Source organism: Chiroxiphia lanceolata, chromosome 5 (assembly GCF_009829145.1).
Source record: "Chiroxiphia lanceolata isolate bChiLan1 chromosome 5, bChiLan1.pri, whole genome shotgun sequence".
In the NCBI taxonomy this organism is placed as follows: Eukaryota; Metazoa; Chordata; class Aves; order Passeriformes; family Pipridae; genus Chiroxiphia; species Chiroxiphia lanceolata.
In genome coordinates this window covers 12,766,402-13,278,580 of record NC_045641.1, presented here as the reverse complement: position 1 = coordinate 13,278,580, position 512,179 = coordinate 12,766,402, and the positions used below count along the sequence as shown (strand labels likewise).

Genomic DNA, 512,179 nt, shown 5'->3' with positions numbered 1-512,179 from the left:
CATCTTGCCTGGCACCACAGAAGAATTCTGTGGCAGAAGCAGGGATAGTCCCCAGCTCTTCAGGACAGCCTTCATCATTGTAATCCTCAGATTATCCTTTCTCTCCAGCAACCCTGTTGTACCTCCACTGGTTTTTCTCCCTGAGAATCAATTGGGTCCCAGCCCTGTGGCTGTCACCTAGTCTCATCTAAAAACATCTGAGTCTTAAGCTAGGATTTTCACCAAAAGCTTCTTCAACAGGTGAAACAGGATTCTCATCATCCTGATCTTTCTGGACAGCAGCTGTTGTCTCCTGCACTTGATAAGGCAGGATCCTGTTTACCAATTAACATATGAGCATGCAATGCAAAACAAAGAGGATGTAAATCAAGTGGCAGAGACAGCTCTTTTTTTGGCACATCCTCTTCAGTACTGAATTCTCCAACGATTGTTTTTAAACACTTTTTTTTGGTATGTGTGTGTGGTTAAAAATAGACAAGTTCAAAGAGAATTTATATAACCTTTAAAAGTACAGTTGTGTACCAAATTGGCCTGGACCATACTGCTGATCATTTTTTCTGACCACAGAGGTGCTAATTTTTTGTATATATATATATATATATATCATTACACAAAACACAAAATAAAAGCTTGTTATTTGGTTGATGTTTTTAGTCACAACATTTCTGTTTGGAACTTGTCAATTATTTACAGTGGTGGAACAGTGGTTGAGAACTGCTTAAATATTTTGTTTGCAGGGAGAGGCTGTGTGTTGTGCCGAGAAACCCTTGGATACGGTGGGTAAGAAGAACAGATGAATTCAGTTACTGGGCTGTGGGCAATATCTAGCAAGAAATGCACATCTGGGAATTCATTGATATTCACATGGTGGGAAATTAAGAGCAAGACAGAGGAGGGAAGAAGTGAATGTATGGTTGGAAAAGAGTTTTCAAGAAGGAAGACTTACACAAAAAAGAAAGAAGCCTGTGAGAAGGGAATGGGGTAGTAGGAAGTTATGTGTTAATGAATAAATAGCAATAAAGGTGTCTGATAGTGAATGATAAGTTTTGGTGACAGTTGAGGAAACTGGGAAAAACTGTAGGGCACATGAGAACAAGCTCACACAGACAAAGGCAAACTTCCATGGGAGGGAGATGCCCCTGCTCAGACACATGACTTTCTCTTGCCAAACCCTCTGAGCACTTTCTCCCATATAACCCTCTTAAAATGCAGCTCTGCCTCAGAGGCTTTTTTTTTTTTCCTGGTAGACAGAGGGATCTAGGCTGTCAGGAGGTTTTTCATATCTATAGCTGTGTAAAGGGTACATGAACTGCTCCACCTCTTCGGGACTTTCCTCCCAGCTTTCTGTGGTGTCACTCACTGGTTATCATGTTCACCCAATGCCTATCAACAACTGGTAATTTCACTCTGAGCCCACTTAAATAGCTACATATAACTCCTATAACCTTTTAACAAGGCAGATATGGATATGTACAATTAACAGACTCATTTAAATTGGGCTAGCCTAGACCATGGGTCTCAAAGAGGAGGAAGGCAAGTCATAGTAGACTTAAGGCTGCTCCAGCTTGTGTCCCAGGGTATGTGGAGCATCCAAAACAGAAGGTGAAAAAGCAAAAGGTTTCTGCTCTGCTCCCTGCTTTCCAGCATTCATGAGCTGGAGCTTGGACAACACTAAAGGCCAAGCAGGATTTTTTGTGCCATTTCACTGATGATTGAGATAATCTATGCATATTTTGGGCTTGATTAACAGCCTAAGTGCTGGTAGGCAGCATCTTAAGGCATGCATGAGTCCAGATGAATTTTTCCCTTGTCCTGTCTGGAGCTGGCTGCAAACAGTGGCTGGTATGTTTGCCCAGAGCAGGGTGATTGCATTTAAGCAGCTCCAATGTGCAGCCCCAGTGATGTGCAGTCCCAGTGTGCAGCCCAGTGTGCAGCCCTGTCGCCGTGGTAACCCACAGCTTCACCACTGGTGAGCACTTGCTGTCTATCAAAAGCATTAACTTTTACATTATGTCTTTTTTTATTATAGTTTCTGCACATTTTGGCTTTCTTTATTCCTGGGATTCAGCTGCACTGGTGAAATGTTCCTTCTTGGGGAGTAGGAAAGGGCATTTCTTTCTATTTCTGTAGTGTTAACAACCATGGGAGAGGCACAGCAAAGGTTGTTTGCTGTTACCAGTGTCACTGAAACTGCTGCTGTTTCAGCCAGAAATGGTCCAATTTGGACCTACTTTAAAAATGAGGAAGCGAGCAACTTAGAAGATTTGCCCCATTTCTCTTGAATTTAGTCCTACTGTTGTTGGTGATAGTGGAGGGGGAGTCCCATAAGGCATCCATAAAGCAGAGCAGAGCTTGGGAAAGCACGTGTGGTCATACTGGAGCCACATCTCCAGCAGGCTGCAGGACTCGATATCCCAAAGCACTGTGGAATGGGGTGCAATTATCAGAAAAAAGTCATGTATTCCAAAGTCTACCCTGAACCAAGGTGCTTGGCTGCAAATGACAGAAGTCCACTTCAGTAGACAGAGTGGGGGCAGGTGGGAGAGTGATGGTCAAGGACCAGTGGCTGCCATGGGAGGAAAAGGATATGAGGAAGGTGAGAAGTACCTGGGTGGTATGTGGAGGCAAAGACTAAAAGGAAGAAAAGATCCCACTAGCCCTTAAAAGAAAGAAAAGCACAGGAGAGAGATTAAGTAGGAGGGTTCCCAGTGACAGCAGAAGACTGGACTTTATAACCCAGGGTAGGTTCACCTGCAAAAAAGCAGGATGAACAGTGGCTGTTGAAGGGGAAAGCAGGTGGGATGAGCCTTATGAAGTAAGTACAGGGAAAGTGGAAACACAGTTATTAAGATCCATGGCAAGGAAGAAGAGATCTTAATGCGCCATGACATGACTCAGCTAAGACCTGCTTCAGCATCCTTCCCTCAGCCTCTCTAATTTGTTGCAGAATGACTCTGAAACACACTGTCTAAAATAAAACATTTTATAGGCCACTTGGGAGCTAAACTTTGCAGTCCAGCAAGAAATGCTTCCTCTTGAGGTCTGCTAAGCTCTCTTACAATGCCAAGGGCATTCTGCATGGCCCAGTGCAGCTCCTAGGCCTTCTCTGAGTGAGTCATCTCACCCCCAGCAGCAGCCACCCAGTGCAGGGCTCTGCCTCACTAGCATAGCCTGCTTGTCAGTGCTGCTAATTAACCCAGACAGAGCTTTCAGGTGACTTGCTGTGTTGTGCCATTCAGAGACACCACCAGAGGCTCCTGAAATGATGGAAATCTTGCCTTTCTTGCTGCGACAGCTGTTTGCCAAAGGGTCAGTAGATTTAATACAAAAGGTGCTGCAGACCATATACTGTACATCTTCGAAGATAGCCATACAGTTAAGGCTGGTGTCTAGACATGTGTTTCATATAATAAAAGTGTAGTTAAGTTATGTCTTCTAGACTGAATTCATATGGAGAAGGACTTGTATTTCTCTGGACCAGCCCAGTCTAAGATAAGTACATAAACTCTTCTACCAACAAGATGCATTTTAGTTTTTCTTTCTGGATTCCCAAGCATCGTGTAGGTGGCTGTAACTTTACTACCATGAACATTGAATCATTTGAATAAGGACTATATGATGCTAAACATAACTTTGATGAGGCTCTCAAAAATTGTACCTGCCAGTCGTGCAGTCCCCCTCTTTGCCTTTAACAAAGTAAAATAACTGCAGTCAGGACATGACTTACAATGTTTTCAGGTAATTTTTTTTCACAGTGGAGAATGACTAAAATTATTTTACCTCACACCGGCTAAAAAAATCCTGCGTTAAATAGATTAACATTTAAATATTTAAATATATATTGCATTTATTTCCAAATATTTCTTCCTGAGTGGTTAAGCAACAGACCAGTGAGGATATAGCAAGAGGACCTTCTGATCTCCAGTAAGTCAGAAGCTGGCCAGTTACTTTACCCTAGCGACAAGCCAATTAGGATGCTGCACAGTGTTTCTGCTTGCTTCTAATTTTAGAACTGTACAGCGGGGAGGCAAAAGGAGGTGATATTAACTCCTCTGGCATTGATCTGCTAGAATCATAGTCCTCCTGCAATCTAATATATTTTCATGTAAAGCAGGAAAATTACCACTCCTCTAGTGTAGATACTAGGGACTATGCAGACCTTTCTAACACACAGGGCCTGATCAATACTTGGATAGAGGGAGCCTTGGGAGCTACAGTGTGTGATTTTGATGCTGCACAAGATGATATTCCAGCATAAAGTGAGCATTACACAACACAGCACAACTAAGTCTGCTGTTTCCAGGAGAATTTTTGGTAAAATGTTTAAATGTACCTAAGTGACCCACCAGTAAATCAGCATCTTGACCTGGAGCAGACTGTAGAAGGTGATTAAATGGAGAAAGTATGGAATTTCTCTCTTTGAGAGAATCTCTGCAGCATAATGCAGTGCCATTCAGGGATATCACAGCTACCCCAAGCAGTATGGTCACATTAGCGAGATGCTAATGTGATTAATTAGCCTTGGTGACAAGCAGGTTATACTAACCTGGGCACAGCTTAAGTACTTAAATGCTTTAGTCTCCAGAGTGCTTGAAGCTCACTTAGGTTAATATAATCTGGTGACTTAATAAGCATATAACCTATTTCACTGTTCAAGCCATTAATAACAGTATTGAGTAACACCAAACCCAAGGCAGACTCTTGTGGAACTGCTAAAGATACACACATTCAATATATCAGTGAGCTATGAGTAGCTGCTCTTTTAGTGTTCCTTGCCATCTATTTACTCATTCACCTTCCAGGAGCTTCACCTAAACAAGCTTTTCTCTTCTGGATATGAAAATATTACTTAGGAGGGCATTAAAAGCCTTAAAAGAGTCAAGAAATAGGGTACCTGTATCTTCATCTTTATCTACTAAGGCAAGTTATCCTGTAATAGAGCAGAATAAATTAAATTTTACAAGATCTTTCTTTGATAAATCCATATTAGGTGTTACTCATCTTGGCTTTATCTTCCATATATTCATAAAAAACATTTTTCATTTTCATAGTACTCTAGGAATTAAAGCTTACTGATCTGTAACTTCTTCAGTTGTATGCTGCACGTTCATACTCCTCCGTCATCCCTTTCTAAACACAGACACTGAATTTGTATTTTATAATCTTCCTAATATTCTAAACTTGTCATCCCCCATGTACACTGTGATATTGTCTCGGCTTCTTGTCTTGTAACATTTGCAATTCCCTCAGTAATTTGCATGGTCTTCCCTAATCAGCAAACCCATCTTTGTGGTCTTAAACCTATTCCAATTCCACATGTGGAGTTTTACCTCTTTATAATGAAGATAATGGCATTAACCATATGATCAAATTTAACACCCACGAGGAAGCAAAAAACAATCCCACCAAATTTCAGTCCTCATGTCATCCATTATAAATTTTCTCTTTCCACTGAAAAATAAAAGAACACTTCATGTAGTTTTTTGGTCCTTCTCCTGATGCTAATGAACTTCTGGAATGTCTCCTTGTTTTTAGCCCCAGGCAGTCATCTGAATAAAAGTTTACTTCATACATACTGCTGAAATCATCTTTGGCCCCAAAAATGTCTCTAAACTAATTTTTCATCTTAATGGTGGTACCAAGGTAAACAGCTGTTAAGTAGAGCCAACACTTTAATAGCTCTGGAAAAAAAGTATCAAGATTTTCACAGTGGGAAAAAGGCAATATCACACACTCTGCATAAAATAAGTGTGTGTACAATGATGGGCAAAATAGATGGAGATGGCCACTGACAAGAAGAGGCTAATGAAACCAAAGAGCTGTAAACATTAGGAGTTTACACAGTATATGCTTTATCCAACATAGTTCTGGCCAGTTAGATGGCAATAGAGGGGAAGGGGGATAGCATTCTGATTCTGTTGAAGAACGTGATAATGCCTTTTTGTAGTATCTTGTCCAAAATTTTCTACATTACTCGGATGGGCTCATTACAATGTGTACTGAAAACCTTTTGAAAGACAGTGAAAGTAATCAAAACCAACACTGGATCAATATTCAGCCACATACCCATTGGATCATTGTTATATACAATTTTAATTAGTAGCTTCATTATCTGAAGGAGGCAATAAACATTACATTAATGAAACTTACAGGAGAGGCTAATTCATTATAATCACAACTAATAGCAGAAAAATTTAAGGGGAAATTATGTGAATGAAAATGTCGGAAGTCATCATCTGGGGAAAACCACAAGTTAATACAACTGGTAAAAATAACAGTCTCCATAACAGAGGAGAAAACTGTGGAGAGCAGCGTATTAGAAGAAAGGCACTTATTTATATCGAATAGAGTTGTGAGAATAATTGATTTTTCTGTTTGGTAGCCAAACTGAAAATAAATTAGGGAAAACTAATACCCAGTCAGATACATTACTCGCTTTTCACACATTTTTACCATTTATTAACACTAAACATAGATCAATTTTAGAATGAAACAGTATTAGATAACAAAACCAAGACCATTTAATTTTGAGAATATTGCAACAGAGCACTTCTGGTTTGTTTTTTTTCCCTTGATACTATTACTCAAAATGAATTTTTCAACATGTGAATTGATTTTTGATTCATAATGTGTCTTTTTGAGAAATTACTACAATAGACTCATTTGCAAAACACACGTTGTAACAATTCACCCAGAATGCCCTGCCTCCACACCAAAAACCTGGTCTTTATGATATGTGTTTAGGAAAACATCTTGCAGTTTGGGAGCTCCCCTTGTCAAACTACAAATCCCATTTGGTCTTATGAAAGATCTGTAGAAGTCGCCACGGGCTGGAGCCCCCCCCATGACAGCACTGCCTTGGTCCTTGCCAGACACCAGAGATGGTGAAGGTGGGAGGAAGTGGTCAAGGGCCATCAGCATCACGCAGCTCTTCCCTGCTGTACCATGAAGATTTTTAGCACATGGCCAAGGAGGATGCCTCTCTGCAGAAGCCCACAGTGGGCAGAGGCCAGAGGTGATGCTGGCTTTCAGGCCCAAGTACCTCTGTCCCTCCCTTGCCACAGGAAATGCCATCCCCAAGGAGATGTAAAGGGTTGGTTTGTCTTGGCTGGGGAGACCCAGAAGAGAAAGGCTGCCTTCAGGCTTTGGCTGTGTCAAATGTTACAGCTCATAAATGAAAATAATTCTGAGTAAAAAAATAATGTGGTTGTTTCCTTTGTAGTGCTCCTTACTGTACCTGCCCTGAGGGCCCCCAGAGCTAAGGACAGTAACTTGACAGAAGGTAAATGTGGGTCTTGAAATCAAGATGCTACACTGGAATGTTAGGTCTGTTTTGCAGATTTACTTGTCCAGAAAACTGTCTAGGGACAGCCTGTGACAAGACCCCAAAGAAGATTTAGAATATCATAGAATGGTAACTATCTGTCTACATTCAGCTCCCAGGTATTAGATTTTGTTGTACCTTTGTCTAATAAATGTGAGAGCTGCAATGTATCAGATGATATCTTCTCACGTAAAGACCTTGATCAAGTTACTTCTTTCTCTTTGAAAAAGATAAGCTGCCAGAGATGCCAAAGATACAGATCACTGTAATATGCACTTCCCAGATGTTGGATTACTCGCCTGTCTCACTTTTGAACCTTTGCCAATTTATAAATAGTACTTTGACTTTTGAAGTGGAAGAAACATCTAGGCTGGCTCACAGCATCATTAACTAGGAAACAGAATGAATGACAGAAAGCGTGAAGCGTCTGGCCTGGGACCAACTGAGGTTTTTGGTAATGTGGTGGATGCTCCAGGACCTGCTCAGGCCCAGGATTCCATTTCAGCAAGGCTAAAATGTTCTCCCTTCCCAGTCCAGCCCTGCAGCAGGAGTCTGATCATCAGTGCTTTTGTTCCACTGATTGACCTATCATGACCTATGAATATTTTCAGTCCTGTTTATCCTAATGCATTGCCCCAGTGTTCACAGGCACAACTGCAATCTCTGTACACAGGTAGGTTAACCTTGGTCTGACTCTGTTAAAACAAGTCATGTAAAACCTCATCTCTGTCAAAAGCAGCCACAATCTTGTCATTGGCTGCAATAGGGTTGGTTTGTTTGTTGTTGGTTTTGTTGGTTCCTCCCCCCCCCCCAATATGTACTCAGTTTATAGAGCAGTCCAGAAATCTCATTATGATTTACTATTCTGCTACTGTGTGAATTCTTGCAGACTTTAGTAAAAAAAAAAAAAAAAAAAAAGAAGACCCATACTGGGCCAACCATTATCACTGCAGAACTTTTTAGAGATACCTTCTATTAAATATTCTACTTAAGAAATATCCCATAAAACATAACCGTTAATTTTTAATCCACTTAGTACTTTCAATATTGATATTGGACAGTGTTAATTTTTAGATCAAAACATCACACAATAGGAGGTTAAATGCTGTCTGGAATTCTCACTCTGACACACTAATCTGACAAAGCCCCATTTCCCATTCCTTTGCTAGGAATCACTGTAACATTAACTGACCCACAATTTGCTGGCCATCCATTTAGCATGATTAAAAAATGTCACAGCAGTTTTAAACAGCGTTTCCACTTTTCCAGGGTCTATAAAGTTTGCAGTGTTTGCTGCTTTAAGTATGTGCTCAGTAATCTCAAGAATGTTGGGAAAGCTTTGCAACAAGTGTAATTAAATCCCAACTACTCTATAAAAGAGACAGACTTAGAATTAAAGTTCTCACTACAAAATCACTGCCAATTATTTGTAGACAGCCTCTTTTGTACAGAACTCGCTTAGATTTTTGTCTCCTTCAGTCTACTCCCAGGAATGCTGGATGCATGACAAGGAAAGAGGAACTGGGAAGTCCCACAGTAGGATCTCCTTCTGACTTTACTACATTCTCTGCTTATGCTTTGTGTTGCACAGTTGTGGATGCAGAATGCAATCCACCACCACCAAGGTCAACGTTGGTAATGGGATTGATTTTTATGCCCAGGGGTAAAAAAAGTGAAAATGTTGAAATCACAGAATAGTTCAGTTCATAAATGCTGATATGACCTTTTTGAACTGCCTCATTTGCACAAAATGAATTAAGAAAAATAGTAAACATGTAGTATAAACATCTAAGTATATCAGCAGCAAAGATAATTGTAAGGAATTAAGCATAAGGAAGATTCCTTCTCAGCCTTGAATTTTTATGATTTTTTCTTTCAAATGTAATTGAAATTGATGACATCTTTCAACACATTTCAGCATAACTGCATTTGTAGAGAAAACAGCTTCTAACTTTTTATTCTTTTTCTGTATGTCTCAGTCTGAGGAGACTGGAATGTTTGCTAAAGGGGATGAGTTATGAGATAAACCAAACTCCTCTCTCTCAGCAACTGTAAATTCAAAATTAAGGGGATTTAATCGAGGAAGTGTGGAAAAAACCAGAAGAAATATCAACCCTTTATTAAAAGATATATGTATGTTGGCAAAAACAGTAACAGAACACAAAAAAACCACTAGACAGTAGTCCTAGAAAAAGAAGTCTGAATGAATACTTCTCTGTCCTTTGGCGCAGTCCTAATCGTGGCCTGCAGGGGGCGCTGTTGGATCAATGGAGGTGCAGGGCCTGCAGTTCCCTGTGTTGGCCTGCAGGGGGCGCTGTTGGGTTCCGGTGGTCACCATGTGGGGAGAGGGGTCTGGGGGTTGGTCTCGGGTCGAGGGAGGAGCCGAAAAGAAGATGGGGGACCCTTACCCCAACGGAAGGAAGGGGTAAGGAAAGCAGTTCACCCCCCAACAGGACTCACAGTGGTTCTCAGTTGATGGCGCCCCAAAAAGCTCCTCCTTTTCTCCCAGCGAGCACAGAGACTCTCCGATGAAAGCACAGCAGGTCCGGGCTGGAGACAAAAGACAGCTCACGGGCAAGCTGAAGCCAGCAGACAGGGCTGACCAGGATGGGAAGCCAGACCAACAGGCTTCCAGGCCTTCTCTCCAAATGCCCCGAACACAGACCCTGTCTCCGTCCTCAAAAGAGAACCCAGCAGTCTGAATCTCTCCCCTCCGAACAGAGCCAGTCCCCACCTCCCAAAACTCCTCCCCTCTCCCCCAACTCCTCCCTTCTCCCCCCAGCCTCTCTGATGGCCCGTTAGCCAGGAATTCGGCCAGATCTTTTGTAAAGCTAGTTGGCTCCCTTCCTCCCACTCACTCCGTTTTTCTTAAGAGTGGAGCAGGGGAAGAAAAATTCTCCTGAATTTCTAACCTATAACACTGTACGTTCTACAAAATTGTAAACATATTATGTTGTTGTTAAAAGGAAGAGACATGTCAGTGTCTGGTTCCCAATGTTCTCTGCAGAAGTTTAAATCCAACCATTTGCCCACTTCTCCTGTAGGAGTTTTAAAAAGGTTGTTTACTAACCTGTCAGCTACAAATCCTTTGCAAACCACATAAGCTACATAAAATATTGAATAAGGTGTGCCTTCCTTTCTCATGAGACATTTATGAATAAATTATTTTGCTTAAATTGGATGAAGATGTTTATCTAACGCATCCTGGCACCCCTGAGTTGGTTCAAAGGGCAGCAATGCTGAGCGCTTCCATGCTCTCAGCCCTGGCCCCACCTTGGGGGCTGATGACCTGCCTGGCAGCAGCAGTTCACCCTCCAGAGCTGCCAGCCAGAGAGGGCCATTGCTGCAGGCAGACTCTCAGACCTGCCACAAAGATGCAGCCACCTTCATAAGATGCAGCCGCCTTCATAAGCAGCTATAGATGTTTTGTTGCCCTAGGTAACACCTTCTGTTTGGCAAACCTGACCCAGGTGACAGCTTCACTGGGCTGCTGGTCCCTTTTCTGTGTTCAGTGGTGTGCACTTCAGGGGAGCCAGACCTTGACCTGCTACTTTGGGGGTTGATTTTGTTTGTTTGTTTGCTTGCTTGCTTTTTTGAGTTTTTTTTATTGGTTGTTTTGGTTTTGTTTCTTATTTGGGAGGGTGGTAGGTTGATTTGTTGGTTTTTTTAGGTTGGTATCTTCCCAGTACATTTGCTTTTCCTTATTCTAGGGTATTTTCATTCTTCTACAGGGCTGTGCTTTCTATATCCTTTTCCTGGTGGAAAACTTCCTCCCAGCCATCTGGGTGCTCAGCAAAATCATTTCCTGAAGAGTGGGTGTCCTCACCTCGGGACACAGTTGGTCTCAAATGCGCACCTCGGTGGCTTTACACTCTGACACATGATGGCACATCCTATGCTGCCTCTGTGGCAGCTAGTAAGTGACAGTGGCACCATCTTGGGAAAGAGCAGCTGGGAAGCTGGGGGAGGATAGGGAGGCTGCAGGCTCCTCATAATAAGCAGAACCTGAGCTATCCCTTAGGTCTGCAGGAGAAGGAGTAAGCTGTGCCTCTGAACCTGCCACCACTCAGTAATTACATATCACATTTTCTTTGCCACCTGGAGAACTGGCTCATTCCCTTCTCACTCTCACACATTTCTCTGCTGGTTCTCGAATTGCTGCATGCTGGAGAATCCATACTTGCTGCTGCCTGCCTGGGCTGAATGAAGCACACTCCTGAGATGGTTTTCTCAGTAGTCCTGCAGAAGAACAGCCACAACGTTCCAAGCAGAGCCACACATAGAGCTACAGGCTTTTCCAGCTTGCAGACCCATAAGCATTTCCCAAGGAAGGTACAGAGCTGGTGTAGCAAGTTTTGGTAGACCAACATTAGACTCACTTTTCTCTGTCACTGAGGCAGACACCTCAGAAGCAGTTCATGGTCTGGTGGTTATCAGCAGACCACTGTCCAACCTGATCAGGTTGTGACTTACCTAGCATTTACCTTTCAGGAGAAAGCAGAAATCCTGAACCTCCACTGGTGGGTCCCAAAAACATCCTGCTTATGCCTCCTAAGACAAAGCTGCTACATCAAATGCGGGCCATTTGTCTTACCCAAAAGCCCAAATGTGGGATGTGGGTGTCTCATGACTGCAGAGGTCTGTGGCTCCAGGACTGACCAGCTCACATGCTGTCAGCTCCAGGACCATGACACAGGCACATAGACTTAATGCTGATCACAGAAATTGCATTTAGGAGCAAGCTGAGTTGCCTTTCTACATAAATGAATCCTTGAATCCAAGAAAATTTATATGAGCAAAAACTTTTCTTCCCACACTTGGGAGCTCTTTTTAATCTGTTTGGTTTTTTTTTCTATTGTCCAGAGGAGAAGAGCAAGGAAGATCACACAGAAATCTGCCTGCAGAGAGATTGCCTTCAAGTCTTTTTGTCAACTGCATCTTTTACATGGACAGTGTATGGCATTATCTGGCCCTCAAGCAGAGGTTTAAATGCTTCCTGCAGTAATTCAGTGGATAGATGGTCTTTTCTCAGTGTGAAGTATGTCCCTGTTCCTTGAATGATATGATGTTTAAGTATTTCATCTTGTCTGAAAAGGTTACTGAACTTCTTCTAGTTACTCCTTACTTTTGTTTTGTACAGTGTGACTCCTGAAACAAAATTGTTACATATTTTTTATCTTATTTTTAATACATAACTATTTTTAATACATAACTATATCAAAGCAAAGTAAAACCCTAACAACTTCTCCTTTGTAAGAGTCCAAAAGAAGCAAAAATCCCTTCTGCAACTGTTCAAAGATAGACAAGTAATCAAAAAAAAAGAGACTGTTCTTAGTTCCTACCTATCACATGAAAGCAAAACATAATAATATTTGCTAGTCAGAAGTAATTTAAGTACATAGCAAGTCTAGACTGAAAAAGCCTTTTTTTCCTAAGAAGCTGCTCATTTCTTTTTCTGTTTGGAAAGAAGACAATGCCAGAATGACTTGGACATTAGAGTAGGTTCTCAATGCTACTCTGGTATGACTCCAGCACAGTCACAGTGACTGCCCTGAACTTTGAAGCCTTATGAAACTCATCTGTAACTTTTAAGACTCATTGATACAAAAGCAGGGAGCAGCTCCCAGGCAGGAGATTAGCTCATCCTCTGCAGCCATCTTAAATCTGCATCCCTGGGCGAATTTTCTCTGCTTTCCAGAACCCTCATGCATGGGAAATTGAAGTACCTCTGTTTCAGTGGCTGTCTAGATGCCTCCCTGAAACTTCTGCAAACATTATCTGTCTGTGAGGGGGCAGATAAACTGAGATGATTGTGGGGTGGTTATCACCTCCCCAGAAGTTGTAGTCCCCCAGGACAGGGGGATAGGAGCTGCCGTCTACCACTAGTAGAACGACTTCTCCTTGCTGAAGGACTTGCACAGTCAGTCTTAGTGCCTGCTTTTCATAATCTTTACACATTACTGTATCACTGAACAGGCTTTGTTTAGTCCAATAATTATAAGTCTCATAAATACTACTGAAAGTGAAAAAGAGACACCTTTTCACAGGCTGGATCAGTCTCTAAACATTCCACTTTTTTTCATGACAAATCTACACACAAGGGTTAGCATTTTAATTTTGCAACTAAACCATCTGAGCATTTGATTTCTTATCTATTCTTGTTACATGCCTTAACACCAGAGAGAAAAAAATAAATGTGTGGTATCTCTTTCCCATGGATGCCATAAAATTTCATATCTGTCCTGACAAATAAGAAATAGTATCATCCCAAGGTAAAACTGAATAAAAACCTTGAGGGCACTAAAATATGAAAGATGAAGGGTAATGTCATCCCATTTGATTTGTAGGACTAGCAGCATTAACTGCATTATGCCAACAAAAGAAACAGGAATCCTCCATAAAGCCATTATCCTAGGATCACTTCCAGAGATCTTTGAAAGCCCCACTCAGAGAATTATACACTCTAATAATGTAGTAGTTGGATATACTTGAGACAGACAAAGCATTAAGTCCAGATAAAAATTTCTTATGGGAGCTGGAACAACCTTCAACACACATCCGTAAAATAAAAAAGAGAACTTGTATCTTTGCTTTTAAAGGCATATTAATACTATTTACACAATATTACTTATTTAATTTAGTACTACATTTAATTTTACAAATTGAAGTTATAAATAATCTACATCACATATGAATTATGGGAAACATCTCTATAGATGGGATTTGGGGATGCACACGCAGAAGGAAAACAAGTGAGAATATTTGGCAGTCATTACACACTGCTATGTGTAATGCAGATTCCTCAGTTAATGAAGGATATTAATTAATTACAAATGGTTCACATAAAGATCAGAACAGCAGTGAAAGTAGAAGACATGCTTTAGCCTGGAAGGCCCCAACATCCCAAATCTATGTGATTAGCAATGATGAGGCTACAGGAGGACTTGATCAATCCACACTTATATTCACAAGAGAAACTCGGTAATAGATGTCTTCTTACCATTAGACAAACGGAGATGATGATTCACTGGCAAGAAATTGAACTCAAATTAATTCCAGCTACAGATCGGCTAAAGCAGTGGCAGGATTTGAGAGTTGCTGTTGTGATTCCTGCAAGCAGGAACCCTGCAGATAATGTCTTTCTAGACAAATGTTTTCTCAAATGCAGTTCATTTAAAGAGATCTGGCTTGAACTGTGCGGGTCAGGTAACTCTCATCCTGTTTTGTAGTGGCTTGGAATTCACATATTCTTGCCCAAAGAATTAAGCTACTTTCAAAGACACTTTAATTTGCAATACCCACTTTATATGGGGTTGAACATCTGAAATGATATTGTTATATTTATGCGTATTAAATAATCTTCAGGAGCACAGTGTCGTGGCTTGTCCTCATATGCCTCACTGGTATCACCCTGCCAGTGGCACTTCTCTCCTTGTAGCACATGCTGCTTGAGGTTCCCAAACCCACACTTTCCAGATGGTGAGCAAAACATCCCATTTTCTGAATTTCCAGACCTGCTCCCCTTCAGTGAGTGCCTGCAAGCCACACTCTCCCTCGATTCATCGCCTCTGAAGCAACATGTGCACAGCTTTGCCAGGTTCACCTCAACTTCAGAAGCTCAGCAAATCTACTTATGAAACAAGCTATGTGGAAAAGAGAAGGTTAAATTCCTGATTACAAATCAAGTTCTGAGAGGGAAACAATAAACAACAAAAGCAACTTCCAGTGTACTTGTCATTGTGAGATTTCTCTGGGGCATAGAAGCTGAGGAAACAAATCAGCAGTGCTCTGCTCCATCAGTGTTATCTTAAGGAATCAGCATCTCTCTTGCATTTCTGTCCCCCCTCTGACAGTGACAGTTGTTGGGTTGCCTCTTGAGTGCAAATGAAGTACCAAATAATTTCCTCGGGACTTCAGTTCCCCTTCCTCCTTATCTTCTAATTTAGGGGAACTTAACCGTGTCACAGCTTTGATTAGCTCTTCTTTGTGAGAATGCAAACGCTGTCAGGCTCGTCTGGGACCAGGATGTGCTCTCTCTGTAGAGCCTCTATGCAACATTGACTTCTTATCTGTGCTTTACCCTCTCAGGCGGTTGAATGTGCAATGGATATATTTTCCTTTCTTTTAAAAGATCTTATAAATCACAGCTTATATAAAAAAATATTAATTGTGCAATGCCCTGGATGGGCTGGCAGGATATGATGCTTCACTGGCTTTTTGAAAAAATAACACCTAACATACCCATTGTAGGGGTAACCAAGTTGCCATTTGCAACACCTTCTCCCCATCTCTCTGCCCTTCTTTGGCACTGTTCAACGATTTTTAGAGTGTTTTACCACCGTAGGTGACTCTGCAAAGTATCTCCACATGGTGCTAGGGCAGGCTTTGGTACATATCCCAAAGCTCTATTCAGGCCTCAGCTCAGTTGTCCATACCTGGCTGTTGTGGACTTTTTAACATCACCTAGAGAATACGGTTATACCTCCCACTGCCATCTCAAAAGGGTCTCCCAAGAGTCTTGCCTATGTTTGCCCCCATGTTTCTGATACCATAGGGTATTTTACAACCTATTTGTAGGAAACCAAATATAGACCCCTTAATGCTTATTGCTGCAAAACAAAGTAGATATCTCTTTCTGAAGATACATGGAAATCAAGGCACCTTTCTAAAGAAACTGAGGCTGACTAACATCAGCCTCCCAGAAACTTTACTGCTGTAGGCTTGTATTCTGAAGACATGTTATGAATACTTTCAGTGACTTCTATACGTGAGCAGACAAGTGTTCATCTTGTAAGAAAAAGTATTTTTCCTATTCAGTAGGTTTTTTAAATTCAGTCAGAATGGTCAGCTTGTTCAATGGAACTGCCTCCACAGAAGCAGTAGTGAGGATGAGCAGCTGTGTTAGACAATAAATCTGAGCTTGAACATCAGTTGTTTCCAAAATTCCAACTTATTTCTGTTTACTGTGGGCCTGTAGTCTTTCAAAACAGAAAAAAAGTTACATTCTGATCCTGAACTTTTATTTACTGCTTCACCAGTGTTGCAGCTGGAGTAGCTCTGAGTCAGTTTTAAGGGCCCTGATTCATGCATTCAACAGTTTTACATCAAAATAATCAAAAGACGTATTTTAAAACAAGGACTTGATCTTAACAGCACCTAACTGCTTTACAGCTTGAAGACAGTATAAAGTCGCCACCAAGTCAGTCTTAGTAGGAGAAATCATTGGTAGTGTATAGACACGAAGTGGGCTTTTGTATTATCCCCCTCCTCTGGCACCATTTAGACCATGGCTATGAAACACCAATCCCCAGGATTCTGTTGAATCCATTGATTTAAGTAACTGTAGCTGTGGGGATCAAATGGTGCCCGTACCCATTTCAGGCAGTTTTTAGGCTGCTCTGAGTTGTGCTAGGGGATGATACTATTACTTCTGGAGGTGACTTTATCTAACATCTGCTTAAACCTGTGCCGTCACTGCCCTCTTTAGTAGTTAAGAGCTGAAGCCAAGTCCTCAGTCTACAAAGCGAGAGATGGTAAAGCCAGAAGCAGAGCAAACAATGAGGAATAATGCAATCTGCTTCCAGAGGACATGGATCATTAGGTGGATTAGACCAGCAGATGATAATGGAAGTTCAGTGTAGAATTCTGTAAAATAATTAGTCCAAGATCACGGAAACAGCCCAAGAAATAGGTGCTAAATGGAACAAATAATACCAGGAGCTTGTATGAAAACAATAACTGGACTTTTCATGCCAACAAATGCCTCAGAAAGAAAAATACACCTAATGTTGTATCGATAAAAGACAAACTACAAAAAAAAAAGCAATTTTTTTTGTAGGAGACACTTGTCAAGCACTATTTCAAATACTGAGCACTACATCCGTCCCTGCACACATCAGTAGGTTGTTATTACCTTGGAGCAGGTACAGGCCAGGTCAACAAAGATTGCACTAGCTCTGCAAAATAGGCTATAAAGAAAAGTTAAAGGAGCTGTGTTTCTTTTTATTAAAGAGTCTTCCAGGGGACAGAGTGGAAGTTTTTTCAAGTTAAGAACTAGATCAATAAAGTCAGTGTAGATAGTGTTTCAAACCATTATGGGGTTAAGACTGTTTTTCAGTAGGAATGAAAAGGTAATGTACAAAATGAGTTATAGGAGAGGCTTGTTGGTTCTGAATTGTGACATCACCACATCCAAACAAAACAGAATTAATTGTCTGGTTTTGTAAATACTAGTTTATGAAAAAACAACCAAGACTGGACATTTTTCTTCTCAGTGTATGTGAAAGTCCACCTGACAGTTAATACTTTTGTTAACTTATATTGCACTATTTTTACCCTGATGAATCTGAACTCCATAGGTTTGGAGCAGACCCCAGGGTCAGAATTACTGGGATCCTGTCCCTGGCTTGCCCAGACTGATTGACCTTGTAACACTGGATATGAAGCAACTCAACTTCTTTGGCTGCTGAATCTGGTTTGCAAAGTGCTCCATGATAACTAAAGAAAAGACACCAAAAGAATGTAATGGTTAAGGGTTTTTTGCATTGCTTCTCTTACTAGTGAAAGACTAGTGAGCAGCTACCTAGTTTCACTGTTAAATCCTTGAACATTCCCACGTACTTTTCATAGGCGCTTGTTTCTGCCTGTAATAAAGGAAACCATTCAAATTATATTCCCACTACTTTCAACATCTTTACTGAATATCACCTCAAAATGGCTAAATCACCCAGAGTTCATAGCTGATGACATTTTCCCAAGCCAAAGAGTAACACCTGTGACTTACTTTTTAATAAGGAAACATAACACTTTTATGTTTTTTTTCTTATTTTACCATTGGTTGAAATAGGACTGGACCATGATGCCTTTACACCCTATCAGCACTCCATGGGTGCATACCAGCACCTCCCCAAGTATTGCCACAGAACAACTACCTTTTTTTTTTTTCCTGTTAAAATTTGCATTCTGAAGCTTCAGATCTCCTGCCTCCTCTATATCACTGGAGATTGGATGCATTAATAAGTGATGGTCTATATATAAATCATTTCACTGTCAAATTCCTAATCCAAACCCTTACTAGGGTTGGATATGGCCTGTGCAAGTAAGGTCAGGAGGACAAGGGCTGTATGAGGCCAAGAGCCATTGAAGATTTGGGATCCAGGTTAATAAAACTAGAAGCAGTGCTTGATATGATCTGGCCTAGAACTGATTCTGTTTTGAATAGTACCAGTAAGAGAATCAGATGCCTAGAAAAAAATATATGGGATGTACCTTGTGCTCATCTGACGCTCAGCGGATGCATAAAAAAAAGTGTCTTGTGTGCTGAAAGATAGAATAATGCTGTGTCAGTGGAAATCTGGGCAGAGGATGTGCTTAATAAAGTAGACCCTTTGCAGCTTCACAGCAATGACCCAGAGCATCCTGGAGCATGAATTTATGCCTGGCAGAGGTACACTGCAACTGTAGGCAGCTATGAACAAGCAGTGATGGAAAGGGAAAGTTTCTTGCAAATTACTCTCCACTGATCACGATCTTGTCCTCATTTTGCAAAACTGGACTCCTGTTAAGGTTGTTGGAAGCTTTGCAGTGCCATTCAGGCAAGATACTTTTCAAAATATTCGTAGTTGAAACAAGAGCCAGGTAATGGTGAAAAGGGCACAGCCAGGTTTTTGATCCCATGGGCTGAGCTGCTGTGGCTCTGCCTTGATTAAAAATATCATGATGTAATTTATTCAAGAGGATACAGATTGACAGGAACAGGATTTAATTAAACTGAGTTTAAATCCGTTCTGTATTTCCAACTCACACCTACATAGCACAAAACCAAGTCAGGAAGAAAAGGACACTGCTCAAGAATGGTGGACATATTCACCCCAGTAATATTGCAGGAGAGTTCCCTCCTTTCCCCTCTGTTTTGTACTTATTTCTCATAACATCCATTTCTTGGAAACCAGGTTATGTGCATAAGTGGATCTTCAAGGTTGCTTCTTCTCTCTCCAGTTGTTGTTTGTCTGTCTCAATTTGCAGGTTAATGTAAAGTAGGCTTACTCACTTTGTTCTTTAAGTAGTTTTTTTCCATCCTCAATTCCTTTTGGAATTAACTTTGAAGTTATGGAAAATAATTTAATAAAAGCAGTATTACCAAAAATTAAATTAAGAACTTGAGGTCTGTTGAGAGGAAAATCCTTTCCATTTCTGCAGCATTTTTAATAGTATCTGCACACCCTCAGTCGTGTTATTTGCAGCAGGCTTATCGCTGAGGACTGGGGAGGTTTAAGTAAAGAAACAACCTGCTTAAAGAAATAAATCACTTTACCCACACTTCTTATAAAAAATTGTGAAATCTTGTGGTAACAGAGTTAGAATTTCTCCTGTTGAGTTTTTGCTTCTGTTCTGGGTTCCATGACAGTGAGATTTCATCCTTTAAGACTTTTATGCGATTTTGTTTTGCATAAGCATATTTCACTTTATATTTTGTGAACCAAATTCAGGCTTGGTGAGCTATGTGTTGTTTCTTCTGAAGTAGCTGGGTTATTAACTCTCATGGAAATGAGTAGTAAAACTAGGTTTTTGTCTTTATCTCTCTGAATGTGATCTCTGCATTGAAGAAAATAAATAATGAAGTACAGGCACAAATAATAATGAAATCACGTAAGCAGTTCAAATTCTTTGAGTTATTCCTTGGACATTAAAAAGAATCTAAACTCTGATTTTGGTGGTTCAGGTTTTCACAGGGTTTTGCATCAATCTCATTACTGAAGCTTTGTGCACTTGCAGCAGAATTTGTATCTTAAAGGTTCTGAACAGAAATGCAGATACCAATTTTTCCAGGTACTTGCAAGTACGGTCTTATGATTCCCCAAAAGTCACCTTTTGTTACCTTTTGTACAGAGGATTTAACAAGAAAAATATCCTCTAGCAATAAAGCATCTCCTGTATTTCATGTAGATTTAGAAAAGCTAATAATTAAAAGAAAAATGTGTTTAATAATGTTACAGGCTGTAACCTTCAGAATTGTCCCTTCTGAAGAATTTCTCTCACTGCTTCAGTCCTGCTCCAGGTTAGGAAGGCTCCTTAAAACCAGTTACAGTTCCCAGAGGTGAGCAACCCCAGCACAGCCACAGTGTGCTCTTCTGCAGCCTCCAGCAGCTGCCTGGGCTGTTCACCCAGGAACCCATGGCCATCTACTGATACATCCTCTCCTCTGCTTCTCGGCCTGAAGGACTGAGTGCCCCACAAAGAAAAGGGAATGAGGTGGGGGGAGGAAGAGAATCATCTCCTGAGTACCCAGATCCTCAAGTCTGCACAGATGATCCCACATCTTTTGGGTATGGTGGCATGATCCTCACATACTGTTTTCATGTTGATCAAAGTCTGCAGTGCTGATGGATAGATCTCCTCCTTGTAACTTCCAGAATTCTGCAGTGCTCCCAAAATGTTTTACTGGAGAAAGTGGATGGAAATAAAGAACTATAGAAATAGTATTTCTAATAGTATTTAGCATAATTAAGTAATACAAGTAATCATTCTTGTTCATATTGAATACAACCCAAACATTTTAATTCACCTGAAGATACTGAAATTTCTTTTCGAACCAGAGCTCATAGTTTTCCTCCCTCAAAGCCTAGTCTGACTTTGGTGTGCTACACCCTCCTTAAAGCCAGACTGGGAAAGAATAAAAGTTGAAGGAATCTTCCAATTGGCCATGCATCATAATTACTTTTTGTACTGCCATCTTCTGTAATTAATACAAACTGAAAATGAAGTTGTGCACAATTCCTGCTGTGAGAGAGGAGAGCAGCAACTGATGTAATGCCTCCTGGAAGGATTACATTATGAGCAACTGATGTGAAAAGATGTCATAAATAATTTGGTTTTTGAGAAATAAAATGCTGTAGGATTCAGAGTAAAAATTTTTGTAGGTTTGGCTATTAACTATCTTCATACTCTCCTGCATTTTTACGTAACTGCCCTTCGAAAATGTCTTTTTACAGGTTTTGATGACATCACCATAAAAGCAGAGTTTCTTTGGGTTGAGACATAGAGAGCAGAGGGGTTAGAGGTGTGAGTGTGCCCTTGCTGTTTTTCTAATTCCTGAGGAAAAGGCAAGAGCACTACCCTTAGGCACTTCTTCTCTAACAATACCAAGCTGTCTGTTGTGTTTCACTGAGGAATAATTGCTTTGGGATGTTTCAAAACTAGTTTTTAAGTGAAGGATGCAAAATCGCTTCCTTCCAGAGGTGCAATGAATCTAGCTGACACTTTAATATGTTTATTAAAAGACATGTGAGGCAGATGAAGCAGTAATAAATATCCATGCAGAGAGAGATCATGCATATCTGTGGGATGCTATCTAGTTAAAAGCATCTTTGAAAAATAAGTGAAGATTCATAGGTTTCTCCAAAGTTTTATTTTTGATTTATTATTGAGACATTTTTGAAAATTATTATATTTGATAAAGTGTCACAAACTGAAGGGAAATACATACAAACCAATTTTATTTCTAACTTTAATCTCCAAATGTCTGGAAAAGTGCTTGGAGAAACATTTTATCCTGTCTGCCTTTCAGCAAAGTGTAATCTGTTTTAGGTTTGAGGAGTTTTGACCTAGTGCTGGTGCCTTCTCCATACCCCTTTCCTCAAGCAAATGAATTACTTTCCCCTGTGGGTAGAAAACAGTAAAAAGAGCAGAGGTTCAATTTATTTTTATAAGGCATTGTACATACAAAAGCTTAGGAAGCACAATAATTGTATCAAGGGAAAACGTTGTAAAGTGTAGCAGTATAAAATCAGAGGAGATATGGGGCCATAAACTAGGGAATGCTTTGGTAGGAGTAAAGGCACAGCGTGGGGCACAGCCTGTGAGGCTGTCAGCTAAACAGACTGGAGCAATCCAGAGCTGTAATTTTGAAAGAGATGATGTGTTAATAGGGGAGATGTATAATAGCATAAAAAGCAATCCTGTTTTTAGCTGGTGTGACAGCAGCAGTGAACCCTGTAATGGGAAAGAAGATCCTGGGTTATGGCTCAGGCTGGTCTGAGGTCTGAGAGCCATGGCATGGAGATCTGTGGGAGTGACTACAGCAGTGTGCACAGACACCACCATTAGCCCCATTAAGGGACTTAGGGATGATCAGGGTGATTTTGTAGCTGGTAGGAAGCCAACAGAGGTCTTTCAAGCGAGGAATATAGACCTGAAACTATATTGTTAGGTCGTGCAATAGTCCAGGCAGAAGGAAAAAGCATGTGCATGTGCACAACTGGGGACAGACGGAAGTGGTTTATTAGGAGGTAAGTTAGTGGGGAATCATGCAAGATGCAGCAACTAGGAGGGTAGAGACCATTTTCCAGGTGAGGGTGACTCCAGAATGGTAGGCTTTTCTTAAGATGTGGGAAGAAATTATTTAGAAAGGTGATAGATAAGGGTGTGATGGTGGGGATTTCTCTTGACAAATGTAACGTTCCTTTCTGAGTGCTGAACTCAGGCAAATGAACCCATCATAGCTCACAGTGAGCTTAGTGTGGGAGAGGGAACAGACTTACCTGAATAAGATTTCAAATTGGCTAGTGTCAGCAAGCGATAATGAGAAGTGCAGGTGATAGTAGATATCATGATAAGCAATCTGTCCAGATAGGAGATGAGGAAAAGACATTAAGACACAGACTAAATTTTCTGATTTACTTCAGCCACTTTTTACCATGCTAATGCAAATGAAATGGAGAATTAAACCCCCACTGTATGAAGCAGTCATTCTCAGAGAAGACCAAAATTTCCTGAGGGACAAAAGCAGATCTGAATATGGAAGTAGAATCATCCGTATGGACTTCAGAATAATAGGAAACCAACCATATTACTGTACAAATGAAGACAAATGGTGCACTTCTGTCTGGAGCATTGCATAGTGCCAGGAAGGCATGTTAGCTGGTGTAAATGTCCTTTGACTTGCCTGAGAAAAGTCTCACAGTGAAGTTCTTGTACCCAGAAGAGGATGTGTTGGGATGTGGTGCTACATCAAGAATCTGGAAGGATGTAAGAAGACTTCCTCTGTTGTCCTGCAGGTGCAGGATAATTTAGTTAGGATGTGGTGTTAACTCACTAGCCTCGTGGCTTGCTTGGACAGTGTGTTTTCACAGACCACTTTGTGGTGCTCTGCTGTATTTGACAGCAGCTAAAAATAGGTAAAAGCAGGTGAACTGGTCCCTCATCCCTTGATACAGGGGAGACCGGGTACACAGGCAAACTAAGTGTCAACATGCTTCTGCAGATAAAGCTCATGCAGCATTATCCAGATAATGCTGCAATTCCTCTATCAGCTGATAGCACCTGCTTCCACAGCAGAAGACCTCCCAGTGCCAGAAATCTTTGGTAGCATTCACTGAGCTTACTCACCCAGTTAAGCTTTTCCATCCTCTGCTAGTTGGACCATTTTGCTTACCTTTGGCAGTTCCATTCCTTCTTTTGCTTTGGAGAAGACTGCAAGCAGCCAAATCAAAAAGCGATTCCAACAGCGAAACAAGTGATTATAAGCTATATTGGAGCTGCAGATGGCAGACTTAGGTTCTCCACACTGCAGCTATAACTGCAGCAAAGAGCTGCCAATACTTTATGAAGTTGGTACCCACTGCAAAATGGGGAGATCTGGTGATGTGCTCTGCTTCTGTGGACCCTAATTTTTATTCTGCATTCACATGGCCCTTTGTACACAATGTGCATATTTGTCAAGTTCCATGGCAATTTCAAAATTGGATTTTCTTCTCAATTAAGGAGGCATATGTGCACTACCTTAAGTGAGTGAAAGCTGGCAGGAATTCAAAGATACTGTCACTTTTCCCTGGGGATTCTCTTTAAATGTTTGTCTTGGTGATCCAGGCTGTAGCAGCCGTTATCCAGGGAAGGGGCACTCCAGATGGGTTACCTCTGCAGACATCAGCAGTACAATTGGATTAGGTAAGGTGTCGGCACATCTGCTCATTTTACTAAACAGCTCCTGGCATTAAAGGACCCAGACATGTCCTAAAATGTTTTTCCTCACCATTAGACTCTGGTGCCGACTTGTGTTTCCAGGTGGAGAAGGCACTGTCACCTGCAGCCCCCAGCGTGGAGGTCAGCAGAGGTGCACAGAGCAGGGAGGACTCATCTGGCACAATCCCTGACGTTCAAAATCCACATGCATAGACTCTAGATCAAGAATGGCATCCAAAATATTTAACATCCCCTTTCACAAGGTGGGTGAATAACCCTCCTGTAAACAATTAACTGAGGATATTTTATTTAAGACACACAGGCCATTACTTCTTGTGCTTCTCTTCTGTAGCTTTTCTCTTACTTTCATAGTGTTTCTAAAAATGCTTAGGTTACAGAAAATCTACAGCTCTCCTTTAACAGAAAGTACATCTCTTAACACAGATGGTACTCCTGGTTACTGGATTGATTTTTTTCCCCACAAACCCTTCTTTCCCCCTGCTTCCCTTTTTTTTTGTGTCAGACTTACTGTAAGCTTTAGTGCTTTCTCTCTTTCTTGGGAACATATCTTTCTTCCTCCAGAAGGAAGATGTATCAGGGTGTCTAATTTATCTTTTATTCTACTAAACACTCTACCCACCTTTGCTACTCCCTTTTTCTCTTCCTAACCTCCATTTCTCTGTTAATTCTTTCTTCAACAGCTGATTTCAACTCTCTTTCAAACTAGCAAACAGACTTCTGTTTTTAATTCCTTACTGTCTAATCTCTTCTCCTTTATCCTCTTTCCTCTGTCCTTCATCAATGTCTAATGTCCTTCATTAGACATTAAGAGGAGGTCTAGAAACATGAGGGAGACCATTATGTCCTTTTAAAGTGCAAAGTAGTGTCCATATAATAATATTGAGGAGAACCACTGCAGAGTGTGAGATAATCATGGTGCTGGGAGCAAAGAGATATGAAAAAAGTAATCAACTACATTGATGACTTTGTAACATTAGTAATAAAATTGGAAGACAATGTGCTGATTTAGTCTCAGTATACATGGATTAATCCACTTACATCCAGACAGAGTGTGTCTGGCAGTTGGATATTAACTGTGTTCAGCAGGAATATTTGGATGAAGCAAGCAGACAACAAGAGGTGTTGGCATCCTCTCAGAACTACTTCCCGGATTGGTAAGAAGCCCATACAGATCTGGGAAAGGACTTTCTCCAGACTGACATTATCAGAGTGATTGAGCCAGAATGGGGAGAGATCACGAAAGATCTTTGCCCAGGGACAAAAGTAGGCAGGAAGTTAGTGGAAAAGGGCAAAGGTGGAATCTGCAAGGAAGCGCATGTGATGCTTGAACTGGGATGAGTTTTCATGAATGGTGCAGAGGAGATGGAAGATGAGTCCACATCTTATCACACGTCCTACTGAAATTATCACATATGTTTATGACATTTTTTCTGGACCATAAATATAAAATCAATCAGACTGGGATGCCAGTATGGTAAATGCATACAGTCTTAAAACCAAATATAAAATTAGACTAAACTTTGCACTGAAAGGAATGGTAATGGCCATATGAGACAGCAAGTTGTGACAGCAGTAGGGTTACTTGATGGATTCATGGCTATTTTTAATAGCCTTAGAAAAAGAACAGTATCGCATAAATGGCAGCAAAATACCACAAATGCTTGGCAAAGGACAGATCCATGGTATTTTTAGAGACAAAATTATTTTGCCAGCTGCATTTGGCATTAGAAAGGGCAATGGTAGCTGGACATCATCATTTTATGGTTCTTTCTCAAAAGAAAATTGAAGTAATTGAAATCCAAGCTTCTATCTGGAAACCTGAGGCTCTACCTTATAACTTCAAGAGAGGAGGAACATAAAATAAATTTTACAAAGCCAATTAATAGAATAATACTTAGTCAAAACTCCACCTAAGTGGGTTGCATTTTGTCTGTGAGCAGCCTCCTTGTGTCTCCTCTCACACAGCTCAAGGATACTTCTTCCTTACCCACTCATGGTGACAGCAGTGACTTTCTGACCCTCTGAGGCTCCAAACCAGCAGATATAGTGCTTCTCAGACTACTAAATGAAAGACCACCAGACTGAAAAGAATCCACAGACCGCCCTGTAGTATTGTTGCAATTGTAAACATTTCCAATCAAATGGAAACGATTTGCATTTGGAATGCCTAATCATTGCTTTTCTGCTAAGCCATTCTATTCACTTTCTTGCATGTACACCAATTTTGTTCTGGAGAGGTGGTTTTTGTAAGTCCACCCTCTGTTTTTACAAACAGATAAAGAAAAGTACACTGTGCTGCAAAGAAAATTTTTCTTGGGCTGATGGTTTCAATGCCCCTGCAATCAGGAAGGGGCATGTGCCTGTTGAATAGGAGCTCAAGTTGTGTCCTAAGCTCTACTTCAGAGAGACAAATGAAAGAGTCAAGATTCAGGTTTTTGTTCATGGTCTGAAGTCACTAGTCAAAACTCAAGAAATCAAGAAATAAGCCTCGGAAGCCATGAAAATTTTAAAAGAAGAGTGTTTGGTTGGCTTTTTAATCATAATTTAGACATACATACTCTATGTGAAGCAACCAGATTTTCCCAGTCTCCTGAAATTATGCAGAAAGATAAACTGACCTTTTGCTGATGCAGAAATTCCTGTCATTACACACACTGGCCTCATCTTTCACTTTGGTATCAAACTCCTGTTTTCACAAGAAGTCTGCCAGTTTACCATCAGCCTACCAGTTTACAGGTACTCAGCATTTCAGGCAACCAACCACCTTGAAATCCTGGATGACCAATTTGTGGAAGCCATCCCTGAGCCATCCTTCTTGCTGTGAGCACCAAACAGCTTCCTTAGCAGGTCTCACTGCCAGGTCCTCTCACAGAAAGTGGGCATTTGAGGCACACAAGGGACTTTTCCTCCAATACACAGTAAATGCTTGTGAGAGGGTTTGCAATTATTGTTTTACAGCTAAACTGGTTCCAACTCCTGCTAAAATCCATGGCATGCAATAGGAATTACAAGAATAATTGTGTTGTTCTTAGAATATAATAAATAATTATCCTTGATTGTCATTCTTCTGGGGTTGTGCACTATCTGCACCATTGAACAAGTTTGGTGTAACAATTCAATGTCTGCACAGTACATTTTGTATGTGCATATGTTTTCAGGTATTTCTGTTTACGTAAAGAATAGAAAGTCAAAGTAGCACTTAATCCATCTCTATATTAGCTCCTACCAACTAATTCCATGTTTTCCACCATTTTTGTTTTATTTTGTGCAACAGCCTGCACCATCTAGTTGCCTCTGGTTTTGTGGGCTGTTGATGCCACAGGTACTGTCAGTGCTGTGATGGATGTGAGCTATCTGTAGGCAAAGTGCGAGCATTGATTTGTGTGCAGATGAATGAGCTGTGCAGGGGGGCAGTTGCTGGCAGTGTGTCTGTAGATGGTGGAGAGACCTTCCTGCGACAGCTTTCACACTGCACAGCAGTGCAGATCCCACCCAGAGAAAACTCCTGGGCAGACCTGATTGCTGTCTTCTACCCCACGGTTAGTGGGGCAGTTCTTCTTCTTTTTTCCTCTTTGCCTCTTCATATGACCCACATTTGAGGTGAAAACAGCTAACGAATCTGCTACATCACATCAAGGTCCCAACATACAAAGTCTGAATACAAGGTCAAGTCTGTATGCACACACAAAAAACCCAAGCTCTCCTATCCTTTCTGGACATACTCCTGCTCAGGCTTTCCATCTCTCCTATCTTGAAATGCAGGGGTTTTGTGTAGGTTTTTACTTGCCAAGCTCTTCTATATTACTTTCAGGCTGACGTAGCCAATCCCTAATCAAAGGGCTCCCTTCAGCAGCCAAAGATGCAATTGTGCCCTGCAAGAACACCCTCTCTACAGTGAGGCTCTTATGGAGATGCATTTGCATTGTAGGTGTTCGTTAAGGACCATCAGATCTAGTGCACTCCAACATTCCATAATAAGTCCTTTTGGCAACAGTCCCCCTTTGTTTGCAGAGCACTACAGAGCAACATTCTTCTGTTGAAAGCCTTAGTGGGTTCTGGAATAGGGGCAATTGCTTAATCATTCTCTTATGATGGGCTTAGGAGGGGCTGATTCTCATGGGCTGGGCTGTCTGAGTTCCTGTGATCACTGTCTGTCGTTTATGTGTATTTGGGATAATCAGGTATCTCAGTGGTGCTACCTGGGACTCATTGCCTAACAAAACCCCAGGCTTCCTCACCATCCTGAAAACACTAAACTGTTAGCTCTCCTTCTAGCCCAGTGCTGAAGAAAGCCAGCTTCACTAGCAGAAGTACCCTGATGTAAGGAAGGAAGTGGTCTAACCTCAGATCTTGGACCTCTAGATAGCATGTATATTACCAATATTTGAATGCCTGTAGCTGTTCTTCTCCCCGTGTTTTGAAAATATCTTAGCAGGTCTTATGGTCTTGTATATCTCTCTATTCCCTAATGCCAAGCTGCTCCATGGTAAGACAACCTCTCTTGAGAGGTTTCTGAGAAACGCTTTAGTGTGGTAATAAGTGTTGCACGTACAAGAGATCCCTGAAGCTGTAAGGCCAGAGTTTTGGTCAATATTAAGAAGTTTGCAAAGTTGTATAGTCATGGAGTTAGCTAAGAAGAGAGGTTACCATACCCAGGCAGAACAGCCAGGCAATGCATCAAGAAAGGACTGTACTGGCCAGCTCAGAACACAGCAGAAGTTAGGTCTGAGTTCCTGCTCGCAAGCAGAACATCTCAAGACCAGCTTAACAAAACCCCATTAGAAGCCTCCAAGAGCAACAGAAAACCCTGCCTGTCTGTACACGCTGTCTATGGGAGCAAGCACTGTGTGTTGGAAATTGAACTGTCAGCTGCTCACAGAGACACTCTCTCGAAAGGCCTATTCATCACCAACTGACTGATGGTCTTGCCTTCAGAAAGACCTCAGAAAACCTTTCCTTGAAACCCAAAGGAGTGTGCTTGGCTTTTACTGGTCCAGGAAATCATGTTTATTTCCTGGAACGTTGTTGTATGTAATGGCCAGAATTTGCTGTTTTCACCGACTTTTCCTTGTTGTTCTTTGCTTTAGGTATAGTCAGCTGGACTCACATAGTTGTACATGTACAGCATGAACATATCGGCAAATGACCCTACAGTTCTTTTAGTCAATAGAAATCTAGTCAATAAAGTCAATATCATGATTCATTTCATCCTAAAGTAAAAGCTTACTTCTTATCAGATTAATTAGCCCCCTGCGTTAATTAGTTGCCACTGACTACACCGACTAGACCATCATTGACTCTAGTGGGACCATAGACAATTTGCAACAAGTGGACACATATGAATCCCATAGAGATTTCCTTATTTTCATCATAGTTTTTTACTGTTGACAGTAGTGAACCTCTATTTCACTTGCTTGCAATGCACACTGTCTCTTGTCTTTCCTTGACTTTCAAATCGTCTTCCCTTCACAGCAGTTTGGCCTCCTGCCTCCAGGACTGGGCTATCTTGGACTTGGTGAAGGTAGACCTCATTGTCTTGTCCATTGTGGTAGGACAATACAAGGTCCATTGCAGTTTTTGAATTATATCTTCTTTCTGTTCTTTTCCTCAGCTCCAGCTGACCTTTGTGCTACCTTTTCATTCCTCACACTCCAGTCTTGACCCTACCTTAGCTCTGGAAGTAATTTCTGACCCAGCTGCATCTCTCAGTGTGCATGCACGTCAATGTCCATATGCATATCTGTTTTCCTCAAACAGCACAGAGTATTCCTGTAAATCCTGACTGTGTTTCCTTGCATCTATTTTACCACGTTGATGTTATATGTGGGGTTCAACACTTCAACTTCAGTGGGGCCACAACTGCAGCTGAGAAACACATGCAGCCTGATATACCTTGTGTGCTTCACTCCTGAGGCTGAGGGGACTATGAGGGAGATTTCAGTCTATACCATCAGTTCCCAGTCAGTGATCTATGGACTGCAAGACCATCCAAGGAAATCTGTCTTATTTGCTGTGTTGAAAACCAAGGATTTGTCTATCTGGATTTTTGAGTTAATACAACAGCTTATGTTCCACTGTTTGTGAACTGTTACTTTACTTGTATGGTGTTGGCAAATAGAGACCCATCTTTTTAGCTGCCATGTAGAACAACAAGGAATCAGGTAGGAAGCTCATTTTTCTCTCCTGACCCTTCATACTTGTTTCTGCTGACCCATCTTTCTCTGCTTTCCAGCAGTCATTCTTTGTCTTCTGACCACGTTTGATCATGCTTTTTTCAATACAGTTTCCCGTTTGATTTCCTTTTACAAAAACATGTGTACCCTGACATCGTAGATAACTACCACAGTCCCAGCTGTCTGAGCACCGATTTTTTTTTGTCTCTGAACTTGTGAACCATATTAAAAATTCAGGATTTATTGCAGTTGTTTCAAGAATTCCTGACAGACACATGAGGATGATTTCAGAGGAGATGACTCCTCTGTAGTCAGCCTGTCCTGTGTTCCCGTTGGCACTCCTAGGCTTGAGAATACTAAAAGTGAAAGAAAAATGGCTCACAGTTAAAGCAGATTAATGAGACTGCATGTCTTTTTTCAATACATGGAAACCACATGCAATTGAATACCAGTACCTTCTCATTAGTGCTAAGCAAATCTATTTTGGGATTATTCCTTTTGGAGGAACTATGTGAATTCCTCCTGTAACACCACAAACAGCCTCCAAAATACTAAATCACTTTGGATTGCCTCTGAAGAGTGTGGCACTGGGGCGTGTGCCTGAATCAAGGGGTGCACTCTGTGTGTGATTGTTGTATTGCAGGTGCTGCCTCAGCTGGGGAAGGTGACTGACACTTCACTAAACAACTCTCACGTAGGTGATCCTTAAGCAGGTAAGGGAGGATCATTTTCTCTCCTCTGTTGGCCTGCTCCCATGGGACACTGTTTCCCCCAGTCTCATAGAGAGGATCAAAGGTGCATCTCAGGGTTAAAGCAGCAGCATTCCATTCCCAAACTGTGTTCCCCTTTTTCCAGATGATCAGTGAGAAGGTATGAGAGCTCAAGTCTAACCAGAGCACTGACAAAGCCCATGTAAGGACCCAGGAGATGTGTTCAGGAGATTTCAGATGCTGGCTTGAGGTCTTGGGCTGGTTCTTTGATAGGTCCACCTACAAGAGCTCTGAGCACACGAGTTCCATATGTTATCATGGCTAGGCTTCGCAAATGAAGATTTGGGGGTCCCATACGTAGTCAGTCAATAACATACCTAATGTGCCAGTGTGCATGTGCTTGCACTGCCTCGTGATAATTTGCTGAGATTAGGGCTCTTCTCAGAGAATGATCACGTGTTTTTAGGGCAATTCCAAATGAATAGTTCTGTGCCTTATCTCTAACAGTGCTGACTTAGGAATGAGCTCTTTTCTTTAAGTATTTTCTAATGATGAGTCTAAATTAGTTCTCTCTGAGCCCTCTGTGGCTGTCACAGGACTGACAGCTGGCTGCAAGACTGGATCAAGCTTGATTTGGTTGAGGGGAGAGGGAAGGAGAAGTTGAACTGCACAGTTACGCTGCGTTGCGTGATACCTTACCTGACTGTGCTCTATTAATGGGTGTGCCATCAACTGCACAGTCCCCTTTATCCCTGCTAGCTCAGAGTTAATGTGAACATTTATGTGCCATATAATCCCCCCAGTAACTGCAGCAGAGGCATTCCCTAGGTCTGACTGTGCCAAGGAGATGGTATTCAAATACAGGGTTAGGTGGGATCTCTCTGGTAGGAGAATTGCCAAGGGAATGCTCTTCAGTTTTGTCAACAAAAAAATTGGAGTTTACTGAAATGAATTTATTTCATCAAATTTGAAACTGTCACAAATAACCATTTGATCAGAAAAATCATCATCAATCAGAACTATGTCTAATTTCTGCATATGGTTTTTATTAAGTGCTTGAAAAATGATTGCTTTTCAGCTGGAAATTAATTCGAGGCATGTGATAGATTTGAAATGTTGATTACTGCAAAGGTAGCAGGTGCCTCTTTGCCCTTGCTGTACACTGCTCTCATAACTGCAATGGTTCAGGCTTTCTACAGACCAAATTAACACTGTCTTACCTCCCAGAGGCAGGATTTTCTGAAGAAGGAAGTGTGGAGAGCTGTGTTGCTCACGGTGGGGGTGGACACAGGCACTTGTGGCAGGTGGGAGTACAGACAGTGCTGGGCAGATCTGGCTCTATTTTTTACGCAAGGGAAAAAGGTATTTTAAACTCTCGTTCATCATTGCCCTGTTCCACTCCATGTTCACTATTGTAACTGCTGACAGGTAAATGGAGGAAAATAGTGGTGAGTTTGAGTTTTCACTTTCTGGCTATATTGGCATCATCAGTACTATCAGTTAAACCTGTTTTGTCTGATGATTTCAGCTGCAGAGGCTTTAACAGTTTCTATTTAGATTTACCTTTAATGGGTATCTTGTCTGGCAGGGGTTCTGGTAGCTGTGTATGACACGTTTGAGCTTTCTGTGTTAAAAAATATCAAAGAGAGAAAAGAAACAAACAGCAGGGACACAAACCCAGGACAGGGTAAAGAAGACAGCAGCAACTGTATTAGGCCAAGCTGTAAGGAGACATAAGAGGAGTTAGTCCCTGGACACTGCAATCACTGTGGAGTTGACTAAGGTTTATGCAGGAGAAAATTTGCTGAATGTGACTGCCATCCTGGGATTCACCTCATCTTGCACTTTTAAATCCATCTCCCAGAGTTAAGCTTCAGCACTGTCAGACTGATCAACAGATATGTGTGCATTGTATTACCAGGCTCTCTTTGTGCTGCCTCTGAAATAATAGCAGGCCGTGTCCCTTCCTGAGAGGAGAGGATTTTGAATTGGCTTGATTTCTCAGGGATGGATTATTGCAATTCTTTGTTTGCAGGAGTTACCAACTGTGTTATCTCTCGAATGCAGCTGATACAGGATGCAGCAGCTCACAGTCTTTTGGGTACTCAGTCGTTTCAACATAATATTCCAATTTTAAAATCTCTGTGCTGGCTTCTGGTGAAATTTTATGACAGGATCAAAGTCCTGCTACTAGTATAGGATATGTCAGATGTTACACCCCTTCCCTTTGCTCTCTGGTAGCATGTTCCTCACTGCTCAGCAAGATCATAATTATTATTGTAAAGGCATGCAGACGGAGAGAGCATCTGCTTTGTGAAGGGTGTCTGGTCAAGGACCTTCCTAACGCAAAAGGGGATAATAAGAAAAGGAGAAAATCACAAGCAAGAGGGCACAAAGACCCAAACCTAAAAAACAACCAATACATGAGGCAGTGATAGGAGTCAGTCACATTGATTGCTAAGGATATATGGATATAAAAAGGTTAATTTTGGTAAGATTATCTGATCTGATAAGGAAAAGGGGGAAGCCATAAACCAAACAGACAGAGACTCAAACCTGGCAGACAACTGCAGTGGAGAAAAAGACGAGAAACCAATCTTGATGTGAGCAGCCGGCAAGGCAGCCTGCTTAGAAAGGGAAAACTGTTAAACAGAAGAAATTGTCTGCTAAATAACTCTGACAGAGAAAGGCCTGCCAACCTGGAGCTGCAATTCTGGGAACCAGAAACAGCCTTGAAAAGTGCTGCTGGCCTCTGGGAAGTGCAGCCAGGTTACCTACAAACTGGGGGCATAGGAAGGAGCCAGTCCATCCGGTCATTTCAGACTCATGGTCCCTCCTCCCATCTGTGTGAGGCACTTATGCTCCCTGCATGTCACATCCATTTCTTGTGTTTGGTACTGATCCGACATCGAAAACTGCAACAGCTTAAGTACTGTGGGGGTATTCATCCATCATTATCCCAAAACACTTCAGGACATCTCAGCTTGTTCTTTCTGTCTTTCCTCCGCTTTTTTTGTTTTGTTACTCTTCTGACACTTTAATGATATCAAAAGTTATCAAAAGGTAGCTCTGAAAGACACATTTAAAAGGGAAAGGTCAAAATTACTCTCCTGTCTTCCCTATCTCTACCAGTAATTAATTCAGCTTTTACAGTGTGCTGCCTGGTTTTGGCACAGCTCCTTCATCTGTGTCTGTGGTACCCAATGTTTATGAGCAATGACACAGGCCTGTGACATTTAACTGCTGAGATCAGCCCAAATTCTGCATTCAGCCAAGTGCAGCAGAGGCTGAGACCCCATGGAAAGCTCAGAATGATGTGCTCAGAGCAGTTGTTCAGACTTTGCCATGCGTGAAATACCCTTTTATCAAAGAGACCTCCACTGCCTTCCCCAAATCCTACCAAAATACCCGCAAATATTGAAGCAAATGGCATGTGACCTCTGCACTCTGTAGAAACAATCCCCCCTCGCCTTCAGTACCACATAGCTGATGACGTGGGAGCTGAGCCTTTTCTTTCTAATCTGCATCATTTTTTCCTAAATTACTTCCTTCTCTTTGTGGGGGCAAGTATGAAAGCAATTTTGCACATTTGCAAATACTTCTAAGCAACGTGGGGCTAATGCTCCTCGAAGTGTCGAGGCCTGCAAGCTTGAGCTGTTGTTACCAGAGAAGCAGCAAGAGAAGCTACACTAGGACTGTGTCTGAATACATGGGCACAGTGTCTTGCTGATGAACAAGCTATTTAATATTTAGAAAGATGTTGCCCTTCTGAGCACTTAGTTCTTCAGACTACTGTAGAAACAAAACTTAACTTTTCAGAGCCCTGATCTGAAAGAGGAAAGAGGGAAAAGGAAAGACATTGAAGTATAGGAAGGAAGAAAGAGATGAATGCTGCATATTGCCTTAAAAACTGGTCTACATATTTATTTCATTTCAGTTATCTTAAGATGATTCTTAATGAGCAGCAAGTTACTATCTCCAAGTCCTAGAGAGACAGTTACTCACTTTTTAGTTGCAGTTGTCTGAAATAGATTGACTTTGAATGATTATTTATTATATTTCAAAGTTATGTGGCTTTATATCCTATCCAGAACAGAAACCAGTAATCTACATTTGAATACGTATTGCTTCTATAAGAGATAGTAAGATTAGAAGCAGAAAGGTACAAACTTATGTCAATAGCCTGAGACAGAAGAGTAGGCACTGCTTTCGTTGCTTTGTTTGTTTGTTTTTCAACTGCCTGCTAAAAACTAGAAATTTGGTGTTGTATTCCTAAAGCCTACAATCCAGCCCTGCACTGCTGAGCATGGCAAGCCCTCTTCCCCCCATCTCCCACAAAGCCATTCGGGCTCTCCAGTCCCATTGTCAATATCAGTCAGTTCTTTCCAGAACCCCCCTACTAATTTGTGTTACTAAAGAAGTGAACTTTATTATTCCCTGTGAATTATAGAGCATGGACCAGGGCTGGATGCCTTGCAAGAAGATAGATTTTTTTTATGAAATAAGTTTTTGTGAAACTAAGTCCAATGCCAGTAAACTTCTATGGGTCAGTTCTAGAGAAGACCAGACCCATCAGCCACCTCCCCTCCATACTCTGGATTATCTCTCTCTTTTCCCTTGCATTCTCAAGTCTTTTAAATTAATTTGGATTTTTTTTTTTTTTTAAATCTTTCTCTAAGTAGCTTGACACACTTTCCAGCTAACCTCTTTCTGTTCTCTTCTGGTGCTTTCCCATGTCTTGCTTTCTCCCATTAGAATGTAAGAAGGAATTAAAAAGGAAGACTTAGAATTGTTTTCATTTGACTTTTAGTTGTATATTTATGCTTTTGCTAGATAAAATGATTTAGCTCAGAAATTAGTGTTCTACTTTACATTTAGGGGACATGCACTGTACCGTGTGATCACGTATGCCTTGGAGATGATTTGCCAAATAAATTTAGATGACATAATTACAAACACACACTGTTACCCAATCCAGCCACCACTATAACTTTATTCATTATTCTTTATTTAAGTCTCACTTTATGGACATATATGCCATTATCTCTGTATATAATGGCTGAAGGCAATCTAGAATTGATGCCCCAGAGCAGTAAGTGCCCTTGGTCAGGTAGAGAAATCAGAACAAAGATCAGAGAGCAATGAGAAGCCACAGTGCCCTCTAAACTAAACTCGTATCTATGTATTATGTCTTGCCAAAACTAGAATTCATAACATAACAATGTTATTCATACTGATTTAGGCACAGCAATATCATCCTCTTCATGCACAGATTGTTTTCAAAATTGTCAAGGAAATAGTGATTCTGGTAGAATAGGCACCCACACATCCAGAATATGCATCAATAGTAGGTTTCTAGTGATAAAACTTCATCAGTTTAAAAGAAAATCACACTGGTCCAGTCCGAAGTCTTTTTGATGTAATTGCTTTGGAAACTGAAAGCAATGAAAGACAAACTACATTCTAAATATTTTCTGACAGAAAAGGTTTCTAATCATTCAGGAGAAGAGACAGGCATCACGAGCTCAGATTATGCAGTTTCCGAGTAATCACAACAACCCACCAGGGAAGAGAAGTCATTTTCCTGAGAAAGGCACCTGAACATCTTTTCATCATTTAGCTTGTACCACTACATTTCCAGATTCATCTGGTGGAGAATGCTAATGAACTCCCTGGACTACCTGTACCCTACAACCCTGACAACAGTTGGGTTTTTTTTTAGTACTAAGTAATGTATCATATTTATCAATAATTTCCATAGGATCACCCTAAAGAAGTCATAGTTTAACTGCTAGAGCTGTTATAAGGTTCTGGATGCAAAAATTTCTGTTCCAATCTCCCTAAAATGTAAAATGACCATGCAGATAGTGAGATCTGAAAGCACAGACACCTCTTTGTGTGCTCTTGTGCAGGCAGAGGCAAATATATTTCTGCTCTGAGCCCAGAGCCAGCCCTGTACTTTGCTAGCATGGCACTGAACCAGAGAAGGTGCAACTCTCTCAGCAGGATGTGTGAAGGCAGGTGAGCCTTATCTTACCTGTAGCTGTGCAGCTTCTTCTTGGACATAGATCAGCACAGCCTGAAAAATTCTCACCCTACCTAAGTGGCAAAATCTCTGAGGGGCAGATGAGAAACAGACCGATTTCCTGACCTGTGATCCATACTCCAACTGACAAACCACACTGCCTCTTCTATGAGGACTTTGGTCATGCTGTGAAAAATCATAAAAATATCTGGGTTTCATTGTATTGGTTGTAGAAGGACAGTTCACTTTAACACTTGGGGACATTATCGGTAGGTAACCAGAGTATGGAGAAATGTGTTATTATTTAAATATTTCCAAGACACCTGGACTCAGACAATGAGAAAAATTCTGAGAAGAAAATCAAGTTACAATTTATAGCAATTCCACATCAGAGAATGTGAGGAGAGATAATATTTCTTACTATTAGAGACAAGGCCCACGGGAAGGTTACCTCTCCATTTGACTGCCTGATGGAGGCAAAAATAGAGAGAAAATCTTTCAGGCCAAAAACCCTTTGGGTAGGATGAAAAGCCTAAGAGTAGGATGCTAGTCTAATAAGATGTCACCACCTCATCAAAGGCCCACTTTGCTTATATTCTCAAATCATCACAGATGTGACTCCTATTTAAACAACCCTTTTCTTGAACGTTTTACATCAAAGTCTATTGAATGCAAGCAAGGCTTTCTTAAGCCTTGGACAATGTAGTCTCAGCTTCTCAGCAGTCTCAAAAACAAGTAGGCTCATTCACTATCAGGTCTTTGCACTGAAGAAAGACTGAACAGCCTTTTTTTTTATTCTACAGACAAAAAACCACAGCAAGTGCTACTTCTTAAGAATCCAGTCTGGATTATAGGGAAACTCTCATATTCTGGCCTATGAGCAAAAAAAAAAAAAAAAAGAAAAAAAGGCCCAAAGAGTCCTACTTCTTTGACATCAGTAATCCGAAGATGGTTTTCCCTCCCTGGCTGCTGGCTGTGCTCTGTGAGTGCAAACCAGAGCTTTGCATCAATTGGACACAGCAAGAGACATGCAAACTGGGGTGTGAGGACATTTACTAGACTGAAAGTTCAGTTAAATGAAGCAAAACTGGGGTAGTACTGAGTTTTTTGCATGTTCTTCAGTGGAAAATTAAGGTGAGGCTCAAAACATCCAATTCCAGCATTTCTGGATCAACAGCTGTAGGTTAAAATGCTATTGCATTGGTGCAGAAATGAACCAGTCTGCTGCAGCACAAGTGCCAGTCAAAAGCCTGTACAACTAGGATGACCTTTTTCAAGTTGTGTATATCTTAAGACTTCACCAGTCAAAATGCCTTTCTGATATGGGGAAATCCAGAAATTCCTTTGCAGATAGGATTGCAGCTACTTCCCTGCCAAAAAAAAATCTCCAAAACACATTAATATAAAAAATAAGACAATGACCAAGTCCCACAGAAATGTTCAAAATGTTTCATGGATATATAGTAAACAATGAATATTTCCTCATAGTTGTAACATGTGTGACAGCTTTTAATTACCATTACATGGTAATTAAAATGGTAATGTGCTGCAGCACTGATCAAAAGCCTCCTCATTAATAACATCTAATGGACTACTCTTGTGCAGGTTTAGGAACATGTAGGCATGTACTCAGTGGGTCTGCTGTATCCCTGATGTATCAGAAATATGGTGCACAGAAATATCTAAGACCTAACTGCACTCTCCCATCTCACATCATGTAGTTGCACCACCCACCCTACAGCTGGATCACAGCTCTGTTGCTCATGATCAGTGCTATCTGTGCTCAAGTAAGAATCTAAACTGCAGATGCATGGCCAAAACATGATACAAAATGTCTGGGGCAGACGCAAAATACCCCAGAACTCGCTGGGTTCCCTATCATGTCTTCTCCTCAAAACTCTTCTTAAAATCAAGCTTCAGTACACCCTTTTGGAATATAGAGACCACCAGCCTTCAAGCTGATCTAGTGCCCCGTCAGTGGCCAATCCATCTAAAAACACAGCCTTCCTGGCCTCATAGTGCAGGAAAGCAGCAAGAAATACTATACTGAATGAGGTCCTGAGTGATCAGTTACTCAAATTCTGATAAAGGATGGACACTTCATGTGCACTTCATGTGCTCATTGTAAACACAGATAAAAGTTGGGTTGGCTCCCCTAAACATTTTTAGTTGAAGCTCCAGAGCTGCAGTGTATTTGACTGCAGTTGGCATTGATATGGGGAAACTTGGAAATTTCTTTGATTCCAAAATTCAATTTAGAGAAACTTCATTAGGTTTTTATATTTAACTGACAATAGACTGAAATGAAAGTGAGATGATGTTTATTGTTACAGAAACCAAAGTATCAGGAGTTAAGAGAATGGGAAGGTAGACTCAAGTAAGGGCTAATTCCTTGTGCTCAGACAAACATTACACATAGTACAGAACTAAGAAGAAATACAAAAAGCATACAGGCAGAAAGCATTCTGCTATCTTCCCTGCTACTAGTGGGGAACTTGAATTGCTTAAAAGTCGGTTGATGTTTTCCGAAGGTTTCTTTGGATTTTTTACACTTTTTAAAATCTAAGTGTATTGGGGCCCCTCCAGCAGTGTTGAAACAAAAACCTTGTAGCATGGATTCTGTAAATTCAAGCACAGAGATTGGATTAAGGAGGACTTAAAATGATCATTAAAATGTACTTATTATACTCAGCTGTTTCAGTCTCTGTTCATGCTCTTTGTGTTCTTTGCTCTGTGGTGCTAACAATATATTCAGAAGACCAGGTTACTGCTGATTTGTGGCTGTTGCAGAGATCAGTGAATTAAACACTGCTGAGCATAGTGGGGTTTTTGTGAGGATTCTTTTTGCTAAGAATAGAGTGAAAAGTGGTCACATTTTTTTTTACAGAGATGATCTGGATAAGATGGTCTCTGTAAAAAATTGCTGAAGATATACCTTATCCCTGTGGTGACAAGAGAGCATATCTGCTGTCAGATTCACTTGCTTTTTTTGGACACTCAGAGAGAGCTTCCCGCAATTGCAGAGACACGTGGGTGAAGATAGTTTCATTTTGGCTAAGTTGCCATAGGGATTCTGCAGCTGGAGCTGCAGGAGAGCAAGTTGTCACTTGCCATTAGCTTTGTTTTGATCCTGCAGGCCAGTATGCATCTTAGACACTGCCTGGTTAACTCCTCTGCTGCTGATGTGGGGAGAACAGCTGGAATACAGGCAGTCAGTTCCTGCCACTGCTGGAGCTCACCTGGTCATTTGTGCCTTATTGAAGACTCAAAGTAAGAAATGATAAAGCTGTAATAAGCATTAGTCACTCAGTGGACTTGAAATTAGGAGACTCTTGCAGCTGGGCTATGGCATCCCATTGCAGGACCCACTTTCATTTAAGGCCAATGCAGTGCACTGGAGGAACATGTTCTTAGCAAAGAGACCAGAGGATGATTAATGTACTGTACTTTCTGTCCACAGCTTGTAAGGGATGCTAGTATCTCTTTATATTATTCTAATAACTGCCCACTCTTGAGCTAGACTTGAAAAATTTTGCTTCCAGGTATGCTCCAAGGTATGTTTCCCTTTCCCATGACCGGTGGGAAGTATGAAGTATGTCTACATAATCTAGGACACAGGCATATGAGCTGCTGAAAGAAACAGCTGCTGAAATTAAATTAGAATAGTTGGGCTTGCCTTTTGCCTTACTCATTTCAGTCCATTTTAATAATGTCTCACACTCAGTGCTTTGTGTGTTTCTCTAGAGACTGGAATGGCCTGGAACTAAAGCTGGAACTAAAGAATTTGCCTGTGTGACAGAGAAATCCCAAAGAAGATGGATAATGTTGCAAGTATTTTGTCATCAAACTAATGCTTTGTTAATTACTCTGCTTGGATGGACTTGGTGACCAGTCCAAGTCTATGTGGATAGATGAGTAAACCTGGGGAATGGTGTGGGATTTTGGCATGTAGTGCATTGTTTTGAGTGATATAAACAACACTATTTTTCGAGGCCCTTCCTATAGTAACACTAAACTGATCTCTTGTGAAATAGTCCCCTCTTCTTCTGAGCCACTGTAAAAGGAGATAAAACAAGTGTAAGGCAGAAGCCCTGAGCAGACTCCAGCCTAAACAGAGGAGATGGGGAATCCAATCCAGGTCTTCGGCTGCGTGGAAGGAGAGGTGGCACTGACTGTTTTCAGACTCTTGCAGAATACATACTAAAACTACAAAGAGGGTAGTAATTTCTTTTTAAAGAGAGTTTTAACACTTAACGGAAACAGTATGAATATTGAATTCTGGTGAACTCAATGATTCAGAAAGACAGAGTGAAGCAGCCCCTGTTTGTCTGTCTGCCCTAGAACAGACTGCCCCCCACACCCTCCATTTCAATTCTAATGAAGACTTGCATTTGCAAGGATGCTGGGTGGGAGTTCATATTTAAGGCTCCTATTTTTTCCATCAGTAAGGTGCTGTATGAGCTTCTTTCAGAGCCCTTACCTTTGCAGGAATGGCTGATGCTAGTTACAGCCTGAGAGATACAAGAGAAAATGTGAGCATTAGTCTTTCTCATACTACACATACTTCATGCTGGCTTCCTTCACATGAGGTTTAGCAACTGATACTGTACATTAAAAAATCAGATGGTTTTCCCTAAGGCTATCACATCCAGTAATTAAATCAAACACTCACAAGAGTTATACAGGGAGTCTGACAATGCGTTTGAAACCACTGTACTTCAAATACAGGCTGATGCACATCAGTTCAGGATGATAATATTTTTTTCCTGTAGAACTTTGTTCCAGGCATCCTGGTGGCATTTAAGCATACGTTTTACATTAAGTATGTTGGGTTCTGCTACAGGCCACCTGACCAGGAAGACACACTCACCCCCAAACAGGAACACCGACTGGATGAGGCCCTCCGTACACAGATAGGAACAGCCTCACGTCCACAAGTCCTTGTCCTCATGGAGGACTTCAACGGTCCCAATAGCTGTTGGAGGGACAAAACAGCAGGGCTGTGCTCATTTGCTAGGCTGTAGCCAGCATTACTAGGATGAAGCTCTAGGACAAGGAGAAAGGAACGAGAAGGAGCTTTCACATGCCCTGAACAAGGTGAGCAGCATTCAAAGTGGAGGCAGATTTTTACCTTCTGCGCCCAGCTAGACCCAGGTCAGGAGCAGGGCTCTGGTCATCACTAAGTGGTGTGGTAAGTGGCTTCCTGTCCTGTCTGGGTTTGTTAATGGAGACTACAGTGCAAGCCACAGAACACCCAATAGTTGCTAAGTGGTCTATCAAGAACCAGACTGCAATGTAAATGATACAATAAAAACATTGGAGAGGTTCTTTCCTCACCCCCCATAAATACAACTAAAGTGAAATATTATAGTTTTAAAAAGTGACTTGCAAATATCTTTCTGCTTCAATATAATGCTTTAGAAGTGAAACATATCTTTGGGGTAACAGTGAGAGTTCCCAAACAAATTTAATACCAAAGCAATATATCTGAATTTTGTGTTAGAGATACAGTAGAAAGCAGAAGTGCTTTCTTGAATGGAAATCTAGTTATGTGATAAAATTCAGTCTTATTCAGAAGAATACTCTAACAAAGCTGAGCGAAGTTCCTTCACGTTTTCTGAGACGGTTACAGGTTCCTTGTGTTAGTAGTTAGACTAGATGGCAACACTACCCCACACAGCCTGGAAATTATGAATTTTTCTTAGGTAAATAGTATGTGCTCGTTTCCAAAAAGCTCTTAGGCCTCTGAGGTTACTGAGGAAGGCACAAAACCCAAACCAACAGTCTCCATCACAGGAGAATGGGAAAACAGGTTACTGACATGAGAAAATTTCATTTTCCTTTTCTGTGACTGGTGTTTCCTTATGGCTCTGTGTAATGCTTGTCTGTGGGTGCTAGAATGAAGTTTAGCTGGGGGTGTGGCACAGGGATGTTCGGATGCACTTTAAACCTGTTTTGAATGATGCCGTTTCTATTCTCCACCGACACATCTTTGGCAGCTTGTAGACACTGCCAAGCTCTGCAAAGCACTGAAGTAGGGGTCAGTAGAAGGGGACTTATCTTTACTCTAAACATATAGATTCCCTAATTTTTTCTGCTTGCTTCCCCATGGCTTCCTCAGTGCTTGTGGAGTTTCAGAATAGAGCCACTACTAAGAAATCAACTCCGCCTGAATCAGCTGCTGGCTACCAATTTCACTCCTAGCTTATGACAAAATATGTTAATGTATATTTTGGCTAGCAGAAGCAGGCATGAAGCAGAGTATATTTTTCTTTTTAACCTTTTCCTATCTTCTTGGAATATGCAGCCATGCAAAATCCTGACAGATGTTCCAAGCAGGCTTTCTTGCAGCATGTGTTCATCCTCCATCAATAACTTTGCATGCAGAGCGTGGGATCATCCCAGCAATATGTACCAAGTTTTCTTAATTCTTGAGTTATCTCTTACTGCCATGGAGTCAAGTGTGTTCTTTTAAGCCAGTGCTGCTCATGCAGTGACTGTGAAGGCTCAGTGACTGTGGCTCAGGATCCCTCATGGAGAAGTCCATGGTGCCAGGAGTCTAAGCAGCCTCATTTTCACCACTGCAACACCAGTCCAGCTCCAAACAATGCTGAAGCACAAGCAGAAATTTCCTTTACCCTAACAGTATCATGTTCTCAGGCAGGAAGTCAGTGCCTTCTGCATTATTCTGTGAACATGTGGCAACCCATCAGGACATACAGGACATCTGCAGCACTGAGCATTTCTTCCATGCCTGGATTCAAGAATCACTGATGCTGTTGGGTTTTATCTGCTATGGCAGTCTCAGTAACAATGACAATTTGAAAATGAACAACATTGACATATCAATTTCTGCATTAGGCTAGGTTGGAGTAGGGGTCATTCTCTTTTGAGCCATAGCTGTATTTTAATCGTGACACTTTCAAAATCATGACTTGATTCATAAATAATTGATGTGGTTGTGTAGTGGTTTGGACTTTGTTTTCCCCCAGAGGATAAGAAAAGTGGTAGACCCCAAGGGGTGGAAACCCCTGGAAGTTTTGAATTTCTGTCCAGTGAGCGCTCCTGCAAAAAAAAAATGTAAACATATCACAACCAGACCGGAAGAGAAGAGTTGTAGTTGGAGGTTAGAAGAAGGTGGCCATGTTGTGAGCCACGAGGAAGGGGCTCTGAGCCCCACAGGGGGGGCTTTGGCCCCCAGCCCCAGCTGGAGCCTGTGGGGACCTGGAACAGCATAATGCTGGGCTAGGTGCCTATAGTTATGCTGGGAGATGTTTTCTCCATCGTGGGCAGTGGCCGTGGCAGTGGCCGGAGAAAGCAGCAGCCAGAACTGAACCGAAGAAGCAACAAAGACATGCAGCACCAGAGAAGGGACTCCTGGAAGGAGACCTGAGGGAAGGAGAGTCAGCAGCTGAGTTCTACAGAGTTCTTGGGGGTAAGAACTGATACCAGACCCCCCAAAACTCCTTTGAGACCTCCTGGAAGGAGGAAGTTGATAGACTCTTACTTGAAAGAGCCTTGAAGTGCAACATGCACTGCAGAGAGGAGCTGAGAAGCTCGGACGTCCTGAGAGCTCAGCCAGGACGGTGTGGGAGGTTGGCCTTGAGGCCCTCCCTTGCTGCAAGCTACAAAGAAGCTCGCAGCCTGAGACAGGGCACAGAGGCCCTGCAAGGAGCTTGAATCTCCTGAAGATACCAGACCGTCACGAAGACCCCCTGTGCTTCGTGATATGACGTGGTGATACGACCTTGTCTGGGGTGACGAAGCTCACGGAAGACCACTCGTTTGGAGAGACGAGTGGCCGAGGGGGATACCCCCCCTCGTGTGTGCTGGCAGAGATCCAGCTATCAGCTGCTACAAGAAACAGAAGAGACAGAGAGAGCCTGCTGCCTTAGAAGATGCTGCTGCTTAGTGACTGCTACTCTGAAGAAGCTGCTGCCCTGAGAGACTGGAAGGGATCTGTCCTTCTTTCCCTCCTGGACTTTTATTTGGAGGGGAGAAGAGATCTGATCCATTGTAAATACTTATGTCATGGTAGAGATAGTTGTAGTCGTGTGTATAATGTATTGTAGTATTTATTTGTACAGTCATTGTAATATATTCCCTTTCCCCATTCTGAGTCTGGTTGTGTTTTGTCTGGAAAAAACCCATCTCACATTGGGTTGAGATGTGGGAGGGGGGATGGAGCTAGGGAATTGGAATTTGGGCTATCTCAAACCATGACAGGTTGTTACACCATTTTGTCTTTGATCTTCTCAGAATGAAACATAATTCAACATATGCAGTGTCTTGAGACATGTAAACAACTAAAACTGAGGTACCAGTGAATACATATTGACAGAAATGTGGAGTTTGGCAGCATCACTAGTTTCATGGAGAAAACAGTTACTGTAGTCTGAGAGTTCGAAATCATTAGTTGAAATGTCCTCAAATGAAAGCTCTTTTTGCTCATAGTTGTGAGAATTCTTCTTGATAGAGCATCAGCAGAACTTTTTTCTTTTAAATCTTCTCATCTTTACTACTGAATACAGATTTGGCTCCGACCTCTATTCTAGCTCAGCAACACTAAGTCAGTCCTCTTTTGTACGAAAGTAAAAATCACAACCTCTCTCTCACATCAGTCCTCTGAGTCATGCTGAGCTAAAAGGGTCTAATCCAGAGTTCTTAGCCTGCCTGAACACTCTTCCTTGACTTCCTGTGGGCAACATTTCCATCCTCCTGGTCACTTGTAATCCAAGCACCATCATGGAACTCTTTGTTCTGAAATGATGTCTCATTCAGCACAGGACTTTTGCATCTGTAACCCATCACCACACAACATCTCACTCTAACAGGAAATGTTGCCTGCATCTCTGATCAGCTCATGGTCTCAATCGACATTGTCCTTCCAATCAACACCACCTGCACTTAAAAACATTTTTATACATCTTCTTAAATACCAGCAGAGCTCTCTCTTTCCAGTTCCTTCCTCAACATTGCCTTTTGTTATGATATATATGAAGGAAAAGAAAAAACCCAATAATTAGATTTCTGCTATACTATGATTATGGTTTATTCTGGCGATCAACCTGATCTGTCTCCAGTCTATGTGTTTCTAGTTTTTTGAACTGCAATCTCATACATACATATCAGAACAGAATATATAGGTCATAACTGTGAAGTATGCGATCATACCTTGGAATAAAATAATATTATACAAAGATCCTGGGGGATGATGGAGGAGAGTCATCAAAACAGTAGTCCCAGTAGTTGGGTAAAGTCTGTTTTACATCAAGGGGTACTGACAGACTGAATCACCCTCACTTATAACTTAGTAATTTTGACACAGGTGGACGAGCCACCTTCACTTAACCTGAAAAGGGCACATATACTTGTCATCTATATGGTCCAATTAATAGCCTGTTTATCACAAACTTCTCGCACAAAGAGGTAAACCAAGGGGTCAACAACTGCTGGACCTACAGAGGGGGAATACAAAACAGAAGCTTGAAGGTGGAATATGATGCTCACTATGTGGTGTCAGTGAAATACTGCATGTGGTTTCAGGACTGATTTTTAAATACTCAGTTTTGACTATTAAAAGAATAACAAGCAAAAACACTGTTTGCATGTCACAAGCACAGGGTATCACAGAATCACAGGATCAACTACTAGGTTGGAAAAGACCTCTGAGATCATTGAGTCCAACCTATGACAACACTGTGGCAGTAAATCTGCATTATATGGGAAATCTGTTGTTTAAATGTGTCTTAAAATGGCTTTTGGTGGTCTTTGCAAACACATGCTTCTTCTTCCCAACACCCCCCACGGTAATGTTATCTCAGGAATGTCCTGGGAAGGTGTCCTGAGGTGTTTCCCATTGGCCTTTGTTAACCCCTTCCTGTGATTGGGTGTTCCTGTAAGCCCCTTGAGACTTCTAATTGGTTACTCTGTGAATCCTCCTAAACCCTATAAATGTAACATCCCCAACAATAAACGCTCTCTTGCCTCCTCTCCACGCCCGGTGTGCTGTCTCTGTGCCTGCCATGGGACCACGTGCGTGGGGGGAGGGGAGGGCACCTCTCCCCTCCAGCCTCAGGGACAGAAGAAACCCCTGAGAAAACCCCTGGAGTTCCCTTTCCCCATCCTTCAAGACGTCGGAATGGTTCTTCAGATGGAAACGGAACTAGAACTGGGCCGCCTCACGTCGTGGGTGGGGAAACAACACCATCTTGTGAACCAGACCATGGCACTAAGTGCCACATCCAGTCTTTTCTTAAACACCTCCAGGAATGGTGACTCCACCACCTCCCTGGACAGACCATTCCAATGCCCAACTACCCTTTATGTGAAGGGCATGATCCCTTCATTGTCCTGTATGTGCTGTGCATGTGCATTCATGGTGATCTGTTCCATAACCTTAACAGGCACTAAGGTTAGGCTCACAGACCCGTAGTTCCCTGGATCCTCCTTCCACCCCTTCTTATGGATGGGTGCCACATTGGCCAACCTCCAGTCATCTGAGACCTTCCTGGTCAGCCAGGACCAATTATAAATGATGGAGAGTGGCTTAACAAGCTCTTCTGCCAACTCCCTCATCACCCTAGGACAGATCCCATCTGGTCCCATAGACTTGTGAGCATCTGAGTGGCTCAGTGGGTCACTAACTGCTTTCTCCTGGGTTACAGGGGGCTTATTCTTCTCCCCATCCCTGTCTGCCAGCTCAGGAGGCCAATTGTCCTGAGGACAACTCATCTATTATTGAAAACTGATCCAAAGAATGCGTAAAGTACCTCAGCCTTTTCCTCATCTTTAGTAACGCCATTCCCCTCCACATCCAACAAAGAATGAAAGTTTTCCTTGCCCCTCCTTTTGCTATTAATGTATTTATAAAAACACCTTTTATTATCCTTTACAGAAGTGGCCAGAATAAATTCTAATTGAGCTTTCTCCTTTCTAATTTTGTTTCTGCATGACCTAACGACACCCTTAAACACTTCCTGAGTTGCCTGCTCATTTTTCAAAAGGTGAAAACCCCTCTTTTTTCCCCCTGAGTTCCTGCAAAAGCTCCCTGGCCAGCCATGCTGGTTGCCTTCCCTGCTGGCTCTTCTTTTGGCACATAGGGACAGCCTGCTCCTGTGCCTTCAAGATGTCCTTCTGGAATTATGTCAATCCTTCCTGGACCTCTTTGTTTTTAAGGGCTGTTTCCTAAGGTACTCTCCAAATCAGCATCTTGAGTAGGCTGAAGTCTGCCCTCCAAAAGTCCAGGGTAGAGGTTTTGTTGGTGCCTCTCCTTGTTTCAGCAAGTACTGAAAATTCTATCATTTCATGGCCACTCTACCTCAGATGGTCTGACTACCAGACCATACTAGTAAGTAAAGAGAAGAGAAAATATTTCTCAGTGCAGAAATTGTCAAAGGCAGTGTAGATTTTTCTATAGATAAAAGCTGAGTATAGGTTGGGTAGGTTAAGTGCTAGAATGCTTTGAGAAAAACTACAGTTGTTATAAATATTGACAAAGTAGCTGAAAGACACGAAGAAGAAAGAGGTCAGTCCTACATGGTCATTTATTGCTATCCAAAGGGTACTGTAAGAAAAAATACTGTATCTACTAAGGTTTGTACAGCTTTTCTCTCCAAATCATCTATTTTTTATTGTAGTTGAAAGAAACCACAACACAGTGGTGATAAATGCAATGGAAGACCTACCACCTAAAACTATCTTGCTTTCCTTTGCTTATTTAACAAACAGATACCTTTTCATTGATATAGTGAATTAGAAATGGGAGATTAATACATTATCACTGTTAGTCTTACTGGTTAACTGCTTTCATTTTACAAGTAAATTATTTCAGCTCAGTGCAAACAGCAAATCAATTTTTTTGCTACTGTCATTAGCACTAATCAATAATTAATTAGGAACATTAAAAATTGTTAGTGTGAAATTTCTCTCCTCTGCACTTATCTAAATGCCAAATTTATTTTGCTGAGAGGCTGGCATAAGACTGGGACAGCTACATGGTCGTGGAAAATAAGCTGAAGGAAAAGTTCAAGCTGAGAAGTAGATAGGATTTCTTATTAGTCTCAGTAAGTAGTCTATCTGATCAGGGCAAAATTTAGCTGCTTTTTTTACTTTTCTAGATTAAAAATGTGATATTAAAGTTTAGTCCACAAATGTGATGACTCAGTTGATGCTTTCTCTTGCAGACTCAATATTTCATTGATTTTCCTTTTAAATATTAAATTAATGTTCAGTTCTACACTGACAAAAAACTGTTGGGGTCTATCTCTCATAATTTACTGGAAGATAGCAAAAAGTAAATCCCATGGGAATAATGTTGCTGTGATTACAAAACAGCAACCCATTCAACCGCTTCCAAAATAATACCAAACTTACATGAAAGAAAATCATCTCTCAATGAATGTTTCAGGAGTTATATGTTCAATTTAAGGAAAACAAAACTCTCTCAACAGATTATGCTCCCTCAGAATGTGAGTCCTGCATCACAGACCATTTCATGAGAGATAAAAAAACACTTTAAAGTTTCTAGGATGTCATGTCCCAGCACAGGAGACTCTGTAAATGGGGTAAAGCTGTAAGCCAAGGCTGTCAGCAGGCTCTGTTCAGGGTACCTCAGGATATGGGCAAAGATAAATGCAGTGTGAGTTCCTTCTTGGCATTCCAGAGAGTTTAATATAGGTGAAAACAAGTTCAGGTTTACTTCAATTCACACTGGAATCTAGAAAGCTCCTGTATAAGCCTACGACTGAGGGAATGCAGTTACATAGAATTAATAATGGAATTATTGAAGGAGTTAAGGGGTGTAAGGACCAAAACTCAGCTGTCAGCAGGAAGGAGTTTGATGGGATTGAGCAGCAGGCCTTGGGCAATAGGGGCTGAGAGAAATCCCATCACCTGAGGACCGGACACTTCATCACAAGACCTATTAATGTTTAGCTATGTTGATTGTCCTTCTCTTTTAGCAAGATATGGAAAGACTTTGTGATGATGTTATCAGACCATGTAGAAATCCCTTTGTTCTCTTACCCCCATGTGGTCCTAGCTACGGGAAAATATTAACCACTTCTGTAACTGTAGCAGAAAATTGTGTAATCCTCTAGTTAGCATAATCCATCCCCTAGTTAGCATAACCCGTCCTCTTCGTTAACATGTCCTGCCCCCAAGAGCCTTACATTGTGAAGTGCATATTCAGTAAAGATTCCAGTTTCTACCCCCGAATCGGGATCGATTAGTTATTGACCTCCTACAAAGGGGTCTCTAAAAAGTGCCTATGTACATGGCCCATGGGGGTACCCTGGTTAAAATCATGCCAATGCTGTGGAGCCCTTACCTCACCCCAGCACAGTTGCACTTATCTGGATTGGAGTAGTAAAGATCAGACGCCATGGGTTTGGTTCAGATGACCCAGGAGAAGTCTGGATTACAGATCTTGCATATTAGAAATGTATATATAGCAACATTACTCATTAGCTACTCTCCCAACTTGGATCTGCATGTTTAGTTTAGGCCAATTTCTTCATCATTGAGGTGCCTTACCCTGCTGTCACTGCACTGAATAGCCACATCTTTTTCCATGGCACAGCTTAGAAGTGAGAGACTGGCAAGTCCTTTCTGAAGTAAAACACTTTTACCAAACATGTTTTGTAGAAGTGCCAGTGTCCTATTCTAATACTCTGCACTATCACAAGCATTAATGGGCAGAACAACTCCTAACTCATAAGCACATGTATACATGCTCACATAACGTGTATATACTCATATGCTTATAGTATAGATACAGATAGCATAATAATTGCCTTTGATTAACATCTGAGACAGTGCTACATTGGGCTGCATGACAGGGAGAATTAAAATACTGGTCTACAACTGAAAATTAAGTTTTCCCTGTTAAAAAGCGCATTGGCTGGCTGTAGGTCAATGCTTTGGCTCAGCACAGGACTCCATCAAACATCTTAAAAACTCTGCCTTTGTACATAACACATCACTCTGGCATTTTTCATGTTCCAGGAAACAGTGATGTGAGCTAAGTTGCATCACAATGACTGGTTGCATCATCCCATTTTTACGGGTACATCAAGCATGCCACAAAACCTTTGCTTTTTACTGAATTCTGAAAGAGGAATGGTAAGTCACTAACAGGTTAAATGCAGTCTCAAAAACAGAAGATCATTTTTTACAATGCAGACACAAATGCCAGTTAAATAAATTCATTAAGTCCAAACTCAGATGCCTAATCAATTCAATCTATGTTCAGGCATTTAAGGAAGTAAACCAAGAATTTCCGGATAGAACTAACTTCAGCTAGAAATGGCATCACTTTCGTATGACTTTCATAATCTAAGTATATAATGATAAATAAAAGGTTTTCGTTATGTATCTCTAGTGAAATTCATCTCCCTTGGCCTCCTGATTTATAAAGAATATCAAGTAACTTATCAAAACTCAGCAGTTTTTTTTTTTCAAAAATGATACACTCTTGGTAAAATGTTCGCTGTGAGAATACATATGTTACTGCAATCTTCTACATACCTTCTTAGAGAAATAAGCATAGTAGTTAATATACTGATTTAACCGAGGATGTTGATAGTAGGACATAATTTTCCCAGAAAAATAATCTGGAAAATAAACAGTGCCTAGAATTAATGGAAATGTAACTAAAAATTAAGATGTCTCCAATATGAATTGACATTGTTTATTGGCAGCTTGAGGAAAGATATTTTCTATCCCTCACCTTTAACAGATTGCTTCCCTTGAGGCCTAAATTCTAAGTAAACTGTTCTGATACTGTGCAACAGATTTGTCTGAGCAACCAGCTGAAATTCAGCAGTAATTGCCTATGGTGATATTTTTATCAAATCTCATTTGGAGATCTCAAACTCTGGATTGTTCATCATATATTTCTGTCTGCAAATTCGCTGCATTAGATACTATGGGAGTATTTAATCCATAGAAATACTGTTTTTCATATTAATGAGTTATAAATGAGAGCTTAATTACTACTAATTCCTTGAAAATCCACTGTTGGTGATTATAATCACTAACGATTAGATTGTTAAACATTCATCTTTGTCTATCTTTAGCAAACGTAATGAGAAGTTATGGATCAGATCCTCAGTTTCTGATTCTACTGTGAATTGCCAGTGGAAAAGAACATCTGCTGGCTGCAAGCAGTACCGGGTCACCCTTAGCACTGACACAGGGGCTGACTAGGAGACAGCAAAAGATGTGAAGGGAATATATTGCACTCCTGCAATCCACAGCCCACAGAATTGTCTCCAGGGACTATTTCTCCTGATGTAACTCAGAGTCCTTTCATCCAAATCTGCTATTACACAGCCGAACTACCCCAAACTTCCTTGTTTCGATAGCAGGAGAATGAGGAGGGAGGCTGATACCCTGAAGGCACCAAATAACTTTTTGCAGTTACAACTGCAATATGGGCTGGCACAGAGATTTATATACCTCTATATGACTTCAACTGACATTAAGTAATAATTGTTAGGCTTCTGATGGGCATTTAAAATGTGTTCAAACTGCTTCATCACCCATTTGACCACCTTTCTACAGCTGGTGCATAGAGCTACTTTCCCCAGAACAGCCTGCAGCACAGTAGGTGCACTTCAGACAGACCAAAGTTATCTAGTCCAGCATTCTTTTGCCCTTCAAATGTTCTTTTACTATTTATTTAATTATGCATTATTTTAACCAACAAACTTGCAAACCAATACCAATTGGAATGGCCAGTTTCCATCTGGATAAACATGAAGGAGTTTGCTTTTTTTAGTGTATTTTACTAAAGTTTGTGTTCCTCCTTATTGCAGTATTGTACCTAAAATATTTATTTGCTCTGTTACAACACTGGCATTTAGTAAAACATCTTGGTGTCTATTCTTCAGCAAGGCTCAAATCCCATCCTTATTTAGGATGTGTTGGATAGCCATTAGCAGGTGAAGCTGAAACCATTTTAGAAGTTACTGCAGGTATCTTTCCTCTTTCATTATTTAGGGTTTGCGTATCTACCACTGTGTGCACAATAACCACTTGAGATCTTTCCATCCACTTGGAAGAAAAATCATCCAGTGTATATTTTAAATAATCCTTACCTGGGAATTTAAGTTAAAAGGATGACTTGTGTAAAGGTAGGTAATGACACTATCCTTTCCACTTGCTCTGCTGAAAGAGCTGTATCATCCAAGAAGGCCGGAAATGTGGTGGCAGTCGTTTCTTAAACGACCTCAGTGATGCTTTCAAGAAAACATCTTTCAAGAGCAATAATTTCTTCCTGCTCTTTGTCAGAGCCCTTTTCCGCATCTCTGTCAGCTGGAATTGACTTTTTGGAATAGGAAGAGACTGCTAAAAAATAGTACAGGTGCAGCCTCAATAGCATGCTGCACAGTGGCATCACTGGTAAAATGTATCTTGAAAAGACTGAGAGAAATAAAAAAAATACTGCACATATTGTATATACATATTGTATATAGTTCTACGTACATACAGAATCCAGATAAATACGTGCATGTTCTATCCTTATATATATAGAACTACAAATACAAATTAAAGAACATAATCCTGTAATTCACTTAAACACATAAGTTTAAGAAATGAGGAATCCCAGTGATTTGAATGAAATGACCATATATTTTATATTTAAGTTTGTTGCTGAACTGGAACTATGGATAAGAAAACTTATATGAAAATTATTCACTACCTGTACTGAAAATAAGTTTCACAGACAAAAAAGTATTAATACAAAATATCTGACCATAATCACAGTGAGAAAGGACTATCTCCTGCTCTGTTATATGCAGGTTTCAAACCTCAGTTTATTATTTGCTTTCTTATTTTGAATATATTTGGTATCTGAGCAACTCACAGTCAGAATAAGAAAAAAAGGCATGTAACAGCTTAATATAAATTAAGAAACAACTTAAAGCTCTGCATAGATGCATACTGAGTAACAATATCAATGAAAATTGTGGTCGATGAAAGATATAAACTAAAATTTATTACGCTACACATAACCAGCTACATACTTAGGCATGAATCCTATCTCTAGCAACTGCTACTAACCAGTTTTGGCCTCTTGAATGAAAATAAAAAGTCACACTTACTAAGTTTAAGCAGTTTTACTAGGAAGCAGAGACTTTCTGTAGGAATAGGCCTGAGTAACTGGCAGAACTGTTCAGCAGTCTTTTGTAATAGTTTTGCATTTGCAGATTTAAGAGTACAGAACTTTGTGTTACTTACTTCAGGTCGGTTCTGTGAAAACATAGTTTTATAGTCCCACCATTTAAATCAATAATGATATTCTTAATAATTTTAGATTATTAAAGCTATACAGAAAAATATTTGTCTTTTTTTTTAGTTTTACCTCATGATAATAATGGCATCATTTTGGATTAATAAACAGAATTATTACTGGGTATTTTGTTTGAATTCCAGACTAGAAGCTAAACGAGACAGTAGTGATCCCACTCAGTTAATAAGCAGGCTTTTGGAAGTAAGGCTGCAGTTACTGAAGTAGCTTTCTTTTGGTTTGATTTCAGCTGGACTGGTTCCCTCAACAAGCTCTCTGTAACCACCCAAATCCTAGGACCAGAAAATGAGTGGAAGTGGGGATGCAACAGGGAGAGTGAGACTCTCTCCTGTCAGGTAATATGGATTTATGTTATGTTGAACTGATCTTAGGAGGAACTGCATCCTGAACCATCAATTCTGTGACAGAATCACTGAAGCGAAAACTACATGTTTAAAGACTGACCTCTCATTTTAGGATTCTTGCTCAACTCAAAGCTAAATTTCAGATTTTCTCAGTAGTAATGCATAGAAGATGCAAATTCTGAACATCACTAGGAACTGCTCCCAAAGTATTTCATTTCAGCTCCGACATGGGTTATACAAATGTGGACTTAGTGAGATTTCTTTCAGTTAGTATATTTGTTTTTGTTTCTGACACATGGCCTATCTGTATGCAGAGCAATCTGCCCCAAGAGATTCCACGGTTTCAAGAGCTAGGAAAAAAGTATTTCACTCTGTTGGGAACCACATGCCTTGATACGACACTTTGAAACACACCTTTTGTTTCAAATTAAGAAGTGGACAGAATTCATAATACTACAGCTTCTACCCATATATTCAAATCCAGCAGCAGTAAAAATAATTTCACCTTATTATTATGCTTTGTCAAAACTCTGACAAATAACAGGTCATTTAAAAAAAACCCCAAGACTGTATACAAATTGGTATTGATAACCATAAATCAGAATCAGTTGCATCTTTTTTTGCTTCTCCTTCTCTGTTTCCATTCAGGTTGGTTTTGGACCATTAATTTACAATATATATCTAAAGATCTGCTCAGGCTAATCTATGATGATTGTGCATGCACATGTATATATATACAAAAAACCTGACACCTAAAAATAAACCATGCTTGATTCACACAAGCCTTATTTACCTACCTAACATTTCACCCAACTCAGACCATGGAAGGAGTTTATCACTTTGACTTTCATAACCCAGCATGCAGTTGTCACATTTATTCCTCTAATACAATGTGCAATGTTTATGCATAATATAACTTTAACTGTAATTTGAACATTTTCAGAGTGCAAAGCTTGACTGGAGCAGAGACTCCACAGCCCTGGCTTTAAGTGGTGTTCTGTATTAACATATGTAAGTTACGTGCACAATTTCATGACCATTCCTTTCATCTCAACGCTATTTATAACGTTATTTTCTGCATGTGCGGAGAGACCCAGTGCCTGCAGACCCCTCCTGGGGCTGATGCTGCTGTCCCCTCACAGGATGCACCTTGAAGTTGACACTCAACTCGCCACCAGAGACACCACACACCCATCTGTGGGCCTGTAGGGGTGGTTGGACTTTAACAAATACTACAACCACGTACACACCTTCTGACTCTATATCCTGGATCTCTCAACACCAGCACCCCTCTCCTCCCACAGGGATCACTCTGTGAGCCCCAACACACTCCTTTCCCTGATGAACTGCTGCCAATGTGTGGCTCACACACTTATGTCCAGGGACATGTACCATACACGGCTTTCCCTGTGGGATAAGACCCTGCCCATTCCCTGGGGCAGGCTGCCCTTCTCCAGAGAAATCAGATTTGTTACCCGGTGTGCAGCAAACCAATAATTGCACACTTGGGAGAGACACTGATTATTGATTTCAGAGTTACACAAAGCCTGGGTGATCAGTGGAATTCCAGAAATCAAGCATCCCAACTATGAAAACTTTTTACTGTTTATACTTTATAGCAAACAAAGGAATTAAGTGTTTATTTGCTAAAAGTTACAGATTTCTCTTATTAATTAGTATTCTATCTTATACTGGTTAATGATTGTCTCGCTTCTAATGCTAATTAGTCCACATGCTGTGTCTTTCTTTTCTTTTGGGTCGGCAGGTTTCTTGGCTTGTGGTCCGTCAGTCGGTGTTTGCGATCTGCCCCCGCTGGAATTACCTTTTACCCAGTCGGAGATGACTTCAGCACAGTTGCTGCATTGTCTTTATTAGTTTCTTCCTTATCTCAGACGTTCTGCCAAATGCCCTTGCGGCCGCAAATTCTGCATTCTTTATGCCAGCTACCAGTCGTCCATTCCTGTCCCGAAGCTTTGTTAACCTCCACCTCCGTCTGTGACCACTGAAACATGTCAAGCCCTAAACCTTAACAAGGGAATTCTACCCGGACATCCGGACATCACTTGTTAGCCGCCATCCGTTTCACGGATTAAATCTCCCTCCTAGGATTAGGCGAGAAAGTATATAACGATCAAACATTAAAGAACATCCTTCCTCTAGAATATTTTACATATTCCACATTTTGCAACACCCTCACGGCTCTCCCGGTGCGATAAGAACCTGGAGCTCCCGGACGGGGTGGGGCAGTCCGGGAGCAGCGGACTCCCCTCACGGCTCTCACTGTAGGAGAAGACCCTGCCCCAGCCCTAGGGCTCCCAGATGACCCCCCTCCCGGAGCGGCGGTCTCCCCTGCGGGATAAGACACGATATCCCGTGGGATGGCCCCGTAGGATAAGTAGCACACTCCCCTCACACCCGTCCCGCCCTCTCCGCCCTTTGCTGCACCGCCCCAGGCGGACCCGCGGTCGCTGCGGCGCATGCGCGGGCCGGAGAGGGCGGTGCGCGCGAGCGGCGACGGCGGGAGCGTGTGAGGAGCCGGTGAGTGGAGCCGGGGCGGGCGGGAAGGAAGGAAGGAGCCGGGTGAGGAGGAGAAGGAGCGGCCTTCCTCCTCCTGCTGCTGCTTTCCCCCTGGGAATCGGTGCGGGGGTGAGACCCGCCGCAGGCTGAACTGCCCCCTGGGCTGGGGGGACCGTCAACCTCCCACACGTGCGGCGGAAGGAGCCCTTGAGCCGCAGGGCTCCGTAATGGCCGGGGGTCGTCCTGCCCCCTCAGCCGGGGCACGGCTGTGCCGGAGGGGGGCCTTGTGGGGCCCTAGGGGACGTGGGACCATGCTGATCTCTTTAAGGTCTTTCATCTTCCGTGCTAAAGCGCAGAAAGGCTGCCAAGCGCAGGTATTTTAGGACCAGTGAATTAAGAAGAGTCATCGTAAATTATGTAAACGAACCATTATGTAAAACAGCGCAAACATAACTTGTGCTCTTAGCATCCTTACTTGGTCTCAGCTGCAAACTAAGTGCCTTTTGCTCCTTCCTGGTCTTAGTGGAGTCACATGTACAACCTTCCCCGGGCAGGAACACCCTGAGTTCAAGCTTTGCCCAATACTAGTCCTTGTGCTATCATTGCCAGTTAATCTAAATTAGTTGTTTTGTGAACGTGTTGCTCTAAACATAGTTTCCTTTGTGAGCTCTTGAAGATTAAGACACATGTAGTCAGGAGCGACGTAGGTTTTCATCCAGTGGCTGAAATATGTTTAGTGTAGGTTGTCCTGTGCAGGGGTGTTTGAGAAGCAGCATTACTTTGATTTTCCATAATATGTGATTGACTTATGAATAAACTTATTTTTCAAGTTACTTCACACTTTTTTTTTTTGATACCTAAGTGTAGTCCTTGTTAGGTGTGATGTGATTACTTACAAATAGGTGTAATTTGAAGTACTGAATTTTGTTACATGGGCATTACTTCTGTTATCAGAGATATCCTTTTTTCCTTTTCCTCATTAATGACATTTATTTTTCTGTTAATGATTCTACAATCCCAACTTTTACTTAAGAAAACACTGAAGGCAAAATGTAAAAATAAAAGAAAAAATCTTTCCTCAAATGCATTTATGGAAATACTTAACAGAGATTTGCCCGAGAAGAAACTCTATTATTAAGTACTTCCATAAATACATATGTCTTTATGAACCTTCCTGTATCCCAATAGCTCTCCTGTTGTTGCAATCCACTATTTCTTTTTTCCTTCACAACAGTTTATTTTCCATTTCCCATGCTATTTCTGGTCTCCTGCTAACCTAATCTTTTTTCTGGTGTTGTACTTATAGCCAGCATAACATATTTAGCTGTAAGTACTTATGTTTAAAAGTGTGTGGAGTGCTTTGTTTATTATCTTTGTCTTGGCAACATGCAGATATTCCTGTCAGCTGATGAAATACCTTTATTGCCTTACTGAAATTTCCAAACTTTCTGTTTGATTATCAAGTTATATTATGATTGACGAAGTCAGAATCCAGCTGTTGAGGTTACTGTTGGGGTTCTCTCTCTGCATGTTGTCTGTATCACTACAGATAAATGTACTATCTTTCCAGCAGTTTTAGAAGTGCAGACAAAGACTGAGGTGTTTTTCTATATTCAGTCACTAAAGTCCAGCCTTTCCAGTGTTTCAGCAATCAAGACCTTTGTTTTTCATTGTCTAGACCTCCTCTAAAAGGTAGACTGTAATTAATGTTAGTTTTATGTAACTGGTTTGGGCTCCTACTTGTTTTAAGGAGTATTTCCAGTCTTTACCATCAGCTGGGTTTTCTTCATATGCCTCTGCTGCTTTTAAGCTGGGCAAATCAGCAAATTTGCAGATGACACCAAGTTGGGGGGTTGTGTTGATCTGCTGAAAGGCAGGAGGGCTCTGCAGAGGGACCTGGGCAAGCTGGGAAGATGGTCTGATTCCAACGGCATGAGGTCCAACAAGGCCAAGTGCCGGGTCCTGCCCTTTGGCCACAACAACCCCCTGCAGTGCTACACGCTGGGCACAGAGTGGCTGGAGAGCAGCCAGGCAGAAAGGGACCTGGGAGTTTGGATTGACAGGAAGCTGAACATGAGCCAGCAATGTGCCCAGGTGACCAAGAAGGCCAATGGCATCCTGGCCTGGATCAGGAACAGTGTGGCCAGCAGGACCAGGGAAGTGATTCTTCCCCTGCACTCAGCACTGTGAGGCCACACCTCTTCCAGGCCCCTCAGTTCAGGAAGGATATTGAGGTCCTGGAGCAGGTCCAGAGAAGAGCAACAAGGCTGATGAAGGGACTGGAGCACAAGTCCTATGAGGAGAGTCTGAGGCAGCTGTGGTTGTTCAGCCTGGAGAAGAGGAGGCTCAGGGGAGACCTCATCACTCTCTACAACTCCCTGAAAGGAGGTTGTAGCCAGGTGGGGGTTGGTCTCTTCTCCCAGGCAACCAGCAGTAGGACAAGAGGGCATGATCGTAAGCTGCGCCAGGGGAGGTTTAGGTTGAATATTAGAAAAGAATTTTTTACAGAGAGAGTAAGCAGACATTGGAATGGGCTCCCCAGGGAAGTGGTGGATTCATCTTCCCTGGAGTTTTTTAACATGAGACTGGATGTGGCACTTAGTGCCATGGTCTAGTAACCACGGCAGTGTTGGATCGGGGGTTGGACTTGATGATCTTGGAGGTCTTTTCCAACCCGGTCGATTCTATGATTCTAATCTAAGTGTTCCTATTAGCAGCTGAAGAGCTATTATTTTGTCATCTTCATCTTTCCTTATGCCCTACCTCTTCCCTATTACTTGTAAATCCTAGTTTATTGCCTGTTCACGGAGGTGATGATCTGTGACTAATCTACTTTCCTCATTTTATTCCCTTGCTACTTTTAAATGCATATAAAATCAGAACTAAATATGTATTTCTCCAGTTAACTAAACTATGACAATTCCTTCTTATATTGATTTGGTCATATCCTGTATGCCTTTCCCTTTTTATTTGATTTTTTTTGATTTTGTCTGGTGTGAAAATGTCTGTATAATGCCTTACACAGTTAAGTTCAATTTTTCTGAAGTCTTTTAAGTCTGTCATAATTATACCATTATCCTGAGCTAGTAGTGTGTTTAGATTATTTATCAATTCCTGTTCATTTTCTTTTTATGCATATGAAAGCAAATGATAATGAAAACTTTTTATTTTCCAGATCACTTTATTTCTTGTCTCTGAACCACAAAAGGGACGTGCACATTTAGGTGACTTAGCTGCAGAAATATCAAAATGCCTAATCTTGAACATCCAGCATATCCAGCAGCTGCACTGCTTCACTTGGAAAGTTTGGTGCCTTGTCGAGAATCCCAGGTGTCCATGTTGCTGTCAATATTTGGAGAGGTAGTGGTTTTTGTTCTGTATGTTTGACTAGAACAAAGACATTCTGCTGTTTCAGAGGGGAGAATAGAAGTGTAGGGGCATTTTTGTGATGTCATTGTGAATATACTTTTGTTGTCTGTTCATTATACTTTTATTTTTTGCTACTCATACTTAACATTGCTGTTTGACAATTGGATTCTGGTCCTTTAGAAGGTTGAAAGCTGCCTTATAAAAACCACATCTATTTATGCCTTGCTCTCTCCAAAGTCTGATTTTACCATGACTTTGTTCCATCTTTTCCAGTTAGTACCAGGGAGTCTCTTCTTGCCTAGTCTAAATTTTTTTTTTTTTTTACTGTCAGTGTAGAAATTCTGTTTGGTTTTGACCTGTTTATTTTACTGTCTGAGTGCCTGAATTCGAAGTACATTAAGTTGGTCTGATTCTTAGTAGTTCTGTGGCTGGTCACAAGATTCAGAAATCACTGGCTTGTTAATTGATTCTGTTACTGCTTCACTAAGCTGTAGTAAAAAGTAATGGGGATTTTTATCTGCAAACTTGAAAGCACTTGATATGTCTGTTTACATTCAGCTAACAAAATGGAAATTAGTATCTGTTTCTGGTTCTGCCTTTAATTATGGATAATAATAATACCATCAAATTACAGCATTCAAGTTTTATATATATATATTACAAGCATAGTGGCAACAACTTTTCTTGAAAATAGATACTTAAATTCTAGATAAATATGCAGGTTAAAGTACCTGCATATATTGTGCAAGAGTGGCTTCATCTTGCATTAATTGAATATTATTGTTTTTCATAAAAGTATCCATTTTATTTTTGTACTCATTTTTAAGTCAGTATTTGAGATCCTTAGGAATGAGAAAAAGACAAAAATAAGTGCCTGTTCAGAATGAAACAAAAAGAACAATTATTTTCCTTGTATGTAAAAAAAAAAAAATTGCATGAAATATACAGCATCAGGACCATTAAATAACTAGATGTCTTATATCAAATATTGCCTCGTGAGAGAAGAGCCAACTCCTTTACCACCTCCTTTACCACCTCCTCCACCATTTTTTTTCTTTTTGGTGCTAATGAAAAGAAAAGCAATTTGCATGAGTTAAGGTGTAATGTATGGCTTGCAATTTGTACTTCCCAAGATTTCCTTTCAGTTATGTAATATGAGTTACTCTCTGTGTTTCTGTTGCTTATTACAGCAGTTTCACTGGCAGTTGTGTGATACTTGATTCTTGTGAGTTATCCTCCCAGCATTTCAGTGAGGATGAAACATAAGACTTGATCTTTTGATTCCATAATAATTGCTGTATTTTATATTTAATGCCTTGGTTTAAAAGATAACTTTTCTTTTGGAGGGAAACTTCATTGATAAATCTTTTATCTGTTGAATGAAAAAGAAGAATTGAAACAGCAACAATTTTTTTTTCCCTAGCGTCAGCAGTTTAGTTTTCCATCCATTTTTATCTATGGCCATACATCTAGTGGAAAGACTTACGTGATGCAAACTCTTCTAAACACCTTACAGGTAAGAATGTTCACAATAGATATTGAATTTACAATTTATTTATAACAGATGATTTCTTGAAATGGCCTCTACTTTCTGAAAATGGCTTGTTTTCTCAGCTGTTTCTGACTTCCTGATTCTTCTGCTCCACTTACTGTGTCATGAATACATCACTCTTCTCACTAGTGCATTTAGGATAAAATGAAATTGGTGCTACTGAGATATAAATCATAATAACTTTTGTAAGAAAGTTTAAGAAAGATAAAAAAGCCAAATATTGTTCAACTTGTTTGCATGACTTAGGCTGAAATAGCTCCAGTGACAAGTAAGTATTGATGATTCCAGTTCAATCTGCAGTCACTTATACTACACCTTCTTTTGAATCTTCTTGTAATTCTCCTTTAAACTAATTTTATGTGTATACAAAAAAGAGTGAGAGAGTACTTAAAGAACAGTGAGAAGAATCAGCAGTAGTGGATTTTTTGTTTATTTGTTTTGTATCGACAAACTCATTTTAATTAAATTCAGTTGGATGTGTACGATCTATTTAAATGTTAGCCTCGGAGCTTAAGCTTAATGAAGTTGTTAAAAGCATTCAAAGCAAACATAGCAAGCTGTACATGTTCACTGAAAAAGAAAGTGAGCCTGGAATGGTGAAAATCACTGTCTGAACATCACACAATTGCCATTGTTTCTGATATGGTTAGTTGGTTTTGCAGACTTGTGAATGTTGTATTCGTTGCAGTAAATTTGGTTAGTTCTTGTAGAAGCAGGAAAATCTGAAACTTTGAAAAGAAACAGTGCACGAGTTCTAAAATGTTTAAGCAATGTTGCATAGGAACAGTCTGTTTAATTCCTGAACAATAAATGACTGTTCTTTTGCTTCAGCAAAGAATCAGCTCTAAATGGGAAAAGTGTGCTGATAGCCCCTTTTATTATTATCTTTTCAGAACCTATTTGAAAATACAAATTTTGTGTACTTTACTTTATTCCAGATCCTTCAAACACAGCTTGATATACATCATAAATTAAACCCCCTATGAAACAGGATACCATTCACAGTTTTGAATGTAATAAAATCAATTCTCCAGGTGTGTTTGTGTTTACTAAGTTTGGCATCGCCAGGTCTTTTGCTGGCAGCATGGATCTTACTGTCCTATGTCAGTACTGTTGCTGCTTCCTCTGGGGTGAGCATTGCTTTCAGAAGTGCTGGGGATGTTCTATTTCAGCTTTGCCATCCAAGCCAAACTTCCTCTGGATTCTTGCTCTTAGGAAACAGTGTAGGAGTAAGTAAGATATAGGTCAAGGAGAACTCATAAAGCAGATGATGTTGAAGTATGTGAAGTGGAAATCACTGAGAATTCATTGTGCAGTTTTGAATTTGGAGCCTTTTGTTCCTAGGAAGCTGGGGCTATCAACTATCTTCCTCTCAATTGTTAAGGAAGAAGGCTACTTTAATGCTGGCCACTGGGGGATGATTTATATCCTTGATCAATTCTGGAGTTGTTGTGTGTTACTAACCTGAAGTAGAAACTTTGTCATGAAAGGACTTATTTCAACTGCAAGGGCTGCAGGCGGAGAAACCTACTCTTTTCCTTAAACACCATGTGAGAATCTGAACTACGTAGAAGTAGTGGGTCATTGTGGCTGAATGTGTGTTTCTTGGAAAAATAGTTATCTTGAGGAATGATGTAGAGAGCCATGGCCATAAGTCCACGTCAGTCCCTCTCTGGTCAGCGCTGGCTAAATACTTAAGCACTGGGTTCTTGCCACTTCAGTGGCCCTTCTTTTTCTGTTAGTGAATGTGTATGTTCGTGCTAGTTTTATCCTCTGCTGTAATGTTTCCCAAAACATGTTATAAAGTCCATCTAAGTTGAAGAATGTTATCACAGAAATTTCCATTTAAACCTGTTAGTGTTTTTGTCACTCAAGAACTTCAGGGATTTTAAATCCAATGACAGGTGCCTGCTTCACGCTTAAACCGTGAATTTCCACTTGTGTGTTCTCATAGCCCTGATACTTTTGACTCATCTAGAGAGCACTTATCTGCAGGACTGGATTTTATGCAAAAGCCCCCCTCATTAAAAATTCTGCAGAGGGAGAAGAGCAGAAGATGGGGGTTATTATCCTCCTCCATGCAGTATCCTTTCATGCAGTGCTCATAGCACTATGCTACCCACTTGCAGCGTATCCAAAGATGTGGCCTGGCCCCGGCAAGCAGTAGGATTTAAGGAGCAACTCTCTCTACAGAACTTCCTTTTGCCAAGTATAGGTGTCTCCTATGTTATGTGGTGGTGTGAATCACATCTGAGACACTCAGCATTCCTTCTGCTATGGAGGTGCAGCACTTTGAATAGCTGCTTTGGGACATGTAGCCCCTTTCTTTTAATGGTGTTCAAAGTCATAAAAAAAGCTTTTTATTGCATGCTGTGTGAGTGAATTGCCAGCATGTACCCACACTTCCCCACATCTGCTGAATCACATGCCATATATTGTATTTTACACAGAAAGACTGGATTGAAGTACTTGTGGTTGTTTTTTGGGTTTTGGGGTTTTTTTTTGGTTATAGACAAACACATTCCTGCACATCAAACACATCCCAGTGACTAATGTTTTCCAGTGGTTTTAATGTTAAGTGTGAAAAAGACCATATGCCTTACCAGAGATTATGGAGCTATGCAGATAAACTATTTCTGAAAAAGAGAGTTGCCAGAAAATTATCTTTTTTTGCCTTATGTAGGTTTGAATACTGGTACTATTTTTTAGTTTGTAGTGTCTTCTATTTAAAGGCAAATGACAGTAGCTTTTCAATATTACTAAGTCAATACTTACAATGTATCTCCTACTCTGGTTTTTTCACACGCTCTTTGCTCTGCAAAGATCTGGTTTTCTAAAAATGTTCTGCACAATCATGCTGAACATGAGTCTAATGTAGAAGCTCATAGTTTATATTTGTATGCATTGAATGCCAAAAACATTCAGAGTAATTCTAGGGAGTGTACTCCTAGATTACACTCCTAGATTACTAGATTTGTAATATGTTTAAGACATCTGTGTTATCTAGACGTAATTTGTAGTGGACCATTTTACTGTAATGTGTTACAATTTTCTAAATTTCTTTGAACTAAATGCTATTTGCTTTTCTTTTTATGTGTTGCTCACAGTTTTTAAACATAGTTAAAAGATATGCAGTGTGTTTCAGTTTTTAAACATATTTAGAAGATACACTGTTCCATTTGAAGATACATCACATCTGTCTTCACTTTGTGATAGATAATATTTTGACTAGTACATAATTGATTATGTCTTTTTTTACAAGTTTTTTTGGTTTATGCTTTATTTTCTGTTTCATTGATTGTGTCATCCGGAAAAGTGATTCTGGAGTGTTTACACTGAAAAAGCCAAATAAAGTTGTATCCTTTTCTTTATCCTCCTCAGCTTCCTCATGTGTTTGTGAACTGTGTGGAATGCTTTACATCACGACTTCTTTTAGAAGAAATTCTCATCCAGTTGCAAAGCTGTTCTTCTGAAACAGAACCAACCTCTCCTGTGCCTTGTGATACTTTCAATGACTTTGTACGTCTGTTTAAACAGGCTCTTGTGAGTCGAGAGCTCCAAGATCAAACATTGTACATTGTAAGTAATTTAATTTTGATGTCCAGTTTTGTTCCTGTTAAGAGGGAGTAAGTAATTGCTATTGATAATTTGTATGTGAAATGTGTGCCTTATACAACAGTTTTCACAAAATTTCTGCATAGACCTCATTCAGAATCTGTTGGTAGTGGTTGAACTCTTTCAGTTGGTTTACAGGCCTTAGGGGAGGTTCTCTGTTTTTCCTGCTTTCAGAATTTTTTATACACAATAACTCTGTAGCATAACTAACAACATAAATTATACCTCACATTTAAATTGGGGATGTAATAGTGTTACAAAGTATTTAAATACAGAGAGCCTGAATTTGTTTTATTATTAGTAAGTCATGCATATCTGTTTCCTTGTGAAAACAGCTTCACAAATGAGAAAGCAAAGGTTGGGAATAGGGCAGAAGGGACTTATGGAGTATGCAAATGACAAGGCTTGGTTGGCTGGAATAGGTTCAAGTTAGAACTTATATTAAGGAACTAAAATGTATAACTTCCTCTGTAAAAATGCTTTTGAGATCTTATTTCTTCAACTACACTTGTGACCCTCAGAGGCAAGAACTGTAGTTTTAAAGTTAAGATGGAAAAAAAGACTGCAATGGAAAAAAAATGATGATATACTCAAAGGGAATAAACAGGCAGACTGCAGGAAAAATTATCAGATTTGAACTGTGATAATCTTATCTACATAAGGGAGTATAACAGCATTTATTGTGCCAGGAGATGAACGTAGGAAAGACATTTCAGTCATACAAGAAGTCTGATGAAAGGACAATATGAAGGCCATAATATTAGTGATGTGTAAATGAATGTATACATTGTGGACCTGCAGAAGATACGGACTGACATTTCAGGCCACTTTTAAAAGAGGTGAAATTGATTATTTAAGAAAACAGGAAAGTGGTTCAAGATTGAAAGCTTAATGACCGTGGTAATCACTCTCCATGTTTCTCACAGCAATTGATGTGCCCATAATGCTGTGGGGTTTTTTTTGCAGTCAGACAAGAAGTCCATAATTATACTGATCATACTTCATTCTGTTTCACAGGTTACAGTTTCATTTCCATTTCAAAATACTTAACCACTGAGTGAAATAACTTCATATTATGTTTAGTGGAAATAGTACTATCTCATAGTTTCCTACAGGTCACAAAGTTATTAAATTTGACATACTTCTTAGAAATTGAATGAAGGAAAAAATGTACCACCAACACTTAAAACAGATAAGTTATAAATAGACAATTTAATTTACTATCACGAAAGTGGTATTGACATTCTTCAGCAATTCCATAAGGACAAAATTTATAATAACCTTTGGTGAGTTTCACAAAATACTTTTTATACTAAAATTTTACTTTCAAATTAGTATTTGGATTAAAAAAGTGTTCTACGTCAGTAAAGAATTCTTCATGTATACTATATAAATTGGCATCACTCAGAAAATTAGAAAGTTCTTGAACAGTTGGTTAAAGAAAACAAACCATTAAATAACTGTAAAGGTTCAGTTGTATCATGAAAATAGTTGTTGCATCAGAAGAATTAGGTATTAAATTAGTATTTCAGTTCCTTTCTGCATGGGAACAGACAGGAATGGGAGAAGTCAATTCATGTTTATTAACCTATGTCATCTGGATTTATTGTAGAGTGTTTTAAACTGAGGCTGATGGAAGGACCAGCATGCTGGTAACATAAACTGACAATGCTAGCTTACTCTAATCTCAGTTGTAAATAATGTAATATTTCAACTCAATTAACTCAGAGTAAATTAAGATAAATGTTTACTTTCAAGTAAAGAATCCTTAATGTTTCTCTTAACCCAAGTATGGGTGCTGAATGCTTGTGATTACTTATACAAAATGAATTTATTCATTTTAACTACCTGAAAAATTGGAGCAGATATAACTTGTAGTCATTCAGACATTTACAATATTTAGCACTTTACAGAAGTAACAAGCTACTGGTTTTAATGTAAATGAGCAACCAATTCTAAATGTATAGTTGTTTTAAAAAATTGAAGTGTGACAAGTCTGTATTGACACTAAAGAATAAAGCACAGACTCATAAGGCCTGGGGGTAGACTGTTTCTGTGAACCATTTGACATACTCCACAAGCCAGGGTCACAGTATATTTTCTGCTGTAGAAACTGTAGTTTGTTTCCCATTTCACTAAAAAGTATGATCTACTTAGGTCAAGACCTCAAAGCTTTGTGTTTGGTAGCTGCATGTCACAGGGTCCAATAAGCAGTATTTTATTAGTAAAAATATGTAACCTCTATTTGGTCAGTTGTGTAGTACAGTCTTCATTCCTGAAGTAATTTATTATATGAGCCAAATACAGATGTCAATATAAAATCATATATTGTATTGTAGTTTTAAATAAATTCCCAAGAAGTGTGAGATATTGTTGCAGAGATACTGCTCCTCCAGGTTGTATGGTGGGATTTTTAAATAATATTTTCGTGAAATGCTTGGTTGTCCACATAAAATTCTTTTCCTTACTGTGGGCAACAGAATATGTAATAGGATAGAAAAATATAATTTTCTGGGGACCTAGAGTTTTTCTTTCAACAGCAGTAATTCAAAAGAAGTAATGAACTTCAGAAGTTAGATTTATAATGCAAGTAGTAAATAAACCACAGAAGATGTGTTTCTATTCTCTTTTTTCATTCTTGTCAAGATTTTAAGTGTACTGAGAATACACATTGTTTTTGCCAGAGGATAACCGTGCATGTTTTTGTGCTTCTGTTTTTATTCTCCAGGCTCCAAAATGTTAATTTAGCTTAAAGTGTTTCCTGTTTAAGCTGTACATGTTACATATCTGCTGCTGCTATGTCAGGTTTGCATGCAGTAAATCCTCTAATTTTCTAGGCTGCAAACTACGACAAGAAAAGTTTCTCTCAACATTCAGTTCAGTGAATTCCAGATGATGGCTAATTTCTTCTAAAATATCAGCTCTTACTTGTTTGTAGAAAATAATTCCGTAGTGGGAAAAGATAACTCTCCTAGAGTAAGCTTGTAGTTACAGTGCTACAGTACTATGTGTAAGTTTGAAATAATAATAAGAATTTTGGGCAAGAATTGAGCTTTCAATGGTTGATAATGACTTTGTCAGTGGTATTTCTGACTGGTATACTTAAGTATTAATTCTTACTGCCATAAGGCATGTGAATGTTGCTTTTCTGGGGATTGTATCTTTTTTTGGATGCAGAGCTGCTTGGGCTTCCTGGCAGCACATTTGAAGCAATAATCTCTCCAATTCAGTTTCCAGCAGCTAAGAATTAATTTTAAGTCCGTATAAGAGTGGAAGTCAACATTGTCTATATCATATTGTTTTGTTAAAAGGTACTGGATAGAGCAGAACAGCTGAGGGAAATGGAAGCAAACATCCTGCCAGCATTTCTTAGGCTTCAAGAGTTGGTAAGTATCTGGAAAAATATGTATGTGTCCTGTGTATTGAAAGTAATTGAACATGTGGTATCTGTCCATCTAGGCTCACAGATAAAGATAATGATTCCTTAGAGAAGAAAAGTTGCAAAATTAACCCTTACCCCCCAAAAACAGTGATCAAAACTAGAAACCAAACCAGAATTTAAACACTGTCAGGTTTTTATTACACTTTTTTTTAATTGAGTTTAATGGTATATTATTTTACAGTATCTGATGTGTTGTAGATTCTTTTGAGGCTGGTTGCAAATACATGCTGGCTTTTCTACATTACTTTTTTATTTTTAAGAATGAGATTTTCAGTAGACTACCAGTTACTTTGGGTAGAGCTGCACAGCTCAGCAGCTGTGAATGTGTTGGTAGAGAGTTTTTTACACTTCTTCTGGAATTGCACTGCAGTGAGTTTCTGATTGGAGTAAACCATTGTGTGTCTCCCTTTCTCACTTCTGAAGCATGCAAGCTTTTTGCCTTGGAATAAGGAAAAATGGTACATTCTCTGAAAAGAAGCTGAAGACAAAACCAGAAGATGCTGTTACTTTGAAATGTCTGAACATCTAAATAGCTGAAATTATACTTGTCTCAAGACTTTTGTGTGGTGCTCTTAATCTTCTGGTGACACTGATTCTCTGTTTACTGAATGAAGACTGATTCACAGCTGTGTTCTTAATCCTGGCAGCTGGTGCATTTTCTGGCTCTTTTTGTCTGTTCTGACCGTGTTCTGGACTTTACTGCTCTTGAAGCAGAAACAACCTGTTCTGCAGAGAAAGGAGGAAAGCTTGGGTTTATGATTGCTGTTTAGGGACCAAAAAACCATAGACTAAGACTTAAATATGCCAGAGAAACACCCTCAAATTCAAAAGTAACCTCCAAATAATGTTTCCTGAATGCTGATATTCCAGTTGCTTAAATTCTGGATTCTGGACTGAGGCTTTCTAAAGCAGCTTATGTTGCAGAGCAGTGTTGGAGGTGCAAATCTACTCCATTGCTTCCTTTTCTGCAGTGAAAGGAGACAAGAAATTCCATTAATAGTGAGGGATTTCATGGGACTGGAGGATTGCTGATGAAGAATAGGTTATTAGATGCTTGATTTCTGTGAGGACTGTGGTGGGAATTACTTGAGTTTTTCATGTTGGAGGATCAGTCAGGAACTGAACTGAACATACCTTAGTACTTCTGTCAGCTAAAACACTGGATCTGGGAGCACCACTGAAAGAAATCCACAGAAAGATGCTTTTGTGTCAAAAGGAAAAAAAAGTTCCTTAAAAACAGAGGAAGAAGGAACAGTAAAGAATATGGCTGAGTGCCACTTGGACAAAAAGTGGGAAGAGTAAGTAAAAGAAGATTCTCCCTCAGTTTCAGGGAAGGGAATAGCATTTAAACTTCTTTTTCAGGTAATTCACAGCTCATATTCACGGCACTGTCAATTTAGTCAGGTTCCTTCCTTTTGTTTTATTGAAGTGCCTCAATAGTTTTCAAATGCCTTTCTTGAAGAACCATATTTAAAAGCATCTTTTGTTGTGCAGAATTTCTAGTATGGTTTTCTAGGCAAAAACCTTGCAAAAAGGGAGAATGACACATCATCTTCACAGACAGTTAGTTTCATACTAAATAGCTAATATTTTGGAAGGTGACCGAAATAAGGAATATTATTTTAATATGAAGCGTTTTGTTACCTACTGACCAAAACATCAAACTCGAGGTAAGTAGTTTGTCAATAAAAACTTGGTTAAAAAGGATATGTTATTATGAACAGTTGTTGTTCATAACTAGTAACACAGTTGGGAGAGTAAACAGGTAATACTACATTTTTGTTTTGGGATGTGTGTGTTTGTTTTTAAAGACCAGATTACCTCTAAAATAACATAGAAGGGAACTTGGTTTCAGAAGTGCTGAGCTTTCTTTTGCTTCCTAACTTTTCCTGTTTGCTCTGAAAATCTGGGTTTAATTACCAAAGTAAAATGCTCTCTTAATTTTGGGAGTAAGGGGTGGAATATATTAGGTATTGTGTAGTACCAGAGCTGTACCACCCCACAGAGCTTATATGTCAGTGAAATGGCAAAGGATGCAGAGAAATATCATATAATTATGAAAATTTGCAAATGTATGAGCTGCTTGATTAGGCCAGCTGAAGCTTTATTACTATGCTAGTAATTTGTATTAAACTGTAAATTTGATGATTTTTGTGGAACAGAAAAGTCACAATAATAATTTTTCTCATTGATGCTATAACATGCACTGTTATTTTGTTCTTTCTCTGCCTGTTGCTCTCTCTTTCATTTTTTTTCTCCTGCCTCCACAGACTGACAGTAATGTGACAGTTGTCCTGCTCAGTGAAATAGTGTGGGAACTGTTCCGTCCAAACGTGGGATGCTTTGATCCACTCACTTTGTATTTTCCTGATTACAGCATAGGTAAACTAATTCTTAAATCAGTTTTTTGAGGATTGTATAATACTTGGTCAAAGAACATTCAAAAGTTTTTTCCATGTTTATCAGTGGGCCTTTTGCAGAATCCAGAATATGTAATAGCTACTGGAATGTATGAGTCTATATTCACACAGCCTTCAAAAGAGTTGTCTATTTCCACTTGCCAGAACATCTCAAAGTAATGTTTTGGTTCCATTGTATTTGCTGGTTCTTTAAAGCAGTGTGGTTTTTGGTGGGTTTTGTTGGGGTGTTTTTAAGTGACGATTATAGTTTGTTTTTCCGCTTTTAAGGTGTGGTCAGTTTATAAAGTTGGCTTTAAATAAGCAAAATTTATTTTTGTTTAAACAGGACATCTGCAGAAGATCTTGTCTCAGAATCATCCCCCAGAATATACTGCAGATTTCTATGCTGCATATATCAATATTCTGCTTGGGGTCTTCTACATGGTTTGTAGGGACCTGAAAGAACTTCGGCATCTGGTGAGATGAGTTTCTTTAGAGTTGCTGTTTCAGTTTGGGGTGTCTTCTGCCAAATGAGCTCTGAAAGTCTAGATTTATTGTTAAATATGGACAAAAAGAAAATCAGATTAGATTAGAAGGGGCTTTTAAAGGTTATCTAGTCCAGCCCCTCTGCCATGAACAGGGACACCTTACACTAGACTGGGTTGCTCAAAGCTCCATCCATCCCGGCCTTGAACACTTGCAGGGATGGGGCATTCACAGTTTCTCTTGGCAGCCTGTTTCAGTGTCTCACCACCCTCATTGTAAAAAATTTCTTTCTTATATGTAATGTAAATCTGCTCTCTAAGAATGTGTTAGCTCAAAATGCAGTTTCCCTAAAAATCCATAACAAAGGTTGCAGTTGTTTTGGTGGCTGTAAAGGGCTTCCAGTGCTGTGTGGTTTTCTGGTAATAGATTGATGGTATTTGGAAAAGGAGTTTTAACCATATGTCAATTGAATAATGTAATAGTAAACAAACTTAAGAAGAATGACAGTTACTTGATGGTGGCCTTTGCATAAGAAAAGCTTAATAACAGTAACAAGTAATTAGCTCATCAGATTATCATTTAAGTAACTATACTCCATACAGGGAAATTTTACGAATGGCCAGTGAACATATCAGTGCTAAAGAGATGATCTGAATGTTCTGCCTCCATTTCTCTTGGGAACACGTTGCTACACTTCAGCTGAACTTATCTATTGACCATACAGGTTTTAAATTTAAATGAGGTTGCTGGAGACACAAGTAGAAACCAGGGTCACAGTTCTTACAGACATGTACTTGAGTGGCTCTGCTTATGAGAATTTCATTAGCTTTAGATGCTTTGTTTGTGTGTTTGTGAAATACCAATATTATGAAAATACACACTTAATTGGACCCTAAATTCTTTTTGTGAGAGAGACAAGTCTCTTCTCTAGAAGATAGTGACAGACACGTACAACTGACTGTAGGCTTCTGAACAACTCTTCACTGTCTAGTAGAGACTGTAAATGTGTATGCCATTATGTGTGATTATTAATAATACATTCTGGAATTTTATTAGATTTATATGTGGAAGTTACTGCATTGAGTTTTGTATACTAGCACAGAGATTTATTGAAGTGTAGTGGGACAAAAGGAGAATGAAGTCCGAGGATTGTTATTTTATGAAATTCTGTGTGATATTGATTTAAGCATTTTCTAGATTACAGTGTGGTCAAAAATTTCTCTTACCTTAGGCAAAAGGAGTTTGTTTGAATATGGAACATGTTAGCAGGTTTTTTTATGGTTGCTTGTTTTTTTCAAATAAATAATTTTTGCTTGTGTATCTGTATGTGTCGCCTACTGCAGAACATGCTAAACTGCTCCTGGAATAGAAAGTATTTTCTGAAAATGGAGTAAAAAAAGTTTGAAAACGTTTTTATTGCATTTATAATGTTAAATAATTATGTTAGTTTAAAAAAAAAATAGCAGCCCCTGAGTAAACAGATTTTGCTGAGCTCAAGTAACCTGTGATAAATTACTTGTGTTCATATTTTAAGGTATAGAAATGTTGCCATGTTTTACAGTATATTGTTTCTAAGCAAGTGGCATAATTATTGACTGAAAAAGAATTTGTTGGTTTTGCAAAGGAATGGTTTACTCTGCTAGTTTTATTCTGTAGCTGGATCAGATATATAGTGCCTTTTTAATAAGTTTAGTTTTTTTTCTTTCTGTAGGCAGTGCTCAACTTTTCTAAGTACTGTGAACCAGTGGTCAGAGGGGAAGGTAAGCCTCTGTCTTTTATTTGAGTGAGTGTATGAGAGAGCAGGTGCTGTTCTGTGGGTTTTGTGGAGGACTTTGCTTTGATCCTCACTGTGTCGTGACACAGTGGTTTCTTGGGTCACAACAGCATTGCTTATTCCTGTTGCACCCAGCCAGAAGTGTTTGCAGCAGAAGCAGTAGATGGTATTTGGTGGTGGTTTTTTTAGGAAACAGAAGTTGAAATACCATGAAAACTTTCCTCCCCCCCTGTAAATCCTTCTCCTCTCTCAACCACCAGGACCTCTGCAAAGTAATGGGATAAGTAAATTCTCTGTCAAGGCTAAGAGGAGAAACTGGGAGAAGAGGTTCTGTCAGACTGACCCAGATTATCTTGGAAGAGCTACAGAGAAACAGCCTTGCATGGCAGCATATGCTTGCTGGATGGATGGTGATCATCCTAAAACAGAGTCAGCATGTTTGTGTCATTCCTGTGACTGTTCAGGTGTCAGGGATGAGTTTTAGTGTTGTGTGAGTTAAGTGTTTAACAGAGTTGAATCTGGCTTGGTGCAGCAAATGAACGTGACACCCGCAAACTCTGGAAAAATATTGAACCTCATCTGAAGAAGGCAATGCAGACTGTTTATCTCCGGGAAATATCCAGGTAATCTGGGGGGCAAGGGCTTGTTTGCTTTGCTGAGGTTGCTGTTTTTAACAAGCTTCCTCTAAGTATTTCTCAATTATGTTTCGTGGCTAGTGTTTCTTTTTTGCTAGATGTAATCTTTTTTCTTTAATGTGTATTTCTTTCTTGCCATCTACTGTTAAAAGTAGCGTATCTCGGAAGGAAGTTTAAACAACATGCCGTTTGTAGCATATAATAGATTTGATAAGTAAAGCAGTGGCAGCAGGTTATGTTCTGCTTTTCACTGATGACCACACAGATAGATCCATTTTCTGTAACATGTAAAACTGCCAAGCATGGGAATCCATTGCCACAATATACAGACGCAGTTTAAAACACGCTTGTGAAGTTGGCTCGGCAGATCCTCACTGTACCAAGGATGCACACAAGCCACAGAATTCTTGAATCATTACAGATTTTGAGTATCTATGTTTCTTAGCTTTGTGTAAGGAGCTAGGTTGATTTGTTTACTGTGCTTTCTTATTTTCTTTTCCAAAGGCAACATTTTTCTTACATGGAGTTGCTGTTTTTGACAGCATTAAAAGCTGATATCCTGCTAATGGGCTGTTTCTCTTGGTAGATTCCTTGTTTATTTTTGTAAGTTGACAGACTGCTAGAAAAAAAAAGATGGTGGTGTTCATTTTCAGTGCTAGTAATTGGCTTAGATTTAATTTTTTCTCCATCTGTAAGATGATGATTCTGATACACCATGTAAAGAGAGATAATTTAGTATTGCTTGATTTCTTTCCTTTGAATGTCGTTGAGGCCATAGAGTATTCTGGTGACTGAACCTTAGTGTGTAGTAGAAGTCTTTGCTAATGTTTTAGAAAAGTGATCATACCTTCAGAAAGAGAAGTGATTTTACTTTGTACAAGCTTGACTTCACAGTACAACGAGGCATTTTTCTGTTTGCCTCAAATATTTATTTATATTCAATGTTGATCTTCATTACACAGTCTACTCAGGATCTTCCTGACTTTTTACACTGTGTAATTGCTTACTCTAATTAGGGTGTAATAAAGGATTATGATACAAAATAGCTTACGAATTGTTTCCAAATAACTGATTTCCCTCTTTACGGTTTTCTTTGATTATAAATTTGAGCTTAACTGGGTTTTTATTAGAAATTTCAGCTTTCTGTATAATAATTCTAGAATTTACCTCTGTGTACCAGTAAATGCTTGAGGAATTGAAATCACTGTATCAGTTTTTCTGGCCACAGAACTGTGATTACTCTGGACTTTTCTTGAAGCTGTAATTTATAGCAGCAGAACTTTGCTATCAGCTGTTGTGCTACATGAACTGAGATGAAAATGAACTTTTTTTTTTTTTCTACCAGTAAAACAGATGTTGGATAAAACCCTATCTCATTGATAATTTGGTTGGTCATTGATTATAATTTGAGTATTACCTGAGCTGTCATTACACTGTTTTCATAAGTCATATGGCTGATAAACCCTGTTCATAAAAAAGTTTAAAAAGCAAACCAAACCAGCACTGGTGCTCTAACAACTGTTTGGTTTTTTTAATTCCTTTGTGGTATCCAAAATGATCCAAAATATGAAATTTTGACCAACGTTATTCCTTAAGGGAAGTTTTAAAGTAAAATTTTTTCCCATTGTTTAGTAAAACACCAAACTGCTTGCAGGCATTTTTCACTAACAGAGTGATCCAGTTGGATGTCTTGAGAGTTTTTCAGAGAAGAATGAATATTGCTTTGGTTTTTACATAAACTTCAAAGTTACATTATGAAGTAATTATAGTATTGTTCTCACAAACATAAACAGTTATTAAGCAGCTTAAAAAAATCAAAACTTGGTGTTTTTACTTTTTATCCAATTCTGCATTATTCTTGAAACTTGGAGTGTTATTGATACTTGCTCACTGGTGGTAGTTGGATGGAAAGAAGTTGGTATTTTACAATTAGCTTTTTTACTTTTGTACCTTAATGTAATGTTATTTTTTGCCTTTTTTTCTTTTCAAGCATGCATACTCTGCACATTATTGAAACCTATGTGTGAGGTAGTAAGACTTCATATTTTTAATTATTCTCTTACTAACTGTACCCTAGCCAGGGTCATGCAATTAAAATATACATATACCAAGCAGGTAGTTTTCTCTAAAAGACTAACAAATACTTAGTCTTTGTTTCTTTGCATTGTCTGTGTTTTAGCTCACAGTGGGAGCGCTTGCAGCATGATGGTGGAGAGCCTGGGCAGTTGAAAGGTATCAAATACATTAATTCTGTGGGGCCTTGTAATGTGAAATGTGGGCTTTTCAATTTGTCTTAGCTGTTATTATCTGAGAACGTGTGAATGAAACGACATAGATGAGGCCACCTGTCAGTACTCAGTTACAGTTCCAGGTGATCATGTTTTTTTGAGAAGGTGTTCTACAAAGGGCTATTGCTATTTTGTCCCTTGCCATAAATCCTGGGAGTAATCTTCCCTAAGATCCTTTGTGTGTAGAAGTAGACTTGGTATGTAAGAATGGATGAGGAATAGGCTGACCCCTGATGGTCAAACCTCCGTGTGCCAACTGGAGGCACACGTGTGTCCAAGTGGGGAGAAGAGAATGTCATATCTGGTGCCTTGCACAGGATTAACACATTCCTAAACAAAGCAGCTGCCCTGTGTCCTGATTTCTTGGCAAAGAGAAATGTCAGCATCGCCAGCATTCTCTCTGTTCTTTCCTTGGATGCGTGCAGCTTTGTTATTTTATACATCAGGCAGGCTGGAAAGTCAAATCTCAATATATCTGTCAGCCTTCTTTTAAAATTTAGGAAGGAATACTAAAATATTTTCCTGGAGATGTCATTTAGTCATGGTCTTTTGATCAGTTTGTCATTTGGGAACACTTTTTATCATACTATTTTTCATCACATAATTTCTTCAATAGATACTAGGTAAAATAGCCACTTATTTTTTAAAATCATGTTACAGTAATTGCAGTCATCCAGCTGTTTCCTGTATTTGCTTTATGATCAGTGATTTTCGATGTTGTTGCCCAAAGGAGTTTGATTTAAAATGTTCTTATTAAACTCCCTCCTTCCATGTCCAAATGAGCATGACATACTTTACACCTGACAACCTCAGAAAGGGAGATTTTATTTAAAATACATTTTCTCAGACTTTTAGGTGTATGTAGTAGGTAAAATTGTCATGTTATTAAACAGCATTTGATAATAACATGCTTAAAAAGCAATTATAATAAATGCTACACTAAATAAGCAAATAGTTCAGTGTGTGATGCAGTATTGTCTGACCAGAAGAATGGAGCAAAAATAGATATTTCTGTGTTAAACTAAATTATCTATGTGTAAGAGTTTATTTGGAGTTGCATTATATAATTAACACCCAGTGCAAAAGAATCTCTTGTAAATTGTACAAAAATATTGTTCTTTTATGCCTAGATAAGAGGAAATTATTACTAGCTGTCATCTAGGATGCTTCTTGTCACGCTGCAGGCTCTGAATCTTAACTTTTAAACATGTTTTATTCCTTGATCTTGATTTGCTGGTATTTGTGGATTAAAACAAAAGGGTACAGGTGCTTTACAGAAAAACAAACGTTGAAGTAGAAACCTGTGAGCAAAGAAGGCACAAAGAGACCCTTTAATGGTCTCCATAGTTAGACAGCTGATGAATAAGGTGGTTTGATGATCCTATTCTTATGCATAAGCTGTATAAAACAAGAGCAGGGAACTGTAAAGGTAAAAATACAAAGTAAAAGTAAAGAAGAGGGAAGGCAAATACTCACTAGACTGCAGTTCTTGTGTGTTTTAATGTGTGAAACTTTAATCTTAATTAAGTATACATGTAGCAGGCAGGGTCAACTGGATCAAGTTTAAAATTTTTAAGACATTTTCTGTAGGAAATAAAACAGTGGCTAAAAATTTTCAGAAGTGTAGCACTGCTGCATTCTTTACCATGCTAGCTCCATTCCTGGGTGATCTGCTTGGCACAGTCTGGAGCAGTCAGAAGGCTGAATCTTGGAGAAAAGCTTTGAAATTATATTTAAATACATCTCTTCATCTGCCCTGTTTGCCAGAGAAATTACCTTAAATGAAAGTAACCTGGAATTACTTATATTTTTTAGGAAGATTTATGGATCTCCAGTGCTTCAAATACAGTTACTGAGATGAGTCCAAAAAGGCTTCAGACTGTTAGTTTTGTTTAGCTTTGTGCCCTTCCCTGAGTTTGTATCTGTGATAAAGGGGTTCAGAAAGTAGCCATACTCAGTTACAGGAGTAGAGCAGGAGAGAAGGAAAAGAAGAAGAATGCAGACAAGTTTAATTTGAAGTTTGTGGGTGTTCAGACTGGGTTTTGATGACTCATAAATTGTTTGTTTATTTTATAGGACTTTCTGCACATACACATGTGGAACTTCCTTATTACTCCAAATTTCTTCTAATAGCTGCTTACCTTGCCTCCTACAATCCTGTTAGGACAGATAAGAGGTTCTTTCTTAAGGTAATGAGATTTGTTACTTAGTGCTGCTTACTGGATTCCTTCATACTGAATTTCCTAGTTTAAAACTCTTCAGCTGTTCATTTTGAACTGTTTCTGTGTTGCTTCATTTGATTTGATCAGCAGCTTTTCTGTAGATCACATATTGTGATTGGTAATGATCACTTAGTGGTTGTAAGGTTCTAATAAACCCAATTTCCTCTTCATGTCAAAATATGTGTAACATAGTTACAGCAGAAGTACTATGCTATTGTCAGTTCCTGTAGCTCTTTTTTGAAAATATTTTAGTGGAGTGTCTGCAGTGGCTTGAGGTATAAGCCACGCTTAAATTTCCAGGATAAGGTCCAAGCCACAACCGCTGTGGCCTTTAATGAGATAAAATGACATAGTGCATTGCTAACTTATGTATACAGTTTTAAGCTTCTGGAACAGAACCATAGAAACAGTTGCTTTTACAGAAGATATGGTGCCATTTTACCAATTATTACAGTATATATTGATATATGCATTTGTGTATGAATGAATGGTATTCATGTTGGATTGGTGTAAGCAATTGAAGAAAATGATGGCAAGACAAATTTGTAAACAGACAAATTTGTAAACATACAGTTGTTTGAAGAAAACAACATAAAATAAAACAAAAATAAACAACAACAACAAAAAAATAAAAAATCATAGATACATTTTGAGAACTTACTGCAGTTCCTAGTGATGATATATTAGTATGGTTTTAGTTTAAATTTAGTTTAGTAAGTTGGTTTTATGTTTCTGATATGATCTTACTGAAAGCTGCAGGTATCACCCTTGTAGTAAATGTAATTAGACAAGTTTTCTTTGTGGGCAAACTTTGTACTTTTCACTTGGCTGGAGCATTTTCTTACTTAGAGATTTATTTTCTGAGAAAGTGTTTCTGCACAGATTTTTCCATATCAGTCTTGGAACTCAGAGAAACAGGAAATCTCACAAGAGTCAAGTCAGTAAAGCATGTTATCAAAGTGTGCCACATCTTTCTTGTTTGTGTTCACTGAACAACCTTCTCAATTTAATTTTTTTCCTTTTTTAGTATCTCCGAGTTAACTTCCACTCTTGCACATGAACCCAACTACACCTTTGTACAATAAACATGAGCTTCTCAGTTTTTTGAAGCAAGGACCTTAAAGGTATTTTGATCAGTGCTAGTAGGTGTTTTCCCCAAGAATGGGTGAAGCAGAAGCTACCATGTTTGCTACATGTGTCATCTGGTAGCAGTTAGCCCTTCAGCAGGTCTGAAGTTGAATTTCAGAAATAACTGCATCTTAAGCCCCAACAAAATCAACACTTTTGGATGGGGTTTCAAGCCAAGTGTTTTTATGTGTCATGGGAACAGTGGAAAATAGAGTATGGTTTTTATCAGGTTTGTGATGAGATTCAGAGTAGCTTACAGAAGAGTATCTTCTGGAGTGATTTAACTAAGGATTAGTAGACAGCAAAAGGGATGCAAACAAAAAGATGTCCATTGAGCTGCTAATCTGTACTACTCTGTAGGTGCTAGTCTGTACTACAGCTAAAAATAAAGTAAGTCACAGTTTGTGGCAGCCTGGAATGCTGACAGCCAGCAAAGCAGGGAAGTGATAATTGGCATCACTGCTATTATGTGAAAATTTGAGCTTTGCAGAAGATTGAGAGAAAAATATGAAGCTGGAGGGTAGTCTTTAAAACAAGAAAGAATAGCAATAGGTATATATGAAGTCTTTAACAGAAAAGAGCATTAAAAGCTAATTGAAAATTAGCTCTGAATTTCATATGTTTCTTTGTGCTTGCACAGAAATAAGGCACCTGCTCGCTTGCTTTAAAACACTTTTGATATAACTTAAATACACCATGTGGAGATCCCAGTGTAACCTTTAAAATGCATGAATGGAGTTTGTTGTGATCCATCCCAAGCCTGCTGTGTAACCTCAGGCTTGATCACTTTCCCTTCTTGAAAGGTCACGGTTATCACTGCAGTCTTCTTTTCAAAAGCATGATAAAAAGATTAATTTGCTGTCTCCAAGCATGGGTGATATGTATTAACTGACTGAACCACTTTTTTTTAATCTGACAAATCACCTAAGGGAAATTAAGCTCTGTCTAATATTAAACTCTTCAGAAGTCAGTCAAGGGAAGCCACATTTACTGAGATCATTTTGACTGAATATTGAGGGCCACAAGTACTAAGTACAAGATTTTAAACATTATAATGAACAAATAATTCCTTTATTTGAGTTATTTTTTTCCCTGAGTCATTGAGCATGTTTATAAGGTATACTTTATTAATAAAGTATACTTGTCAGGGCTGTGGAAAAACTCATCAGGTGATATTTTGAGAAACAGCACTTAACTGTATTTAAAGAATATTATACTTGCACCTCTCCACTAATTTTACATCACACTTGTCACCTTTCATGTCTCTCTTGGTCCTTTTTATTTCTTTTTTTAACCCATTCATTTGTAACATCTTGTTTACTATATTTCTGTCCTTTTCTTGCCCTCACATTTTCAGTTGAGATCCAGGAGCACTTGATTATTTTCTTCGGGTAGTCCTTCCTTTCTTAAGACTGCTTTAAAGCTGCACCTTTCTAAATGATGTTCTTCTCTTCAACACCCGCCTCCCAACCTGCCCTCCTCCTTCCTTTTGTTATTTAGCTCATGCACCTTGAACTATCTTTGTATTGTATTGATTAAATTCCTGGTTGTCATTCTGCCAACTTGTGTACCATCCAAATTCTAAAACAGGGTCGATAAAAGGTGAATATTCAGATGGATTTTATGCGTGGATAAATTTTAAAAATGAAGTAGCCATCATTTAAAATTTTCTGGAAAGAGAAAGAAACGAAACATCTTTTTTTTCATTAGATGATAAAGGATATGAGGAGGATGGTGGTATGAAGTCATATTAAAAACGAATTTTTACCGCCTTTTCGCATCAGTTCCTGATTAAATGAGAAAAAAACCTTAGGAATATCACAAAAAAATACTAACATGTTGTGTTTTGGCTTTGCACCACTTGGGACACAATGAAACAAGAAGTAAGGCAAGTGTAATTTTACGGCTTTATAGTAAGAACAATTGGTAGTAACATCAGAGACAAATACTGGAGATGTAGTAAAGAAGTAGGCCTAGAGTAAAATACTGCCATTTGTATCATATATATTCTTTGTTGACTGTTTTGATTCCATCTTTGTTCTTGTTGGTTGTTTGCAGCATCATGGGAAAATTAAAAAGACCAATTTTATGAAGAAACATGAGAAGGTATGTATTTTATCTTTCTAAGCTGAGCTTGGCAGCAAGTATTTTCTTTCTGCTGTACTTGTGGTTTTGTATTTCATTTTGTGTCATTGATTACTGTAGAAACAGCAGAATTGTGTAAATAACAATTATTGGTGTGTTTGTTTTGTGTGATACAAACTTCTCTGCCATACGCACGTTTTTATTTTATTGAAACTTGTAGAGGATTGGCTAGCAGGACAAGGACATAGGGATATGGCTAAAGCTATGGACGAACTGTTAGAGTATAGAACACGGCCTGTCTAGGCCCGTGAGAAGATCTGAGATAGCAAGGCCATGTCAAGGCTACAGTGTTTTTGTGCCTGCTAGTTAGCTGGTAAACAGGACGTTGTGATTAGCAAGACAAAAGCAACTAAGAGCCACCTGTGTCAACAAAAGAAGGGAGTAAGAGGCGGAATCAACATTTAAGCCAGAGCCAATAATGAGCTCAGCTTTTGCAATATGCATGAGCTAATTATAAAGCATATATTAAGCTGTTAAGAGTGATCAATAAACGAAGTTTGCTGATTCTCATATTGAGCGTCCCTCACTTCCCTCGTTGGGACAGAAACTACCATAAAATTGTCTCCTAAAGCTACATTTTTGTGTGTAACAAACTGTGTTTAATAAAGGTAGTTAAAGACATCATAGGTGGAACGGCCAAATTTCAGAATTCGTCTGAAAAAAACACACCCCTGTATTCTTTAAAGAATTATTAGAAAAAGAATTCTATAGTGAGGGAAACAGAAACATAAGGATAAAGTATTGCACTTGTAGTGTTATAACTCGTAGTGTTATAAATAAAGACTCATTTCCTTCAGTTGGTGTGACAGTTTATATCAGTATGTCTTCTAAAGACTGATTTACAGATCAGATTCACCCAACTCCAGTGGGTGCCTGCATCTAAAATAGTGTCTTTTTATATAGCCAGTGCAGGGCCAGTTGATGCAGCCATTGGAGTGTAGGGTGTGATTTGGCTCATACTAAAGTAGGTTCTACGTTCAGTCAGATGAATTGCATCACAAATTGCATTGATTAGATTTATACTATCTATAATGGGAACTTAGGAAACTAGTTTGGCTGTACATACCAACTTGGCAGGAAGCTAACATTAGATGAAATAAATCCTTCCGTTAAAGTTTAGGTACAGCAAGACTAAATATATGTTTTGTGATTCTTAACTCTGTTCAGTCCAGAGACCATGAGGTTTTTTTAATTAGTAAAAAATGAATCTTGTGAATGAGGTAAAGAAATTGACTTTATCATTCTATTAATTGCTCTGTTGCTGATAACAGCAGAATTTGTTGGGTTTCTTTGCATGGTTGCCCTGGAACAATGTTTTTCCAGTTTAGTGAAAAGTGAGAGATCTTCCTGGTAAAAGCGCTTTTGCAGGAGTGGACTTTTTCAGATGTCAGTCCATCAGAAGATCAAATGTATTGCTGTGTTTTTTATCGGAAATGAGTTTATCTTGTATATCTGCTTCAGTTTCAGTCTAGGATTTGGTTTGTCTCAGAAATTTCTAGCTTACAACTGAACATGCTTCATGTGTATAGCAACCAGAGAAGTTTGGAAATGCTTTCTGCTAAAGAAAGAGGAGAAGTATACTTCTGTCTTTAAGTAGATACTAAAAAGGTTGAAAATTCAGCCAGCTGAGGTTAAGGAGTTTCTCCCTTTTGTACAGATAATTTAGTTTGGGTTAAGCTTTTACTCTTTCAAGAACACTCGTGGTTCTCATTGTTGATGGTGAAATTTTGGAATATGAATACATGGCTTGCAGTTGTGGGATGGTGCCAGGTGAGCAGTGGGAACGTGAACCTGACACTCCAGATAAAAAGCACAAGCACAGATAGTGACAACTGGGGAAAAATCTTTTTTGAACAATGAATGTATTACTGAGGTGGAAAGATGACAGAGGACACACAGAGTTAATTTGATGGCTATAAAACTTTTTGACCTGGCTTTCTGACTGTGGAAGGTATCTTTCTTTTTAAGAAAGATGTTGGGTCTGTTGCATTTTTATGAATACTATTCTATGCAGTATTCTGCCTTATCTCCTTACAGAAGATTTGTAAAATTCTTTATCATGTTATGCTTGAAGGAATTTCTAAACCATTCTTATTCTTCCAAGAATTTATTTCTGTCAAAGAAATAAAAAAGAAGTGCTTTTCCTAGAAGTTAAACTCAGAGTTAACTCTTCTGGCTTTTTTTGAGGAAAGCATTTCTCTTAGATGATTTGAAAGCTCCAAACAGTGTTCTGTCTAAGCAGAGAGCTGAGAATACTAAGAGCAAGAAATTTCTGAAGTAACTGTGTATACTAAATAGAGCTTCAGAGATTACTGTATGCTAATTGGATTTGCTAGCTGCTTGAAGTGCACCCATTTTAATTATTCTGTTTGTTGAGTTTTTCTGTTGATAGTACTGAATATGCTTCATAGAACTGGCATAGAACATGTTTAGAAGCAGAAGGACAGGCAGTGGTACAGTTCATAACTTACACCAGGTCTGCATTCTGACTGAGGGTGCCCTGCTAAGGTTTTGACTACGTTTCCATGGTTTTTTACACTTCTTGCTTTGCTAGCCAAGAGATAGCTTTGGGGACACCTCCTGGGTTGGAAAAGTTAAAACATGTATTGGAAATACCTTTTGGTTTTGCTGAAGAAGTGAGTGGTTGTGTTTCACTGATGACTAACGCCACAGAGATGCTGGTGGTGCATTTGAGATGTTCTTTCTCAGAAGCATTTTTGAACAAACTTTCCCTTGAAAAGCCTCTTTAATCTTGGTTGTTCTGCTGGTAAGAATAAATCAATGTACTGTACAAAAAAGGCAACTAGATGTCAAAGTAGAGAGAATTAAATACAAACTTAAAAGGAAACAAGTATTTCCCTTGTAAGAACTTTTGACAGTGATGGTATGAATCTGTGTTGTCCTAACTATGCTGCCTGAGTTGTAATACTACCCAGATTTGCCTTATGAACTGTATTTCTTTTTTGTAAAATTAGTGTCATGGTTTGAGATAGCCCAAATTCCAATTCCCTAGCTCCATCCCCCCTCCCACATCTCAACCCAATGTGAGATGGGTTTTTTTCCAGACAAAACACAACCAGACTCAGAATGGGGAAAGGGAATATATTACAATGACTATACAAATAAATACTACAATACATTATACACACGACTACAACTATCTCTACCATGACATAAGTATTTACAATGGATCAGATCTCTTCTCCCCTCCAAATAAAAGTCCAGGAGGGAAAGAAGGACAGATCCCTTCCAGTCTCTTAGGGCAGCAGCTTCTTCAGAGTAGCAGTCACTAAGCAGCAGCATCTTCTAAGGCAGCAGGCTCTCTCTCTGTCTCTTCTGTTTCTTGCAGCAGCTGATAGCTGGATCTCTGCCAGCACACACGAGGGGGGGTATCCCCCTCGGCCACTCGTCTCTCCAAACGAGGGGTCTTCCGTGGGCTTCGTCACCCCAGACAAGGTCGTATCACCACGTCATATCACGAAGCACAGGGGGTCTTCGTGACGGTCTGGTATCTCCAGGAGATTCAAGCTCCTTGCAGGGCCTCTGTGCCCTGTCTCAGGCTGCGAGCTTCTTTGTAGCTTGCAGCAAGGGAGGGCCTCAAGGCCAACCTCCCACACCGTCCTGGCTGAGCTCTCAGGACGTCCGAGCTTCTCAGCTCCTCTCTGCAGTGCATGTTGCACTTCAAGGCTCTTTCAAGTAAGAGTCTATCAACTTCCTCCTTCCAGGAGGTCTCAAAGGAGTTTTAGGGGGTCTGGTATCAGTTCTTACCCCCAAGAACTCTGTAGAACTCAGCTGCTGACTCTCCTTCCCTCAGGTCTCCTTCCAGGAGTCCCTTCTCTGGTGCTGCATGTCTTTGTTGCTTCTTCAGTTCAGTTCTAGCTGCTGCTTTCTCCGGCCACTGCCACGGCCACTGCCCACGATGGAGAAAACATCTCCCAGCATAACTATAGGCACCTAGCCCAGCATTATGCTGTTCCAGGTCCCCACAGGCCCAGCTGGGGCTTGGGGGCCAAAGCCCCCCCCCCTGTGGGGCTCAGAGCCCCTTCCTCGTGGCTCACAACATGGCCACCTTCTTCTAACCTCCAACTACAACTCTTCTCTTCCGGTCTGGTTGTGATATGTTTACATTTTTTGCAGGAGCGCTCATTGGACAGAAATTCAAAACTTCCAGGGGTTTCCACCCCTTGGGGTCTACCACTTTTCTTATCCTCTGGGGGAAAACGAAGTCCAAACCACTACAATTAGTTATTTAAAAAATGCTCAACATTGAAAAATCAGGAACTTTTATTTATTTGAATTCAAGTGAATGCAATGTTAGTACATACAATAATCTGTAATGCCTGAAATGTCCATTGGTGTCAGTTGAGGTCTGAGGTACGTAGGGTGCAAAAGAGCTCTGTAAAGGCAAAATTGAGTAAATATGCTGTGTTCTGATAAATTTGTCTGCAGCTGACAAATTTAGCTTGTTATACAGCAGCTCTTAACAGCAAAGCAGCTGACCTTGGGCTCAGCCATCTGAACTCTTTATTTTAGCCAAACTTGTGGGAGGCAGATGCACTTTGAGTCTTACACTCAGCACTCTTTGGGTTGCATCTGGAATATTCTATCCAGTTTTGTCCCCCTTCTTTGGAAGGAATCCTCAAGCTCCCTTCTAACCTGAACCATTCTCTGATTCTGTGAATGCCATAAAACATAATCTCTCGTCTTTAATCCTTAGATTGGGCAAGGTTATTTAATTGGACAAGTAAATGTATAAATCTAGTGACAGGAAATTTGGCATCAGATCCTCTGTTATAGCTCAAAAATGTTCCTATTTGTTGTGCAGTTTGAACATTTGCCACATTAAATAAATCTTTTTGTCTACATCTTTATCTTGATCAATAAGCATGTGTTCAGTGTTTTCCATAATGTGCAAGTAGGCTGTATGAAAGATGACTGTGAATTATAGTGCCTTCTCAGAGACCAAAAAGATGTGAGAATAACATCTTGTGGTACTCCGGGAAAGATCTATTGGATTGAGAAGCCTTGTTTCTGTTGCAGACCAGCAATCACCTCCTTGGACCAAAGCCATTTCCCCTGGACAGATTGTTAGCAATATTATATAGTATTGTGGACAAGAGAGTTGCTCCAACTGCAAATATATTTTCTCAGGTGAGTGTGTCCTTACTTTATTTACTTTTTAGTGTCTGGAATTCACAGAAAGGTTTTACATGTCTTTTGTATGTCATGAGAAAATGAGAAAACAACCACAACAGTAATTTAGGTACTGTTTAGATACTAGATTTAGGCTCAGAGTAGTATTTCTCTGTATTACTAGCTGTGAATTCAGTACCTTTTTCTGTGTAATGGTCTGAAATCTGCTAACAGCTAATTTTTCCTGGTCCTGGACTGTGATCCTTGATTAATTCCTTGGTTTGTCATTGAAGTCTGTAAGACTGCTTACATTTCAAGTTAAATGTATGAATGTTCACTGTCCAGTGGCCAGTATTAGCCACCTAATTAGTCACGTGTAATGCATGTTACAAAAATGCAGTGGTGAAGAAGGAGCAGAGGGAATAAGGTATTTACAGGTGAAAGATGTTTGCTGTGGTAGATGTATCTAATGCTTTTCATTTGGACAGAATGTCAGTCTTGCAGGGAAGAATGACTGTCCCATTTCACTAGATGGCAGCATAACTATAGAGTTGAGTGGAATTAAGTAAATATAGTTTTCTCTAGACCTCTGTGTTTATCAAGAGTATATTGACCTATTCTGTATAAGTAAAGATAGTTTTCTACTATCTTTATGGTTATTATTTGTGATTCCTAGGTATTTCATTTCCACCTTAGAAATTCTCAATTTCATCCTGCTTTCCAATTGTATGTGGCTTTTACTTACTGATATATTTTCTACCTTTCATTGTTAGGTATCAAATTTGACCAAAGAATATTTGAATTTGTTGTCTTTGTTTATGTAGAGTTCTAGGAGTATATTTGTGTGTAGGTTGTTAGCTGCGTATTCTCTTAGTCTGGGCTATCAAAAGTATCTTGGTATATATTAGATGTGAATGAATGTTTTACAGTGTATTTTACAGTGTATTTAACATATATGTTATATGTATGTTAAATATGCATATAAATGCATATTTAACATACATTCCAGGTAAGAGAACAAATGTCTTTATTCCAATGCACAGTTAAGTAGTACTGAAGACATAGTTTGTAAGTAGAGTGTAGCTCCCCCTTAGACTACATTACAGAATGAAAAAATTCAAAGAAATGCTTCATTCTAATTCAGTGTGCACTAGATGGCAGTGTTATCAAAGAATAGCTGTAATTCTTTATTCTTCTGATGTCTGTAGATTAAGCTATAAAGATATAAAAAGATTGTATTTAACCTTAACTGATTTAGAGCAAAGAAGTTGAAATTGTGTTTATAAAAAAATAAAATGTTATAAATTCTTTTAAAAATATTTGTAATTGTAAAGCAATTTCTGCATTAAATTTTAATTAAAAACATTGAAATGTCTAATGTTAAGTAATAAAAAGATTTTAAAATAGATTTTGAAAGTAGTTTAAGCTAGGCATAATATTTAATTGCATTCTTTTCTTGAATAGTTTTAAACAATTTATATTCCACTGATTTTTGCCACTAGTTATTCTGTAAATATATTTTTCAAACAAAGTAAATATTTAGGAGTTGGGTTATCCTTAGCAGTATTGATACATTTTACTGTTAGATAACACAAGCTTTTATTTTCTTGTTTGTGTGTACACCATGGAAATAATTCTAGAAGTTTAAAATGTTTTAAGTCAAATATTTGGCTTCTTAACTGATTCAAGATTAATTTTATGTGCTCCTTAATTTGTAAACTGAAGGGCTGTACATGAACCAAATACATATTAATTCTTCCCATGTACTGTCAGAAAATAGCATGCCTTGGCTTAAAAGTTGATCAACAATCACAGTCAAGATTCAAGAAGGACTAGCAGCTGCTTTAAGATCTGTCATTTGCTGATTTTGTGATATTTCTTATTGCTTCTTGTTTCACTGCATAATTTCTATTCACATGAAAATTTTGGTTATTAGTTATTCAAAAGTGAAACTTTTATGCTAATAAGCAGCGAAATTTCATTTTTTCTTTTAATGCTAGGGTTTATTGAAAATGTTTCATTTTTGCTAAATAGAACTTCAATTTAAAATTTGAATTTTAATCTAACTTTTACCCTTTAATGATATTAGTCCTTAAAATGACCTCATACTTTCTTTTCAAGCAAAAAATTGATGTGTTTCTGTTAGAAGCATGATCTTTGCAACTAATACAAGACTAAGGTTTTTTTCTGCTGTAACTTCTTGTTTTAATTGGATTACATGAGAAAGAATTGATCTCATTCATTTCTGGTTTTCCTCACTAACAGGAGAGTAGCACCAGGGGGAAAAAAATGCAAATTTCCACTTCTGCAAATGAAAATTGTTTCTGTTACCACTTAAAAGTTGAAATGTCTCTTTTTAAACAAACTTTTCACACATCTGGTGAGGATTGTTTGAGAGGAAGTTAATGTAAGATCTGGGGGTTTTAATTCTAGCCTATTGATCTCAGTACATACAAAAATGTCTGCTTTCACTTGGGAAGTTTCTAGTGCTCATTTGTCTCCAGAATATTCACTGGGTTTTTTTAGTAGCTCTAATTTGTCATGATTCTGCTTTTTAACACATTAGCGTTACACTGTTAGTGTAACATGTCACTGAATTTGTTTGTTTGAATTTATTTGCTTGATTTTTAAACCAAGAGATAACAGAGGTTAGAGCACTGTTGATTTCTGCAACCATTTCAGAGGATGAGAATAAAAATTTTTCTTCAGGTGCATTTTTGTGTAATAATTTAACAGATTACTGTCACAACTGGGCACTACATTCTATGCCTGGGACAGAGTCACACAATTGATGGTCTGGTCGGATATATGATTGGGTTGAGCATGTGGCTGAAGTATTTTAAAAGATAAAATATGGTGAAAAGATGCAAATGTACTTTCACACAGGGCTAAAAACAGTACAACTATGGGGTATGCAGTCTGTATAAGTCACAGAGTTTCCTTATTTTGGTACAGCAGTTGATACTTTTTCAGGCATAGGGAACAACCAGAAGTATTATTTGTGTGCCCATGTGGATTCACTGTTCAGAATGGGAAATGTGCATTGTGACCAAGTGCAATTACTGCAGAATGGAGGGATACAAAAAGACTTTACAATGCCTCCTCTGCAAGTGCATTCTGCAGAGGTTCTGAGAGTCCAGTCAGTTCTGGTTTGTAGAACAGTAGTATTTCATTTTAGCCTTCCCACAGAAAATACAAAGAAAAATAACATTATTCTCTTTATAAGAATTTGCCATAGTATAGGACACAAATGAATTTATGCACAAAGCATTGGGCAAGAATTATCAGCACGGACTTAATTTAAATGAGCTCATTTTACATTGAAGGGGACAAGGGCTGGTAATTTTATATCACAACCACTAAGCAAGTAGCTGTTGTTGTTATGGTTTACAAGCCCAAATTAACCAGTACTTTTTCCTCTACTAGAATAGTAATTGCTTCTTCAAATAAATTAAGTTCTCCTGGTGATTTTTCATTTCCTAGACCTTTTATCTTACTTCTGCTTTCTTGTGAAATATGCTTTTCATAAAGAGGATTGATTAGATCTACTTGTAGTTTTGAGCTATGATGTTATCTAAGGTAAACTGAAATGAAAACCTTTGCTTCGCATGCTTTTGCATATTTTATTCCTGTTAATACATCCCTGAATATTTGGGAAGACATCTCTGCACAGAGGTTTGATAACTTCTCAGAGTATGCTAATAGCTGAAAATTACCAAATAGGTAACTTACTAATCAGTAACTTCAGTTCTGTTTGCATTTTTACTCTAATGCACTAAAATTAGGTCATCCCAGGTTTTGGTTTGATGTTATTATATTTGGCAGGTATTTTCAGGTTAGAATTCACTTCTGACTATAGTGCATTTGGAAGCACAGATTTCTACAAAGGCTGTTTATCTCAGTGAGTATATGGAGACACATCATAGTCTATATTTCATTTATTAGACATTTCTTCTCTCTTTGATAATGAATTTAAGAAAAGTGTCTGAATTTTCCGAAGATCACCACAAATTCATAAAACTAATGTAGTTATCAATGTGTAAGAATTTGAAATGAAGATTAACAAACTTGAACTGAATCTTGCCACCTCTGCGAAGGATAACAAAAAGTCCTTCTACAGATACATCAATAGCAAAAGGAGGGGCAAGGAAAACCTTCATTCTTTACTGGACATGGGCGGAAATATAGTTACCAAAGATGAGGAAAAGGCTGAGGTATTTAACACCTTCTTTGTCTCAGTCTTCAACAGTAAGACAGGTTGTCCTGAGGACAGCTGGCTTCTGGAGCTTGTAGAAAGAGATAAGAATCTGAACAGCCCCCTGTAATCCAGAAGGAAACAGTTAGGGACCTGCTGAGCTGCTTGGATCCCCACAAGTCTATGGGACCAGATGGGATTCATCCCAGGGTCATGAGGGAGCTGGCGGAAGAGCTCACCAAGCCTCTCTCCATCATCTACGAACAGTTCTGGCTCACTGGGGAGGTCCCAGATGATTGGAAGTTGGCCAATGTCACACCAATCCACAAAAAGGGCCGTAAGGAGGACCCGGGAAACTACAGGCCTGTCAGCCTGACCTCAGTGCCTGGCAAGGTTATGGAGCAGATCATCCTGGGTGCAATCACACAACACCTACAGGATGGACAAGGGATCAGACCCAGCCAACATGGGTTTAGGAGGGGCAGGTCCTGTCTGACCAACCTGATCTCCTTTTATGATCAGGTGGCCCACCTGGTGGATGAGAGGAAGGCTGTGGATGTGTCTACCTGGACTTCAGCAAAGCCTTTGACACCGTCTCCCAGAGCACACTCCTGAAAAAACTGGCAGCCCATGGCTTGGACAGGGGCACTCTGTGCTGGGTCAGGAACTGGCTGGAGGGCCGGGCCCAGAGAGTGGTGGTGAACGGAGCTGCATCCAGCTGGCAGCCAGTCACTGGTGGTGTCCCCCAGGGATCAGTGTTGGGCCCAGTTCTGTTTAATATCTTTATTGAGGATTTAGATGAGAGGATTGAGTGTACTATCAGGAAATTTGCAGATGACACTAAGCTGGGGGGGGAGTGTTGATCAGCTGGAAGGCAGGAGGGCTCTGCAGAGGGACCTGGATAGGTTGGAGAGTTGGGCTGATTCCAACGGCATGAGGTTCAACAAGGCCAAGTGCTGGGTCCTGCACTTCGACCGCAACAACCCCCTGCAGTCCTACAGGTTGGGCACAGAGTGGCTGGAGAGCAGCCAGGCAGAAAGGGATCTGGGAGTTTGGATTGACAGGAAGCTGAACATGAGCCAGAGGTGTGCCCAGGTGGCCAAGAAGGTCAATGGCATCCTGGCCTGTATCAGGAACAGTGTGGCCAACAGGTCCAAGGAAGTGATTCTTCTCCGATACTCAGTGCTGGTGAGGTCACACTTGGAGTACTGTGTCCAGTTCTGGACCCTTCAGTTCAGGAAGGACATTGAGGTCCTGGAGCAGGTCCAGAGAAGAGCAATAAGGCTGGTGAAGGGACTGGAGCACAAGTCCTATGAGGAGCGGCTGAGGGAGCTGGGGTTGTTCAGCCTGGAGAAGAGGAGGCTCAGGGGAGAGAGACCTCATCACTCTCTACAACTCCCTGAAAGGAGGTTGTGGCCAGGTGGGGGTTGGTCTCTTTTCCCAGGCAACTATCAGCAAGACAAGAGGGCACGGTCTTAAGCTGTGCCAGGGGAGGTTTAGGTTAGATATTAGAAAGAATTTCTTTACAGAGAGGGTGATCAGACATTGGAATGGGCTACCCAAGGGAGTGGTGGATTCTCCATCCCTGGAGGTTTTTAACATGAGACTGGATGTGGCCCTTAGTGCCATGGTCTAGCAACCGCAGCGGTAGTGGATCAAGGGTTGGACTTGATGATCTCTGAGGTCCCTTCCAACCCGGCTGATTCTATGAAACTTAATTTTTTTCCAATCTGGCATAAAGAGAAATAGCATTGCAAATTGTTTTCCATAGAGCAAGAGGTTTTTATCTGAAGTTAGGATAAGTCTGCAGATATGAGATTTAGAGTAGTGTATTAAGTGCCAAATGTGATATGAGCCTATTAGAAGTACACAAACCCACTGATGTACATAACATAATTCCGGCTGGAGGGAGCCAGAGGAACGTAATTTCCTTTAATTAAGGGGGGGGGGAAGTGCCCTTTCTTGGAGTGTAAAAATCTGAGAGGTTTGTTTTCTTTTTGTCTTGCTTTCTTGTCTGCCCTACATGAATAGAATAAGGAATAGCTGGTATTCTGTATGCGAACTGGAAAGTATGTGGCGATTTACCTGCAAGATTTCTTTGTCCCTGTTGTGTTAGAAGCATGCTTTATATCTTGCTTTTTCAGATGATAATTTGATAATTAAACTGCCCTTTTTTTGTAAATTGCCAACTATGGTAAAACTCTGATTGCAATATTGGAAAGATGTTTGATTTTGTTATCTACTTCTTTGATTTGTTGTATGTCTCGTGTTGTGTTGTAGCCTTTCTGGACACCAGATACCTGCACTGATCATAGTTCTAACTCTGTTAGTGCATTATGTTAGATTCCCTTAATGTAGCAATTTCATAAAGAGGAATTTGATTCTTTGATTCTATAATTCTGTGGTTTGATATTATGAATACAGTCAACTTAACATTTTTTTCCAAATGGAAAACATTCTAACTGCTTCTACAAGCTCAGATTGTATTACTGTTTGAAAATACTAAGTTTTTCATTCCACATTTGACAACTCTGGACAGAATAAGAGTAATTCAGTTTTGTTGGATCAGCTGTACTGTGTTCCAGCTTTCCTTGCTGCTTTTGGGGACTGCTCACAGAACATTTTGCATCTTCCTTGACTAGAGCCATTAACACTTTTATTAACATTTTTTTAACACTAATAGAATACTCTCCATTTTAAAAGCGAGCAGGTAGGAGAATTCCCACAGAAAAAGGTGTGCTTTAAAATATGTTTTGTGCTACACTGTTCCTTAAGAGGCCTTATTACAAAGTAGAACAAAGGTGAGTGGGGGCTATTTTTATTTTACAGTATGTGAGAAAGACAGAGCATGCTCTTATACTGGTTATATGTCCATAAGCAGATTAATTTTTTTTGTTGTTAATTTTTTTGAAGATAAGCGAAATGCTGGAAAAATGAAAGTTCCTGCTGATTCTGTTTTTCCTTCTCTGAAACCCCTTTATTGTAAAAGTTCCTAAGTGTTGTGCTTGTCCTTTTTCTGGATAAACGGATAGAGTCAGTGCTAAAATTTTACCTGAAATAATTGAGAAATTTGTAGCTACGTAGGTGTGGGGAATGACTGATTGAATATATTTCTGTCCTATTCTCAGTTAAGCTTAGCATTCAGAACTTCATGACTAAAGTTTATATTATAGTGAAATTTCTTGTTTTCTGGCTGATTGTTAAAAAAAAAAGTTTTTTGTCTCATAGATAATATTATTGCAAGCTGACTCAAGACATAATTACAGTGTATTATGCATCTGATTTTGGAGACTGTCTTTGTTTTATACACCCATTAGGTGGTACTGCTGCTCAGTACCTCAAAATTAGGTAGAGATTTGAATAGTTGTGTACAAAAATGTTGATCTATTTGAATAATTATTTTATATGTTGTTGAAAGGTGGAATTATTAAGTAGTGAATATTCAGTAGTGAGATGATTGTAAAAGCTACGTGTCTCTTAGGTTTGATTATGCATGTAGATTTTTCTTAAATTTTGTTTCTGAGATATAAATAAATGTATTCTCATGTATTTTCCTATTTTTATAACTTCTTGAGTTCTATACTTAAATCACAACGGACGATGTCATCAGCCTCTCCTTCTGTCCTATGGATTTAATTTGCAAATGACATGTTTGCATGTCCTCTTGCTTGAGAAGAAAGTACATCAAATTGCACAGCCTAATCCATTCTGGCCACAGGAGTTGTCATCTCCAGAATGATCCTACTATAATGCCTTGCAGGGGGAAGCATTTACTTTTACCAAAAAAAAAAAATCAAACTATATAGAAGAGGTCTTAAAAGCTTCTTTTTAAACTTTTTTTCTTCATGAGAACTATTAAGATGTATGGTATGCTTCTCTATCTAGTTAGTCAGAAGAGCTTTACTTCATAGCTTCCCAGTGACAGGAGTGATCAAATATAAACCACAGACTTTGGGCTTAACCCATTTGTGTTACTGGTCTAAATAAACTTCCCCTCCTTCCAGTGCGAGTGATACATAGACACGGTTTGCCAGCACAGAGGATCTGTTAGTCTTCTATAGTGTCCCATAATGTCTTACACAGCATTCATATATAATTTGTAAATCCCCTGCATGTTTACTGTCCAGTGGGTTTGGAGTACAACCTTTTGATCCTATGACTTCATGATTGCCCATAGAGGAGTTTTTTAAATTGTTAGAACAGCTTTCTTAGCAGTTGGCAATTTGTAGCTGCATTTTTAAAAATATATTATTACTGTGGTATTTGATCCTAATTGTTTTAGATCCTGTGTGCTTTTGTAGGTGTATTATGCATCCAACACACTTTATTTTCCTGGATCTGCCTATTGATTAGAAAGCACAGTAATGTATTGATCAGTACTCTGTTGATTTTCAGTAGTTTAGGAAGATGGTGATAAAACGTAATAAATAACTCTTATTTTCTCATTTTCTGTTATTGGTTACTGGACTAATCTGGCAGAAATTCATGAGCTGAAATGGGAACTTAATGTGATGCACAGCATGGTGACATAGTTAGCACTTTAACACTGACTATGGCAGCTTGAGAGAGCCTGCTGTTAAGCAAAAGGAAAGGAGAAAACATTACTTTTAACCAAATAGATGACTCTATTTTTTTTAAGTCTCAGCATGGCTGTGAATAAAAATAAAGGTGTTCTTAGTTCAAGTAGTACTTACTAATTAAAATTGTGAAGAGGCTAATATGCTTGATTCCTTCTACTTTTAGTTGATACAGAAAACACCTCTAAGAAAAACTAATAATATTTTAGCTATGTTATGTTGTTTGATCTAGTTGGATAATGTTTTCATTTTTTTGGGCATATTGTTAATACAGATTTACAATCTCTTGGGAGGTTTTTTAATCAAATTCTATTCTGTTCTATTTGAGTTCTTTCTTCACAGTAATTTCAAGTGGAAAATCTACCTTATTTCTGTGACGATCTTCTGTTCCCAGTGTAGCACTTAATCTGTGTTTTAAGAACAGAGTATTTAAGGAGACAAATTGTTGTGAATTATTGAAAACTAGTTTTAAATTTTAGTTATGATAAGGAAAGACTATGGTGAGGGAAGGAGTGAGGACTTGAGATGAGATAGAGTTTATCGGGGAGATGAAAGGAATTCCGAGATTTGTTATGTCTTTTATCTACAAAAATGTGCTCATTTCAAAACTTTCTTGCTTTTTGATCTTAGTTTTTATTTGTGTAGCATGTCCCTAAGAATTTGCTGACCAGTAAGTAGCTATTTTTAAGGCTTAGTAAAATTGATTTAAAATAAATTTGTACTTTTCAATATATATTTAAATAAAAATTGTGATTGAAGTAGGTATGTAAATTTGCTATATAGTGATGAAGAGTTTTATATACTCTGAATTTTTTAATAACTTTCACCAGCTATTCTTGTGGCCCTGTGAACATAATGTTATATGTTCCTTGTGCCCTTCACGTCTTAGATTGCATGCTATATAACATAGGGAATGTGTTGTATCATCCAACAGGTTTTTTACTTCTGTTTTCTCAGTGCATTATTTGTAAACAGCGTTTGAAGCGTCAAATTTTAACTTATCTATGAAAATGTGTTAGTGTAAGAAAGAAGTAAATATGAATACATGAAAGACAAAACAGAGTTTTCCTCCTTCCAAACTCTGTTCTTTCCATCCCTGTCTTTACACACTTACTTAGAAATTGGTTCCATGTACTTAGGAAGGAACATGGTTTAATACTTCAGGAACAAATTCACACTGTGTTTACATCAAGCAGTTGCAGCTGAAGCTTGTTAGTGATTGCCTCCCCGATTAAAAAAAACATTCTTCACTGTGCTACATGAACTCCTATTGTTTGGAGATAAATAATCGGCTCATCCCCTCTTTAGGGAAGAACAAAGAACATAATAGTACATCTGGTTCATCTGTTAAGACAGCAAAGATTAATTAAGCAAGTACTGCACAACCTCTCTTGATAACATATATATCCAAAACCAGCCTGTGTATGATAAGTTTTTTAATCACTTTGCTTTAACCGTTTAGTGTATGCACAAAATCTATTCCAGAATCACCAGCTATTCACAGATGTAAGATAGGACACAATACTGAGATAAGGTAAATCAGAGAATCGGGGTAGAGTTCATTAGTTCTCTTGCAAATCTCTTGATTTAAGATATATGACTAGGAAGATACGATTAAAGACCGAAAAGAACTTTTTGAGCCCTCAGGTAACATCATTAATATTCTTTATAAATTTTATCTTTCTTAAAAATAACTTGTCTTGTTTCTCTCACCACTTGGGTTACAACCTATTTGGGGCAAAGAACCATCTCTTTATTGAGCATTTATATAGAACCTGGTAATGGAAATAAAATTTCAGAACTACAACTAACTCTTGTGGTTAAATAGTTACATGGAATGCCCTATTTCTTCACTTCCCTGGTGGCTAGAATGTCTAATGTCTAATTCCAGCTTTAAGACTACTAAAGGCAAATTTTTACCTGCTGTACTGTCTTTGTCATTCAACCTAAATAGCTTTACTTGCTCCTTGGTGTTTACTTCAGCAAAATTGTAAGTACATGGATGTCCGGTCAAGATATTAATTTGACAAGCCTTCACTTATTTAATATGTCTTCCACTTCTCTGCACATACATTAATGAATGCAATTGCAGCTTCAGTAATAGCAAGACAGATGGTTCAGAATCACTGGTCGAAGAGTTGGCTATAATGTTGTATTCTTTTTATTGATGTGTTCCTTGGACTGGTGCTCATATGATCCCTTGTCCTCCTCTCCCTGCCTGATGTGGTCTTACATCTCCTTACCTAGATTATGTTCTCTTTAGGTACTTATATCCCACCTGTCACATGGATACAAATGATTTTGCTGTATCACATGAAATAAATTCTTAGCATTGTATCTTTACCAGGGACCCCTTCCATTTTTTTATGAGGTTGAAAAGTACTGAAACCGTGCACAGGAAAAATGTTAGAGCGTAAGGCAGCAAAATGGTACATTAAAGAATATGTTGGATCACTTTGATGAATGCTTGTACTGCTTCTGCCCTGCCAGCTGCAGTCAGTTCTAGCTACTGACTTTCTGCTTGACACCCCTCCTCCTCCAAAGACCCTCTGCTGCTTGCTGTGTTCCTTTGATAGCGGGTAGTGGGGCTTGCAACAGTATCTTGGACAAAAGAAGCAGCTGCATTACAGTTAATTTGAAAGAGAGGATTTCAAAATATGAAGCTTGTTGACAAAAGAATGCCTCTTGGTAGATGAGGAATAGTTAAGAATTTACATAATCTCTCTTCTCCATCTATGGAAATGAAAACTGGAAATCACTTGGGGGGAGCAGTGTGGAAAATTGATAGCAGGGTATGAGTAAATCTCACTTATAAAAAGTTTATATTCCTAGTAAATGCTGCGAATACTGTTCATTTAAAATATGAAAAATGACAAAATAAGCTGAAACAACTCCTACAGTAGCTCAGACTTGGAAGAGCTGTGATGATGATGATGATGATTATTATTATGGCTGGAAATGGTGCATCCGAAGGCACTTTACGTGCTGCAAAAGGTTTCTGTCCTTATCACTGTATGACTTCATTTCTCACATGAGGTGAAGGAGGATGCATGACAGAAGAAATAATGTGATTATTTTAGGTGAGACTGGTTCTACTATATATGTGTCTGCACAGTAAGAGTACATCTGAGGTAGTCACTTGGTGTGCTTTTTTACTTATTTGAGAGAAATAGATGTGCACCCTGAGGTAGACATGAGCATCTAACCCCACTTTGTGAATGAAAATCTGTACTAGGTTACAATGAGCCATGTCCTGATGTACTGATCTTGCTTCATCCTCTAGAAATGAAATCAAGACAGCCTCAGATACAAATACTTACATTGTAGCTATCTAAAGCTAGTCTGTCCTGAAGGACTAAAAAGCATTTTCTCACAGAAAAACCCACTATCAAATATTCCTGCTTGGATGTCATATTCCTTGTCAAAACATTTGCAGACTAGGGGCAATGATTGATTTGTACACCTTCCCACTCACTCCTCCTGCAGATTAACTTGGCCAGTTACGCTGCAGTGGGTACTTGGGAAGAGCACGCCCAGGACTGCATTGCACGGCTGGCAAGTTGGTGTTGGCCTTCCCATCTCTTTTTGCTGGACTGCTTTTGACTTATTCCTGAGAACAGTTGCTGAAACCCTGACTCTCTGGTGACAAGGTTTTTCTGATAGAAAATTATTTTGCAGAATTCTGTGATGATGCTATGCCATTTAGATCCTTGGAATTGCAGTGTGAACCCTACAGCTTTGAACTGTATTTCAGTACCAGCAACTACAGAATAGCTCAGTGTCTTGTGGAAAATGCTGAGTGCGATGTTTTTCCATGCAAGAAGGCCAAATATGTCAAGAAAGGTAGGATCTTCTACCTTTGTTTTTTGAAATATGAAACATGAAGATGCAAAGTGTAACCTCTGCAAGTGGAGTTCATAGAAGATATACCAAAAAAAATAAAAGGCTGCTCAGTTATTTAAATTTCAGGAAGTGTTTTAGAGGTACAATTTAAAAAGATTACTGAGATTGGGTGTAGTTTTTTGAGGATAGCTTAACTAAAACTGAAACTGAAATATCTGAAGACAGATCTAATTCAGATGAGCAGATGCTGATCTGTAAGTGTGTTTCATTAGCGTGTAATGGTGTAACTTTAATTTCATTCAGATGAACATCCATTACACTGATGTTATCCATGTAGAGAAAGGTCTTTAAAAACAAAATAAACAAATAAAACCCCAAAACAAACCCCCAAGGAAATAAACAAAACAAAACCCCCAGTTTCAAAAATCTCGTATTTTCAAATTCTTCTCAAATTATTGTCTTGTTTTCTAACTAATAGTTGTTTATGTATGTGATTATAAATTTATATATGTTGTCTTTTCTAAGAGGACCTGATGCTAGGTCTCCATAACAATTCACACAGAACAGTGAGAGGTATCTTTCAGTGTACATGTTTTTACATACTTCTTTCTTGCCTGCTCATCTCCCATAAATGTTTCTTGAAATAGAATACAAATGAAGAGTGGGAGATTCATCTTCCTATTGTGAATATATTAAAATATTCCACTATAAGGAGTAGAATATACAGGAAGAACATCTAAGTCTTCATAAAAGTTCTGAATTCAGACTCTGGTTAGTGGTGAGTTTAAAAATAATAGGAGAGGTGGTAGCCAGAATATTTATTGAAAGGCATAGGAAGGGAAGATGAAGACCCAAGTTGGGCTAGTTTAATAATTGAAGAGTGCTATATATGTTGTTGACCATCTGTGACCTACTTAAAATGAGTAAGAGGGTGTTCCATGTTCTAGATACCTAGGCAAGAAATATGAAAGAGAATGTCAAAAGATGAACTAAATAAGATATACATAAAAAAAAACCTTTGCTGTAGTACAGAGAGTAAACAGATTGACTTAAGAGATTACCATGCAGACACGAGAAGAAAACTGAAGATTGTTGTTATAAAATTATCTTTTCCAGCTTTTTTTTATTTATTACTAGCATATGGCCTAGGAAGACTTTTTGCAACAGATATTTTCTAGTGTGGAATGGCCTCTAATGGATGTATGACACTGATAGTGTAGAGAAAAGCTTTTTAATAATTTGTGTAGCTGTAGTGCTTGTGAAAGATGCTAGACTGACAGTCTAGAAGACTGGGAGTCTGAAGTAATGTGTTCTGATTCGCTGAACAGGTATAGCAGAGGCATCAATGGCACAAAATCTCTGTATTGCTTTTTAATTGTATCTGGAAAAATCTTTTGTTTTGAGCTAGTTAATACTGACAGAGACTTGCCATTTAAATTTACCCTGGTACTTAGCTTTTACAGATGAGGGTTTTTTTGTTTAAATTAACACCTTCTATCATAAAACGTGATGGCCTTCCAGTAGCAGTAGTAAAGGGGGCAGGGTAGCTAACTGGGAACACATGGGGACTGACTGACTGGAGCTGTTGCACAGTGGGCTGGTCTGCTGGTCAGCATGTCCTTGGCCTGCCTTTTTCCTTCCCTCCTAGACAAAGCTGTGAGACCACACTGGTTTAAACCTTGTGGTAGACATTTTGTGGGACTAGCCTGTGGAATGCATTTGACTGCTTAATTTCTGTGCAGCTATGACCAGAAACAGACCAGAACCAGGCCACCTCTTTTCTCTGGGAGAAATGAAGAGGTACAGGTGGAGACTTCAGCATGGCAGTATCTCCTTAGCAATAAAGAAATCAACTTTTATCACTTCCATGATTAGATTAACACCTACTCTAACAGTAATTCAGTGTCTGAAATTCACGATGAGAGCAAAGCCGTCTCCATCTGGCTCAGGTGAGGCTTTTGTAGTTTTACATTGTGCTCAGGCACAGGGGATAGTGTGTAGGAGTGATGAGGAAGAAAGGTGGCAAACATGATAGGGAGTCATCAGTATGATAGGAGATAAAAAATAGTGCTGGAAGTCCTCATTTGATTTTCTTTTGGGTGGAAGTGTTTGTGCAGATACTAAAGAAGACATATGCCAAGAAAAAGAGTTAATTATCTGTACCCTAAAAACCAAAGGTGTTTCAGACTGATTGCCCAAAATAGATGGTGCCTAAAACCTGGCAAAAGAGCCAAACATAAAATGAGTAATATAAACAATTTGAATTTATTAGCACTTAAATTTATCATATTTTTAATAAGCTAAGATGCTGGTCTCTAGTGCAGCTAATTTTATTTCTTTCTGTGGTAGTTTGACATGAACAGAGAAGAGATTTGAGCCTGATGTTTTATTAAGAAACAAACAAAAGAAAAAAAACCACAAAAACCTACACACATCAGTGAAAAGTCAGGATAAAGTGGTAAATTCAAGCTAGCATGCATAAGTGGATATGACCTGAAATAAAGCTGTTCAGAGAAAGGAAAATAATTGCAAAGCAGTAACACTTAAAAGAAGATGTAGGCATGAAGAGTGGCAAAAATTAAAGGCTAGAAGGGAATGACTTGTGAAGAAAGATTAAAGGAAATGAACACATGTAATTATTACTTATAACTATCTGTGTGCTTGGTGATGTTCAGATGAAGAGAGATGATCCCTACACTAATTTGGCTAAATAGCTACCAGGGGATGATGAAAATGTCTGAAGGTATTTTTATAGACTTCAAGTGCCAAGAAAGGATTCATTTAGAGGAGTTCAAAAAAGGTCTAAGTAGGAGTAATGAAATAAGATGAGGGGAGTCTTAGCTTTGAATACTATAAAAAACCCTTCTTTTGGAGATGGTAAAGTGTGTGTTAGTCTGCCCTGAAGTTTTAGTGCAATGCCCCACTGCTTGAGCTATTGCAAATGATAGTGGACAAAACGCTCAGATGTAAACATGAAAGAAGGAAAAAGAATTCTGTGTTGGATGGAGGAGAGTGAAGATGACTTAATAGATATTTTCCACCTTTAATTTCTATGGTCTCACATATAAATTGACAAAATAAGACTCATGGTACACTAGTGGAACATAATTTATGTAAATTTGCTTTAGAATAGGCATTAACCTTGATCCTTACTTCAATTCTGCATTAAGCCTTGCCTTTGATACAGTAATCTTAATTAAAACTGAATATTTCATGATTTAACTCCCTCTGCCTCATGAGCAGAACAATACTCTTATCTGTGTTACCTATAAAAGTGCAATCCATATAGAGTATCTATTGCATCAGATGATAGGCTTGCTTAAGGTCATTTTCATGACAGCACTTTAATTTGTTTTAAATGATTAACTCTTATTTTGCAACCAAATGTTAAAAGGCTAGTTAAGCATTTTCCTGTGCATGTTAAATTAGGAAATGTTGACCTAATAAGTACCAAATTCTTTCAAAAAAAACAAAACCTGCATGAATGAGGAAAAAATGTAAGTATTGGCAGATGTGATGTGTGTCAAGTGTGTCATCATGTAACTGTCAATCACTGTCATCTTCATAATACTTTTAACTGGATTTCATTAGGTAGTAAGGGAAAAGCTGTTCGTTTCAATGTTAAATCTTAATGTGTTTTAAAAGGAACAGGAAGGAATTTGAAACCAGCATAGTTTCCCTATCTATTCCTTATTTTCTGGAGGGGCTTTTTTTTTGCTTGGTTTTAAATGTTTATTTGTTTTGTTGTGGGGTTAGAACAAATAAAGACTATTCTGGAGAAATGCAGAAGTTAACCCTATGCTCCAGATCACGCACTTACATGCAAGACACATCCTTAATATAGGGGGACTTCCTAGTTGCAGTTACTGACACACGTTGCCCGCTGCTTATAAATGGAGACATTTGTAAAGTGACATTTTTCCAGCTTGAAAAGTTGTGCAGGTGTTTGTCTTAGTTATTTTGTAATGCCATAAAAAAAATTTAATTGTATCTGTAGATTGTTAAATTTGTAATCGTAGTTCAGTACATTATATGAAAGGGCACACAGGCACTGGCCTGACCAACTTTGATTGATTGGCCAGGACACTTTGATCACCGAAGGAATGCACAGTAAAAATTCAAGGAAAGAGGATGTGATATGAAGTAATGATACTTAATAAATAATATATAAAAAATATATAATTTAGTCTTCAACTGTAGAAGGTAAGCAAACATTTGGGTATCCATCTGTTTTGAAATAGACCATCTTTTTCTGAAATTCTTCAATTCTTTGTTGAATTTAAGGTGTCAGACTAAATGCCTCAGATAAAAATGCAGCTGATATCTGGACTGCTTCTTTACTGAGTAGCTGACTTTGGTGATAATTTCACGTGGGTCACTGGAATCTTTGGTTATGTTGGATATTGGTGAACCCAATGTAAGTCACCAGTGGTTTTTCTCCTAATATAAATCTAACCTTTTCGTTAAATAATATTTTATAGTCACTTTCATCAGTATTTGAGATATTTTTTCCTCATTGTCCCAGCTTTTTCTTTGTTGCTTCTAAATATGAAGTTGCAGCTGTGGTAAGCTGGACATCAGTAAGCATTACATATGTACTGATATCTTTACTTCCCATTCCGAGCACAAGAAACATAGCAGTGTATATTTATTGTGAATAATCATCCTATAAATGAAATGGTAGTGTATTTTTGGGCACAGCTGCTTTCCCATCCGTTCATTACATTATTAGATTCTCCTCCTACAGAGAACCCAGCAAACAAATTTGGCAAGTTGAATACATTTATTTGTTGGAGGAAAAACCAGAAAGTGAATAGTTGTTAATATCATATTACATCTCTAGTCCTGCCATTGGATCTTTATAGTAGAATTGAACACCTGATCCCACTGAAGAAAATTAAACTCTTCTGTTTTGTAGCACCATTTCCCTCCTCTTTGCCTCTGTTATCTGTGGCATTCTCAAATGCAGCATTTAATAGTCACAAAGAACAGGGGAATTAACCATGTGGGTCCCTGGCACCAGAGGATGTCCTCTGGCTGGTTCCAGGGAGCCCAAAGGGTTAAATGCAGTTAAGCCTTTCCCCAGCTTTCTGGGAACCTGGCAGTGGCTTTCTTTCAGTTGCTTTGTAATGAGAGGAACAATACCTGAATTCAGCCTTGGGTTGTGTTGGGAGGGGGAAGGATTCAGGTTATAGTGTCAGAGGCAGCAGTTGCACTCGGGCAGTACCAGCAAGTGCTTCACCCTCTGACTGAAAAAAGTGGAATGTTAACAAGGCAAGTCTCAGATAAGACCATATGTATGTAGGGTTTTGTTGTTATTTAATCCATTTCTCTCTGCTTTTGGTTTTCTTTTTAGCTAAATTAATCATGCTGTTTTGAATAGGCTGCATTCTGCCACTGAGAACTGTAACTCACGCTCTGGCTGGTGATGAACCAGCCTAAAAGCAGGGAGACACAGTTTTTTGTGGCTTGCACTCAGGCAGGAGTTTGAGAGTCTTGTCACTTGAAGAAAATAAGCATTTAGAAACTAAAATTTAAGCCCTGAGCCTAGATAAGTGATACAGTAAGGTATCATTTTATTAGTCAACTGAATGGAAATTATGTTTCTGAATTTATCACTAACAGTTTATTTGTGAAAGAAATGGTCCTGAATGCATTTATAGCTACTGACTGTATTTCATCCTTGATTTCTTCAACAAGCTACTGGTACCAAAGACCACCAAGAAGGTTTAGTCAGAGGCTTCACGGAAATCTCATGCTTATTTCAGTTTTCTAGATTTTCTAATTTCTTTTAAAGGAGAATTTGTGTTATATCTTAAAAAATGAGACAAACAGAAAAGAAGAAAGTCTCACCACAAAACAAACTTGTCATAAATGATAAACATGTCTGTGTTTAGTTACTGAGTTGTCCATTTGTCCACATCCAAATGTTGTTTTGTCTGGAGCAGGGAAGTGCAGCATAAGTTGTTGAGGATAACTCTGTTAAGGCTGCCCCATCCAACTACTCAGTGTGTTTAAATGTGATGATCTTTAGCATGTATAAGGTATATTTATGTTATCTGCTTATCAGAATGTTACTTCATTTCCTGAGAGTCTTCTAGCTTGGTTTCCTAAGGAAATGGACTCAATCATACCCTCTGTTCAGGAGACTGTTTAGCAGGTGCACAGGTTTTTTCTTTGACCTGGTGCCGGCTGTTTAGCAAGGACCCAACCAGGACCCAGGCACACCCAGGGCACATTTTGGGTTGAGAACTGGGGAAGCAGGAGGAGCAGAAGGCATGTAGAGTAGTATAAGGGGGTGTAATGAACAACAGAAGTTCCTGCTCTACTCCAAGGCAACAGGCACAAACTGAAACACAGGAGGAATGTCAGGAAATACTTTCCTACTGTGAGGGTGACTGAGCGCGGGCACAGGTTTCCAAGAGTGGTGGTGGAGTCTCCATCCTTGGAGATACTCGAGAGCTGTGTGGACACTATTCTGGGCAACCTAGTCTAGATGGCTTTGCTTGAGCAGGGTGTTGGACCAGATGACCTCCAGAAATCCCTGCTACCTCAACCCTTCTGTGATTCTGAGTTGTGAGGGAGGTAGAAAAGCTGAAGTTGTCAGGGACATGGACAGAGAGATGTTTGAGATTTTTGCATTGGGAAAGGCTTATGGATAGAAATCTTCCTCACAAAACAATTTTATATTTGAGTCTATTTAAATATTAAATATTTTATCATGTATGTTTAATAATGGTAAACATTTTTAATGTACTGAACTTCTGTATCCCAGAATTTACAACTTTTATGTAAAGGAAGATTCAAGGAAGGCTTTGAGGAGAGCTTCTGGCCAGAGAGGCAATTATGTCAGATACTGTCTCAATTGATAGTGTGTATTTTTCGTAAATACTTTTGCTTTTATGAATTTGTTTCAAGTCAGATTATAACGTTTTCAGAACACACCAATAGAAAAAAACATTGCTTTAGCAACGTATAGCAAAAACATTAAGCAATGTTTTTGCTTCTAATGGCTTTAGTTCTTTATGAAGTAGTAACTTAATCATCCATTTCAGGGAAGAAGTGATGTTATTGTTCCTGTCTTTGAGGATACAGTACTTGAATGGTCATTATTTATTTGAAATAAAACTAGCTTTAAATAAAACTTTTCAACTAGTATGTGGGCTAACCCTTCCTGTGAGCAACTACCAAACGCATTCATATACAGGAAAAATAAACTGCAGCATGATGGCTTTTGTTGAGTGAATTTGTCCTTTTAGTGACTTGTTAAATACTTTATATGCCCAGCTAATTTTCAAATGGTCACTTACATTTTCTTCTTTAAAAAAACATATAAACAAAAATGTCTCCACTGCCTCTGTATGATTTATACAGTTACTGAACTGGAAAAAGAAGGTTTCCATACTGACAAATGCAAAACCTAAATTATTATAAAAGGGGACATTATTTGTAGCACTTCTGTGGTTGCAAGACTCTTGGGATTTAACTGTTCAACTGCTGTAGTGGTATTTGGTTTATGAACTGAAACTCAGCTGATTGTTGAGAGCTTTAGGAGAAGGGAGAAGGCAGCTAAGAGTAGCCTTTTTGATATAGAATTATAAGTTTTACCACTTCAACTACTGGAATTGTAGTTTCATTTTCTGTAAGAGCTTCATAAGGAGTATTAAATATACTCAATAGTATGTTTCAGAAAGAATTCCATACCAAGATAAGTTGTATTTGGATGATTTGGAGAGTTCCAGCTCCATTAAGACAACAACTGGGTGAATTAAGATTTTGCACAGCCTGTATTGTATGTGTGCATGAATGTGTGTACACATAAATTGTTTCTAGTACCTGAAGAAATCTCCTAAAAGATAACCAAAATTAACTGCATTCTTTGTTGCTGAAATTGGTTGAGAGTAGTTTCTACTCTTTAAGTTGTTTAGGACCGTAAATAAACTAAAAAAAGTGAGAAAGGTCTGTTGCAAATAAGATCATCTCTCTAAACAGCACTTCTAAGTCACTTCTTTAAAGTGATCTTTTAAAAACATGAATTTTATGCATCCCAAACACATCCTCCAACTGTGAACACTGGATTAAATTAATTCTTTAACATTTTATATCAGAGAGGTAGATGCACTGCAAATGAAGTAAAAAGATCAAAACTGGAGGTAAAATAAGAATAATTTATCCAACTAATATGTACATGTGATTAGTTTTATCTCATAGGCTGCAGGATAATACTGTTATTTTTTGTAAAACAGAGTTTTGTGGAAATCATTGCCTGCTTTGCTAAGAATGTGATTTTCTTGACAGAAATAAATGTTTGTTGATATCTGTAAGTATCTACATGCTATTTTATTTCTCTTTGAGAAAACTGAGTTTTGTATAATACATATTCAGTACTTGAAAAACCTCCCCCACTGCTTCTAAAATGTCAAAGCTGAGCATAGGGATTTAGCCATACAAGTTCTATTGAGATTAATTGGATTTGTATGGCTAAATCCATGCAGTTCTTCTGAAAATATTGCTGTCCCTTGTACATAAATATATGTTCACAAACATAATATCACAAGGAATATTTGGACAGAACAGTAAAATCAGGTTTAATTTATGTTTGGAGATGAATAACTTTTGGTTTACTATAAACTAAGGGTTCCTGTTTAAGTATACTGAGTGAATACTAAGCATGTGCTGTGCTTGCCTTAGGGCTTCATTTTTTTTAAATGCGTGAAGCATTTACATAGGAGTCTTCTGTACTTAACTCAGGAGGGGGAAGAGCATTTCTGATTCATTAATCCCTTTTTCTTTTTCTAAGTAACTGGGTCCTTCACATCATGCACTCAAGAGGTGTAAAATATACAAAGAAGTGGGAGGGACGGGCAAAATGATGCCTGGCTTGCTATAAGGTATAAATTCAAAACCTATTTCTCTTTGCAAGAAGAAAAATAGCAAGGGGAAAAAAGGGCAGCACTAAATTTACTGCATGTGCTTGCATGATATGCAGGTTTGGGATAATTATTTTCTCTCTTGTTCAATAAAGTGAGTTGTTACCATGGTAGCATTTATATTGCACAGTTTCTCTGTTATAAAATAAATGAGAAGAGTTTTAGAGTCAGAAAAGTCTTTATATGAATATTTGTGGGGTTTTTTTGGGAGGGGAGTCTGTTTTTTTTTTTTTCTTTAAATGCAGAATTGTGTCTTAGAAATGCAGTTATAGGCTTAAAAGAGATTATGAAGTTTTGGTGCACTTTGCAGTTAAAATTGGTCAAGTTTTAACAGTACGTAGTGCTTCGGCAGGACAAGATGTGCAGGATCTGGTAGTTAAATTGAACACAGCCATGAAGAGGGTGCACAGTGCTAGGCAGCTCAAAGGAATAGTCTGTATGTCCTGATCCAATAACCAACTCCTAGCAGTAACCATCTTGCCTGTCTTAATGTGTGGTCTTGGACAAGATGTGTTGAGAACTTCTTTAAAAGCAGGTCTGAGTGTTCAGTGGCTGAGAGGGACTTCCCAGGGGAAGTGTTCACCACCAGAGCATACCCTACACAACGTTTTGGTCTCTGCTGCTTGCGCTTCTCTTACTGAGGAATAGCAGACTGATAGCAACACTTTCTGACCAGTTGGTTCTCTGATACCTTTTATTTAACATTTATTGACTGCAATGCAGATTATACTATGGACATTTTACAATATCCTTGAGCAATACTTCTGTTTCTGCTTACTGAAGAGATTCCAGAAGACAACCATGTGAGCTGCTTACAGGTTATGTAAAGCTTATGTGGAAAGCCTCCAAGGAGGTGAAAAAATGTTTAGGATATAACAGTTGATTAGAATGACAAGTAGCTTTTCATCAGCAGCTTCTCTCTCTTTGTTCAGTTTTCTTTTTCTCCTGTATTTTCTCACTACAGTAGGCAATAGCTGTATTAGTATGAAGTGACTTTTTCATCTGTTGAGATCAAAAACCTTCATTGGTGTTTGATTCTTTCTAGGTTTTTCATACCTTTCTATTGATCCTCTCTATGGATTTTTCAGAGTTTGGTAATCAGTACAGTACTTCTGGGGGATTAAGCCTTTTGCAGTGATTTAATTTTAGTATTGAAAAAAATCAGATTTATAATTACTGAATATTACTGAATAGTCTTGACACAATGATTATCCAAAAAATAGAGTGGCTATCACAACTATTGACTGCAAAAATTAATAAGTTCATTAGCCACAGAAACCTGAGAAATTATGTTTCTTGATTGCACTGTATTCCACTGAAACTAAAATAGGACACTTTGTGGAGGTTCCTTTATGCTTTTAGAATCACTGAATCATTCAGGTTGGAAAAGACCTTCAAAATCATCAAGGCCAACCTTTGACTGAACATCACCATGGCAACTAAACCATAGCCCCAAGTGCCATGTCCAGTTGTTTCTTGAATGCTTACAGGGATGTTGATTCCTCCACCTCCATGGGCAGCCTATTCCAATGTTTAACCACCTTTTCAGTGAAGTTTTTCCTGATGTCCAGAGTTATCCTCAGATGCTGTGAAGGCAGGAGAAATGCTAACTGGCTGTGTACCATTACTAAGAAATGCATCCCTTTTGCAGGTATTTGCTTCCCACGTATTGTTTGTCTGATTCACTGACCAGCAGTGTTGGTGGGTGTGGCAGCACACTGGTTCACTCCTTCATTGGCTGCCTTGGTTGGCTGTAACTTTTTTACCCAACACACGTGCTTGCCAAACACAAGGGTCAGAAACTGGTTTTTTCCACCTTAGAAAAGCAAGTGATACATGGCATAACTAGCAGAATTTCGTGGTTGCGTTAAAGGGTGATGGAAACTGCATAAAAAAACAAGTGTTGTGTTTGAAGAAGGCAGTTTTTTGATTTACAGTTAATTGCTGACAGATGATGTTTCATGCTGACAGATGATATTTCATGCGCTTTATCTGATAAAGCCAAGTACAACTGAATAAGAGATGGAAAACTGGTAGTTTTGACCATTTTGTAGAATATCTATGCAGAGATATAAAGATATCTATAAATAGCTTTTTCAGTTGCATCTAACGTATTTAATGGGTCATTGAATCTAAATTTTTAATATTTCATGAACTTCTCATGGATGGCTGAAAGCTTTGCTTTCTGTAGAAAGACTAGCAAAAATGGGTGCTATAAATTTTTAGCCTCTATTGTAGCGTATCTAAACTTATAACATACATTTTTTTAATGAAAAGAACTTGTCTTACTGTAGATTGCAGCTATCAACTTGTGCTATTACAGTAGTTTGTTTTATTTGTTTTGCAGAAGCTAGAGGAGTGACAGTCTTCATCCTGTCTTTCCCTTGCTTCTGGAACAAAATGCTGTAGATTTACTGATTCAGAACAGAGTATTCTTCTTGAGTCTGTTTGGTTTCCTGCCATGCTCAGGGAAGGGAGATTGCAGATCTACCCATTTCCTGCTGCTGGGGAGAGTGACTTTGCAGAGTCCTCTCTTCCCTTGTGCTGCATGGTGACAGTTGGCCAACCTGGAACTGGAATTTGCATTCATCCTTGGTGTTTTGTCTGTTCTGCTCAAGGGTACCTGTAGACAAAGATATGGGAAGATGTTAAACTTAAATGTCCTGATTTTGTTAGGGAAGAGTTTGAACAGAAGTGTAACTCTTCCTCTCAGTTGCTGTTGTACAAGAGCTTTGTTTGTAGCTGTTGGTTTGTCCATTTCTTATCAAATAAAATTCTAATTACTGTCTTATATAAAAGTAAACCAGGTGTTTAGGGATTTTTTTATCTCCCCTGTTTGATGGCATAATGGTATGATGGCAACTGGTATGACTCAATGCTATATATACAGCTCTTGCTGAGAGCTAGGCAGTGTTGTTTTTAATATCTTGGTGTGCAGCCACATAATAATAAACTTCTCCTCTGATGTGTTGATGGCTGCAGTAATGTCACAATTCAACAGTCTTTTTTAGTTCCAGTTTGACAGTACAACAACAGCATGAAATGTATTGTTTCAACAGGTCAGATCCATATGTGTGAACAGTTTTATTAAGTCCCCGAAATTAAGATTACTAGGACCCAGTATGCTGGGAAATTTTTCTTCCATACAATTTTATTATAACCTTTCCTAAGCATCCTTTGCCAGTCCTTTCAGGAGACAGGACATTGGGCTAGGAGGGATCTGTTTTGTACCAGTATGATCTACTTGCATACTTTAATGATTGATACAAGTTGTTTCTATTTTTGTTTTTGTTACTATTTATTTCTATTATAGAACCACTAAAATTTGCGGAGTTTATATAGTCAGAGTGAATGTGGAGTTGATTGCAGTCTTCTGCAATGCATCTAGTGAGTAGTTGAGATGCAGCATGGTACTGAGGAGAATCTGTAAAGATTTGTTTTAACAATCTCAAGACACAAAATAAATGTATCTTTAAATTGTCATTTTTTGGAGCAGACTCCCACTTGGACTACAGTGTATTTACCATTTGTCTATTCTTGTGGTTGAAATGTCTGAGTTTTGTATTTTGGAATTATTTGGGTCAAATTTTCCTGGGGTGGTTATTTTAATAAAAAAAAATCTTGATATCTTGGGCTTTTATATAAGAGTTGGATCAATACTCTTTAAATGCTTAATTATCATAATCATCCAAAAATAAACTGTAGTTAAGACACATTGAAAATCTGTTTCTTTCTTGGAGAAGCAAGATAGTTTAGACTTAGAACATGTTCCCAAACATCTGGTTATGAGAAATCTCCTAATTTCATTGTTTCTGCTCTTGGCATATACAAAGGACGGATTTTTTATCCTCAGGACAGGTTTGAAATCCTAATTGCTTTTATTATTTTTTAATGAAAAACTGTATTTACAAACAGAACTCCATATAGCAGTAGAAGGCTGGTATGTACACCTTTCTATACTGGGATAGCATTAAAAATTTAGGGGCCTTCTTTAAATATATCAAGTCGTATCACTATCGCAGGTAGTGGGTGGTATTTCTAAGGTTACATTTTCTTCTGTTCTTAATAGAACTTGTCTTGCAATATCTAGAAATGGTGCCATTGTGGGACAGAAAGGTTATAAATGAAGGAGGGGGAAAACAGGTGAAAAATTTCTAGATTTGGGGAATTAAGGTTCTATGCTTGGTCAGTTGCACCAAGGTTTGCTTCTGGAAAACAGTCTTTGTGTTGCCTTCCTCATCTAAAAAAACCCTTTTGGAACCTGAGACCTCTGATGCAGAAATGAATGAGGGGATGGCAGAAGGATACTTGTATTGGCTAGTGCCTGTGCCTTGAAAAATAGCCAGCCTTTGTCTGGTGTCCACTTTATGAAGCTACCTGACTTAAGTAATCAAATTAGCTGTAAACATCATTCCCCAAGTGTTTCTTTGGCCATCTGTTACCATCTCCAGTTGCTCAGATTTTGAAGTATGGACTAGAAAGGGCAGTACTTCTGAATTATCTGTCTATAACCTAAATCTGTAGTCCTCCTACTCAGGAGTTGTTGTGTTCCCAGGTTGTTATGGAGCACATTAGATGCATCTTCAACATACTGCGAATACATTCAAACCTTCTTTTGCGTATCAAAATTAACTCCTTTCATCAGTTCTGGGGTCTTAACAAATTTCTGAAAATACTTCCAAATAGTCCTCAGGTACAGAAAATAATTTGATCCTTTCGGAAAACACCACATTCAGCAAATTTGTATCATGCCTTTCATGCCTTTATGAAGTACTTTATTGATCCTCAAAGTGAGGGAATTGACTCAGAAGTACTGATTTATCCATGCATCACTCTATATATAGAGTTCATGAGCAGAGCGAGACAGAGAGTAAAGTGTTGTGAATTGCCTTTTATTTTCCTTTTTCTTATTAGGCAAATTGATTAATGCTGAAGTAGATGTGCTGAGAGAAAAAAAACCTAGCTTTTTCCTAATTTCTATATTGAATAAAAATAATGAAGAGAAAGCAAATTCATTAACACTTTGAAATATTCTTTAATAATAGTTTCCAAATGAATGTATTATTGAACTGCTTTTAAGAAGTGATGTTACTGTAACAATGAAGTGGGCAGGGGTAATCTGTGCATATACTTTTGAGATATCATGAAGCTTTTCAGAAGGATGGCGGGGGAAGCTGGATTTTCATCATGTGGGTTTTTGGTTTTTTTTAAAAAGACTTCAGAATATGGAGAGAATACAGTAATTAATAGAGAGCCTTTGCAGAGGCATAGGAGAAGGTTAAAGGAGAAATAGAGTGCTAGTATGTAGAAGGTGCAGGTGATATACTTTTTTTTTGATGAATGCATTGCAACAACCTCATTAAGTCAGACCAAAAGTGGGTTTACCCACTGTTTTACTTCTTAGACAGTAAAACTGTCTGACTATTTCCAAGCAATACCAAACATGCAGGAAAAGTATAAGACCAGAGAGCAGAGGATGAGCATAGTCTGATATATGTTACAACTTCTTTTTACCTGTGGCTACATGCTTGTCAGGGAGATGATGTTCTTTGTGTTCAGCAGCCTATGGTTGTATTTCCTTCCATGAATGTGAGCAGTGGCTGTCTTAATTCCATAAAACTGTGTACCACCACACTGAATTGTCAGTGGTAAAGTGTGTTGCAGATTAGGTACTAATTTGGATGAAGAATACTTCCTTCTGGGTTTCTTGTTTGCATTTTTAAATTACCTTTTTAGTGTCCTGAGATGATTCCTGGATCTTGATTCAGTGTTCCTATTTTAAAAAATTATGTTGTGATTTAGTTTGAGGGTTTTTTTGGAAAACAGTGGTTTTGGGAAGAGAAGATGTGAGGAGTAGGGATAATGAGAAAGTATAGAGGAAAAGGGAAAGGATGCTGTGCTGATGAGCCAAGATTTGCAGCTAGTCAGAGTCACTGAACAAAAAAACCTAGAAGACAGGCGGCTAATTGAGAGAAAGTATTCTAAAATATGAATAGAGCAAGCGTAGGAATTGTCTCCTTGAAGTAGGGGAAATACATTTGCTTTATTGAGATTGAAGAGAAAAGCCACAAGGAAGCCAATTGCAGGAGAATATGCTATAAGTAAGGCAGCTTCTAGTGTGCAGAATGGTGTTCTGTGGTCTGAAACACAGGAGAGAGGGGAGTGGTGCAGAAAAGGAGGAGGGGAAAAGGAAAAACCAAAGGTGCGCATTTATCCTTGAACAAGGATATGAAATTGGCAGTGTTTCATGTCAAATATTATTTTGTGTAAATAGGACACAAAAAGTAAGACTAAGTACAAAAAGCTGGAGGTGATGAACACTGATAATACAGTGGAGAAAATACCATATGAGAATGACTCTAATGACCTGTAGAGTAAAATCTGAAGGAATTTTATAGTAAAATTCAACGTTATATGCTTTGGGCTTAGTAAACTTTTCTGTTCTGAAGAGACACAAGAAGTATCTTGAAGGTGGTGAGAATGATACAAACTGAGTGGGTTTAACAGCATGAAATTCAAGGTGATGTACTTGAGGGTAAATAAACCTTTCTTCTTAATACAGAAGGATTGTCTTTTAGAGACCAAGGGAAGTTTTGGCTGTCTTAATAAATGCCTGAGCCACCACTATGATGAAGCTTTGAGAAAACCACTGTAGTCACTTGTTTAAATGTGTAAATCTCATAGGTTTGCCGTGAGTGAAATGAAATCAAGGTCCTGGAGAGTGAACACAAAATAATGAAATAATACTTATGTGACAGAAACATGGAAAACTAACTAATCTGGGACAAAGAAAGATACCAAATGCAAACATTCATAAAAGAAATTGCTTGCAAAGTAGGCTGGGTCACTGTAGCATCCTGTACAGCCACCTATGTGAGTGTTACCAAAGTGAGGGGCACAGAGTGCTGTCTGTGGAGCAGCACTTGAGGCTGGGTCTGGGATAGCCCACTCTGTGGGTGGCTCTGTTAAAAACATTTTGACTGCATTCACAATATAGTTAAAAAAAAGAATTAGATTACTTTAAGCTGAGAAAAAGGTAAGATATCTAGCTGAAGCATGTGGTGATGAATGCTTTAATTGCACACTGGAAGGCTATAAGTAATCTGGAGGGATGTCCCTTCTGTTGTATTTTTTCATGATTAAAAACCTTGTGCAAAATATAATTCAGTATCAAAACCTGATTTTTTGTACAAGCATTCAGAAAGGTGTTAATTTATTTTTAATAATTTTAATGCAAACAGTTGCTGGCTTAAACATATATAGTTGCAGTATTCTATGGCTACCTTTCTGTATGAGCTTTTGGAACGAGGCTGACATACCAAGCATACTCTAGCTATAATTTTGATTGAAATAATTTTGAGCAGGTTTTTTTTTACACTCACATAATTTGTACTAGGATCATTGAATTTAGCTCCAGGAGACTATTGCACAGTTATTTCAGCTGAAATGTGTTTTGTAAGTGGCATCTGGTTTTCAAAGTGCCTTGTTGCAATAGCAGTGGTTTTAGCATGTGCACGAATGTGACTCTTGGCAGTGGTAGGTTTCTAACAAGTGCAGTGAGCTGCACCTTTGCTCTGAGAGCCATGGGATGATGGTGCTGCAAAGCACAAGGCTGTGCATAAAATTAATAGGACTGTGAAAAAATATAGTACCCCTGTCTGATGGTACTGAATAAGGTAAGGTCTTAGTTTCTTGATACGTTTGAGGTTCAGAATCTGTGGGTGAAAGTAAGCCAGACTAAAGAGTTAGAATTAATGCATTTTGGGCAAGATAATTCAAGATTATAGACTGTGGAGATTAAAAATACCTTGCAGATCATCTAGTATATTTCTGCCAGTTTGAAATTGTTCCTCCTAGTGTCTTTCATTAATATTTTTCTAGTTCAGTTTAAAATGTACCACTTGGTGAGTTTTCAGTCACATCTCTGAGGAATCACCTTCCCCCTCCACCCGAAATAGTCAGCATTATTTTCTCTGTTTAGTTTTATCTTATGGATTTGAGGTGTGTCCCACACTTTGTCCAGACTCTTTCCTGTGATAGTCTGTCATTGCTCACCCAAACTAACCATGTGTTTCCCTGTATCTTGGGTTCTAATTCTGCTCATGTTTTGCACCTCACTGAATGTTTTCTTGCTTCTTGTGATGTCCTCAGGAAGAGCATGGCCTTTCTCAATAGACAGACCCTGCTTCTGGAATCCTTCTCACTTCCGCGCAGCCATGCGCTCACAAAGCCAGTCTTTGTGTCTGCTTGGGGAATGATGCAAGGCCCATCTGTTAGTCCAGGCTGATAGGGGAAAAAGCTGCCTTTAAGGATGGCTTGTGGGTTGCTTGTTTTTTTCCAGAGGTTTCAATGTCCATGTTTGACCAGTGCATCTCCAGAAGCAATTTGAGCAATTGTTGCCTCCTGGCAGCACCTCTCTACTGTGCTTTTATGATTATTCTCACCTTGGATCCAAGATCTCAGCAGCAGGTTTCTCACTCAAATATATTTCAAACCAAGCTCTGCCATGACTTATTTTTAAACATAGTGGTGAAACCTGTTCCTTTATATCTTTCAGATCAGTAATATTTTTTTTTTTTAGTTTTCTTGTTATTCCTCTAGAATATTTCATTTACTTACTAATTTTTGCTAATATTAAATCATTTCCAATTTAAGTAAATTCACAAGTAACTCTAGAATTTTTCTTCCAACTGTAATTTCTTTTGTTCAAAAGATTCTCAATAAATATTCTTTTTTATGCCACACAGTTTTTCTGGCTTGTTTCTAGTCTGCTCTTGCCAGATGTTTTTTTCCCAAGCTTTTGTGATCATGAAATGGAGCCACTGTGCCCATGGTATTAAAAAAAAAAAAAAAAGAAAGAAAGAAAAGGAAAAAAAAAAGATTTGAAAAGTAGAGGGATATTTTGGCTAAGACATGCAATTAGTTTGGCGTTGCATTCATACTTTTCCCATCTGTGTTTCAAACTTTTGATGTGTCTTAATTTAAGAGCATATTGCCTCTGAAGTTCTACAACACTTGAACTTTTGAAGTAGTAAGATTTTTCAATGCTTAAGTTATAGGTGAGCTTTATAATTTTGCTGGAAATACACTGTTTTAAACCCACTTCATTCCACTGTATCCTGCTTTGCCAGGTGAATGCCCTAAGTAGGCAGAGAGAGACTCTATGATTGCAATTTTATGCAAAATAGCTCAGCTTCAGAAGCAGTTAGAATGCAAGTTAGATCTGGTGATGATTCAATACCATACACAGCTTTTTCTTCCTCCTTCCTCTGCCCCCCACCAAGATAGCTGTCAGACATTCAGCAAAGAGGCGCTCAAACCTCTTGTGTCAGGAGGGATTTGAACCTTCTGTGTCCTAGAAGACTTCTTAACCATTTGATGAAGACAGTAATTTTTAATTTATGGGGTCTAGACAGATAGGTTCAGCACAAAATATTTGAGGAACTTAATACTCCCACATCTACCACAGTCGAATCTTTTCTTCTAACAAATCAATTTATTGCACAAAATAGGTGTCTTGTCCATTTCTGTGGCTGACTCAGCAGCAGGACAATCCTGCTACATTGTATAAAGCAGAAAAAAATGAAGAAGTCATTGTTTTCGGATGATCGAACTCTCTTGCTCTTTTTGATTCCTCCTGAACCCATTGAAAGTGCTGTGCAGATGAAGCTCCTGGCTGCTGCTCCCTCAACAGGAAGGCTTTTTGGACTTGTCCTTTGACGATCTCTGCCTTTCTCCATGTATGGGCTAGACATCTGTAACTATGTCTTGAATTCTACTCCAAAAACTAATGAGTTAGGTATTTTACCTTCTAACATTTGACTGTCTGTAAGAAAGCTGGTCCCTATTTACTCCCCTTAAGATATAAAACTGTTTCTTGCCTGCAGGAATTGAAAATGACAATTCTCTCTACTGCTGTCTTTTTAAGTGATCTCAGGGTCAGGACTTGCTGTTTCAGCACTTGCTTCTCTGTGATGACATTTTATTAAGCAAAGTATTGTGAAAGAAATTAGTAAAAGGTTGCAGTTTGGTAAGTAAGTTTGTGTTACTTTGATGATCAGTAGTCTCATTTGTCTTGTAATATTGTATATTGAGTCTTTTACATACCACATAAAACTGAGATGGGTCCAGCTCCACACTGTCCAGACTTTTGCTGTGGTCATTGGCAGTTTTTAGGAGCCTGTTGCCATTCCTTCATTGGTGATCTCTGAAGGTGGAGTCAGCTGCAAGTATGTATTGGAGAAGTGATTTGCCAGTATTGGTGCTCTAGGTTTTAAATCAGCAATTGTTACAGCAGATTACTTTATAATGCCTCTTCACTGACTGAGTAAGGACTTCGTTGAATGAAGAATGTGCTCTCAAACTCATGAGTATTTTAAGAAAATAAACATATAGTAAGTTTGAGGTTTATACCAATTCAGTGATACATTCAAAGTGATTAATGAACTGGATTTTGAGCCATTTACCTTATACTGAGTTCAATTTTCTTAGATGCTGTCAATGCTAAAATTTCATAAATCGTCTAAATTAAGTAAATGGAATTTGTCTTTGTGACTGTGTGTAGGCCAGCATTCCTTAACCAAACTGCAAAGACTTTGCAGAATGATGGCATCAAAGCTATTGTTGCCTTATGCCACATAAAAAAAAGTTAAGCACAGGCTGTTACAAAAATTGCCTCTTTCTTGGTGACTGTATTTTTTTCTGTTCTGCTCAGGTAGGTGTCAATTCTTATATTATTTCCACTTAAGGAGAAACCTCAGTAATTGTTCCTACCTCCTGCAAGTACTGTCACAAATTTGAAGACCAAGTATATTTTCAGCAAAAGAGTGAGGTTACTACTGAGTTAGGATTATTTTTTTTAATTGATACCGGTGAGAACTTGCCGATGCTTTTTATAGCAATATGCTTCCTTGAAGGTTTGAACTGACACTCTCTTTCCTCATATATTTATTTTTGAGAAATTCCTTACTGTGTTATTATCATTACACAGAAGTGGGTCATGGTTGGCTGTTTTTTTAAAAATGAGACCTGTGGTCAGACACCAGTTTGTCACAGATTGTAACCTTGTTGCCCTGAATTGTCAGTGCCATCTATTGCAAAGGCCAGGAAAAAATTTTCTGAGTTTTACCTCTTTCTTTCATCTGGGAGCTGGGAGGAGGTAGGGAGACAATGGAATCACCACAGCATTTCTTCCTAACTGAGTCAGAGTGGGCTGGCTGTAGTCAGTGGTGACATCCCACAACTGCACTTCAGTGATATTGCAGTCATCATTTGGAAGAACAAAGATAGGGAAAATTATGCTGGTACATTGCTATTTTGGTAAAATAATCAATGGCTCTGTCAAGAGACTCTATGTATGTTTGTAGGCAAATTTCTCCCAACTCAGGCCCTGCTCTTTTTAAGCACATAATCTTCCAGCCTTTCCTTTCCAACCTTCAAATTCTTTTTTGTCTGGAGTAGACTGATACATCCATCTGTTCAAAATGTGCTATGAGCTGGCACAGGAATATCCATCTTTGATTGTGAAAGTTCAAGAGGAGGTCTTTGGGTATAAAGGAAAGAAAATCCAAGTCTCTCCTGGGTGTCAGGCAGAGACTGAAAACGTTCAGCTCATGCCTATAATTCCTGTTCCTCTGATCAGAATTCTTCTGATACGAAGGATAAAGGGTTCAGACTGTGTCTCTCACTTCTTGTGCTGTAAATGTAATGGAAAAATTCATATACGTTCCTCGGTTTGCAAGCTGTAGAACTGTGTGAAGATCAGTGAGCACCTAAGAACCAAAACCAAACCAAACAAAAAAACAAACAAACAAAAAAAACCCAAACAAAAACCCCAACAACAAAATACCCAAGTCGACCACTGCTGTTCATGTTAACAAAATTGACTAATGTTACTGGTTTCTCTTGTTCGCAGATCACCTCTCTTGTGACCCTCCAGCTGTTATCCATGGTTGGCCAGAACGACCAGCTTGAAGGACCACGATACAAATGTACTGTGTCTCTGGACTTCATCAGAGCTGTTGCCCGGTGAGCCTATTACAGTTCATTTACTGTTGTGTGTGCTGACGTGAATACAGACTTCAAACCAAGTATTTGCTCAGCCTCTAGCTCTTTTCAGACTAGAATAGAAATCTGTGGATGTTCTCTCAGAATTAATGACTGAGTTGTCTTATTTATGAGAAGTTGAGGTAAGTATAGTCCAATCCTATGTTGAAAAAGATTGTGTTACAGTGGCAGTATCTGTTACAGTAACATACTGTCTTTGTGCTTAATAAAGGTCAGGGACTTCATGTGAAAATACTGCTCTAAAATGTCAGTCCATTTTATTACCAAAAGGCACATTATGGTATTTGAATCTGAAATTATATTTTGTTCTTAACAATGTCTGTCGCACATATGATATAAAAACTACATAGATTATAAGAATTCTTCCACATAATCTGTCTTGTGTTATCTGTAATTGATACAAGCCAATTCAGTAAATGAATGTAGGTACGTCAGTGGCTTTGTTAATTCAGAGCCTTCAGTCTTGAAGTCTGAGAACAGCTCCAGGTCCATCAGGAGAGATGTCGATAATCTGCAGACAGAAGTAGATGCAATGCAAAGGCAACAATCAGGCCTATGTCTCATATTTATCAAATGCCACCAGCATTACCTCACACCTGTTGCTGCAGCCAGCTTGTTAGAAAGTGTTGGATAGACAGTCTAGCCAGAACAGAGCCCAGAAATGACATGTCAGAGGAGAAACGTTCTCAAGGCCAACTCTTCTCTGTAATGTGGGATTTCAGAGGAACCTGTGGTGTAGACTGTATGCTATAACCTCAGTGCACATGTTGCTCTCCTGAGCTATTAAATGTCCATAGCCTTGTCAGTAAATGCAACAGATACACTAATTTCAATTTTCAGTCGTACAGGCCATAGAACGAAACTTTATCTGGGTCAGGTCTGGCTGGACCACACTGCCAGGACCTCAGTGGCTTTGCTATGTCAGTTTGCTAGTCCCAGCAATAATGTTTCTTGTGAATGGTACCCTGGAAAAGCTCCCCCTGGTACCAAGTACAGCAGACCATCTGCTCAGCAACATGGATCATTGTGCTTACAGTTATACATTGTATGTATCCTTGAATAAAGATACTTGAAATGACAGCCCTCTCCTTGCGACTTTAACATCCTTAGAAGTTTCACTGACTCCATTAGAGTTGCTGAAAGGTGGAGGTGGCCAGAAAACAGGACCAAAACTTGTGCTATGCCCCTCATGCTTTTGGGAGAAAGTAGTTGTCAGAGATGCTATCACTTCAACCCTCTGTGCATGGTATAGTGCTTTGGCTTGCTTTCCTTTAGGTCAGATGTGTGTGTATGTGTATATATATGTATATACCCATATATATATCCAAACTGACTTTTCCTATATGTTATGAGGAAGAAAGCAGTTCTGTTTTTCTCCCCCTCCAAGTAGTTTGCAGTGTTTCTGTGCTGCATAGATAGGGCCATTCAAATGACCTGATGGATTTTGAAGTTGGCCTGTTGTGCTTTTCTCCTGTTTCCTCCCTTTTTTATCTCGCTTTATTCCTTTGTTACACGTTTTATTAAATACATTTTTCAGACCACAGTATTTTTTTAATCTTTAAGGGGTAATCTGTAAAAGACAAGGTTTCATGAACTCAGATAAATGGGCTTCCCTCTTCTCTCAGTGGAGCGAAGGCATGAGCTTCTGTACTTCAAGAAATTTCTTTTTCTCTCTGTGCTATAGTCTTGGAGCTATGGATTAGACTGTAGATTTTAACCACCCATAGGAGACATTATATTTGTTGCAGAGAAGAACTACTTTGCAATTTCAACCAAAATGCATATCAAGTAAGCAGCCCATCTTCTGATTCTCTTTCTCTGTTACTATAAGAACACTAAAATAAGTTTGTTAGTCAATAAAATCTTCAGATACCTCAGCCTGTTACCATCTCAGCCTTGCTACTCAGCGTATTTTCTAATGGAAGGCTGGAGAGTGCAAAGGGTGGGACAGAAAGGATGCTCTTTCCCTCCCCACCCCAATTCAAGCTGTTCAGATTGTCATTTCATTTTCTGTATTTTATAAGCAAAGTGAAGTTTGCATTAAAAAAGCCACCTGTTTTTGGAAAAGAGTAAAAAACTTGTCTTTTGCTGGCACCTTTAGTGTGGTAACTGCAGTCAGGGTACAGTCTCTTTCTTCAGTACCACAGAACCTCATCTCTGGCTCTATTCTATTGCATATACTCTGCCTTTTGTGGACATATTCTGTGCTTTCTACCACATAGTAGTTAAACATTTAGCTGAAGGTAAAGTGGACTTCTCTTTGTTAGAAATCTTTAATTGCTGTTTAAGAATTTTAAACACAAGTTCGTGGATTTTCACTAGCTGACGTAGGGCTCTCTTAGTGTTTGTTGAATGTAGTGGATCTTTTCAGAGAGTCTATAATGAACCCAGTTGTTATTACAGGACAGTTGTGTTTCATTTAGTTGATAAGGTCAGTATTGTTATGATTTGTATGATTTTGTTTCTGTGGAAAGCCTTGTAACTAAAGCAAATTTTTGAGTGACACAATGACATGCGAGTCTAACAGTGGTAGTTATTTCTTTAAATTTGTCACTGGATTATTAAATAGACTCAACACACTATTCCTGTTATGTATCTTGGGGATTTCTAAACTTTTTCTCTGTCCAATATGATATTTTACAAAACTTTTGAAAAGTGGGTTACAGGCTGATGCGTGAACAGAGAATATTAAATGACTGTAGTCTAACAAATAAGACATTCAGCTAGTTAATCTCACTTTGCATTGTTAGCTGCTATTTTTACATCATGAATCCTTTAAAAAAAAAACTTTTATACTTGTCTTTATATGCAGTAATTTGCATTATTTATTCAAATAGTAAACCCCAAAGTCTGAGTGTTAGATTGTATAGAAGAATGAGTTTAGAGACAAAAAAAATAATTATATGTTTATTCTACTGCTGTTTCATTTTGCCTGCCATTAAAGTACAAAAGTGTACATTAAAATCTTCTATCTCTTTGAGTGACATTCTTGGATTTTTCAAATTTAGCTATGAACATGGGTCAACTACTGTCAAGACTGAAAGAACGCAGACTGCAAATGAGTACAGATGAAGGAGTTACATAGTAAATGCTAAAACAGGTGGTTGGGAGATGAAAAAATATTCAGTAGCATAAAAGGTTGCTGCTTTGCATCACCAACTAGAGTATCAAGTTTACTATATGAAAATATAATCTTACTAACATAGATATATTTTTACTGCTAATGATTGAAATAAGAATCTTTCACTTTTTCCTAGGAAGTTGCTTTCTTTCCTTTTAAGAGTATTACAAAGTTTAAATAATCAGAAGAGAGGTACTGCAAATGATGATAGAAGTTAAAAATTCATTAATCCTTGCTTGCATTTCTTTTGGGGATATTGTTTGGTTTTGATTGTGCAGAATGTCCCTCGTGTGCTGTCTGCAAACAAGTTAAAGTCTTAGCACGGTTAAGATGATTGCTCTAATATACTGTGTTTTTGTTTATAGGACCGTGAACTTCGACATAATAAAGTACTTGTACGATTTCTTGTGAAAACAAGCTTCACAGCCATATGGACACTGTGACAATGACTAAGGCAAGCTGTGTTCATCTCTCTACTTAGCTGGCCAGAAAGAAGAGTATTTTGGCTCTTTTGGATTTGTCCAAACAGGTGCTGGCCCAGCATGGAACCTGATGAAAATACTCTGATTGGTCTGGGTGGATCTGAGCAGAGGACTATTTACCAGGGACCCTGGAGTATTTGGAAGCAATGTGTTAATTATAAACAGCAGGGTTTGAGCACAATCTGTTCTACTCTTAATGATGTTATCTTAACACTGAAATTGCCTGAAACCCATTTACTTAGGACTGCATTTTGCTCTATGAACTCTCCCCAGTGCTTTGAACATGGCAGCAGCCGTTGTTTGTATGCCCAGTCTTTTCACTTCCTCTCCACAGGAATCTTTGCAATTGCCTGCCAAAGCAGCTTTTCCTGAGGCCACCATTTTAGGACAGTGGAGTAGCAAAGTATAATAAACATAAGAACATATTTAAAAATCAAGCTGGTACAAATTCTTCTTTCTCTTCAGTAGTATGTAGGCAGACTGTTACACTGTTACATGGAGATCACGATGATAGGAAACTCCCAATTAGACACCATACTGTCTTTTTTCAGACCATTCATAAATGTTGACTATGAATCTATTTTTAAAAGGCTCTATTTAAAAAAAATCCTTGATTCTTAAAGTCCTATCCCTATGTCAAACTTGAAATGTTTTATTTTTGCTTCAGCATTTTATAGTCCTTTTATGCTCATCCAGTTATATAAAGTGCTAATTATAGTGCCGTTTGGAATGAACGTACTTTGATACACACTGTGTAATGGCTTTTATAACAATCTCTGCCCTGTAAAGGAAGATGGCACAGCTGCCTTTTCATCAGAAAGGGAGAAATTCAACAGGTGACAGAGTATTTCTGCAGCAGTTCCCCAAAAGAGGTGGAACAGTAAATAATCAATGTGGTATTATAACATAAAACTTTAGTTTTGAAAATACGTGATGGAATACACTACAATTACAGGTTACAAGTAAAAGATCCCCAACTTACAGAGCATTAAAATCCCCTAGTCCAGTTGAGGATTATGGTCTTCATGAGTCTGAAGACTTGTGTCACCCTCTTGAAAACTCCAGGTCTCACAGCCTGTTACTCAGATGTTTTACTCTTGAATGCTCACCTTTCAGTGTTTGACAGTAGAAGACCGTGCAGGGTCCTGTGTTTAATATTATGGTTTTTTCCAAGGAAAAGTCATCAGTCTTTCTGCCCCTTTGCTCTGATATTGGCGATGGTCAAATACTCTGAACACGTGTAGCCTTTTCTCTTTCTTGTTTATTTTCCTTTGGGTTTTTTGGTTGGTGTGTTTTTTTGCTTGTGGGTTTTTGAGGGGGTGGGGGGGTGGTTAGTTTTTTTGTTTATTTTTGGGGTTTGTTGTTTTTGGGGGGGGAGTTATGTTTATTTTTTTCTCTATTGTGGATGTGTAGCCATACTTCTGGATTCAGACCCAAATGAATGAGTTCCAGGTGAATGTAAGTGACAAAAGTCCTTCTGGCCAAGTGGCTTCCTCCCTCAGGAGAGTGTGAAAGGGCAGCAATGAGTCATCTCCGTGATCTGTTTTCCTTCCTACCGCTGAGCTGAATCAAACCCTGCACCTGTCCATGAGGTGGCAACATGTCACACTTATGAAGTGTGAGATACAAATATTAACCTGTTTCAAAAAACGTTACTACCTGCTTTGTTTTTACTTATTAAAATGTCCATAAGGTGAACTTTGGGCTAAACTTCACAGTCTTTTTTCGTTTTGGAGGTAGGGTTGGGCTCAGCTCTTGTGAACCTCCTATATGACTACCTAGGGCTGCAAGTTGGAGAGGAAAGAAGTTTTGAAGTGTTCATATGTAAACTAGTCCATGAAAAACAACAGCAGTACATCCTAGGATTTTGTAATTTCTGATCTGGATTAGAATTTGATATATGAAACATGATGAGACTGATACCAATTTGTTAAGTGCTACAAAACTTGAGTCACTAAAATTTCTTTTTCAGTAAACACCAATCACTCCCACAAAGCAGACCAGACCTCAAAACTCCTTAGCTCCAAGTTTGAAGCACAAATTAAAGACATGAAATAAGGGTCTTAGAAAATAAGCAGTGAGAAAACTTGTTTCTGCTGCTGTTTTTCAATCTAGTGTCTCCTATACTAGCCTGATGAGTATTGATGATTATTTCCAGTGTAAATCCAAAGGATGAGGATACTAATTTTTGTGGAATGTAGTTAATTTGACTGAAATGACATTAACTAGAGAAGGAGTAGTAACTGAGGAGCCATTAGACAGAACCACTCTCCTTACACTGAAGGCACTTTTGTGACCTTTGTGAAAGACTCATATGAGTGATATAAAATTAAAGCTGAATCAGCAGAGTATGAGAATGAACAAGGTGACTGAAGTGCAGATGATTGATGTAGGCTATAACTATGCTGATGATGAATAGTAGGATTTATTCTGACAAACTAGAATATTTCTATATAGCCATGTCAATGAGTTTATAAATTACTGCTGAGTTTCTTAGTAGATACCCTAGCAATACTCTGTTCCAAGATCCCACTTTCATGGATGAGGTGTGGCCCACTTTAGCCTCTCCTGGGCCAGGATTTCATCCCTCCTACAGGTGGTTTTAAGAACTGGGCAAATGATGCAGAGCAAGACAGTTGTTGAGCTAACCAGAAATCCTTCAATACTTTAGTGCTGCAGTATGTATTTTAAAATACCTGAGAATTTTTTTATTATTTATGAATTGCAAAGCTTTATAATACTGTAAAAATTACAGACTTATATTACTTAGTGCCTGTCTCCAGTGGCTGATCCAAACATCAGCAGGAGCAGGGGCTTGTTCTTACAAGGAGAAAGTAATGGAGAAAGTGCAGCTATCATCAGTTGCAACGAAATTAGTGCCCTTGAATAGCTCTGACTTCATCAACAGCTGCATTTTCATACACAAGATGGAGATTTTATATTTTAAAAAGGCTTGCAAGGCTGCATCCACATGTAACACAGCAGGAGATTTACTCTTTTTGACAGTGATTTGTCTTTCTCTGGTTCTCCCTGAACCTGCTGCTTCTACCATAACAATCCCTGTAACTATTGGGTCTGTTTTGGAGTGATTTAAAGAAATAAATTGGTTATTTGAATACCTTCTGAGTTCTGATGCTTTTATACACCATGTGAGAATAAATTTGTTTTCACCATTGGTTAAATTTTTCCAGTACTTTTGCCAAGACCATTCAGGTGCTTTGCTTTTCTCTCATAACTGGAACAGCCAGCCATGCCTGGAGAATAGTGTGAAGGGCAGGATTCCTGGCAGGAACATAGGAGATACTTACATGTTTGTGACCTATGAGCAAAATATACACAGCTGAGTAACTCAGGATTAGATATTCCCTCTGCACTTGTATTGACAGAGATGGCAGGGAAGAGAGAAACAGCAGATTCTTCAGGGTTGCCTGCAGTTGGCATACTGTGTGTTCTAGTCAGACCAGATAGTTGTGGAACAGAACACTTATTCCATCCACCATGCTACCTGAGGTGAAGTAACTTCTCCGGTTTTCCCAATGACAGAATGGCATAACTTACAAAAGTGCCTTATCATTGCTGGTAAATATGCATTGGGATAAAGGTACAGCTTGATTAGCAAGTCTAATCACAGACAATACAAAAGTTTTATGTGTTTGTAGATACTGGAATGGCTCCACTAGAAAATTGAATGGGAGATTAATAACAAAAAACGTGGTTTTTATCTCAGCATGTGATGTCTTTTGCTCTGAACAGGCAGATTCATATGAATAGTACAACACTCAGATAAAGGTAACATGGAATGAGCTCAATTTTACTTTTTGATTTTTTTATTTTTGTGCATGTGTATTGAAACCATTTACAAAAATAAATCTGAAAACAATACAGAAATTTTTTGTGTGAGCCAGCAGAGTTGAAACTGCAGAAGTACAACCCTTATCGTGACATTTACCTGAAAACTGGATTTGGGGTTGTCTTTAAAAAGCAACTGCTCAATGGCAATGTCTTTGCTAGAACAGAAAGTTGAAAAACATCATACTGCTTGTTATTGGACATTAGCAATGTATCAGCCATATATTTGAATAACCAAGTACCCAGGTGTCTGATATCAAGAAGCTTTAGAAGTAAGGTATTAAAGTAAGATGAAGACTGTCAAGCAGCCTGTGGCCAGTGATATTTCCATGCTGTTTAAGTTGAACAAGTGAATGCCAATACCCTATTTTTCCAAAGCAGCAGAACTATCCCTGACTCTTCCTTTCATTTTGTTCAAACACTGGTTTTGAACAGACAGGTACTTTGTTTGGTTACAAATCATTTCCATTGGTGTGTTGCAGTTGCCGAAAAGGATTTGTCATACAACTCCTCCAAGGGAGTTACCACCACCAGGCAGCAAAGTATTGGAAGAAAATACATGTTCACTGCCTACTGTTTGGGTAGGCAGCTGGGCAACTCCATCAAACTCTTTGATGTTTTGAAGTATCCAGAACTCTACCAGACTTCTGTATTCTGTTTTTTCCTGTACCCTCCTGCTACAATTCTGCGTTAGTTTTTGAAATGGTTCTTGCAGAGAACTGTGCCACAAGCACAGCCAGCTCCGGGGCCTGACACCTCCTAAGGGATCTCCCACAAGCAAGCAGAGCAGGAAGGCTGTGTGGGCTGCCTGTCCCCCGTGGTGCACATGTGCATTGTTCAAGTAACCTGTTGGCACCTACTGTCCTCTGTCCTGCCATCACTTGTTTGAATATTCGCAGAGGGATCCGTTGGGTACTTGAGGGCAGGTGTTGAGTTTCAGCGAGGTCCTTTTCCACATCCTAGTGAAGTATGTTGAACCATTAATGCTGTATTGTTGTCTTGTTCTTGGTGTTCTTCATATTTGTTTGATTTTGATGAAATGCTGATGAAAAGCTCATGTCAGTGTCAGACTGGTGTAGTAAATGTGATTTTTCATAAGCAGCACATTGAAGGTGCAGCTTTGCCTAAATTCATTCAGCACATATGTTCCGTTTTCCTGGCACATACAGATTTTCTACAGAACAGGATTTCTAATATGCAAATAGTTTCTTTTCTGCATTCAGTTCTTGCTCAGGGAAATATGTGCTGCTCATTATTTCATGTACTTTGTTCAGATAGTTGAGTTCAGAGGAATAAAATAGGACTGGTAGGGCTGGGAAATAGAGCTTTGCTATCAGGCTTTCCCGGAGCCAGAATATTGGTAGTTCAGCAGCTGAGCACTTCCTATGTCTTCACATAGGTAATGAGGACTTTCACACAGGCACTTCCTAAATCCTGGGAGTGGAGAATAGTTGGAAGAATAGCCAAGAGTAAGGTACGTACATAACCTCTTGTTAAGGCAACCTTGCTAGATGAGGGAGCATGTTTCTATGAAATTCAGCAAAAGAAGAACGTACCCAAGAGACAGTGATTGAGAGAAAGTTCTTTACCACTCTGGTGGCAAAAGCCTTGATTATATTCTTGCTGTTTTCATTGTTTCTCCTAAGTCAAGGAGTTTTTCCAATATTTATAGGTGCTGTTTTTCCTTTTCCCCCATTTCCATCAGTACAGTCCCAGCTCCTGTTTTTTCTTCCTCCCCCATTGCATCCAGTGCACTGAGAGTTCCCACCTGGCCCAGCAGTTCGCATGGGGAAGCAAGTGCCCTGCTCTGTCTGTGATGCTGCCCTGGATGCCAGCCCTGGTGTAGCCATCTTCAAGCAACTCAATATCCCAGGCCTGACATCAACAGCAGAGAGCAGTTGTTTCATTTTGCAGGGTGGAGGAACTTCAGCAACAACCAGCCCTGAAAAAGAAAGACGTGATGTGAATAAGCAAAATATCTACAAGGGAGGCAAATGATGTTACTCGCGTGCAATTACAGCAGTTCCTGAATTCCAGCTGCATGGCTGAATGAATACCCATCCCATTTCCTCACATTTACATTTTCTGTGCCATTTTTGATTGTTTCTTAAGGATGCAAATCATTAGAAACAACAAATAGCTGGGAGTCCTGTTCAAACTTCTGAGAACAGCGTCATGTTGAGATTTGGGAATTTCAGGGAAAATGAGAAGAACGACTGAAGACAAGTACATGGTTTCTCCAGTGATGTAAACAAACCTGTAGCTCCTGCCTCCCGGGGAGAGGAGCTTCCTCTTCTGTCAGCATGGGCTCTTTCACTTGACTGAGCCTGGGGTTGGGGCATGTATAGGAACCTTAAATGGCTTCTTCCATGCTGCTCTTTACTTCAGGCAAGACAGAATGTATCTGGAACTCTCATTTGAGTCATGTTTATCTATACTGAGCATGTTGCTTTCTAGTGGCTTAGAATCCTTTAAACAAAATCTCATCTAATTTCAGGAGCTCGTCTGATTCTAGGAAAAGCAAATATGACGGTTGTGCAAATAGTCACTTTCTGCAAAGTTTTGTCCTCAGCAATACCTCTGTTTTTCACCATCCACACCTTCTTCTTTGAAAGTCAGACCCCTGAGTAGACTGATGCTGATCCCTCTGATTCATTTGAGATGTATTTGCAAAAATAAATTAATCTTTTTGCTAAAATAAAAAATGGGGAAGCAGGGGATTGGACTGGAAATTGAAACTGCTTTGTATTGGGTAGCGTGTGACAGCTATAAGCTTTTACTTGACTTGGAAGCCTTCACACTATAGGAGTCAAAAATCCCAATTTCAGTGTGATACATAAATATGTGGCTGGTTTATATTTTTCTCGGAGGGTACAACATGAATTTTTGGTGTGGAAGGCAATTAAGTGCGTGACCATGGGCAGCTGTTCTCCGTCACTAGCTGAAGAATAGCTCATCCATCAGAAAAGACAGCACTATCTCTTCATGTTCACAGCCAAAGAGATATGGAGATAGTGGAGGATGTCAGGTGGTACTGAGTTTGGTCTGCTGTTTCCTTCTCAATTTCCTTTCCTGAGAAAGTAAGGATTGTGATAGAGCACAGTAAGATCATGAATATCAATTGACACTCTTCAGTAGGACATGGATCACCACAGGTTTCTGATGATCCAAGGTCTGTGCCTGCAGGCTGCCTTGAGAGCTGTTGGGAGTCTCCTTTGGGGATGTTATCTTTGATGCTCCTCAAAATATTGAACCAGTCAGAGGGGAGAGAGAGAGAGGACGCTTTTTCCTGCCCTTGTGCCAAGTCGCTGCTGTTGTGCTTTCAGCTAAGGAGGACAAGAATTTTGGAGCAGAAGACCTGGGTGTACGGATTTGGTCACAGAGATCTAGGGTGGTTACATGGATGACTGTGTGGAACAGATCTACTCTTCATTCAGCTTGTTTAAATCACAGAAGAGAACCAGTCTCAACAGGGATCAGGCTAATCCTTTTTACTGTTTGTGTCAAACAGTCCTCGCTCATTAAAAACTGGAATTTCTTTCTGCATGAAACGGGTAAGTCAGCGTAGGCTGCTTACCCAGTTCCAACTCCGGCTGCTGAGAAAGTCATTCTTTTATTTTTAGTAGGTTAAGGAACATCATTTTTATGCTAACCTTTTTTTCTTCTGAATTCTTTTCTACAGATGCCTTCCAGAAATCTTTGGATGTTCGATATGTTACTATAGATATATAGTAAAATTTTGACAGCTTTCTTATTGCTCAAAACCTGCGGTTCCCTGCAGAGACCTTTTCTTCACTGTAGCCTTATTGCCAAGTTGTCAGAGCATTAATTAAACTAGAAGAATAAGGCATTGCATGTCATTTCCTATACTGGATGCCTTCATGTCAGGAACATATCTCCATGGCAAGAACCTGTATAAACAAAAAATAAGCCTGGCAACAGTACAAAAGCTCATGCAGGCTTTTAAGAGAGAAATGTGGCAAAAGAAATATGGAATTTAAAGCAAAGTATTTCTAGGGAAAACATAGAGTTTGTTGAATACTGCAGTTGTTAAGCACAAATGTGATGATTTTGTTTGGCTACCATGTATTCCAATGCTGGTTTTAATCTCCATATTTTAGGTATTTATTGGCTCAAAAGGTTTCTCAAGCTAAAACCCCCTCACTTATTATAGGTAGAGTGAATGTTCCTTAGTAGGATTACAGATTCTCTGTACAAGCACATAAAATTATGTATAGTAAAACTTTTTCCATATAAACTGCTAATTTGCATAGTTTTCATTTTGCTGCACGGATCAAAATGTCTTTTCATATATTATACAACACCTCTCAATTTGATGTACATTTTCTCTGCCGTTTAGAAGCCAAAAAGATACAGCACACATGCTGATGTTTTTCCTGCAATAAAATAAATAGATGCTCAAAATATAATTGCAATCCACTGCTTGCTAACCCTGAAGGCAGAGTCACAGCATTACAGAAACAGGAATATTTTCATTTTTTCTCACATTTTCAGGGCTGTAGTTTTTTGTGACTCTTCACAAAACAAATTTGATCATTCGCTGCCAAATTGAAAGGAAAACAAATATTTTCAAGAGCCGAAAGGAAAAAAAATTGTGTTATAAGGACTACAAGATGAAGAGGTGATATCTGGATGCTAAAACTGTCATGGGCATACAGTGGTTTTCCCTTTCTTCTTTCCATGTGCAGAGCAGTTCCTGATGGGTTGCATACAAAGACTGGATGAAGGGGGAACACTGCAACTGTTTGTGCCTGGTTGTGCCACTGAGGCTTGGGAAAAGCAGAGGACATCCATCACTAGAGACTTGGTTACAGTCCTGGCAAGAGCATGAGTGTAAACTTCTGTGCCACTGAAAAGGGACCTGGAGGTCACTGGTTGTATCTTCGCTCTCAGTCAAACACAAGAGCAGCAGCAGCCTCTCAGCATGTCATTTGAAACATTTTCAAGCTTAAAAAGTCCATGCTGTTGTGGGGAAGCCAGATTAACTCCATGCATATGCTTCTGGGCTGGAGCTGCGTAGCTGCTCTCCATGAGCAACCTTCAGTCCTCCCCCAGGAGCTCCATGTCCAAGGTGGCTGATGTGGCCACAGCTTTTGGTGTCTGGTGTTACTCAGTTGTTGTAGACAAGCAGGAACAATGGCTGTGCTGCCAGGAGCTGCCAGTGGCAGCATATGCAGTGTGTTCCCCTTCTCTTGGTGTCTTCATAGAATCATGGAATACGCTGAGTTGGAAGGGTCCCGTCAGGATTGAGTCCAATTCCTGGCCCTGCACAGGACACCTGAAGAGTCACACCATGTGCCTGAGAGCATGGTCCAAATGCTTCTTGAATTCAGACAGGCTTGGTGCTGTGAGCATTTCCCTGGGGGGCCTATTCCAGTGCTCAGCCACCCTGTGGATGATAAATGTTTCCTGATATGCAACCTAAACCTCCCCCGACTCACCTTCCTGCTATTTCCTTGAGTCCTGTCACTCGTCATGAGAGTAAAGAGATTTGTACCTGCCCCTCCGCTTCCCCTCATGAGGATGTTGAAGACTGCAATGAGGTCTCCCTTCAGTGTCCTTCAGGCTGAACAAAGTGACCCCAGCCACTCCTCATATAGCTTCCCCTTCTTGACTTACTGTCACTGGTATTTCAGATGCAAGAGCAGCAGCACTGTGGGTGCCAGTCTCAGAGTTACACTACAACAGAGCGGTTTCACACTTGTGCTACTTCTGATCCTGCACAAACCCTTCTCCAATAAATCCTTTAAGACACCCAGCTGGCTGTTTGCTGAGGAGTCAGTGCCCAGGTTTTTTGCATCTCAGGCAGCCTCTGAGGCTGTACTGGGGAGCAGTGACTCGTGCATGTCCCCAGGGCTGCAGGTGTGGGTGAGAGGTCTTCTCCTTCAGCTTGAAGTGTCACCCTTCAGACACTGCAGGGAGGCAGGAGCTTGATTTATTGCTGTGCACCCCAGGTGAGAGGGGAAAGTTGAAGTGCTGCAGTGTTGCGCCATGGTCACAACCTCCTTAAGTGTCAGAGTGGCGCGTGAGCCTCCTGCTTAGAAGAGGCCACATTTTCAGCACAGCTTCTGCCACGGGGTGAGTTTCCCTGGCTGTGTCTGCTACCAGGATGCATGGGGGGCTTGTGGTGTTTCACCACAGAGAGCTGCCTCTGCCTGAAGGAAGGGACAGCACTGAGATGTCTCCCATGACCACAGCAAGACTCAATGTCCTCCCTAGCTCCCTCCCCAGCTCCCTCCCCTTCTGCTAAAGCATCCTCAGCATTACTCAAGCGCTTGGATTCCTCTTCTTAAAAAAAAAAAAAAGTCTTTAAAAATTATTCTTTAAAATTTTCTGATGAATAGAGTTAATCCCCTAAGAGAGGAACACTCTAGACTGCTTAGCTGCACACATCTTTTATTCATGAGCAGCATACGCCATACATTCACCCCCTCACTCAAGTCCCAGGCGTTATTTCAGGCAGAAGAAAGCACATCTTTAGCATCGTAGGCTTTTGAACAATACAAAAATATCTAATGAAGTGGCAACACCTCTCAGAGGCAATAACCCCCTGAAACATTACAAGCCTTTGTAGTCAGTGGGCATTTTAAAGCCTTACCTTGTAACCAACAGAACTTTGTTATTAAATGATTACATTTTTGTACAGAGAACTTTTCCCCCTATGTGTACTGACTGAACCCTAAATGCTAAACTGCATCAGTCTGCTCTTTCTCATAAACTGCTTGGTTTTTAACTTACAAGGTTCTTCACATCATTTTTCCCAGTACATCCAGCAACTTCCTTTCCCTTTGTTTTCTGGATGTCCGAAGGAGAGGCATACAAGAGTTTTAAGTCTGGTGCAAGCTTAAAACCTGCTGCTTCTCCTCTCAGGTCTGTTTTTTAAAACACAGGTGAAATAGCCTGGGGAGTGCAAAAGTTGATTTCTTCAATTAATTTAACACATTTCTTTGTGAAAAAAAATTAAGCAACAGCAGAGATGAAAAGTCTGTAGAAAAACCTGCTGCTTTAGTCTAACTTCCTGGTGTTGGCTACTAAGTATATTTGGGCTTCAGGAGAATTAGTTCATTTGTGCTGAAGTTTTAGCTTTGATCTCTCATTATAAGTTTTTTAAATTCTGAGGATTAATAGCATTTGAGGGGAAGATCCAAAGACTTTTTTTGACTCCAGTGGGAGGGGGCTCTAGATAGGAGAGCCCACCTCTGCATTTTGATCCCTGGAAATGGAATTGACCTTTTCACAGCTCAATTAGGGATCAGTTTATGTGAATAGATCTTAATGTTTGACCCCAATCTCCTTTACATGCCCTGGTGCAGTTGGCCTGTGAATACTATGGCCTCCTGTCAGCAAAAGGAGACAAGATGTTTGCTCAGGTGTTCATAGCCAGCAACCCAGCAGAGATGGCTCCAGCTGAAGCTCCAGCTGGGGCAGGTTGGAAAACTGGGAGCGGCTGTGCAGAGCTGAGCAAATCTTTCTGCTTTTCCTTGGGTGAAAATCCATACTGCTGCCATTTTTCACAGCTGGATGGATTTTGAAGGTGGTATTTCTCTTCCAGGTATAGTTTCTCTGTGAAGGATAAGCCAACGTCCTGTGCCCAACAAATGCAGTTTTCACTCCTACTGGGGAAGGAACATAAGAGAAGGACTCAGATGAGAGCTGTGCTACTAAATACACAGTGCCTGGGGGAATATCAGCTCCTGTGGGCACCCACAGACTTAGCAGTCCTGATCCTCATGGGCTGTGTAAGGCTGGAGAGCAAAGGCTCAGCTGAGCATCTCAAAGACTTTCCCCATTTGCCACCATGAAAGGACTCATTCTCACAAGACTTGGTGAGTTATCTCCCCTGCCCAAGGGGTCCAGTCCTGTCTTCCCCAGCCCTGTGCCTCATGCTCCTGTTGTTTGCTTTGTGCCAGTTCTGGAGCTGGCCTCACCCTGCTGTGAGCCTAAAACTAACTCAGCCAAAAACTGGAGAGCTTTTTGCCAGGTCTCCAGGATGGGTGGGGAGGGACAGGGAAGGGTGTGGTTTGGTAGCCACAAGCCATTAGGATCTGCTCAGCTGCCCCCCAAACTGAACCTTAATATATGCAGCACCTACTGTTTCCCTGTGCATTGATATTCCTTGCCCTTGGTCAGTGGCATAGCTTGGGCTCTTCTGTAGAAGGCCCTGTGTCTGTAGATGGAAATGCTGTTTAAGAAAACTGTTTAAAATTAATTATCCTCTTAGTTTTCCGAAGGAGAGATTCTGTAGTCAGGTTTGGGTATCTTCTTAAGGACCACAAGCTTGTGCTGTCCACATGCTGTACATATGAGACTGCTAAACAAAGAACACCAAAGCTATTAAACCTGCCCTTTTCATGAGCTATAAATTCATTGGCAACTTTTTTTTTTTTAAACCACACTCTAATCTTTCAGAGAACAGAGCCTCTGCCTAGAGATGCTATTCCAAGGAGAATCAGCCACCATGCAAGGTGTCCTCTTGATTTATAGCTGCAGCAGTCTGAATTTCATATAACATGATAATATCCTATAAAATCTCAGAGCTGTACACCAAGTCCTGCACAGATAACTGGTTGAGCAGTATGTGAAGACAGGATGTGATAATAACATCTTTCCTTCAACATGAAACTGCTATTTGGAATGCCATAGTTCTTGGATGTGGGAGCAGTAATCCTATTATCAGTCATCAACAATAAACGACAGCATTGTAGATATCCATTTGCTGGGGATGATACAGGGAAGCTGGGATGCTATTATCAGTCATCAACATAAACGACAGCATTGTAGATATCCATTTGCTGGGGATGATACAGGGAAGCTATTAGGAAGCATGCTGATGTTTCACCTGCTATTCCCTTGCAGATTTTTCTGTAGATTTCTGCCCATCTGCAGATTTACTTTTTTTTTTTCACTGTAAGTAAGAGGACTTTTGCTTCACTTGATTATTATTTCAAGCCACCAGTTGTATTTCAGCACTGATTTAGGGAATCCTCTTCCAAGTCTTAGGGCTGTCTTCCAGAGGATCCTGAGCCATGGCATTCTCTCTGAGAGACACTCCAGGTGAAGAAAAGCAGGACGGTTTGTGGATATATTAATGGATGCACCTATGGGGATGTGTAGCAAGGAATAGCAGCAAAATCTGCCATAAATTACCTGAGAGATCTCAAGGAAACTAGACAAGTAACACCCAAATGACAGTGCCAAGCAAACAGATGAGTTTTCATCATCCTCACACCTAGCCCATCCTTTCCATCTATGGCATACTTTTTGATTACACTATGTTATTTTACAGCTAGTATAAAATATTTAGGGCTTTAAATTTACATAGTCATAAGACACATCGCTATACAGCACATAATACAATTCAAATACAGGAGCTGTATAATTACATACTTACACAAAATTTTATTAGTGGAGGAAACATAATTTTGTTCCAGCACATTGTTGGAAATAATTTCTATAATGAAATCATAGGAAGAATTTCTTTAATTAAGTAGAAGTGTAAATTAATGAATTGGGTTATCCCTCTTTACACTTCATGTGCTGGGTTTGCAGCTGTTCTTAGACTGGCCATTTTGTTCCAAGCAATCCAGTACAATGAAGCAGACTAAGAAGGAAAATGTCAATGCTGCTGCTCACTGCTCTGCCCATCCATACCTCATATTTCTGCATACCCACTCTCTTTGGTCTGTTATTAGCAACCTTAAGGACTGCCAAGATAGAGCTGTACATTGCCCTCACAGCATTCTTGACCAACTACAGGGCTCTGAACTGTTCTTAGATCCAAGGCACAAGTAAGCACTTCATAGGCACAGACTCACCCTGTGAGTAGGATGGTTACCAAAGTGTCCCATCTACTCTTCTCTTGGTGATGAGTTATTACACTGCAGGCATGAGCTTTCCCAATGAGAGATGGGCTGGTGCACCTCTGCAGAGGGGTCCCTTCCCATCAACCCATTTGCCCCTCTGATGCTGAGTGGTTTGGACTCCCATTTGGAATCAGAGGTTCAACTGAATTCACCCAAATTCACTTCTTCTCCTGTATTTCCTTTCTTTCCCTAACTTTGCTTATTTTCCCCAAATTTCCCTACCTTCACACATGTACAAACACAAATCTTCAGCACCCAACTCTGGTCACAGACGATGTTTTGGGATCAGTGCCTAAGAGATGTGCTAGTGCCCATCCCACAGGTGCCCACCTCTTTCACTGGGCACTTGGCACCTTTCTCATGCAGGAGGGGGTGTGGCAAAGGAAGGTGGACAGTGTTAGTCCAGTATGAAGCTGACCTCGGAGAAGACCACAGAGGGAAGATGCTTAGTCAGTCTTCCCATGACTAAAGGGAGAGATGGAAACAATATTTTAATATTTTCAATGAGAAAGAGATCCAGCTGCATTTTTACAATGCACATTTTTATCCTTTTACATATCCCCTCTTTCCCTGTCCAGGGTCACCTTTTCTCACTAGTTGGTGATGTCAGTGAATTGGTTTCTCCTTTGGGACATGAACATTTCACACCCTTCTTGGCTGGGAATCACAGGAGGCCCAGCAGATCCTCACACAGCACCCCACACCAGCACCTTGGCTATGGGATACTTTACTTTGCTGCACCTTGGCTATGGGATACTTTACTTTGCTAAACCTTGCACTGGACACCTTACATGTTGACACAACAAATTCCTATGGAGAATGGCTTTTCAAAATGGCATTTTGTAAAATCGACTGGTGCCAATCATTTAAAAATACACATGGGATCAAAGTTCTGTTTGTCCCAGGTTTAATAATTACCTTAGCAATGCAAAGCTGAGCCCAGTGGCACAATAAACCTTCCTGTCAAGTTTGACATCTTGTATGTTGATGTTGACTCATGATTTCAGTCACTGTTTACAAATATTGGCCTGGGAGATCCTTATAGATCAAAATAAATGATGTTATCAGGAACGCAAAGATGGAGGAAACCTACAAAACTGACCCTAATCTGATGAAAATATCCTCTAAATTAAACAGATGGTGGAGCTAAACATCTTCTCCAAGCTTTTGCTCCTCTGTGATCTATTGAGGGACAGATTTACATTTATCAGAGCCTAAGGATTCATTTTGTTACAGTTTTTAAATGCAACCTACAGAGCACTAGCAAGAGGTGAAACCAGGGTCACTCTTTAACTCATGGATCAATAAATCTTTTCCATCCTTGAACTGTGATGTCAAATGCTGTTGCCTAAAAATTCCTCACTCAACACACCAATATGTATCCATTACAGTTATATTTTCATCTCAGGATACAAATAGCAGGCACATAATCTCGGCTACGCTTCCCAGCTGTATGCATTCTTTCTTTTACAGGTAAAAGCATATTCTAATTTCAACATCTATAAATAAGTAAATATGTTTTGATTAATTTTAAACATCTATAAATTTCACACTGCCAGTGCAGTAACTATCCTCCAACTCTTCCGTTTCTTAATCAGAATAAAATCTTTGCCTAAACTCCATATTCACAGTGACAACACAACGTTAACATCTTTGTAATTCAGATAAGCGAGATTTTCTCTAAGAAATTCAGGGGGAAAATATGCAACCTGACAGAACAGCATGAAGCTCCCACATGAGAATCCTGGAAGGAAGTGTCTACATATTTCAGAGTAAAATCAAAGGAAGCCATTAAAAAGGAGCACATTGTCTAAAATGTGTTGAAATGAGACGTGTATTTATTCTCTCCCTGAGGTAAAAACCTGTACAACTTTGGGTTAACAACCCATAAATTATCAAGTCATTTCTCACTCATGGAATAAATAGCATCTCAGAGTGTCTGCATCCACACATCAGCTGAAGCTGGAGAGAGCTACAAATATACAAAACATTGAATCAGTAGGTACGTGAGACTCAGTAAACAGCACAAAATCGAGTGACTACAGTAAGGAATATTACAGCTAATCAGCAGGTTTTCAACTTTTCAAGAAGTTTCTGCTGGAGCTCAGGGGGTGCTCAGGGCCCCTCTGCAGAGCTTGGAATAAGAGTGAGTGCAGAACAAAGAGGTAGGTGGGTGTAGAGGATGGATGAACCAAGCAGACTGACGAGACCCAGCTTGGACAGCAGCTCTTGGTTTGAATATACTTAATGATGGAGTTTTGGGGCCACTGAATGAAGATGGAGGGTCGCAGGTGGTTGACGTTATCTGAATTCCTAGCTGAGCTGTGCCTTTCCTCTGCACTCCCTTCCTAAAGCCTACCCACCCATCCTGGTGGCCATCCTATGTGGATGTAGGTCATGTTCAGAAAAATTCAGCAAAGCTGGTGTTCTCTTGCTTGCTCCACAGTTCAGTGGTGAGGAGGGTGCCCACTTTCTGTAGAGTCCCAGACTTAAAAGGGTTTTAGCACAGGGTGTCCAGGAGCCTCAGCCCACGTCCCTTCCAGATACTACCACCTCTGGATACATTTCTTCTTGAGCAAAGACGTCTGTGTTGGAGCGAGCACCCCTGCCACTCAGGGTGGAGGAAAGGGCTTGTGACTCACCACAGTGCTGGAGTCCTTATTCAAATGGCAGATCAGATCCGAGAGCCAGAGATGATGAGAGTACCTCACAGGGGGCTTCTGGCTCCTGCAGAAGCCTGGCCCAGTCTGGTGCTGGTGCACAGTGATGCTTCACCCTGGAGCAGGACTGAGATGCTGCCAGGATAGACCTCGGACCTGGGAGTGCTCTGACCCCACAGTGAGGCACAGCTGGAACTTCACGTGTGGATTTGCCCTGAACTTCAGAGCATGTCAGCACTTACCTGCTGCCTTCTGATTAACGAACTCCTGGTCTCACTGCATATTTTTAAGGGTAGGTATCCAGAGGCTGGACCACATGGTGTGTCTTCCCAGTGCTGAAGATGCACCTGTACTGACAGACTGTGGGAACCACAAGTGGTTTTCCCTGTGAAGGATTAAGCTGGACCTCATCCTGCAGCACTCACAGGGTCAGTGCTGGGCCTCTGAGGAGGCACGAACTGGGCCAAGAGCATCAACCCTATAGATAAACATGATTAAACACAGGCAAACAAATTACAGAGGGGAAAAAGAAACCGACAAAGATGAATGTGGCAGATGAAATGTAACCAAGTGTGTTAATGCAGGTCAGACAAAGACTTAAAAAATCTTGTACTCAGGATATTAAAATTGCACTCCCTGTTGTGTACCTACCTGCACCTCTTTTCTAAACATTATTTCTGCTACATTTGCCTTGAATTAAGGAAGAGCTTTTTCATCTTCGAAGCAGTCAGACCTGCAATTACACCAACCCAAGTTTTGCATGAAGTAATATTTTTTCCTGCCTTAAACACAATTTGTGCTCAAAATGAACTTGTTAAATAGTCTGTCATCTCGCTTTTCCTTCTGTAAAGAGCGGACAACACCTGCATAGTTAATGAACTGCAGTGCAGTTTAATCAGAGTGGGAAAAGTACTATTTCAAACAAAGAACAAAGTCATTCCCCCCCCCCCCCCTTTCTCCCACTGCCTCCAGCTTCCTGCACTGGTCACTGGGTTGCCATGTTACCCTGCACATGGTGTCCTTTGATCATGTCCTGAACCAATCTACCTGACCCCAAAGGCTGCACGCACATTTTGGGAGCTGCTGCTCCCCATCACCTTGCTTTGCAAGCAGCTATTTAGGCCAGTGTGACGTGGGAAGGCCGAGGCAGTGTACTGCCCCAAGTCATGGACCAGCAACCGCAGCCGTGTTCAGGCTGTGCAGTCCCAGCATTTCAGTCTATGTAGGGGCTTGCAAGGGCTTGATGCCTTATTTACCCAATAAGTAATTTACGAGGACATGTTTGTACCAGTATACAAGAACATTGATGTGCTTCCAGTCATAGTGCTGAGCCCAGAAACTGCGCTCAAAGGAGTCATCACTTGCAGCAGCAAACAGCTCTGGAGCTGTACACTGGAGTGCGTGGTGCAGAGCTGTGCCAAATGTGACATTATCAAAATAGCTTTTGTTCAAATACATTGAGCACATAGAACAAAAAATATTACCTATTGTCTGGTCTGTAAGTTCCCTTTTGTATAAAATATGAATAACATTTCTTACCTGCGTTTGTGAAATGCTTTGTCCCTGGGTACAGAGTCTATACACAGCCACAGCATTGCCATTATTTATTACTTTCCTTAAGCACCGGGAGTTATGAAAATGTACTTTTACTTTGATCCTTCACAGACCCAGTAGCCTGCAGGAAGAGTACAATTCATCAATGGTTTTGTTATGTGTGTCACTGTAACGGAGGGCAGGAGTGAGATACAGCATTCCTCTGCCACCTGGGACCATCCGTTACCCAGCGTGAAGGCGGATGGGTAACATCCTCAGCAGGTGAAGTGCGTGAAAACATGAAGAAATAAAGTGGTGATAGTGGCTGGGAAGTAGCCATTAAGGAAGCTTAACTCAGCTGACTGTGATGAGTAAAGATGCCATCAATAGTTCCTGCTACTGGCCAGTGAGTTATTGGAGACGTGATTTCCACAATCTAACTCCCTTAGCACACTGCTATATTAAATCTTTTGTTGGTTTTGTTGTTTTATCCCTAAAGAATATGAGAAAGGTGAATTGCTGACTTTCCACAGCTTGCTTCGGCTGCAAATGGAGCTTCAGCTCCTCAGGGCTTCGGCTCATGGGCAATGAAGCAAACAGCAACGGCGGGTGAAGATGGAGCTGTCTCCCACCTGCCTGCCAGAGGTTACTGCTGCTCTAATGGTGTCAGCAACAGAAAATATCTGCCCAAGTCAGCTCAAGCTGTAGCACAAGGGTGGAGCAGCAGAGATGTAGGTGCTGAATCAGCTCTGTTTTGGAGCTTAGAGGGATGTAACCAACAGCACAGGGGCAGGGAAGGGCAGGGGCCACTGCAGGACTTGCTTAAGCAGCTATGCCAAAGCCCACAAGCACATTTTGTCCTTCTTTCCCCAGGATTACATTTTGTTGGCCAATAATCTTCAAAAGAGGGAGAAACCGAATATTGTAACCTCACTATTACCCAAATGAAAGGTCAAATCTTTCTGAGCCTGATGTTAATTTCATTAGTGATGGGGCTGGGCTTTAGTAAACACAAACTAATGCTAAATCAAACAGGGGCATGTTGCTTAAAACCCACTATTATGCTCAAAAGAACTAAAATTGCAAAAACTGAGTGAAAATAACATAAGGAGTACAAGGAGCCAACTGCAGTCCCTGTGGTTCAGTCGTTGCTGTATGTGTCAGGAAATGTATACTTGAAAGTCTGCATTTTTGGTGTGGGGAGAAGAAAATATAATAGACAATAGGGTGCCATAGGACAGAATCACAGCCAGGCAGGGTCCTCATGACTCATACCCAGAAGATCTTTCCTCAGGAGTGGGAGTCATAATGATCCACAACAAACTATTGTAACCCGCTAAATACAAGTGTCTCTGAAGCCACATTAACTTCCCACAGTGATGATTTTTCTAAATACATGACATCGTGCTTTGTTTTGCTCTGTGCCAAACACATTTAAAGGCACTACCTTGACTTCCCTTTGAGAGGTTTGTCTGAACCACTTGTTTCTCTTTCTCTCTCCCTCATCCCCCTCCCCAGTACTGGGCGATGCTCTCTTCACTTCCAGGAGAAATGACAGCAGCATTCTGCTTCTTGGAACAATGTTCTGGTTTATCTCCAGGAGTCAACAGTAGGTGGTTTACTTTCTGGCATTTCTGTCTCTTTTTTTGTTACTTTTCTAGGCCATTTGCCAAAGGAAAGAAGAAAAAAAAAAGGAATACTAGGCTTTGCATTTCTATATCTTCTTCCATTCAAGGCTTCTTGAATATTACAAACATCTTTTAATTTTGAGCCAGGCTGCTCGCAGGTGGATGCAGCTGCTCTGGCCCCTCCAAGGAAATGCTCCCCTGCCCACTCCCTGGGCCACTGGGTGGTGGTACACAGGTACATGGTTCAGCTGCAGGAAAGCTGCAGATGTGCAGCTGTAACAGGGTAAAGGCAAAGGTAGCTACAGGTTGAGATGAATTTTCCCACTGGGTCCCCAGGTGAGATGGCTGTTGCTGTCTCACCCCCCCAGGTGCTGTGGCTTGCCACTCAGCCAGAAGGATGGCATGGTGGACAGGCGGAGCTGGTCATGGAGCAGAGCCCACTGGCAGCTCTGGGACAGGGATGCTCCTGCAGCTGCACCTGCAGCAGCATGGGAGTGACACCCATGCCTGGAAACATAGGATTTTCAGATCTGTGGTGAGGAATTAAGGCTGTGTGTACAGCTAATAAAGATAACTCCTTTTATCTTACTGGAAGGAGGAGCAAGGGAAAGGCCAAGAAATTAGCCAGATAGTGTTGCCAGGAGCAGTGCCCTGAGCCCCCTGTGATGGCTGATAAAGCCCTGTTATGACCATGAAGCGGCAGAGACAATGCTGTGCCCCCAACCCTGCCTGAGAGCAGGAGGGGAAGGATATGTAAGTTACCAAGTCTCCCCAGGTCACTTTGGAGACATCGTCTGCCTCCTTTTTAGGGACACAAGCTGGTGTCATGTGCTTTTGTGTCACGCATCCGTTCAGAAAGGATTTTGGAGACAAAAGAGTCCCAACTCCTGAGAATTTCTTCCAAATAACAGAAATGTCTCAGGGAGAAGATCATGGCATGGCAGCCACTGTGACAGTACAATCATATGGACCAGAGGCAGGACAGGGCCTGCAGGGAAATGCAGGCACTCAGGCTGATCATGTATTTTTATTGTAGAAGGAGCTACTGTTGACTGGCAGAAGTTCATATGTGGATATGTGAAGTTGAGCAATGGGGTTACACTGGAGCTACTGAGGTCCCCTATGTGGGGCTGGGGCATCCTGGGGGGCTTCAGACAAACTTTGAGAAAATAGAATAAATTCAAAAAGGAGCAGGGATTTACAGGTGCACTCTAGGATTTGTTCCAACTTCATAAACACCCATCAGAAATCTTTAAGCCTGTTACGAGTCAACACATGATGACCCAACAGTGTATTTTAAGACACCGTTTTCACAGGTTCATCCCTTCCCCTTCATGGCAGCTCTCCAAAAGCCTGTTCAGTTTTGTGAGTGGTGTCTTCACACTGTTGTGCACCATGTCATACAAGAAATGGGAGGACCCACATCTGCTGGGATGCTGCTCTCTGAGGAGTGCTTCTTGAGGAGATACCAATGTATATAAGACTGAGCAGGGAGCTCACTGGGACTTAGAGAGGTTGATCTGCTCAGCTTATTGAAGAGATGGATAAGAAGAGATCTCTTCACAGCTGATACCTAGCACTGCTGGAGCAAAGTCCAATATGGGGAATGGAAAAACAATTGTCTTAAAAATTAAAATATTTGAAACAGGTCAAATAGTTAAGAAAGCACCCTCACATCTTGAAGAGAGAGCAATAGAATTTCTAGCACTGGAAATCTTTAAGATCTCATAAAATGAGGTTGTCATGGCTAGGCTTCGCGAATGAAGATTTAAGAAAATGAGGTTGTAACTTGGCCAGAAAGCCCTGATCTGGATCTCAGCATCCCTGGTGGAGCCCTTTGATCCATCTCAATGGGTGTTGGAATGATGTCAGAAGCACCTTTGCACTTAAAAGTTGTTGAAGCAAACTCCTTTTTTTTTTACTCAGACCACTTCATATCAGTAGTGTAAAGGAAGCTTGGTAGCACTGCAATCAGTATCTAAGCTAGTACAGTCACACCCTTAGCCTGCTGCCTGTCCTGGGCCAGTTGATATGCTCTCATGTCAAAACTGATGACTCTGAGACATGGAGGAACAGATTTCCCCAAAATAAGCCCAGGGCAGAGATGGTAGCCTGGTAGTTTTCTCACAATAGCTGGATCACTCCTTAGCAGTATAACCATGATTCCTCTTGGGGATAAAAGTGCTGTGGTCTCATTTATACTTTTTATTATACAAGATATTTTCATTGACAACCATTCTCAGCAGCTTCACAGTGATCTTCTTAAAGGAAGCTAGGAGGAATATTTGACTCATAAGTGATGAATTTTAGACTTCTGGTGGAGGATTTGGAATAATGAAAAATATCTGCTTATTCTATAAGATTCTGGCTTATCTTAATACTTTGCTTTGCTGCTAATAAGAATTAAGATTATTTTAAATTAATCTATGAGTCTGATTTTCCAATGAGTCTTATTTTGGTTGAAAAAGTCATCTTGCGGCTCAAAACTGAAATGGAGTTTCCATTCCTAACTTCCATACTGCATACACAAAGTCACTGATTGCTGGCCCTGTGTTCTATTGTCCTGAAATATCTCTTGGATAGTGTTTGCTCTGAAAAACAACTAATTTTACAATCTACCAGCAGATAAAATTAAATAAAAGTAGTATGACTGTGCAGTTCTGGGGATCAAGGCTCTGACGAGATATTTTCAATAAATAAAGAGTGCTGGGAAGAAGAAAGAAGTTACCCTCTGTTTGTTTTCTGTTCCCATTTTTTCATCACAGCGTCGTCCATTTCACATCACTCGTATCATTACACCCATGTGTCGTTATCTTCAGGCTTGGGGCCACATGTATCTGGCTTTAAGGGTTCCTGAAGCTGTGACAGAGGTGGATTTTTGCCCAGTGTGCACCTCCACGGGTCAGGCTTGCTGCTGGTGATGCCTGACTGTCCCTTGCCTGTGCCAAGGCACTTGCAGACCTCCAGGACCCACAAGAGCACACACACGCGCACACACACACACACACACACACACACGGTCCCTTTGCACTCCCCAACCATCTCACAGGGCTGTGCAGAGCGCCCTTACCCTCATCCCCTGCCTGCCTCTGTCTTGGCACTCAGCCAGCCCCTGCTGCTGGGCCGCTATGGGGAGCCTGCTCATGTCAAAAGCCAGAGACAGGCTCCCACTCCCACTTCAAAAGACCCTCTTTAACCGCAGAAAAAAAATAAAATAAAATAAAAAAAAAGTCCAAAAAAAAACATTTAGTTTAGTGCATAAATGCGGCGACTCAGTCACTGAGGGTGGGCAACACATTAACCCCTGTGTCGATGGGCTGAAAAACAAACCTGAGAATGTGGTGGCCCCTGTGACCGGGTCTCACATAAGTTATGAGCTTTGACACCCCCGTGTATGTCCCGCACTCAGCTGTGTGTCAGGGAGTGTAGGGGTGGTGGGACGGATGCTGCAGCCTCATCTCTGCCCAGGGACACCACCCTCCTGCATGCCACAGCCCATCAGTGGGGCTCCCACTTATCCTCAGGGTTTGCATAAATTTGTGGGTATTTTAAATAGCTTTTATGCAACTATCATTCAGCTTTTGCTCAGATTGTATTTGCAGCCACAGCTGAGGAGCTTTTGCGGCAGACAGTAGGCAAACAAAATGTATCCTGCAAAATGCTCCCGGCCTGCAGGCTGAAGTCGTGTGCCCTAGATAAAAGTGTTGAATCTTGGATCTCCATGCTCAGGTCCACTGATATGCACACAAGTTGTATGTTTTAGATCCATTTTAAATACAGATATGATAAAGGAAAGCCCTCTAAAGCTCCAGTAAAATGTATTTTCAGCTCTCTGAAAGTTTAGTGATTGTTAAATGAAAGAGAAGGAATATCTTTTATAGACTTCCTCAGGATTTACATCCCACTTTTCTTCACAAAGTAATCTGTTAAAACTGTCCTGGCCTGTTAGCCCTGTGTACCTTGGGTCCTTGGGGTTATTCAAATTAGAATAGCGAAGGGGAGAGATAAATTAGGCAGTAAAATGGATTAAGAGTTTCTTTTGTGGCCACTGACATTTAAAAAATTCTTCAGATAAAGGCTACCCACGATAAATATTTCCAAGTAAATGAAAGCCTTAGAAACTTCAGTATGCAGATGTAACATGGGTAAATACCCATCATTTCTTCGTGGAAAGCCAGAGAGGCAAATGGATAGTAGGACAGAGTAGTCATGGGCATGAATACTTGTTGTGGGAAATGCCTCTCTATATAAGATGTGTTTATTTAAAGTACACTGAAAATCAGATTTGCAACACAACATCGAATATGAGAACTGTAAATAACAGAGTCAAGTGGAATTCCCTTAAATATACTTAGGTACCCTCATCACACAGTGCTAATAGGGCACAGCAGCACCACAGATCAGAAACAGAATAAAGTATATTCTATGCCTGTATTGCATCCAAAAGAGTACATTAAAGGAAAGATTAACCAAATAAGGAATATATAAAAGCAAGAACCATAATGACTGTTGTAGATTTGTCTTCGGCAATTTATTTTTTATTCATAATAGATAATCAAAATGATTTTAAGCTCAAAGTCTCTCCCATTACTACTTTTCTACGTATGAGCATAAAGTTAAATCTCTGGGTGATTTACATCTTTAAGGCAATCCCATAAAAATAAAATATATAAGACATTGAAGCATAAAAACTTTCTACCCTTTGAAAGTATTCACCCTTAAATATGATTATTAAGCCAGAAAATATAGAGTTTTCAATATTTGTTCTCTGTTTTGGAGGGTTTTTTAAAGCTATATTCTTTTTAGTGGCTACAAGATCAATAACAAATTTAAGGATTTAGGCATACCTATTTGATAGCATCAGCAGTGTTTGCAAAGAAATGCCTTTCTGAAAAAGGAAATACTTTTAATATTCTCTTTTATATTCATACCTCATTAAGTTAATAAGCAATAAAGAAATACAAGTTTAAACTCACTGGAATGAAATGTAGTTAAAGAGAGAAAAAAACGCATACAGTTAAATACTCTATTTTCAGATGAAATCATGAGATGTCAGTTTACAGATGATGCATATTGTACCAGCCCACTGGAAAACAGAGCAGCCAAACAGCTGCTATTGTTCCTACCCTAGAAAAAATTAAAATCTCGTAATAACATAGGCATGGAAGTTGCCTATAATTTCACATTTAGGCCTTTGTTTAGAAATTACTTGGGCTCTGCTTAAGAGCAAAGTTCATGTAACTGGCAAGGCAAGACCGCTTTATTATCTGACTGTGACAAGTCCTGTGCACAAAAAGGGATTCATCCCAAAGGGTTATTTGGCATGGCCAAGGCAACTCCAGAGTGCCAGGCCTCTTTGGTAAGTCCCTGCATAAATAGGAGAAGAAAACAAGGAGGCTTCATGAACAGAAGACTTTGTTTTGGAAGAAAAAGTTAGATCAATTAGCCATTAATTACTTCAACTTTCCTGTCCAGCAGTCACAGGTCAGATGCTTCAACTTCACTGAAGCCAAACTTTACTGACACTGAAGCTTCAGCTTCGCTGATGGACTCAAGAGACATAGGATTCATCTCACTTTAGCATGGTCAGACCCATCCTCCCCACTCCTTTCCCTGACTGGGATTATGAAGAGACCCCATCCACCTTGGGATAACTGAGGGAGGGCTTTCCAGTCTGCAGTAGAAGTGCTTCTATGGGTTGATGGCCCACCTGTTGTGGTGGGCAGAAGAGGTCCCCCTCAACAATTTAGGTTTTTCACTAGTCTTCATCTGGCACAAGAAGGGAAGGGAGGGGGGATGGGATGGGATGGGATGGGATGGATGGGATGGGATGGGTGGGATGGGATGGGATGGGATGGGATGGGATGGGATGGGTGGGATGGGATGGGATGGATGGGATGGGATGGGATGGGATGGGATGGGATGGGATGGGATGGGATGGATGGGAGGGATGGGAGGGATGGGATGGGATGGGATGGGATGGAGGGATGGGATGGGATGGGGTGGGATGGGATGGGGTGGGATGGGGGGGATGGGATGGGATGTCACACTGGCCCTGAGTATCTCAGTCTGATTCTGTGCTATGGTTTCATCACAAGTATTTGCTGAAAATCTTACATTCCACAATTCCAGAAAACTGGCTGCTGCATAGGAAAACTTATCCCTTATGTCTCAGGTTGACAAGAACATGTGTGAGCTACAGTGTCTGCTGAGCCCAGGGGTACCACTGCCACTGGTAACACAGCAGTGCTTCTTCAAGGATGATCATGGGCGTTCATCCCTTGTATCAGCTGCAGAGTCTTCTGCACGTCCATCACATCATTCTCCTCTAGCCATCAGTATGTCTTTCTTCAGGAAAGTCTTCTAAGAAGCCAAAAGAGCAGGTCTGCTTTGTGTGTACCTCTAGTGGTCAAGAGGAAAGACATACAAAGAAAACACTGCGTGCTTGCATGGATGAATAGAAAATAAAGATTTGGTGGAAAGATATGTCTTTGGAAAGTCCACTTAATAACTTTATAATTGTGTGAAAAAGTCAGAAGTGCTTCAGCTTGCTGTCCTGTTTTCAGATGTTACATGCTATACTAGAATGAATAAATGATACTTCCTATTTGGTGCTCCATGGCTCTTGATTATTTGCAGCTGATTATGTAGAAAGTCTAGGCAGTTTCCTTAATTTTTGTCATAGAAAGCTGTTGAAAGCTGGGGACAAGATGTGCATCAGGACTATCCACATAATGACAATGAGAAGAGTGTTTTTCTACATTCTTCCATGAAAGCCTTTACCCAGACTCAAGGAGCTTGGACAAAGCTCCTTATTGCTTGGTGTTACTTAATACTTCCCCAGCCTGCCCTAATTGTTTCAAAATTATCTGCTGTGGCCACAATAATAAAAAGCTCCTCGCTTGCTAATGTGCTTTTCAATTCTGCTTTTGGGGTGTGAGCTCTGTCCCTGAATGAAGTGAGCAGCTCTACTGCCTGAATAATCACTTCCTTAAATTAATATGGACTGCAGCCACGTCCATCTGTGCTGTGATTTCCCTCCCATGCTTGAAAGAGGCCTGTACCTCCTAAGTAATTATTTACATTCCACCTATTGCATTCTCCATTGCAGACAACAGTCTTTACTCATTTCTCATCTCAATTTACACCTCGTTGTTTTCTGTGTTAAAAAACATACTGCATGAGGGGTGAAAGCCTGTGGTAACCTCCATCCTGCAGCATGAGGTACTTGCTGCCTTTAACAGGGAATAGTTGTAACTTACAGGAAGATCTTGGATGAGAAAATAGAGATTATGATTTTTACAAGCTTTCATTTCTGTTCCAGCAAGGTTGGTGTTAGTCACTTTTCTTAAATAGTTCTTTTTTATGTTATTAATCATAATATCTTAGCCTTGCTGTCAATGGGAGAAGGGTGAATGGGAAATTCTGACCAAAGGAACATTTCATAAACTTCTTCATCTTCACAAACCAGGGTACCAGTATTTATCCAGAGCAGTGAGGGGATATGAACGCAATGCAAAATCTCAGCTGGGACCATGCCTGGCCCCCTGTGAACAGTGGGTACAGTCGGTGGGAGGTTCCCTCAGGGCCTGGTCAGGCTGGAGGCTGCTCAGGGCAGGGGCTGAGTTGGGGGGTGCTGGTGCTCCCGGTTGTAACAAAATCTTTCACACCAGGTAAGGTTTGGGGTGAGTTATGGGTAAATCCTGCTTATATCAGTGAGATTGTGCTGGAGCTGGGGCCAGGAAGAAATTTTCCTTTAGGCAAAGCCTGGCGGGGTCTGGAAGCTTTTTTTTCTTACTTTCCTCTGATACACAGGCCTTGGCTCCCTGCAAATGTCTCAGCAAATGTCTTCCTGGTATTGTAGGGACGTGCAAAATCATGGAGTTTGTGGGTCCTCCTCTTTTGCTGATGGGCATCATTAGCATTGCTCCTGTATGCAAAGATGAGCCTGAAATGTGCAGTGCAGTTTTGGGAAGCACTTTTTGAAATGGGTGGGTAGAGTCTGAGAAGGCAGGTGTCTTGTCTGGAGTGAATCCTGCACTGGAGGGTGCAGGAAATGGGGTTTAAGGTCCCAAATGGTCTGTTTAAATCCTGTATTCTTGAATATCAGCGGTCTGGGGTCTCTGCTAGATTCCCCACCAACTAAGCCTGGATGAAATGGCAGGCCATGACCGTGGGACTTCCCCATCTTGCCCTATGAAGAAGAGGTTACAAGTTTTATGGAAGTGTAAGAAACAAAAGGAGAGAGGGAGGCATAACAAAGAAATGGAGGATGGAGATGACTCAGGAGAGGCACAAGGCTTCCAAGTGGAGCTGCTGCTTTTTTGCCTTCTTTTAATGATTGTCCCCTGGTTGGTAAGTAACAAACATGTCTCCTAGAAGAAAGATATGGGCTGACTGCAATAACAATCCTGGATGCTCTGGATACTAAGCAGCTGGAAACAAAGAAAATTCTGTAAAATTCATCAGCATGGGCCCTTCCAAATCCCAGTGAATTCTGGGAGCAATAGTCTGAGCCTTGACATCTGCTGATAGATTAGCTACCCACATGGTTGCAAGGTTATTTCAGGAATTATCTCTTCGGAAAAAAACAAAAAAAAAAACACCAAAAAAAAGAAAAAAAAGAAAAAAAAAGAAAAAAAAAAGAAAAGAGAAGGCATTGATTGCTGGCAACTGGTACAGCAACATCCCAGCAAAGGCAGGCAGCATCCCCTCCTCCCACAGCAGTGAGACCCCATCAACTTCTTTCCCTGCCACTTCTTTTTCATAAAATAAGAGAGTTGCCTGCGTCTAGCAGTGCCTCCCAAATGACTGGCCAACTTTCAAGGACTGCTGGGCAGAGCAGGCACAAGCCAGGGTGTGTTTGCCCAGACAAAGCCCCTCTGGCATGGCCTGGCCTCACTGGTAAGCTCTTGTTGGAGGGAAGCAGGAGTGCACTAGGAGAACACATCCCATTGGCAGTGGTTTCACCAGTGAGCCTGCACAGCTTTTGCCTACATGATATTTTGGCATGAGGAAATGGTATTATTAGTCTGTCACTTTTACAAGCATTGAAATATATGGAGGAGCACAGATGTTAAAAAAACAAACAAACAAATACCCAAAGTTGAAAAACAAATAAACCACCTAAAAAGGAAGTCTTGGAGCCAAACCAGCTCCTCACTAGCTACTGCAAAGACCAGTTTCCATGGCAGTGGCCAGGGACACTCACTAACCAGTGGTTGGAGGTGTCCTGTCCCATACATGGTCCACTACCAGTCCCTTTTGTCTCTATAGCAAATGCATGCATTTCTCCATCCAAGCTGAGAAGGGACATCGCTTCACTCCATCCCTAGTGAGATGCAACCCAGTAAGATGGGAAACCACAGCAAAGTTTTGCTGGTGGCAGTGAACTCAGACTCAAGGCTGAGCCAGAGGAAAAGGCAGGTTGGGCAGATGGTGAGGACGTCCCCCGGGCCACCGTGCACGGGATCTCCATCAGTTGGGTGGGAGGTGGGCCAGGGAAGCAGCCTGCACGGACATAGGGCAGCTGCATGGTGCCATCCATGTGGCTTGCACCTCCGTGGAGGGAGCCTTTCCCTCTGGCACTGAAACCAATCCAGGAGGGAGCCCCTGGACTGTGCCAGTTTTGCACTTCAAAAATGCTGGCAGGTAGGCTCTCCTTTCCGATTACATCATGTCACTAACACTCACCCCGGCTGTCTCTGGGCATTGGGCAGGGTCCAGTAGCAGCATGGTGGATGCTTTAAACCGTGGTAGATTTGTTCCCATCTCCTGATGCTCTGGCCGCTCTGTCAGCTCTGCTTTGTTAAAAATGTATGTTTATATGAATTATTTGACTTGCCAGTGCTTTGTGTTCAGCTGCTCATTCTCCTTGTGGTCCCCACTGGATTTGCCCCTCTTCCTGGGATGAAGGGCCTGGGCACACACTCTCAGGGCATTAAAGCCCTCTCCCAGGGACTTGCACTCCCCAAGGACTCACACACTGCCCCCCAGAGCTGCCGGCCCTACCCCTGTGGCTGTGTGTGCATGTGTATCATGTTAAAAATAGCAGTGGAGGTTTAAGTAAAAATCTCACTTTTCCCCAGCAGCAGGTACAGCAGAGGTAGAGCTGTGGCTGGGACAGGGACAGGGATAGGGACAGGGACAGCAGCAGGGGCCAAGAGCAGGAGTTGGGACTGAGGCAAAGGAACAGGGACCAGGGCAGAAGAGTAGAGGCAGAAAGACAAGGGATGGTGCAGGTGCACAGAGGCTGGGACAGAGGGACAAGGACACGGACAAATCAAAAAGACATGGGAGGGATCACAGAGACAGAGGGATGGGGCAGAGGGATGGATAGAGGGATAGAAGCTGAGGGATAAGGACATGGACAGGGTAAAAAGACAAGGGATGGAGGAGAGGGACAGAAGAATGGGACAAAAGAATGGATAGAGGGATAGAAGCAGAGAGACAGGGATATGGGAACAAGGAGGGAGCAGGGGCAGGGACTCAGGTGTCCGGGTGTGGAGCAGGGACAGGGACAGGAGGAGGGACAAGGGGCAGGTACAGGAACCGAGGCAAGGGCAGTGGTAGGGGCTGGGACTCGGGAGCAGAGACAGGGGCAGAAGCTGGGGCGTGGACGCAGGGGCAGGGCAGGGGCAGGGACCCCGCGGCAGACAAAGGGCGGGCAGCAGAGCCCAGCTAGCAGCCCCCGTGCCCGCAGCGGCAGCACCGCACACCGGCGCGCAGAGCGAGGAGCAGGAGGAGCGGGCGGCGGCGGCGGAGGAGGCGGAGGAGGAGGAGGAGGGGAGGGACCTTCCCCTCCCTCCCACCCCGACACCGGGGGAAATAAATTATTCCCAGCCCTCGCACTCCCAGCTCCGTGCCCCACACCCGGCAGCGGCAGGCGGGGACGGCGCAAGCCTTCGTCGGGCGCGGAGGGGCCGCCCCTGCCCGCTCCGCTCCGCGCTCCGAGCCCCGCGCCCGCCTCCCCTCGAAGTCCCGCGGGCCGCGGCGGGGGGCAGCGCCCGCCCCGTCCCGTCCGTCCCGCCCCGTCCCGCGCGGCGCGGAGCGGAGCGAAGCGCCGGCCCCGCCGTGCCCTGGATGCCCCAGCGGCGCCGGCGGCAGCAGCATGGAGCGGCGGCGGGGCGTCCCCGGGGGCTGGCCCTGCCTGCTGGCCGCCCTGGTGCCCTGCTGGCGGCGGGCCGGGCGGCTGCCCCCGTTGCCCGCTTCTCGCCCTTCTTCTTCCTCTCACCCACCACGGCGAGCTGGAGGGCGACGGCGAGCAGGGCGAGGTGCTCATCGCCCTCCACATCGCGGGCAACCCCGCCGCCTACGTGCCCGGCCAGGAGTACCACGGTAGGTGGGTGGCGCCCGCCGTGCTCGGCGCTGCTCGTCCCCCCGGGCTGCCCCCGGAGTGTCCGGCGGGAGGAGAGTGGGTGGGGGGAAAGCGGGCGCTCTGGACGGGGAACCCCGATATCGTGTGCCGTGCCCCCCAGGTCAGCCCCGGCGGGAGGCTCGGAGGGGCACCCCTGCCGTGCGGGACCGTCTCCACCAGCCCCGGGCGCGGGGACCGCCGCCCCGCGCCCCTGTCCCAGCGCCGCCTCGGCGTGGCTCCAGCCAGGCGCAGCCCGGAGCCAGAGGAAATTGCGAGTCCCCTCTCCTCAGCTGGCCCCGAGCCTGACCCAGAGCCTCCCAAGTTGCCGGCAATCTGTCCCTTTCTCACTCCAGCGGCTTTCGGAGCCGGCTTGCACTGAGCGCATCACCCTCTCCTCGGGGGTTCTGAGATGCCGCAGCTGGCGGTGCCATCAGGTCACCGCGATGTTGCACTGCGGGGACCGGCCCGGCGCGGGCCGGGGCAGCCAGCCAGCCTGTTGCTCCCCTTGAAGGAGCCACGGGCGAGGGCTGGGGGTCAGGCACTCGCAGGTGGCTTTGGAGATGGAAGGTCGTGCCCAGAATTAATAAATTAACTTCCTTTCTGTAAGCGCCCAGGCGGAGGAGATGAACAAGAGTAGGCAAAGTTGTTCACAAAGTAGAGGCTCTACTTTGGGGATGTACTGGGTGACGGACACAGCTCAGGGGCAGGTACACTGTTGTGGGAACCTGCTTTCGGCTGCAGAGTGCCCCTGGAAACCAGCAACTGTGCTGTTCCACAGCCTCAATCACCATTGCTCTGTGTAGAAAACTTCCATGTGGGAAACATTTTTAATTATAATGGTGAGAGACCGTTTAAAGGTCTAATCCTTCTCTCTTTGTGTCTGCTTGGGGTTTGCAATGCTACAGAATAATAACAGCTAATTCTGCAATAGGCAATTGAAAGTCAGAGAAAACGTCAATAAATGTTTATTTTAAAATGCTTTGTTCAGAAAGAGATACTGTGTGATGGTCCTTGGCTAAAGTTAAACTTTTGACTTCGATATATTCCAGCTCAGAATTTAAGTTTCAGGCAATCATTGAATAACTGAGTTATGTCAAGATTCTGATTGAAATTTTTACTGTAAGACATAAAACCCAAACACATCAAATATTCATTTTCACACAGTCTAAGGGGTCCTGAAGTTTTTGCCTACGTATAAGCTTTAACAATATAGTTTTACCAAATTCATAGGAAACTTTTGCTTTTAAAATATTGTTGTCCTTTTAACAACCCCATGACCTCACCAGAAAAATTTTTTCCACAGGTTCTCAGATATTCCAGCCTGTAATACACACTCCAGTTAGGTAAATTGCATTCAACCTGCTAACCACAAATGCGCTGAGGGGAAAAAAAGAAGCTGGGATTTCCATATTTTAAATGCTGGATTTTTGAAATTATGGTTCAGCCACGTAAATAACCGAATCACTCCCTGTCATCGCTGCTGCCGTGGTTTCCAGCCTGCAGCCGATGTTTAAACTCCCGTTGCTGGTCTAGGGAGAGAGGTTTGTGGCGGGACCACTGCGGGCAGGACGACGGGCAGGGCTGTCCGTCTATCCTGCAGGATGAGGGGCAGGGACAGAGGGTTGTTTCTCCCGGGGATGCTCTTCTGCCTCTCGCTCTTTTAAAAGGGTTTTTGACTCCTGAAGTACCAGCTTGCGGAGCGGCGCCCCAGCTGCGCGCCAGACCTTTCAGTGACCAGGGGTGCTTTCTCCGCCGCTGTTTTTGCATCTGAGAGAGCAAAACGCGGGCGTCTTTGAATTTACCTCTGTGCCTCGCGGGATTTTTCCCTGTCCGCTCTCAGATTCTGCGGAGCCGCTGCTGCCCCGCGCCTCTCCCCGGCGCTGCGCGCCTCGCCCAGCGCGCTCCGTGCGCTGCTGCTGCGGCATCTCCCCGGGGACACCCTTAACCCCGCTGCCCCTCCGAAACTGGCACCGCGGTTGCGCCTTTCCGTCTGAAGCGGGCACTGCTGCCCCGAGCACCATCCAGAGGGCCAACATCTGCGCGGGGGTGCAACCCAAGCGTTTCAGGGTATCTTTTAAAAGCCACCGTGTTAAGAAAGTGTAAAGAAATTGCACGCGTTGAAAGGATGAACGCAGAAAGAAAGTCCACAAGACGAACTTGGAAACTAATTTATTTACACAGTGCAAAGTGTAGATACACCTCGGTGCGAGCCAGCCTCCTAACTGATACCAAACAATTTCTTTTCAGGATCTGTGCATTGATTCAACATCTACCCAAACCAAATCAAGGCAAGAGGCACTGCCTATTTGCTATGCACAGTGCAACAGACATATCCTTGAGCTAAGCACACTAATCAGTTAGATATTTTGAAATATCTCATTTGAATATTTTTAAATATAACAATTATCAGTGTTAAATATAGCACAAGGAAAAAACCTCAGAGTATACAATCTGAAGAAATAATTTGAAGCAACATGGAATTTTATATAGTGCAGTTAAAAAATGCTGGAAAATGCCAATCTGCACTGGCTGAGCATTTTTCATTTAAAAATCAAACTTAAGGTTGTCTTCTGGGGACAAAGAGCAGGAGTTTGAGATGCTGCACAGAAGCACAGGACAAAGGGAGATTTACATATGTACAATGCAAATTCACCTGCTCAGAGATCATATTAAAATACACTGGTCCAAATCTTCGCAAGTTCCAGTGAGGCCCTTTTTTACACTTACTGCCCCTTCATTCAACAGGGACAGGTGACAGTAGAATCCAAGAGCATCAGGTTCAAAGAGGAGTGAAACGGATGAAACCACATGTCAAGCACTGGATGAGAAAAAATTCTGATTAAAAAAAAATCGGCCAATGACTTTCTGCTAATTTGTTTAGACATTTCCTTGGGCTCTTGGAGGGGTTGTCAAACCACTGTGCATCCAGTGGGGCTGTAACAGGGCCTCTCAGACCTTTGCCTAACTGTCTGTGGTGCTGCACCAGCACGACGGGAGAGGAACAGCATGTGTTGCAGAAGACACTTGCCTGGGAACTGGGCAAGCACAGGAGCTTCTGCAAGTGGCTTCTCTGACACCCCGAGTCTGGCACTTTATCTCCCCGTGCCTTTGAATTTCATAAGTAAAACAAGGCAATAATATTCCCTACTTTACATAGTTAAATTAGATACTTTGGGATTTAGTACTTCTCCCCTAATCCTTAAAAATACTCCAGACTTGGCCCTATTCCTGAAATCAGTAAATATTTAATCACTGATTGAATAGGACCAGACCTTATGCTGCCTATAAATATGCTCTTTACAAAGAGGACTGACTTGATACATCAGTAAACAATTTTATTACCTTTGGTAGACTTTTATCTTTGAATTAGCTTATTTTAAATGTGACTAAGTCCTTGAGCAAAACACTTATGCACCTGCTCAAATGCAAACTGACAAAGTGTGCACTGGCTTGATGTGGGCACCTGCTCAGTTTCTTCCACCTGAGAGTGGTTGCGTGTTCAGAGAGCTGCATCACGGCCCACTTGGCTTGATCGTGGCTTTGCTGGTAGACAGCAAGGATCCTGTTTTGGTTTTTTCACCTGGGATTTCCCCTGTAATATACAGAGCAGAATACAATTTCTTAAAAAAAAAAAAAATCAAGCCAACAACAGTATAAATTGAAAATTTTTATACAACTTCATTTGGGTTTATTTGCGATCTGCGGTCAATTTTTGATTATCCATGTCAATGTGCCTTCAGTGCTGAGAGCATGTACCATGATTTATGGGCAGATAAGTACATTGGAGCTGCATAAAGAAATAAGGATAAACTTGACTGAACATTGAGTCTTTACTGACCTTAATCACAGAAAGCTCAAAATGAACAGTCTGATTTGTAGTGTTTAAAAAAATACAAACGGATTATCTTTACACTGTATTTTGTCTTATCCCTTAAGATTTTTTTGCTGTCACTGCAAAACAGTTCCTTTTTCCCAAGGTTTCAAATTTAGATCTTTTAGGAACAACTTTGAACTGTTTTCCCATGATTGATGTTAAAACTCATCATTCTGTCCTTAAAATAGTTTTATTTATGAGACTTGAGTTTCTATTTCACTCTCCATTGTTCCCTTTTTTTTCCAGAACGGATTAACCTTCAGTCCCCAAATGTTATCAGTTTCCATCAATGACTGCTACTATTCTTAGATATACTGTATATTGTCTGGAACCATTGCCATGATAGGTTGTAAAAAAAACAGTTTTCAACTATTTTAAGTGGTAGTTACGCACATCTTTCAGCACTGATAAAGAGTTGTTTAAAGTCTGTCCAATTCCACCTTTGTTCTTAACTGCTGTATTTAAGAAACACAGATTGTGACTTAGTATCTATTTTCATTAGGTTACTTACATTTCTGGTGGATATTTTCATTGTAAATTCTTATTCTTCAGATTATTAGGAATAAAAACGTTTGAGTTTGAAGTGAGGGAAGGGAAGGGAAGAAAGAATAGCTGGAATGTAAATAGTGATGCTGCTTGAGGGTATAAACAGGATTATAACTGAGTGGCAGAAACTCAGTTATTGATACTTTATCAGTTATGCTGAAGTATAGGAAGCTTTTAGTGAGTCAGAAAGAGTAAGAAATGCACAGGAAGAAGGTGACATTAGAGATAGTGTGGTGGTAACAGAAGATCAGATTTTGTCCATGTTTTCCAGTATCAGCCTGAGAACCAGGGCAAGCTTCTTGAGTCTTTCGCAGGGTATGCCCTCAAAACCTTTCATCTCATCCACTTACGCCCTCCTCTGATCTTTGGAGAATGAAGCCTTAATCATTTTTTTGTTTTAAAATTAAAGAAGTGTGAAAAAAATTTTGCTCATGGGAACCAGTTAGCTCCAGGGATTATTTTAGACTCTTAAGGGACACATAATAAAAATGTGAGGCTGGCAATAGGTAGCAATGGTGAGGCAATTAGTAAGAATGGGGGGGACTCTTGATCTTCAAGTCTCTCCTTTCCTCTGAGGTCCTGAGCAGTATATTGCAACGCATGAGAGTTTCATAGCTCATAAAATTTCATCTTGGGTCAGCATTTACTAGAAGTGCCCTCATCCACCAAAGCCCCCAGAGCGCACCCTGACTCTGCTCTGCTTTATTTAGGATTTTCTTGCATAAAGTGAGCTTTGCAAAAGGAAGGCTGATTTATGAGTACTGTGGCCTGTTTGAATTTCTCAGATCTGAGCCTTACTTAGCATGTTATTGGATGAATATGTGTTTCTAGATCTTGAATGTTGACCAAGGCATTGTCTGTATTTCTGAAGCTCTTGTGTGGACCCAGAGTTCACGTGGTATGTCGTTGGCAAATTTTAAAAGTTGTGCTTTTAAGATCCCTTGACCAGAAACTGAGGAAGGGTTCCAACCTTAAAAAGAAAAAGGTAGGCAAGGTCAACAGCTGACAGCCTCTTACAAACTTGTTTTGCCAGGGAAGATGTTAAATTCAATGATTTCAGCTGCCATCACTGTAATTCATGAGCCACATAAGCGTCAGCAGATGGCCCAGAAAAAGATGTCGTCAGGCAGGGATTGATGAAAGGAGGTAGAAGGTCCAGAAGGCCTAAATGAGCCTTTCTTGCAAATTTGCAGAAGAGATGTAATCTCCGTTAAATCCTTCTCCCCTCATCAGGGGCTGCTCCCCCACTGCAAAGGAGACTTGATTGCCCCAAATAACAGAAATCAAAGCCAGCATGGCATGCTGGCGGACCACATTGTTAATGTGACATCTCACTGTGGGACAGACACGTATTGTTGGTATTGTGGGTCTGTGTAGGACCATGTGGTCTGTGTACATGAAAAAATGATCTCTGCCTCAATGAGTTCACCGTCCGAGGCCCGGGGCTTGCTGTGGGAGCTGGCATGTGTGCACAGACCTTCTTATAACATGACACTCAGTGTTGAAGTCAAGGAAGAAAAGAACCTATGAAAGTTAGGGTGTAAAAATACTGTTTTCAGTGGAAATATTGCACATATTTTCTGATTTCTGCATTAAAAATATTTTTTAATATGCATAATTTATCTGTGGAATTCATTGCTAAAGTTTGTTCATACAAACTGCTTTTCTTATAAATAATTAGTAGTTGTAATTATATATAAATAGATATATATAAAAAACAAGAGATGAATCTTGTACTTCAAGACCTAAGGTGACCACTAAATGATTTATAAGTAGTTACTGTTTGCATGGCTCCATGTAGGATGTTTCTCCTTGTTTCCTGCTTGATTATTCCACCAAACCCGTGTTGGTTCATTAGGGTAGAACAGAGTGAGATGGTCATACCTGTGCATTTCTCATTTTCCTTACGGTTGCTTTGGTTTCAATTTTTGGAGGCCACTGCTTTGAAATACTGTAGCATTTTTTATGATGGCACAATACTACAGTATTTGCATATTGACTGGTTGAAGTATGATTTTCAATCCTGTATAGCCATGGTGATTGCAGCTGAGTGGATTCAGATGCAACCTTTATTTGCTTTGTGCATCTCAATGCCCTACAGCTGTGGTTTTGGATTTGTCATGAGTGTGTTGCTTGCATGGAGAGGGAAGGAAGTGGCACTGTCTTACCTCTGAGAATAAGCAACCTTTCATACCGGCCCTTGCTATGAGAATTTCAATGGTCTCCGATGAAAGGTTCAGTCTTTTTAACATGCTTCCTCTCTTTGTGTTAACATTTCCTGCCTTTTCATCGGGCATGAAAGGTGCATAGAGTGCAAATGTGTGTCTGGAATATTTGTGTACTCCTACCTTTTTTTTCCTCCCAACTGGGATTTACCTATGGGATAAACATAGGACAAACTCTGAAAGTGCAACTTCTAACATCTGTCAAGGCCCACTGGCAGATTACTCAGGGAAAGACCTTCCCAGTTTGTCAGATGATGCTTTCTTGTTGGCAGGCGACCTTCGTCCATCCTCCTTCCCTCAGGTCAGTCCTGGAAAAGGAAAGCCATAGTGTGCCACACCATTTGCACAGCTCACATCCAGAGCCTGTGGACTCTCCATGGACAGTGGTATCATGGAAATAGAGCTCCCCCTGGTCCATGCCCATGGGACCTTCACCAGGTCTCCTCAGTGCTCAGATGCCTCCCACAGTGACACATTTTTGACTCTTTTCCTAAAGGGAAGAGCAGGGTCATGGAAGTGGTCTTTTTTGGAAGACTTTTAATATATCTCACTAAGCATTTGCCTTAAATAGGGCCATTTCTGAGAGGTGTACATCCTGCTTGGAGAGGGAGAACTGGGTTTGTAGGGGACATTATGGTTTGTACCTTTGTATTCCACAGTCCAGGACCAGGCATTACTCGGTCCTTCTGCAGCTGGAGAGGTCCTGGCTGGGGCTGGAGATGGCACCCCGTGGCCGGGCACGGAGCCACAGCTCCTTGCCATTGTCTGCTGCAACCATCTGGAGCAGCTGATGCCTCAGCGGCACCACAGTGTTTCGGGGCAGCTGGGTTCAGTTTAGCTTCAGGCAGAGGCACCTGTGGGCTTGTTCTTCATCTCACCAGCCTCAGCATCACCTGCGTCACTCCAGACTCCCTGTGGTGTAGTTGTTGGCTGTTCACCCTTGTCCTGCTGTTGTCGGCATGACTTTCTGTTTGGGGATACTGTTTGGTGAATGTGGGTTTTGCATGCTGGTAGAGATCTCCATCCACAACGCTCCTCTCTGTCCACCCCAGCGGATCCTGATCTTCCCAGGGAATCAGGACATCCCTGACTACTACCTTGCAGAGTTTCCTCATGACTTGTTGTAGGCATGCCTTTTATATGACATCTCAGTTGAAAAAGCAAGAGTCCCTGGGGGACTGGACATGAGCGGCCTGTGAAAGTTGCTGAGGAGCGGGCAAGGAGTTCAGACACTTTCCCAAAGGCTTTTATCACAAAGTGGAGGCTGTTTGTCACAGCCTTTGTAAGGTCCCTCTTGCCATATTTTTCATTCTGGGAACAAAACAGAAGTGATTGTTCCCTGCTCCTCTCTAGTGCTTTGATATTATATTGGTTGTGAGAGTTTCACAGCATCTCGTTGGGGGTGAAATCAATGGCACTTTTCCAGACTCTGTTGAAGTTCAGCCTGCAAGAGCACTGAGTGACAGCAGGCAACAAATCCATCTCCCCTACCCTAAGTCTTACATTCTGCACCCCTGCCTTCTTTCAGATTCTACACTGACCTTCCTAAAATTTGTGTCCTGCAGGTTTCTTTCTGAACTGTGCATGAGTTACAGTGCGTGCCCAAGTTCTGCCCCAGTTTCCTGTGTCCTGGAGTGACAAACACCATGGGGTGTATCCAGCTCTGCAGTGGGACCAGCGCTCCCCACAGACCTGCTCCCCAGCAGGTGGTGTGCTGGGGGACAGCCTCTTCCCACCTCCTTGCTGAAGGGCTGGTGCCAGCAGGAAAACACATCAGATTGGGTGGTGGCCATCGCATGCCTCCACCCCATCCCCTCCTCCCCTCTTCCTCTCTGCCTACTCAGAGGAGGGAGCAGATCCAGAGGACAGTGTGGAGTATTTTATTTTATTATGCCTGCAGTAAGACTTGATTTAGTTTTGCTAGATGAGAAGTATTATTAATAAGCCCAGCCTTCTGGGTGTAGGGGCTCACTTGGTGTTGGAAGTATTGTGAAGCCATGTGTAAAGCTGTTGCTGTGTCTCTCTTGAAGCAGAAGCCTTGGGTCATGCAGCCATGGCAGGGTGGTCACTGGTTTCTCTCTTTGGGTTTGCAAGGTACAGTGGAGGGGGAACTGGCAGTCCCCTTGGTTTTCTTCAGCAGGATGAGCAGATTATTATCAGAAGGCTGAAGGTCTGTATGTGTTTCCCAGAATGGCTTCTACTCACACATACTCGTCTTTCTGACTGCTTGTTTCCCACAGGGGACAGGACTGTACACACTGGGCTGAGAGAAACTGAATTATAAACCAGACCGATACAAAATGCAAGAGCTCTTGCATGACGCTTAGGCAAAATTTTGATTGCCTCAGATTATACAGAGTAATTTATTCCTCCCCATGTCTGCTTGAAGGATAGTTTTGTAAATAAACAGGTATGACCTGACAGATCTGAGATAGGAAAAGGGTCTGCCTGCCAGCTCCAGCTCCAGCTGTGCCGGTGTCTCCTTCTGTCCACCTCATCATTGCTTGCTGATCTGGGTGGCTGGATGCTGGCAGCCTATCCTGTGTCCCCTTCCAGAGCCTGGCTGCAATGTGGCTGTACACTGAGCAGTCCAGCTGGTGAAAAGCACACAGAATCAGGGACCTCACGAATTCCCTCTTTCCATCTCCCCAATGTAATTTTCAAGAGTGCAGTTAGATGATCAGAAGTTGGCAAAAAAAAAAAAACCCTCGGTTTGTACAGTGAAATCCATCAAGCAAGCTCCCTTTCATGCACAGGCATGAATCCAAGAGCAAATGCTGGTTTCCCCCTCTCATCCTGCTGCAGTCCCATCCGCAGGTGGTTCCTGCTCCAGCTTGGTTTGAAGGGATTTGCATATTGGTTGTCCACATTGTCTGTTCATGTGCATATGATGTGGAGAGGATGGAAGGAAAGGGAAAAAGAGAGAGCACACAAACACTTGCTGCTCAGAAGACTTGAAGAAATCTGGGAATATTTTCTCTCTATGGCTGAGAGGTACTTTGTGGTCATAGCATTCAACATGTCTGGTAGAATATCCATAAATGAGTTAGCAAGGATACCAAAAATCAGCTTTCTTGGGTAGGTGCTGTGCTCTTGCAGACGAATACTTCATGGAAGAGCTGGGCGGGTCCTGCTTGTGGGAACTCTTTCTGCTGGAAATGAAAGCAATGGGTAGGTGATCAGCCTTTTAACATCTGAAAACAGCAGCATGACCCTCTGTGGCCTCTCTTCATGTCAAGCCCTGGGATGTGAGAAGTCATTTATCATGTCATGGGGCTTGGCAAGGTCTCTGCCATTTGCCTTCCACTTTCCCACTGCTCTCCAGGACAATACATAGATAGGAAAGAACAAGAAATATAGATAATATTTATCTTTCTGGCTAAACAAGCTGTGGTTTCCAACCCACAATAACCTTCCAGTGTTCCTATCTCACAGGGGAAATACATTGCTAGAAAAAAAACAACCCTCCTTCCAGAATTAGACACATTATCTGGGCATTGGATGAAAACATTGATACCAAGAACTGCAGAGAGAACAAAACAGCACAACTGGCCAAGGCAAAGATCCTGGTTTAACAAAGCATTGTCCAACCTTGCAGTGCAGAAGCTGGGGGGATGCCAGGTATCAAAATTAAAGAATCAGTACTATGAATTGCTATGTATGTTTGAAAAAGAGGCTCTCTGGCTAAATTCCAGGGTTTGACATTTCTGTACAGTGGTTCTTCTGACTCTGACCCAAAATGACTGTAGCCTTCAGAACCTCGTTGCCCTTAGTACAAAGATCCAAAACCCCAGGCAAATATTTTATGCTTCCAATATTTTAGTTGATTTGCTGATGACTGATACCCTGTTGATAGTTTTTGAAGTTGATAAAGTTCTTGTATGAGCAATCCCAAGCACAAATACAGGCTGGGTAGAGAATAGATCACAAGCAGTCCTGAGGAGAAGGACTTGAGGATGCTGTTGGGTGAGAGGCTGGACATGGCCTGGCAATGTGCACTTGCAGCCCAGAAAGCCAAACATTCCTGGGCTGCATCAAAAGCAGTGTGGCCAGAAGGTCAAGGGAGGTGATTCTGCCCTTCTGCTCCACTCTCGTGAGACCCCACCTGGAGTACTGTGTTCAGCTCTGGGCCCCCAACATGAGAAGACATCAACCTGTTGGGGCAGTCCAGAGGGCTGTGAGGATGATCAGAGGTCTGAGCATCTCTCTGATGAAGACAAACTGAGAGAATTGGTTTGCTCAGCCTGAAGAAGAGAAGGTTCGGGGAGAGACCTCATTGCGTCTTTCTGGTACCTGAAAAGGGCCGACGAGAGCTGGAAAGGGACATTTTAAAAGAGCATGTAGTGATAGGACAAGGGGGAATGGCTTTAGACTGAAAGAGGGCAGGTCCTAGATTAGGTATTAGGAAGACATTTTTTGCTGTGAGAGTGGTGAGGCACTAGAACAGGTTGCCCAGAGAAGTTCTGGACTCCTCATAACTCAGAGTGTTCAAGGCAAGATTGGATGGGGCTTTGAGCAACCTGGTCTAATGGAAGGTGTCCCTGCCCATGGCAGGAGCATTGGAACAAGATGATATTTAAATCCCTTCCAAACCAAACCATTCTATGATTCTATGAATTAATTTAGTTAGAATTGCCATGTCCGTAGTGAATTCATTTACAATCTGGTTTTGTGAAGGATAAAACCTGATAATTTATATGAGTAGAATGTGGTAAAAGTTTTAATGGAAAATGGGGAGAAGTGAAACATTGAAATATATTACTGATATTTTCAAAACATTATTTTTGGTTTGTAAATGCATCTTAATTGTGAAACTGACTGTGAAAAGAAAAAGAAAAGAAGTTACCTGCATAATCAGAAAATGGAATGAGACTTTTCTGCTTGAACAAAATTCTTTATCTAATGGTTTGGGTTCATTGAAGATTTTCATATTGACCTAACTGATGTTTTAATTTATTTTTGTGCCAGATCCCTCAGTACTTCTCCTTTTATGTTAACCCAAGCTGATCTCTTTTTCTTTCTTTCTCTTTTCATTTTGGTCACTGAACCAAAAATTGAACAGTTCTACTTCTGACAGTTGACCATTTAATTTCCGGCCACTGAACAGATCTGATTCAGACCACTCTACTCATGTTGTTCCCAAAATAAATTACAGAATAATATTCTCTCTTTAAGGCACCAAGGCACGTTGGTAGCAATAATGACATTTCCAAGGTAACAGACTCATGCTTTCTATGGTGATACCTGTGGTTGCTATGTGGCTACTAATGTATAAGTTGACCACATTTTGCTTTACATTGTTCAGTTTCTTTTCAGCAGAAATCTTTTCCCTAATGAAATGTTCAGTAAAAAAGGCTTAGAGGAGATCTGTCACTTGCCTCCTTCTGGATGTCTTACAGTTAAAGGATATTCTGCTTCTGAAACTTGAAAACCTGTTTCAGTGCATCTGTAGAATTGTCATTTGTTTAACTAGACAAATAGTCCTTCATGTCTCTAAAATGATCTCTTTTTTTTTATTTTTTCATGGAACAATATTTACAGGGCTGTCCACCTCAAATAGAAATGAACTGCCAGAGTGGATGTACAAATTGGATTTGAGAGATGCAGGTTTATTTTGTTCAGGAAAGTGATCCTTGTGTTCTTTATTGCCCTGTTTTTCCCTCAACCTGTAGTTAGTGCAGTTACGGAGTATAAAAGAGTTCCAGCAGAGCTGTGATGTTTGCAGAATTTGCCTCAACCAGTGGAGATGAAAAGGTGTGGGTTTGGCTGGAGCTGGCAGCACCATTCCTCCCCAGCCTCAGGCAGCCCAGATTACTCTGTGGACCTTTTCACTCAAAGAGATCTAAGTTTTGTTTATCAAGTGGTAGCAGATGTTAGGGAGCCTTTATGCCACTCATCACCACAGAGTGCCAATGCAATGGCATCTGGCTGTTTTCTTAACACAAATCAATTTTATAAACTCTCAGCGTCTCTGAGCAGTGGTAGTGGTGCAACTATGTCCAACTCCCCCCAAGTGCCTTTTTCCCAATTAGTGAGATTACAGTAGAGAGCAAATCCTCCTCCTATTTGCAACATTTTCCATTTGAGAAAACACATTGTAAAATTAATTGCAGTACAATATTTCTCCTGACTGCACATCACTAACAGCTAAGAAACACTAGTGAGCGAGTAGTGAGAGCCTTTCATTCCAGATTTACAAAGCCAGCACTTGTTGCAGTTACCAAGTATTCTCTTGTTGCAGATATCAGGTATTCTCTACTTGCAAATAGTGAGAAACAGGGAACCTTTTTGTTCTATTGATGTATTTTCTCTAGAGCATGGAGATTTTTCATGATGTACAGAACTCATACAGGTGCTAGTAAGCGTAGTACCTCAAATCCTCAGAATGGCAAATTGGTTGATAAACAAAAATTGCATGTTCTGTCCTGACACCTTGAGTGTTCCAGCTTTTAGTGCTCCAGGGAGGAGGAGGACTGTTGTCACCATGAAAGAGGAACCGTGCCAGCAAAACCCACAGCTCTTTGATGTATTGTGTAATACCAGTGATGAGACAAGAGCTTTGGGCAGCAGGAAAAGCTTAACCCTCTTCTTGAAGTTTTTCCTAATTTACTCCTCAAGCAGAACATCTGGATGGCAGTTTCCATCCCTCTTGGGGCAGTGCTGTGTCAGGGCAAGGCTGACCGTGGTGGTCCGGGTGCAGAAGGTGAGGCAGAAGAGATGACCACGTGCCAAGGAGCAGTCATATTTTCAGCTGACTAGATTTTTCCCCTCTTCTCTCCTTTTCCAAAATGCTGGGGGCTCATGGCTCTGACAGCGTTGCTGCATTGACAACTTCCATCTAGTGACTTCCCCCAAACTGCTGGCAGATGTATCAGTAGGGAAAACATGTCCAGTTCAAACAATCTAGGTAATGTTTGAGCTGTGTGCCGGTTCAGTTCTCATCTCTTCTGCTGAATTTAACATATGTTTATTATGTTAGCATGCAGAGTGGTTGCAAATGTGTTTGAATTAGAGGGGAATCATCTTCTTTGTGCTTTTTTACGTCAAGTGGGATACAGAGAGATTGGATGTCTTTGTAATTAGCTAGGCCATAATTTGATGGCCTTTTTAATTTTGGGTTTTACTTGTGGGTACCTTATATAGGTATTTAACATTGAGGCAAATCAGGAATGAATGATAGTAACACATTACATTTCCTCTGTTCTTTTGATCAATTTGGAAATGTTTAGGTATAATTAAAGTATAATAATAAATTTTCTTTTAGTTATACACTTAAGAGCATGTTCCATGATATCCCTTGTTACATACCTGGCTGTTTTGCTGGTTTTCTTGAGCTTTTCTGGTGCAGGAAATCAGATTGCTTCTAGGATGAATAGTTACATGTTGGGTGGCTAAAATGTGCTCTTCAGAATCAGAAGAGGTACCACAAGGAATATATGTGAGTGAGGTGGCAGAGATCTTATATGTATTTCAGGGTTCTGGATGTAGAGCAGCTATTTATTATGTTTACTGTACATGTCATGGCAGGCCTAGTGCAATGCCTGTCATATGCCAAAAGATAACTCTACTGTCCTCGTGTCTGGAAATCTCCCTTTCATATCTCCCAGGAAGGCTACATTTCTGTGGCTTAGATCTGGCTCAAGTTTTGTATTGATGGGGGCACTTTTTATGTGGTACAAAGATGATAGTATATTGGGCAGGTATAGGAATTACTAGGAGATCTCTCAGTTCTGTTTAAACAGAGTCCAGAGATACGTTTAAATATAAACTTACTTAAATGTACCTAAGGGATCAAGCTCATTTTACTTTCCAAGAACACAAAACTCTAGAAAGATGCAAAGATAGTTTTAGGTTTTCAATGATTTGTTCACTGTAGGAATGCCTTTTGTTGAATTTGTAGCCTGCAAAATCCTGCATTATTTAAAAAGCTACAAACTGGAATATTTCCCTGCAAGAAATGGAGGAAGAAAGAAATGTTTCTCAAATTTAAAGCAGGATTTTTACATATTAACTATAAATAGTTTGCAACTGAATGATTTACGTTTAAATAAAATAAGCTGCTTGCTGTCTCTGCAGAAATGAATCGGGGAAAGGGATTTATTCAGTGTATTTTAGTCAGATGAATGGAAAGATATGTCCATCACCACTAACGTGATGGTTATTCCTTCTAAATATAAACTGATAATATTATATATTAAAGGCTTGATTATACTGTTAAGAAGATTAGTACATTTAAACAGAAAATAAAGGCTTATGTGCCCTAAATGTGAAACTAAAAGAAGAGGGTTTTATATATGGCAGTATCACAACATTCAATACTTTTGAACAAGATATTTCCCCTTGAAAATATCTCTAAGGAATAATCACTGCATGCTGCCTCTGGGAATAGGTGGATGCCTTAAGTCTAATCTCTTTCAAAGCAGTAATTTAAATAGATGCAGGTATTAATCTTGGCATATTTGGAGGTGTTTATTGGAGTAAGCATATGATTGCATGTGACTGTGTCCACAAGGGTAGTTTTCTGTCTCATCTGTTTTCTGTAAATGTTTGGGATATCTTTTAATTGCAGAAACTGGCAAATTATTAAAAAAAATACGTCAGAAGGGAAGAAGGATTGATGATGCTTCTGTGATATTTCTGTGAATCAGATTTATGAATTTAAAATATTTAACACATATTAAAGATTTCAGTGTCTTTTAATACTGTGCTGACTTACACAGCACCATCTCTGAGGACATAGTAGCTGAATCTTTTGATGGTATTGAATTTATGACATTGAATTTAAGACTTTTGTGCTCATGTCATGAAGCTTGTTAGGTAGTGTTTAACATGTCTCCTTTTTCAGTTTTTTTTTTAAGTTCTTGCTCTTTATAACGTAGTCGTTCTTCTCAGTGAAAGATTACAGTGAGGATGGGGAAGACTATTCCTTTTACAGTTATCTTCCTGATAGATAGCACTTCTTGATTTTCTTTTATGCATCTCTCAAATTAGATATCTGCACCTTAATCGCAACATCTTCTTATTTCTTTATAGTTTAATAGTAAAAGCATTGTGATTATAAATTAACTCAGAAGTATTATAAGATCTTCTGCCTCGAGGCTTGTCTTTGTTTTCGACTCAACCACTGCTCCATGGTCAAGTCCTGTCCAGAGAAAAAAGCGTCCTAATTGAACCCAGTGGGTGTTGCAGTTTGAATGGGCTGCTCTGTAGTAATGTCCCAAATATAAAATGTCACTGTATGTATTTTTGCTTCAGTTGCTTTGGTGCTGTTTCCGTTGGCGTAACAAGATGTTGTAGACCAATATGCTAAATAAATGTTCTTCACATTCCTGTGGTGTGGTTGCCTTTTCTACACGCTTATGCTTGCAAATAAATATTTTGTCTCTGAAGAAAATTTATGTGAACAGGCTCTTTCCTAGGGCACTGTCAATATGCTGTCTGTCCTCCTCCATTTTGCAATGTGTTGGTTAACTTCAATGAAACATAACATAGGATGCAGCTCTCAAGGATGCTAGAGACCTGAAAGCTTGATGGAAATTGGTAGCCAGCAGAGTGAAAAGACCCGGGTCATGCCATCAGTAAAAGTGAAGATAGTCAAGTGAGCTCAACTGTTTATTAGCCCTAGGACAACTCATGGAGAGAGGGCCCTGCAATTGCCTGAGGCACAGAAAACACCCGGCTAAGACTCTGCTATACCCTACATTGGGGGATGGAGCAATGAGGGACTGATCCCCACTGAGAAGAGCTTTATTTCCCCACTAAAAATAAAAAAACACACTACTGCAACATCTCCTGTGGATCCCAGGTACCAGGGCTTGACTCTCCGGGAGTTCAGTTCATGGTCAGGATGGCCTGGGGGTTATGTCGCCCTGTCCCAGGTGAGCAGAGCTTGGCAGTGATGGGGAGAGAGGCCTCCTGCACTGGGGTGGGCATGGATGAGGGATAGACGGGGGTACCCAGGTGCTGAGCTGCCTCTGCTCCCACCCTTGCACCAAAGCCCTTAGGAGCAGCAGTGAGGTTTAGTCATATTTAGAAGATAACTTGTCCTGGACATATAACCAGTTCTTCTGGTGGCCATCAGAAGTCAGGGCTTTTAAGCCAAAGGTTGATCTATTCCCTGAAGTTTTTCTTCACTCTTGGTTAAAGAGGAGCTTTCTGTAAAGGGCATCTGCAAAAGAAAGATCATAGTGAGCCATGTGGCAAAAATTCTCAGAAGAAACAGGGTAAAGACAATAACACAACCCCTTGAAGACATGTAGTTCTGAACTGCAGCTGCGTGAGATGGGTGGAAGGTGTGAAGGCACTTTTTTCGTTCCCTTATCTGAAGCCAGCCTTGGGGCAAAACCTTTCCCGAGTACCAGCCCCAACAGAGATGAGTTTGGGGTCCAGGTACACAAAGATGCGGGAGAATCTCAGTCATAAACAGGGGGTTTTTTCTCTTCATGAGATTCATTGTCATTAGGAAAAATACCTTCCATAGAGTCTTACCTTTGTGCTGTGCTCCACCCAAGTGTGTTTAAATATTAGATGATTTATTTCTATATTTTCATTTATCCTCCATGGGAATGACAGGGATTTTAATGTAATACAGAAAATCCTTTCAGTCTTCAAATTAGAAGAGCTCAAACAAATTAGAGATCCTCTTTTTAAGCATACAATGATGTGTTTGTGACTATAATTGATGATCCTCATGAATCCCTTGAGTTAAATAAAGTGAATCAGGTAAACAAAATACTTTGTCTTGCTCATAGGCATTGTTGCAAAAACAAGAATAAAACACATCTGTAACATAATTAAATTTGAATTTGTTTTAAACCAAAACGAAACACTTTACTGGAATGGCAATATTTAATTTTTGGGCAACATCCTGGGATCACTTTAAACCTAATTTGATTTGATTTAATTTCTGTATGAAATTTGCATTTGAGTCATATTCTTTGGAAATGGGATAATTACTCCAACAGGTTAAATGTTACCAAAGTGGTCCTGATGAGTGGAGAATTTTGGCCTTGAATTGAGTCTAATGCAATTGTAATAGAATATTTTTGAGTAAAAGCAGTGATGCCACAGAAAGATGCCAGCTAGGCGATATTTAATACTTGAAAGTCCAGCACTGATAAAGACACGACTTTCCAATTTCTCTTCTGCAATCTGCCTGCCCTCTGCCAAGCACTGGTGTGTGATTAATTGACTGACACGAAGTCTGTTATTTACATTGCAGATATATTGTAAGTAGACTCCAGGTGAAGCTCACAGCATGCTGCATATTTACCACCATATGTTCAGGAGGTTGTGAACAGAAAAAAGTAAGTCTAAAGCCAGAGGAGGTATTAGAGGACACAATAGAAAAGCTAATTATAAAAGCCTTCAAAAGCAGTCCCTGCTTCACCGTTTGATGTCCCAATATGTAATTACAGAGAACTAGGAAATAAGGGAAGATAATAAAAGAAAGATAATAAAAGGAAGATATAAAAACCATGAGCATGCTAGTTTGTGAGAGAAGAGAAAAACAGAGCTCCCAACACATTTCTCCTTTAGCTGTTGGAAAAAAGGGAGGGCTGTGAAAAGGGGCAGGAGTCCTGGATGGTATAGACAAGGGGAGATGTGAGCTCAGGGGGAAGGGGAAAACTTTGTCAGTGACTGTTTTCTGGTGGAAAATGGTGTTTCACCCTCCTGAGGGGGCTTTGAACCAGATGGGATGGCCAGAAATGGAGTGCTGGAGCTGGCAGCTGTATCATCCCTACTGGCAAGCAGTAATTTGTTCCCTTTAAGCAAGGACAGCATGGGATGAAATCACCCCACGGGATGCCGCCCTTGTTTTAAAGCCCATTACAGGCTGCCTGTGGAAGTAGAAAATCTCACTCTGCATCCATTACTCTGTCCCATACTAATGTATATATTTTCCTTCCTATTTATATCACTTCTGAGTTAGGCTTCCTCTCTGAGTCATATGTGTGTTCTATTGTTTCGTAGAGTGGCTGGTAAGAGTAATTTAGAGAGGATTATAATTTCTGATAAGTAGAAGAAAAATATGTATTTAAATCCTAGCTTTAAATTTTCATGTATAGTAAATCAATATTTCTGAGAAAAATAAAGGTGCTGCCCTACAATTCTGTTAGCTACACATGTAGTAGAGAGCTGGGGATCAGGATAGACTTGGGCAATTGAAGCAGCTTCTGCAGGAAGGTGCAGGCAGTGTAGGGGGCTGGAAATGGCAGCTCTAATTTTGCTCCAGGGATGGATGGAGAATGTCTTCACTCATGCCTCAAAGGGCCTTCCTAACCCATAGCTCAATTATTTGGACGGTAAGCTGATTAGAGGATTTGAAACCAATCATCCAAAAATGGTTGATGCCAGCCTCCAGCTGACACATCAACTTATCCTCAGTGAGGGCAAAGACGAGACACATTTCAAATTTTGATTTTGCAGAAGTCTTTAAAAAAACGTCTTCAGAAGGTGTGTGGTAGTGAACAGGGTGAGCAGTCAGGAAAGGGCTCTTCAAGAGACCTTTGTGTCTGTTCTGGTTGATGCTGGAGGTTCACATCGTCCCAAATGGTGCTCGTGTGGTTTGCCTACTCATGCGCCATCCTGGCGTGCAGCTGGGCTTGAGGGAAACAGGGCTCCCCCAGGCTGCCTCTTCTTGGAAGGCAAGAAGGGTTTCTCAGAAAGTAGGGAAAGAGAACTATGTTGTTTCAGTGGGAGTAGAAATTGGAAGAGGTGCTGAGAAGATCGGACACTTAGAATATCTAAGGCACCTGGGATGGGCAACCCCATCTGGGGAATAAGATGCTGGAAGGCAGCACTGTGGAAATGGAGCTGGGTGTCCTGATCGATGGCAAGTTGAATATGAGTCAGCAGTGCCCTGGCAGTCAGGGGGGCCAACCATGTCCTGGGGGGCATCAGGCAAAGCATCACCAGCCAGTCGAGGGAGGGGATTGTCCCGCTCTGCTCGGCACTAGGGGCGGCCTCACCTTGAATAGTGTGTGCAGTTTTGGGCACTGCAACATAAGAAGGATATTCAGCTATTAGAGTGTCCAAAGGAGGGCAACGGAGATGGTGAAGGGCCTTGAGGGAAGACGTATGAGGAGCAGCTGAGGGCACTTGGTCTGTTCAGCCTGGAGAAGAGGAGACTGAGGGGGAGACCTCATTGCAGTTACATCTTCCTCATGAGGGAAAGAAGAAGGGCAGGCGCTGATCTCTTCTCTTGTGGTGACCAGTGACTGGACCCGAAGGAATGGCCCGAAGTTGTGTCAGGGAGGATTCGATTAGATATTAGAAAAAGGTTCTTCACTCAGAAGGTGTTTGGGTGCTGGAACAGGCTCCCAGGGAAGTGGTCACAACACCAAGCCTGATAGAGCTCAGAAGTCTTTGGACATACTGTCGGGCACATGGTGTGACTGTTGGGGATGGTCCCTGTGCAGGGCCAGGAGTTGGACTAAACGATCCTTGTGGGTCCCTTCCAACTCAGCAGATTCTGTGATTCTGTGATATGTGTCTACTCCTCAGTTTCCTTAAAGAAACCCCCAAAATTCTTAAGCAAAAAATTCCTAATGCCCTCCTCAAAGTTTAATTCTTTGCAAAATTTCAGTTTCTTAGCAGATTTCCAACCTGACTTTGCACAGTGATTTGCACAAGTAAACTTGTGGATTTGACTGAGCAAGCGGAGTCAATAAGGTTTACATGTGAATATAAATCCTAGAACCTAACCATAACATTGCAGATTTTTTTTAAGAATATTTTGCTATGAATCCTTATCAGATGATTACATATATATTTGTCCAAGGTACATAGACAGCCTAATGTTTAAGGCATAACTGTAGATCTCCTTACTTTTAGAATTACATTCTGAATGGCAAATTCACATGGATAAAGTATGGCTTTAAATGTACTGCTATTGCTGAAATCAATATACACATTATGATGTTTATTGCACATTAAACTTCAAAACCATTTTTCAATTGTTAAAAAGAAATGGGTTATTGAAAACATATAAAATGTCAAAGGTGACAAAGAGATCAGCCCTGCACTCCTCATCTCAGCGTGAGGTGGTTGGGCTGGAGACAGAGAGCTCCTTTGCTTAGCACTTGCATAGTGCTGAGCGCTTAAGCTTGCAGTTATCCATTTCTTGCTTTAACCTTGCTTAAAGCTGTGGTTCAGCTTCCTTCTCTGTTCCTGCAGGGACTGCTCTCAGTTTCTCAGTCTTGATGTGCACAGCAGTGTGCACTGCCTTGGGTTCTAATACCTATTGCATGTGCTGATGACGTATTCAAAGCTTCCAGCCCACGTAAGTGGCAGATGAAGTTAATGGGAATCCAGGTGCTCAAATCTTTGCAAAATTCAGATTTTAGATATTTCCAGATGATGCTCAAAAGCTTAGGGCCCTGGAGAAACCAGAGGGGGAAGGAAGGGGAGCACATACCTTTCTCATGGTAGTGATTTTTCAGAGGGTTTACAGAAACATAGTAGTTTTCAGATGTTTATCTTTCTGTTGTGTTTGGTTGAAATCAGCTAGTGGGATCACAGTTAGTGAGAGACATGTTGGGGAAACACTTTTGTGATTCTGTTATGTGTTCTATTCTGTGTTCAGTTTTCTGTATGGAAATGAGACTTACCCAAATGTGTCCTTTCTGGGACTGCCTTCTATTAGATGAGATGAAGCAGAAAGGATGGAAAAAATTCATGTTCGGATATAAAAGAAGCTACAAGGGTAGGTAATAGACTAGCAGGTTTCAAATGTGAGTCTCTTCTGGTGGGACACACAGAAAACTAAGGTAGGACAAGAAAGAGGAAGATTTTGTGATCTACAAATTATATTGAAGCCAATAAATACTAAGAAGAGACATAAAAAACCTTATGAAAATTCTTGTCTGAAAGTGTTACAGTTTACTTGTGTATCTCATAGTAGGAGACACTGACATAAATTGCCTATATTGTCTGGTGAGATTAAGTGAAAGAGCTAGGTCACCCCAATAAAAAATTGCCATGAAAATTTGAGAGCTCAGATAGAAAATCTACCCTCTTCATCCTTTACCATGATGACTTATGTTAATGAACAAAAAATAATAATTTTTACTCAGCTGTCAAATGGGCCCTGAAAAATGGCTAAATAGAGTTTTACAAGCCCACATGAAGAATATTGAAGAGGAACAGCTTTTTCATGCAAAAATCAAGATTACAATCATTGAGGCAAGAGGAGAGAGGTGGAGAAATTGACCACATATAATGGTTGTATAGGTTTAAATGTGTTCTCTGGATGTCCTGGGTGCCTGTAGTAGGATGGATATATCTAGTAATAAAAATGTAGTTGTAATAGTTTCTCTTTCATAGAATACTGTCTGAGCTATGTGGTATTTCAAAATCGATTGAGACAGTTTTAGGATACTTTTCACCTTTTAGAAAAAATATTTTCTGAGCCCTTGTACCAAGGTGGATATAATTCCACAACCATTTGAAATACTCTTTCAGTATGAAACTTTGAAAGTGCATTTTAATTTTAGCATTAACTTGCCTGATTTTAAAAGGCATTTCATTCTTGTAAGTAGTTAAACTGGTAAACTGGTCAACTGCAGGTGGTTACATTTGCTAATCAGATGGAGAATTATTATACACTGGTAAAAGAAGACAGCTGCAATTGCTATAGGAAGATTGTTAGGAGTTTTTTAGCATAACAATGAACTTCAGCACCTGCCTTCCTAATATGCTTTACAATTCCACTACTGGTATTATTTCCTTGACCCCCCATAGCACAGATGCACAGAGCTAAACAGTGCTCTGGCTGTAACCTTGAAGACGTTTTCATTTCAGATGCCTTGTTGAGTTGTTTGTAACTTTCCAACAACCTTACCTTTTAGATCAATGTTTATTAAAGATTTGCTTTCTTTAAAATGGTGCATAGATGTTTGACAGACTTAGGTATTGCTATTTTATAATTACTAGCCAATTTGGAAAAGATTTTCACTTGCTGAAAGAAAATCAGGTTTCAAATCAGTATTTTAAACTTGTGCAGTTCTGCAGGTAGGTAACCCAGAGATTGCCTGTTCGGACCTGCAGGTTTCCTCCCCTTTATGATTAAACCTCTGACAAGTTTGAAGGAATTTGTTTGTAAGCAGAGACTTAATTATGTGTAAATCACTGGAATGGCATATGTATGTCATTGCTGTGTGATGTATGTGGCATTTATTTCCACATTTGTCTTACGTACATATGTATATCAGTCACTTCCCATTCTCCCTTGATTTAATTTCTGCCAATTCCTGCCTTAAGATATCCCCTAGATGCAGCAATCTGGCCAAGAAAGGCTGCTTGCTTCACCCCTCACACATAAAGCAACATCCATCAATGTAAATTGTGAGGATTATTGTATTTGTGAAAGCGTGCTTTCCTTGCCATTTGGGATCTACTTCCACTAGTGCTTACTGCTCTTCAGGTCAGTCTGGGAAAACATTCTGACCTGTTGTAACATCTGGGGTGCTTACCCATGATAAAAGGTAGTAAGTCTTAAACATCTTCATTTAGCTCTCTGCACTGCACAGAAAGCAGATTCCCCATACTTCTTCTTTTGCTACAGCCTATCGGTGTGGTGTGATGCAGTGCAATATAATTTCTTATTTATGATTATTAGTTTGGAGAGTGAATTCTAATGCTTTTAAGAAACTATTTACTGCTCCTGCTTAAATGCAAAGCCACTGGGCAGAGACCCTCCTTTGTCCTTACAGCTTTTCCGTGCTAGCACTGCTACATCTCATGTTTGACCTTTCCAACCGCAGTTTCCACCTTATTATCTTTAATTATCTGCAGCTTTTTAGTAACAGTTTGCAAATGGATGGACTGCTGTCTCAAATGCTCTGAAATTTTAGCAGCTAAGATTCCCGTGAGATCCTGAGCCTCTGGAGAGGGTTTAGTGACTCTGCCCTTTCTTGCTGCCTTTGTGTTTCTGCCCGGGGAGACATGAGAGCACCACTCACAATGGCCAGTGCTACCTCTCAACGCACTTCATTTTAAATATGTTACAATTTTATTGTCTTATAAGGGTCTGGTGGTGGGGGTTTTTGCCATTCTTAAATCTGAAGATGGTTTGTGTGCTTTCTTAATTGTCTAAATCTTTCTCAAATCTCCTGTTTTCCTACATTTCAAGGAAACAAGTTATCTCCCCAGCCTTGTCAGCAATATAAACAGCCAATTAGGGGTTCACCTCTCAGTTTGTTTTCTGTCTATTGAAACAATAGTGATATCCAAGCCAGTATCCACCATCCTTTCATATGTAGTCCATGCTATGTATTCAAAAACTTCCTTTCTCTGATACTGTTCTGTGAGTCCAAGTTCACTTGTGTGGATACCTGTGTTGTTATGTAATAATTTGGGGGGGGATGTTAATTCTTTAATCTCTTTCTCAATGTGATTGCTCATATGTTTCAGGTCTGTGTTGGAGTTTCTCTTTCTTAACATATTTCCAGTTAGTTCAGATTTTCTTACTGTCCTGTTTTTGGGAAAAATTTAGTCTGTGCAGTCAGGTCAGACTGCTAATTGGTTAATTAATTCACCTTCTGACCTGAAAATTCCCCATCTGCCATTTCAAGAAGAATCCCATCTATCTGCCAGGCACACCCTGACTTTTCTGGCAAAAAGCTCAAAAGCGTTTAGAAATTCTTTTGTTCCAGCTTTGGTTCATCATTTATATCTGGTTTTAAACTCTTTCTGAACTCTTGGTTGAGGGTCACTTTGATGTCATATGTCCCTCTGTGAAAGTTGTGACTTGTCTGTTACTTGCACCTTTTTGATGCAATGGTTGTAGTGCCTCTCCATTGATAGCAGATCCCACTGGAATCCTCTCTTTTCAGGATCATATTAATCCCTTGCAGAAAAAAACCCCATCAGTAACTCCTATTTTTCATTGATAATCTCATCCTTATTCTAAGGAAGTCTTGTTTCCTTGAATGTATGGGGACAAGAGATCATCTCTGAATGATTTCCCTGAGCAACATGAGAGAGTCTGGCCATTCACAGGGCCTTTCCATCAGCTGAGTGTTGTGGTCTCATGGCTGTTCTCAGATTATGTCCTTGCAGTTTCTATCATACCTTTCTCTTAACTTCTGATACTTACTTTGTTTTTCATAGAAACACGACCCTTCATGAAGCAACTGCCTGCAACAGTTTCACGTGTGTATGTTTGCTCTTGGACAATGATGTTCAGCATTGGGAATGAAGGACCTACTTTTGTTTTAACTAGTTCTGTAAAGGACCCTGGCTGCTGGTTACAAGCATCTCACTAGAGGACAGAATTATTGCCACTTTTGTAGGTCACTTACCAGCAATATTGTGAAATCAGCAAAGGGTAATTGCTGGTGCAGGGGTTCTTGTGCGTGAAAGCTTTGGTGGTTTGAGGTCTCTAGGTGTGAGTGTGGGTTAGCAGGAGCACAGAATGGCGCGAGGACTGAAGTGGAGCTTCTCTGTTTCATTTGCTGTGAGCATTTGTGGCAGATTTGTTTACTAGAAAGGAAATGATATTACAGGATGATGCTTATTTTTCCTCAAAAATAAATGGAAAATGAAAGCTTGAGAACTCTTCCCAATTTTGCTTTTTTTTGTTGTTGTTTTGGGGGGAGGTTTTGTTGAATTTTTTGTTTTTAAGAATAGTTCGTATGAGGGACAGGCTGTGTCTTGGCTAATGACCTACATATACTGATTTTTATGTGCTATAGCTTCAATTGTAGGGTCTTACTCATCTCTATGGTTCTCTTTGAATTTACCAGCAGTATTAAGTTTATAGTATGCTAATTTTTGTGGTCTATAATGAAAATGCAGGCAAACCCATGTAGAAAACATTGATTTTACACTGATTGACAAGGAGCAAAGAGATGGGCAGGAGTTCAGGTGTTGCAGAATCTGAACTCCAAACTGTCAGTCCAAGTGATTTAGAAATGAACATATGTTCATAGCATAGGCTTTACACTGTTTGTTGTGCTCTTACAATTTCCATCAAACCTCAACAGTTTTGTACTGATGTGGTGTTGTAGTGTTTTATCTAGGAATTTTTCAAGTAATTTTTACTTTATTCAGAGGTAATAAAACAGAGAATCTCAGAAATATGTTTACAATCAAAGCAAGCATTTTAATATTGGAATCAGCATCACATATGACTCACTCTCTTCTAGAGAAGGTCTTCATGTCACCATTCTTAACTTTAATATGCTTTTAAACACCATCTTTTAAAACTACTCATAAATTACTCTACAGTTCTTGTATTTAAAACTACCGTTATTGTCAGCAGTGAAGAATATTTCAGAGTGTTTGCTTTTTCGAGTGACGGAATTTGTACACAGCTAAATATCTGTATATACATTTTGCGAACCACAGCTGGTGTTTTGGAGAAGATTTACTATACTAACACACTAACATTAATACGCTACAATGTCTAAAATACCTTTAACATGCCATTTACACTCATCTGAGAGATTTCATGGAAGTATGATATTAGTAAGCCTCCATGAGTAATCCATCATGCCCAGGAGACTTAATCAGATTGGACGTGTACTTACCCTTGGCTTAATAATTGTTACTTTCGTTATTACTGTCCTTATTTCTGTTTCATCTGTGGTGAAAATGTTGAGAATTTCAGTTGTATTTCAATAGATTATAATCATGGTTCTCCACAAAACACAGCCCAACACAAAACGTAGAGCCACAATTCAGATGTTATGTATAGTAAAATCTCTTGCTATTCCTTTTAAAGGACTATACAAAAGTTTAATATTTCTACAGGAGTGTTGAGGTAGCAGCATTAAATATTAAAATATTTAAATGTGCAGAACTGATTAATTCAGAATATATCAGAGCTGCTCATAAATGTTTAATATCTGTATTTTGCCTGATTGGATATAATTTAAGCTATGTGCTTCTTCCAGCACTTTAGGACCGGGTACTCATCTTTTATTTCTAGGAATGGTTTAAACATCATTCCTTTTATTACAGGCTAATATTAATGCCTCAACCTTCCGCCATTATTGTGCATTTTTTCATAGAACCTACTTCAAATTAATCACCTGAAGTTTAACTGAGAGCAGCTGTTAAAGTTCTTTTTAAGTGTACCTTTCACAAAAATGTGGCTCACTTAAAATTTGCACAACCTCAGTAGGCTGAAAGGTGAAATTTTGTCTTTGCAACACTTATGTATTTCCTTAGAAATGCAGACGTATTTGGGGGGAGGATCGGGGCTAGGCTAGTCCTGGAGTTAGGCTGAGGTTCCACTAAAAAGCTGAGGAATGAGTATTGGTATCTTTGGGGGAGATGGGATAGACCTGGCAGGCATGTTGGCACATCGCTTCTGAACCACAAATGGATCAGAAAACCCTGCTGTAGTGGTGAGCAAACAAATGAATGATGAGGGAGAGTTCTTTTCTAAGATTTCAAAAAAATGTTCAAAGCTTCCTAAAAATATGATCTTCATCAAGTCTATGTGTTTTTATAGATTAGAAAACTTCCTTGCCTCTGTTCCACGAAATTCACATGAAACCCCAAACAAAACATCTCTGCTGCATTTGGAGACCTGGGAAATGCATCCTAAGTGCAACACTGCCAGCCGGTAGGGCTGCAAGTGTCATCAGTGAGGTTGTGTTTAGCTGTGAATTGTTTAGTGTTGAATTTTTCACTGAAGTGTCTGCCTTGCTGGTTCATTCTTTGGCAGGACAATGCCATGGCAGGTGTCAGCAGGGGCATATGAAGAAGATGCTTCCCCTGACTGGTTCTGGGCCTGGGGTTCTTGTCCTTCCTGGTCTGCAAGTGCTTGGATTTGCTGATTACTTTTGAATGCTTTGTCCCTTTGTCCATCTACATTCTGTGTTGTCTATCTACACGTGCCTCTCCTGAGACCTGTCTTCTGCAGCACAGCAGGTCAGACAGCCTCATGTGTTTACTGGGGATGTATGGAACACAGAGATCTATATGGAATGCTATAGATCTACTTGAGACTTAGCTCCAAGTCTGGTCTTACCCCAAAATACCAGCATCATCTATCTTCCAATTTGCAGCATCAGTGCTGTTAAAACTCACAACAGACAAATCAGCAAATCCGCTACAGGCAAATTCTTAATCACGTTTTAGTTCCCCAAAAGTTACTTTCTGCAACAGTGCTCTGCATGAAAGCATCTCCTCCACTGGGACTGGTACAATGAAGCAGGAGGAATGGACCTCATCTTTTAGCTGTTCATTCTGTTGTGTCATGTCGAGGCCCCCACCAGGGCAGTGCCCAACTGAGCTGGAGGGAAAACAAAACCTCTGTAGGAGCATCTATCCCAAAGCACGTACAGGACATACATGCTGGGAAGCACACTTAGCATACAGCATTAGCAGTGCTCTATACTATTTCATTTTCTTCCTTAACATGCTTTAAATTATCTTCTTTGCGTTTAGTGCTTGTTCCTGATCTCTCTGAAGTTAATGGCTAAAGCTCCCTTGCCTGTAATGAGGCCCAGCTGCCTGAGAATGCTTCAAATATAATAAAAGGACTGCCAAGCAATTTGCTGTGGTCTAAGGTAGAAATCTGGCTTTGATGCAGTGCTTTTCCCTTTTGAAGAGTGCTTCTCTACAGCATGAAGCAGAAGTCTGGTTGCTGCAAAAAAACAAACTTCAAGTTTAACAGAGAAGAGAATGAGCTTAGCAATGGTACAGGTTAATACCCTGGTGTGCATCCATAAATATCAGTTCCAAGAGTGTTTTCTTGAAATAAATCTGTCTTGAATTTTTTACTGTCTGACTTTCTGAGGTAGTTAGATGTAATATGTCTCTGTAGCACGTATTTCTCCTTGCCCTTGGAGACCTGTGGGAATGTGCAGGAGAGGAGGTTGCACACTCGCTGTCTAATTACGAAGATGAGGGACATGAAAGTTGTCCTTGAGTGAGAAAGGTGGAAGTCTAAACCAGCATAAATCACATAAAATGACCTTTTTCTGGGTGTTTTGGAGGGAGATCTTGTCTTGACCTCTGAAACAAGTCCTGCAGCTCTCCACTAGTCTGCTCAGAGACACTGCCTAATGATAGCTTGGTTTCATTTTGACTTCGTTCTTCAGACTTGAGAACTGCCAAGTCCTCCTTGTTTTTGACAGGGTAATATAAACAGCAAAATGAATGCATTGCCGAAGCTACTTGTGCATGTAAGCTCACAGGAAACTGTGTTTAGTCATGTTTATTTCAGTGTTAGCAATAAGGAAAAATATATCAGATGTAAAAGGGAAAAAAAAAGTCGTAAGGAGGCACTACAATACACTCAGTAGAGGCAAAGTGAGCCTTTGCTCTCTAGGAAATGGAATAAAACAGTTCCAGCAGGAATGATTTATAATAGAAAATGCAGCTTTTGCAGAATGAAAACCTTACTTGGCAAAACCCTAGCATTTTTCTTGACCCCCCTTTTTTCTTTTTTAATTTAGAAAAAAATTTTGGAAAAGGGGGGTTGACTCAAGTAAAAATTTTGTGCTTTTTTGGCATGTAGCATCACAAAGTTTGTGGTTAAGGATCTTACCACCTTTATTCTGTTGGTAGGTTGGATGTATTAACTAGACTGTAAACTTGAAGCGCAGTGAAGTGCCCCTCCTGAGTGAAGGGAACACCTAACACGAAGTGTTTGGAAAGAGCATTAAATGTTGATGTAAATACTTCTGTTTGTTTGTTAAGTTCAACAAAATGAATTGAAACATTCAATTCTAAGCTGAAATGGTAATGCAGAAGATGAAAGTATTTAATTTTCATTGAAAAAAGGCATAGTAAGAATATTTTATCATTTATTAATTTTAAGCATTTTAGCCTTCTAAAATCCCTTCATTATTCCATCTTTTCATATTTGATAACAATAAATGTTCAAATAATATTGACACTGCACTATTTCTATTATTTATTGAAGAGTCTTATTTAGCAAAATTGCAAAGTCTGAGTTTCTTAAGATTTTAGGCAGGAGAATGCATTTACCTCTGAACTAATGTGGTGAAAGATGTACTGAAGTGGATTCCTAGAAGACATTTTGTGTGTGGGTTTTAGATGTATTTCAGTGGACTCTTGCTGACTTCTGTCTATTCTGTATGTTGCAAATATAGTGTACCGTGCATCTCACCAGTTGCATAGACCACATTCATACCCACATTCATCTTTCTGTACTCTACTTATCTGATTCCCTTACTCATTCTTCTGTGTGCAACACTGAGAGAGGTTAGATAGATGTCAGAGTCTTTCTTTGAATCAGCTGCAGAATTTAAAAGACAAAAGTGGAATACAGTATTGGATGTATGGTTTCCCAGATGCATGCTACTTATATTTATTCATACCTTATTTCATCACAGCTATATCTTTATAATGTGTGACTGCTTTTAATGGTGTCTGGCCATTCCTCTGTGCTTTGATTACTGAATTAGAGGGAGACATTGAGGATGAACCAGACTTCTGCCATTTTTTCCTCAAAATATGTGACTTCTCAGAGACTCGAACTTCAAACATCTACAGTAAAGTCAGTGTAGAGTCTTGCCCTAAGGGGAAGTTTCTCCTATTTTACTCAAGGTAGTACAGATTGACAGTGATATTACTTCCTGAGTAAGGAGTTGGGGCAGAATGGTAGATGTTCCTCTTCCACATTTAGGCACGTTCTTTTCACTCAAGTGCTCAGAATTTGCTTCCGAGTATGGGTATCTGCTGCTGAAAATACCTGGAGTATTTCTCTCCTCCTGGTTGTTCTGTGGGAAAGGATTGGGGTTTAGACCTGTCACAATACACTGGTGTCACTTCTGCCTTGACCTCAGTAATTGCTGAGAGGAAGCTGATTGAAGTGTCTGTCTTTATTTTTCTACTGGAATAGGGGTTTGAAAGAAGAACGTCACCATATAGGTAAGATGGTCACCTGCTAGTGCACTTACATTAATGGCCTATCTTATTATAGGTGTCTGGTGTCACCAGGGGCTTATTTGATACAAAACTTCATTCAGTGATATAAAGAATGCCACAGAACAGGAGACAGAGTGACCAGCTAAGGTCTATGGATTTGACTGTGTTCCAAATCTTATGTTGTGTTTGTCCGGTCAGTGATGTTTGGTTCAAATACTGTTTGCATTTACTTTACCATGTCTTTTTTTGTTTTGGTTTGCTTTTTTTTGAGGGGAGGTCAGGATTTGATTTCTTTGTTTCACTCAAAATTTTCATTGACAAACTGATGAAGAAAAGGAAGATAAAGACCTCTTCTTTTTTTGTCTGGCAGAGATCTGCTAGTTATCATGGCTCTTGGCTAGCTTGGCTTCTTGCTGAGGATACCAATACGAGTTATTCTGGCAATTACTTTATTTCTTCCTGGTACTCACCACCCCTTCTCTAGGAGAAGGCTATGGTAGTCACACAGCTTAGCTTGTCACATAACTGACTTTCCCACGGTGTTACTATGCTTCTTGAGCCTTTTCAAATATCATATTTACCATTTTAGCCCTTTTTCCTCCTATAATAATATGCAGAACATCACCTATTCTGGAGGTACTTCTTAGTAATTGTCTCCTGTGGGACACGAAGACCTCTGTGACACAACCCAGGGAGCCATAGGCTTGCAGCAAACCAAGGCAGGCAGCTGTGGGATTTATTTCCAGAGAGCCAAGTGCCTGTTTCTGTTCTAACAAGATATGAGTCATAGCAGGGACATGGCTGTGAATACTTATCTCTTTCACTGGGCTGTGCAGAGCAGAAATAATTTCAGTATGGAAAGAGGACATGAACTGATTTGTTAAAAATCTGTTATTTGCTTAGGGAATTTGTACTGGTATTATCTGGGATGGTTGTGCACACCAGGGACAAGAACCATGCTGTTCCCCTATTTTTTTTTTTAAGAACAGAACGTGTCCATTTGGGAATTTTCTGTATATATAAAGTATTTAACAAGCAACTAACCCATAATGACAAGTTCAACACAAGTCACATTGTGCTGCAGTCATCTTTTTCCATGTGTACATGGTTTGGCCGGTTGCCTTATCAGAATGTTGAGCTCAGATTCTTTTGTGAACATTTAAAGGTGGTAAAGCATCTGTTAGAAAGAGTCTAGAAACAGGAGGCTGGAAGAAACCTGTTTTTATCTTCAGATCCAAACCTTTGCCCAAGGAAAACAGAGAGAAGGCACTTTGTGGATTTTCCTGCAGAGCCCTGTCCAGTGTTTCCTAATCACCACCTGCCACAGTCCTGCTGTTCCAGCCCTCTGTTTTTCTTGTTAACTAGTTGACTATTATAACAAACCTAACACAAAGAACAAAAACTCTTCACAAATGATGTACCTACAGCCATGCCCTTACTGAGGTAGCTGTCAGCTACTTGCCACACTCAGCCTTTACAAACCACCCAGTGAAGAATTAGTCTGTAAAGGATAAGCATATGTATCGAATGTGTCCCCATCTCTGCCTCTCTGACCCATTTATCCACATATTCATAAAGATAAGACAAAACAGATGCCTCTGAGCTTTAATATTGCTCTTAGTTTAGGAGTTCTATTTCTCAGGCACATTATTTTCATTCCTTTGACTCAATTTTCGTTAGTTGTTTTGAAATGTCAGAGGACTAGTGAATGTTTTTCTTATTTTTCCAGATTCTTTTCCATGTTCTTCTGCTTTGAACCTTTGGAAATAAGTATTTTTTTATTGATTAGGCCTTTCAATACTAATATACCATGTATGGTCAAAGACTGTATTAACATATGGTCATTATTCATATGCCAGAATTCAGTATAAATACTACTTTATACTTAGTGTAAACCCTACTGTATTTTTCCCATGTGAATCCTTGTTTGATCCATTTGTTTACTTTAACATAAAATGTCAATCAATCTCCAGGCTATTTAGTATCATTGTTTCCAGTTTATAGATGGAGGCTGTCTAGTGCTTTTATTTAATAGCATTCTGCACCAAGTAAATCAAGGTCTGTGCTTAAGCAGAATTATTTTGTTGCATGAATCATACATACTAAATTAAATCACATTTTCAAACTCTTGTGTCCTTTCCCATAATAATACAGTATTGTGCTCATGGTTTTCAGCAACTTTCAGTGCATTTCAGTCTTCACTTTTCTGTACTCATTTTGCTTTTGCCCTTCTAATCAGGACTGTTGTACCCTTGCTCTCCAGGGTTTATAGCCACTCTTCCAGAGCCTGACTTGGTAACTGCTTTGTTACTGGACAGGCTGCGACTCAGACTCTGCTGACTGTGCTGGGTAGATCTGTTGTACAGAAAGGACTCTAGGATGAGCAGGTTTGTATGAGGAGGATGGTGTTCTGCACACTCACATTCGGGCAGATGAATCCCCAATCTGTTATTAAAAAAATACTGCATGTCCACTGAACAGTTGCTATATTGGATGCCCAGTATATTTAGACTGCAGAGCATTGGGTTATTTAAGGTCTCTTATTTCTGCAGTCCATTAAGCAATCTTGTTAAGCGCTGGTTTAGGGAAGATAAGCACAAACATATTAAAGATAAATGGAGTCAGAAACTTTATTGCTGACTCTTGTTCACGATCTAAACTATCTAAGACTATGCCAGATTTCACCTGAATTATATCATGCAGGAATCTGCTGTGAGGAGGGAGGACTGTGGCTGATGAGGAAGTGCTGTTGTCATGGCTGATGCCTGAAGTTAAAAGTGGTCAAAATGATAATGGGAGCTTATTAGGAACATAACAGCATCATATACCATGCTGCTCAAGGTAGTAAAAACTTAATGCTAACTGTGTTACTGTTAAAATGCAGGTGGTGAAGGTAAAAATAATGCAGAATATGTGGGACGGATATAGGGAGTGAATTTCAAAAGACATCAACTCAGTGCTAAGCATGAGTCAAAAAAAATTGTCGTATTGAACCTTAGGAATTATGAGGAAAGGAGTGAAGCATGAAACAGTCAGAATCATTTTACCACCACTGGGTTTGCAATACAATGTTATAGCCAGATTTTGGTGTTATGCCAGATCTGCTTGCCTCTGCTTGGAAAAAACATAGTTAAACTAGATAATGAGAGAGAGGGAACATCTTCTTGTGCAATGGAAGTTTCCTCATATTGGCAAAGAGATGAGAGAGATCTGAAAGATGTCTATAAATGTTGAGTGCTGTTGATAAAGGAAACATTTTCCTGTTACTGAAAATACAGGGTTCAGAGAAAAGAGAGCTTAAAAATAAAAGAAAAACATTTTCATGCATTGTGTATTAAATGGTAGAGCTCATTGTCTTCTGAAGCTGTAAAAGTACAAATACAGTTATGTGAATGGACACTTCAATGGTTCATTGGTGACTATTATATGTCACAACCCAGCATCTCTAGAGTGGGAGTGTGTGGCGGAAGGGATGTGGGGCTCCTTCTCTGCACGTCCTGATTCTTGTACTCCTCTCAGAGCATCTGCATGTCTGTATTTGTGCAACTTGGCTGGAAGAGACTTGTGCCGCCTCAGTGGGACAATTCAGTTGCCTAAACACATTTGTGTGTTGTTTGTGATAATGTACAGCATCCCTGGTCCCAGATGGCCAGTCCGCATAGGCTGGAGCTTGACCCTTGGCCTCTGCTGTACTTGCTGCCTTCCTGTGTTTTCCTCACAGTCACTCAGAAGGCACATGTCTTAAAGCACCTGAAGCATCCCAAATCTTGTACTTCACACCACGAAGTATACTCTGTGTCTGGGAACTAGTGCTACCTAGAATATTTAGAAAATCCACGTGTTATGTGTTCCAATATGCAATCACTGTCACACTTGGCACTGGTACTAGAAAATAGGTATTGAATTTTATAATGCACCAGTATAATTTTCAGTACACTGGGAGTTGGATAAACTTATTTACATTCTTTGAGAGTAACAAGCATGCCTTCAGTGGTCTGTGTTCAGTTTCAATATATTTTTAAGGGCAAATTAAAGAAGACCTAAGCAGGAAGAAGCTGATCTGTTTTTGTTTGCCTTTTTTTTTTTTTAATCTATTAAAAAAAGTAATTGGAGGATGCAAGCTTTAGGCAATTTCTTTTGGGATATTTAGGAAAAGATAATCTATTAGATGTTTCTAGGGTTATATTTATAGTACAGATGAGTAGTTATTAAAGAACGTTGTGTGGTGTATTTTGATTTGAAAATCATAGAATCATTTTGTTGGAAATTATCTCTAAGATTGTGAGTCCAACCATTACCCAGAACTGCCAAGTTCGCTACTAAACCATGTTCCTAAGTACCACATCTGCATAGCTTTTAATACCTCCAGGGGATGGTGACTCAACACCTCCAGGGCAGCATCTTCCAGTGCTTGACAGTTCTTTCATTAAGAAATTCTTCCTAATACCCAATCTAAATCTCCCTTGGTGCAACTTGAGGCCATTTCATCTTGTCCTGTCACTTACTATGTGGAAGAGACGACTCCCCTGTTGGCTAGAGCCTCCTGTCAGGTAGTTGTAGAGAACAATAAGGTACCCCTGAGTCTCCTTCTTTCTCCAGGCTAAACACCCCCAGCTCCCTCAGCTGCTTCTCCTCTCAGACTTGTGCTCCAACCTTTCAGCAGCTCCATTGCCTTTCTCCTGACATGCTCCAGCACCTCAGTGTCTTTCCCAGAGTGAGGGGCCCAGAACTGAACACAGGGTTTGAGGTGTGGCCTCAATCAGTGCCAAGTACAGGGGAATGATCAGTGCCCTGTACTGGCCACATTATTCTGATACAAGCCAGGATGCCATTGGCTTTCTTGGCCAACTGGGCACACTGCTGCTCATGTTCAGCTGGCTGTTTATTGGTATTCCCAACTTGTTTCCTCTGGGCGGTTTTCCAGCCATTCTGCCCTGAGCCTGTAGCACTGCATGGGGTTGTTGTGACCCAAGTGCAGGACCCCACACTTGGCCTTGTTGAACCTCACACAGTTGGCCTTGGCCCATCGATCCACTCTGTTCAGATCCCTCTGCAGAGCCTTCCTGCCCTCCAGCAAATAAACTTACTCGCCCAATTTGGTGTCATCTGCAAGCTGACTGAGGGTGCACGCGATCCCCCCGTCCAGGTCATTGATAAGATATTAAAACAGAACTGACCCCAGCACTGAGCCGTGGGGAACACCACTTGGAACTGGCCACCAACTGTGTTTAATACTCCATTCACCACCACTCTTGGGCTCAACCATCCAGCCAGTTTTTTACCCAGTGAATAGTGCACTTATTCAAGGTATGGGCATCCAGATGCTTCCTTGTTCTTGAGTAGTACTTGAACCTCATGCATTTCATGATATTGCTCATTGTAATCATGGGTCTATAAGAGGAACTTGTTTCTTTCAAGCCTGAGGTAAACATGTTCAACAGTCTGGTTTTGTTGTATGCTTCCTTAGCTAAAATTAGAGACAAAAGTTCTTGCAAATGTTAGATACTACTGAGTGATAATAAATTCCCAGTAGTAATTATACTTGCTCTCTTTTCAAGCCAGCTTTCATTTCCTTGTTTAATGCTGTTGTTAATTGTGTACTGAGAGTTTGTTGTCTTTTGAGGACAACAGAATAAAAGGATTGACCAACTCTTCTGAAAATCTGCACACTGCAGTAATATTCAGACCTTCTAAATAATTTATTGAGAGCACAGCCAACAATAGGAAATTTTCATGTATGGGTATCAAACAGGCAACCTCACATAAACTTGAAAGGCATGAAAAATAAGGTTGAGGCTTCAAAACAGGGGGTCAATATTCTCAGGCTTGAGAGTAATAAAAGGTAATCACAATTACATTTAATCTGGTTTTTTTGAAAAATTTTATGTTGGCACATTTCATAGAAGCATGACACAAATTTGAATTTGAAGCTTAATAAGGAGATTGGTGGTTGCTGAATATGGACACAAACCAATTTCAACATAGACCAATAACCAGGCTTGTTTCATACCCTTTGTATCTGCTGAGGTCTGAAATGACCATCTCTCTTCCCATCTGTTCCTGGGACTTTGGATAAGAGAAAGAATATGCTGTGACTGAAAAAATACATTTCACAATCATTTAAGTCTAACCATCATGTAAATACTGTTAAAGCATAATTGACTGGCTGTTATATTATGGTATTAATTCCCATATTAACAATAGTTTGTTGCTCAGAGGTGTATTTTAGTAAATAATATGGCTGGACTTGTGTTTATTAAGCTAAAAATATGAATAACTATCCTCTTTAATCATTATAGAAATGATATTTAGATGATCATTCTTGTCTTGGCTATGGTGCACAATATAATCAGTGGTTGAATTTTGACTATTGGTGGCTTCTGCTAGACACCATTTTTGAGACATAGATGATGTACATTTTGTGATACCAATTTTATTTCATATCCAGTTTATTGTTTTTACTGCTTAAAGTTCATTAATGCTATTCAGGGCTCTATGAGTGTATCAAATGGAGTAACAGACATTTGTTGATGCCCTTTGGAGCCTTTTGGTACTATAAGTGCTTGCTAAGTTGCTAAGCATTAATGATATATTTGGCATAACACAAGAAAGAAGATAAAGATAGTCATTGTCTCCAATGTCCTCGGGTGAGCTCTGGGTGCTGGGATGCTTAATTCCTGCTCAGTTTCCCTCTGATGTGGGGGATAGTTGGACATTTAAACAAACTGGATAATTAGGTTACTCTGTGTGAGTGGCTCTTGGTGGGAAAAATCTCAGTTTAGCCATCTTCATTGTTGACATCTACAGCTGAGCTTTACAGTCTAGGCTTCCTTTATAGTCAGTGGGGAGAATCAGGCATTTCTTCAGTGTGATTCATCTGGTCTGTTTTAGACATCAACATTAGGGTGAGATTTACAGTCTAAACTGGGTGACACAAATAGATATGATGTTCTCTGGAGCTTTATATAGCAGTAACACATATTCACTGGGCCACTGACTGAAACCTCCATCTTCTCCTTCCAAGAAGGCTGGCCCAACCAGAATAGAGAGCATGCCTCTTTCTGTGCCAACTAGTAGTCACTTTTTCCCATACAAAATGCAATGCCTGCAGCTAAGGGAGAGTGGCTGGGCCACACAGGCACTGGTGTTTAAAATAATTTTGAATATTTCATTGGGAAATTCAGGTTTGAATCCTCTTACCTAGGCAAGAGCCTTACCCATCTGTTGGGTTTTAGCAGGCTGCTATGACGACAGCAGCCAGGCTTACCTCTCCTCTGTCAGGTCTCCAGGCTGTGCCAACATGTTTGGTGATGCCAGCTGGAACAAAGCACCTCACTGCTCAACGTGGCCAAGTTTTTGGTGGCTTTGAGTATGGTCAGAAACATATTTAAGTTAGGGATTTTGATACATAAGAAGTCAGACTCTCAGGTCTCATATTGGAAGTCTGTTCACAGGTCTGACTGTTGGACTCTTCACTTTTAGTGAGGTGGGAGCTCTGAAGCATCTCAAACCTCACAAAAAAAATGTGACCAATCTTTCATAGTTTAGGGATATAAGAATAAACACTGCTTATATGCTGCTGATGTCATTGCCACTGTCTTGTTATGTCAAAAAGTTGTTATAAGTAGTGTCTCTGCAAATAGTTCTTTCACAAGGCTGATAGGCTACTCTTTGCATCAATGACAAATGATGTCTCTGTATATCATGTTACTGACATCTTGCCACACGTCCACAATCTATTTTCAGATCTCTGTTGCTCATTACCAATTTAGGAAAGGATTTGAAAAGCTATAGAGACAAAGATTTGATGGAGTTTGGGGCAGAAGCACTGAAACGTACTGTAATGCAAAGAAATACCAGATCTGATTTTTAAGCTGCCTAGAACAAAGTTCAAAACTTGTCCGTTTTTATTCCCCTCCTTCCAAGAGTAATTACTAACTGGAGTTATTGGTGAAGGCATCACAGGTTAGAGATGCTGCTTTTCTGTGCACCTTCAAGAAAAGTTCACTGGTGTTGTTGTGGATTCAGTGCTTTGGAATGGGCTTCAGAAAACCAATACCTAAGGGAAAATGCTTTCACAGTTGTAAGAGTGCCAGTCTGTTTGTTTAACCATGCTGAAATGTCTTTCTTTTTTGTTTTCTTCCCACCTACTTGAGGAAAATCAAAACCAGTATGAGTAAGAATCCTGTGGGTTTTGTACTTTGGTTTTGTCTGGAGATGTGGAGACCTGTGATTCATACAGTTCTTGCATATCTGTCTGGCATTCATATTTGAAATAGCTGCATAATTATGAATTTCGTGATTTTGGGGTTCTTTGAAAGCAAAGTATTTCTTTGAGCAGTAAAAATTAGTTGATGTCACATATATATCACTAATCTTTTAAAAATTTCTTTTTAATAATTAGGTTCTGACTACAATTAGGTGTATATACTTCTGGATTCTTGTAACAATGCATTCTCCACCAATCATTTACAAATAAATTAATCAGCACACTATTTTAAACGCGTGCCTGGTAAACTTGAATATTTATAGATTGATAATCACTGTGGTGTCTTAACAGTGGACCTTTAAATAAGGCATCAGGGCTTATTCTCTTTTACTAGCAATTTAATCTGTAGTTGGCATTTCAGGGAAGGTCTGGTATTTTAAGGATTTGGGCTTGGCATTGTCTGTGCCGGGCACCACTAAATGCTGGGATGGGTTTACACCCGTATCACTTGTGTTTGGCATTGCATGATGGTAACATAGAGGTTCCATTGCCTAAAAGAGAGGGGACCAACTTGGAAGGGACAAATATCTTCCCTGTGTTGAGGAGATTGAAGGAGACCTCGTTGCAGTCTACAACTTCCCCATGAGAGGAAGTGGAGGGGCAGGCATTGATCGCTTCTCTGTGGTGACCAGTGACAGACCCGAGGGAACAGCCTGAAGCTGAAGTCAGAGGAGGTTTAGGTTGGATATCAGAAAAAGGTTCTTCACCTAGAGGTGGTTGGGTGTTAGAACAGGCTCCCCAGGGAAGTGGTCACAGCACTAAATCTGCCAGAATTCAAGAAGCATTTGGATGATACTCTCAGCACATGGTGTGACCCTCGGGGCTGTCCTGTGCAGGGTGAGGAGTTGGACTTTGATATCCTTGGCGGGTCCCTTCTAACTCAGAATATTCTGGGAATGCAGTGTGATGTTGACAGTCTTTTCTGTATTGATGTTAGCCTCCATTCCTTTTGCAGTACCTGCAGCACTGAAAGGGACAGAGGCCTCTCTGAACTGTGCCACTGCACGCCTGACTTGAATTACTTGGAGGCCAGCATATTTTTTAGGAGTGAAGCAAAAGAAACCCAAAAGAATTACTTCAGTATAAGTAATTTATTTCCTGAGAGGAAGGTTTCCAGCCATGACTCAGGTGTGCAATGATGCAATATTACAGTTTTATAAGGAACTGACTTTGACCTTGAGAAGAACCTAAAAAAATGCCTTTCAGTGCTTTGATGCAAGAAGACCTCATTTTGGGAAGTCCACTGTCTGTGGTGATCCCATTTCACATACCAAAATTATTGTCTTTTTTCTTTATGGTATACGAAAGGGCAGTTTTATACTGTGGTTATAGGTCTCGACTCACGTAAATCAGCATGTGGGACTCAGTATGTGGGGCACCACAGATCTTTGTCTTTATAAATTCCTTCTTGAACTCTATTAAATCTCCACTCATTTGGTTTCCTGTCTTATATCTATACATCTACATCTAGCCCTTTCATTGCCCTAAAGTTTTTTAACTCTGTGACTGTCATCAACAACAGCTGCAAATTCTGTGGAATTTCTGTATGTATCAGCCCTCTTAGTGACGTTTAGCTGATGCTGAAGAGCAGCCAAAATTGGTAAGACCTGTCAGTGGCAGGTATCTCCTGAGATGATCCCCTTCCTCCTCCTGGCACTTTTTCTGCTCTTACAGTTTAGATGCATTGGCTATATTTCAAAGCATTTTGAGTATCAGTCAAAATACATCTGCCGTTTCAGAGAGTGGATCAGTCCCTCGAGAGAATGTAAGGCAAATTTATGCAATTACTTACAGTGATTAATAGATTTCTGTAATAGTATGCAGTATGTGTAGCATATAACACTGGAAACAGTGAAAGTGATCTTCATATAAATAGCATGAGTTTCTTAGAAATATCTGACTGTAACTACAGTTTAAAACCCACTTTGTCTTTCCTGTTATGCTACTGGATATATTCTCATTATATAATATTCCCATTATACCTATGGTATAATTTCAGCAGCATCTTTGCAAGCCTCCTTCTTCCTGACCTGCTTCCTCCTCGAGACATGTCAGCTCCTGGCATCGCCAGAGGCACTGCTGTTCCTTGTCCCACAGGAGGCACCAAATCCAGGGCTCTCTCTCAGAACTTGTCATGGAAGTGCGAGGCGCCTCTAAAAAAGGCTGCTGCATCCCCTCCCTTCCCAAGGAAATAACACCAAAGCTTTCCAGAGATGGTGGCACTGGCAGGATGAGGCCAGTCTGTGTGCTCACTGAGACAGTCCCTTTAGTGACTTCAGGTGACCACAGCAGTATGTATGTGCTGAGTATGCAGGGAGATGAAGTCAGCAACAAAGTCAGCAACTCTCCAGGTTTTTTTTGTGGACAGTTGATTTGAGGGCTTCATGATTCTCAGAAACAGAGTTTGGGAGCACAGCCATTGCACAGAAAGAAGGGTGAGGCAAAAAGGCACTGGAGGATATTTCTGTGGTGTTTTCCAGCCCCAATATGATTTTTTTTTTTCATGGAGCCATTTCCTTTTACAAAAGAAGCTGAATTTATTCACTAATCCATGTGTTCCTACCCATGTGTTTTGTGGACAGGAGTGTTTCATATCCATCATGCAAACCCTGTTCACTTATTTAGAAAGTGGACTAGGAGTGCACAGCGGGTTGTCACTGTGGCTGTTGACCAGCACGTGAGGCTGACACGCACTTCATTGTTGGGGTTTACATCTGGTCTTTCTCCCCAGTGACTACATAAGTCCCTTGTACTGAACCTCTCCAGGGTTTCCAGGCTCCTGCTCTTGGCTACTTTGTCCAGCTGTGGTCCCCTCTTCCCCATTGCTCCCTGTTTTTTCTCCAGAAAAGTTTCTCTTCCCCTATTCTCTGTACTGGTTTCCAAGTCACCACCTAGTTCTCAGGCCTGCTTTTGTGTCTCCTAAGATTAAGTTGTTGGTGATGGTGCTGGTCAAACTTTAGGAGCAATTTCATTTTTGTGACATTTTGCACGTTTCTCAGCCTTCTGAGAAGTGAGATTCTGAATTGAAATTCTGAATTCTCATCAGAAGGCTCAGACTTTTGATAAAGATCCCTCTCTTCCCACCTTTCTCTCCAACCAGCAGACATGACCTCCTGCTTTAAAACACTGAGAAACTTTCCAGATCAAAACATCAGCAGAAATGATATCTCCACAAAACACTTCTGCTCCAGCAAACCATATAGCTGGACTAAAATGTGCTTCATGGGAGGTTTTTCAGCACACTCTATTAGTAAGAGTGCTCAAAGAGTACTAAATGAGGACAGAATCTCCACAAATATTTAGATACTAAAAATGAAAATGCCTCTGTTGAGCATGTGTGAACTCTGATTTTCTTTTTGTGTGTATAAATGTAATACAAACAAATATAAAATATAATTTGTCCAAATTTGGAGGAAAGCTCTCACATTTCAGAGCAGAAGAATTGATGAAAGCAAAGGACACTGGAATTTTTCATCCAGGGCAAAACATTTTCCTCTAACCTTATCTCAGAAATGAATAAAGTGTTTTGATGGAATTCCTTCTCCCTTAAATAATTAAATCAGTACGAGGCAGACACAATGAAAAAAAAACAACCCAAAAGGTCCAAGAGAGTAAAAACTGGCAAAGATCTCAGGAACTGAAAATAGAAGGAAGTGCTAAGCAACTTTTAAAATAGTTGTTATCAGCTTTGCCTCTAAAATTTGCAGTGTGCTGCTGCCTGATCAGTAGGTTGTTCCCAAATGCAGCTCACATGCGTTTCTTGGGAAGATGTTCTCAGTCCCTCTTACTGAGCTATTTTAAAGCAATTGAAGGCTTCCTACCTACCTCTGTACCATGGGATATCTGCTCCCATCCCGCGGTTGAGGGCAGAGGGGGATCCCTGCTTGCCCTGGTGCAGCAGCCAGGAGGGCACAGGGTGCTGCTCTGTGTGGAACAGCAGTGTCCAGCATATCCCCTGCCTTACTGATCAGTCCCCAGTGACAGGAAGGGCTCCTCACTTCTTCACTCACTCAATTCTCCTACCAAGAAGGGTATTGTGCAGGATGGAGCAATGCCTGCTTAGACTTGTAGAGGAGACTCACTACTGTGCTGCCATGGGTTGGGTACCACTGTTGGGTGCAATGGGACAGTGGGTGGGGCTGGGTGTGCCCTTTCAGATGTTTTCCAAGGTCCTGGTAGCTCATGCCATTGGTCCTTGCTTCTGAAGTGCCAGATATTTGGCATCAACCGTATATGGCATGAGCCAGTGTAAAGACAGAAACACAGAGCCTGGTGGATGGAACCTCAAAGGAATCTTATTGCTTTTGGAAGGAGTATTTGAGAGCCCTCAGTAACAAACACTACTCCCTACCTAAAATCACAGTCCTGTTGCCGGCTGTGCATTAACACAACTTTCCTGTTCTTGGTCATTATCACTTGGCATGGTGTGTGTTTTCTTCCATTTTACGGGAATTTGATGTATTTCACCAGTGGGTAGTAAAAAAAAAAATCATCACTGAGAATGTCATGATTAATTTTTTTCCTCTTGAAGAACTATGAAATTATTCTGAAATATATGACATGTGATATAATAACAGCCTAGTGCTCTGTTTTTAAAAAATGTGCTAGAGGCATTGTGCAGTTTCCCAGAGGCTTAATGAGGGAACCATACTGTGTTGGAAATTTTTCAACAATAAAAATTGACCTCTTACATGCTTATGTAAAATGAGGGTTGACAATCACACAAATATGTCCAAAGTCAATACAGATGTTGTGAAATATCACTTCTTTCCCACAGAGAAACTGGTCACCTGTTCACAGTAGGCTTTTGCATTATATTCTATCCCGTAAGGAATAAGATGCTTCCCCACAGGGAAACAAAATGGCAGCAAAGTACTGGCCCGGTGCCCTTCTATCAGTGCTTTCACTGACTTTTTTGCCAAGTCTTCAAAAATAACACATAGGCATACTTTCAACATATGTTTTGCCTCTTTGGTGGTTTAAAGGCATAAAGGGAAGAAAAGGTCATATATTATTCACCACTTCATCATCAAATGCAGGAAAAGTTCATTGTTTGCTTTTTTGATTTCTTTACACTCCCTAATACATCTTTTATTTTCTAAAAAATCTAGTGTCTTTTGCTATTCTTTTGAGATGTATCAGAAGTGGCCTCTTCTTAAAAATTGAGCATATGGCTCTGAACCTGCATCTGAATTCAGGGAAGTGTCTATTGCAAAACACTGAAATTGGAATCATGGGAGCAGAAAAGTTGGATTCAGGATTTATTCAGCGTACTATTGAATAATCAAAGAAGGAAAATAATTAAAGAGTTGAAGATAAATTAAATGTGGTAAATATTGTTCCTCTGCTCAAAATAAATTAAGCCACTGTCAACATTTTTATGTTTTTTAAGTATTAACACTAAGTTTAAGCCAAATGTGTACCACAGAGGAAACATTTAAATCATTATTAGGATTTAAAAAACTTAACTGTTTCTCTGCTTAATGTGTATCACCAATGAATGTCTTATCAGTCTCCTCACAGTACCTTCCTTCAGTGCCCTGGCCAGTCACTGGCTCATGATGTTCCCACCAAGAGAGAGCAATATAGGGAGGTAGAATGTGATTTAGGGAGAGATCAGAGTTTATCAGCAATCTCTGTCAAGCACCAATCTCTCTGAGTTAAGGGGGTAGAAAGGACTGGAAGTATGAAAGCAGAATGAGCATGGTAGCTGAGGCCTTGATGCATCTTCAATGTATGAGGCTGCAAGTCATAAAACTTCATCAGGGAGATCTCCTTGCTGGTTCTTTGCCCTTGTAATGCAATTAAAAAACAGAAAAAACCACCTACATGGTTAGGCCATAGATTTGCAGTTTATCCATTATTAAATTTTATTATTTGATTAAATATGGGTAAAGATTGTGGAAAAGGATGATGATAGACAGACAAAGGTGAAGAGACAAAGAGAACATTTACTTCATTGAGCTAATTAATTCTTTTTTTTGTTGGTAAAATTTCCTAGTTCTGATTTTCAATTCAGAGGTATGCAACCTAATGTCACAAAAAATGGACAGGAGATTATTATGAAGCAAAGAAGGTTGCACACTGCAGTAGGATTAAAGAAGTCATTCTGGCCATAGAGGAGATTGCATTTATATAATAGAAAAAACCTAAAGCTTCACTTAATAATTTAAGTCTTTCTAAGATAGAGCTGGTAAAGCTGATGTTAAGTATACAAAGATACAATTTGAAACATACCAAAGTAAAAATATGAGAATTAGTGTGTATGAGAATTAAAGAAATATTGCAAGAATTGTCAATTCTAACAGAGAACATATAGATTCCAGTGTTACTTTTAGTTGCTATTTGTTGTTTTCTGCTACTACCTGAGAATCCCTTAAAGATACATTCCTGAGCTGTTTAAATACACACTATCTGGAATGGCTCAGATGGCCATATGACTTCAGTGTGTAATACTATAATATGCATGATAACCATAACTTGGCACTCTGTTTAGGTCCAGAAAGAACAGTACCATAATCCTGATTATTTCATTGCATTTACTATACTCTAATGTCTTCAAATTGCTTACAAGCCATATATGCTTATGCATATATGCATTATTTTACTAACTCATTGTCAATTTAGTGTATAGCATGGTTTTGTGCTTCTGGCAAAGGCAACTTCTCAAGAACCAATTTAAAGTAACAGAACTACCATAAATATTGGGGAAATTTAAATGGATTCACTGGACTGTATGATGGGATCTCATTCAAGAGAAAGAGCCTGCTCACAGAACATGTATAGGATCTAAAATACTGCTTATAAATATTTACAGATATTTTATTTCTCTCATTTCAGTGACTATTTCAACAAGTACCTTCTTTGATGGCTTACTGGTGACTGGGCTCTACACATCTACCAGTGTTCAGGCTTCCCAGAGTGTTGGTGGTTCCAGTGCTTTTGGATTTGGTAAGTCTAGTGTAATTTACATTCTGCACCCCAAGGTAATGAATATTGCTTGTACAGAGGACATCAATAGCAACACAATTACTGAAACAGGTTAATTTAGGCTGAGTAATCAATAATGCATGGAAGTAAGTGGGAGTCAATGAGATAAGGCAGTGGTGGCTTTTAGACAGCTTTTATTGCTTCCTGCACTTATCTTTGCTCAGCCCTGGTACTAGTATGCTGGATTATATAAATTTCAAGAGAGAAAACCCTCAGCAGCTAAATTGTTCTAAATAGCCATTTCTAAATGGTGTGACATTTTGTATAAACTACAGCATTTAGCCCAAAGCCTCTAACTGTCCTTGGGCTGAAAAAAATGTTTCCTTTTAGCTTATGTCAACCAACTTTTTCCATTCACTTAATAACATCTTCCTTAAAACCGGAATGCTGATCAAGATATTTTATGCAACAATTATTTTCCATGTAGGAAAAAGAAAGAATTGTAGTAAAAGGGGTATGATAGGCTTTGTATAATTATTATGTATTTCAAGTTCTGCTGTAGCATCTAGCAGTAGCAGCTGTGCTAAGGACAACCATTTTTGAAAAATCTCTTCTAAATTTGTGAAAGTAATTGACAGTTATACCTTCTGTAGTTTATTATTTGGGGAGCATTTTTTATATCCTTATCAATAATTGTAAGAATTATGTTCCTCCAATTGGAGGACTCAGTGACCCCTACAAGCAATCTAGGGTGAAAGTACAGTATGGGACACCAGCTGCACTGCACTTGCAGTAGTATGTTTAAATGTTAATTTTGTCTGTTCGGGTTAGAATTTAGTACTTTCTTCATAATAACCTCTCATGGTACTTACTTTTGTTATAATGCATGTGGAACATGAGCGCTCCGGGCATCTGAGTGTCATCCAGCAGACATATATCTGCTTTTAAATGAATGAATGCAATGTAAATATCACATTATTTAAAACTGTATTGAGGAATAATTTGAGAATGGCTTTGCCTCTGTGAATAACACCACTGATCAACCTCTTGCTCAGCCTTTCAAAGGGAAGAGCATGGCTGGCCCAGGTATTTCATGCCTTATGCAAAAGGCACTGAAAGATTCTCTTTTCTGGAAGAGGTTGTACTGCTGTTTCTTCTTTCACAATGTAGGCTTTACAAGGTGAATAGAATCTGATGGAGTAAGTGAGACAGAGAAAATTTATCAATGTGAAATTTTTGGGATAGTTAAGTTACTGGCAAACAATTATCTTGCCATAAAATAGGAGTTTGTATCACATCATTAGGAAGAGCATGGCAGACTCACTAGGCAAGGTATACAGGTCATGTTTAATGCATAAAATATTTAAGAATGACAGTTAAGCAAAGTTTTAAGAACCTAAATACCTCTATGCATTTACGAAGTATGTTTGTACTTTTCCCTAAATGTGTAACTTTGCTGGTAGAGCAGGGTTGTTACAGTGGATGTTTTACTGAGATACATGTCAAAGTAACGTGATATATGACAGGAAGAAAGTTGTGGCCTTTTTTAACTTGTCTCTGGCTCTTGATGTATTACATTCAGTCACTGTAAGATAACCAACAACTAAACTTGGTGGTACGTGCTTTCTGCAATCCAGAAGAAGCTCCAAACCTGCAGGCTGGAAAAATACAAAAGCCAAAGTGAGGCAAAAGCATTCATGCAGAGTCAAAGCTACTTCATTTTGCTTGTCGATACAACTTCTCAATATCTTGCCTGGGGAGATCTGATGCTCTGCCTTGAACATGCCTCCATCTATGTCAGGGGAAAAACGGCTGCCATCTCTGACCCTTTTTTTTTTTTTTTAACTTTCTGTGGGTAAGCTGTAGGGTCAGTTGTGTTACAGCTGTTAGTTATGAAATATTTTAAATAAAAGTCTCATTTTGCTGTTTTCTTTGCTACTTCGTAAGCTTGTACATATATTGAAAAAACCCCCCGTCTGAATGTTTCATAACAGATGATGCTCATGTGCAGTGTCTTTGAAGTCACAGGAAAAAGTAAACAGTGAAGGAAAAATGGCAATGGCTTTTAAACTTAATTTTATATGAATGCTCAATCCATGAGGTTCTGATGGCTCCCAGGGCTGAGAACTACATAAAATTTTCCTATCTCTACTGTTTCAGTGAGAGATGAGAAGGCTGGCTCATTCCAAAACGCATTTAGCATGTAAATGATACTCTTTTTAAAATTATTTGGTAGTTTCAAAAATTAACAATATTTTAAAATCTACCATTTGCAGTAGAAAAACAGAGTAGTCTCCACAGTATTTAGTAAGTTGTTTAGTAAAATAGTAGGTGGGAATGACATTCTTTTGTTTTCTGAAGAAAACATAAAGCACTTTTTCCAGAAACCCTGGATCCATTTGTTGTGTCATCATTTCCAATCAATAAAGAAGCTGTTTTCTCCTTTCCAGCAAGTGATTGTGATGCTCAAGTTAGATTTACCTTGCTGGAAATTATTATGATTTTTTAATGTCAAGGACTAGTCAGGTTCAGAGACCTCGATTCAAAGATTTATGTGGTTTATCACAGATTAGATGGGGGGGGGTGGCAAAGCTGGGCCTTTAAAAACCTGAGATAGTAATATTCTGAAATTGGGTTGATAGTGGTTGCTTACGGTGTAGGGAAGAATATTTTTTTCTCCCTTGCAATATTACCATTGAAATGGTCTTGTCTGTCTTACACAGGAGGTCACACCAGATTATCATAATCTTCCAGACTGCCTGATAATATGAAGTCTCCCCAACATACATATATCTGTCTTCTGTGCTATAAATTACTGTGTTGTGGCTACAATTATCTTTTAATTACCCAATTTAGGAAGTTACTCGATGGAGACACAAGAAGCTTTGAAGAAAAAAGAAAATATTTTAATTCTAAGGATTATGTTCTCTTTCTTTATTAGTACATATTGTGTAGCCAAAGAAATAACTCCTGGTTTCCTCTGTGAGATTAGAGTGACATGAAGCTTGCCAAAATTTTTATTTGGAAACTTTCTAACAGTTTTTTTAGGGAGAAATATGTGAGCTTTTGGGCATAAAAGTTGCCTAGTAACTTACCTCGTCATAAATATTAATGTTTTGTCCCAGGCTGAACCATTGTCTGGGTTCAGGTTAAGGTAAAACTAAAAACTGTAAAGCTAATATTAGAACTGGGATAAAATGTGTGTGCTTGAAACTTCACCAACCAAGCTGGGAGGATCCTTTAGCAAAGAAACGATCCTCAATCGTAACTTTTAAGAGGAGCATTTCTTTCTTCTTTAGATTCCCTGATACAACAGATACCCTCCATTGCATCTCTCCAGTATAATTTCCACTTTCCTCTCCTGATCAGTGTGGTGTGTACCTGGGAATGTTCCCACGTCCCTCACCATTGCCTGCTGAAGAGCAATCCCACTCTTTGTCTGCCCCTTTCACAAGCCACACTGATACCCCTAAGTGTTATTCACACCCTGTCTCTGGAGACATATTTTGGACTCCCGTGGGATCTCTTTATCCATAAGTGTTCTTTCCTTCTTCTGCACTGTCTCTGAGGCTTGTTGTTGGTGTTTGGTCTTTTTTCAACAGCCTGGGTCATCTGGTTGTGCTCTGGGTTTTGTCAGCCCGCCAAGACTAACCTCCCATACAGCCAGGATGTCCATACAGTCACTTAGGGGCTCTCACTGCTTGATTTATCCAAATATATGAGAGAAAAGTGGGAGGCAGTAGTTCTAAAAAAACATGTTAGAATGCTATAAATGCAGTGGTGGGTTTGATGGGAATGATTGTTTGCAAATGAGACTAGGGATAAATTGTTTGGTGGGTGGTAGGGGTACCACTCTGTACCTTGACCTAAGTACAAAAATACAGCTTGGCTTCTCCAAAGCCACGTGCACTGGAGAGAGAGGAGCATGGGATCATTTCTACAATTAAAGGAGAAGATTACAGCATAATCCCCCAGCAGCGATAAGGAGCGCTGTGAGCTGAGGACCTGAATCTGTCTCATTACACAGGATCATCCTGGCTGACAGGCTGGTTGAGCAGGCAGATATGCTGGGCTGTGCACATCAAAGCCTGCCTTTGACCTGCCACTCACACTGCATCTCCACGCATTCGGGTTCTTCCCAAGGCTTTCCGGTTCCCTGGTAGGTTTTCACATCATGAATACAGGACAAATTATATTTAAGTTTGGTGTAATTAGTTTCTTACAAACTACAGTGGAAAACATAAGCCTTTATAGCTAAGCCCCAAACCCCTAATTTATGCAAAATCATAATTACTACAGTGATGTTTACCTTTTAATGAACATGGGCTTAACAAATAATTTCATGATAACATTTGGATATGCATTAATCTTCCAATCTAAATTGGAAAGGTCCTCTCAGAAGTTCATAGGCTCTATTGTGGTGGAGACAGTGGATTCCAAGCTCTTATTACACTGGAAAGTTTTGCCACAAGCCTAATTGGATAACAGAAAGTTTTTGGTTTATTTTCTGTGTAGGTTTATACAACTTGTAATTTATGACCTCTTAAAGCAGATGCCTCTATTCTACTGTGACCTCATAAACTGCTCAAGAAATTTAGGTTTTGTTTAACTCTATGGGCTACTTCATAAGAGACTATGAGAGTGATGTTACCTGATAACATTTTAGTGCCTGAACCTGTATCTGCTAGAAAGGAAAAAATAAAAGATGAAGTATCATATTGCAGTCTTTCCTCTTTTGCAATTCTTTGTTTCTGTACTGTGAAGATTTAAAACAAACAAACAAACAAAAAACCCAACCAACCAAAAAAAAAAAAACCAAACCAAAACACTCTCACTAAAATAGTTACAAAAATACTTTGAAATATGGTGAATAATAAATTTCCTAGAGGAAATCCTGTGAAGACCAATCACCAGAAATAATGTAATGCCAAGTAAATGATCTTATACCTCTATTTTTTTATATTCTGTTGCCTTTTGACAGGATTAAGGCAGCCTTCACATAATCCTCTGTTTGGTATTTTGGTTACATATGTGTTTGCTTAGCAGACCAAACCCAAAAATCTCTCTCGATTTCTAGATGAACGATCGTTTTGATCTGGCTCTGTATGAATTGGGAATTGGGGAAAAGGATAAAAGTGTTTCTAGGCCCCTTGTCCCCTTTGACTCTGAGCAGCCTTAGGACAGAGTAACTGTAGGTGGATGTCATTGGTGATGCTGCTTGCTGTTGGTTTCATCTGCAGATGAAGAAGAAAAAAAAGGGTGGCTGGGGTGGCTGAAGGACACACGCAGTGTCGGGGTATCACAGAAAATGTGCCCCAGCTCTGTCAGTGCATCAGTCTGGACATGCTTTGGAGGCATCCGAGGCTCCCACTGCTCCTGGATGTGGGCTGTGGTTTTGAGCTTTCAGAGGCTTGGTTTTGTCATCAGTTTATGTTCAAACACTGATGCTTCTGGGACAATGTTTTGCTTTCAGATTTTGACAGATAAAGGAAAATATCCCCCACTAACATTGTGAGATGGAAAAAGGCCAACTGTTGCATTTTTCTTGTTAGGTGAGCCTATAAAATTGAACCCCCCTGCTCACTCTTTGCCTCTCTGTGCTTGTTCACAGCTCTAAAAAGTAAGGAACAGTCGGTAAATGACAGCTCTTAAGAAAGTTTTCAGCTATGTACACACGACTGATCTTGAAGTGCTGTTTTGTAACTCACTGAAATTGCTCTAGATCCCTGGTTTACTTTGTGACAAGCCAAATGGGCTCCAGGACCCTCCCTTCACACCAGAGATACTTGCCAGAAACCAAACAGATGGTAAACTAGGAAGAAATGACCCTCGGCATTCTCATTAGAACAGTTGGAGAAATTTTAATAAGCCCCCATTTGCCTTGTGGTGTATCTAATACCCTTTGAACTACCCTTTTTTTTTTTTTTTTTGTTACAAGTCAACTACTGCCATGTATATTTTAATGGGGGTTATCAAATACAATTTGCCCAGAAGATGTACCAGCCCTCTGCCGCTAATTAGTAAAGTTTAAATAATCACTGAGTTCTGGAATAATTGGAAAGAAACACTGGTTTTTCTGCCAATGCATAATTACCAATTAACAGGAAGATAAAATGTCTGTATAGCAGTCATATCTTGGAGAATTTGTTAACAGTCAATTAAATAGTGAGTTAGTGCCAAACTGACATTGGTCAAGAAAGTTTACACTTGAGTTTAGTTTTAAGATACTTCCCCCTACAAATGATATGTAAAGAAACCATAATGTTGATAAAACTTTCAAAGTATGTGTGTCATGATGTTTAATTACTACTTAAATAATCTTCATGGCCAAAAGTTGACCATTTCTACAAGTAATTGACTATCATGTGTGCCTTTTGGAAAGGGTTTCAGATTTATTAACACAGCATATATTCATTATCATAGGCAGTAATTACCCATGCTTGCCTGACAAGGAACTGTATCCCCAAATATTTTAACTGCTGAGGAAGAAAATTCCCCACATGTAATTGGATAAGGCAGACAGAAGTTCCCCAAAGTTGGAGGAACAAGCTAACCAGAGAGCGAACCTACACAGAAAATACTTAAACTGGCCTAGTTTTAGTTTCTAGTTGAGCCCAATCCAATCACCCTGAAAACTTTTACCCTTTTCTACAGATACTCTTGAACTTGTCAGGTTTACCTTAACCCCTACCATGGCAGCAGCAGCTCTTGGACATCAAAATCCAACTTTGCCTAATCTCTTGAGGAGCTCTGAGTTAGTCCACAATTTAGTATTCATAGAAGTGAGTGATGAGGTCTGCTCCATAACTTATTTCAAATATCTTTGGAGCATTATGAAGATGACAGTAAAATACCTCAAGCTTTTAACCTTTTAAATATACCTATGGCTTCTGCTAGTATCTGTGTGGTCGAGGTTGAAAAGGAGAATGAACCTCCATGGAAGTGGCACATGTAATGTTCTTGTATTTGTTAGCTCTGAGTAGTGGGTGCAGGTGGTTGTTTAATGCTACAGGCAACACTTAATGCTTTGCAGATGAGATCAGAGGTGATCACTGCATTGGAGATGCAGAGGAACGTTTTCCAGTGTGGCAGTGCTTGTAAAGGAGCCCCTGGAGTTTTTAAACAAGAAAATGCCTTTAGAAATAGTTTTACATAGCCAAATCCAAAGTGCTAATTGAAGTGTTGGGGCCAATTTTGGTCCAATTTAGCAAGTACATTTATTCAGCAGTGATGTTGTTTCAGGCCTTATATACATCCATTTTTTCCCCTGTGTGGCCAGAAACTGGCATGGGGGAAAGTTAGAGCATAACTGAATTTTAATGTGATTTTTTTAATTGCATTTTAATTTTTTATAAAATGCATGTAGTAAGGAACTAATGTAAAAGTTTGTGACCTGATCAGGGTTTTTGCTGCCTCATACCTCTGAGAAGATCCTGATCTCAATACAGTGAGGATTTAATTCAAAATATATTAAGAGATTAAATATTCAATGTTAGTTTTTTTCTATACTAATATTATTGAAAGTAATTTGTAACACTTTCTAAACTGTAAAAATTGTAGGTCCTTTTAATAATGGAAAATAATATATAAATAGATACACACAACCCCATATATATAGACATATGCATTTGTTCCTCACTCTCCTTTTTTCATCCTATTTTCAAGTACCATGTTCAACTGGTGCACTTCGAGTGCTGTTAACAGCCATATTCCAAATTTTTATTTTTTGTAAAAAACTGGTGCCAGCTGGAAAAGGATCTGGGTATACTGGGTGACTGTCAGCTGAACACAAGCCAGCAGTGATGGCCCAGATGGCCGAGAAGGCCAGTGGCATCCTGGCTTGTGTAAGAACTAGAGCGTCCAGAAGAACCAGATCACTGATTGTCCCCCTGTACTCAGCACTGGTGAGGCCTCACCTCGAATCTTGTGCTCAGTTCTGGGCCTCTCACTACAAGACACTGAGGTGCTGGAGTGTGCCCAGAGAAGGGCAATGGAGCTGGTGAAGGGACTGGAGCACAAGTCTGATGAGGAGTGGCTGAGGGAGCTGAGGTTGTTCAGCCTGGAGAAAAGGAGGCTCAGGGAGAGTTTATTGCTCTCTACAACTGCCTGAAAGGAGGTTGTGGTGAAGTGGGAGTCATCTCCTCACCCAGACAACTAGTATAAGGACAAGAGGTAACAGCTTCAAGTTGTGCCAAGGATGGGTTTTGTTGGATATTAGGAAAAATTCATCACTGAAAGGTGGTTAGGCATTGAGAGAGGCTCCCCAGGGAAGTGATGGAGTTACTATCCCCGCAGATGTTCAAAAAAGGAGTAGACGTGGCACTTCGTGATATTGTTTAGCGTGTATGGTAGTATTTGGTTAAAGGTTGAACTTGATGATCTTGGAGATCTTTTCCAACCTTAATGATTTTATGATTCTAAATCTTGCCTTAAAATCCATCTTATCTAGTTTTTGTAGGGGTAAATTACTCATTTTTGGCATGGATTAGAGAAATGTCAATGTATGACTCAATTATCTTTTGTTATTATTTATTTTCTTATTATATTATTTTCTTAACAATAACATTTGTCCTATTTGCTCAACAGTTAGAGCATGATCTCTAAAGCAAGGACTTTCTTCTTTATTATTCTGTACAGACATGCTGGAACAATAAAACCCAATCTTTACTGTTCATGACTGTTATTATAATGTGGATAATAGCGCATAAAAGTCAAGGAAAAATGAATTAAGCCTTCATCAATCGCACTAGCAATAACAAAATACTTTCCCCTCTAAAAGATGTTGCCATTATGCTTTGAGAGCTCCATTCAGCTGTATTGACAGGCTGCAGTTGCATGGTAACTTGTAGTAACAGAGGTAACTTTAACAAAGTAGGGGAAAAAGGGCCATCACCTAGAAATTCAGGGTCATCTTAAAACTGCATTCTGTGTCCGTGTTCCTCAAGAATATATTGCACAAATGTTCCCATGGCTGCATGAACTTCACACTGCCAATGTGCCTGCCTGCGTAGCTTCTTGTCCCGAGCATGTTTCTGTGATGCCTGATTGTCATGTGTTGTGCTGTGGCAGTCAGTCAGAGCCCCTTCTTCTGACTTTCCTGTTGTGCCAGGCCTATTATTTTCCCCTGCATTTTGTATTTATCAGGAGGTGATAGCACATTCAAGCTGAAATTACTGGGCTCTTGGACTTCATCAATTAAGATGCATTGAAGCCCCTTGCAAATGTGAAATTATATTGGGAAACGGTTATTATTGTAATTTCACAGACAAGTTTGTAAACTGATTTCTGGCATATTATGACAAGCAAATGTTGTGATCCGACTGCTTCCCCCATATTTGGCAATTTATTGTATTTCAAAGTGGAGTTGATTACATGTGGTAAAAAATCAGGCTTATGGGAAAATGGAGCCTAAGAGACCTCTGTTAAATCCTGATCATCACCTGTCCTACTAGTTGATTTCACTGTTTGCTTGTCTGTTATCAGTGTTGTGACTGATAATCGTTTGTGTGTTTTCAGAGATGGTTCATATGAAAAATCTGCTCCAGGTCTGCTAAAAGGAATATCCCAGTTTTCAAGAATATACCAGTGGAAGGCAATTGCTGTTTGTAGGGAACGATTGGTATGGTTGCATCTTTCGGATACTAAAACATGTGAACTAGAGAAGGAGGCTACCAAGCTCATGCTGCTGTGAGGCACAGTGGGAGCAGGGCCAGCTCCTTGCTCTCTTGGTACACAGAGGGAAGGGCAGAGCCATCATCAGCAGTATTTGTAGGTGGAGAGAAGAAGGGATTACGCCTTTACATGGGCACGAGTCATGCTTACAGCTTGTGCCACAGTTAAAACAGATATTAGCTGATTACAAAACATCGATGAGGTCAGAAAATGTGAGGTTAATTTAACGTGACGATTGTAAAGAATCTAAAATGCATTTGCTTGTATGCGAGCACGACCTCACAGAAGTACAAGTCAACCCTGAAGTGATTTCAGTCCAGTCATCCTTGCTACAAAATCTCCAGGAAGAAAAGTGCAGAACTTCACATGAAGCCCTTACTCCTAGAGGTAGGGTTGTTCCTCAGTTCTGCTCTGCTGGATTTGATTACTGAATAAAGTCCATTATTCCAGGGTGTTCGTGTCAGTCCAGGTGTGACTTTGCACCTTATTTTTTAAAGTTCTTGAAAGAGAGGGAGAAAGAATGATGATTTTCAATTTCTTTAACAAATATATGTGTTATAGTTTAAAAGTTCATCCATTGCTTGAGTTTAATTATTTTCGGTCACCTACTGGACCTACTGTCTTGTGAACACTGCCTTTTGCTTCTGAAAAGAAAAAAATATGCCTTTTAGCTCAAAACTATACATTAAAGATATTGAAAGCCTTGAACTAGGAATTATTTACATTTATCAAATGAATCAGCCTACTGGAATTCTTATCTCATTTCAACTCCTAGGAGAAATAACGCATTTATTAAAATTGGTGCAGTCTGTAACCAAAGGAGTTGTATCGACATAAGCCTTAGCTTGAGCTATTTGAATGCTTGAAGGAAAAAAATATGCAGGAGAAATCCATGAGTTACACAAGGACTCATTGAAGGAAAATACAGATACTTAGCAGCTGCGTGAGAAGGCTGTTTTGTGGGGGTTTTTTTGGTTTTTTTTTTTGGTTGGTTGGTTTCTGACAACCTACCCCCTCAAATAAAATTAAATTGAATAGCTGAATGTTGAAACATCTCGTGGTGTTTTGGGAAGATGTGATTTGAACCAAAGCACCCTTATTAAGCTCTAGTTTATTTAAATAAAACTGTTTAAGCAATTACTTGACAAGGCTGTTTTGGCAGCATTACAGGAAGTGTTGAAACGTTTTACATAGCAGATTATTAATAAAGTCAGTATTTTGCTCCTCTAACACTCTGAGATTTGCTATATGTCTGTTTCTGGATAAACTAGTGACACAAATATTTTGTGACACTGGAGTCATGCTCCAGTCATATGGCATCACAGTCACCTTGACATTTTCTGACATACTGGAAGGATGATGTAATTATTAGAAGGCTGAATCAATAAATGCTGACAGCATTAGCTGTTAAGATGAAGAATATGAACATTAACGAAGTCTAGATTAAAAAAATAATCTTTTAGAACTGTTTCATCCTTCAGGTTTCAATTTTTAGAAGGATTAAGTTTAAATTTTTAATTTTGATGTGAGTAGTGAATTTGTTGAAATATTCCATCTGCTTGCTCAGCCCATATATACATTAAGCTCATAATTTTCTCCCTGTAAATGAAATTTTGCTATTTTTAGATTCCATAATGAAGGTCTTGGTAGAGATTTCTCCTGTTAACTACTGATTTAAATTTATCACTGAACATGTAATAAGTAATATCACAGGCACTAGTGACCAACCAGTAGTCATAATTCACTCAAACAGGCAGCTTTGTGATAACCTTTGCTTAAGGAGGGCAAAGATGTAATGAACTCTTTAAAAAGTCTTTAGTCATAATCTGCCAAGAGTTCAACCAAAATAAACTTGGATGTGCTTTAGCTGCAGTTTTCCCTGAGACTATCAAAGAGGTGTGTTCTAGTTCTAATGGAAGTTTGGGTAAATATTTGCTCTGAAGAATGTATCAAATAAATGTGATAATCTAAAGGACTTTTGCTTAACATGAGACAACTAAATGTTTATTTGTTCTCCACTGAATATACTGACCAGGATATGTAAAATTCAAGAATATTTTCTATCCTGGAAATACTTTTGAGGAATTAAATTACAGATTTTTTTACACTTTTAAAACCAGGAATGTTTAAGGTTTTCTTCTGTGCTTTACTCCTAAGTGGATCTCCTCAGCCTATTTCTGAACATCTTTTCATTAGGGGCTTCTGTTTTGCTGTGTGTAACTGGGGACTTTGGCTGCCTGGCTCAGGCATTCACACACATCAGTGCTTTCAGACGCCCCATTTTCCAAGGACAGAATGAGGCGCAAAATACTTCTGAAGATGCAGTTTTCTGATGCTAGCTGCTGTTCATCCAGAGGAATTTTGAAAGACATCTGTCATATTCAGTTATGGCAGGGTGTTGTGGTGAGCACTTTACATGAAAAAACCCTTGATTCAGGGAACTTATAGGGTGGAATAGATTGGCTCATGGAGACTGAGGGACTTTTTAAAGTAGAACATTTTACTGCAGAGCATTCTGATATAATAGCATACGAAGCATTTTAAATTTAATTGATTGGGATGTTCCTTAGAAATCTAGCTTTTAAGATCTAAGCTGTCATAAGACATGTATAAAGTTTGTTAGAAATGTGCAGTCGTTGACAGGAAAAAAGTTGTCTGCTTCAAGTAGGTTACAAGAATATTAGACATTTAATACAGAGAAGTTGGTGGTGTGGTATCTCTGGCCCATAGCCAAGGGCTTCCATCTGGTAAATTTATCGTCATAGAATGGCCTGAATTGGAAGGGACCCTAAAGATCTTCTAGTTCCAATGCTCCTACCATGGGCAGGGACACCTTTCACTAGACCAGGTTGCTCAGAGCACCTGAGCAAGTGTTCAACCTGTCCTTGAACACTTCCAGGAATGGGACATTCCCAACTTCTTTGGGCAACATGTTCAAGTGCCTCACCACCCTCACAGTAAATAATTTCTTCCTAAACCTACTGTCCTTCAGCTTGAAGCCACTCCCCCTTGTCCTGTCACTACATGCTCTTGTAGTCTCCCTCCATCTTTCATGTAGGTTCCCTTGAGGTGTTGGAAGGCTGCCACATGTTCTCCCAGACCTGTTCCCCAGGCGGAACAGCCCCAACTCTCTCAGTCTGTCTTCATAGGAGAGGTGCTCCATTCCTCAAATCATCTTGGTGACCCTTCTCTGGACTCATTCCAATAGGTTGATGTCCTTCCTGTGCTGGAGACCCCGGAGCTGAACACAGTGCTCCAGGTGGGGTCTCATGAGAGCAGGGTAGAGGGGCAGAATCCCCTCCCTTGACATGCTGCCCACACTGCCTTTGATGCATCTCAGGACACAACTGGCTTTCTGGGATGCCAGTACACATTGCTGGGTCATGTCCAGCCTCTCATCCACCAGCACATCCAAGTCCTTCTCATTAGGGCTGCTCTTGATCTGTTCATCTTCCAGCCTGTATTGATACTGGGGGTTGATTAATTACTTGAGTTAACATCCAAAGCATAAATTTACAAATTGATCAGAAGGAATGGACTGTGGTGTTTGCCTTTTAAGTAAAATACTCACAAAACTCTGACGCTGGTTAAGAGCCCTTCCTGTCCCTTCCCCAAAGATGAGGTAAGGTTAGCTCACAACTGGTTAATTTTCTTTGGCTTTTCTGTGACTGAACTTTACAACATTGACATTTGTCAGTAAAATATGGAGATTTAAACTGTGTATTTATGAATAATGACCTAGGGAATTTTGGTATAGTTCCAACTCAGTTTTGAGTGTAAAGCAATAATTGAATTACAGATTTTTCCATTTAAGAAGGAAATCCAGAATTTTGTTTTCTGACATAAACTGTTTCAGAAGAAAATGTTGGGGCTTGTATGAATTCCCGATTTTTCCCCTTCTATTCTTGTCTTTAGGAAGGCAGATACTGACTAATTATAGTCCCAAGCAAAAAAGTCACCCTAAAGAGATTTAAAAATGTCAGCTGGGCCAGGATGTACATTCAGGTATCTCAGAATAGGAATATCCACTACAGCCCCCTTATGCTCAGCCTGAGGTCAGATTCAACCATTCATATCCATAGACCTACAGCAAGTGGAGGTTCCCTATGCCATCACCCCTTTTCCAGCACCTGCCAGAGGTGGAACCCCATCAGGTCTGGTATCTCTTGGATGCCTCAAGCATCTTGGATGGTACTAGACATCAGTGTGTGGTAGATACAACTGGTGACATGTGGGGATTTAATGTCCTAAGGTGGACATGCGTCCCATGCCATGGGCTGATCCGACCTCCATCAACTGCAAGGAGCCGAGACCCTTCAGTCATGCACAGGCACGACAGGCGCTGTCTCCTCCTGGACTGAGTCTCACCCTGGCTTTTTTCCTTCAGAGACTCAGGGTATTGTCTAGTTTTGGTAACAAACAACGTCATGCCAGCCTTGGGAGTAGCTAAAGTGCAGATATGGTTTCCTTTAAACGTAGCTTTGAAGTTACAGGAAGCAACTTTTTTTTATTTAATAAGTGAATTTATTTAAGTGAAGTTGTATTTAATGTCATCTTGTTGGCACAGGGTAAGAAAAAGGAGGAAAGGTTACTGTTAACACAGTTTGGTTTTATGCTGGCTGTGGAATTTGTGCTATTGCAAACCCTCTAAAGTGCTTTCTCAAAAGCTGATGTAGAAGAGTCTCGCCAGGACAAGTGGCTTTTCATGCATTGTTTTATTGACTCACATTTGATGGTTTCTCATGTGTATTTAAAGGCTGAATTCCAGTCTCTAGGGAATGACTCAAAAGCATTTAATTTTGAACTGAATTGATTTGCAATTTCTAGCAGAGGCATCTGCTGACCGGTTATGAGAGGGTCTTGGTTCTTGAGTACTATCTATTGTAATCTTAGGCATGCTTTATTTCGAGCTTCTGTGCTTATACTAGATCTTTTATTGTAGATAAATGAAATGAAATATAAATTATCTTCAAAAACAATGCCAGTTATTTAAAAAAATCCCACCCAACTATGAAAACATTTAAAGCAGTGCTCACTTCCACGAATCACAATCTAACAAAAGATTCTGTTCTGTCTTTATTTTCATTGTCTTTCTTAACTGAAAAAATTACCTCCTTGTTTTACTACTAAAAGAAAATGTACCATATTCCCACTACTTTATTTGTCACAGAAAACCCAAACCCCAAACATCCTGAAGGCAAGTAGTTGCAGCAGAGAAAAAAACATGAACTCAGGAGTCATTAAAATGGGATACAGTCAAGTGGATATTTTCAGAGGAATACTTGAAGGCATGGTTTCATGAGTTGCACAAGCCACATGAAACAAGAAACCTTGTTTCTAATTTCACATGAACATGTGAATTATTATTATATTTGAATTATTATTATTATTTTTGAATTAAACTAAATTCATGAAAACTTAGTAATAATTCTAAACACAGAGGAACTTGGACTTTAAATCTCCATCCCTTTTATTTGTTTATTGAAGTGGGTTTTTTTTAAATACAGATCTACAGTTTTCAGATATCCAAGTGAGAAGCTGTCAATCTAATTAGAGCAGTGATGGCATTCAAGAAAGCAAAAACTGATAACATAGTTGGAAGATATAAGTTGTTTAAAAATTATTCTAATCAAGGCAAAATAGCTTAGAGTCTTCATAAGTAGATTTTGTATTCTTTTGTACCCTGAATACAATTAATAAATCTGAAGCATTTCAGGAAACCAGTGTAATGAAATGACCTTTTATGAAAAACAGGAGGGATTGGGAAGAAAATACACGACCATACTGCAGCTAGATTTTTATTAAAGCACTGCTTCATCACTTCCTATGCAACTAGAAAAAGTACCTGCAAGCAGCATTTATTTAAACAAGTCAGACCACATTAAGTTGAACAACTATTAATAAATACTGACTTGACTTTGTGGCAGAAGCAGTGATTCCTACTCACATAAAGTACAAGAGAAACAGTGAATACTCATTTGATATCCAGGTAATACTTATTTTTGGCAGCATGATCTATATACTATCTATTTGTATAGGCACATTAGCACAAATCTGCTTAATCATGTTATTTTCAGTGTAATTTGAGCTTTGCTTTGGAAAAAATAAATGAATGATTATGGGGATGGTCCTGTGCAGGGTTAAGAGTTGGACTTGATGATCCCTGTGGTCCCTTCCAACTCAGGATATTCTATGAATCTGTGATTAGTACAGTTTTTAAAATGGACTTCTGACATGAGGAGGAAAGCCTGTAAACTATAAATAGATTTAATTTTCTTTCCTTTAAGAGAAGATAAGTTATTCAAGATATCAACCTCAGGGCATGACCACAATTTAAGCTCAAGGCTATTTTCAGCAGGCTCTGCAGTCTTGGGAGGTTTGGCTCATTTTGACACCTGCACCCTGTGGTGCCAGTGAACCATCCCCATGAGGGAACCTTTCAGTTGGCTCTGGTCCCTGGTGCTGCAGGAGCCATGACAATGATGCTGTAGCTTGAATGTCTGTGGATTTAAGCTCCATCTTACAGCTGGTTATAGTGGTTTATCTCCTAAATTCCTATTGCAAAATTGTTTCAATGCTTCATTTGCCTAGTGATTAAAAAGCATCTAAATTAGAGTAAATTTATTCAAGTCCAGTTTAAACCCTTTGTTCTTATAACATGGTTGTCCTTTGGCTTAAGCAGCTCCTTAACAACCCTGTGATATTTAGTGATAGCAGTCATCCTCTCTCTAAACAAGACAAGCTCTTTCTGTCTCCTTATGTGATGTATTTTACATTCTTCTCATCATCCTAGTAGTCCTTCTCTGCAGCTGCTCCAGCCTAAGTTAATCTTTTTTGAACACAAGCGTTCATAATTGCACACAATAATTGAAGTGATGTCTTAGCAATACTTTACCAGCACCGTACTAATACTTCTCCCATCGTTACTAGAAATAATTGAGCTGATACATTCTAGGGCAGTGTTTGCCTTTTTTCAAATTGGTAGCTCATTGTCAAACACTGACCAGTGTGGAATGAGCTTTCTCCTCCTCAGTCATTTCTAGCTTACAGCTGAAAGTATTCTTGTTATTATCTAAAGTGCATGACCTTACATGTTCTACAAGAAGTAAAGAATCCTCTTTAGCACTTCTTTTCCAGTTAATCATACTCTGTTTAAAATGTGCCTAATTTCTAATTTTGATGTGTCTCATTTGAGCTTCCAGGAGCTGTTTCTTGCTATGTCTTTAGTGATGTGTCTAAAGTCCTTTATTGGGGATATTTTCTTTATGATAGGATAACTTATCTACTGAAAACCAAATCACTCTTTAATTTCAGAAGAACGAAGCTATAACCTATAGAGATTGAACACTGAGTTTTTGGTGTAAGGAGTCACTTTTATATCTAAGTAGAAGATATAAGGTAGATTAGGGTTTTTTTTTCCAGACTTTGGCAATTTTCAACTTCCTTCTAAAAATGTGACCCCCATCAATATGTATTCTAGTAGCCTTAGTTTATAGAATCGTAGAATGGTTTGAGTTGGAAGGCACTCTAAAGACCATCTAGATCCAAACCTCCAGTGACAGGCAGGGACATCTTCCACTAGACTAGATTGCTCAAAACCCCATCCATCCTGGCCTTGAACACTTCCAGGGATGGGACATTCACAACTTCTCTGGGCAACCTGTTAGAGTGTCTCACGTCTAATCTAAATCTACTCCGTGTCAGTTTGAAGCCATTCCCCCTTGTCCTGTCACTACATGTCCTTGTAAAAAATTCCTCTCTATGTTTTTTTGTAGGCCCCCTTTAGGTATGGAAGGCTGCTATAAGATCTCCCTAGAGCCTCTTCTCCAGGCTGAACAATCCCAATTGTGTTCCATTTCTTTAATTAATAATTTTTGCAGCTTCCTCTGGACTCACTCCAGCAGATTCATGTTCTTCTATTTTTGGGAGCCCAGAGCTGGATGCAGTACTCCAGGTATGGTCTCACTAGAGTGGAGCAGAGGGGCAGAATCACCCTCCCTTAGCCTGCTGAACAATTTTTTTTTTTTGATGCAGCCTGGCATCCAGTTGGTTTTCTGGCCTGAGAGCATACACTGCAGGGTCATGTTGAGATTCTCATCCACCAGCACCCCAAAGTCTTTCTCCTCAGGGCTGCTCTCATCTGTCCAGTCTGTATTTGTGCTTGGGAATACCTTGATGCAGGTGCAGGACCTTGCACTTGAGCTTGTTGAACTTCATGAGCAACTTCATCTGCCAGTTCCTCAGACCCGTAAATATGTCTCATCAGGTTCCATGGACTTGTACACCTTCAGGTCCTTAGATGGTTTCTGTGACTTTCTCTCTCTGCCACTTAGGTGATGTGGCTGGAGCACTTCTAGTGAAGAACAAGGCTGTGGCACTGGTCTTGTAACCACATGCTGATTCACCAGAGTGACAGACAGAGTGTCAGGTTGGGTGCCTCTGTACCTCTCAGAAGAGAGTCACCTACTAGTATCACCTGCCACCTTTTCTTACTTGCACTGGTTGTTAGACAGGGAGCACATGGGGCTGCTTTACTCAGTTCCAGCATCTCTCCTGTTGTGGTGGGTCTTTCTTCTTCAGCACTACAGAACTACAGCAAAGTGGTTCTGCAAGGGCACCTCAGGCTTCAGGGAAGTCTCTTCCCCCTGCGGGTCCTTGCTTTGCAAACTCCCTGTCGCCAGAGGTCTGTTTTGGGGGTGGGGTCTGTTTTGTTTTGCTCTAATTTTAAGGTAGAATCCATTTACCAAATGCTCCGTTTACCATATTCCATGTCACTAACCTGAATCACAATTTGTTCCCAGCTGGCCAATGTTTATATTGTTAGAAAGTGTCACAGTTGGTGACTTCAGATCTACCAGATTCCTGATGAAAATGCTGACTAACATTTCATGACAATACTCATGAAAGTGCTATTTAATGATGATTTATAAGGGACAGCTGGCCTAAGTGATTCAAGCACTTAATGTCATAAATGTATGTTTTTGTTATTGTTTGAGACAACTTTTGCATATATGGATATTGTATTTTTAAGTAAAGTGCCTCAGGAAAGGCTAAAGATGCTGAAACTAAATTAATCAGAGTTGAAAATTAAAACAGAAAGTTTCAGAATATTCTGGATACAAAAGTATTATTTCAGTGAAAACAGATTCTATCATTTTTCTACTCTGCTAATTAACAATGGAGAAGAGTAGTTATTATGTGAGATTCCAGCAGTTCACAAGAATTCACTTGATTAATACATGTAGAATAATACATGTTAGTAACTACTGTTTTCCTCTGAGATCCTATTAAAATTTGATCAAAGTTTAATTACAACATAGACCAGTTATGTTTAGATGACACTGAAAACAACAATACCCTTCAAATAATGGGAATGAACAAAAGGATCAACAATTGTCATCAGCCAAACTGGAATTCTGCAGATTTCAGCCAAATGACTGAAACATATAGAGAAAAGTGGTCTTTTGGTTATGACACATTGCAATTAAGGGATATTTTCATTCTTCGTGGGTCATTCTAGTTCCAGAAGTCACTTAAGGACTTGACAGGTTTGTACAAAAGCCTTGGATTTTGTGAGCCTATCATTCGGAGAAGTTCGATGACAGAAAAAACCCTGACTGCTTATGCTGGATTTCATGAACCCTGGTGGTTTGCCTTGGAATTAGCTGCTTTTTTAGGTCCACTTTTCTCAAGAAGGAAGGTGAAGATAGCTCTGTTCTTCAGTCCTGTGGTGAGGACTGTCATTTGAGAGCTACTTGAGGAAGAAGATTGAAGGGATGGCTTGTAGAGAAAATGTGAGCAGGATATTTGAGGTCCACAGAAAGCATGGAGCAGGTAGAGTAGAAAGACTGGGACCGTGGAGAGTTGAGTGGAAGGCAGTTTGCTGAAGCAATTAGAATGAGGGAGAAGTAGGCATGAAAGCAGAGGACTAGCTGTTCAAATGAGCTGTTTAAATCAAACTGTAAAAAATTAACCCAATTTGCAAAATGCTTGAAAAGTTTGTAAGTCAGCCTTCAATTCATGGTCAGCATTCCTGGAATGTACTGCAGTATGTGGCATGGCTCCTTTTTAAATGAATGTGACACAATCCTGATCACACTGTTGATCCTTCAGAAGGGAGCAAAGAATAGGATGTTCTTTCTTTCTTCGAGTAGTTATAAGGAAGAACTGCATGACCACATGTATCATAGCTCAGTAAGCTCCATGGAAAAAGCATAAGCCTCAAGCGGAAGTACTGCTATTCTTGCTTAGATCATCTGTCCAAAGAAAGGCTTTCATTCAGGAAATATCATCTGGACATAAATCTCAGAAGTTCTAAAATAAGGTTTTTTATGATATATTGGATTTTAAAATGTATTTTATGCACAAAAAATGTGTAGTGGTGGAACAACAGGAGCTCCAGGAAGGAAGCTGTGATCAAATTGGTATATTCTCTTGCAGAGATTCAATTCTAACAGGATAAAGTTACCTTATACTGTACAAGCTGATTCATTGTCCATGTAAGAAGACCTATACTGATATAAGCTCTACAACCATACTTGTAGAGATGTAGCTGTTTAACTACCCTTTCTTGTCCAGACGCTCTCAGGCATTTCAGGCTCAGCTTTGAATATAGTCATGTATTCATTTTTATGAATATACATCACATAAAATGATCCACTTCAGCAGCAAAGGTTTGTCTGTTTCATGAAGTATTTGTCTTGAGGATATTTTCAGATTTCCTACACTAATCATTTGCTACCTTCACAATCTCAAAACACTGCCTCACCCAGTGCTTCTCAGAGATCTACAATATAGGCTCCCCAGGGAACTGGTCACAGCACAAGCCTGACAGAGTTCAAAAAGCATTTGGACAATGCTCTCGGGCACGTGGTGTGACTCTTGGGGTGGTCCTGTCCAGGGTTAAGGGTTGGTCTCAATGATCCTTGTGCGTCCCTTCCAATTTGGCATATTCTGTGACTCTATGACCCCTCTTCAATTCAGCATTTTTGTTGTTCCTAATGTTCTTCTTGGGTCAGTTTTTTCAGTAAATCTTACTTTTTTTACTTCAAAAATAAATTAAATTTACTGGGGTAGCTATCCCTAATGGTTTGATTCTCCTAAAATAATCCATGCATATTACATGTCTCTGAAAATTGCCATTTGCACAAAGTGAGTGGAATTAGTTAAAAAAATATTTAAAATTTCTGAATGCTACATCTGCAGTGAATGTTGGGAATTTATTTTAACTCATGGGCTGTGATCCCTAGAAGGTCTTTTTTTTTTTTTTTTAATAGTGCAAAAAAGGTGCCTGCTAGCAAGAAAAAGATTTCTTTCCTTCATTTTCTTGGAAATAGCTATATTGTAGGGCTAGCTAAAGGGAATCAAAATATTTTTGTTGAATATATTATGGTTTTTGTGCTCCATAATCCTTTATTATCAAAGATGCTTGAAATTTTGAGCAACTGAAGGGTCATAAGTTATAGGTAGCCTTCTGTGGAGCCCATCACAGGCGCCTATATCTTCATGCCGTTTTAAAAGGAATGTAATCATTTGCTGTGTGAGGACTGACTCATTAAGCATCTAAAGTACAGGTTCAAGTGGTCTGGACCATACCCGTGGGAGTTATCAGGGGCTGTAACCCCTCAATGTGTTTACTCAGTTTTTGTAAAGTTTCACAACTTTATATATGCTTATCAGTAGCTGAATTAAACAGCTGAAAGCTAATTTGGAGCTGCTCACAGAAGTCTAATTATTCAGAGAAGTGATTTCAGCATAACCAAACAACTATCTTAAGATAGCTGGTTCAAGTGGTATCAGTTGCTGATATGGGTTTGACAGATCTGAGCTTATGTCACACAGTGTGAGGGTCTATGTACTTCTGTGTCATAAAATGCTTTTGGTGTGTGATAAAATGCTTTGTTTCCTTAATTTGCTGTTTTAAAGAATCTCTTCAATGTGTCACTTAAGAAGGAACAAGGAAAAAGAAGCATTCAAAAGTTGGAAGATCAAATTGATGGTTTTGTCTTTTCATCATTTATTTCTCTATGGCTGTTTATTTTAAGCTTAGATGTAATTTTCAAAGAGCTATCTGTACTCTGCACTACACTGCATAGAGCTGTATGTATCACCCTAAAAAAATAGTATACCCATACATACCTATATGCAAATATTGGCAGCCCTCAAGCTTTTGATGCATTGCCAGGACAACCTGCAGCTCCAGCTGTGCAGTGTTCGTATTTCAAAACATTTAAATGAAAAATGGATGAAAAACTAATTATGGAACTTATTTCAAAGTGCAATATGGTGATTCATTGAGATAAATTGCAAAATAAAGATCAGGGAGTGTTATAAGTGTGGAGTACGTAGATCCATTATAGCCACATCAGTGATCACAGTGTTCTACCATGACTATTTTTTGGGGAAGCAGGACACAGGCATTTCCCACTCCTTCATATCTTTGCTCACTTGTAGATGTGGAGCATCTTCCCCAGGTGGCCACCGTGGTGCTGTCTTCAGCCTCACTCTGGAACAGCCATTTGGCTTCACTCATATGACACAGCTTCAATCTACCAAGAAGCAGTTTAATCAATATAGTACTTTTCTCAGTGATGGTTGGGATTGCACTAAATAGTTCTCTGTTAGTCAGCTTTAGACTCCCCTATTCATCCAGATCAAACTCTTTGGCAGTTTGTAGTTTGCAGATCAATTGAAAACTCCCTAGTCTACTCAGATTTGGCAAGCATTTATTTACCAGAAATAATCCGGTTATATACTAGTTATCAATGAGCACAAGAATTCAGAAACACTAACTCCATTCATAAATCAACAGATGCCTTCCAAGAGAAACATCAGTGTCAGATTAGAGAACATGGACATGTGGAGAAGGGCTGATTTTTGTAAGAGCTGATATTACAGTGTGAGACAGCAAAATTACAACTGCGAAGTATCTGGAAGTCCCTGAAGAAAACACCTCAAATAGCATACATGGCAGTGCTTAGATTAGTGTAAATTAGGAAACCTGTTCATTTCCTGAACTGCTAATCTGCCTTGAACAAGAAAAAATGTATTTGAGACCTTGAGATGGAAAGTTAAATGTCTCCCTTTGTGACACACATATTTTTTTCATTATTGCAAAACAATAATGAAGGGCGGAACTTCACAGTAGGGCTGCAGCTCTTCAAGGTATTTTTCTTGTTAAGGGCAGATTAGCACGTCAAAAAGCAGAGCCATGTTTTATCTATATATTTTTAGCCTTCTCTTTATACATTAATGGGACTGCTGCTCCCCACCGTAAGTCCCTTGGGTGCTACTTTGACTTAGCGTATTTTTTAAATCCTTTTAAAACCACAGTAAAATCTTGGAACATTATCCTTCTACAGTCCAGTGGGGGGTGTCAGCTAGGAGAGGATGGCTTTCAGCTAAATGTTCGTTCATGGAACTGAGGCAAGCAAGTTTTAAGATTAATTCAAGCATCTATTTCAAAGACCGGCAACAGCAGCAGCTGGGATGCTCTGCTCACATTCATCCCCATTTCTAGAGTCCAAATATTTTTCCCATTTCCATCCCAGATCTTTAAATGCAACTCAGACCTCTTACCTGTGGTGATTGGTTTGGTGTTTTCCTCATCTTTTCATAGCTCTGGATAAGCTTTCTTCTTTCAACCATGGGTTTTAAGATCCTATATTGCATGTGAAATGACTGCAGAAGATTAGCCTTTACCATTTAGTCATAAGTGCTCTTCTGAGGACAAAGACGTCAATAACAGCAGTCTTTTTCCCCAGAAGTTTCAATTGACATTGATAGTTTACAGAGGGTTGCTGTTCTTGGTAGCTTGCTTGTATTTGCCTTTCTTGTATCTGATGCAGAAGTGCTTTTGCATATTTAGGATTGTTGATGTTTTGTCTAGAAGTGAATTTCAGGCAAAGGAATGAAATGCAAATTTCTTGTGATTCTCAACTGACCATATATGTGTCAGATAGAAACAAAAGTGAAGTGTTACAATGTTCTGTCTATTGTATCTATGTCCTTAATATATACTCTATGTCTGGGGGCAATGCACCAGATTTTTTCTTGAGGGGTGATTGTTTTTTGTCACTAGAGTTAAAAGTAGTACTTTGGGAATGAATTAGTAAAATAATTGCTCTCCCTCTGACTTGTTGGCTGTGACTATTTTTGCTTATTTTGATGTGTAAAGTTTGTATTAGGTTTTGTATCCTGAAAGTTTTGCTGCTGTTCATGTTGCTAGCTTGCAATACATCTTCTGAGGAGTTTTCTTCTTATGGGTGCCAGTCTGCCTTCAGTGGGCAGAAATTCAGCCTGCTGGCTATGCTGCTCTTCTCTTTAGCAGTACTCTCAACATACATTTCATTGCTGTTCAGTGAGAAGAGGCAGCATGAAGTTGCAAAGAGGGGGATCATTGCACTATTAAGATAAACCAGGAGGCAAAGTAAGTTATTGCCCATTTTACCAGGGAAAGGGAACAACCACCAGACTTTTTGTTTTGTCCTGTAGCAATCAAAAAAAAGAGATGTTAAAGATGTATAGAAAAGGAATTGTTCTTTTCTTTTTTTTTTCAAAACTCAGCTTTACTGAGCACCTGAATATCAGAACTTCTGCTTCTCTTTCCTCTGTGCATTTCTCTGGTGACAGCGATGTGACACTTCATGGTCAGGGTATCATCACCTTGGGAGTCAGCGAGGTGCTAATGACTGACACTGCTCTCAGCCACACTGGCTGTCACCTCTGGGCTCTCTCTATCCCCCCATCCTGCTGCTGGTTCACAGCACCTGAGGAGCACATGCTCTTCCTCTCAGAAATGCTTTAGTCCAGACCTAATGCCTTTACACCACTGCCAGCCTGACAGCCAGGGCTCCCCCAGTTTGGTTCTCCTGTGCTATAAAAACCTGTAAATGTAATCCATTTTTGGCTACAGATAAGGCAAATCTGGCAGGTTTTGTCCTGATACATTAGAATATTTGTGGAGCATGCAGGTGGTGTACAGGACTGTGCTTCCTTCCACCACTGATTTGATACAGACAGAGATACCGGTGGATTTTAGCCAGCAGTGTTGAATTTCAGTATAGTTTCAAAAACATAACTCCTGGAGTTTGACAGTTTCAGTTGAAATTTCCTCCATTCAACCCACCAACCCATTCTTCCAGTCCCACTTCTTCCTTACTTCTCCCAACAACTTGATTGGTAATTTCTCTACTCCCCTCAAACCTTTGCCCATTACGCAGCTTTATTTACAGTTTTTATTTTTATAGTTATGAATTCTGAGGAATTGTAACTCTTTTCTCAACTCCCAGAAAGGCAAAACAGTGCTCCTGTGTCACTGATGTCAACTGCTAAAAAAAATTGCAAACATCTTCACTCCTGATCAAAGTGTTACAGACACTTTAACTGATGTTTACAATTGGCACATGTTCTAGTGGTTGGCCTTGTATAAATGCATGAAGATAAAGCTACAATCTTCATGCATAATCATTACCTCAGCTGGCTTTTTCTCTTACAGATCATAGCACCTGCCTGCATGCAGTCTTTCCTGAGCAGATAGGAAAAGGCCTTTATGGACATGCCTATCCCATAAGTCTCCCAAGAGGCTGTGGGACTGCCATGCTACAGGTCACTTCAGTGTCCCAGCAAGGTGACATGGGGTTGTAGGAGACCTTACACAGTTCACCCTAATGTAGGCACTGCTGAGGCTGCTCTAAGCCCAACTGTGGGGAGAGGATCAGAAGACCTGCAGCACCTCCAGGACTGCTCCTCTGAATGGAAATTGCTTCTTGTCTCCAGCTCTGTGGAGATGTTGCAGCTGATGCTGGTGAGGGACACACAGTGGCTTCTGTACACATTGTAGTTAACCCCAGAATCCAACTATAGTGAGCCACTCGCTCACTTCCCAATCCCCTCCCTACCCGCAGTGGGATGAGGAGGAGAATCAGAAAAAGGTAAAACTAGGGGTTGAGATATTAACAGTTAATAATTGAATTAATAATTGTGATAATAGTAATTAAAATGAAAAAGAGAGAGAGGAATAAAACCAAAGGGGGAAAAAAAAAAGCAAGTGGTGCTCAATACCATTGCTCACCACCTGACTGATGCCCAGCCCATCCATGAGCAGAAATTGGCAGCTCCTGGCCATCTCTCCTCAGTTTATATACTGGGTATGATTTTCTATGGTATGGAACATCTCTTTGGCCAGTTTAGGTCAAATGTCCTGGCCATGCTCCCTCCTGGCTTCTTGTGCACCTGCTCGCTGGCAGAGCATGAGACACTGAAAATTCCTTGGCATAAATGTCAGCACTACTGAGCAACAACTTAACTGTCAGTGTGTTATCAATGTTAATCTCATACTAAATCCAAAGCACAGCACTCTACCAGCTACTAGGAAGAAAATTACTCTATCCCAATTGAAACCTGGACAACACAGTACATGGTTTCAAGTTGATTTTCACATCATCTGAGATAAGGAATTGGGGAATAGAACAGGGTAACTTCCGTAACGACATCACTCCAACACGGAAGAGATGTCTGTAAATGATAAATACTCCATCTGGAAAGATTTATATAAAGTCCCTCTGGTTTCATTATACAGTTATCCTTATTGATTGATTTGACTGACTTAATTTGCCTTGGAGAAAACTATCAATTTTAAAGCATCCAAGTTCACCAATAATGTTGACAACAGAGATATAAAGAGTAATTAGGGACAGTGCAAGTGCAACAAAGATACCAGGCACTGAGTGCGTCCTTCAGTGACTGAGGCAGTGACAGCAAAATATGGCTGCAGGGGAAGGATCAAAATAGAGGAAATGCATTACAAGGCAGACTACTGCCAGAAACCATTAAGTTCATTTAAATAAATTAAGAGAGGCTTAGGCTTTTGTAGGTAAAGCCTTGAAGCCATTATCCCAATTAGTCATGCTAGGCTATAGAAGAGCAAACAGGGTACCAGGGGGTGTTACCAGCACCAGTATAGCCAAGAAGGGATGTTGTCACTATGCAAACCACTCAGCCTACACTCAGCACTGTGTCTGATATTTGGCTACTGGGACATAGATTTAGGTTTGTGAAGTGGAAAGACTCAGAGAAATGCAATATTTTTGGGAAGTTGTACAAGAGCTGCTTATATGGATGAGACACTCAGAAGCCAAATACAGTAACAGTAAAAAAGACCCAGTAAGTAAATGCAAACCAGAGACAGCTGCTTTTCTTCAACAGAATAAACTGGAACACACTGCTAAAATAGATCTATGAAAAGCTAGTACAGAATGAAGGTATCAGCCCAACACGTTTCTATAAAGCAAAGGTTGCTATTATAAAACATGCTGGGGCTGTTAGGAAAACATTTAAAATAGATTTTGGCTCAAATCTTTGAGAGATTTTTCTTCTTCTGTATTTCAGCAACACAGTAACTTATTAGCATTTTGTATTTATATTGCTTCTGGTCCCTCTTTACTGCTACTAAATCTACTTGCCTTGGAGAACTTAGTACCATGTTGCTCTCTATGGAGCACTTAGACTTCAGCTGTAAATTGTCCTCTCATCCCTTCTGACAATGGCCACCCTGAAACCACCAACACACTGCAGACCAAGGGCTCACCACCCTCATCCTCCTGACTCATGCAGCCATATCACACATTACACCAGGGGCTCGTTCAGTGTCCTGGGGAATTATGCAAAAGAAGGGATATTCTTCTCCTCATGAACCACAATTTCCATATGTGTAACTCTTGTTAGGTTTAATGAGAGCAGTAATCATAAATCCTTGAGATGAAGTGATACTCCTAAGTGGTTTCTAACAAAAGGCTGCTCAAAAGTTTTGATTAACAATCCCTTTAAAGTAGAACATTAAAAGAGAGATTAAGCAAAATATATCCTCTCTTTCAGAGCAAATTTTAAAAATCCGTACATGAGTTATTCCGGCCAAACCTGTGTTTCTAGTGAAGGGTTGCTTCAGTAAATATTCAAAAGTGTGAGCATAAAGCACCTAAAATCCTACAGTGATCTGCTTCATACCTGGATCCCAACTTGTGAATGTAATTCAAATGTGAACTTGCAATAAATGATTGTTTTCAGAACTATAACCCCCCCCCCCATTTAATTTTACATATGAAGAAAAGATGAGTCACTTCAGCACAGTGGTACCTTCCCAAGAATCAGATTGCTGTATTCAGGCTCTAGTTGTCTTCTGATCACAGAAGGACTGATGGATTTTAGTGACAGACTTTATTAAGATGTTATACATTTATCTGGTCTTTTCCACTGTTCTTTTTAGCATGTGGATGGCATTTTCCCCTAGCATTGCATAGCTGAAAGGATTATTACCTAATAACGAAGCAGTAATAATAATAGTGAAACATATGATTTCAAGAAAGATAAAGGTAGTATATTGCTGGGTGGAAGAATATATCTGACATTTGCTGGTCTTTTCTTTCTTCATACTGTTTAATAATTTACCAAACCATCCTGACCTTTATGATCACAAGGGCTACCAAGTGCTTTAGCAGTCTGTTGCACTCAGTCAAATGAGATGTGTTTTTTCTGTCAAGCAGAATGAAATAATCCCCCCAAAATCAATCAGCAACAACATATTTTAGCTAGGTGGGTGCAGTTCACTTAGAGCCATATTCTGCACCTTTATTCACTTTGAAAGGAACTTACGTGGGTAATTTATTTATCTTTAGCTGGCTGCTTGCTTGGATAGAAGCTGCACGAGCTCCTGGTTGTGCATTTGTGTTTACAGTTTAGAAATTAGAGTTACCAGTTCCAGATATTTCTTTACTCCCAACGGTCCTTTTTAACACAGACTACTGATGTTTTCCTGAACACGTTTGAGTTTTTAAAAAAAAGGGAACACAAAACCCAGCATGAAGAGACAGCAGTTTGATTTTCTTCCTACCTCTAGTTCTCCACAGAATTTTAAGATTTACATTGCAGAGTCCTGAAAGTGGTTCATAACAGTTTAAGGATATTCCTCAAATATTCTTCCAATAACTAAAAATAAACTATTATTTCACTTGCTGTAGCATTTAGTGAAAAAATGTATTTCATTTTACACATATTTACAGGTAAGGATCAAAAAGGTCCTTTAATATCCGAAGAGACATAGGACAAAGAAAGTCTCTACCCCTGAAAACATTGTTCTGAAAGTGACAGCTTTAGCAGCTGTAAATAGCACTTTGTGTCTATATTCATTCAGATTTTAACCTAAAAACGTCCTTAGGGCTTGCACTTGACTTTCTGTGAATTCAGATCTTGCCAGCCACCTTGCCAACTGTGCTTCCAATTTGCTTCTCAAATGATGTGGAAAGGCATGTGGCTTTCCCTTAACTTGCAGGAGAACCTTGGTTCTGCAGTGGTCCTGGAGACCTGTCCTACAGGGACTTCACTGAAAAGCGAGGCTTGTTGTCGGTAGCCACCAAGCTATGTCACCTCCTGCATCTGAGTAGTGTGGTCTTACACAAGTCAGGAGAGTGGGGGACCTCTCTACATAATTAGTCTTCATAAGAGAGGTTGTGCTTTTAGGAAAAAGAGACTGAGGGCATAAACTCTCTGCCAGAGTGATTGCTTTAAATGATAATTATAAAATATTTGGAAAAAAATGAACAGTCCTACATTCCCTCACAGAACAAGTCCCTGATGCTGCATGGGCAAACCAAGTTGCAGGCTCTGTTTGGCCACTTCAGCATGAGATTCAGCATGGGAGGTGTCTTTGGACACAGTCCTGTTTGCATCACTCCCTGCTTTGTAATACCAGAACTGTGCTTAGCTTGTGGATTTGTGGATCAACCTTCAAAATGCTACAGCCTGGATGGAGAATGTAGGTCCCCAGCTCTGTTTCCTAAGGGAAAAGATTCTTCCTAGGACTAGGTACTTCATTTTACATAATGCAAATCTAATTGAAAGTGTCTGTTTCCGACTTAAATTTGTTATCTACTAATCAGGAGTGATTTCTTTCCCAAAGACCCCACAGTGATTTTGTTACTTAGGGCTTATGTTCTTGGTATTTCATCAATATTTTATGTTTGTCATTTTGCTCTCACACATAGCTTTGAAAATGGAAACATGTAGCAGATAATCAGTTTAGAGGCAGCAAACCCAAATGTGGTCATTCATTTTATCTGTATTTAACATTAACCCTCTCCTTTAATATCATACTCAATTCATGTAAGAAGTAGGAAATGGTAGACTACCTTCCATCTGGTTTAGTACTGGAAATTCTGTTGAGCCTTAGCCTCGGTGAAGGATTTATCAAGGACCTTGATATGCAGCTCCCTATGTAAAGTTCTGGTTTAGAAAACTGTAAGGAGGATATGTAAGGAGGATATGTCATGTTGTAATACCAAACATTATGTGTTACTGCGTGTTAAGTCAGGGCTATCACAGATACATATTTCTCAGACTCAAAAGCAGAAAATATGTGAATCTTTCCGCATTTATCTGCACCATTAGATGCTTTCCAAGCTCTACCAGTAGAAAAGATCATCTTTGGCTTCCAGGGGCCTAAATGGGAGAGTAGTTCCTATCCTCTCTAGTTCTCCCTTTTGGAGAACCTACATAACAAGGTGAAAGTAGTAATGAGTTCTGGAACCACACTTGCATTTGACCATTTATGGACCACCTAACACAGCATTTTACATCTTGCTCACCTTCCTGTATGCCACCTTATAAAAGAGGCAAAATATTTCCCTGCATTAGCTGCTACACCCCTACAAGTGATTCTGATTATCAGTAAAAAGTATTTTAACATGTAAAGATTGAAGCTACATATTGTCATCTGACTTTGCCTAAGATTTCCCATTCAATAATTTTCTCTATCCCTGGATTTATTCTCTCTCTTGAAATCTACCTCTTCAGTTCTTTGATTCAGTGACTATACATAGTGCACTGAATAGAGCTAAGCACATTTTTTTAGAGTTTACACAATAAAAACAGCTGCTGAGTTCCCTTGAGAGAGACTGAGTATGTCTAGTTCCTCTCCTAGAAGTGCTGTTGGCAGGTAGAAAGCTTGTTTGGGATTTGAATGGTTATAATGGTTATACTGATTATACTGAAACTCCTAAAGCCTCAGAAATTTTAGGGGATGGAGAATCTAGAAAGTGCAGATGTCTGAAACATGTCATTATGATGAGCACATGCTGTAAAAACCAAGGGAAAAGGAGTTCAGAGAGATGCTAACAGCTTCTATGCATGTAGCACATTTTGGAGCTGTGGATGTGCAGCTCTCACAAACCTTTGAACATTTCAGTATTCAATAAGTCGCATGGAAACGATTATTTGCTAAAGAGTTCATAGAGTTTTATACAGGCCGATCTTAAAATTTTACCTTAGGATTATTAGTTTTGTAAACACTGGACTTGGATGTATAGTTGCACTGGTCACCAGGATGTGAGCGGGATACCAACAGAACAATACTGACCTGAGCCAAGAACCTTAAACAAAGGCTCAATCTGTCTTTGAAGCTGTCTGAGGTACATGTAGAATATAGTTTTGTTCTGAGAGCTGCTATATAATCAGGCTTCTTTTGTATTAATTTAAATTTTTTGCAGCAGCATGTTGTTTCATATTTGTCCTTTGATTTGTTATGGGGCAAATATTTAGTCTGAGAAGCAGCTTACCAGGTTGGAGAGGGGTGGAGGAGAAGGGAGGAGTTGCCTTCCATAGTAAGGGACTGCAAAAAGACTGGAAGGAAAAGGGGAAAATAACCTTCTTTATCCTTAATTTTGTGAGTTCTTAATATCAATTGCATTCTCCATTTTTTGCATTTTTACAATTTTTATATTCACCTTTTCAATAGGAAACCTTGGGATTTAAGCATCAAAAAATTTTTATAATATCATTGTCACTCACTGAATGAAGTTTTAGTACTTAATTGTAGTTAATGATCTGAAGACTCTGAACTCCTAATTGAGTTGATGTACTCAGGAAAGGTTCAGCGCAGATGAGTAGTGTTGTTTCCATTGTAAAAATTATGACACTAAATTATTAATAAAATATCAAGATAGTGATGATAGAAGTATAAAATTGGCATTTTGAATAATTGCTGGGCTCGTATTGACTTTTTTTCTGAAAAAATATTTGAATGAGTTGGGGTTTTTCATTGTTTAGAATTTATTCTAGTCACTGCAAAGTTGTTCTTTTTCTAAAATGTAAATCAAGGGAAAAAAGAAATTCTCCACAGATGTTGTACGTGTTTGATGTATTAGACACATTTTTTGCAGTACACTGCCTGAAACCTAGGGAATTCATTAACTCACAAGTTGCTGCCAAGGAGTGGAGCAGTCACATTTCCCAAGCTGGTGTGCCTGTCCCCCGGCTGGGGGATGTGGTAGGGCAGCCTTTGTCCTCCCTTGTATTTGGCTGGCTCCGGAGAAAGGGGGATTTCTTCAAACTGAAGGGCTGTTCTTGCTTCTCCCCTGACACCATCTGTTATTTAATTAACCTGGTAAAGTCTGGCTATTTCCCATTGTACAAACAGGGATGATGACAGGCAAGGGCTGGTGCTCTGCATCAGTCCCAGAGACACCATCCCACATCACTGAAGTCACTGGCTTTAGCACAAACTTCAGAGAGAGGGACAAGACCCACAATTTTGAGAAAGAAGCACAGCTACCACCTTTCACCCTCAGCAAAGCAAAGCAGTTGCTTAAATAGCACCTACCCTGTGAGGGATCTCTCTTGGTATATTTTTGGACACATCTGTCTCAGCAGGGCACTGCTGGATAGACTTGAGCACAGAGAGTGGGGCAGTGAGCCTGGGCCCAGCAGTCAAGTGGGTGTCTTTGAGGATGTTAATTCCAGCCCTCCCAGTTAGCCAAGAAAGGCAAACAAAGACTCAAAATAGCAGTACAACATGGCAAGAGATGGCCAAACCTCATCTGCATCTAGTCTCTTGCAATAAAGAACAGTCTGTAAAATGCCATATTCCTGGGTTTCCCTACTGTTGATCTCTAGAAAAGAGGCTCCACTCAGGGGAGCCTGAGCCTTCTCTGTGACCATCCTGAGGCAATGGGCTTAAGCATCACTGGGGATTTGAGCTGTAACTGTGTGAATGACAGAAAATCTCGTGTGTATTCTCAGTGGGGAACCAACTTAAAAAACCCTGAGCGGAGAGGTTGTGATTTTTTATTTTTTGAAAAACATGCAGGCTTCATTACCACCACCTGCTGCCTCCTGTCATTCCTGGGATGGATTGCTTAAATTCACTGTGGCTCATTTCTCTCCTCAAAAGATTGAAGCTGGTTTAGAATTTCATAGCCCTCAGGATAGGTAGCATCTGTAATCCTGAGCTATAGTCTGTGATCCTCACCAGTACCTGAATGGGATTTCAGGTATTGCTTTTGGTCCATAAAATGCTAAATGGTTTATTTGTGATACAGGCACCCCTCCCTGCAATGTGCTGCTGGCATGGCAGTCCTTGGGGAGCACCAGGTGGAGCCACCTGTTTGCATTAGGAAGGATTCATCCCCCTCGTTGATGTAGATCTCTCACTTGCAAACTCCTTCCACCTCTGGATCTGTAAGGGCTTAAGAGAAATTGCTACATTCCCATTACAGAAGAATTGCCATCAAAAACAGTAGCAGAGGATTCTGAGAGGTGGAGGTGGGTTTTATTTCTCAGTTGCTTGAATTGCAACAAGGGAATATGAGAAATACCAGCCACTATAAGCTTTGAAACACAATCACCTAACAGCTGACAGTGACCTTGTTGAGCACGGACATACCCGCAAACATTTGCTTTTCCTTTTGATCCTATTAGCAATGTTCTAGCCCATGTCCCTGTTTTCTGCAACGAATGTTCAATATTTGAAGTAACTTGGAACAAGGCATTCCCTTATGATAATAGCATTTAAAAGAACAGTTTCAACAATTACTCTTTCATGTCCCAGGATTAAAGGTGTAGTGATCCACTGCAGTAAGATTGCCTTACTTTAAGCCAGAGGGTGTCAAACAAACAACCAAGTTTGCACTGCTTTGTAGGAAACTACAGAATGGCTCCAAGGGGGACAAGATTGCTGTCAGATATTGTTTTATGTTAAAAAATACAGGTTTTTGTCTAATGATGAACTGCAGTGAATTCCAAAGGGAGGGATTAATAGATGACATTTACATTCATCCATGTATTAGAGGCATGTTTCAAAAAAAAAAAAAGAAATCAAAGAATTGTATACTGGTAAAACTGTGGAAGGCTGCTGCTTTTATTTCAGGTCAGAAGATTTCATGAACCCAGAGTTCATCTGTTTTTTGCAAATAGAAAAAACTGTCTACAAAAAGATAATACCTTTCTCTAAAAGCTTCATTTTTCTTAGTTAAAGAGCAATTTTTTTTGCTTCAGGTTTTATTTTCTTTTAGATCTGTAATGGTTGCAAATGAGGCAATGGAAAAACATTGTGATTCAGCTCCTCCTTGAAAAATGTAAATAATTCCTCTGGTATTGGCCTCATGAAGAGTAATAGCAGTAAATACATGGAGCCTTGCAGTAAATGCAAAGTCAGTCTTGGCTCAAGCAAAGGCCAGCTCCAATATTTTGATTGGCATTAATTCTAATTACTCAATGGCATACTCTCGGATTTTTTTCCACTCACTGTTGCCATGATGAAACACATGGCAGATGTATTTCTCGGTCTGTTAGCACCTTGCAATGAGCCATTAACACATGTTACTGTTTTTCTCCCCTGTGTCTTTCTCCTAGGAATTATGTCTGACCACCAGTTTGGAAACCAGTTTATGTGCAGTGTGGTTGCATCCCACGTGAGCCATCTCCCGACTACAAACCTCAGTTTTGTTTGGATTGCTCCGCCTGCAGGGACGGGCTGTGTCAACTTCATGTACGTACACACGCAAAGGGAATAGAACAAAATCATTTTGCAGATAATGAAATGATCTAACCTGCTCACACTATGTCTGGGTAAAGAGTCAGTCAGAATAAACTGCAAAGTGAAGACTTCAATATGAAATGAAAATATTAAGTTCTTCCTGGCTGAACAGTTTCTGTGCATATTAGGACTTTATATTTTCAAAGCATGTAGGAAGGAGATAGTGGTTTGTAATGTAGCATGTCATCAGAGAAATAACAATACAAGTCTATCATTTAAACAGAGATTGATTCTTCTTAGTTATTAATCATAATATTGATCCTTTAAGTATATAGCTCATTTGTACTGACCTAATTTTTTAACTATTGCATCTAGTATGAGTTAGAACATCTGACACATATATTATTCAGATTGTAAGCACCAACATAAAATACAAGTATTTGAGAGTAGTCATGCTCAAGTATTTACTGTTCCTAATTATAAACACTTCCGACTTCTGCTGAACAAAGAATAACCAAGAGGCTTTTTTGGCAATTTCTTTTAAAGACCTGAGTAATCGTTTGATGATTTAGTACCAATAAAATACATAGCTTAACTTGAATTATTAGCATATATATTACTATATGTTACCTTCAAGTTATTTCTAATTATTTGTCCCATAATTTTGGTGCATCAGATTTGAGAGAAAAAATACACCTAGAGTGCAGTTGAAAGTAGGAAATGTTTCAGTTTTGACATGTTCAAGGAAAAAAAGGCAAACGGCTCCCTAATTCACTAAGCGAATAATTGCAACATTTCAGAGGCATTTTCAGTGTTTCTCTGACTGTCCTGTTGTCAAAACAAACCTTCCTTTGAGTATTATTCCCATTCAGTCTGTACTGGGAAGCTGTAGGTAAGTCCTCCACGTAATCAAGTTGTTTTACTGTTGTGAAAATTAAAAAACGAGAAACTGACTTCTTTGAGAACATAAGTTGCTGATGGTGAGCACAGTACCTTTTGATTGATTTACCCGTGTCTTTGATATTTCCCTTTACCCACATAATGCACTTTTTTTTGCCTATATTGTCAGGATATATTATTTATTAGCTGTGATGACAATCTCAAGACAGTTTTATTTCTAACTCTCTTTTCTTCTAAACATTTAATAGTAAATTGGGGAAAAAAATTAGCTTTGATGAGTGGTAACTAAATTCTGAGAATTTATTTGTAGCATATACAACAGTTGTATATACCTTGAGGAAATCTGTCAACTATGGGTTTTTTTCTGTGGAAAATCTGTGAATTTTATATTTCCTTTAATTCCTCTCTAAAAATAGTTTCCTTTGTTGATCAAGTTGAAGCAGTTAAAATTTGTTCTTTGAGCTGCCTGTACACCTTCTCTGTGTACTTTTACCTATTCCCTTACTTTGCCAAATTTTTTTGTTTCCCTGATATTCAAGAAATAATTGTTGAATTGTTGGTCCTAACTTGCACAGTGACTGCCAATGTGTTTGGTTATGAGATGTGGCCCTCCACTGTGATTTTTGAGGTCAGTGTATAAAGTCATTCATTTTCCTGTGACTGATTTTTTTTTTTGGTGATTTTGTATTGTTTTTTTTATTCATAGTTGCCATTGTTGAAGAAGAACTGACATATAACTCTACAGAAATACAAATACTACTATGGCTGCTGATTCCCATTTAAATGAAATTAAAGGGATATTTTCAAAGGCAGTCTGTGCTTGCCTGTCTTGAAATCCATGGGAGGTTCAACATTATCTTCAGTGGAAACAGAGTTAGATTAACGCTAAAGTTTTGGAAATCCAGTTTGTAATTCCCTGTTTGTATAAATCATAATCCACCTCTTCAGCATTTAGCACCCCTTCAAAAAGGGTTGTGTTTGCACTATGTTAGTAAAGTCCTTAGCCATGCTGCAGTGTACAGGACATACATAGCAGAAATCTGAATTTATTCTTGACTATGTAATTTGCAGTATGGATGTAAGCATAAAACTGGCAGGGCTGAAAGGTCCGATCCTGCACTGAGGAGCCCAGCACCACAGCTGCTCCCAGGGTCCCTGGCCCATGGGACTGTCAGTCTCATGGCTTTTCAGAATGCCTCACACCATGGTATAAGGATACTCCATGGGTTATAGTGTTTTGTCTTTGAGGATGACCAAATGATGCAGTTATATCAGTTTGGTTTCCCACAGAACAAATTCAGATGGGAGGGGAAGGCTCAGCTTCTCTGAAGTTGGTGTTTACTCCAGGATCACACTTTGCTGCCGGACTAAGTAAACATGATCAGCAGTTGAAGGAAATACAAGGAGGAGAAATATGTTTTACCTCTAATCCTCCTTCTCAGTTTTTCTTCTGCTATCCACACTTTCTTGCCTCAGCTGGTGTTTCCCCTGTTAACTAAATCACAAGTTGCAGTAAAAAGGCTATTTTTGTTGTGCAGTGTTAGTCTGCCTGCTTTACCCAGTTCCCTGACTTCAGGAGTTCCAAAGAATTGGCTCTACCTTTTTTATCTCCCTTTATAGCAAATAATAAGCAAGATATTTTAACACTTAAAAATTAATATGTAGTTTAAATTTAATATGTATAACAGTTAATATGTTAAATTGAATTAATTTTAAGTTTAATTTAGTATAAATTAAAAGTATTTACAAAATGTACCTAAATTTATAGACTGACAACAGTGCAATATAGGTAAGAGCTTTCTGTGCTGTTTGCTGCCAATATGTCTGTGATTCAGATTAGCTCATTAGTCTTTGACCTCTCTGGGGATGGATAATAAGGTTATTAATTAGCACTAGCCTTGGCGTGCGATTTTTGCAGTGTTGATATCTCTCCCTGGATGATTCCTATGAGGAACTGGACAAAGGTCATCAGGCAAATCTCTCACAGGTCAATGCACAGCTAGCTTTTATTAACTGCACACACTATTGACCTGTTCTGGCTTCCACTAGAACAGGGGCACAGATGTGACACAGAGAAGTCATAACCCTATAGACATCATGGGGAAAATTCCCTTTCACTTCATCTGTGTCTTTTTGTGTGCTCTTCTAAAGCTCAGTCCTGAAAAGGATTGAACCCTTAAGAAGCAAGATTTGTGTGGTGATGCTGTCAGTCTGTCCTTCCTTGTAGCTCTTGCACCCATTGGTAACCACGTAAATGTGATAAAGGGGTTGAGATCTCAAGATACTAAGTTTCATAAAAATCAGTAGCCAGGTGTACCGTTTACACCAGTAAATTTGGACATTCCCCCAACAGTTCTGCCTGCTACAACAATTATCTATAAACTGCCAGAAATATCCTTGGCATAAATGTGTCAGTTTCCAGTTACCAGCCCACCCTGCATTTCCCAGTCGTGGCTGAGGAGGATGGCTTCTGGCCAGGTTTAGTTTACCAAAATAGCCAGTGAGAGACACACAAAGTACTGCTGCTGTTGCTGGAAAGAAGGGCTAGCAAAGCATACACCCTCTGGGATGAGGGGAAGTGAGAATGCTGTGGGGAGGGATGCAGGCCACAGTTCTGGAGGGGGCTCCTGCAAGGAAGATGGGCTTATTTCTGGGTATGTGAGATGCAGAGGCACAGCAAATTGGGATCCATACCTCATACACCAGCATGGCAGCACAGCACTCAGTTTCTTTCCTGCCCCACCGGAATATTCCTCATCTCTGCAGTCTGATGTAGTCTAGTTCTTTCCATTGCACACAGTGATGTGCCACTGTTGGATCTGAATGTAAAGCTACCTGATGGAGCCAGGCATCTTTCCTTGGCTCAGTGTTTCGCTCAGCAAGCCTTCCCCCCAGTTCCACCAGGACAAGGGATGATGTAGAGTCTTGTGCTCCATGGGGGAAGGTGGTTGGAGACAATAGCCTTTTTTTTTTTAATGCTAATCATGTGCAAACTTATTTTCACTCTGTTTTCTGGTTTGGTTTTTTTTCCCCAAAGTACCTTATCATGGCTACTAAATAAATATTCAGAAATACACTTCTAAGAGAAACACTGAATGCTGCTGGTGTCCCTGTAGTACATCTTGGTGTAATACTTAAGGATGTTTTCACCATACATACTTTCAGCTGAGTTGAGGAAATAAAAGTAAAATACATCATTTATTGGAGAATAGTTGTCTTAGCAATAACTTTGGACTATCTTAAAGAGGTGTTGAACACCAGGGCCTCCTAAGCAAATTGCCAGGATCTGTAAATGCTCTTTACCACTACAAAATAGTAGGTCCTCCTTTACACTAACAAGTAATATCTCTGATTGTGTGCAAATTTGTAAAACATTCTCTATATAATCCTTCAGCTAGGTTTTGCAGTTTGTAATTTCTGCTCTAAGCTCACACTAACCTAGTTAAAGCTCAGCCTGTCAGCAGGGATAATAATGGCTGTTAAGCAGGGTGGCACGCTGGGCTGTATCTTAGATTGTTGAGCCTGTTGTTTTATAGATGGCTTAACTTACTAGTTTGCAAAAGTGATAAAGCTGACCTAAATAGCAAAAGCATATTGTGTTTTGACCAGCAGCATGGTTTAGCGCAGAAATTCCAGTTATTGTATTAAATAGAATTGGTGACTATAGAAATTACCTAGAAAAATAAGTATTTTTCTTATATAGCCCTTTATTTTAGTCTTTGAACAGGTGTCTAATAATTACAGTTGAGTCTTTACATATATTCACTATAGCTTTCATTAATAGTGGACTGGACTTCTGTGAAGCTCTCTGCCTGAGTCTGTAGGCAATGTGTAATAACCCACGTAAGGGATGTGACCCATCACAACTAATCTTAATATTCTATACACTGAGAAGTCCTTGAAAGTGCTAAAAGGCCCAATCATATATTATGTGACACCCAATTAGCACAGCTTATGGTGCAAATGGCTAAAAGGGAACAGGAATAGCTGTGTGGTGTCCCCCTGTGGAGACAGAGGTAAGAGAGCTGTGGTGGCCGAGGCAGGGCACTGGCACATCGCTTCTCCCGAGGCAGGAGCAACCGGTTCTCAGCATAGCTCCAGAAAAATGTTTGGGACTGAATGCTGAAGCAGACAGCTGAACTATTGCGTTTTTCAGTGAGAGTATGTCTTTTCCCATAAGCACCTAAGGTTACAACTCCTTTCTGGAAAGTCTGAAGTACCCTGTTCCAGAACTGGTCTTCTCGTGCCCATGTGTTTAAGCCTGTTTCAGGACCTGGCAGTGATGTTAATGTATGAACTTGAATATCATGCTGTTCAAACACTACAGAACATAAAGACAGTGTTTGAGAGACTTGGTTACCTATTTAAAGCATTTACAGAAAACCTATGATAATAATTATGGAAATATTGAATAAACATCCAAGAAGATTACATGGTTTGCTATATTAGTCCTCTAGCCAGGGTGGGAAAGGACTATATTGCCTGAAGGAATCACATTCCCCTGGTAAACCACTTGGTTAAACTGTCATTTAAGACACACAATTTACTGTGCTTTTTCAATTGTTTGACAGAAATACAGAGGATAATCTTCAAGATTAAATACACAACTACTCTATACACAATGATAATACACACAGATACTAACATGAAAGTAAACAGAAAATAGCAAATATCAGAAATGAGGTCCCTTAGGTCCCTTGCATTTATATGTGATCAACCAATTCTTAATTATATTGTCATATAAGTTTTTCTCCCTCATCTTCTCATGATGTCACATAATTGTACCCTGAAATATAGTGTTGTTCATGGCATCCTACTTGCTGCTATGATTTGAAATCCATGCAGTCATTTGAACGTATGAAAACATTAATACACAGACAGCCTTGACTTTGGGGTTCTGTGAAGCAGCAGCTCCCTGCTTCAGATAAGTGCTGCACTTCTCTTCCTACTCTTTATGGCAAGATAAGGGTGAAGCAGGTTATTTCATACTACTCTTTATGATATTGGTGTGGACTCTGAGTCAAGGGATGTGCAGGCAGCACCAAATTAGGTACAGTCCTTGTTTACAGTCAGGGTAGTTCCGATGTTAGCCTAGTGTTTCAGTCATTTTTTGTATTTCCATATTGCTTATAACTTGTGCCTTGTGGAAAAAAAAAAGTCATTAGTAATTGTTCCTTGTTTGTGTGTCAGTCTAGTGGAACTATGAAGAAAAATTACTCCTTTGCTTGGTTTTCCACTTTCCTGGGTAGAGGCATTGTTGTGCCGTCAATCAGCATTATGTGTAATATTCTGAAAATCATGAGCCAATATTTGATTCAGATCTTGGCTCTGTTCTCCTGTCCCATTTTGATGTGGTGCCCAGATTACCTCCTTCATCTTCTGTGTTTGTTAATTTTCCAGTGAAACGCAAACACTGTGCAGGGAATCATTGTGGCTCCTCTAAGTACAACCCCAAACAGCAAAGACTCATCTGACTGTGCAGAATTAGATTTAACTTATCTGTTAGTTTTGTCTGAGTTTTGTCTATTTTGTGTAAAGCAAACAAAGATGACCAATGAGGAATTATGAGTGTTTTCAGAAACTTTGTTAACAGAAGATGGTAGCACAAACTGTGATGGTGAGTATTCAGAAGTGTTCAGAGCAAAGCAAGAAAATCATGAGAGGGGATGGAAGCAGGCTGCACCTAATTTTCCACCCCTCAAAAGGGTTTTTAGTTGTTTTCTGGAGATAGGATATGTAAATACTCCAGGTAGGTATTTTTATGAGCTGTGTGTTTGTAACTCCCTTGAGAGTTAATGGGGGTAGCAATCTGGTACCATAGACATTCAGAGCCTGAAATTCAGTTCTACATCTAGAGAGAGGTACCTGCAGGTGCAGAAGGTCTCTACATCTCTACTAGTTTCCTTAGGACGTTCCAAATTATTGTAATACATTTAGGCAGCTAAATTTAGTCCTAGATCTCCACTGACCAAGATGTATCACTATCTACCTAGCTCACATATGGATCTTTATATGGGCACATTTTTCAAGATTTTTTAGGCCTGAATTTGAATCCCACCCAGACAGACTCAACTGCCTAAACATAAGCACCAAGTACCAAGCCATGAAAATGAATTTTTCATACCCACCACCCTTAACATTCAGTAGCTTTGTCTGTGTCAAGAATTTCCAGTGAGTGGGCTGTTCAACAGTTGAATCTGATGAAAGGTATGAATAAAAATGGCAACTTTGTAAAGTTCATAAAATCTTGCAACTGTTTTCCTTTTTCCTTGGAGGTAAAATCTACTGTCTAATATTTTTTTAGTAGACTGACACACCTACTAGAAGCCCACTTTAATGAGGACTGCTCAATTTTTAACCTTTTCTCCAAGTTTGCAGACAACTGGCCACTTGCTATTTTAGGCTCCTCATGCTGTGTAGTAGCTGTGACAAAAGCAGAACCAATAAAGCCAGAAAGAATGGATACGTGAACACAAAGTAAAAGCACATGAAAATTCTGTTGATGTTAGTTGAACTTAATTCCAAAGGTGAGCAAAAAGCATAAAATGTTACTTCAATTATCATTGTGTAATGCCAGAATAGAAACGGCAAGATTATACAGTATTAGGATGGTTTCTTTTCTTTGTGTGATGCAAATTTATTATATCACATACTTGTATGATAGCAGAAGGTAGCTCAATATAGCCTTTGGCTACTCTATTAAAATTTTTTTGTGGTTCCATGTAGGACTCTGACACCTCCTGCATGAAATAAGATGAAATTCAGTCATTTTCTACTGGTATTATCTAAACAGTAAAATAATAATAAATAATCTAAATAATAAAATGGTCATGGTGAGTATTACTTCCCTTCTTACAAATGTTCATTTGGCAATTCTAGAAGCAGAGATTAGATTTTACTTTCTTCCCTTTCTGCACAATGTTCCCATTATTTTTGTGCATGAGACCATCAATCGACAATCCGTGGTTCAATTATCAGTAGTTGTGTTTAAAATTCTCTCTTGAACTCTGAAAAAAACATCTCTCCAGTCTAACCTCAGGGTTATTTTTCAGAACATATTTTAGTTCATCAACAGCGTAAATCTTTGTTTCATTTAAAGAGTTGCTTTGTCTTCCCTTTTTCTCAAGATGGCTTAATTTTGAAAACGTGACTAGAGTACAGAATATATTACATGCACTCCAAACACTTTGTTTCCACTAAGAGGTTTTCCTCTGTACCAGAGGAATTGAATGAAATGTCTTTTGGCTACAATAATTGATCGATAACAACCCTTTCAAAATTATATCCTAGAAGAAATATGCTTAATAAAATAGGCATGAAACAGTTTTGGTGAACTCTTTTGAAAATGTTAGTTACAAAAAGAGTGAGCACTAAACATACATAAAATTATTCTCTACAGGTAAACATACAGTGCATAAAAACATAAGTACAGGCAAAGGTAAAGAACAATTTTAAGAGATGTTTTAGGAAGTTAAATTTCAGGACTGCAGACAATCATGTCTGCGTGGAAGCCCTTTGCACCTCTGGAATGTCTCACTGGTTGATTGATAGAGCCTGACCATTTCAGTGCCATCTCTCAAGCAGATAATGTGTCTAGTGGATGAATGATTTTGAGATAAGTGCATTGTCTGTATACTTCTTAGGAACTGTTTGACTTCTTGCGAGGGACTATTACTAAATAACTTGGTGAAGAGCTCAATACTGTGGGATGCTGAGCCCTCGTCTTGATCCAGCAGAGCAATCATACGTGTTTGTGCTGTCATCAAAGGAACAAATAACAATTTTTGTATTTTTTAAAATTCATGCCTTCAGATTACTTGTTTGAAATTTTGGGTTGTTCGTGTACACAGGCAAAGACATACAAGCATGTTCTGTTCATATTCTCAGTTCAAAAATGTTAACTTTCTTTTCTCACATTGTTTGTTTGGATGAACTTTAATAGAGTGATATAGATATATATATACAGTATTAATATTCAGTAAGACTTCCTGTATGTATATATAATGTGAAAACTTGGATATGATGAATGTGAAGATCCAGTAAGATAAAAAAAATAAAAAAATTTCTCCCTCTGTCTGTACTGCAGTGGTCTCCTTGCAGCATGTTCTAGCAAAAGTTTAGAAATTAAAAAGAAAGAAACTTTATACTTGAAGATATAAAAAACATTTGATTAGCTTTTGCTGCTCTCACACTGGGAAAATTTGGATTTGAGTATTCAGAATGAACATGACTTTAAACTAGCTGACAGAGTGAGCTCTAAAACATCTCTCATAATTATTGTTTAAACTATACTTAAAAATAGGGTGTATCCCTTCCTTCTCGGTTCGAGAAATTCAAATCTATTATTAATATTTAGATAATTCTTGTCTGTGGATATAAAGTAGAATATAATTCAATCTGTCTATAATTAAAAATTTAAAAAATATTACAGTAGTATTATATATAAAACATTACCACATAAACATCCAAATGTAATAATCCTTCAATAACCTCAGTATACACATTATACAAATGTCATCAGAATGGAGTTGCGCTACTAATTGATAGTATCTGTCTTTGCTTGATTTTTTTTTACAGTATTCACAGATGACAGTTAATTCTTTTGATGTCAATTTTTCATACAAAAATTGCTTATATGCAGCGGTCTGTGTGTGATCATATTGTAGTCTAAATGCTCATGAACCAAAGACCTCTGAGGTCGAAAGAACTCTAAAACTTGCAGAGGTTTCTAATACAATTATTATTTGGCAGGTAAAAGAGAAAATGTAGAGAGGTGAATGAAATAGTTACTAATAATTTCTTTGCTTTGTTTTTTCTTCCATTCTTGACATCAGAGAGAATTAAACCAGAATTTTTTAATAGCTCTCTCCCTTTTTCTCCCATGTTTTGCACTATTTGACTTTTGGAAAAATGGAAGTCATTCCCAAACAACTTGTTACCAGGTGTCATTGCTTAGACTGTGTGGGTGTGACATATTTGTGGGCCTGTGAGCTGTTTGGGGCAGAGACAACATCACAGTGGGTGATGTTGTTCCAGCCAACTATTGCACATCAACTGCTCAGCGGTTCCTGGTGAGCATCAGCTCAGTCATGGCACCAGAAGCCTGAGACAGGTATCAGGATGGCACCTGCTCTTCTAATGATGACATAGAGATGTTGTAATGGTAGATACCATAATGATGTTGCCGTGACGTGCTCATCATCACAGCAGCTCTCAGTGAAAGTTCTATTCCATACTGCTGTGATACAGAAGAATTTTCGCCTAGAAGAAGGTTTAAAAGCAAATTATTGAAGTAATTCACATGCTGTTTTCTGGCTCTTGTTGTTCCCGCTACATATTCTACAGGTACAATGCCACTGTAACATTTAATTTTTCCTAAGATGGGATTGTATTCCTTATCGCTCTGGAGTGGCTTGGATCTTTTAGTTCTTATTAGAAATGTAACAAATACAACATTTTCTGTTATAGCCTTCCAAATATCCCTCTTAGATCAACATCATCTCTTTAGCACAAGTAGTAATGTATATTCACTTGAGCCATTTTCTGTGAAAACCCCATTTTTAGAGTCTTAAAGAGTAAGCAGCTCTCCAGCAATCTCACCCAAGTAGAGACGAGTTTAAAATAGCAAGTTTGAAGAAATGAATAATGAAAGTTAATCTCGTTGTCTTTATTTTCAGTACTTCAGTAGTCTGAGGTCAAATTTTGCCCACATTCAACACGTCAGTTGCAGTTAGGAGCTAAAAACATGCCTCATAAATTCAGCCAGCTCCTATCGGCATTAGTGTTTATGCAATGGATTATAACTGATATGAGCAAATTACTTTGCAGAACCTACTTACACATTCAAAGAGTAATGTCCTAAACATCCTAAAATACAAAAGATAAACAGTAGAAACACTCCCACTTAACATCACAGACAGTTTGGCAAGCAGTGAAGATGTCAGGGCCATAATTTGAATGACGGTTTTAACACTCAAATAGAGAGAGAATATGTATGGTGAGGTAAGCTGCATAAAGCCTTTCTTCTAAATCCAGATGCAGGCATTAACTCACATATTTGAGATGGCATGCTTATTTGCTAAGTGCAAAGATGGTTAGAAAAAGGCTTTCCCGACTGAGGATAAAAGCTAGAGTACTCTTTAATTTTGGTTACTGCCAAGCTTATTTCAACAACCACAATAGTTATTTGGCTTTGTACCAAAAAGTGGCAATACAGTACTTACATGTCTATGGATCAAAATTAGATGAAAAATTACTGTTTCTCATCTCCAAAGCCATTTGCCACACATTTTATAGGCCTCAAGATGCCTTTTGTAATATGTGATAACAGAGCCAACTGAAGCATCTGCCTGGGAAGAGATTACTTTAATTATGGACTCAATGTCCTATTTTCTGCAAGTGTTCCCCAGAGAATTTCCTACTGCTGGATGAGAGATGTTATGATGCACATTAAAACCTACAAGTCAAACAAAAGAGGTTGTAAAAGTGAGACCAGGACACCCATAGAGTCCTCCCTCTTGTACTCAGTGGCTAAAAAAATAACCCTGAATTCTGTGATGATAACTTTTTAATTAATCTAACACCTGTATATATAGAGAGACAGAAAAAATGAATGTTAAAAAACTTACATCTTTTTCCTTATCCTATTAAGTTTTGTAAATTGATGGTATATAAAACTCTTTAAAACACTCCTGTTCTCTTTTTAATGTTTTCAGTGTAGTAGTTACTAATGATGTCATGTGAAAAATGCAGCAAAGAGGTTCCTTGTTAGCTTCCATTTTTGTAACATGTGAAGTTTCTTGTCATTAAGAATTCGTTTGCCTTCCACTGTAATATCATTAATCACAATTAACTCACTTGATGTTAAAGTGGATGTGCTGTATACTCCTATAGAAATTCTGTGTAAATCACCATTGATTTAGCACAGTTTAATAGATACTTAAAATATTTGTCATTCTCTCATTATCAGTTAGAAGAAAGCCTAGAGATCTTCATTAGCAGCTGCTGCAATGATGAGCTAAAAGTTTTTCTTTACACAAAATATGATGGAAGAGCTGCAATGATGGCTTGAAGATGCTGTGATAGCATGTGAAGTGGTGGGAAACTTCCTTAGAATTTGTAAAATTGCCAAAATTAAAAAGGAAAATAATATCTCCACAAGATACTGAATTTTAAAAACAAAACAACAACAACAAAAAAACCCCAAACAAACAAAAAACTATTTGAAGTGTATTTAAATATTTAAATCTGATAGCATTTGAGAGTAATGCATCTTTGATCTTGTACAATAATTAGAAAGGTTTATTCTCTAAAAACAGTAGAGTTTGTCCTTTATAAATAATATCGATTAGCATTAGGGATTTTTCAGTTTGCTAATTTTATAGTAACTGTCTGTACTGAAGCAAAACCAAATCTAAATATAATGTTAAATGGACAGTACTTCTCTGGCCTGGGAGAAGGTAGTATGGAGATCTACAGCTTAGCAAATGGAAGAATTTAGCTAGCCCTGCAGCTACCAGCCCCAGAAGGAGCTCCTTTCCTGGGGGAAGTGAGCTTGTCAGGTAGGGGTCATCACACATGTTTCTACTTCATGGTTTCCGACATCATTTTAGGTGCATGGGGAATACCTGCTCCAAGCTTGGTCTCTGCTGACATATAGGCTAAGTTTGTAAACCCTGTCACAGCATGATGTGCAGTGTCTGTGGCTCAGAAATACCTGATCTGCATCTGAATTTGGATTTGGAAGTGGAGGCATCTGTTCTGTCTGGGCTCATTAAGTTGCATGATGTAAGCTTCAGGAAGTGAATGGAGAAAGGTGAAATACTGTAGATGGTTTTTCCTGGAGCCATTCTGGGTTAGGAGGAGATGGAGTTCAGCTCTCTGTTGACTACAACATGGTGTGACATCCTAAAGTCCACAGAGACACATAGATTCCTGCCCCATGGAAGGGTTAAGGATTAAAATTTAGATCTCTTGCCTATCTGCTAGACTTTTCCTTTTTGTTGGGTGTTTGTTTGTTCTGACTCTGTCCTCTGGCTGTAAGCTGTGTGGTGCCAGGGTTTAGTGGAAACTTTTGGCACATAAATAAGTGGGAAAAGCACCCCTCTGTGAAGGAAGATCCTTGGACCAACCTCGGACAAACGTGGACACTGACTGAATATCAACTGTTTCCAGGCTTGCTGCTTTGCCTTTTGGTCTGTTACTGAAAAGCTGGAGGAAAGGGTCACAAATATTCATGGTTTGCTGAAGTGACCCAGGCCACTTCTCTTGGACCTGGATTCAGGAGATTGTTCAGTGGTAGACATGGGGGACCACAGCTGGTCAGTCACTGGTGTCTCTTCTGAGAGTTCGGGAGAGACCCTCTCCCTTCATCAGACTGTGAAGACTACACATGCCTGAATCCATAAGCCTGGGAAACTTTCAGCGAGGCACCCTGGTGCATCTAGAGCTCGGCTTCCTCAGCTACTCTCCCAGGCTCGTGTGCCCTACATAGCACCAGATCCCCTTGCGGCACTTGAATCATGCTGAAAGTCATGTAAAATTTCAACTGTGATTTCTGCAAGGGCAAACATTTCAGCTGTGACACTTTGCTTTGCCAGAAGCCATGAAATCTGTTCGGATATTTTCCTGCTTGCCAGGGAGAGCTGACCTTTCCTTCGGGTGAAGTGCCCAGCTTTGGAGCTACTGTCCCTTTGCTCTCAGAGCTGGCACTGTTTTGGGGGTCACCAATGTTCTTAGCCAGAGCTTTGTGTTTTAAATAGTATGGGCAATTAGGTCATCATTCCAATTACCTATGTGCAAATTGTTGCCTTTTTTGTTTCAAAAAAGGTTCCAAGAGGCTGGATTTCTGCTGTTACTTAATATGATGGAATGCCATTACTTCAAGAAAGGTGTGTCTCCCAGTGGCTTTGAGAAATTCATTTCTTACTCTGTAGAGCCTTTAACTTATTAGGGGTCTTTTTTTTCCTGGTTGTTCTCAGCATCAAGAGTCCCAGAGTCAGGTGAGTAAAGGGATGGAAAAGATAGCTCTGTGTCTGAGTTGCTCTTTGCACTGTCAGCTAATGTTGGCTGTACCTCCTGCTAGTTTAACCTGGCTATGATTGTAACTGCTGGGAGGTCTCTGCCCATCTGGACAGGAAGCAACAACTGTGCTATGGTGGCTCCTGACTCCTCCACCAGAAGAGATCTGCAGTGTCGACTGCCTGGGGAAGGGAGAACACGGTGTTTCAATCCCCCTCTCTCTTTCAAAGCCAGTGAGGTGTCCCTTGACTGGGAACCACTAGTTTAATGCTGTAAGCCATTGTCTATGCTGACAGATGAGGAATGTTGGCTTTATTTCTTATGGATGGAGGGCAAATAGATCTGGAGTCCATGATGACACTTTTTTCTGAAGTACACTGAGGATACACTATATTTTATCCACCCTGTGCAAAGACTTTGGTACCTTTTACTAGGGAATATGAAATGTGGTCTAACAAATACTTCTCTTTGTGTAGCATTTTCTCTAACATAAAAATTCCTTTTTTTTTTTTAATCTCCCCTCCGATAATGCACAGAACATCCATTACAGCTTTTTCTCCTTCTTATGAGGTTGATTCATAGCTTTCCTCTGGCAGCAACATACCCAGCAATAGTGAAAAATTTCATAATGCTGGCAGAGCACTGTGGTCCCCACAAGTCATTCTTCAGAAAAGTGTAAATTATTTAATGTCGAATTTCTAAAAATGAATGCATTTCTCATGTATCAATTAGTACATTTATTTGTGCCTTTAAAGACATGAGCATTGTGATACTGAAGTAAAATTTAAATCTAAATTTGCAGTGCCATATGGCACAACCTGTAGACTCTAAGACTCTGGGAGTTCACGCATTAGGTTGCCAGACTGACGTGGTGGATAAGTAGATTGTCATAAAAGTAATTAGTTTCAGTGCATATAGATTGCACTTGGCCTTTTTTTTTTGTTGTTAAGCTTTTCAGGGTTGATCTTTTAATGCTTTGTTGTGATGCAAAAACAAAGCATCTCAAGAGGACGCTTTATGGCTACAAATTTTTAGTATGTGTTTGCTGAATGAAATAAAAATCAAAAAGATCTCACTCCTGCTAATATTTAGGATATATCAGGAATGTTTAATTGTATTTATAAGGATATTTCTGTGGTTGATTTCTAACTCACCAGCGATTTCTAACTCTAGCTACAACCACCTAGTAGCTAGGTTGCTGTCTGTGACTGTGTTCAAAGCTCTGGATTAGTTTTGGCTACAAGCTCCATGGACTAGGAGAAGAAAGAAAGAGTAAATTTAAAAAATCACAAACAAGTACTTCTGGGGTTGACTGATGTTGTGTAATGTGATATAGATGACTATTACATGGCTCAGTAAAGGTAGTTTAGTTGGAGTAGTTTAGTTCAGTAAATGTAGTTAATTTGCATGGGCAACTCACTTCTCTAGATCTCTGCCTCACAGGTAGTCAAGTTGGATTTCAAAGCAGGGGGTTTGACTCACTTTCAGCAGCAGGGCTTTTGTCTTGCAGAATGTGACTTGGAATGTGAATTCCCAGCTGGAGCTGCGAGGGAGTGCCAATGCCAGGACAGAGCAATTAATGATCCTTTTGACCTGAGAGCCAGTCCTGGAGCTGTGTGTGCCCTGGAACTCCAAAGGTTGTGGCACGTCTTGTGGCTCTCAGCTGTGTGGAGGTTTTTGTGTGTAGCTGATAGATTTGGGAGCACTGGACACCCAGTGACAGAGGGAAAGGGAAGGATACAAACCTCAACTGAAACAGGAACACTAAAACAAGTTTACGAATTTTTTATGAGTTTCCTTAGATTTCCAGACAGTAACAAAATCATAGAGTAAGTGAAGCTCAGTGTTTGCAGGTGCTGGAAGCTTTGCACTGCTCCACTTAGCATGCTTTACTAATATCTTTAAACTTTCAGATTATATTTGAAAAGTTAATAAATAGAATTTTAATAAATCCTGTCTCTTTTCTTTTTTCTTTTTTTTTTTTTTCTTTAAATTGGTGAAATAATGTCATTGGGTCTTGCTCTGTGTGTGAAAGTGTGAGCGCAGAATACATTTCATGGTTGATTTATGAGCCCCTTGAAAATATGGTTTATAATGAAATTCCGACAAGCCCTTAACAAAATTAGCATAACAAATAGCAATGTAATAATACCTTTCATGTCTGTGCATTCCTGCAGATTCACTCTCACTGAGCACTTGCCAAAGACCAGAGCACTTCCAGCCAGGGCTGGGCAGCACAGCCAGAGAATGTGCCTGCAGGAGGCTGCCTGCCTGCTGCACGGGTGTGAAGTTATGGATTCAGAGAGTCTGTATGGGCAAAGTTAAATCAGCAGTAATGCTAGCAAAATAATATCAAACTAAGAATACCTGTCTTTAGCTGAAGTTACTGCTGGTCTACTAAGGCAAAACATGAGAAGTGTAACCTTTGCTGCTGGCAGTACTTAATTTCAGGGGTTTGTTAGAATTAGGAAATATAGCTGAGATGGTAGCTAGAAAACTAGTAATGGCTTGGTCTGTCATTGTTCATATGAGAAGTCTGTATTTATCTTTATATTTTAAAGCTTTATTTTGTTGAGATTTACAGTTGAGCCTGATCTCTTCAGACTGGGATCCTGATGCTTTGCCTTGTTATTTGCTTGTAATACATGAGATAACATTCTGCTGCTGTGTTTCTTTGGAACATTTTGGTTTTGCATAGAATAACCTGTGCCAAAGCTGGATAACTGACTCATGATTTTTTTTTTTTTTTAAATGCAGAAAAGTCTAGGCTATGGACATCTCAGATTTAACATATGTAACACCAGTGGTTTGTCACTAGGAATTTCGAGGGCATTATACTGACCTCAATCTGCTCACACAACACTGAAACAAATTAAAGAGCAAAAGTACTATGCAGCCGTTAGTGTGTAAAGGGCTGTTGGAGGCTGTTGAAATACAAAGCAAGAAATAGACCTACAGTGAGTAGCATAGTCTTTGGTGTCCTGGCAAAGATACACAGTTAGGGATAGATGAAGTTAAATTTTAGCATTGAGGTTCATATACATAGAGTATAATTACATTCTCATTCTAAAATCATAGTGCAAACAATGTTAGACTAAGTGGTATCTTTTCAAAGAAGAAGTTAAAATGGGAGATATAATTCCAGATGGGATAGTTAGAAAGAACTGTTTACTGTGTTTCCCATTGGCATATTGGTAGGATTATTTTGGGAAATATAAAAAATGGGTGGGAACAGAAAAAAACAGTCTGGGAAATAAAAAGGAGGAGTGAGCTTGTGGTGAGACAGCAAAGGTCGTAGGGGTGCAGGTTAAACCACGCCTGGGAAGAGTTTGTGCAGAAAGAGAGCACCTTGCCTACAGAAATTTGGAAAAAGTAGAAATGCTTTATTAATTTTATTAATTTAATAATATTAATTTTATTATTCTTCCAGAGATGTTTTTGGTTAATTTTACTGGCATGTCTATGCCTGTGGCAATCCTCAAATTTCCACTATTAAAATGTCAGGTTAGGAGGTGACTCAGTACTGGAGATCATTGGGTTTTACTGGGGTGAAGAACAGAGATAAAGGAGCTAAAACAGTTCAGAGAAGCCCAAACTTAGGCTTCACAGATCCTATTGTAATAATTCAAGCAATTTTATTTCTTTCATTTAAGCACTGTTTGGTAACTAAGATAAAAAGCAATCATGAAAAAGTTTTATCTTCATGCATATGAAATAAGGACAATGTCCATCTCCTGCACTGAGCTTCCTGCACTGAGCCTTCAGTTTTCTCACCGTCATTTTTAATAGCAGAATTTGTTCTTTGTGTTAATAGACTTATGAAGGAATAAAACAGCCACCCTGAGCGCAATAGCATACAAATTGCTTTTTTCCATTTTTTTTTTTGACTAGCTAGGCTAAGTATCCTGAAGGAGGAATATTTGGGCTTCAGCCAGCATGGTCAGTACATGGTCCATTAACCAGATTTCTTAGGCTTACAGTCTTGCTCTTTTTAGCACAATTACTTTTCTCTCATCATGTCCTCTGTAGCCATTAGCAGATCCAACAAGGAGGGAGAGATGTTTGGGCACAACTTTGCGAGGGCTTCCTTTTTGGGGATCATATGTCAGGACTGGGCTTCAGTTCATGGGAAATCAAACTTCTTTTATGTTGTTACATGCGTGACACTGCTCATGACCTACACAATAGGGTCATAATACAGCTCTACAGTTGCTACCTCACAAATTTAACAGCATATGAAACTGGATCGCTAAAGGACTCAAAAATCTGTAACCAGAAAGTATAATTGGAGGTTGTTTTACTACTTCTCAGACACAGACAAAAAGATACCAAACTTGTGCTGGGTAATTCCAGAAAAGCCAACACCTGAAGTTTAATGTGCCCAAATACTACAAAGTAGACCAGAAGAAACAAATTCTCTGATTTCACTGTCAAAGACTCTAAACTATAACTCTTAACAGTCTTTAATTTTGAATGCTTTGTAAATTAATCATTCATTGCCCTCCAATTTTAATTTTCTTAAGGATAATATTTCCTAATCTCTGTTAGACCAGATTCTGCTATGTTAAATCACATTGCACAGGACAGTATTGCTGTATACTGAAATGTAGTGTGAGTATTGGTATTCACATAGGACACAAGAGCTTCTCATGGAATAAGGTGCTGATAACTCACAGTGAAAGGACTCTCAGGACCTGGGTCTTCATATTTAGTTGAAGAGCTGCAACAGCACTACTGGTTGTTGGGATAGTTGCCTGTGCAGTCAAGTCAGTAGCTTGTAGAAACAGGTGGACAAGGCAGAAATGCAGGTGCTGGAAGTGGTTTAACACACTGTGTTCTTGGGCTGTGTCAAGGATGACATAACTCCTATTTTTTTTTTTTTTTTTTGCAGTCTGTGTCTTGTTTTAAAGAAAGAAGGTCTAATCCAAACCCAGCTAATCTGATAAATATGATGTGATTTGATGAAATTTCTTGGTCAGAAGTTTCACGCTTTTACTAGAAATGGCAGGTATTTATAATTTGCTGCACAAGTAGTTTTCATGTTTTAGCATAATTTAGAGTGAATTAATGGCTTGTTATTTATTGCCTAATGCTCTGTAGGAGTGATTTATAAAGCCATGCTCTGCACTGCTCGTTACTTTGTATTCTCTGTGTTAGGTGTATCATCAATATCATTAAATGAATTCTTGGTGACATTGCTCTGGAACTATGGGTTTTGATACAAGGGTAACAGAACATAAATCAAGAATTATGTTTAATTCATAAGAGGCACCAATCTCTCATTTAGGTGTAGGCTAGGCTAGAAGGTGTCAAAAATATGCTTTACAATACCTTTTGTGATTGCATTTCAGACCCTCTCTATATGCCCTTATGTTCTCTGTGAGAATAATAGATAGCAATACAGTGCAGTTTGTCAAGTGAATAACATTTGTGGTTTTGTATATTTGGGTGCAAATGCTATCATTATTTTTACCACAAGCCAAAAAGAAATATATTTACATGAATATACTTAAAACTATTCTTAAGGGAATCTGTAAATTTAAAGACAAGTCTTGCCCATTCCGTGCAATAAATATTATTGTTAATTATTTAAATTACACTTTAAAAATCCAATACTTTCTAGTGTTTCTTACTGTTATTTTTATTTCTTTCCCTGCAGAAATATAAACAAACATTTATATTAGTATTTCTTTCCTTATCTCTTTAAATTTCTCTTGAATTAGTGCATTGAAATCCAGAGCTTTGAAAAACCTATTAGAATCCTTAACTACTATCCGCTTTCTTTTTATAAATTCTAGGTAAATATTTCTGTTCCCTTCGGCTTTTGTAAAAAAAATTATTCTTGCAGAGCCTAAATTTAGGACGAGCACTGACTTGAAAATGCACTTTTACCTCACTATCACTCCAAGTGTATATGAAGTCTTGACAGTATCATTCACATATAATGGTAATTTTGAAGCAAGAAGATTTAACTCTGTGCCGATGATGCAGTTTAATTGGAAGTGTTAATTATGCAGGAACTATGGATCCCTCCAGTGCTGTCATTTGCTGGAGGTTTGCTCATTGCCTAGCTTCAAAAAGCAGGACATGTTCTCTTTGACATTTCTTGGAGTTAACGAAATAGTTATCACATATTTTAAATGACTGAAAGGAATTACATTCATGTGAGAATACTAACATTTACACCTAAATCAAAACTAGAAAAAAACATGTTTTGTGAAAATGGAGCAATACTTTTTGTTAACTATTTAAAACTTTTGTTCTCAGTGGAAATAAAGTACAATAAAACAAATAACATATCATTGGAAAAGGAGAGAAATCAGACTTCAGGCTCCTTATGCCCCAGCTTTCATGCCCTATCCTGTGTGCCCTTTCATTCAGATTTTCTAACATTTGTTAGAATGAGAAAAAAAATCAATTTAAATATGTGACGAAGTTTTGGACACAAACCTGGAAGAGATTGTTGGGGGTTTTTTAAATTTTTGCTTAAAAATAAATTGGAATGGGACTTTTTGGCTTAATATTTTCATTTTTACCTTGGTTTTGCAATTGAAAACTCTACCCAGTTTGTAAACAACACTTATGTACTCTTCTATAACAAAAAGCCTCTGTATGTGAAAATTAGAAATTCCCATTAATATTTTATTGATCCCAAATCTTCCAAAAATACTTTATCCTGACCACCTGACATCTACAAACCTTCCCTCCCTCTGGAGGGTGCTGAGTGATGTTAAGGTTAGTTTTGGGAAGGTGTGTGGACTTTGAAGGGTCCCTTGGTCTCAGGAGGTTGTGGCCCACAGATTTCCAAATGTCCCTTACAGCACACTGGGTGTCACTCCCACCCCTGCTGGCAGCCATAGCCAAACTGCAGCAGACTATTTTGGGACACCTTCTGCCCAGTTTTGCAAAGCAAACGGACATTTGTTTAGTTGTGGCATCCTTAGGCAAGGCAAAAGGGTGCTCAGCAAAGAGCTATCATGTACCTACTTAATGACACTAATGGGCTCAAGACCACAGAGCTCCTTTAGGATCAGAGGTTAATGGTGCAATAACTAACTGCAAGCTCATTTCATCTACTAGTGCTTCTGAAATAACAATGACTGGGGTAATTTTTCTTCATTATGTTGTATGTCCTTTGATTAGGAGGGTTATGTTCTAAAACGAGTAACTGCTATACATGGTATATATATACCACGTATATATACTTTGTATATATATAAAGTACAGATCCATTTCATGGGCAACTGTCCAGTTTTCAAACAGTCACTAATATTAAAATTTTCTGTCACCAGCATTAAAAGGTGCCTGTGTCAGTTAAAAACAGGAAGACAAAACACGCAGGGAAATTCGATTTAATTTAGCCTAAGATGTATTTCTGGAGTGATATGGCTGTCTGTCCATCCCTCTTTTTCCTTGCACGAGTTATTTCTGAACTTGTAGGTCCATTCCAATGAAAGTTGACAGCAGCTTAAGAGTCTTAAATATGTTAATTTTGATCTTTGAATATAGAGGATCATGCTGAAGAACACACTGGGAAGGATTATTATATACAAATGGAGAAAAATTTTGAGGCAGCTCATGCTTGGCAAGAACCTCCAGCTGAGCACGTTTTAGCAAACTCCTTCTGAGCTGTGAGGAGGTCGAGTTAAGTTAAGAGACCAATAGAAAGATTATACCAATGTAACTGCAAGTGATGAGCTTTCTGTGGTTTAGAAATCACTGCTCCTTACTTCAGGTGGGGAATGACCAGTACATGCTTCCACTGCATGGAGTTGCACAGGAAAATACATTTAAGTTAAACCAGTACCAAATAAACTCATAGTAGAATCAGGAAGCAGCATCATTCAGCATACCTGACATGAGGAATGCAGAAATGGATTCATGAGTTTAGGAATGCAAGGCTTTAAAATGGATCTTTTTTTTTTTTTAAAAGTACATTCCCCAAAATTAAAATGGCATTTTCTTATTTATTTTGATACAAGTTTCAGAAATGTTAATTCATATGAATGTTTTTTCAAAGCATGAATAGTGTTCTAAAGAGACTATTAAGAAATATAGGTGCAGTTCATTTAAAATATAGTTCAACAGCACCAATATTTATGCTGTAAATAATAAAGCTTAGCCTTTGAAAAGCAAATACTTTCTGAAATGGAATGTATTTTGTTGTGCATAATGAAGCATATGAAGTAGTCTGTAAAAAAAGGGCCGTTTCAATCTTGCTTCCTAAACCCAACTGAACAAAGATTTTTGCCATGTTCTTATTGGCAAACCCCTCAAAAGACCAAATAAGAGCATGAAATGTATTGAAGAACAATCTGCCACAACACTACTGACAGCTGCAAAAAAAGTAAGGTATTTCCCTGAAGCAAGACAACATGAAAATTTTTGTGGCAAGCACAGATGAAAAGATTTGTGAATGGAAACTTGCAGAAGACTTATGTTCTGGTTTACTAAATGTATCTGAAAATAATTATTATGTTTTCTGTTTAATTTAGGAGTTATGATAATTTTTCATAGATTTCATAAAAAGTCAATAATACAGCCAGAACAATGTTTAGGTGGAAACATACTGAGATATAGAAATAAATATACCATTTGAAATTCTGAAGCTAAAAGGTGCATGTTAACATGTGTCCACCAAGTATTATTAATATATAAACCCAGGTCTTTAGTTTAAATGCAAGGAATTGGCCTCAGATCAACAAAATGAATAAAAAAAGGGGATGGGCAGCAATGTCATACAAGGAATCCAGACTTACTATGAGCTGTTCGATTGAGGGATCCTCAGAAATGGATGCACCTGGAAGCTAAAAGGCATAGATCACCAGATGTATTTTAAAACATTTTATTTGTTGTTTGCAATATATTGTTTTTAACAGTCTTTATACTGGAATAACATAAAGTTATCTTTGCCAGTGGGTGAAGTCTGCCTGTTTTCTTAATATGTGCCAAACAAGTGGTACTGCAGAGTTACTGCTGCTATTTTTACAGTGTTGTATTTAGATGCTGTTCTCAGATATTCTTGTTTTCTTCTAAATTGATAATTCTATCTCTGTCATCCACATGCCTTTACCAGTTAACAGTTTACTTCTATTCCTTCCATCTGTTTGATGGGTCTTGCTTCAAGTCTTTTGATGCACAGCCACATCCATCCCATCCATAGGTACAAGGTACCTTCTAGCTTATGTTATTTTGTTTTACCATTGCAGCTGTTCAAGATTTCAACCATTCTCTGTGCAGACATGGGATTTTTTTTTTCCCAGAGATCAACAGATATTTGGTGACCATCTGGTACCATTATGTACCTTGGAGTACCTTCCATCAAATCCAGTATCTGTTAGGAATCCATCTGTAACAGCAATGGTCAGTTTTACTTAGACTGCACTAGGAAGATTAATCTCAGGGATGGGATGTCACTGCTTCACATTGCCAGGGGACTCTGTCTGGAGCCAATACTTCAGATATTTTTGCCAAAGGGAGTGCTCAGAAGAACCAAGGTTTTAGAAAACCTGTCTGATTTACCCTGACATTTGTGAATTTATCCCCAAGCAGCTTATAGGAAGTGTCTCTTCCCTAAGGGTACAGGGGACTGTACTAGATGCAGCAGTGCACCTACTACTCTAAGTTCTTCAGATGAAGAGGAGAGATATGTGAGAACAAACCCACAGTTTTTGTTGTTGTATACTTGATGCAGCATTTTTAAAAAATCTTTAAAACTGTGACACTCTGAAAACCCCATGAGAATTTAAGTTTTGAGAAGAGATCGTCTTTTATTGTTAAGTGTTAGCTCAAGTTTGAAGTTTTATTAATCAACCATAAACTTCTTAGCTACACAAATTACGGATGAATGTCCCTAATTTCCAGCACCCCTCTGTTGTGTACAGCACCAGATGCGCAAGTCTCCAATGAATGCCTTCATCTGAAATATTTGGAATTTGGGATTCCAGACATGGGAGTTTGAGCTCCCAAGCAATATTTCACGTAACAAAGCAATAATTATTTGTGTGTATTTGAAAAGTTCACCTTCCTGGCAACATTACTGAACTGAATTCCCAATGTATTTCTTCTGATTGGAAACTGTCATTAGCAAATAAATGAAGAGTTGAAGTCTGGTTGTGTTTCACCCAGTATTGCCATTTTTTGTTCATCTAGGACACAGGGAATTCAGCGTTGGGACTGTGCTAAAGAGTCTCAGAACATTAACAGGATGTTTTCTTACAAAGATTCATTCTAGTGTTGTGCTCATTCTGCCAAAGATTTCTGGAAACAAATCTGTGCTAAGAGGAAAAATTAGTTAGTAATAAAAACCGAGAGAACCATCTATCCTGGAAGTGCCTTTGTTGTTGCTTAGATTCCGTGTTACTTTGGTTTGTTTTGAGGTTAGGGTTATAAATCTCTTCATTATTACTTTATTTTAAGAGAAGGGTTTTAGAGTTTGATGTCTTTTTTAATAATGAGCTTAAAGAATTATTATCCACACCGCATCAAAAGGAGATATAGCTTAGCAGGTAATTTATTTCTGAGTAAGACAAATCATAGATTGTTTCCTAGTGAGAAACATGGGTTCAAACTCATTATTGTTGGAACAATATTGTGTGGGAGGCTGTCATCCAAATAAGTTGTAAATTGAGTATTTATGCTTATGTCAAGTGACTGACCAATTCAAGGTAAATTTTACACAGCAGTTTTTGTTTAACATAATTTAGTTAGTATTGTATTATGCAAAAAGATTCACAAATACCAGAACTGTGAGCCTGGACATGCTGCTAGGCAGTGTGGTGAAAGGCATAGCAGGGCTGTATGTGTTTGATTAGTGTAGTTGACCCTACTTTGAGCAGGAGGTTGGTCTGGAGACCCTCTGAGGTCCCTTCCAGCCTGGATTTTCTTATGATCCTCTCTGAGGTGTGAAGATGGGTCTGTGTAAGCAGGCCATGTTCTCTTGAGTGGAGGAAGAAAAAGCTCTGCCCATGACTCAGAAGCTGAATTCACCCCTTTTGGCACTGGCAGCAGGGGCAGAGGTTGGGTCCAGACCCCAGCTGCCAGCACATGGGCGCAGAGCTCCCATCCACAGCACAGGTGGAAGCCAGCACCCAGGGATGCTGAGCCAGTGCTAACACCCTGCAAGGGCAGCACAGGGGCTTTGATCAGCCCTAAAAATGGTGAAAGTTACTGGTTTGGAAAGCAGGGCTGGAGGACAGGACTTGTAGTGGAAGGACATAGAGAACAGATTGTTGTCTTTTGAATCTGTTTTATTTGATCTCTCTAGTTAAAGTGGGAAGGGTTGGATACAATTGAGGTATTGAAGTCTCTGAGTGTCTTTTAATCCAAACCTTAAGATAGTACTCAAATGGGCATCTCTGACAAAAAAAAAATCTGCGCTGAAGAAATGCCTAACTATGATGTGAGCAGCAGAACCCATGAATCCAGGTTTCCTACATCTTTGGACAGTAAATCCCCATAGCCCCCATACCACAGTATGGGGGGGCCTCACACCAGATCTCAACCTCACCTTCAATAACTCTAAGCTCCCCAAATAACCTCCAACCCTTCCCCAGCACACCCAGCTCCCGCAGCTGATGCCAGGCCTCCTCACCATAGCCTTTCCAGTTTATGCCATGTACATGATGCCATTCCGATTGCTCCTTTTGACTGGAGTTATGTGATACTTCACAAATTTTTCATTTTTTCAGTGGCTGGTGGAATTAATTATTCTCCTAAGGTAGTATTTCACCTGCCTATTTCTATTTGTAAGCTACTATGGTCTTCAGGGATATATGCTTTCTTCCAACTCATAAATCTGGCTGAAATTAAAAACCATGCAGGAGAAATAACTGTCCTTTGTATGATTAGTGACCCTGCATTTTTTTCCCAAAGGTTCACCATATTCCTGGCAAGCAGGAGGCAAGTGAGAATAAGTAGAGAGTAATAGTTCTTCAATAACAACTGTATCAGGTTCTTCCTTAGTTTGATTTTGATCTGTAAATAATTAACACATTTTATTTCTTTTTTAGCTTTCTGAAAGCATTTAGGTTGGTGAGAAGAGTGCAAAGAAACAGTAGACAAGGAGTGTAATATTTCAGTGTTTGGTGAAGCTTTAGGAAGGGAAACCTGCTCCATGTGCCCCGGGGTTCAGTCTGTGGAAATTTTGATTTTTGATGTTATATTTTCTGGCCTGAGACTAAAGAGGCAGGTTTTATCCTTCCCTTACAAGCTGATTTGCACATTGTGGATGCACCAGTTGCATCCCTACAATTAATATTGAAATTAGTGGTTTTTTAAGAAAGGGAGTTAATTTGGCTATTGAGGATTACTCTGTGTGGGTTGCAAAGTAAAGAAAGGGGATGAGATTCCAGATTCTCAGATGGTCCAGCTCATCCACAGCTATTGGCAATGTCCTTTGGGACCAGTGGGCAGCTAAAGCAGGTTAGAGCAGATTGGTGAAACCCTACCTGGGAAATGGATAGCGGTACAGATGGCATGAGAGCAGTGAACTGAAAAGGTGGCCTTAAAATCCTCCTTTTTTCCATTATTTAGGATCTTTTAAAACCAGTGTTGTTTTTATCATACTGTCTCATATGTTGTTTCGGATTTTGCTCTTTTAATTTTAAATGGTTTTAAGTTTTCAGTGTACTAGCTAAGTATGATGTTTATTCATGTATTCATAGCTTTCATGTAAAAATGTATCACATCAGAAAACCCCATAGCATCAACTACCTTTAAACTCCTGGTTTTCTGGAATCATGTAAAACCCCTGGCACTTCTGGTTGGATACTCTGAGATACCCAGCCATAAACTGGGCAGGGAGAATCAATATCACAGGTATTTGCACAAAGTGTTAAACATAATGAACTGGTTAATTCTTCTGTGCTATGAAAAGCAGTTCTCAAAATAAGCGTTGATTAATCTGATTAGATGCAAACCTTGCTTTCATTTCTTTGCTTTTACCTGACATGCAAAATTTTAGAATCATGAATCTGCAGGAAAATGCAGACTGGAAGAGATCTCAAGAGGTTTTCAGTCCAAAATCCTGCTCAGAGGGGGATCAGAACAGGTTACTCAGGGCTTTAATCCAGTCTGGTCTTAAAATACAGCAGCAATGGAGAGGAACTGCACAACTTCCCTTGGCTGGCTGCTACCAGGTCCCCCCAAAGTCATCTCTTCTCCAGGCTGAATGAGCTCTGGTCCCTCAGTCTCTCCTCATAGAGCATTTGCTCCGGCCCAAACCATCTTGGTCCTCTCTGCTGAACTCACCCCAGTTGATCAGCACTGCCAAACTTAACTGGTGCATGTTGTTAAGAAAAGGGTCATTGTAAAGTATATAGTAAATGACTGCAAGTCCGTTTGCTTAACACTTCCGTGCTCATTTAGAGGTTTCAGAAATTTAAAATCCACAGCAACTGCAACATTTCTTCTTGCAATACAGGAAAAGAAAAAGATGTTGTTGTTCTTAGGGAAATTTAGGTGATTGAATGATAATTTGATTGAATATAGGCTTTAAAAGACTACACAAGCAAAATTTGGGAAAACCAGTATTTTTTTAATACCAAAAATGTATGTAATACATAGATGGAACATATTCATTATCTTAGGGTTAAATATAAATTTCAAGAGTCATAAATAGTCAATTTAAAATTAAAAAAACCTAACATTCATTCAATCCATGTTTCACTGGATAGTAAAGTACAATAGATTGCAAAACATAAGACAATGACAGCATCTTCTCCCAAACACTGAAAAAGGTGGAAAACAGGGACCTAGTTGCTGGCACTGTGTCAGTAGAGAGACAATGAATGCTTGTTCTATTATTTATATGAGCTGACTGCTTGGCAGATGCCACTGCAATAACCCCTTATTTCACGTGTAGAAAAAATAGAATTTGCTTTCCTTTATAATCGCACAATGGAAAATACTAATGAAAATGTTGGATTTCCTGTAGCTGAGAAGAAATTATTGTCCTAATCTGCTTTCAGTCAGCAAGAAGCTCTAATCATTCCAGTCACATAAAACTAGATAGAATTTTCAAAACCCCACATCTTTTTAGTCTCCGAGATACCAGGGAAAGGAGGATGAAAATGTTTATTTTCAGTTTAAAACGGTAATTCTTATTTTTTACCTGTTTTATAATGCATATATACTGTTATGTTGTATCCATCTTCTGCACTTGCACCTTGCAGCCAGCAAAAATTTGGTGTTCTTTAGAATGACAAAAGTGAGTTCTTATAAATTGTAAACTATAGTGGCTGGAGGTGCCTGTGCACCCTTCTGCTTCCAGTGCTCTAAGTTTAGATCCATCCTCTGTAATACAGGTCATAATTATAGAATCACAGAATAGGATCATAGAATGGCCTTGATTGAACGGGGACCTTAAAGGCCATCTCGTTCCACCCCCCCCTGCTGTGGACAGGGACACCTTTCACCAGACCAGGTTGCTCAGAACTCCATCCATCCTGGCATTGATCCATCCAACCTGGTATTAAACACATCCAGGGATGGGGCAATCTGCTCCAGTGCCTCACCACCCTCACAGTAAAGAATATCTATCTAAACCTATTCTTTTTCAGTTTTAAAGCATTTTCCTTTGTCCTGTCACTACTTGCTCTTGCAGAGAAGTCCCTCTCCATCTTTCTTGGAGGCTCCCTTCAGATACTGGAAGGAAATTTTTTTAGGTCCATCTGCTTTATTTTTCTACTTGAGAATGATTCTTTTATTCAAATCTTGGCTAAAGAAGGCCCTTAGATGTGTATTTAAATCAATCCCTAGTCAGACCAGCACATCCTAAGTGCACATAGCCTAGCATAGATTTCTACGTTAAACCATAAAAAAAAAATCTGTTTCATTTTGGGCTGATGTTACCATTTAACTCCTGTATTCCTCCCCTTATATTTATGCCAAATAATCATATTGCCTCTCAGGCATATAACTCTTTTTCAGTTAAAGGTCAAATAGCAAAAAGGAAACCCAGCTGGTGTCTTGTAAGTGTGCACTGGACAGTGCATACAGTCAAAAATGTACACATCAGGTCAACACACTGGAGTGTGCATGGACCACTGCACACTTTAAAGGAGGGTGAAGCGTGGCTGAAGTTGTGAGTTTTAAAAATGCATGTTTTGCATGGGGTGCACTGAATGATATAAAAATTCTGCAAGACCAGCTAGATGCAGTCAAAGAGTTACAAGTAGCTTTTCAGAGTGCATGGATAGTGTGTGGGAGGGAGGCACAGGCCATCTCTGCACATAGCCAATGAGAGTTTCTGCTAGCCATATTAATGTTCTGATGCATATTTTCTTAATGTCAGTGTGGTCTTAATGTCAGTAAAGGTAGTACATATGCTCTTGCTTTCATATGCAGAAATGCATAGCTTTAAATGTTGGGTTAATACCAAAAACTTCTGCAAAAGGAACTTTGTTTACTTTCCTTGGTCTTTATTGGCTCTTGCTGAAAAGTCTTTTGACATTTGTTCTACATTTTCTCTTAGACATTTTTAGTTTCAAACTTTTTTAGACAAAATTTTAATTTCAACAAAGATACTGACTGCACCTTTAGGTTCATGACTGAGTCCCTTTCCCCACATGTGCAGTCCCCAGACATAAATTCAGAGATGAGAGATCAGGTGGCTCTAGTTCCTCTTGCATTTACCCCATATGAGGGCAAAGGAGTGTCAGCTCACCCATGAAGTAAGTCGTGACCATAACTTATGGATGTGAACCACAAACTTCAGCACAGGACAGCTGCCCCAAATGAAATGATTGCTCTTTGCCCACTAGCACATAATCTAGCTTTTGCTGGCCATTTTAGTCCTTTCCCCCTGAAGACTTTTTACCTCTGATAGAGGTTTTTAGAGCAAGTATGCTAATTCCAGTTTCCTGAACAAATGTCTACATAAGTAATTGCATCTTACTTGCCAAATTTCCCTGACAATTTCAGCTGAATATGGTCAGGACAGATGACTTTTTTTATAACATCTCAGGAAAGAAGCCACTGGGGACACAGGGGGAAAGGCAGAGTCAAAATGTGCCTTTCAGAACACACAGATCTCGTTCCTGCTGCTTTAATTAGACTGTGCTTGCATGTCAAGTGGTAACTGAAATAACAACTCTGAGACATTTAACCAGTAACTAAAAGCCTCCCACCCAAGCACCTTCTGGATCAGCAGTCATGAGTGCTCTGTGCTTTTTCCCTACTGGCCCCAGCACCAGGACCATCTCCCAGTCAGGTTTAATATCTGGTCTTGACTGCCCTTGAAGAAATTGCCACTGAGGGTTTCAACCATGGTAGGAGACCAGCCAAAATGCACACCAGCCTGCATTACATCTTGCCACACACAGTAAACGGTCATCAAACCACCTTTGCTGGCAACACTGCAATGAAGTGTTTTTAAGCTTGTTGGCACTTGAGCGGGGTGGCACTTCATGTCCCATTTCACAGGTGACACAGACTATATATATAGTTTAAGCAGAGAATTTTTTTTTTTTTTTTTTTGCTTTTCAGTGACAGATAATCTAGAAGTCCTTATTGGCACCTGATTTCAGCTGAATACTTATGGTTTAGAAAGGAAAATTTGTTACAAAATTGCTGTAATTGAAATATGGGGTTAGTAATGCCTTGAACTGCCAGTGAGCCTTGACACCTAATATAGTCTTCTTGTTTTCAGACCTCTTTTTTCCTCTGTCAGCAGTTTTATCTCCACTTGCTAATTTCAAAAGCACATTTCGCCTCTCTCTTGCATAGCCCCAAGCAGACAAATACATCCAGGCTAATGGAAGAGTGAGGTTAATATAAAGAGGAACCTTATTACCTCTAAGTTGTTTTTCTTTCAAAGCTCTCACTTACCATGTCAAGATGTTCCTCTTCTCTGCCATTTTTCTTTTATTTCTCATCCCTTCGGAAAGATTCATTCCTACTCAGGAATTACCTCTAGGGACACATACAACATGCATCTTGCCTTTTGGCTGACTGACACCTTAGATTTGATTAGTTATTTGCCCTTTAGCTGCGAATAAGTAGCAGACAATGGCAGAATGGGACTATAGACTGGTGTGGAGTAACATCAAATGATAGTTACTAAGTATTCTTCCTCTAAGCAATATTTAACTACGTTAAAGACAGCATAGAAACTTTTCAAAAACAGCACAAAAGTCAGTTACTGGTTATATATGTCACAAAAGCAAAACCTCATAGTTAATAGTTGAGTAATTTTCTTTCTTTAGTAGAGTCTTTTTCAGGCCTTGCCAGTATTATTTTTGTTATAATTACCATAAATATTATGTAGTTTTTAGACTGGAGTGTGAATATAGGCAGGATATGGGTTTGAATATGTTACATGTTTTTAAAAGAGCAAACCCCAAATTTATGATCCTGTTCCATAAACTTCACCTGTCAGGCAGGAACATCACCAGCAGAGGAAGTTCAATGCAGTAAAGGTATATTTTGCACTTTTTTCTATAAGTAGCTAGTTTATGCATAATTGCACTGCATTATTATCTTTTGCTCCATGAATAAAGCATAAATACAGAGAAAACCAAGCAGATAATGCTAGTAAACTGACAGGAGCAATACCCTTAATAGTTCTCTGAGGCTGTGCAGGCCAGTGCATGTGCCCATTGCAAGACTAATGCTGGTGTGAGCACACGCTGTAGCAAGTGGTGCCCTTCCTGCACAGCACTTGTCCCCAGGGTGCAGATCACTCCTGCTATGGAACAGCAATAATTGGCTCCTAGTCTGCATTATCAGGCAAGGGATGATAGACACAGAAAGATGCCGATCATTCAACTGGCTGTTGGCTTTCTGCCCGAATCCCCTTTTTCTCACACGCATGCAGAGATCCAGTAAACAGTACACAGTTTGATATTATTGGTATTATTTGGTATTTGTTTGCGTTCAGACACATACTCAAGCTCTCCTCTGCATGTGGTCTGTGTTTCAAGAGTTTGCTCTTATCTGCCTCATAAAGGAATGCTCTGGTTGCCATCGTTGTTGTGTACACCATGAATTGTATCCTGGGCTCCTGCATAAACAGCATCTCTGAAGTCCCAGTCTACTGTTAATATAAGTTTTCTTTCCCACTGTCTGCAAAGAGCCCTCTCTTCTACGCTGTCAGCTTGTGGGATAGAAATGTTGTACGAAATACCTTCTGTGTCTTAGATGTGGCTTTTTTCTTGTATATTGATCCAGGCAAGTTCAATACATGGAATTCCCACAATGAAACGTATTTGCAAAACGTGTCTGTCGGTGTTGCATTGGCCCCAAAGCTGGCTGTGGGATGCCCTGCTGTTTCAGCTGCTAGATGAAGCCACCACAGCTGACCCTTCTAAAGAAATCAGGGCACATGTCTGATTTTGGAGATCGTTTGGTCCAATTCTGACTTGTACGACTGTAAACACCTGTGAGGAAATTTGAAGAAATGTGTGTAGTGATCACAGTTGCTTGCATATTCAGCACAACAGAGCTCTAGGAAATACTTCAGTTCATAATTTTAAATGAGACTCAAAGTCTCAGCTCTGTTGCCTCTATGTGCTGGAGCAATGTATTTGTTTTTATTTTACACTGTACTCAGTATGGTCACTAGTCACGACAGCTAATGTAGAACTATGGTATGAAGATTTGCTGTATTTTATAGAAGTCCTGGAAATCCTAGAATAGTTTCCATGATGCACATGGTAGGGACTAAAACCAAAACCTCACACTGGTAATGCAATCCCGGGACTGTGACCAAAATACTATCACTACCAGGTGAGGCAAGGCTCCAGCTTTAGATCTGCCTCTGAAAGTCCAAGGTGGGAAAGGCAACACAGCTCTCTTTCCAGAAGCAGAGGAAGAGAGTGCCCTGAAAGCCACAGGGGCATGAAGTGGTCATAGTTTTGCATTTCTGGACAAATAGAGCTTTTCTAAATGTGCGGGAAGCAAAGCAGATCCCAGAGAAGCTTTCGTTTACTCCTGTTTGTACTCTGACAGTTTGCAGATGGGTTTTACCTTGAGGATCCACTGTATATGAAAAATTTAGTATTAGATGGGTTACTTCCATTGTTCTTCCTTTTCAGTGGCCTAGTAGCCAAGAAAAAAATAATTAATTTTGACTTTCATTTTCAAACCATTCCTTTGTGGTCCTTCCTGACATTTTATAAGCAGGCGAGGCGTGATCCATTAGAGAGGGCACACAGCTGGCTGCAGAATTACACTCATAAAGTAGCTTTCAACATCTTACTGTTGAACCAAGAGGCTGTTTTGACGAGTTCACATGGATCCACATTGAGCCCATTAATGTTAATTAGAGAAAGGCTAAAGAACATGTATGAAGAGTGTATATGAGTCTAGACAGATATTGGAAGAACTTTGGCTCAAGGACATCAGACTTCAAATGCAACACTTGTAAATACATAAAGGTTTTGAAATCTTGGAGATAAAACTGATGTTGTGAAGCACTGCACTTGGAAAATAGGGAAGAAATGAGCAATTAGAAATATAGAATAACTATCACTGTTAGCATGACAGCTCTGTAAGAAAGAAACAAATCACATTGCATTATATTTCTAGCTGATCATGAGAAAACAAAATGACTAATCATTCCCTGTGGTACATTAGCTGGTCTCTAGCTGTGGGTCAGTAATGGGAAATAATTATTCTTTAGATAAAACTGTTGAGACCACAAGTAACAATGCAGCTTATCAAGAAATGTTGCAGGGTCTCTTTTTTTTGGAAGGTGTTTGACAGAGATTTGGAGCAGAGAACTTACTGATATCTCCCTTTGTTTCAAGAGAAGATTTCTGGACACCCATTCAAGCTCCACACTCCATCCATAGCATGTAACAGTACTGCCATTGCTATTGCTTGTTTCATTGTGAGACTAATATTTCACAGGGCAGCCACTCTACAACCTTTTATTCTGCTCTGCACTGAGGCAGATGCACTGTCTCAGGCAGGGCAGTGTGCTTGGCTTTGTGATATGCTTACTTTTACTTATGTCCTTCATTAAATTCCTGTGCCAGTGATTTTTATTACCAATGTAGCTGTTTTGGTTTAGGAACTTTTGTTTTGCTATGCACAAAAGAATCTCTATACATTATTCTATACATTTAAAAGAGTACAAAAAGAAGAACAGAGAAAAAAAAGCAGAATGGGACTTCCGATTTGATTAGTCATGCATATAGATAGAAAAATGTCTATATAAATAAGTATACTACATTATTTATTGTTGTCTTTTTTATGTTCACAGGGCCACAGCTACTCATAGGGGCCAAGTTATATTCAAGGATGCCTTAGCACAACAGCTGTGTGAACAGGGAGGTAAGTTACCATAATTCTGAAAATATCTGGCAAATATTTTCCATTGTACCTGTGTGTCAGTGTTACTCTTCATGAAAGCTATTCTGTAGAAAAGTTAATATCAGGATCTTATTTACATTTTTAAAACTGATACTTTCTTTGGCTTCATGCTTCCCATTAGCTATCTAGGAAACCCCATTGTCCTCTCTGCTACATGTTGGGGAATATACAAATCTTCAAGTAGCATTATGCACATTCCTGAAATCAGCCTGTAATAACCAACATTTCTGTCAAAACCACAAGCTGAGTTTTAATTCTGTCTGTATTAACTATAAGCAATATGCCTACAGCAAAATCTTTATTTACCATCCAGCTCACACATGTCCTTGTGAAGAATCTGCCTTCTCATTTTGTGAAAGTAGGACACTGAATTTTTGCCATCACCTACAACATTTGATCATTTTTATAGCTAAACAAAATGTTTGGCTTACACAAACTTAAAAAATCTAATTGTTTGTGCTGCTTATATTTTTGATGAATAACATAAAAAATAAACATCCTGTTGTCAGCTCTTGTCTACAAACAGTACTCTGCTTTGAACCTGATTCACTAAAACAGTAAGAAGTAGAGAAAGTATCCATCATTTTTGGTACAGGAGAGAAAGGAATTTCTGTGCTGATCCAGTTATATCAGCAAAATTCCAGTGATATTTCCATGTGAAAAGAAACAATGGAACATGGGCCGAACTGTCTAAAATAAATATTTTAAAATTGGAAATGTGTTGTCATATTGAAGCAGAAGAGAAAACCCCATAAAATACATCCTTTGGGGACATTAGTGCTATAGGGTTGGGGTTTTTTCCTATGAGTTTGTGAGTTTGGAATAAGCAATAAGATTTCTCCCTGCTGGAGGAAAACACCTTGTTAAGTAGAGACAAGTGGGTAGAAATCCATCCATGCAGACTTTGACAGTCCTTCTTCAGACATGCTGTTCCATGAGATTTTGCTAGGAGAGCTGATGGAAGACATTTTAATTCTTTCACCACTCTGCTTTACATTTCTACAATTTTGGAGCACAACCTAACCTCAAATAAACATTTTAGTGAAACTTATGTTGATTAAATCAGTTTGTTACTGCACACTGTCCCCAAGTTCACAGGAGCTCTGTAGAACAAGGAGAAAATAGGATTTCGATATCAGTTGTACGTAGAGAATAAAGGATGTTGAGATGTGCCATTCCTGAGCCTTCACTGGCTGCTCAGCTGTGACAATCCCTGTTTGGCCTCCTCCTCCCACCCAGCCACTGACAGTCACGTCCTACACCGCTTCCCTGGATGGGTCTTCAGCTTCCCCACCTCATCATGGCCTCCCATGTCTTTATAACTTCTGTGTTTCCCGTGATTTTCCCAGCAATTCTCTTTGTTTATACACAGTCACATCAGAAACTTTCTGGATTTATCATCCTCAAAATATGTGATGTCATTGTGGTAACTCTGCAAACATCAGATCTGACTTAGTCAAGGGTCACCCAGAGGTACTGTTCTGTGAGCAGCTGACAGTGTATGACAACTGTGTAATCAGTGACCAAATTCCTTGCAATACTGATGTGCAAGTTTCTCAGATGTTCTATTGGTTCTTCTCCCACATTTTTATCCTCACCATGGTTTATCTCCACTTAATTTCCTAGCTCAGTCACAGTTTCCTTGACTTCGATATTCAACCACTACATTGCCCATTACCCTTCCTACCATCCCTTCCAGCACCAGGCTCTCCTCTGCCTTTTTATTCTCATTTCTTCAGTAGACAGTGTGCATTGCATTAGTCTCTAACCACTGCATACTATTATCATTCTTATACTATTAGAATTAATTTTCCTATTCAAAGAAAAGAGGCTTTCTTTGAAGTAAACCTCACTTCATTTATTCCAGTTTCATCAACACCACTAGTGTAAACAAAGGACTCTTTCAGAAAGAATTAGTGAATTTATTTAGATGCAAATATCAAATTAATATATATGCAAAACAGCAAGGTAGATTGACATAAATGAGGTTTTGTGGTCTGTTTCTAGCCCTAAACATTACTGTACTGAAATGCTGTAGTCAATGATGTGACATATCAAGTAAAGAAAGATAAACCCCCAGGGCAACTTCATAGATTTACTACAGGCCATCTTCTTAATAAGTATGTTCACTGGAGGTGATATCAGACTTCATAATATCTAGTAAAAAGGATATACATGAAGATGTGAAAGTAGCAAGATATCTCAGAAATCATATTCAGTGTGGCTGTCCACCCTCGTATGTGCATTAGTAAATTCTAATACAGTTAATGGGATTTGTGCAGTGAAAGGAAAGTGGGGTTTTGTATTTTGAAGATAATTAGAGTATGATAAAGGGTAGTGTTAAGAAATGGCAATGCCAAACAAACAGTCATATGTATAATGTAAATGGAATGAGAAATGATGCCATAGGGAAAGACACTAAAGAAAGTAAAAAATTGCTTAAAAAGCTTTGTGTTCAGAAAATAATACATATTTTAGGAAGTGAGAAAGATCTTTGAGAATTGATGTGAGGTTTAAATTTTATGAGAATTACATTGAAGAAAGGAGACATAAAAATTATCATATAGTTAATCCAGAACAAAGAGGAAAAAAACCAAAAACTGCGTAAGGAAAGAGAGTAAAGATAGATGTCTTATAAATACTTCTAAGGACAATTAAGGATCATAAAGACTGATGATATTCCTGCCACTAATAATATATTTATTTAACCATGTGTTTAACTTGTTGATCTAATAGCAAAATAAATGGAAAATAAGGTAAACTTAGTATTGTGCATATTGATTCATATTTATTCCTGGTTTGAGTATAACAAAAATTATACATTAATAAACACTATCATAATTAAAATGGAGCTGGCAGGACATCAAACCTGGCTGCATTGTTCCGTAGAACAGTGATGCTGCTGGGAGGAACAGCTTGTGGTGCACAAGTCTTGATTGCCTTTGCTGCACCAAGTGGGATTCTAATGGGTAAGGAGGCCATTCCTCTGATACACTGTGTAACTTTGGACCAGTGGCACCGTTCTTTGGAATAAGGACCACACTGGGAGATTTGTGAGTGTGTATGTTTAGTTCTGACTGACTAGCAGACTGTCTCAAAACAGAGAGAGGGAACCCTGAGAGATGGAAAAGATGAAGGAAGCTGTCCCCTCCTAGTGCAATATCATTCCCTTCTCCATAATTCCCAGAATTTTATACAATTTCATACTCAATGCCGCAAATTATAGGACTGGGTTTCCTGTCTTATGAAACCTCTCCGCAGCCTGACAGATGTCTCCACACTGAAAGCAGATCCTGAGAATTGGCCCAGACTCTCTTTTATTAGGAACTTTTGCCTGAATGTTTTGGAAGACCTTTCAGGTGTGTTTTGTACCTTTTAAAATTTAAGAACACTCTGAAAAACAAGTGCAAAACAGATTGCAGGCTCTCTGGCTTGGTCAGAGCAGTATTTTACAGAGCAGAAGACTGTAGTTTAGAGCTAGTATGTTGTTCCTTGGTTTATGTGTCAGCAAGAATAATGCAGCCCTTGGGCAACACACTGACTCTCCGTAGGGAATGTTCAGCCTCTATCATTCTATAGCAAATTTTTCTACAAGTAGAGAGAAAGTATTGGAGGGAATCTAAATAAAAGCATAAATTTCCTTTTTCATCTTCATCTGGCTGCTAATGACAAGGAGATTAGACTTTTTCATAATCTGAAAACCAGGAGATACCTCCCTCCACACCTCATTTGTCATGAATTGATGAGCAACAGCTGATGGCCACTGGCTGTTGAACTCTGAACATGGTGTTTGTCTGGGAGCATTTGAGTATCTGTGTTACTGTAATTCACTTTTCCTTTATATTGAAGAAACTACAAAGTTCAGGATTCTGAGAAAAAAAAAAGGTATATTTTCTAGTGAGTTTTAAAAATATTTTCTTATGCTGCATTTTTTACCCGTCTCTATACACAGTCTTGACCCCCCAGATCTGTGGAATGTGGGTGTCAATAGTACAAATGGATATTGCTGGGACATGTGTTTAATTTGCATTATGCTTGCTCTTTTTATCTGAATGGAGACTAGTTTTATGTAACAATTACCTATTACCATGTTCAATGATTTTGGTTCTTATTTTTCCACTGAGAAGAGGAACACCACCAAACCTTTTTTCCCTCCTCACATTTCAGTTTCTCTATCTGAAGATGACATTCCCTTCCCATTTCTTTCATATTTCCCTCCCTGCCAGTTTAACCAAAAAGGGGCATATCTAAACTGGCTTAACCTTTCAGCGGCCTTACTTCATCCACAGAAAAATTTAACCTTTTACTCCAAAAGATGCCTTCATTCTCCCTCATCCCGTTGACACAGAACCCCACAATGTCCCCATTGACTTTTGAATTCCTCAGCACTTTCCTCAAGATTCTCACGCTTCCAGTTTGACTGTGGCCTTTCTCTCTCTGAATCACTCTGTATTATACACTGTCATGTCTGCTTTTCCTTACCAAAGGAATTGCCTTGTCTTACAAGCACCCTACATTTCCTTACATTTTGCTCGTGCCTCTTCGATTGTGACCTCAGTTAAGCTGTGCTTCCATTCTTTGCTCAGTACAATTCATCTCTTGTAAAGCTCTGTATATACCCAGGGTGCTAGTTAAAAATCAAATAACAAATTCATTTGCTTTACTTTTTAAAAAGGTACAACTTCTCATTCAAGCTAAGATGCATTTTGGAGCCATACAAATACTGATTCTAAATTTAAAGTCATCCAACCATGTGCCTAAGGAACATCTAAGAAAGTGAATCATGATTTAAAGGGTGAACTGAGGTGGTCTTTCTTTTTCCCTCTCAGTTTGAAGTATTGTATAATTCCTTTTAAATTATAAATTTATATCTTTACACTGTATAGCTACTCTGCACCATATAATTTCTTTTAGCTTTGTCATATTGTCTGAGGAAACTCCATTTGACTTTAGCCACACTGTATGGCCTATAGAAAAATCCATATTACTTTAAAGTAAGTCATTCTATATATTGATTAAAAAGGCAGATCTGAAAATATTTTAAAACTACTACAATTGGGTTTGGTTTATTTTCTGAGTCTCTGTTTTTTTGGGGGACCTTAAATACGACACTTCAAGATTCACATAGTGCTGTTTTGCAATGAAATCTAAAATTTAATACAGAAATTACTTATAGAGAGATTAAAGTCTAGGTTTATCATTCATTAAATGGTACCTTCACAGTATTTTTTTCATATTCAGCTCTGGAATTTAAATTAAAAATCAGATGATGGACTACCTGAGGCAAAGATACTTGGATTTCTTAGATTCTATAAAGACTTAGGAAGCCTTAACCCCTCCTCAACATAAAGTCTGCATTTGTAAGAACAACCTTTTGTCCAACATTAAGTGTTTGCTTAATTCCACCTTTAGTTTTTTAAATGATTGATCAGTAGGACTAGTAGGCACCTGCACAATGTCCTTCATTTCAGTCAGTTGGTAAGCAGCTTTGTTTTGCAATGCCAAGAAACCTGGGATGAATGCTAATCCAGTCCTTCATTTTCATTTTGAGATCTGATCTACTCTTGTTTAAGTCAGCTTTCAGTTGAGTTACTTTCAAAGGCTAATGAAATTTGCTTGGGCAATTAATGAGTCTGCCCATGATGTGACCTGATATGACCATCCTCCTCACAGATGGGCACTTGCAGGATGGTTCCCAGCCACACAGGTGTTTGCAGTCGGTCATCCCTTAGTACTGTTCTGGAACTAATGGAAAGGGGTAATGCAGAAAATCAAAGACAGAAGTCTTCTATTAAGCCTAGCCTCTTACAACAACTAGAGTATTACAAATCCCGTGCCATAATGTACTTCTTTTCCTGCAGGCAAAATCCAGAACAGTTTCCATTGCTCAGTCTGGGAAATAATTCAGTTAATCCAGTTTAATACGTTTCTTTTGTGCAAGTATTTTTCAAAAGGTTTCTATCAAAACTTACTCTTTCCCATGGAGAAAAACAACACCTGGCACTACAAGGGACAAATGCAGTCTTCTCCACTGTAGGATTCACCAGTGCAGTCCAGCATTATTCTGGAGGCAGTGCCAACCATAACATGCAATAGGAGTTGTATTCCTCCAGATTTTGAACCATCATGATGAGAGGTCTTGGCCATTGCTAGAGTCGTTATTGGCAGTTCTTCTAGGGAAGGCAAGGTGACATGGATAAATTTCTTGTATAAAAAGTGGAGCAAATTAGCCACATGAAGGAAAAAAAAAATCACATTTCTGTCAGTGTGTGATTTCTGTTCAACAACAGACTCTTAACAAGGTCTTTGCTCTTGGCTACAGTAAAGCTTTCAGTGTTTCTGCCGTTGTTTTCAGTGCTGCATATATATGTATATACACATATATACATATATGTACATATATGCATGAGATTAGTGTGTGTGTATATATATATATATGATTAGTGTGTGTGTGTGTATATATATATATATATATATATATATATATATATATATATATATGGTTAGTAGATGGAGTAAAACATGTCAGTCTTCCAGTTAGTCAGTCAGTTAAATCAAAGTTTTCTATCTAAGGTAAATCCATGTAAATGGATGTTTGCCATCCTTTTCTGATCTGCAGATTCCTCAGCTGTTGATTGTTCAGTCTTCTTAATCCCCTACTTCCCCATGAAATGTTGCAATTTCATTACAGAATGTCATACCTCCTTGCAAACCCAGTATTTAAGGAGTAAGCAGGAAGGGAAAAACAAAATTCTTGAGATTTGTGTTGGACTTTCTATTCAAATGACTATGTGTGAGAGCTCTACACAGATTGCTGCATTCATTTTTATGTTTATTTTTAATTTGTCAGATGTTATGACAGAAATTGCAGTACTACAGTAATTTTTTGCAAATATGCTGAAGAGATCAGGAGTACTGGTACAATTTAGGTCAGTACCCAATAAGAAACAGAATCATCAAAAGAATCCTGGCTTCAAAAATTCTCTTTTTTTGGGGTTTTATTTTAACCAAAGTCCAAAATTAAGCTAGAAGTATAAATCCATGGGTGAGGTACTGAGAGGCAAAAGAAGTAGCTGCTTCCCAGGAGCTTAATTATGTGCACTCCCTTTGCCTCCATTAAAGAGGTGTAATTTTGGATTTAAGGTCAGACGAGGCTATGGATGTAGTAGGTACCATGGAGTATCCAGCACACTGTGTAGCCAGCTTCTAGACTTCCCCATACATTTGTAGGTAGCTTCTGCCCTTTTAGATAACATTCTGGTTTAATTTCTGTAATGTTACACCAAGACTCCTGTTGCAAAGTGTTAGGAGAAGACTACTTAATAAAGTTTTGTCATTTCACACACACGTGCCACCCATGCAGTGTGTCATTACAGTATTCTACTGTTTCTTGGAAGGCAAAAACCTACTGAGGAGTTGATCAGCTCCTGTAAATGCCTGTAAAAACATGCTTTGATATAAGTGTTTGATTCAGTGATTTGCAGAGTCAATCTGTTACTTATTGCACTAGGAATATTAGGATTATTTCACCCAAACCTATGCCCAGTAAGATGTTGTTCAGTGCAGTATAAATGATCAAAGTGTGGCATTTTTTGCTCACCTGGACTATTTATTGTATTCAGCCTAATTCCTGCTCTCTTTGTCAATCATTGAATTACTGAATCTTAATCCAAATTATTTCTAGTAATATCTCATAATTCTAGGCTACTAGTGATCTTTCTTTCCTTGCTGTACAATCAGTGCTCACTCTCATTTATTGTGATGTGTATTTTAGTTAAGAGAATAGTACTTTATCTTTCTTATTATATTTTTGTAACTTTTGGGGTTTATCACATTTTTCATAATTAAACTATCAGTATAGTTGACTATGAATGCACTGTACAATTTCTTTTAAGAATAATCAATTTTTAATGCTGCAATTAAGCTCTGATCATAGAAGATATTCATGTGTTGTGTGTCTTTGTTTTCTGCAGCTCCAACAGAAGCTCCCTTACATCCACACCTAGGTAGGTGATTTGTCATTCTTATTACTAAAACTCAGAATCACTAACTATTATAATAAAAAATCTGTAAGGTCATATGAAACTAGGTCTGGGGAATTCAAATAAAAATGGGATTCATACAAAATGAATTGAATCATGTCTATTTCTGATTAGTTGTTTCTTCATTGTGGTTTTTATTGCTGTATTATTTATTGCCTTTGAATCCTTGCAGTGTGAGTATATCATGCTGCAGAGCTTTTCTTCGTAGCTGTGTATTAGAGCATCTGTTTGCATGAGAACCTGGACTGGAGCATCTCTCCCATGAGGACAGGCTGAGTTGGGATTGTTCAGCCTGGAAAAGAGAAGGCTCCAGGGAGACATTAGGGCACCTTTCAGTACTTAAAGGGAACCTACAAGAGAGATGGAGAGGAATTTTTTGCAAGGGGGTGTAGTAATAGAACAAGGGGAAATGGTTGTAAACTGAAAGAGGATAGATTTATAATAGATATTAGGAAGAAATTCTTTACTGTGAGGGTAGTGGGACCCCGGAACAGGTTGACCATAGAAGTTGTGCATGCCCCATCCCTGGAAGTGTTCAAGGCCAGGTTGGATGTGACTTTGAACAACCTGGTCTAGTGAAACGTGTCCCTGTTCTTGGCAGGGCGGTTGGAACTAGATGATCTCTAAGGTCCCTTTCAAACCAAACCATTCTAGGATTCTGTGACCCATAGCCCTGAGCGTGGGACAGCATCTCACACCAGTGCTGGGTTACTGGGAGGAAGATTTTTGGCTAGTGCACCTCCAAGGTGTACCCAGGAGCAGCACACTGCTGCTCCTGCTTTCCCGCCCTGCACCCACCAGCCCATGTGTTGCAATTTGATTAGTCCGGGACAGATTCTGACATCCTTGCTCAGTTTCAGTAGCAAGTGATACTTCATTCATTTAATGACAGTGTTTGTAGAGAAGGGTCTGTCTAATACAAACACAGGTGCCAAAGTTTTGGGATGTGGGGTGGTTTTCTTGGTCATCATATGTAAATCAGACAGTAAATCCAAGTGGAAAATTGGAGTCTAAAGTTTGCGGACTGATGGTTAGAAATATTTGCATTACATAACTCACAGTTTATGTTCCTTAAATGAGTTGACCTTTACTGCCAGCTCCACTGATAGCAGCAGAGAAGTTCCAATGAGCTCATGATTTTTGCTTATGAGTTGTCAGAATGAATCCCCTGACTGTAAGAACTATAATACACTCACTAGGACTTCTCATCCCTTCTTGTGCCCACGTTTACAAAATCTGAATTCAGAAGGATTTTTTTCTGAACATTCAGAAAACTAACAATTTGGAACAAAAGGTGTTAAAAGATTTAGTGTGTACTTGACAATTTCATCTTTTTATAGCCATCACACTTTGGTAATGGGAACACTTCTTTTTTGTGGTACTACCACTCAAAGTAAATAAAAAACCTGTAACTAGGAAACCCTAGCTTTTGTAACTAGCATATCTTAAAAAGCTGATTTCCTCATTTTACTGTGCATTACTTTAGCTCTAAGAAAGGCAGCACTTAGAAAGCATTGGGTGATTACACCGGATTTTTTTTTCATACGCTGCTTTCTTTTCTTTGCAGCTGAACTGCACAGTGACAGCATTATCTTACGAGATGACTTTGACTCTTACCATGAGCAAGAATTGAATCCTACCATGTGGTGAGTTTCAGACTTCTGCTTTCCTTTAAATGCATTTGAACAAATGAAAACATTTTGGTTATTATAGTCAGGACCTAAATATATTGGTTTATTAATTGGTTGATTAATGAGTGACTGAGAAATTCTAAGCCTCCTAAAGTGAGGGACAAATTCTCATTGATTTCAAATTTTTAATTAATCCAAAAATAGAAGGAGCATATCTGAGCTCAGTGAATATTTCTGAATGAAGATTTTGGTTTCTTGAAAATTTAGATGTCTGTTGGTGGAGCCTGTAGGAGTGACACCAGCTCAGGACTGGGGAGTTGGAAACAGTCACAGACTGTTAGCTTTTAGTCAAAAGGAATGTTCTTTTAGCAAAGATAACTCTTAGAACAGACCTCTCCATCTTCAGTATTAATGATTTTACCACCATGTTGGTCGCAGAAATAGGGTACCATTCATATTACATATAGTACAAGGTCACAGAAGAGGGAATTGTATGTCTCTAACACTACAAAACTGATTCTCTTCTGGATAGTGAATATATCTACAGGTCGTATTATACTCAGATAAAGACATCTCTTGGATTTAACATGAAGTTTTGAAGGTTGGAGCCTACTTTTTTATATGAGATCATTACTGGGTTTTCTATTCCTTCTGATCCTATTTCATAAATATAACTAATTTTATTAATTTAATTCATACAAGATGTAGAAATATTTGAGTGGGTTAGTTTATCTTGTTTAAATAAATTCTTGATGGGCATTTTAGCAGTTACCTGCATTTGTTAGTTAAGAATACATATGTTCTGTGAAATCTGACTTCATTTTCCTTTTTATTAAGGCCTGTCACAGCTTTCCATCTGTTCAGGTCTTTCACAGTTTAACCATCTCATGTAAAAATGCTGTGTTTTATGGAATTTTATGGATATTTTTATTTTGCACACACTGATTCTAATAACTTTTAATTTGTGTCTACAATTTTTGCTCCTTCTGTTCCTCTTGTATCAACTCTTTAAATGTTTTTCTGGACAGAGGCATTAAGGACCTGCAATACTATACCGTGAAAAGCCCTCTTTCATTATAGGTATGAATAGATCAAGGACTCTTAATGGGTTACAGAATAGCTGCCAAGGTAGATAGCTTTAGCAGCAGTGTGTTAAATGGACTTGAGTGGAAAAAAATGAGAAGAGGCATTATTTCCCCACAGATGTCTCATAACTCACAGAGGGCTTGTCTGTTGGGAGCCTCCATAATTTATTTATCCATTGCTCTCAACTTTAAATTCGTCCTTGCTTTATGGAAGTCTCAACAGAGAAATTTCAGACTAAAAGAGCCCCCAGACTTCTGCTCCTTTTGTCCCCAGTATTTTGATTTAGTCCCTCTGGAATAAACTTTCCCCACCTTGGTTAGTGAGTCAGAGCAGAGAGGTGGGTGCTGTGAGAGAGAGTCCCAAAACTCACTGCAATCCTGAGACAGGTTTTCCTGCAATAATAGCAGAAAACCAGCATCAGCAATGCTAAATACAAGTTGAGCACAAATAAAAGAAATCTGTAATGAGGTACCATGAGCTTTTCAGCATAAAGGATTTGTACAGTAGCTCTGCTTCCAGTGAGGACCTGCTTGGTGGCAGAAAGCCCGTTCTCATTTGATTGTCTAGTGGGAGTTAAATCAGGAATTATTAACAGTTGTCACCATCCCTCCTAAAATTGCATTTTTTCCCCTGGTAGCTGCTAAAATCCCATCTTTACCACAAACAATTGTGGTAAGTGCTGGAGCACTGTTTCCAGCCCTGCTTGGTCCTGGCCTGCCATGATTGGAGCGTGCGGCAGCAGCTGCCTCGTGTGTACAGATACCCCACCGGGGCCATGCCACCAGGGGCCACTTAGACTAAGCCACTCTAATAATTTCTGAAACCATTATTTGTGTAAAGATGAAAAGAGAAGTATTTGTATTTTCCTATGATCTTTTCTGTTCGCAAATCCTACATAACACTGGCTTGGAAATGATTAATATTTTCCCGCTCCTCCTGATCCCCCGTCTGGCATGTGCAGCTCTGGCAGACATGTACCATCCAAGTGCATGAGCAAAGCATTTTATTGCTTCTGTGTGTGTCTGATTTTATGAGTCCCAGCAGAGCCTGTGTGTCACTCCATTGCTGGGAGAGGCCTCACATGAAATAACTATTTTACACAAGGGCACTGTATGAGTTCCAGAGTGATTGCCTGGTTTTTATGGAATTTTGCTCTTTCAAATACATTAAAAGACACATCTTTCCCAGCAACCATCTGTTTCTTTGGAGGCTCAGGAACAGGGAAGGAGTGTGTATGAGTGTTTCTGGAGCTGTAGAGGGAAGAGAACGGGAAGGTTGGGATAGGGTTCTTCATAAACAGAAAAATCACAGCACCTGGGAATGAATTCCTGACCTAAATCAAAGTTTGGTGACTGAAAGAAAGAAGGAGAATCTGCTAAAGTGGGAAAGGGACAGGAAGAAGTGGAGGCAGGAGACAACACATAAGGAGAAGGAAGGAGGAAGTTTTCTGTGCTGAGAATGCAGCGTGCCTCATGGGAGTATACCTTATCTTTCTCATTTTCTGGGGGCTCAACCACTATGAGGATTTTCTTGTGTGGTTTGTCCAACCAATTTTTATATTATTTCCTCCCAGTGTGCAATCATGTCAGAATATGATTAATTTCAAAGTTTCCAACCCATAAGCAGAAGTCTGGTTACTTAAGCAAAGATTTCCTCACTTCTTGGGTCTTACTTGCCATTAAATTTACAAAAATCTCTTGTTTTGTGAAACAAAAACGCTTCACACATTCATAAATGTCCAATTTATTTTATGTCTGACGTGTTAGCTATGGAAGTTAAGGTAGGTAAATGATTCCCAATGCATAGTAAATGTAGCACCAATGTCGATGCTCAGTGGGTCACTGCTGACTTGTGGAACTAATTAGACAGTAATGTTTAGTGCATTTTTCAGTGAGTAGTCCAATAGTACAGGTGATTGGTGGTCCATGAGACTTGCTGAAAACCGACAGGACAGTGTTTGATCAGAAAGCTCAGAAACTATGGAAGTAATGGATTTCCTCTGTAGGGAAAGGGAATCTGTACCATGTACCACTTGCCAGGGAAGGGCCAGGGAATGGCTGGATGAGAAGAGGTCCAATATGAGTGGTATCAGGAAGACTGTCTGGGTCATGGAGAACCTGTTCCTGTGACCATCTTGCCTCCATGTAGCCTCATAAAACTGCAGCGGAGAGTATAAAAAAGGTGCTATATAACAGCTAAACTAGATCAAAAAAGATCAAATCTAGAAAAAATACTCTGTTTAATCCTATGATAAATAATTTAATGTTTAAAAGTTGCATAAATTTGTACAGAATAGATGCTGACATTAATGTATATTTCTGTATAAAACAGTTTTAATAGTAGTACTGTAGAAAACAGGGGATTCAGTAAACTTAAAAGAAAAAGAGCCTGTACGGAAGCTTGTTGCTAACTAAACTCTCCTTCCCAACCCGATGTCATGTTTCATCTCAAAGCCTATCAGCATGCCAAACAGCAATCACTTACAGAAGACATGCTTGTCAAAGATGACATAAAGAATAGCTGAACATGTAAAATCAATCAATAAGAAACAGAGATTCTCTTGGTCATCACTTCTTCATGGTGTATGAGAAATCTACAGGTACAGTGATATTTCCAGTGGCAAAGAGGTGGAGGAAAGCTTTGTGACAGCAGATAGAGGTCCTAAAGTGGTTTCCAAATTGCACTAAAACTGTGGGATTAAACTTCAGAAAGATTTATGTTTAAAAATCTCTTGGCGGTTTGAGATGTTTATCTTCTTTTTAGTTCAGACATCACAAAAGACATCAGTCAATATAACATCCACAAACTCAGGTATTGTAGAGGGAAACAAGATGAAAAATAGGGATGGGGAGACAGATGTTTCCCCTTCAGCAAAGTGAAAAACAATAGCAGAGAGAGGTGGGACTCTCTAAGTCAGAGATGAGAGCGATGGCAGGTCTGCAGAGAAGTCATCTCCATAAATGCGACACATGTCAGCAGTGGCAGCGAGTACCAGCTGTGAAGAGAAAGCTGAACTGATTTTAATGTGCTAAGATTTTAGACCAGGTAGGTGTGAAAGATAATGTAGAAAGCTGCACCCAGCCAGGGCAATTAATACTGTCTCCTGTTTGTATAAATGGAAAAGAAATTAACCTTCCTGTCTTCACCAGGAGAGGAGCAAATTGGATCGTTTCTAAACACGTAGTACTATGACGATGATCTGAGGAACAGCAGATCAATTATCTTGCTCTTCATGCATTCTTGTCAAGCTAATGAGCAGTTTATTGTCAAAGGTAATGCATTTCAAAGAGAGCACAAAGGTTTAAATCAGGATTATCAGCAGACATCCAATTTCTTATGAGAGGAGTTATCCTAGAAAAGATGAGTGATGATGAAAATGCTGCATTATCAGGACAATGTTTCTGGATTTCTAGACAATATTTCATAGACCACATTACAGGAGTAGAACAGATGAACAACTGAATCACTTTTTATTCATTGAAATATGAGAATTAAAAAATTAAAATATTTCTTGGATCATGTATCCTGACCTTTCACAAGGCACTAAGTGATCCCTGCATAGTATTCATGGCAAAGTTTTCCTGCCATATCTGTTTCTCCCTGCACATACTGGGAGTCCAGGCAGATGTTCCAATGTACTCAAAAATGTAGGGGCAGGCAATGAAAATAATTTTCACAAACAGCCATAATCCTACAGAATTCCAGGTATTCTTCTAGTTCCTGTCCCTCTGTTCTTCAGTTATCAGAGTTTAGGGCTCAAGTAAAATTTAGATAGCAGCAAACACATCCTCTGTGAACTCTGACATGCTCATACAGGTAAAAAACCTCAAAGATGATTTTTATGTCTTTGACTTTGTTTCTGGAAGTGGAGTTGAATCTGACCTTTAATAGAATCTCAGCATAAGGTAGGGATTTGGAAATTGGGAACAAGACATTCATCTTTGACTTCTTTAATGGACCTGAGCATAAGGAAGCCAGGCCTATGCTGAACTCACCCAGGACCAACTGAAGAGACCCAAAATAAAATGTGCAACCAATTATTCACCACATCTATGCATCCGAAAACCTAACATCTGTCACTCAGCAAACCTTAGCACTCAGAGACCTTCAGGGTGTTGTTTGGGTTATTGTACACTGGCCAGAGTTAACCCATTCTGCCCAAAGGTACCCACGCTAGTGATTTCTAATCGCTGCCTGGGTTTGATGAGCACCTGGGTTTGCAGCAGCCCATCCTTTTGATTACGTGGCCCCTGTAGGGAAAAGCTCTCTCAGCCCCATGGGGTAGCTGACAACACTACCAGCCTCTTCCTAACAATGCAGGTGAAGATTTCATTTGCCTGTCCAGGACCTTGGTGGGGTGATGATTTTCAGATACTCAGGAACAGAAAAATCTTGCTCCAAGGAGTTTACAGAAAGATTTGAAGAGGTTTAACAGAACACTTACTAACAAAAAGACAGACAAGCAACATAAATTAAGAAAAGGGTCGTAAAAAACACAGTTCCAAGGAAATTTGTGTAGGAATCAACTGTACACTGATAGTATTTATCAATTATCTATGTTCTACTATGATCACTGAAATCTCTATCATAGATGTTGACAGCAAGACCCTATCTCCTTGGGATTTATTCCTTTCCATCCAATTTTCTGTAAGATCTACCATCCAGAAATTAGCCAGAGAATGAAAGGCAGAAGAAAACCAAACCTTTACACACTCTTAAACTGCATCTGGACTGTGGTTACGGGAGTGTGTAGTTTTGGTGACATTATACATCAGAAAGGGTGGCCAAGTCTGAGCCACTTTGTGTGAGAGAAGCCAAAGCAAAAACTGCCTAAGCACCCCTTGTATAAGTCCATTGCAACCGAAACACTAAAAAATATCAGTTATCAAAGTACAGAAAAAATTCAGCAAGAAATAAGGTTTGGTGTGAGTTCACCTTTGTTTATAACCAAGCTATTGCTGGAGTAAATGTTTGCCTGTAGTTTTGATGATTAAGCTGAGCTTTGGATGCCTGAAGGCAATGCTGGTCAGTACTATCTCAGGCAGCTTGTTAGGGGCCAGGAGTATCTCCAATATTTTTTGAAAATCTGCTTCTCATGCCAAGATCCAATGGCCTGATCCTCAAAGGTGAGGGAGACAGCCCTTTCCGTGTGTTCTGCAGTCAGGCTGCCCACAAAGTCCTTCATATTAAATTAAGAACTATCAGGACAGGTGCAATTAGTTGCTTCTGCAGCACTTACCAGCCTCTTTGAGAATTTCTTCATAGTTTTTTCCCTAAAAGATGAGCAAAATGGCAACTCTGTTAGTAGGAATATGGGATATGACAAATACAGATAGAAGCAACAGCAAATCCCACGTTACAGCAGCTGAGCTGTAGGAGCCTCTTGGTGCACATTTTTGGAGAGCGTCTGCAGCCTCAAGCCCCCTGGCCCTTTGGAGAAATAACCCTGCAGGAGCAGGACCAGAAGAGGAGCTAATTCCAATCCCTTGTCCTCAGCTGTTCCCTATGGTAACTCCACAATGGTGGCTTTATGTATGGTATATAAAATGTGCAGCAAGGATTTTGTAAGAAGAGTAACTTTGGGGTAGGTTATACATGTAAGAGTTCAACTTGGTTGCCCTTGGTGAGATATTTTCCATTCGATGAGCAGGGACACCCTTTTTTAGAGGGGAGACAATTTGCAGAGCGCAAATACTTACTCCCAAGGGCCTTTCACAAGAGGCAGCTCTAGTACCCCATACGTACAGTTGCTCAACCTTTATGCTCACCACTGTGATAACAAGTAGTCCAATTTGAGCACCAAGATAAAGCAGTCTGATTTTACAGTTTACAGGCCCGTTGCAGTCTCGAACGTACAGCTTCTGATTTCCTTTTGAACATGGTGTGCTCTTCCCACAGGTCTGAGTGCAGTAACTGTGAGGTTGGAGAGCACTGCGGGGTGATAATGCACGGCAACGCTGTCACTTTCTGCGAGCCATATGGTCCCAGAGAACTGGTAAGTGAAGGCTGGCTCACCTGCCAGGGCTGGGGCTGCAGGCTATGAATTGAAGCTGCATCAGCTGCAGAAATGTTGGTGTGCTTGAAGAGTTCAGCAAAGAGGCTCTTAAGCAAGGTGATAGGCCCATAGAAGTGTACCCAGGGACTTCCCAGCATTTTAAACCATAGGTGCTAACCAAAGATTATTGCAACGCTTTGCAAGGGACAGTGTCTTGATCTGGTGTGTATCCAAGTTATTTAAAGTATCCCTGAAATGCTGAAAATTCAAGGAAATAGAACTGTGTTGTTAAAGGCATCATTCTCTTTTTATTTCCAGCAATGAAATAGAGACAGGGTTCATTTTTCTTCTATTATTTTATTAGTCATGTCCCATTTTTTCATGTCACTGTTGACAAATGTTAATTTGGTTGTAAAACATCACTTGTGATCAATGAATCCTACAGATTTAAACGCAGCCTGGAGCAAGCACCTGCCAGTCTCAGGGAAATGTATATAACAGATTGAGTCATGATTAACGGGACAGAATTCATTTCGTTATGGGTTAGTTTGGTCATAAAATTGCTATAAGAAACAACGTGGTGCAATTTGCATTAACTTGGGGTCATCTGGGTGTGTGTGGAAAATGAATTGCAGTACATATAACCAATGCCCACACGCTGACACTGGGCAGATAGCTGCAATGATGTACATAAAGTGGGAGCTTTGGAAAGAACTGAAAAATTAAAAGGCCAGATCAAAGCCTGTGTAATTCAAAATAATTTTCATGTTTTCAACAGTCTTCTGTGCAGAGGGAGAGGCTGATTAGAGCTATTTGAAGAGCAAACATGGACGAGGGCCATAAAACAGAAGTGGTTTTGGCCAGGCATCTTCTCTTAATTTCAGACACTGACAATCCTTTTCACAGGGTTAATTTTACATCCTTAACTGAGACCAGAATTCCAAAAATGCAATGTACATATTGCTACTGTGGTGAATGATATTTATAAACACATATAAAATTAATTTAGAGATTTTACAGATAAAGGAGAATTTCTCTCACAGCCAGCTCCAGCCAGGGAATCCTGTCAGGGATGCTTAATTGACTCTCTGCTACTTTGCATCCTGTTTAAATATACTACGCTTCTCTAACTGCCTTGAGAAGAGATGCATTGTTATACGTCCTCTGCAGAAATTAAGTCACACCACTGGGATATTTTTCCCATTTTTTTAATTCATTTTTAGTTGTAGTGTTGAGCATAGATAACACTACTTGAAAAACAATCTATTTATGACATTTAGCAAACCCAGGGGCCCAGCTCTGAGAGATTTGACCTGTCATTCATTAACTGCCTTCTCCCTGCTGATACACAATTTAGACTATCCTTAGTAATTGGGAATTGACTTCAAAATCCAGTGTTGGACTGTATTTGTCGTATTGCCGTGGGGTAAATAGCACTACCATGGCATCAGGAACTTGGAAAAAATTTGTTATGATACTAAAGTGGTGTAATTAAATAATCAGCTGAAAAAAATCATGCTTATAAGCAGCTAGCAGCCTAATAATGAAAGTATTTTTAAATATTATGGCAGTGTTGCAGAAAAATCAAATTCTTCTGAAGGAATGTGTTAATGGCTTGACATTACGGATGAGCACAAGACAGAGTTCAGGCCAGAAGTCTTATCTGGCCTGAAGTTTTATTTTTGAGTATGGACATACATTTAAATCCCTATTGTCTTAGAAGCAACCTGTTTCTGATTTGTAGTTGTTTCGGCAATTTCACAACATATGTCTTCCTACTACAGATTTTAAAATCTGTTTTATTTCTACATGAATTTCATTAATCCTATTCTGTCTCTGCTCGAAATGGCTCTTGAAATCTCTGTTATTGTGAATGGCTCCTAATACATGGATTACTGCTTTAAAATACTTAGTCCAGAAGAGTTGTATTTGCAAAATATATTATATCAACAGCTCTGACGGCTGCTGGTTTGCTTCCTTGACCTCCTTCTCTTCTCCTGACTCCCAACAGCTGCCTGTTACTGCAGGCAGAGGGTTTTTTGTTACCAGCTGTCTCTGTTGGTGAGAATTTACTACCGGCAAAATCCTGGAAAGATATATTGCATCAGAGCTGTTGGAAGCAAAGGAAAATATCTGCTAAAGGCTACCAGTTTCTCTGCAGTGTCTGAACTTTGTAGTCCTTTTCAGAACTTTGAAAAAAGTTTTTAGTAAGTCTAAGGCTTTTTTCCAAAGCGTTGCTGAAATGATTCACAACATAGTCTCTTCTAAGTCTACGTGAACACCTCTTCTGCAATGACTGATATATTTAATTTCTTGGTGATATGAGCCACTGAACCTTGATAAAGGTTTTGTTTGCAAATTATAACTTTCACAACATAATTAATTGAATGTAAACTAACATAATAGGTTCTCATAACTCAAATCAGAAAGCATTTTATTATTTGGCATGATAAGTGTGATACCTAATACTGAATCGATCCTGACAGAATGACTTAAATGGGAATGTGACTGTATTTTTAAAGGGGTTGTGTAAATGCAGCTTCCCTATTCTTGTTTAAAAACTAAAATTGCCTGTTAGGACATTTAATCTTGTTATCACCTAATCTTCAGTGCATTTTGGTGAAGATCCCATTCCTTAATATTTATAAGAAGATCCTCTCTGTATGTAATATGTATGTAGAAAAGAAACAAAACACGCCAAAACCTCATGCCAGCTCATGCAGGTCTCCATCCGTTATTTTCAAAGGCATCATTTAATGAATAACTCAACTAGGCTCACAAAGCACCACCATGGCATGCCTTGCTTTTTATGTAGCAGTATCATAAAGTCCAACTTTCCAAATAAATTGAAAATAACTAGGTGGCCTTCACAACACACTGGTGCATTTTATTTTATAGCATTTTCAGGAAAACAGTTCTAATTTGAACTATTGAAATATGGAGGCATTGAAAGAAGGAAGGAAGAGAGGCCTCAGAGGAGGGTGTTATGCTGAGTACAGAGGCAGCTGCTTGGTGTTTTCTGTCGGTTTCTAGGTCTTGTTTGGATGTGAGCAGTGTGTAGATGCTACTGCAATATTTCATTGTACATATTACGTAGTATCACCAAGGTTTTGTTTGCTTTGGTGTTGAAGGTTGAAATTCTGTTATTTCCTCTTAATATTTCATTATTTTAGGTTTACTTAATGTTATTTTTATTATTTACTAATGGTTATTTTTGGTTCTTGTTCTGTACTGGGAGAAGTGAAAACCGTTCTGTATATCCAAATTTACACTAAGCTGACCATAAACCACAGAGTTTATTTTTTCAGTCTTCTAAACAGTGGTCAAGCACCAGTGTTGCACATAAATGTGCTTTTTTTTGGTAGACATCAGTACAATGGAAAAAAAATCCAGCTTTGATGTTTGATGAGATATCAATAATCAAAATGACATAACAAAAATTTCCATGATCACTCAACCTGAAAAGGCTGGCGATTAACAATTCTATGCACTGGAGATGTAGATGGCTAGAGATTTTCCATGCTTTCAAAGAAAAACAAGAGATGAATGTATTGTTTTCCTGATCTAACAAAACTGTTTGCTTCTCTTCCCATAGACCACCACTGGCCTTAACACAACTACTGCATCCGTCCTTCAATTTTCCCTTGGTAAGTTTAGATTATTCTTTCTCCTGAGAAAGTGCAAAAAGTAATTTCTGCAAAGGAAAAAGGGCCTAAATTTCAGGTGTACCTTTCTGGTTGATGTTCCATTTGACATAAGGGATTTAAAAAATCTTTTAAAAACTGCAATTTATTTATTCATCTCCTGATCTGGAGCTCCTAATCTAAATTTTGGAAACCAGAAACTTCAGTGGATACTCTGATGGTGAGAGACACAGTCATGTTTGAGTTTTGGTTTTTTCACTTATTTTATAACCTGACATTTAACAATATAATCTCTCGCTCTTTCTCTGAAGTGTGATTATTGTTTCTAAAAAAGGAAGGTTTTAAACACTTAACCCTCCCGATATATTCCAAGTTACACCTAGGTAGTGCTGTTTTTAACACATTTGTACAAAGAGAATAGGTGAGGCAGACTGAAACTAAATGCTATTAAGTTCATATTATCAATGGCATGGTTGAATGCTGTATTAGTTAGAACACTGTGAGTTATTGAACATTTCACTGTGCAGTTGTGGCTATAAATTCTGGTAGAAGTTGTGGTTTGGGCTGAGGGCAAATTCAGAGCACACTTAATATGTTAACTCATATCTCAGTGTTCAAAATGCGAAGGAAAAATGTTCTTATGATATAAATGGTTCAATAAAAAAGCAAGCAGGAAATGTAACCTGCTTCCTCAGTGGACTCCTGGGTATGTGTTTCCAAATCATATTCCTATTTTTAAAAAAAGTAATTCTACGGAAGTATCTCAGCAGACATGTGATTAAACTCTGGAAATCTCAGTTGGAAATAAGAAGTATCAGGTAGCTTGGCAAGCAGCTTGGTTTTTTTAATAGATTGGAAATCAAAATCATGGAAGGCTCAGAAATATATCATTTAAATTTGGTTTTTACCTGAAGTTGTTCCTTTGGGTATTTGAAATCATCATTATCTGCAAATGACTGCAGTGTTAATAGAAATAAGGATTGGTATAGATCCTTTTATTTTGAATTACTGGCTTTAAAAAGCCAGAAAAATTTATCCAATCCTTAACTCAGTTATTGCATAAATATTGGGCACCTCAAATGAAAACCAGCTGGCTGCTGTCCCACAGTTTCATTCAGCTAGTGGAAGGGTAGCAGCTCACTTGATCCTCTGGGACATGTCCCTTGCTGGCAGAAGCCTTCCCACCTTCGGCTGTGCCCGAGGAGAGGTGACTTCTACAGTGCTGCAAGTTTGTGAGGATGGAGGAATTCCACTTTTCATGAAAATTTACAAAATTCTTCTTTGGATTATCCTTGCAGTGACCCAGAGTGGTTAACAGCAGGGTAAGCTGAATGGGTTGGCAGGTATATGTTCGCTGTCACAGCTCAGTGGCTTGTGGCTGATGCAGGCCAACTGCAGAAGGGTGCAGGCTCCCAGAAGATTCAAAATTAAGAGTTAAGATTTCAGTAGGAGCCTCAATTCCTATCAGCTGGTGAAGGTCAAATAAAAAAAATGGTAAGAAAAGGCTGAGCAGAAAATACTCTGTATGACAGGATTGTCGTGCATACGTGCTAAGAATACTTTAAACCATACCAGTAGAAACCAGTAAAACTCTTGTGATGGAGCAGGAGAGGGGTGGATGCACATTTTTAGCAAATCAAATTTCAGCCTGAAGTTCAAAATGTGTCCTATTTCCCCATGTTCCTGTGTTGAGCTTGAAATACAGTGCAGATTGGTTTTGTAACTGATAAAAACCGGCATGAGCCAGGAGACTGCTGCTGAGCTCAGCAGTACTTGGCTTTAGAATCCAGTTTCCAGCTTATTCCCAAATGTCCGATTTAATCATAACCCTATTTAGGGATTCATCCAAGGGAATTGACTTTTTTTTTAAAGAATGTTTACCACTTTCTATCAACCATGGAATAGCTTAAGCTGTAACCATTTGGGGGTATCTTTATGTTAAATTTGTCACACAGTTTGGCCACATTAAAGTGCATACCTTTTAATTTCTCTCACCAGTAATTATGAGATGGAATTTTGTATTTTCAGGTATGTAAGCAGATGAGAACTAGGAAATGAAGCAAAAAAAAAAGGATCCTGGTTTCACCAGAAATGCTAGATCCTTCTAAACTGGGTGGTCAGGAAGGGTAACACGCTAATTTTTCATTAGTTGATATTCTGTGTAGTTTCCTTCATGTATCACCTATTTGGTAGCTTTGCCCTTTAAAGGGCAAGGCAGGTGAAAAGGTGCACTTAAGATGAAGGCTTAATTAGGATAAAAAGGTAATTAGTAAGGCCTTTTCAGCATGCAGGACAACATTAATGTGCAATATCCTTTCTGAATGAGAGAAACTTGTCTGCCATGCAGCATTTACTCAGAGTTGGTGGCTTTGCCTTTTGGTCCAGGGCTGGGGTGATACTTACACTCATGCACTCTCTGTCCAAATGTGCAGAAAATTTCAATTGCTTCAAATATCTTAATCATCCTTCGCTACATTTCTTCAAGACCAAATACTGACATGTCTAGCAGTTTCCTTAATGTTCAGTGGCATTGTTAATTGAGATATTTAAAGCAATGCCTTTGGGCTCTCTCAGGCCAGAACATCTGATTCAACAGCTTGGGAATTGCAGGATATTGCACAAAAGCCTCTGGACTCAGCTGCCACACAATGTTAGTCTGACTCATTAGCTGAAATATTCCCTATTTCTCACTCCAAATCTCAGCCTTTTCCCTTTAGCTACGTCCTTGGACATCTCCAAAGTTGAACGTGACCTGTCATTTGCATAGGCCACTGCGATGGAAGGTGACTCACACAACTGGGAGATTAGCAGCTGAGCTAAATACAGGAAGAAAGAGATACATGAAATCCATGAGGGAAAGAGGAAAGGCTTTAAGGGAGCAATGCCAAGGTGTGAGGTGTGCAGGTTGTGCTCATGCATTGTTCCTTGGGTGTCTTCTCCAAGCAGATGCTCTGGTGGTAGTGGTGTTTGTTGTCGGCTGTGCGTGCTCTGCGTGGGCAGTTCAGCATTGGCAGGCGCTTCCCATCCTTCCTTCCCCCACAGTGCCTCTGCATCAAACACCAAGATGAAGCTGAAGGTGCTGTGTTGAGCACAAACAGTCAGCCTGGTCTCCAGGGCAGGTGCTCCTCAGAGCAATAGGTGTCAAAACCACAAAAACTGTTAATGGAAAATACTACATTTAAAACTTGGTTCCATAGCTCTCTCCTTATGTCTTAATATTAGTAGATCATTTCTGGCTGTTAAACCATATTTGAAAATGGGAATAACTTGATAAGGAAACCTCCTACTCTTCAGCATTTTTATGAAAAACCTTCAACATTCCCCCAAGAACAGGATGAGTTTGTCAGTATCATGTAGTGGATAAATACATAATGTTTGTAAGGCAGAGTTCTACTTTAAAATTGCTTTCCCTTCAACTTTTATGCCATTACCACAAAGATCCTCTGTCATTACTGGAGAAAATTAGCAATCCTCCCTCCTCCTCTAATTTTCTAAAAAAAATCTAACCTCCCTACTATTTTATATTAAACCAAAATTGGTTTACGGGGGGAGGGCTGTCTTTAATCTGAGAGGGACACACCTTCAGACATTACAAACGTTTGGCACATCAGGTCCATTTTTTAAAGATCAAGCCATTAGTCTTGCAAAAGAACTTGACAAAGGTTCAGAAGGTTTTTTGCTTTATTCGGAGAAAAACCTTGGACTTGGACTCTCCCTTCCAAAAAATTATTATAAAGAACTTATGCAAAAATTGGGTTCCCAAATCTAGCAGATTTTACTTTGAGTCAATCATTATCCTTATTTTCAGTCCTCCTCAAAACTACCTTTCTATGGCAAATATGTAACTTGCCATATTTAAAATTTTCCTTTAATCATAAACCATCGTTCCCTAATTGATTTCAGCTGATTATGGTAATTTTATATGTGTAACATTGAATTATATGTTCATTGTGACAAATGAATACTCTTACACAAATCTCAGTATGATGCAGAATAACTTTTCCTGCAATAAATAAAATAGTAGGGACTGTACCTAAAGTTCTGGTGAGCACTGATAATACCACTGAGCTGGCAAAGAAGATGCTGCTCTCTGAGAACATTATTTGCTGTTAACATGGAAAACATGAAGATTCAGGATGCATGAGCAAAGGTGATCTTCAGTGCCTAAAGGGTAATAGGCCTTGACACTGGAAATTCGTTAGGCATCGTTGCTGCTTGGATCATACGCTTAGTCCCTGCTATTGCTAGAGAAAAGACTTGACATGAAGCAAAATACATGAAGCATAAACCTTCATTAAAAACAGTTTTCAGTGAGGTTTTAGTAGTAGGCTTTAATCTGGGAGAGTGCTTTGTGATTTTGCCAGATGGACTCTGTCTGTCTTCTCAGGAAAATCCCGATAGGTATTATCCAAAAGATGGGTCATTCATGTTATGATTTGCTCACTGGTCTAGAACCACGACCATTTGGACCTTACTCATAGATTAAGTTTGGCAGTTTTCTTCTGCTGCTTCTGGGTAGAATAGAATAGAATTTCAGTTGGAAGGGACCTACAGTGATCATCTAATCCAACTGTCCGACCACTTCAGGGCTGACCAAAAGTTAAAGTGTGTTAGCATCTTTAAAATCATCCACTCACTTCTCTGCTGTCTATTGCTATTGCACTTTCCATTGTTCCAGCTTATTTTCTGTAAACATCCATCAGATGACCAAGTTTACTGTTGATTACAGTATTGGATAAAACCTACAGGGTTCCAGGTGAATAAAATTAATCTATTACAATCACTAACAATAGCTGGCTGCAGGTTATCAATCTCCCTGATATCTTTCTAATGCAACCCTATGGCAAGGATAAAAGTGTGTATCTGTTGGTTTTAATATGGTTAAAATATTACTGAAGAAATATTACTATTGGTATTCAACAATTCAGAACTTTTGGTAAGGACAAAACCCCACTAATTAAGGGTACAGAGATGTTACTAGGGTGATCTACATTTAGCGGTACCCACTTTGTCCCCATTTTCTATCTTCCCCAAAAGGCAATTAAATGCTTTTACATGCATAAATATTTTGTTGACAATCTCATCGTATAATCACTTAAACCAGTAACAAAAGTAATAATTTCTCCAATCTTGTTCAACGCACCACTGTTGCAACTTTATTTTCTAGTTGAGTAATCATCCCTACCTTCACTTCAAATTTCTTGAGCTTCTAAAATCCGTCAGACCGTCAGCTGTACTTAATTGCAGAGTAATGTATTACCTGTGGTGACTTTAGATTTATACTAAGAGGTTTTTTAAGAGGTGTATGAGCAATACACATACCAAGGACTTCCATGTGGCTTAGTTTATTTACAGTCTGTTTTTAATGCTGCTAATTTCACAATCTTCAGTGACTGTAATGGAAAAAACTATTTAAAATATGCTATTGATTGCTTTTGATTAGCATATGAGTAAGGGTCACTGATTTGGATACAGACTTTTGACATAATGACTTCAAAAACATTTTCATGTCCTGTCCTGCCTCAGCCTAAGACATCAGGTTACTGAATCATTAACCAGCAGCCTCTGCTGCTCTTCCTGAACTACCAAGGTCACTAGGATTTATATAAGAGCTGTTTTACTCAGAAAATCCATGGGCTAAGGGTCTCAGTGATGTTATTGAAGGCAAAGCACAGATAGTGTTTATCACCTTTAGAAAATAAAATGCAATTTTTTCAGGCTTATTTTTTTCCTTCATTTTTTTTGTAGTGGTAATTTGCCATTGTTACCAGTGTGAGTCTTGCAGAATTAAATTATATAACATATTTGTTTATGTAGATAATGAAAATATTTTTTGCTTTGATGTATTTCAATCTACAGATTATTATTATTATTTAATCATCATCATCATTAGAATTATCAAATGTACTTTGGATTAGTCCTTACCTGCCAAGCTTCTGTGCTTCAGGAAAATAACATTTACTTCTCTATTAACCTCAGCAAATAGGAGATCACGATAGACAAAAAATAATCTTACAAAAATAAATAGTGCAGCTGATTCACTGATCTTCGTGTATTTCTGTGGAGGAAATAGCAGTCTCTCTGGGCTGTCCCCTGGAGCAGCATCTGGAGGGCTGTGCAGAGCATCTGTGCAGGATGACAATCCCTTCTCCTTCCCGCCAGAAACATCCTGACTCCTCTTTGGCTCAGTCCTGTGAACAACGATGGCTGCATTTGGCCCTGTGTGACAGTCTGAAGACATTTATCATTTTTGTCCTTATCATGTTTTAATTCAGTTCTGGTGGCAGCTGGTATATTGACAGTAGTGCTTTTGTGTTGTCTATTTATCCTCTGCTTGGATTCAGACCACTCGATAGAAGACATCCAAACATGTTGTGCTAAATAGGCCTTAGCTTTGGCTGAAAGGAACCATTGCTGATGATTTCCTCTTAATTTTCCTTTTGTTTAGTCAGTTTTACAATTAGCCGAAGCTATCGGATGACTGACAAGTGCTGTAACAGCCATTTTGTGAGATAGCACTGGGCTTACCCTCGGCAGAACTGAATAGACATGAGCAATCTCCTTCAGAATTACTATGAAAATTCACTCCTATGTCTCTAGAGAAATACCAAAGTGAAAAATAACCCCCTTCTGAATTCAGCATGGAAGAGTATTTGATCTTTTAAATCCCCCACTATCTTGTTAGCTGAACACAGAAAAACCCACTCATTGAAGAAACTATGGTGACAAATGTCTTGGGTTCATTGAGCCACCTCCTTTGCTTTAGTCACCTGCACAGATGATTTCCTTCAGTGACCCAAATTTCTTCTGCTCCAGTGTCTTCCAGGAAGCACCAGGTTTTATGTGCAGGCTTGGCACATCCATACAGTCGTGTTCATAGTGGTACCAGTAGGGAGGAGGCAGTACTGGTGGCCACAAGTCAGATAGACAATCTTGTATTAGGCAAACATAAAGCACTTTTGGACTAGCATGGGGTTCTAAAGGATTTAATTGCCAGGAAACTGGCTAATGAAATTTTGTTAGAACCCTGTCTGAACTGAGCTTAAAAAATGCATAAAACTTGTTTTTTCAATAGGTTTCTTAAAGCACTACTGTCCAAACCTTCATTGTTACTATGTTTAGATCCAGTTCCTTTCTAAGCAACAAGAACACAGCACTGAGTATATTTGAACCTCCAGTTGTTTTGTCCTAATTTCTTTTCTATACATTTGTGAAAAGCTTGAGAATTTGATATAATTCAATGCCAAAATTGCGTCATTCACCATTCTGCATTTCTTCTGCTTGCTTCATTTCCCATTTTCCCCCGATAAAATCATATTACATTTTTTTGATTGGCTACCCAGATTGCTATTTGCTATTGCCTGACATTAAACCTACTGGTTTCCTTTTCCTGGTGGAAAAGTCCTTTGAGTTTATGCATATGTTATAAATTGCATCTAATGTGAAAGAAAAGCACAAGTGAGTAACATCATCTAGTACTCTTCACATAGCATGTGGAAATGTTGGGTGTTGTTTATTGATGTTGCTGAGTTATAAAACAGGAACTGCCTAGATAATACCAAGATTGAAACCAGGGTTTAAAGTTGATGCTGCATTTGAAAGACATTTTAGTGGCCTTGGGGCAAAATGATTTGTGTTGTTTTGGCGAGCCCAAGGTTACAATGAAATATTGTCTTTATTACTTCTGTACCAGGGCTTCTCAGCCACTGTTGGGAACTAAAATGTGAGCATTACAGATTTACTACATGAAGAAAAGCAGAGAAGATAAAGAGAGCCTCAGGATTCAGATCCAGGGCAGGTGGCCATGCCACCACCTCACACTCAAACGTGGGCCATTATGGAATTGGTCTCTGCAAATAATAAATGCTGGATTAAAGACGGACTTTCATCTTAATCCTGCTCATATCATTGTATGAGGACAACACTTCTGTGTGATTAAAAATGTCCATTTTTGAATTAACTCAAACAACAAAGCATCTGTAGTACCCAGGGAGGAAGCAGAGAAGCCCCCAGCTCAGCAAAATGCTCCTGGTTCTTTTTCCATTGGGCAGGGGAAGGGGTTTCCATGAAAGAAAAAGCATATAAAAATAGAAAAGTCCATCGGGAATTGCAAAAAACCAGCTTTTACCAAACTAATTATTGTCTACCCCCATATAAATGTAAAGACAGGCAATCAGTTTTATAGAGTTTCAGAAAAGAGAGATACGTCAGCTCCGAACTTGGTTTGAGAAAAAATATTTCCCATATTTTCTTGGTGGCGGAGAATTTCACTAAAGTGGGCAAGGAAAGGACTTTCAAATATCTACATTCAAGATACCTCCTTTTACACAGCAGTTCTTGGGACCGATGTGTGTTTTCTACTGCCTCTCTAGAATGGACTGCCTGTAGGGACTTGAACAAAACTTCCTAAATTTTAACTATCTGAACCCTTCCTAAGGGTTTTATAATACCCTTACCAGCACCTTATGGTGCTCACTTTCTTGATTATAGACCTTTGCAGCTGACCCAGGCTGCTAAATGCAGTTACACAAAATATCTCTTTTTACTTACTGATACATATTTGTATACTACTGAACTACTTTAAGATGGTATCGTTTACATTTTGCCCAGCTTTATTGAAAGGTCACCCTCTGCCTTAGAGGATCTCCACACATTAACTATTTAATGGCAATAATGTTGAAGCATACAATATCTGTATACGAGTAGAAAATGCTTACTGAATGCAGGGGTTACTACTTGGTCAGACATTCAAGAACAACTATAAGAGTATTTTTGGAGCGCTAATGATACTGTTGTTTTGGTAGCTGTAATCCCTGTGTGTCCCTTTCATCCAGGTCTTAACAAGTTTGCTCACTTCACCTTCAGAAAGGTGCTCTTTCCAAGATAAGTGCACTTAAGAACATGTTTAAATTTAGAAGCATCATGTAATTATTTATTTGGCAACAGACATATTACCCAAGCACAGACCTGCTGGCTGTATCTCAGAAAGAGATGTTATAAATAGCTGAGCATCTTTACAACAGAATAAATTGGAAACAGGCATAAGGGAAACACAGCTTTCTGCCTGGTTTATTTTTCTCTCCTTAATGTTCTCAGCACAAAAAGCAATATGAATTCTGATCTGATCTTGTTCATTAGAAGAGAACAAATTTGTGTGAGCACAGGAAGCACATCATATCTCTGAATATAAATAGACTAAGAGGAAGTTGAGCCAGATAAGTATTTCCTCAGACTTCTCATCTATAGGAAATTAGCTGCATTAATTCTTAAAGAGTACATTTGCTGTTATTGGGAATCCTGGCAGGAGGTGGGAGGGAAGAGACCCATGGGTGGTCACCTGGTCCAGTGCTCCCCCCATGCTCCAACCAGGATCACCCTCTGGGAAAGGACAGCTTGCTCTGGGCCCCATCCTCCTGAGGTTTAGCCTCAGATTAATTTTTAGGACTTCATTAATGAAATCCTTATGATTAATTTTTATCAAATGTATTTACTAATTATTCTTTCCGTATTTTACAGTTTTATAGTGGAGGCTTTTAGCATGCTTGTCAACCCTTTATTTTTCTTTAGATGTGAATAACTACCCAGCATTTCCAAAATAGAACAACAGCCTAAATATGCCACTGAAACAAAGTTAGCTACTCCCAGAAACCTGTAGAAAACAAACGGTTGAGACTTTGCATTACAAAAATCATAGTTTTCATTAACTCTAGAATAGCTCTGATTTTTATGGAAGGCAAACACCACTGGCACTTTTGTTTCCTAGTGTCATGTATTTATTTCAAATTGTTTATCAGAACACATACACAGATGCAGACAGTCAAAATCCTTTTCTCATAAGGGAGAGAAAAGCAGCCAGCAATAAAAATATTTCTTCCCATGGAAAGGTAGGTTATGATTATGAAATAGAATACAGATCTTACACTTTTTAATTTGCATATTTTTTGACTCAGATTATTTCTTTGTGCTCTGAACTCATTCTTTAAACAAGGTCAAGCTTTTAAAAATAGTCTAAAGATCTAAAATGTCATAATTAAAAATCATATTTATAATTAATTTCAACGTTGTTGCTTCAAAGAAAAATTAAAATGCTCTTGTGACCTTCTCTTGAGAAAGTTTTCAGAGACAGAATAGAACGAACAGTGAACTGCATATTTCTGTACCAGTGCTTCTGGTATATCCAGCACAAAATATTCCATCTTTTAAGATTGTTAAAATCATCTGGTTCTTGATCAGAAGCCAATATAAACATACACCTAAAAAAAATTAGAATCCATGGAGCATTCATTATACCAAACTGTAAGGTTCATTACTTTCGAAAATAATATTAGCAAACCAGCCAAATTTGACCACTAGTAATTTAAACGATCCAGTTCGGCTTATTTCAAGCGATATCAGCAAACCATAATCCTTAGCAAACACTAATCATTATTCATCCCATTAACAAAATGAATAAAAGTAATCTAATGTTAGATAAACAGGATTCTTCTCAGCTCCCTTTTGTTTTTCAGACTGCAGTCAGGACCCAATTCAAACTCTTCTACAGATTTTTTGTGTAAATCTTGCTCGTGCAGTCCCACATTAGACTCGTCCTCCTTAAAGCCAGCATTAGATCTCTCATCTGCTTATCCACGGAAGCACTCGCAGGAACTATCAAGAGGTTGTCAAGAGGTGTAGGACGTCACACTCTATAAGGAGCAAAATATTGCTTCCCTTGCAGATGGCACCCAGTTTTATCTCAGCAAAACACCAGCTTCTAATCAATGTTGTTAAGAAATCTTAGAGACCAACAGCTGTATAACTCGGGTTTCTGTAAATCTGGCACAGCTGGAGGCAAAGCTGTAGTGAGAATTAATTTTGCCTGCCATTGTCAGCCTGGATACAAATAACAGAATACCTGGATACAAATAGCTGATATGTGGTCCCTTCATAAAATCCCTCCTGAAATACTGTGCTCTTAGTGCTTCTACCTTCATGATATTTGAAAAAATAAGGTATGTAAAATATTCACTAGTACTTTAGATAACATTGGAGGAAACCAAAATCTATTTAACAAGACCTAAAATTAAAAAAGGCATAAAGTCATGACTGTTTCAGCTGGACATGCTGGGGGTGGTCAGTACTGGTCAGGTCCTGGCTATGGGTTACCAGTCCTCTGAAATAATCAGCAAAGCAATTGAGAAACATATTTTTGTTTCCTTTTTCTATTCTTTCCTGTTTAGCTAAGCAGAATTAACAAAGCAGCTGTCAGGAGATGTTTAGCAATCCCATACTCTGCCAGTCAAAACCCTCCTCTATTAGCATCAGTGCCTGGACTAAAATTTGAGAAAATTTTATTTTATTGAAATGTGGCTTGGGAAAAAATCCAGGCATGTAAAGCACCAGCCAAATAAATCAGTGTTTCAGAATATTCAGCATATGAAAATGACTGGATTTTGTAACAGAAGCTGCTCATCATTTTTGATAACAGACAAAATTGCTGTCTGATCTTCAAATGTATCATTTAAAATTAAATCCATGAAGGTTGTCTCTACTCTAGCTGTTTTTCAAAAGTTTTGGAAGTCTGTGAACTTCAGATGAAAGCCTATCAAAAGGAGTAAAATAAATCCAAAGGAGAAAAATACTTTGTTCCTGAAACACAAGGACAGGCTTGCCTGTATATATGTAAAGAAAAAATTTGGTTGTTCTTGGTTGGAGGATGGTTTGTTGTGCCCCCTGCCTCCAGTAGATAATTACACGTGCCAGCCCTTAATATTGAAAGTATAATCCTAACTCTTAGTCAGATTTAGCAAGCAATATCCTCCCCAAGGCATTGGTTTTGCTGTGACATACTCAGTTTAAGAAAGAAATGGCTTTTTTCTCTAACACGGTGACTTACTAACATAGACTTCTTTACAGTAATCATTGTGTGTGTTTGCTGCCCTTTTTAGTGGCTAATTCAAAACCTGGGCTTTCCTGATTTAAAACAAGCCTAATCTAATCCCATTCAAAAGATCTTATGTACAACTTTTCCTTCAGAGGACAGGAGGGTGTGAAGATTTACGGCATGACATCCTGCCCCTGCTGCTCTGCTGAGAGCTGACAAACTGTTTATTACCATCTCTAGGAGCAGTGGGAAGGACACCTCCCTCCCCAGCTGAATTTGCCCTCCATTCCTGCTGGTACTGCTTGAATTTTGATCACCTATTTGTTCGCAAAGTCAGAGTATATCTTTGCCAATCAAGATAGAGGCAAACATCCAAAAAGCAGATTTCTATTTTAAATAATCTTAGTTTACGGTTATAGAAATATCAGGAATATGGAGTAATAGCAGTAATATTAAGTAATAGTAATATTGAAAGTAATATGAAGATTATATTGAAAGCCAGTGATTTGCAAGACCACCTCAGTAAACCCTGTTCTGTAGTGCAGTTGCATGTTCATCCTCTTCTCTTTTCTTGGGAAGAAATTTTTAATGTAGACTAGGATCTATAATAGTTTTATAAAAGATTCAAGCACCAGATCCATATGCTTCTTGTATATTTAAAATATATGGTTCAAATATCAAAGAACAAAGCCTGAACCATGTTGATGATTTTCTTCAGATGAATGACTTTTTTTTTGTCAGTTCAAGTTTTGCAGAATTAAATGGTTACATGGAAAATAATCTTGCTATTTTATGATTTTGAGTCAAGATCATACATAAAGAGAGTTTAAACACCGATAAAAATACATTTGTCATCACAGCCAGTAATTGCTTCTTACACTGACCTCGAGGACTTTCCCAAACTAATTTTAATCTTCATACAACCTGCCCTGCTTATTAAAATAACAATAACACTCAGCATTTTTCTCCCTTCTTTTCATTGCCTCCATTGCTCTTTTTTCAATATCACAAGTGAAATACTGCATCTACCTTGCAAAGCCCTTTCTGAGTGACCCTGTTTCTTTTAAGGAATAGCTTTAATCTTCATTGCATAGTTTGAGGGTGTTCAGATCTAACAGACAACATTTTTTATATTGATGGTGCAGCAAATCTGGCCTTTTCTCCTTTTTAAGCAGCATATTTGGACTTAGCTTTGTTTAAGAGCACTGTACCAAAAGTTGGTTGTAACACTAACTGGAATGGCACATGTTATAAAATCTATATTGCTGTTTATTTTTACTGTTTATGTTCCCTTAATTTCTGCTTAACAGGAAACTCAGTATGTTGTTGTTTTGCCTCACAGCCTCTGGCCAGCCAAAGTGGTTAAACTGGCTGAAGTTCACTGATATTTGAACTGAATTTCCCTGGAATAAAATGTGTGATTAAGGGTTGGAGCTCTTAAATTCCACAGAAGTAGGAGCCGACAGCAGATGTCACTTAGTAAAGTAGACCATCTCACCAGATGGGCAAATATGAAATGCAGAGACTTTTCCTGACATCATTTTGTTTTAATATGATAGAAATAAAATGCCTTGTCAGTAAAATATAACCAGACAGTTGCTTTGTAGTCATTTTGGATACATGGTTGGTAATTCAAAGTCCTGCTGCCTTTGCAATATTAATTATTCTGTGCCTCTTTACAGCAAGAATATGTGTCAGACCAGCTGAACGTACCACACGCAGCTGTAGTGGCTCGGAATTATCTGTTACTCTACTTGCAATTTAACGTTAGTAAAAGATACAGGAAAGCAACTTTGTGGATCATTTTCAGGATGCTAGTTGATGCATCAAGCAAAATTATAGACAGGATTTCATCCCATGTTTTGGAGTGGTATTCCCCCTGCAGAGGTATGTGATGTGTGTCTCAGAGTAGAAAAGCAGTTCTGTAGAGCTGAGAGCTGCAAATGTGAACTGCCTCGGGGGAGCTGGGGCTGCAAGCAGTGTGCTTAATGACATATGTTCCCATTAAAATGTGTAAGCTGTTCTCTTGTACAAGTGGTTAACACCTTTTTAATCAGGCCGTTTATTTCATTACAAAAATAAGCACCCCAGGTTGGAAAATGATAGTATTTTATGGTCAGCAGTGTATATATGCCTTTATATGTATATAAAAATATGTATATACACAACTTTCAGTGTGATTTAATGTAACTGAGACATATAAACATAACATACTACTTGGAAGACAAAATATGTAGTTATACTGTGAGCAAAGCTGTGGTACTCACTCCGCAGTATCTTGATGCCATCAGAGATACTGCTTCGTTGAGAGCTGTTTCTCTTAAAAGTGGAAGGCAGCTGATGTCTGCTGCTTTGAATCTCACATTTCAACATGATCATGAAGTAAAGATCTTTGGAGCACACGTTCAGATCTGTCTTTTTCACTGAGCACTGAATTTCCTGATGCGGATGAATTAGCCAGTGTCTGAGGAAAAATAGTATTTTTAGTGTATTTAATTACCACTCAAGTTGTTTATCATGTTTTCTAGTCCTAGTTTTGTGTTATTTTGACTGTCCCATGTATTATTTGTTAAGCTTATCTTTTGTGACAACAACTAGAAGGCACCCTTTTATAAATCAAAAGTAAATATATTACCCTACCTTGCAGGGGTGCCATAAGGCTTAATTAGTTCATCTTTGTAAAGTGTTCTGAGATTCCCAGATCAGCATCAAATGTTTGTTATTAATTATAGGGTCTAGGGAGTATATTGGATGATTTCTTAATTTAATTCTCTTCAGGCAACCTTAAAATAAATAATTTTGTAACATCTTTATTCTTTTAAATTCCTAAAGCACTTTTGTCTTGGCTTGAGTAATTCTGTGTATATTTTCCTCTTACTTACTATATTTTTATTTCTGGTATTTTTTTTTTTAATATAGTAATATGAAAAACAGTCTCTTACTGTTTTCCCTATGAATTCTGTTATCTGGATTATTCTCTAATAAAAAGGTTTTGTTTAAACATTATATGGTGAGGCTTTTCTGCAGTTGGGGGCGTTAAGTAATTTACTTGGCTTCCCCTGGGAAATTTGCAGAGATTACATGGCACTGCTGTGATTTATCATTTCTACTTTACTTCTGACTCATAAAACATGCATTATTTTGTGTTTACCTTCAGCAACAGATCACAGGAAATTTCATCATCAATCAAAGTGCTTTAAAATCAGAAGTGATAATGTGACAAAGGCACAGTCAGCAACTGTGCTTATTGGAGAATCATTTATTGCTTCATTGTGTCGTAACACTTCTCATGTTATTGCTTTTCTCAGGATCGGGTTCCTGTCGATTTAGTTACTCAGATCCCAGCATCACCGTGTCCTACAGTAAGAACAGTTCTGCAGATTGGACTCAGCTGGAGAAAATTAGGTTTGTTACAGCTTTTTAATCATTTTCATGCTTTCCAGCTGGCAGGTGGTGTTTAAACCTGGCTCTTTTAAAACTTGTTTTATTTGTTAACTTTTCAGTTTTCACTTGTTCATACACGTTAAAAGATGAAGGGTGAAATTCCTTGCTAATTGCAGAACTGCCGCTGGGTTTGGTAAATCACAATTTCATCCACTGAGTATGTGGGAGGTGAGAATGACTTCAGTCTTAAAGTGCAACTCCAATAACCAGCGTGTTCTGGTGCCTGAAAAACCAAAACTTTGATAACTTCTGCATTTTAGCATCACTTTTAATGTCAGCAAGAGCCATATTTTATAGTGCTACAACTTTCTACATTGGTAGAATAAAATATTCAATAAAAATAATTTATAGTTTGATATGAACACTTTGCTCTTAACACTCTTGTAGTAACAAAATTGTGGTGAATAGTGGCTTGCTTTTAAACAGACTGGTTTACATGAAAGCACAAAGGATTATGAATGGGAAAATTAAATTTTTTAATTGCAATGTGCACAACTTTAAAAAGAAAGTCAGTGTCAGAGATGGATTTTTCTAAGAGACCATAGTATTTTATTAAATAACATTAAGAAAAGCATTTTGTGTAATGGCATATATACATAGTTATAGAACTGGGGAAGAAAAAATTGTCATTTATATGTAATGTCCTCATAGCACCTCAGTTTGCCTTCCTGCATTACCCTAGTGTCTGTGCTACACAGGTGATTTGCTTGAGCCTATTTTCACTCCATTGATACAACTTGCAGAGCAAAAGGCTCCTTAATTTTTGATGAATAAGCAAAACTGTAGCTGCAAGACTGTGGATTTCAGAATCTCATCCTCCAACTCCTTGTGGGAGTAAGATTAGGATTTCATTTAAAAAGCATAAATTATGAAAAATTTTATGAAACCAAACGGTACTCATTCTTACCTCAGAAAAATATAAAGCAAGAGTAACTTCACTGCAAGCACTGGTGTTGCCTCAGAGTAACCACATAATACCTTTTATTGTTCTCACACTGACACAAAATTACACACCTAGTCCATAAATTCAGCTCACTTGCTCTCATAGCTCTGCAAGCCAGGAAACTGAAGAGTTGTGATGGTGCCAATGCAACTCTTGAAACCCAAATTTTTGGAAGTTAATGTGTATACAGTATGATCTCTCGTGCCTCAACTTTGATGCTTGGAGCCACCAGTAGAAATTAGGTCAATAGAGCAGTGTCGTGCAAAGTGGAAAGGATGAATTATGGAAGGATGCTCGTTTCTCCTGTGGTCCGTATGAATTACGGTGTTTATTTGAATGTGCTTCAGCGACTTTCACTGCACTACACACAGCTCCAGGGAATGGTGGGAGAACTGGGGAGACATGGGACAGGAGGGCAGCTGTGAAGGGGAGGTGTTGTGTTGGTGTGTGCTGTGTCAGTGGGATTTCACCTCTGGACTCCCAGGAGGGAGGGAGAGGAAGGATCTCTCGGGGAAGACGGGTGCTGTGTGTGGGCTCAGGGAGAAGTGAGGATGTCTCAGAGCAGCATTGCAGTGGAGGGTGACAGACATAACATTTAGCAAGTGCGGGGTGATTTGTGGGGGCAGATTCTGGGTGTGAATATGGGACAAATGCAGTTGCTTTTCAGCATTTCGCTTTGCTTTCAAAAGAGAAGTTCCTATTTTCTTGTCTAAAAGCAATATATTGGTGCCCTTTTTCCGTAAAACCTCTGGTTTGTCTCTAACGAACTATTCACCCTTCAAAGCATCACTGCCGAGGCAAAAGCAAGGTTGAGTAGCTGACATCTTGAAACACCAATTTTGTAACTCCTTGCGGCCTGAAGTTTGAATGTAGTTAATTCCTTGGCTGGGTGACTAATAAACCAAAAATAATAATTCTCACAATTTCTTCCTTACACACAGAGCTCAATCCTTTCATTGCCCCTAGCAAAGACGTTCACCCAGAGCTCAGCTCGAACCTCAGTCCTTTCACAGCTCTGAGGACAGCTTTGTGAAGCAGAGCTCAAGGCCCTGATCATTGCCTAATACTAATACTCCAGGTCTGCCTCTCCACCCTGCATTTTCCATTTTCAGCAGCAAGAGAGAAGACAAATGGGTTGTTTCTTCTGTACTGTTCTTGAAGCAGAACATGGAAGGAACAGCAACTTGGCCCTCCCATCCACAGAATTATTCTTTCAGCAGGGTTGCAGGATTGGAAGGACACGTTTGTCAGAAAAAATTCCCATCTTTTCCCTCCAACCATTTTTCTCCATCCAGATCTATGAGGGACTGAGGCACCAAAAATCAGGAGATTCTTTTGGTGAAACAAAAATCCCATTTTGGGAGACCTGCTTTTTTAAGGAGCTTCCTTAACATTTCCTTTTGGCTATATCTGCAAAATAACCTGGCAATGCCCAGTCACCTCGGAGCTGTGACCAGCACTGAGCATGGACATGGTCCTGCTCTACCTTGCTGCTCTTGAAACATCTGCAGTGATCTGTTGTTTATTGCTTTATTCTTTGAATCAGGGCTGCCTGTTAGGGCTGGATGTGCACTGCCTGGCACAGTAGGACTCTGCCTCAAGGCAGATATTTTCTGATCTCCGCAAAACAGCATACAAGCGTCATCAGCACAGCTGTGTCACACCTAGTAAATGTGTTATTTGAGGGAACATTTTTCCTGGCTATGGCTTAAAATTTGTCTAAATTCATATCGTTGATTTTTCAGTGCCCCTTCCAACATCAGCACAATCATCCACATCTTGTACCTTCCTGAAGATGCTAAAGGGGAGAACATCCATTTTCAGTGGAAACAGGATTATGTTCATGCTGGTGATGTGTATGAAGCCTGTTGGGCATTGGACAACATCCTGATCATAAATGCTGCTCACAGAAAAGTTGTGTTAGAAGATAATCTGGACCCTGTGGATACTGGCAACTGGCTTTTCTTTCCTGGGGCCACAGTTAAGGTTAGTCTGATTTTTCTAGGGCTTAATGTTATTATTATTCTTGTACGTAGAAGAAAACAGTAACATCTAAACTGTGAACACAAGGTTGTTCAGGTCACTCCGTATGCTTCTAGAATTGGGCTTGCTTTAACTTTGTTTTTACCTTTTCCCTGTCCCATTGGGGCTTTTTAAAACATTTAGACTTTTCTGCCATGACCAAGACCAAATGGCAGTTTATTCTGTCATGTCAAAGATCATGTAACGGAAAATGTGAAACAGCTTCCTTTTAGTAAAACAGTGCAATATTTTTGAAACAAATTCAAGTCTTTCTGTTGGATATTTTGAAAACTACCTGCTTGTTTTACTTGGTGTTATGGAGCTACAGCTACTCACTTTACCACAAACCATCACAAAAAATATGGTTTCCCAATTTTTCTGTCTGTGAATGTCCCATTTCCGTTGCAGCATGCATTCAGGTAGCGGCTGCTCCTTAATATTCTCTTTTTTGGCATGATGGTGTTTTGGTGTATGAAATCCAGCCAGACCATTGTGCCTTGGCAAAAACTCTAAGGAGCCCAGCAAGATCTCTGTGCACAGAGTTCTTTAACATACAGAGTTGTTCAGTATTTGGAAATCAGCTGGATTCTTGCTTTCTGTGTTTCCAAGCAGCCAGAAGTTGAACAGCAGATGACTCTCTGGTTTCGTCCTATTTTTCATTCACAAAAAAAGCAGATTTATGTCAGAGTTCATTTATGATGCTGGTAATGGTTTTGGCAATTGCACGGGAAACAGATGTTGAATACTAGGGCAGTAAGAGGTTGGTTTTGGCCTCATCCTTTTCCCACAGAACCTGATATGAAGGGCCTCAAACTAATAGTTTTAGAAATAAATATTCCCACTAATCTACTACTCATAGTACCTGTGTATTTTCTTTTTTGTTTACTTCAGCAAGACCATTTAAACTACATTGACAAAGTTTTTACGTGAGATTTTAGAGTCAAATAATGTCCTGCATATTTAATGAATACTATGTGATCAGTTCACACTTGTTGTTTTGTCAGTCTTATCTCTGGATTTTTAAATCCAGCCCATACACGTGAAGGTGTGAAACCAAAGCAAGGATCAATGTACCATGGACACCATCACTTCTTCTCAGATAGCCAAGCCTGAATACTGCATGCTCCTTCTGAAACACGTGCAAATAGCATCTAAACGTCAGCAAATAAACCTCTTTTGTTGTTGTTGTTGTTGATGATGATGATTTTTTTTGTGTGTGTGATGTTGGTGATTATTTTGGGGTTTGTTTAGTTAAATTCAGCCAGTTTGTGTCAATACACAGCTATGGTCACATGACAGATAAGGGACCTAAACCCAGAAATCACTGATTTCCAGAAATCCCATTTAAACTCAAGCCTTATATGTGCCACGAGCGAGGATTCAGGAACCTGCAATTCCTCCAAGGTCATCTTCTGTTTTAAGTACAAGTGAAATGTGCAAATACCTGTTCCCAGCTGACATTTGACTAAGTGTAACCACTTACACCAGGTTAAGGATGTGTGGAAGACTGCAGTGTAGCCACACTGGATTAAAGCTATACATGATACGGGGCTTTTATTCTTCATGGGACCCTGCAGTGTATCTAGATTATCACCAGAGCACTCTTTTACTCAAATTACATTTTTAAGGTTCTGGCTCCAGTCTTCCTCAGATTTTCAGCAACAATCTTGCCAAATATAATTTGAACAGATTTTGCAGTGTGAATTTCATGTTATGTCAAAAGTAAAACTATAATTTGGGTCAAGATTTACATCAGATCAGCATAAACCCTGTCGTAGCATTCTAGGATCAAGAACAATTTTCTGACATTCCTTTTTTACTTTTCATGCTTAGAACATTATATAAAAATTTACAAAAACTTGTAATATTTTCTTTAAACACTTAGCATTTCACTAACCTCAGCTCATCACAAACACAATATTTTGTATTAATAGACAAGTAAGAATCTTTGTAGATTGTGCTAGTGACATCAAAATGGCATAGGGGAAAGTTTTAGGAGATTTCTCTATCATAGTCAAAGGCATTGGCCCACAGAATAATGTTTGAGAAACCCTAATGGTGTTACAGGGATAGCTTGCATCACAGATAATTTTATTCCCTTTTTCCTACAAGTCTTTTTTCTTCCCAGACATCAAGAATTTGCTAAATAGTCCTAGTGAAATATTAAGAAAAACAAAAAGAAATAAAATGGCTTTTAAAATTGCTCGTTATACCTCGTACATGCTCTTACTAGATGATTACCAAGTTGCAAAGAAAGTTGGAGGTTTTTTCTGTCGAAAGCTTACTTTGGTAGTACTTGAACTCTACTAAAATAAATAGCAAACATTACAAACCCAGGAGTTCTACTGGTAAAACTGCTCAGATTAGCAAATTTAAAAGGCAACTGAAATGAAGGAAAGTGCTACCATAAAAACTACTCACTGGGTCCTGGCTTAGGTTCTGTGATCAACTCAGTCACTGGGGTAGACAGTGCCAGTATTAATGGTAATTGTACAGCAATGTGTTCACTCCAGTTTGATGGGTTTGGATACAGTGTTCTCAGTAAACCCTGGGGGAACTTGCCTGAGCCCAGCTTGGGAAGCAGTTTCTCCTCCTCTCCCAGTCTGCTTGATCTTGGACCAGGAATTTCCTTACTTCTCTTGCTGTGCTCAGGAGTGGTTGCTACTCCTTTGAAAGCACATGGCTGGTTGCAGACGCAGCTGGACCTGGCTATTGAAATAGGATGCAAGCTGAGAGATAAGCCACTGAATTTGTGTGGTTTGGTTCTACAGAAGGCAGCAAAAGGCAAGAGAGATGCTGCTAGCAAGGCCAAGCAACCCTTAGGAGATTAATTGAATCCACTGGAACGTATTTATCTGTGTTGGACTGTGTAGAAGGGTGTTGAACAGGATAAATTCCTGACCTTGTTTCAATATATCCAGTGACAGCTCTGAGCATGAGCATGGACACGAATGTTGCACTGGTGGTTGAGACTGATGAAATGCATGAAGCAGTGCTGTGAGAGCTGTTAAAGGTCTGGGAACCTCAAGACTTCATAGCTAACTGGGGGGAAAGATAAGATCTTCCTTCAGTAATGCTTCTTGGATCTCTACTCCTATAGAACAGAAAAGTGATCTCTTCTTTCACTGGACACTTCATATTTCTTATATATTTGACCAGTAATTGCTGTGTTTTGAGATACAACATTTGAGGTACAAGGGTTTTTTTGTTTTCTCTGATTGCCCTGGGCCAAAATTGAATATGTAAACTCAAAAACTGAGGCTGAGAAGGGAGACAACCTCACAATCTTATGTCTCTGCAGTGCTTTGATTACATAATAATAGCATGGAGACCAAACCACCTGTCTCTGAAGTTTTTCCACTTCTGGGAAAAAGCAGTATGGATCATGACAGACACTGGAGCATCAATGTATTGATCATGATGTGTTAATCCAGTGACACTTCTCATTTTTGGGAAGAGCCAAGTTACCGAATTGTTGTCTCTCAGTAGTTACAACTGCTCTTCACTTGGTGGCTGAAAGTTGCCATCCAGCTGGTCAGGTTGGTCTGTTCAGTCTGCAGGGTTTGGGGACTACACCAGCAGTTGTTGGTGCTGCTGAGCTGTGTGTGCACAGCCTGGCATAGCATGGGATGGGGAAGGAGGGGAAGGTGTGTGCCAGCCTCACTGAGCAAGTTGGATTCAAGACCAGGGAATGGCAACTGATGCACATTATTCACTACTGTGTACATGACCAAAAAATCCTGAAACTCTTCAAATCCCAATATCCTGATTCACTAAGCCCTTTAAGTAACTGGTCACCACCATTCAGCTCGTTTTAATTTCCCAGATATGCATGCCAGTGTAGCAGAACAGAAAGTTGCACAGGAAGAGAGTGGGAGAACTGAGCAGTCACACTCAGAAAAATATGCTGAATATGTGTCTGTAAAACACTGTGACCTTTTACCACACCCTGAGCAGAGCAGGGCTGTGCACATCCTAGATCTGCAAGTCCTTCCTGATCCTGTGTTGTTTTGTGTGTTACTGAGCAGAGAAGACATACACACAGGCCTGGGAGCTTGGCAAAGAGAAAGGCTGATTAAGCTATTCGACCCTCTCTAGTTCTAGAGTAGATTTCCAAATGTCTGAATACTCTGTTAATTAATAGGAATGGCTTTGGAGAGTCTTTTTTCAAAATAAACATCCTGATATTCCATATATATCTCTTTTGGGTTTGTTTGTGCTGAAATTAACAAGATTTTTTTTTTTTTTTTGCTTTTAAATTCTTGTTTAAAAAAGCCTTCAGGTTCCATTTTCTGAATCAGATCAAATATGTTTGAAGGAGGAGAGGTAATGCTCTACGTATGCCACTGTGAAAATGGCAGATTGAAATTGCTATGACCTTATACTAGTCAAAATTGCAAAGATATAGATGCTTCCGACAAAATTTCTTTGTTTTTTGAAAAAGATATAACAAGGCAGTATTTGGTCTGTGGGCCAAACCCAGCCTCCTAGCCAGCTGCTTTGCATCACAGGAGCCCTTATCCACCACATCTTCCTGGGAAGAGACAAGCAGGCTTCCTGCTGCACCTCATCTGAGAGCCATTCCTGCTTCTCTGTGGGTGGAAGGAGGAGTGTGAGAGAGGAGGAAAGGTGAAGAAAGCAGTGCAGGGTGCACAGAACCTGTCGACTGGCTCCCTTTAGTGAGAATGTGGCCACTCTGAGCTGTGCCCATGAGGGGGCATTTGTATATCCGTAGGACTGGATCTAGCATGGAGTTGCTCTTGCTTTTTTGTTTTGTTTTGTTTTGTTTTTTCTAATAATCACACTTTTAATTAAATTAATAATACTTAGAAACAATGCCTAGGGGTTCATTAGAACTGACAGGTGGTTGACTGTGGTGCTGTGAGTCGCTTGGGCAGCTGAGAGTTGCTGTCAGGCAGCAACACTGAACCTGCACCTTCCTCCATGCCAGTTCCTGTGGCTCGGAAGTGTTGGGAGCGGTGGCAGGGAGCCAGCACTGGCTCTGAGCTGGCATCAAAACACCAGGGGTCTTTCCTGCCTCCTAGAAGGAAAGAATTTGGTCTTTGCAGGTCACTGTGAGATGCACATTAATGAAAACAACATGAATTGACCCATTAGATGCCAAGGAGCAGAAATAACTTTGTTTGATTCTTTCTCACTCTAGTTTTACAGTGGTGTACATGCACAGCATTGCTTTCAGAAGAACACATGATGCTTGTGGCAGAGTGCTACAAACATCAATAGTTCCCAATAACATAGAGGAATAGTTCAGTTCATGCCAGTTAAATGACTCATTAAGGAAACTGGTCATCACCAGAATGACCAATATTGTACAAACATCATGAAATGTCCTAGAAAATTAAGAACCCCATATGAATCATACAAATCCCTCACAAACAAGCAAAGTGTTTTTAGCCTCAGCCTTTGAATAACAGTCTCTACTTGGAAATGATGAGTGAAAACACACTTTATGAATGTTTGTTGCTACGTCACAGGACAAGTTTCATCCCATTGTTTTGGAAAGGGAAAGAGCACTATAACCCCCTGTGCAGCTGGCCTGCTTGTGCAGCCAAAGTTTTAGTTCTGTACATTAAATGATGTAAAAAGGTAGCACGTGGGAAAGATTAAAGCTCTGTTTATCTCATGGGAAGGTATTCTAATCACATTGTGGTTTTTCCTTTGATTAAAGAAGGGATATCAGGCCGGAAGCATTTACAGCGAAATCCACAGAATTTAGAATTTGAAATTGTCCTTAAATTCTGTCATTGTGTCTTTGCTGGCTGAGATGTTGCATACAGAGTGTGATTTTTATCAAGACTTAATCTATCCTTGTACCTCCTATCATGTCAAAATTTAAAATTTTTTAAAACCTGCATGACTCATTCCCAGAAAGACACAATATCTAATTTATAGCTCCGTTGACAATGCTGCTTCAATTAATTTTCTTCATCTTTTTTTCTTTTTTCTCTGCTTCTCATATCTCATCTGTTTGCATTGCCTAGATTTTAATTAAAAAACCTCTCCTCTCTAAGGAGCAATCTGAAGTGGCAAAAATAATCACTTAAAATATTACAGTCATTAAAAAATTGGCTGCGGTCAAAGCCATGCATTTTCAATTTGCCGACAAACGATATTTTCGTTTCTTTTTAAAGTGCATTTTGTATTTGAATAGCATACGCCAGCCAGCCTGGCTACCAGAGATGCTCCTCCAGCTGGGTGGGCTGCGTGACAACTCCTTAATGGGGGAAATTGATGGCCCTCTGCTCGTGTAGAGGTGAAGGCATACTGGGCAGATTTCTTTCCATCTGCCGTCAGCCCTTTGCAAGCTGGCACTGCCCAAATGCCCAACACATTCATTCCAATGCAAGAAATGTCGCCAAAAATTAAATTGTGAGGCTACAGCTGTCTGAAAGAATCATCGGGGCCATTAGGCCCAGGGGAGATAATATGAAGAGGAGCATCAGTGTTCGTCACTGATAAAAACCTAATTAAATGATGGTGAAGATGACTGTGGATACTTTAAAGGCATAGAGGTGAACAACATTTTTGTGGAAGTGCAGGAATGAACCTCAGGAAGATGATATGCAACACCTCAGCCAAAAATCTGTTACACTGAGGAATTTCACACGAGTGTTTCCTGTTGATGCTTTGCCGAATGGCACAGTTATATCATTTAGTTGCCCTCTGTTCCACTCTCCAAGTAAAGAAATCCCATATTGTAAAGCCAAGCGGTATTTATTGATTCACAAGTTTGACTTGAACAACTGGGACAGAAGCTGGCTTGGATGAACTTCAGTGCGTCTGTTTACATTCCCAATATTTGTCTTTTGAGTTTCTAAAAATCTTCAGGGCTGTGTCCTTGGCTGCAACTGTGACATAGGTTGATGCTTGTGCTACTTCACATTTCAGGGCGAACTGGAGATCTTTAAAAATATGGAGATTGTTCAGACATGCTGCGTGGTGTAGGACCCTGGATCTTACCTGGGGCCCTTAAGCCATTTAGATGCTACAGAAAGTTGGTCAGTATTTACTTACAAAACCCTAAAGGAGGTCCAGTTGGAAAGTGCCCGCTTCGCAAAATCTGTGTGCCCTGCTTTTGGCTGACCTACAGTTTTCAGCAGCCCTAATTTAGATGGTGTGTCTCCAGGCCTCCCAGTTGGAGGCCAGAGTAGACCAGTTATGATGATCAATATGGCCAAGGCTGAGATGTTGTTTCAGGGAGTCCTTGTATCTTCTCTTTGGGGCTCCTCTCTTGCGGCAGCCGGTGGCAAGTTCACCATAAAGCAAGATCTTAGGGAGGCGGTGGTCCTCCATACTGGAGACAGGCCCTGCCCAGCGCAGCTGTGTTTTCAGCAACATGGCCTCAATACTTGTGACTGCTGCTTGTTCTAGAACAGATGTATTGGTCACATAGTCTGACCAGGGGATGTTTAGGGTTATATGGAGGCAGCCTTGATGGAAGCGTTCTAGGAGACGCAGGTGGTGGCAGTAGATGACCCATGATTCAGATCCATATAAGAGAGTAGACAGCACAATGGCTCTGTAAACACTGATCTTTGTACTTTTCTTCAGGTGTTTATTTCGCCAAACTCTTTTATGAAGCTTTCCGAAAGCACTATATGCCTTTGCTAACCTGTTGTCTATCTCTCCGTCAATCTTACCATCCGAGGAGATGAGGCTACCTAGGTAATTAAAGAGAGCGCCAAGGAAGTGTCTGAAAGACATCATGTGGGGAATTTGACAAGCCTGGTGGGCAGAATGAGCAAGTGCATGCAAGCCTGGTTGTCTCACCAGCAGACATAGTGACAAGCATTGGCAGTCAAGGAAAAGTGAGCCATGAGGTGGTGCATATGGGAGATGGTGGAGGCAGGTGTAGATAAACCATGCAGGGCCTTGAAGATGGGGAAAAAACAGCAATACCATAACTATCCAGTAGGCAGACTTCAGAAGCACAGCAAGTTCAGAGTGAAGATTAGATTGAAACCAAATCCAAGAATGTTGAGATTTGGGAATACATCCAGCCAATTTTCATTTTGCCCTATTCTTGCAGAGCAATAGCTTAACAATTACAGCTAGTGAATAATAGTATTGGTAGTGCCAGATTAAATTAATCTATTTGTTGGAATTTGGTTCTTTTTTTCACTTGGGATCACCATGGTCTCTGAACAGGACTTGGCTTCTTTCCATTTGGCAATGGGCAGGGGTTGTTTATTTAGGAATACAATAGTATTCCTATGGCAGCCTGATAGTCCCATTCCAGTTGCAAACAATGGGAAACAGCTACTTTTATGAAGTGGCTTCATTCAAGTGCCTGCAAGTGTCCTATGTTCCATTAGTAGGCGATTTGGGAGAAGACTTTGTTAAATGAAGTTTATCAGATTTGTCAAAGAATTTATTTTCTAAATTAATTTTTCTTTACAAACTAGTTAACTTTTCAGTGTTGTAATTTGCACAACACACTAAATGTTCCACATGCTTTTAATCCTCTTTAGAAAAAATTGAATGATGCTTTAATTCTGGACCTACAGCTGATGCTTCCATGGTAACAAGGAGAAACATCCTACAAGTTGCTGTCATTTGGCCTTTTTAGTTACAAAATTTGCACAGAAGTTAATTTGTTCTTATCTTATAAATCATTTAAATGTAAATAAAATATAAAATGGAAAACAAATTTAATCTGGCATTCATAAAAGAGAACTCTGCATCTATATAGTCTGCAGTATCTCCAGTTTAGGGAGAACTTAATCCAGTTAGTTTCAAACACATTACATGTCCATTCCATATTTTTTATCACTTTAAAATGACAAAATAAATACTTTTAAAATTCAATCCTTAAATACTGGAAATATGCAGACCACTACTGCAAGGGCAAGGCCTTTAATTTGGGAAAGAGGCAACACAGTATGTAAATTGTACTTTAGTACAATTGTTTCTAAAGACTTGAGTTCAAATCTTGGGTTGAACCTAAAGCGACAACGAGTCTGATGGTTTCAATTCCATCTTTAATCTGTTCAAACCCTGTAACAAAATCACCAAATAATCCAACACAGTCACTGGCCTCCTGGATGTTGAACCAGGTTGACAGTGTACTTGGGGGCAAGGGACCATCTCCTGGAAAATTTGACTGAGAGCTCTTTGAGGTTTTTCTCCCCTCAGCAACCCTTCAGATAAAAAAGGAGCAGTAAAAGCAGAGACAGATAGTGACTGCTTGGAAAGTTAAAAGAAAATATGGAAGCTAAGAGTGAACTAAGAGTGATGGTTATACAGGTGAGGGAAATATGGCAGGTGGTAGAGAATAAGATCATGAGCAAAGGAGCCCTGGCCCTTGCTGAGACAGCATGGCTCATGGAGCTTATTCATATCTGCTCCTCCCATGGGAATGTGTCCAGGGTCCCAAATGGTAGCACTGGGGCAAAACCATGCAAGAAAATTATGGCCCACCCTCAGAACTTATTTAAAAGCCATACCTTTGCTTTGAACATTTTTCTTAGTTTCTGTAAAGGTCATTAACTTCAAAGGTCATGAGCTTCTATTACTGGTTTCATGGGTATTTAGAATAACAGAGGGAGTTAAACCCCACTCTGAACTTTTCTTCTGTGTAGCTGTTTCATATGAGAGTCAAAGCTAACATGAGCAGATTGTGATTTGAGCCATACGTTGTGCAATTCATTAACACATAAAATATGCATAAAATACATATTCATAGGTACTCTGTAGCTATGTATAAAAACCTAAACGTAGCTTTATAAAACTAATTAAATAAATGATGATTTTGAGCTTTCTTAAAAGGTTGATCATACACCACTGTATAAATAATTACTTACTCACCCCTTTGCCAAACTGGCTGTTTATTTATCTTGACAACCTAAATGAAAACTTCATCAGATGTACTTCAGTAAGTATTCTGCTAGACAGCAGAAGAACATACAGATATTAAATGATAACGGGGTTGTATCTGATTTGTGTTTAAATTAATAAATGGCTTTTTTTAATAATTACATATCATCTATCAAATACATACTTGCATATAGCTAAGCAACTGAGAAATAAGTAAGACTTGTAAAGGATTTTTCAAAGCTTGATGCAATTGTAATAACTATGTCAGTAGTCTATTTGTCTATTTGTTTCCTGAGATGAAGAGTTATGTATAAATTTGAATTTAAGTTTTAGCCTGAATATTAATTTTTAGTGTATTTATTTGACAGCCTGCAAATAATAGGACTTTTGTGACAGATTGATTGACAGATAAAGCATACCTCATTTCTGTTCAGAAAATGAGGAAAATTTTGAAAAGCAAGGAGGACAATAAACAAATTACTCTTAAAATTCTACTGTTAGCAATACCTGTGAGCATGAAGGGTAAAATCAGTAAACAAAAGCAATTTCTCAGTCAATTATAAATAACGGCATAGTACAACTGCTGTTTTTCAAAGAAAAGATATAAAACTATGTCATTAATTTCTGCTAGTTATAATATACTCGATATTTAAATTATTCTGCCTTTTCAGTGGCATATGTGATGTACTGTGTATATGCTGCATTAGCAGAGCAAGGAGACTTGTGACAAAATCTATTTAATTTCTGTGATAAATTATCAACACTTCAGGATCTTTCTATTGCTTTGGCCTTTCTTTAGAAGAAAAACACTTTAACAGCAATTTCTTTATTTTAGCAGTTGAAACAGTCTTTATATTTTTACAGTGTGTTATATCTTTAAGTGATATTTAGTTCTGCATTACTAAACATAGAGCTGTTGTCATTCAAGTATAGACCAGAAAGTCTCTATACAAAAATCAGACTTTGAGTACTCAGATTTTTTTTAAAATGTGTAGACACCTCTAGAAATGTAGTCACAAAATACATTCTTCAATATAAATTAATTGCTAAGTTATTGGCATCCATACTTGAAAATCATCAATAAAAGAATTTCAATTATGTCTCTTCCTTGCATTCATAAATGAAGGGTTGTAGAATATGACAAAATGTCTTATTTTGTACTTTGTTTATAAAATCCCATAGATAATGGTGCACTGGGCAGTTTTCTTTTCTCGCCTCACCTCTCCCTTTGTTAAAAATCTAATTATTCCCTTATGTGACACTACCATGACCTTTTTAAGTGCAGAAGAGGTGATTGTCATATTTTCCCTCGGCGCATTACCGAGGGGTTCAGAGACAAGAGGGCACTGCACAGACAATACTGAAAAGGTCAATGCAATTTGGCATTATTGTATCTCTTTCAGATGTTGAAATATGGTAAGAATGCAGAATTCTTCTAATTACTATTTTCTTATTTCAGCTTCCATTTTTAAGAATCTGAGGTTGTCAATTTGCTTTAAGGCCAGGTAGATCTTCTTTAGAAGCTTCCAGTACCTGTTTCAGCCCCACAGGTTTGGCAGACCATTATCATTTTATCAGTCACACAAGAAGACAAAATTAGGATGGGGGAAAGAAGAAAATCTGTACTGTAACCCTCATGCGCTTCTTACAGGCAGCTCCTTCCAGGCCAATACTCCTGGAGAGTCCTGGCAGTCAGGGCATCTTGGGGGAGACACATGGCTTCTTTTTATGCTGCTGAAGTAGTATGTGCAAAAATGAAATTGGAAAAGCAGACACATTGAGTTTGGGAGCAGTCTCAGGACCCCTGGGATTGCTGTATCACAAGATCTAGTTGCCTCTAGAGCTATTTGTTATGTTATTTGAATTAAATATAACAAATATAGCCTTTTCACTTGCACACTTCAGGCCCAAAGTTTACTGTATGGCAATGCATAGCAATTTTTAACGCAAATACCTCTCTAGCAAAAATTATGGCATGGGGATCTGACATGTCTCATAGCACAAAAATCTTATGCCTACAAAATCCCCATAGCAATATTTGATATACTAGTGAAGCTATTTGTACATACAGTTGTTTATGGGCCAGACATAGCGGCAATACTTTAAAACAGAAATAAACACCCAGAGATATGGTGTGTGACTTTTCAATGCAAGTACAGTTTTACAATGGTCTGTAGTGGGTTTGTAGGGAAGCAGGTATGAGATCAGAACACAGTCGTTGTTGGGGCTGGACAGGAAAGATAAAAGATGACTGTCCATTTTTTATTTAGTTTCAGGCATCAATAACCTACAGCTCACTCTGAACAGGTCACCTTACAAACCCAATGTCATGTCACCTTCCATGTGCTCCTTCTGCCCACAGCATAGCTGCCAGTCAGATGGGAACTCCATCTACTTCCATGGGACAGAAGGTAGCAAGTTCAATTTTGCCACAACACGAGATGTGGACCTCTCCATGGAGGATGCCCAGGAGCAGTGGACAGAAGAGTTTGAGAGCCAGCCTAAAGGGTGAGTGTTCCCCACCTGTGCAGGGCTCTACACAGATGTGCAACATCACTCCGGGGATGAGGAAACTGTATGAACAGAGAATAGGATAAATAGCAATACTGTGAATTTTAGGAAGGAAATGAGTCCAGAAAGCCCAGAAGGAACAGTCCATCCTCAGACCATCCTGTCACTGAAATGTTTAATGAAAAAAGTCATGCTTGCGAATTACGTAGCCATTCTAAACAAGCACCTGATGTTGATCTGTTTTTTTTTTTCAATCACACTTGAGTATTGTTAACAAACGCATATCCATGTGAAATCAAATTCCTTGACAACTTCATGCCCTCTGTATCGCTCCTGTGAGCCCTGCCTTGCCATGAGAGAGCTCCTGCTTGTGCAGAAACCTGCAGGTGCTGGAGGAGGTGAAGGCAAGGCAGATGAAGCAGCAGTCTGTTCTCATCTAGCAGCACCAACAGCATGGCCATGCCTGCTCGGCAAAAGCTGAGAATTTGGCTGATAATTGACTATTTTTCTTTTGAATATATACATTGTGATTCAAAGGATCCCTGTAAAACCATATCCAGGGACTGCTGCAAGGCCACTGAAAGTAACAAAGCTATCTAGGACAACAAAATTACTACTCTTACCAAAACATGACTGAGCTTTTAAAAGATGTGTGTCCTGATAAAGAAGTATCATTTTACATACCTCAGCGTATAAACTCTGACAAAAAGAAAATAACCAGCAATGAGGTCTTGATTCCTTTCTATTAAAAAAAAAAATTTAAAAAAAATTAAAAAATCATTAGTTGCTGTAATCCCAGGGCAATGAGAAATGTACACTGTTAATTTATGGGTCTCCACTGAATGTTGATTTTAACCTACAAAGTACTTCAGATCATTAGCAGCTGATTCAAATGCTGCCTGTGCTGTGCTGAAGGTAGGGAGTATCTTTTAAGAAATACATGCTAATGTGTCCTGTGGACACGTGGTTTATCTGGGGCTTACAGAAAAAATATTCACTGTGAACTCTGTCCCAGTTCTAATAATCAGCCCATGGCAGCAGGTGCTGCTTCAGACAAAGGGAAGAAAATAAAAACATTTGTGTTGTGTGTTAGGTGATCAGGTGTGATATCTTTGAGATGTGTTCTCAGTGTCTTTTCCATCTTGAAAAAAAACAGGGTGGAAGTGTTGCCCATGGACATCTGCCCTGTCTGTAGATCTTGTTTCTGCTGGACCAGGTGTTAAGCTAATCTTGGCCACTTGCAGCCCTGGTTAGCAAATACACAATTTCTTCTGAATTACGAATATTACACTTTCCCTATCATACAATGCCTAGATCCAATCGCAGGTGCCACTGCTCCCTAGCCAGGAGTGAGGAAGGGCACAGCCAGCAGATGCATTCGACTCTCTTATCCTGTGTCCCAGCAACCAGGTCCTGATCTGCCCCCAAGCCTGCCAGCCCAAAGCCTCACAACTTTTTCTTGTTTTTCCTTTCAAATTTTATTCTATATTAGAAACTTCCATCTTTCAATTGTTCTATAAGAATGGAGATTTAAATTGCATGCAGCCATGAATAAACACAGAACTCGGGTGATGCTATGGACTACATCCCCATCGTATAAAATTGTCACCTCCACTGTCCCTCTTTTCAACATTTCTCTGGGGATTGCTTTGGGACCTGTGTATAACAGCAAATATGCAAATCCCTTCTTAGAGAATTTCTCCCTTCTCAGAGAAATATTTCTCCCTTCTTAGAGAAATATTTTTGAATGCTATTTGAGCTATATCCAAACAGTCAGCACTGTATACCTGAGACAGAGCTTGCAGGACGTTCTCAGGCTCTGCTTTGTCATGTCAGCTGGAGCCTGGCAGCTCTCAAAGGAAAGGCAAAAGCATCCCTCATAAGGGAGAGCAAATGGAAGCTCAGGTATAGGGGTCACCACCACTTTACTCTGCACCAAATGCTCTTGGAGGTGAGGGCAGAGGGGCTTATCACTGTTTTTAATAAGCAATGATTGGTATTTTTGGCACATACCACCTAAAGCAGGAGGCTACATGGATAGGGATTGCTGTTGTAAGTACCACACATATTTCCACTGCCATTCTGCTTCTTTTTAATTGCATAAATTAGAGCCTCTTCCTAAAAGTAGACACATCCCCACATCAGGCTGCCTTTGTCTCCAGCAGGTGTATTGCTGCTTTGGACCTCCACATCCCGTTGGTCTAGTTTGGCATATATTTTTCTATCACCTGTTCTGCAGAGAAAAAATTCAAGAGTCATGTGATGGATAAATTAATACGAATGTAAATGTTAAATCAGGCCATGACCCAGGATCCTTCTCTATTTGTCCTTACTGACAGTGTGTTGATATATTTCTACTAAAATGCCAGCTTTTTTTAAAGAGGTAGAACTCTGTGGTTTTCATTTCTGATGCTGCCTAAAAGGAGAGGATCCCTGGAAACATCCATGATCTGCATCATTCATGACCCCAAGTTGTTTTGTGGGTCACTACAGAGAGTGTTTTAATTGAGCTAAATAGAGCATACAAAAGATCAATGGAGCATTGTGAGGTTTTGTTGTGTAAGTTAAAGTAGGCACAACTGCTTAATTCTGTACTTGCCTTCAACCCAGGAGACCCATTTTAAAAATTGTGTTTCGATTATATTGCACATTACCTTTAAAAAAAACTGTGCCACAGAATTAGGGTTAGATTAAACTGTGCTTCCATTAAAATATTTCTATTTATATCATAAAGCTTTTCAGTGATGTTAAGCTCCCTAACTCCTGTGTAGATGACTGACAGTTTTAAAGCAGGATTTCCAAACAGACATGTTGCTGATCTGTCACAGCTTAGGTCAGTAGGGAAACTGGCAGCTTTAAAGTAGATCCTAGAAATGCATTTTGAAATAGTTGGAATGGTTAAACTAATAAATAGACTGTTTAGTTCTTGAAATGGCAGTTTTTGAAATTGTTATGTGGCACATAACTGCTAGTTTCTGCTGAAAGGAGACAGGAAAAAGCTCTGCCTTCCCACAAAGGTTTCTGAACTTCCTTGTTTTCTCATTCCTCTTCAATCATCCTGAATAGTTAAATGATTGGATTATCAGGATTTAGTAATTCTAAATAATTTCATTGTTTTACCAGCCTTATGATACTTAAATACTTTATGATTAATTAATTAAGTTTGACATGAATAATAATAATGTATCAGACCAAAATAATGCATGTTTTCAACAGTTTCTAGTATTTCAAAATATTGTAATCAAGTTTTGAAGTAACCAATGCTTTCATGATGAAAATGTATTTTCAACATAAAATATTTAATTGGAAAATTCTGCAACAGCTCTTTTAATTATCACTGAATAAAAATAAGATAAAATGTTATACAGAAAAACTGAGAAAGATCATATCATCACATATTAAAAACACAGCAGTCTTTTTTTATACTCTGTTCATGTGTTAGTTAAAAACTGTTATCCTAAATGCTCAAAAAGATGAAAAGAGAGCATTTTCAGCTATTTTCTACGTATTTAATATCTTTATAGCAGATATGGTGGACATGTGCCTTTTCAAGTTTCATTGATCTATAAACCTTATATTGTGCAAAATGGAGCAGAGTGCAATTAAATTTTAACTATTTTAATGCCAGAAAAAATAATAAAGGTGATAGAACAACACAACATTCCCTATTTGGTAATAGCATTCATTAAAACCTCATTTTTTAGTAATTCATGCTTTTCTGCTAATTTCTTTAAGATATTTACGTTAACTTTGCCTTAGTTGAGTCAACTGAGTTTAAAAGCTAATACTGAATATGTGAGTAATGTCATAGGAATCACATTTGAAACACTGTGTTTTTTGTCCTGTGTAAGAATAGAAACAGCTGCTTTTCTATGTACTAATGAACCCATAGAACATGCTTTGTGTGAGTTTATCAGTAACGTGCTGCTGCACATTCTCCACCTATTGTTGACCTCTGCAGGTGGGACATATTTGGAGCCGTCATTGGTACTGAATGTGGGACATTGGAATCTGGCTCAGCTGTGGTATTCCTCAGAGATGGAGAAAGAAAAATATGTACTCCATACATGGACACTACAGGTTATGGGAACTTGAGATTTTATTTCAGTATGGGTGAGTATAAATTCCTGATGTAATACAAGTTGTGAAGTATGTGAGATTTAAGTTGTGCAGTGTGCGTGGAACTGTTTTAAATACTCCTTCAAAGAAGATAGCACTGATCTGTGACTGTGATGCCCATGAGGATGTAAGACTGACCACTGCTGGTCAGACGAGAGTCCACTCTTCTGTATGTCCATGCAGATGGACAAACATGGTGAGCACACAAATAGGTCTCCCAAAAATATTCTCCCAGATGATGCTGACTTGCAGATGGAAACCCTTTTGAACCAGACAGGGCACTCTGGGTTTAGTAGACCTTGGTGGGCTTTTTTTTCCATGGATTTATCCAGCCATTTTTTTGGCTGAGATAAACATTTAGGTTAAGACAGTTTAATATAGAAGTTACATGAAGGTATGTGCATGTAAGATCAGTGTCTGAACTTCCTTTATAGTTAGAGGAGCTGTGGTCAGTACTATTGCTAGAAAAATCCATTCAGCTCACCATGAGACAGCTGTGCTGGACCAGCTGAGCAGCTTCCTGGAGTCAGACTGTGGATCTCCGTTGTTATAAAGGCACCTTAAGCACCTGGTGCACACACAGGCCTGTTTTCACTCTTGTCCAGTCCTCAGGCAGGATTTGTCACACAAGCACTGGTTATTGTTGCCACTTGAGTTAACCAAGCACATCTGAGACATTAGCACAAGGCTGGCAGTTGTAACTTGGGACTTGGGGGAGAGTCACAGCCCTGCTATAGTGGCAGGTAGGTGAGCCAGGGCCCTCCGCAGTGCCTAAAATGATCCTTGGTACTCGGTGTTTAATCAACTGAACCTGCCTACTGTCCCCACAGCTCCATAGTTTAACAATTCTCATATGAAGAAGCATCTTCTTGTCTTGTATATTCTAATTTCACTCAGTGCCCCTTAATCCATCATTAGAAGATATAGTCATCCTTTGCCATCCTTACCCGGCCATAGAGCTTTTATAGGTACCTGTCATATCCTCCTGCAGTCATATATATGTAGACCCCGGTGTTAATCCATCAGAGTCAAGAGAGTTGCACCTGAGGACGAGATAGGATTAGCACAGAGGTGGGACAGCCTTACCTAGTTGAACCCACAAAACAGTTTCTGCTCAAAAGCTTTTACTCCATTCATAAACAATTCCTCTGATAAGGTGTTGGCCCAGGGTGAGATTCACACAGAGTGTGCTACAGTCTTGGATGAGGTATGGTCAGCATGAAAAACGTTGACACGGTGTTAGCAACATCTGTGGACCTCCCCTGTTGGGGCAAAGTGTCAGAACCTCTGTCATTTACAAGGGCTAAGAAAGCAGCCAGGAACCAACCTGTCCTGTCACTTCTCCTCCCTGCTATTGTTGTCAGTGCAACACTAGTTTGGTGTTGCAACAGACCAAAATCCCCATAAACGTGGTAGTTAACACTCACAGGGTTTTTCCAGAACTTTTATTTTGCACATAGAGGAAATTGCATGAGGTTATTCTCTCAACAGCATGTTTAGAGGACCTGAGGATTTTTGCTTAAAAGCAAATAATAGAATAATAAAGGAGGAAGCAGAGGATAAACCTGTGACCTCCACAAGCAACCTTCTGTATCAACAAGAAAAAACACACTTTATTTAATGAGGGGAGGACCTCATGTTGTTGTCCTAAATTGTTGCACATCTCCTCTGTGTTACATGAATTATGAATAAAGGACAGGAAAAAGAGGATGCTTTTTCCCAGTTCTTCCAAACATTACAACGCCTGCAAGAAAAACAGGAAAGAAATTTTGTCAACCTTCTGAACTTAGGAGAAAAGTTGTCAGCAGATGTAGGCACAGAGGATAGTGAGATGTTGTTTGAAAAATGTATTCTGTGTGTACTTCTAAATTAAATAAATAATAGTTTAAACATTCAGGCAAGGAGATTTGAAAGGACACATGGATGTTCCTTATTACAGTATAAAACACATCAAAGATGCACATCTAATCTAGTTCTCTGGACTGCTCTGCCTAGTCCATTACAAGAACTGGCTGTCTGTAGTGAAAAAAAGCAGAGAAAGTGTTCCAATATACACAACCTTTCTACTTTGCAGACTTTTCAAACTCTTCCTCATTCTGTTTTTTATTTTGTTTTTATTTTTGAGGGTTTTTTTAGTACGTACAGTACCCATAGTGTACTAAGGAAATAGAGAAATTATGTTTCCTGTTTCAAATAGAGGAATTTTAAAAAAAAAATTTCTTTTCCAGAGCACCAAATTAGTGTGATGATATTCATCTTGTATCTATAATGCAGGACTAAATGCCTGCATTTGACAACTAATCCATTCTTTCAGAGAAGGTTAATCAATGTTTTGGGTTCTACTGCTATGAAGATATTTCAAATGCTGCCCTATTCCAGTGAGGCAAGCATGCCACACATGCTTTGTGTGGTACAATAGTCTCCATCCATCCATCCATCCATCCATCCCTCAGCCCATTCATCCATCCATCCCTCTCTCACTCCCTCCCTCCCTCTATGGTGTAGACAGTAGAAGGAGCAGCACAACAAATAAGGTACACAGCAGTCTTCCTCATTTCCTACTTAGAACAAATTCTCAGCTGCCAAACTATCAGCTGAGAAGTATTTAAGAGATTGTCACATGCCATGTGTGTGACTGCATGAAGTGTGAGTACTAAATAACAGTTTACTGATTAGAACTCAAAAGCAGAGCATTTCTATGTAAATAGGATTTAAAGCACACTGATAGAAGTATTGCTTTGGGCACAGCATTTTCTATTAAATTTTTTTTTGATAAACTGATTAAAAGAGGTACTTGAGGTTTTCATAATCGTCAACCCCCTTGATCTCTGGCATAGTGTATCTGATCAAATAATTCCTATACGCTGTGTCTTTAGGGCTGGTGTTCTTTTGTTTCAGATCCTAAGTTAAATAGCATCTGATTGTAATTATTTTCATAATTATGGCTGCATAATATGATTCCACTTTCCAATAACAAGGGCTTCAGTTAATTTTTTTCTCACTCAAATGTGTTTTGTACAGGAGGGACTTGTGATTCTGGAGAATCCCATGAAAATGATGTTATACTTTATGCCAAGATTGAAGGCAGGAGGGAACATATACCTCTTGATACCCTGACCTATGCTGCTTACAAGGTAAATCATCATAAACAAAGCAGGTGCATGGGATAGATATCATTATCTTTTCAATATTGTGTGTTGAATTCCGCAGGGACACTCAAACGTGACCTTCCCAAGCACATAAATCATGTGCAGACCTGGGAGCAGTCGGGTGCCTTTGCAGCACAGCTCTGCAGTTATTGCTGGTTATTCCAGCCCCAAGCAGGACTGCAGTGTTGGCTGGGGATGGGGTGACAGGAAACAAGCGATGGGCAAAAGTTGTCAGTTATCAGCTGAAAACTTCAGTGATAACGTCTCCTCACAAATGATTACTCCTGTCTCCACCCAAGCTCCTATTAGTCACAGTTTGGTACTCAGGAGCTGTGTCCTGAGGGGTTCGGTCTTGCTGGGGTCAGTGGCTGGGGGAGGCTCTGCAGTGATTATGGGCATGGGCATGGACTCAGCCACGGGAGGCAGCTGCTGACCCTGTGCACAGGCAGCATCTCCTCTGCCAACAGTGCAACCGCCTTCCAACCACGTCCACCACCCTGAGGCAGGACTATAAAGACCTTGAACTTGCTGTCAGGATCCTTCCTGTCTAGGGCATGGAAGCACTTAGACCATGTCTATCCTGAGTAACCCAGCCCTGAGGTCTCCTTATTCTGCTGCTGTAAAATAGAAAGCAAAATTTGATATTTAATACATGTACACATGGATGTTCCAGAGCTTGAAATGCAGTATGCTTACATAGTGTGAAGGAAATTTGTTGGTAAAGATGCAGCTGATTTCAAGCACAGGTCTGTGTGCATTTTTTCTATAACCGTAGCATTCAGAAACCAAATATTTACAGTAGGATTTGGCCTGTATTTGGTTGAGTCATTTGCATTGTTTCATTGTGTGTGGCTTCCCTCCTCGTCTGCTTCTGTGTGAAAGACAGGGTAGAACTTTTGTAAACGAAGGAAGCTGTAATTGTAAAATAATAAAAAATTAATTGGGGAACTTGGGGCGAGATAGGATCTGAAATTACACTGAATTCATTGTGGAAGTTTTTTTAGAACAGGCAATTTTAAAGCTGACATCCTCTTTTGACATAATAAAGTTCTAATTACATTGCTTTAGGACAAAGGCTAAGCTTTGTAAAGCAGTGCTTTCGTATAATTCAGCAACATAACATCCTCCCCATATATGCCTGTGAACTCATGCTGTTACTCCATTCTCATGTATTCAGACTAGACGTGCCACTACCTTGTGTTTGCTTCTGTGAGCTGTAAGGCTCCAGGACAAACATCATATTCTATTACCAGCTGAAGCTGACAATGTAAACTAGCATTTTTCAGAAGACAGAAGGGACAGTCTTTTCTACCGTGTCTTTACAACCAGTCTGATTCCTCTAAGGTGATAAGTAGCACTGGTATCCAGAGTGCTAATACCTATGCACATAACAGCAAATTATTTTAGTTGGGATCTTGTGTAGAAAAAGGTGGCTAAAGTAGTTAACAAAGTGAAGCAAGGAGAGAGAATAGCACATGTTTGGGTCAGCACAATTGAAGTTGCTTTTTTATTTTAAATGGTACCTTTTGACCTTTTTTAATTTATCTAAGCTTTATTTTCTTTTAAAGGTTCCATCTTTGGTTTCTGTTGTCATTAGTCCGGACCTGCAGACTCCTGCAACCAAGTTTTGCCTGAAGCAAAAGAGTCACCAAGGCCACAACAGGAATGTCTGGGCTGTGGATTACTTCCACGTCCTTCCGGTGCTCCCTTCCACGGTGACTCACATGATCCAGTTTTCTATCAATTTGGGTTGTGGAACTTATCAACCTGGTAACAGGTACAACTGCAGAGATCATTCTTTTGATTATCAGCTTTCTAGTATAATTTGGTTTATAAAATCTATATGGGAGTTTGGAAATCTTTTTTCAGTAAGAAAGGATCCCATTAATAATGACAAATATAAGCTGCTCAAAAGCTAATGTCTCCTGATCTCCACAGGCCCAAATTTATGTATCTAACGTGCAATGAAGAGCCAATAAATAGCTTTCCAGGTCAAAACTGGTCCCCTATTCTGAAATATGGTCATGATTTCAAATTCTTCAGTTTCTAAGGAACATGAGATTTGCTTCTTAATACTGTGTAAGGGGGAAAATATTAAAGGCAGCAGCAGAAACCTACCCTGCTGACCTCTCAGATTACCGATGCCACAAGCATATCTAGTTCTTGTAAGACTGGTTATAAATGGCCCTCATCTTAATGACCATCAATGTGAGGAGCTCACTGTCTGTAGATTGGCCACAGAACTCTTTTTGGCTTCACTTCTTCAGGACATTCAGTGTGAATTTTTCCATGAAGTGAGAGGGAAAGGGAAAGAAGGGAGTCATTTGCAGCTCTGTGTTTCATAGAGTCATAGAAATGTTTGTTGGAAGGGACCTTCACAGGTTTTTTAGTGAAACCTGCTGCTGCAGGTGGGACTGTTACCAGCATAAGTCAGACATGGCTTTGCCTATCCATGACTTGAATGGATGGATACTGTGCTACATCTCTGAGTGACCTGCTCAAGTGAAAAAGTGTTTTCTAATGTCCAGTGTAAAACTCTGAAGCAATGTCCGTATGGCCATTGTCCTTTCTACTGTGTCTGACACTACTGAGGAGAATTTGACTCCAATTTCCTTGTGAGTGCCCTCTGCACCGTCAGAGGATGCTGCAGCTCACCCCTCCTCACCAGGCTGAGCAAGCTAGCTCCTCAGCCCATCCTAGCTTGATGCTCAAGGCCATGGACATCTTGCCTATCCTCTGCTCCAGCTCTCCAGTTTCTTAATCGCCTTCTTCAAATAGGGGACCCAAAACCAAACTGCCCACTTTCTCTCTTTCCTTATGTACATGTGAGAATATTTATCTTGATATTTTATGAGGATTAAGTTACTTTACATTTTCCAGAGTTGAGAGTTTAGAGACTGTAAGTGCTTTCACATCCATGTCTCATGGCATCTAGTTCCAACTGGAAAGAGCTGCATTAGCATTGACAGTTCCAGCATCCATGCAGGGTAACAGAATTCAAGGAGCAGCAAAATTCAAGGCATTGCACTTATATTTGATAGAAAGTGAAGGCAGCAACATTTTCCTATATGAAAAGTGAAAACTTTGCCTGTAAACACTCCTGGCCAGTAAACATGTTATATAAAGTCTGTGTCTTAGTCGGTTATCGGATGGAGAGTGGTATATACTTCAAAAGATTAATATTCTTCCTTCACTAAACTATTTCTGAAGAAGTGACCTTCTTCACAACAAAAGAAGTACTAGGTCACCATTTTCCCTATTTGTATTTCCCAAATACTGCAGCATTTCACATCTCCTGGTCTACAGCATTATTCATATTGCTTTCATTACTGCGAATGTGAGAGACTCATACTGAATATATGCAGTAAATATGACCCTCCAAGGTATCACTACAGTTAAATCTGAAATAAATTGGTCAAAACCTCTATAAACTGTTTTAGTACACACTTATAATATCGCAGTGATGGTACATTTAAATAAAGTAATATTGTCAGCAAATTTCCATACAAAGAAAAAGTCAGAATCCAATAATTTAATATTGAGCAGATGAATTATGATTTTTATAATGTTCCGCTGGCATTACTTAAAATAAAACAGAATATTACAGCTAATTATATGGAACAAATTACAAAACTAATTCAGTAAAATACTAAAACCTTAATAAATCAAGCACTATATTACTTTTTCAAGGTCTTCGGAATGTAAAGCATCTAAGGATTTCCTTATACTTGTAGGCTGTAAACAATGTTGGGGGGGGGGTTAAACCAGGAAGCAGCCAGCTGGTGCATGAATAGCTAGTGGTTTTTTTACCACCTTCTGCAGGTGTAATGGTTAGCAGTTGGCAGTTATAACTGTCCTGTGCTCACATGATGCTGCCTAGCTCTGATTAATCCAGATTTTCTCCTTATATTTGAAACTATTTGAATCTGAAATATAAAAGTCAGCTCATTTAACAGCAGTAGCATAAAAACACTGGTGCCCAAATAAGAGGTGTGTTCAGGCAATCCTCAGTCTATAGGCTACCCTTGAGGTTTTTAAACACTCAGGTTTGTTTCATGTTTGTATTTTCAGGACTTTTTGTATTCAAAGTGTGCTTAAAATTATTTCATGTTTCCTAATCAGTTATTAGGAATAGCTGATTGAGTGGTTTCTTTGTGTTGGTACTTCTACTATTAGATCTATGCCAGGTAGCTTCATGGTGTCTTTCTCCTTTTTCTCCTTCAATGTGTTAACCAGTGTCAGCTTGGAGTTTTCAACCAACCATGGTCGCTCCTGGTCCCTGCTCCACACCGAGTGTTTGCCTGAGATATGTGCTGGGCCTCACCTCCCCCACAGCACCATCTATGCCTCTGAAAATTACAGCGGGTGAGTGTGTTCTCTGCAAAACTGAGATGCAAGATTAGAGAAGTGAATTATAGGTGACAGAAGAAAGCAGCAAAGCACACAACTCCATGTCATCTTTCTTTTTTTGACCAGCTGAGGACAGCAAGGAAAAAGTGTTCTGGGCTCCTTGGCTGCCCAGTAATTAAATTTGAAATGTATGGGGGTGCCTCTGTGATATAATATTATTTTTTTGATGCTAAAGATAAATTATAAAAAAACTCTCTTGTGGGCAGCACATTGGTAATGAGAAGAAAAGTTTTACCTTGTTAAAGCCACAGAGTTTTCTTCTTAGTCAGAGAAAACATCAGTCAAAGCCGTGTTTACATCCTCAGTCACCTTTACTCACTTGGAATCCCAATATTGGGGTACCGTGAATCACATCCTCTGTACTTCTGCAGATAGAGGTTGTTGGTGGTGTCACTTTTTTATATCAGCTTCTCTTAGTAAGTAAGTCTCTTCTACACTGTTCTCACTGAAAAATAAACCGTGACATCTTGCTGCATAGCACAAAATCAGTGTCTATCCTTCTGTATCCTGACTTCCACAGTCACTTCAGAGCAGCAGGTATGACTATGAGAAAAAAGTCTAGTTGAAGCATTGCTGTGATGTCATGACACCCTCCCCTGCACCATTCCCGTACAGTTTTCATAGGAACCATTATCCCTGGTGCATGTGGGAAGTGTGACCCCCATGGATAATGATGGCCCAGACCACAGCAGGCCAAATCCTCTGCACCACTTCTTGCCTGCAGAGGGTTTCCACCAAACAGAGTTCAGTGATACTGAAAGGTTGCAATTTAGGAGATACTCATTGTGATGGAGAAGCAAAGCAAAGGAGGTTAAGGTCTTTGCTGACTTCATGCATTCCAACGGGGGAAAACTGGCTAGGTTTTATAAGGTAATAATTAATATTCACATATTGTATGAAAATATCATGGGCCATGTTCTTCTTTTTTATTTGTGTTTTCTAAAGCTACCATAAATTCGTCCTTCATTTGAATAGATTTTAAAATTAGAACATCTCACAAAGCTTCCAGTATACATAAACATATCTGCAAAACATACAGTTGCTTAAGAACTATCAGTGTAAAATGCTAGAGCCTGTGTTATATGTATTTCAGGTGGAACCGAATAACTATTCCCCTTCCCAATGCTGCATTAACAAGTGACACCAGGATTCGATGGAGACAAACAGGACCAATCCTCGGAAATATGTGGGCAATCGATAATAGTTAGTATTCTTATCCATGATCATGACAAATCAGAAGAGTAAATTTTTTATATGCTGCTCTATGTAAACATATTTTCCACAATCATGAGGCAGTGAATTTACAGTTTATTAAATTCTTTTTCTGCTTATCTGCTCTTGGTAACAGGTACATTTTGAAGCTAGAGGGAAATTCTGCCATTTGAAAAGACAATAGCCTAGTAGATTACCTTTCTTTCTTTTAATTGAATGCTTTCCAGGAAAAGATACTGGTGGCAAGGGCTTAATATAACATTTCCTCTGTCTGCTTAGTCCTAATTACATAATTAGATACTACACTGGCTATTAAGGACATGTACTGCACCAGCCTTGGCAGCAGGTACAGCATTTGGAATGTATTTTTCCTTCTGGACGTAGAAGACCACCTTCAAGCAACGCTCCTACCAAAACAATGACAAAACTTTTATATTGTTTACAGTATCTTTGAGGAAAGTACCATATGTTTTAGGGAACTGTTCTTCTCTTAGGAAATTATTTTCCACATACCTTTTTTTAAAAGATTGGGAAGAACTAAGAGGAGCTTATATTGATCCATATATTTATAAAACAATGCAGGGGATTACCAGGACCAGAATTAAAAGGAAATACTTTAAAGCACAGAAAAAGTATTTAGGAACACAGGATAAAATGTGTGACAGGCAGAAATAAGCATGATCAGAAGGGCTAAGTGTGAGAAAGTGCAGGTTTTTTAGCTTGCTTGTTAGCCTTAAATGATTTGGGACTAAGTAAACTACATACGGAATTTGTTTGGTTAGTTATGTGAAATATGTCATTTAGAGATTTTCAGTGAGGTACAATAGTCTGTGAAATTTTGTAGTGATTCCCAGTAAGGTTTGATATGGAGCCTGGGAATGGTAAATAGTTACATTTTGCAGAATTCTTAAAACAGATTTATGCCTAGTTTTGAAAAGAAAATCCTTGAAGCAGATAAGGTAGTGCCACAAAGGAAAGTTTGTCACTAAAATTCATGAAAATTGTTCTCTTAATCATATTAATGGGAAGTAGCATCATCTTGACATCGAGATAAAGTATTAGTGCTTGTCTTTAGAGATGAGATATACATCAAAAAGAAATTGAAATTAAGGGAAAATGTAGGTATGTAAACATAAAAGATGTCTGTGAGTATCTGCAAAGATGAGTTGCTACCAAAGAAAATGTAGACTTTAAGTGTTGGAGACACTCATGAGATTTTCACAGAAATGAGAAGATTAAATCAATCTAAGGATACAAATTCTTTACAACAGGACAAAACAAGATTCTTAAAATCATTGACAATTCATTTATCTGCACTACCTTTGCTTGTAGAACAAAATGCAATTCCATCAAAGAATGCTGTGTGCTCCAGTGTGTACCATGTCAAAAAAAGTTTTACAAAACCTTTACCTAAAAAGTACCTGCTCTGAATTTGAGGTGCAAAACCACAATATAGGAATCAAGTCTTAAAGATTAACATGTTTCTGAGGTTTTGAATGCCTCCTTTGTTAGATGCTATGACACTCAAGCCTTACACTGTATTGTAGGGAAAAAAAATAAATATTGGCAATCCACTCAAATTCTTGAAGAGAGGAAGGTTTTCAAGGATTCAGTACTCTGACTTTTAGCTTTACAACTGTTTCCTGTGTGAATTAAGTTTTAAATAAAATCTGGAAGCTGGCCATCTTTTCGAAACACTGGAAAAATGCCAATTTCCATGAAGTTTTTTTATTTTGAATGACATCATTACATCTTTAACCCTTCTACTTTTACCACCCCCTCAAAAAGACCTCAAAATACACAAATAAATCAAACAGACAGAACAGAATTTTTGCACCCTGAGAGGTGAGAAAATCTAGAAATCACGTGAAATCTGATGAGGAGTTATAGGGAGTAGCTAACAGAGATTTAGCGTGTGTCTGCCAGGGAGAGCTGATGCTGCCGTGATGGGCGACATCATGAAACTAGGAAATGGAATAAGTACTGCTTGTTATAGAATTGGTGGCTATTCCTTCCAAAAGTCACAATGCAACTGGATAACTCCAAGTAATAGGCAGTCTTCAACAGAAAAAGTGACACTGCTCATGGTTAAGGCCTCTAATCATATTGTATTGAAATAATACTGCCCACAAGTTATGGCTTTTCTTTATAGTAGTGCAAGGGATTATACCAAGATTTGCTCATCTATCCTCATTCATATTTTTCACAATAAATCAACATTGTCAATTAGGAGTCATTGGAGGAAGATAAAGTAAAAGAGTAAAATAAGTCTGGTGTATTTTTGAGCCCATAGGATTTAGAATTTTATTCCATTTAAAATAATCAGTGAAAGAGTATGTATTTAACTATATTTAATAGTTACTTAAGACATATCAGGGCAGGTTCCAATTCCCATAAGTACAGTGAAGTTAAGTATGTACATTTTAACGAGAGAAGCAGTGAAACATTTTTAAAATCTACAAGACTGTCATTGGAATGTACCTATATATATATTGGATTACATCTCCAAACTAAGATGAAGGGAAAGCAAGAAAGTGGTCAGTGCCTAACAGATCATCTGATCTCATTTCACAGACTTAGAAAAACCAGGTACATTAATTAAAACAGCACTAATGTCTCCAGCCTCAGATAGACATTACCTTTTATTTAATAAATTATCCCAGGCTATCCTTGACACACTCAAACACATTTTATCCTATTGTAGATCTTTTCCAGGCAGTGGGATTAAGATAAATACAATAACAGTATATTTTCTTGTATTTTTCATATTATGTTTATGACATAGCATAACTCTTCATTTAACTGATTTCTGTTCTCTGCAGTTTATATTGGTCCATCTTGCCTTAAATTCTGCTCAGGTCGAGGACAGTGCACTAGAAATGGCTGCAAGTAAGTTTTATAATTCAGTACTTGTATTCAATTTCTGCCACATAGTTCACTCGGTGATGTGAAAGTTGAAGTGATTTTCATTTCAGTCCTTGCTCTTTTAGATGACTAAATATAAAACTAGCATAGCCCCCAGAATGCCTAAAGCTCACTGGAGAGCTAGAGATCAATCTTTCTAAACAGCAGTATGTTTAATACTTCTTTTTTATTATTTTTTTTGCTAGAAAATCTTCCAGTTCATTTTAAAATGGGCTACAGAGAACACTGTTATGTCAGTGATGCATACTTTATACTGGTTTTAGAGGTGATTTGGAATTGTATCACTTTTATATTAAATGTTGGGAAATAATCAAATTTTTAATAGTTCTAATATCCCATAACCTAACATACCTCAAGGACAGAAGATCAGCACTCCACTTTTTTCTGGTAGTCTGGCATGTTAAAAGGGTTCCACCGTAAAAAGTGAAAAGGTGCTTACTCAAAACTGGTAAGCATATTCTAAATATTGGTGTAGCTACTTTTAGGTATTAACAAGAGTGTGACCCATGTGGCATTCTGTTTTGTTACTTAATTTTTTGTAGTCACACCTAACAGTCTACAGACAAAAGCAAATTCATCGTATTGCGTATGAACAACTGTAAATTATGTCAGCAGGTTTTTTGTTCCAAAAATGAATAAAAATATTTCTGCACTGTGTTATGTGTAGATTGGTGGTGTGTTCCTAACTATGTTTTTTTTAAATTGTAAGAGGAAGTACTACTGAAAAGAAATCATTGGCTATGCACCACTTTACCTAAGTAAAGTTCAAGGAGGTTCTTGGGCCTTTGTATTTTGAGAGGGACCTCATAGACGTCTTCAGTTCCTGAACAGCTGCAGCCACTGTGTTGGTTTGACAACCAGCCACTTGAAAAGATGGGCCATTAGTTACGCTCCTCTATCTTCCTCACTCCCAGGTGTGACCCTGGCTTTTCTGGGCCAGCGTGTGAGATGGCGTCGCAGACCTTTCCTATGTTCATCTCAGAGAGCTTCACCAGCTCCCGCCTCTCCTCCTACCACAGTTTTTACTCCATCCGTGGGGCTGAGGTCAGCTTTGGCTGCGGGGTCCTGGCCAGTGGCAAGGCCCTGGTCTTCAACAAGGACGGGAGGCGCCAGCTTATCACCTCCTTCCTCGACAGCTCCCAGTCCAGGTGAGAGGGAAAGAGGAGTAACGTGAGGCAAAGAAATTGGGGAGCCCCTCCCCTTCCAGCTACAACCTTCTGTATTATTAAACTGATTGTTTTAGGAGGAAAAAAAAGCTTTTAAAAGACTCCTAGTTCCGTGTTTTAATGGCAATTTCATAGATTTGCCTTTTTTCCTCCTGCTTTGTAAACAACAGAGCCCAAAACAGACTGCAGGGGAGTTATCATACAGCTTGGATGGAAAATATGAAATGTTAATATCAAACCTGAGTGTCAAAGCCAAGTGCTAATTAATTATTTATAGGTTGTGTTTATTTGACAGCTTGTGGCAACTGATTAGATCCATTCACTATCTCTCCCTCCCCTTCAGTGCCTAATAAATAATTAAATGCTGTAAATGATTGGCATTTTTTTAACTATATGTGCCACACTGCATTACTTGACAATAAAAACAAATCACACGAACAAAACCCCATAACTGATATTTATCAAAATTTGCCCAGATTAAGAAGATCTGAAAATAACCTGGTTAGGGGGAAAAAAAAAACCAAAAAACCAACAAAACCCCAAACCAACAAAAAACCAGTATGCAAACCACAGCCTACAAATATTTGTATAACTCTGATCCAGGTTCCTGCAGTTCACACTACGCCTGGGCAGCAAGTCAGTGCTGAGTACCTGCAAAGCACCCGACCAGCCCGGGGAAGGGGTACTGCTGCACTACTCCTACGACAACGGGATTACTTGGAAACTCCTGGAACACTACTCTTATCTCAACTACCACGAGCCAAGGTATGTGCGTAACTGTCGTGAGGAGTGTTCTCTACATGCAGTCACTGTAATGCAGAGACTATGTACATGGTGCAAGAGTGAGTGAAGAGTTTCTATTGCACACCAAAACTTACCGCTATTCCTTAAAATTTTGCAGTTGTTTTAGACATTTTGTTGTTCTCTAAAAATGAATGCATGGATTTAATGGCATTCAGGTCTCAGGTGATATGACTGAACAAGCTGAGGCAGTGCAGTATGAAGGACAGAAATGTACTTGAGGGAAATAGGGGCATGTCTCTTGACACGGAAGCAGCCACTTGTAAAGAAAAATTAACATAAATTATTTGTAGCTTTGAAGCTATAGATACCTTCACTGCACCATCCTCTGGGATTAGGAGTTTGCAGGCAGCACAGGACACCTCAGACAAAATCTGACTGTGAGGGTCTCTCCAGGTCTTCAGGGAAACTGCACCTGTGCCATTATGAAGGCGATTGCATGACTTCATGGCTGTGCCTGTGTCTGTGGGTTCGGCTCAGTGCCCTGGGAGGGTGACTGTCCCTGGGAATTGCACAAATCAAAAAGAAGTTAAACAAAGATCTCATCTCATCTAGTAGCAACTATGTTTGGTGTCAGATTAGAGAGGAATGTATCTCATGTGTTTAGAGAAGGTATTCTTTACCGCTACGTTTGTGAGACCACCCACCAATTTTAAGAGAGCAGTGCAAAATCAGAGGTCTCTATGAGCACACCTGTACTGAAAACTCAGAACAACCTGTGCTGGATCTGTGCAAACCCACTCAAACCTGGCAGCATCCACCTTTAATTAGGAGGGTGCTCCTAATTAAAGTTGATGCTCTGCAAGGGGGCACAGGAGAGGCAGAAACAGCAGCGGCATCACAGGACTCATTCCAGAAAGCCCATTCCTGCCCAAGGGTGGCTTTGACCTGGGTATTGCCCCATGTCTACTTCTCTACCCCTCCACTGAGTTCAAAGAAAACACCTGACTCAGCCCCAGGGCTGCAACTCTAAATAGCCTGCAAGTCACTTTATTTACTTATAACTTTCATTATTTATATTTATTGAGCTCAGGTCAATGCTCTTAAAAAAAAAAATTAGATTTCCACATCTTTTCAGTAACTCAGTACAAAACTGCAATATACAAAGTGCGATTAAGAATATTCTGATGGAAAAAAACTTGTAACATTAAAAGTGTTTCCTGGGAGCTATAAGAAATATTCAAAAATCAGTGTCTGTATTTAGTAGAAGTGTAGTGTATACTTCAATTTCTGAAGTTTTAAATATTTCCAAAGGAAAGATGCTACAAATGGGAACACTTATAAGTCTTCTTCAAATTTTCCTTTGCTTTCCTTTATTATAGTTGCATATATATTTTATGTGGCCATGTTCCTAATTCTTAGACTCAAGATTACATCTGTAGAAATTATATTTCCCTAAAGGTTTTTAATATATAGTACTATGAAATTTTTATAACAAAAAGGAAAATATACATTCCAGTGACTGATTTTAATGAAGTTTAAGATATAAATGTAATAAATTATATAAATGCCATAGACTTTTTTGCTTTTTGAGGTTAACTATGAAACACAATTTCCATTGTTCTGACAGGGAAAAGAACTAAGTGCAACATACACAGGTTAGAAAGGTTTTACCGTGGGATAGATATATAGTCCACTCTGGGTAGACAGAAAAATGACAGACATACAAACCTGAAGATAGATAACGCTGGCAATAATTATGATAAAGAACATGAAGAAAGCTTCACCTTTTCATATTATGTTGTCTGAAAATATCAGCATTTTTAGGAACATAGATGGACTGCTGCAAAGTTTGGCAATCAGTCTGTATCCAGGAATTTAATTAGTCTTCAGTCATACAAAAAATAATTACACATTTAATGTTCTGCTGAAAAGGTGCATTTAATCTGCTAACATTTGACAGCTGCATTTTTCTTCTGAGCAGAACAGCGGTGGCTTTTCAATATTAGGTATGCGCATAGCTTGAAAGAATGAGATCAGAGCAAAGGTCTCCCAGCTGGTTTTTAAGAAATCTAATGGTGGCTGCTAATGTTAGTGGGCACACTTTTCTTCTCTGCAGCAGAAAAGTCATTAGCAGGAATCCCCCTCCCTCTTCATCTATCTCCAACAAATCAAAGCCAGATAGGAGTTGTTACAACTGCAAATGTAGCCAGATTCTGCATACTAACATATGTGCCATACATGATGGTTTACACCTCCATTTTTAAATTGCATTAGCTTAATCCCCTGGGATGAGAAATTTATTTTAATGTGTGTTAAATATTTTAACACCTGATACATGTATCAGTGGTGTATGTCATGATTTAGGATTTTCTGTATATTACTGTCAGTGAGAATTAGTGTCCACATGGGTGAGCTTATGAGAGTTAAGAGTGAAAGGAAGATGCAAGCATCAGAGGCAGCCACCTGAGGTGCAGGCATCAGAGACAACAGAGAAATATGTCCAGGATTATAGCAGAGCATTAGCTCATACAAGTGCAAGTGCTTCACAGCACCCACTGGATACAGTACTTCTCCTGGCCAGGATACCTGCTTTCCTCAGGTTCACATGGATGACAAAATCTTTGGTTCCTTTTAGCATCAGTAGCGATTTAGTGTCATTTGTGCCTCTAAAAATTAACCCAAAAGGTCATCAAGTTGCTTCTTATTGGAGAACCCTTGGTAGAAAAGAAGTCCTTGTAGTTTATTCATGTCAGAGAGCAATGGGGCTTGGTCTTTCTCCTAGAAGGGTACGAAGTCATTCAAGCATGTTTGAGTGTAAAGGAAATGTATCCACTACACATAAAAAGTGTGTACAGTGCTGGTTCTGTGCCACAGGGATACAGCAGCTGTCACCTCTGGCTGTCCCTAGACACTGCTCCCTCCAGCCTATGGGGAGCAGAAAGCTCCCAGAAATGCCAAGCAGGACTTTTTGAGCACTTCCCAACTATTTGGCCAAGCCAAATAGTTTCTGGTTAATGAATTAACATATTCTTTTTTAAAATGAATGTAATATTAAATAACAGTATTATAAGTTTACTATTTATAAGGACAGTATAGCAAGACACTTTTAAGAGTGTGGTTTTGCACTAAGAGCAGCACAGGCACAAGACACTTTGGTGTGCAGAGAATAAAACATTACAACAGGCAGCTTATAAAGCCTTAAGTCTAAAAAATTTGAAGCTAAAAAATAAAAAGATGCTTCCAGTTTACCCAATTTATCATTTTATCCACATTTCCTCTAAGAGAGAAAGGAAAATATCAGCTACATGATGAGCTTGCCAAAAACCCTTTTGCCAGCAAGTAATTGTACCCCAATGGAGACAAATGTCCCTGTTGCCAGTCTGTCTCACAGTTGACATGGCTGTGTGGAGTACCATGGTCCTAGTGATTTATGGAGCTTTTAAGAAGGTATCTTTGCTGTGGCAATTAATGCATGCTCCCTGCTGCAGTGTTATGATAACTGCTCCTGGAAATTAGATATTACTCTTAATTTTCTTTGCAGTTTGTCAATTCTAGTTTTGTTGACATAGCTGCCATGACAAATCAAATGACCTTGCGTACCAGAAGCACCTGGGACTCACCTCCAGTTGCAGCTCTGTGCAGCTACAAAAGCAAAGTGTCTGCCATTAAAGACTATACATAATCACACTGTCTGACAAGATGAACTTTTTCCATCTGAATGTGGCCATTTACAGGAGTGGGTTCTTCTAGGACAAGAACACCATGGGCATGATGTCAGTGCTGTGCAGGAACTAGCACAGATGTTTAGAAGATGCATGTCTTCAGATCAGGATAAAAGCCACTGAGTCTGAGAAAATGGAGCTGGAATTCTTAAGTCCTTGTCAGTTGATCATTCCATTGCAAATTTGCACCTCTAAGTTTACAGAGAGCCCCACAGTTGCAGCAAAATTTACAAAATGGGTAGAAACTCTTTTTGGCGGCTTTTGCACGTGGCTGTTTTTCAGTAAATACACTGATTACCAAGAGAACTAACAATTCCCCTGTCCCTCTGACTGGTAGCAGCTATACCAGTAGATGCTACCGTATTTTTTGGCTGAATCTAACCTATGATTTTTGGGGTCATTGAGAAAAAAATTACCCTAAAACACAACCCCATGGAATTACTACAAATGGCAAAACTATCAATAATAGTTTTGTTTTGTTTTCCAGAATAATTTCAGTGGAGCTGCCTGAAGATGCAAGACAGATTGGCATTCAGTTCAGATGGTGGCAACCCTATCACTCTTCTCAAGGCGAAGACGTGTGGGCAATCGATGAAATTATCATGACCTCTGTGCTTTTCAACAGCATCAGTCTAGACTTCACCAACCTAGTTGAGGTCACACAGTCTCTGGGATTCTACCTGGGAAATGTTCAACCTCACTGTGGACACGACTGGACTCTTTGGTGAGAAACACGTATTCTTTTCTGTTCTACTTTTGTTTTTCTTGTCTATTCATCCTGCTAAGAATCAAATAACTGCTGAAAACAAGTCATTCCAGTAGCTATTCAGAGTAATTTTTTCTCTTCCTCACCTTATGGACAAAAATACAGTTGCTAATCTAATTGCAATTAGCAGTTAGCTTTTACACCCCATTGCACAGAGACTTAATGTTTAACGGGAACACTGAGTGTAGCATTCTTTTCCCACAAAATAAAGAACGTTCTATTAAGAAAAAAAAATTATAAATTTTTCATAATCTTCACTTAAAATCCAGTCAGGTTATATTAAGTACAGACTCTGAATATTTTCTAAGTGATGTTCAGATTTGTGTATATAGCCATTAGATTACAATCCAGATAGGAAAGGCAGCAAAATGTGGGCAGATTAACATTAGCCATTTGTAGTTATTTTGTCTAGTAATATATCCGTTTAGTCATTTACACTGTGATCAGCATTATGACATATTGCAATTAGGCCTAAAATATGCTGTGTATTTAGAAACAAAAGCAAGGAAACATCACCTACCACAAAGAAAATAAAGGCAAGAAAAGAAAAAGAAGGGAAAAACAAAGAAAAAAATTTGTTAGTATTGCATAAAAATAAGCGTTTTTAGTAAAACATTAAAATGCTTCACAAAAATAAAATTATGGAGCAGACAAGTGTAACATTTGGAATTAATACAAAGGAAGTTCAATTTAAAATCTGTGTTTTGATTAAAACCAAATAACAGTTTCATGCTAGTTTGATCAACCTATAAACCCAGTATAGTTTTAATTGGCATAGATTTATTTCTTTAGAGAAAGTACAATCACAGTAATTATGGAAAACCTCAAGAAAATATAAATAATTTTAGTGTCCCCGTGGACACTCAGAGAAACACTGTTGGAATTTTATTAACAAGTATCTCTGAGCAATCTGATTTGACTTTCTGATCATCTGTCAAACTAAAAGGAGTTGGCTTAGCAGTAGGAACAACACCGAATGTGTTCTAGCGCTGATAATGAGGCAGTAGAAGCACCATTAACCACTTTAATAAGGACAAGGAAGGTACTCACTGCTCATTAAAATGAAACAACACTTTAGGGCTCAAACTGTTTGCATCTTCCTCATCAAAGAGTTGGAATGAAAGCCCTTTAATGACATTGTTTTCCCTCTCTTCTTTTAAGAAGACCAGCTTATCTTGGGGAGGAGGGTAGGTTATTTAAGATAGCAGAGGTTACTCTATTTTCCTCTTATGAATGTAAATCAGAATCAAAATAATAAACACTGAGCTAAATTCTCCCTCCCACTTATTGACTAAGATCTGTAGTGCTCAGGCTTAGTAGAAATGTTGAACTTTCCATCCATCAAAGAATCAAAGCCTTTGCAATATTTCCTTAGTATTTATGTATAAGTATTTTTCATTATCACTGGAAGACAGGAACTCTATCCTTCACTGACCTTGTTTCTCTCAAGGGAAATTTTTAAAGTTACACAAAGTCTCTACAAATGGTTGCTAGTTAAATTAATTATTGCTGGTTTTTCCCAGCTGTGAGTCCATTTGGTTCTCATTTTCTAACTCATGAGTTTCTATGAGCAGAGCGTGCAGTAGCACTGACACCATCCTCTTGAGAGAAGTCTGACAACAGCTTTTTCATTAGTACAAGTACGGGAAATATGCTATAAATCATTTTACAGGGTGTCATCCCCAGGCCCATTTTCGCTGAATTGCCTTTGATTGTCTATTAGGCCTCTATTTCTGCTTCAGAATCTGTAAACCTGAAACATTTATCCTTAAAACTGGAGAAAACTGAGGAGAGGGATTTTATTTTTTATTTTAAGAGGCAGCTTGTTCTTTTCCATATCTGGCTTCATTTAAAATAAGAGAGGTTTGTTGATATACACGTGTTTTGAGCAAAGGTGATTTCTGAGTGCTTGTAATGGTCTATGTCCAGAACAGTCACTTTATTTGACCGTCATTGTCAACATTTGGTTTCAGATTGGATCTTGGACTTTAGTATAACAAGCATATTGGTTATATTGAAGGAACTCCAGAACCCCTTTAAAATGAAGTATTTGATGACGTTAATGCATCACTTTCTCAAAATGTTCATATTCCGGCAAGATTATATATATATATATATACATATATTCATCAGGACATGAATAAAATAGCCAAGCTGTTATAAGCAGATTTACCAAAATTAACCAAGCTGTTGGTTAATAAATGTCTTCAGTCAGATTATGACATTATGATTTTACTCAATGTATTGAAGAATAGAGAGTCCCACTGTCCCTGGAGAAGTCTGTGGGAAGACTGTAAACCTGCCACATCATGAACTATCTTTATGTAGCAAGGTAATACAGTGGTCCTACATCAGCTTGATAGTTTACCTGTGTTTAAAATGTTTTGTCTTTTAGATCAATTGTTACTCTGTAATAAGCAGAAAATTTCAGGTAATCAACTTAATTCTATTAATTCAGTTAATGCATTAGGAATTATTTTGCAAAGTAGGTGTGTGATGTAAAAAGACACAAATATCTCCTGACTTTGATGGAGGCAAAGCTCAGGCTGGTGCAAGCGTTTGGCCAACATGTCAATATTTTCGGTCAATGCAGCTTTATAAAACAAGCATCCGTGTGGCTTCTCAGTATTCCTAAAAGTACTGGCCTTGAAAATATGGTAACTCTGGGGATCTCAGAGAAGTTTGGAGCAATGCAGGTTGGCTGACATTGACTGTGATACCATTCCCAGAAGTACCAATTAGCTGGCAGTGCTTTGAGGGAGAGTGATTGTTCTGAGGGCACCTATGGGTATTGTGTTCCTGTGCCTCTGCAGGTCTAATTATATATGTGCCAGAAACCAACTCACAGCAACATATTTATACAAAAATGAAGCCTCTGCATTCTCGTTTCTGAAGATTTTTTAGTTAATTATTGTTACGCCAGGGACATTACTTCATCTTTTACAAAATCTGGAAATGTATTCCAGCTGTGTGGCTCCCAGAACAAAGAAAATAGTTGGTATTCCAGGAGAAGAGCATACCCCTAACCATGTACATGAGAGATCTGGAGAGCAAAGAAGTGGCAAGTAAGGTGGAGCCCCAGCCTTTAATGCTACTCATGTTCAGCTGAAGGCAATTGGTGGTTGATAAAGGACTTTGTAAACCCCTTAAAAGAGCTTCTTATAGAGTATCAGAGTTTGTCTTCATCTCAACACTAGCTTCCTTTTTTACATTTCTTTAATATCCATTTTAAAGAGCTGGTTTGACTTTGTAACCATGTTTGCTTAGTATACTATGTACAATATCCAGTGGCTAAGTTATTAAATTAAAATGAATACTAAACTTAAAATGTTTTCATAATGACCTGAATGCCACCAGAAAGAAAAGATTAGAGTTTAAGGGGTTTTTCTCATTTTACACCAGTAATATTGAATAGAGGGAATTTTTCTGAAGGCAAGGGAAAAATGTAACATTTAATTCTTTGCACCTATGCTGAGTACAGTCCTTCTATTACTTTGGAAAGATAGCTTCTGAGCAGATGCTTCATCAAACTGTTTAGTTTCAACTCCTTTACTCTGTTCAGATGAGCTTTAGGTAACTGTGTTGTGTTGTGTCGAGGTTTATAGTGCAATGCCAAATCATTTTCCAGAGCACTGTTACATGTAACTTTCAGCCGATTACACTGCACACGGCTGACTGATACCTGAGGAGCCTGCTTGTATTGGCACCGATTTCCCAAGAGGGCTTCAGTAAAACTGTGTTTTCCCACATCAGCCATGAAATTTCAAGCTGCTTTGTAGAAATTAAAACCACTTTTAAATTTGTGGATCTTTGTCATTTTGAAAAGTACAAGGTAAAGTTTGGAAGAAAAATAAATTCAGGCATTATCCACACAAATTCTTCCGAGATGCATTCAGTTCTAACCATGAAGCCACAAACCATAGGTTGTCAGCTGGACTGCTGGTGAGTGTACATTATATCCTCTGCTCAGCTTAGAATTATCCTTCCCATTGAGAAGAAAAACACTGACAACATCAGCTGAAAGAGCAAGCAGTTCAGATACAGTTTTCCAAGACATCTCACTGCCTGCTGGTCCAGTTGTGCATGACAGTGCCCTAGCAGTGAAGGGAGCGTCCATCCGCCATCTGTTCAGGGTGCTGATCAACAAAGACGGGGTAGTTTCATATGGTGTCATGACTTGGATCATCCTTTAGGAAATTAAGTTACAGAGAGTAACATCAGAGAGTAGAAAGCAGCCTGCATCTCCACTTGTGCCCAGTAACAGCAATTTGATAATGACAAAACTAATGTCAGCTTTCAGCAGTTTCTTCTAAAGCTTTAAGGCAGGATGCTGACATTTATGGCTTAAGTGCTCTCTCTGGAAAGGACTCTATAGAAAATGGTGTGGGTCAGTGAGTTAATTTAAAAGAGTGTTAAGTGACTCTGACTTATCCTCACACCCACTTCGTCATGACCTTGAATTTTACAGGAGTAGAAGCTAATATCTTCTATTGTACTGTATTTAAAGATTAGGATTTCTTATTTAAGGAGATAAACTTTAGCTTATTCAGTCATAAGAGCAACTCTGAACTAGATTATTCTCTTCATCACCACTGTTCTGAATTTAGCTTTTTCATATTTGCATGATGATTTGCAGTGATTTTCTTTATAAAGAGCCAATCCCTATCCTAAATTGTTCACATTTAAGAACAGTCTTAGAAAATTTTGAAGCTTAAAGGACAACAGTACTTCTGAACACACTAAGTAAACATCTCAAACTAAGGAGAGAGTGGCAATTTTCATTCTAAGTAAACTTTCCTTAAAATGCCCTGTTTTAAAGCCTAGTGCGCCGGATTCAAAGTTTAAGTTGTTGTAACTTCCTCCCTATACCTCTCTTGCACTTGGGGTTTTGTTTTGGGTTGTTTGTTTTTCTTTTGAAAAGTGCATAGAAGAAAACCCTGCCTTTAAAATGAAATAACCTTGTAATTTCAGACTATATACTGTGTTACTGTATATGTGATAACTGGGTACCTTGTAACATGTATGTGTGTATGTGTATTCCAGACATTACTATTGTTCTCCAATCCACTGGATAACATAACTCTTATATCAGTACCTCCTACAGAAAAGAAGCTGAGGATAGAAGATATTAATTCTGAAACACAGACAAGTCAGGGAATGCATGGCATATAGGATCACTTGAAAATCAATGGAATGAAAAGTCTATGTAATAGGAATATTTTAAACTAGATGTGGTGTATCTTTACCGTCCAGTATTGGAATGAAATTACAGCTCTTACTGTGGCATGACCTTAGGCAATGGACACTCCTGGGGAATGAACTTTCTTTCTGTTGTTTTTAACTTATGTTGCTCCTTCTTGATCCTAACTTGATCCTTAATACAAAGAGCATACAGTAAGAACTAACAGAATAATTCAGTGTTTTGCATTCTGGGATACATCAAGGCCTTCCTGGTAATTTGCAGAAGTATCAACAGATTCTTCTGTGCCTGGTCTCATCCCATGTGCTGATCTACAAAGCAAAGGCAGAAGCATCACCATATTTAACCCAAATCCACTCATAATGTTCCTTTCTGAAATATTTTGGGGACAGATCCTGACTCTTTCCTTACATCTCTCAGTTTTACAGGAGACTCAAAGTTAGCTTCTAGCATGCGCTACGTGGAGACCCAGTCTATGCAGATTGGAGCTTCGTATATGATACAGTTCAACTTGGTGATGGGCTGCGGTGAGGCATTCACTCCTCATATGGACAACCAGGTGAAACTGGAGTACTCCACCAACCATGGCCTCACATGGCATCTTGTTCAGGAGGTGAGGCTGGCAGCGAGGACTTTGTCTTCCATAAACTCTGCATATACAAAGATCATCTGAAATAACACTTCTGGCATTGAACAGAGAAAGATGTTTTTTCCTTTATCACCTTTCAATAAAGAAATTCTCGCTTGGAATCAGTCAAAATTACTATTAGAGGTATTTAAACTGTTCTTCATAATATTTGGAAGAAAAGTATCTGAAAGCCTGAAATACAGAATTGTGACAGAAATGGATCAAGGTTGAGAAAAGAGCTGGGGCACACAGTTAGACAGAGCTACAGGGTAATGGCTGAGATCTTTCCTGTGCTATTGCTTTGTTTTTCTGAGCAAAATGCATGTACTGTTTCCTGGAATTTAAATGGACAGAAATTCTTTCTGCCCTTGTGCGCAGCCATTTCGTAAATGGAAGGCGCATTCCTTCAGGGGATTGTAATGTAGAGACTTTCATCTCCCATCCCTGGTTCAAACACAGTCCAGGGCCATAATGACCGGCTGTTTCCCCCACTCTGCTGGAAGTGCAAATAGCAGTGTTGGCTGCTATTTCCCTGCGTGGCTCAGCCCTGTCTCAGCACAAATGTGAGTAGCACATTTGGCCATGCTTTGTGCTTTTGTTTCCCCTCTTAGATCAAAAGCTGGACTTTCCCTGGCCTCAGGGTGAACTAACCAAGGTCCTTTGGCTGCCTCTGAGCGGCTTCAGAGGGTGTCAGGGAACTTGTCCTAGTGTGTTTTCACTGCCTGCTCTGCAGGCTCACAGAAGGATTTGTATGTCACGTTCCACATCTTCTATGAGCTTTGCCCAGTTACCTTTAGCCATGTTGTGTTTGGCACATTTACTTTGGTGGGCAGAATAGAGAAATGGCAGTAAATGAGTTTTTACAGTTTGCAAATCTAAATCATGATTTCTTACCTTAAACTAAATTCAGAAGAAAGCTATAAATTCTGTATTTCAAATGCTGTTAGTGTCTTTTATACATGGCATCACTATGGTGTCCAAGAATAACTCCTAGTGGTGGGTGTTTGGAGTTTGTGCTTGCCATCAGTGGAAGATCAGTTGCCTTCAGATTTTAGTGCTCCTTTCCTCGCTGAATGGAGCTGAGTTCAGAGAGAAGAACTTGCAGCAAAATCGTTTTTCTCACACCACCCATGTTGCTGTGATAAAAGACTATTTGTAGTATATTTCAAGGACATAATCTGGCAAATAAACAAAACACTAATTAATTAAAATGTTTGAAAGTTTTGTTTGCTTCACAAGCACTGATCAGACCCTGTTTTGTAAGATCTTTTAGGGGAGATGAATCAATGAAAACTGTTTGAAAATTGCTGGAAAGGAAATTAAGCCTTTAGAAAATCTACTAAAAGGAAGCCCCAGCAAAACAGAATAAGGTCTCAGATCTTCATTTAATACTCTAAGATATTTGAGCAATAAACATCTCTGTAAAATAATATATTCTGCCCTTGATCATATTTAATATATAACTATTAGTGTATAATTTAACCATATAAATATTCTTAATTGCCATTACTGCTGTAGAGAATCACTGCTTTAATATTAGTTTCAGAGCAGTCGAAGTGGGTTACTTGAATAAGCAGGTGTCTGTCCCTAAGGCCCCCCTCTTACCTGATACCTTCATGGGGGTGAGCACAGCAGTGAACAGCAAAAGACTTTTGGGCATGTGGGGATGGTCAGGAGAAGCTGTGCTGTGGCACTGAGTGGCAGAAGGGACTCTCTGAGTGGGTACCTAGAAGAGGATCATGCAGGTTGGTAATAACTTTCAAGCACTTTATTAATACCTCATCAAAACCATAGCACAAAAGTTTTGGGTGCTATTCTGGCAATGTATATATAAATGAATATATATAGCAGAAAAAAATGAAGTAAATGAAGTAACATGGGAAGGGCAGTTCTAGAAAACAGTAAGAAGCTGGGATAATAGACTTCATTTATATTTAATATTAAAAAGATGTGATAATGATCATATTTTCTGAGTAGAAAAAAAAGTCTGGGGAACAGACCTCACTAGGATCTGACTTAAATGCAGAAATAATCATAGAAGCAGGAAGGGGGAATTTACGCCACTTGCTGTAGGTGTCAAAGGAAACACAGGCTGCAGAGCATGGGAAGAGCCTCTGGACACAACTCCAATAGCTGCAGTTGAGTGCTCTGCTGTGGCTCTCTCTGTTTCTGCACCCCCTGCAGATAGAGAGTGTGGGCACAGCCAGCATGCCCAGGCAAGGGCTCACAAATAGGTCTCCAAAATTTCTGGAGTCTGGAGGTCCCTTTCATAGACTTATTCCGTAGTGGTCTTGTCGGCTTCCTTCACAGTCCATGCTAGATGCTGGGGTGAAAATAGTAAAAAAAAAAATGAGCTACACACCCTCATGGAGGAAAGCAAAACATTACTAGTCACTAATGCTAAACTCTTTAAAGACTCGTATGGCTTTTTTCCATCCTTGATTGTACTACTAGTTGTCTGAGAAATTTCTCTGCATCATGCCAGGATTTTTCTGCTTCTGGGTCTTTCACTCCAACATCTGGGCCCAGACAAGCTCCTGTTTCTGTTGAATATTTAACCTTTCTTTCTGCTCCCGATTATTCCCTAACATTAAATCTGGTTTTGAAATGTTTTACTTTAAGGAATGTCTTCCCAGTATGCCAAGCTGTCAGGAGTTTACATCAGCAAGTATTTACCACTCTAGTGAATTTATTCAGTGGAGGAGAATCACTGTTCTTTTACCACAGAAGACTTGGTGAGCATTTATTTCTTCTCTTTAAAATTTTTTTGGGGGTGTAGATAATTAATCTGCTTTTAAATTGCTATGACAAAGAACAAGTTCTCTGTAGGTCATACTCAAGCCAGTAGGTGGGGTGCCAGAGCTGACCCAGTTGCAGGTATTTAACATAAAAATGCATTCCTTACATAATTAGAGAGTGAAATGTTGGGAAAGTCAACAGAAACTATTGTTTAGGATTGTTTTTAATACATACTCTGACTCTTCTAGTAAAGTTCAGACCTTTTCAAAAATAGTGGTTCTTGTCTATAAATGCCCCATTGGAGGAAGGCTTTATTTGGATTGTTAGTTTTTATTTTGCACATTCCTTATTGTTTACATCTTCAGACCAAAGCCTTCTATAAACAATAACTAATGATTCATTTCTGGGAATTTTTTAACTTTTGTTTCTTTTTATAGCATGTCTTAAAAAATAACATTCTTTTCTGAAAAAAACAGCAACAAAAATTATGAGAAAGCCTTACACTATTAATCTTATTTTAATTAAACTACATTTGCCTGCCCAAAAATTTTTATTTATTAACTACATGGTTTCTTTCATTGTTTATTTTAAAATCTTTATTATAATATACAAATAAAAAGTTGTCATAAATCCCAATAATCTTCAGGGCTTCCTTCATTTGAGAATTTAATTATTCCAATTAGAGCTACATTTTACTTATGCTTGACCTGAATCCATCACAGCAATTGCAATGAGAGCTTGCTCAGATTAAGTTATCATTGTGTTTCCCCATCCTTCATCATTATTTTTTGCATTCTCCACGGCCTCCACACAACCTATTTCCATCAGTCACACCACAACGATACCTTCTTTCAACACACTGGCCATTTTCACTGTACAGCCAATATTCAGAATTTCCTATTTACAGGCAAAATATCAAGGGCAAATATCAAATCCTTAAAACATATCAAATCAGATAATACCAAATAGCACAAGTAAGTCTATGATTAAGTGCTTTGTAGTTAGATTATGATGTGCTGAATCTTACATGCCATTATGTTCTACCAGCTGCAAAATCTGTGGTTCACATAGGCACTTAGGAGTTAAAAGAGTGTCTACAATTTTTCAGGTTACACCCTAAAGCAGGCTGTTATTCTTAAATTTATTTATAAGATATATATACTGTACTGAAAGTTATTATTACACATTCTGTATTTGATGGTAATACCAATGTTGTGGGCCTTTTCTTCTTTAGGATCTACTCATTTTTCTCAGCATATGAGGTGACAGAAGCAAACAATTTATTTTTAATTTAGGAGACCGTGGGGAGAAATCATGATGGAGTAATAGCTGGGTTCCTGTTTTATGCTGTGCACAAATCATAAATATTTCACACTCTTTGCACAATCTTTTATCTGAAGGGATTCCTGTCTTTTACCAGAGTTTTGTTTGTAATTAAGGTACAAATTACCACTGAACATTTCTTAGCTTTTCATAGAACACATTTTCTGTGTTGTGTTGTGCTATGGCTTTATTGGGATGAAGAGGAAGATTGGCTGCATGTTCCTCACCAAAATCAATCCAGCACACCAGATGCATCTCAGCCACTTTCCCCTCTTTTTAACCCTCCTTTCCACTGGCAAGGAGCAGGCTGAGGGCTCAGTAGTTCTTTTGGGTTGAGATTGGGAGGAGATTTTTTATGCATTTTAAAAGCACGCTTACCAGCAGAGAGCAAGTTTCTGCCTTTCCAAAACCTGGGCATTCCTGTTGAACATTTGATGTGTGCCCTTCACTGCCAGCCCAGCCACACGGAGGGCATCCTACCAGGTGGCTGGTAGTGAGCATGCTCCACAGGGCTCTTCTTTGGGATGTCCTCCCTCCCTCCCCTATCCCTTTCCCACTTGTATTCCACTGCAACAACCACCCATGGGCAAAATCTTAGTAATGGCCAGGAAGAACAGTGCAGAGGGGTAGAGCCAGGTCTGCTGCCTTCCCGAAACTGGGGTGAAAGCAAGGGTGCTTTGGAGACCTTCCTTTCGTCTCAACCTCTCAAGACAAAGGTTACAACATACACACCCTGCCCTGTGCTTACTGCACAGGGAAATAAACCACCTAAGCGAAGATTCAGGAATGACTTGTTAGCCTTGCTCTGGCCCTTGGTAGCCTCAATTGCCCTCACACCCCTGCTCAGCCCTGCTACGGTTGCTGGAGATTTTATCCCTTCATGCACAGCTCTTACTGAAGGTTTGCACCTTGGGTGCATGGGTAGTGTCAGGCTGTGGCACTGTGCTGATGCAGCTGGAAAATTGTTCTTTAACAGCACCTATTTCTCTTGTAAAACTTTCTGGGTGTGCTGGTATTTCTGCACATCTGTAGATGTTCTGCATCTGTCAAGCATGATTTTGCAAGGTCCCTGTGTTATCTGAGATTTGGGATATTGGGAAATCTGTTGCAAGAGTGAGACTTGTATTGAAGAAATGAAATGTATGCACCTGCTTGCTGAAATTATATTGTACTTGAACTGAACATTTCTAACACTGATGAAAATTAATTTCAATTTTATGGGAGGCATTTACATATGAACAGGCCTTAATGAGATACAAGCAGCTGTCAGTTGCTGACTTCATAAACAAATCAACACCTAATGACTGAATGAGAGCTTCAGGATAATTGGGTAAATGTAATTATGGTAACTCAGAAGGTAGCAAATATAATTTTATCAGCCTCAAATTTGCATTAGATCATTAGGGCTTTTAATATCAGGAGGGAAGGCAATGATTTTATTTTAACTCACATATCTGAAAAATTTTATAACAGAAAGAACATCATTTCACTTGCAGTACTTCTGGGACATGATTTCCTTGTGCTTATGTAAAATGTCACACAGCAACAATGACTTTTATTTGACATCAACCTGACTTAGATATAAGGTCGTCAGAAAGCCAGATTGCCTTCCAGTAGCACAAAAAAAAAAAAAAAGGAAACAATATGAGGAACTAGGGAGGTTTATTTTACTTGTGCTGCACTTCCCATTTCAATATATGTCCAAATGGTGATTGTCCAGAAAACCAGTATTTTATCACTGAGAATGCAGCTGACACTCATCTCCTTATTCTCTTTTCTTAATTAACATGGCTTTTTTTAAATTGTTGATTACCATTTTTAACAGCATAATCCTCTTAAGCTGTTGTTACCTTGAGGTGCAGAGCAGCCTTGGAAAGCTTTCAAAAACAGTGAGCAGGACCGGCTTTTCAGCAGCGTTGCTTTCACAATTGCCAATTCAGCCTAACACACATTATCCCTCACGCAGGGAGGAATCCGGATCTCTGACAGCTCTCGCTGCCCGCAGCCCTGTGACGGTGGCATCGCTTCCCGCGGGACCCCTGGCAGCAGCTCAGGGACCACGGAATTCCCGCAGTGGCAAAGCTGTCCCCAGGGTAGAGCTCGCTGTCTGCAGATAAAAATAACCCCTGCCCGCTGTGATGTGGCTCCCCGGGGACCATCCCCCGTCGCCACACCTCCGTTTCGGCTACATGTTCATCTCCAGGCAGTAATGAGCCTCCTGCCTTCCTCCCCCTCCCCTTAAATGGTAGAAACAAACCTCCTGCAATCGCTGCATTTATCTGGGGGAACTTCTAAGTCACAAGTGGAGCAGAGCACACCCTTGGCTTGACGTGCAGCCAATATGAGGAGTCTGAGGAGGAAGATGGAGCTACCCCAGCGGTGTGTGGCCCTGTGCTCTGCACCTGGCAGGGGCAGTCCCCTGCATCAGAAATGCTGCAGTGAGACTCTCCGGAGAAACACTTTGGTCAGGTGAAACCCACACAAGCCCCAGAAGGGGATGTGAGCTCTAGTGTGAGCTCTGTGCCTCGTGGTGCAGGCTGAGCCCTGGGAACAGTCCCAAAGCTGCACAGGGATCTTCTCAGTGGGGCCTCAGGTGTGGTGCTCCACCGGGCACAGAGGTGTTCCCTGTCATTACACAGGGTTGGGCTCTCCCCGCTGTTTGTGTAGGTTGGGTGTGAGCTTTGTGCCCCAAAACCAGCCATGGTGCAGCTCCAAAGCCACCCTGAAGGGTCATTTGCACCCGGCAGCAGCCAGTGAGAGGCAGAGTCAATGCCATCAATGCCACATCATGCAACACCAGGAGCTGTGTTTAGGGGACACCACCATTTGTTGGGCACCGTGAAACTTCCATGGCGTGTTACACTGTAAATTTCTTCCACTTTACTGTAAATAACTCTGGGCTGCAGGGTCTCACACCCCACCTCTACCCATACACTATCCCTGATGAAAGCCAGAGGTGCCCTGTTACTTGGGAAAACAACATGACACAAAGCCAGAGATGCCCAACACAGTGCTCTCCCTCCTGTTACTTGGGAAAACAACATGACACAATTTTATTGTGCTGGGAGTTCATAGGTGTGTGTGTTTGCCTGCTCTAATACCATTCTTCTGTATCAGTATTGTTATTTTCCTCAGCACACATTAGAGTTAGCACCAGTTGTTACTGCTCTTTCCAGAGCCTAAAACCTCTGTCAGGGCTCTCTGTGGTGCCACTAAAACTCTGTAGTGAACATGAACCTCACCACTGAGGTGATGTGCTGGCCACAGAGCACTCAAAAAATAAACAGTAAATAATTGTGGTGAATATTGACTGTCTGTTGTGCCTACACAAGCCTAGGAAGCTCTTCGTGTGCAGATTACTGGCATTGTGCACTCTTAATGTATAATTCATAGCTCTTCTAATGTAACCCATCAATACATTATATCCTGAGGGATTATTTAATCAGCGTATCTGCCCCTGCAGATTAACTCTGTGTGCTGTAAAAATGCTTACAGTATTTGTGATATCAAACAGATACTTAGAACAGACAACAAGGATCATTTCCATTAAAAATCAAGCCTTTAGGCACCTTCACTTGTTTTTTTTAAAGCAATTCAAAACTGGTCTTTTAAAAATTTCTGCACGTGTGTATTAAACTTCTAGTATGTGACTGAAAGGCCACCTGAATGGCTGACTGCTCTGCCACAGTGTCCACTTCAGCCACCCAGGCTCTATCTGTTTTTTTTTTTCTTCTATACATGTGAGCAGGTGGCTTGGCCACCTTTACAATATTCATTTTAATAAGCCTTATTCAACATAAATTATTGGGGGTGGGGAAAGGGTTTTTTATCTTAAATTAGAGTAACAGCATTATATCCTGTGCTGTCAAAATGTAACCATATGGCTCAGAAACAAGCTAGAAAAGAAGCTTCGTATAGGAACCACCTGCTTCTCATCCTCAGCTCCCTCCAACCAGCCCTTGGCCAGACACAGGCCTTTCCCAATTCAAAATATGATTTTATAATTTTCAGTCAGCCTTGCTTTTTCTGTCCTACCCTTGCACAGCTCTGGTCCAGCCTCAGTGCCCATATTGCCCCCACCACGAACGATTTCTGATCTTTGTTTCATTTCACGTGCAATGTATTTTTTTTAGTCTCATTCCGGCACAAACGTCAAGTGGAGGGTGTCTGCATCCACCATCTGGGAGTGGCCACTAGCCAACATCTGTAACCTGTTGGATGTTCACAGTTTGGCAGGACAGCTTGGAAAGGCTTGATGATGACAAAAATTGTTGTTCTCATGATTCAGTTTCTTCTCCAGCCTTGGTTTTTAAGTGTGGTAGATGTCAGGCTGGATTTGGCTAGCAGGAGTCACTCCCATGGAAAATTTCAGTGTCCCATTGGACAATCTTCTAGAGGGCCAACAACAAGAATTGTTTAATAGATAATGTTAGCTGACTTCACTATATTAAAGAAAAATAAGCTGTTGAAGATAAACTAACTAGAAAGGAGAAACTACAACAAGGTTTCTGCTTGAAGAATATTACAAATATCCAGAGTTTAGTTAGGCAAGAAATTTAATTTGGTGATTCCCCACCACAAACCTTGGGTGTTACAGATTTTGAGTTGTTGTGCAGGAGCAAGCTATTTGCAGTGTGGAAAAAAATACAAACTATGAAAGAGGATCTTTGTCAAAAACTGGCGATCTCAATGTCACCAGAGACATGTGAGCTAAATCTAATTTAGAATCATCCTGACAAAAAGAAATTTTCATATCCAAAAAAAATAGTCAACTATTGTTGTATGGGAAAAAAAAAACACAGGAGGAACACACTCAGGAGCTTTAATAATTTTTTTAATAATAAATATCAGAAGGAACCTGTTTACACAACTTCTGACCTGTTAACTATGACCAAAAATATAAAAAACAAAGTCATGCTCTAGATCCACCTTTCTAGTTTTGCACCCATCACAGAACGGGACTCAATAAAAATCCAGGAATACTCATTGTGAGGCTTACCTTAAAATAATGCCCAAAATCCCTGTAACGCTTATGTAGAAATGTCATCAATGACTGGAAAGTCCATTATATAGCCCTGTGCAGCAAGTGGCATTGTCTAAAAAGACAATTTACAAAGATCTGTCTTTGGTTGTGCCAGCCTTTGCAGCCTGGGCTGTGATTGTGCTGTCAACTTTATTTTTTTTAGTTACATTTTATCTTTTTTTTCCTACAGTTCTGTAAAGAGTCACAAAGTAAAGCATTATTATTGCTTTTAAGGTCCAGTGCCACGCGTTTCCGCTGGAGTCAGTGCTACTACACAGCCCAAGATGAGTGGGCCTTGGACAACATCTACATTGGACAGCAGTGTCCCAACATGTGCAGCGGGCACGGCTGGTGTGACCACGGTGTTTGCAGGTATAAATCCCTTGTCAGTCCCTCTTAACAATGGTCTCCTGATACTTCAGGTATCTTATTACTTTCCATAATTTTCTTTTCTTGGCTGTTGTTCCTATTTTTAGATTAAACATTAAAAAGTAAAAGCACTATGGAGGGGTTAGACCATTCAAGCAACATTAACAGCCAGTTGCTCCACAACAACTGTCCAAGGACCCTTACCCTTGGCAGACCCAAGCATTGGAAGAGCTTTCAGTGGCACAGAGCTGCCCTGCTGCAGGTGTCCTGGTGGCCTCTCCAGCCCTTTGCACAAGAACTCCAGTGATGAGCTTAGTGCTGGAGCTGTTTTACTGGGTCAGAAGGATGCCAGGGACCAGCTCAGCACTGCTAGGAAGCTGCTGTCAGAATGGGTGCAATACCAAGGGCACAGACTACTGCCTGCCAGCTTCAAACTTTCTGGACACCGTAGGGATTTTTTCTAGAAATAAAATACAGTGGTTTTTTCCAGTTATTCTAGTTTGTTTCCATGTTCCAAAATTCCAGTCCAAGAATGATTCGTTATTTCACATCTAATTTTAAAAGGTCACTGCGCCACCTTAACTAATTGTCAGTGTCAAATAAATGCTTGTTACGTTTACGCTTCTTTCCAGGTGTGACTCAGGGTTTCGGGGTACTGAATGTCAGCCTGAAAATCCCCTTTCTTCAACCATCATGTCTGATTTTGAGAACCCAGACACTCTGAAGACAGAGTGGCAGGAGATTATTGGGGGAGAGATCGTCAAGCCTGAAGAAGGCTGTGGGGTCATCTCATCTGGCTCCTCGCTCTACTTCAACAAGGTACTAAAGAGGGATGGGAGACAGCAAAAGGCCCATTCTGTAGGTTTGAGTGGAGCATGATGTGGTTGTATGGCAGCGAAAAAGGAGGCGGCAGAAAGCTGCACACAGTATTAGAAGTGCATTAAACAGCACAGATGTGCTCTGCAGGTAAAGAACAAAACAGTCAAAAGAGATAGGGAAAGACACATGCATTATGTATTCAAGAAATACCAGCTGTAATGAAAGGAGGTAAATTACCAGTGTGCTGTACATTCATAATGTCTTAGTTGTATATTTTCTGTTTTAAGACAGTTCTCAGCATTCAACACCTCCCATTTGATTTGTCTGTACTGATCTGGGTAAGAGATGGAGAAAGGTTGGCTTTCCACGGGACAATCAGCTTAATTTGAGATCATAGGGCCAAAACTAGAGGAAAAAACCAACTCCTCCAGGATTTTAGATAGTGGTTAGCCTGTAGGAGCATACTTTTTTGCATAACTTGGATGCTTTGCAGACAAAAAATAATAGAACAGAAAAGAGATATAGGGAATTCTGCTAATTAATAGCACTTATAACTAAAATAAAAAGATATCTTTATTACCAGATGTAAGATTACGGGTTGTAATCACAGACTTATTTTTTTTGTTGTTCTTCCTCGGGTCTAGTACTAGGATTTGTTTTGTCCTTAATTGAAAGGAAGAGTATAAATGCAGCTATGTGCTTCTCTTTTAAAGGTTTGATCACACTGCCATTGCTGTCATGAGAGCCAGATTAGTCCCAGAAGAATAACCCAATATGCAATGCTGTGTAATTGTGTGTTGTTTACCTCATTACGAAAATCTAACCCATGAAATAATTTTCAACACTCCTACATAGTCTCACATCCAACTCCCCTGGAAATACAGCTCTGCACTGAAAACTTTATAATAGACCAATCAGTATAACTAGCTAATTGTGATAATTGGATTTTTTTATATAATTGTCTTCTCTGTTAGATGTTTTTCCTTCTGGCTCAGTTCCTTATGCCAAGTTTCTCAAAAGTAGTTTGCTAAATTAGAATGAACCTGCTATGATCTTTCTTCTGATTTTTGCTAAGGAGGAGTGAAAAACTCATTTAGAAATTCTTGGCTTCTTTCTATTGATCTCTAAGGGTTAGGTTATCATTCATTTCTGGAGTAGTAGCAGTCTGTGTGCCATCAACAGAAGGTGGTTTATTTAATTTCTGTTTAGATTTTTTTCAAGGTGTCTAGTGACCATGCTGGTATATAATAAAAAATTATTTTTATAGTTGCCCAACATTTCTATATTGTTTTGGGGAACTCATATTCACAGGCTCCATTTCTTTTCATTTGCTCAAACAGCCACTTTTTATTTGAATGTCTAATGTTTGCTGCCACAATCAATTACTGCTGCCAGAATTAATGTTGGCTGTGTTCTGATAACCCTCTGTTTTTGTTTTACAACTCATTTTAATCAATTGTGGGCGTGTTTACAGTACAAAGCTTTTTCAATTAGCCTCTGCAATTCCTCTGAGGTTTTATGCCACTTGTGCCCTTTCTTAATTAACCTGGTTCCATGATTACCCCTTTGGCAGGCAAAGCTGCTCTGGGGTGTGTGGAAACCCACTTGCAATAGTTTCGTTGGGTACCCTCAGGCAGCCAGGCAACACCTGCCCGTGGGGCAGCAAGGGTGTTTGCATCATTATTACCCATTACTGGTTTGATTTGATGATGATTATTTCAAATTACAGTGAGTCTCCAAACGAAGCTGTGAAAGTAAACTACCAAGAGATTATCAGTGTCACCTTGGCCAGCCATCTGAGGCTGCACTGGAAAGATCAGGGCTGCACCCGAGTCTGAGCTCATCTTATTCTCATGGCACCATCCAGGAGGGATTCGCTCAGCTGGGAATAAACCAGCAAATAAACCAAGACAGCAGGCAACATTTAAAACCAAATCAGTATGACTGTATCTATATGAGCTTTTTGAGAGTCAAAGGATGCTTCACAGGTTTTAGTTGTCATCAGTGGTGCAAGCTAACTGAGCTGCAAACCCACATGTGTTCAGCTTCTGGAAATTAGTCTCATGGTGTGAGGTGGCCTTTTTGGTAGGGTCTGCAAATGAGCTATGGACCCAGGCTGTTAAACCAGCAAAGCAAAACGTTCTGAGAAAGAAAGCAATATACATTTATCTGCTGGGTTTACCCTGAACTGGGTAGAAAGAGGAAAGAGGTGGTGAGTCAAACCAGATTTAAATTCATCTATGATCCTTAAAAAACACAGATGGTATTTTAAATCTCAGCTCATAATCTTGTTCCTTGTGTTCAGCAAGATCATGTTACTTGCTTACCTCAAGTTTGTCTGGAAATTTACCATGAGGATCATAAATGTACAAGTGAAAGAGAAAAGAAAAATATTGCTTAAAACATAGGCATCATTATATAACTTAGCCCAGGTTTTCCTTTTTGATACCTTTTTATGCTTGGAGTTGGACAGAAACCTGTGAGTTTTTAGAGAAACAGTGGACATGTTGACAGTTCTGCTCCATTTTGGGGGGGTGGTGCCAGGTCGCAGCTACTTTAATAAATGCAGAAATATGATCCCTGCATCCTCCCTCCAGCTGCACACATACAGCTTTGGCTGTAAAAGCCTGGGGCAGCACGGTGCTGTGCTGGGGCAGGGTTATGTCAGATGCAGGGCATGCAGGGCACCTCCATGGGGACACTGCTCTCATCCTGTGTCCTGCCTTGCTGCAGGCAGCTTCATGTCACATATCAGCATCTTGTAGGTTTGTTGATGTGCAAGCCCACAAGATCAGCTTCAAGCACCAGGGCACAAAGGGAACAGGGGTATGGGATAATTCCCGTTACAAAAAAAGGTTTTTAAACCTTAAACCTTTATTTTAGATGCTCAGTCCTCCTTTGCTATCATGCACAAAATGACCACATTGACCTGCTAGAACTCAAAAACAGTCTTGGAAAAGACATTCACTAAATTTTACAAGGCTGTTTTTTTCTCTCGGCTATGCTTAGGTAAATGTGAAACCAAATCCACAGTTTTTATTTGAGAGGTTCATGATTTACAATACTCACTCGGAAAAGAGTATAGTTTTGTGTAGGAACAAATCTTATTTGGGTGATACACGAAGAGAAAATGCCAAGCCCCGGTTCTTGTATAGGAGGTGGGCTTCAAGCAACAGGTATTATAGGGGCTGATTTCAGGTGATCAGGTAATCCTATGCAGTGCAAGATTTAAGTGGGGAAATGAGATGTCAGAAATAGCCTTTTACATCTCTGAGTGTTATCATTAAAAAGCTGAATACTTAAAAATTTAACCCTGGTTGATTCAGGATATCCAGCATCTGCTCTTTATCTTCTGGATGTACTTGGGACCTTGAAGGAATGAGATTAAATAGTTGTGTGGAAATCATGTTGTGTAGTTGCATTGTATGTTGAAATCTAGTAATAAAAATACTTGTGGGATCATATCAGGGTCATTAAGACATAAAGGATGGCCAAAAAGAATAACTGAGAGATCAAATTAACACAAAATTCAGTGTTCTCCATGTTGTGTAATTTTCTGTGCAATATTAATCTGTGCTGAATTTTAAATATTTCTATTCATAATGAAGGTGTCATAATTAAAATTATTATTGCCGTCTGTTCTTTGTATCGTAGGCTGGAAAAAGACAGTTGGTAAGCTGGGATTTGGACACAACATGGGTGGATTTTGTACAGTTTTACATCCAAATAGGAGGAGACAGTTCTTCATGCAATAAACCTGACAGCAGAGAAGAAGGTGTGCTGCTGCAGTACAGCAATAATGGTGGTATCAACTGGCAGCTACTAGCAGAAATGTATTTCTCTGACTTCAGCAAACCCAGGTATAATTTTGGTCTAAATTATATCCATACTGTATCAGCTTTTTAAAAAATATTTCTCAATTTATGAAAACATGAATAATAATTTCAGGTTATAATGTTTAGAGCCACCAATATATGGAAACTTTTTCAGGCTCCCACAGTAAACTCCTGTCACTAGGAATAAAAAATGTAATGAAAGTGGACCTTTAAAAACTGAAGTAAAATGTAAAGTTTCCTATTACCTCCCATATGAAACCTGACTAAAATTCTAATATCTGCAAAACATTAGCAAGCAAATACAGAACTTGCCCAAAAGAGGTGTAGAAATCTGCCATTTCCTCTGACTCTGGTTTCAGATCTAATGAACATGTATTAATGTCACGTAAAACAAAAGCTCCTTTAAATAAGTATTTAAGGAAGAGAAGAATTCATGTTCAGCATTTCAAATTTGCTTTAAGATACCTTGCCAGTGAAAATTTACCTATCATTTACCTATCATCCATGTCTGTCAACATGCAAATAATTTTGTTTTCCCATCTTGTCATTTTGCATTGCAATGAACAACGCTTTCAGAAGGACTTCTGTAACTTGGCGGACTGTCTTTTTCTAAAGGCCATCTAGGCACTTGGAAGTATAAAACTATTGAATTTTGTTTAGAATACAATAGAATAAAATAGAATCTACTATTTCAGTTGGAAGGGACCTACAGTGATCATCCAGTCCAACTGCCCGACCACTTCAGGGCTGACCAAAAGTTAAAGTGTGTTGTTAAGGACATTGTCCAAATGCCTCTAAAACACTGACAGGCCTGGGGCATCAATTACTTCTCTAGGAAGCCTGTTCCAGTGCTTGACCACACTCTTGGAACAAAAATGCTTCCTTGTGTCCAGTCTAAACCTCCCTGGCACAGCTTTGAATCTTTCTCATGAGTCCTGCCACTGGATACCAAAGAGAAGAGCTCAGCATCTCCCTCTCCATATCCCCTCCTCAGGAAGCTGTAGAGAGCAATGAGGTCAGCCTTCAGCCTCCTTTTCTCCAAGCTAGACAAGCCCATATCCTTAGCCTTCCCTCATAAATCCTTCAGCTCTTTCACCAGCTTTGTTGCCCTCCACTGGATGCATTCAAGGACCTTCACATCATTCTCAGACCATGGGGCCCAGAACTGCACACAGTGCTCAAGGTGAGGCCACGCCAACACTGAATACAGGAGGACAGTCACCTCTTTTGAGCAGCTGGTGATGCTGTGTTTGGTGCACCCCACATTTGCCCTCTTGGCTGCCAGGGCATGCTGCTGACACCTTTTGAACTTGCTGTCGACCAGCACCCACAGATCCCTTTCTGCAGGGATCTGGATCTGATCTCCAGCCACATCCAGATTATACTTGTGCTCAGTGTTACTCCATCCTAGGCACAGAATCGACATTCCCACTTGTTAAATTTCATCCCATTAATCAATCCCAATGCTCCAATCTGTCAAGATCCCTCTGAAAGACCTCTTGATCCTCAAGAGAGTCAACCTCCCATTTTGGTATCATCAGCAAACTTGCTTCAACGCCTGCATCCAGATCCTTGAGAAGGATCCATATTGAACAGGAGTGGCTCTAGGATTGAACCCTGAGGAATACTGCTGGTGACCAGTCACCAGCCAGATGTAGCCCCATTCACCCCAACCTTTGAATTCTGCCCTTCAACGAGGTCTTCACCCAGCACACCCTGAAACAACTCTTCCGATGGTTGGACAACCTGTCCATAAGAATGCTGTGAGGTACAGTATCAAAAGCTGTACTAAAATCCAGAAAAACTACAGCTACCACCTTCCCTTCAGGACACACTCAACAAAGAAGCTAAATACTGAAACCTTCATCACTAGGCTATCCAATACATTGTTTTTAGACAAAATATTGCCCTTCTGAGCAATCAAGAGTGATGGTCCTTACAGAACATAGCTATGCACATTTATTTTCCTGCTGTTTCAAATGCAGTCTAGATCTTTTTTGACAATTCCTTATTCTCCAACACATAAATCTCGGAATCCTCTGGAAAATAACAGTTTCTTCTCCTATCTCTGCCTCACTGGCAAATGAAGCAGAGTGCATGACACAAAATAACGAGATATAAAGAAAGAGTGCCAAAAATATTGTATCTAGAAATGCATATGTGTAAGTTGTCTTAAACAGGATTGAGAAAGTAACTAATTATTGTACTTTTGACATAAGTGTGATTAGGTTTGAAAATTTAACTTTTATTTAACATCATTTTAGTAAGGTGTTTCCTAAGTTGAACATAAAGCAAACTGAGACAAACTCAAGTTCTTTTATAAACATATGTATAGGAGGGCTGAAATATTTTTACCCGCAGAAGGCTCTGCTACATAATCTATTGCATTGTAACAGAATGATGCTTTTTTCTACAAATAGGACCAATCAGCAGAAGAGAATGAGAAATTAATTTTGCCAGCATATTTCACTATTACTTCCTGGCACCAGAAGAACATTAAGACTTGTTGAACATGGATCAGCTGAACAGTTTAATTCAAAGCTGCAGAGTTCAAATCAGTTCCTTATTGTGCTTGGCAATATAGTAATAGATCATAAAAAATAGACATTTTCTTAAAGAGTTTACATTTTCCACAGACAGGAAGGACAAAGACAGCTTCTTCATATGCAGTGTATAAATAGGTATCTAGATATATAGGAGGTTAGAATAATAGAATCATCGAATCATTAAGGTTGGAAAAGACCTCCAAGATCATTGAATCTAATGTTTGACTGAACACCACCATGTCGTAGCACTAAGTGCCACATCCAGTCATTTTTTGAACACTTTCAGGGATGGTGACTCCACTACTGCCCTGGGCAGCTCATTCTAATGCTTAACCAGCCTTTCAGTGAAGACATTATTCCTGTTGTCCAATCTGAATCTCCCCTGGCACAATTTAAGGCTATGTCCTCTTGTCACTGGTTGCCTGGGAGATAAGGCCAACCCCCACCTTGCTACAGCCTCCTGTCAGGTGGTTGCAGAGAGTGATAAGATCTCCCCTGAACCTTGTCTTCTCCAGACTAAACAACTCCAGCTCCCTCAGCTACACCTTATATGACTTACTCTCTTGGACCCTTTGTCAGCTTTGTTGCCCTTCTTTGGAAATGCAAATTACTTTGGACTTGTAAGATAGATGCCCCTTTTCCCTCTTCAGTGGTACATTTCTCTACAAACTGTGCTCTCTAAAGTTCTGCTTCACTTCCGTTCTTCAGGTTTGTCTATCTGGAGCTGCCAGCTGCAGCCAAGACACCTTGCACTAGGTTTCGCTGGTGGCAGCCCGTGTTTTCAGGGGAAGGGTATGATCAGTGGGCCATCGATGACATCATCATCCTGTCAGAGAAGCAGAAGCACATCATTCCTGTTGTTAATCCCACTTTACCACAGGTAATAAGCAAGAGCAGCCTCTGGGCATCCCCACGAACCAGAGACCATCCTCTCTGTTAGGAGACTTTTGTTTGAATATAATTTTCTTTGAAAATGTTGGGTCTATTTAAAGAAGCATCTGTAGTGTTTGCAGCTGTGTCTCTATGTGGGAATAACTTGGGTCTTATCACAAAATCATCAGGCTCCTAATCTTTGTGACAGAGGATGTAATGATGTATTTCCTCAAAAAGTCGGGACTGAAGTTTTGGAAATTACAATTTTTTGAAAATGACAGAAAATACAAATTGCAAAATTTGAAAGTTGATCATTTTGGGAATTATTCTGAAGTCACACTGCAAGGTGATAGTATTTGTGGCTTTCCTTTTCATTTCTAACAGAACTTTTATGAAAAGCCAGCATTCGATTACCCCATGAACCAGATGAGTGTGTGGTTAATGCTGGCCAACGAAGGGATGACCAAAAATGAAAGTTTCTGCTCTGCCACGCCCTCTGCCATGCTCTTTGGTAAATCGGATGGAGACCGGTTTGCAGTGACTCGAGATTTAAGTCTGAAGCCTGGATACGTCCTGCAGTTCAAGGTATTCCTTAAACATAAATCCCTGCAAGAATATCCCTAAAATTGCCCTTAGTCAACACTTGCAAGATACCACTGTGGCCACAGGTCAAATCAACGTGATAAACTAGACCATTGCGTAGAAAGATGTGAAGAGCACAAGTATGAATTCAAACAGCATAAAATGCTGTTCTGCTTTCTGGAAGGATAGCCAAAACCTTGGTGCACGAGAGCGTTTTTACTCCTCTGGAGAAGTTTTAAAGCTTTTTGTTCGTGAACACATTTCACAAGTGGGTTGAAGTGACTGTCATTGTATTCAAGTCAGTACCAGGAAATGCTACTGCAATGTCAAGCAAAAAAAGGATTTATCCCGTCTGGGGCTCCATGAGTACAAAAGCTCCAATGTGGTTTGCGTACATTTTTGTATTTTAAACTATTTAAGGACTTACAAGCTGCTCTGTACTCCAGTGTGGGTTTTTCATATAATTTACTTCATTGTGTCAATGAATATAGGCTCCAATTAGCATTTTCCTTTTTAAAGGGCTTACAGAAATTTCAGTGGTCTGACAATACATCAGAATATGGGCTCCAAAGAAAGTATATTTGCTTTGACAAGCTCTTGTTTCTGAACCCTAATCAAAATTTTATTGAGTTTATAATGAAATCCCATTGGTGAATTCTGGAGGTTGGTTGCAATGCAATTTTAATGAGCTCACCACAAATACATGGTCCTTACATAATTGGTGGATACAGACACTGAATAATTTACAAGTGGAATTATTAAAGAGATCAGATGTTTACAGGCAGCTTTTCAAATACAATTCCCACAGTTCTATAAATAGGAAAGTTAGTTAGAAATAATGGGATTTGTAAAATAATCTCGTTTCATCTAAAAGTTATGCTAATGAAATGCTATACAAACCGAGGGATTTCAGTACAATTTCTGAGTGAGTTTTGCTTGTAGTTTTATACTTTAAACTAAGACCCAAAAATATCTCAATGTATCAATACTATTTAGCCTGAAAAAAGATGCTATTTGCCTCTTCACCACTTTCCTCTACTTCAGTGACTAAGTCTCCCTTCTGTAGGTTTGATCAGCAGCAGCATTTAAAAAAATTTTTAGGCTAAAAAAATCAATACTTAAAAATGTTTCATACACATTTCATCACTGAAGCACTTGGCAATGTAACACAAATACACAAAACATAAACAACATGTATCACAGAACAGTGAGTTCTTCTTTATAAAGTCTATCATTTAAGGCCTGAATTCAGACTTTTTTGGAAAGCTTTTAAACCAGCCTGCACATAAATGTGTTCGTCTTATTTGCATGCTTTAATTTTAAGCATACGGTTAAATGCTTCTGTAAGTTTGTGAAATTTCCATTTTAAATAGCAAGCTGGAATAATTTTGCATTGATAAACTCAAAGACAGCAATTTGTCAGAATTATTTCATTTTACATGAATGATTTTGTTTTACATTTTACATTCTATAGCTCAAGTAGAATTCCTGCAGGAAAATAATGAAAACTAATATTTTTCTGATAGCTTGAAAAATGAAACTGAAAACTTCAAATCAGCAATTGATTTTTGTCTTGGTTACATTCTCTTTTCACATTTTAATGTGCATTTTTCTACTTAATCCAATTTTACTCTATTCTGAGGGCCCAAGCTGCAGTGTCAACTCCCAGACATCATTCCTGCAAGGCCAATGACAAGGCTGTGGTCAGGGCTCACCTGGGAGTCAGGCTGATCCTCTGGTCACACTGGGTGGACTGCAGATGGGATGGATCTCAGAGTATACAGCTCTTCCCACTCTTGGGCATAGAGGTGCCCTGTGCACAGTTTGCTGTTTGGGGCACGCTACGCACAGGGAGCCTTGAAAAGTTCTTTGCACCTTTTGGTGTGCTGAACTCGGCAGCCTTAATGAAGGGATAGTGGGAATTTTTACTGAGACGTGTCATATATATGTAGGAAACAGAGTCCTACCATCAGTCCTATCAACCCCTACCCAGGGTTTCAAAGCAAGTGTTTGGAGCATTAAGCCTCCCAAACCAAAAAGTCAAAGGTGGTCTGCAGACAATAAATACTAATAACAGTGCAGGTTTCTTCAGCTCATATCTGATGCTCTGCTTTTTTTGCAGCTGAACATTGGTTGCACCAACCAGTACAGCAGCTCTGCTCCCGTTCTGCTTCAGTACTCACATGATGCTGGGCTCTTCTGGTCACTGGTGAAGGAGGGCTGCTACCCTGCTTCTCCGGGCATGAAGGGGTGCGAAGGGAGCTCCCGGGAGCTGAGCGAGCCCACCGTGTACCACACGGGAGACTTTGAGGACTGGACAAGGATTACTATTGTTATCCCCAGGTCACTGGCAGCCAGGTACTGTGCATTGTAAACCAGTGATGCCAGTGGGACCCATGAATTAGCTGCTGCTTCTGTGGTGGCACACTGGGAAAAAGCTGCAAAGATGGGAATAAAAGCAGCTTTAAAAAATGGCAGATCTGGGAAAAATATACTGTGCTCCCCAAAACAGGGAGACATTTTCCATTTTAAAGGTGTCAGATTGTTTTATAGAACTAAATTACAAAGCAGCAAGGCACCCAGCACATTTTAATTTGACATCAACCATCATCAGTCTTTATATATATCAGTTAGGTCAGAAGCACCAGCAAGAGAGTAATAAGTGACATGAATCAAATAAGCCAGTTGAACAGGATTAATTTTAGTTACCACTGGGCAAAGAAACCTTAGAAAGGTATTTGGGCTGTTGTGTGATGTGCTGTGTCACTGAAGGTGGCCAGGAGAGCCAAAGGCAAAATGGAGGAATAATAGGTGTGCTCACCTGCAAGCATGACCTCAGCATCGGGTTAATACTGGTGAGAAAATATCAGGTGCTGGAAGACACAAATAAGCCTTGAAATCAGGCAGCTTTTCTCAATCTCACTTGGATTTGGCTGAAGTTTCTCACTCCTCTTACTCTCTGTCTTACCCCAGCAGTAAAACAACCCAATCTGATTTGCTGGCTGCACCAAGCGCTGCCAGCATCTGTCCCCACTGAGCCCCTGGCCATGTCCCTGCTGCCTCCTGCCTCTCGCCCCCCAGGCAACTGCCCCAGTGCTGCCCCGGGGTTTCAGCCCCGTCCTTCTGCCATGGACTCATCATCCTCAAGCCCAGGCACAGATTTTGAGTGTGTGGCATATTTTGTAGCAGGAGAGCTGATGCCTTTGCTGCAAGGACTGAAATAGCAGCGTGTACCATAACAAGTTTGTCTTTTCTTCAGTAATTAGCCAATAAAAGCAGGTGCCAAATTGCACAGATCTGACACCAGCTGATTTGATTTACCCAAAACAAGCAGTGCAGAATCAATAGCAGCAATCTGTTTGGCATTATGTTCAGTAATGTGATCAGGAATAAGAAGCTGATGCTAATACATTAAAAATGTAAGTATTGTTACTCCAGTGAGGCTCTTGGCATGTTGAAAACTGGATTTGTAATGGGTCACTTCAGAAGTTGTGGCTTATGGGCTAACTAGAGAGGCTCACATTTCATCAGTTGGTACAGAGCCCAAGCACGATGATCACCTACCTACCAAATCCCAGTGCACAGCAGAAAAGGGGAAGCAATAGGTTTATCATATTTTAGGCAGAGTAGAAAGGAGAATCTTAGTTAATCCATTAGATTGGCAGTGAGATTTTAAATCCCTTCCCCTCTCTGGAGCTCCTATAAAATGATTTAGTTAAAAGCTAAATACTGAAAATGAATAACTAAAATATTTTTTCTTCAACAAATTTCCTATGCAGTGGATCAGCTGGAGTAACTTAGTGTTAGCTCATTGAATTCTCTGGAGCAGCTTCAGTTATATAAGTTAAGGATTAAATCACTGTTTTCTAGGAATTTTGTGTTGTCATCCAAGAATAAGAACTTAGTATTTCTGTGCTCATGTCCTGTAGGACATGTTATTTGCCATTATTTTTAGAAAGTGGCACTTTTTTTGTATCAAAATAACTTGAAAATTTTTACTTAGAAGTGTGCAATCCCATAGCAAACTCTGCATCACTGCCATTACTAAGTTCCTTTTGTAAGTACTGTAAGAAACGGAGTTCTGGGATTTTAATATGTAATTAGTAGTCCAGGTTGAACTGAGTAGTAAAAGGCATCTTCAGAGTCACATCTAATCATTCAGTTTTGTTGATAAAACCATGTGTTTGTTCTTTGCATCACACTGGTACATACAGGCCAGGGAAATAGAGGAAGTCAAAATGCATCCAAAAAATCTGGAAGAAATATCCTTAAGCAGTGCTGGACAAAAATGTAGGATGTCAGAAATATTTTTCAGGCATCCTATTTGCAAAAGGCAAACTTAGGAAAAGATCCTTTTAATCTTAAACACGGAGCAGCAGATATTGAAGCTGGGAATAGTAATACTGTGTCCTTTGTTGTTTTTCTGCAGTAAGACTCGATTCCGCTGGATCCAGGAGAGCAGCTCCCACAAGAGTGTACCTCCTTTTGGCTTAGACGGCGTCTACATTTCTGAGCCTTGCCCCAACTATTGCAATGGCCACGGGGACTGTGTCTCTGGGGTCTGCTTCTGTGACCTGGGCTACACAGGTAAGACAGCCCTCTTCAGGTGGGATTATAGTAAGCATTGGCTGACTTAAAGCTGCAAATCTAGCATCTTGTTTTTCCTTTCCAGTATTCTGGAAAAATGTATGATGACGTATATTTCATGGGCTGCCAGCAAGAATCTTTTTGTTTTGTTAAATAAAATTCAGCACAGGCAAAGCGGAGCAGCTGAAGGCAGCGGACACCATTGATGTTTCTGGCAATTGCAATCTTTGAACATCACCATCTGCATGAATGGGAAGGGACTAGCAATAAAAGAGAAAACAAAATAAAACATTATAAACTGAAAAGTCTGCTTAAAAGCGTTTGGATCATCTTCAAAAGAATCGTTGCCATTTTTGAGTCCCCTGGCCATCAGATGGCATGGGACCAAGAGGGAACATATGCTCTGACAGGCCCTTCTGTGGAAAATTCTGCTCACTTTTGGTTTCAGGTGCTTTTATGCTGAAATAGAAAAAAATCGAAAACCGATGAAAGAAACAGTGATTGACACAACCAGTTGTACACTGCGCTCTTTTCAACCCTCTATACCAACAAAGCAATAAGCTAACATCTTTTGTTCGATTTGTTTAAAATAAAATAAAAGGATAATATTTTTCTATTTACAAAAAATGCCTTATCAGCATAATGCATGGCTATTTTTCACCTAGTGAAATAAGCCATCTTAGAGTTTAGAGGAAGAGGGCTTATTCTGCATTCAAAAATTTGTAAAGTGGGTTTGAAAAGGTACAATCATCAGGGCATTTTCTTAGAAGAGCCTAGTGCTTTGTCGCATGTGGATGCAACAGAACCATCTGCCAGTGTACTGTATCTGACCCTTGCTCTGTTCAGCACAGTTTCACCAAAGCATTTCCCTCTTTTTTTCTTTTTTGAAGCATCGCATGGAACCTGTGTGTCTAATGTGCCTAATCACAGTGAGATGTTCGACAGGTTTGAGAGGAAGCTAAGCCCTCTCTGGTACAAGATAACAGGAGGTCAGGTTGGGACAGGCTGTGGTGTGCTCAGCGATGGAAAATCTCTGTACTTCAATGGACCTGGCAAAAGGGAGGCGAGGACTGTTCCCCTGGACACCACAAATATCAGGTCAATCCTCAGTGCTGCTTCTCACAATTGCCTGTGTATTCATGTTGTCTCTTCTGCCCTGTTGCAAGTGTAGATGTGAAAAGGTTGGAAGTGGTTTTCTGGCAATCGTAGTCTGTACAAGAAATCTTAAAGGCAGAAAAAAATACTTCTTTCTTCATTCTGATGTACTATTTCCTTCTTCTGAAAGAGAATACTTAGGTTAGGAACAGTGGAATAGCTACATAAAATAAAATATTAACTCTCCATCCTTCTGAGAAGATAGTTTGCATTGTATTCTAGGTGGACAGGCAGAAGACATGGTCTTGAGAATGCACAAAAACTAAGGCTCTGCCCAGAACCGGAGAGAAAAACTCCTTTTCTGCTGACTGTGTTGAATTGCAGGCATGATGATGGCATAGCAAGGAGCTTTTGTATACTTGCCAGATGTTGTGAATTAGTCCACTTGTCAGAAGTGCAAAGGAATGGAATGTGAATTATTTCTTCATAGCCAAGAGGGTAACCAGCCTTCACCTCTCTCCCTGCTGCCACTGAATCCTGCTCCAATGGCAGCAATTATCCTCTTCTCTCAAATTGTCTAACTGATTAATATAATTAGAATAAACAAAGAGCTGTTAATTCTAACCACTATTTAGTCTGGAGTTTGCTGCTGCTTTGTCCAGTCTCATAAGGGATCTCCCACCTGAAACATTGCACACCCTACAATTATGTCATTTAGCTTAATAAAAGATACTTCTCCTGACAAATACTGTTCTGAGAGTAAGTAATGCCATGATTTGCTCCATTATTTAATTTGTGACATCACTCAGCAAAGTCTGGCCGCAAGTTACTGCTACCACTCTCCAGCTCGGGCAAGCGGTGCTCTGCAGGGCAGTGTGGGTGCTGCAGGACATCCTCAGCTGCTCCCTGGCACTGCCCAGCACAGCACCAGCTGCCTTTCCTCTGTCCCCTGCTTGTCTTGTCACGATATATTTATATAATTTTTTTAATTATTTTATAATTAGAATAATTAATTGTTTGACAAATACGCTTTGGACAAGCACATGTTTGTCTCTGGGAACTCTGGGAAGATCTGAGCATTTCTGTTCCACCATCTTTAAAGCACCTGTTATTAGTCCTGTGAAGCATCCATGATGTAACCACACCATCAAGAAGTCTATATTCAAACAGTATTTTTGAGCTACTCCTTCTTTCACGGAGAAATCTTCTTATAAAAGTATTTCCTTTAGCTTTAATATTACTTTGAAACCAATTTTAATGCCAGATATTCATATTTATAACTTTCCTTTTTTGCAGAGTTTGAGCCATTTTAAAAGCCAAAAGAAGTTTAAAAATACTGAGCAATTCTCTTTCTTGATTTTTTTAATCTATTGCTGCTTCTGTTTTGCACAAGAACATGGTCACAAACATGGTCTTAAAACTGCACCTAGAACATAAATGGCCAGACGGACACTTGATAAGAGCAACTGAGATCTCTCCTCTGAGCATGTACTCACTGTGTGAGCTGCTCTCCTTCTGCAACTGATTGTTCAAAATACATCAACACTTTATTTTTTTTTAAGCATCACACTGAGGAGGTTAACTTCCTTCAACAATTGAAGCTCAAAGCCACAACCCTGAGCTGTTTGCTAGACAGAGCAAACACAGTGGTCTTCTCAAAATACAAATGGGACTAACATGGATTTTTTGCTTTCTTCAGTCTGTGCTAAAGGGTAGTAGCCACCTCATGCTGCATGGACTCTTTAGACTACAGCAATTACCCCAGACTACTTTTGTGTTACAAGAAGAGAATAGCTGCTTCCTAAAATAGGGTGTAGCAAAGGCCAGTGCTGTGTCTTCTGGATGCATGTCTTTCTTTCTTTCATTAATTATAAGGCAATCTATGTTGGCCATGTATAATGTAGACATTCAGCTTCAGACACCTTGCTTTGAACAGATGCATACCACTTCAATGTTTGATTCCAACTGTAACATAAACTGGGTCTTTTTTTACTAGAAGTAAAGGCAGAGTAAGTTTGTGAGGGTGTGAGGGGTTAACTGAAAGACCCATCCTGTAAAAAGAAAATAATTCCTCAGCCTAGAATGTTTTTTTCATTATTGAAGCTAAAATTAATATCACTTGAAAGAGGAGATTAGAGGAAAGCACTTTTTCCCATTTTGGTATTACTTTTTGCATTCAATAATGCCTTGCATAGAATTCAGCTATCTTATTAGGGGTCATCTTAGCCCCTGCACAGTTATCTTTTATTTTTGCAAGGGCTTTTTGGTTGGGAGGTTTCAGTGACTGGGTAAACAGCAGGAAAATATGCCTTGAAAGACATACTGTTAGATATGTGGATTGAGGGTTGTGAATAGGAAGGCTGAGACTCCTGCAGTAGATTTTTAAGCTGCTTATTTTTCAGGTTAATAGTGTTTTCCCAGACCTTTTAAGATCTTGTTTAGTTAAATCAGGCATGGAAGAGCCTGATTGAAAAATTGAAAAATATTGCAAGACACTAAAGTTTTATTTTCATTCTGCAATTGCTGCAGATCTACCTATGCATGTTCCCCATCATCTTGCTGCAGTTACAGCTTTTTGAATGTAAAGGGTAAACTTTTGTAAGGAATGTAAATAATTTTTCTTCTTTTTTTCAAGTACAAAGACCCTTTTCCCATTCACCCTTCTCTTCCCAGCAGAGCAGTTCCTGGTTCACTCTGCTCCAGAGGGCTGAGATTTGCCAGCCTAAGGTGTGTTGTGCTGCTCAGGGAAGCAGCCCAACAGGACAGTCCCAAACTCAGATGTCACACTAAGAGTATTAAAACTAAAGCTTGTGCCCTGAATCCAACGATCATAAAAAACCACTCAATTTTTAGTATATACATTAAGTGATATCATAATCATAGCCTTGTTTGTCCTATTTGTCTCCTTTTTCCTTTATATGATTGACTACACTTTTTTTTCCCCAGATATCAAGAGAGTGTCCCATAGCAATAAGAGAGCTGTGTCAAAATTCATTTCACCCAGACCATTTTTTTTGCCTTACACTTCAAAAACCCCATCCCTTCCCTATTGTATGGCCCAATACGCCAAAGGCACAATTTCGCTGGCAGTATTTCTATCCTTCTGTGTCAACTGACAATCTGATCCATGGATGCATTTTGGTTGCTGATGAGCTACTGCCTCCCATTTGATGGCCTGTCCCTTATGACACACTTCACTATCTGTTCAGTAGGAGCATTTGCACACAGTGTCTACCTGGCAGCTAGATGAAAACCATGCAATATATATATACTTTTTCCAAGTGGTGACATCTGGCTTGTTAGCTGTCTTGGCTCCTGTCCGCTTTACAGACTCCATTGCTAATGACTGTACAACCACTCCAGGGATGTTCTGGGTCAGACACTTATGGATCAGATGGGGTGATTCACCCTTCTGCAGAAAGGGGGGGTTTTTTTGTCCTTTGTTTTTGCTTTGTAATGATCTTTACTTTTGACAAGCATAAAAGACAATTTTATCACAGGACTGTAAATCTTTTCACCTCAGAAACTTCTGTCTGATGTTTTATTGCCTTAATACTGTCTCAGACAACAGAGCTGCAGCAAACAAACAGGACCTGCCTGGCTAAATGATGTAGTACTATGATTTTTGAGGTATCTATGGGGTTGTGCTAGAAATGAGATCGATGAGGATATTCGGGCTTGTCCTAGTCCCTGTGGATATACAAAACATCTCAGATAGGAGATACAGATTTTGATAACAGAACTGAAATGTGGTTGGGTTTAGAATCAGAAGAGGATCATGAACTGTGTATGTAGCAGTGGATGCGGGAAATTGGAGTCCTGTCTGCATCGTACTGACTCTGGCTGTAGTCCTGTGGCTGGTCTGTGATTTTACCAAAGTCACTACAAAAATTAGGACCAAATTTCCTAAACCAAAAGAATTATCCTTGTGGGGAATTATTTGAGTGGTAAATCAAGCCTTGTTTCTTCACACAGAGACACAAATTCACCTCAAAAGTAGTATTTTAAATAAAGAAGTTATCTACAGGCAATAGGATTAATGAAGCCTGGTTTCTCAACATCCTAATTTAAAAACTGGCTGGGAAACAAGGAGGAGAATGGCATTGGCAACTTGCAGCATGCAAAAGCTCGTTGTGGGGTTGAGTCCAGTTTCTGTGCTATGCTCAGGTGCTGTTTTGGATGTGCAATGCAGACAATCTGTGAAGAAGGTGTAGATGAGGGGGTGATGGCATTCCCAGTCATCTCAATGCTCTTTACGTTAGTTATGCCCCAATAAGACTCAAATGAATGTCTGAGACATGCAGTGAAATTTGGTGAGCGAGCAGCAGGACATTAATTGAAATTAATTGCTGCTACATAGCACAACAGAGCGCATCTAAGAGGAAATGTAAACTACACTGAAACCACAGAGTCACAATTAAAAAATACCAGCTCAGCAAGAATATGAGGGCATTGCTGCAGATTGGAAAAAAAAAATAACAATATTTTGGAGTACAAAGATGGGATAATTATTAGCTATATATAGCTAAATGTGGATGTTCCAGACCAATCCGGAGTTTTGTCAAAACCAGCCAGGCTGTCTCAAAGAGGTTTGTGGCTTTAGAAGGCTTGCAGAAAGCGGTTTTGCGAAAAATGGAGGATGTGGAAAAACATTCATGCAGAGACACAGATGAAAAGGTTGCCATGGTTTGCAGTAGAAAGGAATAAGAGAAGATAGGGAAGTGATAAAAGCACTGGCTACAGGGGTAGGTTGCAAGAAAAGCAGATCAGGAACACTTTTTTTGCCATTTCACGATGTGAGAACAAGTGAATGAAATGAAATCAAAATGTATAGATTCAAAATCAAAGGGTCCACAAAATGTTCAATGAGCTCATTTCACTAAAAATTGTTTACATCAAGAATTTAAGGATCAAAAAAAGGATTGGTGCTTTTGTTTTTATTTTTTGTTTTTTATTACAACTCTTATGCTGTATCTAAGCTTTATCTAATTTCCAGTTACAAGAAACTAAGGTAAGATCTGATGTAAGGAGCAGCTTTGCCTGCTTTGGAGATTTTGCACATTTTGTGAGAGACAAAACTGCCAAATTCTACTACTTACTCCAAAAATTCATTTATTAGGTACAGTATTAATAAACCACATCACTCTCTTCTGGTTTGGGTTCTCCACTGTTTACCATAGCCATGTTTGATTTCTCTGAGAACATTACCTTATCAATGAGCCTGAAATAATGACCTAACCGATAACGCCACATTAGTTAAGAGAGGAAAATTATCTTGACTGATCTTGTGCTATCAGAAGATAATTACACTTCTTTATCCTGTTTTTTTTAACAGGCTAGTTCAATTTTATGTACAAATTGGAAGTAAGACTGTTGGTAACTCCTGCAACAGACCGAGAGCTAGGAATGAAGGTAAAGCCTCACTTCTTTATAATAAGCTTCTTGTATTTTGCATCTTCTGCAGAATTTTTGCCTTTTGATGCCTCTAAAAAATAAAAAAGATTGTTTACAAGACAAGGTGTAATAACTTTTATTAGACTACTTTATAGTATTGGAAAATAGGTAAATTTACAAGTAGCCAGAACTTTCTTCAGGTCTGAGATAAAAGGAATGAAATCCAAGTTCAGGATAAAGTGGGCAACCTCCATTTCTGCCCTGAAGAAGAGCTGTGTGCCTGAAACTTGTTCAGTTTCTCAACTACACCAGTGGGTCTAATAAAAAATTTCCTTCCAAACCAAGCTTATGAACGATTTGCCCAAAATGCAAAATTATAAAGCTGCAGCTGAAAATTTATTTAGTCTGAATAAATTCATCTCTCCTTGATGCCTCCTCTCCTCTTTTACTCACATGCTAAAAGTTACTGGGGTGGGAGGCATGATATTGTGTTTGGGAGGGATCAGCAGAGTTTTGGGAGCAGATTCACCATGTAAAGTGGTTTAGATGCATGAAGACAGACCACTGACATCTGGTAGATGAGAAAACTTAATTTTCCTCTCAGGATAAATCACTTAACATCAGTGGACTGTTTCCTGATATTTGGCATTTACATTGACACTGACTCACTGAGAAAAGCTGTCATCTTGTAGTGTAGATTACACAGAGGGTTTGATTCTCCTCTCATTTGTGCCAGTATAAGACCCAAAAAAATAGTCCATTATCTTTGAACATACTCCGGTATAAAAGAGTTTTCAGAGAAGTAGTATACATAGGTGCTTCTTTCTTGTGTTATCCCCTTTGACGAGCTCATAAGCGACTTCAAAATTCTGTTATGTCCTACTATTTGTCATACTGTGTGTATGATGGAAAGACTATCTTAAATTGTCTAAATATTCTAATTAACTTCCAAGGATGCTGTGAGCTTGTATAGATAGTATGGGAATTGTGAGCTACCCATATTGTGACCTCAGCTATCAGAATTACAGCTTGGTGTCCCACACAAACTTCAAGGATACCCAACATGAAATAAATACTGACTGTACAAAAAAGTAACATTATTCCTATCATTGCTGTGGTACAATCATTCGTTTTAACTGAGACTGTAAAAGATTTGATCCTTTGATTTTGGTGAAGACAGGCAAGATAATGTGTGGCAGCTGGTGACCCATGTCACCTTTGCAGTAAGACTTTGTCCACAAAATGCTCCTGGACCAGGAGATGCCAAAAAGATAGGGGAGATAGGCTGGATTTTAGAAAGAAGTTCTTCACCCAGAGGGTGGTTGGGCACTGGAAAAGGCTCCCCAGGGAAGTGGTCACAGCACCAACCCTGACAGAGTTCAAGAAGCATTTGGATGATACTGTCAGGCACATGGTTTGACTTTTGGGGATGGTCCTGTGCGAAACCAAGAGCTGGACTTGATGATCCTTGTGGGTCCCTTCCAACTCGGCGTATTCTGTGGTTCTGTGAGATGTCAAAAGGAACACACTGGATGGGGGTTGGCAGTTCCTGAGTACAGGGTGAATTGCCCCCAGCTTTGCTGTGTAGAGAGAGACTAACTTCTTGTTTTATTTTTAAATATAGGGCTTGTTGTTCAATACACAAATGACAATGGGATCACCTGGCATTTGCTGCGAGAGCTGGACTTCATGTCGTACCTGGAACCTCAGATTGTTTCAATAGACTTACCTCGGGAGGCCAAAACCCCTGCCACTGCTTTCCGCTGGTGGCAGCCACAACATGGTAAGCAAGACCGTCCTAAAAACTCATTAAGCAGCTTTCCACGACCCACATGCCAATGCTACTCAATATGGACATGTTCTGCAGAAACCTCAGCTTACCAAAAATACAATATTTTGAACGGTTGTGTGCCATAAGAGCAAATTTAGGCTTTCCTGCATCACAATGCAGGTGTGATTCTCATTTAGAGCACCAAGCTGAAAAGTGGGCTTAAGAGTAAAATTGTTTAAGAGCTAAGTTTAAACTAAAGATGCTGAGATAACAGAGAAGAGGGCGAAAGAATATTGCATTTCAAAAAAAAAATATCTCCCACTCCAAAACAGTACCCCCTCCTCTCCCCAGAAGCATCCCTGTCTTCTGCAGCACCTGCAAAACCCACTCAGCCACTTCCCACATCCTCAGCTCAGAGTAAAACCCCGGTACTGACTGATTTCTAAAGCCACTTTGAGAGCCACCTTGCATGAGGGCACATTACCACTATTGAAAGTGTCCTGATTGTCTTGCCTTTGCACAAGGCAGCATCTCTCGGATCCCTACAGGAAAAATAAGCGATATTCAGAAATACAGCAGAGTACATTTTAACAGCAATTCCCTGGGGAGCAAAGCACACAGCTTACATTCAGGTAATTATGGTATGCAGCTTCTTAGGTATTATTTATCATTTTCATGGCTAATTTTATTCATACATTTTCTTACAATATGTGTGCTGGACTTAATTGCCCTCACTAGGTAAGAGAGTAGACAAGGCAAGAGGGATGTTATTTAGTTAAGAAGCCAGTTCGTTTGTGAAAAAGTGCTCAGCAGCAACTGGTGCACCACAGACCATCATTCTGTGATAATCATTTCCACTGGTGAGTGATGCCATGTCAGACCTGCTGCTCCCTACCTGTGTCCTCCTCATGGCCACTTGCCCTGGTAGCACCTGGATGACATCTGTCCTTGCTGAGAGGGATGGCTCTAAGACCATCTGATAGCAGCCCTGTGGCTCCCAGTAGAAGGGAGAGTTTATCACTGGAGGTTGAAATATCACCTTCCATACCAGCACCTACTGGTGACAACCATTTCTTATTACAAATGTTAGTTCCTCTGTGGACTGTCCTTTGTCTGCCATACCTCGGTGCACAGTGGCCCTATCAGCAATGACCCATGTTCCTCATAGTGGCAAGACAAAACTCCTGGCACATAGCTGCAAGCTCACAGTTTATTGTGAAGGCTTTCCTTCCTCTCCTGTGAAGGCAGTGATTGTTCAGTAAAATGTTTTTTTCAGCATTCAAGTAAATAGGTGAATTGAAACGAAGGGCTGAAGCAATGGGCTGGAGATGATTATGAAAGTGAAATGCCTGTAGGCTGAAAGCAAGAGAAGAGAGGTTTCCAGGAAGGAGAACAGCACTTCTATAAATATTATCTATATTCAGAGCCTACAGCATTTTCCTTTGTGTATTATTCTCTTTTATACAAAAGCTACTTTGGGAACTAGACAGAGGCCTTTCCAATTTAGCTACGGGGAATGGCAGGAAAGTTGTGACCTGTAAAATGAAAATCCGCAATCTAGGGGCTCAGGGAGTGTCTCATTCAAATACAGGGAGAGTGTATGTTGGAAAAGGCACTGAAGCTAAAGAAAAGAAGAGGGAAATACTGTGTTTATCTGTAATAGAAATATACTCTTGAGTCCAGATGCATCCTTGAGTGATGTTTTAGTCTTGTTTAAGTCATGTTTAGTCTTTAGTCACATAGACTGAGCACTGCTCACTGGGTGAACACAGCATATGGGCAGAAAAAAACAACTTACAGGGACTCCACTAACCTGTCTGTTCTGGTTTTCATAGGGAAGCATTCAGCTCAGTGGGCTTTGGACGATGTCCTTATAGGGATGAATGACAGCTCTCAGACTGGCTTCCAGGATAAATTCGATGGAACTGTGGATTTACAAGCAAGCTGGTACAGAATACAAGGAGGTCAAGTAGACATTGACTGCCTGTCTATGGATACAGCTCTGATGTTCAGTGAAAACATTGGTATGTGTCATCAAACATTGCTACATTCTGTAAGAGTGCATTTTATAAATTATTTATGGGTCAAGTTTTATAAGATAGGAGGTATAGACAAATTCAGGCATATAGTAATCTGCAGGGAAGAGAAGGCTGAAAAAAGGTGAAGCTATATAGAGATAACAAATTTGAATGACAGTACTGAAAGCATATGCTAAAGGGATACTGATTTGTTGTGGTTTATCTCTTTTTTCTTAGGAAAACCTCGTTATGCTGAGACTTGGGACTTCCATGTATCAGCCTCCACTTTCTTGCAGTTTGAGCTGAGCATGGGTTGCAGCAAGCCATACAGCAATTCCCATAGCATTCACCTGCAGTATTCTTTAAACAATGGGAGAGACTGGCACCTGGTGACAGAGGAGTGTGTCCCTCCAACAATCGGCTGTCAGCAGTACACTGAGAGCTCCATCTACACTTCAGAAAGATTCCAGAACTGGAAGAGAGTTACTGTCTACCTCCCACCCTCAACCAAGTGAGCACTGCTCTTCTGGCTGTTTAGCATGACAAAGGTTTTGCTGATCTAATTTGAGCAAACATCCCTCAGCTTGGGAATGTTCTGCATGTCTTTTAAATTTTTAAATGTGTGTTGTCACGCCACCAGAATTTTAAATTTCACTTCAAAATATTTCATAAGCTATAATGTGAACTTAAAGAAGTAGCAACTTTGATGAGTGAATTCTTAAGTCTTGCCTATAATCTATGACAGTAAGAACAAGAATGCTAAACCAACTTTTCTAACATTTATGAACTAAGAAGCGAGAATTAATACCCCGAACCATCCTTTCACATAGTACTATTTTCTGTCATTCTACGTAAGTTGTCATCCAACATTTAGGCATGTTAGTCATGATATTCAGCAAGTCAAGACACATGTTACTGGACATGCCACCCTCACCCTTTAGACTGGGTGGAGCATTCTGCCTGCCTCCTTGTGATTTCACATGGTTATAATTGGATGTGGCAGATATGCTGGCATCCATCTCTCTAAATAAAACCTCTAGGGTAGAGATAATAGATGATGATATTGCTTACCATTGTTCTGAATAGATCTGTAATTCTTCAAAGCACCCTACACATTACCTCTGCAAATTTCATCACCCAGAAAATACGATGGTAAAAATGGATGTACAGTAGTTGAACCAGGACTGGGGTTCACATCTTGGTTTCTAATTCCATAGTTCACTCCTGAGGACCATGTATCATCTTCCGAATAATTTTTTTTCCAAAATACTTTCCTCTTTTGAGGATATGAAGGAAGTCAGCAAGCACAGCAGTGTCTGTGCACATGCATGTTTGTACATATATATTCATACATTCTTATATATATATATATGAACATATATAACCATTGTTTTTCTCTTTACACAACATTTAGTATAAATGAACTTTCATTACCTCTTACTTTACTGAAGCAATTTTATTGTTTCCACTCTGCTAGCCACACATGGAGCTGTCAAATGCTAATGGAACTACTCATTTCTGCCAACCACTTTGCTGATCAGCAAGAGTCACAGTAATGTTCTTTCTCAATTATCATATTGGGCACCTACATTTAGAATGTGGTGGAAATTTGCCTAAAAAACTAACCTGAGAAATTGAAACTTCCAGTTTCAACTGGAATATGAATCTTTTCCAAATAAGGGGGCCATGCTTATTAATATGCTTTTCTTCTCCTGAAGTCCATGGGATTTTTCTTCATTATTTAGCACTTTATGGAGGAGAAATTTTGAATCCTGAAACACATTTACTCTGTTTTTAATAGCTCTCCCAGAACACGGTTCAGATGGATTCAGTACAACTATGCTTCTGGTGTGGATTCTTGGGCTATCGATAATGTGGTCCTGGCTACAGGGTGCCCCTGGATGTGCTCAGGTCACGGCATCTGTGATTCAGGTCATTGCATGTAAGTAGAAAACTGCTTAACCCGCTTTGTAGAAAGCAGTGTTTTATCTAGGCTGGATGGATAACACCTTTTCCTCCCAATTTGTTGCTAGGTGTGACAGAGGCTTTGGAGGTCCATACTGTGTCCCGGTCCTTCCTTTGCCATCTGTCCTGAAGGATGATTTCAATGGTAACTTGCATCCAGACCTTTGGCCTGAAGTCTACGGTGCTGAGAGGGGAAACCTGAACGGTGATACCATCAAGTCTGGAACAGCTCTCATTTTCAAAGGGGTCAGAGATTACTTACACTGAAAAAATGAATAAAACCCAGTAGAGTTAAAAACAGAAAATAATTTTTTTGTTGTTTTCCACATATGTTTATGTCAAAGTCTTTAGGCTAGAATTTGACATTTTCATTTTTCTTGTCTTTTCCTGCCCTAAACATGCACTATGTTTGTCACAATTGTCTTTTTTATATACAAATTAGTTTCATCTGTTTGTTGGGTATTACTTTCATTTGTGGAATAAATTCCTCCTTAACCACCAAAGAAAATCTCTGCACCAAGATTCTTGAGGTGAAGTGAACTATTTGGAAATATGGTACACATTACAATTGTCTTGAAATCTCCTGGTTGGCTTTTTAGTATTTTGAATGCTACAAATTAGTCAGGACTGCAGTCTGTGTTTGTATAGTTAGCCTGTATTTTACTCAGTTCTATAGTTTTGATGTTTACTAGCCCTTTAAACACTTCTTTGCTAATTACAGATTTTAAAAGGCCAGAAAATATATTTTCTGGACTTCTCAGTTCTTCAACAAAATGCATAATAGAAAGACTTTTGTTCACATAAGCACACAAATTTTAAGCTCACACATGAGTCTTCATTTGACACGGTGAATTCAGGTACCCCAAAAAAAGCGAAGTTTGGTGTATAAATCAATTCTTTAGAAATATTTGTCTGCAAAACCTTGACTCCAGTTCAACATCTTTAGGTTATTTAAATCCCAAATCACAAGATTTGAATTGTCTAAAATTTGGATTGATTGTTCCTGCAGATTGTTCCACTGGGGAATGGGTCTGAGAAAGAGGGAGGCTCTGAGAGGTAGTTTGCCAGATCTCTGACTGGGTGTGGCCTCAGAATCCACACAACATTGAACTCATCTCTACAGATGGACAGGACCTTAGGGGTCCTCTGAGGTTTCTTGTCTGCACCCTTTCCTTACTGTTCTAAGCCAAGAGGTTGCCCCAGAGAAGCATATTTTTAGAAAATATTTTTAGAGGCACAGTAAAGAACTCCTGGAGAGAAATGTTCCTGCCTAGAAATTAGGGTGCTTGGCTGCTACACAATTTGCATAAAATATGAGCGTAGCAGCTTGGACTTAATGCCTAAGTCAGTGCTTGCAGATCAGATCACATCCCAGTGGTTCAGAGCACAAACCGAATGAGCTGTACCTGTGTGCGTACCTAATCATGTGGCTATGCCTCTGGTGGGACACACATCCATGTCTATCCCTTTCCTTTACTGTGGCTTACTTTACCAAGGCTATCACTGTCCTCATTTTCTGCCTGGGAGAAAGTGTGGACAGACAACTACCTCTCTTGCTGCCACCAGCAGTCAGTAACAGACAACATCTAAGCAACAGTAAAATGCAGAAAATCTCCAATAATGAGAACTGAGATTCACATTTATATTCTTTATTTGCAGGAAGGACTGAGAATGCTTGTTTCAAGAGATCTAGATTGCACTAATACCGTGTACATCCAGTTTTCATTTAAATTTATTGCCAAAGGTAAGATCACTGTTGATTTCCCATCACTTCTCTAGCTTTACTAGTACATAGTAGCATCACAGAAAAGAATATGGATTTACATTTTCAACTTAAGTGTACATGATCATCAGTTTATGATCGATTATATGGGAACTTGTTTGAAATCTTGCATCATCCTTACCTTGCTTCCAGCCTGCATGGCCACCTGTGCCATTCCCAAGAAAAAAGTAAACTGTAGTGGTGTCAAAAACAGCACACCTAGTACAGTCTTTGAGCAGAAGAGAAACAAAATAGCTCAAGATTTTTTTAGAGATTTTCCACTGCGTTGGGGAAAAAATGAATTTATTGGTTTTTAGGCCATAAAATGGTGCCTAGAATAAATTACTTAAGGGACTTATAGGGAACTACAGGGTTTTTCATTTTCAAGCTTCATTCCACTGCATTAAAAGCTCTAACCATTTGACTACCTAGTAGATATCTTAGGGATGACTAAAACTCCACAATTCTATTTAATTGTATATGAAGAATAGTCAGACTTTGCAAGACAAGTTTATGCATTGGTTTAACAAGCTTGGGACAGTTTCTCTAGTATAAGGACTTTCAATCCAATGATTGTCTTACCCTGCTCCAAGCCCCAGTAATCTCCTGGCTTTGAAAAATAATTTCATCAAAGTCAGGAGCGACATGGTAGAGAACCACTAACCTGCTTGAGGGTTTGAGTCACTCCCATGCAATTTCAGAAGTTTTTCCCAGCACTGCTTGTAGAATTGTCACTTTCAGGCCAAATTCTGAATGTGCAAAAACTCCTCTCCCTTTGGTGGAAGAAAGACATCCACAGCTTCTGTAGCAAGCTTAGTGCTCTTGGACTGGACCCTGACTGACTTCTCATTTGCCAACAACAGCTTGAAAACAGTTTTGAACTACCTCTTCTTCTTAAATAAGTGTCTTAGCCAAATCTCTGCATGGACAAGTAAAAATCAGATCTTCGTGAGTTGTAATTGATTTCCTTTAATAGGCACTTAATCATATATATTTGGCTATTTCTAGTACTTTATCAAAAAGATAGAAAATAATAACAGCCAAAACATACCATGTCCCAAAACAATAACATGCCAAATATTTCATGTTTATAAGCAAAATCTTTGTGAAGACTTCTTTCAAAAACTATGCCTTGGAAATATTTCTATACATGATCATTGCCAAAATATGAAAAAAATAATGTATCAGGCACTTTGGTTTCAGCAAATTTGGTTGATTTAAGAACAGAACAGAACATGGGAGAAACTTGCACGGTAATGTGCACTGAGTCAGGGATGAAGAAACTGTCCCTTAGTCCTTTTCTTCTGCTAGTTTCTGCCCTCAGACTGAGTTTTTGGGGACATGCCATCACTGTGCCACACCACGAAGGGAGCAGAGAGTGTAAATTTGTCTGAGTGAGAATTCAGCTCAGAGATACCATCACTTGGAACTGATATTCCTGGTCAGCAAGTTAGGCATAGGCCAAATATATGCTGGGGGCTGAGCTTGTGTACAGTAACCAGCATCAAGTGTGAGTACTGGGTTCTAATTAGCATGTGTTAATAGCTAGGGCTGTAAAGAGGCTTTTATTTTTTCATTCTTTAAAGCTCTAAGTTAAAAAGGAGGAGCTGGTAGTTAGAAAATGCAAATTTTACTGTCAGTTCCTCTGATATTTAGGCCCAGCTTAAAGCACAGAATATTGCTTTGTTGTTGTTAAAACATGCTAATAAAGATCCTCAGTGTTTTCCATCAATTATATTATTTCTGGGCACAAATATGCTCATAGCAGTGTTTGCAGTTAGAGCCAAAGACTCTAAATTTGTGAGGATAAGGACTATGTCTTTATCTGTGGGCGCTACAGATGGTAATGATAATGTCTGGTACCTGAGCAAAAAAGCAAATAAATATGGAATTACTGGAAAATGTCTGTAGTAGAAGGAGCTGGTTTGTTCTAATCTAAAAAACTATAACGCTGGGATAGCTAAGTAATTAAATGATGGGTACTTACAATGAACAACAATGTAAATTTAGGTCCTAATTCATTAGCATTTTGCAGACAGACAAGCAAGAGAAAGCACAGGAAGCTGTATGTATACAATGCCTATATAACATCTCAACAGCTTAAGTTGTTGCTAAAGGAAGACCACTCTTTGTAATAGATGTCAGAGGAACGTAATTGTATTTATACTTGAAGAAGCATTTTTTAACTTACCAGATTTTAGTGAACATAAATCCACGTCCTCTCTGCTCCAGGCACCCCCGAGAGGTCTCATTCCATCCTGCTGCAATATTCTGTCAACGGCGGCATCACTTGGCACCTGATAGATGAGTTTTACTTCACACAGACTACAGATGTCCTCTTTATTAACGTTCCTCTGCCCTATGCAGCCCAAAACAACGCAACACGGTTCAGGCTCTGGCAACCTTACAACAACGGTAAGGAAGAGACACCCATGGGAATCCAGGTCCACACTTGCACAGCTCAGCATCTGTAGCAGGCTGGGATTTTTGAACTGAAGAGTTACAGAGACTCTTAAATGGTGTTTTTCATATTTTTTTGTGTTTGAACTCCTTCAATTAAAATTACCACGGGATTACGTTTACTGTTCTTACAAAGCTATTGTATGCTTTGAAGTGAAAGTACCTTAACCCTTCATTATACACAGAAGACTATCAGCTTTGGCCCTGGAGGGAGTAGGCAATCAAGCAACACCAATAAAGTTAACTTAACTCAGGTTCCTCTCATTATTTTTAATGGACCTGATTCTCATTTACACTGAGGCCCCTCTAGGATGCTCCAATTACACAAAAGTGTCCCAGGTGTAAATGCGAACTGGGCCTACCTTACTCAGAATTAACTAGGCATTAAAAACCCATTTAGAAAGAGTATGTAGTGAGCAGTTAATCTTTTGATTAAATTGTAAAGGACTAGAAAACCACAAGAGGAATGCAGCTCATTCCTCCTGATTACAGGAAATGTGACAGCTGAAGAAAGCTCTCCTCTGCTCTCAGTTACTCTGAGCACATTTCTTAGCAGAATCTGACATTAAGGGATCATTTAGACTTGGTGAAACAGGAACAATTTATTCCATGCAGGCAAATTCCTTGCATGCCTCTAACAAACAAACAAAAAAAAAACCCAACCAAATTTAAATCTGGTCATGACAATCCAGTTCATTCTACTGATGTGTCCAGCCTAAAACAATTATCTGAACTTCTCTTGCTGACATTATCCCTAAGTGGAAATTTTATTAAAAAGAAAATTTTCAGATTTCTGTGATCAACTCAAACACTTTTAGATAAATGAAAAAAAGTTACACAAAAGATCTGTCAATCTAATCCTTCCTCTCCAGTTTGAAAATAGCAATTTTCCAACATGTATGAATACATAATCCATTGGAGAGAAGGTCACTCAGAGTTTTCTTCTCTGCCAAAGAGCTCTTCCCAGACAAACACAAGCTTCTGAGTGCAAGGAAAAGTTGTAGAATGAAATTGCGCTTTCAGGCTGCTTGGGCTTTACAGCAACTGCCCATTTAGATGATTCTTAGTTGAAGAAGACATGAGTTTCAAAGTAAATGTGATTTAAATAGATGATTTTTCAACACAAGTTTTTCACTCTTCGTTTTGCTGTGACTTCCATAAAATTTAGGGAATAAAAGTTAATTCTGTAGGGCCAGACTGCAGAGCAGTATGGGGACTATTTTCATAGAATAGTGAAAACTTTCTATCTTCCATTTCCATTTTAGTAGAACATCAAAATAGTGAAGCCACTCTTTTAGCACCCTCTTCTCCACATAATCCATAAATACTGGCTGCTGTTCTGCCCTCTAATAATAGTAGTGTTATGTCTTAATAGCAATATTTCTCTTTTTTTGTAGGCAAAAAAGAAGAAATATGGATTATTGATGACCTCATTATTGATGGAAATAACTTAAAGAATCCCATTATCCTTTTGGATACCTTTGACTTCGGTCCTAAAGAGGACAACTGGTTTTTCTATCCTGGTGGAAACATTGGGCTTTATTGCCCATATTCATCTAAAAGAGCTCCGTAAGCATCTCTTGGCAATACATAAGGAAGAAGTGGCTGTGTAATAAACTGAGTCTAAAGTATTCCTTTCCTTTTTTTACAGGGAAGAAGATTCAGCTATGGTATTTGTTTCAAATGAAGTTGGAGAGCACTCCATTACGACACGGGACCTGAGTGTAAATGAAAATACTATCATCCAATTTGAGGTACCTGTCCTCAGAAAGTTATTTTGCCTTTTGTTCCATGAGTTCTGCTCTTCCACATTCTGCTCTGTTGTATTTGCCCAGCTCCTATGATTGCCAAGTAGAGAAGCCTGTCTAACTTACCCTGTAATTGCTCGGACATTACTTTCCCTCATTTGGGTGTATCATGATGTTTTTAATACACAGGAGATTTCTGCCTCAAAGTCTTCTACTGTCTTGCCTAAATGACTACTTTGTCCATGCCTATACACTCTCACTGATAGCATTAAAGTAAGTCCATGTCCTATGAGCTGGAGAGTCAGCATTGGCAGGCAAAATGATGAGCAAAATATAATCAAGGTCCAAATTGTCACTGCACAGCCTGTTTGATAAGAGTACAGCAGCCAGTGGAGAGCCACAACTTCACCTGTGACAGTAGAAAATAATTTTTCCTACTTGCTGGCTTAACTACACTGTTGTGCTTTCTCAGGGAGACAAAATTCTGCTTTGCTTTTGCTGCTGCCCACATCATAGACATGCTAGATGAAGCTGTTTGTTTGGTCATGATGGCCTGAAGTCATCCCATCTTAAGGAGTTAACTAAAGCTCATGAATAAGGGCCGAGGTTTTTGTGTTTCTCATATAGTCAGCGGAAACAGATACCCCAGTGACAACAGAGAATCTAAATTAACTGTGTTTCTGATTTATCCTAAAATCTAAACTGTGCATGCCTAGGGGAGCTACTGATGGGAGTAACCACTTAGCCTACTATGTGTTAATTTAGAGAGGTCATTATAATGTCATTAAGAAATTGTAAAATAATTTGGCATGTAAATTGCCATGCCACAATTATCAGGCTTCTTTTAAAAAAGATGTAGCATGTTGAAGCATTAAACAGCAAATTATATGAGTTTATAAACAATTACTAAAATGATACTAAGGGTTTTCCAAGAAAACTAGGTTTAGGTGTGTACTCATGCACACTTCAGTTTGTCATGCAACTAATTCATAAATTATTGAATGCAAACCATTTTCTGTTTTAAAATATAGATTACAGCCTGTAGAACAAAAATGTCTGAGGTCACTTTAAGATATTCATAAGCCTTCAGAGCATTAACCTCATAAAATCTACATGCTTACTTCCATATGTGGTAAGAACATCGTTTTCAGCTCACGTTTTTGAGAACATTAGTGTAAATGAAGGAGTTATGCATAATGCAGTAGAGTTTCTCTCTGTGTCTCAAGAGTCAAAACCTATATTGGGTCAAGCATCTCTCTGAGCTTCCAGATGAGTAGACAACCCTTCTAGTCAAATGTAGCTTGATGGGACTCATATGTGCTGAAGAGTGATGAAGGAAATTTGATGCAGGATACTTTCAACATTCATGCAGAGTTCTAAGTATTACTGGGATTTAGAAATAAATAGATTTTCATTACAGAACAGCATGTTAGAAAGATACTTTTTTTTTTGCTACAAAGATATATAAAAAAGCCAAAATGTTTCATAGTTTTATTACAGGCTTTGTATTTCACCAGCAATAGGGTTTTATTTATTGCATGGTAAGTATAGTACATATTGTTTTATATGACAGAGTCATCCTGTAAAGGAACTAATTCTTCTTTTATATAGACTGTAAGAACATCTTAATATCAGTGTAAAAGAAAAGCAGACTAATTTTCATTGGTTGCATGCAGAAAATATGTCTTAAGAGGTTTCAGATTCTGTACAAAACATTTTGTATTTTTTTCAGAAGTAGAACTGGTTTTCATGTATGTTTTCTGCCTTTTCTATTGTTCTCCACATCAAGAATCTTGTAAGCACACCCTGAGAAGTCTGACACTGCCAAACTAAGTTTTTGTGTGACATTGAATATAAATCCAACCCAGTTATGATAGTCTTTTATTGGTGTCCTAGGGCTTTGCCATTATACATGAGCAAATGCCTAGTGAGTATGAAAGCTGAACATATTGAAGTGATACAGCACACATCCTGCAGCATAAGCTTTTTCTTTTTTTTGGGGGGGGGGAGGGGAAGTGTAATATAAAAGAGGACCATAGTGCAGCTCAGCAATTTAACAAAAAGTTTATGTTTGCTCTTTTTATTTTAATATTTCTCGTTTTAAAAATGCACATTTTTTAGGTGCTGCGATTACTTCAGTACCTGCCAGAGGACTGCAAGAGCTGATGTATTTGATCCAGCAACGTTAACATCTCTCCTTTGGGATTTTGTCCAATTAACTTTAGTTTTCTCTTAGTAGAAGTAGTTGGGGATTTCATATCACATTGATTTTGTGATAAGCCAGAGTGTGATATACCCGTGGACAGGAGGGCAATGTGCAAGAGTTCATGTTCACGTACATGTCCCGAGTGCATCATCCCAGTTGTTAAATGAGTTCCCAAAACACTATTTTCCTGATGAGGAGTCCCACAGCCTGCCCTGTGTCATCTTCTGCATTTAATGTCTTGGCCCCCAGATCAATATTGGCTGCACCACTGACAGCTCCTCTGCCGACCCGGTAAGGCTGGAGTTCTCACGGGATCTGGGGGCGACCTGGCACCTGCTGCTCCCCCTGTGCTACAGCAGCAGCAGCCACCTCAGCTCCCTCTGCTCCACTGAGCACCACCCAAGCAGCACTTACTACGCAGGCACTACCCAGGGCTGGAGAAGGGAGGTCATTCACTTCGGCAAACTGCACCTCTGTGGGTAAGTGTCCAGCTTCTATTCCTGCCCAGCTGCTTGTTGCTTTGTTTTCATTTCTGTTTTTCATCCAAAGTGTTCTCCCAGCAAAAGAGTGCTGCGTAAGAACTGTGGCACTAGAGCAGACTGTATAACCAGTTTTTCTCTGCTTTTTGCCCTGAATGTTAGCTAGTGTCCAGGTGATTCCTCAAAACAAATTGTGCCTAATGCTAATGTAGAATAACCACAGGTAATTTCCTATTTGTCCATATATTTAATTGGTGGCATTTTAATGGAAGTGGGCTGCATGGTAAAATTAATGCAAAACTGACTGTTCCTAAAGTGCTTCGAGTGTTCTTTGAAGCAGTGCATTAGCCATTTGAATTCACCAGTTATATTCTTGGATGAAATTTGAGCTTCACAGAAAATGCAGTAAAATATGAGCTCATATAAACTTAATTCTACTTCAGTATGAGGACATGGTCTGATCTAAATACTCGCTGTCTCATGTATCTGCAAAATTCTCTGATTCTAGGAAAGTAATTGCTTCAGTCACTAGAAACCTTAAATTTGTGGAACAAACCAGGTTGGATGATAACACATGGCATAGAAAAACAATATGTACTAGCAGGCATAATAATATGTAACTTTTCAAAGTAAAAACATTATTGTTTGCTTTTTCAGGGGAAACTGTCTTCTAGCATCAACTCACTTTATGTAAAAGATCACATCATTAATGATTAAACTGTAGCATATATAAATGAAAATGAGCTGTGCAACTATGAGACTTTATGAGTCTATGTAACTATGAGACTGAGTATTTATGAAAGTACTGCATGCAAGGGATCCTCCACTAAATAAGTGACCCCATATGTTCCTCTGAAAGTATGAAGAGTATATAAGAGATAAGAACCAAGTTTGGAAAGCTTGGATGTTTAATAATTTAAGAAAATGTTTAAATTTTAAACTTGAATTTTCTGGTTTATGACAGTTAACATTTCAAGCATGGAATAGGTAACCATCTCTTGCAGCAGCTAATTTGTGCTTCTGGTTTTGCACAAAAGAATTCTTTGACCCTTTACCCAACCATCAGTGCATTCCTCAAATGAAAATTTAGGCTATGCACACTCCTAACTCATTTAAACCTTCCAGGTATTTTGATGTAGTCCTCTGTTCCTGAGTGTTTCTGTCCTGTTTCCCTCCTATTCCTTCCCCAACACACCAGGCCATGAGCCCATTGCTGATGGCCAGCCAAACCCAGCAGTGCAGAGTAGCTTCCATGGAATATTCAGTGCATGAAATTCTTGAGCCAGAGGGCTGAAGGGAGGTTTTCTCTGCCAGAATCCACTGGAATACCAGGAAAAAAGCTTCAAACCTGACCCCTTGTATAATTCTGAAAAAAAATCCCAGACTTTTCATCTCTGAAGTGTCAAGTGGTTATGTTTAAATGAAGACATTTTTCAATTATTTCCACTACATATGTAATTTTGGAAATCAATATATATATGTTGATATCCTCAGCAGACTAATTATTACTAATTATTACTAAGTAATAATTAGTATTCCAGTTATGTCCTGAAGGAAAAGCCCAGGGCCTGTTGAGACAGAGAAGAAACCCCAACTGACTTCAGCAAGACCAGTGGTTTCTCTGCTTCAGGCACAGCATGTTGTGCTTCACCCTCACCAGGAGTGAGCCTCAGAGAAGGAGCTGACATGTCTCAGGAAAAAAATCCAGCCTGTGAGGCACAGATCTACTCTCAAGAGAAGCTTACAACACCTCCAGTTCACACTTGTGTCCTTCACCCCAGGGCACACTAAAGTCAATGATTTTTACTTCGAGCTGGACCATGGTTCTTGAGTATCTTTCTTGAAAGTCTTAGTAATGTCCTCACCCATCAGTTATCCCTGTGCAATAGATTCACCTGCTGAATTTAGATATCTTTAACAAGATACATTAAACATGCAAGGCAATTAGGTGCTTTTCCCTTCTCATTCTTCTGGTTTCCTTCCTCTCTTAAAATGTTTTCTCAGGTGGAACAAAATTAGTCTCTCCAGTATTTTTTCCCACCTCAATTTGTTTTCCCTCCTTCCCCAGTTGGTTCCATTTCATATGCAACATTGGTGCAAGTAGCACTTAGGAGGCAAATTAAAAATGACAGGACAGCACCCAAAGGAGAATATAGTTTAAATTAACAACTTGCTATATCAGTCTAGTTTAAGTTACCCAAAACCAAGCTGAATACCTGGTGACATGACAGATCGTGTTTTCTTTCTGTGTAATTGAGGGTGAGATCCTACCACTCCACCTCCACAGGTGGTCTCCCTGGGGGCAGGATGGAAGCAGGATGGAAGCACTCTCCAGGAGAGGGTGAAAGTGGCCAGATCTGACCCAGGCACTGTACACCAAAGCAGAAGCAAATTCATCAGACCACAGCCATTCATCCTCCTCGTGAATGATGGAGAGAAGAGGGGTTAGATTTTAAAACTTGAAAATCAAATCTGTCATTCAGTTTTGGTATTACAACTAATGAATAGTGTTATTTTTATTTCTGTCAGCACTTTGGTTGAATGTCAACAAAAAGATGCATGAGGTACTGAAGGAACTTAAATCTAGTGGTCAGTTTCTAGAATTAAGCTATTTATCAATCCAGTTCCAACAGAAAGAATAATATATACGCATAGTAAGGTACATACATGGAATACAAAAAAGATGGAGCTATTATTTAAAATAAGTACACCTTATGCCATTTTCAGATTGGCAAGGTTCAGGTGGTACCAAGGATTTTACCCTGCTGGATCCCAGCCTGTGACTTGGGCCATTGATAACGTGTACATTGGCCCACAGTGTGAGGAGATGTGCAATGGGCACGGCAGCTGCATCAACGGCACCAAGTGCATCTGCGACCCCGGGTACTCTGGGCCAACCTGCAAAATAAGTACCAAGAACTCTGACTTCCTTAAGGATGATTTTGAAGGTATCTTCTTTGGGGTGGGGTCTGATTCTGCCTGTCCATTCTAGTGGAACCCAGGGTTGAAGGGAAAAAACTCCTTACCCCTGCATGCTTCTGAATGTAATTTATGCTGGGGGGGGGTATTGCCACAAGCTGAGTAGTTTAGATATCATTTGCAAGGACGGTCTGTGAATATTTAATATGTTGTTAGAGCTGGAATACAAAATCTTAATTGAAACAGAATTTCCTGAAACTCCACAGGTAGAAAGTAATTTTAGAAGAAAATTATGCTTTGCTGGTAGTTTGACTTTAGCACAGACAGAATGCGTGCAAATGAGGCACACAATGGAGGGCTTAAGGCTGTGTGATTTCTCGCTACACAGCCTTACTACAGCAAACACGGTTTCAGAGCAGACTGTGTGTCTCAGCCATGGGGGCCACTGCTGAGCAGCCACAGCAGACCCCAAGAGAGGGATGACAGGAGAGAATTCAAAGCCTCATGCATGCCTGGGCACGCTCAGCACTCACACACACAGCTCTAAAACCCCCTCGAGGCTTCCCCCACTAGCAGGCACGGCAAGAAGAGCATGTTTTGAATAAAGCAGCACCTGTGAACTAAATTCATCCCTTCACAGGTGCTGCTATTCATTTTAAATTTTGCCAGCTCTTACTTGCGTGCTACCACATGGTACCCAGAGTTTCTTTATAGACCTGAGTACTTTGTTGTTATCTTAAGAAAAATGAAGAAAAGTGGAAAATTTTATGAATATCTGGAAGCTTAAGATCCCAGACTTCATACTTATGGGTTTATTTTGTATATTTTGTTTTGATATATGTCAGCTTTCTAGAATACGTGGCATCAGAAACACTGAATATTTCTTCAGTCAGCATGTGATTTTTAATTTATCTCTCTTCCTCTGGAAGTAGTACTCTTGCAGTAGGAACAATTCAGAGTAAATCATAAATATGTATTCACTGTGTATTCAGGTCAGCTGGAGTCGGATAGATTCCTCCTTGTGAGTGGAGGAAAGCCATCAAGGAAATGTGGTATCATGTCTGGAGGAAACAACCTTTTCTTTAACGAAGAAGGCTTGCGTATGCTGATGACTCGAGACCTAGATTTGTCACAAGCCAGGTAACACAATTTCAAAAGGATTTCATTGAGGAAATAACACGCTGGAGAATAATACATATGTAATACTTCTGTGGTAAAGGCAAGCTGACATATTCTGTGGTCCTTACACTAGCAAATATTCCATTTTAAATACTGTTATCATTTTAAATTAAATTTAACTTGAGCTTTAATTGGATTAACCATTTAAATGTTACTTTTTTCCTTGAATAAGAACTCCAGGGTCTGATGCCTCACCTTCAGGAGTTTATGCAAGTTTTATTTCCTGAATCCGTAACATGAGAAATCGATTGCATGTCTTACAGTCTGGTGTATTACAAGCCATTGCTGAAACAGGAGTATCCACTGGAAGTATAATTCTTACATTTGTCATCTCGTAATTCTTTCATCTCTGAAGCTTGCTTTCTTCTTATTGTGCACAATTTTTTTCCCAATAATTAACTGAGAAATTCCCAAGCTGGTGACAAGCTGTCACCAGCAATTGAAAACCAAATATTTTAGTGCATTTACAAACTATGTTGCATCATTTGAGCCTGCAGAGGAGATATTTGATGACTGAGACATGCTAAGCAAGCCACATTAAAATTTTACATTGATATAAATTAATCTCCATCCTAATTGTGAGCATGCTAACCAATAGGCATTGTTTTCTAATTTATTCAGTATCTTAGTTTATATCCTTATATTATTACTTTGGAAAGATTGCATTTTCTCCAAGACTTTTTTCTACTGATCTCTTGTAAACACCTTAATCCTCTCTAAGGTTCCCTGGGAAACACTTTAACAGGCCTTTTATTTACTTTTTGCTTGTCAGCATTGGTATTGAAGCTTTAAATAATGGTTTAATTGTAAAGCATCATGGTCTATAAAGATGCCTACTATCTAACCGTTGTATTTTTTAGATCAGCACTTAGCTACCCCTGAGTGATGTGTAATATTAAGGATACCTGTCATTTGTAAGATTCCTCACAGCAAACTTTTTTCAGAACTTGGTAAATACAAACCTCAGTTCTCTGCACTAACTTTATTTCCTGGACCATTCTGAAATTTAAAGACCATTTAACAAAACATACAATCTTGTAAGTTGCTCCATTAGACTAAATGATGTTTTCCCCATTGCTCACGTTCAAAGAACTGTCATTTATCTCTTCTCCATGACAGTCTGTAGCTGGATTTGCATATATTGACCTCAAGGTGTTATATGGAGATAAATTACTTCTGTCTTAGGAAAACAAAGCAGAACATTCAATTTCTTGTATATGCTTATGAAAAATAGCAGTTATCAACAAATAACTGTATGTTCTCTTCTGAACACCAAGGCAGACTGCAATGGTGTTGCTGGGAGCTGCTCTTTAGTAACCTCAAGTAATTGCAGTAGGATTTCCTTAATTTCCAGACTGACTCTATCAGCCACCTGCAAAGCACAACAAGGCTGTGACAGATACGTGCCAAGTTCTGCACAGGACTTGGGGAGAGGTTTCAGCCTATGCCAGGAATGATGAGAACAAGCATTTTTTAAGGGTACTAGTCTCAGTACTCACATTAAAACTTCCCCTTTCGTTATGAGGAGATCCCCTGAAGTACACAGGCAAGCAGTTGTGTCTGTTGGGGCTGCAAACCATGCTCAGCACCTGGGGATTGAAATCAAGTGGAGTCTGCAATCCACTGCACACTGCCATCACATCTATATGTTAAAGAATTTAACACAGGGGACAATATATAGCCATCATGGGGTACCAGTAGCTAAAACTGCACAGCATGGAATATCAGTAGGGCCAGAATATTTTAGATATCACAACTGATCAAATCCCTTTCAATTCTGAATTAATAGAGGAATATCCACACATTTTAGTGTTACTAGATTTACGAAAAAAATCTTTGCTTTTCCGTTTCAAAATAGGCAGAGCCTTTGCAAATTATCTGTGGGATGAGCAGACAGGTATTTAAAATTGCTTTTTATCTGCCAGGCATTGTTACTTATGTTTGAGTGGGTTATTACTACATTAGTAAAAATTGAGATGAAAGAGTAGCAATGCACAGAAAGATGTAACAGAGACAAGGTCACCTGGGTTTATTTCCTTTGAATTATGTGGCAAACGTTGGAGTAAATCTGAGGAGGCAGAAAGACTTGCCAGCAGTGAAGCAAATCCATTACAGTTGATATGTTGATCCATGAGGGTACCCAGTGCTCCTTTATAGCACAAGCAATATGTTATGTCTGGTACATGGAGGTGGATATAATCTATAGTGAAAGCAGTTATATATAGTAGCAAGAGAAACTGTGAGTTGCAGCAAGGACTAGAATTAATTGACTTGTAGGTCTGGTGTTTTATTGAAGCTTTGTCTGCCCAGCACCTCTGCAGCCTCCACTCCCAGTGGATCTACCTGCAGATCAAACCAGAACAAGATTTTTGATATAAAACTTCTTTTGCTCCATTTCATTTAACCATGAGCCAGGCAGCACTAATGCAATAATAATTAGAACAGATACAACACTCTTAAGCTGTGCAAAAACTGTGCAAACATGAATTAGTACTTGTAATATCCCTGCAAGTCCAATAAGTAAATATCATTACAGCAGCAGTTCCCTCCACTCCAAGTGCACAGTAGAGCTATTTATGAGCATCAGCTGACGGGAAGAATTTCACAGTTTGATACAAGTCTATTGTGCTGCTTTGGAGAAGCCAATTAACTGGGGGATGAAAGCACTGGTGTCCCTGGGTGGCTTGGGCTGGCTTCAGGGAAGCCAGCACATTTAAACGGTGTAATTTAGACAAATTTCCTAGGCTGACTAAATGGACAAAATGACCCCTGAAAGTGAAATGTGCTTTGTTCTCCTGTCCATATTTTCTCTGGTTTATGCCAATAGAAAACTGGGATGCTTATTTTGAATTTAAGCATTTCAGCAAATTCCTAGCAAATTATGATCTACTTAGAGCATCGTTGCTTTTCTGCCACTAAAATCTGTACTCATGGGATGCAGGGATAAAAATTTCACCCAGGATTATGTTTCTGATACTTGCAACACCATCTGCTGTGCAGACAAAAGCTCAAAACATAAATGGCCAACTTTGTTCAGCCTCTTATGCCTGGCAAACTACTACACAGGCAAAATGAATTTTTGTCATCCCACCTGTCTGTCTACTTATATTCTGGAAACTTTGAAAAGGAAATCATAAGATCTCCTAAAGCTGACTCTTAAAGCAAGAAATTACTGGGCTAGTCAACAGACAAACTCTCCAGTTTGTTGTGTAGGATGTTGTAGAAAATAAATCTTTCCAGTAAGTGGAAGATTTGTGTTAGATTTGTGCAGTTCTTCATGAGACTGGGATGTGGCAAGGGGGTTCCTGACCCCAGGAGCCAGCCTGTGCTACTGCAGTATTCGCTCAACGGGGGCCTCACGTGGAGCCTTCTCCAGGAATTCCTCTTCAGTAACTCCAGCAACGTGGGACGATACATTGCCCTGGAAATTCCCTTGAAGGCCCGTTCAAGCTCCACTCGGCTTCGCTGGTGGCAACCATCCGAGAATGGGCATTTCTACAGCCCCTGGGTAATCGACCAGGTAAGGAATCCTGGGAGGGGGGGGGTTGGGTTTAGCACAATTTTAGGCTGTTTCAGTCTTAATGTTTCCATTTTGTTGGCATGTATCATTTCATTGAGAAAAGCAGAAATTCTTTGTAAAAAGATATTTAGAGCACAAGTACTATTTGCTGAACTCGTATTTTTAATGCACCATTTCCATGTGGGCTACTGAATGCCTGTTTTGAAGCTAGGGAAGGTCTTTTATATATGGGTAGAGCCCCAGGTTCACATTGCAGAAGGCCTTACCATGCAAAATGCAAGTCTAATTGCAAACTTCAAAACCCTTAATTTAAAATTTATCCAAATATGTAATTGGTTTGGTAAAATGTAATAGAAAAAAACTATAGAAAAATATCAATTGATATGAAAACAAGGTTTTGTTTAATATTTGGTATTTGCTTCTATAAAGATTATTATATTACTTTGTATGACTTCATATAAGTCACAAGAAACCCCACTGAAGTGACTGTGCTCCTAGTAGTCTTATTGGGCTGTCCAAGTTCAGCTTGCTTAAATATTTATGAATGCTTTTTTTAAAGAAGTTAGTTCAGATTATTAAGAAAAACCCAGCCACTTCAATGTTGCGGTTACAAAATTTTACTTCCCATCCCTCCTTTTAGAAATTAAAAAAATCCTCCTTCTTCCATTTCTGTATCTTCATTGAATGTAGTTATATTAGTTCAGAACAGTCAGAAACTGAATTCAGAGTAACAATGAAAGTTAATTCTACCCGGCTTGCTGTTGAAAAGTAAAATGCTGATGTCTTGCAGTCAGTGGCAAAACAGAGACTAATTTCCCCGCTTCTATCAGCAGATGCAACCTGATAGTAGTGCACCAGATTATAGTAGAGCTGAACAGTCAGTAGGAAAAACAACAGTGCAACTACTTTGCTTTGCTACTACTAACATTTATTTTTGTGAGCAGTTTTATTTCATCAAGGATAGAATTCATCTCCCTGAACTTCAGATTTGTATAGCTGAGCCATTCTCTTTAGGGCTCCATGATAGGAAAGAGATATTCCTCTCCTCATAGCCTAAAGTCTTTACTAAGTGAATTTGTCCATTTTGGACCAGCAGAATATATATACATAGACTGGCACATCTCTTCCTCCTCCAGGTTGCTAAGTCACATGTATGTTTACGAAGACTTAGAGACATTTTTTCTTTTCAATAACAATTCCTTGCCTAATGTTTCAGATTCTTATTGGAGGAAATATCTCTGGCAATACAGTATTGGAAGATGATTTCACCACACTAGATAGTAGAAAGTGGCTGCTCCATCCTGGTGGAACAAAGATGCCAGTCTGTGGATCTACTGGGGATGCTCTGGTGTTCATTGAGAAAGCCAGCACTCGCTATGTTGTCACCACTGACATTGTTGTCAATGAAGACTCTTTCTTGCAAATAGATTTTGCAGCATCCTGCTCTGTCACAGACTCCTGTTATGGTAATGACTTCTTAGTACTTTCTGCCCTCTGCTGTAGAGGAAAGTTCACTTGTTTTCTGGTTCCATTATTCACTGCAACAAGAACTGAGAAAAAAAAAAGAAGGCTGCATGCTTCTGTTAGAAATTGTAACATTAGCTTTTTTATTCTATGTGTCTGAAGCCTAAGATAAACTGAAGTCTATTATTCCCTCCGAGCGTTTAAGTTGCAGTTCAATCCATTAAAGAAAAAGACTAACAGCTGCCTTGCTCAAATCCATTCACCAGTATATAGCATTCACTGCCTGGGGTGGTGCTGGTGGTCCTAATAATAAGCAACTGGGTGTTCCCAGCATATGTTTCTTGCTTTGAGGTTTTGCATTTTTGGTGTAGGAAGTCTCAGTTCTGATCTCACTTGTACCTCTATATCTAAGAAGTCATTTATAACAACATACATCTGACACTGCTAAGGCAGCATCAACTGCAAAAATTTGTATCTTCCATATGAAATAATGAACATGTATATAGATATATATGTATCCATGTAGGAATGTGTGCATAGATATATGCACTTGTGTATATATGTATTTATATGTGTATATATATGTTTATGTACACATAATGTGATTTTTAATTATGTAGCTTCCTTTTTTTCCATATGATGTCTACTGAGTGCAGAGCCAGCCTTTATACGTGTATATACACATATTTACATACAGATACACAAATAAATAAAAATGTGCTCTGTTCTCAATACATATCACATGGAATTAAAAATTGGCTCATTATGTGATTTTTAAGGTACACAAGAAATAGGTCTTTCTAGCTTTTGAATGCTTGATTGTGCATCTTAAATTACATTCTTTTATGGTAATTTTTGGAATATACAGGTTTTCTATGAGGAGGATAATATAATAACCATCATATGGTATGTATTAATTCACTGAGTTGCTGACAATTCCTCTAGAATTCTGTATAAAAATGGAAAAAAATTTTACATGGAGTCCCCAAAGTGGTTTCTCTGATTTTGAAAATCTGAAGCTTCTCACATGCTTAACAATATATTTTTCTTTTGGTATTAAAAAGACTACAACATCCTAAGATCATCTCTGCTACGTTTAAAAGTGTTTTAGGCAGCTGAGCTGTATACTGACTAAGAAACAATTCCTTTTTTTTTTTTCTTTTTTTTTTTTTTGTTTGTTTTTGTGTCGTTGTCTACAACACCATTATCTTAACTTCATATTAAATTAGGCAGGACACTACCTAATCATGCTTCCAGTCATGATGAGTAAAGTGCTTCATTTTGCTGAGGGAGATTTAACACTAAAAACTCACTTACCCTTGTTTGTATCCACTTGTCCTTGTATTTCTATAGCACTGTCTTCTGTGCTGAAACATCAAGTAGGACTGATTGGGTGATTAAGGGTAATTCCCTGTGCATGAGGGTAGAAGAAATGGGTCTGTAGTAATCAAAAAAAGATCACAGATTTATCACCCCTGTCACTGCAAGCCATGCTCCTTGTTCTACATAGCCAGAAGGCCTGGCAGCTGGAACATTTACTTCAAGTTACAGTTCTGTGCCTATTGTTATTTACTTTTTAATGGCTGCATGAAAGTTTAATCTGAAGTATTTAGTAAGCTTGACTAACCTTTTTTTTCATAATAAAATTTATAAGCCATAGACATCAAAACAGTGAAATTGCTGACTTTCACTGAGAAATGAATACATTAGTTTAATGTGGCTAGGCTGTTTGAATGAAAACAAGCTCACTGACTAACAAACTCAAATTAAAATTGTTTATGCTGGATAATGAAATGAGCTGGTCTGGAGGAAGGGTGGAAGAGTGACTAAACCGTCTTGAGACACAGCCAAAAGTTTGAGTGTTGCTCTGCCTTAACAACAGTTAGATCCTGAATCTCACCCTTCAGCCTGAAAAACAAAATGTTGGTGTTTTTGATGCTGTCACATCATTTTCTTGCATGCTGCAGCTACAGAAATTGGCTTGCCTTAATCCTGGCAATTTAACAGATGATTTTGTCTTTGCACCTGTGGTCCCTTGAGGTAGGTGGCAGATGCAGAAGTGTGCTGCAGACTCCTCCTGAGCTATACTTGCTGAGCAACATGTAACATATTCTCTAGAACTGCCACCAAAGGAGGTGGCTTTGTGCTTGTGACACAAGTGTTTGAAAAGTTCTGAGTGGTTATTTTGTCAGTGTAGACTTGTGATGCTCTCTGAGGCTTGCACTTCATTGTAGAACTATGGATGTAAGTCTCCAAATTAAGTAATTAACCATCTTTCCACCCTTAGCTATTGAACTGGAATATTCAGTGGACCTTGGGCTCACCTGGCACCCAATTTTGAGAGACTGTCTTCCTACTAACGTGGAATGCAACAGGTACCATCTCCAGAGGATTCTCATTTCGGACACTTTCAACAAGTGGACCCGCGTTACTTTGCCTCTGCCTCCATATACTAGGTATCTCTTCTGGTTTTCTGCAGAATAAATCTAAATGTATAACTAGCTATTTATAACATCATGACACTTTATAGCATTAAAGCAATTGCATAATACCTTGCATTTCAGTGTGATGTATATATATAGGAACAAATAAGTACAAGTAAATGAAGCTTCATCCTGCTTTGCATAAAAATTGCAAAGCTCTTCTGTGTGCGTGTTTACTTTTCTTATTTATAGATAGGAAATTCTTGTTCTAGCAAGGGACAGAGGGAACACTATAAAGAATCACATGTTATCATCAGCCTCACTAAATTCTGGTTGTTTTGGTGGCTAATTGGACTGGCTGAATCCCCACTGCACCCTGTGCTTGCTGTTACTGTGTGTTTTAAATATAGCACTTTTCAGGCTGCTTGTTTTTCTGTGCATTCCTCGTATCCTTTGTGTCTCTCTCAGCTTAGATGCTCTCTTTATTGTTTATACACGACCTCCTTTTCCTTTTCCTACGTTCTTTTGTCTTTGAGGGAAGAAAAATTGTGGGATTTGTTGGGAGGCTGCAGTGAAAGGAGCTGTTTGGGACTATCAGCACTATTGGGGATGCTGCCATGTTTTCTACAATGCCCTGAAAACTGCTGGATTTCTGATTTGTTTGTCAAAAAGATCCATCTAGGGACAACTGGGTAGTTCAGCCTTCCTGCTGACATCCTTCTAGATGTGCTGTTTTGCAGTGACAGCTGTGACTGTCTCCTACACAGTGATACTTGATAAAGCCCAAAGTAAAGCCCTGCCAACACAGGTAGCGAGGGCGTCTGGCTCTCAGCACAGTTTGATACTTTGCTCCTTGTGCTGAGCCCAAGCTCCTCACATAGGCATAGGCTGAGCTAACTGCAGGCACAGAAGTACCACAGTGCAGGCAGAGCCTTGAGAAGGTTGTCATGACAGATGACAGCTAATGCACATGTGAGTTTGGAAACACAGACATTTATTTTTTAGCAATTGTACCCAGAGCACCTATACAGTTGCCACACATTTTGAAATTAGTAGTGGAAAAGTCCATGCTCTACCACTAATCATTTGGAGCATCTAGACTCTTCCCTACCTTCAGTGCAATTATGTCAAGTAATAGTGCTTTTTTAGGAATTGTTCCCAGCACTGATCTTCGCTGCTTCCTTTTTTGTACCGGTTCACTACATATTGTCTGTAAAATCCATTACCCCAAGAGTTCTTGTACAAAGACTGTAAATTTGCGTTCAGGACAGTCTTTCTGGAATTGAATAGAATAAATAAGGGCTGGGGTTGATGTTCCAAACCTATTGAATTTGGACCTGAAAGGAAGCTACCACCTGAGATAAACTCAGATTTATGAATAACTGTGATTTTAAAACCAGAGAGTTTTTTGAGCCGTATATGTCAAAAGAAGTCTGATGCCCTACTGAGGCAAAGATTGCCCTTCTGTCCAAACTGATCATTGTATTTGTTGGCTCAAGTAATACCATTTTCCAAAGATATTAAGATAGGCATTGCATGAGAGAGGTTATTACAACCTTATCTCATAAGGAGAGATGTTGAGCTTTAGGATAAGGAACGGTGCAGCTAATAGGTCTTTTGGTCTAGATGCAGTATAATTTTTATGCTGCTTTATTATTTCAAGCTGTGTAATAGCAGGTGTGTGTCTCCAATTTTTTTGTGCCTGTATGTTTTAGGGACATGCAGGTTATGTAGTCAATAGTTTAGCCTGGTGCTCACCATCCATGTTTGCATAGCTTTTCAGGGCTCCTGTACTCCAGACCACTATGTAACCTCTGGCCTGCAGAAAGCAATGAACACTTAAAATCAGAGCTGATTTTAAAATGCAAATACAGCTTCTCATAGGAGCATCAGCTCTATAAATTGTTAGTGAAGAACCAAACCTAAAGCAGGCAGTGTAAGATATAGGTGCTCATCTTAATTCTTAAAGGACTTCCTCACAGTTTTTACATTTCCTTTAAAAATGCCATTTGGTGGGCAGCTAGAGCGCTCACAGTAGATTTCTCTTTAGATAAACATGTTATTTATTCATCTCATGCAGCATATTCATAAAGAAATAATTCATGGAATAATATCGACCTTATCATAAAAGGTCCATTTTTACACTGAATAGTTTTGGGGGATTTTGCTGTTTATTTGTTTTCGTGTTTACAATAATTGTGATTTCTCTTTGAGTTGCAAAAGAAAACAGACTACAAGAAGTTCAATGCTGCCATCTAGTGCTGTACAGCAAAACAGGGACCACCTTGAATTTATAATGGTATTTTTGACAAGTTACAGAAATTCATCTACTCGCAGCTCTTGACTCATGGTCTACACCTGCATGAGCTGAATAGCTCTTTGGCATCCCCTGAGTGTTTTGGCTAGATTTTCATCATCTGTCTTGGGAGCTGAGACACTTAATTCACATATGGAGAGCTAAGCCCCTTTAATCAATAAAATGAAAATGATTTACTGAAAAGGGCCAGGATCACACCACAGATCATTTCTTTGCATTTCCAGTCAAACCCTGGGTGGAGAGGAGGGAAGAAACTGCAAAACGTGGATAACACTGCAAGCCCTGCATGGCCTCTCTCATCTGTCCCCTGTAGATTTATAATGGCAGCATCTTATCTAGGAGCCAACCCACTCTGTAGAGCTGCTCTTACCTAAGTGTAGTTGGGAGAATTCATAGAGAAAAAGTTGAGTTATTTTGCTGACTTGGACTGAAGCAACAAAACTCTGGCTCACTGTGAAACCTGGAAGATTTGGAGGTTTCTGGCTTGATCCAGCTCCCAGCTATCCCTCAAGTTTGGATTTTTGCTGGGATATGGTTATGACTGAGCTTCCATTTGGATGTACCACCTTCTTCCTGCCCTCCTCTCCACTGCACCAACCATGGCCCACTGGCTTTGCTTTTACCAGTGATCCCTTTCCCACCTCCCACACTCTCAGCATGCAACCAAACACTTGTGCTTTGTCCTGTTCTCAGAACTTGTGCCTCCTGTTCCAAGAAGGCATCCTCTTCTTGGAAGGACGTTGTCATTGTCAGGAATCAGCCCTGAGTTTTGCTGATACCAAACAAGTCTTCGAAGAGCAGTCTAGCTTCAAGACTGACATTTCCTTCCAGTCAAAATAAAGATTAGCTTAGCTAGAAATAGACCTTTCTGTCTGTCTTTCTCTCCCAAGGTCTCAAGCCACTCGCTTCCGCTGGCACCAGCCCGCTCCTTTCGATAAGCAGCAAACGTGGGCAATCGACAACGTCTACATCGGGGACGGCTGCATAGACATGTGCAGTGGCCATGGGAAGTGCACCCAGGACAACTGTGTGTAAGTGTCATCTGTTCCCTGTCCTGCCCAGCACTGCAGTATTTCACTCCTCCCCTGTCATTTTAATGAACTTCAGGAAAAACTGTGATATAGTTTTTCAAAGCAAGGTGGATTTTGCTGTTAAAACTGAGCAGTGCACCAGAACCACTTGGGAACAGAAATAACAAGCAGAAGGGTAAGTGTGGGGGTTGGCTCTGCCAGACCTCTGCCTGTTCCTGCACCATGGCCAATGCAGACAGTCCTTTCCTCAGTGGCAAAGCATCGCCTCTGCTGCTGCCTCTGCCGCATCTTGATTCTCCTCCCACCAGGCAGGGAGAAGATATCTCTTGAGTTTGCACACCCCTCTAGGGACATATAGTCCTGCAGCTTCCCAGAAGTTGTCATCCTTATTCCCAAGGGGTTTCACACTATGTTCCTGTGCTCTCAGCTTGCTTCTGGGTGCAGAGAACCTGGGCTGGAAGTGGGACATGTCCACTGAACATGATATATGCCAGTTCTTCAGAAGGCCAGATTTTGCCTTTTGACTGGTGTTAACTTGATGGTCTGATGCATCTGCTCCATGGTACGGTTTGCCAGGGGAGGCAGACTGGCTTGATCCTCAAACTATCTGCATAACAGTTGACATAGAATCCTGCAAAGCTAACAAACAACAATCAGATCTCCCCAGATTTGCCTGTCTTGGCAACAGAGAAATACCTTCCAGATGGATGTATTGCTTTTTTTTCCGGCCACAAATGGCAACAGAAATGGGAGAATGGTTGTATAATTGCACTGTGACTTTATTTGTTAGAAATATATTTCACTGTAGAATACACATATTATTGTGTTCTCCATCCTGACAGCACTGAAGTACCAAGACACAATCTCCACGGTGAAATCTCATAGTAGCAGAACACATTTCCATGCTGTTATCCAGTCTTTGACACATTACAAGAATGTTTTTCAGAGGAGAAAAAAGGGAGAACTATATAAAGAAACAACAAGAAAGCACCCATCTACCAAAGTTTTACAGAAACTTAAACTGTAACATTAGCAGGACATTCTTAGGCTTGGCACACTCTCTTAAGTTTATCCATCCAAGCACAGTGAATTTTACTGATTTTACTGTGTTCAGCAGTGTACTCTGTATTAGTAGTTTGAATGATACATAATACTAAGCCTTCCTAAAGTCATTTTTGTATCCTACTAACCACAAAATGTGGCAGATGTTTGAAACCCCCACATACCAGTTGTGTGCTAGCAAATGATGCAGACAGCTTCTATGCGGAATAAGATGGCACCTTGAAGTGGAATAACGTGGCACTGATTAAACTGCTGTGCAGGGCCTTTGCCAGCTGATTTCTGCATTTGTTTTCCTCTGCAGCTGCGATGAGCACTGGGGCGGGCTGTACTGCGACGAGCCAGAGACTCCCCTTCCAACACAACTGAAAGACAACTTCAACCGCTCCCCGTCGAACCAGAACTGGCTGACGGTGAACGGGGGCAAACTGAGCACGGTCTGCGGTGCCGTCGCCTCTGGGATGGCTCTTCACTTCAGCGGGGTGTGTGTTCAGCACAGAGACCAGCTCACTCCATTTGACAGTATAAATGGGACTGATTTAAAAAGTTAACTAAATAGCAAGGTGTTAAAAAAAGCAGCATAACATATTAAATATATAAAATATTTTTTAAAATTATATTCTTTGCCTAGCTGAAGGTCAAAGTCAGACAAGTCCTACAGACTAGGGCCAGCCAGAAACACTCCAGTAAAGCTGATACCATGTTCCTCACTACGCTGCAGCCAGGAAAATGAGATACAATGTGTGTGCCTCCTGAAAGGAGCTGTAGAGGGGCTGGAAATGGAGCTGATAGGTTAAAGCACAGTGTAAGAATGTAGACATTTAATTTCACTCACTCAGCCTCCTCATAGCACTTAAAACTTCCAAAGAACAAAGTTTGGTGTGGCTTCTAATCAGACCGCAGAGGTAAATTAATAACTAGCTATTTGCACTTGTATAACTTGCACATGGTCCTTGAAAATACAGAATCACAGAGTGGGTAAGGTTGGAAGGGACCACAGTGGGTCATTTGGTCCAGCCTCCCCGCTCAGGCAGGGTCATTCTGGAGTACGTTGCATCTGTGTGTAGCCTCATCCTTCAGATGTTTCACATTGGGTGTTTTCAGAGTAAGCTCACAGTAAAATTTCCGAGGTTAGCTGCATACATAGGTGTATAACCCATGCTGCTGCTGAATTATAGTTGGCTAACAGATAACCTCGAGATTAAAAAAATGACAAAATAGTATTTTAGAAACTTGTAAAATTTATGCTTGTAGATCTCTTTCATCAATTTTATAACTAGGTTCAAACTGATGAAAGTTTTCTAAAATAAATTAACAGAAGCACTAAATTTCCACTTCCTCCCAGTAGGACTAAGCAGGTGTCACTAACTAATAGACTAAGCAATGTGAAATTTATTGTGGAAATTGTGGGACTGTGGAAAACACACATATTAAAATTGCTTTGCCATTTCATGGTTTGCATAAATTGAGCCATTAGCACATAATCAGTGATTCATTAATTCTGCATGGAAAACCTTCTGATTTACACTGGAAGCAAATGGATTTTTGCAATTCTTGTATTCAGAAGAAAAGTGAACACAGTTATGGATACTAAATGCCATAAAGCTGTAGGAATAAGTAGCAATATGTATGAGTACACAACAGATGTTTTTAAGATGGAATGTAACTGAACTTATGTCTTCAGGGAAGAATATATATTGTTCTGTTGTAGCTTAACCTTTGACATAATTAATAAAATTTATACAATTTTAGAATTTTTACAGCATGAGGTTACATTAATAGTGACTGCATAGTCTAACACTTTTTATGAACATAAGTTTGCCAGCCAGCATATTTTTTCCTTGCTTTTCAGGGCTGCAGCCGTATGTTAGTTACAGTGGATTTGAACCTCACCAGTGCAGAATTCATCCAGTTTTATTTCATGTATGGATGTCTGATAACTCCTAATAACCGCAACCAAGGAGTGCTGCTGGAGTATTCTGTGAACGGTGGAATCACCTGGAGCCTCTTAATGGAAATTTTCTATGACCAGTTCAGCAAGCCTGGGTTTGTAGATACCTTCTTTCTGACTATATAATTTCCTTTACTAAAGTAAAGTGGTCTTGAATGTTTCATAAGAACCTGTGGGACCTATCACTGCTGTGGTTTGGATGTCAGATCCTTGCAAGTTCAGGTTGTCCAGTCCTGCAAGCATTTATGAATGGCCTTGGCACATGTGCTGGAGCATCAGCATTTGTGCAGCTGCTAGGCCAGAAATACAAGGGTAGTTAGAAGCCTGTAGCAGCCTGGTAAGTTTGTAAATGGTTGCAGGAGGATAAATTAATAGCTACTATAGAGATACTCATCCTGTTCTTTAAGATGCTAACGTTTGAAATCTAGTTTCTTACTGACAAGAGCAGACAGTCATTGTTTGAACTAGTTAGAAAATGGTGTGTAGAGGAGAAACTGAATTTCTGCAGACATCCATCAAAAGGATGGATGGACACACTCAAGCCCTATTTTCAGATACCTGTGAGATTCAAATCATGCATACATGCGAGGTGACCTTTTCCTCACTGACTAATTATAAAGATTCATAGAAAATGGGAATGTGAGGGGCCCATTATTTGTTATTTTGTTTGAACACACCAAGAAACTATTAGCACTTTAACTGGACATGAGATTTAAGTGTACTGTTGTCTACTGTTGGAATGGAAAAAAATAAAGTTGTACTGGAACATGGCTATTTGCTGAATAGCTCCAGGTTAAAAATACTGATCTTAATTTTACTTCAGTCCCTTAATTAGGATCTTATGGTCATACCCTGCTAGTCTAGACCATTGCATTTGGTCCCATAAGGACAGCTGGAGCAAGTGAGGTTGCTCAAACCATGCCAGTCTGGTTGCTGACACTTCCCACCTCTCTCTGAGCCCCTGTCCCAGGGATGACATTGGGAGTGACCAGAAAGATTTTTATTCTGGCATTTCCCATAGAAGAACATAGGCTAGATCAGCCACTCTTTTCCTTCTCTTCCCAACTTCCATGTACTCTAAGAAACACAGGTAGTGGACCTGGTCAAAGCACCTGGCACAGAGCATCGAAATTGTTCTCCTTCTGTGGCTTTCCTACAACTAATTTCCACTTTGTATTTCAGCTTTGTGAACATCCTCCTTCCCTACGATGCCAAAACCATTGGGACACGGTTCCGCTGGTGGCAACCTAAACACGATGGGCTGGACCAGAACGACTGGGCCATCGACAACGTGCTGATTTCGGGCTCAGCCGACCAGAGGACAGTGATGCTGGACACCTTCAGCAGCGCTCCCCTGCCGCAGCACGAGCGCTCCCCCGCCGACGCAGGGCCCACTGGCAGGATCGCCTTTGACATGTTCATGGAGGACAAAACTACAGGTAAAGGTTCCACGTGGACCTGAGTTAAAGAGCAAGGAGCTTTTCAAATTTTCAAATCTTGCTGAGCCTCTTGAGTCTTTGTCTCACTGTGATGGCGATCACAGACAATCCCGTCGATACGGAGGTCTGGTCTTTTGCTTTTAGTTCATAAAACGTGAAGTGAAAAGATGTAACGCAACTTTTCTTTTTTACGGCATGGATTTTAGAAGACTAATTTCTTTTCAAAGAAAGAAAAACTGATTAAAAAGTGTCAGGTTATTCTAAGCAGATTTCTTATCCTGAATATCTGCTTCCTATTTCCTAACTTTTTAAAATATTATATAGGGAAGTTAAGTTCCATTTTACAACTAAATTTTCTAGAAGATGTATTTCCATATGTTTACAAGGCTTAACAAGCACCAGTGCTGGGGTACACTTTGTGCAGACATGTAGGCAGTGCCTATTAAAAGGCTCTCCCAAAAAATGTTCAGTGCAACAGAAGTTTATGTTTTAAATAAATCTCAGATCCTTACTTCTTGAGCATTAAAAAAATAATGCTATAGTTCTTATACAAGAGAGTAATAAGAGGTGCTTTCAACAATAAATGTGATAAATGTAATACCTATGTACATGGGAAAGATGGGGTACTGATGTTCTCAGGAGCAATACTAAATAATTCTCACGTAGGCTGAAGAACAAAGCCATGAATCATCACCTTTCGTGGTTAACACCACTCCCTGTGTTTTTTAATTTATGTTGTCACTGTATATTACTGGTGTTGCCATTTATTTTCAAGTGAATGAACACTGGTTATTCCATGATGATTGCTCAATCGAGAGATTTTGTGATTCTCCTGATGGTGTCATGATCTGCGGGAGCCATGACGGCAGAGAGGTCTATGCAGTTACCCACGACCTGACTCCTACAGAAGGCTGGATCATGCAGTTCAAGGTAATTCAAACCTGCACCCAAACTGCCCTTCACACACCCCTTTACCTAAATTAAGGAAATAGCCCACTGATATAAGGAAGTTGCAAGAGCCCTTTGCACATCCCTCCATAAAGATGGTTCACCTAATCTGTGGCCTTCTCTGAAATATGCAAATCTTAGACTGTGTGGGAGGGGAGATGAACTTTATTTGTTATGTGGTACTGGGGTATAAGGCACAAGTGTCAAAATCTGGAAATCCAGAAATGCGATCTAACTAGAAGAAAACAAAATTCACAGTATGGTGTCTCTTCTCAGTCTTGGGAATACTTGAAGATGCAGATGACTGGTAGTGTACAGGCATGTTATTGCCATCATTTCAAACAAAAATTCTGCAGTCAGTTTTCAGCTTCAAACACTTTTTTAAACTCCACCACCATGATTAATTCTAAATTATTGATGCTCTCTTCTTTGATAGGTTTCTGTTGGATGTAAAACCTCAGAAAAACTTGCACAAAATCAGGTCCATGTGCAGTATTCCACTGACTTTGGCGTTAGCTGGAGTTACTTAGTACCTCAGTGCTTACCAGCTGATCCAAAATGTTCTGGGAGTGTTTCACAGCCATCTGTCTTCTTTCCCACAAAAGGATGGAAAAGAGTAACTTACTCACTGCCTGAAAGTCTTGTGGGCAAGTAAGTATGAATTTTCTACTCGTTTTGACTTGGATTGAATACCTGCCTAGAAACACAACAAGAGATACATCTGCTTAGTCACTTTCTTTCAAGAAAACTGCAGACTAGCATTCATGTTCATTACATTATGTATATGTATAAAATCAATTTCAACAGATATTTCCACTACTTGTGGTAGCGGGGAGGATAGTACAGTCATAAGTATATTGTGTTTAATCACCTTTTTTTCAATTGAGCAAAGTTGGTTTATACATATGTCTCTCTTCATTCCTTTATATCTAGTCCTGTGAGGTTTCGCTTCTACCAGAAATACTCAGATATGCAGTGGGCCATCGATAATTTCTATCTGGGCCCTGGTTGTCTGGAAAACTGTAGAGGTCATGGGGACTGCCTGAATGAGCAATGCATCTGTGACCCTGGGTATTCGGGTCCAAACTGCTACCTTACCCAGACACTGAAGGTAATTTTACTACATGTTTTAAGGAATTAATTTGGCATGTATTTGGCTGAGAGAGAGAGGAGAGATTGATCCCACTGAAAATTTAGCTTTGATTCCTGTCAGCTTGAAGAGAATCAAATCCATTTGCAGCCCTTTAATCAGTTTTTAGCAAAATTATTAATGCATTATTCAAGAACAGGTTTGTTCCTTTGCAAATAACACTATGATAAAAAGCTGTGATACAGTTCATGTTCATGTTTAAATCATAATTATAGGATCTAAATCACCCTTGCATATATCATTATATCTGTAGATATAATGATATAGACTTGTAGAAAGATTGTCTTTATCATGAAAGACCTTACTGAAGTAGGAAATACAGGAAAGTGGCATAAAATTAGAAAATTAATTCACCTGGCTGTTATTCGTGTTAATCAATAACAAGCGAGTGAACTCTAGTTAGATATTATTGATTTAAAAGTTAAACTATATTTAAAATGTGACATATTTAGAAAAGAATATGTAATGACCCCAAATTAGTTTAAAATGTTGTGTTTACCATCTCATTTTTTCTACATCAGGTAAGAACAGAATAGGTCCATCTTCCACAGAAACAACAGGATAACAACAATTCTGTCTAAAGAGAATATAACTATTTAACTTTTTCATTTGAATTATTATAACCTTCTATTTTTCATCTGAAATACTAATACATGATCAAATATAATTGTCTGTTTGCAATTTTTAAATAGTAATGTATCCTTCACATTAAGGACATTAGGGATAAAATGCTAGCAATTTTAGGGGAGTTCTACTACTATCACCTTAAGGCCAGGATTTCACTTATGCACCTGGAGGTAAGTGGAAATCAGAAATATATTCTAGATGGTTTTCACTGTAAATATTTGTGCAGACAGTTGCATAAATGCATGTTCACTACAATAACCCTAAAATTTTATTTTAGGTTTTGCTGGGGAAAGAATATAGAATATTTTTTCTCCCATACATAGAGAAGATCCCCCTGTAGCCCCCTGCCATCAAAACCTTGCCACAAAAACCCAACACATCCACCCATTTGCACATGCCAATTTTAGTTTGCTGGATTACCTCCCAAGTATGTTAAAATCCAGCCCTAATATATTTTCACATTTAGCCAATCATTTTAAGTGGGTAAATATTCAGCCAAAAGTGATTATATTCAGTCATCCTGAGAAAAATTTAAAGTGTTCATGAGTTCTTCAAATATGTTTAGATCAGTTCCACCTGTGGTCATCAGAAAGACTTAAAATCTTAATTACCCATGCATACCTTACTTACAGACTTTCCTGAAAGAGCGCTTTGACAATGAAGAAATTAAACCAGATTTATGGATGTCCTTAGAAGGTGGAAATACCTGTACCGAGTGTGGAATTCTCGCAGAGGACACAACTCTGTATTTTGGAGGTGCAACTGTGAGGCAGGCTGTCACTCAAGATCTGGACCTGCGGGGGGCAAAGTAGGTCATGTTTCCATGTCATTTTCCTGGGGAACTCTGTTAAACACTGACAAAGCAGCAGTAACATAGCTTGTAGCTCAGGGAATTCCTAGGTCACCACTAGCATAGCACGACCTGAGGCAGACACTAATGAGATTATGATTCTCAAGACACTGATGCTTTCAGATAAGTCACAGAGAGCAAGGCTCACCCTTGTGCAGCAGAAAGGGTCTCATGAATCAGCAACTCCTGTCTTGCAAAGAAGCAAGATACCACAGCCTCCTTGGCATCACCAGCTGAGTGTCTCTCACTCAGTTCAGAGCATAACCTCTGCTGGTTGTCTTCTCTTGAGTGCCCATACAAGACCCACTCCACTCCCACGCTGTAGAAAAGGATGACTTAACAGGAGAGCGATGGAATTATGTCAGTTTAGACAAGCTAAGGAAGGATATGACATAGACAACTTCAGCAACATTTCCCTTGACTGTGTGGCTTTAATGAAGCCACACACTCTGACTTCTGTCATTCAAAAAGAGTTCACTGCATCATACAACCTTTCAGGAAGGAAGGGGCCTCAGGGAGTGCCTAGTCCAACCTTACATTCAAAGCCAGGTAACACTGAATTCAGACCAGTTTGCTCAGGGCTTTTGTCCCATTAGGTCTTTAAAATCCTCCAAGAACAGAGATCCTGCAGTCTGTCTGGACAGCTTGTTCCAGTGCTTAGTTACCCTCTGAGTGATTTTTTTTCCCCTCTGGTAAATCCAGTTGGAACCTCCCATTTTCTCAATATATGACCACTGTCCCCCAGTCCCAGCCATCTTCTCCAGGTTGAACCAGCCATGCTCCCTCAGCCTCTCCTCACAGGGCAGGTACTCCAGCCCCAACCATTCCAACCATTCCAGTGTCCTTCGCTGACCTTGCCTCAGTTCATCAACTTCTTTTATGTCCTTCATTGATATAAGGGCAACTTGTTAACACATGGTGAGCTCTCTTTCCAGCAGGACTCACAGGGAACTGCTAGCAAAGCAGCTCCCATCCAGTCAGTCCCCAGCTGGTACATTTGCAAGGAGTTAGTCCCTCCCAGGGGTAGGTCTTTGCTGAATTTCATTAAGTTCCCATGAGAATTACTAGGCCATGTTTTTGGAAACCTTTGTAGTACTTGCACAGTTACTTGCTTAAAAATGCTGGCATTTGGAACATTTTCAGCATGGCTCTGTGCAGATCTTTAACAGATGTAATCATATACATTAACTCTTAGGTTTCTACAGTACTGGGGGAGAATTGGGAGCGAGAACAACATGACAACGTGCCACAGACCAACTTGCAGAAAGGAGGGAGTGCTGCTAGACTATTCCATCGACGGAGGCAAGTACATCCTATGGTTTCAGCTAAGCTAAAGTCTTGTTCTGCATCCAAGCACCATGAATATCTGGGAAGTTGTCAGAGATCCAAAATAATAAGCTAATTTTTAATTGCAAAATTATTTTTGTCTGTGTAAAGTGTTTTCCCTTTCTAAAATTTCCATCTGTTGCTCAGGAGTTTTCCGCAATCCTCTTGCCTGATTTCAGTAATCAGTGGCTTGCAGCCATAGCTATTATTTTTTATCTCCTACTATCTTACTTAAATCTTTTAAAAGATTCTACCCTATGCTTGTTCTTATTACTAAACCTGCATCTTTTCATTCCAGGGATATCCTGGACTTTGCTTCATGAGATGGATTACCAAAAATACATCTCAGTCAGGCACGACTACATCCTCCTCCCCGAACATGCCCTGACCAACACCACCCGCCTGCGCTGGTGGCAGCCGTTCACCATCAGCAACGGGATCGTGGTTCCAGGCCCCGACCGGGCACAGTGGGCTCTGGATAACATCCTGATCGGAGGAGCAGAGATCAACCCCAGCCAGCTGGTAGATACGTTTGATGATGGTAAGACAGGCTGCCACACCTTAGCTTATCTGTTGTCTGGATTATCTTATTTTACTTAAGTCCTGTGAGCTTGCAAGCAGACTTTCTTCTATTTTAACTCTGAAAATTTTTTATTTTGTAGGCTGATGCTGTTTATATGTTATTCTTCACGCTACTCGTAGGAGTGTGTAAATATATATACATATATATATATGCACACATGTATATTCAGATATGTATTTATGCACATATATATATATACACACGCCTATAAGACAAAAATTTTTATTTCAGTCCAATTCATTTCAATTCCTGCTATTAAAATTTTATTTCATCATAATTTTAAAAATACTATTATTTAAACATTTTAATTAGCTCTCTGGAGCTGATGTCTCTATTACGTCTGTTGGTAGCTTAATGTGTGTCATTACAGATAACATAAATGTAGTGTCTATGTTACTAAAATACTGTATCTAGTGATTCTGTGGATTCATTTCTAAGCCTTGATGTTTACCAAGCTAATGCAGTAATTATATTTAACTCATCTTAATAGAAGGCACCTCTCATGAAGAAAACTGGAGCTTTTACCCTAATGCAGTCAGGACTGCAGGGTTCTGTGGAAATCCATCATTCCATCTCTACTGGCCAAACAAGAAAAAGGACAAAACACACAACATCCTGTCCTCCAGGGAGCTCATTATACAGCCAGGATACATGATGCAGTTTAAAGTAAGAAATGTTCTCTCTCTCTCCAAAGTAAAGTACACAATGAAAAGTCATCTACAGTGTCTCCAGAAATTATTCCCCTTCCAACTAGAATGTTCAGTTGAATGAATAATAGTGACTTTTTACTAGAAATTAAAGGAAAATCTGAAGTATAAGTAATGAGAACCAGAAAGGTTGCCTGAATGTAAAATGTCAAATTATTCTGACTGACTGTATGCCTTGGGGGTTAGTCACAGGGATTGGAAGTCTAATCCCTTTTATCTGAAATTACTGGATCATCAGATATAGTAGCAATTATTTTCCAAGGTGAGAATAGAGAGGATGCAGAATATGCCATTTTCCCCTAATCTGTGAATAAACAGAAAAGGCAAGGGAGTGTCATATGGAAAATGTGGGCGTGTTCAAGTAGAAGTACCCCTTCTATTTGCTTGTGTCATGGCAAATGACCCAAACAATCAGAGAAACATTTCTGAGTATTTTACTTTGATTTAAGGTGGGATTCTGCACTTGTTACCAAAGGCAACAAGTAGTTGTTTTATAATTGCTTTCCATTCTCCAAGCACCTTGCCTTAAATAAGCCAGGAACTAATATGAAAGTAGGGTTATTAAAATAGTCATCCATTTTCTTATGTTTTTTTCCTTGTTCTTCTGTTTGACAAGATAGTTCTAGAATTTTCCATCTTCCACTGATCAATATTTTCACCTTTTCTCAACATTTGTTGCCTATTTTATATTGACTATCTAATATAAAACCTAAGGCACAGCTTTCCCCCCTCACACAGCATGCCACCTTCAAAGAAATTTTATAAAAGAGGACTCTCACATGCTTTTTACTACTGAGTGCCAAGGCTCTGCCTCAGGCCACTTATTTTACCCAGCCTATGATATTTTTTCTCTATTTTAAGGCCAAAATTATGATAACCCATTTCATGGCTGAGCTTCGCGAATGAAGATTTGGGAAGGCTTTATCCACATTTGTTACAGGCACGTTGGTGACTTATGAGGCCAATACGTGACAGACATATCCGATTGCAAAAGGCGCAGCAGAAAGACTCCTTAGATGGTGTATTCCGCAAGACACGGTTCTTCCTGCGTTGCCTTTTCTCCTCGAGAGTGATCCTGCGTGTGTTCTCAAAGGCTTCCGCAGCGTTATAGATGCTGTGTCTCCAGGCCTCCCGATTTGAGGCCAGAGTGGACCAATTATGGTGATCAATATGGCCAAGGCTGAGATGTTGTTTCAGGGAGTCCTTGAATCTTTTCTTCGGGGCTCCTCTCTTGCGGCAGCCAGTGGCAAGTTCACCATAGAGCAAGATCTTAGGGAGGCGGTGGTCCTTCATCCTGGAGACGTGCCCTGCCCATCGCAGCTGTGTTCTCATCAGCATGGCCTCTACACTTGTGACTGCTGCTTGCTCAAGAACAGATGTATTGGTCACATAATCTGACCAGTGGATGTTTAAGATTGTACGGAGGCAGCGCTGATGGAAGCGTTCGAGGAGACGCAGGTGGTGGCGGTAGATGACCCATGATTCGGAACCATACAAGAGAGTAGACAACACTATGGCTTTGTAAACACTGATCTTTGTGCTTTTCTTCAAGTGTTTATTACGCCATACTCTTTTGTGGAGTTTTCCGAAAGCACTGTATGCCTTTGCCAACCTGTTGTCTATCTCCCCGTCAATCTTACCATCCGAGGAGATGAGGCTACCTAGGTAATTAAACTGCTGGACTGATTTGAGCTCTGATTCGCCAATGGTGATATGGGAATGGTGGAAGACTTCCTGAGGTGCAGGTTGATGGAGAACTTCTGTCTTCTTTAGGCTGACTTCCAGCCCAAATAGCTCAGCAGCATCTGCAAAGCAGGATGTTAAACGTTGCAGAGCTGCTTCTGTGTGGGCAACAAGGGCGGCATCATCAGCATATAGCAGCTCCCGGACAAGATGGTTTAGGGTCTTGGTGTGGGCCTTCAGACGCCTTAGATTGAACAGGCTTCCATCAGTACGGTATCGAATGTAGATACCGTCCTGATCATCGAGGTCTGCTGTGGCCCTTTGGAGCATGATAACCCATTTAGTAGTTTGTATTACTAAGGTCTTATTGCTGAGTTTTTCTCTTCTGCTTCTTTCCCCCTTTTTCTGCACCAGTCACAGTAAAGATTGTATTTCTAAACTAAGAATTCAGCTCTAGCATGGCTTCTCTTTGGTTTTGAAATTTAGCTTTTTGTTATCTATTCAGTACTATACATTGGGTACTGTATATGATACAAATATAGCTATTGTTTTAAATATTCAGAATAACTCTGTTCTTAAATTGGATTGACTTGAAGTTTATGCCTACATGTTTATCATTATGAATTTTAAATTTCATAGGTGTTTCACTTTTGGAAATGCCAAGAAGCTACCGTATCTTTTTGTTTCAGTAACAATTTGTTTGTTTAGATATTTAATTTGGATTATAGGAATGTAATGTTAGGATTCTGTTTGGAGATAACAGTAGCAATTAAGTAAAATTCATTAAGTAAAAGCAGTATCTGAAGTACTGTGTCTTTTGTTTTCTATCCGCTTTTGATGGTTTTTTTTGTCCAAGATCTGTTAGCAATCTCTTTTATAGAACCCATAAAGAAAAAGAAAAAAAGGAGAATATAACTTGATTATATATCACTTCAAATGTCTGCCTGACTTGTTATAGCAGTCAATTTTATTTGTGCTATAGATCGTGGTTGGCTGTGAGGCAAATTCTTGTGGGGACCTCCACTCAGTGATGCTGGAGTATACAAAGGATGCCAGGTAAATGACAACAGAGTACACAGATCTAAAAAAAAATAGAATGATATTAAAAACCTAGAGAGCTTTTGTTTATTAAAGCAATTACTTTGCTATTCATGTTGTAACAGGATCTGAATAAAGCCTGTGTGCAAGCACTGGGCTTTGTGTACAGAACTCCCATAAATTCTCTTATAATTTATCCCAGATATTGACAGATTCATGGCATTGAGCTTGCAGTTGCAGTCATGAGGATGCTCCTGTTAAAAATATACTCTCAGGAAACCACATTCACAAGAAACTTGTTTTAGTATGATACAGGACCAAGCTGTAATGAAGTGAGAGTTACTTAACTCCAAATGGGTCTTTAACTAGCAAACAATTAACAACACTGTCTCCCGTGCTGTAGTATAGCAGCACATTATAATTTGTAAAAATAAAGTTATATTCTGTGCTTAAATGACTGTGAATGAAAATATAGCAAATTCTATGGGGACTCTTCTGAACATTGTAAGAGTTAAGGAGCAGACTCCCAAATAGATACTTCTGTCATGCAGCCCAGAGGAGCTGTATGTACCAAACTGTGCTGTGAGATCCACCACTCAAACCTGGTGCTGGTTGCACCAGTGCTTCAGCCTCTCACCTCATTAATTTGTGGCCCCAGAGCATGGAAACTATTGCTGACAATCTCTTGTATTTGTTTAGTAAGACAGGCAATGCCCTGACCCTTTGAAATTACCTGTTTTCCTTTCATTATTCATTCAGTTGTTATAAAACTTCTTTCTTTTTTTTTTTTTGCTTCCTGCAGGACAGACTCATGGCAACTCGTCCAGACACACTGTCTTCCTTCCTCATCTAATAGCATTGGCTGCTCCCCATTTCAGTTCCATGAAGCTACCATCTATAACTCTGTCAACAGCTCCATGTGGAGAAGAATAACTATCCAGCTGCCTGACCATGTCTCATCCAGGTAGGTTACTGAAAGGTCAGCTCACTGTGGACCTATAAAATGTCAGCTGTCTTGCTGGCACCATTTGCTTGGAACAACTGGTGAATTAAAAATTATTCTTTATTGCTGGATTTAGATCTGATACATAATTAATGTTTTTCAGGAAGCTTTTGCTCGATAGGTGTTGCTACTGCCAGTGATATAGTGGCCACCTATTCAGGGTGTGTCTTTCCAGTTATTGAAGCCACAGCCCCTTCATATGACATTTTCCATTAGATTTGTTGCTAGTGTATTAGAACATCACTGTACAGATGTGTTTGATTGCCAGATATAGTAACACAGTGTTTGGGTTTTGATGTTCGCAGTGCGACTCAGTTCAGGTGGATTCAGAAGGGAGAAGAACTAGAGAAACAGAGCTGGGCAATTGATCACGTGTACATCGGGGAAGCGTGCCCTAAGCTCTGCAGTGGCCACGGATATTGCACCACTGGAGCCATTTGCATTTGTGACGAAGGATATCAAGGTTTAATTTCTTCGGTTTCTCTCTTGTACATCTACTGCAGTCTAATCTAGCTCAAAATTAAACAAAAAGACAAAGTCATATATCATGTCTAAATTCGTCACTGGAATGTTTAAGTAACAAATTCTAGATTAATAATTTGTCAGAGCTGCAAACAACAGCTTTTCCCTCCCCTTACTCTTTCTGGATTGAGTCAGTAATCTCTCCTGTCTGGCACTGTATGTAAAGTCCATCCAGCCTTCACTGAAGGCAGAACATGGCTTCTTGCTTACCCAGCCCTGTACTCCTTCCAAACATGCATCCCAGAGGATGTGCAAATGGGATCTAGATGTTGGTGACTGGCATCTGTAAGGGGCTCTGTTCCCTGCCCCATCAGGACAGAGTGTTCTCCTCTAATCCCTCAATGCAGCTAAGCATATGCCTAATGGTACCTGAGTGTCCTTGGTAAACTATAAGTGCTTTGTGGGAGTGGAGCCAGTATTTAATGTCTTCCAGGAGAGTCTCATAGCTTTATAAGATCAGATCCTTTCCATGTTTTAGATGTATTTGCTTTCAACCAGCAATTTGAGGTTTCTCTATTGGCATCAATGCAAAACAGGAGAACCATACTAAAGTTATACTGCTGTAAAAAATATGACTCACAGCCTCAATTTTCTAAAAATGAATGCTGTATATCAATGTGCACATTATTAATGGATCTGCTGAAATATATTCAGGCTGTACTCACACTGTATATTGAGCCACAACCTTGAATGGAATTACAATGAACTGTAGCTCAATTTTCTCAAGTCTTTTGGTTTTTTTGTGTGTTTTACAACTTCACTCTGTCATTTTTAGGTGATGACTGCTCTGGTTTTAGCCATGATCTGCCCAGTTATATTAAAGATAATTTTGAATCTGAAAGAGTTACTGAAATAAACTGGGAAACCATTCAGGGGGGAGTGATAGGGAATGGATGTGGACAGCTGGCACCCTACGCCCATGGAGATTCGCTCTATTTTAATGGATGTCAAATACGACAAGCTGTGACTAAGCCTCTGGATCTCACCCGAGCAAGGTAACAGTTTGAGACTAAAAAGCTTTTTTAGCAGTTCATGAGAAAGGAGGTTCTTCATACATATGTGCAGCCACATGGGCCAGTACTGATGAGGATGGACTGACCTGGCTGTGCCGTGCAGTCAGATGTGGCTGGCAGAAAACATTAGGATTGGCAAAATGCTTCATTTTGAGAGTGAAAAGGAAGCAATGAGAGATGAAAAGGTCAGATGTTTTCATCATGCCCAACAGAGCACTGTCTAGTAAGCCAGCACAGACAATAAAGCTGTTGGCAAAGACTGGACACCAGACTGCCTGGACCAGTGCCTGATCTGATAAGACAAATCCCATGTTTGTATGTACCTCCATGACAGTTGTGACTAAAGATGCTATTTAGTAATTACAGGCTCATTTTCCCATTTCAGTTGTCAAATGGAATTATATTCACCTGGCAATGAACAGAACTGTCTTTTTCATCTATTGAGCCTCTTTGGTCATGGAAAAACAAATGTAACCAGCCTGTGCTGGCTCTTAACAGACTGACAGCTTTCAGGACTGGTTTATATTTAGTTGTCTAAAGCAAGATTAGAAACAGGATGAACTGGCAAGTGAGCCAGATGTAAATCAGATTCTTCTGTTCTTAAACACCCAGGTAGAATATGATATATCTTTTAAGCACTTTATTGTGTTCAGCCTTTATTTTTCCTTTTTAAACTTTTCATACATTCATTTGCATGTTTACAATTTTATCTGTCTCAGTTTTGTGGAGATACATTGCAAAACCAGATCAACTGCCTCCAACTGTATGGCAACATGCTATACATAGTAAACTATTACTTTGAAAGCGGAGTTGTGCTTTAAAGATGTAAGAACAGTTTATTTTGCATGCTAAAGTAATGATTCTTGAGAATGTTCTGTTTTAGTAAGGACACTGCAATAAACCTGGAAATGCCATCATTCTTGTTTGAATACATTTGCGTATTAAAAATACCTTTTCTCTCTGTGTTTTACAGCAAAATCATGTTTGTTTTGCAAATTGGAAGTATTTCACAAACAGACAGTTGCAATACCAATCTGAGTGATCCTAACACTGTAGACAAGGCAGTGCTCCTCCAATACAGTGTAAATAATGGAATTACATGGCAAGTAATTGCACAGCATCAGCCAAAGGACTTTATACAAGCCCAAAGAGTGTCTTATAATGTTCCCCTGTGAGTACCTAGTCACATTTCATTACCTCTAAGTGCACAAAATACTTTTATGCTAAGAAATAATCTATCTTTGCATCACTGTGCAAGAATGAAGGTTGATGAGAGGATAAACAAAAAAAACTTAAGGGGAAGGCTGATTAAGAAATTCCAGCCTAGTATTTATCAACATACTTGAAAGAAAAACAGAAATAATACTTGTTTTGGAGATATGAAGGGGGAAAATCCTCCTTATCTGTATGAATTTTTAACCATTAAATGCTTTGCATGTACAGTGCATTGATATTCAGTGATGTAGAAACAATGATTTGACTTTGCTCTCAATTCCTTTCGAGGGGTGGATAGGGATACGCAAAACACCGAAAGCCTGGAGCTCTCACAAGCTCTTGCATTTGTGTTGACAGGGAGGCACGAATGAAAGGAGTCCTACTGCGCTGGTGGCAGCCCCGTCACAACGGGACAGGTCATGATCAGTGGGCTTTGGACCACGTAGAAGTCGTCCTGTGAGTATCAGCTTCACCTCATCCCACCCCATCTCAGAAAGCACTGAAATTTCTCCAGCATGGCACGAGTGTTAAGCTCAGTAAGAACCACTGTGGCCCAGGGAATCCTTTCTCAAAGGGAAACCTTTAAAAACCTGTATTTCCTAATGCTCTGCCCTGACTTCAACAGTCAGCAGTTAAGACGGCCACAAACTAAGTGGCACAGCAGAGGTATGTGTTGTGCATCATGGAAAAATGCAGGAGGGAAAGTGGGGCTTTGTCACCACCAGATATTGGTGTGGTCCTGTAATGCAGTACTAACTGCATTTAAAGCAGTTAAAAGTGCATTTAAGCAGTTAAAAATTATTGTGCTGGGACATGGAAAGGATATTCCTGTTTAACGCTGTGCTGCCACATAAGGCTGATTTATATCCTTTCAAAGATACAAAAGATTCTTCTGTATTGTTCTTTGCACAAAGTAATGTTGTTGTGCCTCTTAAAAATTTGTGTTAGCAACTAATGCCTTATTCATTTCCTTTTTTTAGTAAGAAGGATACTGTTCAGAAACAGGGTTCACTATATCAGGTTCCTATGGTCCGAGCTCTATATTCATCCCCTTGTCAAGATTTTACCAAGTCTGCACCCTCCTGATTCTCCCATTCTTGAGATGGGTTTCGCTGGCAGCTAACCCGTTTTTCCTGTGTTGCATCACGAAGAGATGACCTGCTTTTTCTCTAACAATTTAGTTCCAGTAGAAGTGAGATGCTAGTGGCTTCCCGGGCAGGAACTCATCGCTGGCAGTGGTTGGCAGAGAGAGGCGTGCCTGCTCCATAGCTAGGTTCAAACATTCTTTTTATTGAACAATTTAAAAACCAGCAATGAAGAAATTAGGCTTAGATAACCTCCAGACGGTGTAATTATAAACATGAGGTTTCTGAATTAGCACAGACACTGCAAGTAATGTTTTGTAACAGTAGCAAAGTGAATTATCTGATTGCTAGTTAGCCCTGTTCTCCTTTCCACCGAGAAGCACCAGCTTGCATGGCACTCATATCAACCCCAAACCAAACTGGTCCCAACACTGAGTAGTTGTACACGCTCTGCTGCTTTTACACACCTCGCTGGGCTCTGCTTCCATAATATTTAAGCTTAAAACTTGAAGGAAAAAAGGAGAGGGATGGGTATGTTCCTGCTTTAGTTGGCTGTATGATGCTGCATCAGGAAAGATATGGAAGAATATGAACCTGCAGGAGATTCACAGTGTTCAGAAAACCATGAAAAAGGGAGCTGGTCATCCTGAAATATTACCCTGTCTTTCTACTTTGCAATTTAAAAAAAAAAAAACAAAAAACAAAAAAAAAAAAAACAAAGAAAAAACAAACAAACAAACAAACAAACAAAAAACCAGAAAAAATAATGTAAGAAAAAAAATAGACCATAATGTTACCAATCAACCAGAGCATTGAATTAGGGAGTATAAGTAGGAACAGAGCAGATCTTTAAAAAATGATTTTTAAGCTGAAATATGGAGAATGTCCTAGACAATGAGATCTGCCAGGTTATAGACTAGACACACAAGTTGAGTGGTAACAACCAGTCACATGAGATATGTTATACTAGAATGGACAGCAGTAGAAATGCCCAAATACCATAGCAAGTAATCACACCTTGCCTAGAGAAGAAACCAGGTGGGAAGACAGCGTCTACTCCCTTCTCTTATTTTGGTGCTATTAAAGAGCTTTAAGGCCAAAATATCAGGCTAGAGACAGAGAGTTTCCACTCTGTTCAAGTGACACCTTGTACAATCCACAGAGGAAGGCAGACCCAACTGGACAGATTTCTCCCTTACCAGGTCCTGTAAAAACACGGGTGCCATGACAGCATATTTCCCAAAGGCCAGATGTGGAGTTCCAGTCCCTGCTCACTAAAACACGAGGCATGCTGCTCTCAGGCAGGGCAAAATTACATGCCATGGTGCATCTGGTTCATGTGCATCTGGTTCATAATTCTATAGGGACAGTCAGTAGGCTTCTGCCTGGCTTATTCACCCCAAAGCTGGGATACTTTAGGAAACATCTGTGCCTCCTAAATTGGAAGTAATTCCCATTGGAACTCTGACCTTGTCTCAGAAAGCCATGAACATCCCTGGATACAGAACCCATTGATGGTCCATGTGCAACACGGTCTGTGTTCGGTCCTCTTACAACCCTGCACTCCATCACCCACCTGAAGGAGACTCCATACACCTCTCCAGGCACATCAAAATTATCCTCACTGGTCTTGGTTTAAGTACTAGATTTTCATGTTTGTGATCTGTGTGCCCATACTGATGCAGCAGGCAAGCCTCTAGCCTGTGAGGTGTTACAGCAAGGAGACAAACTATCCTAGGATGTGTGGTTTGGGACATAGAAAAATTCCTGGCTTTCTGCACATCTCATCTTGTGTTTTCTCCACTCCTCTATGGGCTAAGAGGTCTGATTTTCCCAAATGCCCTAGGTGTTGGCTTGGCTGCCTACACCCCCAGGTGCACAATTAAGTGCTGTAACAGCTTTTTCTCAGCCCACAAGTGAGTGATACTCTCCTTGAGCAGACTAAGGGCTGGAGTAAGAGGAAAAGCACCTGCCAGCAGGGAGATCTGGTCTGTAGGGATGTAGTGAAACCAAGGATTTTCTTGATTTTATTTCTCATCCAAAGTGGGGGATGTCCCTCCTCACAGTGCTCCGCCCAGGGACAAATGTGTGAATACTGCTTTCATGGCCAAACTCTTCTCAGCAATCCAAAGATTTGAAATTAATTCTGTCACAGGCCCAGCTGTCAAGCTGTAGTGCATATACAGCTTACAGCTGATGTACAGCCAGGGTCATGACACTTTGTTCAGTTCAATTGTTTTCTGAGTCAAGGGCCACCATCCTCTCACCAGCAAACATTTTCAAGATGCCATCTCTTTATTTCCTTTTTGCTCCCAAGGTAGCTTGCTGGGGGAGAAAAAATTAACCTGCAGATTATACATGCATGCAAAATACCTGGCAGTGATAAGAAAGGCCAAAGATGGATACTTTTGTATGTTACTTAAAATCATTCCACTTCTGAGCGAACTATTCGAATCACTCATTGAAAAGCAGTATCATTAAGACTGTGATGCAGCTGCAAATGGTGCTCAGATTGAGCACCTCTTTCAAACAGGTGAAACCCAATACCTGTGTTATACATTAAATTGATCTTGCCAGCTTAACCACTGTTGATGTAGTGGAGAGAGGATATAAGTTGTCAAGTTATCCAGTCTCTTTTAAAGCTAGTGCTGATTATTCCTCATTAGTGCAGCACTTTTCCCCTCCATTTGTAAAGAAAGCTTTGGGCACAACTCTCACCATGTTCCATGTGGCTCTTCTTAGGATAAAAATTTATTTTATCCCAGGCTTAACAAAGAGTGTTTTTCTGTGCCCCTGTACTTCGACCCTAAGAAGAGCCCACATCCAGCTCTGCATTTTTTTTGCACATTGTTTTTCTCTGGAAGCACAGCTCTCAGCCTGTCCACTGCACAAACACCTCGCACTTCTTTGCATGTACATTACAGAACTGCCATTTTTTTATGTATAGGGCAGGTCCTTATAGACATGTCATGAACTTAATTCTGGTCAAAGGTATTGAGAAATAAAGGATAATGATAAGCTGAACACTAAGGGTCTGATGTTGCTTTCTTTGCACCTCAAAACTTGTTATGTGATGCAAAGGAATTTAAGATGTGCAAGGAATGCAAGAAATATTGTCCCCACTTACTATTTTATGGTTAACTGTTAGATAACAGAATGAATCTCTCCATAGCCATCACTCCATGCTCTTCATTGTCAAGATATTCTCATGTTTTTGGCACAAATGATTTAGTGAGAACTTATGTTGCATTTGGTACAAAGAATGTTTATCCTTATTTTGCAACATTAAAATACAAATTATATATTCTACCTCCAACAACAACTGCTCATGTGGAAAAGCATTTTCATCTGCTTCATTTTTTTTTTAGTAGAAAGCAATGATTTGAAAAATGCATTTAAATTAAAGTATCGGCATATTTATAAAAAAGAACATAAACAGTTCAAACATTAGATAGCTATCTGAATATTCACAACATTTATGCCAAATTTAATATGATGTGGTTTGTGCTTCTATGACATTTCTATTATGTTTCTAAAAAGTGCATGCTGAATTTTATATAAAATATAACACTGATTGAAATATCAGGAAATAATTTGTTCAATTTTTATTTTCAAAAGAGACGAAAAGTCCTATATTGCCTCTAAACCTCATCAGGGTTTTATGACTAATCACAGTGCTGCATGCATTGAAAGGCATTTTCTAACTTGTGTTGTATTTCATTGTTTGCTGTCATTGGTTTTACACTAGAATAAGGTAAGTACTTTCCCTGAACCACTACCAAATGTATGTTTCTGTTACAGTTACAGTTATAGCTCTTTCACAAAGTTTTTTCAATGATGAGTTGGTGAAAAATCATTTGTACTCTCTGAGATGTGCCACATAGCTCTTGAGGGCCCTGATCCTGCAGCACTTCCTCAGTGAGCACTGGGGAAAGTCAAACTTAGCAGGAACTGTTAGAGCAGTTCATGCCCTACCTCAGTGGTAATTTCACCAAGGCTGTGGTGGGAAGGACTTCTCCTTCCTCTGCCTCTGACAGGGTACAATGACCTGCCAATGGAGGGCACCCAGAGTGTTGCTTGGGTGACCAAGGGGCAAATCACACTTTTTCCTGTAATTAATGACCGCAGAGGTGAAGCCAAGCCAGACAGGGTATGTCGGTCATAGCCACGCATGCCCTTTAAACACAGAGCCAGTGTCTCCCGGGTAATTTTTCTGTTTCATGTAACTCAGCTGCTTTGTGCTGGTGCAGGTAATAGATACCACTAACCAGCACAGTTACTGAGCTCTGGGTACAAATGTTAACCTCACCAAAGCCAAAGATGGCTGACTGATTGAGCCATCAGGACTTCAGTCAGAGCACATCACTTTTCTCCTTTTAGTACCCTCCTAACAAAGCATTTCTAATTCAGTCTCAAAATTTACTCCAGGCCTAGTCCTGAGGGGCATGTTTTTGTTGTGTTCTGAAGTTTTGTTCCTGTTTTGTTTTATTATTCAAATATTTTTGTTTCCATTTCGTTCCTGTTGCACCTTGTCAATTAAAAACACAGAAATAATGAATGACATTAGTATATACCAGGTTATGCACCACATATTTTGCATTCCATTTGGTTATGTTCCATTTTCATAAACTTGAAATTGCAAATTTGTAGTTCAAACTGTGCTTTAGGAAACAAGCAATAAACAGAATGCTCTATTAAAAACTAAAGATCCAGAGAGACTCCTTCTCATAAATTGCTTTATTGTTAGTATGTATTGAATATGCCCTAGACAGTTCTGGTTTTGTTCTTCTGTATTGGCTGCATATTGCTTTCATACAACTAGCACAACTCCAGTGACTTCACTGGAAAGATATTAGGGTTTCCTACATAAATTATCTTCCATTATATTTTAATAGTGCACTTAAAACTGTCAAACAGATTATACAGTAGTTGCTCCTATTAATTTCTTTTTGCTGTGTGTTCCATCAGCAATACAGATAGCTTTGGATCTGAACTTTTCTGATTGATTAATGATTCAGTGAATGCACAGAAAAGGCAGAAGGCTCAGCAGATGCTGACCAGTCTATTACACACTCGCAAAGCAGCCTTCAAGTTGCCACTGATATCTGAACAAAAGTTCCCTCCAGAACCTCCATTATGGAAGGGGGGACATATTCCTAATGTAACTTGATGCTGCCCAGCACATTTTGGGTGCTCCAAACAGGAAAACAACAGCAAAAGTATGGTAAAACTTTTATCAGTCTGTGATAATACAAATTAAATTTAGTACTAATAGTATTGAAAGCATTTTTACATTCACCAAAGGCAAGAAATGCATAAGTACTTCTACAGACTATATTGTATAGCTCTTCTTGTGATTTTATAAAGCACTTGATCTCTCTTACGTAGTGCTTGTCTCCTACCAATATATAAATTATTCAGAAAATAAAAAACATAGACCTACTCTGATTTTGTGGTGCAATAGGATACTACGCTTTAATGCAGAGGGTGTACATATTTACCCATGCAAGAGTGAAAATCATGCTATTTCTATAGCAGGCATGAAATTTTTCTGTGGCATCCAACTAGTAGTTGGAAAGTCTGCCTCAGACATCAGTGAGGACAAGTATGAACTATGTCACTGCAAGTAAAAAAAAATTTAAGCATTTAGCTCCTGAGAATTTAGATTTCTCTATTTTTCACACACTGCACTGCTGTGGTAGTCAGTGTTAGACATAACTATAATGCTTCTTTCTAATGTCTTGATCATCTTATAGCAGAACAAAATTATATACATTAAAAAAATAAATATCTTTTAAGTTATTAGGTAACCATTTGTTCCTTTTCCTCAATTCCTCTCTTTTTCTTTCCTTTTTTTTTTTTTCCCCTCTGTTCATTGTTTTAAACATCCTCACCATAGTTTAAGGCCAGATTCAAAAGGGTTAGTCATTTGAAGTGAAATAGAGGCCAGATGTACCTAGCATTGTCCAAAACCAGTCCTGAAAATCTCTGCTGAGCTGTTGCTGAACATGAGCAGACCAAAGGCAGGATAGAGATGAGGATATGTGAAGGCTCCTGGGCCAAGAACTGCAACTCAGCACATGCCCCAGCTGTGCAAGTCTTGCCCAAGCTGAGGCTCTCACAACCAAGCTCACTCCTAAATCTAACCAGGTCCAGAAATGGCAATTTTCTCAGCCATACACTTTGACAGGCTCTGTTTGGTCCCATGTACTGAGATCAAAGCTGCTCAGAGTTGTGCTGTGCTTTCTCCCAGGCCCATCTCCTGCATTTTTGCTGCAGAGAGGTGCTCCATCCTCACCACATGGTTAGAATCTTTTCCTGAGAGCTTGGATGTGGCCTTGAAGGCCCTGTTTCTAAGGAACCACCCACTTCCCAGGCAGTGGGAATTAAAGAGAAGGCAAAATTAAGACCTTCTTGAAGCCTCATTACCAATGGCAGCCACTTTCAGGGGCAGGTTTGGGGTCGTGATTTCGCTCCTGCCTTCCTCAGTGAGTTGCTTGGCTTTGGAGTGAGGGTGGTGTTCCACTGAGATCACTAAAGGAACAGAATGAAGACTGATCTTCAATGCTGCTTTGCACTGGAGCTACCAAGTGACATTAAAATTATATAAATTCACCACTAATATCCTCTCAAAAAAAGTCTTAGAAATCAGCACAAACCTTTCCTTTTTACCTGAAGTTAGGTGAAAGTCAGGACAAGTCAACTTCAAACATTAACCCCTCTCTCAATTGCCAAATGCTCTAGAGCTCTGCCTTACTGTGAGAGTGCCAAAAGTTGTGCCAAGTGTAGATCTGTTTGCCTTCATTATCACCAGGAGCTGTGACAATTTCATTTTTGTATGTACGTTCCAGTGGTAAAAAATAATACAAAAATTAAAAATTGCAAAGCCTTGGAAGACTAATCAGGAAGTGACTTGGATTTGCTTAGGGGTTTATAATCTAGATTTTGATATGACAACTGTTATTCAGTTAAATCAATTGTGTTCAAGATCAGCTGCTGAAAAGTTGTAATTTTGTTAGACAGATTGTTTTAGATTAAATTAGCATACTACAGCAAAAGCTATCTGGAGGATGGCCTTGTATTTTGCAAAACATACAATTACTCCTTTTTCCTAAGGGCCACATTCACTAGAAATAAATTTATGCACTAGGGAGGAAAGAATGACTGATTACATTACCAATATTTACTTCTTACTCACAGACAAAACTCACAAGTGAAAACATGCCTTGCACCCACAAATGGGAGATTTGTTGACTGCAGGCTTTCACTTCACAGATCTGCCCTCTCATGGTTCCTTCTTCCCTCAGTGGGAGAAGTAGAAATCTACATTAGCTGGGATGGGCCTTGTCCTCCAGGTAGGTCTTCCTTGAATTAGGCTGCAGACAGGCTGTCTCTCTTGCCTGGTCTCCTCCCAGACATGATGATGCTTAGTTCTCAGATCTTCCTTTAATTTTGGAAGAGGGTGCATAGGGGAGGAAATATGAATCTGCATAAAAGTGTTGTACTTCACTTCCTATACGGTAAAAGTAGAAGATAATGAAGTGGAGTAAAGCTTTTCTTCTGTTCTCAAGCTAAAGCAGTTAATCATTGAAGGCAGAAGGATGACTGGAGTACAAAACCACTGGAGATAAATTCTGTGAAGTCTGCACACAGCTTTAGTGAATCTGGCCCTAGGCAGCACAAGTTTGCATCAGCTGAAAGCTCTTAACCTTTCCCTAAGATAATGAATTGTAAATGAAAGCAAAATGGGACAGATTCTCAATTGCCTGGTACCTTGCAATTATACAAAGGGTGTGCTTCACACCAGTTTGCACAGGCTTGAAAGGTCATGCAAGGACAAAGAAGAATCAGTCCCACTAGCTCACTGCTCCAAAAGAATTTAAAGTACATATTTTAATGTGTGACGCTCTTCTCTTCCTCCACCCTTTGATTTCAACAGCACTCGCAAACAAAATTACATGATGAATTTTTCACGGCAACATGGGCTCAGGCATTTCTACAACAGAAGACGAAGGTCACTTAGACGATATCCATGAAGAAACGAGAAATTTATTTTTTTTTCCTCCCAACATGTGATGTGTTGCTTTCCATTCTTTAAATCTAGCACTGCGTCTGGTATCAGGACTTTTCTGCAGCTGGCTTGATGAATAACTGAAAGCCTTTCTCAAGACAGAGTGTACACCACTTTTTCGCACTGTGAACTAATGAGAAGTGACTTATTTTCTCATAGGTAAATGTTTTAATGTTGATGTGTCTGTGAAAATTGTGATCTGTTGTAATATCAGTTACAGTGGCAGTATTGGAAGTAAGCAACTAATTCTGTTTAACAGGAAAAAAAAGTTTAAGCACAAAGACTTTTCAGATTTTATGTTTATAAAAACCTACATACTAAGTACAGAATTTAACATCCTTTGTCACATAGGTATTTATGTGCACTGTATTTCAGCTCTGTGTCATTTTATATGATTAAGTTATCATTGTTTGTCCTCTTTGTATTCTCTTCTACAACATGACACATTGGCACTGTATTTACTTGTTTTGTTGTTGTAATATTTTTGCTGCTGATTTTTGGGCTATTTACCTTCTTAAAAAATGTATTTTAAAAAATCATCAAAGTACCTAATCCAGAAGATAATTGCAAGAGTAGTTGTAAAGGCGTTGATATCCTTTGGTCTTATTCTTTGATATGTCTGTTGGTTAGCATTGTTTTGTGGATAAAAAAAGAATGCTTGACATTAAACTTTTTTCTACTAAGGAGTTGTGGATTAAGCCCCAAACAGAATTTCCCAATTCCCTGTCTAAATGTAGTCAGTTCTCTGCAACTGATTTACTTACAGTAACTGCCATTTGGTGTCTGTAGTAATGAAGTGATTTGTAAAAGTGAACGTTTCATTGTGTTCTCTTTGGTGTTTGTTTCTATTGCGGGTCATGTTTGTATCTTCTGATAAAGTTGTATCTACACCAGCAACGTTATAATGCCCCTATAGCCCTGTCTATTATCATAAATAAAATGCTTCACTTTATGGTGAACCAACCTAAAGATCCATGCTTCAATAAAGACAATGTCAACAAAGAATTCTGATGTTAGATTTTTCAAGCCATGTAAGCTTTATATGAAATCATAAACCAAATTCTTCCACTCCATACTTAGATTCTAAAGCAAACATAAATGACAATTTTTAATATTTAGTACAACACACTTAACAGCACTTTGCAAATAACACAAACCAAGAGATCTTCCCAGTCCCACCTTGGAACTGGTCCTGGTGCAAGGAACGAAACGGGACCACAGACTAATACACGCTCGCACTTTATCTGCTCCAAAATGCAGTGTGTAAACCACTGTTTCCAAGCTCTGAGACTAGAGTACAGCACATAAGGAACCTGGTTCCAAACAGCCAAACCTGCCAATTCTTAGAATCATAAACTCGTTAAGGTTTGGAAAAGACCTTTAACACTGAGTGGAACTGTTAACCCAGCACTGCCAAGACTACCAGTAAACCATGTCCCTAAGCACCACACCTACATGGCCTTTAAATACCTCCAGGGATGGTGATTCCACCACTTTACTGGACAGCCTGTGCCATGCTTGACAACCCTTTCAGTGAAGAAATTTCTCCTAATATCCAATCTAAACCTCACCTGTCACATTTTGAGGCCATTTCTTCTTGTTCTACAGTTCCCTACTTGGAAGAAGAGACAGATCTCACTACAATCTCTTTTCAGGTAGTTGTAGAGACCGATAAGGACCCCCTTGAAACTCCTTTTCTTCAGGATAAACAATCCCAGTTCCCTGAGCTTGTCACTTCCTCATCATAGCTGCTATGCTTTTACATCCTGTTTATCTGCTTCTGGCACCACACTGGTCTGAACAATAATGGTGTTAGTTACATATTTATATTAAGCCACCTAGAACATGTTTCATTTTTAAGAGCCTTTTGATCACAGGTACCAGAAAAAATGGAGGTCATTCAGTGACCAACCAGTCAACACCTTAGCTTGGTCAAAATTGTGTGACAGACCTTTGGCTGACACCTGGAAACTTACTGTAACAGTCCAGCCTCCTGCAGCTGCAAACTCATTGTACTGGAGAACCATGTGTGTGCTTTCAGTCCTTGAAAAGAGATAAAGGATCTACTCAGTGAAATACAAGGAAGAAAAAACACATGAGGTTATTAAAAAATATAATAGCTTAATGTTTGAGCAAGTGGTTTTAAAATATTGTAATAAGAGTTTTGCCCATTGAACAAACAAAAATGCAAGATCGAAACACTCCTATTTTTTAAGATAATTTTATTTGTTCTAATATGTCAATAGAAGGGTGATAGTTCAATCTAAAATGCATGTGCAGCTAGTGTGTTGCCAGGGAATTAATTTATTTAAAGACTTTAGATACAATGAGACACTTCCCTGACTTCTCTTGCCAGGCAAGAGACCAGCATAATCAGAGAAGCTGCTTTCACAGTTGTATTTATTTCCTTTGAATAATGTATGTAATCATGACTAGCGGAATCCCACGAGGCATTTCACCCAAACTCACTACAAACTGTGCACCAGCTTTTCTCTTCCTCGCTGGTAGATTCACAAGTGATATTGTCATTTGCCCTTTCCAGATTCCAGGAAGTTCTTTCATACACTTTTTCCATTCCTACAACACCCCATGTAGCATACACATACAGTATTCTCAGTAAACGTGCTTTTTCTATTTTTTCCCTCACGTATGACTGAAACAATGAGTCATCTGACATTAAATAGTTATTAAAATATCAAGGGTGACACAACACCTAATCAATGGCAATAAAACAGTGGCACTGCTATAAAATGTACTAATAAGCTTATCTACTGGTGTAAAACTTTGGCAGGCATATGGAAATTGACTTCTAGTACTTTTAGTGTGCCTTATAGTTTTCCTCAGTTCTCCCAGCAGCTCACTAATCCATGTTCCAGTAGAATAAGGAGACCATAAAGAGAAATTAAATAAAATACATGAAAATGAAGCTCTGACCCACTGGAGTTCCTGGAATAAGCAAAACCTGAAGTTCTCAAATTTGCCTAAATATTTTTCTCTTTAGCTTACTTCAGCCAAAGATGATAACATTATCTTAATGGGAGGAGTATTTTTGAAGGACCAAATCAGCCTTTACATGAACTGGATGATTTAGAGAAATGGGTAGAAAATTAAATAACACAGCAATGCACTCAATGACAAGACATTGTCAAAGAGCAAGGTATCAGCACACAAACTGGGTAAATATCAGATTAGGCAACAAAACTATAGAAGGAGAATCAACAGCATAAATCGTTTTTAAAAATACCATTTGGCATTGCATCAGTAGAAATGTTTATGGTAAAACACACTAAATATAAATACGGCTTGCCACTGCTGTAAAGTAGACAGTTGTCAGCTCTTGAGCTCTTTGTTTAAATACAGATGTAAACAAAACGGGAGAGATTACAGAGTACAGCAGCAGAAACAAGGCCTTGAACCCATGAGCTTCCAAGTAGAGAGAGGTGTTTAGTCTAGAAAAGAAAAACATCGGAAAGAGACATGACAAAAGCCATAAACATGGCTCTGTTTTTATTTATTTGCTAACTCTTCAGGGTAAATGTTATGGGTGAAAATGCTGCCACAGCAACACCTCATCATTTATCCAGTGGGCAATGGGGTTTGGTTATTATCCAACAGGAAGCCGGTGTGAGGCCCCAGATTAACCCTCCTCAGTTCAGCTGTGTGATGCAGTTTAACTAAACATGATTCAACACTGGAGGAATAGGAACAAGCCAGCTGTTGAGGGGAGCTGCCTTCATCCTGAGCTGGTGAGGGAGCCTCAGAAAACCAAATGAGGTCAGCAAAAGGGCTTGCCTATGTTAAGCATGTCCCTAAAGAGCTCTTCAAGGGCTGGTAGCATTCAGGAGCAGCTGAGGCCATGCAACCACTTGCAGCACACCTCTGCAGGAGGCAAACAGAGCACCCACCACTTACAGTGGTGGATCTGCTGCTGGAAGAAAAGACTATGAGGTATGAGGCTGCCAGCATACATACAGGTGACATGTGGCCGAACAGCCTAGCGTTCTACTCTGTTACCACTGTTTTCTGCCTGTTGCTTTTTCTTCCCCACGTTATTTTGGTTCAGCTCAAGGGACTGAGCTGGCAGTAAGCCTAAGGACTTAGACCTGTGTGTGTCTAATTCCACAGAGCCTCATGGGGAAAGTTTTAGCTGGCATGCAGCAAGGTGGGGCCCAGTAAAAATGCTATTCCAGGAATGGAGGAATACTTTACTGTAATGGAATATGCTGATAAATGCTGGGTTCATAGTTTGAATCTGTATTTCTTTTAAAAGAAAGCAAGTTTTGTAAGCTTCTTTTTTTAAAAAAAAGAAGAGGATGTGATTGTGCTTTTGAGCTCTGCTGCTCGGGGGAGATCTATGGAAGTTAGTGGCAAAGAAGCTCTTTCAGAGAGCTTGGCTGTTTCCCTAATTGCCTCTGGGCCAAAGGGAGAACTCTGGGAGGTACTGGGTAGTCACAGATGTCAGGGCTACTTCTGCACTAAGATGATATTGCTGATACCCTCAGGTCTCTCTTTCCCTGCACACTGACCATGCAGATACACTCCAGCCCTCTGCTGATTCCCTAGAGCTCCAAGTGGGCTAGAAACAGCAGGTGCAAAGCCATTCAACTGGTTTACGCTCACAACACCCAGCTTAGCTGATTAAAAATCTCACTCTTCTCAAGGAATATCTTAAAATTGTTTGAGTTCAGACACTTTCAAGGAATTTTGCATGGCAAACAGGAAGGTGTACTAATGTTCGGGCCTCTGCTAGAATAATTGTGTTATTATGGACAATAACAAAGCTTGACATGACTAATATGCCTGTATGGGATGTGGGTAGTAACTAATTAACAGCAGCACTTTGAGAACCAAGCCTACTGCCACTGAAATCAGTGGGAAAATCCCTGTAAATCTGAACATGTTTCATTTCATATGAGATGTTCACCGCAGCTTTACTAATTCAACTGGTTTGCCTGTCCTAGGACCTGTGTAAGACTCCATGGTCAAATATGTACAGGGTTTTTTCTGCCTTAGAAAGTTGTCTCATTTTATGAAGAACTATGAATGTAGTTAGGACACAATGGGGAGTGACCCAGTTGATGGAGACAATCTGACCCAGTTTACTAATTTGGGATGTTCCATATGGGATGTGTACACCAATGACACAATCAGGAACATCAGAAGTCTCTGCACTCCCCAGCCCCTCAGCCACCTTCCCTGCCCACATTCACTGTCAGTGGCTGTTGGGGGAAGGTGAGAACTAAACAGCCCAACACTGGAGCTCTAAGGAGCCCCGAGCGCTGGATCTGGCCTTTGGCAGCACCTCACAGCTTTCCTTACGCTGCTGGAGAGCAGTGGCTCCTGCTGTTCCATTCCCTGTGAGCCAGATGAGCCCTCAAAGCTCACACTGAGCCCTCTGTCATCACATAGCTCCAGTGGCGTGTGTGTACCTTTAACATTCCACAATTATCCTCCACAGGAGTGTTTTTAGTCACTTCAATTGTCCACATCATTTATTCTGTATTAACTTTCCCTCCCTTTTCTTGTTTTAACCAAAAATCCTTTTTTCATCTTGTTGCTACTGAGTTCAGCACCATATTAATCTCTGCCCTTCTCTCACAGCTGAAGAACCGCAGCATCTTTTACTATTTTAGACAATGCTGGAAAGAAGCAACAAAAAGAACTATGAACCTTCAAGTGCGTCATGCTAAAATGCACACAAGAAAATAAAACAAGCCTGTGTTTAAATGCAACCATTGACACAATTAGTGTAACATAATCCTCAGTGTGGATTACTGGAGCATTCAAAATGATTTATACCTGCATGGATTTTTCCAGTAGGAAATCTGCTATTCCCATGTTTGTTTCAGGCTTTCTCCTCTCCCTCCTTTTTGTGCAGGGTGTATAAACAGGTCTGTCGATGGTATGTTACTGCAATATATGTTTTACTGGCAATAAAGCATTTCAGAATTTCTGCACATCAGGGGTGAGGCCACACCTTCATAAGTTAATTACACCTGCATTCTAACACAAGCTACAGATGTCCAAATTAAGAAGAAAATAGATTGTGGATAAATAACTATGAATCAAAAAAGATGTTTTTCCCAAAGGATCTCCACTTACCCAGTTCTGTACAACAATAGCATCCAATATCATTCCATGTGACGTCTGATGTATGCAGGATTTTGTAACGTATCACTCTGAAATTGTTCATTAAAATGCCTTTCTGTTACAGCCTATTTTGGATAAACAAAACCCCTCTTTAAAATGCAACAAGCACCACAGTGCACCTCAGCACCACACCCACACAAAACCAAACAAGTTATGTCCTGCACATTGCTCACTGACAGCCAGAGCCCACCCCGTGCTCCCCAGGTGTACTTTTATACTAAAATCACAAACAAATTATATTTATAGTATATATTTCATGCGTGTCTGCATCTATCTGAGGTTCAATAAAGCGAAGGGCCAGGTCCTGCAGTTGGGTCGCAGCAACCCCATGCAGCACTACAGGCTGGGAGAGGAGTGGCTCAAGAGCTGTTTGCTGGAAAGGGACTTGGGGATGCTGGTTGACAGTGGCTGAACATGAGCCAGCAGTGTGTCCAGGTGACTAAGGAGGCCATTTGCACCTTGGCCTGCATCAATAATAGCGTGGCCAGGAGGAGCGGGGCAGTGATCATCAATCATCCCCCTGTACTCAGCACTGGTAAGGCTGCACGTCGAATGCTGTGTTTGGTTCAGGGCCCCTCATTTTAAAAAGGACATTGAGGTGCTGGAGCGTGTCCAGCAAAGGGCAACAAGGCTCATGAAAGGTTTAGGAACATCTGTTATGGGGAGCAGCTGAGAGAGCTGGGGTTGTTTAATCTCCAGGAGGCTCAGGGGGAACCCACAACTCCCGGAAAGGAGGTTGTGGTGAGGTGGGGACCGGTCTCTTCCACTATGCCTGCAGTGAGAGGACCAAAGGAAACGGCCTTAAGCTGAGACAGGGGAGATTCAGATTAGGTATTAGAAAAAAAATTGTCACTGTAAGGGTGCACAGGCATTGGAATAGGCTGCCCAGGGATGTGGTGGAGTCACCATCCCTGGAGGTGTTCAAGAGCTGTCCGGATCTGGTTCTGGATTAGCGGTTTACTGGTTACAGAATTGGGGCTGGGTGGACTTGATGATCATAAAGGTCTCCTCCAACTTTGATTCTACGACTCCATGCCCCAAAGAGGACCTGGGGATGACACCGCCGATGACACCGGGGGAGCGGGCGGGGCAGCGCTCGCGCAGGCCGCGCCGCCGGGAGCGCGCACGGCCCCGCGGCACCCTGGGACTCGTAGGCCGCGGCGGGGACGCGCCCGGCGGGGGCTGCAGGGGGGACTACGAGTCCCAGGTGCGCCCGCGGCCGCGGGGCGGGAGGAGGCGGAGGCCGGTGCCTGCCCGCACCCCTGGGCTCCTCACCTTGGAGCCGAGCGGCAGCTGGAGGAGCCGGGCTGGAGGGAGGTGGTGTCGGGAGGTGAGCGGAGCGCGGCCGGGCGTGAGCGCGGCGTGCGGGGACGGTGGTGGAGGGGTCCCTCCTGAGGGGATCCCACTCCCCCTCAGCGGGTCTCGCTCCCCCTCAGCGGGTCTCGCTCCCCCTCAGCGGGTCTCTGCTGAAGGACGGTGAGGAGCGTCACTCGGGTCGGGCTGTCTCGGTGCCTGCGGCTCCAGCTCGGTCACCTCGAGGCGGGGGTGGCCTGGGGGTCTTGTCCCCGCTCCTTTCGCCCCCTCACCCGGCCGGCCCCGGGAGCCGCCGGAGCCCCGCGGGCGCCGGGAGCAGTGTCAGGGGCGCCGGGAGCGGTGTCAGGGGCGCCGGGGCATCCCGGGCCGGTCCGCGCCCCCTCAGCGCGGGGGCTCCCGGGCAGCGCCCGCGCCGCTGTAACTGTAGAACACGCGGAGCACCAAAGGGGAAACCATGGGGAGGTTGAGAGAGCAGTCATTTCCTCGTGAGGTGGCCGCGACCCTCCGGCTTCGCGCTGCGGGCTGTCGGTTTGGGTCGGAGCGACGACTCTCCCGAGAAGTCTTGTAACACAAGAAATAACTGCTTTGCACTTTATTGCACCAGCTTCAACCCAAAGATCTTCAAAACCTTTCCCAAACCTCGGTTGAACTATTCCCTCCATCACCACCCCACCCCCCCCGGCCCGCCTCCTGCCCCTCCAGTTTTCAGTCCCAGTACAAGATTTTACCTTTCCTTCTGTCAGTGTTTTTCAAGTTCTGGTTCGCGAACTGTGGGAACATTTTGAACTCCTTACAAGGGATCAGTGAAGGCAACTAGGAAAAGCCAGCCAGAAAAGTAAGTAGGCTTAAAATTTGCTGTGTTCATGCCCATGCTGCTATTCCAAAACTTTGAATTGTCTGAACATTGAAATATGGTTGAAAGCTGTTCTCATGATGCTTTGAAATCTCAGATAAGCCAGGCAGCTGCAAGCATTTAGAGGTAGTCCAGTAGTAAGGAAAAGGAAAAAACATTAGATTACTGCAATTATTTCTGCTGATGATCCCGCAGAATATACATTCATAATTTTTCACATCTATTTCAGTAACACAATTGTACAGCACTGGCTGTGGATGACTGACAGCAAGGGTGTGGGCACTGGAATTTTTTTGCCTAAAGGTTTCACAAAGGAAGACTAAAATCTGGAAACAGACATTTAAAATGTCTTTTACTAAATGTGCAGTAAAAGGTATTTTGGGTTAACAGGTGTCTTGATTTATATTACAGAATTTTCATAAGTAAGATGCTACTTTACTAACCACTGTAGAAATAGAAAAACTAAGGTAATTACTGTACAGTTTCAGAAGCAAGCACATGCAGGTGGCTTGCACTGAATTAACCCTGTGGGGATCAGCTCTTACCTTCCTCAAGGGGTGGTAATCACACTTCAAAATACTTGGTTTATGGTAGTGCTAAGCCTTCCTAAGACACAATAGACATTCCAGTTCTGCATTTAGCAGTATTTCCAAAGTGAAGTATTTTATCAGTTGTCTTGCACTGTATTGTGAAACATCTCTGAAATAGGATGTGGAAAAGGTATAGGGAGAGATGGAGTTTCACACATGCAAAGCTGCTGTTGATAGCTGATAAAGCATATTAATTTGCAATAGCATTTACCTCCTTCTGCAGGCTTGAGGATATTTAGTTCAGCAGTCTCGTGCTAAAAGCTTCATGACATTTAAAAGTATATTTGTGGGGGGAGTTGGGACAATATTGGGTTATATCTGGAATTAGATTTCACTGAAGGAAAACTCTTAGTCCAGTGAGAAAAAAACCCTGCTGCTACTTCCATGCCTGGATTCTGATCACTAAACTGTATTTTCTCTGTTTGAGTAATCTTTATGGGGCTGATATGGCTTTTTATTTATACTATAGAAACTCTGGGCAGGGTAATGCTTTTTTTAAAGGCTGATATAATTAAAAAAAGTGAAGATGATTGAACATGATCCAGGTGAGAGGCCTAGAAAATGGTGACGTTTTTAGCCTCTGCCACAAACTGAGCCCTGTTTTCTAAGCTGAGTGATTACTGAAATGCTCTATTGGGTTCAGCCGTCAGCTCTTAAAACTTGGAGCACTAAACAGCCACTGAGTCTTGCCTTTTGTTTGTAATTTCTAGTCCATTACTGTAGTTCAGATCGATTTTTCATAAGTATAGTAGTCTGTCCACCAGAATGCAAGGCTTTTAGAACTTAAATATTCCAAAACCATGTGGAAAGTTGGTTATTATTTAATGTGATGCTAAAATCATGCAGTACTGAGGCTGCAGTACAGTTGTTCTTTTGCTATCAACTTGATAAAGAAGAACTGAGCATATGTTTATCTGCTCTGACTATTACTGTAGTATAGACAGACCATTATTGTCTTAAACTACTATTTATTTGGGCTGTAACTGTAGCCTGTGTAAATGTGACCAAGGCTTCTGTGCAGCCAGTGAATTGCCCAGAGAAGCACAGAGTCCTTTGAGCTCTGCTGCCTCTCTTGGTCTGTATCTGATGAACTGCTGACTGCTATTTTTTTTTATTTTATCAATGATATAATTTTTCCATAAGAACTCATTTTCTGAGGCACGTGTTTTTCTGTCTGGATCATTTGGTAGATTTGCAGCTTTTAGCAGAAGGCGACCGTGCCGAAGCTAAAACCCTCAAGTTCTAATTAGCCAATTGAGTTCCCAGTTAAGTTTAATGAATTAAACACCTGCCTTATTCTGATGAGTTTCTTTCCTTAGATCTGTCAGCCAGCAGAATGTTGTCCTGCTAGATCCTATGTCCAGATAGTCCTTCTTGATTGTTTTTCTAATATGGCTACAAGATGTGCCATTACTGTTATTTTATAACTAGTTATCTGTAGCTTTTTGCTGCTCAGGAGTATAAGCTGCAGTGAAGTGCAGATCTTGTAGTTATTTTCCGTGTGCCCAGGTAATGAGAAAGCTATAGACAAAGAGACAATGTCAGGTATTTCCATGGATCTGAAGATATGGCTGTAAGTTTGTGCAGGCAGTTGAATGAGTTTTGTAAGTCAGTTGCCTTTATAGGATTTAGATTTTATTTATGGTTGTAAGAGTACACATGAATCACTGGCCTGTGCAGAAATTTGGAGTACTGTTCTCAAAGACTTGCATTAGCTATTTCTGTTATTTTGTGGAAGACCTCCAATGTGACAAACAATAGTGTGATTGCCTTCTTGGAAGTTTTTTTACAGTGAATCTGTATTTTTACTGCCTGGGTGGAATCTTTTTCTCTAGCCTTCACTGAAAACTTCCTTGCATAAGTGGTGGATCGAGTTTTACTGCTCTGCTTTGGCTGTTGCATACCATTTTGTATGTCCAGTGTTGTTTGTGTTCTTGTGTTGCTGAGAGTTACTGGGGGTTTTTTTAGCTAATTAATAGATTATAATCTATTAATTGAAAACCTGAGATTCTGACACATAGACTGGGCTAGAGCTAAGGTCAAATTGCACATTTTCATTTATTTTATGGAAATCAGGTTCTGAGGCAGGGCTGGTACTTTTGAGAACTCCTCAAAAATACTCTCATAACTAACCTCTCATCCAAGGTCAGATGAGGCTTTGTGCAACCTGGTCTAGTGGAAGGTCTCTTTGCCCATGGCAGAGGGGTTAAAACTGGATAATGTTTAAGGTCCCTTCCAACTCAAGTCATTCTATGATTCTAAAGCACAGACAGAATTTTTCAATGCAAATAAAAGATTGCGGTGTTTGTTTAAAACGTCCTTGCTGGAGTTCAGTCTAGTAGGGCCAGATCAATTAAGCTCAATTAAGGATTGAGCTGAGTAGGCATTAACAAAATTTCGATTTGAGACACCTGCTTTTCATGGAGCAGAATTCAAAACTCCATATACCATCTAGGAGAAAACTTGGGCTGCTACTCAGAGGTGCCCACTGGAGCTGCCTATTCCTGTTCTCACAGAGCTCTGCTGACCTCAGGCATATCTGAAGTTACATCAGCAACAGAGCTACAGATCTTTCATAGATGCAGGCATCTGTAATATCTTCTCTGAATACAGAAGTTTGCTACTGCTGTTGTAACTTCATGGTATAACATCATTCAAGTGCTTTCACAGAAAAAGCTAGACCTGAGTTAATTTACCACTTTAGCATGTTGGCATCTAACTAGGCATTTCCTGCTTTACCAGGATCCTACCATAGCTTTGTACTTTTGACATAACATTGTTTTCTAAGCCCTCCCTATTTCTTTCAGGTTTACTGTTTCTTTAACCTTCTGTCTCTGGTCCATTGCATTTTTCATTTTGAAATTTTGCACTATACTTCTTTTTTTCTTGTTTTCAGTTCTGTATTATACGTGTCTGGATTTGTTTCTCTGCCAGTTTCACGTTTAAAAGAAAACTTAAAACTTTTTTTTTCACTGTGACATTGCAATGCTGTAGATGGTGCTTCATTTATGTCCATATAGCTGAACAGGTGACCTGAGCATTTAACTAACTACAGATGTAGTGAGTCTGATTTTTCTTTTTCTCTGCTTTCTGATGACATTTGTTTCTTTTACGTATGTGTTCCTGAGAAAGAAAGGTTCTTGCAAGAAGAAGTCATAAGAAAATTACTCAATGAACCTTTCTTCATTTCATTTGATGATCCTCAGCCCAGATACCCTTGTTACTCTCCCCGTTCCTTCATCATGACACCTTGTTTCAGTGTTAGCTCTTGCAGGAAACTATTCAGTTAGGGTTGTTCTGCCAAACACACTTGAAGAGTCAGTTGGAGAGCTCTTCAGTTGTATAAGGGTTGGACTTTTTGCTTGTGCAGTTAAGAACAGCCATGGGGCTGTCTCATATTAAAATGTGAGCTCTGTCATCAGCCACAGAAGAAATACAAAGCCATAAGATGAGCTCCAAATAAAGCAGGGGGTTGCTGCAAAATACTTGTTAGAGAAACTTCTCTACATGTTCATTTTAAATGAAATTTAAAATTTACAATATTTCAAGGAAAAGCAGTGTTGGCCTGTATTTGTTGTGTACTCATGACCTTTGTATGTAACCTTGGCATCAAGATGTTGAGGAAGGTTATTCCCACTGTCTGGCATTCACCTTCAGACCATGAAGCAGCACTCTTAAGTACATAGGAGACAGGAGAGCGCTATCACTTGGATAATATTATCTTAACCAAGCAACAGTTGCATAAATGGGGACAGGATCTGTCCTAAGTCACATCCTACTCACTGCTCATGTAGGCTTTGGTTTGATACCTAGTCCACTAAAGATATACACAGAAAATGTGTTATAAAGTTGCTCCCAAGAATGAAATGTTTCTTCCAAATGCAGATCCTAACATGGACAGGGAAGTTGAACTTCTCTCTCAAAACTATTAGGAAGAGAGTTGCAGCTCTGATAAATAGTGCTACTACTTTCCCAGGGAGTACCTTCCCTATGCTGAAGTCCTTTGTTGCCTTTAAGAAACAGCAGTTCTTCAGGAATTTCTTCAGGCGTGGCAATGGCTGTAGCCTGTTCTGCAGAGGGACAGATCCTTTCAGAAAGTGTTAAAAAGAGAACCTTCTAGAGGATCCTTGGAGACTTTTCAAAACCTTACGTTAGTTAAGTTTTTCAGCAGTGAAACTGGAATATAAATTTACAATCCCATACTAAACCCCCCCTTCTTCCTGCTCCTCAACCCAGTCATTTTCTCCTGTGACCACACTGTGTTTTACTATCCTTCAGCTTCCTCTCTGACTTGAGAGGTTTGCACTGTAAACATGATGACTGAAATAATTTTGGTTATAAATAACGACCTTTTATTTTTTTTTTTTTATTTTTAGCTTGATGTAGCACTTGAGAGGCTAGTGAGTGTGTAAACAGGGTTCATGAAGCAGACACATAGGGGAGAACTCTGTTGGTGCCTTTTCTGCAGAAGGGAATGTGTCACAGAATCATGTGACTTCTCCCTTCTGCACAGACACTTGTTTCATGTCTTCGTGTTCCACTTTGCCTCAGAAGTTGAACCAGCTGCTAGAGATCATTGGTGCACTGAGATCACATGAAGTATAGAAATTATTCTGGCTGAATGTGATGCGTATGCATTATCTTGGTTTATGTTCTCTCCTGTGATCAACTGGAGCTTTGTGCTGAAGACTGTTCCAACAAAGTTTTTGGCAGTGGATTATCTCTGGAAAAATGAAACTGGCTAATGATTACCTGTCTCTGGGGTGGTGAACATTCTTATCAGTCTGCTTAAGCACAGCAAAGGGGTCATCACCCGTGATACCATTCTGATTAACTTATCTGATTCGCTGTCAGTTGCTACGGCTTTTGACAAGGGGAATGAGGATGGCAGTTCAGACCCAAGGTCGCTGAAGTCACAAAAAGCAGGAATAGGAATGATCACACTGCCATGGGTTCTCATGGTTGTCAATGTGTTTGCACTGGAAACAGAAGCCATCGCTTATCTATATCTGAGAGGAAAGGAGACCAGTGTTCTGCTGCTCAAAGTGCTCCAGGTGTTTGTCATGTGGAATTGATTAAACAGCTCAATCTTCATAATAGGTTTCTAAAACATTCTCTTGTTGAAAACAAACATAAGATTGCTGGTTGATAGGAGATACCGTTTAGATACTCATGAATTCATTAGTCCATGGAGTAAATCTTTGGAGGCTAAAGTATTTCTTAGCAAGGAACATGAAATACAAATTATCCCTTATCAGTTACATAATCTTTTTTTTATATTTAGAAATATATATGTCCGATTTGTTAACATTTTGAGAGACACCTCACATGTTATTATTGTGCTCTTTTCAGTGGATATGGTCAGTTTATTAGAGGCAAATATATCATACTGAATCCAACAGCCTGAGGAAAGTGAGGCTGCTGCTCCATATCCCCAGATCCAACCAGGCTTAAGGCTGAAGATGTATTCCCCATAAACACACACATACAGAACAAATGTACAAAACATATTTACATTTAGACATGGCAAGTCATGCAGATGAGACAGGCAACACCTGCCTCGTCCCCCTCCCCTCTCTGGCTAAGCAGGATGGAGATCCAATAGTAAGAGTATATGTACCTATGTAGAGAGACACACAGGCAGAGAGAGGCACACAGGCAGAGAGAGACACACAGGCAGAGAGAGACACACAGGCAGAGAGAGACACACAGGCAGAGAGAGACACACAGGCAGAGAGAGACACACAGGCAGAGAGAGACACACAGGCAGAGAGAGACACACAGGCAGAGAGAGACACACAGGCAGAGAGAGACACACAGGCAAACAGGGTGGATCCCTCCAGCACCTAAGCTCAGACACCAAGTCTGGCCAGTAGCTACTTCATCCATTCTCCCCAGTGCTGGCAGCTGGACATGTGAGCCCTCAAGGCTGTAGCCCCTCTCCAGTTGTTGGTACAGACCATCACATGTTGTGCACACGGGACTGGCCGGACTTCCAGGTCCCAAGAGCTGCCCCCACCCCGTGCTCTTACTCTTACAGATAGGCACGTGCTTTCATACCCTGAGCAGGCAGGGACTGCCATGGTTCCGTAGCTGACCCTCATGTGTTGCTCTGGACTGGTGGAGGTGAGCTTTTGATAGGCTGATGGCTCATGTGGTGGACCTGGCAGTAGCCCAGCAGGGTATTATCGACTCTCCATTCTGCTGTTGTTCCTCTGAGTAACTCTGTGGGTGTGCAGAGAAGCTTTTATCATACAGCCCAACACAGTTTATGTAACCATCTCACCTTTCTGTGAAGAGTGGAAATTTTGCCTGTCTAAAAGCTGCATAGAAATGTAAGGTCTTGGGGTTTTTTTATTTCTTTTTTTTTCCCCAAAAATTTCACTACTGGAGTTCATTTCTTATATTAGGATTTACACAAGGAAAATTCTGTTTGCTACACAAGTTATTTCTAAATTTGAGAAGTTTTACATGAAAGCTTCAGGTCTAGATAATCCAGTCCAAGAAAACTAGAAGAACACATTCCTTATGACCTCACCCAGTCATTTTACACCTTTGTGCTTATTTTAAAACCCAAAACTTCATACATATGACTCAAGGTGATAAGTGGAAGGGCATAGGGCACTGGGGAATGAGGCCAGAGAGGAAAGAAAGAAATGAGCAAACATGTGGTTCCTAAAATCACCTGGGTTTGTGTCTCGCCTCTTCAGACAGTAGGAACAGACCTTGCAATAACTCTGCTTTTCAGTGTACATTTGGCAGAACATATTTTGCATAGAGTGGCAGTATTTCCACCAACTCTTTGGGTGATGGCAATCACCTGTATTTGTAAGCTTAAAGATACAAAATACTTCATAGACTTTGCAGCTCATGATCAAACGTGGAGTTTCCTGGCCCAGGACACACTATAACACAGTACTAGTACTGTCCATCTGTGCTTTTCCATTACTTAAAGCAACTCTGTGCTTAGCTACCAGAAGAAAAGTTTTCTGCTCTTTGAAAACAGGCAAGACAAGATCTGCCACTGACTCTCCTCTGTTACATGAGGTGGTTCGGATGCATTCAGGTTAAACATACGAGGTTAAGAGCTAAAGGGCCTATTAAAGCTGTAGTCACCTACAGTAGTCACGCAGTACAACATTCTTCATGTCTCCAGCTTCTTTTTTTTTTTATCCCCACAGTTGCATTTTGAATCTAAGGAACAGCAGCGAAATCATCATCCCTATAAATTTTATGACTGCACTCTTGATTCATGTGAATTGGATCAAAAATTATTGTCCTCTGCAAGAATCAGTGCAGATGGCTTGACAGCCTTCCTTTATCAGCTAAGATTGGGAAGAGAAAGTACTAAATTATTAGTGAGAGTGTTATAAATTCATGTTTGCTTCACCTTTTTTTTTTTTTCTCTAACACCTTCAATTTGATAATAGCAGTAAAGACATGACAGGCCTTTATCGGTCAGATAAAGAATTGCCAACTCATAAGTCTTTTGCATACAGCTTTTAACTACTTCAGCTCAATTCTTATCTGGCTGATAAGAGTAATGGCAGTGTTTCTTACAGTTTTTTAACTTCATTCTTGCCATGAAGTTTAAAGGTCGTTCAAGAGCAGTATTGCTCTATCCACCATTGCCTATCTCTTTCCTTTGGATAAAGATCTGTGAGTTTTCAGAAATCATAGTGGTAAGCTTTGTCTTCATGTCTTCTTTTGCTCTTCCTCAAGCATTCTGGGACACACACGAAAGTGGTTAAAATGTCAGCGTCACTGGGCAGAAGCTAATACACTGGGATTCATGGATAGCACATTGTCTGTGACAGGGCAAGATGGGAAGTAGGAAGTGCTATTTGTGGGTAGGTAGACACTGACATGGAAGAAAAGTGCTGTATATGTTAGTGGCCACACATACATCTTGGTGTGAACAGCATTGCTGTAAATATGAAAATGTGATAATATGGAGGTGAGAAAAAAGCCAGGGGGAGGTTTGGATGGAAATTGCTGGTAAAACAATCCTACTCTACTGTTGACTGGATCTAAGTCTGCAGGTAGGAAGAAAAAAAATTGTAATTCTAAAAGTTACAATTTGCTGACACAAGAAAACAATCTACAACTTCCTCCTGAGGAGAAGAAGAGGGGCAGACACTGATCTCTTCTCTGTGGTGACTAGTGGCAGAACACAAGGGAATGGCCTGAAGTTGTGTCAGGGGAGGTTTAGGTTGGATATTAGAAAAAGTTTCTTCACTCAGAGGGTGGTTGGGTGCTAGAACAGGCTCCCCATGGAAGTGGTCACAGCACCAAACCTGAGTTCAAGAAATGTTTGGACAATCCCCTCAGGCATATAGTGTGATTCTTGGGGATGGTCCTGTGTAGGGCTAAGAGATGGACTTGATCCTTGTAGGTCCCTTCCACTTTAGTATATTCTGTGATTCTGTAATTCACAAAATATCATTCAGGCTTCTTGATGAACTGAAACTGTGGAAAGACGTAAAAGAAGCCTCAGGAGGAGTACAAAGGGGTACTTGATATGATATTGTTCTTACAATATCTAAAACAAGTTTTATATGTTTCACATAATAAAGACTGTGGTGTAAATAAAAAAAAATTATAATTTTAGTAAAAATATCCTTTTATGACTGACAATGTAGGGAAAATGTTGCTTAAATAATACTGGAAAATGAAGAGATGCTAGGCTGTGTCTGTCCTAGGAGATAGAGACCAGCAAGACCAGCAAGAGTGGAAAATTCCAGCAGCTTCATCAGTCTGAAGGCTTAGATAGCAATATCGATATTTTGCTGCTGCTCAGACTGTATTTGCTGAATCAGAACATTGGACCAATCATGGTTAGCTTTGTCTGAGTGTTTAGATAGCAATTTGTTTAATTTCTGCGTGGTAACCTTTTCCTAGGAAAGTACTGATGTACAGCTAAAAACTGAACACCCCTGGGTGAGCTCCCTTGGGTGAAGGCAAACACATGCTTAAGTGACTTGCTGGACTTGAGCCCAAGGGCCTTGTTCATGATTATGGCTCTGTTTCCCGTTGTACTCACGTTCTGTCATCAAATGTAGCACTAGCCAAGCATCTCTGCTTAACGATGCAGCAGCCCTGTCATTTTGCTCATAATTTGGAGTTATGTTTCTTGCCCAGTATTTCTAGAAGCAGCCAACACGGGGCAAAGGAATTAGCAGCGTGTCTCCTAAATATGTTAAGATGTTGATGGCACTGAATCAGACAGACCAATAGGTCTTTACAAACCTTCTGGCTAGTTTTAAAACTGTGCACATCTACTGATTCCTGTTTTCATGGGTGCAGATTGAGAACAGCAGTAAGTGGCACATCCATTGAAATAATAATTGTTCAAAAGTAGTGAATTGTGCATCCTTGAGATGCTCTCTGGAAGAAGAAGCCTCTGAAACTGAGGAAAAAACAGATGGATGAATGCAGGAAGCAACTGAACTATCTGGAAGAAAGAAGTGGGTTTCTCAGTGTTAAAATCTGAGTTCTGCCTTTTGGAGATGGATATGCCAGTGTGTGAGTAAGCAGGAAGTAACTCAGCAATAATGTCCCTCCAACAGTGATGTATTCTTTAAAAACTGAGGGAAAATCCAGGTGAGCATGAATACAAACTTCCAGCTTTGTTTCAGCTATTATTTACAGAGTAATCAATGCAAAACTTTCTTTACCCAAGAGAAGCACAAATTAATGGCTTCCGTATACTAAAGCCTGCGCGTGGTTTATTTTCTTACTGCTGTTACAGACTGTTCAGTTAGACTGTAGTCACAGTTCTTGTCTCTAGCTTGTCAAAATACATTATTTGAAAGGAAATGCCAAATCTGATGTTAAAAAAGCAACCAAACTTAAATTTTGTCTTCAGTCAGGTTTTTCAGTGAAGACTGTGGAACTGTTCTTCCTTGACTCCTGCTGTGTGAGATCAGCTATGGAACATGCTCAAGAACATGAAGCATGTCCTGAACAAACTCAGAGGTATTGTGTAGAGAGACCAATATATAACCAAGAGCTCTTGCAAGGACAGCTGCACAGGCGACAAAGAACACCTCAGACTTTAAAGCAGAAGATTGCACATTCTTGTCGGTAGGGTTTTGTCTTATCTTTATTTTATTGGTTAGAAATACTCTAATTCTTAATTGATGCATGCACATAGCTGGTAATCTCTTCAAAGAAACCTAAAAGATAAAAACACTAATTCTACTTTGATTATTCAGCAAAACTGTGAGGGAGTTGTATATGTGCTTTTAATGTTAATGCATAACTATATTAGAAAATGTTGGATACATTAGTTGAATTGACTTCATCAAAGTGCAAAGGGAAAATATGCCTCATAGGAATGTGAAGTATTGGTCAAATCATATAACATAAATTCATAAGACCCAGAGAAATAGCAGTCCTTTTAACGTGGAAATACTTACAGCCAAATTTGTGCTTCACATGAGCCTTTCACAGAAGAAGAACGTTGAAGTATGACAACTGTGTAATTAGAAGTCTAATAAGGTCTTACTAAAGGCATTCTGTAGCTTTCAGTTAACTGCCTTGGAGTCTTAACTATCATTTGGTTAGACATGAAGTGTCTTTAATTGTATTTCTCTTGCTCCATGGTACCAGAGAATAGTGAAACTTACTCTAGTTAAGTTCTCATTAGCTTTATGTTTATCCATGCTTCATTTGCAGAGTTTATTCAGTTTGTTGCTCAAACTTATCTGTCCTGAATAACAAATATGAGGATCAAAATGCTCCTGACCCATGACTTCTTGTGATACAGTTGCTTAACCATGGAGCAGTGTGGATGACTCTAGTTCCTCTCTCACTTGTAGCAACAAGCTTCTTCACTACGCAATTTAGTCCCATGAGAATTTAGAAATGCTAACAAATCTCTGCAAGTCCCTTGCAATCCCCCGACACAGAAAAGCATTTATACAATCCAATGTTATGTTTTTACCCAAGGTTAAACTTACCACAGTAAGTATGATGCATGGCAGTACTGGATACAGATATTTGTTTCCTGGCTTTATTCATTTGTCCCGAGTCAGGGTTTTAAAAGGTTACTAACTCTGCTAAGAGCCACAGCTTCAGTGCCTTTCCTTTCCGGATGAAGAAGGGTTATGTTCTCAAATAGCCTTAAAGGCAGCCTGTCAGTGCTAGCAGCGATAGTAACAAGTACTAGTTAAATTAATAGATTCAGGTTTTTTAAAGCATAATGATATAAAATGTTATAATCAAACAAGTATAAAGCACGCAAATAGTAAATGGGAGAAAGCACTGCAAAGTACTCTGATGAGTGAAAGCCACTATCAGAAGCAAGTTATCCTTGGGGGATTTTTACTAGGAATGATCTCAGCAAAAAGTGTTGTGTAACTGTTTCAGTTGTGCATGGGCTGGAACGTTTACTTCCCACTGACCTGCAGCCTCTCAAGACTGTCATTCTCTTCTCCAGTTCCATAAAGTTTGTGAATGACACTAGCATGTGATTAAGTGCTAAATTAACTGGAGGCATAGTTGTTTGTGCTTAAGCTTGTCCAGAAATAAATGTCATCAGGAGCCTGAGCCTGCCTTTAATGAAACTGTTTTCCTGCTAAGAGTGAAAGACAATTTTTTTCAACCTGTTTGTCTCCTGCTAGTGTCTAACTTTCTTTCTGCTTTGTATTTTCAGTTGTACTTCTAAGAAAGCCAAGTCTCATCTGTACAGTTTCTTACCAATTTTAAAATGGCTTCCTCGTTACCCAGTGAAGAAATACTTATTAGGAGACATTATCTCAGGTGTAAGCACTGGAGTTATGCAGCTTCCTCAAGGTGAGTGTACCTCTGGATTTAATTATCCCTTCTTTGCTTTTTCTGTGTGTGCTTTTATGGTAGTGCTTGGCTCCCTGAACCAGGTGCTCCTGAGAACAAGATGTGTATCTCAGGTGTGTGTGGAGACCAGTATGGCATTCTGCAGACCAGCCCATCATGATGATTCCCTTAAAACTGCAAATCAGTGATATGCAGCAAGCTCTGAAAGAAGCTTCCTCTCTGATCAATACCCACAGCTCTCAGTGACAGAACAACTTCTCACAGTTTGTGTGTGTCTAAAGTTTTGCAGAATGTACCCAATTAGGTACTGATCTCATCCTCCTGCAAGTCATAGCAAATTTCCTACAAAGGGGAGCAATGTCTAACAGACCTATAGAGAATGTTTCAGGAGAGCAACTGCTGTAAAGTAACCAAACTAAATTCAACCAGAGAAGAACATGCAAGAATTCAAAGACTCACCCCTCTTTTTCTCTTAAGGCTAGAAGCTGGAACCATAGTAGTGGGCAGTGATTTACGTGGTGAAAATAAATCAAAAGTGTCTTCTGTGGAAGACAAAGAGAAAACCAGTGTTCACCAGTCTATTCTTGGTGCGTGGACCAGTGGAATTAAGCATATATAAGTTTACTTGTGTGTTGACTTATTTCACATTTGCACCTTGCTTGTTCCACTGTAGGTTGAGGAAGGTCTGAAAAATTAATCTGTAAACCCAAGAAGCCTAGATTTTAGTAGGTGGTAACTCAGTAAAACAGTGAAATAACTTAGTCTGTGTAGTTCATTTATTTCTGTAGCTTCCTGGGTTTGTGTAAATTTTATAATTCAGGTTATTTTTTTTACATGCCTGTAAGCATCAACTTATCTTAAACTGATAACTGGTTAACTGTCAGGGAAATCTGTCATCTACTAGACACAACATTACCAGTTGAATACTGAAACGAATTTAGGTCATGACCAGATAAGGGACACTAAAATTTAAGTGGTCAGCAGTGAACTTTATACTTAATTTGTGACTCTGTTTTAAAGTAAACATTATTCATTTGATGACTGCAAACATGCCCTTAAACTGCTCCTAATCTTTCCCTTTCTAAAAAGACAAAAGTTGAACTTTATTTTTCTGGAATGGATATAATTAAAGCAAGCATGAATTCAAAGAATACTGGGAATTATTCCAGACAGAACTACAGTGACCATGGTGTTTAAACCATGACCTCTTATCAGGTCAATATCTTTTTTAGTTCCTTGGCACTGACAGCCTTTAAAAATGCCAATACAAATGAAAGAAAAGGAATAAAAGAGTATTCATATCAGGAACTGCACATGGACCCACACTCCCAGTTTTGAGACCGCTGATTTTCAGATCTGGTCACTTGTACTGTCAAGTTCAGCATCACGTTAAAGGCCAGGCTGTTACAGTACAGGCTATTTTGATGGTACTGTTGTCATGAGGAGTAGCCCTTGGGGCAGAGAACATGCATGGGACAAGTTTCAGAAGTACATAATGAGAAGCTCATTGCTGCAAGACAATAAATGGTACCCTCAGTCCAGTTCTAGTAGGAATATGAACTCTTGGCGAGGACTCAGACATTGCTTAGGGCACGAGCAAGGCCCTATCTATGAGTTATTACACTGAACAAGAACATGTGGATCCCTGCACAAGGGATCTTGACAGAAGATCCCTTCCTAGTTTAGTTCTTTTGTTTTAACCTGATGCTTTGTCTCCCAATTTAAATTAATGGGGAGAGGTGTTTATGGGTATCACTGGCTCTCCATGGTGGGTGAACCTTTGCCTCCTTTTGTAATTGTACTGGGCTATTGAACCTTTTGGTGCTAACTTGGACTACTCTGTCCAAGTGTGGTAAGAGCACACAATTTCCTCAGGTCTTACCAGCCTGCATTTGTGAAGGTGCAGAAGAACCAGGCCAAGCCAGGATACAAGGTTTTCTCCTTGAGACCCATTTGTTCTATTGTGGTGTCTTAATTCTCATTAACACAAGCTTGTAGAACTATGGATTTTGCTGGAACTGTCCCAAGGGGACAGTTGCATGTCATATCACATGTGATATGACATGTGAGCCTTATCCCATGAGTCACACAGAGGGGGGAACACCATGGAAAGTGTCCCTCCCTGGTGTCCCTTAGAGCTGTTGTTCCGTTGTTGTGCTTGCTGGTCCCCCCTGCAAATAGGAACAGTGTGGATTGAAGTTCCACTGCATGGAACTGGGCAGGGCTTAATGACAAAAAGGACTTCATTTTTGTCAGGGGTACCAGGGTACCAGGCTGTATAACCTCTATGACCTTACAGATTGTCAGAAATGGTTTTACATTTTGAAGTGTATTTTGTGGGAACAAACTTTTATGTCATCCCAGTCATTCTGTGGTGAGGGAGGAGGGAAGTGTTTAATCAGTTATAGGTTACCATGGACATCATGTCTGATCAGAAAAAGAGGAGAAAATCAAACACGTCCCGCTGGTTATGGGGATTTGGGTGTTTCTAATCACAGTCTTTGGCAGATGAAAACAAAAGCAACAAAAATTGTTTGTTGGCTGTTAAGAAGTACTTTCTCCCACAGAGGCGAAACAGTCAGTGCCCAGGTGCACAGATGTACATGCAAACACTCACACCTGCAGTGCTGTAATTAGAGACTTTGGTTTCCTGACTCAACCCATCATGTTTCTAGGCACTGCCCTAGAGTATTATGCACATTAAAGAATATTCCCTGCAAGACCTCCTGTTTTTTTAAACCTGTGACAAGTCACTAGATTTCCTATTGAGTTCAGTTATAGTAGGCTTAAATCCCTTTGCTTCAGATGGTTTCTTTATGTTGTTTGCTTAACATACATGTTTGTGTCTGTTTTCTAGGTTTAGCCTATGCTTTGCTGGCAGCTGTTCCCCCAGTATTTGGCCTATATTCTTCATTTTATCCTGTTTTTCTATATACCTTTTTTGGAACGTCCAAGCACATATCAATAGGTATATCTGTATGGATCACTGAAAGTCTGTGTGTGTGCATGTGTTTAATAAAGTTGTAAAAAATAAAATTGGAGAAATAGAAAGTGTAGTTATTTTCCATAAATTTAAATTTAAGCAAATAGGAGAAACTCAAATGTGTCAAACATAAGCAGTACTTTTTATTGTTAATTTATCCGCTCCAATTGGAAAGGAATGTAAGAACATCTTTTATCAGATTAGATCTAGAAATGTGAGCTCCTGACCTATAATTTCATCGCTGCAATCAGTTGTCTGTATGGCCAGGATGAATCTTTAATTTGCGTAATAGAAACTGAGATGGAAAAAAAAATGATGGTATTTACTTAGTGCAGAGGTGTGTATTCACCATCTAACTAGCCTTAATGGTGCTAAGTAGTGGAGCAGATTTGGGGATTAAAAAGAACATTATTTAGGTAGAAAATTCTATTTTAGTTTAATTCCACACATCTCTTAATAAGAACCACTCCTTAGAAAAAAGAAATTGCCGGGATTTTAGCTAATTATTTTCCTCTCCCTCTTATTTCAGGCACCTTTGCTGTGGTTAGTATGATGGTTGGTGGTGTTGCTGTGAGAGAAGTGCCCGATGAAATGATTTCTCTGGACTATAATTCTACTAATGTTACAGATGCTAGGGATACCAAAAGGGTGCAGGTAGCCGTGACTGTCGCCTTTCTTTCAGGAATTATCCAGGTATGTGCTCACAGTTTGCTGTAAGGGCAAGTTCAGGTGCTGCTGCTACTGCTGGGTCATGGTGGATCCCCTGTCAATAGACTTGTGCTTCTGCACTGCCCTGTGTGGAGCACAGGCTACCTCATAACAGGAATGGGGAGGGATACATTGGAGGCAGGGCTTTGGCACCTTGCTGGACTGGGAAAATACGGGATCCTCTCCCCTTTCTTTTTTTCCTATCTCATCAGAAAAACTTAACCTGATGTTCTCTAATATGTCCATAAACAAATACATATGTTTACTCATTTCACACATTGCACCTGCCAGTGGCATGGAAGATTCTGTGCATTGATGGCTGCTTACTAAACTGTGCTTTAGAGAAGTTCAGGTTTGCCTGATCTGGCTTGGGCATTGAGGAACAAAGTGGTGTCCTGTGCCCTGTGTGCTATATTTGGGTTGATGTTCAGGCTACATGGGAGTCACATGGCTAATACTTCTCTTCTACATTAGTTGTGTTTAGGTTTCCTTCGATTTGGATTTGTGGCCATCTATCTAACGGAGCCTCTGGTGCGAGGATTTACTACTGCAGCTGCAGTTCATGTCTTTACTTCTCAATTAAAATATTTCCTTGGCATCAAGACTAGCAGATATAGTGGACCCCTCTCAGTTGTATACGTGAGTGTCTACATTTACTAAACATGCAAATTCTGCTTTGTCTGGATCTAGTACTTAGGCTTGTTCCTGGGTTTTTTTATTATATTGCCACTAAGTAGAATAATGCTTCAGTATTGAAAACTGGATGTGAAGTCTTTAAGTGCCACAGCAATATGTGAATATCTGAAAGTGCAACTCAAGTGTGACTTCATAGATCAGCACGATCTGAGATGGGCAGATTTTAGGATTCTGCTGAATGTAGTTTTATGATATGAACAGATAATTGTTCGTTGAAGTAAGTCTCTTGTACACTGGGGGAAGATGTGCTACTGAAGTGCTTCGCTGTAGACCAGGCATGTTTTGCAGAGCTAGGAAATAGGATTCTCAGAACTTTTCCACTCCTGAGTGGAAGAAAAAGGAAGATCTGAGATGTCTGTGAAAACCTAAGCCTTTGAGCAGACTGATGGCTGAGCAATAATGCAGCTTTAGGATTTCCACTACATGTAGGCTATAGAAAATACTTTGTGGAAATCTTTTGGTATATTTGTGCAGATATAACAAACCTTCTGGAAACAAGTCTGCATTAATGATTAATTCCAAAATTTGCTGTTTAGTTCACTTATCTGAGAACCAGACATACTAATTGCCAAACAAATAGGAGGAAAGATTTACATTCGAGACGCATACTACCAGGACATCTTGAATGTATAATATCCTGACAGCTGCTGTGATTTTCCATCTGCTTAAAGAAGAGTATGTTCATCTTCTTTCAAAGACTTCTTCAGAGGTTATTTATTTCTTTGTTTATTTGTTTGTTTTAATGCAGGAGAAGAAGGAGGAGTGATTGGTATGGGGAATCATTTACCCTCTAGCAGCTTGGGTGTACCAGCAAGCCTTCTTTTCTAACATCCTTTTAATAGTGTTTTCAATTAAAATGTATTTGGAATAATGGCCAGTTCAGCAGTGTTGCAGGATCACTGTTATTTAATCATATTGTTATGGTAACCTCAGTGGTTGTATCAGCAGCTTTATTGTTTTAGAACAGTTTATGCAGCTCTAAGTAGATGTGACTTGCCAAAGAATGTTTTAAGGTATTAAAAGGAGTTTGCATTTATTGCTTTCAGGTAGCTGCCAATGTGAAATATGTGTGAAAATGTTGAGGATAAGAGACATGATTGAGACTTTTTCCCCCTTTATAGTTTATTCTCCAAATTTTTGCCCCCTCTGGGGGGGCAAAAAAACTGATGTTGTAAATGATTGCAAGTACATCTCTCTCACTGAGATACTCTGGTCTTCTGTGTCTTGTGGGAACAATGGGAATTTTGGTGAGGCACTGGTTCACTGTGGTTATAAATGCAGAATAAAACCAAAGCAAAAGTGCTGTGTAATTTGCTCATTTGTGGCAAACCTCCATGAAGATTATATTTCCTTAGGAATAATTATGATGCTTCTGTTGTGTTGCAGAGCATAGTTGCTGTGCTTTCAAATATAACAATGACCAATATTGCTGCCTTGATTGTTGGATCAACGTGCATTGTTCTGTTGCTGATTGGCAAGGAAATCAATGACCGGTTTAAGAAGAAGCTCCCGGTTCCTATTCCTATGGAGATCATTGTGGTGAGCCAGTTGTGAACTTCTGTGGCTAAATTATGTAGCTTTTCTAAAGCCTTGGAAACTATCTCATGTTCTATCATATCTTACTGAGCTTGAGAGTAACTTCTGTGGAACATAATTCGTTTGAGCCTTCATCCAGTCGAAGGTTTGGGTACTCTTAAAATTAAGGATGGTGTGGCCAGATGGTAGGCATAAAGTCCCAAAGAAGAACTGAAAAGCAGTTGAAATACCCACAGTCCTCTATGGCAATGAGGTAGATATGTTTGTTGTAAACCCCTCTCTATCCAGGAGTTTGGGCACCTGAATGAGTCTCTACAAGACAGACCTCTGAGAAGCATTTCCCACTTGGAGTCCAAGAGCTCAGAAACCCCTCCTGAAGGAAGGTGCTTCTAGATGCTTGTTCAGAGGTTCTGCAGGGCTTGCCCACGTTTTGAAATGCAGTAGTAGAAAGAAAAGCAGGAACCAGCAGAGCTTACTACTTAACCTTCCTTTCCCTGCTTCTGAGACTGGTAACTGGCTGCAGCACTGATTCTGTTTCAAACAACTATTCTAAAATACATGGATAAAGCAGACTATCTTAATACACATAAAGCCTATGTCTCAGACAACCTTTCACCTTTAAAAGGGATTGGATTTAAAAATTAGTTCCTGGATAACTACAGCTCTCAACCAACCTGCACAAAATGGAGTCCAGAAAGGGAATAACTGAGGGCACAAAGAAAAGGGATGCTGGTGAGACAAGAGAGAACTGGTGTAATAGAATATTGCTTGATAGTAAGGCAGTAACAAAGTGATATTAGACCTGTTCCTTTCTCTGCTGGTACATCAGTTCTCTTTATAGATAGCAGGCTGTGCACATAAAAATAAGGCAGTGCACACAGGCATGAATGTCCTTGCATTTAATTTTTCCAAAACGCTAATCTGCCTGAGCTTGGCTCAGTCAAAGGGAATTCAAGTGATTGAGATCATACCATAGCATGTTCCATTTAACTGTTTCCAAAAAAAACTTTATAAAATCAGGATGAGTTGGATGCGATGGATGGAAAATCGTGATGATTCCTCCTTTTTATCTGCTTTTTTAGCCTCTAACTCTTAAAAAACTGGTTGACAAATAAATGTTATCCCTTGTATGTATTACTCATAATCAGCTAACTTTTATATTTCTTCAGGTGGCTTTACTTCTCTTTAGACAATGTTTACATGTGTTTGTGGATTTTTAGGTCATTATTGGCACAGGAGTTTCAGCTGGAATGAATCTGAATAAGTCATACAAAGTTGATGTTGTTGGGAATATTCCTCAAGGGTAGGGATGATACATTCTTATCAAAACTATACCTTTTCTGTATTACATGTAGTTTTTATTATATTAACTTCTAATTATTTATTTCATCTCCAAGGTTACGTGCACCAGCAGTTCCCGAGATTCAGCTCATCCCAGCAATATTTGTGGATGCACTAGCAATAGCAATAGTTGGATTTTCAATGGCTGTATCAATGGCCAAGATCTTTGCCCTTAAACATGGTTACACCATCGATGGGAATCAGGTAAAAGCAGTGAGGTTGCTTTGTTGGGAATTCTCAGTAGCACCTTTGTGACGTAGTTGAAGTAGAGTAGGATAATGGCAAAAATGTTTTGGTTTTTTTTTTTTAATAGTGGAGTTGAGTCAGGCTTTTGGCCTACGCATTTAAAGACCAGTAATTATTTTAAGTTCTTCTGACTGTGTTTAAATAACTCATTTCACTTTTAGCTTCATTTTGGGAAAGTTGCTTCTGTTACACTTGGACATGTGTATGGACGGATATTAATTGTTGGGACAGACATTACTTGACTTCACTGTCCTGTTGGACATTTTCTCTGCTGTCTGTAACAGAGCCAAGCATGGAGTTCCCATGTGATAAATACAGAGCCTTATGTGTCAAAGAACTATTGTCTAGGGTTTAGAAATTCCAATGAAGTTTTGTAGTTTCTTCTTATTCCTACCCATTGCAAATGGGCAAATTGTCATTTTCTGGGGCAGCAATCGGCCCTGTCCATTACTTAGCATTCTGATCACGGTTTGAGTAACAAGGACTATGTTTAGGGACTCCCTAAATCTAAAATGATTTCTCACTTACTCTGTCCTTCCTGTGCAATTTAGAATAAATATTGCAGTTGGATTATTGGTCAATACCATTGTGGTGTCAAGGGAGACAAAGAGTTCATATGCTGTAACACATTTCATAGAGCGCACATCTGACGCAGCACAGATCAGCTCTTCCCCCTTCTCAAAATTACTGTCTTCTGCTGAGAGTAAATGGACTTTAAATGACTTTTACCTGCAGAGTTCTACATCTTGTCTGATGCATCTCATCCTTAATGTCCTTGTTCTCAGTTACCCAAAGAGAGAAGAGGACAAATCTGTGGCTGCATGAATGGAATCTGCTCTATTTATGTTAAAGTAATCATCACTGACCTGAGTTAAGCCTCTAGATCTTTTCCTCAGGAGGTGCCAGATGCTGCTTCTCCTGTGTGTTAAACTGTAGAACTCCTTGTTGCAGTATGCAGTGCATGCAAAGTGTTTAAATGAATCAAAAAAGGATTTTCAAATGCAAAGAGAAAAACTCATTGAGAACTATTGAAAATGTATGACGCAAACCAGTCACAAATAACAAGATGCAGAGTAGCCTGGGGAGGCTTTGTTACACCCAAATCGTTTCTTAGGCATCAGAAGCACAGTGCTGAGGTAGATGGAGCTCTGATGTTACTCATGGTAGTAGTTCTTATGTGGGATCTTCCTGATGAAGCAGTGGACACACGCTGGGATTTTTTCATGTAGAGCAGTGGATTACCAGCCCTGGAAACATAGGCAAGGCTGCTTGTGGTCTTAAACACATAGTTTAGGGTGGGAAGCAAAGAATAGTTTTTGCATGAGAAACCATTTTCCGTGTATATTCAGGGTTAAAATTCAAATTCTCCCCACGTTGAAGGAATCCTTAAACCAAGCAATGCTGTCATTCATTTTCGTTTTCAGACTGATTGATTCCTGTAACATTTAGGGGTGGAAAATGTCTCCCATATTTCATCAGAGACTTTATTTAACAGGTGATTTAACATGCATCAGCTTCTGTGTGTGAGAACCACAAGTATAAGGTGCAATTAGGTTGCTTATTCTCAACAATGAAGTTGCTAGAAAGCACTGTAAATAAGATGTGGTTGTTAATATGTATGGATAGCTCCAGCTGTGTACAGCTGCATGGTATGACTGCCTCTGAGTTCTTTTTGCTCTATTGTTGAACACAGGAACTTATTGCCTTGGGAATATGCAATTCTGTGGGGTCGTTTTTCCAAACCTTTTCAGTCACCTGCTCAATGTCTCGGAGTCTTGTTCAGGAAAGCACCGGTGGAAGAACTCAGGTATGTAAACCCAAATTTTGTGCAAAACAAAGTTTGCTTTCTGGAGCTCCAAAACTAAAGTCTGAAGCTTAGCTAGATAACTGTATTTCTGGGCCAGAATAAATAACTGGAGTTTCCCCCATTTCAAATCCAGACTTGGCCGAGATAGAAAGCTAGAAACAGCTAAAATCTGTGAACTGAGAGAGAGAATCAAAAGTCATTTGAACAACCAGCCTTACTGAAAGCACAAGGGATCGCTAATCAGTAATATTGCCCCTTAAGGGCACTTATAAATAATTTCTGGCTTCTTTTGTTCAGATTGCAGGTGCTCTCTCTTCAGTTATGGTTCTGTTGGTACTTGTGGCTGTTGGATACCTCTTTGAACCTCTTCCACAGGTAAGGGTGTTTTGCATGTTAGGCATTGCATTGTCAGTGAACAGAGTCCCATGAGTATTGCTTAAACCAGAGATTTTAGGAGGGTTAATAAGCAACATATTTAGCCTGTGATTCAGAGCCTTTAAATTTGGTATGCATTTTTGCTGTAAGTTAGCCTGGAAATAAATAATGTTTTGAAAGATCCAGCATGCTTTTTTTTGTTTTTTTTTAATATTGGATACCCTGGACTCTGTCTTTAGGACATAAAGATGATACCTTCAAGCAATTCCCCTTTAAAATTGTTTAGGTTGGAAAAGACCTTTAAGATCATTGAGTCCAGCTGTTAACCCAGAACTGCCAAGTCCACCACTGAATCATGTCCCCAAATGCCATATCTACATGTCTTTTAAATACCTTCAGTGGTGGTGGCTCAACCACTTCCTGGGTAGCCTATTCCAATGCTTGACAACCATTTCCATGAAGAATTTTTATCCAGTCTAAACCTCTCATCCTGTCAGTTTTTACTTGGGAAAAGAGTTCACCTTGCTACACCTTCCTTTCAGGTAGTTGTAGAGAGCGATAATATCACTCCTGAGTCTTCTTTTCTCCAGGCTAAACACCCCCAGCTCCCTCAGCTACTCCTCATCAGACTTGTGCTCCAGACTCTTCACCAGCTCCATCGCTGTTCTCTGGCCATGCTCCAGCATCTCAAAGTCTTTATTGTAATGAGGGGCCCAAAACTCAACACGGAATTTGAGGTGCAGCCTCACCAGTGCCAAGTACAGGGGGGTGGTCACTGCCCTGGTCCTGCTGGCCACATTTGATTGCAGCATAGGAGTTCTGGGTTGATGTTAAAAACTTAAAACTAATAGCTTGGCCAGTAGAGGGTTGGTGCTGGGTTCAGCATAATGAGTTGGTTTTGCTGCACTTGTACTTGTTTGTATAAAAATATATTTATGTGAATAAGTATAATCTGACTTCTAAAAAAAAATTTGTTTCTAGTGACGTGCAAAGGATGGTACACAATTCCTGTTTCTTTTTACAGAAGTTGGACCTTGGGTTACACCTATGTGACTGTTGCAGGAGTTGTTTCAGTATATTGTAGAGAAACATGAAACTGAGATTACAGTCTACTGCTTCAGGCACTATAAGTGTAGCAGCATGGAGCATAGGCCTATGTGATTCATCTTGCTAGGAAAGAGTAAATCAAACTGTACTGAACTAGTTTGCCATTTCTGCAGCTGCAGTAAAAGCATATGTCCACTGAACTGCTTGAAAAGTTGTGGGTTTTTAAATAGAACTTCTGTTCAGTGGACTTATATCAGTTGTACAAAGCATTTCTATGCTTTGTACAAATAACAAAAGTTATTTGTGATACTTTGAAGTTCTTATTTGTCATTGGGTTTATTTTGCTTCTGAAAATTGCATTTGTGTGTTGTTCTTAGACAGTGCTGGCAGCAATTGTCATGGTGAACCTGAAAGGAATGTTTAAACAGTTTGGAGATGTCACACACTTCTGGAGAACCAGTAAGATTGAACTGGTGAGTAATGCGCAGCTCAGTACCTGTATTCCACTACATTTGTTGCTACTCCCAAAACAGGGTAGAAACTTATCAAGGAGTTACAAATTGGTGTTGCCTTGCAGATGACATTAAGACATGATGCTGTAAGTACCCTGGGAGAGTGATCTGTTGCAGACAAGAATATTTTTGTTGTTCAACAGTCTTGTAACTCAGGTCAGAAGTAGTTTGGTTGCAGTAAAAGCAAAGCTCTGGCAGTGTTGCTATAGGAACTGCACTGAAGGCTGTGGGAATGTCTGAGAAGAATCTGAAAAACAGAGTAACAAAGAAAACTACTTGAGGGTGTTTGCCATCTTTTAAGATGAACCAAAAACCTGGCTGGAGTGAGACAGAATTAAGAGTGCATTGGAGGGAACATTTTGGTGGCATTTTTCTCCTGGACTGATGGAACTAAGTGAGACACTACTTGTGGGCCTTGAATATTGATTTTTTTAATCCTGAGGTATTTGGAGTCTGATGGTAGCACAGGATTCCTTGGAGAACAGGAGTTAAGGCATTAATATGACAGTTTGTCAGATGTTACTTTGGAGCATCTTGAGCCGTTATGCCCTTCTGAAAGGTTAAGGCAATTCCAGTCTGCTCTCATGATGGATTACACTGTAGCCTGTTCCTGAACACAAGTGATACATGGGGTTTGACGTTGGATTATGCTATTGTTTTTGTTGTTAACAGGAAAGGATGCATAATAATTCAGACCTTCTCTTTGTTTTAGGCCATCTGGGTGGTAGCTTTTGTGGCTTCTCTTTTCCTGGGACTAGACTATGGTTTGCTTACTGCAGTAACGTTTGCAATGATAACCGTTATTTACAGAACACAAAGGTCAGATTTCTTCTTTATCAAAATTAGTGTTTGCTGATCCTCTGTGTGCTTTTGTTTGTTTAAGGGGTGCCAATAAACAGAAGTCCATTCCACTCTCTTCAACTTCATGCAGTGTAGAATTTACTTCTTAATGTAGGTCATGTCCTTTGGCTCTGATCCAGGGTTCGTATTTTCTTTTTCTGAGAACAAAATTTCTAGAGGGCATGAACTTGCACTCTCAATAATAAACAGAAGATTTTTGATTTCTTATACTGGTTAATCTTCTTGTTTATGTTTTTTTTATGCTTAGAGTTTGAAAATTTAAATCTGCTTGCTGCCAATTTCAGTACATGATTATGTTTTGTGTGCACTACTTGTCATAGACAAGCAGAAGTTGTGTCCAGTTATCAGTAGATGAATATTTAGGTATTTTATAAGAAAGTTCTAATTTATTTAAAAAACTGTGCCTGTTCTTGAAGTTTTTCAAGTCACTTCTCCCCATTGAAAGTGACAAAGCTTTTACTGTGAAGCTTTCCAGGTCTACAGTGAAGTGATTTCTTGCATGTGTGAATTGGACTGTCATGTGAGGCTTCTGGGCTCAAGGTCTGGGACATCTAGGTGGAAATTCTATAAAAGTCTTGGTTTTGGTCTGCATTGGAATGAAAGCAAATTGTGAGATTTTTCACTCTGCAGAATAAGATTATTTTTCTGCCATCTCTATACAGTTTCTAAACTTCCTTCTTATTGTGTTCCACCGTAAACTGGTGACTGCATTTGACTGTGTTTGGATACTCCTGTACCTGACAGGCCCTGCACAGTGACCATTTAGAATAAGTTTTAATCAGTATCAAACACTCACTTTTCCTCTTTATAGTTGATAATACTGAAACATTTGTCTCCATTTCTCTCTAGTCCTCAGTACAGAATCCTTGGACAGATTCCGGACACTGACATCTACTGTGATGTGGAAGAGTATGAAGAGGTAGGAGTGTGTTCTTCTGCATTGAGGAGTTTAATGTGGTGGAGCAAAGGCAGCTGTGGCAATTTGCTGCTTAGCCCTACCACACTACACATACAGTGCTGTCTGCCAAGCATTCACCTGTGTTGAAGGGAAAAAAAGATAAATTTGGTTTTAGTAGTAAAAGCTGTTTTGTTCAAAACGTGAGCTCTTTGTGCTGCGTGTACATTTGACCAGGAAGTGATCAAAAGTAACTTTTTACTAGTTACATCATACTAGCTTGTTCAAAATGGTAAGGTTTATAGGAATACCTCTGCTTAAACCTGCTATGTGGATGAGTGCATACCAGACCACCTTCTTTACCTGTGTGTCTGTATTGCATGGAATCCATGGAACACAGGATCCAAACTTGTATATTATTCAGAATTGCACAAACTGTTCAAAACAACATCACCCTGCCTCCACTCATCCCTTGTTCATTAAATATGCATAATTAATGGAACAACTGCTCACCATGCACTTAGCTTCTTATAAATGTCATCTTGTTCAACCAAAAGTTGGTGAAAACATTACATTTTGTCAGCGTAATGGATATAAACGTGCTCTGTTTATTCACAAACAACAAAAACAATTTTCTGCACTCTCTGCCATGTTCTCAGAGATGCTGCTATGAAGGCTATACATCCCCTTTACAATGGAACCAGTCTGTAAAAGCCTGTGTGAAAAGATGATGCTGTAATCTGAAAACATTCTCTCACTAGCAGTTCTGCTTTAAATATGATGCAAAGCAGAAGTATATTGGGCATGTTTGTAGCTGTTTGTAAAGGAGAGGAGACTCCTTTTCTCTTACACTGAATGCAGTCAGCATTTCCTCCTCCTGGGTAAAGATGGGGTTGGCAGCATATGGCAGGCTGGCTCTGCTGCTGGCCGGGTCATTTGCATGTAAAATGTCAGAGTTCAGCTCCTTTGGAGATGACTGCATTTAAAGTATGACCTGTCTGAAGGTCTGGCCAAAACTAAAGATTTGAAAGGTTGTTTTCTTGGTACCTGAGGAGTCAGGAAAGAAAAAGAGAGAAAGAGAGAAGTAAGTCATTATGCCTGTAGAAAGGGAGGCTAAAAGGACGCAATCCTAGATCTGCATGATTTGCTCATGGTAATACCAGCTGCAGGATAGCAACATCAGAGAACTGCAAGTATTTAATTCCTTTTTATGGCTGTACATATGGTTGTTATAAAGAAGGAGAAATGTTACCAGGCATTAACTGTGTGCAGTATTACACTGGGAAAGGGGGAGGTTCTGATCTTCTGGTTCGCTTTGCTTGCAACAATGCCAACCTTCTTTATGTAACATATGCTGAGAGACATTCAGGGTTGGCTGTTGCTCTGCTGCATGTTTGTGTCTTGTGATCACACAGGTGCTTTTCTTATATTTAACTGTGCCCATCCAATATTTTCCTTAGGTTAAAGAATATCCTGGAATAAAAATATTTCAAGCTAATACATCACTTTATTTTGCTAATAGTGAGTCATATGCAAGTGCGCTGAAGAAAAAGGTGAGTAAAACAAATTCTTTAATGTCTGTGTCTTGAAAATTCAAGCTGGCTTCTGAAACACACTCAGCTTCTTTTGTGTAGCCCCTAGCACAATGTTTCTCAGCCTGTGGACCCTGGTGATCAGTGATATATGAGGAGGTGACCCTCCAACCAAATACAAATTATCTTAGGAAGCAACAACATGGTGGGAGGGAATAAACAAAGTGTAGCTTAATACTGACTGTTCATGAATGGAAAGTCTGGTTGCAGAGCACAAACTGGTCAAATCTTTTTTTTCAGAAGGAAATTAGTTGCTGAACTGAAAGCAAAATGGGAATAAAAGCTTCCTTGTTCAGTGACTAACTTTACTGGAGTGTAAGACCGTGGAATACTGTGGGCATTTAATGACTCTCATGGGGAACAAATTACCTGCATACAGAGTATGCCTCATCTCGTCTAACCAGTGGTTTGGGTGGGTGGGAATGGCAATGGCAAAACTGCCTGACCCACTCACAATTGCACCTGTACTAACTTCTGAAAAATTTTTCTGTAGCTCCCATGATGAGTCTTATACAAAACAGGTGGGTGGTGCTGACCCTCACAAAACAAGAGATATTAGTGATTACTGCCCAAATGCACTTCTCTCCCCTTCGCTCTCTGCACTCAAATCAGCATTCGGTTGCAACACAGCACTCTCTGATTTCAAGAAAAGAATGAGATGCATCTCTCCCTCATCTTGTTAACACAGTGCTTGCTAAGATTATTCCTTCTTACTTTATACTGCTCTTACTCCTTCCAAGGGAAGCTGAACAATGCAGGCTTGTGTTTTAAATTTATGACAGTGATTAATTCGGTGCTAGTTGATACTGCAATGTCATCCTAAACAAGCTGAATCTGCTCGGATTGTGCTTTCTTCTCGTGACAGACTGGAGTGGACCCTTGTGCCATATTAGCAGCGAGGAGAAAAGCCCAGAAGCGACATGCCAGAGAAATAAAGGCAGCAAATAAGCACCGAAAGAAAGCTGTATTGAAACTAGTGAGTTCTTCAGTAAATATTGACCTGCTTTATCAGAGAAGATGCTGCTTTCTGGGGTTACCATTCTTGTTTATACAAGGTGCAAAGTGCTACTCAGGTAGGAGGAAGGCTTAGGGAGCAAGTGCTGTGCAGTGGGGACAGGTCACTGAAGGAACAGCGCTAGGATCAGAGGCTCATGGCTGGATTGGATAATTGTGTTGGACCTTGATTGCATTGAGGTAGCACACAGTGGCACAGAGCCTCTCCACACTGTCACACTGTCTCAGCAGTGGTATTGGCAGAAATCAGAGGGACTCTCCCTCTGCCCCTCCCCACGCACTTGGAATGATCATGTAGAAATAAGATATAATAAAATTAATTCAAATTAGCATCCCCTGTAATAAAAAGGTGCCATCCTCCTGATCCTGGCTTGGCTAAGTGGTGCAGGCAGGGGGTTGAGAGGGGTTGTTTGGGACATGCTTGTGCCTTTATGCAGGTTTAAACTCATCTCTGTGGTGGGAGCTGGCACGTCCTTTTTACAGTGAGAAACCGAAACCAGGCCTAACTTGAGAGCCCAATTGCTCTTGTTTCTTTTGCATATATAGGGCTTGACAGGATCAGCAGGGATAAGACAAGGAAATGGAGTAAAAATGTATGAACAGGTGTCAGTGTTTGAAGGAAATGGGTAATTCACTCCTGAGATAACAGCTTTAAGCTGCTTGTGTGTGACTGTAGAAAGGCTGGGCGTGAGAGAATAAACCTTGATATGCGCAGGATGCGGAAGTACGTGTGCATGCAAAGCCAGTTGCTGTGGGGATTAGGAGCTGAACACCTTCTAAAGGCTTAAGGAACAGCCAAGTTTGGGGAGGAAGGGGATCTACATTGAAGAAGCACTTACTGTCATTAAGCTTTATTTATCCTCTCTCCCAGGCTAATGACGTAGAAGCAAATGTAAAACACGAGATAGCAAATGATGATTTACCCGTGAATGGAAAATTTGCAGATTCTGGTGTACAAGATGTGTCTCCTGATGAGCATGAACATTTTGTGGAGACCAAAACCAACATTCGCTCTTTAATTCTGGATTTCACCCCGGTGAACTTTGTGGATTCAGTTGGAGCAAAAACACTAAAATCAGTAAGTAGGGCTTTTTTCCCCAGAAAAACCCATAGAAAACTTTTAAGATACCTAATAGGGAACCTGTAAGCATGAGACATGACTGCCCACTCAAATACAATCCAGTAGTTCACCTAATCACTGTTTTAATTCTTTAAGTTTTAGCTGAATACTGGGGAATGTGGACTGTGCAACTTTCTCAGTATTTGCATTCCAGAACTGTGATGTGTATGATGATATGTCTGCATTTAACTTCAGTTTAACTCTGTTACAGATTATAAAAGAATACAAAGAAGTTGGTGTCTGTGTCTGCATTGCCTGCTGTAGTGGTGAGATGAGATTTTTTTTTTTTTCTTTTTGTGAGTTTTATGGGAGACACTGTGTTTTATCTCTTTCTCTCTGCTCCCAGATTTTCTGCTGCCAGGTGCCTCAGTAGAATCAGCACTTACTACACATAAAATTGGATTTGAGGAAAAGCAAGTCCCTGTGCATTAGAGCCTTCACTTTAGTGAAAGTAGAGCACTGATGTAATGAACACTGTGAGCACTAGATCATGCTCCCATTTCTTCCAGCTGGCCAATTGTAAATGCTACACTAAACTTTGTGTCTTGAAGTTGTTGTAGTAATGTAATAAGGAGAAAAGCCTGAAATGTTCCAAGATTCCAGTATTTGGAATTGTAGCATGTTCTGCCAAGAATATGCCTCTGTGCATGTCTGGATAAGAGAATTGCCTCTTTGGAGTAGAAGTAGCATGGGATCCATCTGGCTATTTTAAATATTTTAGGTAACAACAAGTAAGAGAATAATTTGTTATCTTCTTCCTGAGATGCCATTGCCTTCCATCTCTGCACTTTGGTTTATTTGCTGATGTTGTGTTGTGTTTTTGTTTTGTAGGCCCTGTTATGAATGAGCTGACAAGACTGAACTTTTTCGATAAGGCTGTAACAAGAGAGTTGCTGTTTCACAGTATTCATGATGCTGTCCTTGCTTGCCAAGTGAAAGATGGATCTGCTTTCACAGACTGACTTTGACCTCTGAAGAGTGGCATCGAGCAGAATGGAAGACAGATTTATGCTGATGGAGACTCTTTCTGAATATTTAATTTGCACAGTTTGAAGAGAGCCTAAGGCTGTTTGTATCTACGGGTATAGGGTGGTACTTATTTTTTGTAGGAAAAGTGGATAAGGAATTGGAAGCCTTCGTGCTCTTGAGTGTTTTCCTTTAATCAGGGTATAGCCTTCCAACAATACACAAGCACAAAATTATGCAAGAAAAGAAAATTCAGTGTGTTCAGCTGCAGTCAAAATCTAGTAGACAAGGTGACATTCCTGTTCCTGTTGAGAAAATGGGCACTTTAACTCACTACAAGTGGGATCTTGCAGGAAGTAACTGTCTGCAAGTGCAATACACTGTACCAGTGTCTTTAAAGAACTTTTTTAGATGGCTTTTAAAGCCTGATGTCAACATCTGCATACAACAGATTCATATAATTTATAATAATCTGCCAGCTGGATTAATGAATTCACACTGGTGGCATTTAACTGCTGCTGTTTTTAACCCTGGATGGTACAGCTGTGGGTTTTTTTTTTAAAGATCTAACCTGTCTCAACTAAACTCTTCATTTTTGCTATGAGTGAACATGAAATCAGAAACTCATTGTTTAATTATTACATTATCAATATGGTACTTTACTGCCAAAACCTAGTTAGACTTTCTAGAAGAGAATACAATTGATTTTAAGCTAAAATTAATTTAGCTTCAAAATTTGAAGACAAAACGGGTTTGAGGCAGGAGTGAAGTCTATTTAAATTAAGAACGGGTGCCCTAGATGCAGCCTCTTAAGCTGGAATGAAAATGTAGACACGGTCTAAAGTCTCAGTGGTCCAAAAAAAAAAAAAAGAAGTACTTTTCTTTTGCCCATCTTCCAGTAGTGCTGCTTCTGCCTCAGCTTTTTAAGTGCTTTGAGAAATAGAGTTCAATAGAACTCAAAAATGGTACATGTTTGGGTTTTTTAGAAGAAACAGTAGTGTGGGAGTTTTTTTCTGTCAGCCTGGCTGCTATGGTACTGCCTCACTTCAGGTGTGAGATGAAAACCATGAAAATGGAAAACATGCAAAAGAAAGAAATCTTCAGTGTGTTTCCCTCCCAACAGTCACTGTGAAGCTCAGCAGAGGTAGGAATCTGTTTCTCTGCAGCTTATTTCGACAGCTCAGGGGAAGTGGGACACCAGTGACATTTCATTTGGCACCCTCAAATCACAGGCCCTGTACATAAGGGAATTCAGACACCTTCCTCACTTCTGATCACAGAATGTAACACTTTCATTTTGCTTCAGGCTCCGTTGTGATTAGGGCTTGCTTCAGGTAAACCAAGTTTCCCAAGAATCAGGGAAGTCAGGGAAGATTTTTTATTTCCTCAGACTCCCCTGCCAATTGGGATAGGAAGCTTTCTGCATCAGAAATTGCTGCTTAGCTGGAGTTCAGAGGATGAAGTGCATGCATGTTAACACATTGTGTGTGCTTATTTAAACAACTTTTGGTACATTTTATAATGTTAACCAGTTCAACAAGCCTTTGTATCTACATACAGTATATTTTTCTACTTTCAGCTTGTCGCAGCTTCAGTTTTTAACTCCATAGTCTCTTCAGTTCATATTGAAATCCTATCAACTTCCAAAATAAAGTGATGTCACTTGTCAAAATTTTCCACTTTGTCTTGGTGAGACTCTGTATGAGGGACAAGCTGAGGCCCCTGGATACAAGTGTCTGTTGCCAAGGGGTGGGCCAGGAGGAGTTGCCACCTCCAGGCAGGTCTTCCCTGCTGTGCCAGTTCCTGCTCCTCACCCTCCTGGTTCCCTCACCCCATGAAACCCTCTCCTTGCCCAGCCTCAGTGGGATACAACTAATGCTGGGTCTCCCATCCTGGTAGCAACAGCTGCACTTCCCAGGGAGCTGCTGGAATGCTGGACAAGGAAGCATTTGCCCAAGGAAGTCCCAGATCGCAGCCCATGTGAACTAGTGCTCCTGCAGCCCACCAGCAGTGCTGGTAAAACAAAACCTGGCAGCTTTTGCTTAGTCTCTTCCTGTGCTTTGCTGCCACCAGCTGAAGCACTGCTTCCTGCTGCCAGCCTGAGCTAGCTCCTGGAAAGGGAACTAACTTCCCCTTTCCTGCACTGATTAACAGACTGCTATCTAAGTTTAAATCCCACTTTAGGCTTGTCAGTGCTAGATTAAACAAACCCATGTCCTTTAAACCTGTAAGAGGGCTCACCTCCTTCCCTCTCCAGTTTGTCTCCATGGACGGGATAGTGCCTCCACCCCTTGGCTGCTGAAGCCCCACCACAGCAGAAGTCACTTCTTAGCCCAAGTCTGGTTCGATGCCTCTTAACAATCAGGGTAATATTCCTCTCCCCCTCCTTTTTTGCAAGAGTACTGATGATATAAATTAGGATACCTGTAAGATCCAAACTCTCTTTACATAATTCACTTATCCTTCTTGAGTAGAAGGTACACTTGACTTCGGGTGCTGTTCCTGGTAAACAGAGATAGTGTCAGTGCTGCTCTCTCAACCACCTTCCTCTTGGGCTTAAAATGAAAAGCATTGTGTCCCACCAATAAACTAGCATCTCTCCCCAACATATTCTTCCCAAAAGGACACATAACCATTGAGATGAGCTCTTCAGCAGGCATGGGCAAAAACTCAGCATTGCCTGAGTTTGCTTTTTCAAGATACTGACCCCACCCAAAATCTTAACCCAGTGCATGTGCTGTGTACACTCTCTCCCTATTGCACACACTTCCTCTTCAAAGAAAATAAAAGTGGCTTCGCAATTTAAGCTTGTTAAATTGATGTCAGTTTTATCAAAATGAGACCAAATAAAACTCTCACTTTCAAGACAAAGCAGTTCCCAAAAACATTTTTCTCCTCAGTTATTTCTTCAAGCTCTTCCCCCATGCCCCAAACCACTTCAGTGCAACACTTGAAAATAGGAAGATGAAGGCACACCCAGCTCTGCAGAACCATGTCAGATGAGTGACAATCAACCTTTTAAGGCCTGTTGCCAACAACTATCGGCCACTGCCCAACTATGGAGCAGTGGGTGTCTGTCATGGTCATCCTCTGTGTGTAGAGGCATCTCAGACAAGTCATACAACGCATCAAAGTGCACACTAGTGGACTGATGTCAAAGTGTTTTAGAGCAGGATCAGGGAAAAGCACTCTTCCTGCCCTTAGCACTAAGAAATTACACTTACCTCTTCCTCCTTGGCTCTCTTACTGTTTTGTAAGAAACAAAGAATCTCATCAAAAGGGATGAAGAAAACCAAGCTATGATGGTACCAGAGCATTCACTCGGGGAGAGAAAAAATGTCCTTTCGTGTTCTCCCTAAGCTGGGCAATGACTCAGACCACCACACGTGCCTTCCCGTGGCAGCTCCCAAGTTTTCTTAGGACACACCTACACCTCAGTGCTGAGCATCACACAAACATTTCTCAGTACACCCAGAAACATAAGGGTCCTTCACACCTCTATGGCTCAGATTACAAATTTTGGGTTGTAAATGGTGACCAGAAATCCAAACTTGGGATGTCTAACACTGCCCAGGTATCTGATTTAAAATTATCTCACTCGTTTAGGTTGTGTTACCAGAATCCCTTTGGGATTTTTTCCCCTGCAGCAGCAATACTCCACTGGGGTAGAACACACTCGCAATGAACACACACCTGCTCTTTGGAATACTCTATTTATTTCTGGCTTCCAAGAACAAAACATTGATTACTACACTTGTATTTGTGTTCCGCAGAAGGTTTAAGAGGAACATGGAAAACATTCCCTGCATTAGTTGTAGGTCATGTAGCGGGGGGTAGCACTGAATTTTGCATAGGATTTAATGACTTTGTTCACTGCTTCCAAGAAATCCTTCTCCGTTGCAATCTTCCGGCGCGCTCGGATGGCAAACATTCCTGCCTCCGTGCAGACACTGCGGATCTCGGCGCCTTGGGAAGAAAGGGATAAACCAATTCAACACTGACAGTGGAGACAGAGCACACAGAGAATTGTTTAAATAACTGAACACATTCAGCTCACCTGTGCTGTTGGGACACAGCCGAGCCAACAGCTCAAACCTGATGTCTCTCTCAACACTCATGGAACGAGCGTGGATCTTGAAGATGTGAGTTCGCCCCTGGAAAAAAGGGTGGAGGACAGAGGTGTTCATGGCATGAAAGAGATGATGACTCCAGCCTGCAACTGTCCACATCCACCATCCACGGCATGGGCACATAGAAAATACATCCTGTATTTGCTGCCCAACTATAGTTTCCCATGTCTGAACTGGAATGTTTAAGTTTCCATGATACAAATTTAGGAAAATAGCTTTAAAAATAGCTGTAGTCATGGAAGTACCTCAAGTAATCTCTCTCAAAAGAGCCAAGATAAAACACATTCCGACTTCTGAACTGTATCATGGATCTGGTTATAGGATTTTTTATCTGTTGAGGCAAGAACATCTGTTGAGCAGTGATTACAGCTGTTCACCATGGCTTCTCAGCCAGGGGTGGGATCTGTGCAGTGTGGGAAAACCTTTGGCACATCTTTAATCCCCTAAATTTCCAAATGGTTTCACATCAGTTAAGAGTCCTGCTTTTGTTAACTCTCATGAACTTCCAGACAATAAAGACCCAACTGAAGAAACACTCTGGCATCAGAACACACTTGGCTGTGGAAGAGCGTTCTCACCTCCAGGTCAGGCAAGCTGAACTCAATCTTCCTGTCCAGCCTGCCAGGCCTCATCAGCGCCGGGTCCAGAGTGTCAGGTCTGTTTGTGGCCATCAGCACCTTGATGTTGCCCCGTGGGTCAAACCCATCCAGCTGGTTGATCAGCTCCAGCATCGTGCGCTGCACCTCATTGTCACCCCCGGCCCCGTCGTCGAAACGAGCACCTGGAGAGGGGACACAGGAATTCCACAGTGAGGGAAATGATTTTAGATGGTACCCAAGTACTTGTGATGAGTTAAAAAGGTGTGAGGGGGTTATCTGGAAACAACACATTTCAAACCAAGAGTTAGTGCTGCTACCTGTCAGATAAACTGTTGGATCTTCATCCTTCGTACCAAAGGGCCTGTACCTCCCTGTGTAACAACTGGCCAAGCTGCTGGAATTCATAAATGTAGTTTGTTTGTTTTGCCTCCCCTCAACCAAAATCCTCCCTTGTCTGTGTAAAAACTGTTCTACTTCAAAGGACCTAAGCAGTTCCTTTGAGAAAAAAATTCAGTGTTCAGGCAGTAATAAAGATTTGGTGTGTAGGCCAGAAGCTGAAGGGGGTTTAAGTTAACAATACTTGTTTGTGAACATAATACAGAGATTCTTCACTAAAGTTCAAATAATCTGGGTGTTCCAAATGTGCAAAAATGGCTTCTCCCTGGGGCTGTATAAACCACTTCCTGACAGCTTCCTAGATATGGGGTGTGCTGGGAGTAGTTTTGCTAACACAGTGTTTACAAGCACATTTCTTGAAATGCAGCACTCCAGATAAAGAACTACAACATGAAAAGAAAACCTGGAAGCTCTCATATGGGATTAGAACTATAGCCACTAATAACATACCTCCAATGGCATCAATCTCATCAAAGAATATAAGACAAGCTTTTTTAGTTCTGGCCATTTCAAAGAGTTCACGAACCATACGAGCTCCCTGAAAGCAAAAATTAAGATTTTGTTAGAGGTCTGAGGCACATTAAACGAAAACTATCAAACTTTTCACGCTCCCAAACACTTCTAAGTTTCCAATGAAAAAACTCTTTTTATTTGTTCACATATATAATAGGACATTCATAAAATGGATGCTTAAATCAATTTATAAAGGAGAGAAAAATTACTGCTCTTGAACTTAGAAGTACAGATGAAGTAATTTACCTCACGGCCAAGTGAAAAATAAGTGGCAGAGTTGGGAACAGAATCCTAATCCCAGAGTCCCTCCTGAACCACAGACTGAACTCTGCACTGCAAAACCCCTTTCATCAGTGACAGCAAACCTCAGGTACTTTCCCCATCACCTGACCTGCAGCGATTTGTCTGACGACTCCTCCCCCACCTGTATCTGCAGCATCCAAAAGTCCATCCATCCCTCATCCCCACTGCAGTGTCTGGTCCCCGTAAGGGAAATGTGCAAATCCCTCCACATTCCCTCAAGTATTTGCTCTTACCTCTCCCACATACTTCTGCACCAGCTCAGACCCAATCACCCTGATGAAGCAGGCGTCAGTCCTGTTGGCAACAGCACGGGCACAGAGGGTTTTGCCTGTGCCAGGTGGCCCAAACAACAGCACTCCTTTGGGAGGCTCAATCCCAAGGTTCACAAATCTTTCAGGCTGTAACGGTGGGAGACAGAAGGCAGGGTTATGTGCAAATTAAAGATTATGTGCAGCAAAGTGTAAATACAAATTAAGAAAATCATCAATGAAGAGCAATATAAAATGGGCTAAGCTGTATTTCACTTGTTAAAACCAGACTTCCTTTCACTCCGCTGTTTACATTCAGCTACACTGTCTTTTCTTGCTTTTCCAGATGCTGACAGATGACCAGAATACTTCAAAAATTATAAAGGTTTCAATATGGAGGTTACTCACATGAAGCAGAGGGGTTTCGACCACCTCTCTCAGCTTTTCAATCTGCTCTTTACAACCACCAACATCACTGTAAGTGACATCAGGCTTTTCTTCTACCTGCACAACAAAGAGGTGAGGGAGCAATTACCAGTCTGGTGCTGTGAATCTCTCCAGGCTTTCACAGTCCAGAACAAAATCCAGCTAAAGTAATCACAGCTACAAGACAAAGCAATGTCAAAGTAAGTAAAGGGAGTTCTCACTTGCATCATGGTGACTGTGGGATCAATCTTTGGAGGCAAGGGGATATGGATTTGATACTTGTTTCTGTCCACCCTGGTGAGAAAGCATAAAAACCATTATTTTAACACCGGTTAATTAAACTGCAATGTAGAAATAACTCTGTAAATGAGAAGGTGAATTCTTAAACTGTTCTTTTCTCTGGCATGAAGACAGCCCAGCCCTGAAAGCTAACAGTCAGATGAGCTAGAAACTGGAATTCTTTTTGCAGAAAATTTTAAGGTTTCCAAAACTATTAATTCCAAAGTATTTTGAAAACTAAATTTCAAAATATCCCACAGAGCAAAATGGCAAAATATTGATTCTCAAAGTTTCATCTCTTCAGTGAACATTTCCTGGCTGCCCTGTAACTGTGCAAGTGCCAAAGAAGAAACAGACTTTGGGCTGGGCAGGCTCCCTGAGAACTGGGGCTATTGGGGCCCAGACTGAAAGGTTTCAGTCCATTACATGTGGTTTTTGTCAGAATAACATCGAAATCAAAAGATTCCATCAGAGCATGCAGGTGAGCTACCAGCTTCCAAGAGAAAGACATTAGTGTTGTAATTTCAACTGCAGCAAAAATTTGAAATAAAATGATGGCTGTTGACATGTCAAACTAAGACATGAGACAACTCAGAGAAAGCTTTGCTCTCCAGGAAGACTCGTAAGAACACAAAGACTTTGCATACCCAACTCTCATGCCTTCTTCTATGTCAGTAGGTGCCACCTGGTCACTGAGATCCACCACAAACTTGGCAAACTGCTTGACATTGATAATGTATTTGGGATCCTCAGAGTCTGCATTGATTATCTTCGTGCACCTAATACAGAACACACAATTACACCTCCTGGCACACAACCTGGCTTGTTACCTGCATAAGCATCAAGATAAGAGACTCTGTGTCCCAAATACACCGAAATAGCTGTTGCACTTGTAATTCCATTATTATGGCATCATACAAGAGTTGCAGGAATAAGTACAAGTATGAAGTATGTAACACAGTTCCTTTATGATTCAGTGGCAAAAAGCACCTCCAATATGCACAACATGTGAACCTGATTTTTTAAAGAAGTCTACACATAAGCTATAAATCACATTTTTAACACTATGGAGCTCCACTGAAAGAGGAAGAGCACACTCACCTCGCAACTTGTAATGGTTGCTCACTTTGGAGAGTTTGTTTATCTGCAGCCAGATCCCAAAGAGCAGGAGGAGCCAGGCCAGTGTCGGATTCCTTGATTCCTGTGTGCAGGACAGACAAGCTGAGGAAGAAGCAGCTAAATGGGACATGAGCAATCCTTCCCACACCAAAACCTTAAGAGATAAGCCTGCAGGAAGCTTCTTGAGAGGCCTCCAAAACACACTCACACATGTGTCTTTGATGGACTTCCTAAAAACCAAGTTGCCTAAAGAAAGATGTCACGTGACTGCAGCTAAACATGCAGATCCCAGCCTGGCCACTCTCTCATACAATCTTGCAATGTGGGAATATTTCAGCCTGGCACAGATACCACAGACAGTGGATGTCTACCTTCCAGTGAAGGAGTGAAATTCTGCATGTGCTTTCACTGAGGGAAAGCTTCAGTGTGAGATACAGAAGCCAAAGGACTTACACAGATGAAAACCTCCAAAATATGGATATAACAAGTACCATCTCCGCAATGTATTTGAGAGAATCAAGGTTATTCTACAAGAGGAGTTGTGGTCTTCCTGGCAAAACTGAGGGCCACTACATGACTAGCAACAGGGCCACAAACATACGTCAGTGAAACAAAGAAAAATTAGGAAACAAATTAATTGCCATTGTTACTGATTTTAACCCAGCTGATTTGAAATTCTAACTGTTCTGCTACGCATTTCTTCATTACACAAGGACTGGTACCACTACTTCATTATCTAGTGTCAGAAAGGAGCATTTGTTTCATGCCACTGCTATATACATAAAAATTACAGTTTTGATTAAAAATGTGTTAAAATACAAAATTACAAAATCAGATGTACTGATTAGCCCTGCCCAATCAGAAAACCTATCACCTACTAAGCAAAAATCTCATGTTACCAAAAAACCCCCTGCATTCTCTTGAGAAAAATAACAACAATAAACCAATGCAGAAGTTTTTTAAAATCAGCTTCTTACAACACCTGTTTTGGTATCTGTGGCTCTTCTGTTGAAAGCCACCTTAAGAAAGGAACATACCAGTGAGCTCATTGATCTTCTTAAGCAGTTGTTGAATATCATCTTCTACTTGCTTGATCTGCCTTGAGTACGTGCTCTGGCCCTGGAAAAGGAAAATCACGTAGATTTCATAACTCAAATTATCTCATGTTTAGGAAAACACGACAAGAGCAGCTGAGCATCAAGATGTTCAACAGACTGTCCTGGTGCAACAGCCAACTATTGAGTACAGCCAAAAAAGACAGAATCAAGTTCCAGTAACAATATTTTTGTTTGCAAAAGTGAAGTGCAGCTACACACAATTGCCTAATTGTGCAAGTGGAAATTTTCCACATTTGTCAACTTCAAGGACTTGTTTTTCTTTTAAACTTGTTCAGCCTTATTTTTTCTAACTATTTCTTTAGAAGTTTAAAAAAGTCCTAGTAAAAATCATATATAGACAGAATTCTGAATACACTATCTGAAAACCATCTCTATGAGTGCCTTACTCAACCTTTCTATCATCCACAGAAGACAGCAGAGAGATCATGGGGCAAATCACAATTCTTGCTTGATAAAATGCTTTTTTTGATCTGGATCTGCCTAACACAGGCATATCCAGATCTGGATTTGCTGTACAAGATCTCCTTTGCACACCACTGGTAACGAGAAGAGAAGCCAGAGAGGGCACAAGATGTATTTCAGAGCTTTGTAGAGGCGTCTCCGTGTCAACAAAATTCACACTTCTGCCAAACACCCAAATCCAGACATACTCTGAGCTGCAAGTCTCATCTTTCAAGAGTTCTTTCATAGACCAACTGGACTTCCCAGCAGAGAGGGGAGACTGGTATTTTAAGCCTTATTGTCCATGGAAAATGCATCCCAATGTTACGTTCCTTTGGACAAGGTCCATGTATCCCTCTCTGACAGCTTTTTAACATGATGCTAAAAGAAAGTCAATTTGAGGGCAGGAGTGGTCTGAAAGTTATTGTTTTTATAAACCAAGAAAACTGGTGAGTGAAAAAGCCCTGGTGAAGCCCTGGCTGTCAGATGCCTGTGGTGATCAGCCATGAGATACAAAACAAAAATAAACTCTTAATTACTTCCAAGTAAACAAACCCACTGGATTACTTTTAGGGTTGTGGGTTGGGGCCTTCTCATTGGACGGTGAAAAGGGAGAGAAGATTTTGGCAGGAGAGAAAAGCATTAGGAGCCTAGGCAGGTTTACTAACTGCTCCCTAATGAAACACTCCTCCACTCCTGCACTCTGTTCCCAATAGGAACTGTTTTTTGTCTTCAACACTCTCATAAGTGTAGGATACTTACATATGTTTTCAGCAAGGCAATGTCCCCTTCATCCAGAGCTGAAACAAGACAGGAGAGACTTAGTTTCCAGTTTTAAAAACAAAGCCAGCAGCATCAATTCTGCTTCTAAAAGACGAACATATTTATTTTAAAAGGATTCTTTTGAGTTTCTGCTTTTTCACTGAACCAAAGTGGAACAAAGAAGCATCAGACAGCCAAGAAAAACAAAACAGGGTCTCCAGGGTCTCTCTTCAGTCCCAAAACCTGCACCATCCAGAGCTCACAGCAAGCAAGTTCTGCCTCTTCCAGCTTCCTATGACTGCACAAAGGAGGGATGGAAGATATGAAAACTTCATCTTTTTAACTTTTTGTTTCTAAATGTCTAAGAAAGCATCAACAGAACACTGTCACCACTTTCTGCCAGTGATGTGTCTCTTCCAAAAAGCTCAGTGTGTGCAGGGAACAGCAAATCTAAGCTGGTCTCATTAACAAAACATCGCTGTAAACTACTAGTTTTATTATTGTAAAACAGAAAACATGGGAAGGGTCAGATTAAATGAGACAAATAGTCTGGCCTAATAGCCCTTCTCAAACAGGAAGGTCCACAAATGTGGCAAATACATGGTGAGACCCCACTCCTGGGTCACACATTGTTATTATCCACCCTTAAAAAACTTTGCTAATGTGAATATTTATGTTGGTTTTTTGAATCCCTGCAAACTTTCAGCAACTTTCAGCAGGATACACGGGAAGGAATCCCCTGGTTTAAATCAGCATTGTGCTGCATTTTACTTGACTTAATCCTGGAATCTAAAACTTTCACTTGAGCCTCAGAACTCCCTCAGAAGAACAAGCAGCATTGGCTGTTCCACGTGTTCAGTTCTGCATAGTCCTGCAGGGAGGCTCCAGGGAACCTTCTCCATTAAATAAAAAAACCAGAACTGTCTGTTACTGTCACCCCCTGCTCCCTTTCACATCACCTGCAGTTTAACACACATTCAACACGCCCTCTCCCTTCCCCCAAAAGCTGTTTCCATCCACCATTCCTGGCTCTCAGTATCCTCTCTTTTCTAATTCCATTGTATCTTTTTAAGGCAGATGGAGCACAAACCACACAGTACTGATGACCTGGGTGCAATATGTGTTATACATATTCTGAGAGGACCTTTTATGTTGACCCTTATTTCTTTCCTGACTATTTGTAGTACCCCACTGATTTTTTTTTTTATAGCTACTAAACACTGTGATGCTGCAATTTAGAAGTCATTCTTGAGTGGGAACAGTTCAAAGTCCATCACTGATTACATTTTGCCCTGCTTGTGCTCCTAGATGCATCATTAAATATTTACTAACATGAAATAAAAACGTACATTAAATTGAAATAAAAAGGCACGTTTAATTCAAGCACAAGGAGCAACCAGGAATTTTCACACTGTGCCGGAAAAATCTGCCACCTCTCCCTCTCCTGCTGCCACTGAATTACTAATGGAAGTGGCAAACTTTAAGATCATCAAGTCCAACTGTCCACCTAGAACTGCCAATGTAGCCACTAAACCTTATCATCCAGTGCCAGATCCAGATGCATCTTGAACCCTCCAGGGAAATGGAGACTCCACCACCTCCCTGGGCAGCCCATTCCAATGCCTGACCACCCCAACGGTGACAATTTTTTTCTCCAGTATCTGATCTGAATCGCCCCTGTCTCAGCTCAAGGCCATTTCCTCTGGTCCTCTTGCTACAGGCAGGTAGAAGAGACTGGCTCCCACCTCACCACAACCTTCTTTCAGGGAGTTGTAGTTTTTTTATTGTATCACGTTTTATTGCTCTTTTAACTCATCACTGAACCACAAAAAGCCTGTTTTTCTCACGAGGAACAGATCAGGCATTTTAGGAGCCTCTTGCAAGACAACTAGAACTAAAAAGGTATCCTCTCTTCCTCCCCTGAGGATCTCGGCAGCTCCCTCGACCAGCCCCACAGGGTATTTGTTCTCCCCGCCCCGATCGGTCCTTCTCTGTTCTCCCTGGGAATTCCCAAAGCCGGGCCCTCACACCGGTGTTTATTTCGGCACTCGGGAGGCGGCGGCCGAGGCCAGAAGCCGCCTCAGGGACATTTCTAATCCCTCTTTTCCCATCCAGCCCCCCGGCCCCGCCGCTCCCGGCGCTGCTCCGGCAGCTGCTCCGGGCACGGTCGTGCCGCCCCCGCCCGCCGCCCGGGAGCTGCTCCGAGAGTCTCCCCCTCTTCGTCCCTCACCCCGGATGGGCTTGTCCTCCTTCTCCTCTTCCTTGGTTTTCCTCTGGTCGGCTCCCAGGTAGTCCGGCATCTCGCCCTCCGCCCTTACGCAGCACGGCCGCGCTTCCGCCCGGCGCGCAAACCAGGGTGCACCGCGGCCTGAGCACCGGCATCTCCTTCCCCCCCGGGCGCCGCGGCCGCCGCCGGGGGGTTCCGCGCGCCGGCGGCGGCTCTCCCCTCCAGCCCCGGGTGGCGCCGGCGGTACCGCCCCCGCGCAGGAGCCGCCCGGGGCCGCGGGGGCGGTGCAGGGGCCGCGGCAGGGCCGCGGCGGGGCCCGCGGGGACCGGGTCGGGCCGGACCGGGCCGCTTATGGCGCCGCACGCGGGCGCCGCCGCCCCGGAAGCGGCACGGGCGGCCCCGGCCGGGCCCAGCGCGGCCATGGCGCTGCTGCGCGGCCCCGCCGGGCACGGGCAGCGCTCGGCCGTGACCAGGCCGCTCTCCGCTGGTGAGTACTGCGGGCACGGCCAAAACACGGCCCTCGGCGCTTGAGCTGGAGCTGGGGAACCGCCGAGGTTTTGGGGAGCTTGGCTGTTTATTAGGCTTTGATTCTCTTCGCGTGTTGCGCCTTCCCCGGCGCTCGTTCCGCTCCGTGTGGGAGCAACAAGTGTGGGGTCGCTGCCGGAGGGGGAGCGGGAACGCGGGGAGATCAGCCCCAGTTTAGTGTTGCTGCCGCGGTTATCGCCTCCGGGAGCAGCGGGACTGTGTCTAATGTGACCGGACACGTGCGTCCGTCTAACTCCGAAACCCCTCGGAGGATGCGAGGGCGCAGCGGGGCGTCGGGAGGTCCCGTCCGACGGGCACGCGTGTGCTGGGTCTCGGTGTTTGAAGACCAACGGGGAGGTTTGGTGATCTGTAGCCTTGTGTGGTGCAGTGCCTTTATGAGGTTTGATGGGGTTTAATTAAAAAAAAAAAGAAAAGAATAAAAAGTAAGCCACAGAAGGTGAAGTTGCTCTTGTGTTTTTGCTTGTAGCGTCAGTGCTCTGTCAAGTGGAACCCGTGGGAAGATGGTTTGAAGCATTTATTAAGAGGAGAAACATAAATGTTTCTGCCTCTTTCCAGGAGCTGGAAGATGAGAAGGAGCTTTCTGAAGAGTCAGGGGATGAAGAACTGCAGCTTGAAGAGTTTCCTATGTTAAAAACTCTTGACCCAAAGGACTGGAAGGTATTCAGTCAATACAGATTGGTGTCAACTATTTTTGCCCATTAAAGCTATCTGCTATTCCCAGCTGCTAAAGATCCCTTCCCAGCCCTGTCTGAATTGTTTTGTGTCCCTTGGCATTATATCTGGGTTGCGAAGGCAAACACATCAGGATAAGATCTTAGTCTTGAGCTGCTGCTTTTTATTTACCGCCTGAAAGTGTTAGAAGTGTCTCTTCTCCCTGTCACCACCTCCCTTACCCTGGAGTTATGTTGGCACTCTTAATATTAAAGACACCAATTCAGTTTTCCAGTAGTTGAACTTTCTAGTGCTGTCATACAATTTGGATTAAACTACTTGAATTTTTATAACAGTGGCTTAATTTACTGACATTCACATATTTAATAATTATGGCCTCTACGACAATTATCCCTGCATCCTTTTCCCAATACTTATTGAGAGGGAAGATTGCTTTCAAGAGATGGGGAGGAGAACTGGTTTTCTGCATGTATTGTGGCATTTTAGGTTGTATTTATCAGTGTTTATTAGGCTTTGTGGTTTTTTTCTCTCAGAACCAAGACCATTATGCAGTTCTTGGGCTCGGAAATATCCGATACAGAGCTACTCAGAAACAAATCAAAGCAGCTCGTAAGTACCTTTCCTTCATCAGCCTAACTTCTTTTTTCAGATGTGCACAGCTGTTTTCCACCTGACAATACTTGCATGTCATGAACAAGATTTTTACTGTTTCACAGGCCTAAAAATGCCTCCTCATGATGCAGGAGCACGTGCAGGTGCCTGGGGCCATTTTGTGGTACTCGCATGTGAAGGAACATGTTGGGCTTCAGAACTTTTTTTCCTAGAACACGGTGTGCCTCTGCTTTGCAAGAGGGATGGAAGTGCTTAGTGGAGGAAGATTTAAAAGCACTCTGAAGATTGTTCAGTAGCCTTTATGAGACAAGCTGGTGGTGTGTGAGTTGACCTTGTGAACAGCTTGTATAACTGTGCTGGTGTGAGCAGAATCACTGTCCCCGGATACTCCCAAATGAAAATGAGTGGAAATCAGTGAATTACCAACTTACACGGGAAATATGTTGCCTCATGCCTGCGCTGGTAAACAGCACCACTGTGGAGCATGTGCTGGTATGACACAGAGCCACACCTGCTCTGGAGATGATCAGTGGTGTCACTAATCCTCTGAGCATGAACCGGAGCCTCTCTAGGGCCAAACAGTTGTTTGAGCACTCAGTTGTTACATGGTGCAGTACAGATGGGAGTCTTTCTCGCCGCTGTATACTGTGCTTTCCTGTTTTTAAGGAGGATTCTGATTTGTCACTCAAAAGGCAGGGACAGTTGCTGTAACTCCTTGCCTGGTATCTTCTCTCTGGTGTTTTATAGTGAGCCAAGAAGGTACAGTGTGTGTTGTATGACAATGGGACAAGGCCTTTTGGCAGAGAAGTCCGTTTAAATACTGGTTTTACCTTTTAAATACTAAAGCAACCTTGGTAGCACCTTTAGTAGATATTCTCTATGTGCTAGTTGTGTCTTAGGATTCAAGGCCTAAGTAGAAAGAGAATTTGACCCCAAGTCTCATATGTGTGCTTACTGTTACCCATGGGTAAGTGCAACAATCTTCACAGGCTTGTGGCTGTACTTTCCTTGCTAAATTCCATCTTGGATTGTGTTCAGTAAAGGGATAGAATACTAATTTTTTATTATCTGAACTCCTTTGTTTTTAATTAGAAATAACAACTAAAATTACATAAATTATTTTTCTTTATTTTTTCAGTTTTGAAGCCAGCTGTACACTCACAGTTGCTGAAACACTTTGCTGTGCATAATACTAGAATCAGTACTTCTTCAGGTGTTGAGGTGGAATAGAGTTTCTGAGTTGTGGTTATTTTACGTCCCAGCGAAGATGAAATAATTCTAGTTCTGACAGTAGTGTTAAATCAAAGAAAAGTCATTAACTCATACTTGTTTTCTTCCAGATCTGAGGGTTTCGTTTTTGATTTTTATTAAAGTATGTAATTAGAGAAAAGTCAATTGGAATTACTGTACTGCTTTTTAGTTTGAAATGTTAGTGATGAAGCATTTCTAAATGCAATGCATCTATTTGCTAGATAAATCCATGGTTTTGAAACATCATCCAGATAAGCGAAAAGCTGCCGGGGAACAGATAGGAGAAGGTGATAACGATTATTTTACATGCATAACTAAAGGTAAGCAATTGATCTCTCTTGTTAGATATTCTCTCAATCTGCTTGATAATCAGAAACATATTTCTTGTGCTTTATTAGGTTTTTAAGGAATTGTCAATGATTAAAAAGCTGGAGAAGGTCTTTTTCATTTTAGAAAACTGCCTCAGTAGAGAGACAGTGCATTAATATAACTTCCCTCTGGGTAGAAGCAGAATGGGAATGTAACACAGACATTTGGCTGCTGTGCCAGGTGGTGGCAAAATGTGACACTTGTAGCAGCACTCGCACAGATGAACACGGGAGGTGGCTCCATACCTGGGAAAACTGGTGTGTGATGGAGCAATTCCCCTAAGGCACCAACAGCTGTTGAAAAATCTGAATTCTAATGTGCTTGCTCTGACAGCAGAACATCTTCTGATTTGATCCAGGATATCAGTTTCTTCAGCTGCTCGTTTTTGCCCTCAGATGAGCGAGTGAACTCAACTGAGTGACATTTCCCTCTGGCCTGTAGAGGTGGACTTGGCAGCACTGGGTTAATGGTTGGACTCAGTGATCTCAGGGGTCTTTTCCAACCTGAATGATTCTGGGACCCAGAGCACCACTGCTGGCCAATTCCAAAGCCATAGGGACTGTTCTAGGGGTATGACTTGGGTCTCAAGAAATGCTTTGGAACTTGGCTTTTCTGTTTATTTCAGACATGTTATTTTCACTTAATAAGGTTGAAGCAGGAGGAAATCTTGGAATTTGTGTTTCTAAACTTTCTTCTCTGAATGTCTTTCTTCTCTGAATGTCTTCCTACAATACTGGTTAGTATGAGATATTAGACAAACTAATGTTGTTTTCAGCCTCCTTTAGAGTTGTCAAAGGGAAAAAATTGCCAAAGGAAGTTTCTTTTTTGTAGTTGCAGTCCTGTCAGAGAACTGCCAGATATCTATAATGAGAACCTGCACCTCAATTCAGGAATTGCTCTGTGTTCTATATGCACAGAGCAAAATATCATGGAATCATAGAATCTTCCTTCTTAACTGCTTACAATCCAAGTGTAAGGATAAACTGAAAGGAAAGCACAAAGTAGCAAGGAAGAGGAGTAATGCTTCTAGGGTGTACTTTGGAGGAAGGAAATGCAGTTGTAGGAAAGAGGGGCATGAAGCAGGAGGAAGTGGTAATGGAACAGGGAGAAGAAACTTGGAAAGGCAGGAGTACGTAGGTGGGATTCAGAACTGGATCTGACAAAGGAATGAGCAAGAGATACAGAGCTGGGGAAACTGAGTATGTGGGAGTAGGGATCTGTATAGAAGGGATGTCTCTTGAGTAGAAGAGTAACCAATGGATGTGCACGGAATTTCTTGCATCAGGACACGGTATGAGGGTTACTGAGGCTCCTGGCTTACCATGCAGAGGATAATTGGGGTCATTTAGGGAATAGAGAGAATATTTAGAGAGAGGGAAGTCCCTTCCCAGAAGGCAAGGGCAGACTGGCAGACAGCAGCTCATTGGTGGCTACCTGCATTCCTTTCTCTCTCCACTGACATGTGCACTGAGATCAGTTTACAACAGTACACAGAACTGCAGAGCACCAAAGTCTCCAGGTTATCACCTCCTGGATCCAACTTCATGATAGAGTGTTCTCTGTCCAGGGATGCAGGCACAGAAGCCCATGAATGATCACATTATGAATTTGATTCCTTTGACTTTTCACTCTTACCGAAAATAGTGGTCATTGTAGAACTGACAGACAAAGTAACTCCACACTTCCTTGTGAAAAAGCAAGAGTTTAGTGAAGCTATAGTGTGTGTGATTTACAGGATACCAGATTAATAATGTGATGCTCCCCAACTTTGGGCCTGTAAGAACAGGAAAACTGGGACTGTGTGCATGTTTCATCCAGTAGCTGTGTGGTGATTTATATTCTTTCCAAGTCTCAGTACAACTTCATAATGAGCTGCAAAAATTCTAATGAATGGCTCATTTTCTTGCCAGTTCTGACATCATATTAACTCGGGAGCTGCTTTTACTCTGTGCTTTAATAGACCCACTTTGTCAATTTGTCTGCAAGGATCTGGTGCTTGATAAAAGCCTGAGGATGTCAGGCCCAAACTCCCAGGGCCTGAACCAAATTTACTGCTATAAAAGTATTTTAAATATTACATGTTTTGTTACATCTCAGTAGTTAAATGTGTTCTTTTTCACGAACATTTTTCTCCTACTTAGTTGAACAGGAGTAGAAAACAATGCTATTTGGTGACACTGAAATAATTAAGTATCGAGCTGTACAGAATGATAGATCAAAGGCAGATCTGACAGCATCTTTTTAAACATTTAGAACCTTATGTCTGGTAACTTTTTTTCAGCTTATGAAGTATTATCTGATCCTCTGAAACGACGAGCATTTAACAGCATAGATCCTACTTTTGATAACTCTGTACCTTCCAAAAGTGAAGCAAAAGAAAACTTCTTTGAAGTTTTCTCACCAGTTTTTGAAAGAAATGCCAGGTAAGCCATGTCAGACTGCCTCTGCTTTTGCTGGAGAATCAGCATTTGCAAACTTCTGATTTTGTGTTTGTAACAAGAGATGTAGTAATTTGCTAGAAATGTAATACAAGTAAAATAGTGCAGTTCTCTGTTATTTCATTTTAAAATAATCTGAACTGTGACATTGAGTTTGACCCATGAGATTTAAAAAAAAAAGATCTGTTCTCAGCTCCCTGCTGTCCTTTTTGTACAACACATTGTTTCATCTTAAAATTTCTTTCAATACTAAGTGCTTGTATACTGCTGACTAAAAATTACTTTTTTATGATTTTCTTATGAGACATTAACAGAAGACAGTAGTTATTTTCACAATTTAGCTGGTTAAAAGAGAAGATAAATGTAACTATCAATATTTGGTGGTTCTGTTTTTCTGCATTTGATTCATGCTTGGCAATTAACTTTGTATTAAGGGTGTCACATCAGAAGCCTGTTTCACCTTTTCCCTACATGAAAAAGTGCCCCATTGTGTGAGGCACTTTGCAATGTTTTGAACAATAGTTATTTAAAGCAGTCTTATTGGCTGTTTTATCAAGTATTCCAGAGATTCAGACCTGGATCTCTGGTTGTCACATGGGCTTTTCCCTTCTCTGCTTGGAAATGGATGCTTTGTCATGGAACAACAAATTCTAGAGCCTATGGAAGATTTCCATAGGAAAAAATGCAGTGGAGGCAGAGTATGCATTATTCCCTTGTGCTCCATTAGAACATGTGGGAGGTTTCCTGTAGCCTGCCACAGAGCTGAGTTACTCACAGAACATCTTTTGTCCACTTTCTCTAAGCTGCTCTTCCAGAAGAATGTGTGTGGAAAATTGAATACCCACAAAGATAGCTTGTGCTCCATCAGGTCTCCTTGCAGGCACAAGGCAGGAGGAGGTTGCTTTTCTGGGGGAACTCCCCCAAAAATGCCCAGTCTGGAGGATGCTTAGGAGGAACTGTCCTGTTCTCTTTCTCTTTCCTGGTGCTCCTCTGTGTTGGTGAAAGGGAGCCTCCGATTTGGTATTTTGATTCTGAATTTAACAAATGCTATGTTAAGAATTAAGGTTATAGATATTATTTCTTGAATATATCCATTTATTTTCAGATGGTCAAATAAGAAAAACGTACCTAAACTTGGGGACATGAACTCCTCATTTGAAGAGGTAGATGCCTTCTATTCCTTTTGGTAAGTTAGCTGATATCTCTACTGTTCACAGTGTTCAAGATGTGATATGAAGGGCTTGCAGACCCTTTGCTGTGTGGGTTGTTGGCTGTGGGCTGTTCTGACCCAGTAATGTCATGGAATTACCCCACAGCCATTTGTGCCTCCCACGAAATGAGCTGGCTTTCTCCTGGCTAATCCATCCACACGAAATTCATGGCTGCAGCGGGAGCGTCCGAGCACAATGGCTGTGAACTGGGCTGACCCACAGACTGGAAGTTCATCTCACCTAACTTGTGTTTTTTAGTGGAGATGTCTAAGGTGTTTAAGGGAGATGTGTCTAGTCCAATAAAGTCAGTGTTTATGGTTTGACTTCCCTGCTAAGTACAGGTGCTTACATGAAGATTACATTAATTTCTCTCTGAACTCTACAGACTGCACTGCATCTCCACTGCCTGTGATGGGAGCTTAGACAACTGCACTGTAGACATTTAGAGTTGGCAAGACTGATCCCATCCTGACTCTGGTCACAGGGATGACCAGATAGGTCACTGGTCATCCAGTGACCTACACTACAGATAGGTGTAAATCATTACTTTCAGGAACATCTTGTGCTTTGAGTAAACACAGTGCAATCACTGTAGGTGCAGTATAATTGTAAATTATGTATTATAAATTATAAGTAGCAATATAGTTGCCTACCAAAACGTAATAGTAAAAAAGGTAGATGATTTCTAATAGATTTGCTGTTTTTTCATTCACTTTTTTTTTTCCTTAAATTTACTTTAGGTATAATTTTGATTCCTGGAGAGAGTTTTCCTATTTAGATGAAGAAGAAAAAGAGAAAGCAGAATGGTATGTAAGTAAAAAGAAAATTGACAGGAGACTGAGAGATGATACAGCAAGATTTTCCAACTTTCTCTTAGACTGTAAGTCACAGGAAGAAAGGTAGCCAAGCTAAGTCTGAATTCCACTCTCCTAGCTCGAGTCAGTCATGGACTTGAACTGCAGTGACTGTGGGCTTCTGTGTCTTATTTGTGTAATTGAAGTAGTTCTTGCTTGCCTCACAGAGGTGTGTCTGAGGTGCTTTGAAATGTGTGTTCAGTTAAGTTCAGACTTGCAGTTCCAGCCAGTCCCAAGCACAGGTTGAACCTGGAGCCAGAGCAGAGTGGATAAGTAAGCAGGTATCATTTCTCTCTTAATCTAAAACTTGTACTGAGAAAATGATACTTTATAGAATGTGCAGAGATGAGTTCTGTTGGCTTGATGTTAATAAAAATCGTGTATTTGGTGATGTAGTGATAGTTGCTGAATTACTCAGACTCAGAAAATAACATTCTATTTTTATCCTTCCTACAGTTCTAAACACAGAGTGTTCAAGTTGGAGCACCAAATCATTTAGTCTAACACACATTTCACAGGATGCAAGCTTTCACTTAGTTATCTTTGTATAACCTTAACTTGCATTGTATGAACCTCTTCTTTCAAGTTTGGATATAAATCAATTTTGTATTTAGATTCAGTGGCTGGCTTGCTTTGTGCTAGTAACTGACATATTTAGCTGTAGGTAGGCATTCATTTCTCTAGTGCCTCTTCCTGCTGTTAAATTTTTTGAGCCTCACTGGACCCACTGTTCTCTCTTCTGTGAAGGCACTGTAATCAATTCCACATCACTTGTATTTGTGATAAATCACACAGATGAATCTCTAGCCTTCTCATTGGAAGGGTCTTGAATTATTTGCATAGCTCTTTTTTCTTCTGGTCATTCCTGTCATTAGTGTCCTTTTTTAAAGACAAGTGGTACCTAGTCTGCTGTACTTGAGAGAGAACTTCATTTCAGCAGCTGTTCAGATGGCCATGATTCTTGTTACCCCTTCTTGCCAAAGGTGATGTTGTTCATGTTTTAAAGCTTCAATCTACTCATATTAGTCTCCTGCTCTGTTATGGGGATTGTTTTCTTTGTTCGGAGGTATGGAATCACAGAATGGTTTGGGTTGGAAGGGACTTTAAAGACCATCTGGTCCAGCCGCCCTGTCCCCTATATTTTTCTCCATATGCTTGTGTGGATGAGGCTACAGACCCCCACTAAAAACTTGCCTCTTTCTTGGCAGCACTTACAAGTATTTTCAGATTATTTAGTCAGCCAGTTTCTCATCTGTTTAACCTGAGCTGTGTTCTGCTGGAGTGAATCTGGCATGACTTTACCACAGTGTCACGGTGCTTCGTGGAAAGTGTTGCTTCTGTGCAGATGGGTTTCCTTGACATGACCTATATTCTCTAAAATGAGATAACTGGCATCGCTTATTTTGCTGCCCTTTAATTAAACATTATACCAGCATTTCTGTTGTTTTGCTGAGGTCTAATGTTAGGTAAGCAAGTGGATTGCATTTTGGAAATAAAGCCCATGATATCATTCCCTTCAATGACAGATAAGCAGCTTGGTTTGTCAGGTTTATGTAACTATGTAAACACTTAGCATTTTTTTACATGAGCTTGGGGCCTGGAGCTTCATTTATCGAAGTCTATTTCTGAAGTTTTCACAGAAGAGCATCTGTGTGGGGGAAACTTTAAAAAGTTTGTTGATGAATTTCTAACAGTGACATTGTAGGGCATTAGCACTGAACTGTGTTTTCCCTTCTAGTCGAGATGAAAGGAGGTGGATTGAGAAGCAGAACAGAGCTGCGAGAGCATTGAGGAAAAAAGAAGAAATGAACAGAATTAGGACTCTTGTTGGTGAGCACAAAAACTGCTGTTTTTTAAAGAGAGATTTGTTAGCTAATAGTGGAAATCTCCCGTTTTTCTTCTGTACATGCTGCTTCCTTTCTTCCACCAGACAATGCATACAGCTGTGATCCCAGGATAAAGAAATTTAAGGAGGAAGAAAAGGCAAAGAAGGAAGCAGAGAAGAAAGCAAAAGTAGAAGCAAAACGAAAAGAACAGGAGGCAAAAGAAAAAGTAAGTTAACAGCTTTATTTGGATTGAAAAACCCTGGTTCATTCATACCTGATCCACTGTTTCATCTTCTAGTTGTGTCAGGAGCTACTGTTAGAAACACAGTGGGTTTAACGATGCATTGTCTTTGCCTGTGCAGCAGGCAGGGCAAGACTGACAGCCTTTTGAGAGTGAGATGGAAACAAGGAATGCAGATCTGAAACAAAAGATCTTCTAAAACTGAATTCTGTCGTTGCATACACTTCCTCTGGTTTCGAGGCAGGTGTTAAGTTCTGTGCCCTACTTTGCATTTTCATAAAATGGACATGGCTGTTTGCCTTGTGTGTGTGGAATGGGAGTGGTCGGTTAGTATGAAACACTTTGAGGTAATGCAACGTATCTGATTAATATTAACAGTTTGGAAAAGATGGCTTTGGAAGTATAGGAATGAAAGGGAGCTGTAAGATGCTAAAAAGTAACTTGGAAGACAGTGCTGGAACACTGCAAAGTACTATATTAATAGTGATGCAGAGAAATGCCGGACCACTGCATTTTTCCAAGCTTATATTCCTGAGGCAGCCATAGGAAATTTCCCATGGTTTAAATCTTCATTGCAGACGAAGTGAGGATTTATAACCTGGGGGTCCTCACAGTGCATACTTAGGGTACTTAATTAATGCCTCAATTAATTAATTACTCAATGCCAACTGCTATATGTTTCATCATCTTCCTTCAAAATTCTTGGAAAACCAAACATTAAAGTATTGATGCATTTTAAAACAAACCTCACCAAAACAAACAAACAAAACTGTACCCACACCAAAACCAAAACATTTTAATACTGGATGACTGAATGACCTTGTAACAATGTGATTTGTTGAGGGTTTTTTACTTGTTTGGGTTTTTTTCCCTTTTGATTGCAGCAAAGACAAGCAGAATTAGAAGCAGCACGGTTAGCAAAAGAAAAGGAGGAAGAAGAAGTTAGGCAGCAAGCATTACTAGCAAAAAAGGAAAAAGAGATACAGAAGAAAGCAATCAAGAAAGAAAGGCAAAAACTGAGAACAACGTGCAAGGTATTAAATATAATTACAATGAAATACAAGTTACGTCAGTGAAATTACTCTGTGTGTTTAGATTAGACTGTATCACGTGTTTGCTTGTCCTTAGGGCTGGAGATGGGTATGGAAAGTGGGTTTACTAAAAACCAAAGTGCTAAAACACATACTTAAATGCTTTTGAGTTATGTGTAAAGCTGACCAAATAGGTCCAAACACAGCAGTGGCTGAAGGATGCTGTGTGTTAAGCCTTTGGCTGAAGGAACAGGACAATAAAGTTCAAGAACTTTGTAGAACATGTATTTCTGCTTCCAGAACTGGAATTACTTTTCTGATAATGAGGCAGATTGTGTTAAAATGATGGAGGAGGTGGAAAAGCTTTGTGATCGCCTTGAGCTGGCAAGGTAAGTCCTCCTGCTGCTGCTTTCTGCTCATTTTGATACCCATCTTTCCACTAGCTCTCCGTTGTAACTTAATAATTTATTTTTAGTCTGCAATGCTTGAATGAAGCACTTACATCCACAACAAGGGAAGGAGGAAAGGCGGCTGTAGTAAAACAGGTAATTATGCTGAGTGTCAAATCAAAATAACAGAATGAATTGTGGAAATCATCATGACTGAATCGAAGTAAGATACAACATAGCTGCTGTGGAATCCTGCTTGTTTAACACAGACTCGAGTTTCAGAGTCCCCAGGCAGTGTGATCTCTGCTCCATTTTACACAATGCAGTTCATGTCTGGTGAAATTAATCCACTTTTATTCAGAAGCAGTAGAGGAATTTCATTTTGCCCAACAATGGGTAGCAGTTACCTTGAGGGAAGGAGGGCAGTCTTAACCTATTCTATTATGCAAAAAAAATCCTGGCCTAGTATCCCTGACCTGGGGCTAGATCCACAAAAGGACTTCAGTGCTCTAGGCACTGGAAGGGCCAGTGGGTTGGATACCAAACAATGGAAAAAGCAAGACACTTGGAATTGAGATTTACAAAACTCAGCAAGGATCTGCCTAAACCTGCCAGCAGGGAAAAGCCATTTGAACTAATAAGGCTGAACCTACATCCTGCAGAAAGAGTTAAGTTGCTTTCTCTCACCCAGTGTGTTTCACTGCTCTGAACTTTCCTTCCTGGTGGGGATCTGCCCCCATCCCAGGGTCAGGTTTACTCACCAGTCAACTTAAATCCCTCGTATTCTGTAGGGGACTGAATTCAATCTTCCATTCTCCAGGAGAGTGTTCCAAACACAGGACAGTCCCCTTTCTGTCTGTTAAAACTATTCCATTTCTGCATTAATAAAAATTATCTGCCAGATAACTTTCCTTTTGCCAGAAAGATTTTGAGACAGAGAGTGAGAAACCTATTTTGGGCAATCTGCCAACAGGGGTCAGTGCACAGCTCCTGTAATATTGCTAAGACTGAACTGGGAAGCAGATAATTAAAGATGTGTCACACCACATTCTCGAGATGTGATTACAGGTCACAAAGATGTGCAATGGGTAACTTAAATTCTGCTGAACTGCTTGCTAACAAACTACACCTGGCCATCTAACTCTGAGTAAACTCTTAGCATTAACTGCAACAACCAAGATTTTAGTCACTAACTTACAGCAAGTGTTATAACTGAGAATTTCTGACATAACCAGGCTTAGACAGCAGTTTGGTTGGAAGATTTGGGAATCAGTGTATTCAACATGGATGTTTCACTGCCCTCACTGGTCACTTTAGGCTTTTATTACTTTTGTGGATCTGTCCCTCTAAGTCAGGTGTTAGCCTGGACATTCACACTAGGATCTGAAGTTTTGCTTTAATTCTGGGAGTTTTCATGTAATTTCCTAGGGAACTTGTGATGGATTTCTGAACTCCTAATCTGAGATGGCCAAATTTATGCATGAGATGGAGGGAAATAATACTGGAGCAGATAAGCACCTCCATTTCCTTATGTATCATGTACAGAACAGAAACTAAGCAGAATTCAAGGCTCAAAGCAATTCCAGAGAGAGGGGTTTGTGTCACTGTGAAATGTAAAAATTCAGTAAATAAATAAATAATGCTTATTTACAATCCTTAGATAGAAGAAATAAATGAACAAATAAGGCGAGAGAAAGAAGAGGCAGAAGCTCGTATGCGCCAAGCAACAAAGAGTTCAGAAAAGTCAACCACTGGTGGTGGAGGGGGAAGCAAAAATTGGCCAGAAGATGACTTACAGTTGTTAATTAAAGCTGTGAACCTCTTTCCAGCAGGGACTAACTCAAGGTACTCCTCGGGATCGGTGCTAAAATCCTTACTAACAATTTTTAATTAAATAACAAGCATAATACAACTTACTTTCAGACCCTGCTAGGTATGGTGTCAGTACGAGGACTCCCTAAATTTCCTTCTTTTCCTTGACTCTTGTTTTCCCTTAGTACCATGCTTTATGTGTCACTGGAGTTAGCTCTGGCCCTGTATCGTTTCCTCCAGACTGGGCCTCGGTCCATTACCAAGATGGTGCTGAGGTGCATGTTTGCACAGGGTTTACTCCAGGGTAGGCTCCAGTTGTTAAAGTAGAGAACAAAACTGGAACAGTGACTGGGATGCAGCTGGGTAGGAATACAAGTGTGTAAGCTACTTCCAGTAGCTCCACAATGAATATAAGGCTGCTTTCTCCTCTACATAGTAGGAGGAAACCATGCAGAGAGATGAGTTAAGTGCACCAGCTTTCCTTAGGGCAGAGTCGGGGGAAAGGGAAAGGTTGGGATTTACAGAAAGCAGCACTGGCAATCAGCTTACTGATAAGTATGAAGAACAGGAGTATGCCTTAAATTCTACTCTTTCCCAGGAATGAAATGCCTTCTTCCACTTGGGATTTGAGGCCTCAATTACAAGACTTAGAGGCATACTTTAAAAAAAATAAATAAAAGCTGCCATACTCTCTGGAGACAATAGCAGTGCCTGTTTCTGCAGCTCAGCAGTCAGTGCTCACTGAGAGCACAGGCCTAGACACCATCCTCCTGTCTGATCAGGTGCAAATATTGCTTTCCATTTTCTAAGAATGCACTAGGAATAGTTCTGGGGCTATAGGGCTGTTCTAGCTCTTTCCTGCTTAAGCCCCTTTACTTGATGTTTAGGCCTTCTGGGGAGCAGTGGACAAAGGGTTAGTAACTTCTCAGCCCTTGAGTGCACCCTGCAGTATTTAATGTCAGAGGTGTTCAGGGAATTCAGGAAAGCAACATCTGAGCAGAATTTTGAGGATTAGAGGTTTGCACTCACCTACATTCTACCCCATCCTTTTTCTGTATCAGCAGCTAAAGTTCACTCAACTGACTGAATTCTTCAGTTAGTAACTGAAAGCTTTCCAGAATAGTTACCCTGACATTTTATATGTATTTAAGTATGATTAAACTTACTTAGGATTTGATATAAAATGTGTACAGGAGCTTGACCATCACTTGTATGAAGATAATTATGTAATATGCTGGTTTACCATTTCTATTCTTGATTTAGGTGGGAGGTTATTGCCAATTACATGAACTTGCACTCTACTACTGGAATAAAACGAACAGCAAAAGATGTCATCAATAAAGCCAAGAGCCTTCAAAAGCTTGGTATCTATATTACCTTATTTTTGCAATAAGATATTCTGCATGCTTCTGCACAGCTGGATTTTTTTTTTCAAATGGCTTTGTGTTTCTGAGAAAATCTTCTGTATATCCCCACAGAAGTGTAGTTCAGATGGAAGATTTAGAGGAGCATTTATGTGATTCAGTGTTCTCAGCCTAATGGTTTTTGTGTTAAGTTACCACCTCGTGAGTGACTCTCAGGAACAGTCTCACTGTAGCTGGATGCTCAGATGTCTGTGGGCCACATGCATTGCCTGGGCTCAGCCAGAGACAAGTGGGCCTCTGGAAAAGCTCCCTACAAAGGAAGGCATCTAAAATAAAAGGAAGTGATTAAGCTCTAGAGATACTTTAAAAACACCAGAGTAAGACACCTAAATTAATGTGGCTCATCTCTTTTTTGAAAATGAATAATAATAAAATGATAAATGAAGCCTAGAGAGCTCTGGAATAAGGTCTTAAGGAAATGACATATTTCACTACAGAACAAAAAAAAAAATTGCACAAAGTTTTTAAGAGGCTTCTCCATTCCAAACCACCTGCCTGAACTTCCCCAGTGTTCCTGCCCCTCTGACACACTCACACCCTGGATAATATGTGAGTTTTGTGCAGGAGCCATTACTTGAGAGAATAATCCTTCTGGATTTCTCTGAAGTTGCAGATTCAGGCTTAAGATTATATGGAACAAGTATTGCTCTGAGCAGTATAAAGCAGGATAGGGGTTGGAGAGCCTGACACTTTGAGCAAAGTTTATTGGACCATGAAAGATTATTTTTTTTAATCTACCAACTTCTTTACCATTATTTTAAAGGAAGTAAGAATAGTTTTAATTATGTGATTACTGTAAACTAGTAATCTGCTACACAGTGTTTTTATTATTACATGTGGCTTTAACTGTTGCAATTATTTTTCTCTTCAATGTCTGTTACTCATAGACCCTCATCAAAAAGATGACATAAACAAGAAAGCATTTGACAAATTTAAAAAAGAACACGGTGTGGTGCCTCAGATGGACAGTGCTGCCCCCTCGGAACGATTTGAAGGTAAAGATGAAAAGGGAGCCCTTCTTGCAGACCTGTCTCCCCTGTGGCTCTTAGAAAGGAAGTAACCCAGACTCAAGACTTGATTACAAACATAGAAAGTGATCCAGGCTCTGTTGCCGGATTTCAGCATTTCTGGTACATACAATACACCCCACAGTGACCTACACAGTGACAGTCTGAAATGCTTCCTGGTGAGGCAACAGGTTAAGTCTGGTGCTGAGATCATCTGTTCCTCAGAGGGTGTTACACTTTGAGGGAAGAACAAGCTTGAGGGGATGCACTTGAGATACAGGATCATCGTACAGCTTTTGGTCTCCTGTGAAACCCCGAACACCTCCCATCAAGTTTTCCAGACGCTTATAGAAGGCTGTTTCCTTGCTGAGTGTTCCTTACTGAAATGCAAAAGGAAAACCTACATTGCAGCCCTAGTGCTGTGCCTTAAGAGGGCAGCTACAGCAATCTAACACTCAGCTGACAACAAAAGATGCTCCCTTCTAACTTCCCCATGCTTTATCTAAAGATCCTGAGGGTTACTTGTCCAGTCAGCTTCAGGGTTGGTTGTTTTTTTGGGGTTTTCAAAACTGCACGGATTTTAAATCAACTAAATAGATTTTACAATATTTTTCTTGCTGTCATTTTTGCATTTAAAAAACAGGATCACCTTTAGATTCATCCCCTTGGACTACAGAAGAACAAAAACTCTTAGAACAAGCATTGAAGACTTATCCAGTAAATACTCCCGAAAGATGGGAGAAAATAGCAGCAGCTGTTCCAGGCCGGTCAAAAAAAGACTGCATGAAGCGATACAAGGTAAGGGACCTCACCTCTCCTGGGACTGTCATCAGCCCACATCTTGATAGAATCCTTTGCTTTAACTGTTGCATTGCCTACCAGAGATGGTCTCTGAGAGCAGCAAACTGATGGAACCTTATGGAGAAACTTTTTTTTGGTAATTCAACTCCTGAAGAGCTTTAAGGACTAAATGTTCCTTGGTGAAAGTAGTGGCTCTGGAATCTGGGAAGGAAAGTCTGTCTCATGAAATCTGTCTTACAATTTGACACCATGCTCTTGTAGACAGTAAAGTCCTGTCCCTATCCTCCTGCAGGTAAAGTTCCTACTACAGGGGAGGTAGATGAGCATTGACCTTCCATCAATTGAGAAATTGCTTCACAGTATTAAACTATGTAGATTTCTCAGTATGTTGAGAGTGAGAGTGTTTCACAGTGAATATATGTAGGGTTCAAACCCCTAGCATTGTTAACACGTTCCATGTTTAATTTAATTGTTTGGTGTGGTTTTTTTCCCCCAACTCTCTAGGAACTCGTTGAAATGGTCAAGGCAAAGAAAGCTGCTCAAGAACAAGTGATGAATGCTACTAAAGTCAAGAAATGACTCTTACTGACAATCTTTGTTTTGTAATAAAAATGCAAATACTGTACATGTTTCCATTCCTTTCTTCAGTATACAGACACACAGGAGTGGCTGGTTCTTGAGATTTAATCTTCTCAAATACAACTCAAAAGCTTTAAACAGGGGTGTAGTTGCTTGGTGGAAGGTTTTTTGTTCTGTTTTGGGTTTTTTATTGGTTTTCTCTTTCTTTTTTTTTTAAAAAGCTCAAATATACTGAAAGTTCTTGTTATTCACTACTCACGGCGCTAATACATGCCACTGCAGATTTTGCTATACTCTGGGAGTTGTTCAATTGGACCTGGAAGTCAAAGAAAGTTGGCTATGACACATGTTCAACTGATAGTGATTGGTCTGGAGGGGTTATGGGAAGGTAGGGAAACTTGTATCACATACCGACAGCAGCCACTGCAGGATGCTTATCACAGATGTACTTTGTGCAGATCTCTCTAATAGTCTGGGCATCAATAGCCTAAAAGGGGTGAAAGAGACACCTTTGTTACCATCCCATCTAAAACTGTGACCTTAATTCTGTATAATCCACAGGAACAGGCAACAAAACACTTCAAAGTTTTCTCAGCTGGAAACATTTTCTCACCCAGGAACAGTCCAACTTCTGTATTTTTACTTTTTGTAGCAAATAATTTTCTCAATTGCCTAATTTAAAAGTTTCAACGTGACTGCCACTTACATCAATTCTCGCCTCAAGTTCTGGAATTGGGATTCGGCGCTTATAACACAGCATTTGTCTTCCAATGTCTTCACAGATTGGTGTAGACCCTAAAATAAGGGAAAATATGCTTCAGTTACCAGCCTACAACTCCACAAAGAATAAAAAGCTCTCATAAGTCTCACCATCAAGTTGTAGCAGCATGTTTGTCTTTAGAAGATTTTTCGCTCGAGCTACTTCATTTTCTGTAACGCTTGTGCAAAGTCTTATCCTGAAAAACAGTTTAAATCCAAAGGCATTAAATAATAGTAGCCTGCAGCACACAAGATTGCCTGCGATGAAGAGGTGCACAGACACTCCTGCACCTACCAGGCACTTCTTTTCTATAGACAGAGCTGGTAGGAGAGTTTGACATGGAAACAAGGCATAGGATGCAAAGCAGCAGCATAAGAGTAGGGTTTTGGGGAACCTGCCAATATACTCAAAAGCAAGTTTTTCCCCTTAGAAGAGCTGCATTTTGTTTTATTAAATGTATATTTTGAGCCAAGTGTACTTATTATGTTGAGAATGGGTGTTGCTAGGAAAATAGGAGCCAAGCAATCAGAAGTAATTAGCTGGAAGGCAATCCATCACTTCCTGGCTCTTCTCTTGGTGAGATCTGCCACTCTGTATAAGGAACGTTTCATGAGGACAGGGGGGTGCATCAAATATCTTAACACTTGATTCTTGTCCCAGGAATTGTTTGTATCTTCTCTGGTGCTAAGCTGCAGTAAAGGGACAGCTAAATTCATGCCTTTTTTCTCCCTGAGTTATTAAGAGAGATCTCACAGAATAATGGTATATGAGAAGTGATTTATGTGATTAAAGAAACTCCATATTTTCAAGATTTCTTTCAACTTCTGTTTCAACTTCATCCACTTTAAATCAGTGCTCTTATGTAATTTATGTCTGTTTCTAATCACATCTGCAGTTCAAGCTTTACAGTTGCACCTAGGGACATACTTCAATATAGATTTAAGCCTTAGATGAATGAATATTATCTAGAATCCCAAGTTTCAAAATTCCGTATGTAACAGCCCAAAAATCCCTGCCATATGTACTTGTACAAGGAATGCTGTTATATTAACTACAGTGCTTGGTCATTCTTCCAGGGCAGAGAAAGAAAACAAAACCTAAATCTTAAGCAATTCACTCCAAGTAAGGGTGCCACAAACTGGCTGCTGGGACTCTGCATTAGATGCCAAAGTTTAGAATTTGATGCATTTGTTTTTTTCCAGATGAGCCTAAGCAGAGAAACAAAAATACTCTCTTTAAATTATTTATATATTTTTAATTTGCATTCCACCACAGAAAACAACCTTTTAAGAGAGAGAATTGTTAGCTTACCATTCTCTCTGAACAAAGTGCACCATGTCCTGAATAGTAGATGGCTCACAGACCATATAGAGTCCCCACAGCCCTGTGTCAGTATAGCAGGTGTTGAAGGACTGGAAACTGTGACACAGGTTACCATGGCAGGCAATCTGAGCAAGCTTACTGGATAAATTCTGCTGAGGCAAAAGAAGAAGATACTGTTTTATGAAGCATTTTGGAAGCTTCCTATTCATTGCCCTGATTGATTTCCTGTTTTCATTTAATGATGACAGAACATGCAGTACTATCACAGGCTCCAGCAGAAGCTGTGAGGTTAATTATCAGCTCTTCAGCACAACAGTTGCTTTCCTTGTACATAATCTCACATTTGGAAGTAACAGCCCAGATTTAAACCAAAATCATGAAACTGCTTAGGTTCAAGAAAGGGACAGTTACTGATACCCATGGGTTCTGATGACATACAGGTATAAAACATCCTACTTTCGATGAAGGCTGGCAAGATCTCAAGTCACCTCTATTTTGGTGGTTTAGAACCACTTCCTAAAATTATCCTGGGTAACAAATTCTCTCAGATGCACAACTGAACCCCCTCATCTGTCCTGGCAGTACCCAAGTCAGGGAGATCTCACCAGCCCACCAAGGTCATTCAGAGCAGGACGGTGTTTGCAGGTTCACTCACCACGCCTCCTCCAAAGGAACGATCCCAGTTACCTATCAGAGTATTGGCTACCATGAGTGGGATTGTATCTGGGTCTGACCAGCCAGCTGCTTCCACAGCTATGGCCAGGTGGGCCAGGGGCATCTTGTCATCCCGGATTCGAATCTGTGTAACAAAAGAGAGCAGCTGTAGTACAACCTGTACACAGTCAGGTATATGGGAAGTTGAATATCAGACGACAGACTTTTCCATTACAGATGGATTATAAAGCGTGCACAAACCAAAATTAAAGCACGCGAAGCTTAGTTTAACATCAGCCTTAACTAGTCTTCCCCGAGGCAGTTTCAGAGGACTTTGCCAACATACACAGAGAGGGCATTACAAGTCATTTTACAACTACCAGCAGCGAGGAAATCTGATGACTTTGCAAAATCTGAATAGAGATGGGAAGAGAACAAGGATGCCACGGTTCTCTGCCACATCCTTTAAATAAGTGGTTCTCAACAAGTGGAAATGCTCCACCAGCACAGTCAAGGGGATAAAAGGAAAGTAGCAACAAGTATAAGGGACATAATCCTCCAGGAAGTGATGAAGCATAAAAAGAGGTGGCAGTGAGGTTTGTCCAAGAAAGGACCCAAAGTACCGCTTTGGAAAGCAGCTACTCCCATCACCCTCACTGGGGGCAAGAAACCCTTTCATGTGTCAAGTCTGTGTCAGAGCAGCCCTCTCTCTTTAGCAGAGAGCAGTTGTCAGGGGATGTAAGGGCCAGCTCACAAAGCCACCCAACAGCTTACCTCACTACCTGTGAAGCTGCAAGGTGGCAGGGGTGGCAGTCCTCCTTCTGGAGCAGATGGCAAGTTACCAAAATGGCACTTCGCTAGGTCAAGCAGTTCATCATGACAGACCCCTGAAAAAAGGTATTTCACATGCTTCATGATGTTACTCTGTAAACAATTCATTTAAATTGCTGCACAGTCTAAAGACTCGACCAAGCAGTAATTCATTGGGCCCCTGCTTTAATACCTCACTTTTGCATTCTTCACACCTCTCCATTACACAGAGCGAGATCATGATTCCCATTCCTGAGTTCTCTCTAACAGCCTCCCATTAAAATCACAGCAAATCAAGCTGTTTGCTCTCAGTTTCAAGCCTTAAAGTTATTACTTTGTCTCTGCATTCCTTGCCACGCCCCTTTTCACACTGAACGCCTTTTAGGACCCTCCTTTCCTGCCCACATGGAAGAATGACTTTGGCCTCCAATTCACTTCTTGTCACCAATTTAAGGTTTCTGGAATATTACTGAGAGGAAAAGGGAACAAAAGTTCAAATGGTATGAAGGCACAAAACACACAGGGCTAACAATGAACTTCCAGGACCTACTGAACAATGAGTAATTCATTGTGTTGTTCCCAGAGACTTAGGCCATGGTTTCAAGCACAGTTTCACATGATCCAGGGTGAATATCCCATACTAACCTCCAGCAGCAGCCAGGACCATTCTGGGTCCTTTGTAATGTGTTGTTATGTACTCAACCAAGTCATTACGATTTATGGATCTAGAAACAGGAATGGAGACATCATTACTGTGTCAGTAAAGCTGACTAGAGCAAAAAGAGGTAAATGTATAAACCAACAAAATACCATAATAATTAATAAGTTCTGCCAGTGCACAGAACAGAGGCAGAAAGCTGAAATAAGGGTGACTTCCTAAAAAGGAAATAGGAACTTGATACATTTTGCCTTTTAAAGCTCTTCTAGCTTCCTGAGAAGAGTGAGAATTACAACTCAGTCAAGTGCAGACAAGGTGCACTAATGATCTCCTGTTCCTTTGAAAGCAGCACATTTGGCAGCCTCCTGGTCTTCACTGGTCTAAACAAATGCTGAAAGAGCAGTGCAAACACAGTTGTGCTGACAGTACTGTCTAACACGCGACCAACTGGAAACAGGAGCATTTCCAATTTTGCGTCAGGTGCACTTTCAACAAACAGAAGAAAAATATGGCAAAAAACAAAGACATGCAGAGGACACCTGTAGTTCACATACCCTTTGATGCCTGCATACAGGGGAACTAAGGCAATAGGGGGATTCTTCTTACTATTATATCCAGTGCACAGAACAATTTCAGCTGTAAAAATGAAAAGCAATGCTGTTCCCTACATTTTCAGATTAGTCTTTTCAATATATAAAAGTTATCCCACAATTAAAGACAGACACAAATTTGGACATACTTGATGTTTTCAGTGGGTCCTAAAATTGTCCGTCCTAGGGCTGTTTTCTGATAGGCTGTGGCATGAAGGTAATCAAAGACAACTTCCTGCAAATTGGTTTCAACTTCTTGCATCTCCCGAAGGATAACTCCTCGCTCACGCTCAATCTCTGCTTCTCCCAGGGTGCTGTTCTGAATTATGTCAGCAAGGATTTCCACAGCTAAGTGAAAATAGAGATGGAGATGGAAATGGAAAGAGTATTTTCAGACTACTAGAAAAATATGGTTCCAAAAGTGAAGCCCACCCCAGAGACCAAGTGCTAACAAGACCTGCAAGGGGACAAAAGACTTGCAGGAAGGGAGAAGTCCAAAAGGTATCTTATTTTGGGACTCTGAAGAGAAAAATGTTTTCAAATATCAGCTTCACTGCTGGCTCCTTTCCAAACCTGCATTCTCACATTCATGTGAAGTTCGAGAAAGGACTTTTCACCCAGGAAGGAAGGGACTGTAACACTGCAAAAGCATCATTCTGTGTCACCTCACTGGAAGCTGGACAAGCACCTTGTTCTTTGCTGCTTTTCTGATGAATGAGAGCAATTACCTCTTGGTAAGTCTTTTGAAAAAGCTTTGGCATAATACACAGTTTGTTCCCTGGACGTATATGCATTCAGATGAGCTCCCATGTTCTCAATCTCTAGCTCGAGGTCTAACTGAGACCTCTTTTTTGTTCCCTGAAATAGAACAATAACAAAATCAAATTAGACCCTTCAATTCACCTACCCATCATTACTGCTTCATGTCTGAAAAAGTCAAGATCAAGAGAAAGAAAAAGTCTTCTGGAAATAAAACTGGCATACTAATATCTCCAAGCTTGAAAGTCAGATATAAATATTACTACGCTCCCAAATGAAAATAAAAAACTGACAAAAGGGTGACTGTGTGTCTTCTAAGACTATTTATTTTAAGATGGTAAAAGTGAGTTAAAGTGAGTTAAAACTAGAACTGTGTAATCTGTAGCTGTGTATCAGCTACACAGAAATAGGACTTCATTTTCTAATGGAAACCAAGGTTTTAGTTGTCCGTATTTTTTTTTCTCATTTCAATTTGGAAAATTTATTTATAGAATTCTGGCAAAGTTCTTATTGTTGATCTTTAAAGATAAATAACTTAGTGTCCTAGTTAGAGCAGCCAGGACCAGTTCATCACTGTGTGGGTGTAACCCAAACTGTGTATTCTACACCCTCTGTGTCATTTCCCAGGAACTGTTAACAACAGACCATTTGCAGCAGCTGCCCAGAGCACACCTGACCCCTCAGGCTATAAGGCTGTGAGATAGGAGGATGTTGCTATCCTCACACCAATGACTCAGGTGTGATAACTGCCCTCCAGGGAGTCATTAGCACCTCCACACCCAGCCTGAGGGGTCATGTCTGCTAACAGGCCACCAAGGATTCCAAAAATATCTCATGACTCACAACCACCCACTGAGGAACTCCCCACCCTGGGGGAGGTACTGGGGATTCCCACTTGAACCTGAGTGTATATAATCTTGGGGTCTTGGGACTTCTGGGCCCACTCATGGGATCCAGAGGAGGACCAGAACCTCAACCAGACTGTGACCAGCACTCTCACCAACAGGTTTTCCTCCCCTTTTACTTTGGACTCAGGGGGGACCACGTGGGTCTCAGCACGAACATCACTCTGTTCATGCCCCAGGGTGCTGGGTTATACATCTGGGGTTTGTGGGTTAAAACCAATTGTTTGTCCATATAATTGTACTATTGTATTATTTTTCATTAAATTGTAACTCTGACTTATAATCTCTTTTGAGTTGGGTTCATTTCTCCTGCCGGTTTACCTTTAAACCAGTACACTTAGAAATTCACTGTAAACTTCTACATCAACATTCATACTCACCTTGAAAGCCATATGCTCAAGGAAGTGAGCAGTCCCATTGTTCTTCTCATTTTCATACCTGCTTCCAGCATCAATCCAAAGTCCAACCTCAACAGAGAAAAAAAAAGTCATTTTACCACCTAAAAGCTTTTCTGTTTTGCTCTGTGAGCCACACTTAGATTTTCAAGAATTATTTTTAAATGGCTTTTTCCTTAAACACATCAGATTTTCAAGAAAAGGAAAATTTCCATCTTCACAAAAAAATCTAATCACAAATCTACAAAAGCCTTAAGACCTCTGTTTCCTATCTTAAGTTTTAGGAACACTGCGTGTAAATGCAATTTAGTTCCACAAGTAAATTAACACACATGAAGAGTACAAAAAAACCTTCCTTTACAAGTTACTTACTGTGCATGTTGAGAGTCCAGAGTCTTCAGAAGCTACTTGCAAGCCATTTTCCAATGGACTCACCCTAGTTTCAGGAACATTTAAGATTACTTCTGTGGCTGCTTTGGAAGCCCTGAGCCTGCCTGTTCCAACATGCACACACTGTAAGAAAAATCAGTCATTAAGTTATATCCAAAGACACTCTTCTGAACAATGTATTCCTGAACTTTAACATTATGTTCGTGGATCTTTTCTAAAGAATGTATTTAAAGAAAAGAAAATTCAGCACTACTATTCACCACTACTTCATATCTGGGATGCAGTAACCTGAATCCAGAAAAACCCCCAAAGATTACTAAAACAGAGGAGATATATCTGCTGCCCTCCATTCTGACACAGAAGCATATTACTAACATCAGACAGCCACACTTTGTTTCCCAGCTCTGCCAGTAAGAGCCAGCAGGACCTTGAATATATCCTTTACCATCTGGAATTCCTCTGGGCACCTGCTTTCTAAAGTGAAGTGAGATACAGCCCAAGTGCCTACGTCCAGGACTGCAAATCAGTCACTCATTGGTCAGAGACTGTGAAACTGTCACCTCTGAAACAATCACCTGGCAGTTAAAGCACATTAAATCAGAGTGGGGCAGAAAAGAAGGGACAATGTAGGTTAAAAAGGTTTGTTTGTTGCACTTTTTCAACGTCAAGAAATGCAAATCTGTATCCCAAATGCAAACTTCAAGGAATCAGTTATTTCAAAGACTATTATTTTAAAGGTATCAAATAAACAAAGATTTCTTTCCCCATGTAACTACCTTAAACATGGAAGCACAAAATCCAGTTCTCACCCACTCTCCCCCTGAAATACCAATAGTGAGATCTCTCAAAACTCATATACTTCAGAATCATAGCACAATTTAAGTTTGAAGGGACCTCAGAAAGTTCCCAGTCTAACTTCCTTCCTGCTCCAATCACGATCAGCTATGGGGTCAAGACCATTTTGCTCAGGGCTCTTTGCATTTGGGTATTGAAAATCTCCCAGGATGGTGAGAAACTGCACAGCTCTGCTGTGTACACAGCCTGCTCCACTGCTTGACTGCCTCATGGGGAAAAAAGCTTTCATATACCAATTTTTCCTCTCTCATTTCAACTTATGCCCATTGTCTCTCATTCTGCCACGATGCCCTGCTGTGACAAGCCTGGTTTTGTCTTCCTGACAACCTTCTCATGGGTACCGGACAGGTCCTTCTCACAGCTCCTCCCACAGGTCCAGCTGAAGCCGTGTCTTCTGCAGGATGAACAAGTCGCAGACCCTCAGCCCCTCCTCACAGGGCATGTGTTCCAGCCCAGTTCATCTCTGCTGAACACACTCCAGTTCACTGACGTCCTCCTCACACTAAGGAGCCCAAAACCAGCTGCCACACAGAAACCTCCTGACAAGTGCAAACTAATCACTCCCTCTGATCTATCGGCTGCTCCGTTTGTGCCACCCTGCCCTGCTGCTGGACACTCCAACAGCCTCTTCCAGAGCTGCTCACCGGGCACTCAGCTCCCAGCCTGGGCTGATGCAAGGGCCTCTCACTGCCCGTCTGCATGACAGGGAAGGAAAAAACTCTGTTTGAAAAGACCCCCCTCTCCTGTTTACAGACGGAAAAACTTAGGCTTCAAACTGGGAGGATGGGGGAAGTGACAGAACGGGAAGAGCTCTAGGACCGGGGCCTCCACCGAACCACGGGAGTGAATGAGGGTTTAAACGTTCCCCTGAGCCCCCTGGGGCGGACACGGGCATGGGCACCAGCAGCAAACCCTGTGGATGCGGCCGCCGGGCTCGTCCCGCCGGGATCTGTGAGGAGCGGCCGCGCCCCCAGCTTGGCCAGGTGAGACCACAACTCCCGCCTTGCACCGCGGTCCCGCCGCGACTACAAACCCCAGCGTGCACCGCGCCCCGGCCTCCAGCCCCCCGACCACCTCAGCGCCCGCCCGAGCACCAGCGCACGGAGCCGCCGCGGCGCCCGCGCTCCCCGCGCATCCCTCCGCTCCCCGTCTCGCTGCCTCACCCGCTCCGCCGCGCCGGGAGCTCGCCCCAGGCGGGCGGCCCAAGGCAGGAGGAGCCGCCAGGCCGCAGAGCGCGCCGCAGACGTGGCCATCTTGGCGGGCGGCGGGCGGGGCTGGCGGGCGGGGGCGCGCAGGCGCGGGGCAGTTCTGCCCGCCCCCGCCGGGGGGCGCAGCGAGAGCTCCTCATTGCAACGTGACAAAGAGTTGTGAGGGGACTGGAGAATGTCCCGAGTTCGGAGGGATCTGCGAGGACCATTGAGTCCAGATCCTGGCCCTGCACAGCTCAATCCCACCCTCTGCCTGAGAGCGTTGTCCAACCGCTCCTTGAGCTCTAGCGGGCTTGGGGCTTGGTTTTCACAGGATCACAGAATATGCTGAGTTGGAAGGAACCCACAAGGAACATTTGAGTCCAGCTCCCGGTCCAGCTCCTGGTCCTGCACAGGACCATCCCCAAGAGTCATACCATGTGCCTGAGAGTGTCATCCAAACACTTCTTGAACTCTGTCAGGCTTGGTGCTGTGACCACTTCCCTGGGGAACCTGTTCCAGTGCCCAACCATCCCTTGGGTGAAGAACCTCTTTCTAATATCCAACCTAAACCTCCCCTGACACAACTTCAGGCCATTCCTTCGGGTCCTGTCACTGGTTGCCACAGAGAAGAGATCAGTGTCTGCCCCACCACTTCACCTCACAAGGAAGTTGTAACTGCAATGAGGTCTCCCCTCAGTCTCCTCCAGGCTGAACAGACCAAGTGCCCTCGGCTGCTCCTCATACAGCTTCCCCTCAAGGCCCTTCACCATCTTCATTGCCCTCCTCTGGACACTCTCTAAGAGCTTAATATCTTTCTTATATTGTAGTGCCCAAAACTGCCACAATATTCAAGGTGAGGCTGCCCCAGTGCCGAGCAGAGCAGGACAATCCTCTCCCTCACCCAGCTCGCAATGCTTTGCTTGATGCCCCCCCAGACAAGGTTGGCCCTCCTGGCTGCCAGGGCACTGC

At 40.0% G+C, this 512,179-nt stretch overlaps 6 protein-coding genes and 1 long non-coding RNA gene across 20 annotated transcripts; 4 read left to right on the top strand and 3 right to left on the bottom strand.

The window, feature by feature from the left end:
• Nucleotides 1-30,048: 30,048 nt before the first annotated feature.
• LOC116787272 lies at nt 30,049-55,323 on the bottom strand. 2 transcript variants are annotated; one of them, XR_004357237.1, is made up of 6 exons: nt 55,288-55,323; nt 54,324-54,471; nt 53,316-53,565; nt 51,742-51,827; nt 50,543-50,627; nt 30,049-33,154 (listed from the first exon to the last, which is right to left on the bottom strand). It is a non-coding gene; the product is annotated as an uncharacterized LOC116787272 (long non-coding RNA). The 2 variants fall into 2 exon arrangements; XR_004357236.1 differs by lacking the exon at nt 55,288-55,323 and having other exon boundaries at nt 54,324-54,576.
• ORC5 (origin recognition complex subunit 5) lies at nt 53,229-125,229 on the top strand. Of its 4 annotated transcripts, XM_032688750.1 has the most exons (16): nt 53,229-53,351; nt 54,759-54,864; nt 60,566-60,750; nt 62,183-62,275; nt 65,693-65,890; nt 69,238-69,312; nt 71,639-71,750; nt 72,114-72,244; nt 73,965-74,013; nt 74,560-74,650; nt 76,842-76,894; nt 79,027-79,139; nt 82,359-82,406; nt 87,486-87,596; nt 121,038-121,150; nt 124,676-125,229. In XM_032688750.1, exons 3-16 carry the CDS (start codon nt 60,640-60,642, stop codon nt 124,719-124,721), a joined length of 1,344 nt encoding a protein of 447 aa, XP_032544641.1. In that variant the 5' UTR covers nt 53,229-53,351; nt 54,759-54,864; nt 60,566-60,639; the 3' UTR covers nt 124,722-125,229. The 4 variants fall into 4 exon arrangements, with proteins under 4 accessions (XP_032544641.1, XP_032544642.1, XP_032544640.1 ...); XM_032688751.1 differs by lacking the exon at nt 53,229-53,351 and having other exon boundaries at nt 54,743-54,864; XM_032688749.1 differs by lacking the exons at nt 53,229-53,351; nt 54,759-54,864 and adding an exon at nt 57,327-57,411.
• A 30,227-nt stretch (nt 125,230-155,456) lies between these two features.
• Nucleotides 155,457-434,897, top strand: RELN (reelin). Its single transcript, XM_032687702.1, is given in 67 exon segments — nt 155,457-155,505; nt 155,508-155,573; nt 155,576-155,683; nt 201,313-201,423; nt 235,753-235,888; nt 270,006-270,076; nt 278,089-278,121; nt 279,725-279,803; nt 286,773-286,869; nt 290,465-290,516; nt 305,685-305,781; nt 308,509-308,749; nt 320,985-321,130; nt 325,095-325,246; nt 328,274-328,386; nt 329,970-330,178; nt 332,638-332,766; nt 333,905-334,014; nt 336,846-336,912; nt 337,863-338,096; nt 338,718-338,879; nt 343,068-343,304; nt 348,967-349,159; nt 351,797-351,909; nt 358,494-358,631; nt 359,261-359,447; nt 363,102-363,307; nt 366,538-366,709; nt 367,087-367,287; nt 369,407-369,642; nt 371,714-371,871; nt 372,762-372,969; nt 378,302-378,378; nt 379,985-380,143; nt 381,967-382,155; nt 382,387-382,660; nt 383,951-384,091; nt 384,183-384,360; nt 385,774-385,858; nt 388,109-388,291; nt 389,734-389,905; nt 389,988-390,090; nt 392,540-392,769; nt 395,497-395,717; nt 396,681-396,828; nt 400,129-400,387; nt 401,604-401,853; nt 404,139-404,307; nt 407,482-407,622; nt 408,986-409,163; nt 410,534-410,727; nt 411,815-412,071; nt 412,847-413,001; nt 413,456-413,670; nt 413,953-414,130; nt 415,429-415,604; nt 416,842-416,948; nt 417,271-417,513; nt 418,046-418,221; nt 420,928-421,001; nt 421,786-421,947; nt 422,292-422,449; nt 423,284-423,503; nt 424,495-424,692; nt 425,094-425,192; nt 429,570-429,575; nt 433,761-434,897. Coding segments are annotated over 67 exon segments (10,383 nt in total). The 3' UTR covers nt 433,858-434,897.
• A 6,367-nt stretch (nt 434,898-441,264) lies between these two features.
• On the top strand, nt 441,265-473,972 carry SLC26A5 (solute carrier family 26 member 5). 8 transcript variants are annotated; one of them, XM_032687415.1, is made up of 20 exons: nt 441,265-441,372; nt 442,100-442,191; nt 452,668-452,885; nt 454,459-454,598; nt 457,456-457,566; nt 458,111-458,274; nt 458,764-458,928; nt 460,372-460,524; nt 461,742-461,824; nt 461,919-462,066; nt 463,802-463,915; nt 464,213-464,290; nt 465,715-465,810; nt 466,562-466,668; nt 467,560-467,629; nt 469,066-469,158; nt 470,063-470,185; nt 471,083-471,289; nt 471,543-471,597; nt 472,163-473,972. In XM_032687415.1, exons 3-20 carry the CDS (start codon nt 452,731-452,733, stop codon nt 472,291-472,293), a joined length of 2,193 nt encoding a protein of 730 aa, XP_032543306.1. In that variant the 5' UTR covers nt 441,265-441,372; nt 442,100-442,191; nt 452,668-452,730; the 3' UTR covers nt 472,294-473,972. The 8 variants fall into 8 exon arrangements, 7 of the variants coding, with proteins under 7 accessions (XP_032543306.1, XP_032543308.1, XP_032543304.1 ...); XM_032687413.1 differs by having other exon boundaries at nt 441,307-441,372; nt 441,961-442,191; XM_032687417.1 differs by lacking the exon at nt 442,100-442,191 and having other exon boundaries at nt 441,270-441,372.
• Nucleotides 473,973-475,993: 2,021 nt separating this feature from the next.
• PSMC2 (proteasome 26S subunit, ATPase 2) lies at nt 475,994-484,995 on the bottom strand. Its single transcript, XM_032687420.1, has 12 exons — nt 484,862-484,995; nt 482,632-482,669; nt 481,348-481,429; nt 480,293-480,392; nt 479,839-479,970; nt 479,134-479,206; nt 478,895-478,990; nt 478,472-478,636; nt 477,873-477,960; nt 477,006-477,208; nt 476,355-476,451; nt 475,994-476,263 (listed from the first exon to the last, which is right to left on the bottom strand). The coding sequence occupies exons 1-12, from the start codon at nt 484,929-484,931 to the stop codon at nt 476,106-476,108; spliced, it is 1,302 nt and encodes a 433-aa protein (XP_032543311.1). The 5' UTR covers nt 484,932-484,995; the 3' UTR covers nt 475,994-476,105.
• A 258-nt stretch (nt 484,996-485,253) lies between these two features.
• On the top strand, nt 485,254-501,967 carry DNAJC2 (DnaJ heat shock protein family (Hsp40) member C2). Its single transcript, XM_032687624.1, has 17 exons — nt 485,254-485,345; nt 485,871-486,061; nt 486,610-486,685; nt 488,161-488,259; nt 490,590-490,731; nt 491,852-491,932; nt 492,698-492,763; nt 494,550-494,641; nt 494,742-494,863; nt 495,763-495,912; nt 496,210-496,298; nt 496,385-496,454; nt 497,959-498,143; nt 499,374-499,474; nt 500,422-500,529; nt 501,185-501,339; nt 501,847-501,967. Exons 1-17 carry the CDS (start codon nt 485,279-485,281, stop codon nt 501,919-501,921), a joined length of 1,869 nt encoding a protein of 622 aa, XP_032543515.1. The 5' UTR covers nt 485,254-485,278; the 3' UTR covers nt 501,922-501,967.
• Nucleotides 501,968-502,008: 41 nt separating this feature from the next.
• PMPCB (peptidase, mitochondrial processing subunit beta) lies at nt 502,009-511,291 on the bottom strand. 3 transcript variants are annotated; one of them, XM_032687625.1, is made up of 13 exons: nt 511,184-511,291; nt 509,148-509,288; nt 508,761-508,847; nt 507,445-507,574; nt 506,866-507,064; nt 506,114-506,193; nt 505,433-505,545; nt 504,660-504,803; nt 503,993-504,156; nt 502,792-502,877; nt 502,628-502,716; nt 502,333-502,408; nt 502,009-502,237 (listed from the first exon to the last, which is right to left on the bottom strand). In XM_032687625.1, the coding sequence occupies exons 1-13, from the start codon at nt 511,271-511,273 to the stop codon at nt 502,185-502,187; spliced, it is 1,452 nt and encodes a 483-aa protein (XP_032543516.1). In that variant the 5' UTR covers nt 511,274-511,291; the 3' UTR covers nt 502,009-502,184. The 3 variants fall into 3 exon arrangements, with proteins under 3 accessions (XP_032543516.1, XP_032543517.1, XP_032543518.1); XM_032687626.1 differs by having other exon boundaries at nt 503,993-504,153; XM_032687627.1 differs by lacking the exon at nt 511,184-511,291 and adding an exon at nt 510,254-510,286.
• Between the last annotated feature and the right edge of the window lie 888 nt (nt 511,292-512,179).

Coding starts and splice junctions, on each gene's coding strand:
- ORC5 (XM_032688750.1), top strand. CDS start 60,640: ATGCCTAATCTTGAACATCCAGCATATCCAGCAGCTGCACTGCTTCAC. Junction 62,276..65,692: donor CTCTTCTAAACACCTTACAG/GTAAGAATGTTC, acceptor TATCCTCCTCAG/CTTCCTCATGTGTTTGTGAA. Junction 71,751..72,113: donor TTTTCCTGATTACAGCATAG/GTAAACTAATTC, acceptor TTGTTTAAACAG/GACATCTGCAGAAGATCTTG.
- SLC26A5 (XM_032687415.1), top strand. CDS start 452,731: ATGGAACATGCTCAAGAACATGAAGCATGTCCTGAACAAACTCAGAGG. Junction 464,291..465,714: donor TCTTTGAACCTCTTCCACAG/GTAAGGGTGTTT, acceptor TGTTGTTCTTAG/ACAGTGCTGGCAGCAATTGT. Junction 466,669..467,559: donor GTTATTTACAGAACACAAAG/GTCAGATTTCTT, acceptor ATTTCTCTCTAG/TCCTCAGTACAGAATCCTTG.
- PSMC2 (XM_032687420.1), bottom strand. CDS start 484,931: ATGCCGGACTACCTGGGAGCCGACCAGAGGAAAACCAAGGAAGAGGAG. Junction 478,637..478,894: donor TCGAAACCCCTCTGCTTCAT/GTGAGTAACCTC, acceptor CCACCGTTACAG/CCTGAAAGATTTGTGAACCT. Junction 476,452..477,005: donor TCAGCTTGCCTGACCTGGAG/GTGAGAACGCTC, acceptor CCTTTTTTCCAG/GGGCGAACTCACATCTTCAA.
- DNAJC2 (XM_032687624.1), top strand. CDS start 485,279: ATGGCGCTGCTGCGCGGCCCCGCCGGGCACGGGCAGCGCTCGGCCGTG. Junction 486,062..486,609: donor TTGACCCAAAGGACTGGAAG/GTATTCAGTCAA, acceptor TTTTTCTCTCAG/AACCAAGACCATTATGCAGT. Junction 490,732..491,851: donor GTTTTTGAAAGAAATGCCAG/GTAAGCCATGTC, acceptor ATTTATTTTCAG/ATGGTCAAATAAGAAAAACG.
- PMPCB (XM_032687625.1), bottom strand. CDS start 511,273: ATGGCCACGTCTGCGGCGCGCTCTGCGGCCTGGCGGCTCCTCCTGCCT. Junction 507,065..507,444: donor TTCAAAAGACTTACCAAGAG/GTAATTGCTCTC, acceptor ATTTTCACTTAG/CTGTGGAAATCCTTGCTGAC. Junction 504,157..504,659: donor GTTCCTTTGGAGGAGGCGTG/GTGAGTGAACCT, acceptor CTTTTGCCTCAG/CAGAATTTATCCAGTAAGCT.